This window comes from Peromyscus maniculatus, chromosome 9, assembly GCF_049852395.1.
Source record: "Peromyscus maniculatus bairdii isolate BWxNUB_F1_BW_parent chromosome 9, HU_Pman_BW_mat_3.1, whole genome shotgun sequence".
Taxonomy (NCBI): Eukaryota; Metazoa; Chordata; class Mammalia; order Rodentia; family Cricetidae; genus Peromyscus; species Peromyscus maniculatus.
In genome coordinates, this window is record NC_134860.1 from 100,642,144 (window position 1) to 101,087,676 (window position 445,533).

At 38.2% G+C, this 445,533-nt stretch overlaps 4 protein-coding genes, 1 long non-coding RNA gene and 1 pseudogene across 43 annotated transcripts; 3 read left to right on the plus strand and 3 right to left on the minus strand.

Moving 5' to 3' along the window:
- The first annotated feature begins 1,177 nt into the window (after positions 1-1,177).
- On the plus strand, positions 1,178-10,651 carry Acod1 (aconitate decarboxylase 1). The gene is made up of 5 exons (XM_006978019.3): positions 1,178-1,293; positions 4,019-4,180; positions 4,881-4,970; positions 6,501-6,706; positions 9,066-10,651. Exons 1-5 carry the CDS (start codon positions 1,285-1,287, stop codon positions 10,045-10,047), a joined length of 1,449 nt encoding a protein of 482 aa, XP_006978081.1. The 5' UTR covers positions 1,178-1,284; the 3' UTR covers positions 10,048-10,651.
- A 12,366-nt stretch (positions 10,652-23,017) lies between these two features.
- On the plus strand, positions 23,018-40,074 carry Cln5 (CLN5 lysosomal BMP synthase). 2 transcript variants are annotated; one of them, XM_006977985.4, is made up of 6 exons: positions 23,018-23,131; positions 26,384-26,514; positions 32,124-32,389; positions 33,880-34,045; positions 35,591-35,816; positions 38,166-40,074. In XM_006977985.4, the coding sequence occupies exons 2-6, from the start codon at positions 26,485-26,487 to the stop codon at positions 38,672-38,674; spliced, it is 1,197 nt and encodes a 398-aa protein (XP_006978047.2). In that variant the 5' UTR covers positions 23,018-23,131; positions 26,384-26,484; the 3' UTR covers positions 38,675-40,074. The 2 variants fall into 2 exon arrangements, with proteins under 2 accessions (XP_006978047.2, XP_042141239.1); XM_042285305.2 differs by lacking the exon at positions 23,018-23,131 and adding an exon at positions 25,855-25,869.
- Positions 40,075-43,203: 3,129 nt separating this feature from the next.
- On the minus strand, positions 43,204-61,486 carry Fbxl3 (F-box and leucine rich repeat protein 3). 5 transcript variants are annotated; one of them, XM_076545478.1, is made up of 5 exons: positions 61,238-61,486; positions 56,849-57,197; positions 53,866-53,988; positions 50,421-50,592; positions 43,204-45,699 (listed from the first exon to the last, which is right to left on the minus strand). In XM_076545478.1, the coding sequence occupies exons 2-5, from the start codon at positions 57,194-57,196 to the stop codon at positions 45,056-45,058; spliced, it is 1,287 nt and encodes a 428-aa protein (XP_076401593.1). In that variant the 5' UTR covers position 57,197; positions 61,238-61,486; the 3' UTR covers positions 43,204-45,055. The 5 variants fall into 5 exon arrangements, with proteins under 5 accessions (XP_076401593.1, XP_076401595.1, XP_006978046.1 ...); XM_076545480.1 differs by lacking the exon at positions 61,238-61,486 and adding an exon at positions 61,044-61,208; XM_006977984.4 differs by lacking the exon at positions 61,238-61,486 and adding an exon at positions 60,651-60,908.
- Positions 61,487-77,502: 16,016 nt separating this feature from the next.
- Positions 77,503-323,361, minus strand: Mycbp2 (MYC binding protein 2). 32 transcript variants are annotated; one of them, XM_076545488.1, is made up of 86 exons: positions 322,945-323,361; positions 295,034-295,109; positions 280,519-280,734; positions 273,815-273,968; positions 268,515-268,711; positions 267,518-267,760; positions 267,228-267,299; positions 265,323-265,419; positions 261,509-261,582; positions 261,245-261,383; positions 259,966-260,042; positions 258,996-259,200; positions 257,497-257,661; positions 255,094-255,252; positions 252,251-252,455; positions 246,088-246,233; positions 245,681-245,782; positions 238,809-238,916; positions 232,428-232,547; positions 229,836-229,917; positions 222,980-223,097; positions 218,690-218,894; positions 218,051-218,204; positions 214,933-215,105; positions 213,471-213,596; positions 213,260-213,387; positions 209,033-209,124; positions 205,533-205,667; positions 203,850-203,933; positions 201,075-201,171; positions 199,766-199,958; positions 199,118-199,386; positions 193,993-194,214; positions 191,131-191,322; positions 185,901-186,107; positions 184,724-184,855; positions 181,799-181,977; positions 179,984-180,126; positions 178,560-178,660; positions 177,707-177,925; positions 174,824-175,049; positions 172,748-172,866; positions 172,118-172,205; positions 169,562-169,611; positions 165,939-166,111; positions 164,872-165,016; positions 161,533-161,748; positions 160,882-160,937; positions 154,731-154,846; positions 153,074-153,171; positions 152,096-152,212; positions 149,307-149,447; positions 144,079-144,153; positions 141,401-141,625; positions 140,420-140,552; positions 138,987-139,109; positions 136,157-136,312; positions 126,824-126,925; positions 121,224-122,867; positions 120,178-120,347; positions 119,334-119,578; positions 117,366-117,533; positions 114,736-114,893; positions 113,185-113,384; positions 112,215-112,364; positions 110,584-110,744; positions 109,499-109,655; positions 109,116-109,340; positions 107,058-107,123; positions 105,587-105,826; positions 105,042-105,140; positions 103,629-103,709; positions 102,119-102,385; positions 101,037-101,320; positions 97,487-97,583; positions 95,638-95,757; positions 93,577-93,678; positions 92,760-92,888; positions 92,283-92,415; positions 90,265-90,368; positions 88,746-88,934; positions 87,909-88,016; positions 86,447-86,656; positions 83,769-83,876; positions 82,560-82,725; positions 77,503-78,333 (listed from the first exon to the last, which is right to left on the minus strand). In XM_076545488.1, exons 1-86 carry the CDS (start codon positions 323,238-323,240, stop codon positions 78,218-78,220), a joined length of 14,358 nt encoding a protein of 4,785 aa, XP_076401603.1. In that variant the 5' UTR covers positions 323,241-323,361; the 3' UTR covers positions 77,503-78,217. The 32 variants fall into 32 exon arrangements, with proteins under 32 accessions (XP_076401603.1, XP_076401599.1, XP_076401602.1 ...); XM_076545484.1 differs by having other exon boundaries at positions 136,157-136,336; XM_076545487.1 differs by having other exon boundaries at positions 199,118-199,392.
- Positions 188,687-190,249, plus strand: LOC143267453 (uncharacterized; annotated as a pseudogene).
- Positions 323,362-405,315: 81,954 nt separating the features above from the next.
- LOC121832403 (uncharacterized) lies at positions 405,316-412,701 on the minus strand. 3 transcript variants are annotated; one of them, XR_006076064.2, is made up of 5 exons: positions 412,406-412,701; positions 410,746-410,913; positions 410,095-410,240; positions 407,997-409,600; positions 405,316-407,427 (listed from the first exon to the last, which is right to left on the minus strand). It is a non-coding gene; the product is annotated as an uncharacterized LOC121832403 (long non-coding RNA). The 3 variants fall into 3 exon arrangements; XR_013042593.1 differs by lacking the exon at positions 412,406-412,701 and adding an exon at positions 411,624-411,979 and having other exon boundaries at positions 410,746-410,893; XR_013042592.1 differs by lacking the exon at positions 412,406-412,701 and adding an exon at positions 411,624-411,979.
- Positions 412,702-445,533: the final 32,832 nt, after the last annotated feature.

Genomic DNA, 445,533 nt, shown 5'->3' on the forward strand with positions numbered 1-445,533 from the left:
TCTTTGCATTTGGACTAGCTGTAGATGTCTGTAACAGTTTCCATGTGCTGCAAAAAAAAAAAAAAGCATCTTTGATGAGGGGTAAGAGCTGAACCATCTGTGGGTATAAGGATAAGTGTTTAGGATGTATCCAGAAGTTATATCCATTGAGAAAAATGACAGTGGTAGGGTCTCTTCTGGGTCCATGACCTCGTTAGCCACTGGTTAGTGACTCCATTCTCAGTACCAGGCATGACTTTCCTTCTGTTAAACAGGTTCTAAGTCCAGTAAGACACAGCCAGGGCTTTTGTTTTTGTTTTTGTTTTTTGCATCATTCCCAGAAGCTGGTTCACTGACTGCTGGATGGTGACAGTGGACTGTCAATGAGCAGGCTACTGGAAGGGACTCCTTGCCCTTGGGGTTCTGGGGTCATTTCTGCCTGTGTCATATTTGTGCTTGTTTCCTTATGATAAACTCTCAGGTGTGGGATACCTAGTAAAGAGAGTGTGTGTTCTTCTGATATATGGTCTGTGGTGGTATTCTAATTGTACTGAAATGTGATTTTGATTGTATGTTAATAAATAAAGTTGCCCAGGGGTCAGAGCTATTAGAGCCATAGACAGAGTGTGGCGGTGGTGGCACACGCCTTTAATCCCATAGATCTCTGTGTGTTCAGGGATACAGCCAGCATTGGAGACATATGCCTTTAAGACCTAGGGAGCTGTACATTCAGACAGTGACGAGGCAGTCATGTGTTTGGGTTTACAACCAATGAGAAGGCAGAACAACATACTATAAAAAACAAAACAAAACAAAACAAAACAAAAAAAAAAACGAACAGACAGGATATAGCTCTCTTTTCGAGAAGCTGGGACACAGAGGAGGAAGGGTGAGATTTTAGCTCTGAGCTCTGACCTCTTGGCTTTCTCTTTTACATTGTTTCTGTGTTTCTTATTTAACAAGACAGTTGGTTACATCTACAATGGTCTCTAGCAGATATGGACAATCCATCCATTTTAAACCATATATGTATATATGGAATCATAATATCCTGGCTACTATACAGCCTCCTCTCATCAGCTCTGCACCTACAAGTGAGCTCAGTACATCATTGCAAAAGAAGTCTGAGTGAGGTCATGTGGGAAGTGTTGAAATGATGGCAATTCCATGGTTAAAACAAAAGTGGAAGGGGAGAAAGTGGAGGGAAGGGTTGAGTATAAAGGCACAGAGCTGGTAAAGGCACCCAGCCAGCAGCTGCTCCTGCAGGTCACTCCTCAGCCGGAGCTCCCCCTCCAGCACAGCAGGATGCTCAAGGTATTGTAACCCTGGCTGTAGCTTGCCTAAATTGCTTTTCTGGTTTGATTCTTCCTTTCTCGATTGGTTGGTCTTTTAGCAGCTATCTGCTCTGCTGCAGAAATGACATTTTAACTTTTCTCGGAGCCTCTGGGCTGCCTCATAAGCTGCGTGTTCGTTCACATCAGTGTTTGACAAATGAGAGACATGATCCCATCGCTTCCTCCTAGCAAGAAAGTCTGTCATTGTAAGTTCACTGAATCTCCACCTCTTGCTTTTATATGTGCCCTCTGTGTGATACAAACAGATTGCATCTCTAATTATCTGTTTGCTGCCACGGTCCCTGTCATCTCCTGGTAAGCTTTTTGAGTCAGAAAGCCTCACTTACTGGTTTGGCAGTTTAGAGAGGTATGCATCATGAGTTCACAGGGGCTCCTGACATTTGCTACTAAGTGACTCCATTCTCTGCTTTAATCTATACATTAGTCACAGTGTTTCACTAAAAAGATATGCAAATGCCACCATAAAGTCAAGTACACCAGCAAGACATTTGACATATAGATGAAGTATGACTCAGAGAACTGAGCAGCAGTGATTATTCCCCTCACAATCTCTCCCTTCAAGGTCAGGGAAGGTGATTTGTTCTTCAGCTCACTGATCATATTCAGCACCATCAGGGAAGCCCACTGGTCTCAGAGTCATAAGTTACATGAGCATGGCCTTCTAATGCTATCCCCACACCTTGGGTTCTATGCTGGTGCCCCCCACCTGCTATTCAGCCATCCAGTGTTCAACTAGTACTTGGAAATTAAGTCAGAAGATTTTGTTTGTTTGTTTGTTTGTTTAGAGACAGGGTTTCTCTGTGTAGCTTTGTGCCTTTCCTGGATCTCGCTCTGTACACCAGGCTGGTCTTGAACTCACATAGATCTGCCTGCTTCTGCCTCCCAAGTGCTGGGATTAAAGGCGTGTGCCACCACCGCCTGGCAAGTTAGAAGATTATTAAGTCAGTTCTTCCCCCTATTTCCCTCTCTCTTCTGCATGTAAAATGTTTATCAAAATATTTGCCAGCCTGGAAAGCAGTATTTCCTCTGCCCTAACCAGAAACATCCATCGCAGTATCTTTTTGTTCTCCTGGCCATCTCCTCTCCTGCTTTCTCCTATTCCAACTCCCTTTATTTTCTATCAAAGTTTCAAGATGCAACAAATACTCCATTCTTTTTAAAATGACAGTCTTTATCTGACCGATAAATCTGAAGATTCTAAGAATGGGTTAGGCAAGCTTGTGGGAACTCACGAACTTTAGACCAACAGTTTTGGAGCCTGCATGATACCAGACTAGGCCCTCTGTTTAAGGGAGACAGTTGTGTAGCTGGATCTGTTTGAGGGCCCCTGGCAGTGGGATCAGGATCTATCCCTGGTGCATGAGCTGGCTTTCTGGAGCCCACTACCTATGATCAGATGCCTTGCCCACACTTGTTGCAGTGGGAGAGGCTTGGTCCTCTCTCAACTGAATGTACCAGGCTTTGCTGGCTCCCCATTGGAGCCCTTACTCTTTTGGAGGAGGGGATGGAGTTGGGGAAGGCTAGGAGAGAGTGGGAGGAAGGATGAGAGAGAGTTGGTACACAAAATGAATAAAAATATTTTTTAAATAAAAAAAAAGAAGGGGGTTAGGGCTGAGGCAGGAGGATTGTCACAAGTTCAAGGTCAACCTGAGCTAGAGAGTGAGTCAAAGCTAGCCAGGGCCACATAGAAAGACCCTGCCTCAGAAAAAAAGACTAGTGGGTTGCAAAGGTGGAAGATTCCCACGTAGGCACTGGCTCTGTTCTATGACTCTGCTTTGACAGTGAGTTCCATGTGAGAGACACTTCCGATTCTTTAACCTGGTAAGTCCTCCAGCTACCATTTGTAAACAAAGAAAAGGAAGTGAAGCAATAATGTGATCATGAGATGAGGAAAGGGAAACTACTGAAGAGTTTATTACAAGAACTCAGTGCTAGGCATGTGGTGACCTACCCTTCCAGTTGGATATTTTAAAATTTATTCTCCTGTGAAGGCATGTAGAAACAAAAGGATTACCTGTGCATTGAAGGGCTTGACAGTTAAAGGAACTGCAAAGTCCTCTACTACCACTTAAGAAACACAAATCAGGGGTTGGGGATTTAGCTCAGTGGTAGAGCGCTTGCCTAGCAAGCACAAAGCCCTGGGTTCGGTCCTCAGCTCTGGAAAAAAAGAAAGAAAGAAGAAAGAAAGAGAGAGAGAGAGAGAGAGAGAGAGAGAGAGAGAGAGAGAGAGGGAGAGAGAGAAAGAAAGAAAGAGAGAAAGAAAGAGAGAAAGAAAGAGAGAAAGAAAGAGAGAAAGAAAGAGAGAAAGAAAGAAAGAAAAATCATCCTGCCCTGGGGGGTTGTATCTGGTTTATGAGCAGAGGCAGAACTCCTTCTACATACACTGATCACATAGCACAATATCCTTCCAGCCCCCTTCCCACCTCCTCCATCTGGTTCTGCCAGGCTTCCCTTCACCGTCCTCATCATGCCCGGTCGTCTTTATCAGTGTGACTGGGCAAAGAACTTAACAATTGCATATTTCCACACCCTCATGCCTAATGAAATGGGTGCCTAGAACACAAATTCAATCACATCAACCAAGTTTCTTCTCACAGAGCAAAACTCTTTACCTCAAGGTCTCTTAGCACAAGAAGTGAGTGGATTCAGAGCGATGCACTATTCTAACCTGCTTCTCTCTGTAGTCTGTCACAGAAAGCTTCGCCAGCATGATTCACGGCTTGAAAGTGGACCATCTGACAGATGGTGTCATTCAGAGGAGCAAGAGGATGATCCTGGATTCTCTGGGCGTTGGTTTCCTGGGAACAGGCACAGAAGTATTTCACAAAGTCACCCAATATAGTAAAGTAAGAAGTCCAAAGTTTGCTTTCAAGATTAAAAACAAGCGTGTGCACAAGCATACATAGAAGTCTGTGCCTGTGTTCAACTTAGTTTGGTTGCATTTGATATGGATAGCATTGTTCCGTACATTTTTATGAGTCCCTCTGTTTCATGATATGATTTTTAAAGCCCATTCCTATCCATTACAAATTCAGGCCTAAAAACCATTCACTGGTAATACCTCACAGCTGTTCACTTGTATGACTAAAAGTACATTTCAACCCAAAAATCTTAGCAGTGAAAACATTTAACCACGGACAGCTTCTTCATGCAAATATTCTCTGGAGAAAAGTCTGTTCAAGTGCTCTGAGCACAAAGTAGGCATCGCCATGGGAGGCACAGCTACTCTCAGGGGGACTTACATGCTGTAGCCAGCTAGTCTGCCCCATCTTATCTCCCACGCCCAGTATTTACCCCAAGATCAAGTAAGAGTGGAGTCAGACTCACTTGAATGGAGTTTCTAGATCATGACTTGGGGATAAGCAGATGCATGCCTCTCCCTTACAAGACCAATGTGTATTCCTCAGCAAGGAAGAGAGCCCACCAGCTAGCTGCTGTCTCAGGGGTTCGGAGAGGCCTGATGTCAGGATGCCTTGAGGATGAAGGGGAACTCTTGAAGTGTCAGCTCAGTGTATTGTTGGGTTAACTGACTTTCCTCTGTTCCAGATCTACAGTTCCAACACCTCCAGCACTGTTTGGGGTCGACCGGACTTCAGGCTCCCACCCACATATGCTGCTTTTGTTAACGGCGTCGCTGTAAGAAAGTTTACCAGCCTTTTCCACAATTAAATCATTAAATCATAAATTCAAGACAGGAAAATTATTCACAAATGAGATCACTGGGGTTCAGAGATCTGACATGCCTGCCCTTACTCCTCATGTTCATGTTTCTACAGTAAAATGGAACTTTTCCAACAAGTTATAAAGTAGAAATAGTAGAAGGCTCTAGACTAAAAGCACCTGTAAGATATTCTAATTCTGGACCTTGAATGGATATAGCAAAAATGCATGATATGTATGCACTCCAAGATCCAGATACAATGCCTTCTTGGTCGCTTCTGTTGCGGGTCCCAGTATCTGTACAGTAATGTGCTCTTCATTTAGTGATTTGGGTATTTATTCAGAAAGAGACAATGACCACACAGTATCTCTATTTTCTCGATGAAAAAATTAGGACTTCTCATCTGACAGATAAGTTTCAAATTATTTCCTGTGTGTCAGGGAAAGTCCACAAGACATAATATAGATATACACATGCTGGGCTTCGAGAGCTGTGTTAACTGGTCTGGGAGGACAGCAGCTCAGACTAACCAAGCAAAGCCCACTGACATGGCAATAAGAAACACACAAGCCACACCAGATAGACACAAAACCTATTTTAATGAACTTCTGGTTATTCCTAACTGTTTCATATATGGAAAAATTAGATGGTTGAGATGAAAAGGGAAGAAAACCTCAGGGCATAAACCAACCGTCTGAAAATACAGTTTAATAGCTAGTTAATGGAGGTTTGTGAGCTCTTTGCTGTCCTTGCAACTGTGACAAAACTTTTAAATGACTTCATGACAGAGACACAAAAATACGTGGCCCAATCTATAATAAATGACATTAAATTTTTGGTGTGACTTGTTTAAAGGGAGAAGGGCAGGGAAGCCTTGTGAGGGAGAATGTAGATCTCCCCAGGAGCTGTGGTCTCCAGGGCAGAACTCAGCATCCTCCAGGAAACCACTGGCTCCTCTCCGAGGTCCTGCCTTCCTCTGACAAAGGAGCAGGGACCACTGTCACCCCACCATGCGGTTAAGAGTCACAGCCAGTTGTTGCTGGGCATGGGGCCTACCTTCAGTGTGGTTAATGTGCCTGGTGAGACGCCATGGGAAAAAACTAGTTTTTCCTTTGCAAACGATGTTAATTTGTATTTCTTGTTCTACTTTTCTTTTGTAAATTCTAGTTTGATATTTTTTTGTGTCTGTTTGTCTGCCTGTTTATTTCCTAAAGAGAGAGAGAAAGAAAAGGCATGGAGTTGGGTGGGTGGGGAGGTGGGGAGGACCTGGAAGGAGTTGGGAGAGGGGAAACCACGATCAAAACATATGGTATGATTTTTTAATTAAAAAATATTTAATTAATTAATTTTTTTAAAAAAAGAATCGGTTCATTTTTAGGGTGTAATGTCAGGTAATGGGGTTCCTAAACCTCTCAAGGTCATTGCTAATTAAATGCTTATCCAGTCCAAAAGCCAGTGCATTTAAGGGCATTTTTGAGGGGGTTTGTTTGTGTCTATTCATACAGGTTCACTCCATGGATTTTGATGACACGTGGCACCCTGCCACCCACCCTTCTGGGGCTGTCCTACCAGTCCTCACAGCTTTATCGGAAGCCTTGCCTCAGACTCCGAAGTTTTCTGGCCTTGACCTGCTGCTGGCATTCAATGTTGGTATTGAAGTACAAGGACGATTAATGCACTTCTCCACGGAAGCCAAGGACATACCCAAGAGGTATAGTGAGAGACTGTGCCATCAGGGAGAGCCACACTGCCCTCTGTCTGTCAGAGGCTGTCGGTGCAGAGCTGTCTGGCTTAGAAGCTGGCTCTGCTGCTGTTATTACTGCTGCAAGGTAGACCATTTTTCAGCCACGGAACAAGCCCTATGGCGATACAGAAAGATTTGGAAACGGTTATGAAAACATCCTTTGGGCTTGTCAAGTCAATTTAGTTACTAAGACCATGAGATAACTTGGAGGTCTGTCACTCCGAGGTGATTCCTGTCACTTGCATCCAGGAGTATTCTGGGTATCACAGGATTCCCCTCAAGCTGGAGTTACAAGCAGTTGTGAGCCACGAGTTGTAAGGCTTGGCTTGGAACTCAAGTTGAGTTCTCTGCAAGAGCAGTACGTGCTCTTAAGTGCTGGACCATCTCTCCAGCCTCTATAATTTTTTTGTGAATTGCATTTTTGTTCTCTGAAAGTTTCATAATTTACTCACTGTACATTGATCATATCCTCTGTCCAATTATCCCTTGTGTCCCCCACTTCATCTTTTTCCCAGCTGAACATCTTTTTCATTTTTTTATTAGTAACCCTGAGTCCAATTAGTGCTACCCATATACACGTGGGTGGGTGATCACACACTAGGGCCACATCCTCTCCCCCACCTCAGCAGTCATCAACTGCAGTGTTTCCTCCCATGGGAGTGGGGCCTATTGCCCCTTCCCCCATTGATGTGGAACTTTGACTGGCTTGATCTTGTACAGGTCTTGTGAAAGTAACCTGCTGTGAGTTGGTGTGTACGATAGACATGTCGTGTCTAGAAGTCAGTATTCTACAGCTCTCTTCCCATCTGCCAGCTCTTATATTATTTGTTCCCCCTCTTCTTTGAAGTTCCTGGGCCTTGGACAGGGGGAAGTTGGTATAGATGGGTAACCCATCAACTGCTGAGTACTCAGAGCTATTTACGATCAGCACTTTGACCAGCTGTGAGTCTCTGCATTAACCACTGCCTACGGGGGGAAAAAAAAGAGCTTCTCTGATAGCAGCAGAAATTTATAGGTGCTGCTATATTAGAACTATTTAGAATGCAGTTTAACAGTATGGACCATTTTGCAAAACAACAGTAGATTCCAAGCCACTGCCCTTCCCCAGGACCATGATCTCCCCAGTCATGAGCTTTGGCCAGGTTTACAATACCGGGCATAAAATCTATCCTGTGCAGCAGACCTCAAACCCCATCAGGAAGGAGTCGGCTACTCCCACGATTTCCCTGCCACTATTGCATCAGTGGGTACATCTTGCCAGCAGATCACTTAGTGGTGTGGCATGCGATGTCCAGTGCTGGGTCTGGATGTCTTTTTCTCCCAGCAGCCTAAGTAGCACCTTCTACTAGCTACCTGGCAGAGAGAGAGAGAGAGAGAGAGAGAGAGAGAGAGAGAGAGAGAGAGAGAGAGAGAGAGAGAGAGAGAGTGTTTCCTGGTCAGTTTGAGGTTGATTTCTCTGTGTCCTGCATTCAAAGTGAGTGATGTCTTCAGCTATAGGGTCTTACACTATGGTGACTATTGGTAACCAAGAGCAACAGCATTAGCTTGCGTTGTTTTGGGTCCTTTTGTGGACCAGCAATTCATAGGGAGGTCACCCTTGCCTGACAGAGATTTTCATTTATTAACCCATGTCTTCTGGGAGAAGCATTGCCTGCCTATGCAGAGTACTTCTGTTAAACCTCCCTTTATAAACATTGTGTATTTTAATTAGCTTACAAAGTAGTGGGTCCTAATAAGGCTTCCTCACGTATCCTTAGTTTGGGCTAAAGCAGCCCCTGCTTTTTCCACTCAATCCCTTGTATCCCCGTGTCAACTTTTAACCTGACATTCCCCAACTCTTTTCATGTCCCTTGATTTCTCCTGTCCTCTCTAATGGGCTGTTTTCCTTGGGCTGGAGGACTGTAGGCGTCCATATAGCTTTCTCATGCCCCCTTCTTTTTGATTAACTCTTCTACTAACATCTCACTTCCCCACTCCTCATGGCCTCCATGTTTGAAATTTTCCAACCCCTGCAGCTCCCTCTCTACTTTCATTGTATCTGTATTTTACTATCCCCTCTCCCTTAAGGTATTCATATCAATGGCCTGTTTCCAGGATTCTGGCTTCTACATACACCCCAGGTTAAACACATTAACCAAGAGATCCACATATAAGAGATAATATGCAGCATTTGTCTTTCTGGGCCTGCCTGACCTCACTCAATATAATTTTCTCCACTTCCATCCATTTACCTGCAAATTTCATGATTTTGTTCCCATTGTCTATATGTACCACATTTTCCTAATCCATCCCCCCATCAGTTGAATGTCCTGCTTTTTCCTTTCAGGTTCCATCCTCCCTCTGTGGTAGGGACTTTGGGAAGTGCTGCTGCTGCATCCAAGTTTTTAGGGCTCAGCTTGACAAAGTGCCGAGAGGCCCTGGCTATTGCTGTTTCTCATGCTGGGGCCCCCATAGCAAATGCTGCCACTCAGACCAAGCCCCTTCACATCGGCAATGCAGCCAAGCATGGGATGGAAGCCGCGTTCCTGGCAATGCTGGGTCTCCAAGGAAACAAGCAGATCTTGGACCTGGGGTCAGGGTTCGGTGCCTTCTATGCCAACTACTCCCCCAAAGGTCTTCCAAGCCTGGATTCTCACATCTGGCTGCTGGATCAGCAAGATGTGGCCTTCAAGAGCTTCCCGGCGCATCTGGCTACCCACTGGGTGGCAGATGCAGCTGCAGCTGTGAGAAAGCACCTCGTGGTTTCAGAAAGAGCCCCGCTTCCTACTGACCACATCGACAGAATTGTGCTCAGGATCCCCGATGTCCAGTATGTAAACAGGCCCTTCCCAGACTCCGAGCATGAAGCTCGCCATTCCTTCCAGTACGTGGCCTGCGCCATGCTGCTCGATGGCAGTGTCGCTGTCCCGTCCTTCCACAGCCAGCAGATCAATAGGCCAGAGGTGAGAGAGCTGCTCGAGAAAGTGGAGCTGGAACACCGTCCTGACAACCTGCCAAGCTTTAACACACTGTACTGTGAGATAAGCGTCACTCTTAAGGATGGCACCACCTTCACGGAGCGCTCTGATACCTTCTATGGTCACTGGAGGAAACCACTGAGCCAGGAGGACTTGCAGAAGAAGTTCCGAGCCAACGCCTCGAAGGTGCTGTCTCGGGACACAGTGGAGAGCCTCATAAGGGTAGTAGGAAACCTAGAAAACCTAGAAGACTGTTCCACATTAACCACACTTCTGAAAGGACCTTCTGTCCAAGAGGAAGCCTCAAAACTATCCCACATGTTCTCCTTCCATCACACAACTTTGCACTAGAGGAGATTCAATTGTTTGCTTTATTGCCCCATCCACCCAGCAATGAACAGAGCAAAGTAGAGAGTCCATAAACAGATAAGTGTATTTGGAAGGAGTCTTGTCCTACAAGCTTAATAGGGCCATTCCTGCTACCTTCGAGATAATATTCAAGAAACAAACAACACACAACCTTCTGTGTATTCCCAAGGGTAAAGTCTAAGACCCTGTGATCTGCTTATAATCTTTTCTGAGTAATTATTTATTAACTCTGGGAACTCCACACATGCTGCTGGCTGCAGGTGGAGCAAGCTCTGGTCTGGGTCCCCGCCTATCCAGAGAGGACGGGTAGTGCCCAACCCTCCTGTCTGCAATGGCTGGGTTGAGAGATCGGCGGGTTTAACATTGCTTCCTTCTTTCCACACATAGCCCTGAGTATGGAGCCAAGATTCTTCTGCTTCAGGGCCTCTACTGAAGACATAAAAGACAGTCTGGGATGGGGTAGGACAGTTTGACTTAGGACCCCCAGTCTCACTCTTTACAACAGATAATGATAATAATCTGTTAGCTCAAAAAAATTGGACAGATGACAAGTCAGAGATACAATAAAAATGAAAAGGGAAAAAGATGTAAATGTGTGAGTAATGGAAATATTAACTATAAAACATAGAAATGCCACATTAGCAACCATGATACATATGTTCTGAATTCCTGGTGTTTTCAAGAAAAGAATGGGACTTTTAGCTCCGGATGTTGACTTTCAAGCATCGATGTGGAAATGTGTTGGGCGACTGTTTGAGAACGTCAGCAGAATATATCACTTCCCAGTTCATAGGAGGAGAAAAATGTAATTAGAAAAATGATAATCCAAGGGAAGCAAAGAAAGAAGGGGAAAAGAAATACAAAGAAAACAAGATGTTTGGAAATCACCATATAAAATGATAGAGTATAACTACAATTCAGAAAAAAAGGAATAATAAATGTTCCAGCTAGGCAAAACCAAGATTGTTAGAGCATGCTTTCTTTTTAAAAAATGCTTAGCAGTTTTATTGATGTCTTATTAATCATCCACTTGAAGTATACAGAGCATTAGTAAATTTGTGCTATCACTGCCATAATTGAGTTTTGGAATACTATCATTACCACTAAAAAAATCCTTCACATCTATTTGACATAAAGCCCCATGCCCACCTCCAATATTTAGCCCAATATGAGCTTTTCAAATACAGTTTTGTCTTTTCAATACACCTCATACAAACGGGGCCCTACAACAGTTAGTCACCCGTGCCTGTTTTCTATTACCTAATTAAATGGTTTGGAGCATCTGCCGCTTGCGGATCAGTACTTTAATCCCTTCATTGCTGGGGATCATTATAAGGTCTATGACAGCTTGTGTTGGGAGACCTCTTCAGGGAGGATGGATAAATAGAAGCCTATCATTTAATTTAACACATGATAGTGAGGACTTAACACATGCCAAGGACTGTCCCTAGTACAGGTGACAGGACAATCAACGAAACAGTTCTGACCTCCTGTTCTCATGTGCTTGCAATATGATTGGACAAGGAGCCGCCTTTGTGCCTGTTCTGGCCAGGCTCCACTTCCTGTTTTCAGGTCCTGGTGTGCTTGCCAGCTTCCGGGGGCTGAGTTGTGGTCAGGGTCCAAACTAGGAGAGCCTTCCCTAATGCAATTAAAAATAATAATTCCTGGGCTGTGATACAACCTGGGAAACCTTGGAAATGTGGCTTCCGTGTCAATTCAAACAGAATCCAGCATAGAGCAAGGCTAAAGGGGACTCCAAGTATGGGAGAAGTTAGCATTCCTTCCAGTGGATGTTGCAAGTATGTGCAACTATGTGCACATACATGTTTGGAGTCCTTTCCCACCAACAGAAACCCACCCACACCTGCATGTGTTGGGAATCTTTTTGAATCCTTTAGAACATGATTTTTTTTTTCATTCTGTCTTCAGCTCTATGTGAAAATGGAAGAATAGAGGGTGGTTGGTGACTCATTGGATGAAGTCGTCACCATCTAGACTGAGGATCTTTGTTCATAGCTCCAGTGTCCACAGGAAAAGCCAGGCATGCTGGCTTGCACTTATATTCCCAGCACTGCAGAGGCAGAGACAGAAGGATCATGGGAGCTCACAGGCCAGCCCGTTTAACCAAACCAGCGAGCTCCAGGTTCAGTGAAATATCCTGTCTCAAAAATAAGATAGAGAACAATAGAGGACCCCAACATCAATCTCTGACCTCCACACATGTACACACACACACACAACAAATACACAGACAGGCAGACAGACAGAAAAAAGAAAACAGCACATGAATAGTTGACAAAAAGTAAGAATTCAGTATTTCCAAACCAGTTGAGTGTTTTACCAGCAACTAGTCCAGTGCCTGCTACACCCTGAGCATCAACTGTTTCTAGCTGCAGAGCATGTCAAAACAATGTGTGATATATAACTTCTAAAACTGCCCTGGCTTCATGTGAACCTTAAAGAACTCAAGGTAACTAAAATGAGTTTAGCCTTCTAGTTCATTCACAAATGCAAAAGTTTGCATCCCCCCCTCATGTAAATTCTCCCAGATTTTTATTGGAGCTCATATCACAGAGCAAGCACCAGTTACATCTGGCTCTGAGGAAGGAGCCCACCTGGAAGTCCAGATGAGCCAGGAGCCCATCTGTTTCAAATGTGACATGGCAGTGTTGCTTTTGCTTTAAAAAAATGAAAATTCAAAATGAAGCATGCTCATGCAGAAAATGCATGGACTGAATAACTTAATGATGGGTACCCAGATATGACTGAGATCATATTGGAAGTGGCTATCAAGCTATAGAGTGTGCAGTTCATTTGGTCAGAGATAAAATATTTTTACTTCAACAAATTGTTGTAGTCATCTCCTCTAGGGCATCACTTTCTAAACTCGCTATACATTCTAAGCACCCCCCTTCTTCCTGGCTCACTAAAAACATTATGCCAAAGGGTCGTGCCATGAATACACATCAGTTCCGCGTCATTGGCCGTATCCCTCTGGGGCTCACTTTCATCTTTAATTCCACCCAGGATCCTTGACCCATCAGAAGAGAGCAGTCTGAGTGAAGGGTTCTTGGGCATCTGGCAGTGTGATGGTGAGAAGGATTAAACTACTCAACTCTCCGTCACTTCCCAGCACTGCCGTGTTCAGATCAGAAGCTCACAGATGCCACACACGTGATAACCATGTTCTAACCAAGCTTTCATTTAAATATCCGCCTAACAAGGAAAATTAAGACTAAAGTTATGGGCATCGAGGAGAGATAGTTAAAGCAACCACAATTTATTTTATACAAAAGAACTACTACATTGAATTTTTTTTCTTATGGAGAAAGCCAGTGTATTTTGAAAGAACACACCAGCTCTTATCACCTTGAAACACAGTTCATTGCCAGCCCTACCCCCAACCCTAAGACCAATCACTACACTCCAGCTCTGTAATAAAAGCTAACGGGTCATCCTGTCAGAGCAGCAGTTATACGTGGGGAGGACGGAAGAGCCAAAGTGCGGCAGAGCTTCTTACCTGTCAGGAAACTCAGCCCTCTGCCTCTCTGCAGACCTCTGTATCACTGTCCTGGCCGCTGAGGCTTCTCCAGCAGGAAATGGACAACTGCCAGGCCAGAGGATGCACAGCGACAGCCCAGGGCCTTCCTGGTACAGCCTTGGCAGCCAATGGCCTTCTAGACCACTCTAACCCCACCTGAAAAGACAGGAGGAGCCAGGGTTAATAAAGACAGCTGATGAGAATTTAGGCCTGATTTTTAGGCAAAAACCGAAGGGCTGTGATGGGATCACTACATTAGATTCACATACTGAGTCATCGCCCTGTGCTCCATAAATATGTAGGACTAAAGGAATAACAATTGGAGTGGGCTGGAGAGATGGCTCAGCAGTTAGGAGCACATGCTGTTCTTCCAGATGACCTAGGTTCCATTCCCAGGATCCACATGGCAGCTTACAGCTATCTGTAACTCCAGTTCCAAGGGATCTGACTCCATCTTCTGAATTCCTCAGACACTAGGCACACACGTGGTACATAGACATATGTGTAGGCAAGCATCCATACTCATAATTTTTTTAAAAAAGAATCAGAGTCTATATGGACAGTAACATGATTAGAATATAAGACATCATGTCTTTAATGTCTTCTGGAGCTGACAATAGCTTTGAATTAATCAATTCCCTTTTGTTTTAAAAGTCAATATGGAGGAGGCCTCAACCCTATACAAAGAACTATAGGCAGCTAAGGAATGATCAGGGGAGAGAGAGAGAGAGAGAGAGAGAGAGAGAGAGAGAGAGAGAGAGAGAAGAAAGAAAGAGAGAGAGAGAGAGAAGAGAGAAAGAGAGAGAGAGAGCCTTCTCCATGGAAAAGCACAAAAATTGGTTATTAAATGCCAAATGGTCGGCCCTGAAAACATGCAGGCAGACAACATTAAGTAGACAGAGCAGGTTATATTTAGGAAAACACATATGTATATACATACATACATACATACATACATACATACACACATACATACAATAATAATTAGTGAAAAAAAGAGAGCATGAATTTGAAGGAGAGTGGGGAGGAGTGTATGGGAGGGTCTGAAGGAAGGAAAGGCAAGTGAGAAATGTAGTTATATTATAATCTCAAAGATAAAAGTCAATACTTTAGTAAAGGCAGCACATAGTGAAGGATTGGGGACCGAGCATGACTTCAGTGAGTTCCGGTGCCAAGTGCACTCCACGACGTAAAGATCTCGGGAAACCTAAGCATAAAAAGAACAAGTTCTCGCCGGGCGTTGGTGGCGCACGCCTTTAATCTCAGCACTCGGGAGGCAGAGCCAGGTGGATCTCTGTGAGTTCGAGGCCAGCCTGGGCTACCAAGTGAGTTCCAGGAAAGGCGCAAAGCTACACAGAGAAACCCTGTCTCGAAAAACCAAAAAAAAAAAAAAGTTCTCATCAACAACACAAAATCCTGAAACCACAAGCTCTCAGCTATCCACAGCAACAGATGCTAAATGGTTCAAGTTTGGTACAAAGTAAAAACTATATTATTTTAAAAAATAAATAAAGGTTGTGGTAACTTCATATCCTGTAAGAAAAAAGAATTCTATGCGATAGAATAAAAAAAAAATTTTTTTTTTTGGTTGGGCTGGAGGGATAGCTCAGCCGTTAAAGGCTAGGCTCACAACCAAAAATATTTTTAAAGGTTGATTGTGAGGTGTACAGGATAGGCTGCCCTGTATACGAACGCAGGAGTCTAGACATCTGGCCCGCAGAACAGCAGTCTCTACGTAGTTTGCTCAGATCAACCCATTTGTGGTGGAGGGAAATCCTCAAAATGTCCCTAACAGGAAATCTCACTGGGCTCTCCCCCACCCCACCACCCACCTCTCTAGCTTCATGAGATTTAACACTGTATTTTAATCATAGTGTCTAGCAAGACTTCAAAGATGGGGTCCCGCTGGGCCTCCTCTTTTCCTTGCCCTTGAGAATCTCTCTTGGAAAACGGTCTCGCTTCCACATGCGGAGTACAGCACAAGAGACCCAAAGGCTCCGTGGCTGCCTCAGCAGCCCCAAGCTGGCGCTGAAGGCCTGGAGTTCCCTGCGGAGTCACCTCCGAAGTCCAAGGAAGCTGGGGTCCGGCAGAGGATGGCAACAGCAGCAACGGCGGACCCCTCCGCTCAGGAAAAGGGAAGGCAGGCCGGTGCATACATACACTCTGCTTTTCCCACAGACCTTGGGCGCCCCGCCTCGCTTGATCTCCCCTGGAAACGCCCTCACAGAGGTTTGTCTGCCAGGAGATCCTAAAAGTTTACAAAAGCAACTACCGACCACATAATGAGTTCCAGTTCTCTTTATGGGATATATCCAGAGTGTCTTAAATTGTAAGAATGATCGCACTGCCAGGGGGCCCCTCAAGCAGATCAACCTACACAACTGTCTTGCCGTGCAGAGGGCCTAGTCCAGTCCCATGGAGGCTCCACGGCTGTTGGTCTAAAGTTCATGAGTGCCCACTAGTTTGGTTCGGTTGTCTCTGCAGGTTTCCCCATCATGATGCCTTGTTCATAGAATCCCTCTTCCCTCTCTTCAACTGGACTCCTGGAGCTCGGCCTGGTGTTTGCCTGTGGATCTCTGCATCTGCTTCCATCAGTTACTGGAGGAAGGCTCTGTACCAGGCTCTGCTGACTCCCCATGGGAGGCCTTACCTTCTTGTAGGAGGGAATGGGGGTGGGTTGGGGAGGGGAGGTTGGAGGGGTGGAAGAAGGGAAGAGGGGGATCTGTGTTTGGTATGTAAAATAAATAAAAAAAATTCTTAATAAAAAATTGTAAGAATGAGACTATGAAGTAACTTTAAAATTCTTTATTTTGGGGAAAAAAAGAAATGTATAACTACAAGACTGGGTAGGCACACCTTTAACCCCAGCACTTGAGATGCAGAGGCAGGTGGATCTCTGTGAGTTCAAGACTAGCTTGATCTACATAGTGAATTCCAGGCCATCCAGCACTACAGTCAGATCCTGTAACAAATAAAGAAAATAAGTGAATAAGTAAAAAAAAAAAATCTGAAAGACTTATAAATATTTTATTTGAGGAAAGGACGTCACTGACCAAAAAGTGATTCTTGCACTAAAAGGGCCTCCAAAATGCAAACTCTCCATGCACTTTCCAAAGCCTCGAGGCTTCAAAGTGTGGCCTTTGCTTCACCACCACTTGCCATCATGTACATGTGACAGAGTCTGCAGGTGACAGCATGCATCTCTTGAAACTGGTTTTGGAAACCCAGAGAAACCAGGAGTCTACAAGCTGGAGCACTGGGGAATCCCCTGAGTGCATTGAGAAGCATTATTATCGGGGCTGGAGAGAAGGCTCAGAGGTCAAGAGCACTGTTTGCTCTTCCAGAGGACCTGGGTTCAATTCCCAGAACCCACATGGCAGCTCACAACTGTCTATAACTCCAGTTCCAGGGGATCTGGCACCCTTACACAGACATATATGTAGGCAAAACATCAATGCACATAAAATAAAAATAAATTTTTTTTTAAAAAAAGAAAAGCATTATTATCAATTGCCATCCCAGAGTTTGATGTAACTGGTCTAAGGTGTCATATGTTTTTTAAAGCACCTCAGATGATTCTCAAGTGCAGCAAAGACTGAGCAACAGACCTCTGGCAGACACAGAAGAAGTTTGTATGGCACCTCTTGTACCATGAAAGCTAGTCTTCTAAGAGGAAGCCTTCAGGTCAGATCCACCTTGGATCTTCCAGGTCCTGTGTCCAAAGTATATGGTGTCTTCAGTAATAAGGACTCAACCATGTGTTGAAAATGTGTATGTTTTTGGCATATTTGTCAACTATTAGATGGCTGTAGTTGTGTATATTCATTTTGGGGTCTTCTGTCCTTCTATATAGTTCCAATGAGCTCTATTAGACACACTTTTTAAAGGCATGGACTCAGTTCTGACTGATAATAACAGAGCTCAAAGACACAGGGAAGTTAATGAAACTAGATCTCAAAAATCCTTGTAAAGCAAGGAATCTCTAGGTTGGCAGATTGCTTGTCAATTAAGAACTTAATGCAATCATGAAGACCAGATTTCAGATGCCCAGAAACTCACATAAATAAATGTCTAGTGAGTGAGGGTGGCAGCTTATCTGTAATCTCTGCCTCAGAATGGGGAAACAGGGTCTCCACAGTAAGGTGGATAACAATAATAGCCAGAGGGGCAAGCTCTGGTTTGATTCAGAGACTCTACCTTAATAAGTACGATGGAAGAGCCACTGAAGATGATTGCTGACATCAGCCTTGTGCCTTATGTGCATGGACACGTATGTGTGTGCAAAGAAACCGTGTATTTTATTCCAAATCAATAATTCGGCAAACAGATAAGAACTGAAGCATGCTAACACAAGAAGGCCTCCTGGCACCCTTAGCAAGTTCTGAAGCAATGCCTGCATTTTAATCAAGAGCAAATAAGCCCCTCCTTCCTCCTTCCTCTAGACTTCACCGTGGGGGCCAGTGCTGCTGGGACACTGCTCTCCAGCCCCCGGGATGTCAATGGCCGTGTATTGAACAGGTATGTGGATACCAGCCACACTAACGTTGATGCTCTTTAAAAGACATTTCCGCCGGGCGGTGGTGGCGCACGCCTTTAATCCCAGCACTCGGGAGGCAGAGCCAGGCGGATCTCTGTGAGTTCAAGGCCAGCCTGGGCTACCAAGTGAGTCCCAGGAAAGGCACAAAGCTACACAGAGAAACCCTGTCTCGAAAAACCAAAAAAAAAAAAAAAAAAAAAAAAAAAAACCAGACATTTCCTTCCCTAAGCTTTAGAGAAAGAGATCTGAAATCTACAGCCAACTTTGTCACTAATCAGTAGCGAAATGACTGCAAGAAGTCATTTTATTCTTCCTGGGGAAATTCAGCCAGGAAATGAATTAGAGATATCCTCTGGCTTCAGATTTCAAGTATTGCAAATGTAAATTTTTTTTTGTTTTTTTTTTGTTTTTTTTTTTTTTTGAGACAGGGTTTCTCTGTGTAGTTTTGCGCCTTTCCTGGAACTCACTTGGTAGCCCAGGCTGGCCTCGAACTCACAAAGATCCGCCTGCCTCTGCCTCCCGAGTGCTGGGGCAAATGTAAATTTAATGAGAAGCATTTTTAAGTTAATATTTAAAAGGACAGTTCAGCACTATAGCAGTCCCTCTAAAGGTTTAATACACAACTGAATGTGTCCCAATAAAGTCATGCACGTACGTGGAGCAATTACAAACAGACTCACACAGGGATTTTTAAAATAAATTTATTTACTAATTTAATAAATTTATTTATTTATTTTACATCCTGACCACAGTTTCCCCCCACCCTCTTCTCTGCCCCCACCCCATCCACTCCTCCTCCATTTCTGTTCAGAAAAAGGCGAGCCTCCCATGGATGTCAACAAAACATGGCATATCAAGGTGAAGTAAGAGTAAACACCTTACCTTGTACTAAGGCTGGACAAGGCAACCCAGTATGAAGAATAGGGTCCCAAAAGCCAGCAAAAGAGTCAGAGACAGGCCCTGCTCCCATTGTTAGGAGTCCCACGAGAAGACCAAATTACACAACTGCCACATATAAGCAGAGGGCCTAGGTCAGTCCCATGCAGGCTTCCTGGTTGTCAGTTCAGTCTCTGTGAGTCCCAATGAGCCCAGGTTAGTTGATTCTGTGAATTTTCTTGTGGTGTCCTTGACCCCTCTGGCTCCTACAATCCTTTCCCCCCCCTTCTACAGGATTCCCCAAACTCTGTCTAATATTTGGCTGTGGGTCTGCATCTGTTTCCATCAGTTGGTGAATGAAGCCTCTTTGACAACAATTGGGCTAGTCACCAATGTGGTCATAGGAGATGATGATCAGTTCAGGCTACATATCTGCTATTGCTAGGAGTCTTAGCTGGGGGTCATCCTTGTAGATTCCTGGGAGATTCCCTTATGCCAGGTTTTTACCTGACCCCCTTTCCAATAGTCTCTTTCAGTACACTCCCCCTTCCCCTGCCAACCTGATCACTCATGTTCCCGTCCCCACTCATCCTCAGTCCACTAACAAAATCTCCTCTATTTCTCCTCCCAGGGAGATCCAGGCATCCCCTCATGAATCCTCCTTGTTACTCAGTCTCTCTGGGTCTGTGGATTGTAGCATAGTTGTCCTTTATTTTACAGCTAATATCCACTTATGAGGGAGTACATACCATGTTTGTTTCTATTGGTCTGGGTTACCTCACTCAGGATAATTTTTTTCTAGTTCCATCCACTTGCCTGCAAATTTCTGGGTATCCTTGTTTTTAACAGCTGTGTATATATACCACATTTTCTTTATCCATTCTTCTGCTGAGGGGCATCTAGGTTGTTTTCAGGTTCTGGCTATTATGAATAATGCTGCTATAAACATAGTTGAACAAGTGTCCTTGTGGCATGATTTCTCCTTTGGGTATATGCACAAAAGTGGTATAACTAGGTCTTGAGATAGATCAATTCCCAGTTTTCTGAGAAATGACCACACTGACTTCCTAAGTGGCTATACAAGTTTGCACTCCCACCAGCAATGGAGGAGTGTTCCCCTTGTTCCACATCCTCTCCAGTATAAGCTGTCACTTGTGTTTTTGGTCTTGGTCATTCTGAGAGGTGTAACATAGGCTCCCAGAATCATTTTGATTTGCATTTCCCTGATGGCTAAGAATGTTGAATATCTCCTTAAGTGTTTCTCAGCTATTTGAGATTCTTCTGTTGAGAATTCTCTGTTTAGATCTGTAGCCAACTTTTAAATTGGGTTATTTGGTTTGTTGATATCTAGTTTCTTGAGTTCTTTATACCTGAGCCTCCAGGTAGGAAATAAGTCCTCTGTCTGATGTGGGATTGATTGTTGTGGGGCATTTTGATCACACCCTGACACTTCCAAGACTGACAATAAAGTTTACTTTGAATCAGAGGGCAGAGCTAGTTATTAGCTGACCAAAATTAGCCATAGAAGTTTTGGAGGACCAAGGACATATAGAGAGACACAGGAAGTACTAGGGAGGAGTTTAGAAAGATTCTCTGCCTTTTGGAGCCAGGAAGGAGAGAGAGAGAGTAGGTCACTGGTCGCTTCTCTGCCACTTCTCTGATCATTCAGGTTCTTGCCCTGATATCTGACTCCCAAGTTTTTATTGATAAAGAATAATTAGATAAACACTTCATTTGGTAACGCTCTTTTCCCACACTGTAGGCTGCCGTTTTGTTCTATTGATGGTGTCTTTTCCCTTACAGAAGCTTTTCAGTTTCTTGAGGTCCCATTTATTAATCGTTGATCTTAGTGTCTGTGCTTATGGTGTTCTGTTCAGAATGTGATCTCCTGTGCCAATGAGTTCAAGGTTATTCCCCACTTTTTCTTCTATCAGATTCAGTGTATCTGGATTTGAGGTCTTTGATCCACTTGCACTTGAGTTTTGTGCGGGGTAATAGATATGGATCTATTTGCATTCTTCCACATGCCAACATTCAGTTAGACCAGCACCATTTGTTGAAGATGCTTTCTTTTTTCCATTGTGTACTTTTGGCTTCTTTTGTCGAATGTCAGGTATCCATAAGTTCAAACAGTTATTTGTCCACTCATTTGTGGTAGCAATAATCCCAAGGAAATGTACAAACAAGTGAACCTTGAAGACACAGGCTCAGTGAAAGAAGCTAGACACCAAAGAAAAGACAGTGCATGGCTTACTTAGAAGGGGCACATGCATGGAGACAGAAAGTAGAGTAGATGTCACGGGAGGCTGACACAAGAGGAGAAGACAAAGTCATTGCTTAATGAATGCAATTTCATTTGGAGGTGATGGAAAAATCCTGGAGCTGGATGATGGAGATGGTGGATCAGCATTGTGTCTCACTGGATCTTACACACCTAAAACATCTGCAGTGGTGAACTCTACGTTATGTATATTTCACCACAAAAAGAAATAGGAGAAGGAATAGAAAGAAAAGAAAAAGGTATCGGCAGAGTGGAGACAGAGGGCTGTGTCTTGTAGGCTTCTGCAGATGAAATGTAGCAGGGACTAGTTTCTCTCCTGCTCAGACCTTTAATGGCCCATGGACCCCTTCCTACCCACTTTTTCTCTAAAGCTCATTTCTCGTGGGGAGTAGGCAGTGGGCCAGGTGTTGGCTACAATCAACAAGACAAATCGGACAACGGAGGAAAATAAAAGATGTGGGTGGGGCTGCAGCAGATACACCTTGCTACCCACCTTCAGAAACCAGCAGCCTGTCACAGTCCAGCCTCTCTAGATGCATGAGCACCATGTTAGCGCCTCGCTGCCACACTTGCAAGCCACAGAAGCCACCAGGTAGGAGCTGGGCTGCAGCATCCCAACATCCCAACCCACTTCTGACAGCCGGCCTCTGCAGCTGGGCCCACGCTCCTCCCTCGCACCAGCTGGGGCTGCCGCATTGCAGAGCCCAGGCACAGCTACCACCATCAAAGCTCTCCGAGGACTGGAGTTCTGCTCAAGAAGTGCCTGGTGAACCCTGCAGAACCTCCGGAGCCTGATGTTTCCCTTTCTGATGGTAGAGGGCGCCAGAGAACCATAAACTAGTTTTTAATAACTTGGCACGCGTTGGGGAGGATAATCTTTAAAAGAAACAGCGAAGGAAATAAATGGATTCTCTTCTTTGTAGAACTAGCAGATAGTAACTTCCACAAAACATATTTAAAAACAGACTGTCAATATTGATACATTTTTGATCATTTTTCAGTTTTTTTTTTTCACAATAAAATTTTGAACCGCTCAAGTTCCAAAAGTGGAACTTGAAGTATTTTTAACAAAGAATACTGAGTAGGGGCCTCTGCTTCAGAACTGGGGGGAAAAGAATGCCTTAGGATTCTTGTAACAGCTCCGCGTCCTGATGTAGCCGGAACTGGAACCAAGGATCGCGAGAAAGTCGTCTTGGCTGGGATTGCAGTTGCACTCCGTGTTTGTACCCGGTGTCTCACGGTGTAGAAATTCCAGAACTCCTTATACAGAGCCTCGTTTTCTCAAATGACGACAGGAAAGAAGTAGTGACCAATGGATTTACTTTGTGTTTTTGTTTCATTTGGCCAGAACAAGGTGTGTTTCTTCTATACACAAGGCATTTATCTTTATTATTTAAGAATATTTATTTATTATTAAAGAATAAAATCTGCAGTCTCCAGGAATGCTGCTTCTATCGTTGGACCATTAAATTATTAACCCTGTGTCTTCCAGCAGAAATTCACTGTGGCCTTATTTTTCCAGTGTTTAGTAACAACACCGTGAATCTGCATTCAAGCAGAAGTCTTGAGCTGTTCAGAATCCCTGGGTGGAAAGCCGCACACCTGGAAGGCTGCCTTTAGCCTTTGGCCTGGCAGGATGTTTACAGGGCTAAACATTGACAAGTGTCAGAGGCCCAGACTGGGAAAGGGAAGTACACGTGACAACTGTAGCTAGCAGAGGAAAGAGCAGCTGTTGGGGAGAACACGTTTGTGTCCATGGCTGTCATCAATAAAAGGAGGATAAAAGCAGTGAGTCCAGGAAACTAATGTGGTCTGGTTCTGAGCGCCGGAGGTAAGAGCTGCCTCCATCGCTGCCTGCTGTGATGCTGAGGATGGTGCTTGCATCTCTGAGCCACCATTCCCTAGGTCTGAATCCACAAAGCAACCCCGGGTTTATTGTAGGATACTACTGTGTAGCAAATGTCATCTCTGTCAAAACCTTGACACTAACGTATTTTTGCTCACTGAATGGTTTGTGCCTGTCATTTTCCTTGGCGTGGGTAGTTAAAACGGGGTGTTGCTCAGTGGTAACGCTCTTACTTGACTTTAGTAAGGCCCTGAGTTACACTTTCAGAACCAGTATGTATAACTGAAATTCAATTTTAAGCTAATTTTATTAGATTACACCAACAAATTTTGTCTGAAAATATATCTCCAAGTTTGACTTAAAACCTAGTTGGCTTTCATGAGTGAATCATCCCATCCAAAATAGATTTGTTGGCATGGCACAGAGATTGGCTTTTGTAAGATAACTTGGGTAAAAGAAAACAGGAATCCCAAAAGTGGGTTGGGTGACATCAGGTTACTTTGCAAGAGTTCAAGTAGAAGATGCATTGGTTACTATATTGCTATGACAAAATGCCCAACAAAATCAGCTCAGGAAGGAAGTTTATGTTGAGGATACCGTCCGTCATGGCAGGGGGCATGGTAGTGAGCATGAGACAGCTGGCCATATCACATCTGCAGTAAGGAAGGAGAGGGAGATGAACGCTGGTGCTCCATTGGCTTTCTCCCTTTTTATTCAGTCCAGGACCAAACCCGTGGGGCAGTTCTGCCCATGTTCAGGGTGGGTCTTCTGTCTTCAGTCCAACCGCCTGGATAGACTCTCAAGATACACTCAGAAATGTGTTTTCTGTGGAAATTCTAAGCTTAGTCAAGTTGTCTGTGAAGATTAACCACCACAAAGGGCTTGTTTATTACACCAACTCACTTTGACTGGACTTTTTTTTTTTTTTTTGATTGGTTGCTATAAACCCCTAATTGGGCAGGGGAGGAGGGGTCCTTTCCAATTTCACTTTGTTTATGCTGGATACATGGTTCAGTGGCTAAGAGCGCTGGGTGCTCTTTCAGAGGACTCAGGTTCAGTTCCCAGCACTCAGCTGGTGGTTAAGTAACTCCAGTTCTGGGAGGGGGGACGACCTGATGACTTCTTGCTTCCAAGGGCACTACATGCACATGGTGTACAGACATACATGCAGGCAAAACACCCGTACAGCATGGACCCCATGGCATGCTTGACAAAGTTCCAACATTTTAGCCTTGTGGATCACAGTTCTCTGGTACCCTCTCACTTTTGTCTTAATAATTTTCACTGTCTGCTGTGAGAGTTCCCGTGTGCCTTGGCCTTTGGGAAATGTTGTGTGGGCTTTGAAGGATGAAAATGTTTAAAATGGCAGCCTCTTAAAACAAAATAATTCTTTGGAAATAAATCACGACCGTGGAACCATATAGGGTGATAACTCTGCCTACTCCCACACAGGTTAGCACCAAGCTGCTAGAACATTTAGATAAATAGCATATGCTTGATAAATAAGGTATATTTGATAATCAAGATTTATAAATTCCTAAGGTCTAGTCAAGTTCACAGTAATATTTGCCTAGCTTCTTTGTACGACCTTAAGCTTTAGATATTTGGATAAACTAAGCCATACCAAAAAAAAAAAAAAACCTACAATATTCTCTATTGAAGTGTCTGTCCCCAAGAAAATCCTTTTCCCAAGGCCAGGCATTTAGCAAAAGTCCCCATTCCCTCTGGGGCTTGCTAAAAAGGGAGTCATTCTTATCTCTGGCAGGAGGAACTTGTGGCCCTCCCATTAACATGTGACTGGTGCCTATTAACTTGTCACAGTCAATCCCTGATCACAAGCCACACCCCAGTTCACATGCCCCCTTCCCTTTCTCCCATTTAATCCTTTGTGCAATTATAGAGTATAAAACATGTAGCCTTTCTCTCAATAAAGTGGCAGCCATCCCAATTCACCCTCAGATCCTGTCAGTCTCCTCCTTCACTTTGCCGAATCCACGCCTTGTCTTTGGGACCTGAACTCCACTGTAATTGGATTCCGGCATCCATACACATAAAAAATTTAATTCACTTGGTTTTCACAACACATAGCACAAGCACTTCCATTTTAGTTTGGTCTGTTGAAGCCTGGTGTAGGAGTTCAGTCCAGAGCAATGGCCTTCCATGAATTTATTTGTTTGTTGTATCCTTTGGGTTCTGTTTGGAGACAAGGTATTGCTCTATCACACAGGCTGTCTTCAAACTTTAGATTTTCCTGCCTCTGCCTCCGGAGTGCTGGGATTTCAGATGTACCACCATGTCCAGACAACATGTTTTATCAAATCACGTAAAGAACAGAGAAATGCTTGTTCTGAATCTGGTTTCTTGAGAAACACTGATAAACTGTTCAAAATGAAAGAAAAGATCATATTCAGTAAATTAGTACAAGCTTAAAGAACTGTCTAAAAGACTCAATGAAAGATTGTATATCCTAAATTTCTTGATTTGGAATTAGGGTTTAAGTGTCCATATTAAACAGCTGCCCCTATCTATTCTCTTCATGTGTGACTACTGTAATTTCTAACTTTATTAAATTCAACCCTAAATTTATGCTGTGATAGTCACGTGAAAGTGTCAGTAAACATCTGAAAATAGAGGCTATAATATAGTTGATTTATTTGTTTAGGGTTGCTAAGCACCTATAAAACAGGTAACTATTGAGGAATCTGCCTGACTCCATTTTGAAGGTAAGAGTCATTATACTATATTGTTTTAAAAAAAAAAATACGTTTCTATTTACTATAAGAGCTGAGCTGTTCTCTGTTTCTTAGAATCTGACCTTCCCCAACCCTTGACTTTTGCGACTACCCTTACCCTCCCTGGTGCTCTCTGACCCTCCCTGATGCCTCCCTAATCATATGGTGACCCTATGATGTTTTTTGAGATCCCCTCCACCCCATAATTCCTTTACTGCCCCATTATCTCTCTTCTGTAAACCTGCTTTTCAACTACAAGTGATTTTACCCCTTAAAAGGGGCCCAAGAAATGGATTCAGGACTGCTCTCTTTAACCCAACTTAGGAGGCAGCCACTGGCCAGCTCTTGGGTGCCCCTGAATAAAAATCCAGCTTGCTTCAAATTTGGCTCAAATTTGTGGTAGTGGTCTTATTTGTGCCATTGGGACTAACATTTCTGGAGGCCCCAGTGAGATTCAGACCACTCATCCAAATTCTAAATCTGGATCTTTGATCTGGAACTTCAGGGTTGAGGGGCCACTTCAGGAGGAACATGCCTGGAGGCTTTCCAAGGCTCTGAGGCCGCCTTCAGTTCTTGGACTATCAGAGTGAACTTCCATGCTGAGAAATGCCAACAAGCAGCTACGGAGCCCTCCTGGTGAGTCATAGTCTGGTTCTGTTCTGTGGGATCCCTATCTGGGATGTGGAAGGGGCTCAATGGGACCCCAATATTCTCCTGCCCAGGGCATATAGTGAGAATTTGCCCACCCATCTGCTTCTGGTTCTGGTTGGAAAGTTTTGTCTCTTTCTCAAGAAATAGACTCTCTGTTTTGTGTCTCCTTGTTTTGTTGGAAAGTTTTTTCTGTGTTTTCTGGTGTATCCTTAAGTTTTGTTGCAAGCATGGCGCTGAGTCAGAAATGGGTTGGATATTTTTCCTGCTTTTGCTGCTGCTGGGCACCAGTGCTGCCATGGCTGCCTTTTTGGTCACTGGACTCAGGTTAGCAGGAGTTCAGATGTCTTCTGGGTGTGGATAACTTTAACGTTGTTTTAGGCTGTTCTACTTTATTGGAAAGCTGGTTCTAGAGCTGGATTATGGCTCTGTCTTCACTAGACCCAGGCATGCTTATGTAACCATTTCCTTTATGTCCTGGGTTAGTCTCAGCCGCCTGACCCTGTGGCAGGGAAAAGAAAGCAAAGCAGAACAGCCCCCCCACCCAAAAAAAAAATCAGACTTGGTTTGTGTGAACATTCTGTACCTCAAGATTTGTAAGATTATTGGATATGGTTAAAAATCAATAAAAGCTATGAAAAAAAGTAAATTAAAACGAGTAACACTGGGAGTTGATAGTTTTTTAAAAAAAAACTATGCATGGGTAATTTTAAAGGAACCATGTGGCATGATTCCATTTGGGGACATAAGCAACATGTGGATTGCCACCATCTTTAAGCAGCCACATGGCTGGCATCCATCTTTGCTAGGGTTGAAGAAGGTGGATGTCATGTGACTTTACCACCATCTTGATTAAAGGTGATCACATGGGGTGAGCCTACCCGGGAGGCAACAACAGGTCTCCAAGATATTTTGGGTTAGGATGGATTTTTGTAAGATAATTCCTGTCCTGTCTGAAAACAAGGTTAATGAAAGATAGGATTTAAAAACAATAAGGTGTTAAAGCTGCACCTCCATGCACTCATATTTGGTGCTGGCAGCCAGATTTTGCAATTTAAGAGTCACCCAGATGGTATTTATTGGTTTTAAGTGGTCACAGGGAATTGTGGCTGGGTAGAGTTCCTAAAAGAAAGCCCAGTTGCAATGGTGGACCTCAGCAGTTTTGGAAATGCTGGTGCCATGTGATAGTCACCAGAAGTACCAGCCAAGGGACCTAGAAGGCAGGCTGTTATTGCTACTGAGGGTGGGACCAAAGAGGTGACCTAGGAGGTGATCTATGCCAAAGAGGTGATCTCCCCCTTGAGGAAACCCAAATAATTGTGCGTGAATCCCAGATATTGAGCTGTTAATTGTTGGCACTGTTGGAGCTTAGTTTTGCCTTATGCAGATTGTGGTTGTGCCCTGTATCTTCCCTCTTGAAGTTAAAAAAAAAAAGTACCTTATTTTTTGATAGTGCAAGACCACCCAGTTGAGAGATTTTAAACCTTTTTAAGAGGAAATTTTGGAGTTTTACAGAAAATTTAAATTAAAATAACTGGATTTTTTTTTTCTTTGAGACAGAGTTCCTCTGTGTAACAGCCCTAGCTGTCCTGGAGCTTACTTTGTAGACCAGGCTGACCTTGAACTCATAGAGATCCACCTGCCTCTGCCTCCCAAGTGCTGGGATTAAAGGCATGTACCACCACTGCCTAGGCTGGATATTCTCTAAGGAACACTTTTTAAATATTTAAATGTATAAGGCTATGGGGCATTTTAAGTTTATAAAATGTAATTTTAAAATGGATAAATAAAAAGGTTAAAAATTAAGGCCACAGCTATGAGCACCAAACACCAGAAACTGGGATGGTCCAGTTTTATGATGCAGTAAGACAATGACCTAGGCAGTTTGGCAAAGGGCTTGCAGCAGCTTCTTAATTTGTAAGTCTCAACCCTTTGGGGCTTGAAAGATGTTTTTATGGGGATAGCCTAGGCCCACCTGCATGTTAGATGTTTGCATTGAGATTCATAACAGTGGTAAAAATGCAGTTATAAAATAACAGCAGGCAACGTGGCTAAGCCCTGGTTGCTGGCAGATGGACCCTTCAAGTGCCTGTAGCAGAGACCAGAGAGCCCCCTCTGAAAACCGTTTTGAGGAGGAAGAATCCATCTTCCCTCTTTATAACCATTTTTACAAAGAGCTGCAGCTGCCCTCGTCCATGCTGTGAACTGCCTGTGTTCTTTGCCCAGCCATGCTATGCAGCAACTGTCCGCAGCAGCAGATCTGATGAGACACCTGGGAATTCTTAAGTGTGCGCGTGCGTGCGGGGGTGGGGGGTGGGGGTGGGATGTTAGTTTTTTTTTTAAGTTTTTCCTCCATGTTAAAAATGGGGGGAAAATACTACAATGCAGGGAGTTAGGTCTCTGTATAATTCCACAATGGATGGTTTGAAAATGGAACAACTAAATGAAGGGATAATCAAGACAGCTGAGATTGACATAATGTCAATTATAATCATTATCAGTTTGGCAATTCATGTTTTATCCTTAAAAAAGTTGTTCGATATGGGTACCAAATTAAAAAAAAATGGACTGGTATGATACAATGTTTAGAAAGACCTACTAATGAAACAAAGAAAAATATCCACATGTAGACAGAGGAGTTCAGAGCAGAATCTATTGCACCATTACATTATGAAACAGAAGAGAAGTAGTCCAAGGTTATTAGAAAACCAACCCTTATTTATCCAGGTACCATTCAAGAATGACCACCAGATGATAGACTAAATTAAGGCTATTCAGAAGTTAACTGGGATCCTATAAAAGTGTTTGATTTGAAAATATTTTAGGAAGTAATAGTTTCATATGGTATGAATTCACCTTTTGTAAAGCAGATGTTAAATTCATCCACTGAGAACAGAACCATTCCACAAAACTGGGAAGATTTAGTTAGAGCAGTATTGGAAGCTGGTCCTCAGTTACAATGGAAAACATGGTGGAGAGAGGAAGCAAAGGTCATAAAACAATGATGTTGGGCTAGAAGTATGGAAATTTCCCAAGAACAGCTTCTCAGTGAGGCCCAGTTTGCTGATTTGCAAAGACAGATTACATTCAATGATCACGCCTTGGCATAGAGCCATACAGCAGCTTTGAATGCTTGGGACAGGGTTAAAGAATCAGGAAAGAGGACTGAGCATTTATCCCACACCTCAAGAAGGCACTGGAAGAAACTGCCAAAAGAGGAGCCAAACCCCCAGAGGTGGAAAGTGACTGAAAAAGAACCGTTAAAAATCAAACTTTCTAAGATTTGACCGTCTAACATAAGTTTGTGTTCTTGGTGTTGAAATATGTATCATGGTTATCCTATAGCTAACCATTTTGTTGTTCTGTTTTCAACCTACGCAAACAGAACCTAAATGCATCTTGAGAGGGTAAATAAAAGGCTCCCCTGTCATAGGAAACAGCCTGATATTGCCTTTATCCACCAGGGCCCATAGTTTGGACAAAAGAAGGAGAACAAATAGTCTTTAGCCGGATGGATGGAGGATACTTAGGATGGACTAATATAAATAACCAATTGCAATGTAATAACACAGACTTCAGCATAGTCAAATATCTTTAAAGGGTTCTGATAATGGAGATTACAGGTGTGCTAAAATAAGAAGAGGGAGGGAAGAGTCATTAATCACTTCAGTTGAACATAACATATGCAGAATAACTTGGCCCATAACTAATAATATGGAATATAATTTCTGAGTCCATCTAGCACTAAAAAGCCAATGAGAAAACTGCTGTGTCAGAGGAGATCCCTCTATTCCCAGGATTTTAAAAAGATATTTGGGTGGAATAGGGGTTTCTTATGAAAAACATACAAGGATAACAGAGACGTAATAGAACATTCCCCCACTAATGTTTTAAAGGCTGCAGCTGATATCCCCATTGATAATGCCTTTTTCTTCCACTGTCTCTGTTTTGATTGCACAAATGTCCCTTCTTGATGTAATTCCACTTCTTATCACACTTTTTATTCCATTTGGTTATCCCTATTTTACTCAGGAGTTCTTTACAGTTTGTAATGGAATTACAAAAGCGCTTCCTGAAAATTTTGGTGATTCCTCACATCTATTAGACCCCACTACAGTTGCCGCTACCACAGCCTTTCTGTCCCCCGTCCCAGGACTTCTTGTTGGACGACAAAGAGAGGTTTCTGAAATGGCCTGTCTAATTTCAAAAACTACTACTATTTCAGCAAAAATATTAGCAGAAATTAATCAAGAAACGGGAGAACTGAGAACAACTGTTCTCCAAAATAGAGCTACTATAGGTTACCTGTTACTTAAACATTATCTTGATTGTTTAATGACTCTGATTTCTCTTGTACTATTGATAACCAAATTGATGATCTAATCTCTCAAACAAACTTAGATTGGCCAATATGGCTAAGATGGTTCTCCTCCTCTAATATTATTTCTATTGGTTATCATAATCGGGCCCTGTGCCCTCCAAAGGGTCACTGACTTGATTACCGGTCAGATAAACAATTCTAGAATCATTGCTGCTTGACGATAATATTAAGACATCCCCCTATCAAAGATTTGACAGGGAAACGTAAGTCAAGGGGAATGAGGAACCTGCCTGGCCACATTTTGAAGGCAGGAGCCATTATGCTGTATTGTCAAAAATGAGTTTCTGTTTACTGTAAGGGCTGAGTTGCTCTCTGTTTCCTGGAACCTGACCTTCCCCAACCATGACCTGAACTTTTGAGAATATCCTTACCCTCCCTGAGGACTCCTAATCACCTGGTGACCACATGGTTTTTGAGATTTTTGTTCTCTGCATTTCCTTACTGCCCCGTTCTCTCTCTTCTGTAAACCTGTTTTGCAACTACTTGAGATTTTACTCCTTAAAAGGGGCCCAAGAAATGGATTCAAGACTGCTCTCTTTAACCCAAGTTAGGAGGCAGTCCAATCAAAAGCCAGCTTGCTTCAAATTTGTCTCAAATTGTGGTAGTGGTCTTATTCTCACTATAGAGATTAACAGTATATCCAAGCCCCATAAACTTCTGAGGACGTCATTCATTTTTAGTTAACATCCAAATATCCTTGGCTCTGCGTTAAAATGTGGTTGGAAAATTAGTGTCAGGCTTTTATTAGAAAATTAGAAAAGGCTTTGTGTTCCACAGAACCCTCTAGCAACCTGGAGACCCTTCTCAGAATCATGATTCACTGTGTTCGGGGAATTATAAATGAGAGAGTAAAGATTAGCTTGAACTTTACAAAGTGGGCTGGCTAGTCATCATCCTGAAGTAAAAGTCAGATAAAATCAGCCTGAGAACTACAAGGAAATAGTGCTTCTCTCCAATCCTAGTAGAGGTTAAAATGTCATCATGGCATCCTGCTCTTCCAGTCACGGAGAAACTTTGCCTTCTCAGATTTACAGGCTTGGATTTTTCTTTCGGAAAATACATCATCAAGCATGAAACATCTCGAACCTTTGACAGGAGACTCTCCGAGAATCAGCCTCACACCATAAGCCAGGCTGGAGGGAGGTTTGCATTGCCAACCCCAAGCTTCTTCCGGGAGGACAGCGTTTTGTTTTTGTTTTGTTTTGCTTTGCTTTAGCTTCCGGCGCACGCGCGATGGAGCCGAGGCGCTCGGGCCAGGCCAGGCCAGCGGAGGCGTCAGGCGCTCGGAGGTCACGCGCCCAGGGCGGCGGCGCGCACGCTCGGCCGACGCGGGGTCGGGAGCCACGGGGATCCCAGGGAACCGTGCATGGCGCGCGCAGGGCGACGCGGAGCGGGCTGGTGCTGGGCGCTGGCGCTGCTCGGGCTGGCGGCGGCTCTGGGCGCGTCCCCGACGTCGGGGCGCCGCTGGCCGGTGCCCTACAAGTGAGTGAGGCGGAGCGGGGAGGAGCGGCGGGGACTTGGAGGGCGCACAGCCCATGACCCCGGCGTGCTTGGGGACGCGGGGCACAGGGCGACCCTGGGAGCGCGGTTCCTAGCTAGCTGGAAGCAGAAGGGTTCCTCACCGATTCAGGGCTGTCCCGAGTCCTGGGAGGAATGGAGAGTGAGATTACTGCGCTGAGTGACTTTTAGGTACAACTAACTGACTCGGAGAGCAGGTTAAAACACATTTGACACCCCGAATTTATTTCACGCTTTACCATTAGCTGTCTTTTGCATAACATTTGCAGAATTACAGGGAGGTCGCCCGCCCAGGTGTGCTCCGGGTTTCCCAATCTTACTGCTCTAAATTCCAAACCTGGGGAATCTCCTCCCCGAGACAATCAGGATCACCTCGTTGGTCCACTTCTACCTGAAGGTGCTGGCTCTGGACCTGAGAAGCTAATTGGAGTCTTTGACCTAGCTAAGCTTTGAGGGCGCATGGGAGATTGCGAAACACCAGGGGCGGGGGCTTGGGGGTTGGGGGTGGTGCAGGGAGCCTGGTGTGGACATCGAGAAGTGGAAGGAACTGCAGCGTTTGAAAACAAATGTTTTTGCATAACAGCATGAGCTGAGAAGATGAAGGATGGGATGGTCTTCCAGGGAGTTCTTGGTTCTGAAGTCCACAGATCGGATCTGGTTCGACCAGCTCATCCTCGGTGTGGTCTTAGGAAAATTACTCAGTATCTTCATGCTCACATGCCCTGAACAGAAAACAGGAAATGGTAGTAGCACTATCATTGATTGGCAGGATCATCTCTAGTGAAAACTAGCTGTTGCCAAACTTAAATATTCCAGTGTTCTGCTCATGAACTTCAGTGTAGTCCTGTACATAGTAGATAGATCCTCAGTAAAAATTAGTTGAATGTTTATTTTTAAATACGAAATCTTTATGATTCGATATTTAATACATCATTGGAAGTGTGTATATGAAAACAAGTAAAATGTCCATTTATGTTTAGTCACAATGATATAAGCTTCAAATATTTTTCTTAAAAAATATTGCTGAGGACCGAGGAGATGACCCAGTGTTCACAGCACAGTCCCCAGGGCGTGAGTCTGGATTCTCTGAACTCATGTAGAAACCAGCATGGCAGTGTATACCTGTGACCCTAACTTTATGGAGGGAAAGGCAGAGGAAGGCAGATTTTTGAAGCTCATTGGCTAGCCAGTTTAGTGAGAGACCCCGTTTCAAAAAATAAAGGTGTAAAGCAATCAAGGAAAGGTACCTGTACCTGTACATGTGCACATATACATGAAACAGCCCCCACAGAGACAGAGAGGGAGGGAGAGAGAGACAGAGACAGACAGACAGACGACACAAAGAGAGAGTGAGAGCAAGCCCCGAGATGAAAATTGGGATTCTAAAGTGTGTTAGAAGAACAGTTCCTGTTATGATCTCATTTGATGGTTTTGATGGTTTTCTTTCTCCCTAGACGCTTCTCTTTCCGTCCGAAGCCAGATCCCTACTGTCAAGCTAAGTATACCTTCTGTCCTACTGGATCACCCATCCCAGTTATGAAGGACAATGACATCATCGAAGTCTTAAGACTACAAGCCCCTGTTTGGGAATTTAAATATGGAGACCTCCTGGGACACTTTGTAAGAATGCATCTTGATCTTGTAACTTTGCTTAAAAGTAATTTAGTTATTCCTTTGACTTAAATGAGTAATCAGATGGTTACTAGATCATATTTATTGATACATTTTGTATGTGTGCATGCACATTTTGTATGTGTGCATGCGTGTGTGTGTGTGTGTGTGTGTGTGTGTGTGTGTGTGTATGTGTGTGTGTGTGTGTGTGTGTGTGTGTGTGTGTGTGTGTATGTGTGTAACTATTCACAAGCATGAAATGGCTGAAGAAGCATGTTGGATGTCACTCTCCACATTACCCCCTTGGGATAGGGTCTCTCACTGAACCTGAAGTTGACGTTTTCGTCTGAACTACCTGGCCAGTGAGCTTGTCTCTCCCCTCAACACTGGGGTAATAGACACAAGTGGAAATGCCTGGCTTTTAGGTGGGTACCAGGGATTTGAACTCAGGTCTTCATGCTTGCATAGCAAGCACTCTTACCCACCTAGCCATCTCCCCAGCCCATGAAGACGCATCTTTAAGTTGGTGGTCAGAAGGAGTTACCATTGCGTCTGCATGGTGCTGCACACCTGCATTCCCAGCACTTGGAAGGTCCAAGCAAGAGAATTACTACTTCAGAGTCAATCTGGGCTACATGGTCAGACTGTCACAAAAAAGCAAAGGTTTCAGTGAGTAACAAGGGTACTGGCCTTAGTCTGTTTTGCTGTGAAGGATTTTGTACTGGGCCCCCAGACCTCAGCACAACTGACACCATGTTAGAGGCACCAAGACACCAGTCTGACCTAAGAGCCCAGCACGTAAGACCCCAACACTTGCCCAAACAAAGACCCAGTCTATCATAGTCCATAGTTCTGGGCAAGTCCCTCAATGTACAAACCTTGCTTTGTGGCTTCTATAGCTCCCTTTATTGCTGACTGTTCTTAGAAATTGAAGCGCAAGAACCAGGGTCTGTTTTTGTGCAGAAAAGGCAAGACTGATAAGGCACGCGGTAGGCTACACAAGTCGGGAAAGTTCCCTCGGTAGCCTTCTGGTCTGTGAGTAAAGACTATTTCTATTGGCTTTAAGAGTCCACGTGTTCTCAGGTGGTGTTACATGGCAACAATGTAAACTCTCCATCTGTACCCAGCTCCTGGGAATGAGAAGAAGGGCAGACAGGCAGGACTCACTTCTCCATCTCTAAGCTCTGCTGTGAGCCCTTTCCCAGCTCAGTCACCCTGTGAGGCAGGCGCACTCTCTCCTGGAACATTCACGACAGCTTTTCATGCTTACTGTAAGCTGTGAGAAAATTTCGAGTGTCTTCACGTAGCTCACATCCCTGGTAAAATGAGCCCTCGCTGGCTGCCAAAACCACAGTGATGGGCGCCACAGTTTGAGGGACTGCGGTGTCACCACATGGAGAGGGACACAGAAGTGGAGCCAGCCCCTTGAGCAGGTCTTCTGCTTGGCGTGCATTTGTGGCGTGCATTTGTGGCGTACCGAACTCTCTCCCGGTAGGCGGCATCGGCCCACGGTTGCTTCACAGACGCTTTTACACCTGTGTTATCTCTACACAGAAAATTATGCATGATGCCATCGGCTTCAGGAACACGCTGACAGGCAAGAACTACACAATAGAATGGTATGAGCTTTTTCAGCTTGGCAACTGTACCTTTCCTCACCTCCGACCCGAAATGGACGCTCCGTTCTGGTGTAACCAAGGAGCGGCCTGCTTTTTTGAAGGAATTGATGATCAACACTGGAAGGAAAATGGGACATTAGCTGTAGTCGCGACCATGTCTGGTAAGTTTCAAAAATGAAATACTGTTTGATGATTCCACCAATAGGCAAGTGGAAGATTTCATTCACTCGCTGAATTTCAGTCACATTCTGCCTCATGGTGATCATTTGTAGTCTAAGTTTCTGGTACCGTTACACCTTGAACCAAATGGATCCTGATGCTGAGCCTTGCTAGGAGATGCAGAGCTCATCTTCTGCTCTGTCCATGATAAACATGAATAAAACAAATGCTGTGTATAGCTAAATTGAAATCCAAATAAACAACAGATTCGGGATCCATAAAAGGCCCCATTAGGAAGGCCCATAAACTATATCTGAAAAAAAGTGGTGGCTATAAATTATTTTTAGGTGGAGAAATAATTAAGGGTTTGCTTCTTCTGAGTCTGGCCCTGTTCTGAATGCTATTAGAGCACGCCCCTTACCAGCATCACAGATGCTGAGGGTCATTACCATTTTCTCCATTGTGCAGATGGGGGAAACTGAGATACAGATTAAAGCTGTCCAGGTAGTAATAGGACTCCAGCCCCAATAGGAAAGCCCTACAGGCCATTCTCTTAACAATTTTGGTACACTGCCTCCCCAGAAATATATGTTCCAATACATTTCAAGCCCCCTTGAGCGATGTTTAAGTGTTCATCTGGAAAGTTGGCAACACAATTGTAATTTTGCATTTGCTGCATTCTGCATTGTTGATTCTTTTATCATGGGAACTTTTTTTGGTCAGTTGCTAATTATGTGACCTTGGGTGACATCTACCTTACTGGCCCATTGCCTCTCGTGGAGAATTCAGGGCCTGCTCATACTATGTATAAACCCTATTTTCTGCATGGTGGTTGTCCACAAAAGCAGAGCGCTAAAATGAACTTGTTATTTGTGATGCTGATTAGCCCACAAGCCCCAGGGCTTGAGGAACTGATCAGAGCTTCTATTTGTTAGTTTGTACACAACATGTGTTAACTTTAAGGTGTGTTAACTCCTAATCCAGTGGAGGAGGGTAAGCCCTCCCTTGGTTTTCACAGGTAAGGAACTGTTGTTACAGGTTGAGTTTAGCCGGTGATGTGACCGACACTTGCAGTCACAGAGCTGGATGGAACAGGCCACGTCTCTAGTTGAGGTCTTCTAAATGTAACCTGCAGTCTTTTAACAAACACTGCTTTTCTAATCTTTCCTTCTGCTTTCTAATGCAAGGGACCCCAATATCCCCACTATGAAAGCCTTCTCTTTCAGCAGTACTCAGTGGGTTTTACATCCCAAGCCAGTTCACACCTTCCTCTCTCCTCACATAAGCTGACAATCATGAAACAGTGATCACTCGTCTGTAAAATGCTTCCATTTGCCAGAATTTTAAGCTTGTCAATTCATTCTTCATCTTGCCTATGATTAATGCTGCCCCAGGATCTTTTCTGGATGTTATGACAAAATGTTTGCAAGTCTAGATTTTTCAAGTTGCTTACTAAGAACCATGCCTCCAATTCTAACGTGGACGTTATAGCATTGTAGCTTTATTTCCCTAAAAGTAGAAAAGGCACCCAGTGATTCCCTTGACAGACTTGCTGTTTATATCATGAACCTAGGCTAGTGTTACCCAGGAAAGGTTTGCTGGTAGTGAGATTTGGGGGCCTACATCTGTCGTGTCTAAATGTGCCCAGATGAGGGTTGTACCGTGCAGAAGAGCAGCATTCTCTAAGTATTTGGAGATTCTTCTGATTTAGTGCAAGATGGAGTAGCTCTTGTTTAGCCACCCAGGAGTCTGTGAAGTCAGTGAATCTCGCAGTCAGTGGCCAGTTTGGTTGACTGGTTAATTTGTGTGGTAGGTAGTCAGCCGTATCCCAGCAACCACAATACAAGGTGAAAGGGAATAGCTAGTATTCACATAGATGAGAGGCCGCATGTAGCTTAGGCAGGAGCTACTGCACCTCAGCCGCCATGCCTGCTAAGCATCCCATGCTCTTTGCCAGTTCATCCGTTTGTCCTTCTCTTGTTCTTACACCGTCTTTGTCTTTCACCTTTCCTTCTTCCAGTTCTTGCCTCCTGTTTCTTGTTTGCTTCTGAATCCAAGGCTTGCTGAAAACAGAAACATGGCTACAGCCTATGTGTATTCATACTCTTGACTATCACAGTGACCATAGCCTAACCGTACAATTTGAAGAGTTCTATTTATATCCCCATTATGTCTTGTATATTTGCAATTCAAAGGCCTTGAAGAATGGAAGAAAATGTAGCTAAGCTTGCATTCCTGCTGTGGGATCCAGGCTTTGAAGTTTTACAGTATTTCTTATTCATTCATCCTGGTCTTAACTGGGTCTCAGAACATTTTATAAGCAGTTGATTTTGTTGCTTTTCTTAAACTAGGAAACACATTTAACAAAATGGCAGAGTGGGTGAAGCAGGACAATGAAACAGGGATTTATTATGAGACATGGACGGTCCAGGCCAGCCCAGGAAAAGGGGTGGAGACGTGGTTTGAATCCTACGACTGTTCGAAATTTGTGTTAAGGACGTATGAGAAATTGGCTGAATTTGGAGCAGAATTCAAGAAGATAGAAACAAACTATACAAGAGTATTTCTTTACAGTGGAGAACCTACTTATTTGGGAAATGAAACATCTATTTTTGGGCCAAAAGGAAACAAGACTCTCGCTTCAGTCATAAAAAAATTTTATGACCCCTTCAAACCACGTTTGTCAACCAAAGAATTTCTGTGGAGTCTCTTGAAAGTTTTTGATTCAGTGATTATGCACAGAGAGTTCTACCTGTTTTATAACTTTGAATATTGGTTCCTACCTATGAAATTCCCCTTTGTCAAAATAACATACGAGGAAATCCCTTTGCCTACCAGACGTCCACCCCCTGACTCGTGACACGTTCACTCCACTGCTCTCTCCAGCCACCCGCACCCATTTTCTTCCAGGGCTGTTTTTACACTTGTGTCTATTCCCACTTTTCCTCCTTGGGGCAGGAGGGTGACATGCTTGCTCCTTGTTGGAAGTACAGTACACTGACTGGCATTTCAAGACTCTTGGAAAGAAGCGGAAACCATCATTGTAGTGGCCAAAGTGTTCGAATGCGTTGAGATCTCGATCTTATGGAGAATTGGTTGATCTCAGCTATGGAGGTCTTGATCCCAATGCTGACATTTTTCTGGGGTTCCCTTTTCTGGTACAGTAGTGCTGCTTCTTAGTTGAAGGGCTTTTTGGTTATCTAAAGAATAGTTATTTTTATAGTTATTACAACGTTGGGGTCCAGGTCTAGTCGGCTGCTTTCTATTCACATAACCTTAAGGACTTGTTTGGACTCCACTGCTGGAGCAGTGTGTCTGGACATGGTAAATACAGTATTAAAGAGCAGATTTTCTGGCCACCAATTCAGAATCGGCTGGCAACTAGCTGGCCACTGGCCATTATGATATAAGCAACCCGTACTACTTAAAACCTGTAGATCTGTGTCTTTGCCTCTAAAATGATTCATCTTCTGGGAATGTGGAGATTGAGGGCACCTATGTTGGCACAGGAAGGGCACACTGAATGCATATATGAACTCAGGACTGTTGGGATTAAAAAAGCACAAGCTGTCATGATCTTGCCTGCTGTAGATTACAGGCTGTCAGTTCCTGTGTCTTGGAATCACTGAGACTTTGAGCTGACAGTACATAGTGCTTCAGCAGTTTTTCAGTACAGGTCATCGGAGTATCTGGCTGCAGACATGGCTAGGTGAAATGTACTTCTGACTTCCTGTGTGTGCCCTCTGGTTCTTCACCCACTAACAAGGCTAGCATAGTAGAAGAGGGTACACTTTCCTGGAAAGGATAGGATTTTGTCAAGGACCTTCAATTCACTATGCTTGTATTAGGGGCATTAGACAAGCTCTTAAGGTCCTGTATTTATCAGCTGAACCCATTTTTTTTTCTTTTGTTCTTTTCCCCATTCATAAATCACACTAGCACAATAATGGAAAAAAGTCTGTTTAATATGCAAATGATACTCAATTTCACCTTTAGTGCTTCTTGAGAGGTTAGTACACTATTGTTGAGCTGTCATAAAAAGCCTCATCGTACATATCTGCTGGCCCAGATGTGTTAAGTCAGGGCTTAGCAAGGTTAAGTGACCTGGAATTGTGTTTTCACTCAAGTTATGCAAAATGATGATTCACTGGCTGCTTTTCAGCAGTATTCAGATTGTGGCCTTTAGACCAGTATCTGTGCACCAAATGTTACCGGTCTGTTATTTCTGTTCAGTCTAATAAAAACAAATGACAAAAACCAGGGCTTGAACTTTGTATCTTTGCTCTTATTGGTCTAGGAATTTACATTTTGTTGTTTAAAAGTATAAGCCCGGCAAAGTCAGAGTGACCCCAGATGACTAGCATCCTGTATTGCACTGTTCTGCCTACCACAGAGGTAGACTTGTCCTCACAGAGGGAACGGCTTTCCACTGCCTCCAGTTTATGTACTCACTGTTACAGTGCCAAAGCCAACCCAAAAACGTTGCCTCTTTGACCTGATTGTCTTCAGAATGTGGTATAAGAACCTTCACATTACTAAGTAGTAATCTTCACATTACTACCATCCAGTGGCTAAACTCAGGTAACACTACACCACATCGAGTTACTCCCAGCTGCCCTGAGGTGACAAGCAAAGATTCTTGTATGCAGTATGGCATTTTAAATCACAGACTTTGGTTTGTAGCACAGGGGGCAGGGGACATGCACATGGAACTTGACTTCTAAAACAAGGTTCTACTGTGTTTAAAAAAAAAAAAAAAAGCAAGCATTCTGGGTCTTTGATTGTGGAGATTAGTAAATGAAGAAAGCCCGTGAAAGTACTATAGAGTGAGGTGGCGATGGCAGAGAGGCGTAATTCACGTGATCTCCCAAGACTTGATCAAGCTGTGAAATGTGTTTGTCAAGTGAAAGATAACTTTGAGGTAGAGATGACTCAGAGCATTCTTTGAAATAGTTATCACAATGATATAGGGAAAATGGAATGTCTGATTTTGAAGGCGGCTTTCTGTACTGCTTCGGGTGGGCTTTAAAATTGCAGGGCCTGAACCTCATGGTCACAGAAAATCTCTACTGAGTCAGTGGCCTCTGGGTTCTTGTATATAAACCCAAATGCAATTCATAGGCAACAAGAGGATGAGTTTAGAAAGCAGTTTTATTATAGATTGATAGGTGGGAGCTTAAAAGGAGGCAGAGTTCCTGTGTAGCAGGGTAGATGCTGGGAAATGGGATTACAGGAACTGCTGCTAGTCTAAGCTTTTTATTGTTGTTGCAGCAGAAAAATGGAGGGTGGGGAAGGGAGGAGCCAGACAGTTGGCTCAACCATGAAACGGTCCAGGCATGCTCATTAGGGGGAGATGAGCCTCCCTTCTCGTATCCCTAGCTTTGGCAAGGTCAGAACTGTGCAGCAGGCCAATGACATGTTCAGATTTTAAGTCAAGGAAAATATTTACTTTTGGGGTCTCCTACCCTAAACTGCCTGGCCAGTTTCTTTCTTGATTGCTCTCATCAAAAACAGGGATCTATGAATTGAATTTTGTGACCATTTGAGTTATATGTTTCTATTTCTATGTCAGTTCAAGTTACAAATGTGGAGTGTTTCTTTTAAGAGAAGCTCTATGTTAAAGGTTGAATATTAGTGATTCAGAATAAATATATTCTCAGCCATTAATCTAACAAAATAACAGGTTAACTATCTATGGTTGCAGACAGAAGAGAACAGCTAAAACATGAAATAATTACAATCAGCACTCAGAACTTGTACTCAATAATGGTTCCTTAGAAGAATCAGAAGGAGAAAGTGACAAGTCTCTAATACCTGGGTCAAAGGGCTGAGAGTTAACAGTTGAGTGCTCAGTAAGCTTCGGTGGGACGTGGCTGCTGCATTCACGAATTCACAGCACCTCGATTTGTCTGCCCTAGGTGAGGTGGTCAACACTCCACCAGGATGGGGATGGAGCTCGGGAGGCCACACCCCTTTCTAATAAACTACTGGCAGTTTGCTGGGCAATAGGAGTCATTTTTTCCAGTGGTAGTGCCACTAATTAGCTGCCCATGCTTCAGTAACCTCCCATCCTGCTCATGCACGCAATCTCCAGTTAAACTCAGTGGGTCCCCCCCAAAAAAGACATGAAAGTAGAAGAAAAACTTGCTGAGGAGAAGGGGGTTCAGCAAGAGTGGAAGACAGAGTAACTGGGAGTGAAAATGACCAAAATACATTACATACATAGAGGAAATTGTTTAGGAATAAAAATAAAAATACATTCTTTAGTTTCTCTAAGGTGAAAGTGTGTTTGGTGGTATACTGAATTTAACCCAGGCTCTCACACATAGAAGTGAAGTGTACTACCACTGAGCTATTCTATCTTTACAGCCTCCTTTAACTTTGTGAGATGAAGTCTAAGTTGCCAGGCTGGCCTTCTACTGGAAGCGTGAGTGGGCCTTGAACTGCAATCCTCTGGCTTAGCCTTCTAATAGCTTAAAGGTCTGTTGCACCACAACCAGCCAACTTTTTAAAACAAACACACTTTTATTCACCAGGTAGCTTCATGCTCTTCCAAGTGCCTTCAAGAGTTTCTTCCCTGTTGAAACACTTTTAGGTATTTATACTTTGGGGGGCTGATTATTAATTTCAGGAATAAGCTTTCAGGCTCTGAGGAGTATTTTCTTAAAGGAGTTTGTGGCCAGCAGACAGGTAGGGCTTTTAATATTAAAACTGGTCTCAAATATAAACAGGTTTTGCACAAATAGGTTGCATTAATTTATTTACTGTTTATCAGGGCCTATTTTTAAGATTTTTAAAAAATATATATTTAAATAAGTTAGATTACCATACCAGATTGGACCCGTTTTCTGAAACCTACTGAAGATAGTAGATTAAAATAATTTCTATGATTTAAAAACTATTCTGACTTACATAGATTTCTAATATGACTGGCTATCTTAATGGAAACTCTTTAAAAACATCTATTCTTATGTTTTAATTGTGTGTGGGGGTCTGGGAGTGTGTATGCGTAGTGAATGCAGCTGCCCATGGAGGCCAGAGCTATCAGATCTCCAGGAACTAGATGTGGTGCTGAAACTGCCAACAACAGTATTCACCAGCTTTCAGCCACTGAGCCATCTCCTAGACCCCGAGAGTCACATTTCTAAGTAGAGTATAGCTTTCATTCTGAATACATAAAGAACCTAGCCCCTATTTCTAATCAGGAATCATTTTCATGGTAAATTTCATAGTTATTAGAGCATAAGAACAAATTCAATGTGCCTAATTTTGTCTCTTCATACAAGCCAGTCTAACACTGTGTTTACTCATCAAATAATAGATGTGAAGCTATAATCATACTTTGTAATGTATGTTTGATTAGTTTTTAGTTATAAAAATACAACAGCATTAGTAACTATCTTTATTCTCAAATTGATAAAACCATTTAACATATATTTTACAGTATAAACAAATTAAGTGCTATGCATTTTGCTTATAAAGTGACTTAAAGTATTCAAGCATGTAATTCAATTTGTACAAAAAGTAAGTTTTCAAATAAAGCTTTGGTTAGTAAAACTGATTATATACTGTCAAATCCATTTTCCAAAATTGTTAAAAATAAAATAAAATAAAAAAAATCTAGCACAAGTATTTCCTGTATAGCCAAAATTTCTTACTATTTAGTAAGAGGGAAATATTCTAATAGTTGCTTTTAATGTTGAGCTCTGGCCAGTCTTTTTCTTCTCATCTACATGTGCCTGAAAGAATACCATCACTTTTGAAAAGCATAAATTGTATAGAAAGCCACATTCTGTTTTATTCTCAGGAAGTTCATCTGTTTTTAAGACTGTTAGCTTCCACAACTGTCAGGGTACTTTCTGAAAGTCACACTACTCCAGAGAGCCATTTCAGGTACTGAAGCACTCTGCTGAGGTGAGTCACTTCTCACCTCTCTCAGGAGACACACCTACTGCACTAGTGCTCAGAATCCAAGCTCATACAGTATCCGGAAAAAAAACTATATATAACCAAAACTTAGTACTTTTTACTCTACCAAGTCTAGAATTTACCTTTACTCATATGAAAGTAATATGAAAAGCTACATAACTTAAATAATATAAAATACCAGTTTCAACCAAATTAACAATCACAATACTGCAGATATTTTTCTATTAAAATGTTCCAGTTCACTGAGTAACTTACTCAAAAATTATGAACTTATATATATATATATTCTTTTAAATTTAGTGTTTCTGAACTGTACAGATACTCCTTTTGATTTTTAAAGTTGTATTTATTGTAGCTATGTAATTCCGAAATTAAAGCATAAGCTATCACTAAAATTCACTGTAGATTAATATTCTTTCACGAAAACTGTTCATAAACAATTTATAAAGTTCTACTTTTAATTATTTCAGTTTGGTTTTTAAGTAGGATTTTCATTTAAATTGTGTTAATAGTTAAAACTAGTTTAAACAAAGATTTTTTAAAATGGAGATAAAGCATTCCTTTACATACAATGCTTCAGGCACCACAAACATTAGTAATATAACAGAAAAGAACTCACATGGTTTTAGCATATTACACAGAAAACCTAAGGTTCATACAGAGCTAAATACTACCTCTCTTCTATTCCACTGGTTCATTTAGTTGATCCTGGCTGTGTGTGCCATCCTTAATAACCACTGCAACATTTATCAGTGTTCTAAGAACTCTGATATTTATATCTTAATTTTCAAAACAGCTTCATAACATTTGAAAACATTCAACCAACCTCTTATGAGCTATATCATACATTTCTCTCACAAAATGCTCACTTTCCTGAGCTATATTAAACACCTTATAACAGGTGTATTTATAACTGAAGACCCTAAAATGTCAAGTTTACATTTTTTAAAAAAATGCATAGAGAACATTTCAGAAAACCTATTAGTATACTTCTTAGATATTACAATATACAGATTGTTTCCTTCAGACTATGAACAATCTCATTTTCAGAACTGGATATTACTTTCAAATATGAAACATTTTCTTTTAATTTTTAAACATTTGATTGCGATTAGGCTACAAAAAGGAGTTACCTGACCCAAATTGTAGGTCTTCCAACAAACATCATTCATTAAAGGCTCAAAGATACCAAATGTCTGTGCCACAAAATAGTAGAAATTACATCAGAACTAGAGCAAATAAACTTTTATTATAATACATTTTCTTAAAATTAAGGTGCTGTTTATTCACCATGCCCTATATCATGCAAACCTTACCAAGTAGGCATCATGTCTGGAAACCATACCCTGCCAAGATGCTTAGACACTTCCCAGTGAATCTGCTCCAAACTATACTTTTGGTCAGGAATTAACACTTCTTCCATAATGGATAACTGAGAGAGGCGGCCCCCACACATCTTCACAAACTCAACAAAGGCACTACACGAGACTTCGCATTCCCCCAGCCCAATAGCCGACAAATTTTTACAACGTTCTGCAATTCGAATTAACTCTTCATCAAGGGGCCGTAACCCATTGGCACAGACTACCAGTTCTACTAGTCTTGGGCAGGTCATGCCCACACGGCCAAGCACATCTTTGCTTACTGATCTCCCAAAGTAAAGATGAGTGGCAGGTATTTCATAACGAAAGAATGGGTCAAATTCTTCTTCGTATAAAAAAAAATACATCACTAAGTTCACTTTGGGCGAGTGTTTGATGAAGGCATCCCAGCTGCTCTTCTGAATGGTATGAAAATGCGTCTGTCCCGGGTTCTCACTGACAACATCAATGCGCAAATGTTCTAAGCGAACGTGCTTTTCAGAAGACAGTGCAAGCAACAACTCATCACTTAGCAAATGGTAGTTCAGGGCCAGTTCTCGTAAGCCATGACACTGGTCAGCCACACAAAGAATACCTTGGAGGAAAAAAGAGCCCAATTATTTATATGTTTCTGTACAGTGTATCTGTTCAACTGTTTAATCAAGTGCATGTCCTCTAAAATAGCCGTATTTTACTTTTCACCAATTAATGAATTTTTTTTAAATTTTAGTTGTGATAATGAATTAGAAAATAAGTTACTTACTCGTATTGTTTATAATAGGAAACCAATTCTATATCCTTGTTGCTCATTTATAACTTAGGAAAGCTGTACCTGTCATTTAAAAACTATGCCATAACTAAGTAAGATTTAAACTAGCAATGGACTGTGTCTTTGTTTGTTCCTTACCCAGAACTCAATATGCAGGCCAAGGTTGGCTTCAAACTCATAGTCCTTTGGAGTGCCAGCTGCCACAGTATAAAAAAAAACCCATAACACTAAACTTACAGTAAGAAAAATTCCACACTCAACTGCAAGAGAGACTAGAGGATAGTATTCCAAGTTAAAAATGTAATCCTAATATAAACAGAATACTTACAAAGTAAGAAAAATTCCATTAAATGATTATAGTTTAACTACTAACAGTACTAATAAGCTTGTCAAATTTCTAGGAAATATGAAACTGCACTCTTAAATGAGTCAAAAGTAACCATGTTAATGAAAATGTTATGAGCTTTGACCTATAAGGGAAAACAATTTCTTAAACAGTTCCCATACTCCAGACATATTCACCTAAACTATTATCCTAGCAACAGATGACTTTACCAAAGATCAATATTTGATCTCCAAAGTGAATTTATAGAAGTCTGCCCCAAAATGTCACTCTAAAATAGTCAACAAACAGCCCATTCAATCCAGTTCTTATGTTTAAAAACAGGTAGGACTAACAACACACACACATTTTCATTACTACTTATTTCACAAGTTATGGGAGGTGCTAATTATGTTTACCTACAAATATTCAAAATCTAAGGAACTAAACAGTATTTCTAGTTCCAAGTAGAGATGACTAGCTAAAGACAACAAAGCTAGAATGCAAAAAACAGACTGAAGTTCACGCACTTAACTACTGCTTAAGAAATAGTCAGGCCCATCAATGAAGTACAACTTTACAGCAGGGGATGAAAATGGGGCAATATAATCAGAAAAGGGACAAAGTGACCCACCAAAATAAGACTCAGCACAAGGGGGAGCAAGAGACCTCTTGGTGTCCCCACTTAGTCACTGCAAGTTTCTGTTCTAGGCTACACTTACTTTGAAGTATGCCCTAGCCATGCCAGACAACCGAACCACGTCTCTGCAACATCAAAAAGCCCAATACAAAGAGAAAACATTCAGAAAGCTGCAAAAATGCAAACAAGAGCAGTTGCCACAGCAGCTGCCACAGCCGTAACTCTCAAAACGCCCTTCCCTCAAAGATCCACTCCCTCACCTCTGTGGATCTGGCACGTGATACTCTGCCTATCATTGTATTGTGCTAGATGATACAGCTGGCCTTATGAAATAAATTATATAGATAGTCCTAATCTAATCATGAGCTCTTCTAGAGGCAGTTTACTCTTGGCTAGATACAGAAAAGGAAGTTAAGAGTCAGCACAAATGGGACTCAAAATGTTAACTGCTAGCTTTAAGACAAGCATATTCATGTTAATATGAAATGATTTTTATACATAAACAGGTAAAAATAAACAAATAAGCAGACACTAATAGTGACCATCCACTACCACACAAAACAGTGAGTGAGAAAAGGACAGGTCAGCTCAACAACCTCAAAAACACAAACTCACCCACAATATGAGAGTGAATGCAAGTGGATTTTTTTCCTGGAGCTTCCAGATCAAAAGTCCAGCCTGATAGACAGACTTTGGCCAAAGACCCTAAGCACAGAAGCCATCTGAGATCTGCCTACAACTCTGCCTTACAAAATTGTGGAACTGATAAGCAGGTATTAGTATAAGCTATTGCATATGTAATTGGCTGTGCAGCCAGAGACAACTAATGCACTGATTATAACAGCATAACAGCATAATGACAAACACAAGTCAATAATAAAAAGACAATTTCAAAAATAAGCAAAGGAAAAAATAAGCAAAGCAAAAACCCAAACAGACATTTTTCCAAGAAGATATACAAATGGCCACTAAGCACATGAAAAAAAGTCATCAAATAGCAGGGCATGGTAGCACATGCTTTAATTCCAGCACTCAGGAAGCAGCAGGAGGTTCATCTCTGAGAGTTCAAGGTCAGCCTAATCTATGTATTGATTTCTAGGCCAGCCAAGAAATCTCAGCCAACTGAGAACCTGTCCAAAACAACAACAAAATTACCAAGAAAATGCATCTAAGCATTATAGTTCATGCATGTAATCCTGGGAACTGGAAGCTGAGGCAGGAGGATCACCATGAGGTGAAAGCTAACCTGGGTTATATAGTGAGTTCCAAGAGTGAGAGAGGTCCTGAAAGGGTAGCAGTAGGGATGGGATGGGATGTGTGTGTGTGCAAATCAAAACCACAATGATACTAGTACATACCAACTAGGATGGGTATAATAAAGATAAAAAGCATTAATAAAGATGTACAAAAGAAATGTACAATGGCAATTCTCTACCTTTATCCTGTATTTTGGGTTTAATCATTTTTGCTCTGGAAAATCCTCCCTAACATCTTTGGAACTCCCAGAGTATTTCTTTGTCTAATGATTTGCCACCTCTTGTTGCTCTAGAAACCTAACTATCCTAGAACCAGTGTTTGACATGGAGAACAGTTCCTCAAGTAGGTAACAGCTACTACATGACTGGGCAACCCTGTTACTAGCTATACACCAAGAGAACCAATATGACCACACAAAGTATGTGAATTTTTATATAAGCATTATCTGTTTTACTCAAAAGGTAGACAACAACCCAAATTATCCACCAACTGATCAACAATAAATGTGCCATAAACATATAATGGATACTACACAGCAACAATAAGGAATAATATTTTAATTAATTATACAGTACAAACAAGCTTGAAAACATGCTAAGTAACAGAAACCAGACACACACACACACACACACACACACACACACACACACACACACACACACGAGATATAATTTCATGTATAGGAAATTTGTATAGACAAATTACAGAAAAAGAAAATGCAACAGGGTGTGATAGCCATGCCTCTTTTTGCTCATATTAATAGTGTTCTAAGATTCATAGTGATGATGATGTATACACTACTCAGTCAGCACACGAAAGGCCAATAAATTGTCTATTTTACATAAACTATAAATTACATGGTTCATAAATCCCCTTTCAATAAAAGTCTTACAATGATGATCTATTGATAAGTAGGTTAAAAAAAAATTAAAGAATTTTTCACAAGGCACCGTGTACTAACTACACTGGAAGGTCAAACCAAAGAACTCCAGCTCCTTAGTGCTCACAGCTCATAGGACATGTGAGTGATGAACCAACAAGATAGGTGGAGGCCAGGATACAGAGGACCTTGAACACTATAAAGCTATAGGAGACTGATCTCAGCCTCACAACAGATAATAAAATGTGATCAAGGTCACACAGAAAACAGCTGCCAAAGCCTGCTAGTCCCTCCTCAGTTTCTATTTTGGAATGCTTTCAGTGGTTATCTAGAAGAGGCTGAGACAACTAGGTAAATACAACAGTGGGCCAGCTATTCCCATCACTAAGACCCTCCTTGTGGGTGATCTGGGAGAACAAAGTGTTCTCCATTCATCAGTGAGTCATTTCTTTGGGGGAATCCCAATCATTTGTTATGGAAAGAAAGTAAAACAAACACAAACACACACAGAAAGACTTTACTGAACAACACAGCTAAAGACAGGGCGGGATTTCAAAAGTAGGAGTCAGCAATGAAGTGTCAGCAAGTATGAAAATCATGTTTGCACCTACTTGTCAGTACAAATCACCTTCATTTAAATAATTCTACATAAAAGTAGTTGGAAAGACCTTTTATAATGTTATTTCTAAATTTAAGTTTTAAAGAGCATTCTCTCAAAAAGGCAATCAGACTTCCACACACCTCTTCCTCTCTAATACTGAGAATTATGTGACTGTTCTGACCCAAACACCTGGAGCTCAGTTACAGTTAGCAATAAGCAGATCTTAGAGCGTTGCCTTGTGGTTTGAATGTGAAATGTCCCTCATAAACTCATGTTGGAACATCTGGTCCCCAGCTGTTAGTGCTGCTTTGGAAGGCTATGGAACTTTCAGGACTGGAGCCTGGTTGGCAGAAATGAGCCACTGGGGTAAGTAAGGCCTAAGGTTTTAACAGATGGGCCCCATTTCCCCTATGCTTCCAAACTGCAGACGATGCAATGAGACCAGCTACCGCCCGCTCCTGCACTGTACCTTCCTCACCATATTCACCAGAACCCTCAAACTGTGAGCCAAACTAAAACTCTTCATTCATCCTTAAGCCACTTTTATCAGATATTCTGCCCCAGCAATGAGTAGCTAATAAGCTCTCCCTTATTTTATTTATCCACTCTCGAGCACATAGTATACTCAATTTGCTACATAAAATGCTTAGAATATAGGATGAAAGTCAGTCTAAGCTGGATTACTGCAGCTATCCTATTGTTATCAGGACTCTGAATATTTTTATGTGGAAGAAGATACGGTTTGTTAATTCATGTACAAGTTCATTGACAGAATTACTAAACAACCATTTTTAATTTGAAAAACAACATAGTTTACTAAAATGTGTCTGGTAAAGACATGACATACCTGCTGGAGAGACATGAGGACAGCTGCTCATTTTTAGCAGCTTGAGTGTGTCACTGTTGTTGGCCACTAGCACTTTAAGGGATGGATCATCTACTGGGGTGTCATCTATCTTAAGTGAGGACAGGGATTTGGAGTTTACAAACACAACTGTCAGTGCAGAGATAAAGTGAGACTGAAAGACAAAAGATTAAAACACTGTTTCAGTTCTTTAGAAATGACATCTTAGGAGGTTTCCTTACAAAATAGTAGGTAGGTATAGCTCTCTGCACCCTAATAAGGAATTTCAAAACTGTTAAAAGGCAGCACCCCGCACAAAGTTACCAAAGTATAGTCAAAGAGGGGACTAATTTCCAACTCTGAGAAAAGCCTTTTGTACCTGTGGAAAAAAATGTCACTTCAAGCCCCAGAATATTTCTAAATCCCAGCATCCTCAGTGAGGCCAAAGAGGAAGCCTGGGCCCTGAGTCTCTCAAACACATCCCCACCCCTGGGAGCTAACGTCTGTACACTGCACCACACAGGAAAGAGCACAAACACAGAACCTAGCGGCACACCATCAGGACTGACGTCATCATCTCAAGGTTGTAACTCAACTGAACCAATTTTAAAACAACCAGAGTAACTGAAAAACCCCAAGTTTATAACTCCTCTCAAAACGTATCTAAAAGATTCTCAAGACTTGATTTTAATGTATTTTACTTATAAACATTACAGGTACCTTTTAACTGCTAATATACATCAATCTATTGAACAGATCTGATCAAAAGGAATTCTTATGGAAACAAGAATTACAGCACATTTAAAATTCATGGCTTTGAATCAGAGCTGAGATAAACTATAATCAATGGGCAAATCCTTTGGGGGAGGAAAGAAAGGCCAATACACACTTCCACACGTCTAGAGAACCAACTTCACCTGAGCCCCCCTGTCTAAATTCTCCACAGCAGTGTCAGAGGGCGAAGTCACGCTAACAGACAATGAAGTACAAGGAAGTACCACCTCCTTGGTCACAATCCTTAACTTCCTGTGTCTAAACTGATTTCTGAAATTCTGATTAAAAAACCTATGCATTAACATCACAGTATCTTCATAACAAACTCAACTACATCGTCCATGGTTACAGTTCTTTTTTAGTAAGCCCATGACCACAGGCTAACTTCTTTCCTCATTGTCCTGATTTAGCTATGGTCACACACATTTCTTCTATTTTCTCTTCTGTTCAAGATAGCCAAAATATAGGAACATCTTATTTCAATCTTTTCTTAAAAAAAAAAAAAAAAAAAGGAAGGAAGAAAAAAGAAAAGAAAAAGCAAAAAGGGCAATAAGCATCTGAGGCAGTTCCGGCTACATCAACATTTCTTAAATTAGCATTACAAACATGAAAACTGAGAGCCACGGATGATTAAAAAAAATCAAATTATATTCAATACACTTCATAATATGGTTTATTCTATATATACTGTATCTTAAAAATACATTAAAACGGGTACATAAAATATCAACTCAGAGCATTTCCTTCCCCATGAGGCTTGAAGAAGACGGCATTACACTGTAACTCATTTCTTAGCCAAGGCCCTTGGGCAGCCTCTGGACTGTCTGCAGAAGACTTGGCTTCAACCAAATTTAGAACAGGAGTAAGAGTCCAAAATCTGTGCACAGCTAGAGCCAAGCCCCCGGGACTTGACTCCGGTACTTAAAAGTCTTAAATGTTGAACAGATTCTCTGCTCCATCTTCCTTCTTTATTCATGAGAAAGCAATCTATCTCAAAATGTACATAATTAATGAAACTTAAATCAAATAGAGGTTTTGAAACAACAGTATTTCATTTGTTTCTGCTACTCAATTGGATCAATCACCTACTGGTTATAATTCACATTGAATATTCCTTCCTGAATCACTCTAGTAAAATGAACTGTGAGGTGAGTCTACATTATTTGGGTGCTGGAAAAAATGGCTCATCAGTTCAGCACACTGGCTGCTCTTCCACAGGACCCAGGTTCAGTTCCCGACACCCATGTGGCAACTCACAACTCTCTGCAACTCCAATTCTTGGGATCCAATGTGCTCTTCGGGCCTCCATGGATACAAGGCACATAAATGGCACCCATACTTACATGCAGGCAAAACACTCAAATACATAGAATAAAAATTAGTAATCTTTTTTTTTTTTTTTTTTTTTTAACTCACACATCCTATTTTACTTTGTGGTATACTTTAAAAAAACATCTGGGGATGCAGCTCAGTGGTAGAACACTGGTAAGACCACAGGTATGACTCTCAGCAACACACATACACACGCACGCACACACACACACTACTGGATACTAACCTACTAAGCATTAGCAAACTAGAATGCAGCTTTTACCAATTACCCTTTCTCAGAAGGTGTTCTGATAATTTTTCTGTTTCAAAGAGAAGAGTTGTGGGCTGGTAAGATCATTCAACTGGTAAGAGCACTTGCCACCAAGCCAGTTCAAACCCTGGAACCCACACGGTAGGAGGAGAAGTGACCCCTGTAAGCTGTCCCCTGACCTTCACATATGTATGTACACACACTAACTCAATGTAAAAAAAAAAAAGTTTTAAAAAGAATAGTTGTATAGTCGAGACTATTCTTTAATTATGTATAGGACTAACACAAACAGTTCAACCCTCACAAGAATAATGGTCTGAAATAAAATCTGTAAGATAATTCAAGGTATACTGACATTAACTTTGTTTAAAAATACTCTTTTCAGTACATTTACATGATAAGCAGGCTCTCCTTGCTCAATACTGGCATTCTCTACTTCTGACTTTTCATTGTAACAGCCTGTTCTAAGGCTCAGAAAGAAGCGTCTGTGGCTCTCTTTTTCCTAATATATTAGTCTCAGCTTCTCTTCTTTCTTTTAGCACCTCCACTACCTAGACAATCTTCTGTAAATTCACCTGTTCTTTAACTGTTCCCTCCAAGAACAAAGAAATGCTTACCAGTGTATTTTACTGCTGCTGGAGCAATGGCTCAGCAGTTAAAAGTACTTGCTGCTCTTGCAAAGGACTTAGGTTTGGTTACCAGGACCCACATGACAGCTCCTAACTGCCTGCAACTCCAGTTCCAGGGGATCTGACACCCTCTTTTGGCCTCCCCAGGCATCAGACACACATGAGGTGCACATACATACATGCAAACAGAACACTCATACACATGAAAAAAATTTTTTTGTTTGTTTTTTCAAGACTGGGTCTATGTAGCAGTCCTGCCTGTCATGGAACTAACTTAGACCCAGCTGGCCTCTCATTAAAAACTCTTTAAAGGCGTATTGCAAATACTGTTTTTAACACTGTAAACAGTGAGCACATCTCCACTACACATACTGCTCTGCCATCCTCTCACTGTCAATACTAACAATTCTGGGCTTTCACTGGACTCCCCTGCAGAAGGAACTAAAACAAAAGCAGTACATACCTTTGGTAGATCCATAAAGCTTGGCCGGGCAGTTGAAATAAGTCCAAGTGTTTTTAGAGAGCAGTTCACAAGCTGCGATAATATATCACAAGCTGCTTCAGCTGACTCTTTGCTGCTGTCCACCTTAGAAAGAAAACATGTCTTACTCATGTAATATATTTTATAAAAGCAAGAAATACAGTTATTAATGCAGTGCATTATCATTTAAAGGACATTCATCTTTAATCATCTCTCCTCCATAACCTCAGTCTAATTTTCACAACAGAGTTCATTACAATTCATATGTATATTTATTTATTCACTGCTGAAAGACTAAGTTGATTTATTCCAAACAACACATGTAAGCAGTGTCTATGATGAACTGTTTCAGGGCTCCTGAAGAAACTAATGTCATTGAGAATTTTCAGATGAATCACACAATCTGAACTTCTTCAGTGTTTGGAATAGAAAGATGCATTAGAGTAAAATAAGGGTGTCCAACTAAACAAGCATACAATAAACTGAACCAAAATAGAGGTAGCTGCTCTTATATATTCTGCTTAGATATTTCCTGAAGAAAAGGATAATATGACCAAACACCAACCCCTGGAAGGGATAAAAGTTAGTTTTTCTCTAGACTAAAACTGTTAAATACCATTATTTTATTTCCAAATACATTTGTGTATTTTACTGCATCCCACAGGACTCTTAAATGCTATCGTGTGTGAAAGTAATGTAACTAACTGTAGTTCTCAAAATGTGGTTCCCAGACCACATGGAAATCATCTGAGTACTGAAGACACTCAAATTCGTATGCTTAAACCAAACCATCTGAATTAGAAAGTTTGTGAGTGGGACCGCGCAAGCTCTGCCTTTACATGTCCCCTGGTGAGTCTACTGAGCAGTCTGAGGAGCATTTGTTGGACTAATAACCCTGACTCTAAGTTTTATTCAGCCTATACTGTCCACTTAACTATTATCGGAGAGGCCAGAATAATCCTAGCAATGTGCTTGCTTTCTCAATTAGAAATTACTTCCTCAGACAAACACCCCTAACAAAAAAGTTAAACTCAAGCGCAAATGGTTTTACGAGTTACGTAAGTTGGACAGACTAAACCCAAGGACCCAGCCAACCCACTACACTGAATGGTCTTTATGATCTCCAGCTCTTCTTCCTACAGCAGCTGCCATTACAACACTAAGGAGGGTCAAAGGTCAAGGCTGACTAAAAGCCAAGGGAAAGCGCTATAGGCTTCCTCTCTGGAGGGTTGGGGAGGAGTTCCTCACTTCTGTTTGCTTGAACCCTATCCCATGTCAAACAAACAACACACTCAATTGGATTTTCAGGTAAATAAACAACAATTTGTACCAGTGCGTCCCATTGTCTAGGATGCATTTACACTAAAAATTATCAATGAAATCTAGTAAACTTTAATTAACTAGGCATCTTTTTTTTTACTTCTTGAAATAAGGTCTAGCTAAATATCTCTGGCTAGTCTTGAATTCACTCTGTAGCCCAGGCTGGTCTTAACAGGTATCCTGTTTGGTTTATTTTTTTCTTTTCTTTTCTTTTTGGCTATAACTGGCACTCCTATTCCCAGTGACCTAGTACTTTTATGACCAGGTTCTCCTATCTTAGAAGGATGATGGCATTAGTGACAGCATGAAGGTCTGTTAAGACCACAGCTTGGTACAGATTTAATCTGGCCCCTTTAGCAAATAGCAAACAGAGGCAAATCCGGCAATTCTATGCTTTTACTGCTGTTTTTGGGGTTTCGTTTTTAACATTTTTAAGAGAGAAGGCCTTACTATATATAGCCCAGGAAGCCTCAAATTGTTGATTCTCCTTCCTAAGACTCCCCAGTCCTAGAGTAACATGTGTGAGTCACCACACAGGGCACATTTTCATCTTTTAACAATAATTATCAATTGTTCAAGAAAAAAAAATTAGTGTCAGGGATTCAGTAAGCATCCCATAGTTCTTTATTCATCTCCAAAATACAACTTGATAAACCCTTGTTCTCACACAAGCTACTATGATTTCGTATAATACTCTTCAAATCTCAAAATGCCATCTTCCTTCATTCATCTCACCATTACATGAGTTCTTATGTGTCCCTTCTAACACTGAAATGAAGCAAACGGCTCTTACATTTCTCCATGCATCCTCTTCTGTTTCCCTTTAAAATATACTCAAACTCATTAGTTTCTATACCACCTTTAGATTTAAAGTTGTTTTCTTTTTAAATAAAAATGTATCAAAATAAAAAACACTTGCTGGGGTGGTAGGGTGTATGCCTTTAATCCCAGCACTCCAGAGACAGGAAGATCTCTTGTAGAGGCCAGCCTGGTCTACAGTGAGTTCCAGATCAGCCAGGGCTACACAGAGAAACCCTGTCTTGAAAAACAAAATGAAACAAAAGCAATACTCACTAGTAGATAGAGATAGCAAGTAAGTTCTGCTCAATAATCATGCCCTAGTGCAGTGGTTCCCAACGCCCCTAATGCTGCCACACTCTAACAGCTCCTCATGTTGTGCGGACCTCCAATCATAAAATCATTTCACTGCTACTTCGTAACTGTAATTTTGATACTGTTATGAATTGTCATACACATATCTAATAAGGAGGATATCTGATGTGTGACTCGCAAAGAGGTCACAACCCAGAGGCTGAGGACCATTGCCTTAATGTTTGTTGCACATTTCTCTTTCCTCAAATTTGTTGCCAACTGATCATTTAAAACTTAAAACTTCAGTCAATTTATGCTTACTTAGTAGCTGCTTTTGCTCTTTTAAGTAATTAATTATAAAGGAGTATTTTAGTTCCAGCAAATATTAAAAATTATTTTCAATGGCTTCTAAGGGTGCAATAATTTTAAAACTTCAAGCATTTTTCCTAAAAAGTCAAATATTTTAACGACATAAAAAGTTGTACTGGTTAGGACATTAAAGCCATGAAAAACGCTTTTACTTTTTAACAGAAGGAGTTAAATAAAGTATTACCTTGAAGCTGACATACTGTAGATGGTTTGAATGCCTTTTAATAATCTGTTTGATCAGCTCTGGATGTGTAGCTTTCAAGTAAGATGTAGCTGGCTGATTCAGTTCAAATTCAAAGCATCTCCACAAGTCAGGCATGTGAAATACCTGATTCCAGTTCCGGCACACTTGTGAAGCATGGGCCCGGTCAAGAAGGGGCAAATACTTAAACACTTGGAGGATAATGTCCTGCAGGAGGTTGCCCCAATCACAAGGTTGAGAACACTCATGTGCAGTCCTCAATTTCTTAGGTTCCTCTGCAGTGCCTTCTTCGGGTGAGTCAAGGTCACTATCTCTTCCTCCTCGTTTCATCCTATTTAGAAAAATCCATCAATTTTTTCCTGTCCTATTTAACTTTTAATCACAAATTCATTTTTCGTCCCTGAGACGTATTTGTATTTGGACAGTTAAACAGCAATATGCACAAAGAACTAAACCAACAATTCAAGGAGAATATAAAAATACAATGAAAAGTGCTGGTGGAGATGAATATTCTTGAGGTGATTTCAAACATTTACATTTAAACACTACTTATAACCTAAGTAAACCACAAATTTGTAACTCAAGAGTTGTAGTCAACTTCTTAAAGTGACTATAAAAGAGCCCATAGTGATACTTTCCAATTTCTGCAGTCACCCAAAGATTTTATTTTAGTTCTTAAATCTGAGGTGGATCAAGGACCCCACAAACCTCTAGAGGATGCAAGGTAAGGAGTCAACAGACCTGCACTGAATAGCCTGTGACATGTGCTATTACTGCTACACATATCCAACCTGTGCTTAATGTAAGTAAACCTGGGCTGAGAGTATAGCTCTATGTTAAAGACCTTGTCGTAAATACTCCAGGCCTGTGCTCAACCTTAGCAGCATAAAATAGATTAACTAATTAAAGCAGTCTACGTTGACTATATGTTGTTTTAGTGGGAATGTTGTTTCTTCCCCCAAAACACGTCTGTCACTCTTCCTGTTTTTGTCTTTTAAATGACACCTCCATGTCCTTTCTACACATTCTTACCCACTTTATTCCATGTGTTTCTTGGAAGGATGGTCTGCTCACGGCAAACAGTACTATGAGCTCTAAGACCAAGCTCCCTGGGTTTTTAATCTTGGCCCTACTTCTTACTTGTTCTATGGCTTTGGGTCAGAGGCTTCAGTTTGTAAAAACGGTGATCTTAAGATACAGGGTTCTTGTGAGGAATGAAATATCAGGGCTTTTGAAAGGAGAGCCAATTGATCTCTTGTTTAGAAAAACAGCCCAGAATGAAAGCCATGGCACAACTCAGTAGAAAAAGAGTGACCCCCTCACACATACACAATGTGAACAACAACTTTACTTTCAAATAAGGGGTCAGGGAGTGGTGGTGCAGACAAACACTGGAAAATAGTGAACAATGGGCCCAAGTGGGATTACGTTTTTCCCCCAATATGCTTTTTTCTTTCTACATTGTATACAGTTATTTCTATTCATTATAGTATAATCAAAATTCTAAAGGACACATTTTGATTTGTTAGTTGACCAAGTACATTGTACTCTGCACTAACATGGACCACTTGCCGGTACTGTGATGGAGTCTAGGCCCTACAATGCTTTGTTTCTAGAGAGCAATTCTGACAAGGCACTGGTCCAAACAAGACTCAAAAGGATACCTTGTGACTCCAACTAACTTGTGACAGTCAGCACATAAGACTTTCTCAATCCTCTGTGCAATGAAGGGTGTGCACATGTACAGACTTTCTCTTCTAGCAGCTGGCAGAATCTGTGAAGGAGGACTGAGGGCGGAGAGGGAACAGGAGAGTGGGGCACAATCTTCTGTCGCGTCAGTCCAGGAGGCCGTAACAGAAGAACTATCTGTTCTTCATTGCCCCTGCACCTGACTATCCGTGTTCACACACACACACACACACACACACACACACACACACACACACACACACACACACACGGAAGGACTTATTCTTGAGGAGAAAGAGAGTCCAGAAAACAAAACGAGAGAGGTGACAAGATGGCTTTATGCAAGAGTCAAACTTATTTATGAATCCAAAAATAGATTCTGTAGGTGTGTTCGGAGAAAGGTTAGAATAATCCACAGGGCCATCTTAAAAAACAATTAATAAAAATGTCCCACTAGAGGTTAACCTGTCATTATGACCCATTTTCCCACTTTAACTTCTCCTGAAGGTTTAACTTTAATTTTAGCATTTCAATTTGGGTCAAAGAACAAAGAGGTTGCTACCAAGGACTTAGACTTTATTACCTAAATCTACTCAGATTCCACCAAGAATGAAACAGTGTTTCTACGTCCACACAGGACGCTCTGCTGCTTCTGGAGAAATCTCCTCAATCCAGAACTTCAAGTAGAAATAGTTCGTTTACTGGCAAGTATACACATTCAAAACCAAAACTAATGGCAGCCTTACAATAATTTAACAATGCAATACCCTGTTAATCCTCAGTTTATACAATTTTTATTTGAGGCAGGATCTTGGTATGTGAGCCTGACTAGCCTTGAAATCAGAGATCCACTGCTTCTGCCTCCCAACACAGTCCTATTCTAAATCAAGTGTATTTCAATACAGCTCCAAGTTTGGGAGGGAGTCAGAGAGGACAATATAAAATTATTCAACATTAAGGAACAGTATCCTAAATACTGTTTTTCATCTAAACATAAACTGAATACATGGATCACCAAAGTACAAGTACTTAGTAGTTTATGAACAGCTAAAGTCTATGCACTGTCAAAGGCATTATGAAGTTAATGTCAAAATCTTATGAAGCAATACATAAACAAAAGGCCCAATGCTAAAATGCCCTATGTACTGTTCTCATTTAGCTGTGAAAATAACATTAGTGAATGAACACCTAACAAAGTTTGAAATACCATTTTTCAAAGTTGCTTCAAAACTTCCAAAGCTTTTTAACTATCCACACATGAAGCTCTGCTGTATAGAAAGTTGAACAATTCAGAGCATTCACTAGTATACAACTAATTTACAGCAATGGTTTCTACACTGTTGACTGCTGGTGAAGAGAAAGTGCCTTTTATATTAACAGGAGGAAGGAGTGTGGCGGACCGAAACAGGTCAGTAAATATCAATGAGATTTTCTAGCACAGAAAACCTGGGCTCTGGCAGTTTTGATTTATTGGAGTGTTTCAGGAACCCAAAGACTACAACCACGGCGGCAGGAATGTTTTCTGGTATTTATATCAAGTGCCAAAGAAGCACTCTGATGAAGGAAGCCTACCGACTGGTTGAGCAGCACCAGTAATTAGTGAGCTAGTCAAACATTCCATACACAGAAACCACGAGTCCAAGTTTTCTCACTGTCTTAAACACTGACATATACTGGGCATGAGGTCATTAAAAGACCCTACTTGCACTTGAGCTTTCAAAGTTCTGAAAGGCCGGTTCTGGCATTGCATTTTTCATCATGTCCTATGCTTTGCTCTGGACAGAAGGAAACCTAACACAGTCTTTGGCTGAAATACAAGAACTGAACAAAGTGAAAGAGATTAACTCTCAGAACGTTGCGAGCACAGAGGAGATACAGGTAACCAGGAATGGCCATGTAGACAGACAGAACCGGGAGTGAGCAGACAGATAACCCGGACTGGGTTAGAGTTTAGAGTTGCAGATGTTTTTATAAAGAGTTCGGGGATATTTTGAAAGTTACCCTTTTCACGTAAAAACAAACAAACAAACCTAAAACACCCGGGCCACCGGAACAGACCCCAACAGCAACAAAAGCTCCTCCCGCTCTCGCTCACCTCTCGGCTTGGAGATGCACCGACCCAGCTGCTTCCGGGTGCCGGTCTGCAGCTCAGCCTGAGCGGCTGCACCTACTACCTAAACTTGGCCAAGTTCTCCACTTGGCCGCTCAGCGCAGGCGCTGCCACCTCCCCGGCTGGCCTGGCTTTCTCGGACACTTTTTCTACGCCCTCCCCCGGCTTTTCCAGCCCCCGCACCCCGCGTTGCCCAGGGCGAGCCCGGCGGCGGCCAGTGTCACCCGGCCCCGCCACGCGCGGCCGCCGCGCACACGCGCACCACGCCTTGTTGACATGTCCTGAGGTTCCGGGCGCGCCCCCGCGCGCGCGCCCCCGGCCGCCGCCGGCCTCCCCGCCCGCTCTCCGGAAGCTGTGGTCCCCGAACCTCCGCCGTACCTGCTGCCGGGGGCGGCTTCCCCCACACACCACCCCGGGCTGCGCGGGCGGCGGCGGCGGCGGTTCCCGCGGCTCCCGCGGCTCTCACATGAGGCCTCCCGGGGCCCCCTCTCCGCGCTCCCGCCGTCGCGGCCCCCCGCGCTCCGCCCGCATCCGAGACGCTGGTCCCGCGGCGGGCGCCGACGCGGCTCCACCTTTGCGGCTCCGGCCGGCCGGCCGGGGCTGGAGGACGGATGGAGGCGGTGGTGGCTGAAGCTCCCCTTCTCGGTCCCGCGCAGGCGGCGTCCTTCGCCTCGGCACCTCCTCGTCGCCGCCTGGAGACGCCCAGGGCGAGCAGCGGCGGCCACCAGCAGCGCGCTCCGGGAGCCTCGGCCCGGGCTTCAGGATCCAAGATGGCGCCCGGGGCTCGCGGGCGCGCGCTTGGCCCTGCGCGTCTCCGCCCGAGGGGGAGAGGCGGGCGCGCGGCCTCGGGGTGGGCGGGGTCGGGGCGGGCGCGCGGCCTCGGGGGGGCGGGGCCGGGGGCGGGAGCGCGGCCTCGGGGCGTGGGTGGGGTGAGCGGGGGCGGGGCCGGGGCGGGGGCGCGACCTCTGGGGGGCGGGGCCGGGGGCGGGAGCGCGCGCCGGAACCGGGGCGGGGCCCCGGCCTCCCGGACGGTCCCGGGAGTTTTGTTTAGGGGCGGGACGTGGGCGGGCTGGAGCCAACCAACCAGTGGCGCTGGCTTTTCTCAGGGTTAAAATCGGAAAGTGTTGGGTGGCGGAACCCCGCCGGGCGGAAAAGGAGGGAGTGTCAACAACCTCGAGAGGAGACCCCACCCCTCCCGGACGTCAACATCAGCTGACGGCGAGCCACCTCCGCGGGGAGGGCGCGGCCTAGGAGTGCCTGCAGGAAAAATCAGCGCGCTGAACGCTGCGATTACGAACGCTGCGATTTAAATACTGGCCTTTCCACTATTTTCCCAAGCTATTCTTAATGATTCATGGAACCTTGAAGTCTGAGAATGTTTTTCCTAAAGCACACACGGGGAGTGTCAAGAAGCAGACAGCTAGTTACAAGAAAACCCCTGGTGGAGCGTTTTGCAAATGAAGGCGTCTTTTAAATGCCACCTGTTTGACGTGTTTAAAAAGTTTGGACTTGGTGAGACTGGGTTTTCTTAAAATGAGAAATGTTCACAGCTGCAAAATCTTAAAAGTTAGCTGTATACCGTGCCTTCGGCTCTGTGTGTTACTTTTCCAAAGCAAGTAACCCTACCCCTCTCTTTCTGACCTCCTCTCTCTTCCCCCTCCTGTCCTCCTCCTCTTTCTCCTTTTCTTTAATCAGGGTCTCATTTTGTAGGTTTGGCTGGCTTGGAACTCGCAGCGATCGGCCAGCTTCTGTCCACCCAGTGCCAACACTGGAGGAATGTGCCACCATGGCCAGAAAAAAACAGACTGAATTTTAAAATGCTTTTATGTATTTGTTTTGTTATTTTTTAATTTTATAAACTTTATTTTCATTTAGTTGTAGGTGTGTGTGTGTGTGTGTGTGTGTGTATGTATACTGCCCATGAAGTCCAGAAGGGATTTTGGATTTCTTGGAGCTGGAGTTACAGGCAGGTGTGAGCCACTAGTCCAGGTGCTGGGAACTGAACTAAGGCCAGCTGGAAGAACAGTAAGCACTCTTTTTTTTTTTTTTTTTTGGTTTTTCGAGACAGGGTTTCTCTGCGTAGCTTTGTGCCTTTTCTGCAACTCACTTGGTAGCCCAGGCTGGCCTCGAACTCACAGAGATCCGCCTGCCTCTGCCTCCCGAGTGCTAGGATTAAAGATGTGCACCACCACCACCCGGCACAGTAAGCACTCTTAACTGCTAAGCTGTCTTTTCAGCCAAAAGCACATACTTCTATTGGAAAAAACAAACAACTACAACAAAAAATTGTAGTCACAAGAACAAGTTCTGTCACACACAGTGTAAGACCATAAGCATGGCAGTGTCACTATACATAACGATATTGTATATTGTGCATTTAAACAAACTAGAAAGGAGTTTTAACCAGAAAAAAAAAATGCTTGAGGAGTTAGAATGATTAACCTGATTTAAACATTAAACAACATAAACATGAACTGATGGGTGCTGGCAGCCATGTCAGTGGAGCAGCAGGTGGCAATTGAAGTTCAAGGTGTCAGCCCACCAGGAGGCAACTCCGTGATGGGTGAATCTTGGAGAGACAAGGCCTAGAGACCACCCCTGAATGTCTTTGCTTCTGCTGTGCCTTTACATGTTTGCTGCTGCTGTCTTTCTCTGGTATCTGGAATGGTGGGAATGGGTGTGGGAGATCCCCACTGCCTATACTGTAGTATGTTTATCTCATGGAAACATCCCCGTCTACTGGGCACTTTTACCTGTGGATTATTATGAAGATGATTCTTTCCTAAGCTGTACTGTCTAATTGATGATAATAATGTTAGTTTAAATAGTTTTGATGAATTTAAATAAATACAAGGAAGTGTCACACAACTAGAACACATGAGTTTCTTTTGAGGAGCCATATAGACTGTGGCTTAGGTTAATTATTAAGAAAATCAACTGAGTCCTAGTTAAATTCTTTTAGCCTTAATGTTGGGAGATGTGTTCACAGGTTTTGGAATGTATCACAGCTGAAACAAAGCTTTGAAAATAACTTTAAGATGTTTTTGTCAAATAGCTTTGAGGTGTCAAGTAGCAAGAAGATAATCTAAAGTTTTAGAAAGACACACAGTTGAATGCAGAACTCTTTAAGGTCAGGGAACAAGAGCAAAGTGGCCCCATTATTACTACCTGACCCACTTTCTTGCTAGGATTGGTTGATGACCAAAGAGGATGGTTAATTCCTTATACTCACTTCTGCCCTCAATCTCCTGATATAAAAAACCATTAATGAGTGTGTATTCACCCTAAAGATTTAAAGTAGAGCTGATTCCTTTTAATGTATAAAAGTTTAGGTTTGTGATTCCTTTAAGATTCCTTACAAGATTACCTTTCAAGATAAGTAATAAAGTAATCGGCCCTTTCTTTGTAACTGCAAAATGCAGCCTGCCAGTAAAAGACCTGACTGGGTAAGAATAGCTTGCTTGCCTACATGGTTAATTTATAACCAGTTGTTTGGGTATGAATGTATGTGGGTTCTTGGGATAATTTGTTTTTCACCTGTAATACGTAAAATGTTTAATGATGTAAGGGATATGAAAAACATGCTGTTTTTTACTTGTATTCATTCACTTGAAAAACAGAATGTAACCACATTGTAATTTTTATATTGCCTGAAAGATTTTGCTGAGGTATATAAGCTGTAAGAGAAAGAATAGAGATAGAAATAGAGAGAGTTAAAATGGGCTAGAAGGAAAACACCCAGAATGAGAGAGCTAAAATGAGTTAGAAGGAAAACATCAAGAATGAGAGAAGGAATAGAGAATGCAAAAGAAGAATAAAGAAAGGGTTTGAAGGAAAACACCAAGAGAGTGTGTGTGTTTTCCCCTGACCTCTCCATGGCTTCCCTTTGAGGCCTGTGCTGCTGGAGGCTGGTTCCCCAGGAAGCACTAGATGCAGCTGGAGAGGTGCTCAGGACTTAAGAGTGCTTGTTGCTGTTGCAGAGGACACAAGTTCCCAGCACCCACATGGTAGTTCACAACCATTCCTAACTCCAGTCCCAGGAGATCTGATGAATCAGATGAACCCACATGAATGTGGTGCACAGACTTGCAGGCAAGCAAACACTCATACACATAAAATCAAACAGTAAAAATTTTAAGCGCATATAGTAACTGAAATATCACATCACACCATTAGTGTGTATAATTTTATGTATTAGTTAATGAATTTCTTTTTAAAAAAAATCAAATGAGAAATGAGAAACTCAAACTACCGAGATGAGCATCGAGATCAGTGTTGTCCTTTAGGAATATGTGCAAGGTACATGTGCAACTTAAACGTCTGCAGAGCCACATTACAAAGTTAAGGAGAGCTGGCAAGTCGGCTCAGCTGGTAAAGGCACTGGCTGCTGAGCCTGTCCACCTGAGTTTGATCCCGGGAAACCAAGGTAGTGGCAGAGAAATGACTCCCTTTAGCCTCAGCTGCAGCGCACAAGGGAGACACACACACACACACACACACACACACACACACACATACACACACACACATACACACATACACACACACACATACATACATACACACACATACACACACACACATACACACACACACATACACACACACACACACACACACATACACACACACACATACACACATACACACACACACATACATACATACACACACATACACACACACACATACACACACACACATACACACACACACATACACACACACACATACACACACACACACACACACACACACACACTCGCTAAGGTGAAGGGAGAACTGGAGAGATGACTCATTGGTTAGGAAGACACAAGTTCAGTTCCCATCACCCACAATGGGCCACTCACAACTGCCTATACCTCCAGCTCCAGGGGATTTGATGCCTAGACCCACATAGATAAAATCAGTTTTATTTACTTTTACCTAATCCATTACATCCAAGATGTTATTTCTATGTGTTGTCAATATAAAAAAAAAAGTCATTGAGCTATTTCCTGTTTTTCTCTGTATGACTCAGTTGGCTCATCTGTACAGTGATACTGTTTTATAGGTTTGGGGACGACCAAAGAATGACAGAGCATGTCATTTTTACCCACTGCAAAATTACCAGAGGCTTGGGGGCTTAAAACACTAAACATTTCTATCTGTGCAGTTATGGAAATAAATACAAAAGGGGCAAAATCAAGGTGTCAGCAGGGCAATGATCCTTTGGAATCTGGAGAGGCGAACCTGTTTACTTATTTTCCAGGTTGGCTTGTAGGTCACCTGCGGTTTTTTATGCCTGACTTGTTCCTCCATCTTTAAGGCCAACAATGGCTCATCACCACGTCCTGTGTGTGCACTGCCCTCCCCTCCCTCCGTGTCTTCCTCCTCATCCCCCCACACCTCATTTGTATTCTCTGACTGATCCAGTTACTTCTTTTTTTTCTCCCAAGTGGCACCCTTCTGATTACTGGTTAATCCAGTGTAACCTCATTCAAAATCTAGGTCCTTCCATTCTCAAATCATATATTCCAAGGATCAACACCTGGCAAAATTGGGGAGGGCATTATTCTCTCCCCACACTCAGGCTTTAGCACAAAGGTTAGCTACTATAAGCCATCAATAAATAATTTATTCCATTAAACTACACTTGTAGTTCTTAGTTAACAATGTGTTGTATTCTTTACACATCTGTATTCGAGTTCTGTGAATGTCTCATTCCTACACTTAGCACAGTGCCAGGCACTGATTAAGTCACACAATCCATTTAAGCACTTCCGAGTAAGTCAAGGTTACTAAGCAACTGGGAACACAGTCCTGCCCTCACCATAGTGTGTTGTTAGGTGCTGACCTGGTTGGAGCAGGTGCTCAAATATTTATTAAAGGAACCAATGAAGCCAAATAGTTTACATACACTTCTGAGGAATACCAATGTCTTAGTTCTTGCTAAATGCTTTCTGACATGCTCTCTCTCACTTTTGCTTTTTAAAACTTACCAGTTTGGTTAGCACTCTACCTGAATTTGCTTATTTTGAGAAAATGTAGGACATGCTGTTACAGAAGCTATTTAGCTGCGAAGCTGTTCATGGCCTTAGTGACTCTGATTACATGGCCTGCTTACTGGACACTGATCTTCCAACTTAGCTTTTATTTCAGGTTTTATGTAATCTATTATTGCTTTGTTGGTGGTGGTGGTGCAAGGTCAAACCTTGTACTGTACGTGTGCCCGTGAACTGGGTGCCTGTGGAGGTCAAAGGGCAACTTGCAGAGATTGTGTCTCACCTTCTTCTATGTATGTCCTCAGACGGAGCAGGTTGCCAGGCTCGGTGGTGCTGTGGGATGTTCTGTATGGCAAATGTGTTGCTGTGATTGGTCAATAAATAAAACATTGACTGGCCAGAGGCTAGGCAGGAAGTATAGGCGGGACTAACAGAGAGGAGAAAAGAAAGAACAGGAAGGCAGAAGGAGTCACTGCCAGCCGCCACCAGGACAAGCAGCATATGAAGATGGTGGTAAGCCACGAGCTACGTGGCAAGGTGTAGATTTATGGAAATGGATTAATTTAAGCTATAAGAAAAGTTAGCAAGAAGCCTGCCGCGGCCATACAGTTTGTAAGCAATATAAGTCTCTGTGTTTACTTGGTTGGGTCTGAGCGGCTGTGGGACTGGCGGGTGAGAGAGATTTGTCCTGACTGTGAGCAAGGCAGGAAAACTCTAGCTACATGGTGGCAAGTGTCCTTATTCACTGAGCTTTCCTGCCGGCTCTGTTTGTTTCTATCTTTGTATGATATGTGTGTGTTTTCATGTGTGTGATCACAGTGTATGCATCCCATAGTGTACTTGTGGAGGGCAGAGGAAAATCCGCACTTGCTGGTCCTTGCCTTCAACCTTGTTTGAGGCAGGGTCTCGGTTTAGATGACCAGTGTGCACACCAGGCATGTTTCCCAATATTCTCTTGCCTCTGCCTCCCAGATCAGCATAGGAACACGGAGACTGCAGATTCATGTTAACATGTCTGGCTGCTATGGGGCTTCTGGGAATTTGAATTCAGGTACCCACAGTTACTCAGCAGGCACTGTTCCTGCTGAGTCATCTCTCCAGCCCTTGACTTTTACTTCATCATTTCTCTTCATTGGAACTTCCTCTAGAAATGAGTTTCATTAGAGTTGTTTTTCTAAGCTACCTTTGATCACAGTGTACTTGTCTGGGTAAAAATGTCTAGGTCTAGCATGTTGTCAGGCTTTCCTGGAAGATATTGGTAGACACCACACATGCTAGAAGCTGGAGGCTGTCACTAACCTGGATTCTACCCCAGAAAGAGATGAGCCACGGCCCTCCCACTAAACTCTTGGAAAACAAAATAGCCTTGTCCTCTTGCAACAGAGTCCGTATTAGCAGTGTCCAGTTATTATCGTATCAGCGACACTGTAGCAGTAGCATCACATGGCAGAGCAGGCTCACAGTTTTTACTAAAAGACCAATTAGCAATTTGTGTCACAGACATCCCATTTAGGGCTGTGAGTTCCAAGGACTCTCTCTCCGAATAATGTCTGGCTGTGGATCTCTGTATCTGTTCCCATCTGCTGCCAAAGGAAGCTTCTCTGATGATGAAAGAACAACGCATTGATCAATGCATATAGCGGAATATCATTCGGGGTCATTTTATTGATATATTTATAGACCAGTATGTTTTGTTTTACCCTAGGTTTCTGGGCAATCTTGTCTCTAGTTCTTGGTCACCCAAGCAGTGCCAGGTGTGGTTCTGTCCATGAAGTGGGTCTTAAGTCAAGTCAGACATTGTTTGGCTACTCTCATGAATTTGGCGCCACCATTATCCTAGCATATTTTGCAGGCAGGACAGATTGTAGGTCAAATGTTTTGTGTCTGAGTTGGTGTTTATGTTTTCTTGGTAGCCTGCAGAGTGTCTCCCCACACTAAAGACCCTAGAAAGTAGGAGTGAAGCCTCCATGTAGGCACCAGGTTGACTTCGCCGGGATCAATCAATGAGTGCTGTGGGCATTGTCCTCAGCTAAGGGGCCCAGCAGTCAGTTTGTGGGAGTGACCCACTGTCTTAGCAACAGTTTGGGTTATTTGGGGATTTCCATGGGACCCCCTTGGCCAATAACACAATTGAATGCAACAGAATCCCAGTACTGGAAGCCTCCTTTGGTGACAGGAGATGGCCAATTGGGACTCTCTCTCCCCTATTATTAGGAGAATGAATTTGGATCACCTTCATACATTTTAGGACATTTCCACTACACTAGGTTTTTAAATTATCCCTCAAATGTCCCTCAACTCCAGCTGTCTCTCCTCTCAGTCCTTCCATTAATCCTACCTCCCTTCCCCCATCCCACCTGTTCTTCCCATTCCAATCCCCACCTGACCCCAGTCTACCCACAAAATGAATTCTATTTCCCCTCTCAGGAGGATCTATGTGTCCCACCCATCCCTTCTTCTATACCTAATTTCTTTAGGCCTATGAATTGTAGGTTGGTTATCATTTATTTAATGGTTAATATCCACTTACAAACAAACACATTCCATATTTATCTTTTTGGGTCTGGGTTACATCATTTAGGATGATATTTTTCTAGTTCCATCTATTTGCCTGCAATTTTCATGATGTCATTTTTAACAGTTGAATAATAAAAATGTACCATATTTTCTTTATCCATTCATCTGTTGAGGGACATCTAGGTTGTTTCCAGTTTATGGCTTTCATCAATAAAACCACAATGAACATGGTCAAGTAAATGTTCTTTTGATACAATCGAGCATCCTTCGGGTATATCCCCAAGAGTGGTATAGCTGGGTCTTGAGGTAGATCAGTTCCCATCTTTATGAGGAACCACTATATTGGTTTACATAGTGTCTGTACAAGTTTACCCTCCCACCAGCAATGGAGGAGTATCCTTGACAGCATAAGTTGTCACTTGTGTTATTGATTTTAGCCACTCTGACAGGTGTGAGGTGTAAGTTGCTTTGATTTGCATTTCCCTAATGGCTAAGGATGTAGAACATTTTTTTATTTAAAATTTTTAAAATTCATTTTACATATCAACCACAGATCCCCTCTCATCTCTCCTGCAGTTCCTCCTACCCCTGCCTTCCCCCCACCAACTGCTATCTCCTCCTCCAAAAGGGTAAGTCCTCCCATGGGGGGGGGACAGCAAAGCCTGGTACATTCAGTTGAGGCAGGACCAAGCCCTTCCCCACTGCATCAAGGGTGAGCAAGGTGTCTGACCGTAGGTAATGGGATCCAGAAAGCCAGCTCATGCAACAGGGATAAATCCTGATCACACTGCCAGGGGCCCCTCAGGCAGACCCAGCTGTACAACTGTCTCCTGTCTGCAAAGGGTCTAGTCTGGGCCCATGCAGGCTCCACAGCTGTTGGTCTAAAGTTCGTGAGTTCCTATGAGCTTGGTTCAGTTGTCTCTGTAGATTTCCCCCATCATGATCTTGGCACCCCTTGCTCATATAATCCCTCTTTCCTTTCTTCGATTGGACTCACAGAACTTGGCCTGGTGCTTGGTTGTGGATCTCTGCATCTGCTTCCATCAGTTATTGGATGAAGCCAGTAACTGATGGATGTTGAACATTTCTTGAAGTGTTTCTTAGCCACTTGAGTTTCTTCTATTGAAAATTCTGTTTAGATAGGTACCCCATTTTTAATTGGTTTGTTTTTTTGATATCTATAGTTTCTTGAGTTCTTTATATATTTTGGTCCTCTATGGGATGTGGATTTGTTAAAATTTCTTTTCCTACTCTGTAGGGTGCTATTTTGTCTTATTGATGGTGTCCTTTGCCTTACAGAAGCTTTTCCATTTCATGAGGTTCCATTTATTAACTGTTGATCTTAATGCTGTCCCTATCAGGGTTCTGTTTGGAAAGCTGGCTCCTGTGCCAATGAGTTCAAGGCTGTTTCCTACTCTCTCTATCAGATTCAGTGTATCTGGTTTTATGTTGAGGTCTTTGATCCAATTGGACTTGAGTTTTGTGCAGGGTGAAACCATGGATCTATTTGCATTCTTCTACATGCAGATATCCAGTTTGGCCAGCACCATTTGTTGAAGATGCTGTCTTTTTTTTCAGTATGCATTTCTGGCTTCTTTATAAAAAAATCAGGTATCCATACGTGTGTGGATTTATGTCTGGGTCTTCAGTTTGATTCCATTGATCAACATGTCTGTTCTTATGTCAATATCATGTGGTTTTATTACTATTGCTCTGTAGCACAACTTGAAATCAGAAATGGTGAAACCTCCAGCGGTTCTTTTATTGTTCAAAATTGTTTTAGCTATACTGGGGTTTTTGTTTTTCTATCTGAAGTTGAGAATTGTCCTTTCAAGGTATGTAAAGAATTGTGTTGGAATTTTGATGGGAATTCCATTGAATCTGTAGATTGCTTTTGGTATGATGGCCATTTTTACTACGTTAATCCTACCAATCCATGAGCATCTTCTGATATCTTCTTAAATTTCTTTCTTCAAAGACTTGAAGTTTTTATCATACAAGTCTTTCACTTGCTTGGTTAGAGTTACCCCAAGATATTTTATATTATTCAAGGCTATTGTGAAAGGTGTTGTTTCCCTGATTCTTTGTCAGTCCATTTGTGATTTGTGTATAGGAGGGCTACTGATGTTTTTGAGTTAGTCTTGTGTCCTGCTCCTGTCCTGAAAGTGTTTATCAGCTATGAGTTCCCTGGTACAATTTTTTAAGGGTCACTTATGTATACTACCATAAGTATACATAAGTATCATAAGTATCATCTGCAAATAACAATACTTCTTTTCCAATTTGTATCTGCTTGATATCCTATAGTTGTCTTCTTGCTTTAAATAAGATTTTAAATACTATATTAAATAAATATGGAGAGAGTGGACAATCTTGTCTTGTTCCTGATTTTAGTGGAATTTCTTGGAGTTTCTTTCCATTTAATTTGATGTTGGCTAGAGGCTTGCTATAAACTGCCTTTTTATGCTTATGTATGTCTATTTTATTCATAATCTCTCTAGGGCTTTCATCATGAAGGGGTTTTGTGTTTTGTCAAAGGCTGCTAATGCATCAAATTAGATGATCATATGGTTTTTCTTTCAACTTGTCTATATTGTAGATTACATTTACTGATTTTTGTATATTGAACCATCCCTGCCTCTCTGGGATGAAGCCTACTTGGTTATGGTGGATGATCTATCTTATATGTTCATGAATTCAGTTTACAAGTATTTTATTGAGTATTTTTGCATCTATGTTCATAAGGGAAATTGGCCTGTAATTCTCTTTCTTTGTTGTGTCTTTATGTGTTTTTGGTATCGGGGTAACTGTAGCCTCATTAACTGAATTTGGCAATGTTCCTTCTGTTTCTATTTTGTGGAATAATTTGAGGAACATTGGCATTAGTTCTTTGAAAGTCTGGTAGAATTCTGCACTAAAACCATCTGGCCCTGTTTTTTGATATTTTTTTTTTTTTTTTTTGGTTGGGAGACTTTTAATGACTGCTTCTATTTCACTAGGGGTTATAGCTCTTTTAGGTTGTTTATCTGATCTTGATTTAACTGTTGTGGAATACTCCTTTATATTGTGTGAAGACGTGTCACTGTGATTGGTTTAGTAAAGAGTTGAGTGGCCATTACCTAGGCAGGAAGAGTTTAGGTGGGGCTTCTGGGGACAGAGAGCTCTGAGAAGAAGAAAAGCAGAGGTCCCAGCCAGATGCAGAGGAAGCAGGATGGGCAGTGCAGAGTAAAGGTAACTGAGCCATGTAAAATAATGAGGATTAAAATAAATGGGTTAATTTAAGTTCTAAGAGCTAGTGGGACAAGCCTAAGCTAAGGCTAAGGTTTCATAATTTATAGTAAGTCTCTGTCGTTATTTGTGAGCTGATGGCCTAAAGAAAATCCAACTACATTTAACTTTGGTAAGTGGTATCTATCCAGAAAATTGTCCATTTTAGGTTTTCCAATTTCGTGGAGTACAGGTTTTAAAAGTATGTCCTCATAATTCTGTGGATTTCCTCAATGTCTGTTATGTTTCCCTTTTTGGTTCTGATTTTATTAATTTGGATATTCTCTATCTTTTAGTAGTTTAGATAAAGATTTGCCTATTTTGTTGATTTTCTCAAAGGACCAACTTTGTTTCATTGATTCTTTGTTTTGTTCTCTTTGTTTGTATCTTATTAATTTCAGCCCCCAATTCCATTATTTCTTGCCCTCTGCTCCTCTGGGGTATGCTTACTTCTTTTGGTCCTAGAGTATTCAGGTGTGCTGTTAAGTTGCTAGTATGAGATCTCTCCACCTTTTTTTTTTTTTTTTTTTTTTTTTTTTTTACATAGGCACTTAGTGTTATGAATTTTCCTCTTAGTGCTATTTTCATTGTGTCTTATAATTTGGCTATATTATGTATTCATTTTCATTGACTTCTAGAAAGTAATTTTTTTGTTTGTCTCGACCCATTTTTCATTCAGTAGAGAGTTGTTCAGTTTCCATGAATTTGTAAGCTTCCTATTGTTTCTGGTTTTGTTGATATCTAGCTTTAATTTGTGGTGGTCTGATAGGATGCAGGAAGTTACTTCAATTTTCTTGCATCTGTTTGCTTTGTGTCCAAGTATGTGGCCGATTTTGGAGGAAGTTCATGAGGTGCATAATAGAAGGTATTGGGTGAAATGTTCTGTAAATATGTTAGGTCCGTTTAGTTTATAATGTAAGTTAGCTCCAGTATTTCTGTTTAGTTGTTGTCTGGATGACCTGCCTATTGATGAGAGTGGTGTACTGAAGTCTCCCACTATCAGTTGTGAGGGTCAGTATGGAACTTTTTTTTTTTTTTTTTTTTTTTTTTTACTTTGATGAGTATGTAGTGTCCTTCCCTATCTTTTCTGATTAGTTTTTGTTTGATGTCTATTTTTGTCCGATATTACAGCTTACTTTTTAGCTCCATTTGCTTGAAATATCTTTTTCCATCCGTTTTACCTTCAAGTGATATGTATCCTTGATGTTGAGGTGTGTTTCTTGCATGCAACAGAAGGATGGATCCTGTTTTCAAATCCATTCTGTTAGTCTGCGGGGCGTTTCTGACCAACCCCACAGTTCCCTGTAGCACGAATCTTAAAAGGTCTTATTAATAAAAACAAACCCAAAGCCAAGTATTGGGGCGAATGCTGGAAGATCAGAGAAGCATAAAAGCCACAGCTTCCTCACCTTGCCAATTCCTCAACTGATGCTGTTTTCCTCAGACTGGAAGCCTCTGAGTCCTCATCCAGAATGAATCTCAGCTGAACTGCTGCTCAAAAGCCTAAAAGTTTAACCAGACTCTAGTTCCTGGTCCTCATGCCTTAAATACCTTTCTGGTTTCTGCCATCACTTTCTGGGATTAAAGGCATGTGTCACTATGCCTGGCTGTTTCCAGTGTGGCTTTGAACTCACAGAGAACCAGACAGATCTCTGCCTTTGGAATGGTAGGATTAAAGGTGTGTGTGCCACCATTTTCTGGCCTGTATGTCTATCTAGTGGCTGTTCTGTTCTCTGACCCCAGATAAGTTTATTAAGGTGAACAATATATTGGGGGACACAGTATCACCACAGTTCCCCAGAGTTTTCTTGAGTGCAAACAGCAGGAAATATTAGATAGAAGGATTTAGAATGTAGAGATAAATAGAATAAGCATAGCCTCGAGAGGGCCTGGAACCTATTCCAATGGGCCCAGACTATCTCTGCCCCAGGGTATTTATAGAGACACCAAGGGGGTGGAGCAAAAGACCTCCCCCCAGCACAGCCATGTGCAGACCATCTCAGACACCCATGGTCCTAATCATCCTCTCTATGCAGATCTGCTCGGTAAAGCTACAAGGAACCTGAAAATGGGCTCCCACATTAGTCTGTCTTTTTATTGTGGGTATTGAGACCACTGATATTGACAGCGATCAATGATCAATGATTGATTCCTGTTATTTTGTTGTTGTTGGTGGTGATGAGTTTGTGTGTTCTTTCCATTTTTGATTTTGCTGGTGTGAGATTATTTATTTCTTGTGTTTTCAAAGGGTATAGTTACCTTCTTGTGGTAGTTTTCCTTCTAATACATTCTGTAGGGCTGGATTTGTAGACGGATATTGTTTAAATTTGGCTTTATGATGGAATAATCTTATTTTCTCCATCTATGGTGATTTAAAGTTTTATTGGGTATAGTAGTCTGGACTGGCATCTATGGTCTTTTAGAGTCTTCAGCACATCTTTCCAGGCTCTTCTGGCTTTTAGTTTCCATTGTGAAACCCATCTCTGCTTCTTGAAATGTCACTCTTACAGCTAAATGGCTTTAGTTATGCTCTCACAACCAAAACAAAATTACAAACCAATAATGATTTTTCATGAATTTTGAAGTTTTTGGCTTGGGTATTGTTATGAATTTTATTAGAGCATGCAAAGACAATAGCTATTAGTAACCTGTGTCAAGAGCTTATAGCATATAAATACACATATAATTTGTATTAAAATTTCATTTTGGATGTCGGACGGTGGTGGCACACGCCTTTAATCCCAGCACTCGGGAGGCAGAGCCAGGCAGATCTCTGTGAGTTTGAGGCCAGCCTGGGCTACCAAGTGAGTTCAGGAAAGGCACAAAGCTACACGGAGAAATCCTGTCTTGAAAACCAAAACAAAACAAATTCATTTTAGGGACAAAATATCATCTATGCTATGCTGGCTTCAGAACTGCTATGTAGCCTAGGATGATCCTGAACTTACAATCCTCCTGCCTCCACTTCCAGAGTGCTGTATTTAAGTTGTGTACCGCGATGTCTGCTTTATGCGATTCTGTGTCTTGAACCAAGGGATTCGTGCATAGTAGGTTTGGTAGTTTGAATGTAATTGGCCCCCATAATCTCATAGGCAGTGGCACTATTAGAAGGTGTGGTCTTGTTGGAGTAGATATGGTCTTGTTGGAGGAAGTATGTCACTGTGACGGTGGGCTCTGAGTTTTCATATATGCCCTTATTCATGCCCAGTGCCTCAGTCCACTTCCTGTTGCCTTCTGATCAAGATGTAGCCAGTACCATGTCTGCCTGCACTCCGCCATGCTCCCCACCATGATGATAATGGACTAAACCTCTGAACTGTAAGCAAGCCACCCCAATTTTATATTTTCCTTATAAGAGTTGCTTTGGTCATGGTGTCTCTTCACAGCAATAGAAACCCTAACTAATACAGTGGGCAAGCCCCATTTTGGGGGGCATTCCCCTTTTGTCCACCTCTATCGTGTGTGTGTGTGTGTGTGTGTGTGTGTGTGTGTGTGTGTGTGCATGCAGTATGTGTAGGGCCAGGTGAACCTCTGTTCTCAGGAGTCATCTACCTTGCTTCTTAAAGACAAAGTCTCTCATTGGCCTGGAGCTTGCTTAGTAGGCTAGGTTGGCTGGCTAGTCACCAAGTCCTGGATATTTACACATCTCTGAGTAACCAGAGCTAAGATTACAAGGTAGTGCTACTACACATAGCTTCTGTCTGTCTGTCTATCTATTTATGTATATCTATCTATCTATCTATCTATCTATCTATCTATCTATCTATCTATCTATCTCTATCCATCCATCTATCCATCTATCATCTATCTATCTATCTATCTATCTATCTATCTATCTATCTATCTATCTATCTATCTATCTATCTATCTATCTATCCATCCATCCATCCATCCATCCATCCATCCATCCATCCATCCACCCACCCACCCACCCACCCACCCACCCACCCACCCACCCACCCACCCACCCACCCACCCACCCACCTATCTATCTATCTATCTATCTATCTATCTATCTATCTATCTATCAAGCATGTATTCTGGATCTCATGTGCACAACAAGCCTTTTACTGATTGTGCTCTATCTATCTATCTATCTATCTATCTATCTATCTATCTATCTATCTATCTATCTATCTATCTATCTATCCATCCATCCATCCATCCATCCATCCATCCATCCACCCACCCACCCACCCACCCACCCACCCACCCACCCACCCACCCACCCACCCACCCATCTATCTATCTATCTATCTATCTATCTATCTATCTATCTATCTATCTATCTATCTATCTAAAAAGCATGTATTCTGGATCTCATGTGCACGACAAGCCCTTTACTGATTGTGTTCTGTCTGTCTGTCTGTCTGTCTGTCTGTCTGTCTATCTATCTAAAAATAGTGTATTCTGGATCTCATGTTCACGGCAAGCACTTTACTGACTGTGCTCTCTCCCCAGTGCCCAAAGTTGTTTAAACTTCTCATAGCCACTTAACATAAATTAATGCCATTGTATTTGTTAATAATTTATATATTGACAAACTTCCGTATTTCCAACAGTGGAAAGTTTTTAGAAAATGGCTCAAATATTTCCTTGGTGTCATGAAATACATAAAATCTGACTTATGATGAACTATAAATCTAAAATTTAACAGTTTCAATAACTCAAATGAAAAAAAAAAATCCAACCAACCAAACACCAGCAAAATAAATAGTAACTATCTAATAAATACATGTAAAGCTATGCCCACATACATTGGAGTCTATAGAAGATAAAAACTAGTGAATTTATTATTGTATAAAAGATGAAAAAGGCTTCTGGCTAAGAAGACAGATGCAGACTCATTTCCTAAATGCTTCCTTCTGTCTTTGGCATATGTATCTATGAGAAGACACATCTTTAGGTATTTATTTTCATGATTTTTCTACCCCATGCTTAAGATCCCATCAGTGTGCTTTACTGATATTTTTATTTTCCCACACAGGAAAGTTATGACTGTGTTATAGGTGGGTTTTATGCTTCATAAGCTGTTTACATTGTTTTTCAAGAAATTATCTACACAGATATTAGACTTTATCACTGTATAAAAATGTACAGTGGTTTTATTGACATGTACATTCCAATATGTTTACAGCTGCAAGATAATGAGGCACACTCAGTATTGCACTTCATTAAAATTTCAGGCTCAAACTTAACCTAGAAGTTTAAATGAAACTGCTTTTGTAATTTAGTTCATTCTTATACAGGACAAACATTGATAGCTTTATATACAGTGTGATACTTATTACATTTATAGGCCTTACTAACACAATTTTTTTTTAAAATAACAGTCTAGGAAATAAACCAGAATATTCCTCTTTTTATCCCCACCCGTGATGCAATTGTACAGGATTACAAAAAGGCAGTATACAATAAACAGTGATTATTTTTCTTTTTTTGCTCGAAAGCCAGCATCATTCTTAGTTCATGAGTATGGTGATCCTTTTATATCAATTATCTATAAATGTCCAATGCTTCACAGGCCAATGACGGTAATGGCCACATGCAAACACCTCACAAGTTTGATATCTTGGTTGAAAAGAAGATAAACCAAAATAACAGGGAAGGTTCCGTAGCAAGAATTATGTACACTGTATTTGGCATCATTCTTGCACTGTCAATGGTTCATTTTCACGGATGTAAAATGGTCCCGTTCTTATCCTGAGCAGAGCGTAAACTTCACTGCGTCTTCCCAGTGGATGAAGGCAACTATTCTCTCTGTAGACAAAGAATCTGAATGTTCTAAAAAGTGTGAGCATTTCTGCACACTCCACACCCCAGAGCAAACTCTTCCCCAGTGGGTGGATGAACAACGTGGAGGGGACATTCAGTTCCTTCTAGCTGTTTGCCTTTGGGACCTGTATACATTTTGAAGGAGGTAAAGGAATGTAATTTTAAAACACACCCACATAAATGTCATATGAGTAAAAATCAAGTTATTAAAAGAAATAACATGACTATGGATAAACTAATAATAATTTTTTCTTACCACAAATATGTTCACCATGAAAACGGCAGCATGAGAGATCATGTATCTATATGAGATAATAGTAAGTGAAATGGCCCCTGACCCAGAACATCCTACCCAGAGGACCACTGAGCTACAATTCTGCATGGGAAAACAGGACATTTTTGTGGGGGAAGTTTGTTTTACAAGTGCAATCAAACTTAAATATAAATAAACCATATTCACATCGACATTCACTGAAGAAAAATTTGTACACTGGCAAAATGGGAAGACTGGTAGTGAGTGTCATTTGTTAAAAATGTCTGAAGAGAGATTAGTAGCAAACATTACAATAACAGACTGTAGTAATCTGGAAAGAAACACTGTGGGAAAGACACCAGCTTGAAATCAGGTAGGCTTATACTAATGTAAAAACAAAACCTGATCTTGTCTATTAAAAAATTTAAAATGTATTATAGATAAATAGTATGGTATAAGTATGTGATTAATGTTAGCCAGTATTACCATTACCGAACAATGACAGATTGATCTTGTAAGAAGAGGGCAAGGCATGGGTGTAGGTATGTGAAGACAGCTAATCTCAGAGGAAAAACCAGTTGCCGGCTTGGGCAATGGTCTGAGATGACAGTGACCAGAGCAGTTACACGACTTTGAACAAATACAGGCACAGGTCCAGGATGGGGTCAACAAGGGAGGGCACCAGATGCTGGATAATGAGTTGATTCTGTTTGTCATAGATCATAAACTGGAGCAGACCTCCTGTCTCAAACAACACTGTAGATCTAGTGAAGGAAATGATACCATCTGTGGTGGCTTCTGCTTACTGCACTGATTGGGTTTCCACAAGATAAGGGGCCATTTACTTCATAATCATTTACTGCCTAAGTGTGTGAATAGTGTTGCCAGGTACTTGGGTTTGAGAGAAGAACAGTACATGACCTGTATTTTCAAGGAGCTCAAACATTACCTGACACTATGGTGAGAAATAGTAAGAGTAAAAGTAAAAACAAATGAAGTAAAACATCTGGAAGCACTCTAGTGTTTACCATGGCACTGTCCTTTTAATTTTTTCATCACAGCAATCCAACCCTATTACCACCATTTTTTGTATAAAGAGACTGAGGTGCAATTAACTTAATTATCCTTATTCCTAGATCTCTGTCACTCATTAGATGGACACAGCAATATTTTACTTACATGGTGGTATGAACATTAAATATCCTGGCACCAAGGTAATAAAATCTTTAGGCATGGACATATGGGAATTATATTATAGCCTGAATATTCTGATGGCCCACAAATTCATGGCATTAGGAGGTGGGCTCTTGGGACGTGACTGAGTCAAGAGGGTGGAGCACATAATAGGAATGGAATCATTATAAGTGAATGGACCTGGGAGGCCTTCTGTCCTATGAAGAGCACAGCAAGAAGGTACTGACTAGAAACAAGAGAGTGGGCCCCCTAGACACTAAGCAGCTTGCCAGAATCTTGAAGTCAGACTTGCCCAACTCCAGAATAGTGACAGATACACTTGTTAGTAAACTTGTGAATTCATGACATTTGGTAGAGACTCTAAAAAGACTGCGACAGTCTACTTCAGCTCCGCATCTCTACTGCTGTCCTCATCCACATATTAGATGGGACCATGAATAGAGTTGAGGGTGGTACAGAATTGCTCCTCCATCCTTTTAAGCACACTGCATATGGCTATCTTCTCTACTGGTATGGCTGTACACTCTAACTTCTAGTCATTTCAGTTCTCTGAATAGCTGACAAATGGGAAGGTGTGAGGCTGGGTGAGCAAACTTTAGGATACGTGTTGATACTTATGATAGCTTAGGTCAGTTCACTAATTTCTTTAGGATCAACTTTCAATTTGTGAACATGGAGATAATACTCTCCACTTTGGAGGTTTGAAAAAAATTAAATAAGAAAATAAATATGAAAACGCCCAGGGGCTGAATATTAATTAGTTCCTTTCTCTTTCCTTCTCCACTCTTGGGCTGCCTCACTCCTGTGACTCACAACTGGGTAAAGGACAAAGTCCCTCTGTAGTATGACTTGGTCATCTGCACACACATGGAAGCCCTGCCCTGCCCTGGCCTCTCATCTCAGCTACTACCCCACCACTGTGTCCTTTGGAATACTTCTTCTTTGCAAACATCACTCTTGGCATTTTTGTTTTAAGAAAATACCATTTCCATCATTAGTAAAATTTGGATTTTCCCAGATGATTATGCTTGCCTTCAAATTTTCTCAACTCAAACTGGTTGTTGCCTAGGCTTCTCCCATGACCTAAGGCCAGGAAGCATAAAGGACTTTCTCCTGGCTCCTGTTTATTTCCAGACTTTGACTACAACTTCTACTGAATACTCCACTTTCCTTCAGAACTAAGATACTCTGATACTCCCTGCTCTTCACTCCATTTGCTGACGTTAGCTCAATTGTCTTCCTCATTATCAGGCTCTCATCTTCATTTACTGACAGTCATCCTAAATACTCTGGTCTCTCATATCATTTTCAATTTACTTCTTTCCAAGTCTGCTATCAATTAGAGGGGATTTTTATGGGGATCAGTAAAACAATTTTTATCTGACACAAACAAATGGCAATATATTTAATATGACTTAAAAGTCAAAATATTAAAGGGTTTTTTTTAAAATTATAATCACCTATTTACTTTCCCATCTCTACAATTTTACCCCAGTTCTCCTCAGTAGTTAATCAATTAAAGTTTTCTTGTTTCTTGTCTATTTTGCAATATTTACTCATGCACATATAAATGAGTCTATATCCCACTTTTCCCTTTCTTCCCAAAGGCAGCACAGTGCAAACACTGATCTGTGCTTTGCTTTTCTCACCTATGCTATGTCTTAGATCTATACAGATCAGCACAAAGAGGCTCATCCTTTGCCTCCTCCTCCTATTTTTAAATCCTATTTTTAAATAGTAACTGGCAGTGTTTGGTATCATCAGCCAACTCCCTTCTTGGACCCTACTGTTATTTACCAACTTTTACTATTACATGAACTGTTGTAATGAGCCCTGGATATGTGCCTGTTTGTTCTCCCCTACAGTATGTCCCATAGTTAGGACTGCAGGGTGGTGAGTATGAGAGGTGAAGCCACTGCACTGATTTCTAGGGGACCTACCATTTGTACAAGCCAAAGGTGGGAGGTGTGCTTTCAAGGTGGAACAAAACTATATATTGTCACTGTGTATTGTATCTATACTAACTACAGACACAGCTCACATAAAATTCTCCTCTCCTTCTTATTTACCTCTCTCTACCCCCTAACTCTCAAGCCTGGTATTTTCTTCCCTATGACCATGAGGTTTCTGACATCTTACAATTTTTTTTTTTAAGACTCTTGGGTTTTGTGTTCTTTTTTCCTTAGCCTGATCTCCATGGACAGCCATTTCTTCTGTATTCTTGGTGGACTCTAATTTTCCTAGCTTTCTGGTACTTACTGTGCTGCTACTTTCCAAGTAGTCTACATCATCTGTCTACCTTATGGAAAACTCCTCAAGGAAACAAATAAACAAAAAGCCCAAAACACCGTCCCTGCCTCCCTCCCCCCCCAAGGGGAGGGCGCAAAAAAAACAAAAACAAAAACAAAAACAAAAACAACAACCCCCCAAACATCACAAACTGGGCCTGGTGGCCAGGCCTGTAGTCCCAACCGGTCAGGAGGCTAGGGCAGGGAGACTGCAGATTTGGGGCCTCTGCTTGGGCTACAGAGTGAGTTTAGGCTAGCTTGGGAAACCTACTGAGACCTTGTTCCCAAATAAAAACTACAAAGACTGTATTCGATGGTATTTGCTAGTATATGAAAGGCATCATAGTTAATCCCCTCCACCCCCAAAATCAATTAAAACAATCCTTTCACGTGGTTCTGCCATGAATTTAAGACATTAAACTTCACACAGCTTGTTTTTCCTTCTCTGGCAGCAGACTTTTCTAATTCCCAGTAGATATTGCTCTTGTTCCTCAGGAGATGGTTCATCCTTCACATGACCTCAGCATTTTATCACATTCAGAAAGCTACCATTAGAAAGTTTAAATCCCAATACTCTATAGATCATGAGTGTGAGCTGAAAATATTGAAAACATACCCGCAGGACAGTGTGGGAGTTCTTCCTTAGGAATGCTAGTCATTCTTTGAAAATCATCATGACAAGCATTACAGAAGTGTGTTGTTCCAAAACAGAAGAAGACAGCCACTGAACAGCAGTAGCGACACTTGTATTCCAAAAAGTCTGTTCCATGTTTGGGACACATCTACAACAAAAGATGAGAGAAACACAAGATTATAGTGAGGTATTTCAACTATACTTACAATAGCTGAATACATGTATAGTAGACTTAATAAGTGCATAGCTTATTAATCAATATTTTGAGAGTATATGTAGCTCTGAAAGCTGATTGAAAAAACAATGGTATAGGCTAAAAAAATTAATGAGTAAACGTGTGGCCCAAAAGATCTGACCAAAGCCTCAAGTTCAAGTTTAATCTCCCACACATTCTATCTGACTAATGAGCAAACTTATTTCCTCATGAATGCTTTATTCACCTAGCAAGTTGCACAATAATATTTTACTATCTACCAATCTCATGGGTATACTATGAAAGTTTCATTAAAGATGGGAGAGCCTAAAAGTTTGAGTGCAGGTTTATGAAATGAAATAATTTTTTCCCTTGTTTAAATATAGTATCATGCCAGGCAGTGGTACACACCTTTAATCCTAGCACTTGGGAGGCAAGGTAGGCAAATCTCTGTGAGTTCGAGGCCAGCCTGGTCTACAGAGTGAGTTCCAAGATAGCCAGGGCTGTTACACAGAGAAACCCTGTCTTGAAAAACCAAATCTCTCCCTCCACCCACAAATATATCATTTCATGAAAGATGACTATAGAATGAAAATATTGAAAAGAAATAACATACATGAACAAATTTGGAAAATCATGTACGATCCTGATATATATCAGAATACACCACCTGCAGGGGTGGTGTGGGTCATGGATAATTGGTCTTATTTTAAAAATAGATTTTTGACTAAGAAAAGGTTTATTTTTATTATTTTTATTCTGTGTAGGTGTGTGTGCCGGCATGTGTTTGTCAGTAGGAGTACAGGTGCCCTTGGAGGCTAGAGGTTGTCGATCCCTCAGAGCTGGAGTTAAGGAAGGTTGTGAGCTGCCTGATGAGCGTGCTAGGAATAAAACTTGGGTCCTCTGGAAGAGCAGCGGCAAATGCTCTTAAGTGCTAAGCCATCTCCCCAGGCCCAGCTCTGACTCTTTGATAGTGTCTAATAAAATGTTCTCCCTACCTGAGCCCTGGACACATCAGAACAGGCACCGCAGATGAGCTCTCTGGGGTCATAATCATCTCCTTGTCCGGCTTCAGCATCACAGCGAGCTTCACCACCAAAATACGCCTGTGGAGAAACCATGTTCACGTGAAGCTAGTGCACGGAGACAATGAGGCTGCAGTAAACTCCAGATCGAGACTTGTCTGTTAGCCACTCCCTCACAGTGCCAGGTAAACATGTCTATACTGATGACTGCAGGGAGAATCGGGGTCAAGAGCAAAGCTAGTCATTCATTTATTCTTTTGTTTTTTTGAGACAGGCTTTCTCTAGTAGCTAGTAGCCCTGGCTGTCCTAGAACTTGCTCTGCAGAACAGGCTGGCCTGAAATGCAGTTATTTGCCTGTCTCTGCCTCTCAAGTGCTGGAATTAAAGGTGTGTGCCACCATGTCTGGCTTACAATAAATTCATTGTAATAATAAATTTATTAGTCCTAATTTATTAATAATTATGCTAATTTTGGAATGCAGACATACTTTCAGAAGGAGGGAGTCTGAACAATTGTGCTCTTAAAGGAAAATAATGAGAGAACATACAATATTCCAAACAAGTATGAGGAAAAATGTATCAAGTAAATACAAATGATGCTTTTTCAGGGCAAAGTTGGGAGTTTTTCTCATTTTTAAATCTTAAACAACATATTCCTTTTTAGTGCTTAAAACATGCTTATCAATTCCTAAGTCACAATAATACATAAGAAAGTGTGCCTGACATAAATTAGGACAGAATTAAAATCCTAAGCTTAATAAGAAGCAAACGTATCAACTGAAGCATTTTCTGATCATACAATTTTTGAAAAGAACAGAAATTTAATGAATTCTCTTCAGAATACTGCTCATACTTATAACCTATACTATATTCAGAATTCAATAATATCCAATATGAACTCCAGAATGAATAAAATTATCCTGATGGCCAATTTATTTTTACTTGTTTAGGGCACAAAACAAATGAGGCCAAGAAATTAGGACAAATTACATGTCCATCATGTCTGTAGTCAAAAACTGAGAATAAATAAGATGAGTCAATATAAATCTATTCTCTGTCCTAGAAAAACAGGTCAGAAGACAGACTCCATTGATGCCGAGTTTACAGATGGTCATTTGTCAGCTAAATTTGGCTCTACCAGTATGTCATTTCTCCCAGGTCAATTTGTGTATTCCAGCTGCTTCAGCTTTCCACATCTTCTACTCGGCTTGACTTCTCAAACACATGACTGTTACCCCAATGGTAGCACAACAGTCATTTATGATGTTTGCACAGTAATCACACATAAATAAATGATATTTTATTATTTGTAACAATACTGCTTTTATAAATATATACCCTTAGTCTTTCCATATATATATATATATATGTATATTCATGTGCCTGTCTATCATTTACTTAGCCTTCCATTCATTATTTTTATTTTCTTTATCATACTGCAGGACTGTGTATCGTTCCTTTACTCATTCATTCATTCTCTAATTAATCTAGTATTCATAGTATTGACTAAGCATCAAGTACTGGATATAGAGAAATGGAAACAATACATTCTTTGTCTTTACAGAGCTTAAAAATGGGGCAGAGAGACAAGTAAACCAACAAAAATAATGTAGGTTAAGTGTTAAAATGGATGTATGCAAGACAATGAAATTGTAGGCAGAGATAATGATGCTGGGAAGTGTGAGCCCATACAGAGGAGGAGAAACTGGAGCTGAATCCTGAAGTAGAGTCAGATGGAGCACATGTGTGTATACAGCTACAGTGGAATTTAAATGTGCAGCAGGGGTACAGAAGAACATTCTAGAAGGAGCAGTGAACTGTGTACTACCATGGGGGCCATCAGTGATGGAGCAATCATGGCTGAATCTGGGGAAATGTATATTGTTCAGTATATTGTTCTTATTGGAGGTGAGAATGCAGAGGTAGAGTGTTACAAGATTAGAAAAGAAGAATGACCCAGATGGATCTGAGCTTTAGAAATACTAACCTACTAACAGCAAGCACTATAAGGGAAGGAATGGAGTTTAGGGATACCACAGAGAAGCTCTGGAAGACACTATAGTTACAAAAGAAGACAGAGCTGCTCAAGACATAACTGAAAACAGAGACTCAGAAATCTGCAGGCAGAATCAGAGGACTTTGCACTGGGGAAGTGAAGGTTGATGTATACTATATCAGATGCCATCATTCAAGTATCTGTGAGACATTCAAATGTCTGGTAAATAAGCCTCAAAGAATTGGGAAGGTCCTAATGGTGTAAGGGGTAGGAAAAGTCACGAATGTTTCAGAGGTCACCCAAAAGAAGGAGGTACAGTCTAGTAAGTAGGAGAGCTGCTAAAACAAGAGAGATCCACAGATCGGCATTAGAGCAGCTATTTAAGAACCAGTTGTACCAGGCAGCAAGGGACTCATCACAATGGGAAGTATCCTTTGTATGGAAATACTGCAAACTTTAGAAAAAGTTTGTTTAGGTAAAAAGTATTGCTGTCTCCCCAGTTACGTAAATTACTTGAATTTGAAACACTGCATCAAGATTTCTCAATTCAAATTTCTAGCTTAAGTTTTAAGAATAATTAGATGTCACTATACAATTTAACTTAATTATATGGGCAATCTCCAGGGCTTAACTCTTTAGGCTACTTTGTAGCATACCTTTCTGCATTTGTAGCAAACATAATATGCATATCTATTCATGGCATAGCCAGCTGGATCATTATAAAACCTGACACCAGGAGTTGTGATTGCTTCACTTTTATGTAGACCTTCATATTCCAATCTCATTAAGGCTTTTCTTCTGACATCTTCATAGAGCTCTTTTATTGGATCAAGCAGGTCTTTTAATACTGTGTGATTAATTTTGTTCTGAAATACAAATAGTATTTTTAACAGAAGCATTTATAGAATAGTTCAACAAACATTTAGTGTGCACCCAAGTGTCAACCATTGTACCAGGAGATAACTAGTTAGAAACATGGTGTCTATAAAGCACTAATTAAAAATAATTCTGAAAAGTCCTTAAAAACTTTTTTTGCCAAGATCAAGGAAAATTGGAGAATCAGGACTCTGCATAAAAATTTCCATTTTTTAGCTTTGTTATTTCCTGACTGAAATCTATCTCCCTCTGTCTTAGCTGTTCTGGGAACAAAGGTTATCTTGCTGCCACGATATGATACATGACCTCATGTGTGAGTTGTGAGTGCAAGCTGGCTCCTTAGAGATGGGGTAGTGTCAGGTTAGAGATGACTAGTACTCTCTGTACTATTTTCTCTGCCTTTTCTAGACTCCTAAACATGACTGTTCCGTGGCCCCATGAGAAGGGAGAACGAAATACTGTAATTTTTTAATATTCCCTAGTCTAACTAAGCAATGATTATGGTAAGTTTTTTCATACTAAGTCCATTACAACAGCTTGTACTTAACAAAACAAGATACATGGAGTAGACACTGTTACATTCTTTAACAAAGGTGCTTTATTAATCATTATTAGGTTGCCTAAGCAATTCCCTACTTCACTTACTGCTTTATAGAAATGTGTTGTAATGCCAGAGAAATGTTCTTATTTTAACTAGTTCTAAGAGCATCTGTTCTAAAGGTACTAAATGTCAATAGTTCATTTTTATTTTTTTTTTATTTATTTATTTTTTTTTATAGCAGATCTCAGGCCCTGCAGGCACCAGAGGGTCCTTTCTCTGTTAGTCACTCATAGCCATGTCATATGTCATAACCCTCAGTAGGTCTGAACAGTGATGCGTCCACCACTAATACACAATGATGCTTACATTAACATTTCTCCTGTCATATATCATATATTTAATTCAATTTAGATAGCTTTTACTTGACAATTTGGTGACAATAAATGTGTTTCCTCCCACGGAGGTCTAAATGATAAGAAAACAGTCTACCACTGAGGTATATCTCTAATAACCCATAACTACTCTAGGGAGATCTTACAATATTTCAGGTTCTATTTGGATGAGGACAGAAACTAACAGAGGCTAGGGGACAGGAAACAGGAACAGGAAAGGACACTAGGAGATCCTGGTAGCTACCTGAGATAAAAGCAAAGATAAAAAGAAATAAAACATAGGTAAGTAAGTTCAGGTTCCTTCCACACCTTGCAAATGGGACATGATATGAATCCAAATGTTATCCTTGGCCCAAGCCATCTGTTTTCCAAAACCCGCCGACAGCACTGTAAGTGGAATACATGACTGCAGTCCAGCTAAAAGAAGAAAGAAGGACGTGAGCACAGCACTCAAGTAACCGGGAGACTCTTCAATGTAGGCGAGTTATGTGACGGAGGCACTTCAGTACTGAGAGATCTTAGGACTTCTAGAAATTATTCATGGTACACTATTGACTAGGTTTTCAACTTATAATTTTTCTAATCATGCATTAATGCCGCTTATATAAGAACTACATATGTAAAGTAGGCTAGGTCAGGGAAATGTGAAACTAATTAGCTATCATATAGATGAAAGACACTGATTTAATGACTTAAAATTTTGTTGAGACTATTCGTTATCTTAGAATCAGTTATAAGAATTAAAAATACACATAAATGTCAAAACTAAAACTCTTATTTAGCCAATATACTGCTAACCTCTATTGTGTACTGAATTCTATATCACTACATACAGACTAGGTACATATATTATGACATATTGTGTTTCAGAAATTAAGAAGAGCTTAGCTACTTGAAACTAATCATTTCCCCCTTCATATCACTTTATACACAGGTTTATAAAAATCACCAAGTAATAGGTGGACCTGCAGAATGGAAACAGAACATGAAATAACAGAATTTTTTTCTCAACATATATCAATGAATATATATTAACAGGAAATTTTTCCTTGGCAAACTAAAGGAAGTTCCAATCATCTCTATATTTAAGAAACATGTTTATATGTTGTCCTGTTAAAATCTAGGCACACTTAAAAGCTAGGCGACCTGAATGGCCGGGGCTGCAGAGAGGGCTTCAGTGAAGCAGATCATGCACATGTCGTCAGCATCTTGCTTCAGTGTGGTAGCATTTTTATCACAGCCGTGCAGACAGGGCAAACAATGTTCTTCGTTTTTAACACCTCCACATGGATGTCCACAAGGATGTGTCTTACTGCAGGCTATCTTAGCATATTCCTATTGAAGACGAAATTGCAATGGTGTTACAATGACTAAGGAGGGCATGTACTACTTTACAAGAAATACCTATTAGAACAAAATAACAATGATTATTCTATGCTTTCACTATAGACTAGGATTAACAGAGTTTTTCTTTTAATAGAATTAAAGAATTTGATTACATATAAAGGCACTAATAAAAAGTGAACTATGATTTTAACGATTTGGAGTCATACATAAGCATGAAGCATAAAGTTCTGATGTAAAACTCTCCTAGTCACCAGTCTCTTTTGCCAAAATAGGGGTTAGAAAATCCAAACAACAAGTTACTTATCTCTCACAATCTGAATACCACCCAATCCAGAGCATATTTATTCAGGATTCAAAAACTCTCAGATACTAGAAGTTTACTTTAGGAAAATAAATGAGCAAAGGAACTCTGGTCAGATATATGATAAATTCTTATGTGTGTATGTGCATGTGCCTGCCGTCTGTGCATGTGTGTTGTGTGTGTGTTTGCCTATAGAGGCCTGTGCTGGGATTCAAGCCTGGGTCCTCTGCAAGAGTAGCAGGTGCTCTTAGCCACTGAACCATCTCTTCTGCCCTATGTGATTAGATACCTTAACTGTTTCCAGAACAAAATTAAATACTTAGGATGGTGCTGTGGGATGTTCTGTATGTCCTGTGGGAGTCTGTTCTCAGGTTCCTCGTGGCTTTACCCAGCAGGTCCGCATAGAGGATGATTAGGACCATGGGCCTGAGTGCAGGTGTCTGAGATGGTCTGCACTTGGCTGTGCTGGGGGATGGTCTGTATGTCAAGTTGCTCTGATTGGTCAATAAATAAAACACTGATTGGCCCGTGGCTAGGCAGGAAGTATAGGCGGGACTAACAGAGAGGAGAAATAAAAGAACAGGAAGGCAGAAGGAATCACTACTTGCCAGCTGCCACCCTGACAAGCAGCATGAAAAGATGCGGGTAAGCCGCGAGCCGCGTGGCAGGGTATAGATTTGTGGAAATGGATTAATTTAAGATATTAGAACAGTTAGCAAAAAGCCTGCCACGGCCATACAGTTTGTAACCAATATAAGTCTCTGTGTTTACTTGGTTGGGTCTGAGCGGCTGTGGGACTGGCGGGTGAGAGAGATTTGTCCTGACTGTGGGCCAGGCAGGAAAACTCTAGCTACAGGATGGTGATGAGTAAGCGACACAAAAGGTCACCTTTGGGCTGTGACAAAAGAAAACTGTACTGAGGCAGAACTACAACCCTACTTACAATACATGAAGATGCTTTGTGAGACCATATGATCTTCCTTCCTGGGATGGCCTGACCTCTCACTAGCTACCTACCTGGCAGTCTGCGTCAGAACAAACACTGCCCACAGCAGATAACTCTGTTCCACTCCGGGACCCACAGAATCGGCATGCTTCTGAACTACTTGTGGTGGGTTTGCCTAGATTCAAGCAGAAGAAAAATCTTCCATGAAGGCATGTTTTTTTATATTGTAATACAGCTAATTTTGAAATAGAAAACTGGATTTCTTTCAGTTACTAAAGGCTGTAAGCTACATTAAATATAAAGAAAATAATCACCGAAGGCCTAAGAAACTAAAGATACATCTAATACAAAATAAACTTGACAGGTTTATACCTTTTTAGCAGAAGAAACAGACTATATATCTAGTCAAGTTAGTAGACTGAGCAGATCTGGCAATCCCTTACTCAAAACGCAAAACACTAGATAAACATTCTAATTAAAAAAATTAAAGTACATAGAATAAAGGGAATTTTTTTTTAGTATTTTATATGACAAAATTACATGACAGTACAAAATCTGACTAGATTATAAAACCCGAAAAATAGAAAATATCTACCCAAGAAACTGCATTTCAAAAAGAATTTAAATATGTTGAGATATTTAAAGAAGGGTGAGAATTCCTCAAAATAAAGGCCTTGATTATTTTCACAAATGGGCACACAAATTTTAGAATCAATCACTGATTCCAGAAATGACTGCAGAACATACTTGGAAAAGAAAAGTAGCATTTATATCAAAAAAGATGGTTTGACATGACATTTATTAATGTAGAGAACTGACAGATTATGGGAGAAAAACAAACCAGTTTTGAGAAAAGGCTCATGTGGTAGCATGAATGGCACCTTCATACAGTTAATTTATTCAGATTTATGCCCAAGGCCAACAAGAGAAATTTGTGTCAGTGGGACAAGTGGCGGACAGCAGTTGTGCTAAAACCCACAAATTTTCACGTTTTGTTGTAACATTAAGCTTGTAATATGTAAGATTTTATTTTATAAAAAATTAGAATGAAGCCAGGCGGTAGTGCATGTCTTTAATCCCAGCAGCCAGGAGGCAAAAGCAGGTGGATCTCTGTGAGTCTGAGGCTAGCCTGGTTAATAGAGAGAATTCCAGGGCAGGCAGGGTTGTTGCACAGAGAAACCCCGTTTCAAAAACCCAAAACCCAAAATCAAACCAAACCAAAGAACAAAAACAAAAGTGGAATCAAAACTGTTTGAGGTTCAAATGTACTAGACACATATAAAGTATTGCTTAAAAGATTGCCTAGTCATCTTTATTATTACAACAGAACTATTGAGAAAGGCCTGAGAAGCACTAAATGTATAAGACTCTAAGAAGGGTCACAAAATCATAGGGCTTTACAGTTAAGACAGGTACTAGTGACATAGACATGGTATCCAGAGTAGTGCATTCACTTTTACACTCTTCATTAAAGTGGGAGGCTCACTTACAAAGATTTATATAGTATAAGGCAATGATTCTGCAGAGGTTAAGTCCCTGTGGTGGTTTGAATATGATGGTCCCCACAGGCTCACATATTTGAATGCTTCACCAAGGAGCAGAACCGTAGGGTTAGAAGGATTAGGAGGAGTGACCTTGTTGGAGGAAGTATGTCACTGGGGGTGGGCTTTGAGGTTTCAAAAGCCCACACCAGGCCTGGTTTCTCTCTGCCTGCCTGCTTGAGGATCAGGATGAAAAGCTCTCTGCTACTTCTCCAGCACCATTTGTGCCAAAATGCTCCCCACATGACGATAATGAACTAACCTCTGAAACTGTAAGTAAACCCAAATTGAATGTTTTCTTTTATAAGAGTTGTCTTGGTCATGGTATCTCTTCATGAGGCCATGGAACAGTAAGACAGTTACCTGGCAGGTTAGTGACAAATGGGGTTTCGTGACTTATAGTCTGATCCTCTTTCTAACATAGATGACTGTGTCTACCAAACATACATGGTCAAAGGCTATCATTAAGTATCTAACTTATTATACATTGTAGACATGGTTCTTCCTCCCCTTTTTAAGTTATGACTCAACATTTAATTCTCTTTTACCTGTGTGTTCTCGGAATTCCACCATTGCCTTCATTGTTTTAGAATCTGCTAATGCCATCAACCAAAACAGTTTTGTTCTACCACAGCCTTCATGAAGGTCAACCTTTATAGCTTCTTCTTCTTCTTTGAAGACCTGTTGTTCCATTACAGAAAAAGGATAAAGGTGTTTGTTTCTGGGTAGAAGCACAAACCTAATCATCAACAACAATGGCTTTCTTTATAAAGCACTGTAAGAAGTTCTAGACCTCTCCAGTGCTCTCTTCAGTCTTCACAACAGCTCCAGGTTTATAAATCAGAGTGCCAACTAAGTCTTGGAAAAGAAGCATTTGCTCAGTTTATAGTTAATAGACAAGACAACTGAGAGCTCAAATAAGGCCACAAATTCCAGTGCCCATTCCCCCTAGTTCATTCCTACATCATTTCAGAATTCTTTTCATGTCCCAGATACTTATCTGGGTGTGAAGACAGAAATCCCACCTGTCTCTGGTGAGTTTTAGTTCGTCGGTGCAGATGAAGGAATCTGTCACAGTCAGTACATAAATTTCCACAGATGTTGCATAAGATGATAGCTGCAGTTTCACCATCATCATGGTTATCACACATAGGCTGGAGGAAGATATTTTCACATGCTACATTAGACTTACAAGAAAACCTCAGACAAATATTTATGATACTGATAGACTGTATTTTAAAATCTGCAATACTTTTAAAATTTCAGTGTTAAACAGAACTATTGCAGGTATATACTGAGCTATCAAAATGTCTCAAAACTATCCAATAAGATTAATGTGCATGTGGTGTCAATGGTTAAAAGGAAGATGTAACACTTTATTTAGTGACTTACTGGTCTCCCAGTTACATATCCAAATTCCCTGAATGATAAATGAGTACAGTTTATTATAAAAACTTAAACATTTATCAGAAAATGTTGAGAGGGCTGACATCATGCCCCCTCTGAAATGACTAAAGCTATTTATTCATAAGCCTCCTCGAGTTACAAAGAGGGTATGTCACATTGTTCCTTTTATTGTTTTTCTTCTTTTAGTCCCAAGAATAATCACATTTTAGAACAAATCAGTCAGGCCTCAAATTTTGTTGATATAAACATCAATCAGAGGAGGGAGTTTTTTATATACTCAAATACAAGCCCCTAGATTTTCTAAAGTGTAAAGTACGTTTATGAGGTGAACTTGGTCAAACTGGATATGTTTTCAAGAGTTTGATCTGCTGCTTTCCCTACAAACTAACACTAACCACAAAGAAACAAAGTACTTATGAACAATCCTGACCTTACCATTTGTTTCTGTTGCCCATCTTTTCCCATCCACCTTCCTGATGACAGGCGATCCACATGGTCCTGATCAAGAACACACAGCGATGCGAGAGCAAGCCAGAGCTGTAGGAGAAAGGCAGCTGTATTACTGATGATGTATGGGAACACACTTAAGAAGTGCTCACTGTCTGACACAGACAACAACAGCCAAATAAATGCTGGCTCCGTTTGAGAATGTATAGACTCTCAGGAGCATCTGCATTTTCCTGATGTCACTGCAAATGTGCCATGCTCCCAGTGGATACCAGCTGAGCAAAGGATTATTTCTATACAGAACCATGTTTTCTACCTGACATGAAACTGTCCTTTATCAATGATGTACGAAAATCAATCATTTACAGGAGTAATATTTGCTGTACATGTTTACTGTGTATTTTTTCCAGCTACTTATGTATTTAAAGCTCTATATTCCCAATGCAGCTATTTAGTTTTGCAGTTCCTTAAGTAGCTGGGTATATATTAAGTTTTTCCACATAATAACAGTTCTTCAGAAGTTTCTGTTGTCTCAAAGGGCCTACTTTGTACATTTTGCCATAAATTAAAGTCTGATAATCTTTAGAAAGAAAATCTGAGGTGGCGGGACAGATGGCTATGCAAAGGTAAGAACCCGAGTTCACACTGTTCGACCTCATGTAAAGCAGGGCATGAGGAAGTGCATGTCTGTAATCCCAGTGCTCCTGTGCAAGGCGAGATGCAGAGACCAGGAGTACCAGAAGCCTTGTGGCAAGCCAGCCTGCTGTCTGCAGCAGGAAACCATCAAGTGACTCTGTCTCCAACAACACCTGAGACTGTCCTGACCGCCACACAATGTGCCATAGGCACACAAGCACCTGTAATCACACAAATGAACATACACACTCAAACATGCACACAGGTCATCACACACATATCATCACACACATGTACACACACAGACACATGCATATAAAACATTTTAACATTTCTGAGGCATATAAAGAGTGAATTTTAGTTTTATATAGAATGATATATTCAATCATTAGTGAAAAATTGAAAAAAAATGAACAAAAAGAAAATCTATATTAAGTGAAAAGGAAATACAGAATGAAAGAATCCATGAGTGGTAGAAAGGGGGTAACTGTAAACATTGTTTAAGTGTTATACTCATTAGCATGCTAACATATAAACCAGCTTTTTCTGTTCTAACAAAACATAACATCTTCTTTTACAGACTTTGGAGAATTAATCTCAAAGATTCCTATTCGTGTGAACTGTTCCTAATGATGTCACACTGCCTCTACTATCTTAAATCACCTTTGGAATGATATGGCTCAAAAACCTAGTATGTTAAAAATTAGATGTCTCATTTAAAGAATGCAATTCTATTTCCTCAGAAGTTCAACCCCACCTAACTAAAATTGGCATGTATTGTTTTAAAACATTTTTAGATTTATTTATTTTATGTGCATGAATATTTTGCCTGCAATGTATATATATATATGTATGTACACCACTTGTATGTCTGTGGAGGTAAGGAGTGGGTGTCAGATCCCCCAGAAATGGAGTTACAATAGTTGTGAGCCACCATGTAGATAGACGATGGGAACCGAACCCGATTCTCTGCAAGAGTAACAAGTGCTCTAACTGCTGAGCCCTTTCTCCAAGCCCAAGTGCTGTCTTGTAAAAACAAAGCATACAAACCCAGAAGCTGAGCGAGAGCTTTTCATTAGAAAGAACTGTGTAGGAGGGAGTCTTATCTCTTAAGGATCATCAGTTTGTCACAGCATAGCGCTACTACTCAATTTACTGAGGTAAGCTACGGTAAATAGGTCAGTAGAAAGATGATATACACAACATCACTTAGACTTTCCTAATCAGCTTAGCCTCAGCTTCCTAAATAATAACAAAAGTTGATAAAAGTGCCATAGTGAACAGTGATTACTACCACATTTAAAACATAACATTTTTGATGAATACCTATTTAACTATAAATGTGGACAAAGTTGACTTATTGATTACAAACACATAATGATATAGACCAAATTTAAAACGATAAAAACTCACTCTAGTTGTTGCAATACACCTCACTGGAGACCTAAATTCTTCTTCCATCTTGGTCAAGGCAATGATGGTCTCTGCAATAGCATTTTTTGTCACTCGGGACCAAGCTTCTGACAGGTGACCCTATTGAGCAGGGCAGAGTATCTTATTAATTACCCAGAATTGTGTCATCACACCAAACTCTTTTCTCTAAATTAACACCTCTCACCAAAGAGAATACTTATAGCAAGACCATGAGCTTCTAGAGAGGGGCACAAACTATTAAGTCCTTTACAGTATCATGAAAATTCAATTGCTAATCTCTATTTTGATGATTTTAAAGTGAATAAAAATTTAAAGCCTCAACACTGTTTTCCTGTAGAAAAAAAAAACACTTTATTTCATATTTGGATAAAAATAAGAGGGACAAATATGGTTTCTATGCTTGGAAGTTTTGGCTATAAAAACCTCGGTATTTATCGTGAAACATATATACCTAATAATTACTAAATTAATTGCTTTCAATGCTATTTCTAGAACCTAAGAGTATACATACATAGGTTCAATCTATGAGTGCTTTTATTTGGACTATATTTCTTTCTTCTCAGGGCTGGAAATTCAACCCAGGACCCTGTGCATAGCTATGCAGATTTTTTTGAGTGTTAAAAAAAAGATTTATTCATTTTGGGAGTAGTCAAGATGTCTCGGTGGTTATGACTTGAGTGCTGCTCTCCCAGAGGACCTGAGTTTGAATCCCAATAACCCATGTCAGGCAATTCACAGCCTGTAACTCTAGTTCCAGGAGGTCTTACACCTTCTTCTAGTCTCTCCAGGGAACTGTACTTCTGTGTACAATCCCTTCATATACTTGTAATTAAAAAATATTTTTAAACATTCATTTACTTTTTATTTTATATGTATGAATGTTTGCTTGCATGTATGTATGTGTTCTGTGTGTGTGTAAGCCAGTGAGGATGCTGATTCCCCTGAAGTTGGAATGACAGGCAGTTGTGAGCCACCATGTGGGCACTAGGACCTGAACCCAGGTCCTCTGCAAGAACAGCCAGTATGCTCAACTGTTGAGTCATGCTTCTAGCCACACTTATACAGATTTTTAATGAGCACCAATACTTTATTACGGAATTCAGGTGTTCAAAACATTGTTAAGCATTTTCATTCAACAGACTTTCTGGAAAATGTCCATTTGCTATGAAGCCTAAGAAAATGTCAACAGTTAAGAAAAATAATAGAACTTCAACTTTTCTACAGAATCTCATAATACATGCAGTCAATTTGTTAATGGGCAATTAGTGCATTCTCCTTTAAAATGCCTTTTGTTCCCTATGCCTCCTCCTCAGGATGTCTCCTAATGACACAGTGAAATGTGAGACAAGTGACCTTATGGGAGTCAGCACTCAGTGGAGTAAGTCCCTGTTCCTTACAAACCAGATTTCCCCCCAAAGCCAATTCCTTAAGATAGTGGGTACAGGACATAAGTAAAGAAATATAAAAGCTTAAAACCTTGAGAACTGAAGAGGATGAGAAACTTCTACTTCCAGGAATCTTCCCTACTCATTTTTGGATTTTCAATACAGGTTCTTTCTTAAGTTAGGAAAAATGCATTTTATTTTATGTTTTAAGGTCCTGGAAAACTTACCTAAATTATCAGGTAAACTAACTAGGAGTTTGAAATGAATACACTTTAATGACAAATTTACCATCCACTGACAAGACCAAAGGCACAGAGGTGAGCACTCTAAATAGTCTTTAAATAAAGCTTTAAACACTAATCATGTACTTTTCTTAATTTAACAGAGTCAATCAGACTCCTGTTTAGCTCACTGCTGTTGTCATCAGGAGCAAGGGAACTTACTGCAGCCATATCCTTGATAAGCTTAATGATGATCTCTGAGATCTGAGTAGGAGTTGAACCTTTCATCCACCAATGACTTTCACCTCGGCGGAGGTAACTACAAAGAAAACAATGTTATTTCCAGACAGAGCAATTTAATTGTTTAAATGACTGAATTATTAGAATGTTTTTATTTTGTTACACTTTTATTCATTTACTTTGTGTGTGTATATGTATGTGTAAATGTGCCATGGCACACATGTGGAGGTCGGAGGACAATTTTCAGAGGTGACTATCTCCTTGCACTGTGTGGGTGATGAGGATCACACCCAGGCTGTGAGGCTTGGTTGCAGGCGCCTTTACTCACGGGCCATCTCACTAGCCCTTATTTTTATTTTTGAGACAGAGTCTTGCTAGGAAGCCTACACTGGCCTTTAAGTTACTAATCTCCTTCCTCATTACATGAGTGATGGCATTACAGGCAGGTTATCCAATTAGGACATTTTGTTATTCACCTGTGTGTTTATTATTTTCACGTGTATGTGCATGTGCTAGCATGGATGTATATGCACCTAGGCATGCAGAAGCCCACAGAAGTCAGAAGAGGGCTTGTAATTGTTGGAACTGGAGTTATAACCACTGTATGTGTGCTGGGAAGAGAACCCTGGTCCTCTGTAAAAGCAAAATAGAAAAAACAAAAAGCTCTTAACCACTAAGTCATCTCTCCAGCTCACAACTGGAATATTTATTTTTAAGTTAAAGCATTACCCTAAGTCTCTTTCTTAAATCTTAAGAGAAGAACCTGCTGGATCACCACTATTTCAGTGTACAGTCCATGGCCATCAACTGCTTCCAGTGCACATGGAGATAAGAAAGAATGTGTGGCTGGACATAAGGAACTTGACATCAGTAAGGAAACCACTGCTTAGCTGACTGTTCCTGTTAGTCACACTATGTGCACAGAGGAAGTGACACTGATAATGCTCTGGCTGTAGCTTTTTATTGTCATGGGTTGGCTACATAATTTACATTGTTCTATCATCTCTCTAATTTTCTGCTATTGCACAAGTACAGAACATCCTGGCACATATACCTTTGTGCACGTATATAAGTTTAAGGAGAACTGGTGCAAAGGCTAAGCATATTTAAAACATAATGAGGCATTAGCAACTGGCACCCCAAATCCGTATTAGATGAAAATGCATGGGGCTGGAGAGGGGGTTCATTGGTTAAAAGAATTTGTTGAGCTTGTAGAAGAACCATGTTCAGATTCCAGCAGCAGCATGGTAGCACACAACTCTAATTCCAGTTCCAAGACAGTCAACACTCTCTTCTGGCCTTCATGGACACTGCATGTATGTGGTACATGCATTAACATGCAAGTAAAACAGCCATACATATCAAATAAAAACAAATAAAATCTTAAAAAAAGAAAATGTCTATTCTTTCATAATGTTCTTCAGCCCTATACATATTTTGCTGTTTAAAAATTCTATTTACATATATGTGTGAGATATGTGTGTGTGTATGTTTGTTTGTGGGTGTGGGTACATGTGTGAGTAGGTGTATATGAAGGCCCAAGATTAATACTGGGTGTCTTTCTTAATCCTTTCTCAACTTATTATCAAGGCATGGTTTCTTACTGATCTGGAGCTCATCATTTGACTTATTAGTCTTGTTGCCAGCTTGTTGAGGGATGTCTTTGTCTCTGTCTCCTACCCCTGGAAAAATAGGCAGGGGCCACACCCGCTGGCTTCTACAGTAAGTTCTGGGAGGTGAACTTTGGTGGGCTCATGCCTGTGCTGCAAGGACTTTCTGGGCTGGGCAATCTCTCCAGCCGGGTGTCTTTTCCTTTGTTCATTGACATTTGTAACTTTTCTGTGAACTGTTACTAACATTTATTTATTGGTTCTTTGCCCTTTTAAAAACATTATTTTAATGTTATGGCCTGTTGTGGAATATTATTTTAACATGTGTTACATTCATTTATGCTGTGGAATATTTGTTTAATGATGCAAAGATGTATTGTATTCTTTTATGTTGCATTTGTTTAACTATGTAAAGCTGTGTTACTTTGCCTGCCTAAAGCACCTGATTAATCTAAAATAGCACTGAGCAGCCAATAGCTAGGCAGGGGAGGGATAGGCGGGGCTGCTAGGCAGGAAGAATAAATAGAAGAGAAAAAGAGGAAGGAGAGAGAAAAGGATAAAGAGAAGAGAATGCAAGGGCCACTCACCCAGCCACACAGCCAGCCACCAAGGAAAGAAAGGTATATAGAATAGAGAAAGGTAAAAGTCTAGAGGCAAAAGGTAGACAGAATAATTTAAGTTAAGAAAAGCTGGTTAGAAACAAGCCTAGGTAAAGCCAGGCATTCATAAGGAAGAATAAGTCTCTGTGTATTTATTTGGGAGCTGGTGGGGTAAGGTCCCCAAAGACCAAAAAGTAAGAGTGAAAAAAACCAACTACAATAGCCAATAGTCTATTATGTAACGTTAGATATTTTCCCAAATAGTTGTTTCAATTTAAAAACATTTTAATAGCATATATGTCAACTATATTCACTGTTATGCATTAAATTTGTGAATCTCTTTCTACATGGCTTTTGGTATTCATGTTTAGTAAATTTAAGATTAGGAAAATGTTCTTCTATAATTTGTCTCAGCAAAGTTTTAAAAGGAATATATATAAAAAGCATTAAGTTATATGAAGTTTACCTCCTCCTCATTTATTTAATTATTTATATTGTGGGAAAGAGTAACGTAATTTGTTTTTGTTTCTATACAATTAGGGAGTGATATTCAATCTTTTTCAACACAAATACTGAATACTACATGTAAAGCATACTTTCTATATTCTATATGATATTCCTTTTAATTAAAAAAATTATTAATGTATATGTATGTGTTTATGTGCGTGTATGTGCACACACAAGAAATATGAGGACATGCATACCGCAATGTGTGTAGAAGAGGATATCTTCGTTGACTTTGTTCTTTCCTTCTACCTTTATGGGTACGCAGGTTACCAGGTTTGCATGGCAGGCACCTGAGTTATCTTGCTGGTCCTGATATTCCTTTTATACATACATAGCCAGTGGCTTATAGATGTTATTTGGTAAGGTAAGTGAGCCAATAAGTGAATATTGTGGGATAATCTTTTTTGTATACTGTGAAGATGTGTCTCTGCCAAGGCACCTTCTGATTTGGTTTAATAAAGAGTTGAATGGCCAATAGCTAGGCAGGAATAGATAGGCGGAATTTCCCAGGAGAGAGAGGAACTCCAGGAAAGAATCTGAGAGGAGGGATTTGCTAGCCAGACACGGAGAAAGTGGGATGCATGGTACTGAGCAGAGGTAACAAGCCACATAGAACTTAGATTAATATAAACAGATTAATTTAAAGTTTTAAGGCTTAAAGAGCTAGTTGGGAATAAGACTAAGCTAAAGCCAAGCTTTCATAGTAAGAAGTCTCCATGTCATTATTTGGAAGCTGGCAGTTCAAAGAAAGTCTGCCTTCAGGTAAAATTTGTGATGTTTTAACTTTTTGATATTAATATCGAGGGAATGACGAACCTGGAGTTGAAAATCATTGGCAGGGTGACTGTTGTAACTCCTTTACCCACAGTGGTGCCAGCTGTCCCAGTAATGGTGGTTCCTTTGGCTTTGAGCTGGACAGTGAGTGCTTTGGCAATGCATCCCAGAAACATGTCCAAGATACCGAGCTTATTCCAGTCTCCTTTCTCAGTTGAGTGAATGATGTCACTGATGTCTGCTGGGGGGAGAGATTTCACTCCTATGATGCTGGCCAGACGACTGGGGGTCACTTCAGGCAACACTCGTCTTAGTAAGGAGGTCACCTGATAAGGAGATTGAAAGAATACATTTAAACACGGTGCTTTACAGTTATTTAAAATGTGCCTAGTCTATAGCTTCAACACCTATGGGAATAACAGAAACATATTTTATTGTTTTTGGTTTTTCGAGGCAGGGTTTCTTTGTGTAGCTTTGCGCCTTTCCTGGAACTCACTTTGTAGACCAGGCTGTCCTTGAATTCACAGAGATCTGCCTGCCTCTGCCTCCCTAGTGCAGGGATTAAAGGCGTGCACCACCACCACCTGGCTTTTCAGAAACATAATTTAATAATAAGTTATACTTTTAATTTTGAGAAGGAAAGAATATGATTTAAACATTTTTGAATTTCCAGAGTGGTAGCGACCACCTAAGACGCATGAAAAAACAAGGCTTTTACCTTTGTTCTGGATTAAATGACATAATAAGTCTTTCAGAAGAAGTCAATCAATGTCCAGAATACTATTTATCACACTACAGTAGTAAACCAGAACAGAATTTCCAGCTGTAAAAAACATGGAGTTGCTGGGTATGGTGGCACACACCTTTAATCCCAGCACTCTTGAGGCAGAGGCAGGCAGATGTCTGTGAGTTTGAGGCCAGCCTGGTCTACAAAGTAAGTTCCAGGACAGCCAGGGACATACAGAGAAACCTTGTCTCAAAACAAAAACCAAACCGAATCATGGAGTTAGAATTTGATCCCAAACAAATCATAAAGTAGTAAAAGTTCATGTTTAAGGTCTTCTGATTTTTAAGTTTTCAAGCAACAGAGAAGAAACACAGGAAGAAGTGACATGATGGGTCACCTGTCTCTGGACTCTAGGAGAAGCTGTGTGAAGCAGGGAAAAGAGGTCTTGAAGTAGAGTCAGCTGCTGAGCTAGATATTGCCTGCCAACATTGGAGCCACTCAATGCGAGGACCATGGAGAGCAGCTCGAAGCAGTAAGCATCCGAGGAGGCATCCTCATCATTGGGCTGAGAATTGGCATTTTCCTTGCTGGATATGGCATGTTCCCACTCCTCACGAACTCTTGTGGCTTCCATGCGAATAGCTTGGACAATGTGAGCACACACCTATGTGAAGACAACATAAAAATATAAAATTGTATTTATAAGTCTTTTTTATTTCTATTACTAGAATAAACAAGAAATGCAAAGAATGCAAGTTAACACTTGACTTAATACTCTTTTACCAGTACATTCTCTATTATATTATCTTCTTAACTCATCTTAAAAACAATGGAACAAAACTAGGGGAAACTATGACAAAAATCTCAATAATTAAATCACCTGATATGAATAGCCAAATTAATGAAGCAGAAAAATAAAATATAAGTACATTTATGCTGGTTTTCTCCTTTTAAAAAGATTCAGTGTTATGCAAAAATAATAGGCAGGGTTAAAAAAATCAGTATTTTCATCTTTCCATTTTTTGATGAGTACCCCATGCTACCTAACCTACCCTAGGATTAAATTTGAGCCCTCCTTTCTCTGCCATCCACGCAGCTGAGATCAAAGATGTGCCTTTGTGCCTTGTTTCTGTCTTTTGTAGTACATATTTTATGTTACCTACCATTCCTGTATGAATCTAGACTTACCCCACTACCTACTTATGCTTTAAAATATTAATAATCGTATAATTAGCATTATTAACTGTCAGAACTCTCCCTCCTGAGTGAAAAAAATGAGAGGAAAAAGGAATATAATAAAATTTAAATGTCATCTGTCATAGCTGGTTATTTACAACTAAAAGAATATATCCTGGTAGGTACAGAAGCTCCCATCTATAATCCCAGCATTCTAAATGCTGAGAGGAGGATTGTAAATTTAAGGCAGCTCTGGCTACTATAGTATAATTTTGTCTGGAATCAATCAATCAATGTACCCACCCAAGTACCTATCTACCTATCCACGGAAAATAGAGGACTAACAAAGCTATGCAACAAAAAACAGCAAAATAAGAAAGCTAACATTTGTAACAAACTTTTTTCCTCTTTTTTTTTTTTTTTTTTTTTTTTTTTTTAAATTTTGAGACAATGCTTCACTACATAGCTTGGGCTTGGCTTAAATTCTGGAACTTCCTTCCTCCACCTTCTAAGTGCTGGGATCACAGGCATATGATACCATGACTGACTCTTTAAAGTGATGTAAGTATGGCAATACAGTCATTCCTTTGGAGAAAAAGGCAGACACACATTCTACAGGACCAATGAAAAGGGAGCATTAAAAAGCTTTAATGAATTTAGAGGACATTTTATAGACTGGAAATCCCCAGACAACCTAACAGACAAAAACAACTGACCAGGTAACAACTAACCTGCTTTTGTAGGTTGGTCAGTTTACTCCTGCTGAATATGATTCCGACCATATGTTCTTTCAGGTCAGCATCAGATGGTGCCTTTACACAGAAGAGTAAAAACAAAAAGTAGACTCTTTAGAGAAAATTTGTATATTTGACATTTCAGAGTGTCTTGAGAAATAACTAAGCAGATATTCTTAGTTAAATGCAGAGGTGCATTTGTTTTATGCAAGTATATTAAGGTACATTTATTTTAAGTTGAGGTGTATAACACTAAGACAAAAGATAAGGTTTAAGGAAATCATTTTGACAAAGTGAATATAAAATGAACAAAATTTGAGAAAGAAAAGGTCTCAAACTCCTTTAAAAATCAGAAAAAGAAGAAATCAAAAATCAAAGCAAATATATGGAACAAAATGATAAAGGTAATGATTTATATAAATAAAAAAGAGGTGACAATAAAACTAAAAGCTATTTCCTCAAAAACACTGAACGCAATTTACACTAGCCAAGAGAGAATGAAAACACAGCTAGCCAACACAAGGAATAAAGAAGTTCCACGACAGATTGTACAGGTATTAAAAAGATAGTAACACTATACTGTACATGATTTATGCCCAAAAGTCAGTAACCAAAACAGAAACCACCCTCAATCTGATTAACTGCATCTACAAAGAGTCTTCAGATAACATCACTCTGCTCTGAGGCTCTGCTCCCTCCCCACAGCACTGCTGTGCTGAGTTTCTTCACAATACTGTAACCCAGAGGGTGAGGCTTCCCTCTTAGGTACCATGTTTTAGTTCAGAAATAAATAATAAAGTAACTCTTTTAGAAGAAACTCAGAAAGCACTAACAAGGGTAGTTACTTCAGTGGAAATTCACTGAACAATTGTGTAACAGTAACACATGGGTCAAACACAGATTAGACATGTTATGTGCTCTGTAAGCTATGATTCAGTGGAAGAGATAAGGTGTATGTGTAGACAAATATAATATGAAAGAAACCAAGAAGATCCAGAGGCACAGATATATTATTATGAACTTTAGCAGAGAGAAAACTTTTCTGTTTGAGGAAGCTGTAACAAAGTTTCCTCCTGTTTTGGAGCCAGACTGTGGAGGGAAAGGCAATGGAGGAGGGAGAAGATAACAACGGACAAAGTTTAGAGATTTTACAGATGCCAAGAGCAACCAGTAAGCACCAGCACAGAGCAGCTTCTATAGATGGAAAACTCCAGCAGCTCAGATATGGAAAGGCAAATTACTTTCAAATAATTCCCAAACTTACTTTCTAATGCAAGTTAAAAAAACAGAAGCTCCATATAAACCGTTGCCACATACTCATTAAAATGTAAAGTAGCCCAAGAGTTAGTTGTCTTACCAAAAGTAAGAAAATGAAAATGAGAAATAAAATTTTAGGCTACAAATAAATACATTGTATACTTTTTCCTCTCCTTCAGGTGATGACAAGAGTGCTTTTTCCTCTTGCTCTGGTGTAGGTTCAGCATCTCCTGAGATGAGCTTTCCAAACACCTGACAAAGACAGTGGCCAAGTGAGAAAGAGTTAATACAGTGATTGCCCCTGGGAAAGCTGGACAGCTATCTAATTCTGCAGAGTTTTAATTAATTAACTATCTTGAGACAGGCTGTAACTCTGTAGCCCAGGCTGTTCTGGAACTTGTAATGTAGTCCAGGCTGTCCTTACATTTGTGGCAAACCTTCTGTCTTAGCCTCTTGAGTGCTAGCACCATAGGTGTTAGCCACCACCCTCAGCCTCGACTCTGAAGGACTCTTCTAATACAGCGTTCCGTTACATAGCACTCTCACTACTCTTCTGAAACTACAGATGCAACTTTAGATATTGGTGAAGGCCTAAGAGAAGTGCAAGTGGGCTATATTTGAAGCCAGAAAATTCTACTAAAATATTTGTTATACTCTCAAATATATACGTCAGTAGTTTATGCTGTAGGGACACTCACTTGAGATGTAATAAGTCGGAATACTCGGAGAGTCTCAGCTTCACAGTTCCTTTGCTGAGCTACGCTGGCTGAGATCTGGCCAGCGATTTTTGTGCTTTCACCATCTTTCCAACCCAGGACTTTGACCTGTCGAACTCTTAATGTATTTTCTGGGCCCTTTAATTCAATTTTGATGATGTGATTATCCCCTCCTGGGAGTTCACTTGTTACCCAGCCAATATGCCTGGAATCCAAATCGACCTGGTTGAGCAGAAAAAGGACATGAACCCGATACAGTATAATCACTTTATCACTGTCCTGGGCTTTGCATCAGTAACAGCAAGCTCAAATAACAAACTGCACAGATAGTTATCTTATTTAACTTTTGTGAGGACAAGTAATATTATTTATAGGAGACAGAATTAGAAGAAAGAAAGGTTAACAGAGGTTCAGAGAGTCTCAGGAGGTAATGGAGCTGAGGATTAATACAGGCCTGACTACAATATGGTTTCTCTGTACAAATTATGTGAACAAAACTATTATAAAGAACTTACATGATTTCCCTACACTGACTCTCACTAGAACACATAAGCAATGAGGCTCTGCTTTATGCATCCTTACATTAAACAACACTAAACAATAGCTATTTTCATTGTTCTGATCCTTCAGATGTGTGCATGCCTTTTATCAAGGACCGAGTGTCAGGACAGAGAAAAATGCCTTCTGACACTACTCCTTCAATGAAATTAAAATTACTCTCATTGTATTTGTATTTGATACCCAAGAAGGGACCTGGAGACCTCTAGATAATTTATTTAGACATTTGTTATTAAATTCATAATGTCAACATTTCAAGATAGAGAAATTAAGTGTGGAAAAAAAACCTCTACTTTTTGGATAATTTTCCTAGATTCTTTAGCATTTGAATATTTCTCATCTTAAATATCAATATGACTTGAGAAAAGAAAAAAGAAACTCATTAAATTTTGTGTTATAAAGTAACCCTAGAGGAACAGCTCTGGCAAGGTTTGGTTATGTAAGTTCTGAATTTGTGCATAATCTCAGACCTGTGCATAGATATGGCTTTACTTGTTTCTAGAATTGTTTTGTAAACGGACATGCAGCCTAGATATAGTTGCTAAGTTATAACCCACAGTTTTCTTTTTTCAATTTTGTTTAGGCTAACAACCAATTTTAACTTAAGATGCAGGTACATGAAGTTGGTGACTGAATCAGATCTGTGATAAATGTAAAGGCGTTCAAGTGTTTGTACAGCAATGAGAGACTGGAACCTGTAATATTGTAGGCTCATGACTGAGGACACTTAAGGAAATAATCAGGAAATATCTAGCACTGGGATGGTAGTTCTTGGTCCATAGACTAGTTGTCAACTTACTGTTTTGTAAATAAATGATTTGTTCTTTTGGTAGTATGTTAATACTCAAACTCAACAGTAAAAACTGAGATAAAAAAACGACAAAATTTCAATTACCTGCTTTATTCTGCACAAATCTTCTACTGCTTTACCAGTTAAGAAGGTCATTGAGGTAACTTTATTCTGTAACAGACAATTCAAAACAGTTATACTATGTTCCTGCTCAGCACATCTATAATCATACCTTACAACCTACAAATGTCACATTCTTGCTTCTGCTTGTGTTATCAGCCCTAACTGACACCATTAAGACGGTCTCCACTATCTTTCACCCTCTCCAAACATGGATGTTTTCAGCAGCTACCCTCCTGCCATTTATGGAACAACCGCAGTGCCTGCAACCCCAGTTATCTCCTTCTCACAAACTCTTGGATTTTAGCCTTTATGTGCTTTCTCAGTTTGACTTTTCCCCTTTTAACCAAGTTCTAATCATTCAATTCTGTATTTTTCTGTAGTATTTTAACAATTCTGCTTGGTATGTTCCCCCTCTTTTTGAAGCACACAAAAGGAAGGTCACTTTGCTAACAGATACTTGTGGGTATTATGACTACTTCATGGCTTTGGAGAGGACATCTTAGTAAGGCATATTCTATTCCTTTAAAATACTTGTCAAATAAGGGAAGGCAACATTCACACAGGAAATAAATATTCAATAGTGCAAGTGTTGTGTCTCAGCTCTGGAAGCCAGTCACCCAGGCACTAGAGCTGAGTAGTTTTATGAAAAGTACATAAAAAAAAAATAGACTAACACTAATTCCTCTTCAGTTGCTTACTATGAATTATATATGTCAGTGTAGCTCAAAACAACAAATGTTATGGATAAGGCTCACTGGTGGGTACTTTGGGAGACAGCAATATATTTTCTCAAGGAGCATATTTGTAACAGCTGTCTCTGAAAAGGAAAGCACACGTTACCTGACATTCTAGATTTTTGTTTTTTTTCCACAATGAATACTGTTATAATTATCTCTACTTAATAAATACAGAAATTCAATTTGATTGTAATGATCATTTACATTACGTGAGGGGAAATATGTCCTGGTATAAAATGTACTATGAGTCAAAGATAAATTTGTACCAAGCAGTAAAAGCTAGCCAGAAATGTTTTGACTTTTTCTTGTAAGATAATTATTTATACTTGTTGGAAATTCCTGCTTCTAAAGAGGAAATCAGCTTATACTATGTTAGCTTAAGTCCCTTTTCTTATTTGGCACCAGGGAAACATGGAATAAGGAGCTGGTGCTTGGTGTGGACTGCAGATTACTGTATTTGGCTTGTAGAGGGGAACTGATGTGGTTGGCTTTACATCTTGGTTAGCTGAGACAAAATCCCACTATTTTTTCAAGAAAATAAATATGTAAATAGATGGGTGCAACTCAGTAATGGTTCATGGGAATCCACTAAAACCATCTACTGTGAGGCAAAAATTCAAAGTATCCTTCCCCAAGACCAAGAAGCAGTCTGGCAGCTGATGGTATCTTCTAGCTCAGGTAAGTAGGATTCTTTTCTTTTGTTCTTTTGAATTGCCCTATTAGAGAGAGTAGGCTAGGAAGACTGTAAGTCATGAATATTTGAATTAGTTCAGGGACTATCCACCTCTAACCCTAAGGACTGAAGGTGTGAAGTAAAAGCCTAGAACTAACTCTGCTGTGGGCCAAAATGATGAAGTACCAGTAGAGCACTACAAACAGACAGACAGGACAAGACAAGAACCAAAACCCAGGGGAGAGAAGAGAGTAACTTTTATATAGAGGCACCATCTACATAGGATTTCCCTGTGAGTCTTAGGCTCTTGGGAACGAACACACTGTAAAGGAAACTCCAAGCCAAGGGAACTGCTTACACAAGGGCACAGACGGAGAAAACTTAAGGGTAGATCTCAATCTAGTTCCGTTGTGGCCATGGTGTATTTGTGATCAAATGCCCTTTTAGAATTTACGGTCTAGTGTTTTCAGCCTTATAAATTTGTTCTTAGATTTAAGATTCATTTGAGCAATATAAAAATGTTTGGTTGGAGAAGTCCCAAGAAATGAACCTCTTTTGTAAACTCAGAAATGAGGACGTGTACATAGTATAAAAGAACGAATGAACCACAAATTAAGTTCCCTTTCTCACCCCAAGATCCCGGGAATTGTCCACATGAACAGATACATAACGGGCATTAATTCCTTTTACACAGTTGATAGTGATGTTTTTAGTTTTGTTTTTATCTTCATCTCCTGATTCCCAAAAGGTTTCAGTGGAGCCATCTGTCAAACTGCCAATCATGGCAGGTCGGCTTGATGTTTTTATGTCAACAATGCTGGTCAAGTCCTTTAAGCACATAACTATGCATAACTCCTAACAGAAAGAAACGTAAACATTCATAGTATTAAAAAAGAAACCTTTCACGATGAAAAAAACAAGCATTCGATAGTAAATAACGTGATCAAATGGTTTATGGATCATTTACTACATTTCCCACTGTTAACCATTAGAACAGACACACAGTGACTAACCTGGCTCATGGCTTCAAAGCCAGACTGTATACTGATACTAAAACTCTCCTCACTATCTCCGTCGTCTGACTTGGACAGAATATTGTTGATGTGATGGAAGACATTGCTCTGATGGAGGAACTGATGATCAGACTGCTTGAACTTGAGGCTCCAGCATCTAAACAGAATAAACAATATACAAAGTGATTATTTTCTAGAAATAGCTAAGAGTTCTCAGAGAACTTCACATCACATTAAATGTATCAAGAAAAATGTAAAAACACTGACAAATTTCAGAGAATACAATCATGGAAACTTTGTTTTTTTTTTTTTTGTTTGTTTGTTTTTTTTGAGAAATAAAGGTAAGTTCTAAAGAAAATCTATTTATTTTAAAGATAGAGAAAAAGGGGTGATGGAGGTCAAGGCCACACTAGCAAAAATGAATTTGTTGTGAAGGTAAGCATTACACCACTATAACAGCTTTTGCAATGTTATCTGTGTGGTAATTCTGCAAAGACTTATTGGAGTATAACATTTTTTGCACTTCAAAAATCTTATGAGGATGACAAAAAAATTACCTGTTTCTACTGGCCTTATCATAAGGTACATGGAAAACTCAATCTTTCCATCAGCTTATTTGTTATATACATCATGGCAGACTTGTTTATGTCTATAGTCCACTGAATCAATCCACAATTACAGTTTAATGCCAAATTCTCAACACATTTCAAGTTAAAATTATGTGATATTACTTAAGGTGGTTTTAACTGGCCACACATACTAGAATCTAGAATCTACAATCTACTTTCAAGTCCCATGGCCCCATCTTGTTTTGGTTTCTGAGATTTCATTTACATTTTCTCTTCTGGACACAGTGAAATAAAGAGGGGAAAGTGAGCAAGATGGCTACAACAGTCATTTGGTACTAAGAATACAAAGTGCACAGACACAAGCTAGAAAGAAAAAAGATTGTAACTTAAGAAGAAGGGAATCACCATTTCCATTCTTTGCATCTTACCATTCAAAGATTTTTTTTTTCAAGTATTTAATACTTTGCATATTCCATAAAACCTTTTTTTGTATTAAAATGCTTGGTGCAAAATTACCTTAAGGCCATCTGCTGCAATGAACTGCCACTGGGGAGGGACATCATAAGATCAGAGATGGTCTGAAGTAAACGGTGAAATGTGTGTGGCAAAGGGTGAGCAGCTTCACCTGCAATCACTATATCTGAGAGAGGATGTTCACATACTCTTGTATCTTTCTCCTAAATTAGAAGTTGAAAATGAGTTTATCAGTTTGTATACTGGAAAGAACATTTTTAAAAGAATGTTATGTAAGTATAACTTGTTTGTATAGTATGTAAAATTTCTAACTGTATTTGTAACATTTCTAGAGAAAACTGATAAGGAAAATTACAAGTAAAATTATCAAACAAATGAATGCTACATATACACATCAAATCTAGTATACTTGTATATCATTAGAAGACCGAATCTGTATGTGTGTATGCATGTATCTGTATGTGTAAATATTTGTATCCATACCTGCATATATTTTGTGTATATGTTTACCTGTTAAAAATAATACATGCTTAGAAGTTTAGAACTCCTAGTTCACAGGACTACATATTAATAGACAATTTACAACAGAGATCATGACTTATTATCTATGTATACAATATACAATATTCTGATAGATGGTATTCTCATGAATAGAACTTGCATAGTTTACTCATCAGTCTACATCAGAACAATCATTTTGTTTGTTTTCTTTCCTTTTTAAATAAGCTCTGTAATGAATCACATATTGACATAGGAAAGCTCACAGAATTATAATTACATGGTTTTGACAATTTTTTTTTCTCCAAGAGGTGGTCACCACAGTGAACATGAATGCACCTGTTTCTTCATTCTGTTGTTAATCAGTGCTTATCAAACTTTCCGAATTATGTTAATGAGAAAAGTAAAACACAGACATGCTTTTGCTTCTTTGTATGTCTACTTAAGCAAGAATCATACAAATTCTAGGTTACATTATCTTCTTCTAAAACATATTATGTTTTACTCTCTAGCAGCCCATCTAGATTCAGTTAAGGCATGGCATTCAACCTGTTTAGACCGGTTATTTTCATTTGTGCTTTACATTTGGACATTGCCCTGTATGCTAAGATGTATTCCCTATTTTTTGGGCACTACATTCATCTCACTTGTTGCTAGGATAGAATGGGAAGCTTCCAGCTTTAGTTTCTCTATACAATAATGATGCTGTGTGTAATACTGCAGTAATGTATATCTTCTTATTGATTGCTGTGTGACAATGATATTCAATGAGAAACCAGTATCTCTGCCTGACAGAAAACTTTCACCAAGTATGACTAACGCTTTGCCCATACTATCATTGTATTGTTTTGTTTTTTTCAGGTCAAATAATCTGTCAATTATTTCATGTAAAACATACTACACCACCAAACAACAAATCACTTGGTTTCTATAAAGACATGGACTTGTGGCCATACACCCACGCACACACGGGAGGCACTGAATGGACTCTGGTCATTATTAACAACAACAAGGACAAAAAGCAGGAAGGGAAGTGGAGAGGGGACACTGGAGGTGGCTGGAGGAAGGAAGGGTAGATGGGTATGATCAATATATACTGTATAAATGTATAAAATTTTCAAAGAATAAAACATATAATTAAAAAGGAAAATATAGAATAAAAAGAAAAAACCCACTTGCTCTGAATTTTCTTTATTTGTTTTATTTTCTTCATCCTCCTCTTCCTCTGCTTCTACTGGAGAAGGAGTCAGTGCGGCTACAAAGTGCCAGAGAATATCATGCAGAGATGTCGTTTGGATGACATTACAGAGAAGCCAGTTGAATGCCTGAGTAAACCAACAGACAAGAGAAAGGGAAAATGTGAATTACAAATGTAGGTCTTTATTATTATTATTAATATTATTATTAGTAGAGGTAAACATGCTAGAAAACATGGCCCTCATTTTACTGAAAACACACTAAATTTGAAATTGTCAATTCTGATGTTAATAATTATCAGTAAACAAGAAAATATTATTTACAAAATACAGTGAAAATTCTTTTTAGTATCAATTTATTTTGTTCAAGGCATTTTTTTTCTAACCCACATTTAAAACAGAATATTTTTTCTAACCCACATTTAAAATAGAATATTTTCCAAGTTCTACACAAGCAGCCATTTACTTAAATATGTCATTTCTAACAATGAATGTGAATGTGACAAATTACTTATTACATTCATGTTAAAAAGAAGAAACATTTACTATATAGGCCTGGGAAATACTGCATCCATATTATTCTATAAAATGGAGGCCTGATAAGCTATTATTGGTAAATTTCTAACTCAAAAGCCTTATTTATCTTCTTTACCTGACTCTTATGTCATTTTATTCTAGTGAAATGTCCTGAATATAATAAAGGCTTAAAAGATAACCTCAGATTCACATAATAAAGTTGTATAGAAATAAAGATTTAGCACATTTAAATTTAAAATTCTAAATTAATTTATTCATAAACCCTAAAATTTATTTTGATGTGAACACTTTTTTTTCATTAGGCCCACTGCTTTAATTTGATACAATGTTTGGTAAAACCGCAGCATCATTAAACAGGACTCCTACTTATTTGTGTGATACATAAATAATAACCCCATGAATGTATTTGTACCTCCATAGCAAACACTCGGCAAGCAGACTTCCTCAAGGCCTGCTTCATTGCTATTTCAAGCCCTTCTAGATCATGATGCTGAATGACGAAAGCTAAAACTGGCCACTGGAAATTTCGCTCTCCTTTGGAAAGAGAGCTGTGGGCTGAGATTAGCCGGGAAAGTTCAGGTGATGGATGTCTCAAGAGGGAAGAGCCAACTTCTAAAAAGGAAAAGAAAATTAGTAATTTTCATTCCTAGTATATGATTAATGTATTAAATACTGAAAATATCTATCTTATGTGCTTGAAAGTCTTTTGTTTCTGCACATAACACAAATCATAACAATTTCAATTACTGGTAAGGAAGAAACTCTAACTACATAATTCTTACTTCCTTATAGAGTTACATAAAAATTATGTTGAACAGGTAGGTTTTGAACCAGGGACTGACTCTAAAGTTCATACTTCCTACAGCACTGTAAAAGCTAAGTAGCTTGTATTCTGCCTGAAATCTACACCTCACATTCATCATTTCCTAAAAGACTGAGCAAAAGTGAGTGATGGCTAGTTTTAACTATCAACTGACATAATCCAGGATCAACTGGGGAGTCTCAATGAGGAATGGTCTGGATTAGGTTGGCATGAGGACATTCCTATGAGATTTTCTTAACTGGCTTAATTTCAAATGAAAGACCTACACTGAATGTGAGTGGAACTATTTATTTTGCCAGACCCAGGGCTGAATGAAAAAGAGAGAGTGTGTGATGAGCATGAGCATACATGAATTAATCCATGGCTCTCTGTTCTTGACTGCAGAAGTAATGTGATTAGCCTAATTAATAAATACATAAACCCTTTTTGCCTTAAGTTGCTTTTGCTAAGACATTCATAACAGCAACAGGAAATAAAACTAAGGCAGTGTCTCAATACAAACTATAAGATACTTATTGAAGAAACCTACAAATTGTTCAATGGTGCTCAACAATATTTTTTACTGGTGACCTTTAATATTAACATACATAAACCAGTATGGTAACATGTTCCTTCAATCCATGTACGTGAGAGGCTGAGACAAGAGAGTTACAAGTTTGAAGCAAGACTGAGCAACATAGTGAGCACCTAAAAATAAAATGTAAAAAAAAATCCTTATAAATTGCAATTAGTTCAGATTACATAACTTGAAAAACCCATTAAGAGTTATTCATATCTCTGAGGTTTTAAATCTATTCAGTGCAATGGTGCCTGTAAGAGTTATACGCTTCTATGGATGGTGAGAAATAACTAAATGCATAAGCACATTTGGACCTCTTAGTTCATGAAGCTTAATAGAAGGGATAATGAATGATAGCAGTATGTGTGTGTATGGGGTTAGATACCTAGCAACTTATGATTTTAAAATTGAATATATTGAATAAATATTGACTGATCTAAATATCCATTCTCACTGCATTTATCACAAATTAAAGACAGATATATTGATTTCTCCTCAGGTATTACATTTTACAAGTTATCTGCAGAGAAAAAGGTTTTGACAGTCTGATCACTCAAGCTCTTTTCTATCTTTATATCTACCGGTGTCTCCACTGTTAACTCTTCTTCTAGGGATGGCTTTAACTCGTGCAGGTAAAATGGAATGCTGCTTGTCATATTCAGAAGCAACAACCGAGTATGACCGCTGGAAGACAGTCCTCTTAGCCAAGTCAGTGTCAGTTATGGGACTGGTCTCCAAACTGCAGACATAAAAGAACACGGTAAAAATTCATGAGAATAAAGTGAATAAGATGTAATTATATTTACTTTATAACAGTGAGTCAGACATTTGAATTTCATGGGGCCTCCACACGCATGGAATACATGTAGTACATAGACATACATACATTCAGGTAAACACTCATACATATAAAATAAAAATAAAATCTCAAAAGAAGGAATGAATGTAATCTTTTCCAACAATGTGACATTTTGATTGATGTCAGAACTGTATCTTAAAACTTACACTTTTCTTAAATCCTTTGCCTTTCAAGTGAAAAAAAGGTACCAAAGGTCCTGACTTCTTTGCATTTATTTATTTATTTATTTATTTATTTATTTATTTATTTATTTATTTATTTATTTATTTATTTTATTATTATTATTTTTTTTATTTTACAACACCATTCAGTTCAACATAATAGCCACAGATTCCCCTGTTCTCCCCTCTCGCCCCCCTCCCCCTCCCCCAGCCCACCCCCCATTCCCACCTCCTCCAGATCAAGGTCTCCCCCGAGGACCGGGATCGACCTGCTTTTTAAAGATTATGTTATGTGTGTGAATATTTTGTCCGCACGTATACACATTATGTGTATGCTTTGTGTCTCCAGAAGCCAGAGAGGGTGAGAGACTACTAGGACTGGAGCTAGACTGTGGGTGCTGGGAACTGAATCTGCTCCTCTGCAAGAGCAGCCTGTGCTCCCAACTGCTGAGCCTCCTCCCCAGCCTCCTCACTTAAAACCCATAGTCGGAAGGTATTCAAGGGAAAAAACCCAGGCAGGAATGATACTAAATACAGCAAATACAGAAGAAATGATATATAACGAAAACAAATAAATGAAGCTTCATTCATGTTTGGATACTTGAGTGTTCTGTTGGGTTTTACACTCTTGGGAAGGAGTGCTATCAAAAGTCCATGAGGCTACAACAGAGTGCAATAAGAGTTGAGAGCTATACTCATCTGTGGGTATAAGAATAAGTCTTTAGAACACAGTAGAAAATATACTGGTTTAGAAAAGGGGGTTCTCCTGTAGGATCCATGAGCTCTTCAGTCACAGGTAGTTGGGGAGGTTTATATTACTGGCATGAAAATCCTCCTATTGAGCAGGCCTTAAGACAGCTGTGGGTTACCTTTAAGATAATAAATAGCTATAGGCAATCAGTGGCTGCTGGGAGAGGAAGAAAGAGTCTTTCAAGGTTTGAGCCCCATGAAAGTTAACCCAACCCTAAATGTTCATCCCTAAATATATATACATATAAGTAACACTAAATGGACTCAGGAGTGATGTGTATGTGCATATATATATATTTAAATTTTTTTCTGATCCAAAATTATTATACAAAGTTTGATTTCTGCCTAACTTTCCTTTTGCAAGATGACCTGTTTTTCTTGCTCACATACTTGAACTATTCCTATTTTTGTTGTTTGGTTGTTCTGAATTTTAGTAACTTGCTATCTTAATATTTATTATAAAAGATTCCCGCTCTATTTCAGTGGCCCATTGTAATCAACACAAACATCATAATGTATTCACAATGTCACTTATGGTTCTATACATTTCTAACTAGTGCACAAGGAAACTTGGAAAAATACTCATTTAGACATTGCTAGCTCTAGTATAAATAACAATGTACCTATTATTTTAGTTTATTGTTATGACTGTATAGTACAGACAATACTTTATCTGAATAATCATGTCTCTCTCTTCAGCAAAGATCTTCCTTTGCAATGATGCACATTCCCATGTTCATTGCTCTTGTGAACAAGTGACATGTTCAGTTACTGAACCTTCGATGCTACTAAACTTACCTTTACCATTATCCAGTAAAGTCACACTGATTGTTGCCTACAAAATACCTTCTTTATCCATCTTTTTCACGACTGGTGCCAGTGCACTCCAATTTTACACATCTAGCTGAAATCTATTAGTAAACTATCAGCTTCTTAATGACACTGTATACTCTTGCATTATTGTCACGCTTTTCCCATCAAAGCTTCAGTGGGAGTCAAGTTTCCTTGTGCACTATATTAACCTGAATCATTCACTTTTCAAGAAGCTCTCTGTCTGGCACTAACAATAGAGCTAAAAGAGAAGGCACTGTAAACCATGATCCAAGAAGCTTAAGATTCATGATTCATGCTCTGTGCTATTTCTACTATGGGTCTAAGTGCTTCCTCAAAGTCAACTTTCCCTCCTCTGACTAAATCCATCACTCAAAATTATAGGCTTCACTATAATCTTTCATTGAATTGATTAGTTATCTTTTCTCTCCCAGTGGTCTGCCTCCCATCAAGAACTCCGTTCATATATGCATACTTTTCATCTCTCAGGGCTGACTCAATGTTCTTCCTGAGACAGAACGCTGTATAAAAGGACTGCAAGAATTTTCTTTTATAGTTCAGCCTTTCTTCCACCAAACACTCGTCACTCAGAAAGACAGAACTAAAGTACCTTGGTGGCATAGACTTCATATTGCTCTCTGGCTCTTCAAATACATTGGGACTTGCATCAGGAGTTACTGAAATGTATGGGGCAGGGACAGATGTCGAACGCAGATATCTCATTTCATCCTGGAATAGGTTGTCATCTTGATAGCCCACAAAATTTTCATGATGGTGCCTGTATTAAAGTAAATGCAAGAACTTAAGAGTGCAATGGCAATATACATCCTCTGCAGATCTACAAGTAAAGGGGAAGCATTAGAATAATCACAGAAGTGGACCCATAGAGATAAAAGTCTGATATTACTTTCTAGGTACCACATACATCCCAAACTTAAATGGAACTCATTTTCTTATCTTTTGAGAACAGTTTCATCTTTTAGTTCTTGGTGAATGATCCCACTGACTATCCAGGTGCTAAGGTGAGAATATCTATGTTAGACCAGGCTTAGGCCTCAGTCATCACTAGTCATGCGGGCCTAAGATACAAGCCTCCTTTTACACCACTCTCTCTTTTCATTTTATATCATCACTGTCACAGTCCAGCTCCTTAAGTGTGCCATGCTGGCACATTTTTTTCCCTCCCATGTTTTATAATTTGATTCCTATTTTAGCGTTACATTTCTTTATTTATTGTATGGGTGTATGGAGGGTATAAGTGCATGCCAAGGTGCATGTGTGGAAGTCAGAAGACAACTAGTCAAAGTTGCTTTACTCTTTTACCCCGTGGGCCCAAGGTTTCGAACTCCACTCTCGTGGGTTTGGTGGTAAGCAACGTTATCCACTGAACCGTCTCATCAGCCCACCTTGTTTCATTCTTTTTCAAACCAGAACAAAATATTGTTAACCTAAGATAACTCAAGATATGTTTGTATTTGGCATGCCTGATGATTTCTTCCTCGTTTTGTTTGAATGTTTCACATTTTCATTTCCTTTTCAATTTGCCCTACTTTAATGACTACAAACAATTTTAAAAGCCACATAACTTTGTCATAAAAAAGGACACTTTTCAATGGAATGATTGACTGGCAAGCCATGACAGCAGGGAAAATCTGGAATTTTTCATTTATCAGAAGTGGGAAGAAAATCGAACTTTGGAATATGAAAGCCTATTTTGGAGTGTTAGTATACAACACGAGAAAGTGCAGGCTGCACAGTTCAAGTCCAGTGGAGTAACATGCATCACCAACAGGCATTTCTCCATCTTTTGTCTTAAATCCTTTATCTGATTTCCGTATTCGTTTCCACATTCCATACTGTGATCTTTTAATTGCAAACCAGGCTGATTATTTCCCTGTTTAAAATTCTTCCTTCATTGCCTCCGGTTACAGGAGAATCAACATGAGCTACAGAGCCCCATGTTACCCAGATCACCATTTTAAGTAGTTACACAGAAGGAGATTTCGTTGGGGTCTACTCTGCAGGAAACTGCTTCCCTCCCACCACCTGCCCAGCACTCTATCGGTTCTTTCAGCATCCTATACATACTTCAATTTGAGTACACCTAACATGACACTGTAAAGGGTTAATGACACGTCTCGTCTTCCCGCCAGTGTTGAGTACATTCAGGACTTTGTATATTCATTTCCGAGTCCTTGGTACTCAGCTGGTACTTGTTTAAATGTAAACAGAATGAATAAAGACAAGACTTCTACAGGAGACATCTTTTTCTTTCCTCTCAGCATTTCTGACTAACAGACTGAAAGTCAACTCATAGAGAATAAAAAATGCCAGTTTTACTTCCTAAGATATGGTTTGTATTAATAGTAACAGAACTGTCAAAGTACCCATTGGCACTCTATTCCCAGTCATGTCAGCCAGGGCAACAAGGAAGCAAATTTTGAAGGTTTGTTTACTGCATGCTATCTGTAGTAGCGTGGGCATGCAGAATAAGTTTTGGACCATTTTACGATATGATATTAATCATCAGAAGCTGTAAATCCAAAGGTAATTACAAACAAAAACAAAGTCTTATTACCTAGCCAATGTTTGCAAGTAGAGACAAGGCATTTTGACAGGCAGGTCCTCAGAAACACCTTCTTTCACAATGGGCAGCTGAGACTGGAATGGCTTTGCAGGATGGTAACACAAGATACTTGGTTCTGCTGCACTGCTCAGGGACAGCAGGAAGAGGGCATTGGCTTTGATCACCTGGTGTGCTTCCATGGTGGGCAAGGCACGGGGAGTCTTGACTTGCATTGGCTTTCTTCTAGACTGTTTGACCTGGCAAAGAAAGAATTGAAGTGATTGTTTCCTGCTTCTCTTTAAAGAGATAATTTCTTAACTTTTGTTGTTTCTAGAAAAAAAAGAAATGAGAAAGTATTTTCAACAGTGATAGTGACTGCTGAAACAAACAATAACAAACCCAGCAATGGGGAGCGTGGGGAGCAGGCGGGGAGGAGTCTTGTAGGGAAGTTTTAGCAGAAGCCTCTGCCTTGGTTTGTCACTAGTATGAATGATCTCCAATTTCTAAGAGTCTATGATATGATTGAGTATTAAAGAAAAGACAAGAGAGAAAGAGCAGAGAAGCAGAAGGGACAAGAAAGAAGAGTGAAACTTTTATATATGTGTAGTGCAGGCACAATAATAATGATATCACAAACATTTGTAAACATTTGTCAATAAAGCATTTGTATCCAAGATATAACTTATTTTTAAATTAAAACCAGTTTACTTAACACTGAATTTGTATTTTATTTTTGTTATACAAACTGAATTTTAATATCAATGACATGAAATTAACCAATGTAATGATGATTATATATTTCTGTAAGTTACAGCCATATCATAAATTATATATAACTTGAATGGAATAAAAATACCTTCTCCCTTGCAGCAGCCTGCTTTTCTCGGAGGTACTTTTCTCTACAGCGATCACACACGAGGTACCAAGTGCTTCCTCCCATTCCCCCATCACCACAGTTACCAGCCCAGCCTCCACAGAAATGCCCAATGCTATTGTACCCTTGTCCACCAGCGTATCGGCCACAACCTGGAAACAAACAAAAGACATACATTTGAAATTCTGAATGTCTTTGATCCTTACTACTTACATGTCAACAACAGATGCATCTTTTCAATGTAAGCAAAATCCTGAAGCAAGTATGTAATTTTTTAAAACACTAGTACATACATTAGAAAAAGCAGCATACTTGATTTAACAAAAAAACTATCAATTAAATGATGCTCAAAATGTTTGAGATATTCTATTTTTGAATGAGCACATTAAGGAAACAGGGAATATGGTACCTGTAGATTTATTTAAGAATGTTAATAAAATATACACATATAAAAGAATGACAAGTTTCAGAAATCAAATATTTGTAATACCATATGTTAAAAGGGAAGAAAATACTGATATTTGAAGTAAATCTTAGGGTATTAATATATGGAAATATTTACCTAACATACAGTCCTCTGATACAACTAATAACACTTACATAGGAAAATCCCCCATCCCAATCAGTATAATCCATTTAACTGAACTTTTTAACAGGATTCTAAATCTGAAGATCTAATCTATAGTTAGATCTTCAGAAGAGGATGGAGGTATGGCCTCTTGTTTAGACAGGCCATTATTTCCATTGTGTAAAACCTTCATCTCAAACTTAGGGTAACATATAAAATACTTAAAAATATTTCAAAATTCGCTATACTTCAATTAAATAATATTACATTTCTTGATCACAGTATTACTAGAGTTTCTCTACCTCTTTAAATAAATTATTCACGGTGGTCCATGATGTGAGATTTTATAAATTTGGGCAACTGTTTCCCTATACTTTGATATACTTCAGACGACCATTCAAATTAAAGTGATCTAGATGACTAAAGCTAAAGCATACACATCCACAACTAAACCGCTTACCTGGGTGAGCTTGTCGCATGTGATAGGTGACTGGGTATGGGTGCGACTCTCCGCACAGCTCACAGATAGTGTCTTTCTCTGGTCCTCCTACGGCTAGCTGAGCCATCTCACCAAACAAATTGCCCCTTGGCCGAAGTTCCGTCTTTTCTTTTTTCTTTTTTTCCTTTTTTGTTTTCTTATTCTCTTTTTCACACTCTTTCTTTTTAAGGACTGCACAGGAACCTGGACTAGGAAAAATCATATTCTGGGAAGCAGCTTTGATTGTAGCCAAAGAGATATCTTCCCAGAAAGCCACAAGATGTTGTAATGTTAAGGGAAGCGGAGACTTAGACTTCATCGTATGATGCACAGACATTTCAAAAGTGGCTTCCGATTTTCCATCCTCACATTTTTCATGTAGAGGCGGTTCCTTAAGCATAGACAAGACTTTATTTTTGTTGATACTACCCATCTTAGATATATCTGGTCCATGAGGTGCAATGTTAAACATATTTAGAGCAGATGATATTTCCAATGAATGTCTATTTTTTAACTTTATTTCCTTTTCCTCTGTGGGTGGTTGGCTATTCAAACTGCTTCTTATAGGAGCATGTTCTTTGGAAAGTTCAGGATTAAATTTCAGGAAGGAAGAGCAGGCCATTGCATCGTGTACTATCCCTTCGTGCCACAGAAAAGAGGCAAAGACAGCCCTGGCACACTCAGCCACAGACGGAGACATGGCTTGCTTGGCTGGCTCTAGAGATTTGGCTCCATCTCCTTTGAAAAGGAAGTTAGATTTTTCTTTTTTGGGCCTGGTGTGTCTGTTAGCACATTTCCGACTTATTTTGGGTGATGCTCTCATTTCCTGTTCATCCTTCAGGGGTGCTTTTCCTATGCTAAAGTGCACTTTATTTGAAGCTTCATCCACACTCTTAAATTCACTGTTTTCATCACAAGTGCCGTCTGTGACACTGTTTGTTTTTAAAGTACTTGAAGTACAGACTTCAACTACCTCACTGTGGAGGTTTTCCTGGACCACATGGGGAGAAGGGGCTCTGTTTTCAGATCCAGGGGAGTCTTTAGGATCCTTTGGTACTGGTTTTGGTTTTGGTGATGTGGATCGCCCCCTTAAGGGTTCTGTAAGGGGCATTTTCTTCTTCCGGAGGGTATCTGGATCAAGTGTATATGAGTCTGACTTGGAACGTTCCCGAGGAGGATCAAGTTTTGTCTTAGCAGGAGCTGTGCTTTTCTGAGGTAGATTTTTATCCTGTGGTGAAGAGGAGCGTGGAGAACCAGCACCAGATGGGCTAGACCTGTTGGTTGGGAGAGTCTTTGGCTTAGGAGATGATGACCTAGACCCTGGTCCTGGGGATTCAGATCTGAAGCTAGAAGACATCCTCCCATCAGACTTCAATGTCTGCAAGGTGTTATGGTTAGGGGACAGTGACCTACTATGGGAATCTGACCTCAGCTTTGCAGCATCAGATTTTAACATGAGGGATTCACTAGCAGATAAACTTTCTGTCCCCCTTGGCTTCTTCTGGTCAGCAGTAGTCCGGCTCACACGCCCATCAGGTTTAATTGATCTGCTGTGTTTAGAGGACAGCTCTGATTTTCCTGATGTAGAGATTGGTCTTGAAGATGTTGAGACAGTTCCTCTATCACCTGTATGATCCATTTCATAGTGAAATGTTAATAAAACGTAACATAATGATAATTTAACCACTAAACACTAAAATAAAACTACAACATCTACATTACTTATCATATACAAAAACATGTTAAGAATAAAATTAAAAATGTATCTCATTAAAGTTCTATAGTATCATTACACAGCATACTACTATATATGTCTATAGATGCAAAACAGACTGAATAAAGAGCACGTATTCACCTAGATTAACTATTAGTGATATATATAATCCACAGCCCTTTTATGAATTAATTTAAACTCATCAAGAAACTAGAAAGAGAAAAACCATTTTAAAAACTAAAAAAAAAAAAAATCCTCCACATGAAATAATCAAGTTAAGATATTCAGGAGATATTAGCATACTTAAGGTAATGACATATGTCTTGTTGAAAAAAGAAACTTCATTTATAAAATTACTGTACTCAATTATAAAAACAAATACATTAGGTTAGTAAAGAGCTTATAGGAGACATCTTAATTTAATGTTTTGATTAGAATAACATAGTGAAGTCTGAAAATCCTAAAGCTATTGTGTGTTCTCATTGAAGTCAGGTGTTTTGTTATTTATAAACAATTCTGTTTTAAGATCTCAGTAAGCTCAGCTGATAGAACTTGGAGCTGAAGGCCCCTGCAGATAAAAGAAACCACAGATCTTTACAGTGACTACTACAGGTCTCAATTGGGCTCTTCATGTCTAGAAAAAAAAGAAAGAAAAATCTCGTTCTAAGGCAAATCACTAGATAGTTTTAGCTGGACACCATTTGGTTTGGGTATCCTGGCTTTCCCTCAACTTTTCTTTTCTGCATATTATACTTCTCTTTGAAGCAATATGGTCAAGCTTTGGCCCTAGCAGGTGGTTCAGAGTAAAATTACATTTCCTCGTTAAAACAAACAACAGCAAACCACTGTTGTTTATAGTGCAAAAACTGTCTTAGAAGGAAAACAATGTGATCCAAGTGATTCAAGTGTTATGAGAAAACAAATACAGCAAGGTGTAATTATATGCTTTTGGAAGAGGTTCTTGAAAAATGAATTTGCTACCTGGGAATAAATGCAGCCTGTTCTCCTTTACCCAAAAAAAGGGATGTGAATAAGTGTGGGTAATGTAGGAAAGTGTAGTCACACTGGAGTCACCTGCATGTCAGAGCAGGAAGAGACTTTGTGTTCCTCCTGGAAAGTCATCTTTTATGGAGGAAAGACAAGTCTGTGTCTTTCATCCTTCAGTGACCAGTGCTAAGGTCTTGGACTATGTATGGTATTGGTTCATACAGTTTGTTGGATGAACAATATATACTCATTTCTTAATTTTTCTTTCTTCTACTATTCCAACACGTTCAGATTCTCTGAGAATCTACTCTTTACAGTTATGGAGCGGTGACAGCAGCTACCGTGTAAGTTTAGAATCAAGATGAACAGACCATGGGGAGCACAGTGGTGCAATGAACATTCCTTCAGTTGCAGCATTCCAATGTTTAGCAAACAAATGTAGTTCTTTGATAGAATAAAGGTATTTTGCACACTATTTCTTGTAATGTTTTACTATTCCATCATGAATTTCCTTCTTAAACACAGAAGTTGGTCTCTCTCTTTCTCCCTCTCTCCTTTGTTTTGGTATTGGCCCTCTGTGCTCATTTTATTATGTTCTCAAAATACATTTTGAGATTCGAATACGTTTGTAAACAGAAATCACAAAAATGACAAGTATCAATGCTAACTGGGAAGATAAGGTAAACCAGCTGTACGTCTGACAAGTAAGTGCTCCCCCACTGTTCCGAGGTAGTCTAAGACGCTATTGTTCCTTTTACCTTCCTGACCTAATAGTGCAAAGCAAGTTTTATAAACAAACACACTGTGTTTGGGAGAATTAACATCAGTCTACTCCTAGCCAATTGGGGCTCTTTCTGTTGTTGTTTCTGTTTTTTTACCTAAGAGTTGGAAGTTTTTAAATCACCCATATCACACTTATTTTAGGAGCAGGAATCAAGATAAATAAGAAGTACACCTTATATTTCAAAATCTCATTTCAAAAATAAATTTTAACTGAATTTTCTAATTCATAGAAAATATCAACTTATTTTAGGGTTCCTACTTAATTAGAAGGGCTCAGACAAGATTAACCACAGCTCCTCCAGGTGTGTCCTAAGGGTTGACTTACATGGTTTGGTGAATACATCTATCAAGGAGCACATGGATTCACAGTGCTGGGATTGCTCTACAATGCACACACCCACAGTAGTGGGTTATAACAACACAATCCGTCAAGCATTGGGAATATTTCTTGTCCTATATTTGCACACGTGTTCTACTCAGAGTATTAGAAACCACAAACATCTGCCTTCTCTGCTTCTATGTCTCTAGCAGGGGTTCTATTTTCTGAGGATCTGTAAGTGACAACTTCTAAGTATCTGCTGAAATTCAAGTGCATAAGTAATGGCAGAGAATTTCTTCCTAAGATGTGTTCATCAAATCATAACGAAGTCCTTTTGAAGAACATATGTCTTCAAAATGTTTAAAAAAAATTTTTTTTCAAAAAAAATGTTAAGAGCAGCAAATGTGTAAACTAATTTTTGTTTATGCTCCTCAGGTGACTTTCACAGAATTATACAGCATGTATTGTTACTAAAAATTATCATGTGGATGTCCCCAAATAACAATAAAAATAAATGGTTCATTAAAATGATTGGATCACACATGCTTTCACATGCAAAACAAAATTTGGCTTAATAATTATATTTATAATATGTAAATTTAGGCAGTAAGCAAAAAAAAATTTCTAACCTCTATGGAATCATTAAGAAGAATGGGCTATAAAAAGTATGTGGAATCAAACAAATTAAATGTTACTGAATGTGTTACATAGGAAGGATGCATTCATTAAGTCACCAACACGATTTTTCTTAGCCAAATCATAGTCAGGGGATATGACACCATACTAGAATATAACACAAATAATACTATATTGTAATATGGTATGTCAGAGCATGTTGCATATATTTGGTTATATGACCTAATATGCTAAATAATATACCATATATGGATCTGTTTTATAATCCTATTTACTAACTTTCTTTTACTATTTATATGTTTATTTTTTCTTAAATATTTTGTTTACACTTATTTGTCTGTGTGTGTGTGTGTGTGTGTGTGTGTGTGTGTAGACAATTTGTAGGAGTTGGTTCTCTGTTTCCATCATGTGGGTTCCTGAATGGAACACAGCTGCCACACTTGGCAGCAAGAGGCCTTACCTTTAACTAAAGATCACTTTATGGTAAAAATATTTCATTAAGCATTTGTAGTACTCTAAAAAACTAAACACATATTTTAAATATTTTGAAGATGTGTCTATTAATCATGTAACACTTCTAAATTTAAAATATTAAAAGGAAGTCACTATAAAAATACTGTAAGAAAAATTCATGATAGACAGGTGGTATTGTATATGCACTCATGTGCCTGTATGTTACTTGTTAATAATCAAATTTTAAAAAAGCTTTTAACCTAATTTTCAAAATATTTCTATAAAAACTAGAATGGTACAACGTATTCAGGCTACATATAGTAATACAAGTTTGAGATCAAGTCTGTATATATGATACTACATTTATCCATATGCTTCATGGTTCACACATATCATCTTGTGGCAATTCTTTTCAATTTCCTATTTTAGAAGATCTTACAAAGGCTTTAAAGACTAGCAAGAATGGTATCTGTAATCCCAATTGTGATAAACATGCATAACAGGATAATTTATAATATAATATGAATAGGTACATCATAAATAACTTCAAACACATACAATTCTAAATGAAATGATAAACCTTACTTTAAAAAATGGAATGGGATGAAAATGACTGAAGTGAAATGAAACTTTCTAGGCTCATCCTCCGGTCACTAAGAATGGCCCATTCATAGATGCATGTATACCCACCCTTCAGTTTGTGAGACAGAGATGAGAGAGCAGAGGCAGGCCCAGCTACACCAAAATTTTTGTAAATGCGCTCACGAGAAGCAAGGTTGCGAGATGGAGATTCTACGGTGGAAAACATTGGCAAAGAAGCAGCACAGATTCAATGGAAAAAAAGCTTACAGAGAACACAAGCAAAACAAAGCATTTCAAACGGTCTGTAATTACACACTTACTTAAAACTGTTCTAAGTTTTCCAAAAGGTTTATATAAAGTTAAGATTTAAAACAAAGGTCAAATTAATGTCTTTAGATGAACTGTATGTGTAAGCATGTCCAAATGTGTTATTAGTAAGGCTTATAGATCTGACAGATCAAATTTGAGTGTTCCTCCTTAGACCAGTGTTTCTTTAGTTTCTTAAATTTCTGTGCTTGTTTATCTGAAAATAAGGGTTTATACATAGAAATAATGGTGGTAGAGAAAGAAATATTATTTGTAGTTTAACTATTGCCTCCTAGTTTTCTGAATGGATTCATTATCATAGTTTCCCAAACATGTATCTCAGAACGGCCCCATGTTGACGTCTGCATTTTTCTACTTTTTTAAGGCTAACCCTAGTATTTAGTGTTTGTTTTATAGATCTTTTATCTAAGATATTAAAAATTATTGGCAAGAAATCTCACAACACAAATAAAGCACATTTAAAACGCTTTGGAAATATTAGACATCTTACTGATTTTTTTCATGCAAAATGAATGTGTATGCAATATTAAATAATATAGACTTTAAAGCAAAGTAATCTAAAAACATCTGAATTTTCACATCCACTGTAACATCACATTTCAACCAATGCAATTAAAATTAATCAGTAGCTCTGAAATAAACTTTAATAATAAGATAACTTTTAAAAACATTGAAAATAAAGATCTAGAGGGTCTAGGGAAATGGCCCAGTGGGTAAAGTGCTGGTTATGTAGGCATGAGGGCCTGAGTTTGAACCCCCAGCACCAACATAAAAGCTGGATGTAGCAACTGAGAAGATGGAGACAGAAAGATCCTGTGGTTTCACTGACTAGCTGGCCTAGAGGAAACACTGAGCCACATGATCAGTGAGAGACCCTGTCTTAAACAAAAGAAGGTAAAGAGCCATAGAAGATGACACCCAATGGCTGTGCATGTGCATTTGTACACATATATGCACATATAAACAACATACATATACACACATGCCCACCCAAATAAAATAACTTACATATAATCTATACTTTTAGAACAGTATGAGTGGTATTTTTGACTGATTTGTTCTTATAGCTGATTTTTAAAATGCATGACTTACAAATTAAAAAAAAAAACTCAATGAAAGATACTGAGTATTATATATCAGTGACTATTCTAGGCACTGAAAAGAGAATGATGAAAAAAAAAAAAAGTCCTCACTCTTACAGCACTCATATTGTATAAAAGTTGAAACAGATGAAACTTGGGAGTCCTTATCATATAATGTTGATAACAGTCCAGCACTGGATAAGACCACGTAGGGAGTTGGACCCACAGGTGCAAAGCCTTGGACACTTGTGGGAAGGATATTGGAAGAAGACTAGAAGTGAGTCAATGAGACAACATATTCAACAGGTGAATGAATATGCTTCTAGGAGGGGTGCAAAGTACCGGGGCTGTAGAACTCACACAAGCCAGAGACATCCCTGTGGCTCAGGAGGGAAGCTCACTGTGTGTTCAGTAAGAATAGAAGAATTGACAAAGACAGTGTAATAAAGCCATCATGAACTAAGTTAAAACTTCACACTTTATCTATGAAATCAGAAGGTAATGCAAAGAGATTCTTGTGTGTTTAAATCTCATGCTGCAGACTTTGTAACCACTGTTGAGAATGTCATGTAAGGAGGGTGAAAATTTTGATGTTTCCCTCTTCTTCAAGAGATAAGCCACAGAGCAGAAAATGGCCCAGTGGTAGAGAGCCCACCTAGAAGCCCCATGGCCCTTGGTTCAACCCCAGCGTTCAAAGGAATGAACAACAAAGAGACAGACTAGGAAGTGACAGCTGCTGAATGGGATCGATCTGTCAGCCAGTCAATGCTGCCTGTCTCCTAGGCAGGCTTGCTACAGCCAGTGGGAACCAGTCTTATCAGGAAGAGGCTGGGGATGAGAACTGCAAAGAATACCATACTAACCAGACCTTCCCTTGTAAGACAAACTCCTTTAGAGACAGGTGGATCTCTCTGAGCCTGGCCTACAGAGTGAGATCCAGGACAGGCACCAAAATTACATGGATAAACCCTGTCTCAACCCGCCCCCCCCACAACTTTCTTAAAGTCATTTCAGCATTTGATATCTTCCAGGCTGTATCATTCAGAATAAAGAAGAAGGAAATTTTCTCAGAGTCTAAAAAATACTGTTAAACAACTAAAGAATTTAACCTGTGACCGAGGGATATTGATTCTGTTCACAAAAGAAAAGGTAATGAAAAAACAAAAACACAGCACTTTATGAGGATTAAATAAGTACTTAAAAAAATTCAACTCTATGGGTGAAACAACCAATTATTTGATTCATCTCTACAATATTATTTCCTTTTTGGACATCAAATCCTTAACTAGAGACAACAGCAATAACAATAAATCAATGGAAAAAAATCAGGAATTTCTCCAGTGCCCATCTGAAGCTAATGCTATCTGTTCCATGTAAAAGTACCCCTCAAACATCATGGCTCTGTGGGGTCACTAGTTCTTCATTTTCAATCCTAGGTACCACATTCTCTTTAATATAAAATTTACCCCTACAACAACACTTTTTTTTTCTTACTAATGTCATTAGTACTTTCATTTTCTTTGCTTTGAATCTCAAGTATCAAGTTCAAGTTCCCTGATTACGCTATTTGTCACAAAAACTGAACTCTAAAGTTATTATTGGGTACTAAGGATAAGCAAACAGCAAACCTTTCATATTTTAATAAGTAAAGCATTCTAAAAACTTGTGGTTTTACTATGAAGGTATGGCTTCTGGGTCATTGCTGAGACTATAAACTCAAAGAATCAAGACATCTGTTGCCCTCTTGTGGCAAGTATACAAAACTGCAGGTTCTCAAAACTTAAAAATGTCATCAACTATTATTTCACTATCAGAAAGAAGTAATCCATTAGAGAACTATGATAACATGATAGCTCTTCACAGGTCCTGATAGAAAATCCTGTAAGTGTGATAGCTCAACAATGTCATAAGCATGTGAAATAAAAATCAAGTTGAGCACTTACTTTAGAAAAGGATACATGTATTATTAAATTAATTTTTTTTCAATTTTTAAATTTCCTATTATGTGCTATAATCAAGCTGTGACATTATCAATGATTTTTTAGGTTCCTGTTAGGCAATACTAAATATTAGTATTGAATCAGTTTATCCTACTGGAATCACATTCCTAAAGCACTTATTACTTTTCCATCATTTTGAAGTCCGACTGTAGGATAGTAAAGAAACTGTGGTCAAGTTGTAATGTATGAGAGAAGAATAAAAGTTAAAAAAAGAAAAATATTAGGAAGGACAATATGATGGAAATTATTATACTGAATGAGCAGTTCAGGAGGGTCAGTTATCTAATTATACTACATACATTAGTATTAGCAAAGCCAAGAGAGGAAGAAATAATAGTGATAGGGTTTTCAAGGAATATTCCATCAGATGCTACAGGTAGCAAGAGATAAATTGTTGGCCCTATAATGCTTTTGCTTTCCATGTTGTCTAGCTCTCAATTCTGAGGTTTTTGGTGGCATAATATTTCTCTCTTATTAAAATTAATAGACATAATTCTGGAAGAGGAATTTAAACAAACTTTAAAATGTTTTAAAAATGATTTTACAATAACACTTAAATTTTGGTGTTGGCCTGGCAGCTTATTATATTCATGTGTGCACAGTTACTTTTAAGATGCAGGGAAGGAATATTCTAGTTCTACAAAGCCTTCACAGTAATAACAAATGTGTCAATAACTGTCGCTGAGTTTCTTCACTCAATCTAACTCCTAGTGACTGCACGTTTCTATTTTGTGGAGAGAACTGTGGACAGTGTTGACGTCACAGGCTCCTACAACAAGCAGCAAACGGCAAGGTCTAATTCCCCCAACCACTCCCTTACAGTTATTCATTTTCAAAACATTAAGAATAAACACACTGACTCTTGTAGAGAGAATAACTGAACATCATGCAGATTCAAGAGTACATATAACTAGGCTGGGGATGCAGCTCAGTGGTAAAGCTTTTGTCCAGCATGCCCAGCATGGGCTTGGTCCTCATCATGGAAAACAAAGGAAAATAAAAGATACAATAAAGTGTAATGATTATTCTCACTTTTATCAATGTTTCAAATGATTTAACAAATATTGGTAGTCATCATTATTATATAATCCTAGTATGTCAGCCGTATGGAATGACAGTATATCAAAATATCCAGCTGTTTTCTTTGTGGCAAATATATCAGGAGAAATACGGAATTATGTGAATAGAAGAGGAGACTAAGACATGGGATAAGAATTAAAATTTATTTACATAAGCATTAGTATACTAAAAGAATTTTAGAAGAACAAAAGGACAGATTCCAATGTAAGCATAAACTAGAAATAAAATTTCTACTAAAGTATGACATTGTTCCACATGATTGGAGTGTGTCAAGATGGAAGAAAATACAAAAAGTTGATAACCCTCCCAATATAATATTTCTATAAATAACTTTTCATAGCATATTACTGATCATACATTAAATGCCAATATAGCATAAAGGAAAAGGAATTATTGTTTATAATAGATGGAAAACTTATGAGTAGTGTTTGATGGCATGTATCCTAGATCTCAGAATAACTTCAAAATGTTCTAAGAAGAACCATGTTGTTCTTTAAGCAACATTCTGAAATATAAGAGATCTGGAGGCATTCTCAGAATAAAAATTTCTCTTTCAACAAACTGCTTGTTATAAGGGGAAAATAGAAATCAGACACCAGAGAAGTCATACATTATGATCATAGGTGATTAGCATTAACCATGCCCATGCCCTGCCTCCAGGAGTAATATCCTGAGGAGTCAGTGACCAGCACATTCAAAACAGTTAAATGGGAAACACAAGCAAAAGTCTCTTAGAATAAGACACTTTTAAAGTATAGCACACAGAGAATGGGAGAAAAAGGCAGGAATCATCTTGCTGCAGCCAAGTAGGAATGAATATTAAATACTGATAAAGTAGAAGAACTATTACATTCTTATGCAGATGAGGTAGGAAAAGAGAAAGGAGGGGGAGTCTGAGCAAATTTTGGCATATGTTATTATAAGACAGCAGGAAACACACTGATTGTAAATTATTATTTATTAGAGAAGTGTGATTCCTTAGCCAATAAATTCTCCATGAATGTCTAAAACACTTTTGGAAGTTATGGGGCAAAAACAACACTTAAAAATGAAAAGAATAAAAACATGGAATAAGCTTTTAAGGTAATTATTGCTGGGCATAGTGGCACACACCTTTCACCCCAGCACTCAGGAGGCAGAGGCAGGCAGATCTCTGAGTTAAAGGCCAGCCTGGTCTACAAAGTGAGTCCCAGGCTAACCAGGACTACACAGTGAGACCCTGCCTCAAAAAATAAAAAAAGCAATTATTATTCTAGGAATGGAATATTCTATTCACAGTTGTCCTTTTTCAGTTTATCCTACTGCAATCACAGATTATTTTCCCATCATTTTGAAGTCTGACTGTAGGACAGTAAAGAAACTGTGGTCAAGTTGTAATGTATGAGAGAAGAATAAAAGTTAAAAAAAAAAGAAAAATCCTAAACTCACGCATTTTTCTCACATTCCTACACAGGTATAAACACACAAGGGAAATCCTTTTGTTTCCCTTGTAGAACAATAATTTTAGAAGAGTAATAGCATTCTATTTAAAATACCTTTTTAAAAAACTTTTATTGATTCACGTCATGCATTTCGAACCCACTTATCTCCCCTTCTCCTCGCATCTGCCTGCTACCCTTGCAATCTCCTCCACAAATCAAAACTAAATTTAAAAGAAAAACAAAAACCAAACCAAACCAGAAGAAGAATCTTGTCCTGGAAGCTGTCCTGTGGCCCACTGAGTTACACGGTTTACCCTTTAGTCCGTGTGTGTGTGTGTGTGTGTGTGTGTGTGTGTGTGTGTTCCTCCCCCCCACCCCCCTAACGCGGCCGCAGAAAGTTACATTTAGCCCCTTCACCGGTCCCAGAGAACTACGTTTAGTCCCCTCTCTGGTCCCAGAGTTACGTTTAGTCTCCTCTCTGGTCCAAGAGTTACGTTTAGTCTCCTCTCTGGTCCCAGAGTTACATTTAGCCCCCTCTCTGGTCCCAGAGTTACGTTTAGTCTCCTCTCTGGTTCCAGAGAGCTATGTTTTACTCCCTCAGATAGAAAATCAAGTTGAGTGACTGATTGGTCAGCCTTCATCAATCCCTGAGCTGCTGAAGGCTGGTCCTCACAGCAGGGTTAAAATTAACTTAGCAAATTATTTTAAATTCTAAAGGGAGTGGAAAAACTGTGCTTCAGGCAAAACAGTAACAGTAACAACAAAAATCCACAAAAATACTGAAAATAATGCTAAGGCAAATACTAAAGTTAAAGTGTGGGCGGTTTATTTGTGTATTGATTTTGTGTAGTTAACCGAAGACCTGAGTTACAATAGTTAGGAAATCTGTTTTTCCTTTTATACTAATGCAATACTTAAAAAGTAAAATCATAAGAAGGAATCAATCTGACCAAAGCGAATACTCTAATGTTGGAACTATCTGTAAACAGAACTTCAAAACAATGTCCATTAAAGAATAGACTGTGTACTACTTATGAAGACAAAGCTGAAGAGAAAGCATGGCATTGGTCATCAGTAGACACTGATGCTTAAGGCTGGCATCACCACTGTATTGTGCAATCTACTAGGGAAAATCCTTTATAAACTCTCTACTTGTTTTACTTGTGAAATGGAGAAGGTATGATTTGAGATAAGAATGTATTAACATGCTGAAATATGATGTTTACTACATAGTGCTGCTGTCAGTACAGGCAACATTAGTGAACATGAGCAGTGACACATAACGTTTTACTTTATTAACATAAAACCATAAGACAATCCTCATTTGGTAGTGAGAATAAAGAAGTGTATAACAAGATAAAATACTGGTGGGATGAATGCCAATAAAGTCCTTGTCTTATGAATACCCATTACTCTGACTTTCCTAACGTAAGAAAAAGTAGGAATAAATTGTTTTCAAAATATTTTTTAAGATTTATTTATGTATATGAGTGTTCTATTTGCTTGCATATCTGCATGATGGAGGAGGGTATCAGAGAGAAGAGGGCATCAGAACCCATTACAGATGGTTGTGAGCCACCATGTGGACGCTGGGAATTGAACTCAGGACCTCTGGAAGGGCAGCCAGTGCCCTTAACCACTGAGTCATCTCTCCAGCCCTGTTTTCAAAATATTAAGACTATATTTCAGAACCATATTTCCTTAATGTTATGGTAAAGAGACTTATGTTTTCTGTAATTTGGAAGTCAAGAGTTCAGGGATACTCTGTTGAGACTCTGAGGATTTGAAAATGATCTAAGAACCTCCCACTGCTGGGGTAAAGCAAAGTCATGATTCAGAATAGGTCCTAAGATCTACCTAGGCCATGGATACACTGTAAGGTGGAGGGAAAGGAACTGGTGGTAACTGGTGGTACTACTAACATACACAATGAAGTGAACATATACTGACATAAAAACATTTGGAACTATGATACAGCATAAATCAAATTTATTGCGATCTTTCTATGTCATTAGGGAGACTCGGGGTCCTAACATATAAAAGGCAAGTGCTCTATCATCAAGATAAACCCAACCCTTGTCCAACAAATGGCATCATTATTAGGCAAATTCATCTCATTAAAATCAAATTTGAATGAATTTGAATTTGTTTAATAAGAATTTTTGGTCTGATTCTTGTTTGTCTCCCTCTTCCCTTTTAGAATATCCTGCTATTGGAGCACATCTAACTCTCAAACATCTGTTGCTTCATAAAATTAACAAGCCAAGACTAGGCCTTCCCTTTTTCTTCATTCTTCTGAAATACTGCTTCTCATAGATGGAAAAAGGGAATCTACACTAGTCTGTTTCCTTGAGAGTCTTAAGAGATACATGGGAGTAGACATGTCAATAAGGTAGAGAGTGACAGCAATTACATGTACAAACTACCTGTATTAAACATGTCTGTTACACATAATATAAACTTCATGGTTTATATTCTTCCATATTCTTTAACTCATGTTAATAATACTGTAACAATATAACTTGTTACCTAGAATCTCCAGTATTCTCTGAAGTAACTCTAACACCAGTTACCAAAGTCTCGTTGTAAAATAGTAGTTTAGGCTTAAATGTGAATGGACTGTAAGCCAAGAGGTCATGCTTTTAAAACCATATAATGGATCCATAAATTGAGGCACAGGAAATATTCAGAGTTGAACTCCAGGCAAACAAGCGAAACAAGAAAACCAAAGGGCTAGGATGTGAGGCTTCCATAAACTATCTTAGTCAGTGTGTTTATTTGGACAACCAGAGAACTGGAATGCCAAAAGAACCTACTGTTGTCACAGAGCAGTTTATTTATGTGAGAAGGCTCAGGAAGCTTCTCAGAGAAATGAAAAGTCAGTTCAGGGTAATTTATATGAACTGATCTTCTAAACCAATGTAGGCTATTATTACAGGTAAAGGGCTAGCGTAATCCTCGAGAGCGAGACTGGAATCAACTGATCAATCTCATGGATGAGGAACAAAATACAAAAGAGGTGAACAAATGACAAAGAAAACTTGGAAATCCAACTTGCTACACAGTTCATGGACATCAAGTTCATGGAGAAAAAACAGACATGCACCTCCTTTTTCTACCCAACTGCCACAGTGAAACAGGTTTATTCTTTCTGGGCATGTACCAAATAACAAAAATTCAATGAAAGTCATCACTACAACTAATGCTTACCAAAGCCATGCACAGTAAAAAAATAAAACATGAAATAAAAAATGTCTTAACATGTTTTAGAGTATGAATTTGCTAGAATTAGAATAGAAAGAACAATGGTCAGATTTAATAACTCTGTAACTTAAGAATATTTAATTGAAAATAAATGTCTTAGCTGCAGAACATCTTAGCTCTGGATAGTTTAAATATTTCAAAAATATGGGAGGGATAACATCTAATTAAATAAAACCAGTCAGGAGAGCTCATAACTAACAGACTGATCAATAAATCAGAAAAAAGCTTCAGAAAAGCTTGACAAGGCCGGTGGGGCCGACAACTTACTCTGAAGCTGAGGCTGCTGGAAGGAGAGGGGCTGTCCGAACACAAATGGGCTGTGGACTAGGGAAGAGGGAGCTTTTGCAGCTTGATCAAAGATGGAAGGAGCTGGGAGATTGGGCCGTGACTGAATGGAATTCAATATGGCACTCAGTTGATCACCTGCAGTGGGCAAAACAGTCAACACTACAACTTGTTACTTATTAACATCCCAAATGGCAAAGTCAATGGTGCTTTATGACAGTCAGGCAAATTGCACAGTAAAGAAAGCTATGCCAGTTTAGAGAAGGGGAAGGTGGTGATCACTGTCCTCAAATCAGGGATCTGATTCTACATACTGGCTAGTTTTGAGGTTATCAATGAACATATTCCATCAGTCTTACATAGTAGTCCACAGAAACAAATCCACTTAAAATTCATATATAACTTTTCCCATTATTTATGACAGAATAAAGGATCTGTGAGGGATATATGTAAGTTCATTCAACATTGTGTTGGCGAGGAGCAAAGAAATGAAGATCCTAGGTATGGTAAAAAAGTATTTATTCCATGGTGCTCAATAATAATTAATGCCACCCTGCCTAATCTGAAGACTATTTCATGCAGAAAATAAGTACTGCATAACTTCATTTACTTAAAACGTATACTCAAATGGGACAAAGTACACTTTCCACTCAGCAATACAAGTGAATCATAGTTATAAATCAATACTTTAATTTAAAATGATTACTGCTAAGGAAGCTGTATTTTTGTAAGAGCAGAAATTACTTTGCTTAAAGAGATAAATTTGTAACTCCTATAATACAAAATATGAATGAATTACCTAATTTGCTTGATATTTTCCTTATAATTAAATTTGTAGGATATTAACAAAATAGCTTAAGGACAGAAATAATGCAATTAGATGAAAAACTGTATTTGTGAAAATCTATGCATTTTAAGTACTTTACATGATGCTGAAGGGGGAAGCCTCACATTCAGACAGGTAAATGCAGAAACTGACAGTGCGTTTCCAGCTGTACTTACTAAATATAAGTGAAAAATCTTAACTGAGCTGCCAGATAACACAGATTCATATGGAATTACGTATTTAAGTTACATAAGTACTGATTTCTTGTAAATAAAGACGTTAGATTCCAGAAAATATTTTATAAGTTTATAAAGAATTATTTAAATTGTTGTTATAAATAAAAATAGTTTTGTAAATAATTTCTTGTTCTTGGGAAGTATAGAAGTCCAGAGAAAATGGGAACATTTGTTAAGCTATACAGTAGTTAGATGTATTTCATCAAATTTAACTTTCTTAGTGCTTTTTCTCAATATAAATATAACAAGTTCTAAATGCATGCAGTTTTAAACAATATTTACAAAAGCACTTTAAAAGTACTTTTGATTTCCATTGAATAAATGCTTACAGCAATGTCTATATTTCTTGAAAATGAATTTTATTTTTCTGATACTTTAGTGAATTCCATTTTAAAGACTTAGAGTGACAGCAGTCAGTAGAGTGACAGAGATACTTTCAGGGTAAAAGCATACATTTAATAAAACACGGCTTTAGGACACTTTATTCCACAGGATCAGTGGCAGTAAGTAAACACTTAAGTTTGCATTGAAGAGTTGATGATAATCGAGAAAAGAAACAAGAACAAACTACTCTTCTCTGTAATAAGAAAAACAAGCTTAAGTTAACAGAAATCAGAGTGACTGGAAGTATGCAAGCAGGTAAAATCTTTCTGTGAGAGTAACTAAATGAAGAGAGTAAAGGAAAGCATGTGGACATTAATGAGGTTAATAATAAAAGTGGTTTTATTTTAAACTAATTATTTCTCATATATCAAAACAACTTTGCATTTTTCGTTATTAATTTTTCAATAACTGCAAGTCAGGTAAATTCACATTGTATGTGTTCCTAGAAACAAACCCCTATGAATAAATACAATTTTTTTAAGTGTTTTTTTTTTTTTTTTTTTGAGAGGGTCTTAATATGTATGTAACCTAGCCGGACCTCAAATCAATGATCTAGCCTAGGCTAGCCTCCTGCCCCGTCTATGCTGAAGGTACTGACTAAGGCACTACAACTGACTTAATAATCTTTAAAAGGCAGACTACCTCCATGCCGACGACATCCACCCTCCTACACATCACCAGTGGATTGCTACCTTCTCACAATATTGTGTATTTTCGAGGATTAGGTGCAGTAGAAAGAACATATCTGAATTTACCCAAAAAGGCAATTTTGGATAAATTTCAGAAGCAAATTATCCCAGAAGAATTGTTTAGATTCTCTATGATATTGATCTGTTCATTAACGCATATAAAACAGCTGTACACATTTTATATTCAAATGCTTTAGCCTTTCCTCTTTTACTGCTTTCTAGCTCATTATGCATAACCATGTTCAAATACATTATCTCATATAACTGCAATTCAACTAACATAACCAGGTTAGAGATTTAAAACCACAGAAAACTCATAAAGCCCACATATAGTGTTACTAAGAGAAAATTTTAATAGACTGATTAAGAAAATTCTTTGTTGCTCATTTACATTACTCTCCTAGGAACAGGTCATATCATTAGGGATTCAGACTTTCAGATACAAGTTCAGAACGAGTGCCTTTAAAGCAAACACAATATGAAAAAAAGTCCAGTAAACATAAGCTGAAACTGACAAAAAACAATATTGTGAAAAGGAACACCTTTTAAACATTTTGAGTGTTAGTTTTGTAGCATACATTTTAATTTAATGAGGATATGTGAGAAGAAAAAACTGAATAAAAAGTAACAAAAACTTACTGAAGTCCTAAAGAAAAGACTCATCCTCAGATGCCTACCTTTATTATTCCCGAGGCCATAATCAAATCCTTGGGCACTGCAAGTGGCCCCTTTATTAAAGGCTTGTACTGAGAAAGGGCTTGGAGGAGGCGTTTGAGAATTCTGATCCAGAAGAACTTGTTCTACAATAGAAGTCACAGCTATCACGTTAATTTTGTTTGCGGTATTCCCTAGTCACATGTCAGAGAAAATTCTAATAAAGAGTACTATGGTTTAATTTAGTCTGATCCTACAGGTAGAGCTCAGCTAAGTCTAGTTCTCAATCAGATTAGCTTAACAGTTCAGAGTATATTTTATTTTTGTTAAATAAAGGGGGAAATTTATTATTTAAGAATAAATAATAAAAAATAATTATTTAAAAACTGGATCTATGCTCTTAAGTGGACTCTTATTATGGCATGGTATATTATTGAGTATATTTCTGGGTAAGTAAATCTTATCGCAAACAATTTACACAATAGCATTTTAAAAATAAATTGGACACTAAACTAGGAATAAAGATATCTACATCTTAGCCGGGCGGTGGTGGCGCACGCCTTTAATCCCAGCACTTGGAAGGCAGAGGCAGGTGGATCTCTGTGAGTTCGAGGCCAGCCTGGGCTACCAAGTGAGTTCCAGGAAAGGAAAGGCACAAGGCTACACAGAGAAACCCTGTCTCGAAAAACCAAAAAAAAAAAAAAAAAAAAAAAAAAAAAGATTTCTACATCTCTCATCTATCCATCTATCCATCCATCCATGTATGTCTTCAACAAGTCTACTTACTTTGATAAGCTAACTGTGGTGTTTACTGTGGTGTTTACAAATTAGCTTGCATTTATGGAATTTTGTAATGACACACTAGGAATGTAAGTATAGCAGCCTTTGTCTACAAGAGACACAGCATTTCGGTGAGACATTAAAAGATAAAGTTCTGTCACCATCAGAATAAACAGGGGGACAAAAAGGGCAATCTTAGTGAGATCAATGTTGAGAATTAAAGCTGAAAGATAATTTTAACAACAACAAAGATGCTATGCATGTATTCAACATTCCTTTCTTGAGAGAAAGTTCAGCTAAATGAAGTTTCCCCACACAATACTGCAATTGGTATGAAAACTGACTTCCAGCTCATGGTAGGAGTAAAAATTCAGGCCCAGACTTGCACTGAAGAATGAGGCATACAAATGTATGTTAGTGGAACAAAAGAAAGTTTTTCCTGTTATTAACAAAGATAACTATGTTCTCAGCATTCTTGTTATTTTCTCCTTCATGAACAATCATTTAGTACTTATATATTTTACAAGTCAATTTTGCAAGCTGTTTAAACCTTTAGATTTTCTTTTACTTAAAAAATAAACATTCAAAAACCTCAAGGAAAAGGTAATGCAATAAACATAAAACATATGTATGTTAAAATTTAATCAAAATAAATCACAAATTTAAGCCAACTTGCCATCTTCATGCCGTAGGTATTGGTTTCCGCCTCTGTCTCTAGCTAAGGACCATGCCTCTCCTTCATCACTCTCACAGAATTCTACCATGCTGTTCTTATCCAGCTGCACCCATGTACCTTCAGAATTGGTTACCTGGTACATAACAGAAAGCATGATTGATTGGGTTGATTCTTTCAGGGCATCCAGGCTGAAAACCAATAAAAAGCTTAAGTGATTCTGAACAACATAATGATTCCAACACATTTCTACTATGAAATTAGTTTCTGAAATTAAGACCACAGCCTGAGGTAAGACAGAATTAAAAACTTCTGTAAAATATTATTTATTTAAGCATTTAATTAAAATATTGTCTTCAAAGCGCAAAGATCATCTCTGAATGATTTCAAGTATGCCCAAAACACAAAGCTCATCTTTTAGACCTAAAATCTCCTGACAAAGCATACTCATTATTACTAGATTATTGGTGCCTACAGTGTAATTTGAAAATGACCCTGACCCTAAGAAATAGCATGACACACTACATCTTCAAGCTTATCTGTGGAGGCAAATGCCACAGTGGTCTAAAGAATAATTTTATTTGCTCAGGACTTCAGTGAGACCTGTTAATGGGAACAAAGAAATGAAAATTTTTGGAAGGTCACATCTCCATTCCAATTCATAGAAAATCTTTTAAGTGCTGACAACCCATAACAATACATTTATAATAATGAAAAGACATTCAAATACGGAGCAGTTATATGTACAATACAACTTATTTGTTAATATAAGCAATACAAATACTGTTTTTATGAGATAATTATGAGAATTTTTTTTTTTTAAAAGCACAGAAAATCATGTTAGTATTTCCAACACAAGTAAAAGTCAGCAACATGAGCATTTAAGAACCTGAGATGGAAATGACAATCTGGAAGAAAGTGATACTTGATTATATTACATTAAACTGAGTATCATAAAAGTCATGAAGCCACAAGAATCCATACCTCTCCCACTGCTTTGACTTTGTTTCCCAGAACTAACATTCCAATTGGGATACCTCTAAGGTTGGGGCAGCTTCTGATGTTGTGACCTGAAGGGCCTGTCTTCACTACCTTGTACACGCCTGGCCCGCCTCTTAAGAACGGATTATCTTGTTCTTGCATTGTTGCTTCCTGTGGGCAGCAGGAGTTTACGTCTTTGAAAAAGTCATCAGGATTAGTTTTAGGTTCCTGAAAATTTTAATAGGAAAAGAAAAATGAACAAAATATAGTCTATTACTACTTTCATAATCCTATGAAGAGATTTGAAGAAAAGTCTACAATATTTCCAACTAAGAATATATAATTATATAATTAAAATATTAGCTAATACCACTACTAAGAAACCTTTTAATTTTTAACATTGATATTTAAAATAAATTTTATGAGAAAAAACCTAGCAGGAACAGGAAATTAAATGAATTTGTCTTTTGTACCCCCAAATTTGAAAAATATAATACTATAGTACATGAAATGATGCTTATAACATTTTAGCAAACCACAGTACAAATGAAATATATTTCTGAATTTGCTAGACCACCACTAAAATGCACTAAAGGTGTATTTTTAAAGAAAATAAACTCTATTTATATATATTAATATATGTGTTTGTTTATATATACTAAAAAGCATTATTTCTAAATGCAAAGACCCTGCTCTATATTTCCTGTTGAATGTCAATGCTATGATGAATTACTTCCAATGGAATACAACAGGGAGATAGACCAATGTATATGTATTTGCTTTGTTTCACATTAGGGGTTCTTCCATTGTCCTCATTGCTTTCTTTGTAGTATTGATGATTAAAATCAGGCCCTTGCACAAGTTAGGCAAGTAGTAGGCTACAACTCTAGCTGACAACTTCTGACCACTTATGACGACTTCTTTAAAAAAAAAAAACCCAAAACCAAAAAACAAAACTACCTGTAAATATAGTAGTAGGAAATCTATGATTTGGATTGAGTAAAAAATAACCATACTACAATACATATAAAATTAAGATAAAATAAGAATAAAGTTATATAAATAATGACAACACTAGCACTACACACAATAAACTTTTATAGCACATTTCTATTCCTACAAGTATCTTTGTATTAGCAGATGCATATGTATTCAAATAGATAACAGGGTATTAAAATAAGTACTGGGGCTAAAATATATGCAGATTCAAGAATTTTTATGTAGTTTGGTAATGCAATGAAAAATAATTACTAGCTTTTTGATTGCTGTTTTGAGATTAAGTCTTGCTATGTGGTCCTGACTGTCCAGTAGTCAACACTCCCCCTTACTTAAGAAGCCTCCTAAGTGATAGGATTACAGGTATGTACCTATAGTCTAGGCTCCTCACAAGATACTTTGTAAATCATCTGGTGGTAATGAAAAACCATAAATTTTTACTTAAATATATACTATGGAAATAATTTATTTACATTTATTGTAATTAATACTGCCTATATCATAGCCTTTACATATTGTCAACTTATTGGAAATAAGATCTTTAGTGACTTGGAAAGAACACTAGAAACGTAAGTAAATTAAACTTAAATTGGGCATTCATTATTACCATGAATATATATTGGTAAAAATTTGTATATACACTTTTATAAATATAAAGAGAACATTAAAAATAAATTAAAAAGTATAATAGGATATAAACTTTGAATAGTGCTAGTATAATCACAAGAGTTTTGAGTAAACATTTAAAAATTCCTACGTGTCAATGGTAAACTTCAGCAAATACATTATGTCATAATTAGAGGAGGCAACTTTTAGTCCTATTTACAAGTGCCTTTGAAAGCTGCATGTTGATATTAAAAAATAACAGCAAAAATGCACAAACTGGGCTGAAAAAAAATTTCAGTGTTATTTACTGATCTTGCATCATTTACTAGATTTCACAGTAACTGCATCTTCAAGGGTAACAATGGGGAGTAAGAGCAAAGCTAAAGATAATCATAACCTATTTATCAAATGTAATATGAGAGACATATTAAGATGGTTAGTACTTTATCTAACTATTAATGGAGCTATATAAAATAAGTAGAAAAAAGTTTTTTTTAAAGATAAAAGTACTTCTTTTGTATTAAACTGTTGAAAATAACTGCTGGGCATAAAAATCACAACTGTGTTTGTCATTCTAAAGCAATCTTAAAATGTACATTTTTTTTCAGTACAGAAATGTGAGACTGTATACCAGAATATAAAATTGGTAAATTTCAATCACATACACACATATTTATATTTATTTCTCATTCAATTCACAACTCCTTATCTAAAATAAATATTCAAAAGGACAATTCAAAAGTGTAGGCTGGGGGTAAAAAGAAGAGTTAGAAGGTCACAACACCACCAGCTACATAAGTTCGTTCTGAGCAAATTAATTTGGAGCAAACTGCTGGAGAAGCTCATCAGAAAACCACTGCAACCATGAAGCCATGAAGAGTTTCACTTCATTTAAAGTGGTAACACAAGTCTGAGCAAATGAGGGAAAACTCAACTGCAGGACTCTGCAGACTTTTCCCCTGGTAAATTCCAGTTTACTAATCCGAAGCAAAGCCTCAAATGTAAAACAACAATGTAAAACCTGTTGTACATGCTGAAATACCTGGACAATGTATGATTGTTCCTTACAGTTAACTCACCTGGGGGAAAAAAGCTTTGGAAGTCCAGGAAAATACGTCCAAATCCCTGACTCCTTGGCTAGCATTAAAGATATTCTGAGCGACAAAGTTTAAGAAAGAAAAATATCAACAAGGAAAGGGATCAGAGTATCATCTGCAGAAGATGCGTGCACAGTTACATTTTCTGAAATCCAGCACCAATATGAAATCATATTTTGCCAAAGTGAAACTGAAGCCACCTGAGTAAACCACACACCAAAATTCTGAAAAACAAGGTTTTGTCAAAAGCTCTCCGTAGATATAGTGTGTCATGCCATTTACTAACATCAAGAGCCAGACTTTGCTGGAAGGCTTAAGAGTTAGTGTAAGAAGGAAACCTTGAATCTTTAAATGAGAACATTATTTGTTCTAGTACATGCCAGATTTTTTTTTTTATGACAGAGTACAATCCGTTGTTTTATAAAGATGTCAACAATAGAGACTACATAGAAAATGCACCTCTTAGAAACAATGGCATGTATGAAAACTATCACTAACCCAAATCAAAACAACCCAAATCAAAATAACCCAAATCAAAACAAAGTCATTAATGTTTCCTCCCTCCTATAAATGGAAGAGAGAGAGAGAGAGAGAGAGAGAGAGAGAGAGAGAGAGAGAGAGAGAGAGAGAGAGAGAGAGAGAGAGAGAAAAGACAGACAGACAGATAGATCTTTGGAAATTTTTCCAAAATCTACTAGCAAATATTTTAAGAAAAGCATAAACACAAGCTGAATCTTTTATCAAAAGACAAGTAACTGGTTTATCTCAAAGTTTAGAAAGTCATAAACACTCAGGATCTTTGCTGAGTTCCAAATATATTCTGTAAAGAACAATTAATTCATGACAACACAGTCCTACTAAAAGTATTTTCACAAACACTCTAATGACAATTACATGATACACGTTTTACACAGACACAACATACTATCAGCCCTTTCTTAATTTTACCTAAAACTCAAACATATTCAACGTGCAGCAATCCTACAAATGTATTGTTTATGTAAAGACTGGTAACAGGTTATTCTGTTTGGACCAAAAGAGGAGGACATTCAAATGTTAACTGAAGTATGTATCACTGAAGACTTTAACATGAAAGAAAAAATTAAAATTCCTGATCACTTATGTCATTTTAGACAATGAGAAGACATTTGCTACTGTGTACCTCTTTTTTTCTTAAAGTATGTGTGGGTGGATACAGTAACATATACACACACACATAAACACGTATAAATACTAATTATATAAAATAAGTAAAAATGAGTTTCTAGTAATATGCCTACAAATAAATTTAAAACAAAACTGAAACCACAGTCATCATCCCCTTAATTTTAGAATGCATGGCCAATATGTCCTTTCTGTTGATGTAAAACAAAAACTTCACAAAGTGTTCCAAATGTTACTCTGAAGGAAATGACATCCATAGTGGTCAATCACTGCATACAAGAACTTTTGGAGTGTTTGTTCCCTGGCCGTTCTCCCTCCCAGAAAACAGTGATGCAGATAGTTTGACATAACACAATATCAGGATTTTAAAAGTATTTTCACACTCATCATACATTATTTTAGTACTAAGAGCATCAAGAAAATCAAGTGTTAAAAATGCAAATCAATTCAGCATTAAATACTGAATGTAGTGATTCTTTAAGCTTACACTCTCCTTAATTTCATTGTGCCAACTTTAGCGTTTGCAGAGTCAGTAACTTGCACAGTGATATTGAAAATGATGTAGCCACTTGCTATGGCAACAGATTGCCAATGAAATAAAATTTGCTTATTATAACTATATATAAATTCTAATTTATAAATTTTGCTTTAGTTGCTATAGTTGTAGAAAATTCTTAGACTATAAAAGTTTAATGTAAATTTAAATTATTTATCAAGTGTTAAGACATTTACCAAATAGAAATCAGAACATTAAAAATGAAAGAATGAGTTTTCTTCTGAAGATTTAGGAATACTTTAGCTAATGATATGAATGTTTACCAAAATAGTAATGTATCTAAAGTCTCAATTACTCATTATTACAAAGGATAAATTAAGTTTTCATACCTTCAAAGATTAATATGTCACAACAAAGAGGCACATATACAATAATTTAAATTACTTCATTCTTAAATTCTATTTTCAAGACATTTTTTTCAGAATTAGCATACTAATAACCTAGCTAAATTAACCAGCAGCAAAGTGCAATTCTAAGATGACAGTTTCTCAAGTAACAGAAGACTTTACATAAATTAGTAATTATTACAATGAAAATATATTATGAAACATATCAAATGTTCATGAAAAAAATTACTCTTCTAGAAAAGCACAGATCTAAGGGCTGCTAATTTTAATGCAGAATACAAGAAAATCAAAATTGTACATATATAAAATACTACAGTATTACTTTAACTGTCTCAATCTCATCCTCATTAAGAAAATTAATAATCAGAGAATGAAATGGAGCAGATTATAATAATCTAATAACAGCATATTCATTCATGCTACATTAAATAATGACTTAATAATATTAATATTGAAAAACAGTCTATCTTTACACATAAACACAAACCCATTCACAGAGTAAAACAAGAAAATCTCAAGTATGTCAAACCTGCACTGGCAGATTTTAAGCATTTCAAAAAAATGTCCATAAAACTCAAGAAATATTCACTAACTACCAATTTGGTGATGCTACAAGAGAATCACAATGAAGCAATGTTTCTCTTAATTCCACTCCAAATCTTTAGTGCTCCTAAATTTTTTTAAATATCAATGTACTTTCTTTAGGTGAGCAACAACTAGCCTGGATAAGAAGTGATCTGCACATGTGCATGCAAATGTTCAGAAACCCTCTTGCTACTGAAAGAATTCAGAATATGTTTACTAGCTTTCCTTGATATAAATTCTCTTTTCTCTTCAATATTCCTTATAATGTATATTTGCTATTTTGACAAAGTATATAAAAAATTGGGTCTCTAAGTTTTAAGTCATGAAAATCTCCAATTATAGCAATAAACTCATTTCAAAAAATTAAGCTTTTCACTCTAGGTAGCCAAATGTCTCCTATGCCATATGATAGCTCTTTACGTCATATACCATCTCTCTTCACTTATATTTTCCAAGACATATAAAATTTTATTGTAACTAATACTTTATAGCACAGTTCTTAAACTGTGTATCGTGACCTTTTTGAGGGTAGTATATCAGATATCCTGCATATCACAGATATTTACATTACAATTCACAACAGTAGCAAAATTACAGTTATGAAGTAGCAATGAAATAATTTTACAGTTGGGGGTTACCAGAACATGAGGAACTGAATTAAAGGGTCACAACATCAGGAAGATCAAGAACCACTGCCTTCTAGTTTTCAAATTACAGAAGTTAGTTTATTAACTAATTTTTATGTTTATATGTGTATATTGTCAACATGTGTATGCGTATAATCTCAGGCATCATCCTCAGGACCACTGTCTATCTCCTTTGAGGCAGGGTCTCTCACTGGCCTTGGGTTCACCAATGAGGCCAATGAGTCCTAGGTATACTCCTGTTTCTGCCTCCCCAGAGTTAGTTTTACAAACATTTACTACCTTGCCCTGACCTTTTTTTTAATGTGAGCTCTGGAGATTGAACTCAGGACCTCCCATAAGACAAGAAACTTTACCAGCTGAGCCATCCCCTCATAGAACTTCATTTTAAAAACTTTCATTGACTTATTTATTGTCAGAGGATGTTATAATAATCATCTTCATTTAATCACTAGTGTTACATATTTACACTTAAATTGGCAGTTTATTCCAAGTAATAATGATTCTTGTAATAGGTTCTATTACTTTGAATTACACTACATTAATTTCCTTCTTTTTCTTCATATCTGCCTTAGATGTTACCTCCTAAGTTAAGTCATTCCACAGCTTATCACAAAACAGCATAATTGATTATGCACCCATTTATCATTTTATAACTATACTTATCTCTTCATTATACCAAGGCACACTAAACATAAAAACATACACCTTGGAACCATGCCAAGTGGGGCTCTAGCACCTTGATCCACCAATACTTAAAATCTTGGAAAAATGAGAACAGTACATGAATCACATGAAACAAATAAGGAAAGAAGCACACATATGTGTCAGGAATTATTTTAGCAGATTACACCAGACCAAAGCACTCAAATTAGATATCAAGCAATACTGAAAAGACTACTATAAGTAACACTACAGAAGCAATAAACATGAGTAAGGATCTTTATTTAGTCCTTACCACTAAGCAGCTTAAAATTGAAATAAGACCCATGCATGCAAATGCACATGAACACACACAACACACGCACACACACACACACACACACACACGCAAATGGTTGAAGATAAAGAAACTAAATTCAATAAATAGTTGTAGTGGGAGAGAGAAGTAGGCCATTTCCACTCTTACAGATAATGTACGATTTAAAAAAAAAAGAGGGAAACTTAATTTACTTAATTTATACAGTACCTATCTGCTTTCAACCACACTGTCAATTAGTTATCAATTCCCAATTATATCCCAGTGCTATTTATTAGTGATGTCATAAGGAACACGTAGTGAAGAAGAAAATTAATATCTTGTAGTTAAACTAATAAAGTAGTGTGGTTACTACCTATTTTATGATACAGCACTCTAGCAAACAATGACTTAATCAAATACTGCAATATCAACGAACTGTAATGAGTCTCTCAATTTAAGATTTAGCATTACTAGATATTATATGTAATACAAGTCTAAAAATCACATCTTACATTAACACAACAGTATTGTAAATCAAGAGATAGACACAACACAGAAATAAATGCAAACTGTCAACATAACAAACCAACAATTATACCTATCTCTGAATGTATTGTAATTCTATTTTCTTAAATATTGGGTTCATTCTAAGTAGCAGTGTAAAGAAGAAAAAAATGTAACCATTTTAATTTCCTATCTCTTTGAAAGGAATTCAATAAGTTTAGTTTTAATTTGTTACTTACTGTTGGTGACAGATCAAAATAAGCATTAACAGCCTTACCCCTGCCAAATTCCACTTTCATTACACTGAAGCCCTTAAGAATTCAAGCACTTTTGAAGCAAAAGTGATACAGGAATGAATTACCTCAGAACTGAAAAGCCTTAATTAAAGAAAGATGTATAATGAAGACAGAGTGCAACTATGATGCTTCTAAAAACCATCTTTCACTTACGTCAACAGGGACCAGGAGGCTCTTGCCAAGATGTTGATTAAAAGAGAGGCACCAGGCTTCAGTGTAACCATTCATGTTAGGAACATACTTCTTTATGGTCTCATCATTCAGTCTCAACCACACACCATCGTCATTGTGAATCTAGGGAAGAAGAGGCCAGACAAGTAATGAGCTAGTGAGGACTAAGGATGAGCCAAGCAGGCAAAGGAGAGCAGAAGTGAAGAGGCTGCATCCAGTTTTACAAGAAGATAAATGTGTGAGAACGTCTAGCAAGGAATACTAAAACAGTAAGATCATTTTCACAGTGAGATTGCTAAAGCAACTTCTCTCAAGAGTTAAAATCACAAGGAAAGCACACTCAGGATAAATAATTGAACAGCAAAACTAGTCATTTGCCAAAAGGACGTGTCTTTTATGTAGGCTACTTGGTTGCATTGCAGGAAAATATTCCATGAACTTTCCAAAGTTAAAGCAATCCAAGAAATATGTTTTAAAACCATTCTACAGTTCAGTTAAAATATGTCTATCTTTAGAAAGTAGAACTTGTACAGGTTCTGATAACTGTGTTCAACTCAGTGTTTTCATGCTCAAAGTGTAATTTTCCCAGTTTTTACTGAAAAGGAAAAAATAAATTAAATGCATAAACCTCAATGAACATATCCTGTAAAATTTCAAAAGATTTCATCATCAAAGGCATCATCAAAACAGATGCCTTTCAAAATGGGTGGTAATTGGCATTGAACTACCAATTATGCAGGGAAGTCTTTCCAGCCACCTGCTACATCTTTCTATTTCTACTAAAATTCTCCCTGATATATCTGTATATATAATTCTGTTTATCTATATTTTACTATAGGTTACTATTGTCAGATATCATGAGTGGAATTTCAGATAAGACACTATTAATAGCAATCCTATGAAGCCTAGTGTCAGGAATGGGTTATTTCTTCTAGAGTTATTGGCAACTGAGATCTCAAAGACCCCCAAACATTACTAGGCTACTGCCAATGCTCTTAATGACCCTCTAGAACTTGACGGTAAGACTCTATTGCTGAAGTCATCACACCTGTGACTCATAGAACACAGATATCAAGCTGGTACTCACCTGCAAGCTTTATCCCTATTGGCTTACTCTCATAGTGTTGGAAGGTGCTATACACACTACCAGATGAGAAAAGGAATCATCAATCTTACCTACCTATAGCACCATCGTCTAAGCCAGGAACCTGTGACTAGACAGGTCGCAGGCCTCAGGAGAGAGCATACTACTATTTCCCTACTAGATGGACAAAGCATTAAACTGACACCTAACTGACCTACAGATAAGAGTACATCTATCACCTCTCAATAACTTTTTTTTTCAGTAGATGGTGATTAATAGCAATCCATACTGTTCAAGGTGCAGAGAATAAGAGACTGCTCAGCCTTAAATGGGACATCTCTTATTGCAACCACACATCCCAAGTCTTAGAAATCATTTAAAAAAATGGAGAGGAAAGATGGTAAGAGGCAGAAGTGATGATGACAGAGAAACTGTTTTCTGGCCACATAAGCGTGGCTGCACACATGAACTTGTAGTAGTTGAGAAAGCATCCACAAGACCTGCTGCACAAGCGCAAGCCAGACAAAATCCTGGCATGGAGAAGAGTCCCATGCCTCATCTAAGGAGCTATTGGCAACTGACAGTTTCTGGGAGAGAGAGACTCAGTTGTCTATAAGAGTGCAGTCCCTGGTAGGCTGAACTCTCCAGTGAAGACCACCATCCAAGAGTAGATGGCCTGCACAAAGTGGACTTGATGGGTTAACAAAACAAATGAACAAACAAACAAACAAACAGAAGGGCTGGGAAGTTGGCTTATTGGTTAAGAGCACTGGCTGTTCTTACAGAGGACCCTGGTTTGATCCCCAGCACCCACTTGGTGTTGCACAACCATCTGCAACGTCAGTTCCAGTGGATCTGTTGCCACTCCTGGTTCCAGGCCTCTACCGGGACCAGACACACATGTGCTACACAGACATACAATCAGGCAAAACACCCATACACATAAAATGATAAAATAAAAATAAAAAAACAAATAGAAGACTGTAGATGAATTTCTAAACAGTCTTATTAAATAAGAAACACAGAGCCAAATACAGGGGTGAGAGCCTTAGAGATCAGAGAAATAGGAATTGCTACCAACTAACCTTAGCTCACCAGCTAACCAGAGAACCAAACCAGCTTCTTCCTGTCTAATCTACCCCTTTATTGCTGTTCTGTTCTGCCCTCTCCTTGGCTCTTGGGCCAGCCACCTCACTTCTTCGTCACTGCCTGTCTATTCACATCTTCAGGTCTCTATGGTTGGTATTGGGATTAAAGGTGTATATCACCATGCTTGGCTGTGTCCTTGAACACACAGAGACTCTGTCTGCCATGTGATCAGATTAAGGGTGTGTGCTACCACTGCTTGACTTTATGTTTATGGCTAGCTATCTATGTCCTCTGATCTCCAGGCAAACTTTATTTATTAACATACAAATAAAATATCACCACATTTCAGCATAAATAAAATACCACCACAGAAGACACAAAGTTGGGTAGGTTGGGAAGGGGAGATTTATTTGGGAGGAGTTTGGGAATATGATCAAAATACTTTATAAAAGAAAAATTTCAAAAACCTGATAAAAAATGAGATAAAAAGGTCCCCAAACTGTTTAGAACCCAGTAACATTAAAACATAGTTTCCTTGTTATTGTGCAAATATTACAAAAGTATCCAAAATGAATTACTGATACTTTTTATGAATTACCTCATCAATAAAAGTGATAGTTCCATTGACTTTCACTATGCCAATCTGCTCACTCTGAAGGGAAGGGTGGCTCCGGATACGGAGACCGGCACTGTCCTTGGCCACGAATTTTCGAATCTGAAAAATGAAAAGATATGGCAGTGATAGAGAAAACATAGACTATGTAATAAGTCACAAATGATAAAATCAACGAGCCTAAAAGAACTACAATCCCAAAGTCTCCTCACAATCATCTGTAGTTGGTTTCCTTCTGCAAATAATTTTGTCAGTTATTTATAACAAGCAATAAAAGTATATTTCTAAGAACTGGAGAACTTTGGATACCAAAGTTATTAATGTATTTATGACTACCAATTTTAAGTATTGATGACATGTAACAAAAATATAAAAGGCGCCGGGTGGTGGTGGTGCATGCCTTTAATCCCAGCACTCGGGAGGCAGAGTCAGGCAGATCTCTGTGAGTTCAAGGCCAGTCTGGGCTACTAGGTCAGTTCTAGGAAAGGCACAAAGCTACACAGAGAAACCCTGTCTCAAAAAACAAATCAAAACAAATTTAGAGGGGCATGATATAAATTCTATTACCATTGTTTTCTTTTTAATAATTTATCCAAATTCCTTCAGTTAGCTTTTTGGATATAAGGAAATTAATGTTTCTTTTAATAGTACAGAACATTTTAACCTTGAAAACTCACATATAATTTCAGTAGACTTTCTGTTAATAGCACACTTTTAATATCAGAAAGTACACAACACTCATAAACTATTAAAGAATACATAGAGAAGCCAAAAAGTAAAACTGTACAATTTGAAATGATTAAAATTCTTATGAACTCCTCTTCAAACTGATTTAGGAACACTGAAAATTCAAATATTAAAATAAATCAAGTAAAATATTAGCTACTTAGGGCTACTCTGAGGCATCAATGAAAAATTTAAAAACCTTTGACAATTCCACTTTTGATTTTACCCTCCCCTAACCTTATTTGGTTGAGGGTCAGCCTTCGGCTTGACTAGCTGAGTTCCTGGTGGGATCATCCCTTTTGGTGGATCTTTTACTTTTACTTCGAGGCCAGCATCTGTAAGAAAAGTAGTCTAATTATAATCTTTAACTACAAAGGTGGGGGATTGTGAAATCTAACCAATCACAGTCTAGTTCATTTTCTAACGTGAATGGGTGCTTTGCCACCTTGTGTGTCTGTTCACCACATTCATGCCTGGTGGCTGCAGAGGCCACAAGACGGCATCACATCCCCTGGGACTGGTGGTTGTGAGCGAACAAGTGGGTGCTGGAAAATACAACTGAGTTCTCTGGAAGAACATTCACTGCCCTTAACTGCTAGGCCATCTCTCCAGGCCCATATCATAGACTACTTTAGATAATTAAGATAAATATATGAATTTTGCTTTTCTTTTCTAAAAGTGGCTGGTACTTAATGGGGAAAATGAGAACCACTAACAATTAAGGTCTTGAGGTGGCAAAAGAGCAGTTGTTTCCCTCAGCATTTAAAGTGAAAGGGAGTTTCCCATTATTTAACTGGGACACATGGAATGATCCTGAACAAGTTCAAAATAATAATAATAAGAAGAACCACTTTTGTGACAAGTGCTATCCAACAGCAATAGTTTGGAACACTATTCATCACCCACAGTGGTAAGCTCTGTGACTAACAGCATGATGGCCAGATGGTAGTGCAATATAATACAGTAATTAAGAGATGAGATTCTCAACTGGGTGGTGGTGGCAGCGCACGCTTTTAATCCCAGCACTTGGGAGGCAGAGCCAGGCGGATCTCTGTGAGTTTGAGGCCAGCCTGGGCTACAGACTGAGTTCCAGGAAAGGCACAAAGCTACATAGAAAAACCCTGTCTCGAAAAACATAACAAAACAAAACAAAAACCCAAAAAAACCAACCAACCAATCAATCAAACAAACAAAAAGAGATGAGATTCTCATGTTACACCACTTGGTGTTCTTATGTAGACACTGTGTGACTTATCAACCTGTTTTTTCACGTATGAGACAGGAATGACAACACTCTCTACATCACAGTATGAGAATTAAACAATAAAAATATCTGCACAACAATGTACATGTGTTAAATGTTCAATGATGTTAGCTATTATTATTATTATTACCTGCCCTTGTCTGTGGTCAGGAAAGGTTCCCGATTAAAGACACAGGAAGAGGATGAGTGAGGATGGAAACAGGAAGAGCTGAGTAGTAAATGTGCACCTCCACCTCAGAGTCCACATAAAGCACAGAACCATTGTCTTCACTCCTCTGTGACACGAGACTGAAGATTTTATCTACTGAAGTCACTCCTAACAGCCAGCACTTTTAATATTTTTTTAGCATGCACAGGACAGTGCAGGGATAAGGAGGACATTATACCTCACTGACACACTAGAAAATGGGGGAAAGACTCATGACAGCTATACTGAGTGATCAGACACCATCAATTCCTCAAATGATAGGATCTTTGCAATATACTAATTAAAATTTATTAGGAAAGAGGAAATGAAGACACAAAGAAGTTATGAAACCTTTTTATGTGTATGACACAAGGGGCCAACAACACAAGAATGATTTTGATTCTAGTTTTTTGCAACAACATATTATTTAAAATGATACTTACCTATTTCAATGCCATCAATGGTAACGTGGATCGTGTACAGCCCGACGGCCCCTGGAGTCCAGTTTGCACAGTAAGTCCCGTCATTATTGACACGGATCAGCATATTTTCACTGGGCCTGAAAAAACATACCAAAGAAACCAACAAATAAAACAGGTGGATATCACAACATTTACTTTTGATTATTCAGTCAAGATCATTTGCTATTTCAGCAAATATTTGTCTGTATTATCATGCGGCCTGGCAATGTTATAGCTGTCATAGCATGTTCCCTAACTTTCAAATAATTGAATTTCATTCTTTTTTTACTTTAAAGGGCCAACTCTTCTCTTTGCTTCTCTCAGTTGATTATGATTTCACTTTTCCCTTCTGGGAAAATAGAAGCAATTGGCAATAATTTTCATGAAGCAATCAGATTGTTAAACCTATTTTGTCTCATTTTCTTTCCTGTTACAATGGACAGGACAATGTGGCTCTTATCCAAAGCCACTTTTTCCACTTGAATTGTGAAGCTGGTCCCCTCAGTTACCTCACTTTCTCTCATACATCATTTGTTCTCCTACTTTACTAGGCCCTATTTATTATCATAAAAAACTTTAGAATTTTCGTCTTGACCTTTATTCCTCTCCAGTATTACTCCCTTTCTAATAGTCTTCTATGTCTTCTCCCTGCATATGGACACTTCCCTAAGACTGCTACTCTCACTCCCTTTAGGTCTACTTCTCTTCCACCACTTCCTCTTACGAGAATTCTGTTCCTAACATTCACGGCAACTGCTAACAGTGGTTATCAGGGGCCCTGACATCTAAAGCCACTGCTTCCTCCCAGCAGTCTGTTGGTAGCGTGGATTGGTTGGTAACTCTCACTGTCCTGAAGTACTGTCGCCTTGCTGCTCTGACTTTCCCTTGGCTTTCCTCTCACCTCACTAGTCATTCTTTCTCAAGTGTTTTCCTGCCTTCTCCTCTTCTGACTGTCTTTTAATTTATGAAATACCCAGGGTTTGAGTCTAGATTTTTTTCCCCTAATGTGAAATCCCATTTCTGTACAGATGACTCTCAAACTCACTTCTCCCTTGACCTGCAAACTTTGCAGTTGCAGAGTTGCATCCCCACTTAAATATTAAAATCTGAGAGATAGAACAGAATCTCAGTTTTTAGCATATCGAACAAAAGCTCCTATTTCTCACTAATCAACATATACCTTACAAAACAATACAACACAGAAAAAATATAAATACCTGCTCATTCCTAGGAATTCATGATCATCATAAAAATTACAGTAATATATACCAGGAGTCAGTAAATACTTTATGTAACAATTTTAGTTTCTTAGTTAAAAAAGTCTTTGACATAACTACTTAACTTGATCATTGCACTGTAAAAGTAGCTACAGATAATGAAATTGTGTTAGAGTAACATTTATAAAAGCAGGTAGACAGCAGGTAAAATTTTGTCTGTGAGCCAAAATTGGCCATAATCTGTTCTATGCTGTTCTTAAAGCCAAAAGAAAATCTGTGATCATTTTTAAAAACATGATTCTAATTGAAACGGAATTATAGCACCCTTCCTCTCCCTTTCTTCCCTCCAAACCCTCCCATGGCCCTTACTCTCAAACTGATAGCCACCTTTTCTTGTATTACTATGAACATGTATGTTTGTATATACAAGTATGTATACATATGCATAAAATATATAAATACAACCTGCCAAGTCTGTTTTTGTTGTTTGTGTATTTATAGTTTCAGAGCTGACCCACCCCCTCTCCAGTGACAAGGTCTACTTATTCTTCCTTATACATCCCACCCCTCCTAGTCCACACCTCCTAATCATTTCCAACTTATTTCTCTGTTGCCATTCTTGTTTTCCCATAATTTACTTCTGAAGAGCTACCACAATGATCTTCTAAAAACTTTAAAGTTTTTGCTTTAAATTCATGGAACCAGATGGCTTATAGGAAACTTCAACCTATGTAAGTGCAGCCTGCCAGAACACAAAAGAATATCTCGTGCAGTTCTTGGATTTATCTCCAACCATTCCCTTCTTTTCACTGTTCTCCAGGCCCACCATTTTCTTGTTCTCCAAAAACATCAAGCTTAATATACCCCAGGTTTTTTGTAGCTAGACTGAACTTCTCAAAATCTTCACATGATCAATTGCCACATACATGATAATTCTTAATCTTCTTCCATCTTGCAATATTTTGGCGATCAGCTACAATCCCAATGCTGTTTATCAAATAACTTTATTTATTACTACTTTGTCCACTTTTTAATAGTTTGTTCTGTACAGGAATGATAATACCATAAGAAATGGTACCATGTTTATCTTCTTTTTAAGTGTACCCATGGCCTATTATATAATCTTCCACATGGCAAATGGCCAATGGTGACTGTCCAATGAATAGATAAGCCACAATTTCAGTTAGGTTCAAAACACCTAACATATATGAAAACCTACTTACTAGCAAATGAGTTCTTTTATTCTCTCCCCTTCTATCTTATTCTCTCTTTTCCTCATTTCTCTATTTTTCCTTTTCCCTCTTTCTTGAGACAGGGTTTTACTATATAGCTAAGTCTACCCAGAGACTTGCTATGTAGCCAACGATAATAGGAATGTGCTATAGAGCACACAGTCTGGCTAGGGCCTCCCAATGCCTCAGTTCCTTAAATGTTGGATTATAGTTGTGTACCATTACACTCAGCTTAATTTTGCCCTTATTCAAAGTTATAATGTTCACATTTATTTATAAAGGTTAGTTGTTTCTACTCCAGTACAAGCTTAGAACTATAATCAAGCCAGAAACAAAATACTACATCCCTATTCCCAAAGTCACATTTTATGTACCTTGCGAATTTGATAGAAAACATTGTAGATTATATACTGTAACTCTATCTTGGGAACAAACCAAAAGAAAATCAAACTAACCCAAATCAATTTCTAATTTCCAATCAAACTAATCAGTTTCAAACAAAGTTATATGAAATGCAATACAGTGCAAGCTATGGGTAATTATGCTTTTCAAATTTGCTTCAGAGCCTCTTCTAAGGTCTATAGAGGTGATCACTCTACCATGTGCTGCTCAAGTATCTATTCTTCCTTCCTTCCTTTCTTCCTTTCTCTCTCTCCTCCCTCCCTCTTTCTTTTTCTTTTTTTTTTGTTTTTTGTTTTTTGTTTTTTGTTTTTTGTTTTTGTTTTTTTTCCGAGACAGGGTTTCTCTGTGTAGCTTTGCGCCTTTCCTGGAACTCACTTGGTAGCCCAGGCTGGCCTTGAACTCACAGAGATCCGCCTGCCTCTGCCTCCCGAGTGCTGGGATTAAAGGCGTGCACCACCACCGCCCGGCTTGTTTTTGTTTTTTTGAGACAGGGTTTCTCTGTATGGCAGCCCTGACTGTCCTGAAACTTGCTCTGTAAACTGGGCTGGCCTTGAACTCAGAGATCCACCTACCTCTGCCTGCTGAATGCTGAGATTAAAGACATGAACTACCATGCCCTGTTTCAAGTATCTATTTTTAAAAGTACTTTTCCTGCCAGAAATGCCGACACATGTCTATCCTCTATGTCCATGGGAGGCTGTAACAGAAACATCACAAATTCTGGGCCATCTCAAGCTTTAGGACAAAACCCTGTTTCAAAACCAAAACAAAATAGAACAAAACAGAAAACAAAGACAAAAACCAATAACAACACCAACAACAAAATACAAACTTCCCCTACAAACTAACATATAATTTAAAAAATGTGCTTAAATATAAAGTTAACAGAATTAAACAAAGGTTGACAAAAAAGGAGACACCAAAACTAACACAAGGACAACACTTAGAAACCGCTTGCTAACTCCCTGGGAGGAGCAGATATGGACTATTAGACAGCAGAGCAGTGGCTGTGCTGACACCCAGTGCAGTCCTCAGCATTGAGAGGCAGAGACAGGACAACAATGTTTATGGTGGAGGTGGGCTACATAATTAGATCCTTCTAACAAAACAAAACAATAGTAACTTTTAATAGAATAAAAAATGAACCAGGCAGAAAATTACACCAATCCATCTAGACTACCCAAGGTATATAGTTTGGGAACTTGATAATCTTTCTCTACTATCTTCGTTTTATGTTGTTTGTTAGTAGTTTTATAGTCGACTAAAAACAAATAACACCAGAAAGTTTACAGTGTATAAAGAAATGCTCAATTAGAAATTTCAAAATGCTGCAGTAAGAAATCATTTCAGAAAAGAAGGTTAGTAGTCCATTTCAGGTACTAACTTTATTTGTTAGCATGTGTGGCTAGTTGGTGTACTGTCCTCCCTGCTACAAGATGACTCCATTTCAACTCGTGTGTGTGTGTGTGCGTGTGCGTGTGCGTGTGTGTGTGTGTGTGTGTGTGTGTGTGTGTGTATACATTTTACTAATTCTTTGAGTCCATTTGTGCCACTGCCCTGTTTGTGGTTCGTCCTGAAAAGTGGTTCCTGGAAGTCATCCACCACTTCTAGCCATTATCATCATCCTACCCCTTCTTCCCTGAAGATGCTTGAACCTTGTGGTGAGGAGTGTGATAAAAACAGCCCATTTGAGGGTGGTCACCACATAGTCTCTTGTTCTCTGCATGTCTACCAGCTATGAGTCTCTGTGTTAATTGCCATCTACGTAAGAAGCTTCTTGGATGAAGTACATCTATATGTATGTACCCACATACATATACATATATAGGAACCTTCTACAATAGTAGGTTTTCACATGGCTTTTTCTAAAGATCTTTAGTGTGTGGTATCCCTCCCCATATTACATCTTCTACTCTGCCCTCCCATTCTCCAGCCCATTTATTCCTTCCTGTTCCATCATTTCCTTTCAGCTTTATATTAGTGTATTCTATGTCCTTCTCTTGAGTAATCTTCCTCCGCCACCCCCTCCCCCACCTCCATGACCCCTTACTAGTTTCCATACCACTATCTTTTTTTGAGCTACTGGTCAATGGGGTCTCATAGACCAATAAACATTACAGATTATTGCCATTGCTCTTTATTTAAAGGCATTACAATTTGAGTTATAAAACACAGAGAAATCGAAACAGTAACTGACCTGGAAGTTCCATACCTACTGACCATTTTCACAGTACCGAAGGGCATCATCACTAGTCTCACTCGGCTGAGAACAATGAGAGCTACAATAATGACCAGCATGGCAAGATAGGCCCACTGGTGCAATAGGGACACAAATATCATGGAATAACAACCCCTTTCTGACTGGATTTAAGTCCTGCTCCACGAAATGAAAACCAGACCTGGCACCATAATGGGGCCAAGAACGTGTGTCTAGAGAGGTCATAAGCCATAGGGGAGAACCTAGTACTATTATTCTGCTAAATGGACATGGTATTGAAATGACTGCTGATTAAATATTGATATACACATAGATCTCAAGCCTCATCCAAGAAGCTTCTTAGAATAGATTGCTGTGGGATGTCCTGTATGCTGTAAATATATGTTGCTATGATTGATTGATAAATAAAATGCTGATTGGCCAACAGCCAAGGAGGAAGTATAGGTGGGACTAGCAGAGAGGAGAATTGGGGGAATAGGAAGGCAGAGTCAGGGAGATGCTGCCAGCCGACACTATGACAAGTGAGATGTAAGGTACCGGTAAGCCACGAGCTACGTGGCAACTTATAGACTAATAGATACGGGTTAATTTGAGATACAGGAACTAGATAGAAAGAAGCCAGAGCCATTAGGCCAAACAGTTTAAATAATATAAGCATCTGTGTATTTATTTTACAAGTGGGCTTGGCAGGAGCTGGAGAGAAACTCTCCAGCTACACTAGATGACAATTAACACAGAGACTCACAGCGGGTAGACATGCAGAGAACAAGAGACTATGTGGTGACCAGACTCAAATGGGCTGTTTTTTTTTTTTTTTTCCCACTCCTCTTACTAGGATCAGAGATCTTCATTAAGAGGGGGTGGAAGATAAGGGCTAGAGGTGATGGATGACTTCTAGGAACCTCTTTTGAGAACAAAACACAAACCGGGCAGTGGTACATATAGACTTAAAGAATTACTAAGAATATTTTAAAATAACAGAAAATAAGGATGGGATTTTTGATGATTTCTGTTTGGATGATTCATTTTTAGTTTTAGCAGCACTTTGAGGAAACAGTTCTTACCTTTTAGGAGTTGGTGATGCAAAACGCAGTTCTTCAAATGAGTAGTTTTCATATACCTTGAAGAAAGAGACAAGGAACGTTAGCAGCCTTGCTATAGATATTTCCCTTTACTACAATGCTAAAATATCCAGTAAATGAACTGAGAACACTGTCTATCCACACAAGAAAGAAATGAAAATGGCAAGACCACTTGAAAAATGAATTCCAGATTTACTAGAGATCCAAACAAAGAACAAAAACAAATTAAAAATCTTATGATGTGATTGTTAATACAGACAGGGCTTAGAGTCACTAAGGAGACAAATGTGTGGCTGTGTCTGTGAAGAATTTTCTACATTGAGTTAACTAGGCCATGAAAAGAAATTCTAAGTGTTGAACTTAATAAAAAGGAGAAAGTGAGATAAGCAGTAGTATTTATCTCTGTTTGCTTTTTGAATGAGGATCAAATTTATCCTGTCTGCCTCTTGTGCCTACAACCATGCTGCCCCACCATGGTGGAATGTAGCCTCTCAAGTTGTAAGACAATAAACCCTTCTTTCCTTAAATTGCTTATCATGCATTTTGGAATACTGTTCCAATATTTGAAAAACTGAAATGTTAAATAAATAAATCGTGAAAGATAAATATTTCTGATAAGTAAAAATAAATTACCTTCATCATTGTTATGGCAATGTACCGTGCCTCCTTTACTATCATTGGTTCATATGAAACATCCAGCTTTGGCGACGCCAACCCACCAAAAGTCATGTCAGTGTTAGAAGATGCTGCTGCTACTAAAGGACTGCCAGGAATCCTTTGAGATTTCTTTACTTGCTCTTGTTGTAAAGATGTTTTTTTCTGAGAAACAGGTACAGCTTTCACTTCCACCTATCCACAATAATATAAAAACCAAATATATATAGTTATCTTTGACACAGCAAAATAAGCAATTTACAATTACAAAGTCGGTGACAGAAGTTTTGGTAACACTGGTTCACCTTGTCATTTCATTTCCAGGAAGATCTCACCTCTGTCTTACACACTAATCGTGTAAAATAGAGGTGTCATTATTTTAGAACAAATAATCAAGATTTCAAACCTTAAAAATTAAATCTCTTGTTAATATGATACTGGGAAAGAAAACAGAAAGAATCTGTATTGAATTCTTTCAGGAAGTAATATTTTATCAGATAATTTAAATATAAATACCTCTCCTAATCACAGCTTATTTGTAAAAATTCATCTGAATTCTTGATGTTAATAGTCTACAAAGGGGGCTACAGAAATGGTTTGGCAATTAAGAGACCTTCCTCAGAAAACCTGGGGTTCAATTCCCAACATCCACATAGCTACTCACAACTGTAATTCCAGTTCCAGGGGATCTGACACCCTAACACAGACATACATGTAGGCAAAACACCAATGCACATAAAAATAAAGAAATCTTTAAAAAAATAGTCTACAAAGGAAAATATACTCATTAATAATATATTAGTTATTATTAGAAGCCTTTAGAATTAATGGTTTAAAAATGACCAGAAATCTAAGGATCTCTGTTTACTTCAGGCAAGAAAAGCATAATTAGGGAGCATAGTTAATAACTTAAGCTACTGATTTTAACAGTCTGAACTTTGCAATTCAGTTTCTGCAATGATAAAATGTAAATATCCTTCATCTACTTACTTTACACCTAGGAAAACAGACTTTTAAAAGGCATATTAAGCCGGGCGGTGGTGGTGCACGCCTTTAATCCCAGCACTTGGGAGGCAGAGCCAGGCGGATCTCTGTGAGTTTGAGGCCAGCCTGGGCTACCAAGTGAGTTCCAGGAAAGGCACAAAGCTACACAGAGAAACCACATCTTGAAAAACCAAAACCAACCAACCAACCAACCAACCAACCAAACAAGGCATATTAAAACACTGAAAATATTGACTGCTGCTAACAACTTTCCATAAGTATTTTGGAGAGTCTGGGTGTGTAGTTTGGTGGTATAACATGTTTAGTATGCACGAGTCAAAGAAAAAGACAACACTTGCCAGGAACTACAACAAAAGGTTTTATTGTGCTTTTGCTTGCTTTTTTGTATACTGATGAAAAAGAACACTTGAATCATAGATAGCCACACATTTATAATATATACGACTAGCATACTACTTTTGAGACTGCCAAGACTAGGCAATCCAACAATATGGATCATCCCAACCAGTGTGTGTGTGCGTGTGTGCATGTGTTGGGGGGGGGGGATAAGCTTCCTCCAATTCCATTTCTCAGGTGTCAGCCAATGCAGGGGTTGGGGTGGTTAAAGAGGGAGTGGGCACTTCTCAATGTCCTGGAACTCCTCAAGTATACCAGGCTGGCTGGCCGGTGAGGCACAAGTACACATGTAGAAGTATATTTATAATCCAATGTCTTAAAATTTGAAAGCGTGCGGTGATATATTGTGTACCCTAAAAATTTGCCTGAAGATCAGAGAACAGAACAAGCCACTAGATTAAACATAGAGGCCAGACAGTGGTGACACACACCTTTAATCCTAGCATTCGGGAGGCAGAGATCTGTCTGGATCTCTGTGAGTTCAAAGTCACCCTGGACTTCATGAGATTGACTCAGTCTAGGAGAGAAACAGACCCAGGTAATGGTGGCACACTCCTGTAATCCCGGCACTTGGGAGTCACACGCCTTTATTCCCAGCACTAGGAAAGTGAGGAGACAGGAACTAGTCTTTCGGCTGAGGAAAGCTTTTCAGGCTGAGGAGTTCTAGAGGTAAGAGGTGGCTTGTTTCTTTGTCTCTCTGATCTTTCAGCATTCACTCCGATATCACGCTCCCGTTTTTTCTTTTTTTTTATAAAGAGACCATTTAGCAATTCATGTTACAAAAGCATTTGCTTTTTGTTATACTTTGAACTTTAAATAGTGGTAAGTTGCAAATGTTTTGTCTCAAACAACAAAGATGAGACAATACATAGGATATCATGGTGAGTGTGTATGTATGTTACCTACAACGCTGTAGTTACTCCAGAGTATATACTATTCCATCTTTTTGCATCCATGTTTGGGACACAACATAGATTGTTACTGTGAGCTGGGATTAGAGTGCTTAAAGGTACTGTTAAATATTGACTTCTGCTGAGTATCAGAGTCAGGTGCTTTTATATAAGCTTAGTTTTTTTGGTCTTCACAGGTATGAACAATCAGTCTTAATTATTTTTTACCGAGACAGATAAAAGATTACACTGGTATTGTGTTTTGCTCATGCTACATATCAAAGATAGTATAAAGCAGCTGAAATAGTTTTATTTGTGATATACAAAAATTAGTGCTCTATGAACAAAAGAAGATTATGTATCTTAATCTATTCTGATTAAGTAGTAATTCTAAAATTCAAATTATCCCATAATTCAACTACAGAAGGGAAAAGGACTAGAGACCACCTACACAAATTTACATTTGTTTTAAATTATTTAGAAACACATAAAAAGTTTAAATGAGATATCTGTATCACTGATTTCATTCAATATAATATAAATATCCTTATCAACTACTGCCTTGTGTAAGAAGTATATGTTATACTCATTAATATATATATTTGTATTAGTCATTATTTTATAACCAAAATTTATATATATTTAACTTGTCTATTAATATTAAGTTTACCTTATCAATATTATCTTTAAAGTGGGAATTCAGTTAAGTGCAGAATGTATGAGTCTTGTAACAAACAGATATAACTAAAAATGCAGTATTCATTCATTTACTCAATCCCTCTTTACTAGAGACCTTCCTTCTATACAACTCTCCCAATAGACAACTTAAACTATCATCTTTGCAGTCGTTGCAGCACATAACTAGGAACTAACTAATGCAAAAGCATTCACCTAAGCAACTTTTCAGTATCCTCCATTAGACAAAGACAAAGAGAAGAGCAAGGGAACCCTGTAGACTTGTCATTCTCTAACCCTTAGCAGTTAGAGCAGGCAATGTGCAGACTTTTCCTAATTCACACAGAATTACCTTCATGTTGGGAACATGAACCACATCTCCATACTGGTCTTTTGTTTGAACAGTTATGGTGGTGGGCCAGCCACAACGAATATCATCCTTATTCAGGATCAATGATGTTTTCTGAGGATCGGCATAGGAATCTGGCTGAAGCCATCTAAAAGAGTTAAAAACAAGAGAACATGAAATTAAGCCAAATAAACTAAACCTGTATTGAACAAAATGCTAAACCAGTGTCTTCATTTCTGATTCCGTAATAGTTACAAGTGTTTTCCTGGGAAGCAATTAATAAAACTCCATTAGATACACACACAAAAATGCATGAAGTTTCTGATGCTTACATAGACTATGAAATAATTTAAAGTTAGAAAGTACTGAAATTTTAATTATAGGATTATCGAAAAATGACTGATTTACAGCTAATCTGAAGTAGTGAGGGAGATCAGCTTTCTAATATCAACTGGAAAAGAAGTTTCCTTATGAAAGCAAGGACAGAAATATTCACTTGCTTGGGAGCAGCTGGGTACACTGACATTCCTTTTTTATATAACTTCTCACTCGCTTCTTTACTATCTCCCCTTACTTATAAAACTTGTCCATTTCTGAGTGTTGGAGCAACCCATTCCTGAATCCATTTCACAATTTACATTCAATTTGACTTGTGAGATGAGTAACAAGTAAAGTAATTCTACTATGCATTATATATAAGTGCCTACAAGATAAAAGTGAGGAGGACTTTAAAAATTTGCTGTTCCTTCCTAGTCTTTCACTTTAAACACTAAAGTGTAATCTCTATAATGTAAAAATTAAAACTAGAAAGAGGTTTTATTCTATTTTTTTTATTAGTAAGTTAACACAAGCTAGCATATCTTTCTTTTTATCCAAAACCAGCAAATGGCAAAAAACAAATTATTAACTGTCATATATTTTAAAATATTATCACCTTTTACTTCTTCAAGTTCAAAACACAAAATCTGGGTTATTGAAGGGATTATTTCAACATCAAAATGGCCATTTCCTCCTTTAGTCCTCCTCAGAGATGAATACTTAAACAAACTTAGTTGTAATATTAAAAGTACCTTGCAAGCCTTCCACCACTTGATCCCGGGACACAAGCAATGAAATCATCCAGAAAGGACTGCTCATTGCTTTGGATTTGAAGTGGTAAGTTTCCTTCAAGTGCTTCTAAGATAGTTGGTGAATGAGAAAGAGCCAAACCCTTTCCAAGAATACCAGAGTGAGTTTTGCACACCTATTAGGAAAAAAAGAATATCTTTGTATCTTACTTATTATTTATTTCTAAAAAGGCTTTACTATATAGTCCAGGCTGGCCTTCAATGTGGGAATTCTCTTGTCTCAGCCTTCTGAGTGCAGGGCTTACAGATGTGTGACATTATACATGGCAAATATATTAAAATATAAACCTTTTCATGAAATTTTCAACATGCACACACTTCTAGTATGCCTTATTGGGGAAAATCATTTCCTGCTATGCCCAGTCTTACTGTCTTTGGTCTATAAAGCATAAACTATAGGAGGGCAGGAACAGTAGCAGTTGCCTATCTTCCTCAAAAATCCGTAACAGTAAAACCTCCATGCTAGGTGACATGGTACATCTCCTCCTATCCTGTGTTACATGCACATTTGGCAGGGCCAGAGCTCCTGAAGGCACTGGTGGGAATCTCTCTCATTTTCAGTTCCCATTATTGACAATCAGAGGTAAGCTTGTTTACTGTCTTAGGGAAGTGACCTTAGTACCAAGGTCTTTATTGATTGGGCTGCACATATATCTCATGAATCTAAGTTTATGACAGTTAAGGAAAAGAGGAAGAAAAAAGTGAAATTTCAGTTTTCACCTATTTGATAACTAAATCCTTTTTTTAAAGAAAAGGTTAGAAATAGCAAGACTCTAGAAATATTTTAATAAATTAAAAAAATTTAATAGAAAATGTTACACTTTCCAGGAATATTTATTTATTTAAAAGTAACTTTTACATTCCACCAACTATGCAACCTCAAAACTGTTTATTTTTTTGTTTTGTTTTGAGTCAAACAGACTTTGTGAAAAACCTGGTTCTAGATAAGTTCTATACTCTTGAGTTAACAAGATACCATATCAGCTGGTGTTCAAAACAGACATCTCTTAAATGGTAACTATTAAATTTAAGTTAAATGATATGTATAAAACACCCATTACAGTGTTTGAGGAACAGGACATTACTTATACATATCATACCAACTATAAACCAAGTCTATTTTTTTCTTTAAATGATATCGAGTCTAAGTATTATTTATATAGCACCATATTCTGTGAAATCATGATGTATGAGCTTCTTGAAAGCCATTTTAAATATGAATGAGTCATGACATACACCATTTATTAAATGTTTGTTAAATTTTTGTTCCCTAAAGTACAAAGACTTAATATTAAATACACATCTATATACCTATACATATACACACCTGGTAGCTTTTTAAAAATCTAAGAGTTTTAAATTACACAAAAAATAATGGCTCCCTATAACTATAGGAAATTGGTCACAGTAATGGCTTTGTCGGCATGCCATCAAAGGTAAAATCCCATCCCAGTTGTGTGGTTCTAGGTACTTATCTAAGTGCTTCAGTTTTCTGTAATGGAGACAAGAATCTCGGATTTATAGGACTGTGTGATGACTAAATGAACTAAAAATACATGAAAAGATTATAAATAATGCTTGATAAATTAACACAAATTAGTATTGTATTCCCTTTGATCAATTAATCTCAGGAAATAAATGTCAAATACTAACTCTTAGAATCAGTGGAATTAGACACCCACATTTACTTCTCAACTAACCAGACTCTTAGATCATGTAAATTCTGTGAACTTCAGATTCCGTAAGATGAATAAAAAAACAATACTAAGTTCAAGGTGTAATTGCAAAAATAGAGAAATAATATTAATGGGACTATAAACAATGAAGTATACAGATAATTATGTAAATGAGTACACTGCTAACTACATACATAGACATATACATAGCGTAGGATACAGGCCCAATCTCAATCAGTGCTACCCTAACGTGGATTTAATAATCTCTGGTACATGGTAAAAGTATAAAAAAGTAGGCAGAATAAAATGAATCTTTTATTTTAAAAATATAATCTTTCATGCTTGGCAGTGGTGGCACATGCCTTTAATCCCAGCACTTGGGAGGCAGAGGCAGGAAGATCTCAGTGAGGTTGATGTTAGCCTGGTCTACCAAGCAAGGTCCAGGATCAAAAAAACAAACAAACCTGCTGTGGGATGTTAATGTATGTCCTGTGGGAGCCCTTCTTGGGTTCCTTGTGGCGTTACCCAGCAGGTTTGCATAGAGGATGATTAGGACCATGGGCCTGAGTGCAGGTGTCTGAGATGGTCTGCACTTGGCTGTATTGGAGGATGGTCTGTATGTCAAGTTGCTCTGATTGGTCAATAAATAAAACCTGATTGGTCGTGGCTAGGCAGGAAGTATAGGCGGGACTAACAGAGAGGAGAAATAAAAGAACAGGAAGGCAGAAGGAGACGCTGCCAGCCACTGCCAGGACAAGCAGCATGTGAAGATGCTGGTAAGCCACGAGCCGCGTGGCAAGGTATAGATTTGTAGAAATGCGTTACTTTAAGATATAGGAACAGTTAACAGGAGGCCTGCCACGGCCATACAGTTTGTAAGCAATATAAGTCTCTGTGTTTGCTTGGCTGGGTCTGAGCGGCTGTGGGACTGGCGGGTGACAGAGATTTGTCCTGACTGTGGGCAAGGCAGGAAAACTCTAGCTACACAAACCCTTTTCTATTTTGGGCTATTAAGTGATCATTATGAGTTACTGCTGATAAAAATAGCATTTTTCCTTAATAAAAATAATATGTGTGGGAAAAAAAGTATTTGGACAATCTTACAAATTCATGGAATTTTATGGTCTGGAAACTACGGAATCAGTCTATGCTTTATCTTCAGGCTGTTTCACTACACAGCATTAACCCATCACTGATGGCCTCAGTGTACAGTCTACATGGATACTCAATTACTACATGAAATCTCTAGCCTAGGATAAGCAGGCATAATAATTTCAAAACACTGCTTACTAGGCTCCTCCCATCCTATCAGTGACTGCTAGCTATATAAATTTAGAGGACTTAAGCTAAGAGAATCTAATGGTCTGAGTAATATAAAGTAACAAACTAATACAGATTGAAACGAGAGGTCCAAAACCAGTACTTCAACTGAAATACAGATTTATTTTCATTATAAGGTCAAATGTTCTACTTAATTAATGTTTATACAAATAAAAATATTAGCAAATAATAAGAGCAACAAACTGATGGCTCCCAACTGCGAGGGCCGAATGGCTCTATGATGTTATGAAATTAAGGTTTAGATAAGGAACCATATCCTGTGCCAAATGCCTTTGTTTGTTCGCTGGTCAAGACTGTCCAGATATAAAGGAAATTTGCACAGCTCTGAAGAGCATCTCTGTACCCTAGCCCTTCTTTCTCCCAAGCACATGGCAGTCAGTGTTCCCACAGGTCTTTGCATCAAGGAGACTTAAAAGTTGTGTGTCTCTAGAACGCCAATAAACAGAATGAAGTACTTATCCACTGAGTCTTATGTTGAATACAGTAATCATCTTGTGGAAATATTATTTTTAAATTAGTGGACAAAAATTAAAATGTTTAGGACAATACCTGCAATGCAGCCTCTTCAAGAATTTCAAGGTCTTCCTCCAACTCGTTACCTGTTACGCAAATTAAAAAAGTTTTACTAAATTGTACTAATAACCTTTCCAATCCTTTGTATTCACTATCATTTTTGTAATCTTATTATTATAGGTTGAAAAGATTTACAGTTCTAGATAAATCTAGTAGTTTAGACTTTAAAACGTTCAGTAACTTTTGGTGTGAATGAAAGCTGTAACTGTTACGTTAGTAATCAAGTACCATTCACCAAACAATGTAAAGAATTAGGCATGTTCAGCCCGAGGTCCAGATGCTGCAAGTGGCCTAATACAACTATAAATGTAGCCCAACACAAAATCATAGATACTTACAACACTATGAAATTATTTTTGCATGTGATTTTTTTTTGCATGTGTATAAGTCAATGACATGGTTCCTGAGTATGACTTTGAAGATGACAATTTCATGTTTCAATGTGAAAAGGTTGTATAATCTGAGAAATTGACTATATGAATGCATGTGTGAAGTTTTTATATTTAATGTTTTCTTTTTTGCAAAAACTTAAACTGATTTTTTTGATTAATAAGATAGCTATATTTCAGGTAACAATGATGACTCATAAAATCCTAAGATATTACTTAAGGATAACAGAATTTTCCCAAGTTCCTGTCCTGAGAAAATTCCTCGCAGAGTCCTGAACAAGATGCTACCTATGGCGTGGAGTATCTGAGGGAAAGGAATCTATGTATATCATGCTCTTTTGTCTGTTCACTTTATTCCTCTATGACAAAATTCTATCTACACAGCTTCAGCTCCGTCCTCACATTCAGCTCCTCTCTGTGCCTACCTTTCCTGTCCTCATAGTTTTAGTAAGCTCCTATGCTTTTGACCTCATCTTCGTCCTCTGTTCCTTCATCTTCCATCTATCCTTCCTGGCTCCTTACCCCTGACCCTGATACACTCTACAAGAGATCTCTTTCACCCTCTACTGAACTGTCTTCCTCCCCTCTCTCTGGCCACAGGGTTCTATGTCTGCTGTTCCTGCCTTGCTCTTCACTCCTCCTCTCCTCTCTCTGGTCTCCTCTGGAACTCTGCTCCAGTCCTTACTGCCCCTGGTTATGCAGAAAGCCCCGCTGTCCTCAGTCAGTCTCTCTGCCAAGCTCCTAGGCCTGAAGGAAGGGGATGGTTTGAGCTTCATATGCACTAGAAACAAAGCTATGTGTCTAGGAGCCTGCTTGTCTCCTAGGCTCAGCAGGGTAGTTAGTGGAATAGTGTCTGAGAAGCTTAGCTGTTTGCCAAATGGTTTGGGCACACAAGAATTTCATAGCAGAAGACAGCTAAATATTAAAAACTGGACAACACCAAATATTTCATAATAAATGGCTTGCCTCTAGAAAAATACCTTGAAATTTCTAGGTATAGCTTTAATATCCAGCTGAATCTCTATACTATATTCTTGCAGCCTGCAAGAATTACTTACCTGTGTTCTTTAGCCATTTTCTCCTCTACTGTGTAATACAGAACGTTTTCTTTCTTTTCTTTGACAGTCATGAAACAGAAACATGGCTCAGGGGAAACAGTCTAACTGACTAGAAGAAAGCGTGGAATAAGTATATCCCAATCATCATAGTTCCCCTACAGAAATCCACTGTCAACAGTTTCTCATGTATTATTCTTCTAGAAATTTTACATGCAAGACTTAACTGTGTATGTGTATGTCAATGTACATAAAGGTGAGCATGCATGAACTCATACATAGATACATTGCTGCCACCAAGAATGTGACCTTCTTCTATTAGTTTTTGTTTCATTTACTATAACATGGAGAACTTTCTTTCCTAGGCCATATAGCTATGCTTTTTCTTTCAGCTGCACAGACTCCATCAGCTCTCTAACTGGGTTCCAGACGACAGATTTGGTTGCAGCTAGGTTTGGCAATCAAAGGTACTGCTATCTTCATCCTTCAGTCAATATGTATTTTTTTATTATTTCTGTAAGTATTCAATATAAACAGATACATCAAAAGTAAAATTGTTAACAGCTATTGATAAAGTTCTTCCAATGATGGTGCTAATAATTCTCTTCATATAAAAATGTTAACATGTTAGGAGAACAGCACAAAGGGACTAATATGAAGCAGGACTGAGGAAACCGAGAAGACTAAAAACGATCAAGAATGGGATATAACAAGGAATGACGGGGTAAAGAAGAAGAGAGGTAAATAAAAGATAAAATGAGAAGGTCTACATGGATTTTCCAAGGGAAAAATAAGTATGTGCATATATACGTGTGTTTATATATATGGAGGGCATACACATATGTATATATATGTACAGACATATATATGGAGATATAATATATGGAGGATATACATATATGTGAATTTGAGTAAATTAAAAAGATTTCCATCGAAACAACATCAGTGTATCAAACAACTGTTACTCATATGTACATGTAGTCACAAAATTTATGTTGAAGTTTATCTTTGAATGCTCTGTAATAAATATGTTTTGCTTTTAAATTTCCTTATGAATCCTTAACAACACCTGCTACTTAACTACTCACCAATAGGAAGTGCTAGATCCTTCTTCATCAGAGCCGCTGCACAGACCCCACCGAGATTAGCTAATTCTTTTTCCAGCTGAATAACTCCCTGTAGAATTGCATAAAATTCACTACTTAAAAAATGTTTGAACGTGGGTTATGAAAACATTGTAATTCAAAGTCAAGTTCTGCCAATGAAACTAGAAAGCTCTGTTTAGCTGGCAGCTGAGGGAGAAAGAGATTTAATATTATACCCCATGTTGTTTGGGTCTACACCTTCACTGTCCAAATCATTTGCCATTCACATTTAGGAAGATTATGACCTTGGCATTATTTTAGTGTTTGATTTAAAACATTTAAGAAAATCTAGAATAACTTAAGTCACTTTGTGAAGCTAGGTTCTGTTATTTATTAAAGGTAAAACTTTAGCATGGGGCATAGAGTTATGCTTCCAAGCATGCTTTACTTACATGGGGCCACGTTGCATTAACTCAATTATCCCCATGTATGAAGAGTAGCAAAATGCCAACAGATAATTAAACTACACAACATTTTAAACATAAACCTTAAGCTTGCAAGGCACTTTACATCCAAGGAACTTTTAAAAGAGCCAATTGTTCTTAACAGACTGGGAAGTAACCTTATTCTTACCTCATCTGGTCCAGGGCTAAATTCATATCCAATTGCAAAACACTTGAAACCATAGAAGGAGGCTTTATCATCTTTCACATAATCTGAAGCAGTTTCCAGTGAAAAAAGGGCTTCATTTCCTTAAAAAACAAAAAGTGTGTGTATGAGCAAGCAGCAATCTCTGTTAGCATGGTTAAAATCTGAAAGAACTTGGTAACATTTCATTATTTTATCATATAAATAACTATTCAAATCAGTTATTAAAATGGAAAAGAAGACTTTTTGATGGAGAACCCTTTATTTTTTTGTACAAACCATGTTAAAAGCAACACTATCAAAAATAGAACCAGCCCTAATGACCGTTTGCTAATTTCCATTATAATCAAATCCATTTCCTTAAGCCTATCCTTACGTTATATAAGCATTTTTTCCCAATTATCTATCAATTACTGAGTACCTAGGCTAGTATTCTCTGTTTTGAATTAAGTAATCTTCTACCCTCGTAACTGGCATTTTCTGATCTCTTAACAAGTCAACCAATAAAAAAAAAAAAAAGTGTTTTAGAATCAAAGAAAAAAACTAAATTCATCAAGGCCGGATTATATGAAAGATGACAAAACTTCTCTGTATAACTTTAAGTGTTTGAAAGACTAGTTAGTGTTAACTGGTTGAAATTAGAATACTACAGAAACGAAAGAGTTTTAAAACTTAACTTTCTTTTAAAGGAAGACATAAATATCAGAAATAAGTGCAAATACAGACAGACACACACACACACAGAAACACACACACCTGTTGTAGAATATTATTTCAAGGTGTGTTATTTTGTTTATGCTCTGGAATGTTGAATGATGCAAAGATGTGTTTGATTAAATAAAAGTCACCTGCGGTCAGAAGGCTGAGTCAGCAGCTAGCTGACAGGAAGTGGTAGGGAGGAGCCAGGGGAGAAAGGTTTATAAGGAGGGGGAGTAGCAGCACAAGGGCTTTGTGGAGGATGCGAGCGAGGAGAGGAGCTGAGCAACTAGCTACTCAGCCTCTGGAGAGCAGAAGTCCACCTTAACCTTTGAATCTTGGGATTTTAGAGGGAGAGAAGTTTAGTTAAGTTCCCTTTGTAGTTTTTCGAGAGTTGGAGCTGGAGGGAACAGATTTCCCTCGGGCTACAGCACGTGTGGCCTAACCGCTGCTGGTAGTGGCAGAGTTACAGTTGCCGTTTCAGACAGCTATGGCTTAAAAAGCAGCCACCATTTTAAAAAAGGACAACTGGTACCCAATGTGGGGCATCAAAATGTCACTGTTTGTTTTTACTCTTTTCTTGGGGGGTCCGCCACCCAGCTATCAAACAAATCACATATGGAGGCTTATTCTTACTTATGAATGTCCGGCCTCAGCTTGGCTTAGTTTCTAGCCAGCTTTCCTTATTTTAAATTATCCTGTCTACCTTTTTGCCTCTGGGCTTTTCCTGTTCTCTTACTTCTGTAAATCTTATTCTTACTCCATGGCTTGCTGTGTAGCTGGGTGGTTAGCCCCTGGAGTTGTCCTTCTCCTCTGGCTGCTAGATCTCAGATCTCTCTTCCTAGATTTCTCCTTTATTTATACTCTCTGCTTGCCAGCCCCACTTATCCTTTCTCCTGCCTTGCTATTGGCCAGTTCTTTATTAAACCATCAGGTGTTTTACATAGGCACAGTAACACAGATTCACGAAGTTAAACAAATGCAATATAAACAAAAGTAGCACACCATAAAATATTCTACCACATACACCTCCAAAGTAAGGGCCTGAATCCTACTTCTGAAAGATAGCATTTACTGGGAAAATAGAAAATCAATTCCATTTTTACACTTTTTTTGTAATTTGGTCCCAACTATACAGATGACTCAGTATTAACTCCCCTCACCTCAAAAATCTTCAAATAATCACTCTTCTTAAATTTAGAGTACACTATGCCCTTTGCCCAGCATATCTTATTTTTCTCACTTGAAACCAAGACCCATAAGTCTTTAATAATTTTCTCTGAAGTTAAACATTTTCAATAATGCATCTTTAATATACATACATGTATCCATTTTAACCCATAAAACTGAGAAGAGAAAATTCACCTGGCAACACTAAAACCATAGTAGGCCATCCAGAGGATCCTGAATATTTCTTTAATTCTATCCATGAGTTAAGGTTTTCATGAACAGTTGTCAATTTTGGTCCATATCCTGAATTCTGAATAGTTCTGACAGGAATAAGCAAACGGAGGACGTCTTCTGACTGTGCGGTACCACACTGAGGGTCAAATTCTATTGTCATCCATCTAACACATTCCGGGAATGTCACCTGGCAGGAGACAAGAAGATATGAGCATACATGCACATACCTACATTTGTGAGGTGAGAGAATAACACACTACAAAAAAGTGGAGAAATGAAGGAGAAATGAAGTGAAGGAAACAAAACAGACTGTCTTATAATTTAGTTTTGGAGTATGAAATTATTTAAATATTAGAAAACAAAATCCAATTAAAAACCAATTCACAAAACAAATTTTATATATATATATATCAAACATACATATATATGTAGTATAACAAGAACCAGAGCTTCTTTTTTAAAGTGGCTGATTCAGAGCTGAAGCAGGAAAGGTAAGTCTAAATATTTGCTCATTCCAGGGAACAAAGATGCAAGGAAAATTAGAAGGGAGAATCTAAACTCTCAGTAGGGTAAAGTGAAGAGACTCACATCCAGCTGAGATATGGGGCCAGTTTCTTCAACAATCAAAAGTTGAGGAAACCCAAAGACAGAGATGGAAGGGTATGAATATATTTACAGGGCTTTAACATGTCTTGAAAAACCAAAAAGGGGGCGGTACTGAAGAAACAAACAATCCCAAATATATTCATCTTATGTGAATTCAAATTCAAACAAACACATAAAATATGCATATTTTATAATATTAAGGAATTGCTCATTTTAAGTGTTATAGTTATTTTAGAGGGTTTTTACATTAGAAAAATACAAAAGAAAATAACATTAATTGTTTTACAACAATATAAAAAAGAAGGAAGAAGCAGAAAATAAATGAAATGGTTTAATTAAGACCTTAAGACTTGAACCAGGAGATGAGTAAGGCTACAGCATTATCCGGTCTACTATTATATAGCTCCTATTTCTAAACCAAATTGAATGTTTTACAAGCATGAAAACATAACTGAAAAAGCACATGATTCATTCTCATTTATTTACTAAAAGGATTTGAATATAATAAATTTTATATTTTAAATTTTAAAATATTTCACTTTTTATTTTTTATACAATATTCTAAGTAGACTACTTTCGATTTTCTGAGTTCAGATAGTGGTACAAATAATGTCAGTTTAAAAAGTATGATTTACAGGCTAGGGAGATAGCTCTGTCTGTAAAGAGTTTGAGGACTAGAGTGTAGTCTCCAGGACCTGTGTCAAAGTAAATAAATAAAGTCTGGGCATGGTGGTACAAGTTTTAATCCCAGGGCTGGGAGGTAAAGACAAGAAGACCACTGGGGCTGCTGGCCAGCCAGGCTAGTGCACTTAGCCAGTTCCAGTTCAGTGAGAGACCTTGTTTCAAAAACAATGTGGAGTGGATAGTACTTAAGGAATAACATGCAGTTGTCTTCTTGCCTCTTTATCCATGAACAAACATGCCCACAGGAACACACATAAAAATACTATTTACAAATTTTAAGATTTATATTCACAATAATTATAATATATACCACAGAGTTTAGCATTATATACTTCAATACTATTAGAAAAATATTTATAAATAACTTTCAAACACCTACCAAAGGCCAAGTGGTGGTGGCACTCACATTTAATTCCAGACTCGGAAGGCAAAGGCAGGTGGATGTCTGTGAGTTCAAGGCCAGCCTGGTCTACAGAACAAGTTCCAGGACAGGCTCCAAAGCTACACAGAGAAACCCTGTCCAAAAAACCAAACAGAAAACAAACAAACAAATAGCCTACCAAAGTATAAAATCTGTAAGGTAAAAGTTCTGTTTTCCTACATAGCCCAGAGACCTAAGGTAAAGCCTTAGGTTAAAACAAACAAACAAATAAACAACCAATAAAATGACTCCCAATGGCATTTTGCTATACTTATAGATATGTACCATGTTCAGCCATCATCAGAGAAGCTTCCTCCTACAACTGATGGGAACAAATACAGAGACCCACAGCCAGACACCATGGAGAAAGGGGGGCGGGGAGGAGAGAAAGAGAGAGAGACAGAGACAGACGACCTTGGAACACACAGTTCTAAATGGGATGTTTCCATCAAATCTCTCCCATCAGAGCTAAGGAAACTCTGTGGAAGAGAAGGTGGAAATAGTGTAAGTGGTGTAAGAGCCAGCAGGGATGGAGGACACCAGGAGAACAAGGCCCTCTGAATAAACTGAGCAAAGAGCATATGAACCCACAGAGACTGAAACAGCAACAGAGTCAACATGTCTACATCAGGCCCTCGGCATACATACTTCCAGTTTAGTATTTTTATAAAGTTTATATAAATGAGTGGGCCTCTGATTCTTGTGCCTTCTTTGGGGTTCTTTTTCTTCTGTTGAGTTACCTGGTTCAACTTTTGATGTTCTACTTTTTGCTTCATCTTATATTTTATTTTGTCATGTTTAGTTGTTATCTGCTAGAAGCCTGTTCTTTACTAATGAGAAACAGAAAGTGAAGGAATCCAGAGGGGAGGGGAGGTGGGAAAGGACTGGGTGAGTAGAGGGAGGGGAAATTGTAATCAGCAGATATTGGATGAGAAAAGAATCTATCTTTAATAAAAGGGAAAAAGTTCTATCTTCAAGTCTTCGTTAGCCCAACAGTTTATCTGTGGATTATTTATATTTAAGTACTACAGAAGAAGAGACATTTCTGAACATATGCAAAATACTCTTTCAGATCCCATGAGAAAATCTCAGCTCAAGGTTGGGAATTGCATCTTGCTAAGCATGGTGCCCACCTTGTAGTGCATCACACAGGCAGGCTTGTATGGGTGCTCACTCTCAATGACAGCATAGTGATTGGAAGTGGTACAAGCCGAGAGACCTTGCTCAGGCTGGTTTCCTGTTGTGCTATCAGTTGACTGATTGGGATTGAACGCAGGGGGTGCATACTTCTGATTCAAAATGGCAACTGAGGGAAGCAACTGTTGGACAAGGCCAAAAACTTCTACAGCAACCTAGTAGATATAAAAAATATACATGATTAAATAAATGTGAAATTAATTTTACTAAGGAACTACCCTAATTGTTGGTAATACTTATCAGTAACAAGTTCCATATACAGTTTATCTATAAAGTATTTTTAAATAAAAACGTTTTTAATGGGTTAGGAATTTTATCTTAGATATTATATCACAATAATCTATATTTTAAAACTCTTGCTTTTCTGTGGTTTACAGTAAATAGCTTTCCCCAATATTTAGTTATGCCAAAGACTCAATAGTTTATGACTTTCTTCATGTCTTATCTCACTACTATAAAACATTCCATTTCTACTGCTATTTTTAAGGTGGAGAATTGGCATCAAACTCAGAAATTTTAAAATAAGCAGGTAACTTAATCTTTCTTTATATGTCATATTTATAAGACAGATCTTCACGTGTGAAATCAATATGTAAGTACACTAAGTCAATAAGCAATGCTGGGAACACAGAGGCTTAACTAATAACTTCTACTACGTGAGGTGCTTTATCTGTTATCTATAACCCTAGAGCCTTAACGCTTAATATATCTTTAAAGGGAAGGTATAAAATCTATGAAATGGTATAAAAAATGGCAAGAAATTCAAAGTCATAGAATTTAGTTACACACCTTGGGAATAGCAGCAGCTACTGGTCCTATGTAGGCTATAATAAGGGGAAGCAGCATGGAAAACAGACTGGAAGAGCTAAGCAGTTCTGGAATGTCATCAGCTAAAAAAAGCATTAAAACTATAGTTAGAAGGTGGTTTTGTTATACTGTACACATGCTAAACTAACCTATATCCTATTATCCTCAGAAAGTTGTGGTTGACATTAACTACATGTCTATAAAGGACCGGATCAATTTTTTGTAAGGGATTTACTAGCATGTATATCTCAATCCTTACAATAGATACTTCCTACTTTTTAGAAGAGAAAAGCCAAGGCACACAGTGTTTGTCTGTCTTATAGTAAATTCTTAATGTGTTCTACAAATATATACCTGTAAAATGCTAGAGCCAGGAGGAGAACCTAGGGCAGTAGTTTTAAACACAGCAATAGAAATGACAGTAGGCAAATTATTTAATCTGAATAGCAAGATAACAATATTTCTTCCCTGACTGCTGTTAGGATTAAATGACTTAACACATATATAAAACACTTAGAACAATGTCTGTACATATAAACATCTCAAAAAGCATCTGTTGTCACTTTTCTATTATGACTTCTATTTCTCATGAAGAACTTTGCTGATAACCATTTTGGTCATTTTTCCATGTGAGGCTTAAAAGATGGGCTAAGCCTCGACATTTACATTACAGGGCAATTACTGTCCCAAATATGGGCTTCTAGACCTGTTGCATAAGAATAAATGACATTTATTCAGAAAATACTTTTTTAACCTAGCCTAAACCTCTGGGATGGACCAAATTTTTAGGGGAAAGGATAACACTGAATATTTGACACTAACAATTCTCCTGACAGTACAGAGGATGCCCAGATACCAAGAGGTAGGTAACAGGAGGAAGGCAGCAATGAGATTATTTTGGACATTTCTATCCAAGAGAAAGTACATATGAGGTTGCACTATGGCAGCTTGAACTAGGTACTAGAAAAATAGAGAAAGGAAAAACCAACTGGAGTTTCCAGTGAAGGAATAGTCCCAGGCTTAATTTAAAAAAGTGGATCTGAGAGATGGGCAAGGTTATCCAGACATTTGGGTGAATGGTGATACTTAACGGGAACAGGAAACACAGAAAGAAAAAAAAAAAAAAACTAGGAATAAAGCAAAACAACCAATTTAATCGGATGGAATGTTTCTCATTTTGTATAAACTAAAAAAATAAAAGTATCAGGTAATCTGTTTAGATCACTCTAAAAAAAAATCTCCTAAGTATGAAGTGTGTAAATGATCCAAAATCAATACTTGTATAGATGGATAGGGAACTAAACACTTTGGGATTCTACAAGATGGCTCCCCTTCATTAACCATGTACAGAGAAGAATTACAGATTCTAAACTATGACTATAAAGAAAGGAAAAGAATAGTCTTACCATCCACAGCAAGAGCTCTGTGCAACAGATCTTTCGCAGCTCGAACAACAGTGCTTACCACAGAGAGCGCTCTGCTACAGTTTTTATCTTCTTCATTGGCTTTACTTAGAAGTTGGGACTGTAAATCTCCATCAAATTCACTCCTGTGACACGAATAAGCATGAAAATAGTTTTCACTGGTAATTTAATGAATTATATTCAGATTAGAGTTTCTCAATAAACTTGAAGTAAAAAGCAATTAAAATTAAGACATATATGTGTAACTATGTTAATTTAGGAAGCAATAAAGGCTTTGAACAAACAAAGCAGAGAGTATAAAGTAAAGGGTGTTAGTTTATATTAGATTAAGTTGCTCTTTGATGAACTAATATTTAACAAAGACCTGAATTGTGTTTAAAAAATAAATTACAAAAGGTCTAGGAAAAATGTGAGACAAAAGTATCAGGACAAATGGAGCCAGGTGCTGAATTTGGGGAAGAGAATGCAGACAACTATTGCTACGATGGAAGGAGAAAGAGTAAATTTCTGAAGGAAATGGCAAACAGGTCGGATCATACAGAGTTTAGTGGTCAGAGTGACAAATTCATAGTTCATATAAAAAAAAGAGTCAGGAGAAAACTGAGCAAGGGTACAGTGGGTCTACTTTTCATTTTTATCAGATAACTGATTGTATTGCAGAGAACTGACTGTGAAGGGCAACAGAGAAGAGACTCATATAGACTGTGATTATTTTACCTGTAAAGGGGATGGTGATCAGCAGTCTGATCACAGGAATGACAGGAAAAGTCAGAGGTAGAGCATTTTACAAATATGGCTGTCAAGAACTATCAAATTAGATGTAGGGTGCAAGGGAAAGACATCCCGAATGACCAGGTTATTTGGCTACAACTGTATGACTACTATGAACACATTAAACCTACAACATATATCAGCCAACCAGAGAAAGCATCTTTAAGAAGGATATTTGGTATGGTGACTTACAGGTGTGTTACCTGGAGTCCAACTTCCTATGTACAAATCCCTTTATCATAATTCACTACAAATGTGATCTGAGAAAGATGTTTAACCACTCAAGCCTCAGTTCCTTCTTCTGTGAAACAGAGATAGGAAAAGTGCCTACTGTGTGACTGGCTGAGGCAACCACATGCAGCACTACGTAAGTAATATTAGTGATTTGATACAAAGTTAGGTTGAGAACAAAAGTGGTTAATGACACTAAGACATATAATAACACAGGTATGTTATTATACCAAAAAAATCAGATGCGATGAGTTATGAATAGTTAGGGTTTTTTTTTCCCAAAGATTATAGTTTTTTATTTTCCACCATTTACCTACTAAATAGTTTGCTAAAATGTTTTAAGAAAACCCCACCATTACATCATGTAGAGTCTCAGAGGCTAACCTGAGCAAATAAAAGATATAAGACTATTCTTCAGACTGGATAAAAGAACCAGGGCAATGCCACTACCTGAACTTCGGTTAAATAATTATGAAAAGAAATGAGTAAATCATACTTGAATTTTACAGCACAATCAAGAAATTAAAATATAACATCAACAACATATATGACAATACAAAAAAAAACACCAAAAGTTTCAATGATACTAAAAAATAACAAAAAATTTAAAAGCATTCAACTTTGTAGTTAATACTAAACTGACATTTTTAAATGAAGATTCTTCACAGGAATTAAGTATGTGCTAGGAGGATAAATTTGTAATTCAGTTACGACACTGACTTGGCAAGTATTATACAATAGTAAATGTTACACACCACTTTAGCACATTTCATTTCTAACTATAAGTGCACACACCTATAGTACAGTATCTGTGGAATCTGTCCTCTGGTCTGGTTTGTGCCATTACTGCTCAAGCTACATGTGCTGAAGGTAAAAGTCACCCCATCTGGGCACTGAACGGTGGTCATTCCTCCATCTCCATTGGCTGTACGACTTCCATAGTTCCTCAAACGCACAGCATACTTAACATTTTCCTTCAAGATGGAGATATAAAGCATGTTATAGCTGTTCATGATGTAAGAAGAGAATACAGAAAGAACTCTAGCAGTAAACTACTCGAATATACTGAAACTTTGTGGTCATTAAAAATAATTTCATTAAATGAGTTTTTAATGCATTCTAATAGCTAATATTTACTGAATGTGTTTTGAGTAACAGAATCTGCCTTAAATACTTTATATGAGCTAACGGAATTAATTCAAGTGTCCTTGGTAGGTGAGTATATTACTCAACAAATGAAGAATCTGAGGTCCAGTTGTTAAACGACTTGCACAAAGTAACATAGCTAGTAAGCAGTGAGACTAGTAGTTGACTATCAACAAATATGGGCAATTCCTGTGCTTAATTACAAACATAAAATACTAATCAATGCTATGGTTTGAAAGAAAATGGCTCCCACAGGGAGTGGCACTCTTAGCAGGTATGGCTTTGTTGGAGTAGGTATGGACTTGTTGGAAAAAGTGTGTCGCTGTGGGGGTAGGATTTGAGGTCTCCTATGTTCAAGCTATACTCATTGACACAGTTCACTTCTTGTTGCCTGCAGATCAAGATGTACAACTCTCAGCTCCTTCTCCAGCACCATGCCTGCCTATACTCCACCATGCTTCCTGTCATGATCATAATGGACTAAACTTCTGAAACTGTAAGCCAGCTCCAATGAAATGTTTTCTTTTATAAGAGTTGCCTTAGTCATGGTGTCTCTTCACAGCAATGGAACACTGACTGAAATACTAATATTACTATAAAATAATTTTTTTCTATGAGCTTAAATTCTTAAAATAACTCTAAGTACATAAAAATAACTGTGAGTCTATTGCATTTTTATTTGGGGAGAAATTTACCCAGAGACAAAAATATGCACACACACGGGGAAAAAAATCCATGCAAAACTGTCCAGAATATGGTACAGAACATGGTACGTAGCAAAACAAAGCTACAGATACTCATGCTTTATGATCCAGAGGGTAGTTTTATGCCAATAATACACAAGTTTAGTCATCTGAGAGGAGGGAACTTTACTTGAGGATATGCCTCCATAAGATCAGGCTGTGGGCAAGCCTGTAAGGCATTTTCTTTTGTGACTGATGTGGGAGAGGCTAGCCCTGAGCTGGTGGTTCTGGGTTCTATAAGAAAGCAGGCTGGGCAGGTCTGTGGTCTCTGCATAAGCTCCTGCCTCTGGGTTCCTGAACTGCTTGAGTTCTTGTCTTGACTTCCTTCAGTGACGGACTACACTGTGTCAGTGTAAGCCAAATAAACCCTTTCTTCCCCCAGGTGCTTTCATCATGGTGTTTATCATAGCAATAAACACCATGACTAGGACAGTATCTAAGCTGCATTTTTTTTTAAAGATTGTGTGTGTGTGTGTGTGTGTGTGTGTGTGTGTGTGTGTGTGTGTATGTGTGTGTGCGCGCGCGCGTGCGCAGGCGTGCGAAATGCTATGGCAGATAGAAGATCACGGATGATCCCTTGGAGCTGGAGTTACACGTGATAAATAAGCCTCCTGATGTGGGTGCTGGCAACTGAACTCCAGTCCTCTATAAGAGTATTACGTTCCTAACCACTGATGTAGCACTCCAGCCATCAAAGCTGTTTTTGATGAAGTTTCTGATGAGTCTACTTTATACTTTAAATTCTATTCCAAAATAATATTTATTCACTTATATTTATAAAATTAATATGAAGGAAAAATCCCAATACTCTTGTTTGTATATTTACTTATTTTATGTTATGTGTACAAATATTTTGCCTACATATATGCATGTATGTGCACTGTGTACATCCCTTGTGCCTGGGTAGTTCCAAGAGGTCATCAGATCCCCTGACCTGAAGTAATGGGTGGTTGTGAGCCACCATGTGGATGCTGGGAACAGAACCTGGATCCCCTGTGCTCTTAACTACTGAGCTACCTATGTGGCCCCATTAATATTAACTCTTAAGACCACATTTTTTCTTTGAAGCATTTTTAGTGCAATATAAGTTGGAAAGATGCAGACTAATACCTAATCAGTTTCAATTCTATGCTACGCATAGAGGCATATTCTCTGCTGGAATTACTTAGTCAGTATAACAATGCAGTATGGATGTTCGGCTTCCTCACCAAAAGAAGAGGCTCAAAGTGCTAAAATGATAATATGCCAGATTTAATAAATCTCATATGTGAGAATGATGTAGCATGTCAGAAAAGGAATAAAAACTACTCTGCATCTTTCGTACTTATTATATTGTACTAATTCTTTTAAAAAGCTAAGTCTGTCTTACCCCGACTCTAAAGCTATCTGACAATAAAACCTAACAATTTTTCCTAGTATACTAGAATTTGATATGTGCAAAAACAGAACACAATACAGTACAATACCAAGAAAGCAGCATATAACAGATAACTTAGGAGAAGCCATAGTAAACACCGAGATTCATGGACTACCTTTCAATATATTTTTAAAAGATTACTTTTATTTTTAAGGGTGTATATGCATGTGTATATTAGGGGTGCATGCACGAGTGCAGATACTTGAAGAGGTCAGAAGAGGGCATTGGGTATTCTGTAACTGAAGTTGCTAGTGATTGTGAGCCTCCCAACATGGGTGCTGGGATTCAAACTCACGCCCTCTGTAAGAGCAGTACACACATCTAATCATTGGGCCATCTCTCCAGCCTGCTTTTCCCTATTTTTAACTGTATAACATTACCTCTTAGTTAAAAAAGAAACGTGGGTGAAATTACCTTTAAAGGAACAACTTTGTCAAGTCTGATCTCAGCTATGTCGCTGGGTGAGTCGTCTGTTGTATAAGTTCCTTTGACTAATTCTAGAGATGTCCATCTGTGAGAATGCGTTGAATCTCCTGCATGTTCACTCTAACGAATATATAAAAACAAAATTCATAAGACGCTTAACTTTATTGCAGGACAAATCTGATTATAATCCATTATTGTCTTTAGGCAGTTTACTGCCTTATATATAAAATTAGTCATGGGCTGGTAGAGATGGCTCAACAGGTAAACAAATTTGTCCCTAAGCCTGACAACCTCAGTTTGATCTCTGAGATTTCCCACATGGTGGAGAGAACTGGCTCCCACAAGTTACTCTCTGGTTTCCACATATGTACCTTAGAATATGGATGCATGTGTGCATGCACACTCTCACAAATAAATGTATTAAAAAACTGAAATTAGTTATTAACATTTCTAAAGAAAGATTTTGCTACTCTAAGCTATTCACTTTTTATCTTGTTTCCCGAAGAGATTAAAACATAAATTGACTAGTATTCTTTTAGGTCTTGGAAGTGTTTGAGTATCTTTATGGAGAGACTGCACAAACAGTCTAATGAAGTAGATGTTAATTAAAAGTAATTGCTCAAATAAATTAGTTAAACATATGCTATTTACAAGAAACTTATTTTCATGTTTCCTGTCTCATATTAAACTTTGTAGTTTTCAAGTATTTAAAATAATGTTGATAATAGAGAAATATATAGCTATAATCAAAAACACTATCTTTTAGGAAGAATTTTCCATTAGCATTCTAATAAAATTTTTTATTTGCTAGAGGGGATAGTATCCATCTAAACTTAAACTGTTCTAGAATTACAGAAAAATGACAATAGCAGAAAAAATGTATACAAGACGTGGAATAAAAGGCTTAGCTATGTACTTTCTAGTTTTCAATTCCACTTAAAATCTCTCTTTCAGAAATTGCAAAACAATAAAAAATAAAATAAGGCCGAAGTATACCAAGATGCCTTCAAACAATCATGTAAAATAAGTCTTTTGATTCTGATTTAATGTTGTCCACGAACAGGAGATCCGTTAAGACTTCTGAAGGTTTGAAACCATCATGCCTTGACAATGGTAAACTCAGATAACCACACAGCAAGAAAAATGCTGCAGGAGTGATACTTACATCATCAACCAAGACCTCTAGTTCATACTCATGTATGCCACCTCCTCCATAGACAGAGAAACCAACCACAACGATTCCAGGTTTGTCTACTGCGAAACAGATGGCATCAGGGGATCCATTTCCAGTGTTCCAACTCCTTCCCTGACTTGTTTTTGTGAATCGGTTAGCACTGGCTTTTACAGAGTGAAGAGAATTTAGTCCATCAACCTGTGAACAACACAATTCCATCAGCAGTTGATAACCTGAGTATTAATAGCAACAACTGAAACACAGTATCTAATGGATACATATTAGATATTAAACATTCATTTGAATTATAAATTTTATATTAAGACAGGATTTTCAAAATCAAGCCACAATCTGTTTGGGGGTAAAACAAAAAAACAGAAGCATCAAAATCAGTTAAAGCATTCAAGTAAGTTATCAAACATGGTTAAGAAAGGCAGTGGAAAGAGAAAATATTATACTTCATAAAATGTCAGGCACCCATCAATGTTTCAAGGTGACCTTATAAACACTTAATATTTGATACATCTTGAATTTTGTTACACTGGCTACAGAACAAGATGTATACTTGCTAACACTGAACTATACACACAAGCACTGTTACAATGATATAGTTTAATTTATGAATATCTTATCACAATTACAAGAACTATGGTATAGTTGAGACTAAGTAAGATTCTGCCCCATTTTCATATGCACTTGTATACGTAACCAGAGACAGAGCAAAGCTTTGGCACTTTTTCTTCTTTGAGTACCGTGTATTTACTATTACTAGCCTGGCTTCAGAGCATTACTTATCATTTAGCAATAAAACAACTGGTGCAAGCTCATGGAGTTATATAATGTGGCAGATAAGAACCTGGTCTAAGAAGATACTACATACTTTAACATAATTTGATAACCTGGGTATATTAATAAGGGAGCAGTTACAAGATGGATTTGAGTGAGGAATGGCTCTGTTAATACTATTTGTACTATGAACATGGAGACCTGTGGTATGATCCCCAGAACCCATTTAAAAGCTGGAATGGCAGCATATTTGTAACCCCAGCAGTAGGTTAGCTGGGTAGATGATAACCTGGGCCTCTCTGGACAAAGAGTCTGCCAACAGATGATTCCCACAATGAGTTTGACATTGGGTCTCAATAAATATGTTCAATAAGGACAGAGGAAGACATCTAACATCAATCTCTGGTTTCTACACATATATACACACACAGGTATACCTCTATATACACATGCATGCATAGCACATAGAGAGAGAGAGAGAGAGAGAGAGAGAGAGAGAGAGAGAGAGAGAGAGAGAAAGAGAGAGAAAGAGAAAGAGACACAGAGAGAGTCTTAAAAAGTAAAAATAAAATGAGTAGATCATACAACAGGAAGGAAAAAATGATTTTTTTTGTTATTTTGTGTGTATGTATACCCTGTGCATGAGCATACACAAAAGCCAAAGGACACCAGGTGTTTTGTTCTATTACTAACCTACTCACTAAAGACAGGGCGTTCTTATTAAAAGTGGAGATAGACTGGCAGCATAAAGAGCCAAAGATCCGCCAGTCTGTCCCCTACAGTGCTGGATTTACAGGTGCAGACACATGGACATACTTGAATTTGTACATAGGGGAGCACTCCTACCTGCTGGACCATCTTCCCAGCCCTGGATTTTTGTTTTTTAAACAAGAACATTCTCCTTTCTAAATACTTATTTCTGACCTATCTGGAAATTAGTTTCTAAAAATCCAAAACATGAATAAAGAAATAACATGGAAAGCTAAATATGCCTGCTGTTATTTGTTATTTGCTTATTTATTACTTTGAAATGGGTCTTCTTAAATGACCCAGGTTAGCTTCACTTTGCTTCTGCTTCTTAAGTGCTGGGATTCTGAAATGACTATCAGAAATGAGCTTTATTAGTGCAAAGGCCAATGTGATCATGGGAGCCATGCTCAGGTCTTTAAGTAGGTAAGCATTAAAAAGAATGTGTATCATGTCAGAGACAATATGACGGGGTTTTAAGAGGAAAGCGAAGCTTCCCTTTAAAATCTAGAGAGGAGAAAAGAGAATGGAAGAACTAGATGGGTAAGAACTTGAGAGGAACAAAATGAGATGGGGAAGAACTAGAATGGAGGGCTAAAAGAGAGGACTAGAGGAATGAGATGGAAGATGAGGAAGAGCCAGATGGGGAAGAACAAGATGAGGAAGAGCCAGATGAGAGAGGAGATGTGAGAGGAGCTGATAGGGGAAAGAACTAGATAGATGAGAACCTAGAAGGGACAGAACTAGATGAAGGAATTAAGATAGAACCTAGAGGGGACAGTAGATAAATATAGAGAAATCAGGCAAGAAAGGAGCTAGACATGAGAACAGAACTGAAGCTGTGTATAAAGGATGTTATGCCAGAGGAATTAAAGCAAGTGGACTACAGAACTCGGTGTGCTGAGATTATATTTCCTGAAAATAGTCCTCGCCGTTAGTAGTTCTCTCTCCTGAGCCCCTGGGATGTATAATATTAAGGATGGTCCCTCAAATATTATACAAGACCTGGTGCCCTTGGGTACCCAGTCTCAGGAAGAGTAATCTACCAAGCACACTCAAAAAGCAGTGGTGTGCTTGGCGGAGGCTGTCCAGAGACGAGGCAGTCTCTCTGGGGAGTCGTAAAGGTGACCCCTGAAGTGCCGGCTACCGACGGACCTCACCAAAGGTGCTGCAGACCAGGAGGAACCCCAGGCCTCTTTGTGAATGCAGTGACCTATAGTGATGTGCATGTCGACATCACTCAGGAAGAATGAGCATTGATGGATCCTTCACAGAGGAATCGCTACAAAGATGTGATGGTGGAGACCTATATGAACCTCACAGATATAGGTTACAACTGGGATGATCTTGAAATTGAAGAACACTGCCAAAGTTCTCAAGATCATGGAAGGTATGAAATAAGTCATACTACAGAGAAATCACATGAATATACTGAGTGTGGTAAAGCCTTTGCATGTAGTCATTGTCAAAGGCATGAAAAAACACATACTGGAGAGGAATCCTGTGAATATAATCAATGTGGTAAAACATTTACACAACACAGTCACCTTCAAATGCACGAAACTACATATACTGTTAAAAAACCTTATGCATATAATCAATGTGCAAAAGCCTTTGCTCATTGGAAAGTTCTTCAATTGCATAGAATAACACATGTGGGAGAGAAACTCTATAAATGTAATCAATGTGGTAAAACCTTTACACAGCCCAGTCATCTTGAAGTACATAAAAGAACACATACTGGAGAGAAACCCTATGAATGTAATCAGTGTGGTAAAGCCTTTTCACGACACAGTGCTCTTCAATTGCATGAAAGAACACATACGGGAGAAAAACCCTATGAATGTAAACAATGTGGTAAAGCTTTTGTACAGCCGAGTCATCTTGAAGTACATAAAAGAACACATACTGGAGAGAAACCCAATGAATGTCATCAATGTGATAAAGCCTTTACACAGCCGCAAAATCTTCAAGTACATAAAAGAACACATACTGGAGAGAAACCCTATGAATGTCATCAGTGTGGGAAAGCCTTTGCTTGTCATAGTGTTCTTCGATTGCATGAAAGAACACATACTGGAGAGAAACCCAATGAATGTAATCAGTGTGGTAAAGCCTTTGCTCAAAACAATACTCTTCAAAAGAATAAAGAACACATACTGGAGAGAAACCCTATGAATGTAATCAGTGTGGTAAAACCTTTGCACAGTCTAGTTATCTTCAAGTACATAAAAGAATATATACTGGAGAGAAACCCTATTAATGTAATCAGTGTGATAAAGCCTTTTCTCGTCACAATCATCTTCAATTGCATGAAAGAATACATATGGGAGAAAAGCCCCATGAATGAAAACAATGTGGTAAAGCTTTTGCATGTTATAGTGATCTTCAAAGGTATAAAAGAACACATACTGGAGAGAAACCCTATGAATTTAATCAATGTGATAGAGCCTTTTGCACAGCCCCATAATCTTCAAGTACATAGAAGAACACATACAGGAGAGGTACCCTATGAATGTAATCAGTGTGGTAAAGCCTTTGCTCAAAACTGTGTTCTTCAAAGGCATGAAAGAACACATACTGGAGAGAAACCCTATGAAAGTAATCAGTATGGGAAAGCCTTTGTTCATCATAGTGCTTCTCAATTGCATGAAAGAATACATAACTGAGGGAAACCCTATGAATATAAACATTGTGGTAATTCCCTTACACAGCCCAGTCATCTTCAAGTGTATTATAGAACACATATTGGAGAGAAATCCTATGAATATAATCAATGTGGTAATGCCTAGCCACAACACAGAGCAACCCTGTAACTGTAAAATTTTAGTGTGTAATTGGTCTCTCAAAGCCTTTGAATATAACATTAGACTATGAGGATCTGAAAAGTACTCATACCAAAGTAAATCTGAATATATATGAATTGGTATGATCTTCAGCCAACATACTTACATTCAATTACACAAGATTAATTATTTTGGAAAGAAATTAAAATGTGTCAATAATATGTTCAAGCATTATAATATCGCTTTTTATTTTGTTTACACCTGTCAAATAATATGGACAAAAGAGGGGTTGGGAATTTAGCTCAGTGGTAGAGAGCTTGCCTAGCAGGCGCAAGGCCCTGTGTTCGATCGTCAGCTCTAAAAATAATTATGGACAAAAGACTTATAAATTTAAATGATAATGTAATCCTTTTAGATTTCATACTTCTCTTCAAATACATGAAATCATGAATTCTGGTGTAAATTAAAAAAAAAAAATCTAGAGAGGAGATTTGTTACGAGTGCTAAATAAAAGAAAAAGCTACCATAGATAGGGTGATGGGGGTAGATGGGGTGGGAAGAAGCCCAGGGGAGAATCTAGAGAAATCTCCTGGACAAAGGAGAATACTTTACTTTTATATCATCCCTCGTGTGTGTGTGTGTGTGTGTGTGTGTGTGTGTGTGTGTGTGTGTGTGTGTGGCAGAGTGCTGTTTAGCGAAGGACCATACTTTAGTGGTGAGAAAGCCGCAAAACAGCACAGCTTCCTATGTGTCCCACACAGAGTTGTCAGGGCTGAGGCCCGATCTTGTTAGGCTATGAGATCTGGCTGCCTTTATAGACCAGTGTCTTAAAGAGACAGCAAGCATTACGATTCTACAGGAACATGTGCTTGTTTATCCAGTTTTGAAACACAGCTCTCTACCTCAGATCCTAGGGCTGATGCCGTCAGCTCACTGACAATACTGGCCAGTAGTCCACAGGTGTTAGAGACCAAGTGTGAGGAGAAGAGCTCATTTTCTCTCCGAAGACTGTTTCTCACTGGAAGCACAACAATGACCAGCATCTTCTCCAGAACTTCACGGAAGCTTGTCATCCCCGAGATGTTCTCTTCACTCTGTGACATGTAAGAAGGGAGAGGGCAAAGCATTGATTTACTTTGCCTCACAGGAGTTCTCAGCTGTAAAATTCTTCCCATATCATAACCTAAAGTTCTAGACCTAAATTATTTCTTTTTAACTCATAATTTACATGATATGTTTTTATTAGCTTTGTGACATTTTCACTTATTTTCTTATTTTAACTACATAGCAGTTTATAAACTGTGTCTATCTTCATGATAGGCAGGCAATTATTCATCATTTTAAAAACTCTTTCTACAAGATAAGATTTCAGAGTCTATAAAAATCAAGCACAGATACTTCTTTTACAACTACTACTGTATTTAATTTCTGAAAGAAAAAACTAGCAGAAGTCTGGTAGTGGTAGCACATGCCCTTAATCCGATCACATGGCAGGCAGAGTCTGTGTGTTTAAGGACATAGCCAGCTTGGAGGCACACATCTTTAATCTCAATACCAACCATAGAAGAACTGGAGGTCTATACAGACAGGCAATGACTAGGAGGTCATGTGGTTGGGTTTACAACCAATGAGAAGGCAGAACAGAAAGTCAATAAAAATACAGACACAGGAAGTAGGTCTCTTTCAGAGGGGAAGGATGACAGTGGCAGTGAGGGATAAGAAGGTGATCTTGGTCTTAGTTCTTGGCTGCTACTCGATCTCCGGGCTTTTCTGTATTTGATCTGTGTTTCATATTTAATAAGATCGTTCAGAATTACATCTACAAAGGTGTGTGCCACCATTGCCTGGCCTCTATGGTTAACTAGTGGCTAGCTCAATACTCTGATCTCAAGGCAAGCTTTATTTGCTAGAGCACAAAGTATCACGACAGAAAATAGCAGAATATTCCCAAATCGTCACCTGTGTTACTTTTTTCTCAGTTTTCTCTTATAATAAGTAGCCTTTTGCCTAGACATTTTATATAGTCACCACTCTTTATATACATTTTTAATTTTTAAACATTTGCCTTGATATCAAATATAAATATACCATTTAAATGGCTGAATAAAGTTCTATCAAGTTAATATACCTAATTCAGCTATTTCACTTAGTAATGAACATTTAAGGGTCTAATTGAGGTTTCTAAACATTCTTTTTAGCAAATTCCAGTTCCCTGTAAAAACACTGACAACATGAAGTAGTGAAATGACAATTTATCATCTAAAAATATCTGGTAGTTTGCGGACACTGAATTCAAAGGTATGCTTAGTTTTTTACCCACTTCAACTACAACCTAATTAAAATGACAGCAAATAAGCACACAATAAATACTTGTTAAAAAGTTGAAAGAAAGAGATATTCAGACTAATTTAAATTGTAAAAATCCATCTATAAGGAAACTATATTTCTTCATAATCTCACAGCACAGTAATTTATAAGAAAAAATTTTAACTTTTCCTAATTTTCTAGAAACAATTTGCTATCTCAGTATTTCTTTCCCTGACATTCATTAATAACTACTAGAAAGGCTGAGGTTTTCTGATGCTGGTCCTTATAATACTTTAAATTTCTACAGGGATTTTACAAAAATATGTCTTTTATTTTGTTCTAGAGTGCTTTCTAACAGTGCAAAAGCAGTTACTAAACAATGTTTCTTATGTCTTTTGTTTTCCAATGTTTATTTTATAGAACCCATTTTCGTAGTTATTTATTTCTATATTTAATACATTTATTTATTGTGTGTGTGGGGTGTGTACGGCACACATGTGGGAGTCAAAGGACAATGTGTGAGTGTAGGCTCCCCTTCCACCATGTAGGCTGTGGATCAAACTTAAGTTGTTGTGCAAGGTGGCAAACACCCTTATGGACTGTGGCATTTTCCCAATCATACTTCAGAACTGAAAAGATTGCTTATGTTATTTGTAACTTACTTTCATATGATACAGCAATAAACAATTATGTAGTTATTTACTTTATACTCACATTTTTACAAGTGAGTTGTCATTTAAAATAAATTGCTTATTGTGGTAGTTTGAATAGAAATGACTCATGTTTGAATGCTTGGAAAGATTGGGAGGTGTAGCATTGTTGGAAGAAGTGTCACTGGAAGTGGGCTTTGAGGTTTAAAAGTGCATACCAAACCCAGTCTCTCTCTGCCTGCTGCCAGTGGATCAAGATGTACAAGGCTACAACTGCTCCAGTGCCATGTCTGCCTGTCACCACACTTCCTACCATGAACCCTCTGAAACTGTAAGCACCCCCCACCCCCAATCAAGTGCTTCTTCTATAAGCTGCCTTGGTTATGGTGTTTTATCATGGCAATAAAATAGTAAGTAAGCTAGCCAGGCATGGTGGTGCATCCCTTTAATCTGAGCACTCAGGAGTTAGAGGCAGGCAGATCTCTCTCTCTGTGATTTCTAGACCACCCTGGCCTACAGAGCAAGTTCCTGTACGGCAAGAGCTACAAAGAGAAACCTTGTCTCAAAAAACAAAGGAACAAAGAAATTGTAACTAAGATACTTATCTTTCAGGTAAACATGAGAATTAGAGCATAGCTCTTATCATAAAACAGATGATTGTTTGTCAAATATAATTTTCAATAAGGAAGATGAGGCACCAAACTTATGCATGTCTCCCACTTACTGCTGTTTATTCTCCATTGTAAAAGCTTTCTGAAAGGACTGTTGTTTATTTCTCCAATGTAAAAGCTTTCTGAAAAGGCGTACCTGGCTTAGCTTTTCCATATGTCCCACCAAGAGTGGAAACCGATGAACTAGTGTTGAGTCATTCTCTGTGCTGACTTGCTTAACAATGGATCGCAGTAACACTTCTCCATCATATGCAATAGGGAAGATAGACGTCAGCTTCACAGAGGTGTGACACAGAGCTGACATCACAGCTGCAAGGAGGCGGCTACTGGAGGTCTTAAAGTTAGCTTCCTGGATATCCTTTTAAGAGCAAAAAGAATCTCAAATATTGCATCAATAGAAAACAAGTTTCTACAAATACACCAAAATTATCTATTACTCAATCATTTAAGTGGCTTTATTAAAGGATAAGAACACATCAATACATTAAAACATAATTAAATTATTATCTAGTAATAATGGGGAGAAGTAGATGAAAGGAAAGCTTACTTCCAGTCCTACAGCAAATTAATATTTATACATCTCTATAGTCATCAGTTCTTCCTAGCATCATTTTCAATGTGAGATGTGAAAAGATTCCCATTAGAATCTATCAAAAACACTTATTTTGTAAGAACTAAAACTACTTTTGACAAAAATGAATAATACAAATTGCACTTCTGTAATACCATTTTACTAAGGTCACAAAATTATGTGACTATACTTTAGTTTATAGAGAAATCTTAGCACATCTGGACAATTTTTCAAAAGTTTTAAACTTATCAACCTAGGAAATCCTAATTCACAAAAATCATGCATACATTACTTAGTTCTTCAAATATCTGTGCTACCAGTCGAGCATAAAAGCAAAGCAACATATCATATCGATCCAAAGTTGCAAAAACTAGCCTAGCAAAGGGAGACTGCAAGGTGAGAGTACTTAATTTACCCATTAGGCCAGGCAATATTCTTCTTCTAGGGAAGTACCAGTAACATACACTGTCCTTATATGGATCAAAGTTGACTGGGTACCACTTTGATGCTAATGAATTAGAGGATAGCAGGGTACAGACTTGACACTATCATTTCCATTACAATATGATCAAAAGCGGCAAGAACACAAAGGACTACCGAATTCTTGCCAAGACAAGTGTAGTTGAGGTTTTATCAAAAGGCATCTTCTGAGGCCAGGACAATATGGCACCATCCCTGAAGTGGCCTTCGAAATCCAGAAAAGGTACAGTGCCCTTTTCTTCCAAGGCAGCTGAACAAGCAGTGGGCCAGTGGCTTCTGATGTGCAATGGAACAGCAGCTGAAACAGTTATTCTTGAAGAGTAACTAAGCTCACACCTCTCAATAGTAGACTGGCATTTAATAGAGGGATGTGGAGAAAAACAGGATGCTGAGATGAAGCCATATATACACAGCCAAGAAGAATGGACAGCTGAATTTAAAAAACATCAACAATTTCCAGAATTCAAAATCCTGAATCATGACATGACACTGGTGGAATTCAGGTGTTTCTGGTACATGGACTACTCCATAATCCTAAAATTTTCTTTGTGTCCCCATAAGATACAGCACCCCCCTCCAGCAGGAAGTAGTACGAGAAGCTACGCCCAAATTCCCAAATATAACAAGCTGGCTTTGGAGATGGAATTGGCTCACTCCTCTAAACCCAAACACATTGCTTAAAAAAAAAAAAAAAAAAAAAAAAAAAAGATGGAGAGATTCTTGTCTCCCATATCAGAAGAGCCCTCTGGTGTGGGACAGGGAAAACGCAATATTTTTATAAATGCAATCTCTTTCTAAAGAAAAATAGGGGATAGTATAGATAATGATAGGATAAAAGGGTAGATTGCTGAACCTACTTTTAAAGAGCAACAACTTGTTTGAAATGTTTTACATTGGTATAGATTTTAGTTTATTGATACAAATTTAAAGTTAATTTCGCTATACTGTATGTATATTTTTACTCTTGTTTAAGGTATTATGTTTGTACAGCTCATTTAAAATTGTAATGGATAATTAAAAAGTAGATTAATAAATTAGTCATCTATGATAATCATACTTGTAGCCATGTTAGTTAAGTTTTCTAGGTATACATAGATATTTTTCAGATAGATAGGTAATCTTCAAACACTTCAAAGACCTTCAGAATATGGCATTTAAAATGTTTTAAAATTTTAGACTTTCTGGACAATGAAACATGTCTGCTCCTGGCAGCACCGATTTACGTCAGAGAGGAGGATGGGGATCGAAGACACTCCATATGGAGTGTATCTTCACCTTGGCAAAAATAGCCATTTGGGCAAGAAACTGTTCTTGCCTGGACTGCTTGATCAACTGGACATGCAGGACCCACAGGAAGGTGACCACTGAACTTTGCTTGGCAAAATGGTCCTTCAGGTTCCTGCTTCGCAGAGGAAACTGCCAGACATTCTACAGGACACAGAGAGGAATGACTGAGATCCTCTAGGCATGTGGGCTGAAGACAGATGCCCCAACTTTACAAAGGAACATTAGGTGACTCTCCAGGCTGCCAGCTGTCTCTCTCTACCCTGCAAGACTCCCAAAAGTTGCTTGCATCCTTCTCCTGTTACTCATGTAATAGTATATCCTTCTGGAGTCTTTGATGTAGTTGAAGACTAGTTATATTTTCCTCAGTTATGATAAAAGATAAGTTAGATATGAAACATTAGACTCACAAATATAGGATAGATATCTTCTTTAATTTTGCCAAATACAAATAGACTAGATATTATAGACTAGCTATTGTAACTGTAATTCTTGCTTGATAATTGTTTTGTTATATGTAATTTTACTATGTGAAAGTTAAAACCTTTCTTTTTGAAAAAAAAAGAAAGAAAGAAAAGGGGAAGTGCTGTGGGATGTTCTATATGTTAAATGTGTTGCTCTGATTGGTTAATAAATAAAACACTGATTGGCAAGTAGCAGGGCAGGAAATATAGGCAGGACAAGGAGAGAGAAGAATTTGGGCAAGTGGAAGGCTGAGGCACAGAGACGCTGCAAGCTAAGGCCATGAGAAGATGTTAAGATACCGGTAAGCCACGAGTCACGTGGCAACTTATAGATTAATAGAAATGAGTTAATTTAAGATAGAAGAACTAGATAGCAAGAAGCCTGCCACAACCATACAGTTTATAAGTAATATAAGTCTCTGTGTGTTTACTTGATTGGGTCTGAGGAGCTGTGGGACTGGCGGGTGAGAGAGATTTGTCCTGACTGTGGGCCAGGCAGGAAAACTCTAGTTACAAGTTTCCAAGAAGGAAGATTCACTATTTCACTGGTAAGTAGGATGTTAGCTGTGGATTGTTCACACTTAGTATATTGTTTCCAAATTTGGAAAAGCATTCAATACAATATCATTTTACCATTAAGTAAGATGTTAGTTACAGATTCTTCATAGGGATCTTTTATCAGATTGGGATGTTTCATTACATCATTATTGGCAAAGTTTGTACCACTGACTAACTGCTAATTCTGTCAAATGTATTTTAAATAGGTATTGAAAGTATAATATAATTTTCTCTCTATTTTGAGTTACTAAAAGAGTTACTATGAACTCTTTTTTTACCCCCAGTATAGAAAATTGAACTCTCATTTGTGCTAGGAAAGTACTTTACCACTCAATCATAGCCCAGCCCAATAAATTCTATTGATTTCTAGGTGTTAATCCTGCATTTCAAGATAAATACACCTTGGTAATGATACCGCATTTATGATTTTTTAACTCAGTAGTATTATCAGAATAACTATGTCTCAGTGATATTTGTCTATTATTATTCTCATAATACGTTAGGTTTGATTATCAGGCATGTCATCAGTTACCTTCAATGTGTTCTGAAGGAAGTTGTTAAATGTGTTAATTCTTTATAAATGTTTAAAGACTCTATAGATGACAATATCTGGGTTAGGAAGTTTTTGTTTGTGGGAAAGTTTTAAATAATGAGTTCTGTTCTTTAATGGATATAAGGCAATTAAGATCCTCCTTTTGCCCTTATTTTTGAGGTATGGTAGGCCTTGAACTTGCTATGTAGACTAGACTCATTGAAGTCTTTTTTCCCCCCTCTTTTAATATGCATGGGCATTTTGCCTGCATGTAAGACTATGCACCATATGTGAGCCTGGAGCTTTAGGAAGCCAGAAGTGATGAATGAGGCCCTGGAGCTGGAGTTACAGACTGTTGTGAACACCCATGTGATTACTGGGAATAAGACCTGGGTCTTCTGGATGTGCAGCCAGCGTTCTTTAAAATGTTAATGTTTTAAATTTTACTAGATTTATGTATGTCAAAGTATATGATTTATCTTGCTGAACATTCTATGTGTACTGGAAAAAATATGCATTCTGAAGCTGCATACTGTAGTTTATAAATGTCAGTAAGATTAAGGTAGGGGTGGAAAAATGGTTCAGTTCAGCAGTTAAGACACTAACTTTTTCCAGAGGACCAACATTCAGTTCTCAGCACCCATATTCAATGGATTACAACTGGCTCTAACTCCAGCTCCAAGGGTCCTTTCAGGTTCCTCTACTCACCTACACACACACACACACACACGTATGTATGTATGTATGTGTGTGTATATATACACACACACAGACATAGGCACATACAATTAAAAATAAAAGTAAAATTGTAAAGATCAAGATGGTTAATATTATAACTTAATCCTTAACACCTTAACTCATCTTTTTGTCTAGCTGTATTGTTAATTACTGCAACGTGAGTACTGCAGTCCCCAACTATCAGTGCCAATGTCTCTTTCTGCCCTATCGCTCTGTAAAGCATTTGTGCAAAGTGCTTTGAAAGTCTGTGATTTGGTGTCTTCATGAGTGAATGAATGTCAGCATGTCCTTCACTCATTTCCCTCTCCCGTTCTTACATCTGTGGAGACACCAAGGGCCATTTGTTTTCATACAGTCACTATATTCTCCCCGTACCACTCTCAAATAACTTCACCTATAGACTGAAAGAAAAAGTCAGCAGTTACGTAAACATGTCTGAAATTTTTCTAACAAATAGATAATACCAGAGAAGGAAACAAATTTTTAAATTTTAGCTATACAAGTGACACACATGAAGCAGATTTCCTAACTGACCTTTAGTAATTAACAAAGTATGAGCATTTAAATTCATTTTCTTGCAGAACATTAAGCAATATATTTTATTTTCAACCAACATTTTATAAATTTAAATTACCTGATCCAAACAATTCAGGAGATCACAAAGGCAAGCCCACTGTAAGGCAGGAGTCGGGTAGAAAGAGTGAAAGCAGGCAGTGAATGTGTTATGGCACTCTTGAAGGACAGCTTCCAGAAGACTCAAGGGCTGGCTGAGGTATCCTTGAGGGTCATTATCCAACTTCACCATGCAATGATCAACTCCTTCTGACAAAATTTTTCTTAACAAAGTTCTTGTTTTTCCAATACATTCTGCTAATTTGCTAGTTTCTTCTACAACTGCTTTTCCTGTAGCTTTGAGAAAATAAGAAAAGTGCTAATAAACCAAAGTATGTACTACTATAAATAATAATTCAGTCATTTACTGTATAAAATAAACCAAACACCAAAATCCAGAAATGAAACTGCTTAGAGATTAAATGGGCTACAAAATAATTTAAAAAAATATCTACCTAGAAAAAAGAACTGGAATGAGTATTTAAGTCTAACTTAGTGATTGAAATTTTCCCATTTGATAAATATAATCTAAAAGTAACATTTTTCTCTCTTTTAATTCTGGGAGCAACTTAAAGGTATCTTGGAATCTTAAACACTTGGCTATCTCTATATTAATTTTCTTAATCTCTAAAATGATTTCTTTCCAATTTTTTTTTTTAAATTTCCATACCTGATACTGGGTATATTTCACAGGTGTAGACTCGCAATAACCGCAGACAACAGGTCCCCACAAAGCGTAGTCTCTCTAAATCTAGAAGTGTGGCTGTGAACTGGAACCCTTTTAATCCTCTAAGTTCTTCAACTCCTAAGACTAAGGTGGTCCAGCTCCAGTGGAGAATACTTAGCAATGACTCAAAACATTCCTAATCCACAATATGAAAAACATATACTAATTAGTTAAAATAACATTGTAGTGTGAATACAAGAGAATAAAGGCATGCCACTTCAAAACTATCTTGAACTTTTTTTGCTGAGTTCTGAGAGCTGAAATAAAATACATGTATACATATTTACATTTTCCTTTTACCAGTCTAGCTAATTTATCTTATAAATATGGAGAGAACAAAAGAAGCAATTCATAATTTACATATTTCTTTGCAATTATGTCAATACAGTATAACAATTTAAAGTAGTGTTAAAATACTATAAATCAGTGATACCTATATCACTATATATAAATTACTTACATATTAAGATGTATAATAAAAGCTATAACCAATGCTTGAAAAGTTGAGTTGAAGTTACTAACAAAAAATTACTATTTGGATTTTGTTTTTTTAGGGTTGGCTTTCCCTGCAGTTCTCGATGGTCTAAAAACCATCACACATACATGATGGCAAACACTATAGTATCTTAGAGTGGACTACTTTGCTCCCCAGTCCTCACCAAGGCCCAGATGATTGCTGGCATGATATATAAATGAAAATGTAAAATAAATGGTTGAATACAATTGTTATATAAACAATTTCAATAACCTAATGATCACAAGGCCATTTATACACACATAAAAATTATTAGAACGGACAAAAACAAAACAGTCTTGATCTTAATAAAAAGATAACAAATTCATTGCTTAGCAGAGTAAGTGTCTAGTCAGAAAAGTTACAAGTTATTCCACATAGAGAAAAGCCAATTCAGCTGAGCATGGTAAAATTACTGGCAACATTTTTACTTTTCCCCACAAAAACAAAACAGTCCTGATCTTAATAAAAAGATAACAAATTCATTGCTTAGCGGGTAAGTGTCTAGTCAGAAAAGTTACAAGTTATTTCAGATACAGAAAAGCCAATTCAGCTGAGCATGGTAAAATTACTGGCAACATTTTTACTTTTCCACTATTTAAAAGTACACATTCTCTTTGCCAAAAAAATAAACACCAAAATAAAGGCGAATCTGAATTTATAAAATTATGCTGAGACAGTCTTAGAATTAAAATTCAGCAATGGGTAGCAATGCTGAAAATCTAAAAAATGGCTTACCACTGAGACAGTTCTTGCAAAAGATCTCTTTAAAATGTGTACAGGCTCACTAGTTTGCTGTTTGCCTTTGGAAGCACTGCCATCACTGGTTGGGAGTCTGGTGGTAGAAGATAAACAATATACTACGTTCAAATCAATGACTAATGACAATTTTTTATGTACCTTTTCAGTATTGTTGGAATGCTCGGCTACAAATGGAACATCTACATTAGCTCCACTACCCCCAAGACTTAAGCATCATTGTAGAAGAGAGAAGAGAAAGATTTTAAGATTGAGGTTTGGATGGACAGGAGCTAAAAGTTCTTCTAAACTTGGATAGCAATGCTGTACTCATGAATACAGAGCAGCTTTGATTGCCTGCACAGTACCAGCTGAGATCAAGCCAGTCACCATTCAATTATGGAGGAGGAGGGAGGAGCTATGGACAGGTGATGATGACTCCTGAGAGAAGAATGGTAGGTTTTCTTTAGGGGTGTGACCTCTTGTAAGCCAACCATGCTCCAGTAAATGGCCCCACATCCAGGAGCATATGGAAAGTACAAATGGGACTCAGTGGGTTCTTTCACAACAGATGGAAATTATTAAAGAGATCCACAATTGGCAGAGAATAAATGATAGTTCCAAGTGATATATCTACAATGCAACCCTACACCTAAAGCTCAGGGAAAATCATGTAAGAGTGAGTAGAAAGATTTTAAGAGACAGGGGACCAGGAAGCCTGACTCTAGACAGTATCTTCTAGATATGACAAGGAAGCTACGCCCACAAAATCTCAACAATATGGTTATTCAAGTAAGACTTGCACATTGACACCTGTCAATGCGGATGGGAGAAATCTCCCATAATCCTATCAACAGATGAATAACTACAGATAATCAATGGTGGCTGAAAGAGGGGAAATCAGTTTTCTACAGGGAAGAGCTCCTGATAGGTTATCCAATTCCAAATGGTCAGCACTAAAACTCACGAAAGCAACAATAAATGGATTCAGTACTATATATCATCTATCTACCCACCTACCTAGCTATCTACTTACCTCTCTACCTACTAACTTACAAACCTATCCACATATATATACATACATACATACATATGTATGTGTATGTGTGTGTGGGAGGGTGTATAACGATAATAATTAAAGAAGAGGTAATGAATTTAAGAGGGAATGGTGGCCACAGTACAAGATGGAAAGGGAGAAGGAGGATTAAAAATTATATAAATATAGTGTTCATATATGAAGTATAAAATATTGAGTAACTAAATATTAAAATCAGTATACACGAAAGATTATAAAAATTCAACCAACGAATTACCAAAAAATTGCAGGCTTAAGTGTATATATTATAAAGAATGAAAATTCACCTTTAAAAAATCTGTATCTTAAGAAATCAGGAAAAAGATAATAGAAAGGCAAAAGAGGAGCATGAAAGGGTAGATCAGGAATAAGTTTAGGGAAGAATGGAGTACACATTATCAAAATATATTGTGAAATTTCCAAAGAATTAATAAAAATAATATATTAAAATGTACATTTTGTCATAGTGAAATAATTTAGGTTAATATTTACCATTAAAAACATAAAAAGTCATATTCCCTAGTAATGTACATATAGTCAACCGTAGTCCATAAAAGTACTCCAGTGCGATTTGTTATGTTCTAAAAGTACTTTTGGCCTGGAGAGATGGCTCAGCTGTTAAAGGTCAAGGCTCACAAGCAAACAGACAAAATGCTACTGATAAAAAAAAATGGCTACAATAGATAATGTAAAAATAAAAAATTCTTTCTGGAGAAATATGAAGTTTCTAACATTCAAATTCTTTTAGTGATCACTACAAGAGAAGACATGGAAGAAAGTTATTTCTTCTACTTTTGGGGACTATGTGTAGTAAGAAAAAACATTGTTAATGGGGGTTTATAAGTAATCTAAAAATAGACAAATACATTGGCATATGACATATGTCAATACACCTTTGAATTACTGTGAATTAATTGAAATTCTTATTGTTAAATATAATAAACAACATGAATGTTTTACTATTTCAGCTAAAACTAGAAATTAATAAGAGATTTTCTAATGTGTTCTTTCACAAAATAAATCATGTAAGACTATCAGGCTAGAGACAAAGCAGAGGATTGGGTTGCTTGCCTAAATGTGTCAGAACCTAGGTTTAATCTCGAGCACAAAGAAAAGAAAAACTACAATAAATTGATTAGGTCCACGTCTAAAATATCCTCCCATTCTACCTTACATTTTCTAAGACATACTTTATTAGTTTATAACAATTTGAAATTGGTATTAAAATCAATAAGATTAAACAAACAGCTATTAGCATATTGTTATTATTATAATATTGATACCCTGAGTCATGCAAAATGTTAAATTAAGTTTGATATAGAAAGTGTTCATAAAAGTTTACTAAATACTATCTAAATATTTTTAACTAGCTATATTTTACCAGTATAACATTAATTTGTTCAAGCTGGGCAGTGGTGGTGTACGCCTTTAATGCCAGCAGTCGAGAGGCAGAGGCAGGGGGATCTTTGTGAGTTCGAGGCCAGCCTGGGCTAGAGAGTGAGTTCCAGATCAGGCACCAAAGCTACATAGAGCAACCCTGTCTCGAAAAACCAAACCCAACAAACAAGGCAACAAAAAACTTTAATTTGTTTAATGTTTCAATAATTTCTCCATTATTATACTCTATATTTTATAGTGATTTTATTTCAGCACAACAAAAGAATAAATTGTATTAGTTAACTATAAAACTGTTTAAATACCTATATAACAGTTGAGGTATCTGACCAGCATTTACATCGGTACCATTATTTGACTTCTTCGAACTCTTGAACTGGAAAACAACTCTAAAAGATAAAAAAGGAAAATAGTATGACACCAAAAATGACAAGCTCTAAGGTTAAAAAGGAATTTAATAATTTGGAAAGTTACTAATAAGGAAATTAATAATGTAATAATTATTATGAATTTAATCATAATGTTTTCAAATTTTATGCTAACGAACATTATTTATTTGTTAAAGAAAAGAATCACATAGAAAAAGTAGTGCCCTGATTTATAGCTGCTGAATTATCAACAAAACGAAGGACTGAACTTGATGGGAACTCCTAGATGTCTGGAGCCTCTTGCCTCCCATCCTTCAGCTTGGTTTTCACCTCAGCAGTCAGCTTAGAACTAAAGATTTCCACTTCGACGCATGAAAGCACTTAAATAGATACATTTAGGGACTTTAGCCTCCTCCAAGTGTCGCAATATTCCAAATTGAATGGACTATATATAACAACCATGCAATTCTGGGTGAATGCAGTTCTAGCAAAAATCTAACAGTGAGCTGAAAGAGAAACATCATATGGCAGATTTAACTTCCCTTAAATAGTCATCGTCATCAACATGGAATTCACCTAAAAAATTAGCATGTACCTTTTATACTACCATGTTCAAGAAGAATAAGAATTAATTTCTCTTACAAATCCTAGTATTTTCAAACACTAGGATCAAACTAGTAGAGTAGAAAGAAGGCTGGGTTCTGTATATGGTAACTACACCATTATTCTAAGAATATTGCTTTCCCATTTTATTTCTCTAATTTACTGAGTGTGAATGAGAACAGTTGCTTCAAAACTTATTGAGGGAATCAAATGAAATAATGTACACAGAAGTGTCTAGTTATTTTGTGCATGTTCCTGTGGGTGCTTGTGCACTTGTGTATGTGTGTACATGGAGGCCAGAAGTCTACCTTGAGTATCACTCCTGAAGAGCCAATCACTGTTTTGCTTTGTTTTTAAGAAAGGGTCTCTCCCTCGCTGGCTTGGAACTTTTCAAGCAGGCTAGGCTGGCTCACCAGCAAGCTCCAGGGTGTACTTGTCTCTGCTCTCTCAGTGCTAGAATTAAAGGTGAATTTTACCACATCACATTTTTCTTTTTACAAGGTTTCTAGGGATTGGATTCCGATCCTAATGTTTGTGTAGTAAAAACTTTACTGGCTGAGCTTTTTTCCTAATCTGAAAGTAGTATATTTTCCTCTGCATTTAATTAAGATAATATCATTTCATATGACAGAAACTTTGAATCTTACAAACTATTTGATTGTGCTGTATCAATCTAATTTGAATATGAACATGTTTATATATATATATATATATATGTATATGTATATATCTACACAAATTCATCAGTATCCTGTACCCTTCCTCTATGTAATCTTTAATTAGGTTATAGAGCTTATAAACAATTCAATACCCAGAAAGACACATATACCATCTGACAAGAATAATGCAGTCTTCTTCCTTCTGTCTAGATTTTCATTTAGTATATTTGGTTGTATAACACACAAGTTTACATAAATTTAATTTTTAGCAATTATATTAATACTCTGTGAGATTTCAGAACAAGATCTCACAAACCAAAATAAGAGTTACGTAAGTCAAACTCAACATTACACTTACCCATCATCTGTGGTAATAGAAGCTTGTCCATGAGAGCCACAGTCACTGCTGGGACCTGACACTCGAGCCCACGCTACATACCACCATCCAGCTTGCAGGAGAACTGGCTCGTCAAACATCATTGCATATTTTTCTCTAGAGAAATTAAGAAGCCAAATACCTTTGCACTTGTCTGGTACATGTAGTTACTTTTAACTACCTTATACCAAAACCCATGATTTTTTTTTTTAAGATTCTTGTCAAACAAGAATCTCATTCTAACAGAATCTTAAAGTTCAGACACTAAAACAAGTTTCAGTTCCTTATGTTTAGAAGATCAAGTTATTTTCTTTATGGAGTCTACAATATGTTTAAATTTTATAAAACTTTCAAATTAAAACAAGAAAAATATTTTAAATTGTTTAAAGCATTAAAATTTACCCAGACAAGGAGTTTTGCCCTTAGTTTGTGGGCTATTTATTCAGCTAAGTGTTCTGAGGGGTAGCATGTCAAGAAAATGGCTCTCTGGTCAAGGATCCTGGGTGATGACTTGCTAGCTTAGAGATCTGGGTCAAGTTACTGTAGTAACTTCTGTGTCTTCTGTGTCAGTTTATCTGGATGCTGATGTGTAGATACATCATTCTCATGTATGAAATCCCCTCCAATAAAAACCTTTAACTAATAAAAAGGGGGGAAAGGTTTAGTTACTTGAGTTGCCTGGTGACAATTAATTCAGATAGTGTTTGGAATTGAGCCCAGTACAGAGAACAGAAACTATACGTAAAGAAAGTTAATAATTTAACAGAAAATGACATCTAAAAGTAATACTACCTGGTACGTGGCAGAGCCAGAGAAACTATCTGGTCTTGACAGTGAGAAAAAGACAGAGCAGTAAGGAAGAAGGAACATGCTATGAACAGATCTGTGTGAAAAGATACATGGGGGGAAGTCCACAAGAGGGGATCCTGCTTTGTTAAAGCATTACGATGGATAAATGAGGACTAAATAAAAAAGACACAAATGCTACCCATAAAAGTTGGGGCCTGCCTAGTAAGCTAATGAAGAAAATCTAGGCGATTCTTTATCAAAGGCATCACAATTTATATCTTAGAATCATAATGCTCTGCTAAAAATAAACAGCAAATGATAATGGTATATTAAAGTTTAATGAAAACTATTTTTGAAATGTCCCCTTTAAGTGAATTTGTACAAATAGTAAAATTACAAAGTAACAACACGACAGAGTCTAAGGCAGTGGTTCTCATGCTGTGACCCTTTAATACAGATCCTCATGTGGTGACCCCCCAACCATAAAAGAATTTTCACTACTACTTCAAATTATAATTTTGCTACTATCATGAATCATAATGTAAATGTTTTTGGAAACAGAAGTTTGCCAAAGGAGTTACAACCTATAGCTAAAGAACCACTGGTCTAATACTTGAAGTAAAGAATCAGGGCCAGGTAGTGGTGGCACAGGCCTTTATCCTAGCACTTGGCAGGCCGAGATAGGAGAATCTTTGTGAATTTGAGGCCAGCCTGGGTTACAGAATGAGTTCCAGGACAGCAAGGGAGGCATAGAGAAACCTTGTCTTAAAATAAACAGATAGATAGATATATAGATAGACAGACAGATAAAACCAAAATAAATAACTAAATAAATAGAAATAGACTAGTTTTTCTTTAGATTACTCTTTCATTTTATTTTATTATTTATTTTTAGAAATACTCTTACGTCCTCAAGTAAAACCAATGTGATACCTTGATTTCTGAAAACATGTACCTTTATTAGCAAAAAAGCCTCTATGCACCTTTTATGGTTACTTTTGTGTGATGATGATGATGATGATGATGTGTGTATATGTGTGTGTGTGTCTGTGAATATCAGCACTGAAAGTTCCTTGGTTGCCCTCTATCTTATTTTTTTGAGACAGAGTATCTCACTAAACCTGGTGCTTACTGATTTTTTGCTAGACTGGTTGGCTAGTGAGTGCTAAGGGTCACCTATTTCTACTCCCAACCCCATCCCTCCCATCTGCTGTGTTTATGTGGCAAGTGTTGTACCATCCTGACTCAGCCATTTTCCCTAGCCACCGACTAGTGTTTTTAAAACAAAGTTATTATTGCGAACTATAGTGTACTTTTACCATTATAAAGCTCAGTTTATGTTTTTCCCATCACAACATTCCCTGGATCAAAACACTAATGTATAATAGTTGAAATAATTCTTAGGATTCTAGAAAGGACTGAAAAACCTAAGTCTCTTTATACTAATAAACTTTTATAAATAAATACTCCAATCCAAGTCAGCTCCCAAGAGCTTTCAACAAAGCTCATACCCACCCCCTGCCACTGCCCCAAGTGTTATGAATCAAGCATATATACTACTGATGTCATATCAGAGTACAGGGGGATCTGAAATATGTCCTACTAAAGCTAAATGAATATATATTTATATTTATATATGTATGTTATATATAAAATGTTACTAGTAATGAATGATTGTTTCAATCACTAGAGTACTAGTATACTTGTCTTCTCTAAGAATTTAATATAACTATTTGTGTAAAATATTTATATATCCCTATTTCCAGTACTGAATTATTCATCTAGCTATATAAAAATTAAGATTAATAGTTTTAATGTAACATTATTACAAGGAATAGCTATACTTTCTAATACACTCATACACTACATAACAAGATTTCAGACAAAAACAAATCACATATAATGGATGGTGGCTAAACTATGTGGCTAAACCTAGTGCATACTGGTTTACAGGGCCATGTGATCTAGGTTTGTGTAAAGACTTTTGTGGTGTTATTGTGTTCCCCAAAATATTGTGTACCCTAATAAATTTATCTGGGGTCAGAGAACAGACAGCCACTAGATACAGAGGCTAGAAAATGGTGGCACTTATGCCTTTAATCCTAGCATTCCAGAGGCAGAAATTCATCTGGGATCTCTGTTAGTTCAAGGCCACATTGGAAACAGCCAGGCATGGTGACTCACGCCTTTAATCTCAGGGAGTGATGGTAGAAGGCAGAAAGATATATAAGGCGTGGAGACCAGAAACTAGAAGCATTTGGCTGGTTAAGCATTCAAGCTTTTAGGTTTTGAGCAGCACAGTTCAGCTGAGAGCCATTCGGATATGAGGACACAGAGGCTTCAAGTCTGAGGAAACAAGACCAGCTGAGAAGTTGGCCAGGTGAGGTTAGCTGTGGCTTGTTCTGGCTCTCTGATCTTTCAGTTCACCCCAATACCTGGCTCAGGTTTGATTTTATTAATAAGAACTTTTAAGATTCATGCTACAGACTTTCTATGATATTCATACTATTTAACAATGAAATTCTCAGAATGTATCTCTATCACTAAGTGAAGCATAACTTTATATAGTTAAATTTCCCAACTTATCAATAGATTATCCAAAATTTCCTTCTAAAAATGCATTTGTTAAATTAAAATAAAATTTTAATTTCAAGTATGTAAATAATATACTGAATAATGAGCACAACGTTTACCTAGCAGCACAGTCATAAGCTAACACGTCAGTCTCTGCAAGAAGGTCTCCATCAGTTTCATGGTCTCCTCCATCAGGACCCAACTCAAATAGCTGGAGGAAAGAAAAACAAATTCACCACAATCATTCAGTTCTGCACATCTAAGTGTTTACAATTTTGTACATGTCCAATATAACTGAACTATAAATAGTATAAAAATTCTTATTTACTATTTAAATTTACTTACTATATTAATTATTGAATTTAGTAAGTAAATAAATTATATAAGTATACATGCATTTAAAATAGGAATCCTGCAATATTTTATGATGATATTAATTCTAGTTCCATACTGGAAATTTTGTACCTGATATAATAAAGTAGGAATACAAACTTTCAAAGGATTTTAAAAAAACTCAAAGAAAGCATTTTAACCAAGCTTTTCTAAATGAGGCAAACTCTTGCTTCATTACTTAACAGCTGTGAAGACCTGGGGTCTAATGTCCTCTTCCATAGAAAATGAGGAGGTTATTAACAGTGTTCACCTCATAGTAATTATGCAAATTGAATCAAAGAATATTTGTTGAACCCTGAGAGAAAAACCTTGCTCAAAAGATATAAAAATATTATTATAAAATATTACTACAGAGGAATTGAGGAGTCCTAATAGGATCATCAAAACATAAAAACACAGGTAGCAAAAGCTAGTGCAGTAAGTAGCATGGACAAGATGAAGAACTTGAAAGAAAATAAGAGTCTAGGTAAGGAAAAAGAGATTATGAGAAAAGAGATCTTTTAAAAAATGGATTAATATGAGAATTAGCTTCTCCCAGAAAAAAGGCCCCTAAATGGTTATCCAATACCAAGTATCCTGAAATCAGACACACACAAGCCACACTAAACAGACTCACCAGACTGTATTTATATATCTATGTATTTATACATTTATAAACGAGGAGTGAGGGGGAACATGAGAGGAGTCAGAAGGAGGAGGCATGGGAGGGATTAGAGGGAGGACCAGGAAGGCAGGGGAGTGATGTCATTATAATTTAATTAAAATTTTTCTAATAAAAATGAACTAATATTTGTAAAACCTTCATTTTTCTGGAGAGTTATACTAAGTAAAATGCAGCAAAGTTATTAAAATACATTTAAAATTATTGAACAGTACCATGCCAACAGTCTCTGGTTTTCAACCGTATCCTAGGTCCTGGAAACCTATTTCCATCTCAGACTTAACTGAATTGCCCCAGAGACCCCAATATTCTTTGTTCTAAAGTAAATGACTCATCTTCCTCTTCTTGCTGTCCCTGCTCTGCACAGTGGGAGCATCTTAAAAAGCCTGTGCCCACACTTCCTGGCCACCACTGTGTCTATTCTTTCAGGGATTCTAAAATCAGTTTAACTCCACCCCCCACCCCCACACCTCCTACCCACCCTCAAGTCCTCCCACCCCCACTCTAATCCAGCTTATATTTACTAGCTTGTCTTTTTTTTTTTTTTTTTTTTTTTAATCAGTAGTGATTGAACTCTGGTCCTTACATGCTAGGCAAGTCTATGGCACTTAGTAATTTCTTTAAAAAGACTATATGATTGGAATACTTCAGTGTAAAATTTTCAGTGGTCTCTCTTTATAGCATAATATAATGATCTGACTACAATCTGCCTCTTCGCTGATACTCAATGAATACTTTTAAACTCATCAATGTGCCAGTCACAGTTCTAGGAACTGGACCCAAGGGTAAAAAATACAGACCAGAAAAAAACAAAACAAAACAAACAACAACAAACAGCTATTGGTATAAGTTTGTGGCAGGGAATAGGATTTATAATTTTAAATAACTCAGCAGGGAGTAAAGGTCAAAGGTGATGAGGAAGTGAAATATGCAGGTCTTGATAAGAGTTGAAGCTAAAGAGAAGAGCAAGTGCAAAGATCCAGAGGTTGCATTGCTTAGCATAACTGAGGAAGAATCAGCAGCCTTAGTATACAAAGGACAGTGAAACAGCAAGTATAACATAAAGTCAGACAGATGTTCCAGTGATACTGTTTGGGCCCTTTAAGGCATTGGTTCTCAATCTGTGGGTCATGACCCATTTATGGGTCCTATATCAGGTATCTTGCATATCAGATATTTATATTACAATTCATAACAGTAGTGAAATTTCAGTTATGAAGTATCAATAAAATAATTTATGGTTGGGAGGTCACCACAATATGAAGAACTGTATTAAGGCGTGTCAGCATTAGGAAGATTGAGAAGCAGTGCTTTAAAGTCCTTCTTCTTTTAGCATAGGAAGACAGTCACTATGATGTGTAAAATTCTACCCCTCAAAAACCTCTAGAACCAAAAGGGAAAATTTATATCTTCTTGAAGAGCTTGCTGGGTATTATCAAATATACATAAAAATCATATATTACGTATATATATATATATATATATATATATATATATACACACATATATATATCATACTGATGAACTTGTTGAGTCTTATCTTCAGGAACTACACAACTCACTGAATTGTTTTTCTGTCTTATGGAATCAAGCCAGTCTAAACCATTTTGAAGGATGTACACTGAAATACACCTGCAAGACTGAAACTAGTGAATTTTTAGTGTAAACATAGATGTGTGCTAGGTATTCTAAGCATTATTCTGTTCCTATAATATATATTACTATAGGAACTTTAATTTTTACTAAATTCATTCTTATGGTGTTTCTAATATATTGTCATCAATACTGGAAAAAAGTAAACATTTTTACAAGTTTTCAGTTCTGGTTGAGGTTTTTGTAGACTGTTTTCAAAAGTTATCAAGAGCTTTGATATACTTGCTTGATTTGGGGGGTATTACTGCGAAATCTGTCAGATATTCTGCAGGACACAGAGGAAAGTGACTGCTGAACTTTGCCAAACAAAGCAGGACAGTCAGGAAAAAGACGGTTGAACTTTCAAAAACAAGATAGGATAACCCTTCAAAATTCCCACTTCACAGAACAGTCTGCCAGATATTCTGCAGGACACAGAGGAAAGCAACTGATGAACATTGCCACAACAAGGCAGGACAGTCCAAAATTCCTGCTTTATAGAAGAGTCTGCCAGATTCTCTAGGCCTGTAGGCCGAAGATGGATGCCCCAACACTGCAGAGAAACTTTAGGTGACTGTCCAGGCACCCAAATGTCTCTGTTGTTGGATAACATTACATCCTTCTGGGTCTTTGATAGAGTTAAAGACTAAATAGTTATAGTTGTAGTTTTCCTTAGTTATGACAGAAAATAAGTTATGTATAAAACTTGGGATTCACTAAGATAGGATAATGCATTATTTTCTTTGAATATGCTAACTACAAATGGACTGAGCATTGTAAATTAATTCTTACTTGAAAACTGTTTTTTGTTGTATGTAGCTAGCTATACTATGTTAAAGTCAAAACCTTTATTTTCATTTTGACAAATAGGGGGAAATGTAGAGTATTATTTTAAGGTGTGTTACATTTGCTTATGTTGTCCTGTTCAACTGTGAAGCTATGTGTTACTGTGCCTGTCTAAAACACATGATGGTCTAATAAAGAGCTGAATGGCCAATAGCAAGGCAGGAGAAAGGACAGGTGGGGCTAGCAAGCCAAGAGAATAAATAGAAAAAGAAATCTAGGAAAAAAGAAAGGATCTAGAAGGAGCCAGAGAAGGAAGAGGACTCGAGGGGCCAGTCACCCAGCTACACTCCAAGCCACGAAGTAAGAGTAAGATTTACAGAAGTAAGAGAACAAAAGAAGCCCAGAGGCAAAAGGTAGATGGGATAAGTTAAGGAAAGCTGGCTAGAAACTAAGCCAAGCTAAGGCTGGACATTCATAATTAAGACTAAGCCTCTGTGTGATTTATTTGGGAGCTGGGTGGTGGGCACCCAAAAAAGAACAAAATCAACCAACAACACTCGAGGGTGGCAACCACATTAAAGGGTGCATCTAATTAACCACTTGGAAGTTCAGCACAAAGCAGTGAGACTGGCTACGAGGCATTTTCGACTTTAAATTACTGAAAACTCATTGTCTCCCTTTGAATGAATTAGGTTTTTTTACCCAGTCAGCAATCTCATAGCTTTGAGTAAGAGTTTAGCAATCTTTCCTTTCTCTAACGGAGCCATTAACAACAAACCAAGGTAAAAAGTAAAAAGTAAACATTCACTAAGACAACAGACTAAGCCAAAAGAAGTATCTTTGGATGAAACAATTACATTATCATGAACTTTACCTTTATTTTAGCAGTATATTCTCCTCTCCCTCCAAAGAGACCAAGACCACCAAGTAAAATGTCAGTGTCAGCACTAAAGCGTATGGCTTCAACTGAATGAGCAGAGTAACCCCAGCCCCCTCCATGACCTGAAAGATGTAAGGAATAATGGTTTTAAATATGCATATATTTCTATGATTAGACAGCATTTCCTAAGTCTAAGTATACATACTTTCAAACCTGTTTACCACACTGTAATCTTCCTTGGAATAGACTTTCATGACTGCTTGAGTCTCCTCCTCTGTACTTGCAATGCCCATCTTTAAGTCCTGCATAGCAGCCAAAGTATCAAGACAGCCTAAAACAATGAACAAGTCAACTTCAAACCCTTGAACAACAACTTCCTGTAGTGTTGATGCTATTTAACACTATATAGGGCAAATGAAAATAAGTTATGAATATGCTCAATAAATACAATCTATTCTCAACATTACGTACTTCATGAAAGAATACATACAATCAATTCTCTTCTGCATAAAGAATTATTATACTTAAAACACAAATTATTAAGACATTTTTCACAAAACGAAAATTCTGAAAAGTCAAACCACTTTACTTTCGTCCTTACAAGTTTCTTTTACAGAACTTCTTAAATCAATTTGATTTTCATAGTGCTTTAATGTTAGACATATTAGTCTGAAATAACTTTAATGTTTGTTTTGGATAGTTACAATGGTTAAAATAAAATCTTAGGAAAAAATGAGAAAATACATTCATAATCTACTAATTATGCTTAGTTGTAAATGCTATGTAAGCATAAGCATTTCCTTTTGTGTAATCTGCATGTGTGTGTGGGATGCATGTACATGTGGTCACATATGTGGAAGTGTTTATGTATGTAAAGGTAAATATGCATGTGTGTGTACATATGTTGAGGCCTAAGGCTAACATCACATCAGGAGTCTTCCTGGGTTGTCCTCTACTGTATTTCTTGAAGCAAGGTCTCTCAACTAAACTCACAACCCACCAACATGGACATTTTAGGTAGAGGCTTGCTCCAGGCTCTCTGTCTGTCTCCTGAACACTGGAATTATAGGAGGCTCACCAAGCCCTCCCAGCATTTACACAGATTCTGGAAATCTCAACTTTGGTCCTGACACTTGGAAGGCAAACTTTACCCACTGAGTTGTCTCCCCAGCTCCTAAATGAGTCTTTCTGAACAATCATTTTCTAAAAGCAACACAAAATACAGGTATGTGGACTGATTTAAGAACAAAAAACCCATAAAAATCTAGCAAATATTTATTGCAAAAGTTCTGTATCTCAAAGTAGTTAGTAAAATAAGGATATACATAAATTAAACACTATAGGAACATATTTGGTCTATATCTCTAAAAGTTTATATGTTCAAGTTAAGCAGAACCACGTCATTATCTTTCTATTAAGAAAATTATATCCAGGGATGCTTTACACTTAAGCATCCATTGATATTTCATGATAATGGCTGAGATCTTCAGTATCATTTCATGGAAGACAAACTTCTGAGGTAATTAAATTTATTTCATGACTAGAATCCATTATTATTTAACAGACATGGTGGAATAATATACAAATTTAACTATTTAAGAAAAAACCTGACCATTAGCACAGCATACATGAATGCCATTCAGCTGTACATCAGAAGGCAACCCTACCCAGAATGTGCAAGGCTGCATGAGATCGGGTGGTAAGAGCCCTTGATCCTGTTGGTAGAGCAAGTTCAGGACTTAGAATACTACATCTGGACTGCATGTCTGTTGCAGAGGGAAGTCTGGCATCAGCAACCACTGCATTGTAACACCAGAGCTCTCGGCTACTTGGTCGAAACCTATCAAGAAAGATAATAATTATACTACCTCAACACATAGTTAACTTTGAAATTTTTCTAAATTATAATAGACTATAAAATAAATAATACAATTAACATACACAGGAAAATGCATATCTCATTGTTTTCTATACCTAAGCTAAATATATAACTAATTCATACCACTACAAAAAAAATCTGAAAATAATACAGATTATAAAACATTATAAATATTGCATAATTATATACTTAAATTTGATGCATACAAAAAATAAAACTTTCATATACAAAAATCTCCACTAACAAATTGAAGACCAGGGAAATTTGATAGAAAATGTGAAAAATACATATGCAACAAAACTATAATGGTCATAATGTGTAAGAACTCCTATAAAACAGTAAGAGGAAATCAATCCAATAGCAAAAAATGGGGAAATGACATGGAATGCTACTCTAGGAACACAAATAAAATGGAAGTCAATGTTAAGGTTTTCACAAACAGCAGTACACCACCAATAAAAAACTATAAGGAAGTCAAGTCACAGTTCCATTATGTGTATGCAGTTATTTGACATTATATACTGTCTATTTCTACAAACAAAATGACTTCCCTAAGAATAAGTGTGGTGCAGGTTTATAATCCTACCACTCAGAAGGTAAGGCAGGAAACTGCAAACTGGTGGCTAACTCCAGCTACACATTGTGGTCTAAGCTATTCTATATAGTGAGACTCTGTCTCAACCAAAATAAACAAAGAAAAAACAAAAACAAAACCCTCCATAAAAACAAATAAACCCATCCCAACCCTCCCATGTATTATATAGTTAATAATAAATATCTATTAACAATGCAATTAAAATATCAAAAGTACACAAGAGTAATAATTCTGTTTACTGATGCTGATAATACAGGGAAAAGATGTGGAATAATGCTCGTGTACACTGTAAGGATTTGTCCATCAAAATGGTTTAATAAAATGCTCATTGGCCAATAGCCAGGCAGGAAGTATAGGCAAGGTGACCAGATTAGGAGACTTCTAGGAAGAGGACGGGCAGAGTCAGGAGTCACCAGTCAGATGCAGAGGAAGTAAGATAGATGAGAATGTCGTACTGAGAAATGTTACCAAGCCACATGGCTAAACATAGATAAGAATAATGCGTTAAGTTTAAGAGCTAGTTAGTAATAGCCTGAGCTACTGGCTGAGCATTTGGAAATAATATTAAGCCTCTGAGTCAATTATTTAAGAAGTGGCTGCTGGGTATTTGGGGACAAGCATGTGAGAGAAAAACTTCCACATACAGGGAAATATGGGTACCCATACACTGTAAGTGGGAATATTAAAAGGAAATTTCACAGTCTATGAATCTATTTCTTTAAAAAATTCTAATGAATGTATTTATCACGTGTTTATATGTGTGTGTGGACATGGTGAAACGTGGAGATCAGAACATAACTCTGAGTCAGTTTCCTCCTTCTACCAGGTGGGTGGGTAGGTCCCTTGGAATAAATGTAGGCTAGAACTTGTGCTGTCAGGTACGACAGCACATGGCTCAACCTGCTGAGCTACCCTGCCAGCCCAGCAATCCTACTTGTTCTTTTATCCATACAAACTTTTTTTTAATTAGTGTATGTGTGTGCTTGTGTGTGGATATGTGCACATGAATGCTGTGCCTACAGAGGCCAGAAGAGGGTATCCGATTCCTGGGGCTAGAATTTAGGTTGTTATAATCTGAGTCCTATGTGAATGTTGGAAACTGAACTCAGGTCCTCCGAAAGAACAAGAGGAGCTCTTGATCTCTGAATCTTTTCTCCAGCTCTAAATTCCTTTTCATAAAAGTCATGTTACAAGGATTTATTTTCTTTATGTGTATGTAACTCTACGTTCCCATGGTTCTGTGATACATCCTAGGTAACATAACTTAAAAAAAAAAAAAATCTAAAATGCTTGCTAACCAGTAAGTAGTTAAGCATATTTGGTATGTCCTAACTAAAGAATTTTGTAACCAAGTAGTTTTTTTTAATAAATAAAAAATTAATTGTTGATGAGAGAAAATTTAGTTTTTTTTTAATAATTATACTCTTATATATGTAAGTAGTTAATGTCAAATAATGTAAATAAAGTATAATACTTTGGATTAGAATAGAAGAAAAATCTGAAGCATGAGCACAGTTTCTCATACATGTGTTTTCACTTTTCTTTTAAAACACACACACAAGTTCATACACTGTTTAGGTAAATTTCTGAATGGAACAACAAAATTGCTTTTAATTTTTACCAGATTTTTATAAAGGATAAGTTTCTGATTATTCATGAGAAGTCAGCTCCTAAGGAATGTGAAAGGAAGCAGACATGAAGCAGAAGCAAAGCTAAAATTAGCTAATGAATCTGCAATGCCTGCAATAGCTGCAGAACCAACAACTATGTAGGAAATCCCAAGGGACAGAGAATTAAGGGTCCAGATAATGGAAAGAAATTCTGAACCCGACTTAAAGGGAAACACCTCTCAGCTTCACAAAATAAAACAGGATTGTCTTTAGTCTCTCTCTCTATTTTTTCGAGATAGGGGGTTTCTCTGTGTAGCTTTGTGCCTTTCCTGGAACTTGCTTTGTAGACCAGGCTGGCCTTGAACTCAGAAATCAGCCTGCCTCTGCCTCCCGAGTGCTGGGATTAATAGTGTGTGCCCGGCCTGTCTTTTGTCTCTTAAATCTATTTTGGAACAATGAAAAATGATAAAGAAACTAGCACAAAGTACTTGGGATTATCTAACTAATTCACTGCTACCACCAAATATGAAAAGGAGTAGGTCCAACTAGTTATGTTACAAAGCAGAGCTCTGTTCACATTTGAGAAAAAGTAAACTAGTTCAAACAATTTTTTACTCCCAGAACTGTTAACGGCTTATTTCTAATTTAGCGAACAAATTCAGAAACCAATTCTGTGCTATTTTTTAAAGTCATATGCTTACCTCCAAAGTACATCATACACAGGATCAAGACACACACCAAATCCTTGCAGATCTTCTTGTTCAGAGTCATTAAAAGTTTTACAACTTCCATCCACTTTATTGATCAGAAGACATTTAAATGGTGGAGGTTCTGATATAGAAGCAGGTACCAAGCCTTATGCAAATACATTTAAATATATTTTACTTTGTATTACCTTTATATATTCCCTCAAGCCCACAAGGAAACTAATATTATCAACATTTTGACATGCAGAAGCTTTTATATACATAAATAGTTTAAGTAGAATCTTTTTTTAAATGGCAGAATTAAGACAATACCTCTGACTATCCAATCTACAATGAATGCACATAAGTATTATACTCTAAACCTCTACTGTGTCATTATTTGTTGTGTCATGGACACAAGTTTAAGTGTGATCATCCCATAAAAATTAATTTCAATAATTACTTAAAAAGAATCAATGTAGAAAATCACTCATAATAGTATAAGTCTGATCCCTTTACAACATAGCTCATATTTCTGCCATTGCCTAGTCTATGAATATGCTGGTTTTTAAATTTCCCAATTATCTCATTTTTCTATCACACAGAAATATAAAAAGGTACACATAATTCTCATTATAAAAACAAACTACTTACCTATTATGTGTTTGCTAGCAAAAATTTCTGATGTTGCAAGTACATGAGAATTTATAAGTGCTTCATCAATTCTTAGGAAAGTCTGGTCCCCACTTGCACCTATCCAAGTGGCCTTCCGTCCATATTTTGATCCAATGTTAGGCATGGGAGCTGGCTTTGCATTCCAATAGGGTACATCCAAAATGGGTCGTCCCAGCTGTCCTTTCTAAAAATTAAATAAACCATATTATTCATATTGCTGGATAAATAGTATACAGGTTCTTTAAAGTTAAGATAACTATCTATAAAAGTAGCTTTATGAAATCTTAGTTTTATATATTTTTAATTTTTCTTTATAAATAAATGTGGAATTTGGACCTAACATATTCAAAGGAATAGAGGATTTTATTATTCCTAGATAATCTTTTAATAATGCATAATGTATATGTTTGTACTAAGTTGAAATTTTTTCATATAAGCAATGTTCCCAAAATACTCTGTATTCACCTACATTTAAATGAAAGGTATCTTATATATACAATGCCTGAAAATACTGTTACAAATGATTCATTTAAAACAATCACTTTATGTAAAATAAGTGAAAAAATTTAATAAAAAAATAAAAACAATCACTTTGACATTTTAAAGTAACAGTATAAAAGAAAGTCACTCAAGCTCACACATTAAGAGGATATTTTATTATAAGACAAAAGCTTAAAAAAGGAAATGAGACTAAACTTAGAAAACTGCTTAATGAAGTTCTTATGTCAAGTTTTAGTCATTTCAATTATGTTTTTAGATATTAACAGTAGGAATATACAATAAGGTGTGTATTTAAAACAAGTTAACTCACTTAAAAGTATAGCTGCCTATAGGTAGTTGGTTAGCTAAAGAGATGTATTTCAAAAGTAGGGAGTTTCTCACTATTAAGTTAGTACCTGAAAAAAAAAAAAAAAAAAAACACTGACACTGGACTAGGTGATATTAATCCATCTGGTTCAGGAGTCATCTCTCTCATATAACTCTCCTTTCAGAAACCCCTGAAGAGAAGAAATGCTACCTCATGGCCCCAGAAATAGTGAATGACCTTACCAATGAGAATAAGCAACAAACCATGGAAAGAAAGCCAACACCGTAGGAATGAGGGAACACAGACTATTGCAAACACTCACTCAATTATCAGGTTCCTCTGAAAGTTTCTACTCCTTCAACATCACAGCACAGAAAACAACACACACACTGACTACAGAAGCAACTAAAAACCTCCATCCCTAGGAAAAGAACCTAGGGAAGGACAAGAAGAAGTTACACAGTAAAAGAAGTAACCAAACAGCTCATGTTTATCCTTGTTCAAATGTCTATTTTTTTGACAAAGAAAAAAAGAGCATTAAAAGGTGAGCAATGGAAAAAGCACACAATATGCAAGTATATTCTGCTCTGTGAAGAAAAGGAAGTCATGCACACTATTAAAATAAGCATGAATTCTCTTACCACTACCCAATAAATGTGAAGAAAACAGAAATTTAGATGCCTAAAGAACTCCATAGGGACTCAATATGGTGAAAAATCAGCCACTTTAAGTCAAGTCTGCAGCTAGAAATTCTTGGTCTAAAAAGCCATAACTGATTGCACATTTCCCCCTCAGAAGCCATAAAACCAGCATACATAGCAATCAAATGAATATATAACTTAAACCTTTCACCATGTTAGAATTCTGTAGAAACCATGACCTGTAACCAGAGAAAGAAAGCAAATACCCAGAGTTCTCTCCCATCTGTCTAGTAAGCCTAAGGTTATAGAAGGCACAAAAGAGGAGGCAAAAAGAGAAATGAATAGAGAGGACTTAGAAAAATGACGATTTCCTCCAACAGACAAAACCAGACCCTTAATAGCAAACTGGTAAATAGTCAGGACTTGACAGTTCATAGTACCTGCCACAGGTAGGGGCTTGAACGTGAGCAGACCCTTTCTCAGCTATCAGATCAGTGCCAATTAAAAGGTACAACAGCACATTCTGTTGCCAAAGCTCTGGAGAAAGAACCACTCTCAGACACAGCTTATGAAAAATAGCCTATGAGCACCCACAAACCTACCAAGGCATTAACTTTTGACCCAGAATTCTCATTTCTTAGAATTAATCTAAAAGACACACGTCTAATATATTATTATGTAATTAAGATGTAAAGTACTCAAATGTACAGGCATAAGAAACTGAAAAACTATAGTACAAACACACTGTAGAGTAAGAGTACAATGTATGACAGATGTCTTTGAGGAATTCGACACTGTGTCAGCAGACATGGCACAGACGGAGACATGCAAACTCCTAGGTCACAAGCAGCTCCAAATCCACAGAGGTCAAGCAAATATGATAAACTTGAGCTTTACTCCACACCACTCACTTGTCTGTACATATTCCCAAGTGCTTGCTTAGCTTCTCATTTCATTGCCCATTTTAAAAATTTGGAGGGAGAAAAGGGAAGGGAGATGTGGTGTGATTATAATCTCAAAAAATTATTTTCATAAAGAAAAGTAGATGGTACAGATGCCAAAGAGTAAAACAAAAAGTTTTATATTTGATTATCAAAGGTGACTACATAAAAGACAGATGAGGAAGGGTAATGTGTGCTTCTCCCATTTGGCTTCTGTAAGAAAATAAAACAAAACTGTGGCCAGGTGCAGTAGAGCAGGCCTGTAACCATACGATTCAGGAGGTTGAGGCATAAGGATTGAGATTCCAAGGACTTATCTCAATAACACCAAAAAAGGATATATATGAAAATATAACTATGTAAGCATGTATGTGACAAAATATGTTCATAATAATAGAAAGTTACATATTTTTATGTCTTATTGCCTACAAGTACCATTAAAGCAACAAGAAACCATGGCCAGAATACAAAATAAATGTCCTGAGAAAATTAAAATATCTGCCAAAGATATGTTTTTTAAATTACTACAGAGGCTATAAAAAAGGACAGACAGGTAAGACCTGTATGAACTGATAGAGAGTGAGATAGTTAATATTATCAACTTGACAGAATCTAGAATCAGTTAGAAGACAAACCTCTGGGAATATCTGTGAACAAAGTTTCTGTACTGGACAACTGAGATGTGAGGACCCATCCTATCTGCAGTAGTACCATTCCATGAGCTGAGATCACACACTGAGTAAAAAGTACAAATCAAAGCTGGGCACAGTGGCATGTGTGTGTGCCTACTCTTGGCACTCAGGAGGCAGAGGTGGAGGCAGAGGCAGACTGATCTCTGTGAGCTGGTAGCCAGCTTGGTCTACATAGAGAGCTCTAGGCTAGTAAGGGCATTACTGTAACATCCTATCTCAAAAAAAGAAGAAAAAAAAGGAGGAAAAAGATGAGGAAGATGAACGAAAGCAAAAAGCAAGGTGAATGCCAACACTAGATGACCACTTGCCACCTCTACCAGACAAAACCAGACCCTTAATAGCAAAGTGGTGAATGTGTCAGGACTTGACAGTTCACAGCACCAAACCTCTGATGACCCTGCCCTGCTGCAATAGGCTGTAAACCTTTTACATTTCAATTATTTCTCAAAAAACATGGACAGCTCCTGAGGAACACTATTTGAGGTTGTCCTCTACCCTTCACGTGTCCTAGCATGCACACCTCACATGTACATGCACCCACACGCATGCAAGCAAACATACTCCATATACACTTACAAAGACATAAATTGTTGAGTTCAGAACGGTCACCCACATCACTCAGTACAAACTTATTAATAGTCATAGGAAGGTTTTCCTTGATATCTACTACATCAAACTATGTAAAACTCTCACAGCATTTTCAATTTTTTCAAGTTTTAGCAGAGGCAAAGAGGGAAACAGACAAACAAAAAGAGAGAGGACTAAGAAAAGTAAGCCATAAGAAAGTATAATTTCAAACAAACTAATTTAAAATCTCAGCTTTCAAAAAATTCTAATATAGAAGTAGTTACTCATATTAAGGAAAATTATTTTGTTGCCAATTAGATGAGAAATATCTTTTCAAATAGCAGAATCAGTTCCACTGATTGTTTAAAAGCTTTTGATTTGCAATAAACATGTCCAATTCTAACACAGTTGCTAAAAGCAATAAATTCTAATGCTGAACTAGAGATGAAAATTATTTTAAAGTCTGTCACTCAGGTCCTGTGCATGTTGGGTAGGCAATAAAAATGCATATGCAATTATCTTAACACAAGAATTTTACTGGAACCAGAAAAAATAGCTAATGTCGCAAATTCCAAGGCAACTGTACAATACAATATTATGAATGTTAGAAAACTCCTTACAGAGAAACTTCCAAATGTGAAGACCTGTCCATCCAGTAAAAGGACTGCCGTGTGGTTGCTGCCGGCAGTGACTTGGGTGCTAGGGCCTGGCAAGGCTTGAACAAGAGTGGGGCATCCCCTAGGTTAAAACAAAAAAAAGTCAATTTCTTACAAGATCCAACTGAAATAGAAAACAGTGAGTGAACAGTAAATAAGGAACTGAAATAGTCAAGGCACTACTAGGACCAGTCTCCAGTTATCTGTTTAGGTGTTATACACCAGCCTCCACGTCAGACACTAGGGAAACAGACAATGACTGCAAGGAGTTCAACAAAAAGATTCTTGAAATTTGCTACCCTAACCATGAACACATAATTTCCACTTTTCAGAAACACTGGTGCTGACTTTTAACAGGAGAAATCTGCTATGCCTGTGCACTGCCTTAAGGACCTAAGCATGTGGTTCTGCAACAGGAATTCAATAGAGGAATAGAGGAGATAATTAATTTAATAATCTTCTCTTCTAATTTTTAGCAAGATGATATAATCTTGATGTTAATGCAGTAAACAGTGAGAACATGCACACTGAGAAGTCAGTATGTAGCTACAAGCTCAGGATCTAGAGCTAGACAGCCCAGGATTGTCCTCCCCCACTCATGGCAAGAGACCAGGACATGGACCAAGTCATTCATTGTTTCTGTTCTTTCTTCTACAATACAGAGAATAATAAGAAACCGTTTTTTCTTCTATAATACAGAATAGTAACAAACTGTGTCTATCCCATGTGACTCTAGGAAATAATCAAGAACTGTCTGGATCTATGCCTTGCACATAGTAAACAATTATAAATGATGTGTTAGGAAAATGATATCCTAGTATCCTCATCTACTTTTATAAACTATGTTATTGATCATTTTTAGTAACTGTCATCTGTAATTGGACAAATAATCATTACAGAAGAAAAACACATACAGTAAGAAAACTTTATGTTTGAGAGCTGAATTTTCTTTAATTATGTAAAATTTATCCACTTAAAGAATACAACTAAAAATGACTTGGAAAAGAGCAAGGCTGCCAACTAGAAACACAGAAGTTAGAGTAACTTATGATAAAAACATGAACTAGGAATAATGAAGTATGAAAAGATGGACATATCTGACAGCTATCCAAGAAACATATTTTTAATTTTTCAGATGTCCAGCCATTACCTTTAACAGAAGAAATCTGGTAACCTTGTAAACTCAATGGCATGTGATGTTTTAATGGGAATTCAATCAAGCAATTAGATGTAAAACCTGATTTTATAATCGTCAACCTCAGGAAATGATCAAGTATGGGGAAAGGGAAACAATAGAGTAGATGGTGGAAACATTCACTTCTATTTAGAAAAAGAATGATCTGTGCATTATTACAGAGCAGAATGAAGAGGTTTTGCTATTTGGTGTATGAAGAGGGACAGAAGAAAGAATTCTTGGGAAAGAAGAGCGAGAAGAATTACTGAGAGAGAATTCAAGAGGGACCAATAATGTGCATGCCAATCTAGGAAGGCAGGAAGCCCCCAAAGCAGGCAGGAGCATGCAAAGCACTGCAGCAGACATGCGGCTGCAGAAGAGGTACAGCCCCGTCAAGCTACCAGTAGTAAAAGAAAAAAAACCAATAACTAACAGCTAAAAACAAAAAGGCGGTTGAAGACCAGGCTGATTCCATTTAGGATGAAAGATCTGAGGAAGTGTGAAAGCATTAATATAGAGAAACAGACTTAAGAGGTCAGAGGAGATAGAAAACACAGCTGCACCAATTCTAAAGAACTGCCTAGCAATGATGAAAAGACACCTCTCTCTCACTGTAGCATAAGGAAATGAGCGGGGTATGATAAGAGTTGATAGCAGGGTCACACAGCTGGTGGGCAGAAGCATTTCCTGTTTTACCATTGTATTTTTGTTGTGATGTTGATGCAGACCTTGTGCTGAGAGAAGGAACTAGTGAAAAGAATAATTCAAAGTTAGATAATTTGCTCCATTGGTGGTGATGGGAACAGATAAATGTCTAGATTAGGATTGAAAGGATTGATTTTTGAGATAGAACAGTAAGATTTCTAGGAAGATCATGACTGAGATTCAGGACATCTGAAAAAAAAAAACTTTAGCTTATAAACAAACTTTTGGGTTTACCTGTATTACATTAAAGAAATTTTCTATTTTTTTTTCTGACAAGAACATCTATCATCATGTTTTCAAAATATCTTAAACAGTTTTGAAAAATAAAGCAAATAACAACAAAGCCATGCAAAAGCAGAATTATGTCCACTGTAGAGACACAAGCCAAATCTGAAATGATGTCCATTTGCATGGATATGGTGACTTAATTCTTTATAGGTCCTTAAACACAGCTGTGAAAAATATAGGCAGATTGATATATTTATGCAACATACTGGTAAGAGAAGATTTCTAAATTGTGTAAGAAATAAAATGAAAAGGAAAAAAGTCTAAGAGTAGAGGGCTATAGAAAACAAAGCATTGATAAACTCAAAGTTGTGTGTGTGTGTACACACACAAGTAGTGAAATATATACATCTAAAATTGAATTTTTAGAGAAACATTTCATATATATATATATATAGAAAAATACAGAGAGGAATATATATATATATATATATATATATATATATTCCCATTTCTTTATGAGTATAAAGATAAAAATACTATATTACACTATACTAAAGCCACTTATTATCATAATAAAACTGAGCATTAAAAAATGCTGTGAGTTACACTAAATTTATAATGAATAAAAAACAATTATGACATGTAGGCAGGCAATAAAATGAGAGTACAGAAAAGTCATGCCTCAAAAATAAATAAATAAGCAAACAAAGGATAAATCAATAATGTAGGTGTTTTGTTTGTTGCTTGTTTGTTTTTCAACTAGAGAATGCAGTAATATGGATGGTAAAAACAGTGCAAGGGTGAGTGATTCTCAATTCTGAGGACAGTGAGTTTGGGCAAATGAACTTTTGCCACCTCAGGTATGTATTGTGAATTAATGTCCTCATGGACATATCAATTCAAATCAAAAAAAGAACTAAAGGGAGAGTTCCTAGAATGGCTTATTATAGAGCACTTATATACAAAATGTCATCATTGAGTAATAAAGTAAGTGTATTGTCAGATCTGAAGAACTTTCAAGATGTCTCCACAGGTTAATTGCAGGTCTTTGAAAAATTCTTTGAACTTTTTCCATGATATGGACTCATGAGTTTATTTATTAAATTATTTGAAAAGCAGGGAAAGAACAAAAAATAAAAATTCCATCTGTATATGTGGATGTGTGAACTCCATGTACTTTACATATATTACATAGATTCTGCAACGTTAGACAGGACCTGAAAACTAAGGCTCAGAGAAATTACAATCACATCATTTGTAGGAGTTATGAGACAAGGATGAGAACCTTGTCTATATACTTTCAGACACTATGATCAAATAGTGTATTTGGGTACAAGGATAAGAAGATAAAGATAAAATTCAGAAACATTATCTTATTTTCAATACACTAGAATTACATAGCTCCCAAGATCTGGCTTTAAGTTTACAGAGAATGGTAACTTAATTTGGAATTCAGAAACTTAAAAGTACCATGAACAAAACAAAACAAATTTTTTAATAGACCAATTTCAGGAATGAATGCATAAAAGCCTTTAAGTATCTGGACATTCATTTTCAAAAAGCATCAAGAATGGGATTAGTCCGGGCGGTGGTGGCTCACGCCTTTAATCCCAGCACTCGGGAGGCAGAGGCAGGCGGATCTCTGTGAGTTCGAGGCCAGCCTGGGCTACCAAGTGAGTTCCAGGAAAAGGCGCAAAGCTACACAGAGAAACTCTGTCTCGAAAAAAACAAAAAAACAAAACAAAACAAAAAAGAATGGGATTAGTATAGTGGAAAATAATTGAGGCAACTCTAGCATGGGCTACTGTTTAAAACAGATAAATTATTAAAAGGTATCAATACTAATGTTTAGCATTTACTGAACACTTGTTACCAGATAGGTTCCATGAAAAGTATATGACCTATATCGTCTCTGAATTTTCACATGTATATCTGAGGGAAGAACACTTAATGCTACTTATAAAGGAAAAACCTGAAGCATAAGACTAAGAAACTTGACTAAGATCATACAGCTACCAAATGCTAAAAAGGTCAAAGCCCAACTTGGAAACTGGCAAAATGACACACTAAAGGAAATATCAATAATATCTCCCCTATATCTTATCATTATATAACTATGATAGTTTCCTTAGTCAACATATTTTAATATGTGCTACTAATAATGTGCACTTGGTTACTAGAAACATTTAAAAATACATCCAGCCATATACCTTCACTAAACCAAACATCTACACATGCTTTGCTTTTGTGGTAATCAATATGTGTGCTGTAGAGGCTTTGTTTCTTGAGGGACTATTCCTCCAAATAAGTGATGAACTCTTTTCCAAATTAATTACCATCTTTTGTAAGTCACACATAGCTAGCTCCAGGTCAAAAGAAGACGGACTAAGATAGAAGTGGTCTGGATGAATTCGTAATCCACTGGGATATCATGGAGGCAGACTATGCTGTGTCACCCAGTTTAGCTCTGCCTAAGCCACATGTGTAAGTGTTAAAGCTGAGAGGAAAGGTATCCTGGCAGTTGGGATTCAAGAAATACCACAGTCACACTGCTCAACAAACCTCACACAAGAGATTTATTGGGAAAAACAGAGGAGGCTGCCTCTGCCCAGGAGAGAAGCAGCAGAGAACTGAGTGGGAGGCAGGCTTAAATAGGGTTTCTTGGGGGCAGAGTTTTCCAGAGTGGAGATTTCCAGGGTGGGGATTGGTGGAATTTCAAGTTGTGAGCTTGGAAAGAGCTCAAGGACTGGTGGGATTTCAAGCCCCTGATTTCAGCTCAGAGTTTTCACCCTACAACATGTCCTGGGTCTTTCAGTTATACATTAAAATGAAAGCATGAGTAAAACTTTTCATGTTGGGAAGGAACAATTTTGAGAAATGAAAACACATCTTATGAAGCTGGAGATGGCTCATCAGCTGAGAGCACTGACTGCTCTTGCAGAGGACCTGGATTCTGTCCCCAGCACTCACATGGTGGCTCACAACCAGATATAACTCCAGTTCTGTGGGATCTGACTCCCTTTCTTTTCTTCTGGAAGTACCAGACATGCATGTGATACACAGATGCACATGGCAGACTAAACACCCATACATATAAATTAAATTAATAAATAAAACTTTAAAATATTAAAAATAATACATCTCACTAGAGTTTAAAAAACAATTTCATTTTGATATCAAATTTCGTTGTATTTCCTGAAGATGATAAATTTGAGCTCTCTAAATTACTAGGCATATTACTCTGATTTTGCTATCTCAGGAACTCAATACAAATTAATAGATGGTGCTGACTGGAATAATCAGAAAAACAGATGGGATTTTTAGGTAGCCTTTTTTTTTAGAAGCTGATATGAACAATCTTTCAACATAGTTTACATCTCACCAAAGTATGGCAGGGATCTTTTTTTTATACTGCTCGCTTTTCACATTGCACAAAAATTAAAATAACCAGAGGGCTGGAATCTGAGTATAGTCGTGATTATCACTATTTCTTTTTCTTTTTTCTTTGTGTAGCCCTGGCTGTCCTGGAATTCACTCTCTCTGTAGACTAGGCTGGCCTTGAACTCATAGAAATCTGCCTGCCTGTGTCTCCCAAGTCCAGGAATTAAAGGCGTGCGCCACCACCTCCCCATTCACTATTTCTTTATATAACATGTTGTTTAACAAGTATACATTTGCAGAACGACATTCAAGCATCAAGTCTGTCTTTTCAAAGGTGCCCCTTGCACCGCACACAACTGAGGTTTGTCATGTCTAACTGCAAAGCCCTTACTTTCATAAGACTTCAATGAGATTACCAGTAAAATATCAACAACCATTGTAACTGTGATCATAAGTCTTTCGATGCCATAAGTCTTCAGTGAGAAACAGAACAAAGTGTTGACTTATTCTCAATACACCTTACAGAACCATTGGCCCCCATTTCATGTATGGCACAGCAGTGTGGTGAGTTAACACAATGAAAACTGTGGGGGTTATTTAATGTCTAGAAAAAAAAGATAATTTCTTTCTTTCAAGGGATATAAATAAGAAATCACAGATGTCCCTTTGATTCTGGCAATGACTTAACTTCACATACTGACTATAAGAGGGAGAAATGAGCCAGAATGGAAATTAGATTCTTTTTTTTTTTTTTTTTTTTGGTTTTTCGAGACAGGGTTTCTCTGTGTAGCTTTGTGCAGAAATTAGATTCTTACACAAACTCAACAACTGAGTTAAGTCTGACCAAATGTAATAAATAAGTCTGCTCTCTTGTGGACAAACAACTTGGATTTTCTTCAAGATAACCTACTGCACGGGTATAGAGCTGATTTACAGCCTCAAATGTTATCTCTGGATAACTTGATGTTCACTACCTTTCCTACTGCCAATACGGAACTTGTGAAAAGAGTAACTGTAAAGAATATGAAGTTTGTAGTAGTCTTAAGTCATTCTTATACATAAAAGGTACAAAATGCCTATCAACTATTCTTATTAAACTACAAAATAAACTACCTCACATAATCATTCAACCACAATCAAGAACCACCAATAATTCTTGGCTGTGTTGCAAAAGCAGTAGTGCATTATTTTGGTGTGTATACACACACACACACACACACACACACACACACACACACTCGTGAGCATGCACACAAACAAAAAGGTGGAAAAGGGTTAAGAAGGCACATGGGAAAAAAGAATACACTATATAAAAATAAAGTTAACCAGTACCTCGAATTGACATCCCCATGTCCCAGCTGGCCATGCTGCCCATATCCAAATGTATAGACGTCACCATTTTCCATCAAAACCACTGAAACCAACAATTTTATAGTTTTATTATAAGCATGTTATATTTTTAATATAGAAACATTGAAAGTAGTATAATTTTCACTGTTAAATCTGTAGTGATTAAAATAGATAATAACAAGGATTCAATGGATGAGTGATGCAAGGGCAGTGTTGAGCAAAGGTTTCAAAGACATGACAAGTTTTGCAAAAGCCATAGGAAACCTACGAAAGCAGAAGCTTCCTAAAAATACACATATACAAAGAGTTTAAATCAAGTTACCCTACAGTGCAGAGACAACATCACAAATAGACAACACATGCAGGAATAATAATAATAATAATAATAATAATAATAATAATAATAATAATAATAATTATAGACCAAACAATCCAGTCCCAGGAAAGGGTTATCTCTTTTTGAGTTGTTGTCCATTGTGGTAAAATAGATCCTCTTATAAACATTGAAAATTCTCTTAGTTCATCTCTAAAAATTGATGGAAAAATCCCACTGTGATTTGTACATATTATATACTTGAACCATAAAAAATGGAAAAATCAAGAAAGAATTATTCTTGAAGCTACATCCCAACTGGTTAGCTTTCATATGCATGCTACCAAAGAAAAGGTAATTATCATTGTTACCCAGTTTAGAACCATGTGAGCTACAATAATGACTATCTTGACAAGAGAATCCTACTGGTATAATAATGACATGAATATTTTTGAAGTAACCAACCACTTTGATTGTATTTAAGACCCACTCCATGAAATAGAAACCACGCCTGACACCCCTAACAGGGCTAACCTGTGGCTAGACAGATCACAGACCACAGGAGAGATCATACAATTATTCTTGTGCTAAATGGACATTATTTGTTTAATAAAAATAAATTCTAATGATTTATGGTTAGACTCATATAGTAGGGTATCTCTCAACTCCCATCAGAGAAGCTTCTTTTTGCAGTAGATGGCAGTTAGCAAAACGACCCACAACTGGCCAACCTGCAGAGAATAAAAGACTTCAGAGTATTCAGCCCTAAATGGGACATCCATATAGTACCCCTCCCCACAAGGTTCAGGAACCTTCATGGAACAAGGGGTAAAAAGATTGTAAAAACAAACAAAAACAAAAAAGTCAGAGATGATGGATGACTACAAGAAAATAGTATTTTTCTAGATACAAAAGGGCAGAGCAGCTGTATATATGGATTGTGATTGTGACAGTACAACCAAGATCCATACAAGGCAAAGACAGACAAAATCTCAACATGGAGTGGGGAAGGGGGCAAGAAGTCTCATCACAAGCAGATGAGCTATTAGCATTTGATAGCTAATGGGATAGGGAGAGGCATTTTGTTTAAGGATGTAAATCCTGGTAGGTCACAACTACATTTCAGGGCAGGTTCTGTACCCAAGTGTTTTTGGGCAATACAAATTGGACTTAATGGGTTAAAAGAGAGAGAGAGAGAGGAAAAAAAAGACTGGATGAGTAGGAAGGTAAGGATAGATCTGGGAAGAGTTGGGGACTGGGGAAAGTGAATATGATCAAAATACATTTTGTAAAATTCTCAAAAAATAAAAATTTTAATTTAAAAATAGGTAAGAAAAGTGTGGCAGTGCACACCTTGAATCCCAGTCCTTGGGAGGCCAAAGCAAATGGATCCCTGTGAGCCTGAGTCCAGTCTCATCTATATAGTACATTCTAGACCAGCTAAGAGTACACAGTAAGATCTTGTACCAAAAAAATAATCAATATAAAATTTTGGTAAGAGTGGCTTGAATATTTCTACATTTAATAAAAAATTAATAAAATTTTTGTCCTGCAGAACATTTTATAGATCATAAAATGCATGCTTTTCTCATAATACACACTTTAAAACTCTTACAAATCCCTTTAAATAACATTACATTTAGTGATGCATGTTGGTTTATCTTAATAATGGGTTAGAATATATATGATTCTGTTCTCTAATATCTAGACCATTTAGAGGCAAGAAAGTAGGGCGGGACTCTACATAATTATATATAGCAACAAAAAATAGAATCTAAGGTTTGCCAACGTCTTATCAAGTAAGAGAACACTGACTTTATTTTTAATTCTTATAAAGGTTTAATAGTATAACCTAAGCTATTTAAATGGAATGCCAATAATTTACTAAGAATCCTATTTTATTCATTTTATTATTTCAATGATATATATTTCTAATTCAACATTAACAAAACATGAGGTAATATTATGAGAGCCAAGAGATTTTAGAATTGAAAGGCACTTCAGGAATTATTTCATCTCCAGTAATATCTTGAACTGAATTAGAAAATTCATCAGCAGACAAACTCGAAGTTAGTTCTCTTGGACAAGTACAGTACTCTTCCATCATGCTATAGTTTTTTTAAGAGATTCCGCAATATAAAACCTCATCAACTTTAGAGATACTGTGCCTTGACATGCAGGCAACAGGTACTGTTTATCAATAAAAGCAAGTTATACACAATTGTAAAAATGAAGTTATACCCCAAAGTTCCAGCTGCTACCTGAATGGTGAAATCCACAGCTGACTTGTACTGCTCGGAGCTCACAGTCAAATCTCACAGAGCCTGGAGGATAGGTTGTGATTTTGCTTGCATCCTTTTCCCCTCTCTCTCCACTTCCATCTGAAAATGTTATAATTCATGTTACATCATTATTCATATTCATAATAAATTTTTAAATCAATTTACTATGGAAGAAAAAGAGAAAAATGTTAAAAGGAATAAGAAGAAGACTCTGTTGTTGTTAGAAGTGACAGATCAAGAAGCTACCTGCAAAGAAGCTAGTCTGAACAGAAGTATATATATGAGTGTGTGTGTATATATGTATATATATGTATGTATATATATATATATGTATATATATACACTTCTGTTATAAATACTACTAAACCAAAAAAATAGGATCTGGTTATGGATAAAACCTAGTAAGCTAATTAGCTGTGTGATGAAAATGCACAATTAAGTAATAGAAATAAAATTTTAATGTGAAATTTAAATTTGATATTGGAAAATTTAGTTTGCATAAAAAAACTACATGCAAAGTCATTTAACAATAATTTTACTTAGTGATACTGTTAGTACTTGCTATTTATAAAAATACGAGTAGACTCACAATTGACAGATTTCTTAACCAGCTCTCAGAAAGGTTTTGCCTTTCTGCCCACCAAGGTGGCAGACCTCTACACTAAACTCTAAACACAAATGTATAAAGATCAAAGGTCGTTATTCAAGACACGGTGGTTTGACGGCCTATCCCCATTCATTCCCCTCTCTTACATCCCTCTCAGTACTCTAGTTTGTGGCCTTCTTCCTGGCCCCACTTGCATAGCTTACCAAACCCTCTTTCTGCCTTTGTCCCTTTTTTCTATCTTTATTCTTTTTATAATTTTCACCTCTCAAATTGCTTTAGGCTTCTTTCAAACACTGCTTTCTATATTTAATTCAGAAATGTATGATATCCTAACCATAGCATCCACACTCCAGAATATTAAATTCTAAATTTGGTAATGTGTGATAAGACAGACAGCTTACTTTCTGAAACAAATATGACCTTTATATTATCAATATTCAAATTCCTTTCACACAGTATGAATGAATATCTGTAAGGAATTTCAATCAGGTCAACTGGGCTAAACCACTCCATTGTAGCATAGAAACACTAAACAAGTGTATATAACATGCAGACACATATGTAAATCTAAAGGCACACATTTTAAATTCTGCATTTTACTACCCATTTAAAAATACTAAATACAAGAACATTAAATCATTTAATTTTCATTTCATTCACTCTGATTTACTTTCATTAATATTTAGTTAACACAACTTGATCTAAAGTATGACCTTCTTTTCTGTAAGAAATGGCCTTCATCTTAAAAACTCTGAACACTTTCCAACGCTAGGGCAGTAAAACCTCACTAATTCAGAACAGCATAAAATGGGTAGTCCCATGTGACTTACTGAAGAAGTATTAATTACAGAATATTTAAAGAAAAGTTTTGTGTTGTTATCTTCAAGCAATATAGATTATAGATTAAATGCTACAATGAAGAAAATATGTTCTCCTACATTAGATTTCAAAATAGGCCAACATTACATTAAAATGTACCATAAACACAAAAATCCTTTAACATACAAGAATTAACTGCTGGACCCAGAGGTTGAAGGCACGTTGAAGGAATCCTTCATTTCTTGAGCCCTTGGTTTGAAAAGCTAGTGATTTTAGACAGGTTTCCCCTTAAAAGTATGACCCTGAAAATTCAGAGGAAGAAATTACTTTGAATTTTTATTCAAAAATATCACAAATACTATACCTGAATTAGTGAGAGGTTTTACTCTAACAGCATAAAAAATAATACCTCTTTTGCTAAGTTTTCTAATGTGGGTTTGTCTATCAAACCAAAGAAAAAATAAATTAAAAAGTTCTAACATGGGCCGGGCGGTGGTGGCGCACGCCTTTAATCCCAGCACTCGGGAGGCAGAGCCAGGCGGATCTCTGTGAGTTCGAGGCCAGCCTGGGCTACCAAGTGAGCTCCAGGAAAGGCGCAAAGCTACACAGAGAAACCCTGTCTCGAAAAACCAAAAAAAAAAAAAAAAAAAAAAAAAAAAAAAAAGTTCTAACAGTTTTAGACCAGATAAAATGTACTCCTCATTTAAAGCATTCTCTCTCATCTAAGAGGGTGGAATACATCCATGTCCTCAAAAAAAAAGTGTGTTTCCCAATGTTTATTTAATCAAACATTAGATGGGAAGAAGCTCTATAATTTTCTCATAACTGGTAAAAATATACAATTATTAAAAGCAAGCGTGATTTAAAAACATAGTGGTTATATTCACATGATTTTATCAGACTTATGAAACATTTTAAATGTTATTCCACTTTATATGAATTTATTTGTCCATTTAGAAACTTTTACCTTGACTGTAACATTTTTCTCCTCCCATGAATTGGAAGCTAGCATAAATACAAATCCCACAAAAGACATATAGCATCAGAGAAGAGAAAATTTTAAAGGCCCTATAATTTAATAAAAAAATTAATATGAATAAGAGAATTAAAGATTTTATTGAGGTATCAAAATTCTACTTAGAAACATTTTGTCAAAAGTTCACATAAACATCCTATATATAAAACCATATATTAATACTATAGATTGCAAAAGTATTATCAAAAAATAAATGAGTCTTAGTCAGTGGCAGACTTTTTAAACACACATACACACACACACACACACACACACACACACACACACACACACCCGAGTCTTGATATAAAAATATGATATAATTGTAATAATTTATATTTTTTTAAATTTGGAAAAGAAGTGCATATAAACAGCCAAAATGTTGTCCAAACTAAGAATCAGCATGTGAAATTTAGTAAGGTCAAATATGTTCAAGTTCATTACTCAGAAAAGGATTAGTGAGCAGCTAAAGAATTTCATTTTGTGTTACAAAAAAATGTAAGCCTGAATAGCCTTATAACTGTCCTCTTAGCATGAGTGTAACTGCCTTTTTCTAATCAATATTTACATGTATCTATCATATGATATTAAAATTATGAAATCTTGGTAGATATGTATTTAAAATATTGTATTTGTTGTCTGTGAACAACATTTGAAGGAATATATACCATCTAAAGGACTATAAATTTTTACTTAAAGCCATGCATTTCTGAGCTAACGTTAGTCATACAACCCAAAAGTGATCACAGAACAAAGTTAGTGCTTTGATCAAAATCATTAAATAAAACACAAAGAGCAGTAGCACCTGCAATATCCTAAGTGCTTGATATGTGTTAAACATTTTAAAGCCCTCAATGCCACAGTGGATAAGTGGTTGCATTAGAATCCTAGCTAGTGGTGTAACAACTAGACATTGGACTTCTGCATTAACTTTCCCACTTATAAAACAGTAACAATGGTGCACACCTCGCAATTGAGGATTAAGCAAAGTAATTTATAGAAAGTATTCAATCAATATTTACCATTGTTTATTATTATTTGCTTTAATCAACATAGCAGTCCAATGACATAGGTATTCTTTTACCATTTACTAAACCTCAAGAGGTTACACAATCAGTCCAACATCACAAATGAAAGAACTAATTTAGAATTTGAATATAAATAAGGCTCATGTGGGTTTTTTTCCATCATTGAATCACTGACATCTTAAATCTTTGGTAAAAATAAACTACCTACATACTTAACTGCAAATTTTGTACATTCAAGAGACTTCTAAAACGGAAGCAAGGAGTACAGCCAGAAGAGTTAAAGCCAGCATTCATGGTGGCTGTTCATGTGCAAAGATGATACACACATATCACATTTCTTAATATCTTTATAGCAATATGGGTTGCTATTATGTGTGCTTTTAAAATAAACACATTATAGCTAAAGAGATTAACAAATTTATGAACAGCAGTGTAGTCTGAGTAAACAACAGATTTAGGATGAAACCTGAACCATAATCAAAGGTCATAATGTTTCCAATATATTCTACAGCAATCCCAAACAGAAAGAGGAGAAAATATTCCCAAGTGCTTAGCAGCATACCTTCAAAATGTCACACCAGTCATTCTAAAACAGATTCCAAGACTATTTCTAGAATACTTCAGATGTTCCTAACTAGGTATAACATATCATAAAACTTCCCTGACTTTGAGAAGTAGCTGGAGATAATGTTAATACAGGAATCATTTTCGAAATCTAGTTTAGATCACATTTTCAAACCACCTACATATGTTATACAGAATTCTACTTGGTAGTTCAGTCTTACACAATCGAGTTTTGTAATCAAAGCCTGCCATGCTGTATCTCTGAACTCCATGCAGTTGGCCAGAAGCTCTCAGCTTTCCATCTTAGGAAACACTGCTGCTAATAAATCTAATTTTTAGCCCTTAAAAAAGCCACAGGGCAGAAACCCAACTGTTACCATCCTACACCTGTACTAGCAATATAATTCATAATTATACTTAGGTGAGAAGATTACAACTAGCACAGTGAACTTGTAAGTGGATAAACTAAAGGCCAAAGTAGTCAAAAGAAAAAGTATATAAAGGGAAAATATTAAAATACAGTGAAATGTAAGAGCAGTCAATAGAGAGAGGAATAAAAGATGGGACAATGAATAAACAGACAGCCAATTAACAAAGTGAGTGAACAAAAATTAGTGAGTGGTAAATTAATATTTATAGAAATAAAACACCATCTTATAAGATAACACAACATTCATCTGGGAACAAAGAGATGAAACTGACTCACTCTCCAAAACCAGGAAGAATATGTAAATGAAAAAACCTGGTTCTACACTGTAATACCACATCCTTCTCAAAGTGATTGTTACAGCATTACAAAACATATTCCAATGGCACACAGAGTGATTTAAGACTAGCTTTTGATTAAGAGTTTCTATAGCTACTAAGTAAGTCTATAGCATTAGTAGACATACTATTTAAATCTGTAACACAGTTTTCATTTAATACTATACTCAAAACAATTTTTAAAAGGTGTGGTTTATCTATAAGATACTAAGATTTTTATCTGTATCATGAAATAAGAATGTACTGTTCTACTTTAGGTACAATGTTAGAAGAATCCAAGTCATACATCTGTGGAAAAAAAGAGATTAAGAAAATCTGTACTAAAAGTGGAGTATGTATGATACCACAGATTTTGGCGAATAACAAATATAATTTATGTAATTTGTGCTAAAAACTGTTCTACAGATTACATATACATGAATTGTTTGATTATCAGATAAATAAAGCAAACACAAATCCTATTATATTATATTTAAAACACTTATATATTCTACAATACATATACTATGTTGGAACTCCTTGTTTGGCTGCTTTGTTTTGTTTTTGCTTTGAGTGGCAAACTGACAATGTAAGAAGGGCAAGTAATAAAGCTGGCACTACCAGCAATGTAGGAAAGTAATTTTTCAAAGATGGGTTAAAGTCTCTTGGGACAAAACAAAAAAGGAGGATATATAGTTATTATATTACAGAATGTACTTTTAAAACTTCCAACTGTTTTCAGCCCAACATTAGGTATTTTAGAAAACATCAGATATTAAGTTTGACTAGGCAATGAAGAGTGTCTGTTTCCGGTGCTAGAATTCAAGATATAATTTATATATAAATTATTATATATTTATATTAATTTATATATTAAAGTTTTTCTTCACTAAATTATTTCCTGAAATTAGCCAAACTACAATTGGTTGTTGAAAACAAGTATAAGCACAGCTTGGGATTATTCTTCTCAGCCCAGAACTCTGCTTAATAAATAAACAATGCACAAGGAGACCCCTCATCTCTCTCTTTGGTTAGAACTCTGAACTCTCCTGAAAGCAACAACATCTATATATTTTATTCTCTATTTATATCTATTTCTATATGGCCATCAAACAGCATGTATTTCTATGTTCCTTTATGTTGTTAACATTAAAATAACAGAAAAATATATTTGCAGTGTTACTATATTTTACATAATATATTTAATAATTTTTAATGCTAAGCCATATTAACAACATTAAAAAGGACTAAAATGTTACACTGTGATCATCAAAAAGCAAAGGATTAAGGATTAAAAAGAGAAGGAATGATACTTTTTACCTTTTTAAAGTTCACGAACTAGGAAAATATTAATGAAAGAGATACACTGGAAACATACTCCTTGTTGCAGTCCACAACAACAGAGAGAGAAGTACCACAGCCACACAGACAGCACCACTTTCAGAATGTTCTTTCTCCTCAGGCTATACACCCACAGAAGCAAAGCAGCAGAGTCAGTTTGTGCATTTTCCCAGAGACAAAATCCCAATGAGTGGAAGAAGTTGGGAGAGCATCCCACCTAGGTGATAAGGAAGACCAAATACCTTTGTGCTTGTCCCGTTTATGCTTTAGCTGAGCTGGATGGGATCTGAGTCTGGCTAGAGCCTGTTCTCGGTGGTTCATAAAAATAGGACCAGCAAATACAAGGGGGCCTGAGGAGAAACATTTTGTATGTGCATAGGAAAGCTCACAAAATGAAAACACTATAATGAGCAAAAATAAAGCTAAAATGCATGAGAAAAATTATTTGTAACTGTTTTGGACACTTTACTTTTTTCAAATTCCCCAACCCATTACCTATCCACCATCTAACTAACACATTACTATCTCAAGTACAGTTTATAAAGTAAAAATCCAAATTTTATTTTTAAAAGAACTGGACACTTACTAATAGTCTCAAATAGATAATCCAGAAGTTTAATCTTAAAAGCATTTTTAATACCATATATTAAAGATGAGCAAATATGTACTGAATGAAAGCAAATTTGTTTCCTTTTGAAATAACAGAATACAACTAATTTTTAAATTAATCAATAACAAGGAATTCCAGATATTTCCATATCTTTTATCAAATTTACTATAAAACCAAGGTAAAATTGTTATTGACATTTGTACATGCTGTGAAAACATTATAAAACTACATGTTCAGAAGCAAAACCCAGAAATTTCTGAGTAAGTACATATATATGGGTGTGTGTTTGTGTTTAAATATATATGTGGAAACAAGGATAACCTAGGTTGAGTCTCATATTGACAACAGAAAGGACTATCAATTTCACTTAACATTGTAGGGACATTAATTAACATTCATTAATTCATTTATTTGTGAAGCACCATTATACAAAACATAATCATACATATTTATTACTTCCACTTATTTAGTTCTTAGAGAAAATATCTACAGTCAAAATAAATTTAATAAAAATTTTAAAAGATCATTTTTCCTTGTGAACATTTAGCTTGAAAAGAAAAAGAAATCTGGATTATACTTTAAGAATATAAGTACAATAATTTTGAGTTTTATCAACTTCAACAAAGTCTTCTAAGTTTACTCTAAATTTGAATGTTAAACCACTAGCATTTAAAAAGAGAATTATGAAGATATATAAACGCTGAAAAATTTTCATGACTCTCTATTAGTCTTCATTTTAATTAATTTATCTAGTGGAAAAACTGAAACTACAGTCATACTAAATTTTACAAATAGTTTAAATATATAGTATTCTCTAGTAAACATTAGACCAATGAACAAGGAAAGCATTTGATTATGTTCCTGGATACAACAAAAAGATGAGCAGTACCAACACTTTGAAAAGTGATTAATTATAATACAAACATGCAATTGTAATGTCAGAAGAATTATTATTTCTCTATAATACAGTAAATTTATATAAACTGAGCTCTATTTCTAGAGGAAGCAAAGTACATATTTCAGTAAGAACAAAATATCTTATTTACTTATTATGTATCACTATGAGTTAACTTATTAAAGAAATTAGCATACATTACTCTTAAGTAATTTCCATATATGAAAATGAACATTGAAGTAATCACAATTTATCATAATATAGTAAGTTATATTATCCTTTTCTGACTTTGGAGTCTGATGGAGATATTTTTACCTAGAAAAATACAGCTATTAATTCATTAATTAGTTTCTCACTAAATTCAATCTTCTAGTGTATAAACACAGACAGTACATGGGCAATCATGACTAGAAATATAAAGCTCTAAAACAGCATTGTATCTTACGTACTGAAATAGTTTTCTCAGGTACATAACTTGATCATTCATTTATCCACAAAACATTTGGATATTGCTTAAGTAGTAGATACTAGGTACCATAGATATAATTATAAAGACATAGGACAATATAGGAAAACAGAAATAAGAACAACTGTATGATATTATAATAAGTGCAACAAGAGAAGTCTGTGTCATTAAGGATGAAAAGTCCTATGTTTAATTTCTTTGACTAAGAAAGGTTTTTAAAGATGTGGAGTTAACAAGAGAAATAGAAAGGATATTCCAGTTAAATGATTGAGAAAAACCTGAGAATGCTAAGCAATTTGTTCAGCCATTAAAAAATCCCAGGAACCAAAGTAGAACATGGGTTATAGTCATGGGAAATTAGTTTGTGTGCCTGGCATGATGGTACTCCTCTATAATCCCAGCACTTGGGAGGATCTTGACTTCCAGTCCAATCTGAGCTATATAGTGCGACTCTGTCTCAAAACAAACACACTATGTTTGACAGAATAAACCTCCATTCTGCAGGTAATCAGAAATCCCTGAATTGTTTTCAATCAGCCAACAAAGACATTCCATTTTGGGCTCCATTTGAGAGAACAACTAGTAAATAAGACATAAGCCTTGCTTCAAGAATCACACAGTCTAATGGGGGCCGGGCTACATACCACCAAATGAGAAGTCACGAGCATGGTAACATACTAAAGGGGAAGTGAGAAAAACAAATGTTGGAAAAGTATGTATTGAGGGGATACCGGAAACACCACATAAACACATCTAATAAAATAAATGGAGTACTACAAAGTCTCAGTGATGGGAGGAAAAAAGGGGGGGGGGATGCTGGAAATAGAAATACAAACAGATATGTGCCTGAAGGGGAAAGCATGGGAATTGACCATGGGGACAATCAAGAGTTTTTTGATTTTAAACACAGAAGATCACAACAGTGCAGAACACCTAGTTTGGATAAAGATGAGGATTAGGTTGGGATGGGTAGGAACGGGGTGAGAAACAGCTGAAAAGGCTTTTGCTGAAACACGGAAAAGAGGTGATATTAGCTCAAATGGGAGCACGGGTTCTCAAAAGTAAACAACCCTCAAATCTACCAAGGAAGGAAAAGGTCTGAATAACTTATTGGCTTGTTTATATCAGCAGGAAGACAGTGACTAAAACAAGGCTGAAACAGTAAAATAAATTGATATCTAACAACTCCCACTGTTTATATGTATAAAGTATATTTACTTGTGGCCCACTCATGGACAGGTAAAAAGAATGGAGAATAAATGGCAGCATTAAAGAAGACAAGACGAGATTTCAGACAGCTATCAATGATATATACCAATAATTTAAAAATGATTCTTGGAGCTGGGGAGATAGCTCTGTAGGTAAAACACTTGTCATGTAAGCAAGAGGTCCTGGGTTCAAATGCTCAATACCCACATTAAAAGGAAGGTGTGAGCAAGGACATCTGTAACCCAGAAGAGTAAGACAGAGGTAAGTGGGTAGCCAGAGCTCTCCGGCTAGACAGTTAAGCTAAAAAGATAAGTTCTAGATTCATTGAAGAGACCCTGTCACAAAAAAAAAAGGTTCAAGTGGAGAGTTAGGGAGGGACACACCCCAACATTCAGCTAGGGCCTCCACAAATGATTACATGGATACATTTTCCTGCCCCCACACACATACCACAGACACACACATTCTCTCTCTCTCTCTCTCTCTCTCTCTCTCTCTCTCTCTCTCTCTCTCTCTCTCACACACACACACACACACACACACACACACACACACACACACACACACACAAAATCTCTCCCTGTCCCTGTCTCGGTCTCCATCTCTTTCGACTCAGAAACTGTACTTCTTCCCATTTATCCTAAGGAAAATTCTAAAATTTCTAAAAAAATTTCAGCTCAAAGATGCCTATTATAATTGTATTTCATTAATCGAAGTAAAAATAAAAAATAACCCACACGAAAATACAATTAATTTAAATACTATGGTATCCCCTCAGTGGAAGAGCATTCAGACATTAAATTGCAACTTATGAAGCATTTTTATGTAAGAAATTGTTTTGTGCTATTTAAATTAATAATTACAAATGAAAACAGAATGTTGCAAATGTATATATAACCTTAAGCAACTTTCCTAAATACATATATGCCTATACTTTTTAAATGTATAGACATATGCATAAATTATATCTCAACTGAGAAAAATATGGAAACATCTGAAATAGACCATTATCCTCATTAGCATAATGTGAAGACTGCAGAGGTAAGAAAATCACTTATCAAAATATAAAAAATGTTTATAACAAGAAAACATATAGAACAAAATTCAGTATATAAACAGAAATATATAAAACTTGATCAGAAGATGACAATGAAATAAGTAAAATTTGTAACTGAATCAAATAGGACTTAAATTGTTGTATTACAATTATATTATATGCAGTAAAGAGTTTTAAAAAATCAGAAAGCTTTATCAAGAGGAAAACAGATCCTGATATATGTTGCAGAGAAAAAGTCAGCTAAAATAACTAAGCAAAATTATATATAAAATTTTAAAAGTACAAAATTCTGTTTATATCTTTGCATGAAGATCTTTTAACTGACACTTCCTAAATGCTTCATATATTTTAGTTTTAAAAAGACTTTTATGTGGCATTGGAATTTGAACTAATACTGTATTTCATGTATCAAAATCAATCCAGCAACGGTTTTAGAGTGTCCTGACATTAGCAACACCAACGTGGTCACTTTGGAATTATAGGCTGTAATAAATTTATCTTTATATTCTAATTTGTGACTAAACTAAACAAACTTTTATGGATCAAAATGGAATCTGTTTTATTCTAGAGAAGCAGTTGGGGATTTTTCTTTATCAGAATCAATGTTTTACAATTAGAATCAAAATGTTGTAAGAAAAGCAATTATGTCACAGTCAAAGCTATGAAAGTATCACTTAAAAGAAAATGGACTACTACCACCATGATTCAAAATCGTTTATAGCTTAGCACATGCTAGGCCTTTTCACACATATCAACAATACACACTAACATAGGTAGGCATAGCTGTTACTTCATTAAAGGTAGGGAAACTGAGGTTCAGGGAGGTTAAATCCCCAAGGTCCTTATCTGTACAATAGTATAGCTAGGCTATCAAAATAAATTATTATCCAACAGAGGTGCCACTGAGAGTGATAGCACTATCCAACAGCTTGTGCCATATAAACAGTAGCTAAATTGCACCAATAAACCTTAATAGCTAAATTGATTAAGTAGGCTCTAATAAAGCTAAGTGCTAAGAAGTTGATCAAGTTTGAAACAACTAAGACAGACTTAAAATATGATCAGAAAGATGGAATAACATAACCAAACCCTCCAAGTACAAACATGGGTATAAGCCCATCAGAAATGAACAAGTAAAAGAGTGGGAACTGGAATATTAAAGTTTTATCATCACTGTTCTTGTATGGGAAAAGACAAACAAGCAATCTTCTCCAGCACTAGAACACTGACCACTAACGCAGCAATGACTCAGACAGAGAACAATGATGGAACAAACTCTGAACCTTACTGATATAAAATGCTTGCTTATCAGTTTTGTATCACCAGAATCTCCTGGAAATCTTGTTAAAGAGCATTTTGCTAGGCCCTAATATCCAAGTTTCAGATTCAGCAGGACAGGGGTTGGCCCTGAGAACTGGCACTTCTGCTAAGTGCCCATGTAATGACTGTCCCTTGGAGAGCCACTGCAGTAAGTGAAAGCTCTACTTGCGATAAAAATTTATGAAATTATTGGGTTTTGTAGGTCAATTCATACGATCCAATCTAACGTGTCAAAGAATTAAAAATGCTTAGTAACGAGATAATAACCTTAAACAAAAATACTAATAAAAGAAATAAATTACCATGTTAGAGACATACAAAAGAATGTGCAAATTTCCAAAACAGTTACAAAATGTAAATAAGAACAGCACATGCATTAATTTCATCAAAATATTTTAAAGGCAATAAACTATATGCATAAAGCCAAAGTGACAAATATTCATTGAATCAGTCAACACTGCTTATAAGTTTCTATAAACAATCATCTGTACATTCCAAAAGTTTAATAGATTTTTTTCAGGTACACTATTTTATTACTTACTATATTTCATAAAGAATAACTAAGAAAAATTGACAGTGATGGCAATACATTACCATAAGTTGATTAAAAACATATAAAAATGGTAATAGGTTTATTTCTGTACCAAATATCCTGTATTTTCTAAGAAGTACTTAAGATATGCAATGTTAATAAATTCTTCTGATTAACACAACAATAAGGCAAGGACTTTCAACAATTTGTTGTAACTATACAAAGAAAAGATTCTGGGGGAGAACAATTTTAGTAACATAATATTTACTTCTGCCTAATGGATATATATTAAAATGTCATTTATGTACAACTAGTATTAAATATATTTTCAGGTCAAGAAATTCTCCTAATCAATAAGGAAATGATATAAGCAATACACTTGTCTTTGCAAATAAAAATGACTTTCAACTCATTTTGTGTGTGTGTGTGTATATAATCAATTTGTTAAAAAAAAAAAGACACAAAACAGCACAATCACAATTCCTGTACTGCAGGGAAGCATAATGATACTGTGTCAAGTGACAAGGATCATGAATGTCTAAGAAAACAGAAATGAAAAGCCTTAGTTAAACTAAGTTTTGGCCCATGGTCAAATATAGATGAATCAAAAGTCTGAGTAAAGCATTGATCCTTAAAATTTGTAATTGTCATTACTAATGGTATTTATATTTTGCAATGGCACAATTATTTGTGGTTTTTTTAGCAGTCTAACCACAGACAGGCTTGGAATTTAAGCAGTCCTCCTGTCTTAACACTGGAGTACTGAGATTATAGGTATGAGCCATCATTCTGAGTTATAAGGCACACATCCTACTGTGGGGTGATGAGCACTCTACCGAGTTAAAGGTATTAATACTAGCACAATTATAACTGTCGTAAGTATGTTGATGTAACTTTCACTTGCTATGGGAATGTTACAAACTTTAATGACTTCTAAAAAAATGAGAGTCTTCTGTCAATGATGCAATTGTCTCAGATAGGGTATGAAAGTTTCCCTATACCTTTTCTCTGGAGCTCCATCTTACCTCTTCCATCTTCTAATCTGTGCCTTCTAATGACACGTTGCCGTTTTTCTTCTTGCCGTAACTGAAGGTGTTCTTCAATATTAACCCCAGGCACAGGGACAGCTAGATAATTGGCCCAAACAATAAAAGAGCACGTTATATAACATAAGTATATAATAGTTATGCCTATACAAAATTCAATGGAGTAAAAGCTAGTAAAAAACAACTTCAAACTCAATTTCTTGTTGTAAGAATTCTTATCATAAAAAGAAAAAAAAAGTATTCCACATGGTCATGTCAGTTACCAAAAGCAACACTGCATATATTAGCTATTACCTTAATTTTTGACATGTATATGACAGAAAATACTTAAACTATTAGAATTACTGAGTTGAGGGCAAGATAGTCAACATAATAAAGTAAATTACCTAAAAGGAGGTCTAAAGGTATCATTTCTTTCACTGCGTCAAGAATCCCTCTTTGTCTTGCCTCCTGACCATCCAACTCTCTTGCACAAGCCTTGCAACATCCACACACAGCACAGCCAGATTCTCCTGAACCACAACCACAGATCCTATGTAGAAATAAACAAATAAAAAACAGGCTTACCTGAAATTATTCTAATCTTTGAACAGTACTTTCTATAACCACCCTTCCATTGATTTTAAAGAAAAGCAGGAATTTTTATAATTGAAGAATGTGTTGATTCTAATGAGTATAACTAATATATTTCTATATAAAATACACACAGATTCTACTTTGTCCCATTACCTATTAATAGACATTCTTCTACACGTTTTCCCAGTAAGTGCTAACAGTTTTAGCACTAAGAGTCAGGATGGGCTGGGGGCTAGGAAACATGAAAACTCTGTCTCCAGGGAAGTGAGGAGGGGTGTTGGCAACCTCCAGTGATCAGTCAGCTTATCAGCATCATAATAGGTCTCTACCTCCTCACTCTTGATAAATTATCATGTCCCATTTTTCTTTTCACTGTATCTAACTACCAATTCTTTGTATCTAACTGTTGCTTCTTTGTTACTTTCAGACAACTTGAAAACCATATAACATGTGTTTTTTACAAAATAAAGACAAAAGTACTCCATGAAATTGGCTAGGATGTCAGTGAAAGACGAATTTCTCCGTAATATTCTTCATAGACACAGAAGTCATAGCTTTAATAATTCATAGTTGGTCCTTTAAAACTTTTAATAGCTCTGTCACATTCATGGGTAACATAGATTTGTAAAGGTACAAGAGCAAGATTCATCTGCCAGTACAAATGACGTGGCTAAGTATCCTGTGAAACTGAGAAATTTGAAAAACAAGCATTACTGACAAGTTGGAAGATTGTGTACTTTACAATAATGAGTGTAATGTAAGATTCTCTACTGATTTTTCTATTGAAATTATTTTTAAAGTATCATTTATAATGATGGTTCTTCTTGAATTGCTCTGAAAGACTGAAGAATAGAGATCGCTTATTAACTCATTCTGAATTACATTGATATTTAACACAAAGACATTAAAATGAATAAACAAAACAAAACACTACAGACCAATAATCTTCACAAAAATTAAGGCAAAAATATCCAACTAAATACTGGCAAGCCAAACTAAACACCACACTACAAGGATAATATACCATGACAGAGTGAAATAATGATGTGGGATATCCTTCTGTATGTTGAGAACATGTGCTGCTTTTATTGCATAAATAGCATAGATGACAAAATATTTTCTTCAATTTTGTCAAATACAAATAGACTAAATACTATAACAACAATTCTTGCTTGATAACTTCTTTGTTATATGTAATTTTGCTATGTTAAAGTCATAACCTTCCTATTTTGATTAGACAGAAAAGGGGAAACGATGTGAAATGTCCTTCTGTACACTGCAAATAAGTGTTGCTTTTATTGGTTGATGAATAAAGCTGCTTTGGCCTACGGCAAGGCAGAATATAGCTAGGAAGGAAAGCCAAACAAAATATGGAGAAGAAAGGCAGAGTTGAGGAGATGCCATCCAGCTGCCCATGGAGCAAGATGCCAACAGACTGGTAATGCTACGGCCACGTGGCAAAATATAGATTAACAGAAATGGATTAATTTAAATTTTAAGAGCTAGTTAGTAATAAACCTGAGCCATCAGACAAACATAACTAATATAAGCCTCTGAATGATTATTTTATAAGTGCCTGTGGGACCAGACAGGATACAGAAAAGCTTGCAGCTACAAGATTCATTCCTGGAATGCAGTATTGGAAAATTAATGTAATATACCACACTAACAGTATCAAAGGGGGAAATGCCTAATTTTCTTTATCTGTACAAATAAATATTTAACAAAATTCAACATAATTTCATTATTTAAGGAATTCAAGAAACTAAGAACAGAGGAAAACTACTTCAACACCCTCAAAGCCACATATGAAAATGTGTGATAAAAATTATACTCAATGAAAGATGGTAGACTTTTCCTTTAAGACTAGAAACAAAACAGGGACTCCCATTTGATTAATCTATTCAATATAATATAGCAGAGCTCTATAATATAGCCTGAGAAACAAATGGTGTTGGAAGACTGGATAACCATATATGACACAATAATGTACAAAAAGGTAGTGTACAAAAAACAATAGCTGCTAAGAAACATTTGATTATGGAAACTGCTAAATTAAACCAATATATATATTTTAAAAATGCTTAACTTCAAAATGGAAGTCAGACAATGTGTTGCATGGAGGAAGGGTTTGTTTCCATAGGGAATGAAAGGCTGTGGATTCCTTCTAGATTAATAGAGATCAGATTTGACCAGGAGAGACATCATGAGTATCTTGGCTACAGACATGGGGGAGGAAGCCAAAAAGGTTACAGGACAGGTGAGGTATAAGCTGATCCCTAGACATGGGAACATCTCTGAGAAGAGATGAGACATGATAAATCTTGTTGGCTAGAATCTTCAAGACTTATTATTATATGCTATCCTTTTATATGGATGGATAGAGATTTATATTACAGTTTGATTATATAGTCCTAATGGACTTACAACATTGAAACATGCTTTTTATCTGCTCAAACATAAAAGAAAAAAATCATCTTTACCTGACATTCCATACTTTTGTTAATGCACATATCTATGTTACCTTTGAAAGTCTGTGTGTTTTTGGAGCAAGGGGACTAGACAACAATGAAAATGGCTGGCCCAGGTGATCCAGCCTCTCAGAGTGCCTCTTCTGCAGTTTCTTCAGAGTTCTGCATCCAGAACAGCTTCAAGGCTGCTAGCTGAGATGGTCTAGCCTCACAGACTACTCCAGCCAGGACTTCAGATAAGCCTTATACTTTCCCATTGCAGAGACTGGATAACAAATATTACAGCTAACTCTCCCAAGGCTTGATCATTATCCCAATTTTCCCAGGGTCTCTCTGCTAAAGATGCCAGCACCCCCAGACACAAACTAGTCTAGAGAACATGATGCCTACATTCCCAAGAGTTGAGGTAGTTGGATTTTGGTCATTTGATGGGTTATAGATGTTTATCATTGTTTAGGGGGTTAGTTACAAGTTGTTATTGGTCAAGGTCAGGAAAGAAGCTAACCAAAGGAGTTAGATCTCTTTCTGAAGGAAAAAAGGGGGATATAGTATAAAAATGATGAGATAAAAGGGTAGATTGTTGAGTCTACTTTTGAACAACCACTAGATATTTTATATTGGTATGAATTTTTGTATATTGATACAAAATTAAGGTTATTTTGTTAGAACATACTGTACATATGTTTCTACGTTTTAAGGTATTGTACCTATGCAGCTCATTTAACAATGTAATGTAAATTTCTAGTCTCTGAAAGTTATTATTACAAACTATTCAGGATAATAAAGAAATGCAGGTTAGTAGTTAGTCACCTATCACAATCAAACCTGTCATTTGGTATGTTTTCAAGGTCAAACAGAGATATATTTTAGATAGACAGGGGCCTTCAAACACTTCAGAGATATATATACAATATGAAATTTAAGATGTTTTAATAATATAAGGCTTTACATGACAATGAGACACATCTGCTCCTGGCAGCACCAAGCTGCTTCAGAATAGATGATAGGCATCAAAAACCTCCATATGGAGTTTGCTATCTTTGTGGCAAAACTTAGCCATGGGGCAAAAAAAAACTGCCCTCGTCTTGACTGCTGAAAGCATTCTGTCCAAATTGGACAAGAGGACACAAAAGAAAGTGACTGCCAAACTTGATCAAGACAAGGCAGGACAGTCCTTCAAAATTTCTGCTTCATAAAAAAGTTTGTCAGATTCTAGGCCTGTAGATCAAAGATGAATTCCCCAATATTACAAAGGAACCTTGGGGTGGCTATTCAGGTAGCTAGCTGTTTGTCATTTCTTAGTTTTGGAAGTTGCATGCTCTGCACTTCCTGTTTGGTCTCTGATGGAGATAGAAGACTAGATAGTTATAGTTTTACAATTTTCCTAGTTACCAAATTCATTAAAGAAACTTACATAAAAGATGTAAAATTTATAAGGTTGAGAAACAAAGGTTTAAGTTGTTTATCTAAGAAGGTATTTTTAGGTCTAAAAAATAGTTTTAAGATAGTAATAAAAGTTGTGATAGAAAATATTTTAGGTATAAAACTTTAAAGTCATCAAGGTAACATAGGTAATAGAATATTTTCTCTGAATATGCCAAATAAAAATGGACTGACCATTGTGAATGTCATTCTTACCTGATAATTGTTATTATACATAGTTTAAAACCTTTCCTTTTTTTATTTAAGCAAAACCAGGGAAACGTAGGGGAATAATCTTTTTGTAAACTGTGAAGAAGTGTCACTCTGGTTGGTTTAATAAAGAGCTGAATGACCAATAGTTAGGCAGGATTTCCAAGCACAAAGGATGCTAGGAAAAAGAACAGAGTCACCAGCCAGATACGGAGGAAGCAAAAAAGCAATATTTGCCATACAAAGTTAAGGTAATAAAGCCACAAGGCTAAAAGTAAACTAATAGAAATGGGTTAATTTAAGTTAAAAGAGCAAGTTAGAAACAAGCCTAAGCTATCAGTCAGGCTTTCATAATTAATAATAAGTTTCCATGTGGTTATTTGGGACCTGGCAGGTGGGACAGAAAAATATGCCTATATATTATCTTTGCATTGACAATTGTATATAACCCTATCTTAGGGTTTCTACTGCTGTGATAAAACACCATGACCGAAAGCAAGTTGGAGAGGAAAGGGTTTATTTCAGCTTATAGTTTCATATCACAGTCCATCATGGAGGGAAGTCAGGTCAGGTATCTGGAGGTAGAAACTGATGCAGAGCCCATGGAGGAGTGCTGCTTACTGACTTGCTCTTCATTGGCTTGCTCAGGCTGCTTTGTTATATACCCTTAGGACCACTTGAACAGGTGTGGCACCACAGTAGACGGGATCCTTCCATATCAATCATTAATCAACACAATAGCCCACAGACAAGTCTACAGACCAATCTTATGAAAGCATTTTCTCAATTAAGAAGCCATCATCCCAGACATATAAAGGGGTTTTCCAAGTTGACAAAAGATTAACCAGGACAAACCCTTAAAACAAGAGTCTATAAGAAGATAGACAGACAGACAGACAGACAGACAGACAGACAGACAGACAGATAGGCATGATGCAATTTTAGAGAGAGAATATGTATTTCTACTCAAGCAGCCTATATATTTGGTAATTCTACTTAGAAAATATCAATTACATTTGGCATTTAAAAGCTTAGAAAAATTCCAAATAAGGCCCTAGAATTTAAAAAAAAATATGACCTAATTTTAAATAATTGATTAAATGAATCAAACTGAAAGGAAGGCAAACTTAAAGATGACACAAATTAGAACTCAATGTATCAGTGGTGTTGTTTGTTTTTACTCTTTTGGAGGGCCTGCCACCCAGCTCCCAAATAAATCACACACAGAGGATTATTCTTAACTATAAATTCTTAACTATAAATGCTCGGCCTTAACTTGGCTTATTTCTAGCCAGCTTTTCTTAACTTTAAATTATTCCATCTATCTTCTGTTTCTGTGCTTTTCCTTTTCTATTTCTGTATATCTTTCTTTGTTTCTTACTCCATGGCTTGCTATGTAACTGGGTGGCTAGCCCCTGGAGTCCTCCTCCTTCTCTGGCTATTTCTTTTTCCTCCCAGATTTTTCCTTTTATTTATCCTCTCTGTCTGTCAGCCCCACCTATTTCTCTCTCCTGCCTCACTATTGAATGTTCAGTTCTTTATTAGATCATCAGGTGTTTTACACAGGCACAGTAACACAGCTTCAAAGAATTAAACAAATGCAATATAAACAAAAGTAACACACCTTAAAATAATACTCTATAACATAGCAGAAAATAATTGTATCTATTATTAAGTTTAGGGCTCAAAGTGTAGTTCAGTGGTAGAGCACTTCCCTGGTATTATGGTGAATCCATGGGTTTGAACCAAAGACATCACCACTCCACACACATATACATAAAAGGTAGGTATGTAAACTCTGAGATAATTTTGAAATACAAAAAACAAATGGGGGTATGCTTATTCTCTTCAGTAGAAAATCTTGTCTTACCCTCCAGGAACTCTGTCGGGACGCCCACTGCTAACACAGCTGGCTCCATAGCCTGTACAATCTCCACACACTGTGCATACCATGCACTGCTCCAGCTTCCACTTATGCATGCCTGGAGGGCACATCATGGACTTCTCATCTTTTTCATCTAGTTCTTCTTCCAGGTCTTCATCCATTGCTGTTGCCATATTTTCAACTCCAAATCCTGTTTGACAGATCAATTTATAATTTATGTGGATTATTTCCATGTCTAAAAACAGGTATTTTCCAATTTAAGAACAAACATGAACCCTGCTGTAATCTAAGTGATTATGTATTTACTCACTTTATCTATTATTCCTCATCAAACTTATTCATTTATCTCTTATGTATAGCATATAACCTAAAGCACAGCCACTCAAGGTACCTATGTATAATCAAGAAATCAGCTCAGGGCTGCAGAGGGTAGCTAAGCCATTAAAAGGCTAGGCTCACATAGTTGAGCAAGTGTCCTTGTGGTATGGTAGAGCATCCGTTGGGTATATGCCCAAGAGTTGAATAGCTGGGTCTTGAGATAGATTGATTCCCAACATTCTGGGAAACTGTCATACTGATTTCCAAAGTGGCTGTACAAGTTTGTACTCCCACCAGCAATGGAGGAGTGTTCCCTTGCTCCACATCCTCACCAACATGAGCTGTCACTTGTGTTTTTGACCTTAGCTATTCTGACAGATGTAAGATGGAACCTCAAAGTCATTTTGATTTGTATACCCCTGATGGCTAAGAATGTTGAATATTTCTTTTAAGTGCTTCTCAGCCATTTGAGATTCTACTTTTGGTAGTATACATGATTAAACAAGGAGGGTAATATTTGTTGATAGGCTACTGCCAAAAAGAAAATGACAACAATTTGAAAAAAAATTTGCTTTCCAGCCGGGCGGTGGTGGCGCACGCCTTTAATCCCAGCACTCGGGAGGCAGAGGCAGTCGGATCTCTGTGAGTTCGAGGCCAGCCTGGGCTACCAAGTGAGTTCCAGGAAAGGCGCAAAGCTACACAGAGAAACCCTGTCTCGAAAAACCAAAAAAAAAAAAAAAAAAAAAAAAAAAAAAAAAAAAAAAATTTGCTTTCCATGGGACCTCTCAAAACTGAGAAGCTTTTGCAGGGCAAAAGACACAGTCAATAAGACAAAAAGACACCCAACAGATTGGGAAAAGATCTTCACCAACCCCACATCTGACAGAGGATTGATCTCCACAATATATAAAGAACTCAAGAAACTAGACATCAAAGCACTGAACAGTCCAATTAAAAAATGGGCTAAAGAGCTAAACAGAGAATTCACAAAACAAGAACTACAAATGGCTGAAAGACATTTAAAGAAATGCTCAACATCCTTAATCATCAGAGAAATGCAAATCAAAACGACTCTGAGATACCACCTTACACCTGTTAGAATGGCTAAGATCAAAAACACCAATGACAACCAATGTTGGAGAGGATGTGGAGCAAAGGGAACACTCCTCCACTGTTGGTGGGAATGTAAACTTGTACAACCACTGTGGAAATCAGTATGGCGGTTTCTCAGAAAATTAGGAATCGAACTACCTCAAGACCCAGCCATCCCACTCTTGGGCATATACCCAAAGAATGCTGATACATACCATAAAGATACATGCTCAGCTATGTTCATAGCAGCACTATTTGTAATAGCCAGAACCTGGAAACAACCTAGATGCCCATCAACGGAAGAATGGATGAAAAAAATGTGGTACATATACACAATGGAGTACTACTCAGCAGAGAAAAACAATGAAAGCATGAAATTTGCAGGCAAATGGATGGAACTAGAAAAAATCATCCTGAGTGAGGTAACCCAAACCCAGAAAGACAGTTATGGTATGTACTCACTCATTGGTGGATTCTAGATATAAAATGAACAATCAGACCACAACCCATAGAACCATAGAGGCCATATATATAGCATGGAGGTCCCTAGGATGACTGTGGCATATAATCAATTTCAGTTTTACTCAATTATTGAAAAAAAATAGCCAAATGAATGGAAACACATGAACTATGAACCAAAGGCTGAGGGGCTCCCAGCTGGATCAGGCCCTCTGAATAGGTGAGACAGTTGATTGGCTTGATCAGTTTGGGAGGCATCTAGGCAGTGGGACCAAGTCCTGTGCTCATTCCATGAGTTGGCTGTTTGAAACCAGGAACTTATGCAGGGACACTTGGCTTAGTCTGGGAGGAAGAGACTGGACCTCCCTGGACTGAGTCTACCAAGTTGATCACAGTCCTCGGGGGAGGACTTGTCCTGGAGGAGGTGGGAATGGAGGGTGGGCTGGGGGTAAGGGGAGGGCGTGGGAGGGGGGAGAATAGGGGAACCCATGGCTGATATGTAGAACTGAATGGTATTGTAAAATAAAAAATATATACCACAAAAAAAAAAAAAATTTGCTTTCCATGAACAATTTAGTCATCAAAAATGTGTTACCATTGATTTATGTATATTTTTACAAATATTAAACAGGTAGGAACATCACTTGCTCAAAAACTAAAAATATTATTTTATTTTTCCAGTGATAAACTTTTATTATCAAGGAAAAATTCAGGGGGTTTTAAATTTATATGAAATCAAAGATTCATTCACTTAAAAGTGTTTTTAATTGCTATGTATGTGAGTTTTGCCTGCATGTATAGAACCTGGGTCCTCTGAAAGAGCAGCAGGTGCTCTTTACTGTTGAGCCATCTCTTAGGCCTGAGTCATTCATTTTTGGAAGAGTAAGATTCTTTACTATATCCCAAAAAGCTAATGAAAAGACAACATATTTCTTGATACCTAAAAATGAAACTCCTACCTTTCCCTCCTTGGTTCATAGCACCAGTGTCTCGTCCACATTGTCCTTTATTATTTACACCAAAAGTCCAAACCTCACCATTCTTCATTAAAACACAAGTGTGAGCTTTGCCCATTGCTACCTGAGTTACAAAATGGCCTTTCAAGTCAGACACCAAACCTAGAAAAAAGATACAAAATTAACAAAAACAATGAAAATATTTCTGTACCTAGAACAACTTTAATGCAGAAGTCATTTTCTTGAGAAAAATAATTCACGGAAATGGGAAACAAAAGACCTAACTACAGGTAGAAAACCATCAAATTAAAAACAAAAACAAAAACAAAAAACAAACAAACAAACAAAAAAACATTAAATGTAGTTGGGACAAATATCTCATCGGATTATTTCCAGCTAACTTTTCCTGCCTGCTTGCTCCACATGCCAATACCTTTGAACAGTACTCAGAAGGGCCAGCCCCTCTCAAATTTCTACTGTAGGCACAAATAAGTCATGAACCTTTACCTGCTTAGACTGCCTCAGCAACAAAATTAGTAAAACACTCACAATAGTACAATCAAACAGTGTTTTTATAAAACCTGTAGTTTTACAAAACAGTACCAGCACTTACTGTAAAATCACATTTGTTTATTTACTTGCTTCCTGTGAATGCACTCAAGTGCACATGTGTCCATGATGGGCACAGATAGGACAGAAGATAACTTGCAGAAGATGGTCCTCTCCTTTCATCACCTGAGTCCTGACCATTGACTCAGGCTGTTAAGCTTAGCAACAATTGCCTTCTCATGGTGAATCATCTCACCAGCCATCAAAAGAATGTTTTTGAACCCCTAATACTTTCTTCCACAAGCCACCCCATTATTTCCTTAACTTCCCTTATGTTACTTTCAGTATGCTTTTCACATCCATTTCCTACCATTAGTACTTACTATTTGCAAAAATTTTAAAAGTACAAAAGCATGATTAACCTTACTAAGAACTAATAATACTAACAACTAAAGAGTTAGTTTTCTAAGATATATTAAAAACATTTCCAAAAATTAAGGCAATTAGGTAAGTTGTAAAAATTCCTAATTTCAGTATGTAGCACACTTGAAAAAATATGTATAATAAGTATCTCATGGAACAAAGTTTGATACTAATACCAGATGATTATATGCTGAGCTCTTGCATGTTCCAGGTTCTGTGCAGAACATTTCTTAAATGTTCTTATAGAATTACAAAAATAAAATATGAAACAGATACTATCCTTTGCCTCTTTTTAAGGGAAGGGAAACAAAAAGAAAATTCTGAATGTTAAGTAAACGTTATCCAACTAAAAAAAGCTAATAACAAATCTGACTGTCTAAAGTCACTGAACAATATCCACTTAAGTCTGTCATGAATAAATCTCTCTCCAACTGCAAAAGGGCAGGTAGACCTTTTTTTCTGCTTCACCTAAACCCTTACATGTAAATCTTCAATTTCTATTAGCATTTTAGCATACAATGGTTATGCTGAGTATTATTTTAAAACTACTAATGTGCTATCCCAAAAGTCTGACTCCCTCTAACAATTTTAGCCCACTGAGAATCTGAATGTTAGCACATTAAGTCAGCACTTCTTTTACTTGGGAGCAGTTCCAGTGAATAATTAACTGCTATAAATTTTCTACGTGCTGATTTCTCCAACCTTGGACAACCACTTAACTTTCCAGTCAAAAACTCCATTTATCCTGGCTTCCTTTTTATAGCAAAATTCAAAGGTATTACACATGGATCTCATATAAAATCACCCTAAGTGGGATGACTAATTCATTATACTCATTTCTAATTACTATGGGGAAAAAAAAATCTAGCAACCAAATAGTATAAGGTTATACGATTAGAACTTGTAAATATAAAACTATCTAGCTACTTCCATCCCTCATATCCACCTCTTAAAACTTAGTTTTATCAGTCAGGCACTTGATAAACTGATAAATAATTCTTGAGCCTTTGTGCTACGAATTATAGAATACAGTAATTAGCAAAGGAAATAATATTTCCCCACTGTCTAAGTGAGGAGACAGATAATTCAATGATTTAAAATCAGCTTTATTATAAAAACTGACTGCTGATAGTGACTAACATTAACCCAAAGACACGTTATACAGCACTTCAATGTGAAGGGAAAGCTTTCCAGAGAAAAGAGCTAAGGGAAAATTTCCCCCAAGTTCATTACTAGCTATGTGTGAAATGAACGTCAGACCTTCTAGTGACAAAATACAATGGAAAACATCTTCTCCAAAGTTTCAGTTGGAAGAAAATGCCAAGTATGTAGTTAAAGCATATTACAAATGTTAATTTTCTAGACACATCTGTGTTACATCCAGTAATTCATATTGGAATCCTTTTTGCATAAAAGTGATATTTTTTAACTTACTTGAACTATCAGAATAAATAGCATCTTTCCCAAACATGTATAATTCTCCATCTTTAGAAAGAACAGAACTACTCCCATTATTGCAGGCTGTGTAGACCACAATCTTTCCTTCCATTTTAATGATCTTTTTAGGTTTATAGGGTTTTGACTGCCGTCTGCTCTTAGCTAAAAAGAACAAATAAAATGAATGTAAGGTATCTATATGCAAATAATAACAATGATTTATATATAAAACCAAAGAAAATGAACAATTTGTTTACCTTTTTGATACACTTCATTAAGTCTCATAAAGGCCAGGGCTTACCATCATGTAGATTATAATTAGGAATGGGCTAGCCTCATATGTCAATTAATATTTAGGTTATCATTGACAGTTCCTCTAGAACAGTGAAATTCCCAAAAGGAAACCCAGTTTGCAATAAACTTCTAGGAGTCTCAATCTCTAGATTACTTTTATATTATCCACACAACTACAACAACACACATACCGCCCTAACCCCCTCCCCAACATACACTTATATCACCTTCTTTTTAATCTCTCTTTATAATTAATACGCAGTTATAGTAGATCATGGAAACAAAGTTTCTTATTCATCTAATAGATATTAACTAGCTGTACCAAGTCAATGTGATTGTAAAGAAAGATGATACTCATATGAAAATGAACAAATAAATAGAAATATGGGTGATTTAAAAAGCTACCATTTTCAAAAATTCTAGCATCAAAATAAGTGAAAGATGGAAAACATCAACTAGCTGTTCATTTGGGTAATCAATCTCTTTCATGCTTTCAGAATAAAATTATATTGTTATGCTATAGTTTAAAATACCACCACAGCTTTCATATGACTTGATTCTGATACACAGTCTTGTAACTAGTTTAAATGAATGTTCTCTAAATGTTCAGTTCCTAGGGGATGGTAATATATTCTGTGGCTTTTTAAAGGGCTAATCTCAGGGTAACTTTAATTTTCACTTAATTTTCCATTATATATTGACTTTCAAAAAACTAATCCCTGTAAGATGCTACACCAAGGAATATGATGTTATTTATTTAAGAGAGAAAAATTATGCTTTGAAGAAGGATCTAAACAGAAAAAATATTAGATCAAATTATATATTTTTTTCATTGCAGAGCAAATGATTTCCTCATAGAGAAAGAATGCCACAAACAATAATCCATAGCTAACATTTATAAACAAAGTTACATAATGTTTATCTTCCTGTTAAAATACATATTCCTTGCAAAGTTTTGGGTTTAAGTAATCTACTAGAATAATTAGATGGAAAAAAATCACCAACCACCTATTCTCAGATGAACAGTCATGTACCCAGAAGATGAAAATTCACTCACAAGGACTGCAGAGTGAAATAGACAACCACCTTTCCTTAGCGCATGCTTCACTGCATGTCCCTTATACACACAGGCTGCTGAGGCCAGTGCTATTGCGATGACGTCACACTAACATTCAGTAAGTGCCAGCTCTCAGGTGACTTACTTGACTCGCCATCTTCTCCTTTACTTGCAGATCCTGTAAAGAACACACTTCCATCCTCCGCAACTAAAAGGGCATGCGAACCATCATGTCCAACAGAGAAGTGCACTATCTTGGGAGATTTAGTAATTGGTAGCTCAACCCATTTTCCTGCTGAAGGACCACCTTGTTTAATTCCAAGACTCTGGTACTTGCCAGTATAATATATCTTATATATTAAAAAAAGAAAAGAAAAACAAATATTAGAATTTTTTGGAATGGTGCACCAGGTTTCACAAGAAACTAAAAGTTTCCATATTTCATTGAAAGGCAAAAATAACAAAAATATTCAAATTTCATCACCTGCAGGAGACAGAAACTGACCAACTCAAGTTTACTTTTTATATGAACAGTTATAATTTTTACAATTTTCATATTTATATTTACATGATTGTAATCATAGGAGGAAATTCATAAAATTTGTTATTAACTTCCAAATTTATAAAAAGCTACATGTAAATATATGCTTGATAATTTCTATTTTCAGAATTCCCTTAGTTATCATATGTTCTCTTCACATTTATTAGACAAAAAAGAAACTTCAATCTATACAGGCTAACCTATCAAATAAAATTAATTAAACATGCTTCTCTGTTATCTAAATTATATATTGTATTTGTTTTGGACATTAGAACATTTAGAAATTTGTGGTATCTCATATCAGAATAAACACAAAATACAAATTTAAACTAATTCAAAAATTAAATGAACCCATAATTAAATACTTGCAAAAATATAACTTTTAAAAAAGTTTACAAATTTTTAGGGCCTTAAATGATACTATTCTTACATAATGTTATTTTCAACATGAATAAGATTTACCATGTAAAAAAACTACAACATTTAAATGTATAGATTGTCTGAATTATATAACAATTTGTACTGTCTCTTCTAGCAGAAAAAGTTAATTTTTGAAACAAAATAAGTAATTTACCTTTCCATTTGCTGTTTTCATTAGTGCAAACTCTCGTCCTGCACCAAGTATTGCTGATTCCTCATCAAATCCTGTGCCTTCAAGAAAACAATACTATTAAGTAGGACTGCATTTTTAACATAAGTAATTCTAAATACAACATGCACTCTATCAAATAATATCAGTTAATTCAATTAGAACTGTCTGGACATGGTGGCACACTTAAGTTCAGGCTGGAGGACACTAGCTTGGGAACATGATGGGCTACCTAGAAACACTGTCAGAAAATGAAATGAAACAAAACAAAACAGAGTAAATATCAGTTCCTAGAGATACCACAACAGGCCCACAACCTCAAAAAAAAAAAGATAAAAGTTCTAATCTTGATGTATTTTAAATTACTACCAAACAACACTTTATAACAAAATATTCATAAGTCAATGTCAACAGTAGTCATTGAATTAAGGTGTAAAAATACATTTTTATTAAGCATAACTGTTAATGAACATCATAAAATGTATATATTTTATATCATTTGCTCTTCATAACTATATTACCCATTGTTTAAATTAACAAATATAAAGCTTAGGAGTTAGTTCATCTAAAACCTAAAGCTCTCTGTGATTGAATTAAAATATGAAGATATCTGGATACAAACTTTCAGATTCTCTGTCCTGTGCTTTTTTATAGAAGAAAATTTCCTAACTTTAAAAATATGTGTATATATATACGTACATTTTCAAACTATAAATTAAAATTTTTTTATACAGTATATTTTATGATGTTTGGCCAGTCATGCAAGCAACCAATGATTCTGTAAACTTTTAAAATGGGAAGTTTTAGCTCAATTTGGCAGTTTTCCCATGGAAGGGATGATACACAAAAATCCTATACAATTAAAATATGTGAGATAAAAAAACTACTGGCAAGATTAGTAAACTCTCAAAGATAAAAATGTCAAAAGTCAGATCTTATATAGATTCCCCTAAGTTACAGAACTGCACTAATAAATCTTCAGTGGAATTAAATTAAAGACACCAAGCATTTTCCATTCATATCCTTAATGAATATGTTTATTTTGCCCTATTCAAACTGATAGTTGGAAAGTATTATTAGCCACTTTTCTAAACACTTTCTATTACCTTGTCTGTTTACAGGCTGTATTTCCTAGTTACTTCTATATAGTAATTAAAAATTTTGCTTTATAGTAATAGACACAGTAGCTACTAAATTATGAGCTGCATTGCTGAAAACAAAGAGATTTTAAAAGTAAAAAGAAAGACTTGTTTTGTCATCTTACTTATTATATGCAAATCCTTTTCCAAATCAAACAGTGATATTCCACAAGCATGTAAGCATTTCCTGGCCAGTTTAAGCTGTAATTCTTGTTGCAGTACAGGTTCAGTGCTTGTGGCAAATATTCTGACAACAAAGCCATCCTTAAAAGAAAAAATTCGGGATTTTTATATTGCATAAATCAGTCTTCAGGTACTCAATAAAAGCCAAGTAATTTAAGAAAAAGTGGTTTCATTTACAAGAACTACTGATGATTGCAAGCACTTACATCTCTTGAAGCAGCTATCTGGTTTATATACTCTCCATCAGTAAATAAAATATTTTGACCTTCAGTGTGGCAATCTATACAAAGTAAAGAAAAAGTAATTACATTAAACAATAAATAAGCAACTCACGAAATGATTTTACTCCTCTGTTGAAGTCAGAATGAGAGTTCTTCACACAATAAGAATACACTTACACTCAAAAGGAGACTTTTTAAAAATAAGAATTACAAATTAAGAAAAAATAAACAATACTAAGAGTTCTGGTCACATGTTGTGCTTACATTTATAAAGCTTGCATAATCAAGAATCTGAGAGCCCACCTAATTTCAAAATGAATTAGTATCAGATACAGTCTGAAAGTTGAACATGCACCATGATAAACAAACAATGTTGGTTATGATCATTTCAATATAATCACATGCAATTTAGGCAACACTATCATCAGACATACACTTCAGTCATTAGTGTCACAGAGAAATACAGATAGATCTAAAGCTTCTGTATTTGAAGTCTATGGTGTCCAACTGCAGATATCCCTTGCTTTACAAAATAAATGTCAAAACTACTTATATATTTCCCATGTAGAAAGTCAATGTCTATTCCATCATATTTAGTATTTATAATGTTCTAGACTTTCTAACCATTTATCCTTCTCAGATCCAACAACTCAATTCTTTTTTTCTCAAACCAGCCAAATATCTCAGCTACCACCCATATTTGCCAGCATTGAACATATCTCTGTAGAAGAGTGCACTGTATACTTTGATCAAAGTAATGCACAAGTTAGTTGTAACAAGGGATACCAGTATCACAGAAGGACCCTGGAACATGTGTTAGTGACTGCTGCTAAATAACACAAACTACAAGCAAAAATCAACATCTGTATAAATTGTATCCTATGAGAAAACAAGTATTCAGCAGGCAATTCTAAAAGCACACACATTTTCTACAGTAACCATGGAGAACTAGGATGAACCTCTCCATTAATCACAATACAAAAAACAAGAAAATTCATTTCTAGTTCAACCTGAATCAACAAAACATAAAACTCTGGGATTTTTTTTTCTTTTTTTTTTTTTGGAATACAGCAAAGGAGCCCACCCAAATATGCTTGATCTTTGCCCAAGAGCTTCATACTAGCATACTTCCTTATTATAAATATGCAAAACACAGGCAGACCCTTACCAAATAGAGAATTCAGTGATCACAAACTGGAAATAGAAACTGGGAGACAAGGCCCACTGGTAGCCCAAGAGACTTGGTAATCAAAGAGAGGAGAAATCGAAAGAAAGAGTTCCTAGTCCACTGTACAGAATACAAAGAGGCGCAAGAAAGATGCTTCTCAAGCTCTAAGCAGTAAGATTTTAAACTAAAAAGCAAAGAAGAAAAACTCATTATAATTTCAGATAAATGCAGGGGTGAGGGAGTGAAGTGGCGTAAGAAGAGGGGCAAAAAAGCCTCATATTCTGAGCAACCTGTCACCAGACGTGGACAGTAAATGACATAAGAACACAACCTGAAAGTAAATAGAATAGAAAGAGTAAAATGACATTTGACAAGGGTGTTCATCCATACTGCAGTGAAATAAGACTAATTAGACCATGAAACTGAATGAATTACCAATTTATGTTCATTTTAAACATGGCATTCATGAATACCTATAAATCTGACAGTTTACGACTATTCTTCTTGATGGAAAGGCTAGAGAGAAGAGTTGTCCCTTCCCAGGGAAAAAGCAAACGGTTGTGTTGAAGAAAATGTGGTCCATGCCAAAGTATTGACAAATGACAAACACGCTTCTTCAGGCTTGAGTCAATGCCGAGTCTTCTTGTCACGTCATATCAAGTTTTTCTCTTTATCCTTTCTTTATCTATTGTGGAATATTTTAAGATAGCATCTTCAGAAATATATCAAGCAACATCTGCAAGCTTGGAAGACACACAATATGGGACTATCCTCCCAAAGTTTGATTTGTTCTTCACTGTGGGCACAGCATATATTTATGAAATACAGAAAGCCACACTTGTATGGTTAAAATTTGCATTTATGTTCAATGATGCAGAACTTAAACTGAAGAAAATCATTAACAAATCATTTTTAAATATGGTGAATAAAAAACACCTTTAGGTAGATATTTTTTAATTTTCTTTTCAGTTACAGCATTTATGAATGAGGTGGAAAGAAATTACTCTTTTGTATCCATCTATGTGAAGAATAGGTTTTGTCAATAAAGAAATTTTCTTCTAAGACATCATCCAAAAATGAATGGTACAGAGGCAGAGAGAAAGATGATCTTCCCATTGTAATTTTTGTACCAAAAGAAAAAGAAAACCGAAAAAGAAAACTGGAAGACTCCCATTTCAATATATATTAATCAGTAAAACATAATTTATAAAATTAAAATGATGCTGCAAAAGCCTAAAGACCTGGAAACATATTCAGTAATAAGTTAAAGGGAAAGTTCAACAAAAAGCATTATGTAGAATATGATCATTTTTATAACTATGTACATATGCTTATAGGAGTTCTCTGGAAGTACAGATGTTATTATTAAAAAATATTTTTAGATCATCCAGGCATGGTAGCACATGCCTTTAACCCCAGCACTCAGGAGGCAGAGACAGGTGGATCTCAATGAATTCAAGGCCAGCCTGGTCCACACAGCATGCTTCAGGCCAGGCCAGTCAGAGCTGCATAGTGAGACCTTGTCTCCAAAAAAAAAGAAAGAAAGAAAGAAAGAAAGAAAGAAAGAAAGAAAGAAAGAAAGAAAGAAAGAAAGAAAGAAAGAAAGAAAGAAAGAAAGAAAGAAAGAAAGGAAGGAGGGAGGGAGGGAGGGAGGGAGGGAGGGAGGGAGGGAGGGAGGGAGGGAGGGAGGGAGGGAGGGAGGGAGGGAGGGAGGGAGGGAGGGAGAAGGAAGGAAGGAAAGAAGACTTTTTTAAATCAGAAGGTGGAAGAGGAGAACAACACAGGGAAACTGGAACTGGGGTGGAAATAGAGTGAAAGTATATGACATACATGTATAAACATGTCCTAATGAGACCCATTGTTTTGTATAACAAACATATGTTGATACTTAACATTTCTAAAGCTGTTAATATTAAACAAAGATACAGCTCAAGTCTTGTTTTTTGGTTTGTTTGTTTTTTAAAGTAGATTCTGAAAAGAGTTGTTACAAGATGATTTTGTTAGGCCACCCATTTTCCAAAACTGTTCTGTTCTGACATATGCATTTACCTAGTATTACAGAAAATCTGGAACTAATTACTCAGAATTCAGGCAGCCTGTTGCACCATGGCAGAATGAAGTATGCCCAAAGTCTTGGTATCAGAGTTTTAGTGAAAAGTATGCAGAATAGAATGTTAACAATTTCCTGAACATCTTAAGCACTATCACTGGGAAGTCCTCTAAGACAGAGAAAAACCCTAGTGCAATGGTAAGGTGATAAATAACCAGAATTTCTCTTGTACTGGGCAAGTTGAGAGTTAACGTTGGGGTTCTAGTCAAAGCAACAAAATAATATTACCTGTTAACTGAGCAAATAAAAAGTCTTAATGGGTAAGGGCAAGTGTTAAAGCCGGTACATGAGTGTAAATTCAGAAATAAATATTGAACTCATTGTACTTTTTTCTGATGTCTAGTATCTGCGTATGTATTCATTTATTGTAGGTTATAAAATGGTTTACATGTCACAATATTTAAAAATTCATTTTTAATCAAGGGTTATTCTTTGCTAATTACCATTAAATGTTTAAACATACTAATACACATGTTTCCTAAAACTACTTATGAAGAAAAATATGACTAGTTAAAACATACCTGGTAATACTACAGTACCATCTTGTTCCAGTGTTTCAGGGCTTATTCTTATGGCTGTCATACTATGGTTATTCACATCTCGATATAATAAATAACCCTGATAATAAAAAAATTTTATGATATATACGTAAATTTTTAAGATGCTTTCATTCCTAAGAGAAAAAGCAGCTGTTATGTTCCTGTATTATATTTTGTTGATGTACAATAAATCAATAATACTATATAAGTTATATAAAAGATTAAATTTAAGAACAGGCATCTACTTTAGATGGAGGGCAATTGAGGAAGAACTTAAGGTCAACCTCTGGCCTGCACATGCACATGCCACATGCATACACTCCCATATACCACATATACAGGCATGTGCACACGCACACCCACACAAAATAAACTCCAACTCTCAGAACTAATATATTGTCCATGACATCATTTCCTAGATAAAACATAAGTATAAACTGATGAGATATTTTTAAGCACACTGGGTTTTAAAAGACAATTACTTTAATATTTAAATTTTCAAAATACCTCAATAATAAACTTAGCAGGATAATTCTTTATATATGTGGTGACTTGAATGAGAATGGCCCCCAGAAGCTCATGTTTGGATGCCTGGTCTCTAGTTGTGGAACTGTTTGGTAAGGATTAGTAGATGTGTCCTTGTTGCAGGTGGTGTGTCACTGGGGGTAGGCTTTGAGTTTTTAAAAGCCCACATCAATGCCCTTGAGTGTGTGCTCTTGTGCTCGCTCTCTCTCTCTCTCTCTCTCTCTCTCTCTCTCTCTCTCTCTCTCTCTTCTCTCTCTCTTCTCTCTCTCTCTTCTCTCTCTCTCACTGTCTCTCCCTCCCTCTCTCTAGCTTCCTTCATTCCCTTCTCCCTCCTTTCTCCTCATCTTGTTCTCACTCTCACTGTTTCTGCCTCCAACTTGAGGATCATATGTGAATCCTTAGCTATTGCTCCAGCACCATTTCTGCCAGCCACCACACTGTCCACCATGATTGCCAAGTACTAGCCCTCTGAAACTGTAAGGAAACCCCTAATTAAATGTTTTCCTTTATAAGTTTCCTTGGCCATAGTGTCTATTCACAGCAACTGAACAGAAACTAAGACAATATAACAACTTCTTTAGTTTTCAAAGTACTTTCAAATTCCTGTTACCATTTCATGCTGACAACAGATCCTATTAGCTCAAGAAGCCATGATGTATAGGGAAATTTTTACTATTTATCCTTCCCAAAGGGAACCTGTGCTCTGTCTTACAGACAGGGAAACAACAGAATATGTATTTCTGACTCTTTCTTTCCATCTTTCATTTACTTTTCTTGACGAGAGGAGAGTGACTGTATCTGATGCTGAAATAGTAAGAGCACACTGTGTTGATTGCAGATGAGATCACAGCATTCAGAAAGCACCACAGATAGGGCTTACTGTTTTCATTGTTCTATGAGTTTTTGTATGCATGTCTAGGTCTGTCCCCTGGGGCAGGCCAAAAGTGTTTCCTAGAAGGAACAGGATCTACACATAGAATGGAAGAGTTTATGGAGTCCTAATTTGGTCTCGGTCACTTATTCATTTTCAATTCAGATTTGCTAATGAAAAAGGTGGTCTTTGATTCTTATCCCCAGATTTGCTTAAAGGAGCACTCCAAAGAAGGTAATTTCAATCTCCCTTTAAAGGTAAATAACAGAGCTAAGTAAACTGACTTGCCATAAGTCACTCAGCTACTAAGGCAGAGTCAGACTTGCAGTTGTACCACCTATGATTCTGAGTCCACATTCTTCACCCTGCTCTGTACTGTTACCTAGCCATATTACTAAAAATACACCATTCCTGTATAAATTCATTCAATGAGCATGAGCCATATGGTTTAAAAGGCAAGATAATTTCATTTATTAAGAACATTCTCCTACCTGGGCATACCCTAACCAGGACTTTTTTTCTTTTCTGTTTCTGATACGGGATGTAGAATTATATATATGGCCCTGTAAAATAAGAAAAATTTGTTTATGAACAGAATAATACTTCATAACCAATAAAAGTAATAAAATTATGAGTAATATTTAATGTATATACTTCAATTATAATTTTCAGGTAAGAATTAAAATTAGACAGTACTAAAGGGATTAGAAACAGGACATAACTCAATTACTGAGATACAGTTATTAATGTTATAATGAAAAACTGTATGGAATCATATTACCCTAACTGTTCCACTGTATCCAGAGCCTATTTTATATAATCCATCCTTGCATAACAGATAAAGAAAAAATCCATCATTCTGAAGCAAACATTGGTCATCTTCATCAACAGCTATTTCTTTTAATGGCCATTTGTGCATCAGAGCTGCTTTCTTAATGCCATTGCTGAACCAGTCCTGGATTTGAATCTTTCCAACCAAAACTGCCTGTACACTCCTCTGTAGTGAATTTAGTATCATTGGCACCTATTCAAAAGAGAAGAAATAAAAAGACACTTTAAATTGTTTACAAACACAAAACAGGCAAAACAGACATATTATTTATGGTAAAGTAAGTCATAAAGACTGGCTGATGTTAGGCAGGCTTGCAAAGGTACAAACTGAAAGTTCATCTATAAGAAGTAAACCTCAAGCAAACTGGACTTCCTTAAGGATTCTGTTACTCACTTGTATAAAATCTTAGCTAGTACACCTTATTTTCCGTCTTTATGATCTATCATTACTTTGTGAAATGCAGACCATGGTAAAATATTCTGTTTTATTATATACTACCTTATTATTATAGAGATTCACAGTTCTTATTTTCTCTTTCTCTGCTGTATTCTGTATAATTTCCTTCTCTTTTATCTTTAGCTCACTATTTGTATATTCAACCATACTACCATTATTTAAACTGCCTTCAATTTTCAATTTTAGTTATTTGATATTTTACCTCCTTGAGCTCAATTTTATTTTTTTCCTAGTGTGACTACTTCTTATATTGTACTCATTAATCATAGTTTAAATATTTGGAGCTTTTGCCAAAATGTATTTGTTATTTTTATGATACTGAACTAGACACACACATGGCTTCAATCAAATGATGTGCATTATTTGTACATCAACCACAGAGATCAAAAGACTATATAATTTAAAAAGGCAGAGAATTTCTACTGACAGAATGAAGAAAAGCGCAACTTGGCATCTTCTAAATTTCTTCACATCTAAAAATATGAAATACCTGAATAGTTTGGCAAGCATGACTACCATTGTTGGTTAGTATAGCAGAGATGGCCTGGAGTGTCCTTCCTGTCTCTCCCCAAGAAGCCACCAGACTGAAGAGGCAAGCACAGGAGAGTGCTGTGAGGGACTGCCCTGCGCTGTCATTCATCCCAGTGCTCCGCACAGTAATCTCCAAAAGGAGCTGGAAGAGAGACTCTGTGGACAAAACACGGTTCAGGTACAGTCATCTGAGTTGAAGAGCATTAAATACGCATACTTATTACATCTTGTTTCACTATATATAAAATTTATAGCACTTAGGACTATTACTTTGCACTAGTTTTTGTTTAGTTAACCCCCTTCAAAATTAAAGCATTTATATAACAAGGGATCAAAAAACATTTAGTTCTACCCTTTACTTTCATACTTGAAGTAATAAAATTTGTCTAAGGTCATATAAAATAATCTTGCCTATACAAGGAACTCACCCTTAAAGTTATAGCTTATCCTTTAACAACCTTGTCCTTCAAGTCAAGACTACTAACTGTACCTTCAGGGTAGAAAGAGTATGCACTTCTATTTGGACCACATGGGCATATTTATAAAGCAATAAGAAAAACGCTGTAATTGTAATATAAACCTTTATAATTAACATAATAACATCTCACAGTAATAGAGGGGCACATAATTCATTTCTCTTAAAGAATCTCCAAGGTCACAGGACAAATATCTTCCTCCTTTAACAGGTCATGCAGCTGAGACCCAGACAGATGGAAAGAGCTTCCCTTATTCTCAGCTCCTTAGTGACAAAGGTAACAAGAGAACACACCAAGTCACCTCAGCACCAGCTGAGACAGAATCAAATGCTGCCTGGGCATTTCTGCAGCAGAAAGGGAAAGGGGAACTGAGACTCTTAGAAGGGGAAATAAAGAGAGTGAAAAGATGAGTCAGACTGAAAGAAAACCCTGGAAGGACAGAGGAGCAGGAAGGAAGAAAGCAAGAGAGAGAATCAATACTTTGCAATTCTCTGAAAACTGGAAGATTTTGTGATTCATTCAGGAATTCAAAGAACTATCAATTCTTCACCTTCCTAATCCCAAATGAAGCTGTGTATTTTCTTCCCAATTAATTCTTCAATTTTCTTTATTTTACCACTATCATGCCAATCGATGGTATTTACTACCAGTGATTAACTGAGCTACCACAAAAAAAAAATGGTTCATAAATTAACTTTTACCATTCCTTTTCATCCACTTAGAGCCATAGAATTTTCAAACCAAAAGTCTAGTTTTCTGCTTAAAATACACTCACTCTTTTGTTGATTCTGTCCTCTCTCCTTCGTCCCCTTTGTGATTTATTTGCCGTTCCTTCTTTCTTGTCTTTCTTACCTCTCACTTCTTGTCTTTCCCTTTCACTGTTATCATTTCCTCGTTGCCTTCTCGAACTGCCCCGCACACCCTCCCTCCACTCACCATGTTTCAGCTCTTCAATCTTTCATAGTTATATTCCAGTCTTAAGAATCTCTCTCCAGTTATTTTTTCCCATCTCAGAGCCTTACTGGACACTGTTCTCTCTGCCTTGGATACTTACAATCTGGTTCGTTCCTCCTCATTCATTCTTCAAATTACTGATGTCATAGCTTTAGAGTAGTGACCCTCAGAGTTCTACTCTCTCCATGCTATCTGCCCACATTTGTAATTATATACATGTCCAATCACTTGGTGCCAATATCAGCAACAAAAGTAACAGTATAATTCTTTCTTTCTTTTTTTTTTTTTAAATATTTTCTTAATACCAAGCTGTGGTAGTTTGAACAAGAATGGCCTCCATAGGCTTATATATATTAATGCCTGGCCCCCTTTTGTTGGAACTGCTTAGGAATGACTAGGAGGTGTGGCCTTGTTAGAGGAGGTGTGTCACTGGGGACAGGCTTTGAGGTTTCCTGCTACCATGCTCTGGGTCATGATGTTCATGGACTAACCCAAATAAACACTTTCCTTAGTCAGCTAAGGAAACACTTTCCTTAGTCAGAAAGTAACTAAGGCACAAGCACAGAAGATCCTATTACATTTAAACGAATACTTCAGCATATATATTTTAATATTAAATTAAATAGAAAAACAAATATAAAAAATTCTCTTTATCCCATCCGTAAGTAAGGAGGTTTTGGCAATTGATAGACGCTGAAGAGGAGAATTAGTTTTCTCCAGGGATGCATCCTCTGATAGGGAGCCTCGGCTCCACTACATGGCCTACACCCATGCGCACACTGGCAACACTAGGTGGACTACGTGGGCTTTAAAAAACAAAGCACATGATCTGTAACTCTCTTTCTTTGTTGCATCTTTGTGTGGTTTGGGCATCAGGGTAACTGTAGCCTCATAAAAAGAATTTGGCAATGTTCCTTCTGTTTCTATGGTGTGGAACAATTTGAAGAGTATTGGCATTAGCTCTTCTTTGAAGATCTGGTAGAATTCTGCGCTGAAACCATCTGGTCCTGGGCTTTTTTTGGTTGGGAGATATTAATGACCATTTCTATTTCCTTATGGGTTATTGGTCTATTTAAATAGTTTATCTGGTCTTGATTTAACTTTGGTATGGGATACCTATCCAGAAAATCATCCATTTCTTTCAGATTTTCCAATTTTGTGGAGTACAGGTTTTTGAAGTATGACCTGATGATTCTCTGGATTTCCTTGTTGTCTGTTGTTATGTCTCCTTTTTCATCTCTGATTTTGCTAATTTGGATGTTCCCTCTCTACTTTTTGGTTAATTCAAATAAGGGCTTGTTTTTTCTCAAAGAACCAACTCTTTGTTTCATTGATTCTTTGTATTGTTCTCTTTTGTTTCTATTTTATTGATTTCAGCCCTCAATTTGATTAATTCCTGGCGTCTGTTTCTCCTGGGTGAGTTTGCTTCTTCTTGTTCTGGAGATTTCAGTTGTGTTGTTAAGTCACTAGCATGAGATTTCTCCAACTTCTTTATGTGGGCATTTAGAGCTATGAATTTTCCTCTTAGCACTGCTTTCATAGTGACCCATAAGTCTCGGAGTTGTATATTCATATTCATTGAATTCTAAGAAATCTTTAATTTCTTTCTTTATTTCTTCCTTGACCCATTGGTGATTCAATTGGGCATTATTCAGTTTCCATGAGATTGTAGGCTTTCTGTAATTTTTATTGTTGTTCAAGAGTAACTTTAAGCCATGTGGTCTGATAAGACACAGGAGGTTATTTCAAGTTTTTTGTATCTGTTGAGATTTACTTTGTGACCAAGCATGTGGTCGATTTTGCTGAAAAGAAGGTATATTCTTATGTGTTAGGGTGGAATATTCTGTAGATATCTATTAAGTCTATTTGAGTCATAATGTCTGTTAGTTCCCTTATTTCTCTGTTTAGTCTGTCTGGCAGACCTGTCCATTGGTGAGAGTGGGGTGTTGAAGTCTCACACTACTAGTGTATGGGGTTTGATGTGCAATTTAAGCTCTAGTAATGTTTCTTTTACAAATGTTGGTGCCCTTGTATTTGGGGCATAAATAATCAGAATTGAGACTTCATCTTGTCTGGATATGGAAGACGGTTGTTTGGTTCGAACTGTTTGGGGGGCACCCAGGTAGGGGGATCAGGATCTGTCCCTGGTCTATGGGCAGACTTCTGGAACCCGGTGCCTGTGGTGTGACACCCTGCACAGCCTTGGTGCAGTGGGAAGGGGCTTGGACCTGCCTAGGCCCAGTGTGCTGGGCTCTGCTGACTCCCCATGGGAGACCTTGATTTGGGAGATGTGGGGATGCGGTGTGACTTGGGAAAGAGGGCTGGGGGGTGGGGGAGGGAGAAGGAGGGATCTGTGGATAGTATGTGGAGTGAGTAGAAAATTTCTTAATAAAGAAAAATGAAAGAAAAGAAAAAAAAGCACATGAAGTTGAAAGGAAAAAGTGGTGGTAGCAGCATGGAGCACAAGGTGTGGGGGTGGATTTATCAAATCACATTAAATACACAATATTACAGGAATAATGACACTACTGAACCACGAACCACCAAACTGATTCTTGACCTGTGCTAACTTTTGTTTGGTAGCAGCAGTTAAGTGCCTGTAGCTTGGGAGAGAGGTATATACTGCCTTTAATTTTTTCAGGACATCTTCTCTTCTCCAATAAATAAAACAAAGTTAAACACAAAAAACTAAATCATTATATGTAATCAAAGAAAGAAATATCTGACATATAATTAACTTTTCAAAATGTGGATCTAATAAAATCCAAATAGTTAGGTAAGGCATAGTTATACATATCTATTAATCCTAATGGTTAGGAAGCCAGGGAAGAAGGAATGAAGTTCAAGGTCAATCTGGGCTACACAGCAAGGCTTAGTCTCAAACAAACAAACAAAAAAAACAAAAAAACAGCCAAAAGAAAAGTGCAGTGAAGCCAGATACAGAGAACATGGAATCAAAATCTAATTCAGTCAACATTGTTGTCCCTGGGTCACCAGTAACAGTATCGCATAGAAATTTATTCAAAGTATCAATGTTTGGTCCCAGCTTAAACCTACTGAATGACAAACCCCACACCTGGGTCACAGATGTCTTAGATACAAGTTAATGTTTGAGAATCATATCTCTATGGCTTTGGGGTATTTTCCTATATTGTGGAAATAATCTAGAAAATTTCAGACTGACAGGATATCCATGGTTTAGCATCAGAGAAAAACAATAAGCCAAGTAAAAGTTATATGTCGCCTACATTTCTATCATAATTTGCACTAAGTTCCTATCTTTCTTAGACGGTTATATGCTGAGCATAGGTTCTTGACATGAAAATCAAGCAATGCTAAAACTTAAATATACTTAGAGAAAAGGAAACGTCTTTTTATAATGAAACTTGCTGCTAAGTCAAAAGCTTGATGAATACAAAAGAAATGTCCTCTCTTTAGAAATCAATTTTACTATTTGGGGTCTGTGACATTTATTGCCCACCCCCCTATATTTTAAATCCTCTAGAGTAACAAGTAAGTAGGAAAGATGCGTATTTGCTATTTGGACACAGGGATTTAAGTTAAGAGGATTTTTAGGGTTTGGGTGTTATTCTGGGATTTCAAGAATTCATGTTTTGTTTCTCTCCTATTACAATAACTAAGAAACAACTCTGCATAAACCAGAACTCTTTAGACTATAACTCTACTGAAACACAGCAAAATAACAGCCAAGTTAAATTCTTGCTTTTTCCATATCCAGTCAAATGCAGGCTTCATTTCTTGTTCTTATGCATGTTTCCTAAGAGATGTGGTTTAGTTTAAGTGTTTCACTCTAGGCATAAGCTCTTACCTAGGACCTCTGGTGGCTCTGATTGGAGGCCTTCTGGCTGTTGGCCTTGAAGCACATTCAGCAAGGCTTGGAGGCTCCTCAGACACAGGGATGGATGGGAAAATCGAGTCTCCTTGATCAGTTCGAAGACTTCACAAAGCCCGACCTCAATGATCTGTTTAATATGAAAATAAAAGTTCTAATATGTAAGTGAATAACACTTTCTATAATCTAGTTTGTGCAAGTTATCTCAACACCAAATAAAAAGTTATGATGTTTAAATAGGAAAACAAAAAACAGCATTTTTTTTTTCTAATTTAACATGATTTTGAAAACCATGTTATAGGCTAAGAACTAGTGACATTATTTCAAGATTGGTTTGGATACAGTGAAGTTATAACAAGACATGGTGAAAACACCTTGTAAACCTGAACTAAGGAGCAGATGGCATTCATGCAGAAGAAATAGGCTCTGTTAATTTAAAGTGCATTTGGTTGTATGCAAGTAACTGTGCTACAGCACTTATAGCCAAAAATAAAACAACATAGCACAAACAGCAAAGACAACTTTTTTGTTTGTTTGTTTTGTTTTGTTTTGTTTTTTGAGACAGGGTTTCTCTGTATAGTTTTGATGACTGTCCTGGATCTCACTGTGTAGACCAGGCTGGCCTTGAACTCACAGAGATCCGCTTGGCTCTGCCTCCCAAGTGCTGGGATTAAAAGTGTGCGCCACCACCACCTGGCTGCAAAGACAACTTTTAAGACTGATTTCATCTTAGTCCTTCCCATGATGGTATAATTGTTAATGTTATTACTTATAGGTAGTGTCTCCTTCATTTGGGCACAATGATCATGAAAGGAGCTGGAAGGCTACTTAGCAAAAATATCACTGGTATTTTAGTTTATTTATAATAGTACTCACTGGACCAAGAAATCCTTGACACTCCTTAGCAAAAGGAGTAAATCTTTAGTTAAAGATTGTAAGAGAAAAGTTACAATGAGCTGCTATGCTAACTTTGGAAGACTAATAAAACACTAGACAATAAAATCCAATTTCTTAGCCAACATCATTATTTTGAGAACCAGACATAGCTTCATGATGAGGTAAATTATGCACAGAAGTGACATTAAGAATTAAAATAAGACAAAGAAATACAAACACTTCAAACAGTAATTCTATGACAAAAACAGTGAGATTAATATTCTTTCTGTTGAAACTTTTACATTAATGTATATATTATGTAAATGCACCCTTGTGCAACTCACTAGAGGATTTATGAAGATATACTAGACCCTGTCTTCTGAGAGTTTGTAATCTAAGAGGGTAAGTGAGATATGCACATAACTCTTACCCAATACAAATTTCTGTTACAGAATTTATTACATTTAGTATAACTGACTATATTTATTTTCATTTCCTAACTAAACTGTATCCATCTATGGAAAAGGAACATCTCCTGTGCTCAGCTTAGCATTAAGCAAATGTGGAGATACAATTATTATTCATCTAACCAGCTAATTATCCCTGTTCTAAAAATTACTGTAATTCAGAGACAGTTGATTTTTTCAGACAAGGATGTGGTGATATATTGTGTACCCTAATAAAATTTACCTGAAGATTAGAGAACAGAATAAGCCACTATATTAAACATAGAGGACAGACAGTGGTGGCATATATCTTTAATCCTAGCACTTGGGAGGCAGAGATCCAGAGTTCAAAACCGCCCTGGACTACATGAGATTGACTCAGTCTAGGAGAGAAAACAGAGCCAGGCAGTGGTAGCACACACACCTTTAATCCCAGCACTGGGAAGCACACACGCCTTTAATCCCAGTGCTTGGGAAGCACATCAGTACTTCAATGGCTAGGTGGAAAAAGGTATATAAGGCATGAGGAGACTGGAATTAAAGGCTTCTCAGCAGAAGCGTCCCTTTCAGCTAGAGGCTCCTTTGGCTGAAACCCTTTCAGCTGGAGCTCTTTCAGGCTGAGGAGTTGGTGAGGCAGGAGGTGGTGGCTGGGGCTTGCTCTGCTTCTTTGATCCTTCAGCTTTCACCCCGATACCGGGCTCTGAGATTTGTATTAAAACCATTTAGAATTTGTGTTACACAAGGACAAAATTAACTGCAGACAACTCCTGTGGTTCTTTGTCATTTGTAAGGTTTCTCAAGTGCATAAATATAACTAAGAAATCAAAATAAGTAAAAGGATTGTCTTATAGAAGTTATCTAAAATTCTGGTCTTGACTATAGTTAAGTTTACCCAAGTTTATGCACACAGTTTCAATTCATTAAATACTCCGATAAATTTTTTTCACCTGTTTAAGTTTATTTTGCTGGAATGGACTAGAAAATGAAAAAAGAATTTCCATCTGCCTATATAATTAGAGAAAATCAAAATGTGAATCTCTTTTCTCAGGCAATGGAAGGCTATAATATCCTTTTATTTAAGCCTGCTTACTCTATTAGCAATTATTATTATGCATTTTCATAATTTCAATAATTCAAGGATTCTTCAGAGTTGACATTTTTGAATGGAGCTCATTATATGATGTTTCCTCATTGTAATACAGAAGTTTCAAAGCCATGTAATTTTCTAGTGGGAGTCATGTTTCTCATCTCAAAATGCTTGAAGCTAGTTTTGCTGCATATTTTATTTAAAAATATATTTACATTGACTAATTTATTTAGTTCTTAAATAAGTAAATTCTTTTTGAATTTGTAGGCAGCAGTGCATTTGGTTGTGAGAATAAAGAGTTGGAATATTTTCCCTTCCCTCAAGAAAGTGTTCTTTAGTACAGACACCAAAACAAATCAATAAATAATTTGTCTTAGGTTTTGAAAATTATAGGGTGTGCTAGATACATTAGAAAACACAGAATACATGGGGAAAGGACATAGCACTGAAGTAAGGTTAGAGATGGCAGCAGGAGTTAGATCATGAAGGGCTTCATGTGTCAGCTAACTGATTCAGTTGTTGTCTTCTATGTAAAAAATACTGAAGATTTGAAGTAACGACTATGATCAGACCGTAAGTTTCTTAGATGTGTTACTCAGCCAAATTAACTGAAGGGGGATAAAGGAAGACAGAGTATCCAGGTAGGTAGTTATTGTACTTTTAAGCAGTGTTAATGAAGGTTGGAAATACTTAGTGACAATACCTTTACTACAAGAATTGTTAAAGAAGCAGAATTGATAAGGATTGGTATATTGGCAAGTATTGCGTAGCTGTGAAAAAAATACAGGAAACAACTTGAAGGAATTTATTTTGTCCAGTGGCTTCAGAAGGTTCAGTCCATGATTGGTTGGCTCCATGTACTTGAATAGACTCTGGCAGGTAGAGGACAGATGTGTTCACTCGATGAAGAGGGAGCAACCTCCAGTGACCTCCTTCATCAGAACTCTACCTCCTACAATATGCAGAACCTTCCCGAATAGTACTACAAAGCTCAGGTGATATTGCAAATTCAAACTGTAACATTTAGTGATTAGCTGACTACCAAAGGCTAGAATAGATGGAAGAATGAGCATATTCTCAAAGTTTCTGGGTGGCAACATCATCCATTTATGGGGAAAAGGAAGACTGGAGGGAGATTATTGTCTGGCTAGAATAATCATAAAATTTAGTGCTCAATCTCTCTCTCCAACCTAACTTTAAAGCAGATAGGAGACATCCGGTGCATGGCTAAAAATTTAAGAAAAGATACCAACTAGAAATGTAGATTTGAGAAGTAAGTCTACATAGACAAAAGCCAAAAACAATTAATGGGAAATGAGGAGTGTTAAATCAAGAACACTGTTTGAAAAAACAAATTAGAAAAAGTTGAAAGAGCACTTTCCCTCTGGGTGTGAACAGAAGAGAAGAAGACTGTCCATAGCCAGCACTGGCTCATTATGTGACAGAGAATAGGAGTGTAGACATCCATACTCTGAAAAGCAAATTCTTCTTTTTCTCCCTCTGATGCCTCCTCTTCCCTCTCTTCTTCCCTTTTAAGTTTAATGTTTTGTCATTTGTAAATACTACTATTTGCTCTATAGAAGCCATCTGAAAAGGGAGGCAGTATACTTTGCTTTCTAATGACACAAATATGCATCTCATTTCAGTCTGAGTTTTTAAAAGTGTGGAAGTATTACAATTGATTTTAAGACTGCTTAATAATACAAAACCTTCCATAACCAGATGAAAGAAAAAGTAATAGGAAGAAAGAAATCTCAGATGAGAAGAAAAAGGAAAGCCTCAAGCCTCACAACAGGAGAAGAACACAACATTTACGTGAAAAGGGAGAAAGAAAACCTGCCTTCAAATTCTCCTCAGCTCATGTCACACAGGCCTCAGCCCTTGCTCTGTGTCAGTTCTGAGGTGATGCTAAGGGCTACTGAAGCCTGTCACCTGAAATGCTCATGACATCACCCATAAGGCACTGTGATTACCACATATGGGCACCTTACTCCTTCTTCCTCTGTCTTCATCTCTCTTTCATTATAGGATCACATCAAGTTTCTAGAAGCTTCATTTCCTTGCAATATGAAATATTTATTACTAAGTTATAGGATACATTGGGAAGTACCTAAAAATCAAATATACCTATACACTCTATTGTTTGACCCTAACCTGACATTTGTAACTATAGTTCTCATTTACTGAGGACTTGATATGTGCTGGGTACTATTCTCTTAAGGACACATCATTAACTCACACTTAATCCTGACTGCAACCCTACAAAGTATATAATACTCTCAATTTATAGATGATAAAGTAGAGGCACCCATTTACCTAGTATTAAATAGCTAGCAATTTTAATGGTGTTTCAGTTTAATCAATGTGGCTTCATAACTCTTGTTTTTAACCATTATTCCCTGTTTTGAGAAAGCAAGCATATGGTGGAAAATACTGTATTCATTATTTTGGGGTTTGTTTCTTTTAAGATTTCTTTTAGATCCTGCTAATTATGCTAGAAAAATGTTTAAAATGCCTGATTCTTTCTCCACTACTCACTTATTCTACTGTTTTTGAAATAGTTTAATAATCATTTTTGCCTAATTATGTGGTATTTTCTAATCTAGATTTTGGTATATTATTCAACATCTGAATTTTCCTATGAACGATTTCTCTGAACTTCTGATTTCCCTTCCAATATTGAATTTAATCACCATGATTACCACAATGTAGTATAACCTTCCCCCAACAGTGTATTATTATTACAAAAAGTATACAACACAAATTCTCTAGTGGTTATCCTACTATTTTTAATCTTCCATAATTAAGCATAAGAAATCACAATTAAGAGACCATGATCTACACCTTCAGGAGGGAAGAGATGTGCATGTTCATTTTAGGTTATAAGAAGATGCTGGGAGAGAAGCTACAGGTAAAGACTTCAGGGGAAAGGAAAAAAGAAAGGAAAGACATACAGACACTCTAAGAAGGCTATCAGAAAGCAATGAAGGTCACAAAGCCTTCACTTATGGAACAGAATGCAAGTCATCTGCTGATTCGTGATGGACCCACCAACACAGTCCAGGACAATGCATACGCAGGAAGAGCCACCACAAACCATGCAAGCCTGGGAGCCTGAGTTTCATCTGTCCTGAGAATTCAAGTAAGGTATTCCATGTATAACTATATAAAAGATATTCTATGAATAGATGTGGGGATGTAACTAAGTTTTGAAGACAGTTTTAAAGCACCAATTTATGAATCATTTTTGATAAAAGAATTTTAAGTTAATTTATAAGAAAATAATACACATGAATCACACATAGAGGTATCATTTTTAAATGTTTGTATTTTTCTCATTTTTGTTAGGAATAATGTAATAACTCTAGGGCTGATGATGTAAGTCATGAACAGCAATGGTGTTGGATTACAAGAATCTGGATTTGATCCTCATTGCTATAAAAAAAAAGAAAAAAAACAGAAAGAGAGGAAGAGAAAGATGGAAGAAAAGACAGACTATATTTCCTATACTGAATATACATACATATATATATATACACACATATAAATGTGTGATAAAATTAGTCATAAAGTAAGCCAATACTTAGAACAAAGTACTTTAAGAATAGTTTATTCAGCTATAATATGAAATAGTCTATATGCTTCTGGTAACAGGAAGTGACATCAGAACAGTATGGACTGAAGTGTTTCTCATCTGATTGTTCCCCTAGGCCAAGTGAGCAGAATAGCAAGAGTACAGTTATAAGATTAAACAGATAAGAAAAAAAAAAGCTTTCAACTTAGCTGCTGCTAAGGAACTTTCCAGTTCTATTTCAAGAAAAATTTAAGTATATGCCTGTTTCCAGGGCTTGCTCTCAACGGGGTACACTATAGCTCCTGGCTTCTAACAGACTGTACTTCCTGTTATGGCATCTAAATGGAAGGTTACCAGCTCAGAGCTCCTCCTCCACCTGCCACTGTTCCATGCTTCCACACAAGCATATCCATGCCACTGCTTTCGTACACGAACCGCTCTTAACAAGCTACAACCGACTGACCGCCCTGAGTGCTTCCCATGTCCATCCCACTGTGTTGCCAATTACTGATTTTGTGAGCTAGTTTAAAAGTCCCATAGAGTTTTCCTGGTCTACCTCAAACCTATTTTTATCCTTAAGCCATGTTATTTTTAGTGCACAATTTGAGAAAAAGCAAGGTATCTCAGGAATACATGTGTATGTATAGTAACCAGAACACTTGTAGGTAATGGATCTAAACAGAATTCAGTGGCTTACCTTTGGCAGCTTGATAGGGGGTTCTTTGGATTCTTCTTCCTCATCACTGTCTGATTCTCCACTCTGTACAGAGTTCTTAGATGCAGCTGCCAATGATGTTTCCTTTTTCTGCCATTCCAAAACGCAATGCCTTACATTACAGTAAATATTGAAGGCAGAGGGATTGCTATGAAGTTTGATATCTGGTATAATTACTGTATTCTCCAAGTTTTCAGACTGAAACATAAAAGAGAACATTTCTGTTTCACACTCTTTTCAGTTATTTCATTGTAAAAAAAATAGTATAGACAGATTAAACTTATCTCACATAAGTAAAAAAAAAAACAATTTATCTTAGATAAATAAAAGTATATTTAAAGTACCAAAATACTTAGTGTGAAAATTCTTCTTCTATAAAGAATTGGGAAAGGGCAAGAGACAATATCTCTTTAAATAAGAAATATGTTAAAGTTAAATCAGCATGTAACTTGGGAACATCGTTTTCAAAATATTAAAAATAGTAAGCATAAAGCAAGCATAAATATATTAACAATATATTAAAAGTAATACATGACTAGTATTTAATCCAGAAACAATGTTGATACAACACTAGGAAAGCAATCAGTATAACTCCCCGAAAAGAACAAATGTAATAAAGTAGTAAACATAGTTGCTATAAATGAAAAAGGTAAAAGCATTTGCCCAAAGCCCACTACCAATATACAATTAAAAAAGAAAAAGTCACAGCAAATCAGTAATGGAAAGAAATTTTCTCAACTAGACAAAGGGTAACTATGGCATATTCTTATCAGATATGGCAATAGAATGACTTGCTCCCAAGATTGTAAACAAGGCAAATGCTCTCAGGAATTCAACTCAGTGTTATTCCTTTCCTAATGCAATAACCTGATAAAAATGGCTAAGAGAAAAGCATCTTCTAGCAATATATTTATTTCCTGAGCCATGTAGACAATTTTTTAAAAAGCTACTAGAAATAATATACAAGCGTAGCAAAATAACAGTACACAAAGTATAAAATAAGCATCATCCATATGTGAAAAATGAACAAAAATGCCGTTTAGGGGCTGGAGAGTGCATTGGCTCGGTGGTTAAAAGCACTTGCTACTCTTGTGGGTTTGATTCCCAGCACCCACATACATACCTGCAGACAAACACTAAAATAATACTAAAATACTAAAATAAATAAATCTAAAAAACATTAATGCCACTTTAAAAAGAATAGAATTGAAGTCTCTGACAGGGAAAAACATCTGCAAAATATGTATTCACGAAAGACTAGTAAGTATCAGAACATACACAGTAGTCTCAAATCTCAACAGTAAAACAAACAAAAGAGAGTTCCATTAGTAAATAGTGAACAGAGATGAACAGATATAACACTGATGAAGACACAGAGGAGGTTTATAAATAAGCACAGCATCAGCATCATTAGGGCTTACAAGATGTAAATGAAAATGAGATATAGTACACAGCCACCAGAATCCCTAAAATACCAACAGTGCCAACCCTGAAAAATGGAGAAAGATACAGTTAATTACAATGCCAGTAGGTAAGTAATAATGATATGGCCACTCTGGAAAAATTACATTTCTTACAAAACTAAACATGTCCCTACAATATAATCCAGTAATTTCATTTGTCAGCAATACAACAAAAACCTATGCTCACACAAAAACCAGCAAGTAAAATTTCATAGATTTATTCAAAATTAGCACCAAATTAAAAATAACCCAGATATCTTTTTACTGTGTACATTGCTAAACTGTAGTACAGCCATACTGGGATATGACTAATCAGCAATAGAAAAGAAATGAACTATTAATATGTGTGACAAGTTAGATGAACTCAAAGAAATTACATCAAGTTTTTTTAAAAGCCAATCCTGTAAGTTTAAATATAGCACATTTAAGGAATATACTTGAAATAGCAAGACTTTGGGGATGAAGAACAGATCTGTAGCTATGTGAAGCTAAGATGACGGTGACATGTAGAGAATAAGGGATAGTAAAAGGGACTCCTAAGATGAAACCGTTCTGTATCCTATGATAACAATCACAGAAGTAACCAAATTACACAGAACTAGATGCATACTAATAAGCATATATAAAACCAGGGAGATGACTTAGTAAACAGAGCCTTACATGTCAACATGAGGAACTCCATTCTACCCACAGGAACCCACAAAAAAAGAGCTGATGAGTATGATGAGTATGGTGACCTTTGTCCCAGAAAGGTGGTGACGGTAGTGTCACAGGAGCTTGCTGGCCAGCCAGTTTGGCTGAATCAGGAGACTTCAGGTTCATTGAAAGATGCTTTCCAACAGAATAAGATGGAGACAACTAGCTAGAGGATGACATCTAATAGTCCTATGAACATGTACACAGACACACAGACACACAGACACACACACACACACACACACACACACACACACACACACACACACACCTGGTGACATCAGAATAAGATGGTAGAGTGCACTAACATGAAATTACTGTTTACAAACTAGTTATACAGAATGTTAAAAATAGGGAAAAATGAATGAAGGGCTTAAAGGATATCTGTGAAATAAATATAAGAAGTGTTTTCACACTACAATGATCTCAACACAAATTAATTTTTAAAGTTATAGCATCTAAAACAGCATCAAAAACAAAATAATTACAAATAAATGTAATAAAATGTATATGACCTTTATGTACTAAAAACAAAAAAATGTTATTGAGTGAAATTAAATAAGACTTAAAGCCAGGCAGCAGTGGTGCACACCTTTAATCCCAGCACTCAGGCTGATCTCTCAGTTCGAAGCCAGTGTGGTCCTCCGAGCAAGATTTAGGACAGACGGGACTTCACAGAGAAACAAAACAAAACAAAAACAAAAAACAACCAAACAAAAGGTTTAAATAAATGGATCAACATTTATATCATGTTCATGGATTGAGGAATTATACACCATTAAAATGACAAATCTCATAAAGCCAGACTAAATGTAGCATCAATAAAATGATTAAGGGTTCTAATAAAAGAATCAACAAGGATCACCACAATACTTACATGAAATATAAGGGACAGAAGACAGCTGTTTTTGCATATTTCTACCACTCTAATCAACTTAGGGATAGAAAAGGTTGACTTTGATTTGCTGTTTTGAAGTTCTGTTCTATGATCATCTGCTCCCCTTGCTTTGGAGGCCATTGGCAAGGCTGTGTACCATGGCAGCACAGGGCAGCATCACCCATTATTGGGAAGCCAAAAAGATAAAGATAATAGAGTGAGGGCCCCACAATCCACTTGAAGGGGCACATCTCTAGGGATTTAAGGACCTCTTGGTAGTATGCACTTCTCAAAAGTTCTACCACTGAAGAGTCTCACCCTGGGGATCAACTCTCTAAAATGTGGGTTTTGGAGGTGGGGGTTATTTAATATCTGAACTATCTATCTGTAGCAACAGCTACAGAAATTTTAGAAAAAGACAAAATCTTAGAAAACATACTGCCCAATTCTAAGACTCAGAAAATAACGCTAGAGTATGGTATTAACATAAAGACACACAGATCAACTTTATACCCAAAATAAATATAATTAACTGGCTCTTTTATAAGATACTTCAGTGGAAAAGTAAATAAGTGAAACCATTTTAACAAATGGAGCCAGATCAATCAGATAATAATGAGAAAAACTTGAAGGTTAACATTTCAAAATTAACTTGAAACAATATTATTTTAAGATGTGTTACATGTGTTTATGCTATGGAACATTTGTTTAATGATGCAAAGATGTATTGGATTCTTTTTATGTTGCATATGTTTAACTCTGTGAAGCTGTGTTACTTTGCCTGTCTAAAACACCTGATGGTTTAATAGAGCGGAACAGCCAAAAGCTAGGCAGAACAAAGAATAGGCAGGGCTGGTGGGCTGAGAGAATATACAGAAGGAGAAATCTGGGAGAAAAAAGAAGAAAGAGCAAGAGAAGAAGGAGAGGAGGATGCTAGGGGCCAGCCACCCAGTCACACAGCCAGCCACAGAGTAAGAGTGAAAGTAAGATATAAAGAAGAAAAGGAAAAAGCTCAGAGGCAAAAGATAGATGGGATACTTTAAAGTTAAGAAAAGCTGGCAAGAAACAAGCCAGATAATGCCAGGCATTTATAATTAAGAATAATCCTCCATGTGTGATTAATTAGGGAGCTGGGTGGAGGGCCCCAAAAAAACAGAGTCTAAGAGTAAGAAAATGAACACCACCACCTAAGAGTATCAGACAAAATTCTAAATCTTTGGACAAAATCTAAAAAATATGATTTCTGCAACTTTAGTGTAGACCAACACTTCTTAGGGCACAACATATATGAATCATACAAGAAAATACTAATTAATTAGATGAATAAAAACTTGTTCTTCTAAAGCTTCTATAAGAAAAAAACAAGTAGAGTCTCATCTTCAGCTCTGTAAGGAAACAGATAAGCAAACTGAAGACAGCACTCCCTCCTCCCTCTAAATCCAGCCCCAGTCTTGTCCCCAGCACTACAACAGAACACAAGGTGCAGCTTTCCTTCCCCCTTGCCCACATCTCCTGGGGATCCCAGTCTATCACCCTCTAACCTCACTACCCCAACTTAGTCACTTTATCCCAGCCCCCAACTGCAGCAGGCACTGGCTTCTAACCAACAGGTCACAGCTGCCAGCAAACAAGGCTGCCAGGAGACCTTCTCTTTTCTCTCTGTTCCCTCAGATCCAATACCCCAGTCTCATCACCGCTGTACAGCAGGAAACCCATTGCTGAGATCATTTCCTCTTTGAGTTCATCCCCAAGGGATCACAAAGATCTTCTCTCCCAAATCTTCTTTCCCTCAACTCATCCCAGTATCTCAGCCTTCAACACTAGCAAGCATTCCCTGTGAACACACAGCAGAGCAGGCCAGCAACACAGTCAACACACTCTCAGAAATTTCAGAGAAGAAACTAAGGAACAAACACACACTCAACAAAGACAAACCCAGAAATCAGCACCCAGATCTATAATCATCCCAAAACCAAATGCTTGGATGCCAGCATAAAACACAATAACAGATGGGGCAGTATGTCTCTATCAGAGCCCAGCTATCCCACCACAGCAGGCCCTGAATATTCCAACATAGGGCACACAAGAAAAAGACCTTCAAACCAACTATATGACGATGACAGAGGTCCTTAGAGAGGAAATTAACAAATCCAGGAAAACAAAAGCAAAGAGGAAATGAATAAATCCCTCAAAGAAAGCTAAGAAAATACAGTTGAAAGAGATAAATAAAACTATTCAAGACCTAAAAATGGAAATAGAAGCAATAAAGAAAACACTGAGGGTATTCTGGAAATGAAAAATTCAGGAATTCAAACAGGAACGACAAAGGCAAGCTTCACCAACAGAATACAAGAGATGGAAGACAGAATCTCAGGCATTGAAGATACAATAGAAGAAATTAATATAATGGTCAAAGAAAGTATCAAATCTAAAAAATTCCTGACAAAAACACCCAGGAAATCTGGGACACTATGAAAAGACTAAACCTAAGAATAACAGGAATAGAGGAAGGAGAAGAATCCCAGCTCAAAGGCCAAGAAAATATTTTCAACAGTATCATAGAAGAAAAATTTCCTAACCTAAAGAAGGAGATGTCTATAAAGATATAAGAAGCTTACACCACCAAATAGGACCATGAAAGAAAGTCCCCTTGCCACATAATAATCAAAACACTAAACATACAGAACTAATAAAGAATATTAAAAGCTGTAGGGAAAAAAGACCAACTAATATATAAAGGCAAACCTATAGGAATTATACCTGATTTATCAATGGAGACTTTAAAAGCCAGAAGGGCCTAGACAGATGTGCTGCAGACTCTAAGAGACCATAGATGCCAGCACAGACTAATATACCCAGTAAAACTTTCAGTCGCTATATTTGAAAAAAGTAAGATATTTCATGACAAAGTCAAATTTAAGTATAATCTGTCTACAAATCCAGCCATATAGATAGTGCTAGAAAGAAAACTTCAAACTAAAGAGGCTAACTACATCCATGAAAACACAGGAGAAAAAAATAGTCTCACACCAGCAATATCAAAAGAAGGGAAACACACACACACACACACACACACACACACACACACACACACACACCTCTACCACCACTACCATCAGTAACAAAATAACTGGAATCAACAGTCATTGGTCATTGATATCTCTCAATATCAGTGATCTCAATTCCGTAATAAAAAGACACCTACTAACAGAATGGATGGGAAAACAGGACCCATCTTTCTGCTGCATACAAGAACATACCTCAACATCAAGTGTAGATAGTACCTCAGGGTAAAAGGTTGGAAAAAGACATTCCAAGCATAAGAAGCAAGCTGGTGCAGCAATTTTCATATTTTACAAGATAGACTTCAAACCAAAACTAATCAGAAGAGATAGGGAAAGACACTACATACTCATCAACAACAACAACAAGACCCCACCAAGATAGCATTTCAATTCTTAACATCTGCAACTCAACCACAAGGGCATCCTAGTTTGTAAAAGAAACACTACTATAGCTTGAATCACATATTGACTCTCACAAACTGATAATGGGAGACTTCAATACCTCACTCTCACCAATAGACAGGTCACCCAGGCAAAAAACTAAACAGAGAAATTCTGGAGCTAAAAGACATTACAAAAATATGAACCTGACAGATGTTTCCAGAGCATTTCACCCAAACACAAAAGGTTCTCTGCATCTCATCAAACTTCCTCTAAAACTGACCACATACTTGGACACAAAGCAAGTCTCATCAGATACATGAAAATTGAAGTAACACCCTGTATCGTATCAGACCACCACCAATCAAAGTTAGATATCAACAACAGAAACAACAGAAAGCTTACAAATTCATGGAAACTGAACAACTCTCTACTGAATGAAAAATGGGTCAAGACATTTCTAAAGAAAGTAATGAAAGACTTCCTAGAAGTCAATGAAAATACCTTTAATCCCAGCACTCGGGAGGCAGAGCCAGGTGGATCTCTGTGAGTTTGAGACCAGCCTGGGCTACCAAGTGAGTTCCAGGAAAAGGCACAAAGCTACACAGAGAAACCCTGCCTCGAAAAACCAAAAAAAAGAAAGACAGATAGAAAGAAAGAAAGAAAGAAAGAGAGAGAGAGAGAGAGAGGGAGGGAGGGAGGGAGGGAGGGAGGGAGGGAGGGAGGGAGGGAGGGAGGGAGGGAGGAAATGAATATGCAGCATACCCAAACTTAACAGGGAATAATGAAAGCGTTGCTAACAGTAGCAATAAGTGCCTACCTAAAAATTTGGTGAGATCCCATGCTAGCAACTTAATGGCACACCTGAATGTTCTAGAACAAAAAGAAGTAAGCATTCCCAAAAGGGTGGAGGGCAAGAAATAATCAAATTGAGGGCTGAAATCAATAAAATAGAAACAACAGAATACAAAGAATCAATGAAACAGAGTTGGCTCTTTGAGAAGAAAACAAGTCGAGAGATAAATGCTTATCCAAACTAAAAAAAAAGAGTATCCAAATTAACAAAAGCAGAAATCGAAAGGGGGACATAACAACAGACATTGAGGAAATCCTCCAAATCATAAGGACATACTTTAAAAATGTATACACTACTAAATTGGAAAATCTAAAAAATAGATAATTTTCTGAAGTGGTACCACTTACCAAAGTTAAATCAAGGCCAAAAAATAATTTAAACAGACCTATAATCCCTAGTGAAATAGAAGAAGTCATTAAAAGTCTCCCCCCACTCCCCCAAAAGCCACCCAGGGCCAAATGGTTTTAGTGAAGAATTCTACCAGACTTTCAAAGCTGAGTTAATGCCAATACTCCCCCAATTATCCCACAAAATAGAAACAGAAGGAACATTGCCAACTTCATTTTATGAGGCCACAGTTACCCTGATACCCAAACCACATAAGGACCCAACAAAGAAAGAGAATTAAGGACTGATTTTTCTTTTGAACACTGATGAAAAAAAAAACTCAATAAAATACTTGCAAACCAAATCTAAGAACACATCACAAAGATCATCCACTATGATCAAGTAGGCTTTACCCCAGAGAATCAAGGATAGTTCAATATACAAAAATCAGTAAATGTAATCCACCATATAAACAAACTAAAAGAAAACAAACACATGATCATCTTATTAGATTCAGAAAAGGTCTCTGACAAAATTCAAAACCCTTTCATGATAAAGGGTCCAGAGAGATTAGGGATACAAGTGACATATTCAATATAATAAAGGCAATTTACAGCAAGCCCATAGCCAACATCAAATTAAAAAGAGAGAAACTCAAAGAAATTCCACTAATATCAGGAACAAGGTTGTCAACTCTCTCCATATATATTCAATATAGTACTTAAAATCTTAGCTAGAGAAAAAAGACAACTGTAGGAGATTAACACAATTGAAAAAGAAGTAAAAGTATAGCTATTTGCAAATGATATTATACTACATAAGTAACCCTAAAAGATTTCACCAGGGAACTTCTATAGCTGATAAACACTTTCAGCAAAGTAGCTGGATACAGCCCCCCCTATATATAAATGACATATGGACTGAGAAAGAAATCAAGTAAACAATACCTTTCACAATAGCCTCAAATAATATAAAATATCTTGGGGTAATTCTAACCAAGCAAGTTAAAGACTTGTATGATAAAATCTTCAAGTCTTTGAATAAAGAAATTAAAAAAGATATCAGAAGACAGAAAGATCCTCCATGTTCATGTATCTGTAAGATTAATGTAGTAAAAATGACCATGTACAGATTCAATGCAATCCCCCATCAAGATTCCAAGACAATTCTTTATAGAGTTTAACATGACAATTCTTAACTTCATATGGAAAAACAAAAAACCCAGGATAGTTAGAACAATCCTTAACAATAATAGAACTACTGGAGGTATCACCATCCCTAATTTCAAGTTATACTACAGAACGATAGTAATAAAATCCACAAGGTATTGGCATAAAAACAGACATGTTGATCAATGGCATCAAACTGAAGACCCAGACATAAATCCATATACATATGACACCTGATTTTTGATAAAGAAGCCAGAAATACACACTGGAAAAAAAGACATTGTCAACAAATAGTGCTGGTCAAAATGGATGTCTGCATGTAGAAGAATCCAAATAAATCCATATTTATCATCCTGCACAAAACAACTCCAAATGGATCAATGATCTCAGTATAAAGTCAGATACAGTGAGCCTGACAGAACAGAAAGCGGGAAATGGCCTTGAACACAATGGCACAGGAGACAACTTTCTAAACAGAACCCTGATAATGCAGGTACTAAGACTGACAATTAATAAAGGGGACTTCATGAAACTGAAAAGCTTCTGAATGGCAAAGAGTATCATCAATTGGCTGAAGAAGCAGCCTACAGAATGGGTAAGATTTTTACACATCCCATAGAGGACTAGTATTTAAAATATATACAGAAATCAAAAAACTAGATAAAAATAATAATATCCAATATAAAAATGTGGTACAGAGAATTATCAATAGAGGAATCTCAAATGGCTGAGAAACACTTAAAGAAATGGTCAACATCCTTAGCTATCAGGGAAATTCAAATTTAAACTAGTTTGAGATTCCATCTTACACCTGTCAGAATGACTTAAATCAATAACACAAGTGACAATTCATGCTGACAAGGATGTCGAGCAAAGGGAACACTCTTCCATTGCTGGTAGGAGTGCAAACTTGTACACCTACTATGGAAATCAATATGTCGATTCCTCAGAAAGTTGGGAATCAATCTACCTCAAGACCTAGCTTATAACATTCCTGGGCATATACCCAAAGGACACTCCATCCTACAAGAACACTTGTTCAACTATGTTCATTATGTCTACTCATAATAGCCAGAAAATGGAAACAACCTATATGTCCCTCAACAGAAGAATGAACAAAGAAATTGTGGTACATTTACATGATGGAGTTTATACAGCTATTTTAAAAAAAATGAAACAATGAAATCTGTAGGCAAATGGATGAAACTAGAAAAAATGATCCTGAGTGAGCTAACCTGTAATGAGTCTTTCTCTGTCTTGCCAGCCAGCTCCCAAATAATTCTAAGGAGACTTACTATTAATTATGAAAACTCGCCCTTAGCTTAGGTTTGTCCCATTAGCTCTTATAACTTAAATCAATCAATAATTTTATTAATCTATGTTCTATTACATGGCCTTTACCTCCCTCCCATTCTGTGTATCCATCTCATTTGCTGTCACCATGGTGTCTCCATCTTGTACCTAGATTCATATCCTATTCCTCTCTTTCTGCCTGGAAGTCCCGCCTATACCTTCTGCCTAACTATTGGCTGTTCAGCTCTTTATTAAACCAATCACAGCAATATATCTTTACACAATGTACAAATATCCCACAACAGTAACCAGATGCAGAAAGATAAATGTTATGTATTTCCTTACAAGTGGGTATTAGCCATTAAGTAAATGATAACAAAGCTACAATTCATATACCTAGAGAGAGGTTAGGAAAGAGGAGGGGGTCTAGTAAGGAAGGCATTGATCTTCCTGGGAGAGGGAAATAGAACAGATGTTATGGATGGACTGGGAGTGGGTGGAAATGTGAGTTGCAGGGAGATCAGGTAGGGTGGGGAAATAAAAAGTGAGTCACAGAAGAGGATAAAATTTTTGGAATACTGATATGTAGAATATACAAAGAATACTGACAACTCAATCATAAGAAAATAGTTATAAAAGGAGTAAGCAAGATCTGAGAAGACATTTTACAGTTAAAAAAAATGAATAGTCAAAGACACATAAAGAAATGTTCATGTTTCTTCTTCAAGAAAACAACAAATGGTAGATGACTTTGGTGCAGCGGGAAGGCCCAGAGGACCCAGGGCCCAGGATTAAGAGGCCACAGTGGCTTCTGCAGAGGATTCAGCAGTGGTCTTAGCGGCCACAATCATGTCTGAGTCCATGGGGCTCGTGGAGATAAAGCCAAAGACAAAGAGTGGATCCCTATCACCAAGCTGGGCCACCTAGTTAAGGACATGAACATCAATCCCTGGGAGAGATCTGTTCTCCCTGACCATTAAGAAATCTGGGACTATTGATTTTTTTCCTGAACACATCCCTAAAGGATGAGGTTCTAAAGATCATGCCAGTGCAGAAGCAGACACGGGCTGTCCAGTTGTCCGGATTCAAGACTTTGTCACTATTGGGGATTACAATGGTCATGATGGTATTGGTGTTAAGTGCCACTGATATCCAGAGGCCATCATCTTGGCCAAGCTTTCCATTGTCCCTGTGCAGAGAGGCTATAAACAAGATTTGCAAGCCCTACACTTTTCCATACAAAGTGACAGGCCATTGTGTCTCCTCTGTGTTGATGCATCTCATCCCTGCCCCCAGAGGCACTGGCAGTCTCTGCTCCTGTGCCCAAGAAGCTACTGATGATGGCCGGTATTGATGATTGTTACACATCAGCCAGGGGCTGCACTGCCACCCTGGGCAGCTTTGCCACAGCCACCTTTGATGCCATCTCTAAAGACCTATCACTAGCTACCTGACCCCCAACCTCCGGAAAGAGACTGTGTTCACTAGGTCTCCTTATCAGGAATTCACTGACCATCTTGTGAAAACGCACACCAGAGTCTCTGTTCAGAGGACCCAGGCTCCAGCTGTGGCCACCATGTAAGGGTTTTTATATAAGAAAAGTAAAGTGAATTAAGTCTATTAAAAAAAAAAGAAAGATAAAGAAATCTTCACATCATTAGTTATCAAGACACACAAGCTAAAATCATAGTGAGAAACCCTATGTACTAACTATAGGGACAAAAAACTAAGAAGCTAATACCAGGTGCTGAATATATGTGATGCAACTGGGCTTGTCATATACTGACAGACAATGGGATTACAAATAAACAAACTCTTTTGCAAAGTTTTCCAGGTTCTTAAAAAAATTTGCCATGCCATCTCTGAGAAAATAGATACCATTCAGAATATGACTATTTGCTCCTATATTTTTCCAAGGGAGAAATCTCTGACTCTTAGGTAAAGCTTAGAGTTGTGGAAGTCTAGAATTTTCTTCATGGTAGTGAATGATGATTTTGTTATAAGCACCTGGAGCAACAGATGGACCATGACTCCTGGTTTGTCGTATTGCTTTATATAAACATCAAGGCTGATGATATACTCTGGAGTTTCAGTTGTGGTGAATAGGTATATAGAAGGATTTTCAAGTTTCAGTCCTTAATACTTACCTGAATTGATAATCCACAGAAAACATACCCTGTGTAGTCAGATGAACAAGAACTAGGAAGCTATTGAGACACCAGCAATTCTATCTTTTAATTTATTTTAATCCTGAAGTCTTTGGGGTTTTTTTTGTTTGTTTGTTTGTTTGACTCTTCTAAGTGTTTCTACAAAATCACCAATGGGATTTTGAAATAGAAGCACTATATCACTGCTAGGTATTAACACAAGAAAAATGATAGCCAAGATTAGCACATCAATATTTACTGAAGCTTTATTAACAAGGTCCCCAAACTGAGAACACCAAAATGATCATCACTGGGTGAACAGAACAACAAATTGTGATATACCAGGGCAAGAAGATATTGATAAGCAACATGATGGGATAAACTACTGATATATAGAAAACAAGGTGAATACAATATCACTATGTTGAGAGATAGGAGTTAAGCTACAGAAGAGGACACACTGAACTACCACATTTATTTTACATTCTAGAAAACAAGGAAACATCTATAGTGACATAGGCATGCAGCAGGGAATAAGAAAAGTCTTTGGAGAGAATGGAAAGGTTCTGAACCTTGACTACAGTATGAGTTTATGTATATGGTATCTTTCAAACCATAGTGTGGGATTTAAATCCTACCTCAAACTCTGCTTTTAAAAAGACTCCTGACATTAGGTATTAGGAAGCTGAGGAAATTTCCTGCATGATAGATTTGATTTACACAGGAAAAAAGTCAATTTAGATACCAATATCAGAAGCCTGAAGAAAATGGCAAATATTTAAATAGCTACAGTGGAAAACTAGAAAATTATTGGACAAAAAAAGAGTGAAGTCTATCTATGCAAGGTCCATTTGAAATGATCACTGATGTCTATTATTATCAGTTTGCTCTTCTTTAACTCCCTTCAAAAGATATTTCATTTTCAAGGAAGAACAAAACAGATTTATAGAGGGCAGCATTTTGCTAGGAAAAAAGTATAATAAATGTACAAGAGAGGTCTGCTGTGGATATTGCTCTGTATAAATAAAATGCTGATTGGCCAGTAGCCAGGAAGGAAGTATAGGCGGGACAAGCAAAGAGGAGAATTCTGGGAAGTGGAAGGCTGAGGCAGAGAGATACTGCCAGCTGCCACCATAAATACCAACATGTAAGATACTGGTAAGCCACGAGCCATGTGGCAAGGTATAGATTAATAGAAATGGGTTAATTTAAGATATAAGAACTAGATAGCAAGAAGCCTGAGCCACATGGCCATACCGTTTGTAAGCAATATAAGCCTCTGTGTGTTTACTCGGTTGGGTCTGAGCGGCTGCCGGACTAGTGGGTGAGAGAGATTTGTCCTGACTGTGGGCCAGGCAGGACTGGAGAAAACTTCAGCTACAGGGGTCTGATAGGGAAAGAAATGCCCTCCAAGAAAACTACATTCCAATCTAAGAACCCATGAGAATACTACACCTTCACATGCGAAAAGGGACTCTGTGGATGTGACTGAATTAAGAACCTTGTTAGGAAAACTGTGATAAATTATCTAGATGGCCAATGTATTCACAAAGGTGTTTCGTACATTAAAGAGAGATACAGGGCAATCCAAGAAGGAGATTCAACAGAAGTGTGCCATAAGGATACAGCCAGAAGAATGCAACTACCTCTGGCTTCGATACATCCCAGAGGCCATGGGATAAGGAATGAAGCGGTCTATAGAAATTGGAAGATAGTCATTATGTGCTCTTCTAGAGCCTCTAGGAGGAAGACAGCTTCACTAACATCTTGATTTTAATCCAGTGAGATCTGTTTTGAATTACACAACTGTAAAATAACTTGTATGGTTTTTTTTTGTAAGATTTATTTATGTGTATGAGTGTTTTGATGCATGTATGTACCTACACCACATGACTGCATGGTGCCTGGTGAGATCAGAAGAGGGCATTAGACCTCTTGGAACTGGAGTTATGGATGGTTGTTAGCTACCACATGAGTACTGGCACCCAAACCCAGGTACTCTTAAACTCATAGAGATCCACCTGCTTCTGTCTCTCAAGCAAGTGGGTCCTGGGAGTAACAGACATAAAATTTTCAAAGAATAAATTCAAAATTTACTTTTAAAAAGAGGCTTAGACAAAATTACTTTAGCACATAGAACATAATTATTTGCCAATGACACTCCTATTTTGTCTTTTCAATTTTGTTCCAATTACTATGTCAACACATTGCTAGCAACTTTACCTTGCTTCTTGTCTTTACTTTTGATTTGCTCTTCTGTTTTCGTTTCAATTTCTTCTTATTTAAAATTTTCTTATTCCTAAAAACAAAAGTGCAAATATTATGAATATTTACATCAAGACATACAAAACCAGTGAAAACATGCATTTTTAATAGACACTTGCATATTTCTTACAGCTTCTATAAAGCAATATACATATGGATACTAGTATTAAAGTAGCTTTTAAGAAGACAACATTTAAAGCTGGGCAGTGGTGGTGCACGCATTTAATCCCAGCAGAAGCAGGTGGATCTCTGAGTTCGAGGCCAGCCTGGTCTACAGAGTGGGAGTTCCAGAACAGCCAGGGATACACAGAGAAATCCTGCCTTGAAAAATTGAAAAAAAAAAAAAAAAGATAGGAAATACGTATTAAATAAGTAATTACAAAAAGGATTGTATAAAGCCTTTTATAAAAGTAAAACATTTGAGGCATTAAATGAAGTTTTAAAAAGAAAAACTTTTCTTCAGGGCCAACCAGATGCTCATGGTGAGTGAGCAGGGATGGCTGCCACTAAATCTGGCAACCTGAGTTCAATCCATAAAACCCACATGGTGCCAGGCTAGCTGTCTCTGAAATTCACATGTATGCTGTAGCATGCTTGCACATATATGCATACATGTACATGAATACACACAGAGTAAATATTTTAAAAGGACAAACTTATTTCACCAGTGGCTATGTTAATAAATAACAAAAAAAAAACTTGTTTTTTATGCTAATGAAAGCTGCTATGCAGAAAGGTTCAAGTAACTTTTTATTAAATCACTACTAATATAAAGAAAATCTTGAGGGGCTGGAGAGATGGCTCAGTGGTTAAGAGCATTGGCTGCTGTTCCAGAGGACTAGGGTTCAATTCCCAGCAGCCATATGACAGCTCACAACCATAGGTAACTCCAGTCCCAGGGACACCCTCATCCAATCTCTGCAGGCACTGTATATACATGGTAGACAAACATATATGTAGGAAAAACACCGAGACACATAAAATAAAAATCAAGGTTTAAAAGAAAAAAAATCTGAGCTCATATCTTTAGTAGCTATTTCAAAGTGTCTCTGCCCTAGGCCTAATCTTTGCATTAGGTAAAGAACCTTCTGAGTAACTTAGAGAAAGATGTCTGTAGCTAGTTTTCCTGACTGGCCCACAGTCAGGACAAATCTCTCTCACCCGCCAGTTCCACACCTGCTCAGATCCAACCAAATAAACACAGAGACTTATATTGCTTACAAACTGTATGGCCATGCCAGGCTTCTTACTAACTGTTCTTATATCTTAAATTAATCCATTTCTATAAATCTATACCTTGCCATGTGGCCCATGGCTTACCGGCATTTTCACATGCAGCTTGTCATGGTGGTGGCTGGCAGTGTCTCTGACTCAGCCTTCCACTTCCCAGAATTCTTCTCCTCCTTGTCCCGCCTATACTTCCTCCTGCCTGATTACTGGCCAATCAGTGTTTTATTTACTAACCAATCAGAGCAACACATTTGCCATACAGAACATCCCACAGCAGATGTCCTTTCTCCTTGCCCTCGCCCAAAGCAGAAAATAATAAAGGAGGAGGAATAAGAGGCTGGGCAAATAATTCAATTTCACACAACTCCATATTCTGAATACTTCCTATGCTGAGAAATACATTCCTAGGTAGCAAACATGAAAGAAAAAAGACAGTTTTTGCTCTGGAGGAGAGCAGAGACTTAAATGGAAAGCACACTTTAACTTTCTAGTAAGAGATTGCTACTACTCTAATAAAAACAAAAGGGGGCCTGCATGGTGGTTCTCTGCCTATAATCCCAGAATTCATACTTCTCATAAGGATATAGCAGGAGAATCAGAATGTGAGAACATCCTGTGCTACAGAGAGATACTGTCCCAAAACAAAACAAAAATAGAAAAGGTGAACTGGTAGGATGGCTCAGTGGCCTGAGTTTCAATCCTTTGATATCATATGATAAAGGGAGAGAACCAACTTCCACACATTGTTCTCTGACTACACAGACTCATACATAGACAGTAATTTCTGAAACAGCCCTAAACTCAGTTCAGTCATATATTAAATATTTATATGAAAGAGTATTCCTAGCACTAGTGATTATAAAATTTCAATAACTCTGTAATGGCTGAAGGTTCTTGTCCGAGAATATTCAGTATCCAAAGAGTTAATTCTTTGTGTAAAAATAAACAAACATATCCATCCAGTAGTACACAAATTTGTTTTCATCTTTAGTAACAAGCTGCATGTATACCAAAAGTTGTATTAAAATAAATTTTCTAATAATTTGTTATCAACTAAATGTTTAATTTATATACCTATATTCTTAGGTCATGTAGTAATTTGAGGAAAAATGAGTAGAAAAATTAAAGACAACACTGGCCTAAGGTACATTTTATAAAATATTATTAGAATGGTTTGTATCAAATATAAAAATATATATGTATGTAATACAGAGAAACTATTCAAAACATAATTATGCTTATTGATATAATTGCTTTTAAATTATCTTCCTGTCCTATGTGTAAAGATGTGCTATTAGCTTCTCTTTCCCTAAAATAAGATACTATCCAGGATCAAATCATTGTCTTTGTACAGAGACTAAACCATCCTAAGAAAGTTCTAGAATTAGACAACCAAGGATAGAACACCTCAAGATAAACTGAGAGCACTGGTATTCTCTTTTATGCACATATGAAGCATTCAAACACAAATGAGAAGTGAGCGTCATTCAGTCAGATGAGTACTATTAAAGCAAACAAAACACTAGCGGTTCTTTAGATGCACACATGGTCCAGAATGACACCTTTTGTTGATGGTGGTGATAAGATACAAGGTCTCATTACAAAGCCCAGGCTAATCTCAGAATCACTGTGTTCTTTAAATTGGCCTCAAACTTTCTATTCGTCTGCTTCAGCCTCCTAAGTACATAAGGTAATTCTTTCATCAAATAAAAAGTATAGACTAACAAGAGAAAGAGAACTTTAAATTCTCAAATGTTGGCACCCCCGTAAAAACGAGCCTCTAAATAAGTTATGGGTCAAGCATCTAGTCACAACTAAAAAATATTTCCTGTTAAATGAGAACTAAATACGATATCAATACTTATGGAAAGAATGTATCTAAAATAGCACTTAGATACATCGTTTTTTACATATACCTAAATGTGTATATTGAATCAAAAAGTCTGAAAGTAAATTATCTTGGCTTACGATTTGAGAAGTTAGAAAGAAAGCATGAATTAAATAGAATGGAGAATGGAGAAAATAAACTTAAGAGCAAATGAAATAGAGATCACAGATTCAACAAAGAAAACCACAACAATAAAAATTGGTCTTCTGAAAAGATTAATAAATCTATAGCAAGATTTGTCAGAAAAAAGTTTAAAAGTATAAATTATGAACATGAGAAATAGGAGACATTACTACAAATGCTGCTATAAATTTGACAATCTAAGCAAAATAGACAAGTTGCTTGAAAAATAACTTCTAATTACTAAAGAAAAATGCAGTATTTAAGCATTCTTATATCTGTAGAAAGAATGAAGCAATTGAAAATCTAATCAAAAGCTTAATACATAGAAAACAGATTCATGGCTTTGATGGTAAATGCTTCCAAAGAACCCTACGATATTTTTGAAACAGCAGCAATCTTAGGCTAATTTCTGCAGAGACTATAAAAAGAAGAAATACTTTCTAACTCAAGCTAATTCTTCCATATCAAAGTCTGAAAAGGGTATTTCAAAATATGAAAATTTCTATGAAATATTTTTCTATGAAAAAGAGGTAAAATAACCATCAAATAAGAATTTATAAGTGAGTTTCTAATGTCATTGAATACCATCCACTTTTTAAAACAATCAATGTATAAAACACCATGTATAAGCTAAAGATTTCTATAGAAAACATATTTTTACATTTATTTTATCTATCTATCTGTCTGTCTGTCTATTTATTCATTTATTCATTCATTCTTCTTTCATACATTACATCCCAACCACATTTTACCCTCCTTTCATTCCTCCCAGCTCCCCTTACCCCCCAAATCCACTCCTTCTCTGTTTCCCTTCCGAAAAGAGCAGGCTTCCCAGGGATATCAACCAAACACAGAACAACAAGATATAATAAGACTAGGCATAAACCCTCAAATCAAGACTGGGCAAGGCAACCAGTAGGAGTAAAAGAGTACCAAGAGCAGACAAAAGAGTGAAAGACACCCTCACCACCCCCACTGTTAGAACACCAAACTACACAACCATAGCATATATGCAGAGAACCTAATTCAAACCCATAAAGGCAGAAACCACATTTAATCTCTGTAATTAATATAATGCTACTCATCGGTGTGTCTGGAAGCATCATTGATTAGGGAAGACTAGCAGTCTGATTGCTAATCAGAAAACTTGTACTTATTTAACCCACCATGCTGTTAGTAATAAGAAAAAGATCTTTAACAGTTCAAGTTGATTTAGGATATATATATATATATATATATATATATATATATATATATACACACACACATATATATATATCCATCCTATTTATGCTTACAACCACTCCATTGCAAATCTTTAAATGAACAGAAGATAGGGAGAGAACTGTAAAGCTATTCTGGCAGTGGGCAGAGGAGAAAAGAAGGAAGAGGGGGAGGGAGGGAGGGAGGGAGGGAGGGAGGGAGGGAGGGAGGGAGGGAGGGAACTGAGTGAACACATGGGTAAGAGTAAAAAATTAGAAGAGAAACCTCTGAAAGTGTGGCTCTCTAGGTCATACCTCCTACAGAATTACACTCTACACACAACAAAGATAAGATGGAACATACATCATGATGCAACTGTAATCTATTCACACTAAACTTCAGAGAAACAATCCAAGGGTAATAAGAGCTAACAAATGAAGAGAGAATCTTACATGTTAGTAGTAATGGAAGAATTAGATACAAGAAAGACAAGCAAATAAATCTCTAAAAGCACTATACAAAGTGAATAAAACAGAGACCTCCAAAACAAGGCAACCCTCAAAGAAGCAAAGAAAGCAGTGAAAAGAAAAGTATTTAGTAAGTGCTAAATAAACTTAATTCATTATTGTTCTTATACTGAAGAATCTATCTTGATTTGTATTCCCTCAAAGCCACAAGATTCTTCAAGAATCCACAGTCAATGGTTATTTTGAGATGTTCTCTCTGGGAAAGGAAGTGACTAGAGAAAGGAATTAAACAATAAAAAGGTACATGAGCTCCCTAGTTTTTGTAAGGTGGTCACAAACTGCCTTCAACCAGAAGAGGAAACCTCAATTGAGAAACCATTTCTATCAGATTAGCCTGTGGGCATGACTGTGGGGTATTTTCTTGATTAATGATTGATGTGGGAAGGCCCAGTTCAGTGTGGGCAGTACCATCCCTGGGCTAAAGGGCCTGGGTTATATAAGAAACCAATCTAGTAAGCCAGGAAGAACAAGCCAGTAAGCAGTTTCCCCAATGGTCCCTGCCTCTGTTCCTGCCAGGACTTCTCTCAGTGATAGAATGTGATCAGGAACTGTAAGACAAATAAAGCCTTTCCTCCTCAAGTTGCTTTTGGCCAGTGTTTTATTACAGCAATGGAAAGCAAGCAAAGACAGTGCATTAGGAAGCTTATTCCTATGATGGGTAATTCTACTAGTGAACATGGCTCCCAGTTACTCTAACTGCAGGTGAGGAAAATGAATTGTTTGCTTATCTGTTTCCTACTCATTACTGATTGAAAACATAAGTCCTGCACAGACTTTCAAGACACAAAGTCATGGGTGTTTGCAGGAGACAGCTGGAGAAGAGTAACAGAGATAAAGCTAGACCAGCAAGAGTACCCACTACAGGTCTCTGATATAAATGATCATTTCTTTTTCTCCCTTTCGAAACTACTCTACCCCTTTCCCTCTAAACATTAACTCCTACTATGTCTCTACCCTTACCATTCCACTAAAATGTAGCTTTCCAGCCTTCTGAATAAGGAGTAGATGATAGTTCCTTGTTATATTACTTGTTTTTTTTAAATTTGTATGTGTGCATGTATGGTGTATGTGCACTTATGTTTATGTTTGTGTGTTTGTGTACGTGCACACATGTGGCAGCTACAGGGCAAAGTTAGGTATCTTCCTTGATTGCTCTCTACCTTGCTTTTGACACAAGGTTTCTCACTGAATCCAGATCTCACCAATTGGCTGGAATGTCTGGCTAGGAACACTAAGTATCCATCTGTCTCTGCCTCAGCAGCTTCAGGGTTACAAAGAAATACCATGCCTGCTTTTTTTAGTGTTGAGGATCCAAACTCAGGTCCTCATGGCTGCTTGACAGGCATTGTAGCAAATAAGCCCTCTTCCCAACCCCTAGTATGATCTCTCAAAGCCACCTTTGTTGTGGGAGAATCTTTCTGTATGCTGTGAATGTGTGTTGCTCTCATTGGTTGATAAAAGCTGGTTTGGCCTATGGCTGGGTAGGAAAGATGGAGATATAGGGAGAAGGAAGGGCAGAGTCAGGAGACATAAGCCAGCCACCTAAGGAGCAAGATGTCAAAGGACGGGTAAGCCATGGGCCACATGGTGATGCATAGATTAAAGAAATGGGTTGATTTAAAAGTAAGAGCTAGTTAGTAATAAGCCTGAGCTATCCGCCAAGCATTTATAATTAATATAAGCCTCTGAGTGATAATTTGGAAACAGCTACAAGATGGGGCAAGATAGAGAGAAACTTCCATTTACCACCTTTATGATCCTGTCACAAACATCTGCTCAAGTAACTACAGAAAAGGGGGCAATTTGTGTTGGCTTATTCATGATATCATGCTATAATATCAGCAGTCTAGACACATCTGCTAGATACTATAATTATGTAATAAACATTCTAGGAAACCTAGTATAAATATATTACATTAAGTAAAGGCAAATACAATTTAAATACAGAGAAAGAAGTTCTTAGTAAAGAAGGAAAATATAAATCTAATTGAACTTCATGAAATTTAAAATTAGATAATTCAATAAGAAAATGGAGATAACACAAAATCTGTAAACTTGAAAATGGGTCAATATTTTTACCCAATTTGAGCTAGCAAGATAACCCAGCAAGTCAATGTGCTTGCCGCGCAAGCCTGAGAACCTAAGTTCAATGCCCAGAACCCAAATAAAAGCCAGATATGATGGCTCTAACATGTTAATTTCAGCATTCTCGCAGTGACATGGGGGGAAAAAGTTGCAAAGCAGCATTGGCAGTAGAAACAATGAGACCCTGCCTCAAAAGAATGGTGGAAGGAGAGAAGCAACTCTCCAACAGCTGTCCTCTGATCTTTACACATAGCAAGTGTCTTCCTCTACCCATCTCCCACCTTACTTTTTAGAAAAGTTCTCCTACTGAACCAAGAGCTCACCATTTTTGGCTAGACTGGCTGGCCAGTAAGCCTCTGTAATCTATCTAAAACCACTCTTGAATCAGCCAAAGGCTGAGGGTAAAAAGTCTTGCTAAGCCTGGGTTTTATGTCGGTAACAGGGACCTGAATGTAGGCCCTTAGGCTTGCAAAGCAAGCATTTCACATACTAAACCATCTTCTCAGTCCTTGGAAACTATTTTTTATATAACTAAAGTAAACTTATTCAAAAGTATTACTAGAGAGAGAAACATGATAATAAAATAAAAACAATGCATTGAACCAGGATTTTAAAAAAAATGTGTGTGTGTGTGTGTGTGTGTGTGTGTGTGTGTGTGTGTGTGTGTCCGTCCGTGTGTACATGAGTACAATGCAGGAGGAGAGTACAGGTACCTGCAAAGGCCAGAGGCATTGAATCCCCCATGGGTCTGGATGATTCAAGCTATCTAATGTGGGTGCTGGGAATCAAACTGGGTCCTCCACAAGAGCAATACACACTCTGTACTGAGCCATCTCTCTAGCACCAACACATCAGAATTTTTAACAGTTATAAATGTGTATGTATTCAACAGAAAAGACTAAATTATGTAAGACAACCACTGACAAAATTAAAGGGACAAAACTATTTTAATACTCATCTATAGTTACTGTTGAGACTAAAAAAAAAGAATACAGATATATAAAATGTCCAACAACTCTCCACTCAAATTTAAATAATTGACTATGGTAGTTAATACAGACTGTCGACTTAATTACATTGAAAGATACAACTAAAAGATCGGGATAAAACACCTCTGGGATATGTCTATGAGGGTATTTCCAGAGACAATTAGATCATAGGGGCTCTGACCTAACTAATGGTTTAATCCACTGACAGATTCAAATTTTGAATAGATTATTAGGTGGAACTATGGAAGAAAGCCTAGTTAGACAGGAAGAAGAAGGTCACTGTGGGTGACTACGTACGTGTCCCTCCTCTCTGTTTGACAGAACTTTGAGCAGCTTGAGTCATTTAAATCAATCCTCGCTTAATCTCCAGGAGGCCAGAGATCAAAACAGCCACTGGATCTTGTTATTTCTCTACCTTACTCAAGGAAAATTCACTACCACCACATTCAGATTTGGTTCCACACCCCTTATCCATCAGTCTCCCGCTGCTTTGGAAATATCTACCCCTCCCCTTTTCTATTTTGCTTATATGTCCTGTTCCCTCCTCTCCCAGCTTTAGCTTGATGGATGCCTCCACATCACCTGCTCCATGCTCTGTGCCTGCTGGCATCCCATGCTCTCCTTCAAAATGTCCCATTCTCCTGTTCTGTCCCTATCTGCACCCCCACCTCCTGTGGCTGCCACAACCCAAACCTTCTCGCTCAGGTTTGCGCTTTTGAAAGTTTATTTCATATACGTGAATGGAAATGTGTGACGTGGCCATGTGACTGTGTTTCTGACTGATTTTGAATGCTTAAGAATATGTGTTTCATATCTATTCCATTTGTCTTACAAAAAAAAAAAAAAACAACAAAAAAACCACATGGTCAGGTGCCATCTTGACTAAGGTCAAAGACAGGTCATATGGCCTTATCACTACCTTTACTAAGGGCAGCAGAAAGTCACTTCCTGTCTGTGGCCCAAACATGGTCAGGGGTAGTACATGCTTCTAGTGTGAGTGGGTGGGGTGGCTCGAGACCTATCCTCTCCCTCCCTCCAGGGCTCTCGGACATCAGCAGTGCCACATGTTGGTGATAAGGCCTGAAAGGACTCCAGGAAGGCTTGCAATGAGCCAGCTTTCCGTTCCCTCTGAATGGAGCAACACACTCCTGTGGCTCCCATTGGGCCCACCCACCTCCCATGCTGGTAGGTGGGGCTTCTCCCATGCCAAGATAGGGTAGCAATACTAAAATGTTTGAGAGGTTGTGGAAAAGTTTTGTTTGCCTTGTTGGAAAGTTAGCTATTTCTTTAAAAAAAAAAAAGTGCACTTTATTTTTGATATTACACTAAGACATCTGAGAGATGTTAAATCTATTCTTATTTATAAAGCTATGGCCAACCTGCCAGCTCATTTTATAGATAAAAAAATCAAGACTTACTTTTTCTAAAGCTACTAGGTCTCTGATTAAAAAAAATATTCTAAGATATAAAAGTCCATGCACACTTTGAGGGTCTGAAAAATTGATTTAAGATATAAATACCAATTACAAAAATATAAATAAATTATTTAAATGCTTCATATTACTTTCCCCTTCTATGATGTTGTTATAGTAAGATTTCAAAAGTTCAGATTTTAATATTAATAGAATTCTGATACTGCTTGGATTACAAGCTCAAGATTTTAAATTTTCTTTGGTTGTCTTCTAAATATAAACTTAAACTTCTCATCAGGCCAAAGACATCTTTGTCCAATCTGTACTATACTCTCTCTGAACAAAATTTGATTAAAATTGTTTAAAATGTTTAAAAATACCTTTTACCCAAATCTGTAATTTTGCCAGGACTTAAAGGTATGAGCCTAGATATCCATTACCTGCTTTTTTGTGATTTGGATTTCAATATTGATTGATAATACTAATATATCCAAAACTTTTATGTCCTTTTATAAAATAAAAATACAGTTTGAGTTTTCCCCACCTGGCCTAAAAGTTCCAAATAAATTCATAAATTTTAACTTCTGTTCCTAGTTTGAACTTATCTCCACAGGTTTCTATTTGGCTGGCAGACACATCTAAGCATAGTTACTAACTGCAACCTGCTGACTTCAACCTGTGAGCCATGGATTTACTAAAAGCTGATATGGACCAGCTCCATGTTTCCAGCTGAGTCAAATCATATGCTTCTGATAAATGTCCCAATGCCCAAATTCCCTCTTACTTTTGACTAGCCTTTCAATATTGTTGGGTTCTGACCACCTACACCTCATTTCAGCTTGAAACAACTACAGAAGACAGTACATCATCCCTGCCCCCGGAACAGGCTAAGTTAAAGGAAAACTCCCTGGCATAGGTGACAAAATGTCTATCTATAATGCCCACTAATATACTAGGAAACTAGGCCCAGACCTGTCCATTGACAAATTAACTAAAATGGTTCTGCAATAAGACCCTTGACCTTTATGAAGAACCAAAGAGGTATTAAATGGCCTTAAGAAATTATTTTTATATAAGTAATTCAGGATTATAATCTGGTTATACTCAAAGATCAGAACTACAAGACCTTAAAAATAACAGTACAAGAATGTATATCTAGCCTCCTTGTCTTTGCTAACTTTATTAAGCTGTAACTAATTGGGAAACTTGTATATCCAGATTTAACTTATATATGCTCTCAAAGTTAAGCCTAAACATTTGTTTAATTTAGATATACCTAACAGATTTTGTTCCCCCGGTCCTCAAATACCTTTAGAGATCTGAGAATATGGCATTAAATATAAAAGCTTTTTATGATAGAGAGACATGTCAGCTCCTGGCAGCATCCTGTATCTTCTCCAAGAAGACAGATGGCTATAAAGGAACTTACACCTGGAGAATTGATTGGGGTGTGACAGTTGCCTTGCACTGCTACTGAGATCCTGTCAGACTGTGAATAACTGGAGAAATGAGGATCAATTGTTCTGCCTGCCAAGACAGTAAGTCGATCTCCCCAAATTTCTACTCCACAAAAAATCTGTCAGATCTCCAGGGTTTGGCAGCTAGCTAAAAGCAGTACTACTTCTGGAGCTTATGTCCCCCAAAGACTATGAAGAGACTTGGGATTGCTGCCTAGGTAGCTGGAAAACTGTCTCACTTCTGCTTACTTACTTATCCTTCTCAGATCTCATGGTGTTTGATTACCAGATATTAACAGACTTGCCAGTTTTACAGCTCTCCCCAGATCCCCAAGGCTGTAGCACCTTGGTAGCTCATTAGTAAGTTTCCTGTCAAAAGTATAGGCAGGTGTGCCTCGTGCACAGACTCCATGGTACAGGATAAAACTAGTTTCAGATGTAACTTCTGGAGGCTCAGTTTTAGCATTGATAAATGCAATTTTGATAAACTGATAGAGCACTGACTACAGACACAATTTCTGTGGACTTTACTGGTCCCAGCTTTTAGAGACAGGCTAGCATGGACAGGGTACCCTCCTCCTTCTTTATTCACTCAACCACTACTGTGCTATGTTCTGTATGCTGTGAATGTGTTGCTCTGATTGGTTGATAAATAAAAAAGACAGTTGTGTGCCTGGACAATCACCCAAAGTTCCTTTGCAGCACTGGGGCATCCATCTTTAGCCTACAGGTCTAGTCTCTCAGTCATTTTTCTCTGTGTCCTGTAGAATGTCTGGCAGTTTCTTCTGTGAGGCAGGAACCTGAAGGACTGTCTCATCTTGCAAAGTTCAGTGGTCACCTTCCAATGGGTCCTGCATGTCCAGTCAATACAACAGTTTGTCAAGCAATCCAGGCAAGAACAGTTCCTTGCTCAAATGGCTATTTTTGCTAAGAAGATAATCTCCATATGGAGTGTCTTCGATGCCCATCTTTCTCTTTAAAGTAAATCGGTGCTGCCAGGAGCAGACATGTCTCACTGTCCAGAAAGTCTAAGTTTTTAAAATATTTTAAATACCATATTCTGTAGGTCTTTGAAGTGTTTGACGATTACCTACCTAACTGAATTATATCTATGTATACCTGGAAAACTTAGCATGTCTATAAGTTTGAGTATCATGGATGACTATTAATGTGTATTTCTTAATTATCCATTACAATTTAAATAAGTTACATAAACATAATACCTTAAACAAGAGTAGAAATATACATATAGTATAACAAAATTAGCTTTAAATTTGTATCAATAAACTAAAATCCATAGCAATGTAAAACATTTTAAACAAGTTGTTGCTCTTTAAAAGTAGGTTCATTAATCCACCCTTTTATCCTATCATATCTATACTGTCCCCCTTTTAAATTTTCCTTGGTAATGATAAAAGATAAATTAGATATAAAACTTTAGACTCACAAATATAGGATAGGGTAGAATATTTTCTTTAATTTTGCCAAATACAAATAGACTAGATATTGCAACTGTAATTCTTGCTTGATAACTGTTTGTTATATGTAGTTTTACTATGTTAAAGTTAAACCAGTCCTTTTAGATTAGACAGAAAAGGAGAGGTGCTGTGGGATGTTCTGTATGCTGTGAATGTGTTGTTCTGATTGGTTGATAAGTAAAAAGCTGATTGGCCAGTAGCCAGGCAAGAAGTATAGGTGAGATAAACCGACAAAGAGAATTCTGGGAAGAGAAAGGCTGAGTGAGGAGACGCCAGCCCTCCATCCAGGGAGCAGCATGTAACGGCACATAAGTAAAGCCATGGAAAACATGGCGACATATAGATTAACAGAAATGGGCCAAGTTTAAGTGTAAGAGCTAGTCAGTAGTTAGCCTGAGCTAATGGCCAAGCAGTTTTAATTAATATAAGCCTCTGTGTGTTGACTTGGGTCTAAGCAGCTGTGGACCAGGCAGGACACAAGACAACATTTAGCTACAAACCACTTCCATTCAGCAAATTTCCTTTGGTTATAGATTTAAAGATATGTTTCACTGGGCTGAAACTAGGCCCTAAAAATGTTCATGCCTTTAAACCTAAAGCCATATCTTTTGCTATGATACTAAGATGTATGTCTGTTCCAGTTATTTTACAGACACAGGTTCCTGCACAGCTCTACCCCTCCTACCAGACTCCTGCCAAGGCCAGACCCTCAAAGACCTTCCAGATATACCACCAGCTGTTGCACCAAGTGAGGACATCAACCAAGCGAATACTGGCACATTAACTTCACCCACATGCCCACTTATAAAAACTCCATTATCTTCTAATTTGTCGACACTTTTACAGAATAGATGGGGGTACTTCCCACTTCCAAAGAAACAGCAGATGTGATAGCTGTTTCTCCTGATTTGGCATGCCACTTCCCCAAGCTCCTGGAACATCACTGCTGGTACCACCTCTCTAGGCTCAAGTGGGCACCTACCCAGCAACTGGAACCTGGTTTTCCAAGATGTCCCAATGAAGGACATATATGCTCTTGTGTCTCACTCATTCATCCTTGCCTCTTCTGTAAAATCAGGGGGCACTTCTTTGTTCCATTCTTTCTGGCAGTTATCATTCTTCCCATGGCTAGCCCTGCTCATGAAGCTAATGATAACAATCTTTTTTTTTCTAGTAACCTACCTTCTCTGCTCCCTCAAGGGGTCGCCAGGATGAGAGCTAACTGAACGCTTCGTCACTCACACCTCCCACTGTGCATGACTCCCAACTTCCTCTTCCCCACTTCACCCCAAAATCAGCAGCAGGCAGTCTCGAGAATTCGGCACCCTCATCCTCCCACCCCCCACCCCCCCGCACCTCCCTGCATACTTGCTATCCATAACTCAACTTTTTATAATAATCAAAAAGGGAGGAATGTTAGGCAATGTTAGCATTCAGACCCACCCTTTGGGGACCCACCCAGCATCCTGACCTCCCCCTGCTTTCTCTCTATTTCCATGAGGTGTGCACCTCCTCCCTCCTTCTCCTTCTCCTTCTCCTTCTCCTTCTCCTTCTCCTTCTCCTTCTCCTTCTCTCTCTCTCTCTCTCTCTCTCTCTCTCTCTCTCTCTCTCTCTCTCTCTCTCCCCCCCCCCTCTTTTCTTCCCTCCCTTCCCTTCCCCCTTTCTCCCAATAAAACTTTCCATGTGGATGGCATGCCTGCATGGTGTGAGTAACTTTCTGCTGTACCTCTTGGCCGAGGCCCACATGGCATATCTCCTCAGCTCAAACCCACCAAGGCCTCTTGCAAGTCATTCCACAACAGGTTACCCAATCCCAGTGGTCAGCCCTAGACACACATACTCCTGAGTAGCATTAAACAGACTTAGTAGATTCCATGTGTATCATCTGAAGATAAATTACAGGCTAAAAAATAATCTATGAAATGGTCATATCAATAGATGCAGGAAAGGCATTTGACAAATTCAATCTCCAACTTGTAACAAAAGTTCTCAGTAAATCAAGAGCAACTTCAACATGCAAAAAGAATACTCACAGAAAATCCTACAGATAGCACCATACTTAGTGACAGACTACAAGCTTTCTCAATAAGATCAGAAACAATGCAAAACATGGTCTTTAACCACTCTTTATCAGTGTCATTATGAAAACTCTAGTTAATGCAATAAAACAAGAAAAAGACAGGCTAAGAGAATGGATACAAAAGCAGGACCCATCTTTCTGTTGCATACAAGAAACACACCTCAAATTCAAAGATAGATACTATCTAAGAGTAAAAGGCTGGGAAAAGTCTTTCCAATCAAATGGTCTTAAGAAGCAAGCTGGTGTAGCTGTCCTAATATCCAGCAAAATAGACTTCAAACTAAAATCAATCAAAAGAGATCAAGAAGGACATTACATACTCATCACAGGAAAGATCCACCAAGATGAAGTTTGAATTCTGAACATTTATGCCCCAAACACAAAGGCACCCACATATGGAAAAGAAACATTACTAAAGCTTAAATCACATATAAAACCCCACACATTAATAGTGGGAGACTTCAACACCCCACTCTCACCAATGGACAGATCTGCCAAATTGAAACTTAACAGAGAAATAAAGGACTTAACTGATGTATGACTCAAATGGACTTAATCGATATCTACAGAACATTCCATCCTAACAAAAAAGAATATACCTTCTTCTCAGCACCCCATGGAACCCTCTCTAAAATCAACCAGATATTTGGCCACAAAGCAAATCTCAACAGATACAAAAAAAAATTGTAATAACCTCCTGTGTTCTATCAGACCACCATGGTTTAAAGTTAGACTTCAAAAACAAAAATTACAGAAAGCCTACAATCTCATGGAAACTTAATAATGTTCAACTGAATCACCAATGGGTCAAGGAAGAAATAAAGAAATTAAAGACTTCCTAGAGATCAATGAAAATGAATATACCACATACCCAAACTTATGGGATACTATGAAAGCAGTGCTAAGAGGAAAATTCATAGCACTAAATGCCCACATAAAGGAGGTAGAGAAATCTCACACTAGTAACTTAACAGCACAACTGAAAGCTCTAGAACAAGAAGAAGCAAAGTCACCCAGGAGGAATAGACGCCAGGAAATAATAAAATTGAGAGCTGAAATCAATAAACTAGAAACAAAGAGAACAATACAAAGAATCAATGAAACAGAGTTGGTTCTGAGAAAATCAACAAGATTGACAAGCCCTTAGTCAAACTAACCAAAAAGCCGAGAGAGAGAGCATCCAAATTAGAAAAACCAGAAATGAAAAAGGAGACATAACAACTAACATTGAGGAAATCCAGAGAATCATCAGGTCATACTTCAAAAACCTGTACTCCATAAAACTGGAAAATCTAAAAGAGATGGATAATTTTCTGGATAGGTACCACATACTGAAATCAGGACCAGATAAACTATTTAAATAGACCAATAACCCCTAAGGAAATAGAAACAGTCATTAAAAGTCTCCCAACCAAAAAAAGCCCAGGACATAGAATTCTACCAGACCTTCAAAGAAGAGATAATAACAATACTCTTCAAATTGTTCCACAGAATAGAAACAGAAGGAATGTTACCAAACTCCTTCTATGAGGCTACAATTACCGATTCCCAAGACAAACAAAGATGCAACAAAGAAAGAGAACTATAGACCAATCTCCCTCATGAACATTGATGCAAAAATACTCAATAAAATACTGGCAAACAGACTCCAAGAACACATCAAAACAATTATCCACCATGATCAAGTTCAACATATGAAAGTCTGTCAATGTAATACACCATATAAACAAACTGAAAGAAAAAAACTACATGATCATCTCACTAGATGCTGAAAAAGTCTTTGACAAAATCCAACACCCCTTCATGATAAAGGTCTTGGAGAGATCAGGAATACAGGGAACACACCTAAACATAATAAAGGCAATTTACAGCAAGTCAACAGCCAACATCAAAGTAAATAGAGAGAAACTCAAAGGGATTCCGCTAAAATCAGGAACAAGACAAGGCTGTCCGCTCTCTCCATACTTATTCAATATAGTACTTGAAGTTCTAGCCAGAGCAATAAGACAACATAAGGAGATCAAGGGGATACAAATTGGAAAGGAAGAAGTCAAGCTTTCACTATTTGCAAAAGACATGATAGTATACATAAGTGACCCAAAAAATTTGACCAAAGAACTCATAAAGCTTATAAACACCTTCAGTAATGTAGCAGGATACAAGATTAACTCAAAAAAATCAGCAGCCTTCCTATATACAATGGACAAACAGGCTGAGAAGGAAATCAGAGATACATCACCCTTTACAATAGCCACAAAAGATATAAAATACTTTGAGGTAACTCTAACTAAGCAAGCGAAGGACCTGTATGACAAGAACTTTAAGTCCCTGGAAAAAGAAATTGAAGATGTCAGAAAATGGAAAGATCTCCCATGCTCATGGATAGGTAGGATTAACATAGTAAAAATGGCAATCTTACCAAAAGCAATCTACAGATTCAATGCAATCCCCATCAAAATACCAACACAATTCTTCACAGACCTGGAAAGAACAATATTCAACTTCATATGGAAAAACAAAAAACCCAGGATAGCCAAAAGAATCCTGTACAATAAAACAACCTCTGGAGGCATCACAATCCCTGACTTCAAGCTCTACTATAGAGCTACAGTAATAAAAACAGCTTGATACTGGCATAAAAACCGACATGTGGACCAATGGAACCGAACTAAAGACCCTGACATTAATCCTTACACCTATGAACATATGATTTTCGACAAAGAAGCCAAAACTGTATCATAGAAAAAAGAAAGCATCTTCAACAAATGGTGCTGGCATAACTGGATATCAACATGTTAAAGACTGCAAATAGATCCATATCTGTCACCGCGCACAAAACTTAAGTCCAAGTGAATCAAAGACCTCAACATAAATCCAGTTACTCTGAACCTGATAGAAGAGAAAGTAGGAAGTAGTCTTGAATGCATTGGCACCGGAGATCACTTCCTAAATATAACACCAGTAGCACAGTCACTGAGAGAGACAATTAATAAATGGGACCTCTTAAAACTGAGAAGCTTTTGCAGGGCAAAGGACACAGTCAACAAGACAAAACGACAGCCTACATAATGGGAAAAGATCTTCACCAACCCCACATCTGACAGAGGGCTGATATACAGAATATATAAAGAGTTCAAGAATTTAGACATCAAAATAACCAACAGTCCAATTTAAAAAAGGGGGGGGGGGCTATAGAGCTAAACAGAGAATTCTCAACAGAAGAAGCTCAAATGGCCAAAAGACATTTAAGGAATTGCTCAACATCCCTAATCATCAGGGAAATGCAAATCAAAACGACTCTGAGATACACGCCTGTCAGAATGGCTAAGATCAAAAACACTGAAGACACCTTATGCTGAAGAGGATGTGGAACTAGGGGAACTCTCCTCCACTGCTGGTGGGAATGCAAGCTTGTACAACTACTTTGGAAATCAATATGGCACTTTCTTAGAAAATTGGGAATCAATCTCCCTCAAGACCCAGCTATACCACTCTTGGGCATATACCTAAGTAATGCTCAAACATACTATAAGGACACATGCTCAACTATGTTCATAGCAGCATTATTTGTAATATCCAGAACCTGGAAACAACCTTCAACTGAAGAATGGATAAATAAAATGTACATATACACAATGGAGTACTACTCAGCAGAGAAAAACAATGACATCATGAGATTTGCAGGCAAATGGATGGAACTAGGAAAAAATCATCCTGAGTGAGGTAACCCAGACTCGGAAAGACAAACATGGTATGTGCTCACTCATAAGTGGATACTTGATGTAAAGCAAAGACTGCAACTCACAACTCCAGGGAGGCTACCTAGTAAAGAGGACCCTAAAAAGACACAGGGATCACCCAACGACAGAGAAATGGATGAGATCTACATTAGCAACCTGAGGGGGCAGGGGAATGGAGGGCAAGGGTCGGGGGAAAGAAAGCTTAGGGGAGTGGGAGGTCCCAGCTGGATCAGGAACAGAGAGGGAGAACAAGGAATAAAAGACCATGATAAATGAAGACCCCATGGGAATAGGAAAAAGCAGAGTGCTAGAGAGGTCCCCAGAAATCCACAAAGATACCTCCACAATAGACTACTGGCAATGGTCAAGAGAAAGCCTGAGCTGACCTACTCTGGTGATCTGATGGCCAAACAACCTAACAGTCATGATAGAACTCTCATCCAGTGACTGATGGAAGCAGATACAGAGATCCAAGGCCAAGCCCCAGGTGGAGCTCCAGGAGTCCAATCAGTGAGAGAGAGGAGGGCTTATATGAGCAAGAGATATTGAGACCATGATTGGAAAAAGCACAGGGACAAACAGCCAAACTAGTGGAAACACATGAACTATGAACCAATCCCCGAGGAGCCCCCATGGAACTGGATCAGGCCCTCTGGATAAGTGAGACAGTTGATTAGCTTGAGGCCCCCAGGCAGTGGGACCAGGGCCTGTCCTTAGTGCATGAGCTGGCTTTCTGGAACCTAGGGCCTATGGTGAGACATTTTGCTCAGCCTTGGTGTAGGGAAGAGGGGACTGGACCTGCCTCAACTGAATCTACCAGGCTGAGCTGAATCCCCAAGGGAGACCTTGCCTTGGAGGAGGTGGGAATGGGGGGAGAATTGGGGGGGAAGGCTGGGGGGTGGGAGGAGGAAGGACAGGGGAATCCATGGCTGATATGTAAAATTAAATTTATAAAATAAAAAAAGAAAAGTAAAAGATATGCAGATTAGGAAAGAAGAAATGAATGGTTTTCATTTGCAGATGATATGGCTGCCTATGTTGGAAATACAAAAGTACAAAACCAAAACCAAACAAACAAACAAAAAACCCTGCTGTACCTAGTAAGAAATTATAGCATGGTTACATGATACGTTAGCAGTAGACGAATCAATTATTTTCCTATATACCAGGAGCAAAGTGGAATATAAAAATATTATACTCTCAACAATAAAATATGAAGGTATAAATCTAATGAAATACATACAAGATCTAAATGAGGATAACTGCAAAATTCTGATGAAAGAAACAATAAATATTCCATAAGTAGACAGGAAGACTCAATATTATTATCAATATGTTACTCTTCCTAATCTATTAATCCATTGATATAATACAGTATCAATAAATATCCTAGTAGATTAGTTACGGGATTCTGACAAATGTTCAAAAGTTTATGAGAGAGACAAGACCCATAATAGCTAAGCAATGTAAAAAGAAAACAGTAAATATCTCACTTCAAGATTTGCTATAAAGCTACAGTGATCAAGACTGTGTAGTGCTTTAAAGATAGACCACCAACAGAGCAAAGAGCAGGGGAACTAACCATAGACTCTCATAAATAGTTAAATGGCATTTAGCAAAGGAGCAAAGCAAAGCAATAAAACAAAGAATGATGTAACAACTAGACACCCAGTAAAGGGGAATCTAAATACAGTTCTTGCAACCTTCACAAAAATTAATTTGAAATGGAAAATACAGCTTGAATGCAAGACACAAAACAATACAATGTTTAGAAGATGTAAAGAAAAAACCTACATGGCCCTGAGTATGGCAACAGTTTTTTGAATAAAATGCTAAAGCATGAACCAGGAAGAAAAATTGATAGAACTTTATTAAAATAAAAAATGCCTCCTTTCCAAAAAATAAATAAAATGAGAAGGAAATGATACAAACTATGGGGAAAGTATTTACGAAAAACAATCTGTTATCCAAGCTATTCAAGAGCTCTCAAATCAAAAACTATCTTGGTGGGGGGGGGGGGAATAAGGAAACACCCTTGACACTTCCCAAAGCAGATGCAGAAATAACAAATAAGCACCTGAGAAGGTGCTCTACAACAGGTGTTTTCAGAGTAAAACAGATTAAAACGACAATGAGATCCATCAATCAGAATGTCCAAATCCCAGAACACTGACAACACTAAATGTCAGTGAGGACACGGAGCAACACAAATTCCCATACACTACTGAAAGCTTCATTTCATACATATAAAATGGTACAGCTACTTGGGGAGAGAATTTGGCAGTTTCCTACAAAACTAAACATATCCCGACCATATGATCCAAATATTAGCAGATTCTGGAATGTATTTACCCAAAGTAGCTGAAAACTTATTTCCACACAAAAACCTGCACATGGATGTTTATAGGAGTTTAATTCATAATTGTCAAAACTTAGGAGTGGCCAAGATTCCTTCCCAGACAATAAACTATGACACCTCCAGATGATAGATACTATTAAGTATGAAAAGAAACAAGCTATCAGGCCATTAAAGAGAGGAAGCATACCATTAAGTGCCTCTGATGGAGTCTATCAAATATTTAAAAACACCAAGCCTATGCAATTTTTAATAAAGGATAATTATTACCTAATTCATTACCTCATATCATATGAGGATAACAGTATTACTAAAGTCTGATTGGATCATTATGTGACAACCATCTGTGCTCTGTTGTGTTGACACTAATACTTTCCAGATAGGCCCATAAGCCCCACCCAAAGAAAGACTTCTTTGGAGCTCTGAGCCCCACCAACTATAGCTTCAAGTATAACTGAAGTCTTCTGTGTTTTCTTTCTAAAATGTTTCTAAGAACCAGTATCTCTAACTCCTACTGCTCAGGCTACAGAGACAGGAAACACAAACTCCCCAGCTGTATTACTGAAAATGTTGCACAGAACCACTCCCAACGGTTCTTTTTGGGAATACCAAAGGAAGCCCTCATCCTTGCAGAGTATGGTGTTCAAGGCATGGTACTGTCATCAGTGTTGCCAGCAAAAGACTTCTGAGGCCCTATCAGATCAGCAGCTTCTAGCTCATGTGGTGTATGGTGAGACAAATCGATCTCATGGGTCCTCCTTTGGTATCAAGTGGATTTGTAGTCTAAAACAATCCCTGTGCAAAAGGCAGCTATTGGACACTTAACAATTCTCAAGCATGGAGTCAGACTGAACAGGCCACCCTATATTTCTGACAAGTAATACTTGATTTATATTACAACCACCAAAAGCCTAACTTTGCAAAAATATGATGCCATCAAAAGAATGTACTATTAGCTAAAGTCAAAACCATTAACTACTTCAAGCTAGTGATTTGAAACAGACACTGTTTTATTTCCTTTGAAAAATTCAAATACGACATGGCAGTTCTATGTATCTGTTATGGTGCTTTAGATTTAGAGTATCTCAGTTCAGTTAAGGAACAAGTGTGTGTGTGTGTGTGTGTGTGTGTGTGTGTGTGTGTGTGTGTGTGTGTGTGCAGGCACATGTGCATACTCCCTTGTACAGTCCTTTCCTTTTTTTTTTTTTTTCTGTAACAGATCTAGTGCCTTGAAGCATTGAAGCAGGTTTCACTATAACTTGACTCTATTTACTAGTTTGTTACAGCCAAGAGTGAGAAGGTCGTAGATGGTGCAGGAGAGGCAGTACAGACTTCTGCATAGTCTTCAAGCAGGCATTTTCTAGTCATAATTCAGCCACTTCTACAGTCCTAGAGAATTCAGGGAAATTTAAAGGTTCAAAAGTTTACAGATACATCAATTCAGAGCTCCTATTCTAAGAGCCAGGATTCCATTTCAACCCAGTCGGAACACTGATAGTGATATGGCAAATGAGGGTTCTACCCGTCCTAGAACCTTAAAAGCCAGCCCATTCTTATGCCCACTGCGGATGTTCCTCCACATGTTGCTAAAAAAGAAAAAGAAAATTCCTTTTACCTTTCATGCCCAATTATCTTCAGCCTTTCTTTATCATTCTCATCTATCAATGTCCTGCTGCAACAACCAGCTTCATAATACTACCCTTATAATAAATACTTTCCTGAGCCTCTCAAGAGCCCAAGATACAGTACCCACCAGGACACTTCCATTCATAGAAACCACATCCCAGGAGGTAATTTTAATAGTTACACAACTGTGGATGCTGAGGGGCAGCAGCAGCAAGTGCTCAACTGACACGATTAGAATGTGGCCTTCCTTGCAGCCAGCACATAACCAATCACGTTCCTCAGACTGCTCCTGGTAGCAAGTGAAACGACTGCAAAGGAGGTATACACACCAGAACTTACTGTGGAGTGCTCTGTGAATAAACAGCTAAGGGGAAGTGAAAAAAGGAGCACTGAACAGAAGCCAAACTGCAATTCAGCCACAGAAAGGCCTCAACCACCACCTTGGAGAAGCTCAGCTTGAAAAGGTCCTTTAAAATTGTCTTGCCTCAAGACAAATTCACAGACATAAACAGCTATGTGAAGAAAAGTACTACCTATTCACTAACACAGATATACACATACACTAATTCAACCAACACTGTTTCCTAATCCACTTCTGTAATGTCTCTTCTTAGCTCAAAACCATCAGGATTTTTCCAATACTTGTGATTAAAATTGAATTTTTCTTGTTCTTCCAGATACTGTCCTTTTGGCTAATGTCTCCCATCCTAGAATGAATCCCTACTCCTCTCCCTCCTGAAACCTACATTCTAGCATTAATAAAAATGTCAACACTTTTATTATACCTACATACAAACTGCCTTCCTCACCTCTACTCAGGAAGTTGAGCAGGCCCAGAGTGTCATCCCTTTGTCATAATAGTTGTTTCCTTGGTGATTTCATTTAACATTTTCCTTAAGTATCTGCCTTTGTAACTTTCACCTCCACTCAAAACACTCACAACTAGGAACAATACACTCAAAACTAGGAACTTCAACACTAAGTCTTAATAAGACAAATGGTTAGTTCTAAGTAATAACCCTCAACATTTGCAGGGTTGACTACTTCACCCAAATTCCATGCACAGATGGGATGGACCATTTCTATTCTGCTCTGTTTTATTTTGAGATGAAGTACCATGTACCAGAGGCTAGCCTTGAACTTGTTATGTATCTGAGGCTGGTGTTGAATTCCTGACCCCCCTGCCTCTACCACCCAAGTACTAGGATTATTGGAGAGTACTAGCATGCCAGTAAAATGGCATGTATAACAAAAAGAAAAAAGTTGCAAGGGAACTAATCAGTTTATCTGAAAAAGAGCCCAACTCCTCATTTTGGTCATAGCATTTGCTAATACTTGCAGCGGGGTGCTTTTGTGCCACTTGGAAACCCAGTATTCTCACTCTCCTTTATATCTCAGCTCATCACTCCCCTCTTGGCATCACTTCCCTTTGTACCACAGTCAACCAAAAGCTTTCAATTTCTGTTTTCCTTGGACCTCCAGTCACATTTCAACCTTGATTCAGTCAACTATGAGTTCTTCTCATTTACCGTCTAACTAGGAAGGTTTATCATAGGATGACTGGAATTTTAAATATGATTTTTAATAATAACAACAGCAACTAACATTTAGGCACACAGCCTTTAGATTACCCTGAAAAGTGACAAGAAACAGACACCTGTAATCTCAGCAATCAGAAGGCTGAACCAGGAGAATCACTTTTATTTTGGGACTATGTAAGTGATGTTAGACTTACATGAGATCTCAAAAACTATTTAAAAAAAAAAAAATCCAGGCTGGGCCTGGTGACACAGGACTGTAACTCTAGCCAACAGGAGTCAAAGAAGCAAGATTACAAGTTCAAGGCCTGGCAGAACCTATAGAGCTGAACATGTCTCAAACACACACAAACAGTCCAACTTAACACATAAAAAGAGGTCAAATTAGAATTTGAACTAAGGCAGTCTGCAATCTGTAACATTCTACCACAGACGTGTGGCACTTCCCAAATGTAAAGTTATATTACCTTTCAGAGGACTGATGAAACATTTTTTTCCTGCCTTACCTGGCCAGCCCATTTCTCCAAGCAAATATAATTTCAATCAGTCTCATTCATTCAAAAGCATACATATTCAGTCACTGAATACATAAAGTTATTATTCCTACATTCAACAATCATTGATCCCAAAACCAATAGTAGTCAGGCAAGACTATATTGCTTCTCTCCTCAAACCTTCATACCTCACTTTCAGCAAAGAAAACAAACCACTAATATTTAATAATATATAATGTGCCAAGTACTTAGAAATATTTGTTCATCTAATCTACAAAACAGCCCATATTATTATCTTCGCTATACCTATAAGAAAACTAAGGCATGAAGGTTATGTAGCATTCAAGGTTATACAACTAGCAAATGACAGAGGACAGTCAGGACTTAAAAACCAGTCTAGTTTCAAGAGTCCAAATGCTTAGCCACTTTGTTCAAATGCCTTCAAAATCCTAGATACTATCTTCCTTAGGCTTGAATCTTATACTGAAAACAATCTATAGTACTGAATTTGTCCAACATTCCCTGAAAATTCACTTACGTTTCTGTTCCCTGAAGCACAAGTTTGTTCTTCTCTTAAGGTCTTTCTAATTTCCTCGTATGCACTTCTAAATCTCCTTCCTCAAGACACGTCAACTTCAATACCAACTCCCAAGGAGAACTTTGCTGACCCTATCACCTAGAGTAGCTCAACTATAAATGCTCAATCACATGAAATTGGCTGCATCTGCTTCATCATTACTTATCACAAGAAATAACCAGTTGTGACCACCACACCAAGTGCAAGTTCCAAAACATTAAGGATCTTGTCTTGTACTTACTGCTCTGCCTTTAGTATCTACAATAGTTTATACCATGGATACTTATTTACAGAATAAATGCCAAAAAAAAAATGATGCTACCTATTCAGATCACCATAAAGCATAGATATGGCACCATCTTCAACAAATTATCAGCCTGTATATTTAGAAATATTTCATTTTCTATAGTAAAGGAAGATCAACCCTTAACTTTTTCAATGGCCAATCTGTCATCAAAAACCTGCCTTCACTGACTTCTATCACTCATTCCCTCCTTCAATTCTTTAATATCCTCATCTCTTCTTAAGTTCCCATAGTTGAATATCCCACTTGCCCTGCAATATTTGAATAACCTTCCTGCATATCCCCCCAGGTTGTTCAAACACTTTCAATCCGCCACCCCGTCCTGCACCCCCATTATGCTTATCCCAGTTATGACCACTTAGCTCAAAAGCTATCAATGACTGGGAAACTGTTCTCACTTTTTTCAGTATCCAGCACTTCTGAAAACTTTTTCTTTACTTTACTAGGACCGGATGTGCTACTGCTTGGTGCGCTTCTTAGTTTCTAATCTCTTCTCTGTTTCTTTTCCTGTCTCCCTTGTCTTGCACCTTTCACCCTGATGCTCTCTAGAATTCCAGCCCTATTCTCATCTATCTCCTCTACCTCAGTGCCCTACAAACATAATACTAAACCCCAACTCTTCTTCCCTATCATCCTTAACTTTTAAGTGACTAATTTTAATCCAATTCATAATAAAGAACATTGTAGGTAAAAATGGGTGTGTGTGTGTGTGTGTGTGTGTGTGTGTGTGTGTGTGTACAATAATATTTTGAACAAGCATTGGGAGGCATTATCAAAGTAAGGATGGTTACCATACTCAACCAATTCCTCATACTTTATTGACAATTTGCAGAAATTGATCAAACTAAAATTCACCAGTTTAAGTAGATTAACGATTTAATTTTGTCTACTACTGCAATAAAGTTCTAGATACAAAAGGGTCACTTTTAAAAAGCAGTAGAAATTCAAAGCAAGACTATACACCATGGATTACTGAATAAGTTTGGATATAATATAAAAAATAATTTTAAATCTTTAAGAGGAACTTGTGCGGATATAGAACAGTGCAACAATTTAGAGACACACAGCTCACGCTTAGACCTGATTCTCAGGGTAAATTCTCTAATGTGATTTGTGCCGCTTTTCAAAACCATTAGCAGGAAACACACTTGTGATGCTCTTACCTTCGTTCTAAACAGCAATGTGTAGTTACACACATTTAAATCCATGACTCAACTACTGAGGCACCCAATCTTGTCAACAAATAGACAACTGGTTTATCCAGAAAAGGTGTGAATAAAGTTCTATCTTTACAACTCTCTCCAACAGATAAGCCATAATACATACTGATACATAGCTGGACTTGCAGACCAGACCATTCATTATGGGAGAAAAGGACATCCGGCATTGCCTTTCTTGCCAAACTGCCATCATAAGCCACGCTGATTTAGTGAGAGGGAAAGAAAACAAAACAAAACAAAACTTCACCAAATTAATTTTTTAAAATCCCACTAGACTTTCTGAGTGTTCTGTAAGAAGCTACAGGAAGAAACAAAGGTGATTCCCAATTACCACTCTCAAAGCAGGTGAAACGAGTCAGGCATCCTCCTTCAGGGTATATGACAAGTTAAGGCATGGGAAGGAAAACGGGAGCCTTTAGCTAAAAAAGGTACCCGTATTTTAAGAAAAAGAAAATGAAACTGATTTGGCATCTATATCAAGGAAGTTGAAGGTGTAGCCAGTCTAACTGAAAGAGATCTGAGAGCTACTTAAGATAGCAGGTAAACCCTAACCAGTTGTCATATTTTTAAGTTCTTCGGATTTTTCCCATTTTCCCTACAAAACTCCCTGTACTCTCAAACCTGTAAGTATAACAGGAAACAGAACATAAGATGAAGGGAAATGGCCGGATAGGGCATCAGAACAAGGCAGCAGCTGCAACCACATAATCAAACTACATTTCTAAAAAACCCCTATCAACCACTTCTCAGGTCTGCACAAATCTCCATCTATATCCTTTATTCATAAATCTCCTAAAATGAAACCACTAGCTCGGTATCTAAAACATCCTACAAACATCACCATCTCTAACCTACACCACTGCTCCCTGTAGTGGAGGGCGGCCTTTATGGAGGGCAGCTATCGGAAGGAATGTGATGGGGAGAGGTCGTGCAAATAACATTGCAGCTCCAGCACTAGAAATGTCAACACATCCCCTCACCGTGTCTTGCAAATTCTCCTCATGCTTTTAAGGTCTTATCCCTCTCTACCATGCCTCCTTTCTCAACAATACACACACGTGTCATGACAGACCAGCAGCACCATCACCCTCTCTAGCGTTATCCGATACGTACCCATCTTCCCTGCCTTCCCCTCCAAAGACAGACACACAGACACAGACAGACACACACACACACATACACAGACACACACGCACACACACACACACACACACACACACACACACACACACACGCACGCACACACACACCGTGGCTACCACACCCTCTTGCTATCTACCAAAATGCTTCTTTCACCAGCATCCAGCCCGGTGCTAAGTACGTACGTGGACACACACGCACGGGTGCACGCACACACACACGCGCGCGCGCGCACAGACACACACACACACACACACACACACACACACACACACACACACACCGAGAGAGAGAGAGAGAGAGAGAGAGAGAGAGAGAGAGAGAGAGAGAGAGAGAGAGAGAGAGAGAGAGAAGAAAGATGCACACGCATGCGGCGCAGGGAAGGGCGCCTGGGAGACTCACCTGGAGGCCGGGTGTCCAGTGCTGCTGCCGGCCTGGTCCCTGTCACTGAGCGCAGTGGTGTAAATCCTCCGGTAGCGGTCGGCCAAGGCCCGGCCTGACAGCAGCAGCTGATAGTGACCCCGAGAGTCCGTGGCGGGCAGCCCCAGCCCCGCGGCGGCCACCGAGCCATCGGGAACCGGCATGAACAGCGCCCCCGGCGCCGGGGAGGAAGAGATGGTGGCGGCTGCGAAGAATCCGTCCCCGCCGGGCCCGGAGGAGGCGGCGGCGGGGGAGGCAGTCGCCGCGCACATCATCATCCTCGCCGCCGCCGCCGCCGCCGCCTTCGTCCCCGCGGGCCGGGCGGGCAAGCAGGCGCGCGCCCTCAGAGCCTCCGCCAACGACGCCGGCTGGAGCGGCGGCCTCGGGCGCCCGCAGCAGGGACACTACAAAGACAGCGACCTCCTCCGCCGCCGCCGCCTTCTCCTCCTCCTCCCCGCGCCGCCCTCGCCGCTGTTGGGGACGCTCATCTAACCCCGCCACCCGCGGAGTGTGAGGAGGAGGCGGTGCCGCCGCCGCTGCCGCCGCCGCCGCCGCCACCGCCGCTGCCACCGCCGGAGCTGCCCGCAATGGGAGGCGGCCGGCCTCACGGAGCATGCGCGCCGCCTCGCACATGCTCAGTCATCGAGCCGGGCTCCCTAGCCAGCCCCACCCCCTCCGCCTGCCTCCCGGCCTCGGGGTGCCGGGTGGTGCCGAAGCGACACGAAATCCGAGGCTCCGGGTTTTACTGACAGCACGAGGAAGAACCTGGACTGTGCCTGGGAAGCTGTCAGGGACCGCGTTCTTCTTCAGGTAATGTGGTTCGCTCCCGGGGAGAGAACCCGAACCTGACAGATAAAGGTACCTGCCAGTCTAAAGACCAGAGCTGCGGGTCCCCAGGTCCGCGCTGCCACCGTGAAGATGAACCGTGCCGAGTGCTGGCCAGGGCACAACAGTCCTTTTGGCAATTTTATTTGGAATTGGGGAGTGGGGACATTATATTTAAGTCTCTTGAAAATAGCTTTGATAACCAGGCGTCACCGTGGCTAGCTCCTGTAATCTCAACACTTGAGTCTCCGAGGCAGGAGGATTGCCCACAAATTCGAGGTCACCATGGACTACATAGTGAGTTCCATCCAGTTCCCGGCTTGGGCTGTGAAGTAAGAGCTGATCTGAAAAAACAAAATGCAAACGAAGAAAGCTTTGACTAAGAGAGATAATAATCCGTGCATGGGTGCACGGATTATTCCCCTGTGTTAGGTGTATTAGCAAATCAGTTATTCCCAAACTCTTGTCAGCATTTCAGAGATAAACCTTCGTGCATTTATTTGTCCCAAATATTCTTTTAGTGACTCCTTATTTAACTGAAAGCTGAATTTTTATATTGACAGTATTCACATAGCGACTTACCTTTTTCTGCACAGAGTTAAATTACCAAAGATGATTCTTGAATACTTGAAACTAAAGGTAACAATGATCTTACCATAGTTTTCTACAAAAATGTAGCATCTACTTACTGTAGTTTATATCTGTGCCTCTTTAAAAGGATTTACCTTAAAGAAAGTTCCACCTTAGTATATGAAAATACAAACAAGAAGTAAGGAAGTACATTAATTCTAACTCGATGGATAAAGATGCTGAGAAGAATGGGTTTAAACTGGATCTTTAAATGATAGGCCTATCATTTAGAGTAATATTTAAAAAGCTCTCTAGACATGGGGTAATAAAAACACAGGAACAAAGAATGGGGAGTCGATATTTTAATGCCTGTTAAGCAAGTTTTTCATTTATTTTTTTCTTCACCTACATTATAAATACGCTCATAAATTCTTGTTTTATTTTTTTGTGTCTTCCTCAATGACTAGTCTGGGAGTTTGTATGTAGTAAGCATGTAGCCTGTGTTAAGTTAGGTTCCTATCCTGGTGTGTCAGGGTAGAAAATTACAAACTTCGATGTTGAACAGGATGCTTCCTATCCCCCCACTGCTCTGGAGTGAAAGAACAAGACCCTGGGGTAGCGGCAGCAGGCCCCTAAAGGTTGGACATGTGGGAGTTGCAATGTGGCACTGATGTTGCTGGAGCCAGAAGAGGCTATCTAAAAGGATTTGAAGTCAGGAGTTCTTAGGTTTGGATCCTGACTTGACTTCTTAAAACTCGCATGTCTTTGGGTAAGGTTCCTTCTTTAACTAATGGCCAAAACAATGCCTACCACGTAAAGCTGAGGGGACATAAAGCATCAACGATGTCCATTTGTCATGTGACAATATTCCCGGAGTTGCAATACACGTCAGACAAATTCGACTAGACTTTTGCTCAGGGTGGGAATGGTGTCTGAACCAACCCACTGATTGCACATCCAGGGATAGAGATTAAGTGAATGAATGTTGTCTACACAGTGTTAGGTCTCAAACCCGGGACAAATGGCTAACTGGGGTGCCTATATAACATATCAAGGTGGACCTGGCTGCCAGCTTCTCCCAGAATTCCTCAGTCCCTACCTGTTGCAGGGTATGGATGGCATATCCCGCCCCCTACCCTAAACTTCCCCTGCCCAGGGGCTGGACTGCCCTTTGCCCAGTTGCCCTTAACCATATAATCTAGCCATTTTTGGTTACCTGGCCCTTTTTTTCTACCCTGCACCATCTTGGTCTCCCCTCCCCGACTCTCCTCATATGGCCTGGCTCAGGGTCATGTTCACTCTGGACTCTTCCAGATGCCTTTGTCTCTGACTATTGGCTACGTTCTCCCTCAGATCTACAATAAACTTTCTCCTCCACCATAACTAGAAGCAGTCATGTCCTTCCTTTTTTTTTTAATTTCTCTCTCTCTTTCTTTCTTTCTTTCTTTCTTTCTTTCTTTCTTTCTTTCTTTCTTTCTTTCTTTCTTTCTTTCTTTCTTTCTTGCTTTCTTGCTTTCTTGCTTTCTTTCTTTTTCTTTTTCTTTTTTTTTCCATCCACAGAGGCGCTTTTCTCGTGGACTTAGGTGGTGGCATAGCCATGGTTACCCAATTCGAGTTTCTGATGGATACAGATCTTGCTCTGGTCTCGGGGTTCCGCCCACCTCTTCCTGAATTTCCCGTAGGTCCTTACAGTACTTTAAAGTACTCCACTAGCCCCTTCCTGAATCTCGTGGGTACTGACAAAACAGGGCAACTGGATTCCCCCCGCCCCCAAACCCGATGTCATTGGGCTGCACCACTAGGCGTGCGCAGAGCCCCACACATGCTCACTTAGGTAGCGGTTGGCAGCGTTTCCTTCCACGGCAGCGGCAGCGGTAGCGGCAGCCCTACTCTAAATTGATAGCCAATGCAGCGGGGGTTTTCCCTCCTCCTCTTCCTGCCTCTGCACCGCACTGTTTTTTCTTGGTTCCTGCAACTGCCACAGCTACTGCCGTGGCAGCTCTAGCTACCTCGGAAGGCTTCCCTGGGATGGTGGGGAACAGGGCATATACCAGAAAGGCGAGGGTGTTTGGAGTCACCATTTACCTGTCAAGGGGACGAAGAGGAGGGGGTGGGGGTCTCCAAGTCAAGTCACCATGACCACGTTAACCACCCCTGCATATCCTTGCTTGCTTTGCTTCCAACACGCGAAGCCAAGGGGGAATTCTACTAAATCCTAAGTGCCCTCCCTATGCAGCCTGAGCACAGGGGGAAGGGGGTCTTTTGCTCCGCACCGCACTATGCAAAATTAAAGAATAGAGAGGGTTTGAAAAAAAAATTTTTTCCAGCCCGTGTGAGCGCAGCTCGAGTCCTTTGGGCGCTGCCATCTTAGCTTTAGATGCTGCTGAGCTACCGCCCTGAACACTGTGTTCCCCAGGGTGCAAGCAAGGGGGCCACCCTGGGACAGCTAGGTGTTATATGGGGCCGACCCCAGGGCATGACGCACTGGCCTTCAAAGAATAGCAGACACTAAGGCAGATCCTGCCTTCGCCGGTTTTATTGTGGGCGTATTTTTCTTTGTGGTTAATAGGCTCATTTCTCAAAAGACTAGCCTGTCGTCCTGTAATGAGACCATGGCTTCATCTTTCACTTTTAGGCTCACAGGTTTTCACCATTCTTTTCCACTTGACATTGTAAATCTGGGGGACATTTTTTTTTAATTTTTATGTCATTAACATTTTTTCCTTTTCTACATATATATATATATATATATATATATATATATATAAAATTAAATATATATGAAAGCGACCTTTGCTAGTGTAGTAAATTACAAGGCAGGAGCCATGATGTGTATGTAACATAAGAAAACAAACTAAATTTCATTTAAATGATCAATGTATTACTGAACACAGTGGTGCACGCTTGTAGTCCCAGCACTAGGAGGCTGAGTCCAGGCAGGAGGATTTCCGTAAGTCCAGTTAGAGTCTCTGAAATAACAAAAGTATTTTTAACTAAATAGCAATGACAAGTTTCCAACACAGAAAGCATGTATACTATCAAGCACAAAAGAGGTTGAAAATGTGGGGTCACAACGCTGTGTTTTCCTGTACAACAACATGCAAAAGCATTTAAAACAAGCTTAATAGCTGTGAACAAATTGGTGGAGAGAGTGAAGACATGTTTCCTTCTGTGGTAACCACCATATTTAAAGAGTTATAGAATTCTGCATTCTTAGTAGCTATGATGATATTTTAATTTAAAATGTTTCAGATAACATTACTAGCACCAAGCTGAACATACAAATTAATGAAGTAGTTAGAATTCTTCAGTGTTTATTGACTTTTAAGAGATAGTGTCTCACTGTTACCCAAGTGACTGGAGCTACAGGAAGCCACCACATTAGGCTTGAAATTCTTTCAAATGTAAATTGCATGCAGTAGCTCTCAGGTGCCTTGATATATAAGCATGAATAACTAATGCTTTTTCTTTTTACATTAGTTTTTAAATATTCCTATAGTTAACACACTTGGGTTCTAAGAGGACTGAGTTACATTTGGACATTTTCATTCCTCAAAAACTGATTTCAAATATTACTTAAAGTGTATGAGTTTCAAAATATATGTGGATACAAATCACAACTTTTTGGAAAATCATGTTTATGGTATATTTTCACCAGTGTATGCTTTCTTAACCAAGATAGAAAGTCATATGAGCTGTAACTCTACTAAGGGGAGTTTTTCAACTTTGAACAATTCACTATAAAGCCAAGTGTAGTAGCTTCCCCCTGTAGTAATGGCACTTGGAAAGCTGAGGCAGGAGCATAGCTACAAGTTTGAGGACAGTTTAGACTACATGATGAATTTTAGGTCAGCCTGGCCTGTAAAAAGAGATTCTTTCTCAACAACACCAAAAGGAAAAACAAAAAACAAAACAAAACAAAACAAAACAAAAAACTTCAATATCATTATTAAGGTTGGTTTTTATTACTAAGGTTAAAAAGTACTTTCAATTATAAATACTTAAACACTAAGGGACCTCTGAAATTCATGTATAGCACATCAATGCTTTTTCTCAAATAAAACAGGAGTTTAGAAATCCAGAGTGGAAAAATAGTTGCCCTGATCCCAGTGACCCCCTAGAATATTCATTTTTTTATGCTCTGCTCGGGGACCTGAGACTCAACAATGTCGTGCTTCCACCAGATGACCCATAGGAGCCCCATTGGAATATTAAATTATATTTAATTTAATTCATGTCTTAGTTCAAGAGACCAGTGAAAGGAGGAACCTCTATCTTAGCAAAAGTAACTGACCTATCTCTTCAAAGATAAAAGGGGCTGCAGTTACATATAGGAACAGAGAGTATGTTTAACCTACAAGTTTATTTTCTTGGTGCCTGTGACTTAGCTTTAATGTTAAATCAAACACAATCTGGATGGATGAAGGAGGTGATGAAAGGCACAAATCTGTCAGGGCCACCAAGACTTTTAAAAGTTCTGGTTTTTTTAATAGTAGATAAAGGTGTTCGGGTGCAGGTGTGGAAGAAAGGCATTTGGAGTTCTAGCTGTACCAGATTTCCACAGGGGAAACAAAACCTTACACAGAATCTTGGCTGTGTAGTGAGCTCTCTATAAGAAAGACTGGATCTGAGCGATGTTAAGAGTGGACTCAGTAGTACTGCATGCTTTACCTGATCCCTCCTTCAGAACTTAGCCTCTCATCTCCCAGCTACCAGAAGTGTGGGCTGATGAGAGTTCATAGTTGATGGCTGCTGCCTGGCCAATGGTGATATCGAGGAGTAGTATGCTGCAGGTAACTTAACAGTATACTGGTAAGGGTCCAGCTGTCTTGCATTAATTCGAGGACACCTGTGAAGGCCATTCCAAGTACAGAAGCTAGCGCTTGCTTGCTTGCTTGCTTGCTTGCTTGCTTGCTTGCTTGCTTGCTTGCTTGCTTGCTTGCTTGCTTGCTTCCTTCCTTCCTTCCTTCCTTCCTTCCTTCCTTCCTTCCTTCCTTCCTTTCATTCTCCACATTTGGATATACTCTGCTATGAGATTGCTGGATCATCTGAAAATTTATTTTTTAATGGGTCTTCATACCAGCTGTTATTTATATTCCCTAGTTTATTTCCTTACCTGAAAAGAATTTGAAAAAATATCCTCAGAGAATGCAGTCATTTCCCTACTTCCACGTATACCTCTGCCCCTGATTTTGGCTCACTTCAATCTTTTCTGTATACTCTGGGGATTTTTTTTTTTTTTTGAAGGCATACTGTGTGTGACGAAATGTTACTTGAGTAGTTGGGGGTGTGACTCAGAGCCAGAACACCTCCTTAGTATGCATGAGATACCAAGTTTAAAGTCCGGCACTGAAAAGAAGAAACTTACCTTAAAAGTCTGCTTAAAATCCTTATTAGAGTGATTAAATCTAGTTGCCACAACAGGCAAACACAAGCAGTTCCTCCCAGGTCTACTTTGTCCCTTCACTGACCTTCCTCGTGCCCCCAGAGGCTGGCTGCTATGAACTGCAGCAGCTGCACTCCTTGGAGGCCCTGTGCTAGGTAGGGTTAGCTAATGAGGATGCTTTCTCTGGAGACTGAAGAGTGGAGAAGAGGCCTGTCAAGGTATTCTTCCCAGATCCCCTGCTTTGTCAGCACCTCTGGCAATGGCTGAGTCAGTTTCTCAATAGGATGCCTGCCTGGCAGCTCCTCCTGGGCTCCACTGTCAGAACTCTGCTTCCTTGTTGTCCATTTAGTTCTAGAAGTGGTGACAGTTTCTTGTCCCCATGGTCCTTCCCTTACTCTGTTGACACTTCCGAGAGAAGTTCTTTCATTAAAATCTATTAATTTGAATTATCTGGAGCAACTTGTTTCCTGACAGAATTTAGCCGATATACCTCACATCTCAGTGACTTAATGCAACTCTACTCGTCACGTATGTCATAGTCTGGTACAGGTCAGACAGCATTCTTTATTCATGGAATGTTAGCATCTGGAATATGTAGTCTCCAACATGAAGGAGCAGAGCAGAGAGTTGAAAGTTTACATAAGATGCTAACAGCCAAGTTTAAAAATGCTTTACATCCCTTCACCCTCAATTCAGTGGCTAGAAACTGTCACAATGACCCCTAATAACAAGAAGGCAAGAAAGTGACAGCTAATACTCAGGCATTTCTGTTTTGTTTATACATTTATTGTCTTTTCTTTGATTTTAATTCTACACATTGATTTATATTTTATTGCCTAAAAATATGTCCTCTGAACCCAAATCGACTCAAGCCTCTGAGCAGCAACGTGAAGAATATAAACAAATGAATAAACAAATACTTCATCAGTTTTTTCTGATTATTAAGATATATAATTCTTATGGGATATATAATATTTATTTTTCTTCCAATGTAATACTTATTTTTTAGTTTGAAAAAATTACTAGGAAGATTTATATGGGTACTAATACTTACATTTTGTTTGTATATCTTAATATGAGTAGTTTTGTTGTATCTACTATTTAATATTTGAATTAAACTGAAATCATTCCTGTTTTAGATTTCTGTCATTCCAAAGTGTTTCACCTGATGCTCAGTTATTCTTACAAAAACCCCCAAACTATTAACCCTTTTAATAATACCATCTTAGTATACAAATATGTTTTTCTCATGGCTTACTTCAGTGTTTTATGTTCTACACAACTATAACTGTTCATAATCTGTTTCTGTGTGATTTATTCAGGAGTTTGTTTTTTAAGTATTTATACTTTCATACCACTATACATAAATGTATCTTCGATAATTAAATATGATCTTAAAGCAAGTATACAAGTCCAGAAACCAAATAAATTCATTTTATGTATTTTATTGTAGGCTCTGAAAAAAAAATTACCCTTCTATTTCTAGTAAATGAAAGCTATCTTCCTGGTGGTGACAGATACAGGCATTTGGTTCTTTAGGAGAGGTGTATCTTCCTGGTCTGGATGGCATATGCTGTCCTCCTGATTTGGTGGACACTAACTCCTTGCACACTAGATAGATTATATTTTCTTGGTCTAATGCACAAATGCTGCCCTACCATTGAGGTTAGATAGATGCCACACTCCTAGTCTGGTAGGGCAGTAGAAAGGCAATGTCTTAAGCTGAAACCACCATTTAGATCAACCTTCAGGTTGAACTACTCGGGAGATAGTAAATGGTTCTCTGCTAGTTACCACTGGTCTAAAGCATGGAGTATATTTTGGAAAAAATGCAAGCCATAATTACTTAGTTACTATTGCTACAGTAGGCTCAGGTGAATGCTAGATATCTAGTGTCTTAACCTACTTCACAGAGGGCACAAGGAGTCCATTTTTATATCAAGTTTTATCTAGATGATTTATAAAACTGATGGCTGCTGTAGGAACTCACAGAGAGAGAGAGAGATTCCCGAATAAGCCAACAGTGTTAGTATGGCCAGCTGTGTCAGCCTCGTTTCTGGTAAGTCAGAAGAAAAGTTGATTTTTGGTGTGGTAGTAGGACTAAATTAACCATTAATATTTAAAACACCGGCAGCATACGATATTGAAGACTATTACAGTTTAGTTTTGGTTGTTGTTTTGTTTTTTAATGTATGCCTCCTTGCCAATCCCTTTTCTCCTCCACAGAAGTTATGAAGTCTTTCCTCAATGGTGTATAAAATTTTAAATTTGTATCAAGAAGAATATAATAAGAAAATGAGATAGTCGTAAATGTAGAAGCCAGCCCATCAATATTACTTATGATATGGGTACATAGTGAATTTCAGTTATTATCTTGAAATTTTTTAAATCTTATTTAAAATCAATATAAGACTTCTAAAAAGTGAACATTGGCAAAAAAAAAAGATATTTATAGAATGCAAGAGAAAAAACATTTTGCAGGGCTGAAGCAATATCTCGGTGGTTAGGAGCACTGGCTGCTCCTCCAGAGGACCCTGGTTGATTTCTAGCACCCACATGGTAGCTCACGACCCACTGTAACTTCAGCCCTGGGGGATCCTATGCCCTCTTCTGGCCTCTGCAGGCACCTCACACATATGATAAACAGACATACATGCAGACAAAACACCCATACGTAAAATAAACATAAATACATTTTTTTAAAAGATTTCACAAAGAAATCTTATTTTTGAAATGGAAGCATTGTTTCTAAGTGCTTGCAAGTTCTTTGAGCATACACTATCTTTCCCTACTAATCTGTATTTTAGTCATTTATCACAGACTAAGGATCACCCCTAAAACTTCTCTTTCCTCAAACATAAAGTCAACCAAAGAGGCTGGGTTCCTGGTCTCAAGGCAGGGGCCCTAAACCCAAACCACCACTCCACCTACCACCATGATTGGCCTAAGGACCATGTGTCCCATGTTTGCATTCTAGCTACCCCCTCCCCCATCTTCAGGTAGGACTCATGTTACCAGCTCTACTGGTCCTCTTTTCCCAAACTCCAGCCTCCTCTCTCCAAGTAAGGACCCTAGATTCACAATGCTAACTCTACCCTGTAACCTACCTGAAGATCATGTGATTGGCAACTGACTTCCTGCCCCACCTCCAATTCCTCCTCTTTAGGTGAAGACCCCAGATATGATTGGCAATTCCAGCCATCCCCACAGCATGCCTTTGGCCCTTTGGCCCCATATCATAAGTAATATTGATGGGCTGACTTCTACATTTACGACTATCTCATTTTCTTATTATATTCTTCTTGATACAAATTTAAAATTTTATACACCATTGAGGAAAGACTTCATAACTTCTGTGGAGGAGAAAAGGGATTGGCAAGGAGGCATACATTAAAAAACAAAACAACAACCAAAACTAAACTGTAATAGTCTTCAATATCGTATGCTGCCGGTGTTTTAAATAAATATTAATGGTTAATTTAGTCCTACTACCACACCAAAAATCAACTTTTCTTCTGACTTACCAGAAACGAGGCTGACACAGCTGGCCATACTAACACTGTTGGCTTATTCGGGAATCTCTCTCTCTCTCTCTGTGAGTTCCTACAGCAGCCATCAGTTTTATAAATCATCTAGATAAAACTTGATATAAAAATGGACTCCTTGTGCCCTCTGAAGTAGGTTAAGACACTAGATATCTAGCATTCACCTGAGCCTACTGTAGCAATAGTCTCTAGGCAGGGACCATGGACTCACACCACCAACTCCACCCATACCTGCTACTCAAACCACTCCTGTCTAGGTATGGACCACACCAACAATTACACACACACACACACACACACACACACACACACACACACACACACACCAGTGCAAACACATAACCTGTCTGAGAATGATGCATTCCTTGTCTGCTTTGTGGTTTCCCCTCACAGACTACTCCAGTCAGTAGTAGTAGTAGATTATTGACCATAATCCAAAAATTTTCTTTGTGTCCCCATAAGAGTACAGCACCCTTTATCAACAGGAAGTAGCCTAGAAAAACTATGCCCATATTCTCAAAAAATGGATTATGGATGTTTGTCTTTGTTTAGGTTGTTGGTTACAAATTGTTATTGGTCATAGTCAATATTTTTCTAAAAGAAGAAAGGGGGATATGATATGGAAATATAGGATATAGTTATGATAGGATAAAGGGTGGATTGTTGAACCTCCTTTTAAAGAGCAACTTGCTTAAAATGTATTACATTGGTATAGTTTATTTATACAAATTTAAAGTTAATTTTGTTATACTGTATGTATATTTCTACTCTCGTTTAAGGTATTATGTTTATGTAACTCATTTAAATTGTAATGGATAATTAAGAAATGCAGGTTAATAATTAGTCATCCATGATAATCAAACTTATAGTCATGTTAATTGAGTTTTTTAAGTATACATAGATAAATTTCAATTAGGTAGGTAATCTTTAAAGACTTCAAAGACATACAGAATATGGCATTTAAAATATTTTAAAAACTTAGACTTTCCTGGACAATGAGACACGTCTGCTCCTGGCAGCACCAATTTACTTCCGAGAGAAAGATGGGCATCGAAGACACTCCATATGGAGTTTATCTTCTTCTTGGCAAAAATAGCCATTTGGGCAAGGAACTGTTCTTGCCTGGACTGCTTGACAAAATGTTGTATTGACTGGACATGCTGGACCCATAGGAAGGTGACCACTGAAGTTTGCAAGGTGAGATGGTCCTTCAGGTTCCTGCTTTGCAGAAGAAATTGCCAGGCATTCTATAGGACACAGGAAGAAGTGACTGAGAGACTCTAGGCCTGTTGGCTGAAGATGGATGCCCCAATGTTGCAAAGGAACTTTGGATGACTGTCCAGGTAGATAGCTATCTCTGTCATTCTAGATTTTTGGAAGTTGCTCTTCCTGTTTACTTAGATAATATTGTATCCTTCTGAGGTCTTTGGTGTAGTTGAAGACTAGATAGTTATAACTTTCTTTGGTTATGATATAAGATAAATCAGATATAAAGCTTTAGACTCACAAATTTAGGATAGATAGAATATTTTCTTTAATTTTGCCAAATATAAATAGACTAGATATTGTAACTATAATTCTTGCTTGATAACTGTTTGTTATATGTAATTTTACTATGTTAAAGTTAAAACTTTCATTTTAATTAAACAGAAAAGGGGAAATGCTGTGGAATAACGCTTTTGTACACTGGTTTAATAAAACACTGATTGGCCTGTAGTATAGGCAGGATAAACAGACAAGGAGAATTCTGGGAAGAGGAAGGCTGAGTCAGGAGATGCCAGCCTACTGTCCAAGGAGCAGCATGTAATGTCACACAGGTAAAGCCATGGAACACGTGGCAACATATAGATTATCAGAAATGGGCTGTGTTTAAGTGTAAGAGCTAGTCAGTAGTAAGCCTGAGCTAATGACTAAGCAGTTTTAATTAATATAAGCCTCTGTGTGTTTACTTGGGTCTGAGCGGCTACAGACCAGGCAGGACACGGAAAAACTTCCAACTACACTTCCCTGCTCTTACACTGATCTCTTTCCTTCCCACAAATAGTTTTCCTTTTGTTTTCATATAACATATGTGTGTGCAGTTAAATATAGAGTTCACACATGAGACTAAGTAAGGTTTTTTTTTCTCCTCTTGCTCTTGCTTTTTTCTCTCTTTGCTCCTGCCTCCCTTGAGGCATCTCTTCCTCTTCACAGTCCCATTTCTGCATTTATCTTTTGCACCACTCTCTACCCCAATATATGTATAGGTGTGTATACACTTATGCATATTCTTCATATGAGAGAAACACAAAGTGTTTACCTCTCTGGCTTATTTCACTTAGCATGATAACGTCCAGTACCATCCATTTTCCTGCATATGACATCTTTTAATTCTTTTTGTTGTTGTTGTTTGTTTGTTTGTTTGTTTTGAGACAGGGCTTCTTTGTGTAGCCCTGGTGTCCTAGAACTCACTCTGAGGACCAGGCTGGCCTCAAACTCAAAGATCTGTCTGCCTCTGCCTCCCAAGTGCTGGGATTACAGGCGTGCAACACCACTACCCAGCATGATAATTATTTAATCCTTTATAGCTGAATCAAAGCCCATTGTGTATGTGGTTTCCTTTTTCTGTTGATCTGTTGATGGTTATCTAGGGTGTCTCCATTTGACTGTCATGCATAGTGCAGCAGTAAATATCGATGTGCAGGTTTCTCTGTGGTACTATTTGCATTACTTCTTTGGGGAGAATATTATCCACATACGTATCAAGTATCTCAGTTCATCTGTGATGTGATAGGAACTTCCCTTGTACCTAAGAATTGAAATTGCCTGGAATTCCTTAGAGGCCACAGAAGTGTCTTTGAGATGGTACCACAGTCTTTGAGTTTACACTCAAAGTCTGAGGTTCAAGAGAACACAAGACAATCAGAAGTTGTCAGCCTGTAGGATGGAGAAGGAAAGGGAAGGGAATGAGTCAGTTTCTTCTAAAAACTACTGATAATTGACTAGAAGAAAAGGCTGCCATTCTGCCATTCTGTTTCCTAGGAGACATCTGTAATAGGAGAAAATTCTTTCTACTTTCTCTCTCACACCCATGTGTCTTTCAAGTGATGTGCAAACCACCTTTTTTTTGCAATACACTGCACCCCCCAAAGTTACAGATAATGTATCAGTCTTGCTATGGTTTGGATATGGTTTGTACTCCAAGGGCTTCTATGTTGAAAGCTTGATCCCCAGTGTAGTGATGTTGAGAGGTTGTAAGATCTTTAAGAAGTAAACCCAGTGGAATGTAACCTTGGAAGGAACAAACTAGTTCTAGGACCTCAGTTTTTGTGAGAAAGTTGTTAGAAACTAACAATCCTAGCTCCTTATTCTCTGGCTTCCTATCTCGCCATATAATCTCTCCTTCCCATATATGCCTCAATCATGATGCCATCTATCCACCATAATATTTCAGGCAGTTGGGAAGGGCCATTGACAGACCTGACATCTGATTGTTGTTTGGACTGACATGCTGTTGGACTTTCACCCTCCAAAACTGTGAGCTAAATAAACCTCTTTATTTCTATATAGAATACCCAGCCTTTAGTGTTTTATTTTGGGAACAGAAAATAGATATATTATAGCAAAACATAAATACCTCTCTTTCAAGCAAAGGTTAAGTTAACCAAGGACTGATCTTAAAATATTCAAGTTCCCTAAGCTTTGAAATGGGGTCTACTATGTAGACAAATTCCTGCTCAGGCTGATGTAGAACTCTCTGGGTAGCCCAGGCTGGCCTTGAATTTGGAAAAACCCTTCTTTCTACTTCCCAAGTTCTGTGATTACAGATATTAACTACCACACCATGTTCAAAGTTTCTGCCTTGATATGCAACTCACTTTATGTACAGATATCCACTAGTCCACTGCTTGTGGGAACCAGCACACACTTAATACTCTGGCTCTTGTCTTATTGGTAGAATAAACTACTTCCTAGGTCAATAGTTGTATGTATCCTACCAGCATCCTTGAGACTATGGCAGGCTAACTTGTTGCAATTAAGGTAAAGTTATATATCCCCCATAGTTCTCAATAATCTGCTTGGGAGGTAGATGCAATGCTCTTCCTTTGTGCTTATCTGAGCATAGAACAGGGAACCAGAATATGGATAGAAAGAAGAACTTGAGTGATGAGTTTGCAGACCACCATTGGACTGGAAACACAGTTGTCTTTGGCCAAAATAATATAACAACAATGAGATTTTGAGCATGTATTTCAAAACTAAGAGTATGATTTAGAGTGAATATACTCATTTTTTATGGCGGTTCTTACCTTATATGTCTTCAACTAGAATAGCTTTGGCATTTTTGATCTCTGAGCCAGTGGGTCCACTGAAAAGCATATAGCTTTCAAATGGTAATGAGAGTGGACAAGATGGTGCAAGCCCAGAGGAATCATTTCCAAGTTTGTTTTTTATTTTCATTTGTTTGTTGTTTATTTTTATTCATTTTACATACCAACCACAGATCCCACTCTCATCCCTCCTCCAGCTCCTACCCAGCCTCCCCGTCTCCCAACCCACTCCCTATCCCCTCCTCCAAAAGGGTAAGGCCTCCCATGGGGAGAAGGCAAAGCCTGGTACATTCAATTGAGGCAGAACCAAGCCCCTCCCCTCTGCATCAAGGGTGAGCAAGGCTTCCCACCATAGGTAATGGGTTCCAGAAAGCCAGCTCATACACCAGGGATAGATCCTGATTCCACTGCCAGGGCCCCCTCAAATAGATCAAGCTATACAACTGTCTCCTGTATGCAGAGTACCTAGTTTGGTCCCATGCAGCTTCCACAGCTGTCAGTCTAAAGTTTCTGAGTTCCTACGAGCTTGGTTCAATTGTCTCTGTAGATTTCCCAATCATGGTCTTGATCCCCCTTGCTCATATAATCCCTCTCCCCTCCCTTCAACTTGTCCCCCAGAGCTCAGCCTGATCTCAGCATCTGCTTCCATCAGTTACTAAATGAAGGCTCTATAATGACAATTAGGGCATTCACCAATCTGATTACTGAGGTAAACCAGTTCAGGCACCCTCTCCACTATTGCTAGTAGTCTAATCTGGTGTCATCCTTGTGGATTCCTGGGAATTTCCCTAGCACTAGGTTTCTCCCTTACCCCATAATGTCTCCCTCTATCAAGATATCTCTTTCATTGTTCTCCCACTCGATCCCTCCCTCAACTGGACGGTCCTGTTCCCTCATGTTCTTATCCACAAATCCCCTCCTCTCCTCTCTATTGCCCACCCCATTGTCCCCAGTTTACTCATGGAGATCTCTGTTTCCCATTCCCAAGGCAATCCATGCATCCCTCTTAGAGTCCTCCTTGTTTCCTAGCTTCTCTGGAGCTGTGGGTTGTAGTCTGGTTATCCATTGCTTTACATCTACTATCCAATTACGAGTGAGTACATACCATGTTTGTCTTTCGAGTCTGGGTTACTATGGTATGTTTGTAAATAATCTACCAACCAAAATAATCTTCCAACCTAAAATTGTGTTAATTAAGTAAATAAATATATTTGAGGGGGGGGGGGAATTCCATGGTAAGTCCCAACTGGAAGAATAAGGAAATAAGTATAATGTTTTTAGTGAAATTATGCCAAGTTATAGTAAAGGGTATGGATACAGGGAGGACAAAGTACTAGGGCATGGGATGCAGTAGGACAATCAACTATTCCAATTGTGCTTCTAATAGGACTGATTTTCTCTGGGTCTAGTGAGTAGGATGGGGTGCTACTTAGGACGGCTTCCTGCCAAAAAAGAGTTCTGCATTAGCTGAGGGCTGTGGGTGTGCCCCAGATGGTCGGAACATGTGAGCAGGGAGAGAACAAGAGAATCAACTGGAGCTGGGTTGCCTAGGTTAGGGGACTATGTAGTTAGGAAGCCCTTCACAGTTGCCAAAGAACTCATATGGACCCGTGAGTGAAAGCCAGTGTTTGAAATACATGTGACACATGGTGACCAGAGCAGAGACCAGACTAGTACAGAGAGGACCGCCACCTGGACGCAGTTTCCCTTAATAGCACTTCTCATGAAACCTGTACCTTGAAGGGAAAGGAAGGAAAGGAGAGTAAACACACTGCATTGCTCTTCAAGTTTTAGACTGTTCACCAGCCCAAGCTAAACTGAGGGGAGGAGGAAGAGAAAGGAAAGAAAAAGTGGGGGGACCTGGACTCTGGAAGCCACTGAACATGCTGCCTCCAAAATCTGGCTAATTGAAGGAAACCAGCCATCCCATATTATGCTTCTGAGATGCAATCCCTGGTGAGCCTGGGACATAGTAAAATATACAGAATGTTTCCTTCTTTTTGTTCAGTAAGGAATATGATACTCATTCAGACCCAGAAGAGATACAAGTAAGTGTGAAAAATAAATGAATCTAAGGATCGACACTGCTATTTTATAAGTATCAGTACCATCATTACATCATTTTTGTCAGTAAAAGCTGACTAAACCATGGTATTTAAAATTTTTTTAGTCCTTTTATTATAAAACACTTGTGTACTCATTTATAGAAAAGCTTGGACATGTATTACACAAATCTCATCTGCAGTCCCACAACCCAGAAATAACATCTGTTAATATTCTGGTCCACTTTTATTTACTATTTCTTCTTTTGCATGCATATGTTTATAAAGATACTTCAAGATTATACTGTCTACTAGCATTTGCATTTTTTAACTCAAAAAGTAATTTTGTAGTAATTTTCATATAATTATTTGAAAATTTTATTTTAATGAATTAATAAGTAACATATTAAATATATTTTATTCAACAATTCCCCCTTTTTTCTTCACTTGTTTTCATCTTCCACCCTTCTAAAAAATGTGATGATGTAAATTATTCTCCATAAAGTCTTGACATGATTTCCAATTTTATTTATGTTGAGCTATATTCCTAGAAGTGGGAACACTCAGTAGACAAATCTTCTTTTCAAGACTATAACATACTGTATATTGCCCAAGAAAGATGATTTTTATTTTAAATCCCAAGAACAATTATAAAAGCATCTGTGTCATAGTACACTCACTACTATTAAAATAAATTAGCCAAAGTTAAATGAAAAACAGATGGATACTTGATTTTGTCATTTTTTTTTTTTTGTTTTCCACCTAGGTCTGTCTGTCTGTCTGTCTGTCTGTCTGTCTGTCTGTCTGTCTGTCTGTCTGTCTCTCTCTCTCTCTCTCTCTCTCTCTCTCTCTCTGTCTCCCCACACACATACCCCACCACAAACACATATGGTACGTATGTGCATGCACTTACTTGTGAGTTTGTTCCTTGTCTTTTGGAACTGCTCTTTCCTGTTCTAACCACTGACTCCCTCTTCCCCAGATTAAAGGATCTTATGCACATTAGGTAGTGCTTGCTTGGCATGCACTATACTACTGAGTCACATCCGTGTCCCCAAAGACTGGCAGGTTTTTTGTTTGTTTGTTTAGCTAACAAACCATATTCTAAACATCATTTTCATTGTTTGGTTTTTTTTTTTGGGGGGGGGTCTCACAATTAGGGTTTTATTGCTGTGAGTAGATGCCATTACCATGGCAACTCTTACAAAGGAAAACATTAGCTGGGGCTGGCTTACAGTTCAGAAGTTGAGTTCATTATCAGCATGTTGAACTGCAGGCAGACATGGTGTTGGGGAGTTCTACATCTGGATCTGAAGGCAGTAAGAAGAGAGAGTGACTCTGGCTTGTCCTGTGACACACTTCCTCCTACAAGGCCACATAGTGCCACTCCCTATGGCCTATGGGGGCCATTTTCATTCAAACCACCACACTAGGTAAGCATTGTATCACTGAGCTACACCCCAGCCCCACACCCTAAATTTTTTAAAATCCTTATTCTTTGGCAATACTCGTACATGTGAATTTTAATAATATTCACATAGTCCCCATTATCCTCTCTTATCTCCTCTCCTTCCCTTGTAGCCAGAAGCTTCTCTGGACCTGCCCAGCCCCACAATCCCGCAGCCACTTATAAAATATTTACACAGAGACGTATATTAGTTACAAACTGTATGGCCTATGGCTCCTGCTTATATTAGTTAGCTCTTTCAACTTAATTCAACCCATTCTTATTAATCTATGTCTTGCCACGTGGCTTCATGTACTTACCAGTACATCTACCTTCTTGAGTGGCTGGATTACATCTTCCCTGACTCCACCTTTCTTTCTCTCTCTCTCTCTCTCTCTCTCTCTCTCTCTCTCTCTCTCTCTCTCTCTCTCTCTCTCTCTCTCTCTCTCGGATTTCCCTCCTGGCTGTAAGCTTTCTTGCCATAGACCAAAACAGCTTTATTTATTAGCCAATGGGGGCAACACATATTCACAGCATACAGAAAGACATCACATAGCATTCCCTCTAGACCCTTTTCCCAACAAATCCTTCTCCTGCTGCCATGGGTGTTTATTTGTTTGTCTTTGAGACCCACAGAGTTTAATTAGAGCTGCTTTTTTTGTACATAGGTATGAAACATGGGTTTCTTACTAGAGCTTACACCACTGAAGAAAAGTGTCTCCTTCTCTCTCAGCAGCTCTTACCTGCTAATAGCTTCTCAGCTAAGGGTAGAGCCTTATGGGCCCGTCCCCTATGTATGCTGAAATGTTGATGGGCTCCATCTTGTGCAGGTTACCACAACTGCTGTGAGTTCAGGAATGCTATGGTATGTCATGTCCAGAAAATAGCACTTCTCTATAGCCTTCAGGTCCTTTCCCACACACAGTCTTCTGCAATATTCCTTGAGCCTTGGAATGTGGTAGAAGGCTAATTTAGATGTGCCATTTAGTACTGAACATTCAGTAGTTTCTTAGAACTTTGACCAGTTGGTTACCTCTGCACTAATCCCTGCCCACAGCAAAAAGAAGCTTTTCTGACCAATATGGATAGCACCAAAGGTCTATGGTGCTAAACATAAATATTTAGAAAACTGTTTCATATGTCCATTTAGCAAAACAACCAGGGACCTATTACCTTCCTAGTTATGGGCTTTTGATAAGATTTACAGTAACAAGCATGGATTTCCTCCTGTGGAACAGGCATCAATCCTATCAAAAAGTGGTCAGCTACTTTCATGAATAGCATGCCACTGTTGTACCAATGGGCACATCTTGTCTGGAAAGTCAGTATTGTAGCACCCAGAGTCTGCCACTGGCCAAGACCTCTGATAACAGTTCTCACCCAGCAGCTTACATAGCACGATAGTGTTATGAAAGATAGCCAGAAGGGAGGCAGCTTCCAGCTCAATTCCAACTTGATTTCTTCATGTCCCATAACCAAAATATGTGGTACCTTCTTCTTACCATGTATTTCTGGTGGCAATCAAGAGCAGTGGCAATAGCCTGTATTGATGGGGTGCCTCTAGGGCCTCTCTGACCAACTCATAAGGAAGTATCTAATTCTGGTCATTAAGATTTTCATTTAATAATATATGGTTTTTGAAAACAGCATTATCCACTCATGCAGGGTACCTCCATGCAAATGCTTTTGTTTAAATTATAATTTTAAATTAATTTATGAAGCAATGCATTTCAATATGGCTTTTTCATAAACCTTTTTTTAAATTTTAGATAATACTCCCTCCACTCTCTTCTTCTTCCACATCCCATATCATCTTACAATCTTTCCACCCCAATACTCCCCCTTCCACTTTCAAATCACATGTATTCTACTGTCGCCTACACTACTCAAGGCCTCTTCCCCTCTTCCTCTCATGGGCTCTTTAATGTCAGGTTTTAAAAGCTCATTCTATTAAGTACTGTTTTTCAGACCCATTCACATTCATATTTAACTTATCTAATCTTGCATTTAAGATCTCAGAGATCTCATGTCTTATGAAGTTTTGCTCAACTTCTGAATTTGTTTAGGCTATTGAGTTAGTTCTCTAGTCTAGAAAATGAAAGGCTTTATGTGGTAGCTAGAGACACTTTAGTTCAAACTCATTTTTAACCCTTACTAATTATGCAATCTGTACCCATACTTCCCTGAGCCCTAATGAACTCAGCCATAAAACAGAAAGGATTACTCTAGTCCAAAAGGGCTTGGGGTGTGCATGTGTGCATGTGTGTGCACGTGTGCATGTGTGCGTGTGTGTGTGTCTGTGTGCGTGTGTGTGTGAAAACTAAATGAGAGTGAGGAAATCTAGTGCATATTAGACATACACTGTTTTGTTACTCTATAATCAAAACATAAGACATCAAGTAGAGTCATAGCAGAAATATGATCCATATGAAAACATAATTATTTGACGGGTTTAACAGTTTCTTCTAATAGCTTGCTAGCTTTTCTTTTTACGGTGATTGTTATGTTTTCTACCAATAGAGACTAAAATCATCTTGAGCTAATATACAAAACCCCTTATTCTGTAAACCACTTCCTCTTCTTATTTCCTCTTTAACCATACTCTCTACAGTGACTCAACACGCTCTTTCTCTTTTCTCCCTGCTTCTCCCTCTCTTCCTCCCTTTTCTGTCCCTCCCCCTCTCTCTTTCCCCTTCCTCTTTTCTTTTTCCCTTCCTTGTTTTTATTCTCAATCATTTGTTGTGCTGCTCAGTTCATTCCTTTACTAACCAGAAAATTCTTGTTCATCCTCGACTCCATGCTACCATAGTAGTTACAGCTAGAATCTCAGTGTACTTTAGTAGTATGCTTGCTGTCCACTTAACTGCTTCTTAGGACAGAAAGGTAAGTTTGACTTCTGTGTTACAAACAATTTTCACCACGGCAGTGGATGAACTGGATGGAGTATCAGAGTGAGTCTTTCAGGTGATACCAGCTACAAGACACAGTCTCCATTTTTTTATGAAAAATCAATTTGTTTTTTATGTAAAAAGAAATATGTTCAAAACACTGCTTTTTAATACTGATGCCTACTGAAACTGGTGTGTATCCACAGAAAATTTAAGATTTGTGTTTGGGATTTGCACATCTGACATGACATTACAGTGGGCTAAATATCTCTGAGGGAATCTTCCTTTACAGGATGTTCTTGGTAGGATATATTCCAGAGGCTTTATTGACTTTACAAATCAAAAGAATTCCCTATGAATAATCTCTGATATTCTAAAACAGAGCTGCACAGTTTTGAATAGCGCAGTGTGCATGTCCTGGTTAGGTTTCTATTGCCGTGATAAACTCCATGACCAAAAGCACCTTGGGGAGAAAAGGGTTTATTTCAATTTGCAGACTTACTCACAGACCAGTATGATGGAGGCATTTTCTCAACTGAGGTTCCGAAATGAGCTTAGCTTGTGTCAAATTGACAAAAAAAATTAACTAGTATATTGTACATGCTCAAAAGTTTCTGTAATAAATTTTTAAAATATCAAGACAAGGAGAAGGTGTAGTATAAAGAACATAAATGTAAATATAGTAATGTTATTGTTCTTATTGGATTTTATTGGTATTGGTTATATTCTTTTCATAACAAAAATCTTTATTGTATCATTTAGACTTACTTGTATTTAAATGAAAATATTAAATTCATTTTTAAGATAAAAACTTGATTAGTATGTGTATATGTATCTGTAGGAATGGTGCATGTGTGAGTTTAGAGCCTGCAGAGGCCAGAGGTATCAGATTCCCTGGATTGCAGGTTGTTGTGAACTTCCTGTCCCATTTGGGTGCTGGGAACTGAATTTAGTTCTTTGTAAGAGCAATATGTGCTCTTAACCACTGATTTTTCTCTCCAGTCTCTTAAACTCTTATTTTTACAACTTACTATTTTAAATTTTCAAATGTAACTTTGAATGACACAATGACATTCCTGTTCTATCCACTAAGTTTAACAATTATTAACCCCTTGCCAAATTAAAAACATATTTCTATGTACATGCATTTATTCATTTTTGCTGAAACAATTGAAAGTCATTTGAAATTTGACTGCTAAACACTTATTATTTCACTTGTAAGAACAAGAAGGTTCTCCTTTATCATAAGGGAATTAGTACTCCCAATAAAGTTAATGGTTTCATAGTACTTTAATACCCAGTCCATTGTGAAATTCACACATAAAAATAAATAAGTACCGCTTGACTCACGTGACACATGGATGAACTCTGAAAACATCATGCTGAGTGAAAGAAGTTAAATATAAAAAGCCATATGGTGTGGTTCTATTTATATGAACTTTCTAGAATAGAAAAGTGTGTAAAGATAGAGATCTTAGTGATTGCCAGAGGTTGAGAGAACAGTGATGTGTAGTAACTACTAAATATCTGGTACAGGTTTGCTTTTGGAGTAAATGAATTGCTCTGGGACTATATCATTGTGAGGGTTGCATATCGTTATAAGCATAAAGCAAAATCCCTACATTTTCCAACTTCTGTTTAAGGGTGTGATGCTCAGTGAGTAATCTGTGTGACTTGCTGAAGTCTCAGGGCAACTGTTGTAAAAAGAGAAGGAAATCGAATGGAAAGTGCTAGAAAATGAGAGGGCTCAAGGGGAAGGAAGTCTTTCTTATGAGTATAATATCAGAGTGGCAGGAAAATAGGACAGAGGGAGGTATCGAGATTTATGTATGAAAGGAGCCAATGGGAAGGGACACTGAAACTCTCAGCAAAGCTGGCGTGCAATAAAGCATGTGCAGAGAAAGCACTGATGAATGTCTTCATCTGTTTGGCCTAGACACCATTAAGCCACTGACTTTCCTCAGAGAAGGTCCCACTTCCAACCTCAGAGGTGCTTTTCTTCCAGAAAAAAAACTATGTCTGTTTTTGCCACTACTCACTTACCTGTGGTCTAATTCCTTGTGGTGAGACACAAGAACATGCAAATGTCAACAGGCACCTTCTGGATCCCAATCCTTGCCTACAATGGTGGTATCACCTTGACACTAGGCCATTCAAGTGTTATGGCTAGATGGAGCATCCATGCTTTTAGACTTACTGTGTGTGCAACAGAATCTTCAGGTACTTCAGTTCCTTACGTGGAGGGATGAGGAAGACCGGCAAAGCCCCAGTTCCAGCAGGAGGGGTTTGTATAGTTCATATGTTCCCTGATTCCCAGTGTCCCGCTGATACTGAATACAAGGCAACACTCGTCACCATAACCATGGAAGCGTCAGCTGACCTCTCAGCCAGAAGCTTTGACTGAATGGGAAAGTGGGCAGCACTGATTGTGAGTCCACTAGGCTGCCCACCTGACAAAGAAAAGAACAGGCATTTTGTCTGGTTGTTGGAGTGGTCCAAAGTCTGGTAAGTTTTGTTAGTCACGAGTATGGCATTTCCAAGAAATATCTTCCTTATGGCTTGAGATTTTGCTATGTAAAATACAGATGGGCAGCCAGTTTGTCCTTGGAGACATCATGGCTCCCTGTACATGACCGGATTTTGTTTTTACTATTAGGATAACATAAGGACAAGGGGAAGAGCTACATTCCATGCACTGTTGACAAAGAATAAGAGAGTTTTAGGTTAGTAACAGGCTATGGATCCAATATATGAAGATCAATGGACTCTTGTCCCTGAGGGTCTATTTCTGTTTTACAACCAAGACTGAAGCCCAGTCACAGGAACAAAGTGATGTTGTTGAACATGTCGATCAAAAACACAGTCTTCACCTCAAAGAGAATAAGAGATGGTTTATTCTGGAGCCAAATAGTGAGCATTGCCTAGGAACACATACTAGGTTATCCCAGATATCTCCAAGCAAGGTAACACTCTGATGAAAATTTTATAGTAACAGAACAAAAAAAGGCATAAATCAAAACACTTTTCAAATATATTAGTGACTATATTAGCTATGCAGGTTGCCCCAAAGTGAGGAAATTGCTGCTATAGGCCTCAGATGAGATCAGGTGACATTCTTAACCTTTGGGTTGACAAAGGCTAGAGGTCTGTCTACGCATTCCAAAGGATTTATCCTAGTTAGGATATGAGGTCACACAAAGGAGGAGACAATGAATGGCTATTGAAGGGACAAAGTAGCCCGACATGGTTTGGTTCTGGATTGCAACATACTGTCTCTCCACAGTCATTGAAGTTCTAATCAGCTAATCACCTTTATACAATGTTTGGTATAGGTACAGCCTCTTTTCAGACACTTCAGTTAACGAGAAGAAGTTTTAGAGCACACAGGTTTCCAAAGTTTGATCAGCTGGGAAATGTCCATCTCAGCCTTACGTTCCGCTTGAGGGAATTCTCACAAGTATTAAATGCGTGCACATCTTACATATGGACTTCTGTTTGCTTCTCTGCGCACATTTTAACCAATGATGAGATATTTACTATTCTTGAAAGACAAAATTGCTGACTACTACCGAATGGCAAAGCAAATAACAATTCCAATTGTGGGGACAGTGCATCTGACAATACAGAAGACAAGGGTCATTGAGAAGTGTTCATTATAGGAAAAGACACTTTGCAATTTTGTTGCATGTCATTGTATATTTTTAATTGGTTTAATTTCTATTTTTAAATATAAAAACTTTCTCATTTTTCATTGAGAAAGAAGCCCAATTAGCAGAAAAATGAACATCAATTTACATAACATTAGCTCTCTTAGCATTAGAAAAGCTTAGCCTTTGGTTTTTCTCTAAGTTTCTGTGGGACATATGTGTGTTTTAATCTTAAATTTTGGTAATCCCTCCATTACTTTTTTTAAATCTAAATTTGAATGCATAACATGCCATCATGTTCCTAGCCAACATGGCTGAAGAGGCCTCCTCAATTTCTAGTTTAACCCTGTGACGTTGTCTTCTGCTTTTGGGTATTTATTAGTCACAGAAATAGGTCTTTTCAACATTACTCAAATTAGCCCATCTTATTAAGTATTTGTGTTTGACTTGCTCTTTCCCTTTTCCAGGTATTCCATGCCTCTTCTTAGTCTGATCACTTTTTACTTATTTTGTGAACACAGACCTGTCTTCACTACACAGAATTAATTACTTCTTGCTGTGTTCTTACACGCTCTACACGTGGAAACATAGGGTCCCACAGTCCTCTTTCACTCTGGACACTCCAATATACACTCTGAGGAGCACTGACTCCTACAGAGCTGTCCCAGGGGTCTCCTGATCGTATATGTCAAGCAGGAAGGCCGATGAGTGGGAGAGGCATTTGAGTAGGCAGAACTCCTGACCTCCTCCACAGTCCAGGTGTCTTTCCTTCCCTCCCTTCCTTTGGTTGTGTGTGGTATATGTGGGGTGTGCATAGGTTTGTATGGCTATTTTCACATATTCATAAGGATGCACTTGCATATATGTGTACAGGTGTGAGTACATGTGTATGTGCACTTATGTGGAAGCCAGAGGACAATTTCCAGTGTTTTCCTCAATCTATTTCCACATTATTTTTGAGACAGGTTGTCTCTTACCCTGGAGCTCATTGATCATCTAGACTGGCTGGCCAATAGGCTCCAGAGGTTCTTCAGTTTCTTCCCCAACCATGCTGGAATTGCTGGGCACACAACACTGCACTTGGCTTTTTGTGAGGGTGCTAGAGATCTGAACTCAAGTTAGTCAAGTCCAAAGGAAACTCTACCCCCACCCCCAAATTCTGGTACCTGTTTCCCTCTACCAAAGGAGCCACTTCTTTATAGCTTTCAGAAGGGACAAATGGCTATCTGTGGTGACTACTAGTATACCAAAGCTCATACTGGCCTCCAGGCTTCCTCAGTATCACAAGTACCTGTGTCTCTTCTCACTCTACCCACTGCCCTAAAGTTCTCCAGGTCATGTACTTCCCTCCATCAAGGTTCTCATTCCCTTATAACCCTACAATTTCAGCCATGTGCTCTCTTGCTCCTTCTCTTTTGGTCTGCTTTGCCCACACTGTCTTCCTCTCTTGCTCTCCCCTTCTCTGTCTTCTCATGGACCAGCCCAGTCTGCTAGCCATGTTCAGTCTACTACTTTCTCTCCCCACTCTGGACTCTTCCAGATGCCTCTGGCTGTACTCTGCCTCATGTCTACAATAAAATCCTTCTACTCAACCATACCTTAGAGTGGTCATATCCTCAGTTTATACAGAGTTGTCATACTTACACAGTAAGCAATGGGAGGACTGAGCCATTGTCCTAGTTCTGACCTTTTTAGATAACAATGGTATACATACCACACTGCCCTCAAAATGTGACTCCCTGGTTATGTTAATCACTTGGCTCATTGCTGTGATCAAATACCTGATGTGGTGGTTTGAATAAGAGTGGCCCTTGTAGGCTCATATCTTTGAATGCTTAGTTCCCAGGGATGGAACTATTTGAAAAGATTATAGGGATTAGGCGGTATGACTTCTCTGGAAGAAGTATGTCACTGGTGGTGGGCACTGAGGTTTCAAAACCACATGCCTGCCTAGGTGTTCTCTCTCTCTCTCTCTCTCTCTCTCTCTCTCTCTCTCTCTCTCTCTCTCTCTCTGCTTAGAGATAAGGATGTAGGTCTCAGCTACTTCTCCAGGGCCATAGCTGCCTGTTGCTGTTCTGTGCTCTCTGCCATGGTGATAATGGACTAAGCTTCTGAAACTGTAAGCAAGCCTCCAGTTAAATGCTTTCCATTGTAAGAGTTGCTTTGATGATGTTGTCTCTTCACAGGAATAAAACAGTGACTGTGCTGGAGAGTTTTATGTAATCTTGACACAAGCTAAAGTCATATGAGAGGAGAGAGCCTCAATTAAGAAAATACCTTCATAAGATCAGGTTGTAGGCAGGCCTGTAAGGCATTTTCTTAATTAATGATTGATGGGGGAGGGTCCAGTTCATTGTGGGTGAGGTTACTCCTGGGCTGGTGGTCCTGGATTCTATAAGAAAGCAGGCTGAGCAAGCCATGGGGAGCAAGACAGTAAGCGTCACCCCTCCATGCCCTCTACATCAGCTCCTGCCTCCAGGTTCCAGCCTTATCTGAGTTCCTGTCCTGGTTTCCTTCCATGATGAACTACAATGTGGAAGTGTAAGCCAAATAAACACTTTCCTCCCCAACCTGGTTTTTGGTCATGGTGTTTGGTGGCAGCAATAGAAACCCTAACTAAGACAATGATTAAGACAGCTGGCAAAAAGCAACTTAATAAAGGAAGGGCTTATTTTGTCTTACATTTTGAGGGCCAGTCAATCTAGGAAAGGAGAGCCCTACAGAACTATAAAGCAGCTGGTAGCATCGTATCTGTAGTCAGGAAACAAATGATGTGTGCTAGTGCTCAGCTGCTTTCTCCTTTCTGTTCTTTCTACTAGGCTCAAGTCCATGACTGGTGGATTGGTTCCGCCTATATTCAGTGTGGATCTTTGTGTTTCAATTAACCCAATCTAGACAATTCCACATAGACAATTCCCAGAAGTCTATTTCCAAGGTGACTATAAATTCGGAGTATGGTGAAGGATAATTAACACTAAAAGCCTTTTGAAAATACCATGTGGAAAGTACTATTGTAGAAACTTCCTAAAATATATGCATACACAAATATAAAAAGAGTTAAGATGGAGTTATCTTAGAAGGAGGGACAACACCCCAAATAGCAATAAAATTAGCAAATAAAAACCTAAATACCAGGAATAGGTTGCTTCTTTTTTAGTTATTGGCCAGTCTCATAGACTGTTCTCATAGACTCCCAAACATTACAGGTTATTGCCATTGCTCTTAGTTACCTCCAGAATTGATAGTAAGACCCTATTGCTGAAGATACCACATTCTTGAGTCATTAAGTCAAGCAGGTTTTGACCTGGAGGCTACATCCTTACTGCTAGATTTCATAGTGCTGGAAGGTGCTATGCATGCTGCTGGAGGAGAAGAGTAGTTATCAGTCTACAAAGCTGCAAACCTCGAGAGCTACAATAATGGCTTCCCTGGCAAGATAAACCTAATGGTGTAATAGTGGCATGGATGTTATGGGCACAACCAACCACTTTATGCTTTGATTTAAGGCCCTTTACACAAGATGGAACATAGACCTTGCACCATTATCAGAGTCAAGAACTTGGAGCTAGATAGATCATAGGACACAGGGGAGAACCTACTATTTTTATTCTGCTAAATAGACATAGTATTAAAACAAATCCTAATAACTTACTGCTATACCCATAGTTTACTGCATCTTTTAACCTTCATTACAGAAGCTTCTTATTGTAACAGATAGTAGTTTACACATAAACACAGAACTGGTCAATATGGAGAGAATAAGAGAGCTGTGGTGCTTTGAATAAGAATATCCTTTATAGACTCAAATGTTTGAATACTCAGTCCCCTGTTGGTGGAACTGTTTGGGAAGGTTTAGAAGGTGTGGTCTTGTTGGAGGAGGTGTGTCACTGGATGTGGACTTTGAGATTTCAAAAGCTCATGCCCAGATCCAGTGTACTGACTGGTTTTGTGTGGTAACTTGACACAAGCTAGAGTCATCAGAGAGGAAGGAGCCTCAATTGAGGAAATGCCTCCAAGAGATCCAGCTGTAAGGCATTTTCTCAATGATCAATGGAAGAAGCCTAGCTCATGATGGGTGGTGCCATCATGAGAAGAGACCAGCATCACTGAGGTGAAATCTGGGAAGTGTTTCCTGAGAGCACAGAGAAACTGTTCCAGAGGTGGCCAAGGTTGTACCTTGTGCTGGCAGCCAGATTTAGAAATGTGTAAGAGTCACCCATGTGGTACTAGTTTTGAAGGCATGAAGGGATCATGGAGAGCAGCTGAGGCTTGCTACTCTGAGAGGCTAGAAGAGACTGTTGGTGAAGGTGCAGCCTCAGTGTACCCAGAACTTGAAGGGACATGCAAAGAAGTTGAGACTTGACACTGAGAGGAGAGCCTATGACAGGCTATTGATGAAAGAGGCTATTGCCCAGTTGCAGCAGAAGACCCCAGTGTTTTTGGAGATGCCAGTACCATAGGAAGACCACCAAGAATAGCAGCAACAGTGGAGTAGAGCCAGCCTAGCTGGAGCCAAGAAGACAAGTTGTGTGTGCTGCATAGTGTAGAGGCAGAGAATGGACCCAAGCCCTTTGGGGAAGTCCAGAAGTGGATTCCAGACATTGGATGGCATTTTGTTTTGCTTTGGTTTGATTATGACTGCTCTGATTTTTTCCTCTTGAAGTAAGAAAGTATTTTACTGGAGCCCACATTTGAGAGACTTTGAATTTTAAAAGACTTTGGATTTTTAAAGAGATTGGCTATTTTATAGGGACTTAAAATTGAATGTGTTTGAATTTGTAAAGACTATGGAACTTCTAAAAGTTATTTAAGATCTTGGGAATGAATAAGAAAGGAAGGGTTGTGGCTTAATAGTGATGTGTTTGTGTGTCAAGTTGACAAGGGGTCAGATGTACTGGCTGGTTTTGTATGGCAACTTGGCACAAGCTAGAGTCATCAGAGCAGAAGGAGCCTCTGTTGAGGAAATGCCTGGATGAGATCCAGCTGGAAGGCATTTTCTCACATAGTGATCGATGGGGGAGTGACCAGCTCATGGTTGGTGGTGCCTCCCCTGGGCTGGTGGTCCTGGGTTCTATAAGAAAGCAGGCTGAGTAAACCATGAGAAGCAAGCCAGTAAGCAGTTTCCTTCATGGCCGCCACATCAGTTCCTGCCCCCAGATTCCAGCCCTGCTTTGAGTTCCTGTTCTGACTTCCTCCATGATCTGGAAGTGTAAGCCAAATAAACCCTTTCCTCCCCATTTTGCTCTTTGATCATGGTTTTGCTGCTGCAAGAGAAACCCAAACTAAGACACCCAGTCTCTTTCCTGTCTGCCACATGCTTGTTGTTTCAATGCAAGCTCTCAGCTACTCTTCCAGCACCACACCTACCTGCCTGCTGCTTTGCTCCCTGTCATGGACTCACCCACTAAAACTGTGAATTCCAACAAATTCTTTCTTCTATAAATTGCCTTGGTCATGGTGCTTTGTCATAGCAATTTAAAAGCAACTAAGACAAGAGTTCTCATCTCTAAATGGGCCATCTGTATGACAGCCCTCTCTCTAAGGCTCAGGGATCTTCATGGAAGAGGAGGCAGAAAGATTATAAGAGCAAGATGAAATGGGAGACTATAAGAAAACAATGTTTTCTGAACACAGCAGGTGGTTGCACATATGAATTCACAGTAATTGTGAGAACATGCACAAAAGCTGCACAAGCTCAGGAAAGACAAAATTCCAGCACAGAGGGGAAGAGGTGGGCATGAAGTCCCATCCCTAGCTGAAGAGATATTGGCATATGAGACTTACTAGGAGAGGAAGAGTCAGTTTTCTTTAAGCATGTGACCCCTCATAGGTCCGCTATGCTCCATGGGCTCTATACCCATGGGTTTTGGGCAACACAAATAGAACTCAATGAATTAGACACACACACACACACACACACACACACACACAGAGAGACAGACAGACAGACAGACAGACAGACAGACAGAGATAGAGACAGAAACAGAGACAGAGACAGAGAGACAGACATGAAAGTAATTGCATGGTAAGGAGGTTGGGATAGATATAAGAGGAATTGGGGGAGGGTGTAAAGTAGGCCTCAGTTCCTGCCTCTTGAAATGAGGGAAACTGCACATAGCCTGAGACACACATGTAATAACCAAATAAGGACAAAGCCTGGGACTTGTCCAGACTTGGCCTAAGAATGGAAAGCTATAGCCTTAGCCGACCCCTGCTAGCCCTAACCAATTAAAAATGTACTAATATGATTGCCACTTGTGTAAGCCAGTCCTAGGTAGAATGATCACACTGCTTTTAGAATTTCTTTAGTTGTGTATATAAAAGAGCCTGTAAGCTTTTCTTGGGTGTCACCATCTTTGCCTTTGTGTTGGACCCCAGCATGCTGGTACCTTTATTCTTAACATAGTAAACACTCTTAATGATTGCATCGTGTCTGGTGGTCTTCTATGGTACTTCTCATGGACCCTAATATCTCAAATTGTTGACTCTTCATCAAACCTAAACAAAATACACAGATTTCTCTGATTCCTTAGTTGTTGACTCTTGAAGGCTCTAATGTCACCTAAAATTTATATTAAGTAAATTCGTATGCTTTTCACTCACTAACCTGTCTTCCATTGTAGGGCTGTCGTCCATTTATCCCCAAACCTAGTGATGGGTGAAAAAGTATTTCTTTTTCCCCACAAGAAAATAAACAGGGTTTCCATGGAAAATTCTATGACATATTAGGGTTTTGTTGTTGTTGTTGTTGTTTAATTGTTTGCATTTGTTTGTTTGTTTTTGGTTTGTTTGTTGTAGAAAAACATTTTGTGTAGAGAAAGAAAGAGAATGAACTCTGGAGTCAGAATTATGGTACTTGGCATTAAAGTGCCATCCTTCATTAGTGGGGTAACCATAGTGACTCACTGAATGCTTTTTATCTTAGATTCCTATTTGTAGTGTTGACTGAAAAGTACTTTGACCATAGGCTCATTGTGAAAGCTAAATAGGATTCTGCATGCAATGTATCTAGCCTGCTAGTAAATATCACCTCTTTGCCTCTTAGCATGTTACATGCGAATTCATTGTGTTTTATTTCCTCCACATCCTCTTAAAGTACACAGGCAAAACGAGAGACAGCGCAGAACCTTATTTCACAAGTGAATGAATAGTTTTGATTTTGTTCCAAATTGATTGGGAAGTTTATGGGCTTACTTAATTTAAGTGAGTCTCAAACCAGACAGATGCCAGAGTTAAGAGGGCAGTTTTTATGAGATTGCAGCAATATCACCTTTTCTCACCTTGACAGGTTATTTGCATCCCAGATGGTCATATTTTTCTAGATATTTGAGGTGAAAACTATAGTTTCTTTACACATGTATCCATTTTATAGAGCTATTGATTCCAGTCAGGGAATTTTGCTCCATGGAGTATTTGCTTCATGGATGTATTTTCCTCAGTTTTATTATTCTGATGTTAAAAAAAATAAGGCACTGAGCATCTACCTACAGGTGATTCTGATCATACACTCAGAATTAACCAGGCTCAATAATGATTTAGATCCCATAAGTATGCCTAGGAAATAAAAAATTATAATTTTAATTATTGCTTTGGGAAAAAACCATAAAATATGAGTGCTAGCTGAATACTACCTTTTTAATTCAACAAAGGATGGGATATTTAATAGTACCTGGGTTTTATTTTTCATGGCTGGATTTAGAGTTTCCATATGTTTAAATGTGTAGCTGTTGTGTTAGAAGGTATATAACTTCATTAACATGAAAATATCTCACTGGACAATGCATTTGATCCTGAATGAAGTGAATCATATATATATATAATCATACATACATAATTAAATTTTTATGTTGGAATAAAGAAGTAAATAAATACCATAAAGTTTCATGAAAGCAAATGTATGAACCAATATAAATTGTAAAATAACCTTTTTAAATCTTTTGGGAGCCCTGTAGAAGGTCTGGTTTCATTGGAATATTCATTAACATACCATTCATGTATAAGTGGAGTCTTTTATTTCTTTTTATTTATTTTTGTGTCTTTTACATCATGCATCTCCATCCCATTTATTTTTCTGTCCCTTTGTATCCACCCTCTGCCCTTGAAACCTCTCCTTTCCTAAAATAAAATAAAATAAAATAAAATAAAATAAAATTTAAGAGATAAAAGAAAAAAAACGGAGAGAAGAAAAAAATCAATCTTGTCATGGAAGCTGTAGTGTGACACAGTGAGTCACACAGTAAACACTTTTATCCATGTATCTTTACTTGAAAGTGTTCATTGCAGAGTCATTGGTCTAGTTTGAAGCCTCTGATTACTGCTACACTATCAATTCTGGCCCCTCACTGGGACTCCTCTTGGTTACTCTGCTGTTGCCCTGTGTTGTGGAAATCCTGCAGTTTGGGGTCTGCAGGACTGGTTCCTTCACGTGCTCAGCAGATCACAGTTGGGATGGATATCGGGGTGGGCTAACTCATAACCCTGATTCTGGTCCTAGGTAGTTGCAGGGATGATCAGACCACGGGCTCTCCCTTGTCCTTACCACCAGAGTGAGCTCTCTTGCATTGCCCTGGCTAATTCACCCCTTACATCAATGAGCAAGGGGCAGGGACAGTTCTCCAACTTTCATGTCCTCAGGGTCAGATCTCCCACACCTAACATCTTCAGGGTCAGCTCTACTGTGTTGCCCAGGCATGGCATAGGGGCCACTTTCCTGAGTGCTGCAGCTGATGAGGGACACAACCAGTTCTTCCACTCTTATGACCTCAGGGCCAGCTGCCTTAGGTGTTGATTGATGGGGGTGGGGGTGGGGAGGCATCTCTCCCCCACCCATGCTGCCACATGACAGATGGGTAATAGGGACAGCTCTCCCATGCTCACAAACTCAGGGCTGACTCACCCACACTTCTGCCAAAGGGGTTGGCTCTATTGTGTTGTCCAAGTGAGGTGCAGGGCCTGTTCTCCCATGTGTTGCAGCTGGCAGGGAACAGGGGTAGTTCTTCTGCTCTGCATAAATGGAGTCTTAAAGAACTAAAGGGAAATTGTATGCTGAGGAAGGACTGAAATCACCTTAAACAGAGAAGCTATCCTCTGCCAATTGATTTATGCGATTACCTTACAATGTTGAAAACAGATGTTAGGAAGGTTGATTGTTGCTCATTGTGGAAATGTACCTGTAAAAAACAAACGAAAAGAGTAAGGAACATCTTCCTTAACTCCTCCTTCACTCCTGGAGTACATTAACCAGCAAAACAGACTGCTCAGATTTCTAGGTTGCTACTAGAATGCTTCTATGGATGCTCTCTCTCCCAAAGAACATTTTTCCTAAGCTATTTCCTTTCCTAGCATTATCTGTAAACATTAAAAAACTGTACCTTACACCAAAGACCTTCTAAAAGCTGCTAGAGAGGGTACACTTGGTCTTGCTGATACCAGGTCCTTACTGTGTTCTATAACCTAAATAATCTCATATTTATTTCCTGTATGTTTATCTTATCTTCCAACTAATATAAAAACCCATTTAGTATTTTATGGATGGTACATTAATTATTTTTCTTATCTCTGTGATGATACATCTGAGAGAAATAAAGGGAGGAGTGGTTTATTTCATTCAATAGCTTTGGAGGGTACAACCATTATTACAGTAGGCATGCAGACTAAGGCCTTTTCCTTTCCTTGAGTGAGAACATACACTGTGATCCACCTTGGTGGATCAGCAAACAGGAAGTTCAGGCCAGAAGGTGGGCAGGGCTAAACCCTGAAAGGGCCACTCTCAGTGACTCACCTTCACCATTAATGCCTCTCACTCTGAAGGATCTGTGATTTCCCTAAATAGTCCCATCAGTTAGAGACCAAGTGTTCTTACATGGGAGCTGGCGTTTAACATGCAAACCGTAACAGATGAGGAAATGGAAGAAAAGAGATTTGGTGGATTGGTTCATATAATGGTTTTAAATGACAGAGATTTAATTGAGTCTGATTTCATGGTCCACATTGCTATTTCCACTAGACCGATTACATACCTTTACTATGAACTCTCTGTTAAACCTGAGAATTGTGAGGAGAAAAGATCACATCCATGATTGTTCAGCTAGAGCAAGCTGTATTTTGGGGTGCACCCAGGACTAGCCAGCTGGCGCTCTCACCCTAAATTGGTATTTGAGAGAACAGTCCCTGCCAGCTTCTTGCAGTCTTTTTTATAGGTGAGATAAGGTGTTCGAAGAGGCAAGAGAGGCAGCCTGGTACATATTATTAGAAAAATACAATGAAAGGGAAGGAACAAGGTAAAGCTATACATCATGTGAAAGGGGTCCCAAGTTGAGTGTAGGTTGAAAAGCATGTTTTCCAGTTTACAACAGATCTAAGAAATGGGAACTTAATTACAAATAGAAAGAAACCTTAACTTGCAAGGACTTAACACAGGACAAACAGGAACTTATTCTTTAACTATTGCAAAGGTTTAACACAGGATCAATAGGAACTTACTCTTTAACTACAAACAGAAACTTTAACCTGTGCAGGACAAATAGAAACTTATTCTTAACTGTCTTAACTGCAAACAGAACCCTTAACCTGCAAGGTACATCTTTCCTTAACTTACAAGGTATATTATTCCTGTTTTGGTTTCACACCTATATTATTAGTTGAATTTAGTAAAACTTTTTATAAGTAAAGACTATGTTATATTCTTTTATAATCACTGCCTACTATAATGCCTTGCATATGGTAGACATGCAGTAAGTTTTTAAAAAAATGAATGGAGGAGAAGATATTACACAGCTTTTAGCCAATTTTCCTGTTTGGGGGAAATATTTATAACAAGCCTTTTAGTTTCATACATATGTCCTCATTAAATTCTTTTATGCTTCTTTTTCCTTTTAATCACTTGAGCATTGAATTTTCTCCTACCAATATTCCATTTTGAGCAAAAAGATTCATCACATATCAGATAAACTGATATATCAGGCAACTTGAAAATGGTAAGGAAATAAAGTATAGATAATGATAATTTCTATTTAGTAGGATTGGAACTAAGGGTACTAAGAGAATATAGTTTTTCTTACTTCCCATTGTTTGGATATATTGTAGGTGCTATTAATTCTGTCTCTCCACTAGTAAGGTGACGAGATTCTACTTTGTATATTTTAACATAGAGATAGCAAATCCACTGAGTTTAGTAATTACAGATTACTATTAAATTATTAAATATACACTTGAAGAGTGGATTAAAAAAAGCCAAATGCCGCGCGGTGGTGGCGCACGCCTTTAATCCCAGCACTTGGGAGGCAGAGCCAGGTGGATCTCTGTGAGTTCGAGGCCAGCCTGGTCTCCAAAGCAAGTTCCAGGAAAGGCGCAAAGCTACACAGAGAAACCCTGTCTTTAAAAAAAAAAAAAAAAAAAAAAGAAAAAAGAAAAGAAAGAAATGCCAAATGAATGATAACAACTCATGTATCTGGAATTTTTTGATTCTCTTTCTGTCTTTAGCCACAAACTAAATATGCTGATATAATTTATAGAATATTGAACAGAACTTCCTACCATGTGCTGGCATAGTGTTCACTTGCAGTAGGACATTCTGTGGTAGGCAACATACAGTCCACAGCTGCTTTATCCATATGGCAAAGATTTAGCTTCTGTCTTGGGGGTTCTGATACAAAAAAACAATGGCACCAGAAGTCATGCTGCTGTCGTGAAAATGTCACGATGATGCAAAGAGGGTCTTAGTGTCAGGTCCAAAGGAAACTCCAGATCTCGAGACTCCAAAAGGCAGTCCTGGACTGTAGGAGGATTTCTGGTGGTTAGATAAAAGCCAGCATTCTTTAGGAACTTGTGAAGCTGGTTTACCACTACCAAAAGAAGTCATTTCCCTTATCCCAGGCAGAAGTGGTGCCTGTTAGCTTTCCAAAGCACATGCAGGCCTCCAGGATCCCTTAGTATCACAAGTCCGTGTTCTACATTTCAAAGTCCGTGCTATAGGAGAGGTATGTTCTCTCCTTTTTTATCTCCCTCTCCCTCTGCATTCCTCTCTTTATGTTCTGCTCCTGCTTTTCTCCTAGCCAGGTCCAGTCTACTGGCCATGTTTAGTCTATTTCTTTCTCCCTTTTCTTCAGACTCTTTCAGATGCCTATGGCTGTTTTCTCTCTCATATCCACAATAAAAACCTTCCTCTTAACCGTACCTTGGAGCATCATGTGTTATAGAATCAGTTTATACTTTCCTCCAATTTTTATTTTGAAAAGTTTTGAATCAATAGAAAGATCAAAAAGACAGTAAAATATCATTTTCTTAGATAAATGAACCAACATTTTACCGTGTATGTTTTAGTTTGTAACTAATACATTTTTTTCAGTTTAGAGACAATAACTAACAAAAAGTTCACATTTTTATTATTTTAGTCACAATAGATGTATATGCTCCGTGAAAGCAGAAACTAGACCCAGCCTGTTTATTGCTGTATCTCCAGCACCTACCCTGTTTGAGTAGAATAGAAGCCCAATGTATATCAGTGACTAATGGGCTGAGTTGTTCTTTGGACAGTTCCTCCCAGGAAAGTTTGAAAGAAATTAATTATACTTGATATTAAAGAAAAAAATCAGAACACTAATGTATTAGGGAGAATGAATGTAAGTCCTCTTATTTATAGCAATAATTAATAAAGTCATCAGGTAATTTATTATTAAATATTCTTTTTTGAACAAAGAAAAATTGGTTGGAGTACCCAATGCAGTGCCAAAATAATCCAACTTCGGAAATAAGTTTTGATAATAACATCTTGAAGAGTTAGTTTACTCATCCAAGGATGACCCATGAGTAGAAATGTCTCCCTTGCCTCTATTTGCCAGATTAAATTTTAGTGCTGGGACTCGGAGGAGGAAAGTGCACTAAGCAAATGATGGGGGAAAGTGTAAAACTACTGTGTTGCTGGAGGGCTTCTCTCCAGGCTCCACCAAGCCCCGCAGTCCCACAATCCACATATAAAATAATCACTCAGACGCTTATATTATTTATAAACTGTATGGCCGTGGCAGGCTTTTGCTAACTGTTCTTTTATCTTAAATTAACCCATTTCTATAAATCTATACCTTGCCATGTGGCTGGTGGCTTACCAGCGTCTTTACATGTTGCTTGTCCTGGCAGTGGCTGCAGTGTCTCTCCCCCTTCTTCCTGTTTCCCCAATTCTCCTCTCTCCTTGTCCCACCTATACTTCCTGTCTGATCACTGGCCATCAGTGTTTTATTTATACAGAATGATATCCACAGCACTACTGCTACATAGGAGTCCTTTGACACAAAGGAGCTTTACTCAAAAGTAAAAGTTATTAAGTTTTGAAACTGCACTTACAAAGGTATTACACCTGTAGACCTTACATGCTATGAAATCATCCATTATAAAACAGAACATTTCTAGAATTTTAAAATACATTTCTGACTAAAATAGCTACTATAAATGTAAAGTGTAAAAATGCTGGTTCCAGGTGCCTATATAATAAACTCCAAGTAGCATGTAATTCACAAAATGAATTTTGTTGTTCCTGTCCCATATCTGTGCTGGAACTCTAGTGTCCTTCACTTAAAACATGTGATTTCAAAAATTCTACATCATGGAACTAGTTTGGAAAATGCTTTGTATCATGTCTTTAATCACCTTATTGGACATTAGCCCAATTAGAGGCTCTGAAAATTCGTGTGTGTGTGTGTGTGTGTGTGTGTGTGTGTGTGTGTGTGTGTGTGTTACTGGGAACTGAATCCAGGGCCCAGTATCCTACCACTGACATACATCCCCACCCTTCTAGAAGCTCTACAATATGTTTGCCATGAGAAAACAACTTATTATATAGTTTACCTAACTTCCTTGATTAAAGCATTTTGGGGGTGGTAGTGTATTAACTGTGTCCCCAGATTATAGTATACAAAGTGTTGTCTTGGAATACCTTGGTTTTTGTTCATACTATTTCTGCCCCAAATAATTTCTTTAGAAAAATCTTACTCCCCAAGCAACCTAAGCTCAGTTTGGTAGTATAATTATGTAACACCTACACCTGGGAAGCAGAAGATTACTGAGTTTGAGCCACAAAACAACTGATATCTCATCTCAAAAAAAGTCTAAGACACTTAAAAAAAGAAGACACATTGAGGATTTAGTTCTATACAGGATAATCTTAATGTATATAAAAGCCGGCATTTCTCAGGAGTTTGTCAAATGGGTTTCTGTCACCAAAAGAAAGCATTTCCCTTTTCTGTGGCAGAAGAGACATACAGTTCTCTGCTGACATATACCTGTGGTTGCATATCAAAGTCCATGCTAGCCTCCAGGCTCCCTCAGTCCCTATCCACAAGTACTTGCTCTATATCTCAAAGCCCCCATGCTAGCCCCCTGGCCCTTCTCAATTCCCCAACTCCTCCTGCACAATGCTAGCCCTCGGGCTCTTCCAGATCCCCCAATTCCTCTTTATAATGTCAAGGTTTTCCCCTCTGTCTTGCTATTCACACTTCTCTTGCAGATAGCCCTGGCCTTGTCCACTCTGCTTCTTTTTCTCTCTGGTCTGAACTCTCACAGATGCCTCTGCATATTTTCTCTCTTTTATCTACAATAAAACCTTCCCTTTAATCATGGAGCAGCCATTTCAGTGGTTACTTTACTGCTCTCCTTGCATATAATATATATTCTGCATTTCTTATTTTTGAATAAAAATTCTTAAAACCTTATGTCATTTATATTTTAGTTCTTTGGATAAATATTTGCAGAGTAAAGAAATATGCACAATAAGAAAGGGTAATATGGGATGAACGTGGGATATACAGATATAAAATTATACAAAGAACATGCTAATTCAAATAAATTTGAAACTGAAAAGCTCATGTAAAAAGGAGAGAGATGTGAAACTAATTTACATAAAGGATAATATTTAAAGAAGATTGTTCCATGAAGTGGACAATGCTTGGCATGTTCAAAAGTCTCACTCATAAGTTTTGCAGAATTTATCCAAATAAATGACAATTACTGAAAGAACAGCCAGCATTTACATCAATAAATAAAATGAGAATCATCCCTAGTATAAACAGATAGGACATCTATTAACTTTGTTGTTCTGAGATGTTGATACATTCTGCTATTTGTTCATGTAACTCACTTTTAAACTTACTGTTAGAATATTTCCATAGGTTTCTGCACACCCTGTGAACAAAGGCACTGAAAACCCTTTTTCCTGAACCACTTTTTCAACAATTTTGATATTAAACAGAAGACAGTGTTTCCCTCTGGCTATGACGCTCCGGAGCAGGTCTATTTGTTGTCTATACAATGAAAGCAATGCTTCTCTCTGGAGCAAGGTTTTGGCAAGTTCTTTTTTGCAGCCCAGTCTTTTCTAATAAACATCTAAGCTGCTCTAAACTTAGGACTTCTCAACTTAAACCCATTGTACAAGCAGCATCAAAGGAAGCTGCTTCATGTAACCTCTGTAGGATTCCAGGAACAGTGAAAATGACATGTGCACACAGCTCAGGATGTGACATGAGTAATAAGTTCTTTTTCTCTGACCCAGAAATTGCATGCCATTTTCCAGTATCCAAAACACTATAGCAAGCTCAGTAGTCAGCTTGCAAACCTACGTAAAGTATCCAAGTTTTTCGAGTTTTCTTTTGAGTGTTCTCAGGCTTGTCTGGATTGAGGACCTTTAATGTGGGTCACTGCTGGGTGACCTTTGTGAGGCCAAGTGGAAACTGAAGAAAAAGACAGTACTAGCCTGAGGCAAATAAGAGATATTATCAGGGCTGAGAGCTGATCTGATATGATCAGCTACCCACGCTAAGTTCAAAGCAACCAGCCATGAATAAATGGACCGACATCAATAGCCAGAGCAGTTCATACCCCAGAAACAGATTGCTAGAAAATAACCCTTAACTTCTTTCCTTCTAATAGGTGTCTTCTCATACAGACCAACTTTCTCCTTCTTTTAAGATTGGCCTTTAGGTAATTGCTGGGCATTTTAATTAAGGTGCCAAGTCGTTGGGTTCTTCTTGCCCCAGGGTGGGCTACCAGCCTTTTCAAAAATCAAGGTTTAAAGAAAAGTGAAGCTCTTCGCTTGATGGGGAGGATTAGCTGAGCCCAAACACTCCCCTTTTTTTTTTTTTTTTTTTTTTTTTTTTTTTTTTTTTTTTTTTTTTTTTTTTTAGTGTGTTGGTTCTTGGTGTCTGGCTATTTAGAGTACAGAATAGGTTTTCTCTCTTGGGACCAGTGACCCTTGGGTGTGAGGATGGGGGTAAAAAGATACAGTACTCTGGGCCTTAAGAATTCATAACGAGGAAAACACAAGTTGACAGTGGCTTATATAGCAGAAATTTCCAAAAGAAAGTCAGTATATTTTCTTGATGTAAACAGTTGTAGGACCCTCAGGAGTTTCAAAGTGTTGGCTGTGTGCTTCCTAAAGAGAATATGGCTAAAGAGCAGCACTCCATCCAAGCTGGCAGGCCAAACCACTGGTGCCTCCTCCTTTCTACACAAAACAGACTTAGAAAAAGGACGGTCACAACGTGGTCAAATGAAGTTTTGTAGAGAAAACTCACTGGTTATTTCTGACTATTCACTGCATGGATTCATAATGTTCTTCTAAACCAGCAATTCTATGCAGCATTATTGCCAGGGTTCTCAAAGCAATAAATACCTTTAATGAGAACATTCAGGAACCGTTCATCTTAGAAATGTATAATGTGATGTGTTGCCCTTTAGTTTGCTTATTCTTATCTGCTATGGAGACTGTAGTTCTAAACGTTAAATTTGGATTGAAAAAGGCAAATTAGAGTGAGTATAAAGCAAAATTAAAGAACTCCCACAAAGCACAGGCCCTTGGAAAGGGGTATAACTGGTTGTCCATCATAAACACCGTTCAGAAAGAGGCATGGAGATTGAAGCCTAGAGCTACAGGGAAATTCAAGAGGAGCAGGCAGAATGAGATAGAGTTATGAATTTGGAGATACATTACATTTCAAGGACAACTTTTTAATGGGGTGTACTACCTGACTTGAGGCACAAAAAAGCAAGAAAAAGTTTAGTTCGGTGGTAATGAGACAAGGAAAATCAAATAATGCTTGAAATGTTATTCAGTCATTGTGGCACCCTAGAGTAGGTAGGAAAACTAATGAAAAGCAAAGCATCCAACAGTGGCTCACCAGCCTATTTGAACAAAGTAGGTGTGGGCAGCGACTAATGATCCTAAATTATAATCTAGTGTGCTATGAGATTGAGTAAGACTGTGTCTGCCTGGTAATGACTGTGGTGTTAACAGCAATTAGAGCCAAGAATGACAATATTTATGTTGCCCTTTTTGGCTGGAGGATACAAGTGCCCTGGCTTGTAGGGTTCTACCAGACACTGGCATTTAAAAGCTCATGTGTCAAACCGAGGAAGAATAATCAAGGATGGGGCTAAAAACTACAGTTAGTAAATCTGAGATGTTCAAATGCATTATACAACTGAAGTGCCAGAAAGCACCAGAACTTCTTAGATGGAGACAGGAAGGAGTAAGTCCCTCCCTCCCTCCCTCCCTCCCTCCCTCCCTCCCTCCCTCCCTCCCTCCCTCCCTCCCTCCCATTCTTCTCCCTTCCATATTATTTAGAGGCTATATTAGCGAGTCTTCTCTGCTCTAATAATTTAACCCTATTGGTAAAATAAATAAGCTGACTATTATCAAGACTGGTAAGAGCCATGACAGAGGTAAACATGGGGCTCCATAAAATATGTAAGGCAGTGATAAGAGTGAAGATTGTGAAAAGTGGAGATGATTACTGATCTGTAGTAAAAGGGATGAAATGGGAGAAGACATGTACTAGATTATAGTATAAACTCAGGTTTGTTCAAATCTTGTGAGTTGAGAGAGCATTCACAAACCTTTTAGCTAGAGAGCCATAGAAGCATCTTTTAAAAGCAACACATGTGCACACACACACACACACACACACACACACACACACACACACACATCTCTATCAGTATCTTAAATAAATATATATTTCTCTGCTTTGGATAGACCAGCTCCAATCATGAGGCAGCTATTATTATGTAGCTTGCCTTTAAAGTCATCTTTGTGCCTTGGCCTCCTGAGCACTGGGATTACAGGTGTGTGCTACCACACCTACTAGGGGTGGTTCCCTTAGTCATCTTTGGGCTCTTCCCTAGGCAAGCTTAGCTTCATTAGAATTCCTGTGTTGTTGCTTGGAAGCAAAGTTCAAGCTTCTCAGGTGAAGGAAGAAGAAATTCCTCTGTCTTTCATATAGGCCCATATTTTGAGATCCTAACCCTTATCCCCAAGAGCCCAGTGGAATGGATCACAAACCCACATACCCTGGTAAACCCGTGGTAATTCTTCACCTTAAGTCCTTACCTTAGTAGGATAGACATACAAGCTTATTCCTGCTCAGGCCAAAAGCAGACTCTAGGACAGGCTTACAACAAGCTATCTGCTTCTCTCTTTGAAGACATATTTTTTAGTTTCTATACTCCTTTGGATGATTTATATTTGAAATCTTTATTTCTGTTTTAAAGATGTTCCAAAAATGAAATATGATTCTTAATACCTTACAGATCGTATCTATAATGACCAACTGTTGCTAGGAATATTGGAGTTTCTGTGAATTCCTTAAAAGGTAATTTTAGAGAAGGTACTATAATGCTGTATTAGCCAAATGACTTGTATGGTTCTGGTGCTGAAATGCCTTGCAACCCTCAGGTTTTTTGAGACATGAAATTCAGATGTCTTGTAAAAATAATGAGGGACCAGAATGATATCCCACATTAAATATTATCTGAGTTACTCTTTGTCTAGTTTTTGGTGGAAACAGGTGTTTTATTTTCCTTCTGAAATACTTTTTTCATAAGAATGGTTACTACAGTACTAGAATTTAATAAAAACTGACAGGTATGAGGAAAGTGGTAAAATATCAGTTAAGGCTATTTTAAGTAACATTGCTCAATGCATGAATAGCACTTGGACTCTTTCTCTGAATTTAAGGGCTGTGGCTGTGTCAAATATTTGACTCCGTAATTCAGCATATTTTAAACACTGAAATAGGTAGTATTTTGAAAGATAACTACCTTAAATATTTTAGCTTTGATCCAGATAAAAGGATTAATAATTTCCAATGGCAGTTTGCAAAATATGGGAAGTTTTTTACCTAGAAATGAGCAAGCCAAAACCAGGGATCTGAAAGAAACCACAGCGCACATGTTGTGTTGGTGAAGAGGAGAATGGGGAAACAGATGAGGGTGGAGGGAGATCTGGAAGACGTTCACAAGCTTTCAGCAAAGGGTGGTGCCTGATACACACACATTGCAAAAGAGGCATGGCTATTCTGTCCAGTTGGCAATTCCCAGTTAATTGGATTGTCTATTCCAGCTTCTCTTCAGACATCCTTCTTGCTTGACAAGCTGTTGTAAACTTCTGCTAAGTACGTGCCTTCCCTTCGAAGCTTTTTTTTTTGAAGAAGAACATCCAGGTTTATTAAAAGAATACTCAGCCATTGCTCCAGCCCTGTTTAGCAGCCTTTAAAATCATTTTATGACACTGTTCACTAATTAGCAAAGTCGTAAGGGGGAGGGAATACTCATAATTTCTTCTGTAAATGAAAGTTATTTACGAGTCAGTTTTGGTAGTACAGTCCCTGTAATTCTAGCTCTAGCACTTAGGACACAGCAGCAGGAGGATTACTACAAGTTTGAGGCCACCTGGTCTGCATAGCAAATTCTGGGCCAGCCAGTGGTATATAGTGGACCTTATCTCAAAAATCCTAAATAAATTAGTAAATAAAATATTTACTTATACTAACCTAGTTTGTGTGTGTGTGTGTGTGTGTGTGTGTGTGTGTGTGTGTGTGTGTGTGTGTATGTATGTCAGGGTTTCTCTGTGTGGCCATGACTGTCCTGGAAATCACAATGTAGACCAGGCTAGCTTCAAACTCAGGAGATCTGCCTGCTTCTGCCTCCTGAGTGCTGGGATCAAAGGTGTGTGCCACCACAACCTAGCTTCAAAAGCTCTTAAAATGGCTAGTGTTTTCTCCCCGCCCCTCTTTTAAATGTCTGTTTTGTTTTCTGAGTTTCCTGTTCTGATTAGAGGGAAGCTGGTTTTATTGTCTATCAAAGCCACCTGCTCCCAGGGAAACCTAGGTACCCAGTGGGATAAGATTTCCTTTCTCCTCCATCCTTAAGGAAATTGATTCATTAACCCCAATGGAGAACATCTGGCACTTCGTATCTCAAGAACATTGGGTTCAATACTCTGTAAGTAGGATATTCTAAATGAATTAATATTTTCAATAGAGCAATTTCTATTTTATTTAGCAAAGCCATATAAATGGACCACTATCATGCTAACTATTACAAAAGAAAGCAAGGAAATTTCAAGGCTCTTGAATATTTGATGTGGTTGAGAATGTCTATCATATTGATAATATGTTAATCAGCAGTTTTCAGTTTAGTCTTTTATAGCTAGTACTCACAGATAATTCAATTTATGTGGGGAATAAATTTGAATATTTTTTTACTAACATACATATACTCTTTCAGATACATTAATTGATGAGTCCCAAAACCAAGTATTGAATGCATTGTTTTCCCAATACTGTCCATCTCCTGAGTAAGGCTTATTATAGTGGATGGCAGCAATGAATTACTTGCTCCATGATCTAAGGCTTGCAACTTTCAAGTTTTATTAAAACCTTGTAAAGATATTGCCCATATAATTTTATTCTTAGCCAACTCTGTTTTGAGGCCAGAGTGGTAATGCTGGAGCTGAACAGATATTTCTAGCTGTCTGGGTGTGGTGAGATAGAAACCTGCAGATCGACTGGTTTTGTCTGTTGGCCCAGAGGCTTGTGCCTGCCTGTCTCTGCAAGGGTGAGTCTGAACCACCTCGTGTGTGGGTGTTTCTTTCTGCTCGAGAGTGGTTCTGAGAAGCATAATCTGACTTTAGGATAAAAAACACGTAAGAGAAAAAGCTAACAAAAGCCTCTTGGAGATCAGGGTGTGTGTACAATTGCAAATGCATGTTCAGAAAGAGTGAAAACTCACTCTGGTTTGTAAAGTACACATAATGTGGAGATCCATTCAATACTGTAGAACCTGAGACTGGTTCTTGAGGAGATTTTCTGTTTTTAAAATAGTAGAAAATACTGAAAACTGAAACTGTAGGCTCATTTATTGAGATGGACACTTAGATCACTGAATCCTAGCCCTTCATTTGCCTAGTCTTTACACTCCAGGCTCCACATTTCACCCTAAGTGTGTTTTTCCTTTTTCTCTCTCTGTTTTTTTTCTTTTCAAAATTTCCTTGCTAAAATTAATTCTTTGACAATTTCATGCATGTGTATAATACATTCTGATCACGCTTAGCCCTTTGCCTCTCTTATCCTCCTCCCATTCCATTAACTCCCCTCCTCCCTACTCCTACAAGCCCCCATCCCACTTTTATGTCTTGTTTGTGTTTTGTGACCCACTGAGTTTAGCCAGGACCACTGGAGTGGGCATGGGTATGGAACTGTGAATAAGTCACTAGAGGCTACATCACTGAAGACTTTCTGTCCTTCAAGAACCATCAGCAGCTACTTTCTCCCCTGGGCCCTTCCCCATAGTTGACAGAATTTCTCTAGACTTGACCTTGTGCAGGCACTATGCAGGCAACTGCAGCTTTTTATGAGTTTGTGAGGGTTTCATAGACAGCATTTCTAGGACCTCTTCCCTGTCGTTCTTCCCTTAGATTCTTTCTGTCCATTCTTCCACAGTGTTCCTTGAGCCTAGGAAAGGGTCTGATGGGGGTCTTGTTTAAAGCTGAACAGTCAGCAGTTGAGTCTAGAAAGGGGTCCTATGGGCGTCTTGTTAAATGCTGAAGTCGGTCAACAGTCACTTTTTTCGGCACCTTCTGCCATGTGTCTCTGCTTTAACTATTATTTGCAGCTAAGAGAAGCTTCTTTGATCAAGACTGAATAGCAGCTCTTGACCATGACTATAAATGTAAATATTTAGGAGGAAGTTTGACAGTATATTTATTTAGCAAAATAACAATAACAGTGTGGTAGTTTGAATGAGAATGGCCTCTATAGGCTCATATATTTCAATTCTTGGTGCCCAGTTGGTGGACTGATTAGGAAATATTAGGAGATGTGGCCTTGTTGGAGGAGGTGTGTCACTGGGGGGGGGGTGGTCTTTGAGGCTTTAAAAGCCCATATCAGGCCTAGTCTCACCTCTCTATCTGTCTTGGGATCAGATACTGTTCCAGCACCATGCCTGCCTGCCCCAGCATTCCTGGCCATAATGATCATTTAACTAACCCTCTGGAACTGTAAACAAGCCCACAATTAAAGGCTTCCTTTAATAAGATACCTTGGTTATGGTGTTTCTTCACAGCAATAGAACAGTATCGAAGACAAATAGGTTCATCCATAGTGACTAACCTTTCAGCCATGGGTATTTGATCCGGTCCCCACTAGCTGGTGTGAACTCCTTCCTACAGAGACTGCTACAGCTCCAATCAAAAAGCCAGCTGACTACGGGCAGACTTACTTACATCTCACATGTTTTGAAATGCCATATTTTCTGTCATAATGTGGCCCAGATTGTTATGGGCAGAGATTCTTTGATCAATGAGTTATTTAGATATGTACTTCTTCTATCCAAACATTTGGACCTTTTCTAGTTACTTCTATTATTGAGTTCTTGCCTAATTTCTCAAGATTAAGGGCCTTAATGTGTTGAAATTTATTGAGGCTTGATTTATGATCTAATATTTCATCAATTTTGGCTAGTGGCTTTTTTGTGTGCATGAAAAAATATGCTATAGTATTATATATAACACTCAAATGAGAGTAATCAATCATGCTAAAATCTAAAAATTATGGATTTTCTTTTGTTTTTTCTTTACTGAAAAAATGTGTTCAGATCTTTACATTTAAATGAGATGACCTATTTAATTGAATTTTTCCTTTTTCCTTCACTTAGAGAAAAAAATTTTTAAAACATAAAATTAAGAAATTAAGCACCTTAAATTTTTTGGTTATATGTTTTATTAATATGATGTTTTTAACCTTTCTGTGCCCTATGTTTGTGATAGGTTTTTTGTAAGCAATGCTGACTTTTAGTTTTCAATTCTAATGATTTTCATAACTGGAGAATTTTACAATTTTCTAAAATGTTTATATTAAAATCTATCATATTTTTTTCTGACTCATCCTTCTGCCTTTAAATTGCCTTCCATGTCTTGCCCTTTAAAAATCCACAGGTTATTTTTATGAGTTTATGTTATCTTCAATTAGCAGCTGATTACTTGATATTTTCTAGTAATTGTCATTAGCAATACAACAGGTTCTTAAAATTTAGTTTTATGTGCATAGTATGAAAGCGAGTGAATTTGACACAATTCTTGCTTCACAGAAAAAAAAGAGGAAAGGCATTATTTATTTAATGCATATGAATGTTTTATCTGCATGTATGTATATACATGTACATACAATAGCCATGGAGGCCAGAAGAAGGCTTCTGATTCCCTGAAACTGGAATTACAAACAGTTCTGAGCCACCATGTGGGGTTCTGTGAATAGAATCCAGGCCTGCTAGAAGAGCATCTTAGCCTCTGAGCCACCTCTCCAGCCCCAATAAGAGACATTTTTGACTTAGCAGCATCTGAAAGCTCTGTACTTTTGCTACTTCTTGAACAATATGAAGACACCATGACATTGTGGGCCCAGGTATTACATTTCTGCCCTTTTCCCTTTCTTCCTACATGTATAAATAAGTATATTTATAAAACATGCATATTTTAGCACCCCTTTCTTAAGCATATTATTTTCTATGGTCATGGCTATTTCTATCGCCTCTTGTTTTTAATTCTGTCCTATATTTTTATATTTCTGGTTGAGATTAGTTTCCTTCAGCCAAAGGACTGCTTTAAATATTCCCCTGTTTGCTGGTGTACTGATAGCAAACTCGCCCATCATTTCTAAAAATCTCTTTATTTCTTCACTTTTTAAAAACAACTTTAGAATTGTAGAAAAATCAACTTCATTTTATTTTTCCCCTTTTCATTATTTAAAGAAAAAATTAAATTGAAATGTACAACATAAAGATGTAGTGGTCTTTTAAAAAAAAAGAGCACACAGAGTTGAAAGGGGAAAGAGATGCTACGAGATAGTGTAGGAATTGGACAGGAGGACGTGGGGGTGAATTTAATCAAAACACATTATATGCATTTACAAAATTCTCAAACATAAAAATTTAACCATGTGAATAATTTTAAAATGTCCATTGTAGTAGGCTTAAGAACATTTTCATTCTCATGGAAGCAATCTCTACACCCTTTCATCTCACACCATTTTCCTTCAACACTGATGGTTAATTTTTTTCTGAGTTTAGGAATATAACTTGATGATTGCTTCCTCTTACAACATATAATGAAAAGTCATATGCTATTGTTATTGTTTCTTAGAGAAAATAGTTCTGGTTTCTTTGCCAAAACAAAACAAACAAACAAACAAAAAACACATCTACTATTTGATTATCTGTCCTTCCATAACTCTTCTTCTCTTTTCTAAAGGATTTGGAGGGATTTTTGCTACACAGGGGAAGTGCACAGTCAATGGGTGAGTTCAAGGCCTTTTGAAGGGTCTTATAACTGAACCTGAGATCATTTGTCTTATGGGCAAATTTTTTGAGAGGAAGGAGTATCCAGAATAGTCTCTTTTGATCTTCTGTGGGTTTTTCTAGATATACTGCTGTGGGATAATGCTTTTGTAAACTGATTTAATAAAATGCTGATTGGCCAGTAGCCAGGCAGTAAGTATAGGTGGGTTAAGTGGATGAGGAGAATTGTGGGAAGAGGAAGGCTGAGTCAGGAGATGCCAGCCTGCTGTCCAGGGAACAGCAGGTAATGTCACACAGGTAAAGCCACAGAAATTGTGGTGACATATAGATGAACAGAAATGAGTTAGTTTAAGTGTAAGAGCTATTCAGTAGTAAGTCTGAGCTAATGACCAAGCAGTTTTAATTAATATAAGCCTCTGTGTGTTTACTTGGGTCTGAGCAGCTGCAGACCAGGCAGGGCACAGGGAAACTTTCAGCTACAGTATGCCATCACATCAATGTGTAATAGGAGCAGAAATTTTGCAAGGTTAAGTTTATGGAGATGATATTATAAAGATGATAATATAATAAAACACCAGACTACTAGTTAGTGATTATCTTTATTGGTCTCAACCAGTCTGGAATTTCTTGTGGCCTTACCACTGCAGTAATCTCATGACACTATGCAGTCACATAAGCAATTCAGTAGTGTTACATTTGAGTGAGGGGTTCTCATCTTTTCTTTTCTTCCCAGAACTCTCTTTGTGGACCTTGAACTCACTGAAATCTGCCTGCCTCTGCCTCCCAAGTGCTGGGATTAAAGGCAAACACCACCACTGCCCAACTACTTTGAAAAAATTAAGCATACACCGAAGAAAAGAATATTATGATGCCTTTGGTATAGTCAGTAATATGAAGAGTAGCAGACAACATTCCATTTCACTCGTAACTAATACACATCAATAATTATTGCATACAATTTATTATATAAGCATATTACCACTATCATACCTTACAAACTAACAGTAATTCATTGATATCACATTAACACCCAGTCCATAATTACTATAGTTAATATTCTATCACTATAGCAAAATATCTCAAACACTTAACTTTTAAAGAGGAAAGAATTATATTGGCTCACAGTTTGAATGTTCCAAACTGCTCTGAGCCTCTGGTGTGTTGGATGCCAATGGCCTAGAGTAAAATGCTCACTTTATTACCAGGAAGAAATAAAGGCTAGGGTCATAATCCCCTTTGAGATCATACATACAATGATATGAACCTCTGGAAAGGTCCTTTCTTATAGTAGGTTCCACTACCACTCCACAGCACCATCCAAGGCTTTGAACTTTTAATACATAGACCTTTGGGGACATTCAAGATCCAAGTTATAGCAATAATCAAATTGATTCCTGTTTCAAGAACATTTTATACAGATAGCTTGTTTTTAAACAGAATTTAGTTTTCATACTACATTTGTTAAATTTAATTACCTCTTTTAATCTCCATGCCATTAATTAGTTTTAATTTCAATTATTCAAAGAAGTGGTGCCAGGCATAGTGGCTTGTACCTGTAATCCCAAGACCTGGAAGCTGAGGTTAGTTGGTGAATATGATTTAGAGGATATCCTTGACTATACAGTGTGCTTCACACCACCTTGGCCAGAGTGAGACCCTGCCTCAAAAGTAAATGAATAAATAACAAATTAAATAATTCAACTTCAGATCCTTGTAGCTACTTATATCATTTAGTATTGTTACACACTGAAACTTATGGAGAGATTATAATCCTATTTGTAAGCATCTTTCTACCTTCTACCAGGTACCATTACTATATTTGTCAATAATCCAGTGATTGAGTGTTTATTAAAATGAGTGTGTAGTAAGATTTTTACACAAATGTCATTTTGAAAGATATCAACAGAGTATAAGAACCTAGAAAGAAAAAATGCCACATTTTAAAGTGAAGACTTAAAATTGAACTAATTTTAAAGTTCTCATATCTTGTTTGAGCTAGAAATTGTATTAAGTCATCCTCATAGTTAAAATGTATGTAAATGTACCTTATGTGAAATTCTGCATATTGTGGTTTTTAGTCTGCTACATTTATGCCACCCCCATGTCCTGGCTTCAAGACAGTGACAATTAAAAATCATTTGTGTGAAAGTCAATACACACACACATGTGTATATATATATATATATATATATATATATATATATATATATATGCATATCTAAAGTTCTTCAGCTTTAGAAGTTAAGATGTTTAAGAATTTTCAAAGAAAGACAAGCTGAAAATTACAACCTCACATAGAATTCTCCAGGACATGCCGGGTGGTGGTGGTGCACGCCTTTAATCCCAGCACTTGGGAAGCAGAGGCAGGCGATCTCTGTGAGTTCGAGACCAAAAAAAAAGAATTCTCCAGGACAAAGCATAAGTATTCAATGCATCATAGATAAAGTTGAGCATGATGTGGTCAGCACTGGGAGGTGATACCAAGATAGAACAGCATTGTTCTTCCTGATTCAATGGTATCTAGTTAGTACTGGTAGAAGGGAAATAGAAAACAGGACCAGGAGCTTAATATGATAGGAAAAGATCCTAATGGACTGATTGATCACATAATGGAAATTCTCAAGAGTCATGATGTCAATGCAATTCAAGTATATAATTAGGGGACAGATAACACTGGAGGAGAAAGAAATGCATTTATAATTCTCTAAAGAACCTTGCACGTGTCAGTCCCTGCTGAGAGGATTTCATGTAGGAATATATAAAAATTAGTATACACAGGTACATTCTTAGTGAAGGAATGCCTAGAAAGAGAATGGAATTATGAAAGCTATGTTTTATTTCCATTTCTCTTACTGATGCTAGAATGTGCATTCTACAAATTACCAAAGGAATCTAATATTTTTATTTTTCTCCTTGGTTACTTCAATATCATTAAAATGCTTCATTATATTATAATGATATTACAATTATTCATAAAACAGTATGGTATTATCCTCAGTCATTCACTAGCCTTTGGGAATGTTAGAAAAGTAGACACATTGGTATCTGTTTATACTAAAAATGTGCTAACTGTAAGCTAAGTCAATCTGTATCAATGTGACTGGTTTCTGATGGCTGAAATACATTTTCACAGCATCGCTGGGCTTCTTGTCATTGCTCTTGACTTAAGAAGAGTGAAAGGAGAAAAACAAACTATATTAGCACTGTCACCTAAATTGTTTGTCCAATCAATACTGCTTTGCAAAATAATAGGATGTCTCACTTTATTAAGCTCAGAATATAATTTTGATTTTTCATTTCTCAGAGGGTTGACATATGAAGCAATGGGTTTTATCCTGGTGTCTTTATATATGTGTTGTTATACTTTGCTCAAGTTTGTTCACCTTCCTGTTAAATTTGCTACTATATTTAATTTTCATGTATTTTGTGGAAAAGTTGAAGCTGCAGAGTAAGCCTCATGATCTTCCCCAGTCTTTAGTTAAGTATGGGCATAAGAATCAGGGATGTAACGTATAGTTATTTCTAGTTTGTGTTAGCATAAACAAGTTCCTTGCTTTTGGTAGAGTACAAATTTAGGATTGAGTATTTAGCTTTCATAGGTCAGAATTATGTATTTGCAAGAATTAGAATTTTAGAATCCAGCTTCATTTTCCCAAATGCACATTTTGGTCGGTGTTGAACAGACACAGAGAAAGCATTTAGGATTTAAATCAAGTTTCTCACACAGGGTTAAGTGCAGAAACATAATAGTATGTTAAAGAAGCAAGGGTTATTGTAAAAGATCAAAAGTAGTTAGAGAGAAGGACCTCCCAAAGCACACTCATTATTTTGCACTGTACTTATTTGATGTTTTGTCTATTTAAATGGACTGGTCATAATTTAGGGCACATCTAGGTGAGTGATGAGATTTGTTTGAGAAATGAATGCACCAGTAAATCTTCTTGGTCCTGAGATTTGCACAGACAAGCTAGAAATAGGATTTTAAATAGTCTGTCACCAAGAGAATGAGTCAACCTGAAAACCATCTTGCAGATGCAGAAAAAAGTCTATGTGCAAATACAGCCTTCATATTTGGCACAAATAAAAATGAGAAATAGGATGGGCCTTAGCATGGTTTAGGGCATACATTAATTGTGGTCCTTTAAATGTTTATATGACTAAAAAAGACTGCATCCCAAGGTCTTGGTATTGGAATACATTGGTCCTTTAAGAGGTAGGGTCAATTTAGTGGGAGGTCCTTGGGTCACTGGGGGCTTGAGGTGGTTCTTATGTGAGTCCTTTGGTTCTTGTGAAGGGTCTTTATGAAAGAAGCAAACATGACCCCTTTCTCATCCTCTCCTTCCTGGATGAACATATGACTACTGGCTGACATATTCTTCCACCAGGTAGTGTAGCTAAAGGTTTGGCCCAGAGTCTAAACTATTTAAATTTCAAATTCTCAAGCCATAGGCCAAGTATGCCTCTTTTCTCATAAGCACCTTGTATCAAATGGTTCATAATTGTAATAAAGGGCTAACGAATGCAGCTTTAGTGAGGTAAGTTGCCATGTGGTATTGTATTTCCCTCTTAGTTTGCACTGTTCATATTTTGTGCTTGACCTCTTTTGGGTCAGAATTCCCATGATATCCAAAAACCAAAATCATATGGTCTCAAAGTAAATGTCTTCCCAAGGTATAAAGTAGTACTTCTTATGGTGTTCAGAATTATTATTTCTGCAAAGACAGAATTGCAGCAATGTCTGCTAAGTTATATTTTTGGGGGATATGAGTGCTGGTTCAAATCTGGCTACTTCTTGTTGACATGGGATGATGTAGGGAGGAGGAGTTGGGAGTCAGAGGGCTCATGCTCAGTGGGAAGTATGGGTGGAAGAAGCATTTGGTTAACAGCAACTCTGGAGACCTCATGAATCCATTCCTAGAGGAAGCAGAGAAGGCAAGTTGCTAGGAGAAAAAATAGATTATTTCCACCAGCCCTCTGAACAGTGTTAGCCATGGGAAGAGTGAAGACTGACAGAAAGAATGGAACGGAGATGTGCCCTGATTGTGTTGGCAAAGTTCTTCAGACAATTTGTGGAGTGACTTGATATTAGTTTCCACCAACCCAATCTGTTGACGCAGTGACAACACTCTTTCCCCAGGCACAGGCAGCTGGAACAGATTTACACCTTGGTGTCATAGCAAAGGCTATGGTTTTGGGTTAAAAGGCACAAATAATTTTCCTGTCTCTAGAGAGCCTGATATATGTTTTAACCCAATGAAACACACATTTAAATCTATACTTAGAAGAAAACCAAAGGAAACTTAAAATCTTGAGCTTGTGACTGTAGTAAATAGTCAGTGCTCTATCAGTTTATCAGAACTCCATTTATCAATGCTAAAACTCTAAACCTCCGAAATTCCAGTGAAACAATAGTGTAGAAAGGGGACAGAAGTCCAAAACATCTTTACATACCTTAAATCATTTCCTTATACCTTTACAACTTGCATTTATACACCTTAAATCATTTTCTGTGTTCCTTTAGTAGACAGTTATATCTGAAACCTGTTTATCTTTTACTATGAAGCCTGTGGACAAGGCAAACCTGTATGTCTTTTTTAACAAGAAACTTAACTAATGAACTACCAAAGTGGTTGTAGCCTTGGGGGGGGGGAGGGGGCTGTTGTTAAACTGGCGAAGCTATCAGTAACCTAGTCAGACACCATCAGATCTGAGAAGGATAAATCTCACTGAGTAAGCAGAAGTACAGGCCAGGCATTTTCCTAATCTATTAAAAATGACAGGGACTTACTGGCTACCTAGAGAGCGACTCCAGGTTCCTCCATGGTGGCTGGGGATAGAGGTCCCAGAGCAGCATCAGTCTTTGGCTGCCAGGTCCAGAAGATCCGACAGACTTTCCTGTGGAGTAGGAACTTAGGGGGACTTGCCTGCCTTGTCTAGGCGAAGCAGAATAAACTCCCCAGTGTCCTGCTTGTCCACAGTCAGGACAGGGTCTTGGCAGCAGTTACAGTGAAAGGTAGTTTTTTCTGCAATATGGCTTTGCCACATTTAAAGCAAGCTTCAGGTGAAAGTTCTTCTGGGCCCATCCAGCTTCTTTGGAGGATACTACCAGGAGCAGGCATGTCTATCATGAAAAGATTTTTTATTAAACATTTTAAATTCTGTATTCTCAGATCTCTAAAGTGTTTGAGGATCATTTTCCATTAAGTATATCTAAAATATATGAATGTTTATTTTTAGTTACTTGTTTTAGGTTTAACTTTGAAAACATACATGAGAAGCTAAATCCGAACATATCAGAGAAATTGATCCTTTATGAGATATTTGACTATTAACTTGTTTATCTTATAAAGTTAGGATTTTATAATTTTATTCCTGCTAAGTTTAGCCTTAAAAAATAACCATTTCTGAGTTGAAGCTCTTTTAATATCAAGATAAGACTTTTTCATAAAAGCAATCCACAAAGAGACTGAGAATTTTTCTGATCCCTTGATAGTATATCATTATAGAACACAACAGTTTTCTATATAACTTAGTTTACTAGACTAACTACAGCTTAGCAATATTAGTAAAAGCAAGGAGGTTAGACATACATTCCTAAGTCGGTCTGTTAGCCTGAATAGACCTTAGGTAAGGAGAGACCCTTTGCCAGACTGGTTAGGGCACCATCTTGCTGCATCATAAAACAGGAATACCTCCATCTCTGCTGTTTAGCATGGTCCTAAATTTTAGCTTTTTATTTATCTATTTATTAAGATCATATATTGACAAATATGTCTTATGAATTTTAAAATGTCCCATAGCCTTATAAATTTAAGCATTAAAAAATTTCTTAAAAGTATCCAATTTATTTAAACTTTCTGTAAAACTCTAAAATATTTTTTGAAGAAGTTTAAGATTTCTCAACTGTGTTTTCTGGTAGTATCCAACTAAAATACCTTTTTATTTCAAGAATGAAGACATAGAGCACAATCATAATTTGTAGAAGGCAAAACCAAGTTTCAACAGTGTAAACAATTCAGTGTCTCTAAAATCAACCAAGTAGATCACTCTTATGTTACAAAAACTGGCTGCAAGCAAAATAAGTCTCTGTATATGAATGCATGGAGTTGCAGCTTTAATACCTCATTAAACCAGCATTGTTTTAAATCTTCTTTCATAAACCTAGTTTTCAGGACAGGACAGGAATTATCATATGAAAATCCATCATAATCCAAAATCTTAGATTATGTTGTTGTTGCCTTGGTAGGCCCATTCCATGTGGTCACCTTTAATCAAGATGGTGGTAAAGTCACATGACCTCCCTCTTCTCCAAACCTAGTCAAAATGACTTTTGCCCACATGGCTGCACTTCTTTTAGTTAAGATGGTGGCAAACCACTTGTTTCCCATAACAGTTACAATTTAGGGTTACAAGTTTTCTATTTTGTTTTGTTTTTATTTAAACTGTTTGGCCTAATGGTTCAGGCTTCTTGCTATCTAGTTCTTGTATCTTAAATTAACCCATTTCTATTAATCTATAAGTTGCCACATGTTCCGTGGCTTTACCTGTTGCCTTTATATGTTGCTCCCTGGATGGCAGGCTGGCGTCTCTCTCCCAGCCTTCTTTTTCCCACAATTCTCTTTTCTGCTTGCCCTGCCTATACTTCCTGCCTGGCTACTGGCCAATCAGCATTTTATTTATCAATCAATCATCCACAGCACTTTCCCTTTTCTTTTTTTTTTCCAAAAGGAAGATTTTAACTTTAACATAGTACAATTACATATAACAAAACAATTATCAAGCAAGAATTATAAAGGCCGGGCGGTGGTAGTGCACGCCTTTAATCCCAGCACTCGGGAGGCAGAGCCAAGCAGATCTCTGTGAGTTCGAGGCCAGCCTGGTCTACCAAGTGAGTTCCAGGAAAGGTGCAAAGCTACACAAAGAAACCCTGTCTCGAAAAACCAAAAAAAAAAAAAAAAAAAAAAAAAAAAAAAAAAAAATTATAGTTATAATATCTAGTCTATTTGTATTTGGCAAAAATAAGGAAGATATCTTATCTATCCTATATTTGTGAGTCTAAGGTTTCATATCTAACTTATCTTTTATCATAACTAAGGAAATTATAACTATCTAGTCTTCAACTACATCAAAGACCTCAGAAGGATATAATATTACTTGAGAAATGGGAGAAGGACGCAAGCAACTTTTGGGAGTCTTGCGAGAGTAGACAGAGACAGCTGGTAGCCTGGACAGTCATCCAAAGTTCCTCTGTAAAGTTGGGGCATCTCTCATCAGCCCACAGGCCTAGATTCTCTCAGTCACTTTTCTCTGTCCTGTAAAATGTCTGGCAGTTTCCTCTGTGAAGCAGGAACCTGAAGGACTATTTTGCCAAGCAAAGTTCAGTGGTCACCTTCCTATAAGTCCTGCATGTCCAGTCGATCAAGCAGTCCAGGCAAAAACAGTTTCTTGCCCAAATGACTATTTTTACCAAGAAGAAGATAAACTCCATATAGAGTGTCTTTGATGCCCATCCTCCTCTCTGAAGTAAATTGGTGCTGCCAGGAGCAGACATGTCTCACTGTCCAAAAAGTCTAAATTTTTAAAAAACATTTTAAAAGCCATATTCTGTAGGTCTTTGAAGTATTTGAAGATTACCTAACTAATTGAATTATATCTATGTATACATAGAAAACTTAACATGACTATAAGTTTGACTATCATAGAAGACTAGTTATTAATCTGTATTTTTAATTATCCATTACAATCTAAATGAGTTACATAAACATAATACCTCAAATGAGAGTAGAAATATATATATAGTATAACAAAATTAACTTCAAATTTGTATCAATAAACTAAAATCTACAGCAATATAAAACATTTCTATACAAGTTGTCGCTCTTTAAAAGTAGGTTCAACAATCTACCCTTTTAACCTATCATATCTATAACCTATATATCTATATCATATCCCCCTTTCTTCTTTTAGAAAGAGATTGACTATGACCAATAACAATTTGTAACCAAGAACCTAAACAAAGACAAACATCCATAATCAATTTTTTTGGGAATGTGGGCATAGTTTTTTAGGCTACTTCCTGCTGTATAAGGGTGCTGTATTCTTATGGGGACATAAAGAAAATTTTAGGATTATAGCTGTATTGTCTGAGCCATTTGCCTTGAAACTGGTCTGCATGTTGGATCATCTGGGCCTTGATGTCATCAGAGAACTTTCAGGGGGTCTTTGCTGGTCAAACCTGATGTATCTTAATCTGGAACAAATCCATAGCCTCTTGCTTTCTGTGGAAACAAAAGCAGAGCCCCCTTTCCAAAGCAGCATATCCAAATTTTGAAGTCAAGATACCTTTAAAATATGCATATTGGTTTAACTCAGCAGTCTTTACAATCAAATGACTTTCTGCAGTTAAGAATCCCAAGGACAACACAATCCAGATTCTCTGTGAGATATCCATCTTTACATGGCTTATGTTTTATATTACTTTTATTTTCTCTTTAAAGACTTTATTTTTTAAAAACTATGTATTTCTTTATATAACTGCATATATTACTTTTTTTCTCTCTTTCAAGCCTATTGTATATTTTTATACATATTGTAAACTGTTGAAGAGTTTTATCCCATATGAATCTGTCTCATTGTGAATCTTGAAACTGCAGCATTCTTTGCCCACCTCAGCTTCCCAACACGGCAGAACTATGTTTACAGCCAGCTCTGGGAACCATGCTCGCACTGACTCTGGGAAGCAGTGGGTCTATGCTTCCATCAAAGCAGTGTATAATCCAGAAACATTTTTTTTAACTAGCAAATGTTATATCAACCCTACAGTGTACTGCATGGTTTGGAATCTGCCATGCTGCATGCAGGTCAAGCCTGCACATTGCGAACCCGCCATAGAGTAGCTCAAGCCCGCATGTTGCGGCATCTAACCACCTGCATGAGACACGAAGTAAGAATCTGATTTTGGCTCCATTTAGAATTGCTTATTAAGTATTCTTAGGTTTTAGGTGGAAACTCAAGCTGTTGGGCACTATTTGTAGTTGGAGTTTTCTCCTGTCTTTCTCAGACCTGCAGCCACTCAAACCCAAATAAACACACAGATGCTTATATTATTTAAACTGTTTGGCCTAATGGCTCAGGTTTCTTGCTATCTAGTTCTTATATCTTAAATTAACCTATTTCGATTGATCTATAAGTTGCCACGTATTCCATGGCTTTACCTGTTGTCTTTACATGTTGCTCCCTGGACGGAAGGTTGGTGTCTCCTAGAGTTACAAGTTTTAAGTTAACTTTTTGTTACAGATTTTTAACCATACCAAATTCCTTTAGATATTTTTTAATGAAGTAGAACAGAATAAAACAGCTTTAATATTATTTATACTCAAATGACATATGAATCCTGGGTTTTGTCACTAAGGTAATAGTGCCCCTGCCCCATGATAGGTTTCTCCATTGACACAGTAAGCCAGATCAAGCTGAATTGAAAAAGTATAACAACAGGTTTATTTGAGCAAAGCAACTCATGGCTGGTTCTGCAGTCCCAGGGGAGGCTGGAGAAGCCTCACCCAGAAACGAAAGTGGGGATACTTTATAAGTTGTAGGCAAGGAGTGATGACATGTCTGCCACAAGCTGGGTTTGTATCTGAGTATGGTCAAAAGCTGACCACTTTAGGTGAGGACTTGGGTGGCTGTCAACTTCAGGGGAGGAAGCTGCAGTATCTACCAAAAAGGTGGAACTGGGCTTTTTGGTGCCTCTCTGTGGTGATTTATTGTGCACCCCAATACAACTTATCTGGGGATCAGTGGACAGAGCCAGCCATTAGACTAGACATAGAGGCCACATAGTGGTGGCAAGCACCTTTAATCTTATCACTTGGGAGGCAGAGATCTGACTGGATCTCTGTGAGTTCAAGACCACATTGGGTACAGAGCCAGATATGGTGGTACATACTTTTAATCCAAGCACATAAAGGTCTGGAGGTCTGTACAGGTAGACAGAAAATGACAGAGCTGGGCAGAAAAAGGAAGTGATGTAGTGAGCAGAGAGAGGAAATGAGATGGCAGAACAGAAAGGCATATAGGCGTGGGTATACAGGAAGTAGATCTCTTTGGTGGAGGGTCTCCAAGTGGTAAGAACATGGCTGTCTTCTTTCTGCTTTTCTGATCTCTTGGCTTTTTACCCCAATATCTGGCTTCAGGTTTTTATTAATAAGACCATTTAGCAATTCGTCTATACTTTTCCTTTGTTTGAAGACTCTCTGAGTGGGTGGCGTTTGGAGAGAGAGACAGAAATGGGGCTTTCCAGATCATGCAGGGACAAGCTGGAGGTTCCAGCCAAACATCATTCATGAAACAATCACATTATAAACATAATAATCAATGCTTGCTGAGTCATATCCATGACATGATAGCACTGTGTCGACATGAAGGTAATACTAAACTATGAGTTTCTCATTGTAGAAAATGTACAATTTTTTTTTTTTGAGATAGGATAAAATGTATTTGAGGCTGAATTTGAACTTTCTAGGTACCTGAGAATGACCTTGATCTACCTTCCCTGATAGGCATGCACCACCACTGGTTTTATGGAGTGCTGGGGCTACATGCTAAGGGTTTCATGCATGTTAGCAAACATTCTACCAAATGAGCTACATCCCCAGCCCTTAAAGACTTTTTAATGTCCAATATACATAGAAAGCCTGACATAGGAAGAGAGAATAACCCATATTAGTAAGATTAAAGTGTTATATTCTATCCTTAAGTCAATGGACGTTTGGACACACCAAAGGGTTAGAATGCTAGGTACCTCACATCTGGTTAATGCCTTTAGAAGTTGGCATTGTTAGTACAGCCTGCTGTTTTACATTGTGTTCTGTACTTTTCTGATAAGTTTTCAGAGTGGACTCCTGTACTAGAATCTCTGTGTAAGATAGTTTATCTTGAATGCTTAGGACCAAATGTTTTGGGATTTAACATTATTTTTTAAATGTTTTGATATACATAATAAGATATTTGGGGAGTTAGTGAATCCTATGCAAAAACCTTACCTTTATTTAATATAAAGCTCCACTGTAGATGTAACCAATCGTCTTATTAAAATAAGAAACACAGAACCAATGTAAAAGAGAAAGCCAAGAGGTTAGAGCTCAGAGCTAAAATCTTACCCTTCCTCCTGCAGTGCTCCTAGCTTCCCTGAAAGGGAGCTACTTCTTGTGTGTCTGTCTTTAAATAGTCTTTCTGTTCTGCCTTCTCATTGGTTGTAAACCCAAACACATGACTGCCTCATCACTGTCTGTAAGTACCGTCCTCCAGGTCTTAAAGGCATATGTCTCCAATGCTGGCTGTAACCCTGAACATACAGAGATCTACCTAGCTCTTCTACCAAGTGCTGGAATTAAAGGCGTGCGCCGCCGCCGCCACCGCCGCCACCACCACCACCACCACCACCACCACCACCACCACCACGCTCTTGCTATGGCTCTAATAGCTCTGACCACTGGGCAACTTTATTTATTAACATACAATGAAAATCACATTTCAGTAAAAATAAAATACCACCATACTCCACTTCAAGCATAAAGCTAATTTTCAAAATAGCAGGGCTGATGAACTCACAAAGACTCTGACAGTATGTACAAGACCCACACAAATTCAAGCCGGACAAAAATCCCCACTGAGGAGGGGAAGTGAAAACAGAGTCCCACCCACTAACCAAGAAACTATTTGCAATAGATAACTACTGGAAGAAGGAAAATCAGTTTTCTTCAATGGAGTGACACTAGGTATATCTCCCACACTCCAGGACAGGCCTCACGTTCAGTAGTTGGCCAGCACAAAACAGACTTAATGATTTTTTTGTGTTGCCTCCCCCCCGCCCCCCGCTGGCTTTTTAAAAATGTTTGGTGTTGTCTTTCTTTGTCACCTAACAAGAAGTTAGGTGAGTAGGGATATGAGGAAGATCTGTCTGGGAAGCCTTGAGGGAAGGGAAAGGATATGATCAAAATATATTTTAGGAAAAATTTAAAAATGTAAAAAAAAAGTGTCAGATATTCATATATGCAGGTATTCACTTTTGGAATCTGTATTCTGTACTATTCATCTTCACATCAAAATCACTCTTTGGACTATTGTGTAAAATACCCGTTTCTACTCTTTATTCAACAGGCCATTTTGAGTCTGATATTCTCCTAAGTATGTAATTTTAATTAAAGATAACTGCCAACTGGCTTTCATAGTAAGCTTTTTTGGGGGGTGGGAGTGGGGGTGGGGAGGATTGTTTTTATCTTAGTTGTGGACCCTGTTGGAATCAAAGCTGCATCTTCCCGCCCACATTCAGATATGGCTGGCTGGCTGTGGGCTGGGCTGTCAGTGGTCAATTTGCATGACTAAATGAGGCCTCTTGGGAAGCCACTCATACTTAGGAAGGGAGTCAGGGCAGAGAGCTTACCCTAACAGATGCTCCAAACAGGAAAGGGGGCATTGATTTTATTCCTAGCACCCTGTTAGCCCTTCACTTCTGTCCCAGGTCTCACAGTGGAGGATAAAGTGTCCACAGATCTTCTCATCTCTTGAAGATATGGGGACACTAAGAATCTCTATTTTGGTCTCTAGGCACAAAGCAAAGAAGGAAGAAACGGTCTCTTTTTTCCGGCCGGCACAGCATGACTTCAGCACATTGAAGCTTCTCCAAAGCTCTTCACCTTTAACACTGTGGGAATTCAGCATCCTGAAGGCTGTTTCCTGCAAAGCCTCTGTGTCTGCTGCTTTGCGGGGAGTAAGAGCAAAATAGATTTGATTCTGCAGACTCCCAAGGAGAACTGGTAAACTCTGAGAGAACCTGGAGAATCTGCAAATTGTAATTTGGGGGGTGAAGGGAGTTCAAACAAAGCACAAATATGGATTGTTACTATCGATGTGCCTTCGTCCTGTTTATTACATGGGTGTTATATTGTGAAATACAGGCAACATAGTCTGATTAGATAGATTAAAATACTGTGTTTTGAATATAGTTTACAGAGATACAAAAACATACAATTAGTTACTCATCAACAGATCTTTAGAAACATTGTATCCCTGTTTTACACAATTCTTTTTCTCCTACTCTTAGATATTTGTGTGTATATGTGTGTGTGTGTGTGTGTGTGTGTGTGTGAGTGTGAGTGTGAGTGTGAGTGTATGCAGATACTTATAAAGGCCAGAGGGCAACACTGGGTGTATTCTTCAATTGCTCTCCACTTTATTGGTTAAAGTAGGGCTTTCCATTGAACCTGAGACTCGCTCATTTGGCCAGACTGACTGGCCAGAGATCTCCAGGGATCCTCATTTCTCTGCTTTGTAGCTGAGATGACAGGCATGCACCCCAATACCTGAAGTTTTTCTTAGTGCTTAAGATCAGAACTGGGGCCTTCATGACGGTGGGACAAGCACTTTGCACACTGTGCCATCTCCCCAGCACCCTGATTATTTTTCAAGTGATGAAAACTTTTCTGTGATTTTGCATGCTAATTCTAAAGCTCTTGAAAGACTATAAACTCTAAAGCATGCAGAGGGATAAAATTTAGAACAAGTTTTGTCTACTTTTCAGCTTTTGTTGTTGTATAATGAATGATCATTTATTGCTATGCTTTACTCATTTATTTTTGACAATTGAAACATGACTACTAACTTGACAAATGTTAACCTAAGGAATTTTAATGCCAGAGTCTCCTAGGGGGAACATGGGGCTTGCACATGCTGTACCCATTCCTTTGTGTGTAGGTGAGATTTAAATTGACATAAATCTTGATGGCAATGCTCCAGGCATGTGATCATCCATTACTTCCCAGTGATTATTCTCTTATAGCCTGTCCTAATTAAGGTGCGTGCATGTGTGTGACTGTGTTGTTGTGTGTGTGCATGAATGTGTGTGTGTCTGTGTCACAAATCCTCAAGCTGGTAAGGAGTCCACAAACTTCAGATGCTGGGGTCACCTATATAATGACCTTTCATATTCTTTGAGAACACAAATGTCCTTCAAATGGATAAAGCACCATTTCAAAATAACAATAAAGACAAATGTATAGAAGTCTTCTGAGAATCTTCAGGCATGAGACGTTACTGTTAGGTCACAAAGTAGACATTACTGTTAGGTCACAAATTGGACATTGCTGTTAGGTCACAAAGTAGATATTACTGTTAGGTCACAAATGGACCCCAAAATGTCAGGGCTGCTGACAATGTCCTAAGATGATGACCTGGACCGACCCAGGCCAGATTCTTACCAGATAAACAGAAACCTAAGCTCAGCATTCCTCAGAAATCTCATTGGGTGGGTGTATTAGTCACGGTTCTCTAGAGGACTGAATGAACACACACACACACACACACACACACACACACACACACACACACACACACACACACACACACATGTAAAGGTGATTAGAATGAATTACAGGCTGTAATCCAGCTAGTTCAATAATGCCTGTCTACCACGGAAGGTCCAAGGATCCAGTAGTGGTTCAGTCCACGAGGCTGGATGTCTCAGCTGGTCTTCAGTATATCCCAAAGAAATAGGCTCTAATGCCAGTGAAGGAATGAAATTTCTTTCAAGTGAAAGTGAGTGAGAGCAAGCAGGCAAAGAGAGCAAGCTTCTTTCTTCCATGTCCTTTATCTAGGCACCCATGCAGAAGGTATAGCCCAGATTAAAGGTTTATCTTCCCATCCATAGTAAAAGTGGGTCTTCCTACTTCTAATGATTTAATTAAGATAAAAATCCCTCACTTAGGTTTTTGCAATTCCTAAAATATAGTAATTTATGCAGTCAAGTTGACAACGAAGAGCAGCCATCACACTGGGTTTCTGTTTGTCAGGAAGGCCACTCCTGCCCTTCTTCTCTTCCAAAGGTCACCTTGGACAAGGGCGTCTAGTTCCAAATTAACCAGAGCAGCCTGCGTGAGCTCAGAAACTCTACCCTGCAAATCCTCTTGCTGTCCCACAGAGCTGCGACTCTCTACTCTCTTGAAGCATCCCTGCAGTTTGCTCCTCACTGGACTGTTTTTCTACCCACAGAGTGGTCTAGGTCGGCCGTTTCACTGTGTCTTGCTTATAACTACTTACCGTTCTAGCAACTATCATTCTTGAAAGCAGGCTTATTTTTGTTTCACAATCTTTCTAATTGTTTTCATGTTTAAACTTATATATGTATATTCCTGTAGGGACTGGAAGAGGGTGTCAGTTTATCTGGAGCTCGATGTAAAGGCACTTGCCAGTCAGTCACTGGACTATGTGCCGGCAACCTAACTCTGGTCCTCTGGATGAGCAGCAAACATTCTTAACCACTGACCTCAAGCCTCTGTCTTCCCGTTTTATGCTATTTGTTTTATCATCTTTATCGCATCTCCCCTTTTGACAATAAGTGAACCATAAGAAAGAAATAAGAGAGATCCAAAAGGGAATTGAGGTCATTTGAAGTTTCTGAAAGACATGTAGATGTAACCAACTGTCTTATTAAATAAGAAAAACAGAACCAATGCAAAGAAGAAAGCCAAGAGACCAGAGCTAAGAGCCTTACCCGTCTGCTGCAGCTAGCCTCTTGAGCCAAGAGACCTCTCCGAAAAGAGACCCACTTCCTGTCTGTTTGTCTTTATATAGACTTTCTGTTCTGCCTTCTCATTGGTTGTAAAACCAACCACATAACCTCCTCATCACTGTCTTTATGTACAGCCCTCCAGGTCTTCTATGGTATAGAGATTAAAGGCGTGTGTATCCAATGCTGGCTGTATCCTTGACCACACAGAGATCTACCTAGCTCTGCCTACCAAGAGCTGGGATTAAAGGCGTGTGCCACAAACGCCCAGCTCTGCTATGGCTTGCTATTAGGTCTGACCCCCAGGCAACTTTATTTATTAACATACAAATAAAATCACATTTCAGTACAAATAAGATATCACCATAGAAATGTTTAAGGATATGCTGATGATTTGGCAACTAATAAACTTTTTTTTTTTTTAACTAATAATGTTAGTTAAAACCACATTTCGGAAAAATCACCATGTTGAAAGTAAATTTTTAAAAATGAATGCTTCCATTTTGTTGTAGATTATACTAAAATGTTAGTTTTCTTTTTATCTTTGTTCTTTAAGAAAAAAATCAGGAATTGTGATAGGATCAGAGAATGGCTCAGCAGGTAAAAGTGTAAATAAATAAATAAGTAAATAAATAAAATTGAGCCCCCTCTTCATTCTACTGCAGATTAAACTAAAGTGTTAGATTTTGTTTGCTTTTGGAAAACAAGGTTATCAAGAATTGTGGTGGGGTCACGGAAGGGCTACACGGGTAGAAACGTTTGCTGTGTGAGCCTGGAAGACTGAGTTCGATCCCTGAAGTTTACATGAAAAGTCCAGTGTGGTGGAATCATGTGTAATAGCAGGACTCCTATGGAGGGGTGAGAGGAGAGCGAAGAGCGTCACTTAGAAGCTCATGGGCAGCAAGACGAGATCTCATTGCACTGCAGAAACAGGGGGATTGCTTCACCAAGGTGGAAGGTGGGGATGGGATGCCTGGAAGTTGTCCTCTGACCCGTACATACACATGGGCACGTGCACATGCACGCACGTGTACTCATTCCCCTCCCCCATTAAAAACAAAAAAGCATTGCGACGGACTTAGGATTTACTCCATTTGCAATCTAGCCCAGGCCAGCTTCAGTATCCGCTGCCAGTCCTCTCACCTGCCCACATATTGATCTTCTAAACCAAGTCCCTTCTGTAGCAGCGTTCTTATGTTCTACTAGCTCACTTTAAAACTTCCTTTTCTTCTTACTTAAGGATTACATGGTATTCATACAACTTATTTATTTCTTAATGCCATCTGGTTCACCTAAATAAATCTGATCCACTTTGTTCAAATTTAGATTGTTAGAAATAAGACAAATAGAACAGTCTGAGGGGCCTCTTTTTGTCTAATGTTTTCAGTACTATGTGTGGCTATGAGTACATAGCTCGTTGGACTTTGCTATTTCTCCCATTTTTTTTGAGAATTTTACAAACTGAACTATTTCTGTAAAATCTGTTATCTCTCCCCATATTGAGAATTTGCTATCTCTCCATATTTTTTTTTGAGGATTTTACAAATAGAACTATTCCTGGAAAATCTGTCACAAATTCTTGGGAGATTATTTTAGACTTCAGTCTGGTATATAAGCTGTACTAAATTCCCTAAGGGTGGCTAATTTATATTCAGACACAATACATACTTATCAAGCTTTTATGATACGTCATATACTGGGATAACTAAATGACTTCATGTATGCACCTTGTTTTATTCTTAAATCAGTGAAACAGGTATTAATTCTATTTTACAGATGCAGGAGCTGAGCTCAGCCTTAGTATTTATATACTGAGAAGAGAATGTAGTTGTTATGTGGTCCTTCTTCCTCATGATCAATAGACATTTCAGACACTTCCACAGCATTTCTTAGGAGTGTATTAACATAGGAAATAAGATTACCCTATGGGTTTCAAGAAATAATTTTGCTTTATATGAAAATTGATTATTTATGTCTGTAATAACAGTACTGAACCAGATTGTGGGCCACACAGCAACAAAGACATTCAAGAATGTTTCTGGTGAAAACAATCAAATTGTATTTTAAATGCACACCCTAAGCCAATTTCAAGAAATGTTACTACAATCTCACCATTAATGATACAGTACATGGAGCTGGAGAGATGGCTCAGTAGTTAAAAACACTTGCTGATCTTGGAAATTAGAAGTAAGTTCAAGACACCAGTGGAAATGAAGCAGCTTTTAATGTACAGCTCTCCAGAAAGGAATGCCAGCATAGAGAAACAATAGCCAACACGCTGATTTGGTGTGAGATGGTGGTTTTAAAACCTCTCCAAACCGGAGACGTTTCTGTTCTCTTCTTCTATAGGCTGGGACTCGCACCTCCCAAACTCCCATCTCATTGGTCGAGGACACAAAGCTTCATCCAGTGAACAATTTGGGGCGTAAGATGATCCCCGCTTTTCTGACCCTGGGCTTAGTGACATAACAAATTGCTTGTAACTCACAAACTCAGTCAGCACCAGCAGCTAGCTTTGGGAGACAGTGGCCCAGTGCCCCCGCTTGCTTTAACTCCAGTGAGCCCTAAGAGCAGCTCATATTGAACATGGACCATAGCAATTTGCTCCTTACTCTACTCTTGCGGAGGACCCATTTTGGTTTTCCAGCACCCACATAAAAGCTCATAACTATCTATAAACTCCTGTTCCAGGCTATCTGATATCCTCTTCTGGCCTTCATAGGGACCAGATACACATGTGCACAAACATACATGTAGGTGGAACACTCATGCACACACATAAAAATGAATAAGTCTGAAAAAATGTGGTACCTAATGCATTGATAAACATTTTAACTGTTTTTTAGCTTAGAATATATAAAATGTAAGCATTCATAGGTGATTCTCTCTCTCTCTCTCTCTCTCTCTCTCTCTCTCTCTCTCTCTCTCTCTCTCTCTCATTTTGTTTTGTTTTTTCGAGACAGGGTTTCTCTGTGTAGCTCTGTGCCTTTCCTGGAACTCGCTTTGGAGACCAGGCTGGCCTCGAACTCACAGAGATCCGCCTGCCTCTGCCTCCCGAGTGCTAGGATTAAAGGCGCGTGCACCACCACTGCCCGGCTTGATTTTTCTCTTGATAAAATTCCTTGTCTCTCAAGAAACGTTAAATGACCATAATCCAACCAATAAAGATTAAGCTAAGCATGATTTTAGTGAGTTGCTAAAGAGAAAATAAGACAGTGGTTAATTTCCTAATCAGAGTTATTCACACCATTTGTTTTCCTTATGCCACCATCACCTACCTTATTAGGCATGAAATGTATTCTCTTTTTATATAAGTAATAAAAATCTACATCTGTACAATAGGAGTCTAGACATAGATCTCCAAGTTTCTGTTTAATATTAGGTCATTGAGAAATTATCATGTCAACAGGTATACTTTAATATCAAATGCAATAGAAATCTGGTGTATGCATTTATTATTAACTAGTTTTATTTCAAATTTCACATGTTAGGTATAATGCTAAGTACATTATATGTATTTTATATTATGATTTGGGCTCACATACTCACTAAGTCTCCATGTCAGACATATTTAACCCCTTTGGATTTGGAATTGCATAAGAAAAGATGCAAATATATACATACACAAAATTTTGCATATAAATTTAGGGGATCCATGGGTCTTATGAGGTCCACTATTGGATTGTCACTTCAAGCATCCATGTTCTGAGTAACCTAGGTTGTGCTTATAGAACACAATTACAGTAACATTTTTGCTTCCAAACTCTAGCTTGCTTATTTTAATCAGTATTTTCAGCATAAAACTTAAAGGATAAAATTTCAGTGACTTCATTAAGTCAATTATATTACAAGAGTGTATTTTTAACATGAAAAAATAGATATGAAAGACAATATATGCCTAAAGTAGCAACTAAGGAATAATTTATAATTCGACTAGAACTGGACATACTATATAATACATTAAATAGATCTGATAAAATAAAATATCTCAAATTTGTTTGCATTGAAGAAGCACATTAATCCCTAACATCACATTATGTCATACTGATTTCAAAGAAGCAAGATTCTAAACAGGACAGATATTTTAGGATACATGTACTGCATAGAAAATGTCTGGAAAGAGCTCAGTTATGGACTGATGGATCTCAGAAGAAAACTTAAAGGGGAAAATCCCTTGGGAACCCCAGTAGTGGAGGCCATTATGCAGCTGATGTCATGAAGTCTGGAGCTGGAGGTACTTCTGGGTTTCAGGAGGCTCCAGGGAACCAGAGTTTGTGAGGCTTCTCTCCAGTACTTCCCTTTAACGTGACTCAGTAACACCACTTCATTTGGTTTACACATTCAGCAGCAGGGTTTTGCTATTTACCTTGGTCTGGCCTGAATCTGAACCCACATAACCTGGGTTGGTCTGGGACTTGTGATTCTCCCACTCCAGCTTCTTGCAGGCTGTGACAGTAAGTGCCACCAAGTTCAGAGCTCTCCAGACTCTGTCCCACTTTTCACTGGCATGCTCGAAGAGTGTGGCACACTGCAGTTGTTCAGGCTCATAGTCTGCTGGTCACAAACTACAGGGCTATCTTTCTAGTTTAAATTATTAGAGTAGAGCTAGTTGAAATTATTAGAGTAGTCGCTTGGCTAATTTTATTGATCCATGTTTGTTTCTGGACATCCTGGTGATGAGTTCCATTAGGCTGATGTACCTACAGCTGGGGTAATAGGCTGGGGTCATTAGTTTCATATAACAGAAAGCAGCCTGGAGGCTCATTTCATTTAGAAATGACATGTGCAAATAGGCTGCACAAAGTCAGTCCAATGAAGAAATATTATGTACCAAAAAATTATTAGTTATTTTTATAATAGTTATAAACTTATAAATAATGTTTAAAATGATATGCTATTTGTGCTTTTTATTTCTGATTTGTCTATAATTACATGTGATAAAAAGTGATTGGGTATAGCCACCGTCTCCTCAAAGAGTTAGCAATTCAACTAATTGTAGGAATGTGAAATATAATTAATAATACAAGTCAGTGTAGGGGGTCAATGAGCATGCAGAGAATTCAGATGGCTGTGGGTCCCTGTGTTTGTTCCCATCTGCTGCAGGAGGAAGTTTCTCCGATGATGGCTGAGCAAGGCACTGATTTATGAGTGTAGCAGAATGTTTTTAGGAGTTATTTTAATTGCTACTTTCCTTTAGCAGATTAGTAGTATTTGATTTTCCACCAGGTCCTTGGCCTATCTAATTTCAGGTTCTTGTCCACCCAAGCACCGATAGGTATAGGTTCTTTTTCATGGAGTGGGCCTTAAATCAAATCAGATATTAGTTGATTACTTCCATAAGCCTGTGCCACTATTGAACCAGTGTTTCTTGGTGGGATTGTAGATTGAAGGTTTGTAGTTGGGTTCATGTTTACCTTTCTCCTTTGGCAGAGTGCAGAGTACCTTCCAATACCATGAACACTAATCAGTAGGGGTGAAGGCTCTAGGTAGGCACCAGCTTGACTTCTCCATGTTCAATGAGTTGTGTAGGTGACATCTTCAGCACTGGGGCTTTACGGTCAGTTTGTGGAGAGTCACCAATAGCTTTGACAATAGCCTGGGTTGTTTGGAGGTTCCCATGGGACCTCTTTGGCCAACAACTCAATTAGATGTAACCTAGTACTATAAGCTTCATTTGGTGACAAGAGAATGTCCAGTTCAGGCTCTGTCTCTACTGTTATTTGGCGATTTCATTTATATATATATATATGGACATGTTAGGTATCCATACTAACCTTCACATGACCTTTAGTTTTAGCTGTCTCTCCTGTATTCCTTTCCTCACCTCCTTTTCTCTCCCCCTCTCTGATCCTTCTATTTCAGTTCCCTACCTCACCCTCATCCATCCATAACTATCTAGTCTGTTTCCTCTTTCTAGGGCGAGCTGTCTTTCAAACTCTAGTCCCTTACTTTCTACCTAACTTCTGTGGTTATATGGACTTTAGCTTACTTACCAATGACTTAACAACTAAAATACACATATAAGCAAATGAAATTTCAAGGCCCTTATACTCTGCCTAAATATTATCAACTTCTTTTTTGAACCCAGTATGAACAAATGGACAGTTCAGAACCATGAGTCTGATGTGACTCTTATTTTAAGGAAGACCACCTGAGTAACTCATAACCAGATCACCTGATGTGGGCTTTGTCCCCCATCCCAGGGGCATGTTTCATATGTTATTTCCTGCTTAGCTCTAAAGGACATATTAGAAACATGCATAAGGACACATATAGTTTAATAACTGCTTATTGATTTTTTTACTTATTCTTTCAGAGATAAGCTCTGTATATAATAAATGCAAATAAATATATCACATTTTATACAAGTTTCAATATTTTGTGCATACTGTTCTGCCCTACCCCCTTTTTTCTTGACAGTCATTTTGTATGTAATATAAGAACTATAATTATCCAGAGGAATGTGAGAAGACCAATTCTCAGCTTATGCAAACTCCTCAAGCTTTTTTTTTTCTGTGTAGTGATTTTAAAATTTCTAATGAACAAGTCTTAGGTGTACTTTACAATAAGTATGCCATCTTCAAATGAGTACTGAATGTTTATAAAAATATTTAGTCTTAACTGCTTGTATGATATTATTCTAGATAATATTTGATGTTTAATAAAGTTTTCCTACTATGATTACTGAGTACATACTGTTTATAATTTGTTTGCTGGACACATAGTATAAGACACTGTACTACATACTGTAAGAAATGCAGCCAAGAACATGTTATATAAGACAATGAGGAAAGCATGGTTCTGTGGAGAGAGTGTGATAAGCATATGTAGATGTGAGCACAGAACATAGGAACTTGTACAATCATTAAAGGGCAAGAAGGCAGTTTTAATAACAGTGACATCGCCTTGGCTCCTGGCTAAAACAAAGAATAATTATATGCTCCAGACACAAAGTATGCCCGGCTTAATTGCCTTTGTCAGTTTGAAGGAGCAGATACTCAGGTGTGCAGACAGATGCTGGTACTCCTTTGGGAACACTTGATCTGTGTGTGTGTCTACTTATGGGGGTGGTCATGCCCACTGATTTCTGCTGACACAAGCTTCATTATGAACTGCATGCCAGACCCCTTCTACACTCTATTCAGTTATGTATGACCTCTGCTTGAAAGAACTTCAGCAGCTATGATGACAGCCTAGTGGATGGCAAAATCCACATCTTCATGTCAAGCTAATTTGGGAAACATTTCATCATTTAGCTTCCCAGTGTGAAGGACATTAATAATTCAGTGATTCGTATACATTTCCATTCATTTCTCCCACAAAGTTGTTTGCACTGCATACAGATGGTGCAGGGTGAAGGGGCTCAGAAGACCTGAGTTTTGGGCTATGGTTGTAGTCCTGAGGTGTCTCTTTCACACCCTCTCTCTCTATATTCTCTTTCTAGAATTTCTGTGGTTTCAGCAGCAGAGAACATTTGGTAGAAGAAGTGCTAGGTTTATTAACGGCTATGCTTCCCAGTGTTATACCCCTATGCTCACTCTCTCTGGGTTGTTGAATAATCTTTATTTTTAAAGCTTTGTTCCTATACTTGGGTGTTAGAATATGACTTAATATAAAAATATTTCTCTGGGTTGCCACACATATTTTTTTTTAAATGCATATTTTCTAAAGGAAGATTTCAGAGATTAGGTCCCTTGGGAGCTACCCATCTGTGAAAAAATATTTCTATTGAATTAGAGCTCTGACAGTTGCGAAATGATTGCTATTGCAAGCCATTTACTTTGTCTCTTTGGACAAAATAAATTGTTTCCTAATTGGAGTTACATCATGACATGCTCTGAAAAATGTGGTAGCCGTAGTTTCCTCTTGGCTTACAGAAGGTTGTGTGCTTTTACAAAAAGCTTATTTCTATCAACCACATTATGAGATGATCTTTAAGAAGGAGTACTTTCCTACTGTTTTTGCACATGAATGTATGCTATATGTTTTTCAGTCATTTAAAAGAATTAGCCAAAATTATTTTGTGGGTGCTTTTGAGTTATGCCACTGTAAAGTAAGTAAATCAGAATTTCTTTAACATAATCTCATTTATCATGATGTGTTCTTGTTACAGAAACATGTTGTCGACAGGAAAAATGGCGGAGGGAGAACTCTCCACAGGAAAATAGTAGAGTTGGTTACAGAATATTCATGACGGATAATTTCTGGAGCAGATAGGAAGCGGATTCACATGTAGAAATTTGAAGCAGATGAAATAAAAAGCAGCTTGTAAAGCCATATTCATAGCCTGATTCTATTTTCATGTGAAGAGACAATGACAACAACATGTGCTCTGTAAGCACAGAGTAAAGAGAAGACTAGAAAACTATCTGTCGATGATGGCTGTAGATGGAGCTGACCTCAGGACCTGAAGGGAGTTTCTTCAGCAATCAACACTAAAAAGCCAAGGGGATATAGTTTGAACTCTTTGCCTTTTTCTATTTAACATCTCTCTTACAGACATGCATTACTTCTGTATTTGAAAAACAAATGTGACCTTGAAAAGATTATTCTTGACCTGTGGGCTGGAAACATGAAGGGAGGCAATTTAGGAGATTTTAAGTGCTTGAGAAAGGCCTTGGCAGGTAAACCCACTGTAGAGACAGAAGGATGGAAGGAGACATGGGTGGGAGGCTGGGAGGCAGAACTCAGAAAGAAGCCTGATGACCAATTGAGCTTGGAGTTGATGACTAGTTTGGGCTTGGAGCCTGGAATTCGAGTCCAGAGCTCTTCTGCAGGTTGGTCCTTGATCCGGGCAAGAAGAGGGGTCATTATCCCATCATGTGCTCCACACTGAGACTTTCCTAGGGTAGAATTTCATGTGAGCACTCACAGAGTACCTCTGCTCACGCTGTCTATCTGTGCAGGCAGCAGGTTCAGTCCTGATTCCCCACTTACGTGTTTCCACATGGGACCTGGTAAAAGCAGTACCATCTCTGCTAACAGCCCCTTGGGCTACAACTTGGTGACCTAAAGACGATGGCACCATTACATCAGCCTTCTCTTGGGGACTGGCAAGCAGCTCCCTGGCTGTTTCTACAGAAGCCAGAGCCTTCCTTCACTCGCTTGAAGCATAGCTGTTGCCTGCAGTCTGCAAGGTCCTTCTGAAAAATCTTTGGTTTCTGTTTTCTCTGTGACTTCTACAAACTTGAATCTGAACACACTTGAAGTCGGCTCTAAACCCAGTGTCATCATTGCCCAAAAGCAGTCATTGGGAACGTCATTGCTTCATCTCTGGACTCCTTCCAAGCCCCAGGCTTTACCCTCTAATTTGTATAACCAACTGCTCAACACAGGATAAGCAATGTCACACCGTAGATACTCATTTCATGAGGGACCACTCTTTTTATTTGTTTACTAAGAAACAGATGTTTAAACATCTGCTTAAGTACTGTGATCTTCCCCCGGCAGATTGAATCTTTCCTTCCAGCAACATAACCAGGAAAACCAATATTTACCAAAGTAGAGGCAAATTGTGTTTGGAAAGAGGAATTCTGTAAAAATTGCTTTTTATAACGTCTCTAAGACAGCAAATAAAGTGTCAACAAAAGCTTACACATATTTAATAGGAAATATCTTTGGCTATTTGAATTTTTACAGCTCATAAGAATACTATGACCCTGAAGCCTTTTTATTGTATGGATCTGTGATATAGAAGGCTAAAAATAAAGGTGTTTTTTTTGTGAAAATCAACTGAAAAAGTATATATTTGAGAGATGAACTGGTGTGGTAGAGAAGATACAATCAAAATTCACCCTCATTTTATTATCTAGTTTTTTAAAAATGGACAACTTCCTGCTTTTAAAGTATTTACATGCCCTCTCAACATTTCTGAAGGACTGCATATTGCTGTATGCACACACAAACCTGTAGGCCTGCTGCTTGCTTCTGTAATACAATATAAAAGCATTTGGCTTATACAATTAAGATAATCTGGTTACATCTCAGAGCTGTCTTATTTTGAGACTGAGTGATTTCTGTCTATTGTCACTTGAAAGAAAATATAATTCTGTCTTTTAGCAGAAAATAATTGGTAGATTCTGTGGCCACGTGGCTTATCTGGAGTTGGAATTTTGAAATTGCAACTTCAGACTCATGTCATTTTGGACATAATTGAAACAGCAGTTTGTTTTGTTTTTAGCCGGAACTGATGGAAATGCAGCTAGTTGTTTCTCGATGATATGAATAACTGGTTTTCACTGAATTGTTCAGTTGCTTATGCATCTTACAGAGCAGTTTGGGAAGGAAGAAACTACATCCAGTTCAATACATGTTCTGGTATTGGTTTACTTGTTACCATATCACGCATGTACGTGCAAACACACACACACACACACACACACACACACACAGAGAGAGAGAGAGAGAGAGAGAGAGAGAGAGACAGAGACAGAGACAGAGACAGAGACAGAGACAGAGTCAGAGACAGAGAGAGAAGACTGGAATTAAATGGCAGAGACTTCTTAATCCATTATAAAGAAACACTGCCACCAGGCCCCAGTGCTTAACTGGTTATTTGAAGGGTGATGTCATATGTCTTTCTTGCTCCTTTTGTGTAGATTTCCAGTGGCCATGTTCTTTAACATTCCTAGAGTGATCAGCATCATGTACACTTGATTTCAGAGCTTACTGATTTGTCATTAGATAAATGCAGTCTAGACAGACGTTTCCTGCCCCAAAGCTTGAGCTTAAAGCTATTCAATTATTTTTCAGAAACTACACATAGAAGAACCATTTCAACCAATGTGAATATTTAATATTCCCAAAGGAAGCCTAAAGGAGGAATAGTGATGCATATGAATGTTTGATGTCCATGGGTATGCCTACAACAGCCTTACGCAGTGGCAGGCTTCAATGTGGAGAGCTTCATCCTGAACCCCACTCATGTGCTCTTGCAGCTTCACACTCGGGTGTTACAAAGCAACATAACCCCCACATCTAATGCTCTATGATATTGCAGAACTTGAAAAGTTTGGGCAATGTGGTGTCTGCCTGTCTCTCTGCTTCTTAAGTAGTTGCCAAGGAGCAGAACTCAGGATTGATTCTCTATGATTTTTGGTTTTACCTTTTCTAGACACTCTTGTAACAGGTACACCAGGTCTAAAGGACAGCTATCCATTAGTAAATGGAAATATGCCACGCTTGTCTCCAGGGTTTAGTGATGAGATGCAGAATAACCAGCTGCAGAAGGAAGGCATTTTCTATTTAAACTTCACTGGAGAGTGTGGTTTTTACTGAAATACTGCATTCTTTCTACCATGCTTTACAGAAAATTACTGAGATCCTTCACTTTCTATATTTGATTTTGAAAGAAAAAGGAAAAAAAATCCTCATTGGTGTTCTAAGCAGCTCAGATTTTATCTATGATAAAAATAATTAGTAAATCTTTTAAACTTTGTTTTGTCTCTAAAACCATTGTCTTCCTGGTAGTCAAAGGTCAATGACTTAGATGATGTTTTGGTTTTAAAAGACTCTTTGTTGCACCCCTGAGTAAATTTGGTTTGATTTAAATAATTTTTCTCCTTTTAGAAAAATAAGAGGTCTCCTTTTCTTCAGTCCCCATTAACCATATATGAAATGTAATGGAACTTATTCTCAGCTGGTCCAAGGCAATTAGAGTCACTTTTTCTGACCATAATCAGCAGCACTAGCACATCTTTTGGTTATCATCCATACATGCAGAAGGAGAAATGATGATGTTTTGCTTTATCTGAACAGAGTGGTTCCATCACCCCATTTCCTAAACCCTTCTGCTAGGACAAGCTGGTAATTCTGGGAAGACAAAACTGCCTACAGACATATACACTCATCTGTTCTCTGCAAAAATACTTTATTTTTCTTCATATGTAGCTGGTGGGAGGTGGGGTAATCACCGAAGGTAAGCAGGTCGGGTAGGTCTCAAACCAAGTAAGGGAAATTTCTAGGTTAAACATGTATTGACAAGAAAGGCTGATAGAAAAGGACTTGCCAAAAAAAAAAGTTGTCTCTCTGCTTCCTGTTGGCCCACAATCCTCTGCTGCATCTATATTCCGAATGCTTTCAAAAAAATTCTTTGTTTGCCTTTGGTAGACATGAAAAAGCTTGCTTGTGTGTTCTTTTCATTGTAGATCTAAGATCAAGCCTGCATACAGTTCTTGAATTCCTCTGTGAAGGAGGCCAGGCAGTTGCTACTCTTCTCTTTACTCATACTTCACCAACTTCTCGGAAATAACAACCAGATTTTCAGAGAAGCTGCCACAGGAGCATTACCCAGTCAGGAGCAGGTAGGAAGAGTGACTTTAAGGACAGTAGGTTCTTTTGTTTTCTTTTCAGATCACTTCTCTCTTCTACTGCTTCTTCTTAAGGCTTCAAGGGGGACAGTGTATGAATTCTCACACTGACTTCTTCCTAGCATTTTGTTTTGAATGTGAATGATAAAGTTTGTTTCAAATTTTTCATAATAGGGGATTACTGTGTGAATATTGAGATTATAAATTTAAACAGTTATTGACTGAGTGGAAAGCAATTTATACAATCTCTTAACTTAATTTTTTTTTTCCTCCAGGGGAAGAAACCAAAGTTCCAGGAAGTTAGGTGACTCCTGTGGTTGCATAGCTTGTAGAGGATGAAACAGAATAATTTCTCCCTCTACCCTGTGATGCAGGGTAGTGAATGTGTCTGTTCACTCGGATACACAGATCCCAGAAGCTGTTTAAAAACAGTTCTGGAGACATTTAGTATACGTAGCATATTTTAAGTGCTTCAAATTTATTCAGATGCCTTAGTATGTTTTGAATGTTTTTATGGCATGACAAAAGATTGTATGTGTGAGTGTGTGGGTGTGAGTCAGTGGGTGTGTGAAGCTTTCCATTTTTTTCTTTTTCTTTTTTTTTGCAATCTTAACATTTCCTGAGTCATAAAAATATGGCTTAGCTTTACACTTACGACTTCTAAAGCTCTCTAACCTGTAAGTAGACATGAGTAGAAGACCCAAGGGGTTCGCAGAACACATTGACTTCATGTGGCTGTAAGTCTGGATCTAACAAGCATAAATTCACAATATACCTGGGAAACTCTAACAAAAAACAAACAAAATACTAAATTTATTCAGTTTTAAAATAGAAATTTCAAGCTGGATTGTGGTGGTGCATGCCTTTAATCCCAACACCCAAGAGGCAGAAGCAGGTAGGTCTCTGTGAGTTTGAGGCCAGCCTGGTCTGCAAAGCGAGTTCCAGGACAGCCAAGGCTACACAGAGAAACCCTGTTTCAAAAAACTAAAACCAAACCAAACCAAAGCAAAACAAAATCAAAAGTAAAAAACTGAAATTTCTTCAGTTTTTACTTATTGTAAAGTATTGATTTTATACATGTATAAAATTCCTACCAAGAGTACCTAATTGATCACAGTCTCTGAATAAATTTTTACACTTTATACCCTACCCTTCTTGATGCGTTTCAGTCATTATACACAAATTTCTGGAGTTTAGTGTGCCATCTCTCACCATCTTGGTTAAGTGATGAAGAGACATCAAAATATGCTTGATTGTAGCACCTCTGTGAGCCTTAAGTACTTCTTGGGGCATGGGCCTGGAAGGACTGGCAGAATGCCTTATAAACTGCTCAGATGCCTGTACTGCACCAGCCTAGCAGCAGGGTCCCTCACCACTACCTTCTCTGTACACCATCTCCAGCTTCCTTGGTCTAGTCACTTGCCTCCATTTCAGCATGATTAATCCACAGCCTGCCCATGTTTTTGTGAAGGAGGTTGATGAATGGTCCTTCAAAGATATTAGGATCGATATATAGATGTGTGAAAACATTATCTTAGGGTCACTACATAAATGTGTGATTACATTATCTTAGGTTCACTACCTAAATGTGTAAATACATTATCTTAGGGCCACTACATAGATGTGTGCATACATTATGTTTAGGAAGACTTTGTTGATATGATTAAGATAGAAACTTGGGGCCCAATGTTATCACAATGGTCTTTGTAAGTGGTAGGCATGAGGAACTGTCAGAAAAAGAGGATTAGTCACAGGACCACAGTTCAAATAGATGCTGCCTGAAACTGGACAGGAAGGTCAGAAACTACGTGTGGTGGTTTGAATGAGAATGGCTCCTATAGGCTCATAGATTTGAATGCTTAGGCCCCAGCCGCTGCAAGTGTTTGGGAAGGATTAGGAGGTGTCACTTTGTTGGGGGAGATGTGTCACTAGGGGTGGGCTCTGAGGTTTCAGACTCCACACCATTCCCAGTCTCTTGCTCTCTACTTCCTGCTTGTAGATCAGATGTAAGCTCCCAGCTGCTGCCATGCTCCCCGTCATGATAGTCATGGACTCTAATCCTCTGAAACTGTAAGCCAGCCCCCAATTAAATGCTCCCTTTTATAAGTTGCCTTGGACATGGTATCTCTTCATAGCAACAGAAAAGTGACTAAGGCACAGAGAAAGGTGGGAAACTTACAGAAACTAAAAAAAGGGAAGCAAACATTCTTCTCTGAAGCCTCCAGGAGAAAGGAAATCTATAGACAAATTAGTTTGCTTATTTCTAATTTCCTGAGCTGTAAGATAACAGTTTGTGTTGGTTATAGCCAATGTATTTGTGGTAATTTATTATGGGAGCAATAAGAATAATGCAATTATATATTAAAGCACTCTCAAGATTATAATGTCATATTGGGTATTATTCTCAGTGGAACATCATGATACTTTTAAGACTTTTCCTTAAAATGTGCTTTAAAATTAGTTTTTCAAAAGCACATTTTCAAAGTTTTTCTTACAGATAAATTTTGTGCTATATCTGTAATTTTCATTAATAAATTTATTTATTCAGCTTGTATTAATTAAGCAGTTAAAGGAATGTATTGTTGAAGACAGACATATTTAGGATATAGAGTTTGATCATAAGGAACTCATACGTCAGCCTGAGGCATTAAGATAGTGTATAAATAACTTCGGCCCAAGGTACTACGCTGTATTATAGTCATACAACCCTGTTTTCTCACAATTCCAGGGGCTAACACTTGAGATCCAGGGGCTGCTAGAGTTGTTTCCTTCCGAGACCTGGAGGTGACATTTTCCCTTGCGTGGTGATGTGGTGTTCAGTTTGTGCTGCATCTCATTCTCCTCTTACTAGTCATATTGGATCAGAGGCCATTCTGCTGAATTTTAAGTTAATTGTCTCTCTAATGACTTTATCTCCATATGAGACACATTTTGAGACCCTGGGAATTTAGATTTCAGCTATATGAATGGCAGGATGGGAGCTGGCAGAGTTCAGCTCACCATACAGTCAAGCTGCTCTCTTAAGAAATCCAGAGCAGAGTGAGATAGTCCAGGTAATTGTTAGCAACAGGATTTACTTAAAGATCAAGTGATGGTCTGCTGGTGGCATGGCTCAGTGGGTGGGGACGCTTGCCACCAAGTCTGATGGCCTGGGTTTAATCCTTTGCACCCCACTTGGTAGAGGAAATAACTGACTTCAGCAAGTTGTTTTCTTTGCTTCGTGTGTGTGTGTGTGTGTGTGTGTGTGTGTGTGTGTGTGTGCTTGTAAAAAAAATAACCAAGTGATGAACAACAATCTTGTTGCAGGAGGTTCCTCACATCATATTGCTAACCTGGAGGAACAATACTGTTTAGAAGATGTGGAAATAGTAAATACAACAAAGGCTCCATTTTTTTTAACAATGTTTTATTGATTCTTTGGGAATTTCACATCATGCACCCCAATTCCACTCACCTCCCAGTCCTCCCTTATTCTCCCTTTACCCCTGTAGTGTACTCTTCCAAAACAAAATTTAAAAAACAAACAAACAAAAAAGTAAAAATATTAATTAAAAAAATCCAACAACAACAACAACAACAAAATAACAAAATGACAACAAAAAAACCCACCTCGCTCCTCTGCTTTTTCCACCTTTCCATTACCTCTTCACTCGTCTTAATGGCATTGTGAGCTGCAGTGCGTCATGCAATAGACTCTTCTGTCCAAGCAGCTTTACTTTTGAATGTTCATTGTGTAATGAGTTGTTGGTCTGGTTCAAGGCCTCTGGTTTCTGTTTCATCATCAACACTGGACCCTCATTGAAACTCCTTTTGGATGTCCTGCTGTTGCCCCAAGTCATGGAGATCCTGTGGCTATGGTTCCGTAGGACCTGTCCCTTCACAAACTCTAGCAGGTCACAGGTGTTGGGGTGGGCCAGTCCAAAGCCCTGGATGTGTGCCTGGGTGGTAGAAAGGCTCCATTTTGGCCCTTTATAAGCTGAGAGAGCAAAGCCTTTGGTAGGATTCCTCCATGCCATTCCCAGGCTGCCAAGGAATCCAGGAGCGAATGTATGAGCCTTCTGATGAATCTGACCTTTAGGAGTAACCAAATTTACTGCAATGAACTTTAGTGTGTTTCCAAGAGCTGCCTCATCCAGGTTTATAGATGTATCTTGACTACCACAATATATATATATATATATATATATATATATATATATATATATATATATATAAATGTTTATTGTTCCCTTAACAGAATGTATTCCAATAGAAAGAGCATGATCTATATTTAACATGTTAGGTAAGCAAAATATGCTAAATTCCTTAGGGTCCTAATTATTCCAAAGGGAAGTTCTAACCAACAGAGTTGAGCTTTGATCCTGTTTGAAAAGCAGAGAATATTCACACAAATCCCTTCATTTCCCTATCAATGGCAAGAAAAACACTCACCTTGCTGGGAACTCATTAGAGCTGGTAATTTTGTTAGCTTAATTTGTCACACCATTGTTGAAGTGCTGTAGATATGCACAGATATCTCCAAGAGGCTGAGATCCCCAATATGGAAAGATAAAGCATACATATAAGATGAATCACCCATTATGTGTGAGATAACATCTCAGAAACCTGATAATGGATTTGAGCTCCTTAGAATTTTTAGGCACAGGAAAAATAATAAAAAGGAGATTCTACCTTTAGGTTATTCCTTTGTTTGCATAAGTGTCTGCTAATCATGTGACATACTGTAGCTGGAGAGTTTTCTCTCTGGTCCTGCCAAACCCAGGCAGTCTGACAGCCCACTTATAAAATAAACAAACAGACGCTTATATTATTTAAACTGTTTGGTCTAATGGCTCAGGCTTCTAGCTATCTAGTACTTACATCTTAAATTAATCCATTTCTATAAATCTATACCTTGCCACGTGGCTTGTGGCTTACCAGCATCTTCACATGCTGCTTGTCATGGCGGCGGCTGGCAGTGTCTCCCTCCGCCTTCCTGTTCTCTCCATTCTCCTCTCTGTTAGTCCCGCCTATAGTGCCTGCCTGGCCACTGGCCAATCAGTGTTTTATTTATTGACCAATCAGAGCAATCTGACATACAGACCATCCCACAGCAACATAAACTTTTTTTTTTTTTTTTTTTTTTTTTTTTTTTTTTGCCTATCCTCTATCATTTCAGACAAATTGTGCTACTATAGAATTTTGGTGGACATAATTTAGTTTTCAAGTCCCAAATAACCCTGTTAGGGGTAGAAAATGAATGTTTTCATGTGAAGAAATAAAATGGGAGACAGGGGGGTGCCCAGCACTGACAGTTTAAATGCTGCTTTTTCTAACTTAGTATTGTTTCAATTGTAGGGTAATTGAACCCAATTGTCTAAAGAGTGTTTATTTGTGAGCAACATGTGAATTTATTTAATGACGGTGCACGGTTTGTAGCAGGAGTGTCTGGATTTTTCTTACAATGTTGATTCACCTCAAACCACACTGTTTTCCAGGTCGGCTCTGCTGGGTTTTAACAAAGATCCCCAAGCTAATCACAGATAGGAATCAATTATACCATACAACTGTTTGTGTTGATGGTGCTATTATCAAGGAATGAGCATGGAAAATTGCTTCATAGCAACACACTTTTCTGTAGTCAAGGAGATGCTGTTGCATACTTTGAGAAGGAGATGTTGAGACGGAGATGTCCCAAGGGTGTAGAGAGGGTGCTTTGAGAGAAGCAACTGACATCCCTTTTAATCAAATCTGCAGCAGTTTCAGTCACAAAAGACTGAAGTTGGAAAAAGCTATTTTTGATAGTAAAGGCGTTCAAACTTGGATAGTGGAGATGTTACAGACACAGATGGATCACTCAGAGTCGCGAGGCACAAATACGTAGGTTCCAGGTAGATAGAGTCAATTCAAGAATTTTACTTCAGAGAGGTACAAAACGTTTCCAAGAGGGGTCTGAAGAAAAGGAGAGCCTGAAGGGCAAAGTTTCTCCTTCTCTTAACCATGTGTACTCTGGGGTAAAGCAAGGCGGTAGGGTTGATAGCAACCCAAGACAGAGAAAGTTTGCCTTGGGCCTTCTCTAATCACTATGGCTTTATAATCATAGTCTTGTTGCCTCCTCTGAGGCAAACCCACCTACAGTTTATTTCCCTTGTTTCCCTTCCAGGGTCCGGGACTCCACTCCTTCCTGGAATGGCAGTGTCTTCCCTTCCTTTGGCCCCTGCAATCCTTTGCTCTTGGCTGTGCTTCCACAGACCTCTCTTCAGAGCACTGTCCTCCAAGCATTCTGGTCTCCAGATTCTCTAAGTAGGTGCCTAGCTTCCAGTGGAGAAGCTCCTGCTCCACCTCTGCTGTGGGATGTTCTGTAGGTCCTGTGGGAGCCCATTCTCAGGTTCTTTGTGGCGTTACCCAGCAGGTCCGTATAGAGGATGATTAGGACCATGGGCCTGAGTGCAGGTGTTTGAGATGGTCTGCACTTGGCTGTGCTGGGGGATGGTCTGTATGCTCTGATTGGTTAATAAATAAAACCTGATCGGCCGTGGCTAGGCAGGAAAGATAGGCGGGACTAACAGAGAGGAGAAATAAAAGGATAGACAGGCAGAAGGAGACACTGCAGCCGCCGCAATGACCAGAGAGGCTGCAGCCGCCGCCATGACCAGCAGCATGTGAAGACACTGATAAGCCACCAGTCACGTGGCGAGGTATAGATTTGTAGAAATGGATTACTTTAAGATAAAAGGAAATGGTTAATTTAAGATAAAAGAACAGTTAGCTAGAAGCCTGCCACGGCCATACAGTTTGAAAGCAAAATAAGTCTCTGTGTTTACTTGGTTGGGTCTGAGCGGCTGTGGGACTGGCGGGTGGCAGAGATTTGTCCTGACTGTGGGAAAGGCAGAAATACTCGAGTGACACACCTCCTTGGTGCTGATGAAACCAATCTCTATTTCTGAAATTCATTGATTTTCTCAAACTTATTGTCATTATTTTTTTGGAACAGTGAGACAAAGCAAACACAGGGCATCTATAGGCTATAAAAGGCCTATATTGATAGAAAGTTTTAGCATTTTGATAGCTGCCATTGCATTTTTTAAAGTGAAAATTTTCCCTTGAATACAATGAAATTGTTCAGAGTTTCTTAATGATCTATGTGGCTGTCGTTATATCAGTTGAGACATACAAACATCACAAGCCATTACCAGAATGGGGTAAGTTTCAAATTTTAAAGCAAATCTGTGCTTTGTTTAAGTCATCTTAATATTTTATAAGTTGCTTATAACACTGTTAGTTCAGCTAAGGAGTAGCTAACTCTAAACCAAAATATAGATTGTTAAATGTGTACATTCACTTCTAAACAACATCATTGAACAGGCTACATTGGTCTTTTGTAGTTTAGAAATTTTCTTGTTGATAAGAATTTTTAAATGAAGAAATACATTTGCTGTTTTTCAAATCTTTGACAGGTGATGCAACCCATCCATATTGTTTCTTCATTATAATGTTTATCTAAAAATTGGGTCCCAATCTAGGTACCAATAAATAAAATATGTGCGCGTGGGGGAGGGGAAGGAGGCAAGTAGTCCTGTTGGTCTTTTTTAAGTGAAATTCAATGCTATAGCATCACATTTCCTGCATGGATGGGATGCATGCTGTGTTGACGTCACCTTAAGCATCTCAATGCTGTGTTGAAGCCAGGATGCAGCTCAGCATCCTGTCTGCTGCTGGCTTTCTGAATCAGATGCTGGCTGCAGGTAATCCGGTCTAGCTTCAGGGGGCTGAATCTGAAATGTGTCCTTGATTTCATGATCCAGAGACTAAAAACTTGAAGAATATAAAATGCATAACACAGTTTGGTTATTTATAGAAAAACACACTGTATTTGTATCTATACTGCCAAAGAAGTAAATAAGATACAGGCTATATAAAATCCAGACAGTTGAAGACTAATTTCACTTTTGTGTCTAAGTGATGCATGCATATTTTAAAGCTTCTGAAATTTATGCCAGAAAAATCTTGTGCCTATTCTCGAACTCTTCTGTGACTAATCAAAATGAAATTGAACTAAGATTGGAGGTACACATTCAGTTATGCAATTGCTTGCTTCCTGGCCTTGCAAACTTAGCTAAATGTAATTTCTTTTTGGTCAGCCAAACTTACAGTGAAAAGCACTATCACGTTTGTGCTTGGCATGGTCAGTTTGGATAGTTTTTGGTCACTCAGTCACATGCTCTTCTGAAATCTCTGGTCGCATTCTTTGTTTTACCTGATTTTCTTAAAGCATCAAGATTCATGCTGCCTAATTTCAACCAGCCTTCATTTTTCCCCCCTACATAATGTATGACTCAGTCTTCATGCTCTTCGGAATTTCATATTTTTCTAGATCAGACTTGCCTGATGCCATTTCCTTCTTTCGATTTGTTTCTTCTGTGACGAAATTACTGAGAGCAAAGGAGTTGATAAAACTCTTAACGTCCTATTTATTTCAGCTTGTTTACTCAGAGAGGGTAGGCAGGTGAAGAGACTAGGAGAAATAAAGAATGGACAGGATGATCTAACCACTTAAGAAAAAGAGATTTAGAACTTCAAACTAAAATCATACACATCCTAATAAACTTTAAAAGCAAAAATTTACATACATATTTATCATAATTCTGAACCAATTTTGTGATCCATAGAAAATGTAAATTGAAATATTCAGTTAATTCTGCCTTCCATTGAAAGTAAATTGTGTCAACCATTTTCTCATTAAAACGTTTTAGAGCTAAACCAACAACAAAATTACATCTCCAGAAATGTGATTAGATTTCCTAAAAGAACATCAGTCTATTTAGAGAGCAGACTTGGCATTTTTAAGCATGTGTCTACATCAGTGCTTTTCTGCTGTGGGCAGAATGATGTAGTCAAAAGAATATGAGATTCTGGAATTAGAGGAACTGGGCATGACTCCCAGACTGCCCTGGCAGCCATGTGACCTTGGGTAGGTCATTTCATCTGTCCAAGGCTTCTTTTCCTTACCTGTCAAATAAAAAAATAAGTGATAACAGCTTTTCAGGTTTGGTGTATAAATCCCATGAATGACACGAGTGGAAGTGTTTTGTTGATTGTGAAGCATCATATAAAGTACGGTTATTCTATTTCAGATGAACTTGGGTTGGAGTATACTGAAACAAAATAGATGACTCTTAACACCCATGGTAACCTGTGCTTTATTTAATTAACAAATTATCAATATGTCTTGAATTTTTTGAAAAATGTTTGACATTATTCAGTCTAGGAAAAAGCCTTTTTTAAAGGCCACCCCCACCCCTGCAGCTGAATCATATGACTCTCACCTCAAATTTTGCCCTGTGTTAGGACCACTCTACCCTCCTTCCTTCAAAGAAGCCTGTTTAATCTTGATTGCTGTAAGAGGTGATATGGGAAGTAAGTCCCTGAGCATGGAAACCACTAACCTATTGGACACAGTGAGCACAGTGCCAAGGTTCTACTTTGTTTGGAGGGGTCCACAAAAGTGTTTTACCTTCTTTAGAATGGACTTCTAGGTCCAAGTAAGCATTTTAATGTATGTTATTAATATAGTCACTTTGGGGCCAATGTCATAAAATATGTTTAATATTTATCATAACCCTGAGTAACCTGTGATGAATTATTCAAGAACTCAGTTACCTGCAACTCCAGGCATACCAAAGCACTCTTCCAACAGCAGTAGCACTGCCAAGAATTGCAGATGTGGATGATTACTTCTGTCTGGGAAACAGGGAAGGCTTCCTGGAGCTGATATTTCAATCAGTCCTTTGCATAAGGAAGGACATTTCTGAAAGAAAAGCCATGGAGCTGTGGAGGAAACAGTGTTATCGCTTAGCCGTGCTAGTAATCAACAATGGCCTCTTTCCTGTGTATACGTGTGTGGGGCGGGGTGTAGGAAATCGTTTACTAATTATATAATAAAATCTTGCCAATTTTTCTCCATTTTGCATTAAAATGTTTTAGAGTTAAGTTCCTAAATTCCAAAAACACCTACAGAAACACTTCATGAGTAAACAATAGATTGTTCTTAAGCTAATGAGATTAGGTGAAGTTAATTGGGATATGATGTTCTGGTCATAAGAAGGCAAATTATTTTATGTATCAGTTATTATCTGACTGCAAAGACTGACTCTAGCTAATTCAGTCAGCCAAGAAAGAAAAAGAACAAAGACTTGAGGCTGTTCTCATTAACAGATTGGTAGTCTTTTTAAGGTCGGCTAAGCTAGACAATCCCATTTGATCTGAAGGTTCAATTTTGCTGGAAAACCCATCGCACTGATCGCATCATCCCTGGTCCGTATTCAGATTATCCAGCTCCAAATATGCAAGCTGAACCATGTTCCGTGTCTTGTCAAAGACACTGTCCCTTTTTCTAAAATCAAATTCTTCCATTATAGCCAAGGTTTGTGTTCTCTTTCTTCTTACTAATTTTTCTTTACTCTCCGATCATCTCTAAGTGCCTGCACGTAGAACTGATGTTAATTCTCTAAAGAATGCCTTGGGCTGGTTATTTATACCTGTGTCTATGCTAATGACTAGTTATATTGGATTCTGTTCTGATGTTTTAAGGCACCCTTCTGGCGTGCTGTTCTGAATAGTTGTTTGCCTGTGTGCACCAGTCGTTAGATATTTTCCCTGGCATTCTGAGGTGAGAATATTTACCCTATTGCATAGCTTGTTGTTCTATTTTGACACTCTGGAACCTTTATAAAGTAGGACCTGGTTGGTGGAAATAGGACACTATGGATGGACCAAAGAAGGACATACCCACTTCTGATTCTTGTATCAGTTTCTGCTTTCTGGCCAGCCATAGTGTGAACAACTGCTCCAACTCACTTTCCTGCCACCAGGGATGGAGTCACTCCACCTTGCCCTCTCCATTATGGTGAACTGAAATCCCTCAGAAGACATGATCCAAAATAAACCTCCCCTTCCTTAATTGTCTCTACCAGGGATTCCTTCACAAGATGCAAAAGCAACTAATACGGCTGTTTTCCCTGCCATGATGCTGTGCCAAGTCACGGGTCCAAGAGCTAGGAAGCCAGCAGACTCTGGATTGAAACCTCCAAAATTATAAGGAAGAGTATCTACCTCTCCCCTTTAAGTGTTTGTTCTTAAGTACTTGATCAGAGCAGCTGGAATAATGTAAATAATGTAATAATGGTAAACAGAGATGATTCACACCGAGTAGCCTCTCACAAGCATTGCTTTTGTTTTTCTCTTTCAGTTTGTTTGTTGCTTGGCTTGGTTTTTTATCATCTGAGGACTCTTGTTCCAAGGTCTGTTCTACTGTACTTACCTGGTTAGCTGCTGTACATGCTGTCAGACTCACTCTAAGATCAGATTCCATAAGGATAGTTTCCACTAATGGTTCCCAAAGGCTTAATTTGTGATTTCTCTTGGGGATCTGTACTAGTCCTGTCAAAATAGTCATATAGAACAACAATTCCTTCCATTGATTTGGATACCAAAATTTGAGCTGTTGTAATCCTATATTTCTGTCCAGGGTTTATTTATGGTTTACTTCAGAAAACATCTTTTATATTTAAACCTCTCAATGCAAAATGCTGGTGCATGCCAGACACTTTAAATGTATTATTTCATCCATTTTTGTATCAAATTTGAAAATAGAGGCTTATGAAGCACTCAGGAAGTGGGGACTGAAAGATCAGGAGTTCAAGGACAGCCTCTACTATATGAGAACCTGTTTTAAAAAACAAAAACAAGACAAAATAATGAACAATAAACAGATTTATGAGTAAGATAGGTTTTCAAGTAAAGAATGTCACTTAAAGAATTTAAATAAACCATTTATTGTTACCCAAATTCTATATTTTCTAAATAGTAAGGTCCTGTAGGTTATAAAAACAAAACAAAACAAAACAAGATAAAATTAAACCCACAAGATATTATTTACTTCTCAATAGCTTTTCGTGGAGAAGAGTGAACACACTGTATAGATACACAGTAATTCCAAGACTGATCCAGTCAGGCACAAGGAAGCTGAGGCTGAGTGGCAGCCAGGTAAATTCTGGACTGTTTCATTCTAGACCCATCATATACATATTTTACTGTGGGTCCACATTCTTCAGATTCTTTGGCTTTTAGTTACATGGTGTTTGTAAAAGGCTCATGAAATAAATACTATTTTTTTGAAATTGTGAAAATAATCCCACAGAGAGTATGAATACACAAATAAGAACTAAATAAAACCCCAAATGGCCCCAAATCACTAAACAAACTTGTCAGAATATTGGCATTTTGGATGTCAAAGAGGGTGCAGAGTAGAATATGTGTGAGTGTGTCTGCTGCCTTACCTGGCTCACTTCATTTAATATTCTTCACATGCTTAAGCTCCATACAGTATTCATATCCAGAGAGGGTGGTAGAGAACCTGCCTTAGTCCATATACTAATACAAAGCTGAGGTTGTATGAGACACAGAGAGACTAACTCTAGAACCCACAGATGGTGAAGTTGGTAGAAAACTCTACAGTTTCCCAGACCTTAGGGTTGCAGCCATGTTTTACGAGTACTTGAATCAAGTTCCTGTCGAGGAGTGCTTCCTGGCAGAGCGGGTTTCTACATGGGGCAGTCTGGGTTGCTGTGACAATGGGATCCTTCCAGAACCCCACTGCTTTTCCATATCCAAATTTTACCAGCTTTGGTTTTGACAACATTCCATTCTTAGGATCAGAGCCCAACACAGGGATAAAAGTCATTGCATTGAGACAATCTTTTGTCCCTAGACTAAAATCTGTGATCAGGCCCTGTGTTTTGTTTCTGGTTGGTGTCTGGCAGAGCTAAGGACTCAACAAATACTCTCAATATTAATGATCTGTATAAGAAACCAAACAGAAGCAATTTTGCTTTTAAACAAGAGCAACAAAGGGCAGATCTTAAAGATGAGATTCTTTTGTCAGCCCACAGTCAACCCACACAGGCCCTTTGATACGTTAGAAAAAGTGCTCCACCAGGTGAATACATTAGATCCAGCTCAGCCTTGGAATCCATTAGAGTAGACTTTTCAAGCATTCTGTCTCATGCCTATAAACTCATATCTCAGGATGAAGGTAGGATGGTTACAATTTTGAGGCCAGCCTGGGCTACATAGTGAGAGTCTGCCCCTCTCCTTTCTTTGCTCCCCCTCCCCAACAAAAAAAACAAAACAAACAAACAAAAAACCAAAACCAAAACCAAAAACAAGACAAAAAAGAAAGAAAAATAAAAAAAATAGATTTCCAAATTCACCTTCTCTTTGGCCTGGCATACTTAAGTTTTACTGCACAAAATGTCTCACTATATATGTCAGTCTGATTTATATCATGGCCCCCCTTTCATGGTGTGTGTGTGTGTTTCTGTTGTGTACCTGTGTAGGGAGGAATAGTGTCCTTTTGTCTTTCCTAAGAAATCTCCATTTCTGTCTAGCTTATCAAGACAGAAAGTGAGAGCATCTATTGATTTATACCTTATTCACTGTCCCTGTCAGTCTACTTTTTAAGGACAGTGCTTTAGATTGATTGGGTATTATTTTCATCCTTATATTATGATTTATATATAATTTATATTGGATGTTTTCAATGTCTGGAAACAAAACTATCAAACCCTAAAACATTATATAAATTTTCTAATGATTTTCATTTTCTGTGTTTATTGAGCCACTAGAAAAATAATTAGTCAAATCTAGTGTCACATAAGGGTGAATTCTATTTCTTTTCCAGTTATGTGCTAGAGTACATATTTACATGTATACACATACAAAAATACAGAAACACACTAGCATAAACTGCCCTCCTGTGTTATTTAGGAATTTAAGGGTAACCTGATTCAAAGCAAAGGATGTAGGAATCCTGTTGCAATTAATGTCTCTATAGATAATACCAATTAACTGAAAATGATCATGCCAGCAATTGTTTTTAAATTTTTAATTAATTTTTTTACAATTATTTATTTCGTGTGTGTGTGTGTGTGTGTGTGTGTGTGTGTGTGTGTGTGTGTGTGTATGTCTGTACTCAAGACAAGACACATGTGGAGGTCAGAGGGCAATATGGAGGAGTCAGTTCCCTCTTTCCACCATATGGGTCCCAGAGATTAGACTCAGGTCTTCAGGCACATTGATAAGTGCCTTTACCTGCTCAGCTATCTCACAGGCCCACCAGTAATTATTTTTTCAAGTATGGCAGTAATAGTTTCTCATGAAGGGCTTCTTAAAGTTTACATGTTAACTCTCTGTCTCAGATTACTTAGACACAGAAATATTCTAAAAATGTAGGAATTAAAGAGATATCTCAAGACAGGCTCTCACTATATAGACCAGGTTAGCCTTGAACTCACAGAGATCCATTTGTCTTTGCTTCTTATCAAAGGCATGTGTTACCATGCCCAGGCCAATTAAAACATGCTTGTATTGACTGTAGTTTTGCTAGTACAGTATGCCTTTTAGGAGTGATACTCACGTTTATTTTTAATAAGTACCACAGGCCATTTAAAGATCATTTTTAGTTATTTTTGGGAGAAGCGTGTTCTCTTTCCACTCGCAAGTCCTCAACTTAGAACCTTGTCTTCTTGTCCCCAGATGCATTTGAAAATGTGGTATCTCAACTGACATCAGTGTCTGGTGTTCCTGTTAATCCTGAAGATTCTCACCCAGGAGACTGAAGCAGAATCCTGGCCCTGCCCTCACTCTAAGGATGAGTCACTCAGTGTGGGCGACGTTTGTAGATGGAAACTGGCTCTGCTCTCTCCTCTGGCAACCAAGGCAAAGCCTTCTTGCTGAGAGAATGCTTGCAATTACCAGCGAAGCCATAGAAAAATGTCTAGAAGAAAATCGAATCCCACTGCCAGGCTTGTGAATGCCTGCTACCACTGTTGACTGTCCTTTGCTTATTAAAAAATTAAATTCGTAGCATCTCCAGAATGACATTGTTTTCAGATACCAAGATACTCGGTTGTGCCATTGTTAGCTGTGCCACTGAGCAGGCGCATACGTTGACTGGCCCTTGGGTGGACTAGGGGAGGACTAGAGAACAAGAGAGGGCTTGGATATTTGGGGAAATAGCACTGAACAGAATGTCAGAGAGCGAGGGCTATAGAGATGTGCCTTAAATTCCAGCTTCGTACTTCAGTTGTGGCACGTTCTCAAAGGCATTCTAGTTCCCTTCATCTCCAACATCCCTGACTTTAAATGGTTGTTGCATGGGAAACACCTAGCCAACAGTGCCTGTGTTGTTCTCAGTGACTGGTAAATGACATCTTTTCCAACTATGAATTTATCCTCATCAGAAAAAAACAAAAGTTCTGAAAGTCCCTTCTCCTCTGTTGATTTAGAAGCCCCATAAATAACTAGGATAAATAAAACCTTGGAGACTTTTGAATTTGGGTGATCTTGCCAAGGGTGTCTACTAAGTTAGCCTTAATGCATACTACGTGTTTCCAATGGGCTTGATTAGATAAATATCAGAAATAAAAATGGTAACGATGACACCGAAATGCGTGTATTATTTTCTGTTTGTTCAGCATAAACTTCATTTACCCTGTGGCTTAAGTAAATAATTTTCCAGTATTTACAGCAAAGGTACACATTAAGTGTGGCTGTTCCTATTTGATGGCTACAGCAGGAATAGAGAGATTAAGGACTATCTTCAAGACTGCACCACTGGCAAACAGAAGTCCTGCAAATCAAGTCTAGTCTTTCCTCTTTTGCACCTGCTGTGTGCTCTGCTGGGCTAAGGATTTTGTCCCTGGAATGAGTATAGTGAACATCAATAGGTAATTTGGTCATCTTAGTAAAAAACCAAATTCTTTACTGCTGATTTCACAACCACTCATGGAATCCCACAAACTCCTCTTTGCTGTGACTCAGAATCCCTTTAGCTGATTGAATTATTTCCATTGATGTGGATTTCAATTCCATCTAATAGCAACAAGATTCAACTTAACAAAGGATGAGCTGTGTTAGGGGATTTTCAGAGAGGGGTTTCTGTCATAACTTTTCAGTTAGATGAATTTGGATAATAGAATTAATAACATCTGTCCAGTTCAGGAGGATCAAAATTTTTATTTTAGGGATAGGCTTTACTTCTTGTGGATCTTGTATGAGATTAAAAATAAAAGATCCCAAAGGAAAAGAGTTCAATTACACAGGCCATAATATCAGGACATATCAAAGATGAAGAAGGCATAAACAATGGGGAAGAAGAGGCAGGCCTCTCACTCAGTAACGAGGTGAGAGTCACCAGAAGGGGAAATGCATAGACTGTATTTGGGAGAACAAAAGAGAAAATGTGCAACCTTATCTGTGAATTCAGGAAGTTCTTTGAAAAATTGAAAATCACTGAATTGAGTCTTAGACAGTGAGTAATATGCTTCCAAACGATGGAGGAGAGGAATGGAGTGTAAAGTGGAGTTCAAGCTCATATAACAAAGGAAAGCATCAGACAACTTGGAAATAGATCAATAGTATCATTCAAGTGGAACACAGAACAGAAAGTAATCAAAATAGTAGAACTATTTAACGAATTCTCCCCAAGTGCCTGCCCTGAGGAGATTTCTACCAGGGTCTAGAACAGAAGCTACAAGCGGTTAAGGATACTAATCTGAGGGATAATCAATGAATCTGAGCACACTGAGTTCTTCAGTCCATTCACTTTATTCTTCTACATCAATTCTATCTACAGTTTCTTTTCTGTTCTCATACTTAGCTCCTCTCAGTCTCTTCTGCTGTTCTCTCATGTCTACCTAGTTCTTTCCATATTCTTCTATTCTTTGTTCCCCTAAGCATATATATCCATCCGTTAACAACTTGTTAGTACAAACTACAAAGTTAACTCTCTGGGACAAGTCACACTTGGCAAAGACTTGGTCAGCTTCATTGTGACTGACAACAGCTGTAAGTGGTAAAGAGTTCTGGCTGTCTCTTAAAGGGATAGCTGCAAAGGTTACAAGGGAAGAAGTTAAACCAAAGAGAGATTTAGGGAAAAGGCAAAGGATACATGTGCTGTTTTACAGGATTAATAATATCCAGGCATGGTTAGCCAGTTACAGCTTTTTTCTGTTAGTCACCTGAATCTCAGGACCTGTACATAATTAGTCTACTGAGCCTAAAATGATGTATTAAAAACTGGTGCAGAAATAAACACAAAGTGTTGATTGTTTTTTGAATCAGAGTGGGGAGGTGCTGGTGGATGAAGCTTAGGGCAACACAAGTGCTATTGATCTCTTGAAGGACTAAGATACACCAAGGCCAGTCACCTGCACTATCACTTCCAGTTCACTATAATTCTTCTCAAGGGTTTTTCATCCAACAGGACCAGGCACCTGCAATTCCACTCTGTGAAAGTTCTACGAGGACACTTTGGCCAATATTTACCTTCTCAGTGGCTAAGGATGGAAAAGAAGACCTCTAAGTGTCTATAGTCCACATGGAACAATAGATCTAGTTTGAAGCATATTTTAGTATGTTTCTATTCATAAAAATTGTACTGTTAAATAAGAAACCATCTTCTAGATTATCCACAATTATGTATGCTCATAAGATTAAGATGTAGTCATGAGATTACATGTACACTAACATGGAGATGCACAGTAATTAGGGAGAATCACAGCTGTTCTTGCACAAGAAGTTTACAACAAGAAACAGCCAATTCATTCAAAAGGCAGTAATCTCATAACGCCTTGCATGATGGTTTCCTCTAACAGAACCCTTAGTTCTGATAGGTTGACCTTCTGAACTCTATTTGCCACTTGCTGTATATTCCCACGGTCTTTTGCTACTTGCGGCTCTCAATACCTATTGTTATGTGGCAGATTTTACTGAGGAGACATGACATAACATGTTTGTTCACCCCAGAAAGGAAACCCAAGACAGACCCAAGCAGCAACTGCACCACTGTTCTACTTGGCCAGTGTGTTCTCGTTAGGGTTACGAACAGGAATATGGGTGAGTGGTTACTGAAAGGGAATGAGGATGACTCAAAAGCAGCTGCATCATCAGAAGGCCTACTGCAGCACTGGCTGCGATTCACAAAAACTGCAACCCTGGAGCCCTCTGGACAGCCTGCAGGCTTCAGTCCAAAAATCTCACTGTTGCAGCTCTGAGTCTCCTCCCTGCCAACTGCTTATTCCTCTTATAAAACTGGAGAGGGACTTTCCAGCGGATCTTCCAAGTTGCTGTTCTAACAGACTTCTGACTTTTTATTTATCTCCTGAGTCCCCCGAGGCGCCTCCTTTCCTCCTGGATGCAATGTTTTGGTTCAGAGGAATTACCATACAACTTATATGTGCCCCTTTCCAATACTAACAAATCATCTGCTCCTTCCAACCAATAGGGCAGAATTCATTATGGCATTGCGTATGTGGAGTTAGTACCAGATTCCGTGGATTCAAGAGTTCATTACCATAGCATGGCTCCCCATTTCTCTTGGGATTCCCTGGCTACCCACACTTCCCTGTTAACTGCAAACATGATGATTCCCCAGACACCCCTCCATAGGTTCAATAATTCCACTGAATCACCCACAGAAACCCAGAAAGTGCTATAATGCAATGATTGGTCTGTTGTAGAGGATAGAACTCAGGACCATGGGAATGGAAGGATCCAAAGCTTCTGAAGACACAGAGGGCGGGAGGGCAGGGTGCAAGGCTACTCTGCAGCAGTGATCCATTGGCCAGCGGGTGTTCTAGGACCTCTGTTGTTTAGATACTTTCATCGAAGGTTCCTATGTAAACATGACTAAGTCATTGGCTATAGGTGACTGAACTCATTCTCCAGCCTCTTTCCAGCCCACTCCTGGGGATGGCAAAGGTTACTGAAATTTTCAGCCTGTTAGTGAAGGGATAGTTTTTCTGGTGACTAGCTCTCATCCCAAATGTATTTCGGTCCAATTCTCCTCTTGTGTCATCATAGCATACAAAAACAAATAACTTAACCAACTAAACAAATAAAAAACATCTATCAATAGCTTGGTCCAAGTGTTTTAGGACCGTTGTGGCCAGGAACAAGCAACAAAGACCAAGCATATATCTATATTTTATTATACCTCACCTACCTAACTTTGTCAAAAGTCATTTTAAGTGTTAGTGAGTTAAGCTTGTGTCCAATATGGCTCCCACTATCACAAAGAATGACTCAGACCTATTAATGTTAAAAGTTATTTATAATGCCATTCATTACTTGCGGTAGCTACACTGCAGTAATCACAGGTAGGTGGGAGATATCATATTTGGTAGTAGAGATGAGAACATTTTTCTCCCAGAAAGTCCCCTTAGGCTATATTGTAAACTGAAATTTCAAAATGAAACAGTCTTTAAAAAAGCAAGACCAAAGGGCTGGGGATGTAGTTCAGTGGTATATTGCCTGGCTACCATGTGTAAGTGATGTCCTGGGGTCAATCCTTTGTAACACACATATATATATACAAAAAGACAATCCAATTATGTGTTTTCTGTAAAAGGTATATTTATTTATTTGTACATTTATGTACCACAGTTCTGGGGATTGAGCCCATGGTTTGTGTGTATGAAGCAAATGCTTTACTACTTATCTTTATCCCCAGCCCAAGAAGTACATTTGAAATGTAGAGACATAAAAAGATACTCTGTGCAAACGATATAAGGAGGGATGCTTTAGGGACTACGTTAATGTCAGCTAAACAAACACTGAAGCAAAAATACATTATTAGAATCAAATGGAAATAGTCTGTCATGTTCAAAAGGTCTGGGGAGCAGAATGTCTTAATAATTATAAATGTTCAAGCCGGGCAGTGGTGGCATGTGCCCTTAATCCCTGCACTCGGGAGGCAGAGGCAGGCGGATCTCTGTGAGTCGAGGCCAGCCTGGGATACAGAGTCAATTCCAGGAAAGGTGCAGAGCTACACACAGAAAAAAAAAACAAACCCAAATTACAAATGTTCATATGCCTAATAATAATACAGCATCCAAATACAGGAAGCAAAGTTAAGACAATTAAAGGTAAAATAAAAAAATTCCTCATATTTGGAGATTTCAATACCCCTGTACTACTAGTTTATATAGTAACCAGACAAAAGAATAATTAAGGACATAAAGAGTCTGAGCAAGACTAGCAGTCATTACAGCCTAGCTTGCATCTGTGGAACACTATGCCCCATAACCACAAAATGCATATAACTGAAGGTAGCCCTTCAATTATTCTAGGCTATTAAACAACATCATAAACCTGAAAAGATTGCAATCATATAGAATTCCTTTTCTAACCACACAGAACTAAATTAGGAATCAATAATCATGATATATCTAGGGAAACTCCAAATTTAGGGAATGAAAGAGCAAACTCCTACATAACCCACTTGATCAAAGAGGTAATGAGTAAGTTAGAAAACATTTCAAATTAAAATTATGACAAAATGACAACATATTTAACTCTATGGGACACAGAAAAATCAGTATTTGTAGAGAATTTAAAATCTTTGTTTTATTTAAAACAAATGTAAAATCAATGTTTTCGTTAGGCAAGAAGACCTCTCGCCAACGATTTAAGGTATGTCTTTAAGAAGGTAGAAATGGGGCTGGGGAGATTGCTCAGTTAGTAGCATGTTACTGGGGACCTGAGATCACATCCCTAAACCCACATGGAAAGTTGGGCACAGCAGTGTGAGTCTCTTAACCAGCACTGGGGAGGCAGAGACAGGAGGGTTCCTAGAGCTGTCCTGCTCCGGGTCTGCTGCATCAGTGAGCTCCAGTCAGGTGAGAGACCCTGTCTCAGGAAACAAGGTGGAGAGCAGCTGAAGAGGACACTTGATATTGACCTCTGGCCCTCATTCACGCATGCATATGTACACACATGTTTACACCAGAACCTAGAAAACAAAGAGGAAACAATGAAAAGGGGGGAAAATAAAGATAAGAGCAGAAATTAATGAAATGGAGAAACCAATGAAGAAATATAATCACGTCAAGGGTCAGGGAGAGTTCAGGGGGTTGGAGATGTCCACTGCGAGGACCACAGGTCTGCGGTGAGAACACCCACAAGCTCATAATGTCTTTGTAAGAACACACAGTCCTTGGAGGCGCTGTACAAATGATGTTGTGAGGTTGCATCATTTTTAACAGTATTTTGAAGTTTCAAGTATTAGTGCTTCTGACTTCTCTCCTTTTCTACTTGCTTCCTTAGAAGAAAAACTCTACTTGGCTTTCCATCGATGTTCACTTTGTTGGTTCTCAACAGTGTATGAAGCCATGTAGATTCCAGGCACCGGGCACGGGCATGGGCCAGGGCCTTCAGTTCTCCAGCTGGTCTTAGTGCAAAACCAAGAAATTGTCTGAAAAAAGACTATTGAAGGCTTTTTTTTTTTTGGTGCTGGGGTTGAACCCAGGACTTTGCACAAGCTGGGCATCCTCTGCACTATCTTGCCAGCTCTCTCTTTTCTTTTAAATTTGGCTGTGAGGTAGACCATCCCTAAATTGCCTAGGCAGCCTGGAACTCATTTTGTAGCATGGCAGGCCCTGACTTTGCATTCCACTTTGCTCTCTCTCCAGAGCAGACAGGATGACAGGCAGGCCTGTGCTACCAGGCTCTGCAATCTGCTCCATGCTGTGAAATGTGAGGATGACTCACACACTGTAGAATGTTGGTCAAACGGTACAAAATCCCAGTTATACAGACTGAATAAATTCTGGAGATTCAATTACAGATGGTGACTAGAGTCAGCAAAGCTATATTTTATACATGAAGGCTTATCATAAAAACTACTTTTCTTAATTAAGATTTTCATAAGTGGATTTCACCCAAACTCCTTTCGACCCACCCCCAATCCCTTGACCCAATAACTTTGATACTTGAAATTTTCTAAAGCAGATCTTATTACCATATACAAAAAAGTAATTATCCAAGGTGATGGAAATCTTAAATAGCTTGACTGTGGCAACCAGTTAATTATAAAAATATATCAAAACATCAAATAGACTGCATTCCTTAAATAAATATAGTTTTTATTTGTCTACTATACTATGGTAAAGCTAAGAATAGGACAAACGTTGTAATTTTGTGTATAGAAAAATGTCAATTTGACCAATGTAGTTTGGGGGCCTCCATTTGAATTTTAAAGGTTTTTTTTGGTTATTATAATTATTATTGTTATTTTTTTTTAATTCAGTAAGAGTTTTAGGTAGGGTACACATGAGCAGCAACACTTCATTCTATATATTTGACCAGAATATTCTTTGCTTCATTGTATTTTTCCTTTGGTTTTTAATGTGAACAGAAGCTAAAATACTTCTTTTGAAGATCTGAAGTCTTTCTTGTAGAACAAACAAAATAATTTTGTTATGCAGCAACATTTGATGCGTATATACACGTTTGGCTATGCCAGAGGTCAGATTATCTCCTGTAAAATCAAACTGCATTCAGTAAGAAAGCATCATCTGCAATGATGCTTGTGCATTATCCCCCATCCCCACCCCTACCACACACACAACACCGTTATGGAAAGGTTATGTCTTGTCAGAGATGGAATGGTTGGGCAGAAATGATATGTTTGAGTCAGGCAGCTCTGGTTTCAGATGGCAGCTGTGGCCCCTAGTGTTTCTGTAATCTCAATCAAGCCCCTTAGTGGGTTTCTGTGTCAGTATTCTTAATACCTACTTCACAAGGCCACAGTGTGATATGGCCCGCAGTGCTTTTGAAGAATTATGTAAGTGAAGCACCTGGCACCTAGGAACCCCTCCTTGACCCTCTCATGCAAGAGGCTTGACAATAAGCAGTCTTCTACATTTTATTTTTTAAGAATCAGTGTGGCAGAATGGAAAGGAGGAGGTCTTTAAAGTCACACAAGGGCCTGGAGAGATGCCTCAGTGGTTAAGAGCACTTGCTGCCCTTTCAGAGGACCGGTGTTTGATTTCCAGCACCCATATAGTGACTCATAGCTATCTATAAATCCAGTTTCAGATTATCTGATTCCCTCTTCTGGCCTTTGTGGGTACCAGGCACACATGTGGTAGACATACATGCATTCAGGCAAATCACTCATAAACATTAAAAAATAAAAGTATACAAAACTAGGTTCCACTCTTCCTTGTCATCCATTGGCACTTCTTTCAACCAATTATTTAGCCCCTTAGAGTTTCTGTTTCTCCATAGGAAGACTGATCATCCATCATATCCATAGACACATGAAGAAGAAATTAGTAAAAATATGTAAACACCCGGAATACTACTCAGGACTGTGAAAGCTCAATTAAGCTTCAGATATTTCATCTTTGTGCTATTAAGATTTTTATTATTAAGGTTTTATTTACAAGGTCAAATGTGTTCAGTTGATCAAAGCCTGCAGGATTACCATCTGCACTGTTGGAGTTCAGATCACTTTCTGGTTCAAATGCTGGATATTTAATTTTATCTCTGCCTCTGTGCATGTGTGCCAAGGAAGTAAATCTTACTGCTTCAGGTTCTGCAGAGCAGAGAGATGCCACAGAAGCTCAATGGACATGTTTCTTCTTCTAAGCACCAATATTCACATTTTATGATTGATGGTTGTTGTCTTAAGATTTTTTAAATTTCTATCCAGAGAACTCAGATCAATAATTTCTATTACCTGCTTTACAATGCACCAGGATATAAGATCAGTAGGTACAAGCAGTATTTCTTTGATTAAAATTCCTTTTGCTTAATTTTCTTGTTGCTAGTAGCAACCCACAAAAGATAGATCTAAAACGACAACTGCCACAATGACGGCTGTGTATGTTTTGTTCTTTCCTGAGTTGTGGTTCTAAAATAGCTTCCCTGGTACTGATAGCAATAAAAATAATTGTTATTTATTCTGCCTCAGACACATTGACAAACCATCTCCTCAACAGCCTGTCCTACTAATGAACCTTTCCCTGAGGCTTTCAGAGGCAGCCTTAGGCCCCATGTGCTATGGCTCTGCTCATAGCTATAGGGGCGATGATAGTGTTTGTATTATAGAAATTATCTTTTAATTTCTGTAAACTGATGCTTGGGATCAGCATAATATGCCCAGTAGTGGAAGTGTTTACATCTTTTTGAAAACTACTGTCACTTAATAAACAATGTATAGCAGCTCTTTATAAATGTGGTTGTTCTGTTATAAAGACGTGCTGAAAGCATTAAAGGAGATTAAAAATAAACCCTGGGCAGAGCTGTTTGTAGACAGCAGCGAAATTCTATTAGGCAGTTTTCTAAGGGCAGGTGAAGAGCATCTCTGTCAGCAGGAAAATGTTGCTGTGGAGAAGCAGGATGAACCTTTGAGATGGTTGTTGGGTCTCCTAAAACTGAACCAGATGAACTGAAAAAACAACAACAACAACAACAATGACAACAACAAAAAACCAAAAAAAAAAAAAAAAAAACCAAAAAACCCAAAACAAAACAACACACATACAAAAAAACCAGAGACCATGCTGGTTATTATGGTTCATAGGCATGGTAGCTGGGTAGGACTATTGGCTGCTTCTCTCCTTTAGAAGCTTGTATGGTGCCTTCTGATATGAAAGCTAGGAGGAGGCATCCACATCATCAAAACCCAACTGAGGTAGTATGTAGCATAATAGTTTCACTCTATCCAAAAACAATGGTTTGCTCATATGCAGGTCAACCTTGAGAGAGCCTTGTAGTACTTACTTGCTTTCTGCTTGCTACAATGCTCTGTGTTGGACCCCTGCTACTGCGCTCCCAGTTCAGAGGAGTCCAGAAAGAGGGAGTTGACCATACTGACCCCGCTGTTTGACAAGCCTCTTTGTTAATAATGGAATCTGCTAAATTGCATTTCTCAAGGTCCAGAGCAGGACTCCATACCCAGCATGGTGAAGGACACCAGAGCTGAGGAGGACAGGCCCCTGACAGGTAGAGGGGTGGTTGTTGACAGAGTACCTCTTAGTCATCTAGGACTTCACGGGACCCACTCCCAGTGAGGGGGAGCCCTTAGCAGCATGCTGTGACTAGGGAAGCATGCTTTCGGGAAGACCACTGGGATGGACGAGGGAAGACAAGCAAGGAGAAAGCCAAAAGTCATCAAAGGAGGGTCCAAAACATTGTGTCGCTTCATAAAGTTGCCCAAGATTGACACCCAAGACTTTTTTCTAATAATAGGAATTTCTGAAAAAGCGCTGAAGTGGAGTAGAGTCGGTTTTCCTTTTGCCTTCTTTCTCAGTTTCTAGTGTTGCAACCATGTCTGCTTGCTCAAGTTTGCCCTGGGCCGTGAAGATGGGCACTTTCCAGCTGAGTGTTTGCCAGTGAGAGCTGCCAGGGCAAAATCTGGTAAAGATGACTCAACTAGCCACCAGTTCCTGATCTTTTGTCGCCTCCTCACTCACACTGAACTCAGAAGTGACTGAGGGTCCCGATGTCTCAAGGATGATTTATTATTTATTATCGTTGTGGCAGTCTACCTATTATTAAAGCAGGAAGCAATTTGCACATGAAAAATAACAACAACAATAAAACAGAAAACAAGGTCCAGGCCTGACTGCCTGGCAATCATTCTACCGAGTTTGTGTGTTACAGCCCTGCCCATCCCATCTTGTGTTCCCAGGGAAAGTAACAAGGTCCTCTCTCTTCTGGGGCTCACAAGAAGTGATTCTTTAGCTCAATTATTCCAATTCCTGAGGCTCTAGACAACTCAGTTGTATCCCTTTCATTAGCTTGCAGTCCTTTGCACTTCATATCTGTACTCAGGACACACATTGCCAATTGTTTTGCCCAGCCTTTTTCAACTTAGTTCAGCCACTTGAAATAAATTTTATTTTATTTTACTTTGAGACAGGGTTTCTCTGTGTCCTAGAACTTGCTCTGTAGACCAGGCTGGCCTAGAACTCAGAGATCCACCAGCCTCTGCCTCCTGAGTGCTGGGATTAAAGACATAACCCACCACACTAGGCTTTACAAAACTGCTTTTAGACCAGTGAGCTTGCCTTTATAGAAAATGTTGCCTAAAATTTAACCCCACTGCTATAGATGAGAGAAGAGAAACCCTTGTCTTAAATAGTTTACATTTTTGGCGAACACCGGACACCAGGAAATGGGAATTTATAAAATTTAAGGTCATGTCTGTTTAGAATAGAATTAAATGGTGTTTCAGGAATAGAGGGTCCGTGAGGAGTGAGGATTCTGGAAAAACGGACTGCCTTTTTCTTTCTGCTTTGATATCTTGGAACAAAATGAGCCCCGATAAACACAGGCCACCAGGGTGACTGAAAGGGCACAGAGGAGAAAGGAGGAAGATCAGGACGAACTAGGTAGGAGTGTACCTGCAGTAGCTAGAGAAAAACCTCCTATAATGGCCTGATTATGGTGAGTCTGCCAGAGCAATTATAGATCATTAAAAGCTCCCCTTTCCCCTTCTAGTCTACATCGACTTTTCTAAGTATGAATTGTACCGCAGTTCTGATGATCACAGTGCATTGTTAGTATTTGGAGGAAACCTTTGAGAGATTAGTCATCTCATTGCTGTGTAACAAATAATCGCAATGATTCTGACTCTTTCTCCAAATTTTGGTCTAAATTCTTGCTTGGTCTTCCTTTTCCTGAGCACAGAAGAACTGTAATACATGTAAACTTTGATCTAGAGTACATTGTACTTTACACCAGAATGAATTCTTTGTGTCAGTGTTTGGGTAGGTAATATATGTATCTTTGTGGTTCTGAAAAAAAATCACCATGTATTTTGCACTTTTGCTACTCGTTTTACATAACTAGATGTCTTTAGTAATGGCGAATGGATATTATTGTATATTCTATAATATTTATCCTCATGTTTTTGTGCTTTCTTTACAGATTTCCTGGAAAGTAAAGGAATGCATTAACATCTTGTATTTGGAATGAAAGGTATAACTGTAATCACTGGATTGATGTAATACCATGATCCCAGTGAGCTGTATTTCAGACCAGTATGATTTCAACTAAACAGCAACTCATCAACAAACTTTTAATATGCTTGTTTCATGGATTCTGTCCTTGAAGAATCCACAGTTTACCAGGAGAAAGAGGTCATGCAGACAAGAGATAATTAGCAATCTGTGGGAGCAAGACTCCTAGTAGAAAATTAAATAATGTGGATTCAAATCGTATTAGGAGATGACATTCAAACTCTAACATTCAAGCAAAGATATTTCCTTGAGAACTGGCAATAAATATGACTTGCTTAAAGTTCCTATTCAGAGCAGAGGGAATTAAGAATTATGAAATGGACATAAAATTTATATTTAAAAAACTTTAAATTTGTTTACATATTTTTTCTTGATATCACCAAGAAATTTTATGATACTGATGAATAGAAAACAATGTACAAAATGTTAAAGCATGTATTTAAATTTTTGTTTTGGTTTTGGTTTTCAAGAGAGGGTTTCTCAGTGTAGCTCTGGCTGCCCTACAACTCACTCTGTAGACCAGGCTGGCCTGAACTCACAGAAACCCAACTTTGCTTCTCTGAGTGCTGGGATTAAAGGCATGTGCCACCACTGCCTGGCTTAAAATTCTTTAAGGAAATAAAACAACTAAAATATGTGTTTTGATTGTTGAGGTTTTTGTTTACTCAATTCCAATGATTGAGTTTACTTTTAGGGATATGAGGCCATAGGGCATAGGAAAATCAGTAATTCTTGCTCTTGGTTAGGGAAGATGATGGGCAGATCCATAACAGTCAATTATGTTACAAAAAATAGTATATAATTAAATCTAAAAGGCCCAAGTACCCATGGTAAGAAGATAATTATATAAGGACAGAGTCACTGAAAAAGTTCAGGGAGATAGTTTAACAATGATTCTTCCTTCCTTCCTTCCTTCCTTCCTTCCTTCCTTCCTTCCTTCCTTCCTTCCTTCCTTCCTTCCTTCCTTCCTTCCTTTCTCCCTCCCGCCCTCCTTCCCTCCCTCCCTTCCTTCTTTCCTTTTCTCTTTTCTGTTTTATGTATATGAATGTTTTATTTGCATGCATGTATGTGCACCATGTTCATGCTTAGGTCCAGCAGACACCAGAGAGTGCATCAAATCCCCTGGAACTGGAGCTACAGACAGAGTTGTGAGCCCATGTACGAGTGTTAGGAACTAAACCCATGTCTTCTGAAAGAACAACAATTCTCTTAACTGCTGAGCCAATGCTCCAGCCCCTCAAAATGATTCTTAATGATTTCCAGATAGTGCCACTTTACAGAAAATTCTTCCTTAAATGTATGTTATGGTCACAGACTCCTTGAGGGAATGGCCTGGGCAGGCTTAATGTAGACCTGCAGTTAAAATACATGGTTAGATTTGTGCCATGGCCTTGAGGTCATCTCCTTTTGATTTTGTTAACCCATTTTTGGTTGTTTTAGATTATGGTTGTGCAGCTCTTCACAATCCACACACCGGATTAATGTATAGTTGTTATTTTTTCAATTCATGAGGAAATATTTATACTCTGTAATGTGGCCATAGTTGAGTTGGGTGGAGTCATATTAAATATGGTTATAGAAACTGGAGCCAGGGCAAGGGTGAAGGCCTCTGAGAACCACTACTTATGAAAATAATACTCGCAATCACTTTACATTTTTCCCAAACTATACTTTATTCATCAATGTTTAAAATTGTATAAATGTATAAGACACCAAAATAGAGTTCTTTTTGGTCTGTTTTACTTGCTTGGATTTGTTAATTTGGCCATAGTGAGTCTTTCTAGTCAACTCATGTTGAAAATTAACCTTCAATAATTGTTTATGAAGATGTTAAGAAGTTAGATCTGTTGCAATGAGCTGACAGGGCAATGCAACATGTCCCCTGGCTCTGAGTCTTTCTGACCACTGAGTTTATGGACAGAAACAGATGAATAACGGGGCCTTCCTAAAGACACAGGCATCTGGATGACATGGTCATCTTAACATCAAAAGCCATCCTCAACAGAGACATAGACTCAGCTTTCAGAAGTTTGGGTAGAAGATTATTCTGTGAACAAGTCAAGTCAAAGACTATAAATTTTATCCTTAAAACACTTTGGTTACTATTTTGCAACAGGAAACAAATTTTGCTATAAATTTTTGTCATTGGTTATTTAATTGATTTTTTTTTATTTCAAAAAACTATTTCTAAGGCATCGTCCTGCATTTGGTAGATTACAGGTAGCTACAGGAAACACAGAAGTAGGGAGCATGTAGCCCACATTGAACTTGCAGCAGAAGCAGAATAGAAGCCCTGCTTATGGAAAGTGGTTTTGACCTAAGATATTCAGGTAAGTAGTTTTGTCTCCTAGAGCCTTGTTGAATCTCCCACTCATTTAACTGGTCTTGGAGTAACAGGACTTGGCTAACTAAGCATCATCTCAGTGCTTTCCTGTGGCCAATGTACACAGTTAGTAAGTGGTAGGAACCTGGTGCATTTCCGCCTCCGCTGTGCAGGGTGAACTTGATATTTTGTGGCAGCTAAGTTCCACTCAGATCACATAGCTGTACAGACATTGACGTTTCTCTGGAAGTCATATTTAGTCCCTAGTCACCAGGTAACCTCCAGCTTTTTGTTTTGTTTGTTTGTTTAGTTGTTTTTTTGTTTTTTCGAGACAGGGTTTCTCTGTGTAGCCCTGGCTGTTCTGGATCTCACTCTGTAGACCTGGCTGGCTTCGAACTCACAGAGATCGGCCTGCCTCTGCCCACCAAGTGTTGGGATTAAAGGTGTGCGCCACCACTGCCCTGTGACCTGCAGCTCTTACGCATGTGGAACCACAGGTTTCGTGTACAACACTGCCCACGGTTTAAGGAAAACCGGCACAAATGGATGTGAACTTAGACATATTGTTGGAAGCCCTAGCGCAAGAGTTTGGGGGACTTGTCTTTTGTTTCTAGAAAGGGTTGCAGATCTAGCTCAGCGGTAGAGCATGAGCAAGACCCTGGGTTTAATCCGTAGAGCGGCAGAAAAGACAGAAGCAGAAGCACAGTTCTGTGAAGGAGCTGAGCACCGGCTTCAGCTGCACTGGGTTTTACTCACCTCCTTCCCCGGCAGCCGCACTGGGTTTTACTCACCTCCTTCCCCGGCTTCCCTTCTGTGTGGTTTTCCCTCTGTTCCACTCTCACGTGCGCACGTGTGTTCACACTACTTTTTATGTGTTTCTATATCAACAATTAGATTGGGATTTGAGTGCGCATATTTAATTTCTCTCTTTATTGCCTTTGCTGAAGTAAGGATAAGAATGCCCACCTTTCTTAAGGTCTGTGTGAATGCTTGCTGCTTAGTAAGTGGTCATGAAGCAAACGAGACTATATGTTCATCCAGGGACATGACTGTGGTTTCTGTTTGTTTCCATTTAGGTTAAATAACCAAGAAATGTTGCCAAATAACAGAGACTCAGCTGTGAACACAAGAGCACACACTGGAACTGGCTTATGAGATGCAAGCCAGCTGGCTGCTTTAGAAAAAGTCTTAGGAAAAAATAGCCTTCCTCATCTAAGTCACAAATGGAAAACTGAATCTCCCAGCTTAACTGGCTTCTTTTTTATCTTGTTTGTTTGTTTGCTTGTCTAAGGTAGACTTTGCTGAATAATTGTGACGACATTGAGAGAGTAAAACCAAGTGCGACCTTCAGTAAAGCATTGTTGCAAATATAGATGAGTCCATGTAGGAAACAGTGTGTGCAGGGCATGTCTCAGGCCAGGGCAGGTGATAGGAAACAATGGGAGACTTCCTGCCGGCTTGCTGTATGTGTGCTTGTGTTTGTTTGTGTGTAAATACATTCCATGTATACACATGTTTATACATGCATATAATCAGTATTTATTTCCACACCTTTTATGCTCCCAATATCACAGACAGAGCTGCAAGCCTAAGAGCCTCATGTCCTGGATCCCTTCACTTTCTTTGTTCTGGAAATACTTTATGTTCTATCCACCAAATGCACACACAGAAAGAAGATTCCAAAGGTGTAACAGAGGCTCAGTGAGTACAAACATTTAAAAAGTAAGAAAATAATACATTCTCAAATTTACTGATTTTATGTTTGGAAGGGTAAACAGCCTCCCTGCTGCCCCAGGAACCAAGACACTCTTTTTGCTTAGCATTTGCTGCATGGACTGAATCATTTATTAGTCAAACAAGATAAGTGAATTATCTTTATTCCTTCCTATTGCCAAATGTGATATTGTTGGGGAGAGCAAAGAGCATTTTGTAACAGATGCCAGTATTGTCATCTTTGAGTGGCACACATTTAGTAGCAACAGTTGGGTGTCTTTTTCTGAATTTCTTTGCAGGACATAAACCAAAAGCTATTCCTCTGTGGATTCAAGATAAAATCCCATTGAGAGTCAGTGCTGAGCACGCAGATAGAAGCTGCATGTGATAGAGATGATCCAATTTTCATCATCGGAAGCAGGGCTAGACTGTGAAAAGGGGTGAGTATGACTGAACAAAATGATGGTTCACCTCTGAGGAACACTCACTAAGGTGAGCTGTCAAAAAGATCTTCCCTTTGATAGACTCATCCATTTTAATAGCATAGTAGTTCCTGGGATGACAGATTGGAATTTATGGTCTCTAGTTTCTGGGGCCAGAAAATCTGAAATAACTTCTCAGTAAGTTGCCTTGAAAAATTACTGAATTGTACCATGTACTTCCTTTTTGGTAAGATGTAGGATGCTACTAACTGGTTAATCTCCTTCCTCCTTGAAGATGATTTACAGAGCCTGGCTATTTGACATGATGGAAAATCACTGCTATTTGGCCTCATACAAAATGGAGTTTCCCATGGTGAGCTTGAAGATGTCTCCCATATTATACTTCTATGGTATAATTTCTGGGAGTCTTTCGTTTGGACTTCATCTCATAGGGTCATATATGATGGATTCTTAAAAATAAACCTATTTACATAGGGTTTAAATAGAACCTCATCCTATAATCTACCTGGTGTTTGGACTATAGTGATTCTGAAGTATGTATGTGCTCATAAAGTTGATACAAATTTAATTCCCTGCTAAATCAGGAAATGAGCGTTTGTTCTCTGTTCTTGATACTGTCTTGGTAAGTTTGGCAAATGGTTATTATCTTTCAGTAGCAAGAATTGAGTAACTAGCCGGGCGGTGGTGGCGCACGCCTTTAATCCCAGCACTCGGGAGGAAGAGCCAGGCGGATCTCTGTGAGTTCGAGGCCAGCCTGGGCTACCAAGTGAGTTCCAGGAAAGGCACAAAGCTACACAGAAAAACCCTGTCTCGAAAAACCAAAAAAAAAAAAAAAAAAAAAAAAAAAAAAAAAAAAAAAAAAAAAAAAAGAATTGAGTAACTAGATGTTTAATGACAATCTATATATTACATGAATTCTAAAATTGATGACTGGTAGAGAGGATAGTTAAAAGAACAATACACTTTTCAACAAATGACACTTGTGACTCACAAGAAGGTAACTGTAGTACTATTGAACAAGGCAGACGTCTTTCCTGACTTGTCTGGCCTTTTGTTTTTGTTTTATTTAGAGACAAGGTCTACTTCAGACTGTTGAATAGCTGGACTTACAAGTATGTCCACCCCATTCCTGGCTAGATTTCCTTTTGACTGAAAACAGGTGTCTGTTTTACTTTGCTGGAAAAGTTTCCAGAAAGCATTTTATAAGAAATACTTTAAGAAGAGTCTAGAAGATGCATAATTCACAGTAGCCAAAGAGAGGAATCAGCACAAGTGGCCAGCTACTGGGGAACAGATAAAGCCAAAGTGGGAAATTGATAGAAGATAACGCTTCAGGATTGTATTGAAATTCTTTATGTATGAACCTTAAAGGCGTGCAAAGTGAAATGACAGTTACAGAAGACAAATGGTGTATTAGTTAGCCTCTGTGAAGTATCCAGAAGAGTCATGTTCACAGAGATATAAAGTGGGATGTTGGTTTCCAGGGGGAGGAGAAATGGGGAAAGAGAAGTTACTGTCTAGTGGGCGGGCATATAGTTTCTGTTTGAGAGGATGAAAGTGTTCTGGAGATGGATGAAGGCACTGGTTGCATAGCAAAGTGACTGGATTTAAAGCCACAAAAATATATGTTTAAAACTGGTTAAATGGCCGGGCGTGGTGGCGCATGCCTTTAATCCCAGCACTCGGGAGGCAGAGCCAGGCGGATCTTTGTGAGTTCGAGGCCAGCCTGGGCTACCAAGTGAGCTCCAGGAAAGGCGCAAAGCTACACAGAGAAACCCTGTCTCGAAAAAACCAAAAAAAAAAAAAAAGAAAAAAACTGGTTAAATGGCAAGTTATATGTTACATATATATTACCATAATTTAGAAACATGAAAGAACAAAACTTAAACTTATTTTAATTGTATCTTCACGTTTGGCCTGTGGTGATATATTGTGTACCCTAATAAAATTTGCCTGAAGATCAGAGAACAGAACAAGCCACTAGATTAAACATAGAGGCCAGGCAGTGGTGGCACACATCTTAATCCCAGTACTGGGAAGCACACATGCCTTAAATCCCAGGAAGTGATGGCTGGGTGGAGAAGGTATATAAGGCGTGAGGAGACAGGGACTAAAGCCTTTTGGACTGAGGAAGCTCATTCAGCTGGAGGCCTATCGGCTGAGGGTTTTCCAGGCTGAGGAGCTGGTGAGGTAAGGGGGTGGCTGTGGCTTGTTCCTTTGTCTCTCTAATCTTTCAGCATTGACCCCAATATCTGGCTTTGGCTTTTCTCATTTATTAAAAGACTGTTTTAAGATTTGTGTTACATTGGCCCTTTTCTTGATTTCAGATGGAATAAGTTCTGTTTTCCCAAATCCTATATTTCTACTTCTTTAATGTTGACTAAAATATGCCTGGAAGCTTTTTGCTTGTGTAAACTCATGTTTTTAATGGCAGCCATTGACTTTAGGGTACATCATTGTGCCTTTGAATTCAGAAATAACAGAGTTAAACTTTGGATTTATTTTTATAGTTTCAAATGTTAAATGTAAATTAAGAAAGATGGTATTCCATCTTTGAAAATTTCCTTTTGGAAAATTGTAGACATTGCCATTTACATTAAAGATATGAACATTGAATGGCCTTTTGTCTTTTGGATATATTTAGAAATGCACATTATACAGTAACTGGAAGATACTTATAAAATATTTTCTTACTTGCTAAAACCAATTTCTCTTCCTACATACCTTTCATCCCATTAATTTTTAACTGTTTCTCATTCTCCTTTCACTTTTCTATAGTGCCTTAAAAGTCTTATTTTTTCCTATTTATTTTGTGTTATACTAATTTTCAAGATTACCTTTCTGTGTCAAAGTTTCAAGCCAATAATAGCAATGTGGGAATAATTTTACCGTAGCTTCTGCAGTTTACAACAATCTATCAGGCATTTTATAACTCAGGTTCTCATCCAAACACTTGTGTGAAATTTATCTCAGGCATTTACACCTACAACGATGCTGAAAGACAGGCGAGCGGGCAGGACTGGGAGCGTCTAGACACACTTTTGATGGACTCTGAAGTCCTTTCTGTTTCTCCCTTAGTTTGATCCTTTTTATGTTAATCCTTCCTAACTTTCGGTTGAAAATGTCAGGATTGTTTAATTTTAGAGATAAGACAAATGAAGATAAAGTAATTACTGTGGAGAATACTCAATAGCTTGTGATGTTGCACTGAGCTTACAGGTGAGCAGACATGCACATGGAAGCGTGAGGACAGTCACTGGAGGGTAAGTTCTGTGAGTCATGAACAGCAGCAGAGTCGGGCTCCGACAAGGCAGAGTTCTCTTCCCCAATTTGAAGTGGAGAGTTTTGCATGTTCCCCAGTAGTGACCTTCTCAGGGAGAGGAATTCCATGGTGGAGAGTTCATGACTGTAGTCCAGAGGGTCAGCGTTTCCTCTCAAGTCTTGTGACTTTCCTTGCATTCAGTATGGGTGGAGGACAAATGTTTTTTGTTTTCCACATGGTGAGAGTGTCTGTTCTGTCATTACTGCTCATGAAAGCTTAGCCTTGTGGGGCTGGGGGACAAGAACAACATAAGCACCTCAATCTAAAATCTCAAAACCTTTGTTTTCACAACCTCATTGCCGATTGTATTAGACCTGACCTTCTAAGTGGCTGCTTGTGACTTTCACTAGAAACACGTGTGTGTGGTTTCTTGTCTCAATGCAAACCCCAGGATTGTTCTGTATACGTTTTTGCACCATATCCCTCCAAAGTGGGAATGCCTCTGGCTCTAAGAGCTATAATGATGCTACTATAAATCTCAATATTACTACAACTAAGTAACGATAGTATTTCCTGAAATATTGTTACCTGGGGGACATGGAGAAGACTCATCAGTTAGGATTTAGTGCTCTTCCATAGAACTCAATCTCTATTTCCCGCACCCATGTCAGGGGGCTCACAACTCCAACTCTAGGAGATTTTACATCTTTTTCTGGACTCCATGGGTACTTGCACTCACACGCACACACCCACACACAGACACACATATAGAAAAAAATTAAAAACTATAAAAATAAATATTAAAATAAACTCATAATTTGCAGATTGTATACTAAGCCCTGTGCTAGGTGCTCGATAGATAGCAGCCACCAACACATAGTGTTGGTTCTATAAATACAACATGTTGAATGATATGAAAAGAACAGAACAAGGTACAGGAAAACACAAGGAAGGAATTAGGTTAGATTACCAAATCATAACGATTCTTAAATGGGGCCCTCAGAGAGCCTAAGAGATTGCAAGTAAAGAAGAAGCCATTCCATGCAGGGGAAGTAGGTATGGGAAGGTGCAGGGGTGGGGAAAGAGCTCAGCAGATGTAGAGGATGGAAGAAGACTGGTGGTTAGAATGAGAACGGCCGCAGAGGCGCATAGATTTGAATGCCTAGTCCCCAGCTGACAAACTGTTTGGAAGGATTTGGAGGTATGTCCTTGTTGGAGTAGACACCTCTTTGTTGAAGGAGGTGTGTCCCTGGGAGTGGGCTCTGAGGTTTCAAAAGCCCATGCCAGGCCCAGTGTCTCTCCCTCTGTCTGCTGCCTGTGGCTCAGGATATGACTCACAGCTACTTTTCCAGGGCCATGCCTGCCTGCCTGACACCATGGTCTCCGCCATGATGACAATGGACTAACCTCTGAATCGGTAAGCAAGGCCCCGTTTAAAAGTTTTCTTTTCAAGAGTCACCTTGTTCCCAATGTCTCTTCACAGCAATAGAATAGTGACGAAGACAAGAGCCATGTGCTTGGTGCCTGGTAAGGATGAGGAACTGAATTTTTATGTCGGCAGAGGCTAGATATGTTGAGCTGGAGTTGGAAAAGTTAAATTCCATTCTATTTGCTGTGACCGAAATTAAATTTTAAAGTATTAGCTTAGGCTGTGATTATATTCAAATAGTGAAATATAATAGAAGAAAGCTAGTGGAGGTGAAACTATTTTAGATGAGAGATGATGGAAGTAGAGATCACTGTAAAGGAAGCAGAGATGGTTAGGAGGAGAAAGATTGGGAGAAAAGATTGGCAGGACTCAGTGGTACACTGGTCGCAATACTTAAGGAAGAAACTCCTATTTTCTAGGAGAGTGGAAATCCCACTTACAAGATGGAAAAGAATGGAGAAGGAACACACTAGTTTAGGCTGCCCTGGGAGAAAGCAGGGGCCCGATTTTGTACACTCAAGGCTTGAGATGTTTTTAAGACGTACATACAGACATGTCACATAAACACTCTAATAGAGAGATCTAGAACTGACATACAAAAACTAGAGAATATTAATTTGGGAGTTGCCATATAAATAGAAAAAATAGAAACACATGAGAATATTGAAGGAAGAAAAGTTTAAAAGGCCACATGCTAAGGAACTGCAAGATTTAAAATCGACTGTCAGAGGAAAAGTCAGCATTTCAGAGACAAAAGCAGTGGCCATACCAATGGGGGGGAGGGGAGATGTGGTGAGTGTGGTGTCTGTGAGACAAGAAAAAGGAATTCCAATAATGAGTGCTAAAGAATGTGGGCTGCTGCAAAGATGGGCGATTCTGGATGTGCTTCTGGTTCTTGACAGTAGGGAAGTCCCGGCGGCCTTGGAAGGAGCAAGCGGTGTCTATAATTTGATTCTGGTGGGCCAAGCGCTAATGGAGGGGAGCTCACTTTGGCGGCTTTGTTGTGGATGGGTTCAGAGAAGCAGGGAGGTCAATAGGGAAAGATGCAGAAACAGGAGGTAATTTTAGCCATGAGCTCTGAGGCCATGCCTAAATGTTGAAAAGAATGATGTGTACCCAAAGAGATGCTGCAGATTCCTGGAGAGGAGGGATCCTAGCAGCCGAGGCTAATGCTTGTTCTGTAACAGCATGCTACATACATTATGTACTTTAATCCATTTTAATCCTCACACTACCACTGGGAGATAAGTATCACAGATCTAACACCTTGTTACATTTCAGATGGTTTAGGAAGCCCAGCAAGAATGGCCTCCGGCTTAATGTGTCTGTTAGGGATATCGAAATTCAAAAGCAAAGTGCAGATGTTTCTCTACTTCATCCCTTGGCAGCTGAGTTTGTTCTTAGCGGGAGGTCATAGAAATCCTGTTTTCTTGCTCTCTGTCCATCCTTACTCCTACCTCTTTCCAGCCTCCCCCTCAGACCTGACTTTATGTCATAAGGCCCCCTCTATCTTCTGTGGGATCTCCTCATTCTTGGGAAGCACCCCAATGCCAACAAGATCAAGTATTGACTCACAGCACATTTTGATTACGTGGTGATTACGTACTGACTGCTAGGTACGGTACTGTGCAGTAAGACACAAGCAGACAAAGCCTGAGGACTCATCTAACTTATGTCTGATGTGTATGGGTGAATGGGGATGTGTGCATGTCATTCACAATGGAAGCAATGAAGGTTTTAAAAAGAATAATTTCAGATAGTAAGGAATTATGCATAAATATTCAATATTTTACCAAACGTGACTATTTCTGTGAGTGGAAACAAATCAGGGCAATGTGATAGAGAATTATTGAATGCTCACTTTAGAGTGAGAGGCCAGAAAGATCCCAGCATTATGCTGATAAGAACACCCCTCCACTGAGGGTATAGAAACAAAGAGCAGCGTCTCTGTTGACTCAGAGGACAGTCAAACTGGTGCTGGAGATCAGAGCTTTGTCCACCAGTCTCTTCTCATTTCATAGATAAAGAAACAAAGCACAGTCACCAAGCCAGCTCAAGGTAATGTGGCTCCAAAGGACAAGCCCGGCTTCCAGTCAGTCTCATGACCTTAAACAGAAGCACTGAGTCCAGGCCTTGGACAAGCCCTGGCTGTCCGAGTCTTAGCTAATTCAGTTCTCAGGGCCAAATGAGAGAGCAAAGGGAGTCGGGAACCCTTCGGCAAGAACAGACAACATCAAATCAAGACTCCTACCGCCTCACCATCTTGTAATTGTGAAATGTCGTTTTCTTAGACAATTAGGTCTGAAAACTTTGCCAAAAGCCTTTTGGTCTTTCCTTTCTCTCCTAGGAAGGAATGTGCTTAAATTTTCCCAGAAAAATGGGTGTTCCCTGCAGAGAAACTGATTGCTCAATCTTCCTCAGTGGCAGCAAATTCCAGAGAATCAGGAAAAAAAAAAAAACAACCCCAAAAATGAGGGTAAGATTTATTTATTTTCATATCTGAACAAAATCACTGCATAGAAGCACAGGGTTTGGCATGATGGGTGGTCTGTGCTGAGCTGTGGCAGAGGAGAGTGCCTGTGACTGTATGCTGAGGTCTGGGGTATACCTTGAGGCTTTACTGTGGGGCACGGCCTGGAGAAGAATGAGAAAGTGGTCAGTCTGTCTTATGTGTCTAGTGTAGTGGGTTGTTCTTCAAACTTCCTATGCAAAATCAGAAAATCATTTGCTGTCTCAAAGGAAGGCTGGTGTGTGTGTGTGTGTGTGTGTGTGTGTGTGTGTGTGTGTGTGTGTGTGTGTGTGTGTGTGACATGATAAGGAAGCCGCCAGAGAGCAGGACATACAGAGGATAGTAAATAAAATGGAGAAGATAGCGAGAAGGCCTGGAGAGCTGGGTCCAAGATGGCTGTTACTATTTCCTTCCCATTCATGGCCAGAATCTTAGGGCTCTTTGGAGCCTTTTAGAGGAGTCTCAAGGGGTTTCTTTCTCCAATCCCTGCTTCCCATCTCCACTTGCATGTCTTTCTCATGTTCCTTCTCTGCTTCTTCATGCCTTTTCCCTTGTCCTGTCCTTCAGTGAATTGTTGTACTAAAGTTAGTTGTTCCCAGGGTCTCTACCCACTCCCATCTACCTATGAACTAGAGGAAGACCCTCCTTGTTGGGTTCCTGCATATAGCTTATATTTACTCATTTTCTAATTTTAATATTTCCAGTGTCTTTGCCATGTTGATGCTGCTTGGGTTAACAGTAGGGAGAACCCAGCAGATCTCTGCATCCACACTTCCAGGGAGCTTGACCCTCTAGTCCAGCTGAATTCCACCCAGAAAGATTTTTAGAATAATGCCAGTTTCCTCAGTTTGGCAATTTGGCTGGCAGAGGCCAAAATTAGTAACTTTCTCATTTTTCTGGGAAATTTTAGGTATGTTCTTTGCCAGAAGAGAAAGAAAAATCTAAGTGGCTTTTGGCAAGTTTAAGAAAGTTAAACAGAACTTCAAATTTTCAAAATTTAAAAAATTTGCATAGAAAAATCCCAAATAAAGTTCATTGTTCATAGTATAGTGTTAGCCTGGTTAACTAGTTAAGTCTTTCCGGGTAACTTACCTCAAGTAGCAATGTAGGCTTCTAGAAGCTTCTCTGGATCCTTAGAATTGGGTAAGTGCAAGTGGAAAAACAAAGAGAAGAACTATGGATGGGAGGGTGTTGGTGCCAAGCCTGGGAGCAGTCTACATCACTTCTCTTCATACTCCCCTGACGGACGCTCTGCACCAGGCTATATCCAAGGGGAAAAGTGGCAGTGACCTGTCTTTTTAACAATGTGCTCAAGTAAAAAGGAAAAATAGTTTGGTGGAAAATTAACCGGTTGTGGGCACAGATGTCATGAGTCAATCTCTCCTTTTATTCTGATTTTTTTTTTAAGACAGGCTTTCCCTATGTAGCCCTGGCTGTCATGAAACTTGTGTGTGTGTGTGTGTGTGTGTGTGTGTGTGTGTGTGTGAGAGAGAGAGAGAGAGAGAGAGAGAGAGAGAGAGAGAGAGAGAGAGAGAGAGAACCACAGTACATGAGTGGAGGCCAGAGGACAGCTTGTGGGAGTCAGTTTTCTCCTTCCACTGTGTGGGGCCTGGCGGCTGAACTCAGGGCATCACGCTTGGCAGCCAGTGGCTTTACCTGCCGAGTCACCTTGCCCGCTCCCTCATTTTATTTTTTGAATCAAATGAGCCTGCAACCTTAAGAAAAATCTTGGTAGCTTTGAGGAGCATGTATAACGTCTTCAGAACTCTACACCGTTGGGAAACTATGGTGCCTTTGGCACAATGGATTGTAGAAATATGGTCAAATAGCAAGGAAGCGGAGTGAGTCTGCCTGAATGTCCGCCAGCAGATGACTGGATCATGAAGTGTGGCACATACATGCACACAATGGAGTTTCATTCAGCCACGAAGAAAATTGAAATATGCAAAAAGAGGGTGGAAATAGAAAATATTATAAATAAGACAACGTAGGACAAATCCACATGTTCTTTCTCATACGTGGATCCTCGCTTTTAAATTGTATTTGCCCTTATTTATGTGGGAGTGAGTGTGTGTAGAGGCCAGAAACCTGGGAACAGGCCCATGACAATGGAAAAACAGGCTACGAGGGAAGGCGTGTAAAGGGCAATAGAATAAACATGACATCTCAGTGGAGTGGAACTATGGGAAGGAAAAGGTGATGGAGAGGCAGAGGGATGAAGGAGGATTGGGAGGATCCGTAGAAACTATGTGATGAATGCCATAAAGACACCTGTTACCTTGATGCTGAGTAAAAAAATAACATTTTCAGAAAGTATATTGACATTTAAAATATACATAGTTGATAAACTAAAATTATGAATCTGCTCTTTTTTCCCCCACAGTGAAACCATCACCACTATTATGCACTGAAGACAGTTCCGTTACACTGGGACGTTTTTGTGGGATGTTGAGTCCCTCCACGTTTCTCTTACTTTTTATATTTTCAAAAGGAGAAACACTAGCTTCTTCATTTTATCTAGTTAAATAATAATGAAGGAAAATGAACCAATGGAAGGGAGTCGGGAAAGGAGAGTGAGAGGGAAGGGGGTGGAAGAGACACCGGACATAAGCACCCCACACTTATTTTTCATGATTGGTGCTGTTGTATAGTAAGAGACCACATTCCATCTTGAAGTCTCCCTCCCACCTCTGAAACAAGTAAACGGAACTTTATTTCACTGTTTATGTTGACGTCAAGTTTGTTTTTAACTTAATTTGTACGAGCCCTGGGTTGCACCTCTGGTACGGAGAGCTGAGGTAGACTGGAAGCGAAGGGTAACTGGGGACATGTGTGGGGTGAGCCCCTCCCTCTCTTAGCTCTGTAATCCCATTCAGGCAGTCCCTCCCCCTTTAGTGAGCTACAAATGAGCAATATGGTTCTGGGAAGTTTTAGCCTGTGTGAGACACAGCTTTGCTTCAGGAGTGTGCAGTGATTATAAAGCAGTCTAAAAGGTACAATTAGAAATGATGGAAGTGCATTTCTCTTTTCTGGCAAGACCAGGCAAGTTGCAGAGGAAATCTCTATAATCTATTCAACTTCGCATTTTACCCAGGCATCAAAATCTACACCTTGCGGGCACTGGCACCTCAGGATCTGTGCTTTCCCTCTTGTGTCGGAGCTCATCCTGACAGTTGCAAGGCAGTCTGGGCTCTCGCCTGCAGCAGACATAGGTACACAAAATGCCTTTGGTATTCAGGGCATGCAGCCCACAGCGGTCTCTTCAGGCATTGTAGGAGTTGTCTCTTACTGTAAGTAGAAGGACCCCAGTGAACCCATGTGGCCAAATTCTCCCACCCTTCCTGGTTCTACTGTTCCCATTAAAATCACTGTTATGGAAAGAATAGGAACCACAAGTCCAAGGTCACATGGATTCTCAGAGGAGGTTAGAATAAAATGTGATCAAAGGACTCATTATAGAACCTCTTAACATTTGATCATACGATTTGTTTCTCTCTGTACTCATGGGAGAAACATTCAACTAACTAAAAATACAGTATGAGAAAATATGTTCAATAAATTAATTGCAGCTATGTTTTAATCAGATGGTTGGAGAAGTGGTCACAGAGCTAAGTTTCTCTCATTTCTTTTTCCTGCCAACAAAATGGGACAAGTCATTTGACTTTAAGGAACTAGGCCTTGGGTGTTCCTCAAAGCATCCAAGAGACTTCCTTCAGGAATTCAGGATGTCAAGTGTGGAAGGATGGACACTGGCCAGAGAGTTCTGCATCGGGTGTGTGGCTTCTGTTCTCACTCTTCACATGCATGCCTGGAGTCCCCGAGGAGTCTTCAGTTGCTTTTAGCATTTGCAAACTCTATGGTCGCATTCCCATGAGTTCAGCAATAGCAGATGTCCAAAATGCCTCCTGATGCACTACATAGTACGTGGATTTTTCTATCTTAAAATGGCTAGGAGCAAGATTTGAGCATAGAATGAACAGAAGATATAACAGTCTTTATTAGCTTTAGATCAGCTATTTTCCCTAACGTCTGAAATCGATTCTTGATTGTCTTCCCTGCCCCCAGCCCAGTGCATTATTTGTTTTCAGAGCCCCAGAGATCAGTGCTTTCAATGCCTGCCACCGTCTCATCTGCATTTTCACAAGTGTTTTCTGTGGTCATGTGAGTCACTTCTTCCTCACCTCCCACAAATAGCGTGGGTTCAATAGAGCTGTGGGGATTGTGTTTTTAAAGAATCGTTTTGACTTCACAATCTAAAAAGGCATCATTTATATTGAACACACACAGACACACACAGACACACAGACACACACACACACACACACACACACACACACACACACACACACACACACTCACCACCACCATACGAACAACCTACCAATGCATCGGAGGTGGAAGGTTCCGTGAGGTCGGGCGGCAGTGATTTGTGTTTTGTTGTGGTGCGGTTGCCCCGCCGCCCAGGTCTTTTGCTGTTTGGTAGGCAGGTTAAATCACAGAGTGAATTGAGAGTCTGACCTCATTGCATCCTACATGCTGAATCACCATGCTCCAACTGTCAGCAGAAGCTCGGGCTGGAGTCTGCTCTCCTGGAAACAAGACCGCGCGCAGGCTTGTGTGACCTGCTTACTGCTGTTTCTCGTTAATTTTAACATGAAAATGATCAACAAAACGCTATCTTCTCTTTCTCTTCCCTTTTTCTATTTGTCAAGCAAATGCTTTTAAAATCCTGCCAGCGTCTTTCATTTTAAGGCTGTGGTCGGAGGACTAGCCTCACATCCTCAGTGTCGTGACTGGCCTCTAGCGGCTGCGATGAGTTACATCAAGTTGCAAATGCAATTCTCTTTTTGTTTCTCTCCAGAGTAAATCTAGTCTCAAATAAAAACCCAATTGCCGGGCGGTGGTGGCGCACGCCTTTAATCCCAGCACTCGGGAGGCAGAGGCAGGCGAATCTCTGTGAGTTCGAGGCCAGCCTGGGCTACCAAGTGAGTCCCAGGAAAGGCGCAAAGCTACACAGAGAAACCCTGTCTTGAAAAACCAAAAAAAAAAAAAAAACCCAATTGCCTGAGAGTCATCCTAGAAAAATGTGATGCTTCGGTGTTTGCAAAGAACAAGAGATGGGTGATAGATTTTAATCTCTATTTTGATTCATTTTGTCTTGATTTGAAACCCCTAGATCTCGGAAGAGTTAAGGAAATCAACCCTTCTGTGTCAGAAAATTGAAGAATTCTAAGGAAAACTACTTCTGGAATTCTACCCAGATTCTTGATATTCTGTGTGATGGCCCCTGCCGCTCTGGTCATAAGACAGGAGGCTTCTTTGAGAGTACCAGCTTTCAATTATTTAAATAGTTGTTCAGCCAACCATTTTTCATTCAAAATGCAACAAAAGCTAAAATTGCATGTTGAATTGTGTCCAGATGCCGTCTTCTTTTGGGTCTGGCCAGCTGATGCTGTTGTTCATTTCCTGGTGTGTCAGAAACACATTTGTACCCCATGAGTCTAACTGGTAATCTGCAATGAAGTCTACAACACATATATCGGCGAAATTACTTCCCAGATCCAGCAGACAGGGCGTGTTAGGAGTCAATCATTGGGTGTGCATCCCTGCATACAACCACACACACAGTTTGCCCAAACCAAAGCCTTATTCCTCAGAGACTTGGGACATGAGCCTTCCACTGTTCTCTTCAGTATAAACAAGGGCTGTTTTGATGGCTACATTTCCCACCCATAATAATTTTTAAAAATCACCTTTAACAACTTGATAGGAATATCAATTCTAAATGCTCTGGTAAGTATTTTTTTTTTTTTACCAGAGTATCTGGTATCTGCTAAGTATCTGGAAAGGGTGTTTTTGCCTGACTTTTTTTTTTTTTCATACTTTGGTATGC

Bases quoted from the DNA above. Each gene is read 5' to 3' on its own strand.
- Cln5 (XM_006977985.4), top strand. From the start codon at position 26,485: ATGCCAACAAGCAGCTACGGAGCCCTCCTG. The intron at 34,046-35,590 runs GTAAGAATGCAT...ATCTCTACACAG, and splicing joins GAGACCTCCTGGGACACTTT to AAAATTATGCATGATGCCAT. The intron at 35,817-38,165 runs GTAAGTTTCAAA...TTCTTAAACTAG, and splicing joins TGTAGTCGCGACCATGTCTG to GAAACACATTTAACAAAATG.
- Mycbp2 (XM_076545482.1), bottom strand. From the start codon at position 323,240: ATGATGATGTGCGCGGCGACTGCCTCCCCCGCCGCCGCCTCCTCCGGG. The intron at 229,918-232,427 runs GTAGCAGCTGGA...TGTTGGTTTCAG, and splicing joins CTGTGGATTTCACCATTCAG to TGGTTTTGATGGAAAATGGT. The intron at 218,205-218,689 runs GTAAGTAGTTTG...TATTTGCATAAG, and splicing joins TGCTAGCAAACACATAATAG to GCTTGGTACCTGCTTCTATA.
- Fbxl3 (XM_076545478.1), bottom strand. From the start codon at position 57,196: ATGAAACGAGGAGGAAGAGATAGTGACCTTGACTCACCCGAAGAAGGC. The intron at 50,593-53,865 runs GTATGTACTGCT...TTTGTCTTTCAG, and splicing joins GCTTTATGGATCTACCAAAG to TCTCACTTTATCTCTGCACT. The intron at 45,700-50,420 runs GTATGTCATGTC...TTTTCCTCCAAG, and splicing joins TCCTCATGTCTCTCCAGCAG to GTATTCTTTGTGTGGCTGAC.
- Acod1 (XM_006978019.3), top strand. The intron at 4,181-4,880 runs GTAAGAAGTCCA...CCTCTGTTCCAG, and splicing joins AAGTCACCCAATATAGTAAA to ATCTACAGTTCCAACACCTC. The intron at 6,707-9,065 runs GTATAGTGAGAG...TTTTCCTTTCAG, and splicing joins GCCAAGGACATACCCAAGAG to GTTCCATCCTCCCTCTGTGG.